Here is a 533,754-nt window from a genome sequence, read left to right as displayed (position 1 = left end):
GCAGATTATATGTGTGCACCCAATGCTAAGGGTGAAACACTGGAGAGTGTTAAAGGATGGATGAGTTTAAATAGCAGACCTCGAACTATGTCATGTAATTAAGCACCTGCAGTTTGCTACCTCCCGAGATCTATTTTAACAGGCAATTTTTATTTTTTTTTTAAGCGGTTGGCATCTCTAGAGGGCCTCCTGGTTTTGCTTCCTCTACCTCAATAGTTGTTCTTGCTGTTTCCTTCCTCTCCAGATCTCTCACTCAGGAGCTCCGTAAATGCTGCTCTGCCCAGGCTGCTTTTGCTGGGCTGAGTAAAAGCTCTTTGGTTTTACTTGCTTTTCGGCTGTGCTTGGGCTCTTGAGAATGTGGGGGGAAGTTTCTGCACTTGGGAGAAAAAAAGCTTTTGTGCATGTCACATGATGCCTCCCAGAGCCTGTTTTTTATGCATTTAGTTATAGCACTTGAAAAAGTAGGTTTGAAAAGTTACCCATGTAACTGGTTTCTTAACTCTGTTGGCCTCAAGTGGTGCTTTCACGCATACTGTTCCCCACAGTCAATGAGAATAAAGCATTGCCTGCCAGTACCTATTTTCTGTCTAGGTGTTTTATTTTTCTAACTCTCCAGCGGAGACAGTTTCCCCATGAGAGGGGCACTCCTACCACAGCGAGATCAAATTTAGCTGCGAGTGTGACTCTCTGCAGTGACAAGCAGAGGGGTTAATGGGCAGGGGTTGATTCAGCTCAGGTGAGCTCTCCTGCCACATGTTTGCACAGGTGCACATCTCAGAAGTTATTAAGGAGCTACTAAGGTTTGTGGATGATACAAACAGAAGGCAGAGCAGTGTTGGATCTTCTTCTGGCACTGGTAAGAATTTAAATACTTAATTTTTCTAACTTATTTTTATTATAACTTGATTACAGAAGTCTCACCAGAGAGGGGACTGCAAACTGCACTTGCAGGGCCAGCTTAATTAATTTAATTATTGCATTTAATGTGGAGTGCAGCTGCTAACCCGCAGAAGTTAGTATAGCAAAAGAAATTTATGGCAATCTTGAACGTTGGCTTACTCTTACCCTACATCCTGCCAGAGCCCCAAGACAGACCCTGGCTGTCACAGATGGTTCCTCCTGCTTGCTGAAGGTAAGAGTTGTTGTCATCAAGCAAAGGTGGAGGGTAAAAGGTGAGATGGCTTCTACCATAAAGGAGCGAATAAAGCTTACCTTCCCCTACAGAGTAGGAAGGTAGCGAGTTTGTGCCGTCTCCCTGTGCAAGGGGGCATTAGACCTCTGAAGTTGTGTGAATAGAGAGACTGGTGCTACGCACTCTGAATGCAGTCTGCAAAATTCATCATTTCCTCAAATGGGCACTTTCTTCTCAGCAAGAGTCAAAGCAAGTACCTGGTGGCATGGCTCGCCTGCTCTTCTGAGTGCTTGTGCCATGCAAATGTGTTAGCTGGACCCTAATCTCCCTGTGGAAATACAACCACAAAGCCCTGCAGCAATGTGAACGTATGAACTTGGCAGTGCCAAGAAGACTTTGGGGATGGTATGGAAAAAGGAATGGCAAATAGGGAGGGTGGCCGGGGAGGGAGAACAAGGAAGGAAGGAAGGATGGCCCCAAAGTGTGGCGTGGAGGCTGAAGGCTGCTGTTGTAAGTAATGTTGGTGCTGTCTCATGGTGCTGCTGTGAGAGGTGGAGGAGAGAATTGAAGAATGCACCTGAAGGGAGCTGCTTTTGCAGAGGTGCAGCTGGGTCATGGAGTGTAATAAGGTGATTCTGGTAGAATTTGCTTTTGCAGAGGTGCAGCTGGGTCATGGAGTGTAATAAGGTGATTCTGGTAGAATTTGCTTTTGCCAAGGTTAAAGGTGGGATTGGGAACCAGCTGCTGAAGTCTCTCTCTCAAGCAGAGGGAGGGGGGCTGCACTGAGGTGGCTATTTTCATCCTTATTAAATAGTGACGATGGGAATAAAAGTGGTTGCATTGCTACCGAATCTCTGACAGCTGACACTGAATCCTGATGCTGTGATACTGCCTTTGATACAGGCAGAGGTGAGAAAACCACTCTAGTTAAAATTAGAGTTGACCTGAACCTTTAAGCCTCTACTGTGCCTTGGTATCTTGAGCTGAAAAAACCAGTAACTTTGTTTGGCCAACAAACTGCCCTGTGTATCCTTAAAAGCCCCCCAGTACTTTCTTAATGCAGCTGGCAATGGTAAAGGAGCTTGTAAAGCCTCTCTCTATGTTAAAAGCTGTGCCCCAAATAAATGAAGGCTGTGCTACTTTCACAGCCGTTTAGCATGTTCTGCCGCATTTGAGAGCGGAAAGGAAAAACTGTCCCCTTTGGAGACCGCAGTGAAGGCTGCAGGATGCGCAGGTCTGTCACTACCCGCTGCTGGGTCCTGCAAAGGACGTACGTGCCCAGCGGCCAGCACTGCAGTTAAGCCCAGGCTCTCAGGCAGAGCCTGAAATTTCATGTCCCTTGTGATTCGACTGCTGCTGCTCCAGCTTTCTCTACGGACACATGCACATCTATACGCACTCGTCTATGCATGGAGACACTTCCTCTGCACAATAGTCCTCCTCTGTGTATACTGCCAGTGTATGTAATGTATTAGGCTGTAAAACTCCTCAGCGTTGACACATTTCTGTCACTGCAAATATTCGAATAGTAGTACGTGTTATTTCAAGAAGGGAAATTGGCTATACTAATAAAACGACTTTCATATGGATATAATTGTGCCAGTACTAGGATCCCTATTGCTTTGACTGCTGTATTATTCTGGCAGGTTTTTATTTTCAGTATCACCCAGTGCGAACAAAACATGCTCCTGTTTCCCCAGGGAACAGCTGCCCTCCAGCTAAATCAGCCCGCTGGCTCTGGGAGGTGCCCTTGCAGGCTGGACCTCTGCAGCTGTGGGACGTCACTGCGCCGTCTGGCAGCTGCTGGCAGGTACTGCTCATTCATTCCCCAGGGATTCTGCAATTAATACTCCATTTGAAGGTAATGGTAACACCATACCTCTCTTCTGGGCCTGCCCAGGGCTGATAGTAGTTCACATTTCACACCTGTAGAAAGCTATTATTTTTTTTTTTTTTCAAACTTACAGACTGCTCTTGTCCCAGTAAGTGATGGCCTAAAATCTTCCTCTGTGCAATTGCAATAAGGAATAAATCTGTCCCACCATATCCTTTCCTCACTGGGCCTCTCCTCTTCCTCTTTTGCCATGGCCTCTTTGTGTCATCTCCCGCTGCTGTTGATCATTTGGCATTGCAATGGTGCCATTTATTTACATGTTTGGGGGACAACGTACCCAAAAGGTCCTGTATAGAATGAAGTTTTCTAACTAAATGTATTCTGTGCTCACAATAGACCTGAACAAAGAAAACTTGGTCCAAATCTCGAAGCTTTGCACATTTGCAATCTGAGTCATTTCTGGCTCGTAGCTATCTTCAATCACAATTGTCTATGTAAGAGGAGGAACCATATTTCATTGGGAAAACATGCACTGCTTTTGAAAAAGCATATACATGTGTATTTACCCAGGACAGCACACAAGTGGTGTTGTTTGTAACTTGTTTGCAGTAGGACGAGTTGACCGTGAAGCCAATAACAGGCGAGAAGGGTTTCTCAAATCTATTTCTACTCCAGCCGGCGTGCCATTCAGCCCAGAGGCTGATTAGGGGACAGTGTCTAATGAATAAGGAACAGCCAGAGAGGTCTTGATGCTCCCCAGGGCTGGGCAAAACAGAGGCAGATGGAGAGAGGCAGATACAGCAGTATCTGTGTTTTTCCTGTTGTCTGTCCATCTTTCTTCTCTCTTTTCCTATCACTGTGAATTCAGGATTGATAAAAATGAACATTTTAAAAAGGTCTGTATAAGCTCACCAGCTCCAGACCTGTCTGCTGGGCTCTAATTAACATTTGCTTTGTGCACTTGGGCCGTTTCCCTCACAGGCTCGAATGCCACGCAATATTGATCGCCCTTGCCCAATGCACAAATGAGGTTGCCATGGGGAAAGCCCAAGGGCTCCCAATGCTGCGAACAAAAAAGAAACTGCCTGCGTGCCAGGAGGCTGCTGCGAAGGGCTGTGCTGCTCAGCAAGTGTACTATGTGAAAGAAAATGTGCTGAGAGGAATAGCTGAGCAGGTTTCTGGGTACAGGCACGTAAGGTGGCATGATTTCCGTCCCTGCTGCAGATGGCGGGGGGAAGCCCTGCTCAGCCCTGTGCTCCTGCCTACGGTGCCCCAAGGCTTCAAAGCAGAGTGTGGAGGTTTAGCCAAATAAGTCCAAGATGTGCTTATTGAAATAGAGAGGCCATGCTTCATGTCTAGAGAAAGGGGATTTCAAGGGAATTTTTGTTAACTTGTGAGGAATGATTGGACTGCTCTGTCAGGGAGGACTGGCGGAGGTGCTTGGGGTGCTATGGATGGATGCGAGAGAGGGTTTGATCTCGTAGCAAGGTTTATCCCATGGCTGTCTCAAGGAATGATGTGATAGCCATCACCAGGTTCGTTTCCAGGATGCACGTGAACACACGGACACTGCCCCTTCCTTGTGTAACGTAATGCATCATTACAGGGTGTGCAGGTGACATAAGAGCATGGCCACGTGGATGATGCTGCTGGAGGTGAAGTGGGTCTGACACAAGTTAGGTTCAGGAGGGAAGGTACTCTGTTCCCTGATTATGGCTGCAATTTTTTTCTTCCTTTTAGAAAGGATGAAATAAAACTTTGGCTTGCTGTTTTTAAGGCTAAGCATGTAGGCTTTCAAGTTTCTCTTTGGTTGCATCTGTCCCATCAGCTTCAGTATTACTGAGCCAAAAGAAAAGAGAGTGTAAGCAGGTGTTTGGGGAGAGAGACTGGACATTAGATGCTCCTGGGTGGTCCTTAGTCTGACCAGCTGACTACCTTTGCTCTACTTTTGTCACTTTTGCGTGATTTAACAGTGGTCACGCTTTTCAGTGCTGCTAATGCTGTTTCCCTGTAGAAGTGCTCATTTTGAGACACCCAGGAGCTTAACTTTTTCACTAGAGCTGAGCTTGTAGCTCATTGCTGGCCCCTTCAATTAAAGGGAACAACCAAACACTGTTTTGGGGAAAGTCCTTTGAAGAGCTACTGCCACCAATATTTTATGGTAACATCCCTAGCTGATGGCTGTGCCAGTTCTGTTAGATGATGCACACACATGTAGGAAGAGACAATTCCCTACCTTAAAGGGTTTGCCTTAAAAGAAAATACGGGGAAAGGTGAGCAAGCAGCATTTCTGCTATGCTTGCTTTGCAGGCAGGAGCTGGAGTAGATTAAGTCTTGCCTGAAGCCTCCAACACAGCTGAGACAGAATTTTCCTTGTGTCTCTTAAGGTCTAAAGCAGCGCTGGAGTCTGAGGGTAGTCCTCTGCCTCTTGTTTGTAGCAAAAGGGAGAAGCCTTTTGGGAGAATACTCCTGTTTCATGCAGGAGATGTCACATTTGGGGACCCATTTGCTGCAGTCAGCTCGTTTTCTGCCGTTCTGTGATATATAGAGTTGTCATTTTCTCACATGTCTGATTACTCAGCCTTGAAGAAGCTGAGAGAGTTGTGTGGTTTAAGATGACTCATTGTAAGGCTGAATCCTTTACTCCTACAGCACCAGTACCAACGAGGTGGCTCAGCAGTAACAGGAAGATGCTTCCCTTTGGCTTTGCTGCTGCCTTTACCAAGTGAGGTGACAGTCATCTCCCCAAATCGCAACAGGGTGCGTGTGCTGCCTTTGCTTGTTGGAGAAGGATTGCTAACTCCTGCAGATGGTTTTCTGTGGGTTTTTTTTTTTCCCCCTGTAGGAGCTGAATTATTGTACATTTTTACAGCTAAAAAACCCTTCCCACTTATCTGTTGGCTTGCAGGTTGGATACAGTGGCTCGGGACTTGCTGCTTGGTGTCTGAATTCCTTTTCTCATAATACTTGTGTGGACACTCTCCATCCAAATAATTGTAAAGACAGGTTGAGCTGCCATTCCCCATGGTTAACAGAGAACCTCATGCGAACCCTTGCACCTCTGCACAAAATTTCTCTCTCTTTTTGTGTGCTGGGTGTTTATAAAACCAGCCAGCAGTGACCTTGTTATGGAAAATTTCCAAACAAAGTATTATTTTCACATTTGGAAGTAGCTTTTGAGTGAGCATAACAACAACAAAACACACACAGTAGCAAAACTAAATTTCTGCTCTGTGTTGCGTATTGCATAATTAGCAGCAGCACAGGGGAGAGGTATAAAAAATTTGTAATGGGGCTGGTGGAGAATTCCAGTTTGGCAGCATTTAGTGGAGAGTGCAGCGACTGTGGACATGCCACATTGGAGAGGGCCAGGCTGAAGCAATTAGCTCTTCTCTTTTCCTAACCTTGCCTGAATGTGGTGCTTTCTGTAGGGCTGATACGGATTTACAGCAATCTAACTGAGAGGGGCTCCAGGCTCACGCTGCCTAGCTAAGCAATTTACCATGCAGAGATGTCATCAAATCCTGCAGTGAAGGGGGTGGAAACTTTCCCCTCCCTTTTACCAGTTTCCAGCAGATGCATACTTTGCTGTTTGCTTGGGCGTTGCGCACAGCTTTAGGCATGATTCTCACGCAGTGGTGGCAAGCAGGCAGGGAGGGACCGGGAACATGTTGCAGGTCAGAGTGTGTCCCTGCCTGAAGGTCTGGGTGCTGCGGAGGTCCCTCAGGTGTTTGCAGCTGCGGCACCCAGGGATCTGCCTGCCAGGCCTGCAGGCAAAAGATATTCCTTGCATCTCATGCCTCAAGATTTCTTCAGAGAAGTGGTTGCTATGCAGCCTTGTTTTTTCCTCGTGTCTGGCACTGTTTGCCTGCTGAGCTCGTGCACCTGGAAAGGGGAGCCTGCTGTACTCCTGGAGAAGGGGTCCAGCTTCACAAATGGCTGTCCCTGCTTCCAGTCGTGGAAACACAGGGTCTGGAACAGAAGAAATCCTTGTTTCCTTGTGGGAGGCAACCCACAGCAGGGTTTTACAGCTCCCGGGGGGAATACAAGCTTAACAACGTGGAGCTAGATTTCCGCAGTGAAGGACACGCATGTTTGTGAAGGAGGTTGGTGGACAGCCCTGTCTCATGCGCTGTTGCTTTCTCAGCAAGGTGGTGCTCCGGCGGGGGCTGGCAGGAGCCAGGCAGAGGGGTTGCTTTTACTATGCTCTGGTGGAGGTTGCTGGGTGCAAGCGTCTCTCCCAGAAGGCAATAAAATCTGGGAGAAAGATTTGATGATTTTTCCTTTTCTTTTTCTCTTTTCAAAAGTTGTTTTGAAGTCTTAAAGCCACATGAGGGAAGCTTCTGCTGGGTGACTCCAGCCGTGTGCTGGAGAGTTTGGGTGTCATTTAAAAAAGACACAGTCCTGGGACGTGTGGAAGAGCAGCAGCGCTTCGGTGGCGGATGGAAGGAGGGGAGAGGAGGACAGGTGGGAGCTGCAGAGCAGATGGAGTGGTTTGTTGACAGGGAAATGGGAAGCTCCTCTTCATAAGAAGAGCAACAGCCTGGTCTCTGCCTCACCACAGGAGGCAGAGTGAGAGCTCCCACCTTGGCTCAGGTGCTGCCCTCAGGCTCCCAGGGCTTGTTTTGCTGCTGTGTGTGGGCAAATGGGCAAGTGCCCCACTCAGCTCCTGCTCAAACTCCCCTTGCTCTGACTGAGGCCAAAAAGCAAACACTGCACCTTTGGTCCTTCCTGGGCTCACACTGTTATTTTCCAGGTAGAATCAAGGAAGGTCGAACTCAAATCAACTTTCTGAAGCGGGCCCTGCTGAGGTTTAGGTCAGTGTTATATGGCTCCCGGGGGTGAGGGTTCACCCCTGCAGGATGGTAATCAAGTCTGCTCTTGCCAATGGTTTAAATTGCTGCGTTTCACTGAGTTTAAGCATGGCACCTCACTCCAAAGGATGTGGGGGAAAAGTGCATTTTCCTGCAAGCAAAGAGAGTAGAAGCAAACTTTAGTGAGCTCACAGTCTCTCTGATACGTAAATGCCCAGTCCCAAAGCGATATCACGCTGACGAACAAACTTGCCTCCAGGTTAGCCTCTTTTCAAAGGCGTTTTTTACTAAAAGCATGAAGCTCTGAAAATTGAATCTGGGAAAGGTGTAGGAGGAAGAGGAGGAAAGAGCCATGGTCTAACACATCTTGAATTTCTTTTAGGGTGCAGAGATGCTGGCCTGCCACAGCAGTAGGGGGAGGACAAACCAAACTCTCTGAAGGATTGAGATACAGGGACTCTGCACATTATCAGAGGTGTTTGCTGGTTACTTTCTCCCTCCGTTTCTCTCCTTCTCTCTCCGGAGATAATGCCTTTGCTTCACTTGTTTTTTCATTCCCTTTCTTCCTGGTAATATCTGTGCTCCCTCACCCCTAACAATTTAGCAAGCTGGGGCTTTGCTGCAGAGACTGCTGCTGTAATGACAGTGGTAACTGCTCCTATTTGCATAATATCCATCACCCCAGGGCATTTGAGAGCTTTGCAAAGCTTCCAAGCATCATTTGCATTTTTCCGTTGGAGATACTGACCTGTAAGAAGCAAAAGTTGACTTGTTAAAAAATCTGCGGCCTGCAGAGGTCACGCTTATACGCTCCTAACTTTTTTCTGGCCTTAAGATTTGTATTTCTGGCCTTGAGATTTATATTTCTATTTCTTTGCAGGCCAGGCAATGAATCAGCAGTAGAGCTAGCCTGCTTCTGCAGTCTTCCACTTTCCATGCTCTTCTTCGGCTGTGTTCACTTTTGGATGTTGGAAGTGATGGCAGTTTGGAAACGTGGTATTTTCTGTCAGGTCAGTGAGCCAAACCATTGCAAGGTTTCATCAGGCAGCAGTACTGTGTTGCGTGTTCATATCTGGCAGCTCTTGTTTGTCCCCTTGCCTGTAAAGCATTGCTGTTTGCTGCAGAGACAGCCTATTACTCCTTTACCTCTCCAGCTCACCCAATGCTGCCAGCTGGTAGATGTTGAAAAATAGTAATTTGTCCACCTTGACTGAAGATCCTGCATTGGGGCCTCTGGGCACCATGGTGTGGGGCTCTAAGCAGCAGGTCAGATGCAAGACACCTCCTGTGTTTAGCAGGCGTGAGCCCATGGACACTTGGGCGCTCTAGGGATTTAAATCCCTTGGAGTTAGGTGATACCTTGTAGGTTAGGTGAATGGAGGTGGTGTGCTTTAACCCCAGCTGGCAACTAAGCACCACACAGCCGCTCACTCACCTCCCTCACAGTGGGATGGGGGAGAGAATCAGAAGGGTTAAAGTGAGAAAAACTTGTGAGCTGAGATAAAGACATTTTAATAGGTAAAGCAAAAGCTATGCACACAAGCAAAGCAAAACAAGGAATCCATACAACACTTCCCATCAGCAGGCAGGTATTCAGCCATCTCTAGGAAAGCAGGGCTCCATCACGTGTAACGGTTACTTGAGAAGACAAATGCCAGTACTCCAAACACCACCCCCCCCCTTCCTTCTTTATCCCCCAGCTTTATAGGGTGAGCACGACGTCATATGGTCTGGGATATCCCTCGGGTCAGCTGGGGTCAGCTGTCCCGGCTGTGTCCTCTCCCAACTCCTTGTGCCCCCCCAGCTCCTCGCTGGTGGGGTGGGCTGAGAAGCAGAAAAGGCCTTGGCTCTGGGTAAGCACTGCTCAGTGATAATGAAAACATCCCTGTGTTATCAACACCGTTTTCAGCACAAATCCAAAACATAGCCCCATACTAGCTACTGTGAAGAAAATTGACTCTATCCCAGCCAAAACCAGCACAGGAGGCTTTAAATATTTCAGTGATGCTTGAAGAGCAGACTTAGGCCCTGAACAAAACAGAGGTGCTTAGATACTGTAAAGACCAGGGAATAAATTCTAAGCGGTGCGAACTGTTGTATTTCAAGGTTCATACAGCACTAACAACAGTACTGGGACTTCAGTGGAATAGACATAAGAGTAGTAAAATGGACAATTAAGCTGGTCTCGTTAAAGGATATGCTCCTGTTTTTGCATGTCAGCCCTGCACCTCATGCTCCCAATGCTTGTTACTCATAATGAAAAATTTCAATACAGAACTCGGATCCCAGGTTGCAACTGAATGAAATTGCTTCATATCATTGAGAATTTCCCTGCCTGGTGATTACACAGGAACAGGACAGAGCCCTTAGGATGCTCACTTGGAGTTATCTTGGATTTATGCAGCTGTTTGTGGAAACCTGCTCTAGTCAGACTGCTTGGAGTTGGTTTGTGCCTTTACGAAAGATGTGTGGAACAGTATGCAGGGCCCTATCAGGAGAAAACTACTGGCCAGGGAACATATTTTAGTAGCCCTCTGGGATGGCTTCACACAGGAGTATGGGGTGGGAGACCGCTCTCCCTGAGGCAGCTGAGAGGAAGGCACTGAGGCAGACAAGCCTGGTATTTCTAAGGAAAATGCTTTTACAAGAAACCAGTGTGAACCAACAAACAGCTGGCCTAGCATTTCAAGACATGGGCCACTGGTTGGACTTAATTTGAGGATATATTAGTTCAAGGTGCTGATTGTGACTGCTTCTGTAGCCAAGCCTTGAGTGTTGGGCATTTAGAGCCTTTCCAAGAGTCCTTCATGGCAGAAATCCCACGTGCTGTGAAGACCTGCTCTCAGAAGAGATGGCAGCAGCTGATCGGTGCCTGCTTTTTCTAGCGCTAGGCCCCGCAGCTTTACTGCTGTCAGCTAATTTATGTTCATACGGCATTAGCAGCTGGAGGCCCCTCAGGGCGAGGACCTCTCTGCATGAGGTGCTCTGCAAACCCCTGCATGGCCTCAGCATCTCGCAGTTTCAGGGTCTTCTTCAAAGTGCCTCGATAAGGAGGGGAAATCTTTCAATGCTTTTGGTCCAGGCTGGGTTATGCTCAAGGCAAAGGTGTGTCAGTGTACTTGGCTTCTCCTCATCTCATTGTGTCTGGCAGTCACAGGAGCCCAGAGAGCAATCAATCACCCACCTTTGGGGAACAACCGCTCTGGGCCACAGCTCTAACAGAGACCGTCGCAGTGCTCAGTGGGAGCAAACTTGTGTACAGTACTCAAATAACCGTGGTGTCCAGCACAACACCTCATTAGAGCTGGAATGAGGGCTTGTTCAAGTGCTTTTTGAAGGAGCTAATGAGGTTTGGCATTCAGATCAGCTTATTCTCAACTCTTCATTTGCTGCCCTGCGTAAGCTGCTGCTTGTGGTAACTCTTGTTTTGATATAGAGAGCAAACTGCTAATTGCTTAATGATTGTTTCTCTCTGTAACTTTACATACCAAAGACTGGTGTTCCTCAAGGATTAAGCCTGTCAGAGACTGGTACTTGGGAGTGATGAGCAAGAAGGAACCATGAACAATCACAAAACTTAATTAAATGTTTGATGTATTTACGATCTTGTTAAGAAGGCACAAGTAGAGACCTTGCTTGAATAGATAGGGCCAGAAAAGACAAGAACTCCTGCTTTTGTTCTCATCCTTGTAGATAATTTAACTTAAACTAACCATATGATTTTACACCACTGAGAACTTAGATAATAAAAGCACTAACGAGCACTGATGTATCAAAATATGTAAAAGACCATACTGCACAGTATGGGATGATTAAAAGAATAGATACATAGCGAACGAGAGACACAATGGGGCTGTTCAATCTGAGCCAGAAGCACCCACAAGCAGCAGGCCTCAAGGACGCAGCGAAGGCTAACTGTTTCTACAAAGTTTGATGAAACAGGCACAAAAAGCCAAGCAAGATGGGCCTTCGTGACCGAAAGCAGAATCATCTGAGGAGGGTCAAATAGCGGACAAGTGAGGAAGACTATGGAAGACCACCAGAGGACTTCCGAAGACCACCAGAGACCTTCAATGCGCCTGCGTAAAAGACATTTGCATATGCTAATAGTTTCCTGGAAAACTAAGGAATATGTATAACATTTCTCGGAAATCTAATGAATATGTGTGTAGAACATGTACTTAACCTGCACAATTAGGCCCGACGGCGCGCACGACTTTGGTGGGACTACCCCCCCCTACCCCGTGCTGCCCAGCGCTGAATAAACATACCTACTTTACAATCTCACCGATTGTGGAGTCTGTTTTCCGCACGTCAGTTTCATGGTTGAGCAGCCCTGCTCTGCTGAGAAGCAGCCATTGTAGGAGCTTTTGATAGGGACATTGAACTTTTAAGATCTTCCAAATGAATGCTGAGGGCACAACTTGTAAAAAGAGCATCACGTGGGCGATGCTTTTCACGTTACATCTTTTGTCTGTGCTTCTTGCCATGCACAGTAAATATATGAGGAAGCAAGTTTGCTGGTTCAGAAATTCCTCAAAATGGTAAGAGAAAACAGATTTTGGCTGTGTTATCTTGCTTGGATCATTGTGCAGAAAGATACAGGAGCACTTCTTGTGACCTGTGTGTCTAACCTAAGTGGCTTTGACACCAAGAACTTAGAAAAGTGGGGAGAGATGCAATTAGTAGCACAGGGACCTGCCTTGTGATTCTCCTGCAGGCCTGGGGAAACTGCCCAGGTCCACTGGGCGATGGCTTTTTACTCTACATAAAAACTTCATCCTACAGACGCGTTATGGCCCTGCAAGCTGAAATCCTCTGGCCAAAAAAACCCCAAACAACTGTCATCACTCCAATTCCATTTTATCCTCACAACTAGCCTCTGGCTGGTGAGATACTGGGTTCAACCTCCACAGTGGCTCCAGTCCTGACGGGCTCTGTAGGGTTGTTGGAATCAGCATGTTTCACATAACAATACTGTATGTTTGCTGTGCTGGGAAGCCACCAGAGAAATAGCTTGTTAATTGGGAAAGAAAGTAATGATAGCATTAAATAATCTCTGTTTTCATTTACTGGGTGCTAATGATCCAAAGAAGCTGAAAATCCCAAAGGATGCGTTTCCTTTTGATTAACCCAGCAGAAGGATGACAAGGAGTACAGTTACTGTCTATTGAAACATCACCAGGGCCTGGAGCTGTTCACATGCAGCTGCGTTCCATTTTTTCTTCTTCAGAAAGCCATTTTCTAACGCTTTTTTTCACTCAGCAGTGAACCACTGCTACTGTTCTCCTCTGTACAGAGAATGGCACCAGCTTGTTTTCCATGCTCCTGTCAACAGTGGCAAAAGATGAATCCTGCACACCCAGTGCTTCCCCCAGGCTGCAGGCAAACTGCTCTGCTATTATCATTTGGGTTACAGTGGTTTCAGTGCAAGGGAGAAAGGGGTGGCCCTATATAGCTGTACATTTGGGGCTTTCCATATCATGTAGCTGGCCTGAATTAGGTACTATGCCCTGAATTTAGGCAATCAAGTCTTTGGGGGTCATGGAGGTGCCATAAGTAATGCCCTTCCTAATTATGCTTTATAGCATGCTAGCATTTAGGTAGGACAGACTGGCAGAGGAACAAAACTGAGGCATGGAGAGCCTGACTTTGTGCAACAGGGTTAAGTCAGTGGTAGAGGCAGCCTCTGTTTTAGCTACAGGATAGATTAATTTCTGGTACTTACTGCTTTCTTTTGGGCATTTTTAATACCTTAAGCAATGGGACATGCTCAGCTTCATTTAGGAGGTGATCTTAACCAGGCAAAATTGCTGCTGGCATATTTCTTAGATATTCATCCTATGCAATGAGACCAAAGAAAATATACCTTAATCCCTGCTTTATGTCCTAGTCCCACTTGCAATGATACCTCTATGCCTTGTTTTAAAGTACAGTCCAAATAGACCTATATTTGTATTTTTAAGGGTGTTTAGTGCCTGCCTTTTGTTGAAAGTAATGGGAATTAGGCTCTAAAAGCTCTCCAAGCACCTTCATTCATTGACCTTAAGCTGTCTCTGTGAATTTATCTAGACTAACAAAAAGAGTGAAAGCCAGAAGTGGGTTAACTGTCTCCGCTAACTCCAGCCTTTCTGAAATCACTTGTTTTACTCCAGATGAATGCTTTGATAGCTTTTGAGCAGAGTTAAATCTTTTGGGCAGGGGGTGGAGCAGCACAGGGCCTTGCTGCAATACGAACAATTTCTATTAAAATTTGCTTGAGGATGCCATTTTATCTGATTGTAAGTTTGATTGATGGTAGGGTACCTCAAGTCCTTGTACAGCATTCCTTGTTATTTGTTTTAAGCTTACAGAACAAATGAATAGGGACCTGCCTTTGCTTCCACCGAGTGCAGAGGCATTTTTCCTTCTGTAATACTTTAACTGAACTGTGTCTGTGATTGATCCTTCTGGCTGCACTGAGCTACCATGTGATAGTCGCTCTGTTTGCAGAGCTTTGGAGGCACCCATGAGTGGATTTTCAAAAGCGGTTCACACTGGCATCCTTCTGTACTTACTGACGTTTATAGGAATTTTACTGCTGGCTTACCATTCTGACCTCTGATCCTAAGGCACGCTCTGCAAAATCCCCTCTTACCTCTCACTTAGGCCATAAGAAATGGGCTGATATGTTTAAGGAAGCCCAAGTCCCATATAGTGACTAAAGTCTGTCAGAAGGTGAAAAGAAATCTCTATAGAGAGTTTTGAAGTGAAAGAAATCAAACTGGTAAGGAAACAGACTGCAGGGACTGAAGCTGATGAGTGTCACGTTTTGCTATAGCACTAACCTGAAGGGCTAAGCCTAAACTTCCTTTACTCTCATATACCTGTGCCCTGTAACACCGTCTACAACTCCACTGGCCCTGTGGGATGTGCATTTGTTGATGTGAGCGTGGCATATAGTTTCTGGATAGCTGGCATCCCTAAATATGCGTTATGCCATAGCCTCAGGCTTTCTGAGGTGCTGCAAGTGCTATAGGTAACTCGGCAACACTATAAATGCAGGCAATTTAGCTACAAGGGCAGTTGTTTCAACTGCTTTTCTCCTTCCTTTCCCACTTGGTGGCAGATCTGGCAGTATTTGGCTTGTGTTTTAAATTGTGGCTCAGAATTACCCATGGATGTGTGATAAAATCTTACCTATCCCTTTCTATGGAAAAAAATCTTGCAGATGGGTGGAAAATGCTAGAGAATAGGGGTTACACACCAGTCTCCAGTATTGTTAGCCCGGTGCCGCCCCCCCCCCCCCCCCCCCTTAATTCCAGGTACATTTGTATTAAAAAGGAGCAAATGATTCTAACCCCCATTTTTTTGGTTGCTCTTGGGGCAAGTCCAATGTGGCCTTCAAACTCTTTGTTATCAAATGTGTGAAATGATGCTCCTGCTGCAGCGGCAGTGCCGAGTTCAGTGGGAACAACTCCAGCATGCTGCACTGGGGCCAGCAGCAGTGGGTGCGGTGAGAGCCTTGCCTCGGCTGCCATGCTCATACAGCCATGGGGAGAACAGCTGCTGGGGCGGAGTTATGTCTCCCCCGTTATGCCGACAGCAGTCTTCCTCCAGCATTTGGAGTTTGTGGCCATGATTTTGACAGAATTTGGAAAATGCATAGCTTGAATATATTTTTATGCTGTTTTAACACCACCTGACTTGAGCAGTTTCATATGCAGGAACCCCTGTATGCGGGGCAATGCCAGGGATCGGTGGCTGTCACTTGCACTAGCAGTGTTATTTTTCCATATAGGCTCCTGATGCTGCTGGGAAACCCACCAGCAGTTGTATCAGGCCCAGCGACCAGCGGCACATCGAGTAGACTCTCATCTGCAAAGAGCCCCTTGCCTCCCCTGCCATGGAAACACAAGATGATTTCGCAGCAGGTGAAGGGCTGCAGCAGACCGGAGACTTCTTCATCCAGGGCTTGTTGCAATCCCGTTCCTGCAGCCTTTGCCTGGAAGATGTTCGCCTACAGTGGCCGTGCCACTGCCCAGGAATGCTGCTCGGCTCAGGGAGGCAGAGCGTGTACAAAACCTGCATTCAAAGCGCTGATCACGAGACCCTGGAGATGCTGGCAAGTGCAGCAGCTATTCTTCATGCTGTACAAGTGCATCTTCATGCTGAGAGCCCAGCCTCAGAGGCTGCGTAGTGGGGAGGATATTGGTCAGGACAAGGGGTAGGGAAACATGCTGTGTATAATTTTGAATTTTCAGGAACAGCCAAGATGAGAAATTCTTTTTTGAGGCAGGCCATGTTTATGTTGGTTTTGAGTGTCTCTGCAGTAAAGAAAGTAGGGAATAAACCTGTGTAATAATGAAGCAGAAAAAAGGAGTGTAGGGTTCAATTATATGGAACTTAGTTATCGGGCCTGAAGGTGGCTCATGGTCACAAGAGTGTTCCAGACGCCTTTAGAAGGCTTTGAACAGACTAAACAAGAAGATAGAAAAAGAAAGATCCCAGTTAGAAAAACACAGGTGCACATTCCACGATAAAGGGAACTTGGCACAACCAACCTCAGTTCAGGGGCTTATCTTGACCAATTGGACTAAGACAAGTCTTGCATGCTCTAATTAATACGGCCAATTATGTCCTATGTTTATGCGCGTGTACAGAGCGGGTATAACTAACTTTATCTTACGTTTGTGCGCGTGGACAGTACCGATGTAACCAATCACCGTTTATGCTTGTGCGCGTGGACACCAAATGCTTGCATGCAGCAACCAATCAGAGTTTCTAAACAACTTAGAGAAGTGTATAAGAATGATCAGCTAGGCTCAATAAAGGGGCGACTTTAATCATCATATTGGTGTTCTATCGTCCGGACCCCGCGGAAATAAACCCTAAACCCTGCATTTGGTGACCCCGACGTGATCCGAAGAGGAACAAGAGGCAATGCTACTGAAAAGGCGGGGAATTGCCGCGGACCACGGTGGCTTGAAAGACAGTGCCGGACACTGCTCGAGAGAGGCAGGACAACACTGCTCGGGAGAAGCAGGACAACACTGCTCGGGAGAAGCAGGTAAATCGTAAGCTTACGTTGGTAAAAAGGGCGGCATGGGTACCGCAGCATCTGCGAAAGAAAAGGCAGCCGGAAAGATATTTACGAGGCTGGTTGAAAAAACAGAGACAGATATTAAAAAGGACAGAAACCTTTTAATTAGTGTTGGTACGGCTTTTGAACTTAGTACCTGGAAAGCTATCGGAACCTCCCTATGGGATGAAATTAGTGACGGGTCTAAAGAAGTTAAAGGTCTTGCAACTTTATGGAAATTGATTAAGACAACTCTGCAAGAAATGAAAGCAGATCGTAAAGCATCTGCGTCTGCTTTTGCTGCTCTCTCTCTCCAACCGCAAGCGAAAGGGAAAAGCGGGGAGAAAAACATAATGCAGCGAGAGAGACTTTTTGGAGCTTGTCCGCGTGCTCCTGTGCCCTTGACTTCTGCTCCACTCCCTGGGACTGCCGATATTAATCAGCAATCTGACAGTTTCCAAGCCTCCCTAACCGTACAATTAAAGGAAACCCTACAGAATCAGGGACTGAGTAAAAATCCACCTACAAGAAAACAGCCCCCAGGTACCACCGTTCAACATGAACAAATTATACCGAGCATATACCCTGATTCAAATAATGCAAACAAGGACTTGGCTACTCTAATAATAGAGCAAAAAGAGAAAATGTTAGAATTGCTGGAGGAAATGCGGAAAAGAGACGGGGGTAAAGGTGGGCAGCCGTTGACGTGAAAGAAATATGAGAAAGCAGTAACTGCGATCGTGGAAAGTATGGATTCTTTTGCTAAAATGGTGGGCAATGGGGAAGAAAAATCCCTCAAGGATAAAACGCAAGAACTGATTAACCTGTGTGTACAAAAAGGGGAATTAATGCCTGATGAGGGAAAAGGGTCTGAAGAGAGATACGAGGATAGATACAAAGGAATGTGACGGCTAACAGACCCGCCCTTACAAAACACGGAAGCAGCCTGGGCAGGACCCCCACCACCACCACCCAGCGATCCGTCTTTTTCGCCGGGACAACGTTGGCGCGGAATTATTGAACAAGCCACTATAGAAGGAATAACACTGCCACCTACTATCGGATCATTTCCCGTGTTCACTGAACCAGGAGGAAAGCAACAATGAGCGCCTCTGGACTGGAAAACAGTTCGAGAACTGCAAAAAGCCATCATGCAATATGGAATAGACAATAAGTATGTACAACAAATGATACAACAATTTTTTAAGGCACAAACCTTAGTGCCAGCGGATATAAAGATTTTGGTGGAAATGTTCTTTGAACCAACTCAGAGGTTGCTGTTTCATGATCGGTGGAGACAGAAAGCAGAAGAAGCCCAGGTGAGAAATTTAGATGCTGGGGCACAAAATCCACTTGCATTTGTCAGTGTTGATATGTTACTTGGCATGGGACAGTTTGCTACTGGTCCCGTTCAGGCTGCATTAAGACCAGAGATTTTACAATTGGCACAACAACTAGCTCTGGAAGCTATTTCAGAGGTGCCCCAAGTGGGTAAACCAGTCCCACCATATTCTCAAATCATACAAGGGGAAGAGGAGCCGTACATGAAATTCCTTGACCGTTTAAAAACTGCTGTCGATGCGTCGCCCACCTTAACCCCCAAAGCGAAAGCTGCGGTCGGAAAGGACTTAGCTATTCAAAACGCGAATGCAAAATGCAGACAAATCATTGCGTCGCTTCCATGTACAGCTACATTAGTGGATATCATAGAGGCTTGTAATCGCTTACCTCTGATACAGGAACAAGAGAAAGCTAAAATACATGCTGAAGCTCACGCTGCAGCGCTTGCGGTAGCATTACGACCGATAGTGCAACAGGGAAAAGGAGACCGCGGCCCACACAAAGACCCCTTAGCGTGTTATCGGTGTGGTCAACCGGGGCATTTGAGACGTGCGTGCCCCCAACGCATAGCAACGCAGCCTCGATCTATGCCAGCACTAACTAACAGCAGTCAGTCAAACTCTCCTGGGGTCTGTAACAAGTGCGACAAGTTCGGACACAAAGCCAGTGACTGTCGATCAAGGTTTAAAAAAGATGGAACACCGTTAACACTATATTAGGGTTTGCAAGTTGCGGAAGCCTCTGTTTGTCCACAAAAGCTGTCGCTACACAAAGACATATGAAATATACATGATGTACAAAAACTTGTCGGAGACCTACAGTGGATTTGGCCTTATTGTGGTATCACAAATACAGACTTACAACCACTGCTGGACTTATTGCGGGGCAGCAATAGCTTAACTTCTGTACTACAACTAAATGCATCGGGACAGCAAGCCTTGACAGCAATTGAGCAAAAAATTACATCATCTATGTCTGGCAGATATATCCCTGATTTACCCATGAATTTATATGTATATAACTCAGATAAGGAAGTTGTGGGAATTTTGGGTCAGTGGGATGAGCGACAGAAACAAAACCCATTGGTAATACTAGAATGGATATTCTTGCCTGCTAGCATGTCAAAAACGGTAGTCACTAGAATTGAAGCTCTGGGAATGTGCATTCAAAAAGCAGGGGTGAGGGCAATACAAATTTCAGGGAGGCAAATGGACAAAATTATTTTACCTATGTCACTTGATATTGTGAATAATGCCATGATGAAAAATGACTGTCTTGCAGTAGCTCTGCTGGACTTCAAGGGGGAAGTGGATAATCACTACCCCCCTCACCCATTCTTTAAAACAATGTTAACAATGGAACCACGCTCTATTTGCAGCGAAAAGCCGCTGGAGGCCATTACCGTTTTTTACTGATGCTAGCAGCAGAACGGGTAAAGCGGGATTTGTGTATCTTCAGGACGGATCCTGGAAGTCCGAAGTCATTTTGCCAGAGGGGTCAGTACAGGTGCTTGAGCTATTAGCTGTATGCGCTGTTTTCAAAAGGTGGGATAAAACACCTGTCAACATTATTTCGGATTCTCAGTATGTCGTTGGGGTAGTCAAACGTATGCATAGGTCCTTGCTAAAAACTGTAAATAATAAGCAGCTGTTTATGACATTTTTTGAAATTATGGATGCTATTAGAAAAACGGACAGACTTATTTTTTATCGATCATATTCGTAGTCATACAACGTTGCCAGGATTCATTGTGGAAGGTAATGCGTGCGCAGATCGACTGGTAGTAGCCAATGCAAACGTTCGTTCTAATACACCCAAGCCTGATTTGTTTGGGCAAGCGCTGCTATCCCATAAATTTTACCATCAGTTGGCAAAAGCGCTGAGTAGACAATTTAATCTTCCCTTACAACAAACCAGAGCTATTCTTGCTGCCTGCCCAAACTGTGCGAATATTCCAAGCTTACAACCACAAGGGGTGAACCCCCGGGGATTATCACCATTGCAAATTTGGCAAACAGATGTTACGGAGTATCCCAGTTTTGGGAGATAAAATTTCATTCATGTATCTATTGACACATATTCGAACCTTATGTGGGCTACTGTTCATGTATCAACCAATGCCAAGGCCGTAATTAAGCACCTATTGGCAGCATTTGCGGCCATGGGAGTACCAACAGAAATTAAAACAGACAATGGCCCGGGATATCGCGCACAGTCATTAGAAACATTTTTACAGCTGTGGGGGGTAGCTCATAATTTTGGCATACCCCATAATTCTACTGGCCAAGCTATCGTTGAACGAGCACATCGGACATTAAAGACTCGTTTAAACATTTTAAAAACAGGGGAAGACATGCGGCATTGTACCCCTCAAGAATTAATAAGTAAAGCACTGTATGTTTTGAATTGGCTACAGCCACGTGGCACTGAGGATCAGATCCCAATTAATAGGCATATGTGTGAGAACAACAATGTTGATAAATATCAGCCGCAGGTTTCAGTATTTGATCCAGTTTTAAAGCAATGGCAGGGACCTTGCAAATTATTTACTTGGGGAAGAGGGTATGCTTGTGTTTCCACAGGTAACGAACAGCCCCATTGGGTACCGGCAAAATGGGTCAAGCCGTGGATTGAGTGACCAGATGACACAAACAACTCAGAAGATCGAGAGCAAGAGGCAGCGGAGACATCAGCAGGTCCCGAAGCCCTAGACAGACCGACTAGACAAATCACGACGGAGACCGGCAGTCAATGTGGAAATTAAGAATGCGTGTGAAAAACGCGGAGTATGATACCGGCTTTAGATATGTATCTTAGTGCGAGTGGGTAGAAAGGATAGTCAAAAAAAAAAAAAAAAAAAAAAAATTTTTTTTTTGTGTGTGTAACCATTATAATAGACATTTAACTAACCAACTAACCTACTAACCTATACCTAATCGTATAGAGAATAAGCAGTTTAGAGTTCTTATAGCAGATATATATATATATGATTTAATATTGGCCAGCACTCGGTGAAACATTACTCTTAAGAACCGAGTGTGGAACTAGTTTTAAGATACCCTGATATGTAGTCATTTTAAAAAAAAAAAAAAAAAAAGTGAGTTAGTTAAAACTAAAATTAGAGGTAAGGTCATTGACTTAGTTAAGAATCTAGAAACAGAGCAATGGGGAAGTCCACTTTTTCATTAATAACCTGGGGCGAGATTATGCTTGTGTTTTCACAGGTGCAAGCCCACAATGGACTTCTGTTCAATTTACATGATCATCATCATCCGGAGCATCATAGATGGTGTGGCAATACGAATACCACCTCAGCCAAAAACTAATGCGTAGGTCATCTTGGCTAACATAACAGATCAAAATTCTCAGTGCATTGCAACCGCATCACAAAGCCCATGAACAAATAGACAAGATGGCTATGACTCGTGCAGCGCGCCTGGCCAGCGAGCGCATGCGTCATAGGTTTCCAGATGAGGCGGATTTTGGCACCCGCTGGCCACGTGTGCTAAAATCCGTTCCTCTACAAATATATAAATACCGGGATTTTCCAAAGCGCATCAGGCTGGTGTACAGCAAGACCATAGCTGCCTCCGTGGGGACGCCCACATAAAGCTGACACCTACTGATTGCTGGGCTGAGTTTGCGGAGCAAGACGGCACAAGAATGTACAAGATGGTCCATCCTTGTATGTTGCAACGTGTTTAAAAATTAATTGATAGATCAAGTAAGGCTGTGTTAATTGAAACAAAAAAAAAAAAACAAAAAAAAAAAAGGGGGGGGAGATGTAGGGTTCAATTATATGGAACTTAGTTATCGGGCCTGAAGGTGGCTCATGGTCACAAGAGTGTTCCAGACGCCTTTAGAAGGCTTTGAACAGACTAAACAAGAAGATAGAAAAAGAAAGATCCCAGTTAGAAAAACACAGGTGCACATTCCACGATAAAGGGAACTTGGCACAGCCAACCTCAGTTCAGGGGCTTATCTTGACCAATTGGACTAAGACAAGTCTTGCATGCTCTAATTAATACGGCCAATTATGTCCTATGTTTATGCGCGTGTACAGAGCGTGTATAACTAACTTTATCTTACGTTTGTGCGCGTGGACAGTACCGATGTAACCAATCACCGTTTATGCTTGTGCGCGTGGACACCAAATGCTTGCATGCAGCAACCAATCAGAGTTTCTAAACAACTTAGAGAAGTGTATAAGAATGATCAGCTAGGCTCAATAAAGGGGCGACTTTAATCATCATATTGGTGTTCTATCGTCCGGACCCCGCGGAAATAAACCCTAAACCCTACAAGGAGACTGTTTGGATGGACAATTTGCATCATACAAATACAGTAATCAAATAAGCCCACTGAATATTGGGGACATCTAATGCAGAGTGCAAACCTTCTTTTAGTGTAACACCTGGTGAGTCATTGTTTGTGTCTTCATACTTTCTTTATTGTGATGAGAAATAAACAAACCAAGAAACCCCAACCCCAAATTGACTGGGAATTACAGAAACAAAGGACTTTCAAACTAGTTTTGGAAAGCTTCTACTTCCTAGACATTGCCAAATCCTAACGACTGTTGTGGGTTGCCTGCCCTTTGAAAGGAAAGGAAAGAGCTCTGTAAGTCCTGGCTGGGCCACCAACAGAAACGTATGCAAATTAGTAGAACGTTCCGTTGCCGTAGCGCTGGAATGGCCGTTCCACCCCAGGCAGACTAGGCTGCAGTCAAACAGACAGTTGTAGCGGTCAGGAGTGCGGGTCAGTGCTGGTATGTATCCTGGTTTGACTCCAGCTGGCAAATAAGAACCACACAGCCGCTTGCTTCCTCGCCCCTGGTGAGATGGGGGAGGGAATTGGAAGGGTAAAAGTGAGAGAATTCATGGGTTGAGCTATAGTTCAATAGGTAAAGCAAAAGCTGCATGTGCAAGCAAAGCAAAATAAGGAATTAATTCACCACTTCCCATCAGCAGGCAGGTGTTCAGCCATCTCCAGGAAAGCAGGGCTCTATCATACCTAGTGGTTACTTGGGAAGACAAAATACTATCACTCCAAACACCACTCCCCCCCCTGCCCCCCGCCCCCTTTCCTTCTTTATCGCCCAGCTTTATAGGGTGAGCATGACTTCATATGGTCTGGGATATCCCTCGGGTCAGTTGGGGTCAGCTGTCCCAGCTGTGTCCCCTCCCAACTCCTTGTGCCCCCCCAGCTCCTCGCTGGTGGGGTGGGCTGAGAAGCAGAAAAGGCCTTGGCCCTGGGTAAGCACTGCTCAGCAGTAACTAAAACATCCCTGTATTACTGAGGCTGTTTTCAGCACAAATCCAAAACATAGCCCCATACTAGCTACTATGAAGAAAATTAACTCTATCCCAGCCAAAACCAGCACAGTGTGTTAGTCTTCTATGGAGAAAGGGTGTCTGTTTTTACCTCTCTATATCAAATGCTGCAAATTTGAGTATTTGTACTGTCCTTATTTTAAGGCTAAGTACCACGCCTCTGTTGCTCTGTACTACGGGACCTTTCCCAGATTCAAACCCAGATACACAGCTCTGCGAGGTGGAAGCATTGATTCGAACTTGCAGTTTTGTGGCAGTACTTGGATCACTGAAGAAGGTGAGAATGGAAAGGGGTTGAATATGCAATGGTGGCCTCAGCCAAATGGAATCCCCCCCCCCGATTTCAGGGAGAAATGGTCCTTGGAGGTCAGTCCTCATGTGCTGGCTCCGTGTCAGAATAGGTGGCTGGCAGAGCTCTGCAGATGATCCTGCCCTCCTCCAGTGGTATGCATGGCATCACATCTCTCTGTCACTAGTTCATTGTGCTTTCTCCTTTATCAACAGTAGCCAAATCACTACTACTGCCAGCCAGGACAGGGCCTGTGGCCCAACTGGCTATAAATTTGGCATGGGAATGAGATGTGAGTTCTGTTCCTAGCGTTGCTATCAATATGTGGTCTTGCAATAGGTAAATTCCCAGTTCTTCCTCTGCTTGCCCATCAGATCAGACCTTGGGGATGGGATGGTGCTGTAGAAACACTGGCAAGGTCTGCCTACTTGCTGACATGTCTTTATGCTTTCCAGAAATAACCAGTAGCACCGTGTGGGTCTATTGGTAGCTTTCACAGAAGCCAAGTCCTGAAATGGGAATCTTTTTTTCCCTCTTACCAGTGGGGCCTTCAACCTCTCTCTTCTGGCTTGCTAGCTCAATGCTGTTCAGAAGAATTAAACTGATGCTAGTTTATGAAAATTAAAACCAAACTGATCTTCTGAATGATTAAAAAAAAGTTGAATGCCTCACTCATTAGATGGGCTGATTGTAAATATGCGAGGTCAGCTAGCTCACTTGTTGCCTTTTACCTGATCTACAGCTTCTTTTCAGTCCATATTAACAACGCAGATGAAGAAGCAGCCCAGTTCACGGTATGGGGATGGAGTTAGGAAATTTGTGCACCCGAGGGCGATCTCTCCTGTGCCTGGCTGGTTCAGCAAGGCTAGCATGCTTGACCTCAGCACTGGGGCTGGAGGATGTCTCCCCCGCCTTTCTCACGAAGCCTTGACCCAGGACCCCCGAGAGAGGGATGTGAGCAGTGCTGCCCTGGAAAGCATTCAGATCAAGGACAAGCTGAAGACAAGGATGATGTCTGAGGACCTGTTAGCCTCACAGAGAGGTAAGGTGGGAGCCTGCATGCTCTCTTGTGGAAAGAAGGGTCTTTCCCCAGCCTACAGAGGTAGCGCACATTCCCAGTGAACATTTCTCCCCTGCACGTGCCCCCCTGCGATAACCTGCCCAGCTCTCGGTCCCCTGTGTAGCCCTCCTGTTGCTGTAAGGGTGTACAACTGTGGGGCAGGGAGAGGAGCAGAAGGGTGTACGTGCAGGAGAGGTATTCTGTGTAAGTACAGGTCCGTGGGCTCCCTGTTGCCTGACAAGAGCCTGGAGGACCAGGGTGTTCCTCTGGTGGCTCTGTGGAAGTGGGAAAGTATTGTCCACTGGCCTGCTTCAAGTGGCTGCCAGCATGAGCATGTTTCCCTGTGCAGTTATTTAGAAGTTTCCAAGAAAGCTGTCCGATGAAATATCTAGCTTCAGGTGCTTTAAGTTTGTATTGCTGCTTCTATTACGCTTTGTGTCTCCACTTTGCAGGCCTGACTGACTGCAGTGACTGTGAGGGGGTTACCCTGAAGGCAGTAGTTTCTAGGTCACCTTCCCAGAGGCTCCTGGTAACCTCCAAGTCCACGTCTCCCATCCCAAACAGCCTTCCTTTCTCAGAGCCCAGCAGGATGAGCAACGGAGAGCAGGAGCATGGGGAAAACGACACAGGCTGTGATGACAGTGATGGGAATAACAAGGAGTTGGTTTTATGTGGCAAGGTTTTGGTAGCGGGGGGGGTTACAGGGGTGGCTTCTGTAAGAAGCTGCTGGAAGCTTCCCCTGTGTTCGAGAGAGAGCGAGCCCATACCAGTCGGCTCTGAGACGGACCCGCCGCCGGCCAAGGCCGAGCCAATCAGTGATAGTGGTAACGCCTCTGTGATAACATTTTTAAGAAGGAAAAAAAGTTGGGAGAGTGTGAAACAGCCGCGGGAGAGAGGAGTGAGAACATGTAAGAGAAACAAGCCTGCGGACACCCAGGTCAGTGAAGAAGGAGGGGGAGGAGATGCTCCAGGCGCCGGAGCGGAGATTCCCCTGCAGCCCGTGGTGAAGACCCTGGTGAGGCAGGCTGTCCCCCTGCAGTCCAGGGAGGTCCACGGTGGAGCAGATCTCCACCTGCAGCCCGTGGAGGACCCCACGCCGGAGCAGGTGGGTTCCCGAAGGAGGCTGTGACCCCGTGGGAACCCCGCGCTGGAGCAGGTTCCTGGCAGGACCTGCGGATCTGCGGAGAGAGGAGCCCGTGGAGCAGGTTTTCTGGCAGGACTTGTGACCCCGTGGGGAACCCGCGCTGGAGCAGTCTGCTCCTGAAGGACTGCACACCGTGGAAAGGACCCATGCTGGAGCAGTTCGTGAAGAACTGCAGCCCGTGGGAATGGCCCACGTTGGAGAAGTTCGTGGAGGACTGACCCCGTGGGTGGGACCCCACGCTGGAGCGGGGGAAGAGTGTGATCAGCCCTCACCCTGAGGAGGTGAAGCGGCAGAAAATAACGTGTGATGACCGTAAACCCCATCCCTGTCCCCCTTGTGCCGCTGGGGGGGCTTGGTGGAGAAATCCGGGAGTGAAGTTGTGCCCGGGAAGAAGGGAGGGGTGGTGGGAAGGTGTTCTGAGATTTCGTTTTATTCTCTCATTACCTTACTCTGGCTGATCTGTAATAAATTGAGCTAATTTTCCCTAAGCTGAGTCTGTTTTGCCCGTGACGGTAATTAGTGAATGATCTCTCCTGTCTTTATCTCGATCCGCAAGTTTTTGTTATATTTTTCTCTCCCCTGTCCAGCTGAGGATGGGGGAGTGATAGAATGGCTCTGGTGGGCACCTGGCGTTTAGCCAGGGTCAACCCATCACAATGTCAGAGGGAAAAGGACATAAAGTAAGGAAACCAAGCCATATCACATGTGATGGATCTTCAGTTTATTTCCTGTAGGCAGAGCTCTGAGATCTTCTTCCCCTGTGGTGTGAGCCCAGGGAAGCAGCTGAGCCAAGGAAGAGCTCAGCTGGACATCACGCTTCAGGCTGTCTTTGCAACACGTGTACTGCAGACTTCATGTCCTCAACATCTATCAGTGGGAGAAGAGGGCTTTAAATAGTTTCTATGCTCTTTAATGGCTCCCGCTGTGTTTTATGATTGAAAAAACACCAGCAACCAGTCGGAGCAGCTAAATGTGTCTAATCTGGTCAAGCATATCCTTCTACAGTTAGTGAAATACATGTACCTGTGAACCATCTGTACATTGCAGTTACTGTTGCAGACCCACCAGTGTCTTGGTGGCTTTTCATATCAGCTCTGTCTGCTTTAGATGGAAAAAGATGTTTGCTGGAGCAGGCAGTCCTCCAAACTAAAGTTTAGGTTGCCTCAGCTTTTGAGTTGTACAGCTATGTCCTTCTGCACAGTTATCTTGAATAATATTTCTGGAGTTCAGCAGCTTCTGTGCAGCTTCATCCTCTCCCATGGGTCTGCCCAGGGGTAAGTTATGGGAACTGGCAATTCTGGCCATGGGGAATGGAGTCCAGACCCCATCTACTCAATTGCCTTTGCAGGAGGGGCAGAAGCTGCAGTTGTTTTTGTTTTGCCATGGTGGGGAGGAGAAGGCAGATGAATAACGGCTTTTGTAAACAGGATACCTAATATAAGGCTAGCGCACTTTATTTCAGCCCTGCAGATAGAGGGCCAAATGTATCCCTCACGTTAACTCTGTTGGTTTCACTGGAGTTTGAACAGGTCCTGATTTGGCTCTTTAGCTGTAACAAGAATGATGGGATACTAAGGAAGGGTATGCGTTTGCCCCTGCTCCCTCCACCCCCCTTCCTAGCCATGGCATGGGGAGCCTGAAGTAATTTCAGCAGGCAGGGAGACCCTACACAGAGCAGCAGGGTAGGGAGCTCTGCTGAACTTCATAAATGACAGTGAGCTTGAGATGATGGATTGCGTGGAAGCTGGAGAGAACCAAGCAACCTGAGAGCACATTAGCATCTGGGCCGAAAGGCTGGTTGGGGACTGTAGGAAGGGCAGGAGCGGAAAAAATTACGGGCTTGAAAAAAGCAAGTTTTGACAGCGTGCAAAATGACTTTGTGGGGACTTGGCTGGAGTTCAGCAATGGCTGGTAGGCGCTTTAGGGACAGCGAGAGGATAGTGATCTAAACCCATTCCCATACCATCAGAAAGGCTAATAGAGGCAATGGCACCCCAGAACATCCTTATGCCAAGCAGACGGATGTCAGGTGGGAATGCAGCCACTGCCAGAGAGGTGAGCGAAGGGAGAGACCTGGCAACAGTGTGGGACATGGTCTCTCCCTCACCACTTTTCTTCCCATTGCCCATCCTAGGCCAAGCTGCTCCACCAGCTTTACTTTTCTTCTCCTGCCAAGTCCTAGCTAAAAGCATGGCTAAACTTTTTGAGACATCAAAGGGGGAAGGTTGGATGCTCAAGCTGAGTGCTGTGTTCTACTATTTCCAGGCTTCCCCGCTGCCCTTCCCTTGCAGTGGTGGAGATGGGAAGAAGTCAATGAGAGTGGCTTTGATTCCCCCTGTCTCCAAGCCAGCAAGACCATCTGATGGGGCTCCTGGCAGTGCTGCAGTGCCTCTTCCAAGCTCTCAGCACCTGGTTTTCCAAGAGGGTCTGGAGATGAGGTAAGCCAAGGTGACCGCCTCTCTAATATGCCATTCACCTCACACTTCTTGTCTCTTGAGGTTGTTTTTCACAGTCAGCTTTCCAATATGTTTACGCAAACTTCTGTGCATTCACAATTTTTTCTTATATATGATGATCCAGCACAATGTCAAAACCAACATCATACACTCTAAGGGCAGGGGTGGGGGGGGTGTGGAGGAAGCAGGACTTAAGAGGACCTTAAAAGCAGGTCCTCTGCTGGACTCTGATACTGATTCATTCTGTAATCTTTGTGGTGCCATTTGGGAACTGTATTCCATGGATCTGAATACAGCATCTGGTTTTGTGTGTGATCTTTGACTGCCAATTTCTGTACCTGCAAGAATATGTTAAGGCAAATATTGGCTATTGTATAGCTGCCTGCAAATTCAGATGCTGCTTCTGTAAATGTCAGTCGTAACTTCTCTGTGTCGTGTCTGGGCCTTCACTGTGAAATGAGAGCCCAGGTAAATCTCAGTTTATAGATGTATAATCCTATAGACGTTTAATATTTACATATGGTTTTAAGATCAAAGGGGGCAAGGTGCTAGAGAACAGTTACAGGGCTGTAACTGATGGAAAGATATTTGCTTGGATATGCACGGGGAAATCTAGCTGTCAACCTTATCCTAGTTATAACAATAAATAAGGAGTCATAGAAATATAGTTCCAATTTAAAAGCTTCAGCATGGCTTTTAAAGCGCAATCTGAATATCCTTACCTACCAGTTGAGTTGGAAAAACCCCTTTTTCTTCTTGAAAGAGCAGGGAGGTGTAATATTCTTCTCAGGAGACAGCAGTGGTATTACCATGTGTAACCAAGATACTCTCATCAGTTGAAGTCATGACCAGGCAAAGTTAGGCTTCTGCAGCAGTATAAAGGTAGCTGCCCACAATACAGACTTATGACTGGCTTAACATCTCTTGCTGATTCAGGAAGGATGTATGTAACAGTGAGCCACTTATCTCCAAAAGGAGAGACAGCAAAATTGGATATTTAAGGCCCAAATTGAAGAATGACTCCTGTGTTTCAGCTGGAGCTTGATGAGCTCTGTGTGACTCCAGCAACTGAAAGTTTAATGGCAATTAATCAACTTTGCATATTGTTGGTTTTATGGGTTGCATTTGCTCCTTCATTGGAACGACCATGCTAAGAAAGTTTGCCTCCTTTAATGCTATCCCCCCTTTCTTTTTCTATCTCTTCATATATTCTTTTATCCTCAATTCTCTTAAGGCCAAGATCAGGCAGAAGCAATGAAGAGAAGACCCTTGAATCTCTAGGTAGGTACAAGGCATGGCTGTCCTAAAATGACAATAGGAATCCTGACCCATGGGTGGCATTGTGAAAGTTTGGTTGAAAACCATCCTGTAACTTTTTTTAATTCCTTGGTGTGCTCAGACGGCTCCCCCAGAACCCAGTCACTGGGAAATGTGCTCTGGTGATCCAGTGAAAATGACTCCAGCATGGAGTTATGAATGACAGGAGCTGGAGGGGTACCTTGGGGCCCTGGAAATGCACAGTAGGAAAAGAAAACATTCCTCTACCTCATGCTCATACCTTTTGTCCCCCTGCACACTCTCTAATGTCATGAAGATTAGAGAAAGATGAGGCATTTCACATGAAATGAGAAATGTTCCCACTCCTTCCTCCTACACTTGAAGGAGAAAACCTTCCATTGGTGCAGTTTCTGAACCAAACCCTTTGAGATCTGAAGTAGATTCATCAATATTGCTTATTTTTTGCACTGGGAGAAATAGTGAAACCTTGTGTGATAGGAAGTCCTTGTGAATTTTCCATTTCCAGAGAAAGAGACTCAAAAAAGGATCCAGCCTATGCAGGATCTGAGCTTTCCATCCTCTTAAAGCACAAGCCTAAACTCAATCCTGAGTAATGAACTGAAGTTTCCTCTGTGCAACTCATTTACTTCAAACCACATATGCTAGCTTTATGATTACAAATCTTTTCCCCTACTCTATCTGCATATGTCAGTATTGCAAACGGAGGCTGGGGTAGGAGATGCCTACTGGCTTCTCCCCCTCCCCACCTTGCATTATTACTAGTAATAAGACTTCTGCGAGACAAAATGTGGTGTCTGGTGCATCTGTGTTAGCCAATACTTTTAAGTTGAAAACCTCACTGACACCATTGCTGTCCCTTTGCCATCTGTGGGTTTGTAGTGATAGGAGAGATGAGAATTTAACAAATAATTTTGCTGGTGCAGAAGAAGGCAGAAGATCCACTGGTCCCTTAGCTCAGTGTTAGTTCCGCCAAATAATCATTCCCAACGGGCTTATGGGAACGATTCCTTTATTACTGGTATGCAGCTAGTATGCTGAATGCAACTAGGGAGAAGTACTGCTGAGTTAAGTAAGGTGACAGTTTTGCTGGATACATTCTGGACTAGAAATGAGCTATATTGTTAAACCATCTCTCTCTTTTATTATTGATCTGACCATTCTGCAGGGAAAAAAATCCTGATGTAAGAAAGTTATTCCTTTTTTCCTGCTTGGCTATCACATGATTTTATCATCTGCAAAGCCATGTTAGGAATGATTAGTTCTCTGAGTTTTAACAGCTCTGTTTGGAGAGTATTTCAGAAGGAGCTGCACTGTGCTGTTCCCATTAAGAAAATCAGCCTTTAGTCAGGCTGCCCAGAAAGTGGGCTGATCTGCTGCAATTTGGAATGAAACTCCTTGGGGAGAATGAATTCTCTAACCTCAAGAACACAGTTCTGGTTTTGGTAACACTCTAGCAATCCTAAGCTTTTCTCTAAATGCCCTCTAAAATATTCCAGCGAAGAGGAGGAAATGTTGATTCTTACCTCTACAAAGGCATATAGCCATTAAAAAGCAGGAGTTCTTTTAGTAACTAGGAAGAAGAGGATGTTTACTAAAATCAGAATGGATAGGAACAGATAAGAACCTTTTTGGCAAGAGCAATCTCCATCTCTCTGCTCTTCTCTATCAAACACAGCTAGCTGTTCACCAGAAGCCAAGGGCTGAGGCCTTTATCATGCGGTAGGTTTGAGTCTGATGGCCAACAGAGTAATGTCATTTCTGCTGCCAGTGCAGTATGGTAGTACTCCATCTGTTTGGAGAGGTCATATGTACCTCGCTTTTCTCATACACAAGCTATATCCATGTCTTATTAGAGCTCCAGACTCTGGCACCCGTCTTGCCTGTTCTCAAGCATCAACCTGTTGGTGGCATGAAGTCTCCCAGACGTTTATGTGAACCCGTGCCCCAGTTAACTGGCCTCCCACCCAGCCAGGCCGAGAAGATGGATCATCTCATGAGCGCTCCCCTTCTGAGTGACGACGACTTGAAGGACAGCAATGGAAGGGTAAGGGCTAAGGACAGGGGTGAGCAGGCTTCCTTTTCAGTGAGTGTTCAGTGCTTAGCACAAAATGTCACTGAAAATCATAGTCTTCCTCTCTTGGGGAGTGGATTCTCTTGGGAATACATTTGAAAGCTGCAGAGCAACTGCTTGAGCATTTTCACTGGTACAGAAGTCACTGGTTGGGAGATGGCGCTAAGGTTATGCCAGAAGCATTCTTTATGTACGAAGGCCAATTTAGAGCACATCTGAATGGCAGAGCAAGTTACACATCAGCGAACATGTGCAAAGTGCATGCTTGGAAGCACAGAAGCAAAGATTATAATATTGAGTGTAAGCAAGGCTGCAAAATAAAATGGGAGAGCTTAATTTTCCTTGGTTACCTTTCTTGCTGTATCTCCCAGCCCTCTCATTCTCAATTTTTCTATTCATTAAGACCAATGTTTCTCCAACTTGTTTTCACATGACTCCTTTTTTGGACTCATGTGTTTTCAGAGAGCAGCTGAATCCTTCAGAAGCAAGGAAGTGAGAAGCAGCTGCAATTACTGGCCGTGAGTGTTAGGAAGCAGCAAATTACCTCTCATTGCTGGTTATTGCAGATAGTTTTTGTTCCCCCACCCTGGCCTGAGGGAACTGAACTGCCTGTTCGCTGGTCATGTGAGCTCTTCTTACATCTCGGAGCACTCCTGACTCTCTTAGATCGAGCAGGGCTTCCTGACATAGATTGAGAAACAGTGTCTTGGACCAGTGGAAAGTTACAGTAGTAAAGTGTTATACATAACTTGGTGTAATTGTATGCCACAGTGAGGAAAGGAGGAGTTCTTCTGAAACTATTGGGATGTATATGGAGCTGCATTAAAGACTATGACGCTATACCACTGTGTTCCTGAAGAGGTGTTGTGTATGCTTTGTGTATCTCTCTTTATGCCCCATGATGTATTTCCTTTGCGGCTAGATCCGTGTTACCTTGTCTAAGTCAGCTCAGAAGAAAATAGACCAGAAGCGAATGAAACAGCTGGAGCTATTGCGTAGAGAAAAGGAGAAAGAGAGAGAGAAGGAGAAAGAGAGAGAGAAGGAGAAAGAGAGAGAAAAGGAAAAGTCCCTGCAACTCCCTACACAGAGCGTTGACCCTGGGGATGCAGCTGAAGAAAGTAAGTGGTTGCTATAGTTGTAGGCCTTTTTGTTCACTTGCTTGCTATTTGCATAGTGGTGCAAGTGTCTATGAAATCAGACTGGAAGGCTGTTACACTTGCATCTAAGTGGAAATTAGAAGAGAATTTATTTCCATTTTCCGAAGGAAAATACAGAGGTATGAAGTGTCTTGCCTGTGGCCCACCCTGAGTCAGTCACGGATTATCACCTTCCCCCCTTCTACAAAGTCTTTCAGGCTAGATAATTCTGTCTTGCAAACTACATTGGGGCTGCCGACTCTCTAACTGAGAGTAGCCTCCAGGAAAAGGGAATGGATGAGTCCAAAAGAATGCTTTTCAACCAAGGTGCAACTTGGAAGAAACAAAATGAAACCATTTCTAATTAAAACACAAAAGATCCTGCTCACGTGATAGGACAGATTATCCTGGTCACAGCACTCCTTGCTGAGGAGCTTGCATTGCAGAGCCATGCTGGCGCCCTTAGCCAGTGCTTATGTTTTACCCACATGAGCAAGCAGTGTTACTGACTTAATTGCAGCTGACGGGCTCTGATTGTACTGCTGCATGCGCTACCACGAGTGCAGTGGCAGGGAACTTAAAAGTCAGCACTCAGCCCAAGGGCAATGACAAGGTTATCTGCTCTTTTTCTTGCTATTATTTTGTGAAGTGCTGATGAGGAGTGCTGAGGTGGGAGCCCCAGAAATGTAACTTCTCTATCCAGCCTCTGAAACAGGAAAGCGAAAGAAAAGCAGTACTGAGTTTTCCTCATTCTTAGGGAAAGCATCACTGCATTCAGTTTTAAACTAAAAGAGGGTAGATTTAGGTCAGATATAAGGAAGATGTTTTTTACAATCAGGATGGTGAAACACCGCAACAGGTTGCCCAGAGAAGTTGTCGATGCCCCATCATTGGAGGTGTTCAAGGTCAGGCTGGACGGGGCTCTGAGCAACCTGCTCTAGTTGAAGATGTCCCTGCTCATTGCAGGGGGGTTGGACTAGATGACCTTTAAGGGTCCCTTCCAACCCAAACTGTTTTATGATTCTGTGATCACTGTCCCACATTAGAAGGCAACTGTTATTTATGCTTGGAGTTGTCTGGGACAACAAAGGGATGTTACCCAGCTCCAGCAAGTTTTCTAGCCCTTTCCAAGCCTGTAGCCACCCTGTCCAGCACTCTTCACTTACAAGGTCCTTTTCAGCCTCTGCAGGTTTTGGGCCACCGCCTGTCAATGGGACAGATTTCATTTCCCCCAGCACGAGCAATGCACGTAGAGAGCGCGTTGGTAGTGCCTTGAGGAAGCGGGTCAACAGGCCCTCACTGCCCAGCGTGCCTGTCATCAGAGAGCGTGGCAGCTTCCCACGCAAGTCCTCAGGTGAGCCCCCTCTGCTGAAGCCCCCACATCAGCTCTTTCCTTGCACAATGAGCACAAACTGCCTCATTCCTCAACCACAGGTAGGATCTTGGGTCCAAAGCCTGTCCTGAGGACTGAAAGCAGACTTGCTTTGGTTCCACTCCAGCTTGGCGATACTGGAACAATTAGTGCTGACAGATCCATTGGAAAGCTTAGCTGAATAAAGTAGTGGTAAAGCCTTAAGCTCTAGCTTTTGCCCATACCCATAGTCCAAAATATAACACTGGTGCTGGGAGGCAGCTGTAAGTGCAGGGCTGAGCGCCGGTGAATTCTGGCAGGGTGTGCTAACTGTACGCATATGCGTACCACCATCATCAATTAGCCACTCACCATCTTGGCCCTCTGCCTGTGCTGCTGCCTGGCTCTCCAGCCAGCTTTTCTGCTATCACAGCAAGGGTTGTCTCTGCATGCAAATTAGTGACTTGGTACAATCACGCTATTGCACCTAAAAGTGCTTAATGGTTTCTAGCCTCTCTCATTCCACCGCCTGCAATGCAAGCTGGGAACAAGCAGTGCCTCTTCTGTCACCCCACCCAAACACAGTGGCTGTGTGTAGCAGATGACATACAGGAGAGGCTGCCTGGTGCTCCCAGGCTGCTTGCTACCTGCAATAAATCTACAGCAGATAGCAAGTCCATAGTGATTCTCATCTCTCCTTTGTGGGTAGCCTACCTCGTGTTATGATCCTGAGTAGTGTGAGTTAAGAAAAAGGGAGCTAGGAATGATACTTTGAATGCTCTTTTCTAGTGATGCTACTCTGATTTTCAAAATTGACCAGAACTAGCCTGACATGGCTCTCCATTCATATTGAATGTAGATGTGTATATCTACATACTCATGCAGTGACATCACTGATGTCAGTGACAGTGATATTGGTGACATCCAAATTAGTCCCCATCTGAATAGTTTTTGATTTTACAGTTCCTCCATCCTCCATACTTTGTAGAACATGTGAGGTAGCATAAAACCCCTACAGAGTCCATAGCAGTTCATCTAGTTTCTGTGCAATATTCATACTCAGTACTTTTAGACAGCTCAGATGTTTTCATCTACACTTTAGAAAATGAGCTTTTGAGTGCAAGACATGAAATTTTTGACCTACAGTGCTTTTGATGACAAATAGGTTTCATAACAAATGCATTTGTCATCTGATTTTTTTTATACCTTGTATATTTACCATCAAGAGAGTGCGTTTGCCAACAATTTGCATCTATATTTACATATTTTTATTCTCGGTTCACATTTGGAAGGCTTTTTTGTCACAACTATCTGCACTAGAAATTGCTTTTTTCCACAAGAGAAAGCTTAGGCTTTGCACAGTTTGCAAACAAGTACATTTGATGACAAATAAATCTCACCTCAGCATCTTCAAAATACAGCCAGTGAGTACCTCTGAAATAGTAAATATTCATAACGCTTGGAAAATAGCAAAATCCATAAACTACTACTTTCCCAATAGTATGCTAAAATGTGTGTGCACTCAGCTGCCTGCTGTCTAGAATACTTGAAGTAAATGGAAACAGAGGCACTGTCAGATTTAGAGGGTCAGGTATCACTGTTCCCTGGTGGTTGCTCCTTGGGGATTCACCCGAGCCCAGCGGGACTCAGTTGTTCAGGCTTGGTGCTCACTGGGGGCAGCTGGAGGTGTTTCCTCAAAGTTACAGGGTGCCTCTGTCCCCAGTGCTCCAGGTAACAGGGAGGTGATACAGGGAGTTATGTGCATATTTCAGGAGCTCATTCCTGGGGTAGCAAGTCTCGCTGGGTGGCACTGGCTCCCAGTGTGTGAGCTCGGTGGCACTAGGAAACTGCAAGCTGGCTGTGGTACCTATAGGGACTCGGGAGCTGGCTCTGTGTGGGCAATTTTCAGGTTTACACAAGAAGCTGGTGCCCAGCTGGGGGTGACTCGGAGGTGTCTGGGTGCTGGGGAAAGCAATGAGCCAGATAGCAGGGAAGTCTGAACCAATGCCGGTTTGCACCCGTATGTAACCTTGGCTGGGAGATTAAGTTGCAATCTGCTTGGTGGCCGGGTGCCTTGCCCGGGGATATGCGAAGCTGGTGCCTGACCCTCTCCTTACAGCGATCTCGCTGCCAGCCATTGCTCTGGACGTCCTGGAGGAGGAAGATGAGCCAGAGGGTGGGATCGCGGAGGAAGCCAGACCCTTCCCTCACCCACAGCAGGGGCTGCTTGATGCGCTCACGTGGCTCAGCAGTGATGACTGGTAAGAAAGCCCCCTGTTCGGTCTTTCTCCCTCTAAATGTCAAGCTCAGTTAGAAGCAATTACTTCCAGTGCCTCTGGGCCCAGACAGCCCAGATGTCCAAAGGGAACTAGTGAAACCACTCCAAAGCAGTCACAATATAAAGATGTGAGAGCAGCCTTTTATTTGCCTTGGTCTGTAGCAGTGCTACAGCCGCAGCAGGTCCATGCTGTTTCCTAGCTTTGTCTTCTGGTCCATGTAGCTGCAAACAAAAATCTTCAGGGAAGAGAGAAAGTTGTGGCACAAGATTTGCTGGCTGAAGCCAGAAGCATGATGGAAGCTGTCTTGAGTTTAGAGATTGGGGGCCTCAGGTCACTGGCCCAGGTGGGACTGATTAAGGATTTATCTCTGCTCCCGCTGCTGGCAGCAGGAGACAGGGCGTCCCTGTGACCTGCTGCACCTACGTCCCAGGAGTGCCTACGGGGAGTTCCTATTTCTGAGAAACAGACTGAGACATGGTGCAGAGTTCCTCGGCCTGTCATTTCTCCTGAAGGGCTCGTGGCAAAAGATAAGGAAAAAAAAAAAAAAATCCTTCAGGAATCTTGCACTTTTAGAATTAAACTTTTTCCTCCTTGCTGCTTAATATGGGCCTAAGATGTTTTGTTGATAATCACAGTGTGTCCTGAAATTAGATGCAGACAGGAGGACACTACAAATTTCAGGTGATACTGGTTGTCTTTTTGATTTCTGGGTCAGCATACGCTCACTAGGGCTCTGTTCATACTGGGATAACCATGAAAAATCTCCCATGATGCATCTCCTTGTGCGATTGCTTTGTTTTGCACCTCTCCCCTTTCTCTTCCCTGCTCCTGTCTGGTGCCCTGTGAGGTGCGGAAAGCTGCTGCAGGTGCGTGGGGTCCGGGTTACATTCAGGGACCCCAGTGGGGATGGGTCCCTAGTCATGCCCTGCAGCCCTGGTGAACCCATGATGCGTCATGTGCCTTCATGTAGCTCAGGTCCTTCACAAAGAAAGTGCTGAAAGAGACGTGGTTTTACTACTTTTAAATAACATGTTGCTGTTGTGGGTGTTATTTTAAGTAGTCTTTTTCTGGAAAATCCAGCGTTTTGGCTGTTCTTGCCCAGGTGTGGAATCTCTTAGGACATACTGCTTTTTTTGGCAGCAGGGGTGGAGTGGGGTGGTGGTGGACATGGCGACTAGACTGCAGAGTGCAAACTCAGCTATGGAGTGGCAGTGCAGACTCTCACTCCTGAACTGCCCTCTGGGGATGGCAAAGAGGGAAAATGCCCAGTAACAGCCAGGCAGGACTGTGTCTCAGAGACAGGGTACAGAGAGGGTGCAAGAAACGGAAACATGGCACAATGTCCCAGCTTCTAGGAAGCAGTGACATAGGGCCTTTGTGTGCCAGGGATTTCAGAAAGGCTGTCTTGTTGAATGGCCACAAATTAACCCATCCCCTCTGAAACCATCTATTTGCCTTTTGGATTTATGTATGCTTTTGGCTGCCACAGCATCCTGTGGCAACGAGTTCCGTGATTTAAGTAAGTCCTGTATGAGAAGCACCTGCCTTTGTTTGTTTGAGCTGACTCCCTGGTAATTTCAGAGGGTGCTGCCTAGTTCTTGGGTGGTGAGAAAAATCAATCTTTTTGGTAATTGCCTTTCAGGGAGCAGAAGATGAAGGGACTCTTCAGCGTCAGACGCCTGGCTATCTGCCACTCAGAAGTCCTTCTCTGTAGACTTCATGATGTTTCCTTGGCAGTTACCAAGGAGGTAAGAACATTATGTTTAATTGTGTCCCATGTACCTTGTACATGGGGTGTAAAGTAGATATGTGCTTATTCATTTACATGTGTGCTCAGTGTCTGCCTTCATTACTATTTTTAGACCTCATTTTTTCTAATAGCTACGTCACCTATCTATATGATCTGTCTGTACATATAGCTATATTTACTGGTATGTAGGACATCTCTTCTCTTTGAGCTAGGTGTCATTATAATGCAATATACAAATGCAGAAGCTGAGACGCTAATCAGGTGATTTGCCACAGCCCAACTCTCTGCCCAAGCTGTAATTAAACACTGCAGCTTTTGCCTCCCAGCTTCCTCCCACTTCCTCCTCCTCCCCAGCATCCTGGGGGATTGACTGCAGGTTTTTATTTTCCAGTGTTTCCTGATGATGGCTTCTCCTTCTTCCTTTCTGTGTGCATTTTGGTAATTTGCCCATTGGTCTGTTGCCTCCGTGCACCGATGGAATTTTGCACTGCAGCCACTGGGTGCTTGGAGTGGCCTGGCTGTGGGGTTTGCAGGGCAGTCGCACACAGCTTCACTATCTCATCTCTCAGTTAACAGAGAGGTCTCAACCTCAGCTCCTTAACATCTGTGGCTATATTTCTGACTTGGCACTTGTCTCTGGCCTGAACCAGCTGCCTTGTACTCTTATTACATGATTGCCAAATACATTGAATTTTCCTTTGCTGGCAGAAGACAGTAAGACTTAGTTAATTTCCATGAAAATCAGTCCCCCTATCTAATATTTAATGACGCTGGAGGCTTGAATGCCCCTTGGGTTGTTGGACTCTTCAAACCTTTCTGTTTAGATATGCAGGACTCGGATTCTCCCACTCTGATATCTGGGTTAGGAGAAGCCCTTTCAGCTTAGCTCATCTGATTCTTATATCACTTTTGTATTTCTGAGGAAATTTCCTCCTCTCTGTCATGTGCAGAGACATCTTTCAGCTTTCATTTCATTCCAGTCCCAGATTTTGCTTTCACAAGCACTTCTAGCATTTACATGGTTCGTTTTTATTAACAGGCACAACTAAGTCCAGCAGAAAGAATCACTGGTCTGTCCTTCAAAGTATCTTTCAAATGAAGCACATGACTCTGAGATGCTTCTTCCTTACCCTTGTGGGGAGAACCTTTTGGAAGCAGGGATCACTCCAGAGCAGCACTGAATGCTGTAAAACCCCACCGATTGCAGCTGTAATTACATGTGATTTCCAGGATCCTGAAGTGCCTTAAGTCCAACTGCTAGGGTTCTCCTGAGTAGATGGAGCTGCAGAAGGACTCAAGTTCCTGCTGTGAATTAGTCTGTAGACTTGAGCCCATATCTTCTGTTTCCTGGTTGAGTGCTCAAACTGCCAGTGCTGCAATTTTTGATAGGAGGAAACTACTACTTTTCCTCTATCTTGTCTTTATGAATTGCACCTTTATAGTTTAAGAACAGCCCTTGCTTTAATTTTGTTGTTTGTTTGTTTGTTTTCAGTAAAAGGGCCTAAAATCAAAGCAGTGTACGTTATGGCTGAGTAGCACAATTTGTTCTAGGTGAAACAATATTTTTAAGCCTGCAGCCTCATTAAAATTGTATTGTATAAGTGGGCCTGAGGCCAGAGAAGAAGTTGGTATCAGAGTAAGTGTGGTTTTGTTCTTGTAGTCTTCTGCTCTTACCATGTTCTTATGTTCCACCTGGACACAGCAAGAAGTCTTGTTGTTTCCTAGGACTTTTGTCTAGGGGAACTGATTTTCTTTACAAGGTGATTCTTACGTTTCCCCTCATGAATTCCCCAGGTGAACAACCTCCGCTCAAAGGTGTGTCGCTTTGCAATCAGCACTCTTGGAGAGCTCTTCAGGACCATGACGAAACACATGGACCACGAAGTGGATGAGGTTGCTCGGGTCTTGCTCCAGAGGATGGGGGATTCCAACGAGTTCATTCAGAAAGCCGCCGATCGATCCCTGGGGATCATGGTGGGGACCGTGACTCCTGCACGAGCAATGACTGCTTTCATGGCTATTGGAGTCCAGTACGTTCTTCTCTTAGTGATAGCCTTCACCTTAAATTGTGTGGTAGGGGGAAGGGATGGGAGGCAGAAGGGGAATGATGGGAGGGAAGGGTCATTTCTCCTGCATCCTCTGTGAACTCGGTGATTAGATTCTCTGATCAACCTCACTCCCTTTCTCTTGTTATCTGGTTCTGCCCTACTGCAGCCTATTTGTTCTCACAGTCTGTCAACATTGCCTAGATATGGTATGTGGATAGATAGGGCTCGGCGGTCGGAAGATGTCGCACTGTACGGAAATTTAGGGCCCCTCTCCGGATAGCCAATAGCGTTTAGTCTATGACGTAAGCAGGCGGAAGTGATGTTGTAAACTCAAGCTATATAATGCTGTGTCTATCACCAATAAAGGCCATTTTGCTGTCCACCATATTGGTGTCTGCAAGCTGATGGACGGAGCTCGCCGTTCCTGAACCAGGTCGCCACGCCTGAATTAGGCAACAAGTGGTGCCGAAACCCGGGAAATCGCCTGGACGGGTGGACGGTCGGACGGGCTGCAGGACCAGCCCGGCGGGGGAGGTCGAGGGAGGATGCTCCCGGACCAGGACCAACAAAGAGGATGGAAGCCCTTGTGAAGGTCGTGTCCCAATTACATAAGCAATGGGGGATTGATTGTAAACCCAAAGATTTTACTCTCGCAGTTGTGAGGCTTTTACGTATCGGGGTCATTGACCAGCCGGTGGATATTCTCCACCCGGAGGTGTGGGATAAACGTACTAAAGCGTTAGCCGAGGAGACGATGTCCTCAGTTTGTGGGAAAAACCTTAAGGCTTGGGGGAAAGTTGTACAGGCCCTGCAGAAGGCCATACAAGAACAGGAGACCTGGAGGGCGGCAAAGAACTGTTTGTTGGCCACCCCGAAATTGGGAATTGGGGCAGCCACACAGACTTTACACCCCCCAGGCGATGGCGATTCCACTGAGCCTAAAGATCTGCAAGAGGGCGATTCGTCCCCTCAAGTTCCGAACCCCGACCCGCTCACGGAGGGACAGAAACGAGCTAAATCCTTCGTGGGTGGGTTAGCCGAGGAGGCCAGGGGTGCCGCAGAGAAGTCAGAGTCTGGGAACGCCTGGGCTAGACCGCCGCCTTACGTGCCCCAAAATGGCGCCGAGCAGCAAGGTGGAGGGCGGGGCGAAGATGCCTTTGGCGGGAACAGGGAGGAAGCGCCGGAATTAACATGCGCGTGCAAACGGGAAGGGAAGGAGAGCGTGAGTGAGGGGCGGAGAGCCAATCAGAACGGCCATCTGAAGAAATGCCCTTATAGGGCAAACACCCCCCCCCCCCCGAGTTGAAGGTGGGTTGAGCCAAGAGGGGGGGAACGGCCCGCCCGCAAGGGAATTGGGCGGGGCCAGAGCCCAACAAAAAAGTGTTGGAGCCCGGAAGTGACCAGTCAGTCAAGCTCCGATTCCGAATCAGACACTAGCTGGGACGAGTGGCTCACAACCGATCCAAATTCAGAGGGGGAGGAAATGGGAGTAAACAGGATTAAAAACCAAAATATCCCCATTCGCTATGAAGAGAAAACGTGAAGGGAAAAATTTCCTCTTACGGATTGGAGGAAAATAAAGATTGCGTGTGCCGATTGGGCCCCATCGGCCACGCTAGCGTTCCCGGTCCGGGTGACGGACGGGGGACAAAGGGTCCATTCGCCAATAAACCCCAAGGATATACAAGCGATTGTTAAAGCAATCGCGGACAAAGGGCTTAATTCTGCCATGGTGTCCACCCTCATAGATGGGGTTTTCGGGGGAGATGACATGCTCCCATTCGATATAAAGCAAACTTGTAGATTGGTTTTTGATGGGGCGGGGATGATTGTTTTCAAACAAGAATGGGAGGACAACTGTGCGAGGCAACTAGCTCAAGTAACTGGGGCAGACCACCCGCTCCATGGCTCTAGCCTGCTGCGACTAATGGGTACAGACCCAACAATGATTACCCCCCAGGCACAAGCCCAAGGCTTGCGGGCCTACGAAGTTATGACAACTACTCGTGCAGCTAGAGAAGCTATTCGCACAGTCTCTAGAGTTATCGCCAAACCATCACCATGGTCCACAATAAAGCAAAATGAAAGTGAGAGTTTTACACAATTCGTGGATCGCCTCCAAGCAGCGGCTGACTCCTCGACCCTGCCTGCAGAGGCAAAGGGCCCAGTCGTCGCAGACTGTTTACGTCAACAATGTAATTCAAAAACCAAAGTAGTCCTGTGATCACTGCCGGTGGGGTCAAGTATCGCGGACATGATTAAGCATGTCGCGAATGAGGAACATCTAGCCCCGATTCAGGTAGCTGTTCGCACTGCAATAGCTGATGTGATGGCATGTTTTAAATGTGGCCAGGCGGGCCACGTTGTCGCAAACTGCCCTCGGTTGGGGGACCCGCCAACAGTGCTCCCTCCGTGCCAGAACCGACCTAGAGGACCGTGTTGGACCTGCGGAAAGAAAGGACATTTTGCTAAGGAATGCAGATCTAAAAATCAGGGAAACGGGAGGGGGAGAGGGCACCCGGGCCGCGCACAGCCTTCTCCCACTTGGGATGTGAGGCGGCCCAACTATGCCAACCCCAGATGGGGCGAGGCGCTCCCGAACCCGCTGCCCCCTTGAGAAGCGACCAACTTTATGGTCCAACCGACAGCCCAACCGAATCTGCCCCTATCTCAGGGACAGCAAGGACCACCCCTTGGGGGCGAGACCCCAGGGTGGCCCTGGCAGTAAAATGTGACAACCCGCCAGTGGTGTGGGGAATCTGTTCCCTCTATAATACCTCAGATGACACCACCATTAGCGTCCCCTTTTTGATCGATACCAGAGCAGATGTTAGTTATTCCTGAAACGAATTGGCCCCCACGCTGGAAATTGGAAAACGCCCCCATGGTGGGTGGAGTTGGGGGATTAACCCAAGCTCGGAGGAGTGCTCAACTGGTAGCAATCACACTTCACACTGAAGAGGGACCAGAGAAAACCATCACCCTTTTTCCATATGTCATGCCAGGAGTCCCACCCCTGCTGGGAAGGGACGCTTTAGCCCTCTTAAAAGCCAGGGTGACAAGTTTACTGTAAGGGCCGCTGCCGCACACCCACTTCCACCAATTAAATTGACGTGGAAATCGTCTGACCCAGTGTGGGTTGAGCAGTGGCCCCTGTCGAAGCCTCGAATGGATGCTCTCCTTGAGCTAGTTGACCGCGAACTACAGCGAGGTCACATAGAACCCTCCATTAGCCCGTGGAACACCCCAGTTTTTGTAATACCTAAACAAACTGGCGAAGGGTTTCGTCTCCTCCATGACCTGCGTGAAGTGAACAAGACAATCCAACCAATGGGTCCAGTCCAAACGCTGTTGCCCATGAACTCTATGATACCGGAAGGACAACCTTGTGCTGTCCTTGATATTAAGGACTGTTTCTTTTCAATACCCCTGCACGAAGAGGACAAGGAGCGGTTTGCTTTTTCTGTTGTGTTTCCAAACAGCCAACGTCCCAACCTACGCTTCCAGTGGAAAGTGCTGCCCCAAGGAATGATCAACTCACCTACTATCTGCCAGATCATGGTGGATCGAGCGTTGGCACCGGTCCGGTGTAGTGACCCGACTGTGACTATCATTCAATATATGGATGATATTTTAATCGCTGCACCGTCAGGAAGTCAAGTGGACCAGCTGGTGTCAACGGTTTCAGAAACTCTAAAAGCAAACGGGTTCGAAATTGCGAGCGCAAAAATCAAAAGAGGAACATGTGTAAGTTTTTTGGGAGTGGGGATCACAAGTCTCTACGTAACCCCCCCCCAAATAAAAATCCGCCGGAGCATTAAGACACTCCATGATATACAACAGCTAGTGGGGTCCTTGCAATGGCTCCGCAACATTGTCCTGATCCCTCCTGAAATCATGGCCCCCCTGCATGATCTTTTGAAAGGAAAATACCCATGGGAACAGAAAACTCTGACGACCGAAGCAATGAACTCTCTTGACTTTATCGAACAACAGGTGTCATCAAGCACGCTCGCCAGGTGGAACCCGAACATACCACTTGATCTGTATGTGCACTTCACTGAAAGGGGGGGAGTAGGAGCACTAGCCCAAGGCCCCCCAGAAAAAGCCCAGCCGATACAATGGATAGTCTTAGGAAAACCATCTCGTGCCTTTTCTCCGGGAGTCGAGTGCCTCGGTAACCTCATCATGAAAGGCAGAAAACTCACTCTGAGACACCTAGGCACCGAACCTACCAGAATATACTTACCCTTCCGCAAACAGCTCCCAATGCAATCAGTGGCGATGTCAGAGTATCTAGCCATGGCTCTCGTCGGATTTGGTGGAGAAGTCCGGTACGCCACGAAGCCCCCCTGGACTCAAATGCTGGCAATCGTCAACATCGATCTTCCACAGAAGATCATAGACCGGCCCCAACCGGGACCAACGGTCTTCACAGACGCATCATCAGCGACCTCAACAGCGGCAGCAGTATGGCAATTGGGAGGAGAATGGCACTGCATTAAAATGACCGATTGTGCTCTTTCAGTCCAGCAACTAGAAGCGACGGCCGTAGTACTAGCGTGCGGACTGTTCCCAACAGAACATCTCAACGTAGTAACTGATTCGATGTTTGTGGCCAAACTTTGCTTGGCCATGTCGGGGCCCAGCGTGTCAACATCCACAACAGGCCTAATGCTGGAAGAAGCACTTTTTTCGCGAAAGGGCACCATATCAGTCATCCATGTCAACAGCCACAGCCCGATTAAAGGATTCTTCCAAACCGATAACGACAAAGCAGATGCCGCTGCAAAAGGCTTGTGGACACTAAGAGACGCCCGACAGCTACACGAATCTCTCCATATCGGAGCTAAAGCGTTAGCAAAGAAATGCAAGATTTCAGTCACTGACGCAAAATACATAGTCGCTACATGTCCCCACTGTCAGAAAGCACCACTGTGGTCCAGCGGAGTAAACCCCAGAGGTCTTAAAGCCTCCGAGGTGTGGCAGACGGACTTTACACTCTGCCAATTGCTGAAACCTCAAGCATGGCTAGCGGTGATTGTAGCCACTCAACACTTTAAGACTGACTCCAAAGCAACCATCCAACATTGGCTAACAGCTATGGCGTGGCTTGGCGTCCCTAATCAGATCAAAACCGACAATGGTCCAAATTTTGTCTCTAAATCAGTCCAAGCATTTGCTCTGAAATGGGATATTACCCTAACGCACGGCATCCCGTATAATAGCACAGGACAAGCCATAGTAGAACGCGCAAATCAAACTCTGAAATCTAAATTGGAGGTATTAGCAAAAACAGAAGGTTTTGCCAACGTCATTCCCCCAGGGGACCAAGCACGCCTACTAGCAACTGCTCTGCTAGCACTGAATCAGTTCCCCAGGGGGGAGGAGGTAAATAGCCCCACCCAGAAACATTGGGCCACTCGAGCACTAGAACAAGGCCCGTTGGTTATAATTAAAAACAAGCTGGGAGAATGGGAACAAGGGTGGAGGCTAGTACTTACAGGGTGAGGGTATGGTGCTGTCAAAAAAGATGGAAAAGTTAGGTGGTGTCCGCTTAAGTCATTAAACCGGACCTCCAGAATAAAACTAATGAAAACTGTTGAGTTTTTGTTCACAGGACCGGATCATCGGACACCCCCGTAACCCGTACACCCCGGTGACAAGAGAAGATGACAAGCTGGCAAGCGTCCTGTCCAAACCTGGGAGTTCCGCACTGGCAGAACCCAGACAATGGCAAAATAGCCTCTGCAGAAGGGGGCTGTGATGCCTTTGTGTGATCCTGATTTTAGAGCTTGTCACTATAGGACAGGCAGAATTAGATTACCATCACCATCAGCCATACAGATGGATCCTACAGGACCCTACAAGTGATCGAGTGATAAGAGAAAACGTGACAGTAGGTGCCCCAACTTTTACGATAACAAATTTCGATATATTCTCCAGAATTGGAGGATCTAAGTCATTATGGGGAACATATTGGTGTCCCAGTTCAAATCCAGGAAAGAGTTATTGTAATTATCCAGGATATGGGTTTTGTGGATATTGGGGATGCGAAACCATTGTAACAAGTGATAGATGGAAACCAGAAAGAGAGGACGAATTTTTGCAGGTAAGATGGGGACCAAAGAGATGTAAACATCCAAAATTTGCGAGGGATGGAAAGGTGTATAAAAAAGGTACCTGTACCCATTTGATTTTGGAAATCCAAAACCCGGCTAATACGGGTTGGATTGTGGGAAAAATGTGGTCAGTATTTATTCACAGCACTCTCAAAAACCCAGGAGTAGTGATACAAATTATAAAGCTCAAGCTACAAGCACCCCAAGCAATCGGGCCTAACCCGGTTTTTAACCCACCAACATCAAAACCTTTAATACATAGCACCACAGATAATACCAAAAATGCGGCTCCCAATAGCACCAAAATCCCTTATGGAAATCCTCTCTGGAAAATGATGCAAGCTAGCTACCAAGTATTGAACAAAACAAATCCGAATCTTACAGAGCATTGCTGGTTATGTTATGGAATAAGACCACCCTTTTATGAGGCCGTAGGAGTAAGTGACATACCTATACAGGTGAATGGTACAAATCCGGCCCAGTGTATATGGGACACAGAAAAACAAGGCATTACATTGTCACCGGTGGTGGGAAGGGGCATGTGTGTAGGAAAAGTCCCAAAGCACAGAGAACAACTGTGTGTTAATAAGACACAATATAAAACCCCCGCAAAGTGGTTAATACCAACCAAAAATGCCAAGTGGGTTTGTTCTACTATTGGAGTCGCACCTTGTTTGTCATTAGAAAAATTTAATGAATCCTCAGAATATTGTGTCCAAGTGTCTATAGTCCCTAAAATTTTCTATCATTCCGAAGAATCTGTCTATGACTCACAGATCACCCCAGAACATCATCTGTCAAAATGAGAACCCCTTACAGTGCTAACGGTAGCTACTCTTATGATTATAGGGGGTGCAGGATTAGGTACAGGAGTAACATCCTTGGTACAACAGAGTAAAGAATTTAGCGCCTTGAGGGTGGCAGTAGATGAGGACCTGGCTAGAATTGAACAATCAATAAGTGCGTTAGAACAATCAATTAGATCATTATCTGAAGTAGTGTTACAAAATCGAAGAGGATTAGACCTGATGTTCTTACAACAGGGGGGGGTGTGCGCTGCACTAAGAGAAGAGTGTTGTGTGTATGCGGACCACACCGGAATAGCGAGGGACACTATGGCCAAACTGCGAGAAGGATTAGAAAAACGGAAAAAGGAACGAGAGGCACAACAAAATTGGTTTGAATCATGGTTTAACCATTCACCATGGTTAACCACCCTGATATCTACCTCGATAGGGCCGATCGCAATGATCATGATGGCATTGATTTTTGGACCCTGTATACTGAACCGACTTGTGTCGTTTGTCAAGAGCCGGCTAGAAAAGGTTAACATTATGTTCATAGAACACCAGCAACTGCTGTAAGAGTGTACTCACTCAGTGTTACCCCCAGTTATCCCTAAGTTACCCCAAGTTACACCCCATTATTACCAGTTACCCCCTAACTTTCACCTGTTCACTGTGCCTTATGTTTTTTGTTCAGGTTTAAGACACATACTTTTAAAATTGTTATAAAATACAAAATAAGAATAAGAATAGTATTTTTTTTGAATTGTTTGAACTGTTATATTTAAGCTAACTTAGTTATGCATAGGGAGGGGGGAAATGTGGATAGATAGGTCTCAGCGGTCGGAAGATGTCGCGCTGTATGGAAATTTAGGGCCCCTCTCCGGATAGCCAATAGCGTTTAGTCTATGACATAAGCAGGCGGAAGTGATGCTGTAAACCCAAGCTATATAATGCTGTGTCAATCACCAATAAAGGCCATTTTGCTGTCCACCATATTGGTGTCTGCAAGCTGATGGACGGAGCTCGCCGTTCCTGAACCAGGTCGCTGCGCCAGTGTTAGGCGACAATGGTAAATGATGGGGAAGTGAAAGTCCCTGTAAAGGGTGGTGATACAGCCTTCTGGCTTTGTGGGAAGAGGGACAATGGCAATTCCAGCAGTGAGTGCCCTTTGATATTTCATGCTAACCACAGAGGCCCTGGGAAAAAACATGCATCATCATTATGCCATTAACTTGAGAAATAAAGACGCTAATTGCTGGGACATGGAGCACGTGGGGGAGAACCCGCTGCGTGTGGCACAGCCTGCTCAGCAGGTACAGCTCCTGCTGAGAGGAGTCTGTCTGACTCTCATGTCCTTAGAGTTCCACTTTCTATTCACATTGAAGCTGCATGTTAGCATTGAGATGGTGAGTCACTTTACAGGCGCCTTCACAGGCTGGCTCCCATGGGATAGCTGAAGCAAATGCTGCCTTAAAATAGCAGTGCTGTGCCTGATAGTTTCAAACAGGCACCTTCTAGAAAGGACAACCTGGCTAAAATGACTGCTACCTTTTCCTCAGCTTTTGAAAAGGGTAAAACATTCAAATGCACCTCTTGCCCCAAAGAACAAACTGGCTGCATTGCTGGATATTCTGCGGCTTCGTGCCCCACAGGGCTTTTCCCCCCATTTGTTTTTTTTTCAAGGGTCTGCTGATTTGGAGATAAACGGGTGAAATAAGCCCAAATCCTGCTGCAGCTCTGCCTGTGTAGGGGAAGCCCTCTGCCAAGTCAGCATGAATTGTCTTTCATTTCGCTCTTTCTCAGAGTTAATTTCGGGAAAGAAATGGAGTATCAGATAGTCCAGGGAGATTAAATTCCTCCCTCTTCCTTGCGGGTAGTCTCTTTGTACAATGCCAACTTTGTGTTTATCTGAGGACAGAATCTTCTACAGGTGGCTACAATTGCAGCAAGAACACATGCCTCCTTCCCCCAGCCATTATGGGGAGCATGCTGTGACCAAGGACTGTGCTTCTGGCCCTCCTTTTCCCTCTGCCCCAGTGTTTGTTCTCTTGTTTCAGGCACCGCAACGTCCTGGTGCGGAGGTGTGCGGCCAAACACCTAGTGACTGTGATGGAGCGAATCGGAGCTGAGAAGCTCCTGTCGGGCGCGCGTGCCAGTACTGAGGTACTGGTGAGCACGCTGGTGAAGCTTGCTCAGGACTGTCATCCGGACACAAGGTGATGATCTTCATTTCACCTCCTAAAATATGAAAACTGTTTGATGTCTGGCTATTAATGATAAAACCACAAAAGAATGGAAGGTGAAGTAAATATTAAGAAAGTTACTTCGTAGCTGCTCTTCTCATCTTCTTCCCACGTTCCATTAACCTCTCCACCTGTGCGTAAATACCACAGGGCACCAGCTTCAAACCGTCCACTTAAAAACCTTGCTGCTGCTCTTCTCTAATCTTGAGCCCACCAGGCTTCCTGGTTTTGGAGAGCCAAAATGTGTTACCAGCACCAGAAAAAAAATTGTTACGCTTAGTAAGGATGGAACAAAAATTAAGATCGACTATGGCGGAGCACGGGGTAGTTGTTCGCGAAATTCATTCCCGGAGAGTTCCACTTGCCCGGTAAGTTTAATCTACACCGAGAGCTCACATCTGTAGACTTAAGACGTTTGCAACATTCAGGACAAAGGCATCATTTGCCTCTGCCTCTGTCATCGCCATTAGATAAGGGGTTTCAACAAGCTTATTCCATGCGCCGCTAAAATGAATGAGGTCTGTCTTCCCCTGTGCTCATTTTTTTCCTATTTTTTTCCTGCCCACTGCATCAAACCTGTCTGAAATTGGCCACGTGGCTCCAGACCAATGAGGAGGGAGGTACAGGGGAAAGTAGTTCACAGGCAAGTGGCAAACTGCATAAACCTTAGAAGGACAGCTAAAAATTCAGTGCTCTGACACATACACCATCTTCAAAATCCCCTCCCAGCTCAGGAGAAACAGATTACCCATTTCCAGTTAGCAACGAGTCCCGTGTCTGCCAACGTCAGAGACTAACAAGATGAGGAGCATCGGGGAAAGAGAGCAGATAAAAATGCTAACTTTCTTCTTAACCCCCTTCTTCTTCACCAAGGAGCAAAATACAGAAAGGAGAAAGAAGAAAAGTACTACAAGGGATGAAACAGCTTGGCCAGCTTGGTTGTACTAAACAGACAGATTGTCCCTTGTGGGCTCTGAAGAGCAGCAAATTATAAAGGTATCTTTGAGCTGGGGTTAAGCACAAACAGGGTTTAAGAGTTGGCTATCCCCTATCTATGTGAGAAGCATTGTCTTTTTAAAGTTCTGATTGAGATAGTATTTTCATAGGATATGTTGGGTGGGTGTATGTCTGTAAATAACACAAACAGTGACACTTCTCAGACATCAGGAACAACCTTCCATGCACTTCCTGCAGATCGTAAGTTGATCTTCTCATTGTTTAAGAGAATGTCAGCTTTGCGGTGTTCTTGCAGACAGAATATATGCAAGTATTTACTCGGTCACTTCCTACTCTGCTATCAAGAACTAGGTTGTATTGGGATAGTGCTATCTGTGGGGTGCATAGTAGCCTGGGTGTCTCCTCATTGTTTGATTTACAATGTATGTTGTGTGGGTTGGTGTTAATAGGAGAGTATCTATCCCTGATTATCCAATGGAATTTCAAGTAAGGCAGATGTTATTTAATAGTTTTGAATCTGCTTAAGTAAATTTGTTCAACACCAATAGTGAATAACTTGGAAATCATGCAACCAACTCAGGTCTAAGTTAACATGCTATTCTTTCCAGACTGCCATGCAGATTAGAAATGATAACATAATGGGCTTTCAGCCATTGAAAATGTAACTCAAAACTCAACATACCTCTAGTACTATTGTAATCTAAATTAGCAGGGCTCATTCATGATCTATTTCAGGGATTATTTGTTTTGCTACTCTGCAGTGCTAGTATAGTATTAATTTTGGCTAGAGTCCTGAAATGTATGATGCCTTTCTGTACAGCTCAATGTAAGTGCAAATATCACATGCTTAAATCACAAGATGCTTCAGCTTATATACTTAGGTAGTTAACAAAACACCATCTTTCTATTAACGCTAAGCAACGAGTCTCCTGGAGAATTCAGGAACTGTCAAATAATCTGATAAAGCTGATTGAGTTAAATACATTTAGTCACCTAATTCTTACTTCTTTTTTCATTCTGCTTTCATCCAAGCTACTTTACAGTAATTTCTGAATGCTTCTAGGGGAACCATTTGAGGTCTTCTGGGCACTGTTTGGCTAGTATGGTAAATTGGAACTATTCAGATCTTTATGTGAAACCCATGAAGTGGGAAGGGTGCATGCCATAGGGAATTTGTTCATTTGGTTCCTTGATTACCTACAACCATCCAGCCACTACATCCGGGAACCTTATTGGAAGCTCTTCACTGCGGCCATGCAGCATCTTAGTCGGCAATACCAGCTCTCTGAAACAGTGGAATTAGCCTGGGCGCTGAAAAGCAGGTGATAAATTTTGGGGTTTTTTTGGTGTGTGTGGCTTCTGCTGGAGGCAGGTTCTGAGCTCTAGAGCATTATGTCTGTCCTGCCTTGTCTTAGAGAAGTGTTTCCTTTTGTTCAATTTAGGAATCAAAAACTACTAATGAAAAATCCAGAGGTAGAAGCCCGAAGCCAGCAGAATCCTCTTCACAGTCCTCCAAACATCCTTTCCAGTTGGCCAATATTTATGAGTATTACGATGCAGGGAACCACTGGTGCAAAGACTGCAAGACCATCTGCGGGACCACGTTTGACTTTTTCACACACATGCATAATAAGAAACACAGACAGGTATGTTGCAGGCTTCCTTCACTAAGTGCATTTCATATTGCTATAAATGTTAACACTAAAACATACATCACAGAACTACATTTTACAAGAGAGCCTGAAGTAATAATGAACCCAAGAAGTTGCTTATCAAATTCTTTTTCCCTAACGTTGGACTTGAGCAGTTTGTACAGGTACCGGTATGTTCTGACTAGTGTAAATGGGGCCTGTGTCCAGTTCACTCGGAAACTAGCATTTGATATTTGTGTTTCTTATGTTTACCTGTTCTTTGCTATCATTCACATTTTACCCTTTTCACAGGTTATTTTCTCATTATAAATTGCAAAATGGGAGGGGAAGGAGAGGAAAACATAGTTCCTGTAAATATTTGCAAGTTGATTTTAATGTTCAGTGTTCTGAAAGGATGTTAAAAAGGAAAAAGACAAGTGTACTTGCCTTGCTAGTGTAATATATGAGCCTGTATACCTCTGTCACTGTGCAAATAGACCCTGGATCCTTACAACAGACCTTGGGCTTCGAAGACCCAGAGTGAGACCAAACAAGACTCCATAAAACGCATCGGTAAGATAACTGTTCCTGCCAAAGGTACGTTGATTTTTTTTAGCTTGGGTTTCATCTCCCTTTGCCCTCCAGCAGGTTCCAGTTGCTCAGAGAAAGGAATTTCAAAACTTTACCTTGTTAGAGGAACACATATAGATACTGTATTATTAGGTAAAAGACAAATAATTTAATTTCCTGGTTGTTCTTGTGGAAAAAGGTCATGAAGCAAGAATGCAGGAAAACATAGTGTGGTTCCTTCTCTTCTTTTTAGAGTTTAGTTTTCTCTTTTGAATACCAGGTGACTTTTTCTTTCTCCAGTATAGTTCTAAAGTGATTTTTGCTAACATATTAGAATTCAGAACATGACCACAAGAGCTTGCTGTGTTTGGGCAGATCTTGTGCAATACTCCACGCAGTCTTGCAACAGACCCTTCCATTCAATACATTTTTAGTAGACGTGTCCTTGAAAAGTCACTGATAAGTACTTGGTAGAGCGTGGATACAGAGAATCTGAGGAAGCTGTGTGGAAGGGGCTGTAAGTGATTAGAAAATTAATACAAGCTTTAAAACCTGAACGTCTAAATAGGCCTGCCAGTGATCAGTCTCAGTTTATTAATCTGTTACGTACTTCGAGTAGTGCCCACTAAAGGAAAATCTGCAGTGTGTTAGATAACTGCAGCTGGTTCTGTAGGCACAAGGATGTAGTCTTGCTGAACTTCAATGAAAATACTTGTGTTCTTTTTATAAACCAGGTGTTTAGTATTTGAGCAGACTATACCACAAAGATGGAAAATAGATTAAGACTGTAGGAAATGTTAACCTACTTGAATAGGGGATAGCCTTAATACAATGGAGAGCACTAAAATAATTTTTTAAATCATAGTAATCAAGCTTCTTCAGTTTACATGTTTGCTCCTGGTAGTGGTGTTTCCCGTACTGTAAGCCTAAGGAGACCAGCATTAACTGTTCCAAAAGCAACATGGCTGGAAGTTTTGCTGTTGTTCTTTGATATGTTTATCTGGCTTTGTTAAGAGCTTGGCATTTATTAAGTTTTGTTTCTCTGATCATTTTCTTCGGCCTTTTCAGGCTCTGAGTTTCTGATTCCCATTACTGGATATTATTGCCAGCTCTGTCATGAATTTTTTGGAGATCAAATCTCAGCAGAGCAGCATGTGAAAAGTCATCCCCACAATGAGAAATACAAGGTTGGTAACTGTTGTACCAGGAGTGAGTCATTCCTTGTGTTAGATTCTACTTGTTCTGTCTTCCTTTCCTGAAGAATGACATTTGACTCCTCAGAGTATATGTATTTGGTTATCTTCACTACATTCTACTGAACTAAATAAGCAGAACTTCCCACTACACAGAGACTAATCTTTCACGTGCATGAGGTTGAAATGGTGTTTAAGTCCCAGCGTTGATTTTCAAACTCTTCTGTAAAGTGACAGCACTGCTGCAAGCCACCACTCAATTCACATTAAATTACAGAATGTGGTCTTTGTAGCATCGCGGTTTCTTGGTAGGAAGAAGTTTTCTGCTCTCTTAGTGTTGAGATGGCACTTCCTGAACAAGTCAAAACTGTTACAGAGCTGATTTATTTATTTCTTTTTCATGGAAACAGTGGCTAAAATTGTGCCATTTATTTCCACAGAAATACATAGATGAAAACCCACTCTATGAAGAGAGGAGAAATCTAGACCGTCAAGCTGGGTTGGCTGTAGTTCTGGAAACAGAGCGCAGGTGGCAGAGTGAGCTGAAACGGAAACTAGTTGAGAAACAGAAAGAAGAGAAGGATGAGAAGAAACCAAAAATAATAAAGAAAGAGGAAGCAAAGAGCATCCCAGAGCTTGGAGAAGGGACTAGTGAAAGTCAAGGCAAAATAGATTCTTCTGGGCGAAAAATGGGTATCAAGCTTAAACTGAAGAAGGAAGATAAGAAGGAGGAGAAAAAAAGAAGAAAAGAAAGAGGAATCTAAAAAGGAATCACCAAGTCAGACTTCCTTTGGGAAATTCAGCTGGAAAAAGACTGAGAGAGAGGATAAAACCCTGGGAGGAGCTATTCCAAAGGAGGAGAGTACAGAAGGAAACAAAGAGGAGAGCAAGTGTCAGTCTGGGAAACTCCATGTCAAGCCCATTGAAATCAAGCTGTCTGGAAAGACTGTTATTCCACACACTAGCCCATGGACACCAGTTGTTTTCACATCAACACCAGCAAAAATTCTACCTAATCTACCAGTCCCCACCATGATTTTCAGGAAGTCTACTGCTGCAACAGTTAGCAAACCAGCACCTTTGAACACCTTTTTATCTAGAAAATCCTCTGGAGCTGCCACCAAACCACTGCCTGTAGTAAAAGGAACCAATGCAGATCTTCTACTGCCTCCGGATATCATCTCAAAAGCTTTTGGAGGAGAAGAAGTAATTTTAAAAGGGGCAGAGGAGGATCTGAAAGCAGCAGAGAAAAGTGAGTCTTCTCAAACTTCTGATATACCACCTTCACGCCCTCCTCCACCAGCAGTCCAGCAGGCAGCTGTCATCCCTGCAGATGAAGTAGCTCCAGGTGTGTCTGAAAGTGAACAGACAATGCTGGCAATGCCTGTGAGACCCCCTCCACCACCACCACCTTCAACTGCTTTCAGTGATGAGGCAAAAAAGGTAGAGAAACGAAACTCTTGCTTGGCCACAGCCAATGCTAAAGATCTCTATGATATTTTCTACAGTAGTGGTGGAAAGGGTTCGGCTGACAGCACGCTTGCAAGTTCTGCACTTCCAAATGGAGAAAGCTCTAACCTTACAAAACCTGCAGACTTATCTGCAAACCCTAGAACAAATAATAGCTCATCTTCCGTGAAGGAGGATTCTCAGCACATGGCTACTGAAGTTAGCCAAGTCCACTCAGCTGAGCAAAGCTCAGAGCTGGAGAAAACTGATACTCAGGAGACTTCAATACTTCATATTGAGATGAGCTCTGATGTTGAAAATGGTATTCAGAAAGACGTAGGTCAAAAATTTCAGCTTCCTCTTTCAACAGATGTTCGGACTAAATTGAAAGAAGATTCCTCACAGTGTAATAATCAAGTAACAGGGAACTGGGTTCTTAGTGAGAATCAGGCTGAAATGAACAAGAAACCAGTTCAGTCTCAGCTATCGGAAATGTTGGTCACAGAACTGCCAGAAACAAAAACTGCTTCTGGTATCCAGATGCCTGCAGAAATTGGACTTGTGGATACAGGAGGCAAAGAGCAGGTAGGCAGTCAGGAATTCTGTGTTCTACAGACAACAGAGGTCCAAGAGAAACTTGGACAGGAAGATGCAAGTAAAACTTCCATTACTAACACAAATGTTCCTGGTACCCTGGAGAAAGGTGCAGAGATGAAAGTCCGGGAAGCAAAAGCGGTAAAGACTGAGCTTAGCTTACACCCAAAGACGTTGTTACCTGAAACACAGAATGAAATTAAAAATTTGGAAAATTCCCATTTGGTAGAGGAAAAGTTAAGTGATAACTGTAGAACTCACTCAGAAACTGATAGTCCAGACTTGCTCTGTGATTCTCAAAACACCTCAAAAGAAAAACCTTCAGTAGCAGTAATGACAGAACAGAATTCTATTGATGCCTCCTTAAAAGATGTAAAACTGAAAAGTGTAGCTTTGGAAGTATCTCAGCCAGGAGTCCTTGGCGAAGCTCCCCGAATTTCAGAAACCCAAAATAAGATTTCAGAATTGACAAGAAGTCCTGGTGAATGGGACACTTCCAGAAGTAGTAATGGAGAACAGGTCATCACAACCCATTCTTGTTCTGAAAGTGGTTGGGATCTACCAAATACTCCAAATGTAGAAATAAAAAGTGGTTCTAATGAAGTTAGTGCTTCAGAATTGACAGAGGTACAGCCAGACACATGTCTTGCCAACACAGGAACTAGAATTAGTGTATTAAAAGGTCAAGAAAAAGTTCGATCTGAACCTTCAGGCCATGCAGTATTAGATAACCAAACCCAAAGGCAAGAAGTTGCATGGTTAGTCAACGCCTGCTCTGCGAACATTGTTGAACTCAGATCCAGTGTAGAATTAGTAGTTGAAGTTGAAAAAAAATCATTAGGACACACCGGATCTGATGCAACATTAGATAATGTTTTTACCAAGAGAGATGCAAAACAAGTAGGGACTGGAGGCTTTTCTAGGGCTCACTCTGATCTTGTCCGAGAGTCAGTAGTTGGTTTATCAGCAGATTTCCATAGGGACCATCTTTCAGAAGAAACTGTCCACTTCCGAGAAACAAAGCATGAGGTTTTAAGAACCTCAGCAGCCAATGACTTTCATGTGAATAGCACTCACTCAGGATTGAACACTGAGCGATCTGAAAGTCTCTCTGCAGATGTTTGTGTGGATAACGATAAAGTTTCTTTGACGTCAGAAGATGTGAAACATAATGATACTCCCTTCCAGAAAGCAGAGCTCGAGTTTAAAAGCATTGATTTCAGTTTGGGAGATACTAAGGTAAAACGTGAATGCTTCAGCATCCGTACAGCGGGACATTTAAATAAGAATACGGAAGAAGTCTCAAAACTAGAAACTATTGCATCCATTAGGTTGGAGTCCAATAAACTTAAGAAGCTGGGCATTGAAAAAACAGTGGATAAAACAGAGATTACTGATTTTGCTACATTGACGTCTGGTAGTCAGGAAGATAAATTTTGCACACGGATTTCTCAAAAAGATATGCCACAGCTTGGATTGCAGTCCTCAAATAGTGACACTACAGGAGTGGTCATGCCAGTTCTAGAAATGCTGGGCATTTCTCCCATGTCTGAGATCCTTCTGCAAGTGAGGGAGAGCAGAGGTGGAGCTGCTGAAATGCTGTCGCTGAGTTGTGACGGAGGCAATGCAGAAAGTCAGGCTTCTGGGTGCATGGAAACTTTCCTTCCTGAACTCAGAGAAACACATGGAAATGAAAGTGGCTCAGGAAGCAAGGAAGCATGCACCATCCAGAGCAAGAAGACTGAGCAAATGTCGGGGGATGCAACGAGCCTACGGAATTCCTGACAGTTCGAGAACAGTGCGACCTTGAGCAGCTTGTAGTGTATCCTTGAGAGTCTGGAAAGATCCGAGAAGACCAGTACAAAAACAAGATAGTGATAAGAAGAACCGTCCTAACGAACTCACCAATCATGAGTTGTTAGTTACTAACCAAACCAATCATATACTAACACATACTCAAAAGAAGGGTATAAAAAGGTGTGTTAGAACAATAAAGTAGCCATTTTGCATGATCTATTACTTGTCGTGTCCGTCTCTACTGCGACAAATGGTGACCCCGATGCGTCTGAGCGAACAGATCATTTAAAGGCAATAAATCCAGCACTAGCAAGAAGTATACCGGCGGCGACGAGCGCTGCGAAAGAGTATACGGGCAGCGAGACAAGCTGCGGAGACGGAGCCCGGTGAAGCTGAGAGCAGTGGAATCTGCCTGGTCCGGACCTGAGCCTAGACACCTAATAAGGTGAGCCACCGGGGACAAAACTGTTAGAATGGGGCAGCAATTAACACAAGAAAAGGAGACGATTTTGTCTACCTGGAGAGCCCTATTAAAAAGAAAAGGGGTTAAGACCCCAGAACAAAGCTTGAAAAGGATTTTAATATGGTGTAAGATGCAAGGCTTTCAAGCCACAACAGTTACTGCATTCAGTGTGGGTGTGTGGCAAGCAGTGGGATGGAAAATGTTTGGTGAAATCTCTAAAGGACAGAAAGAGCTGTGTATGTTGGCGATCGTATGGCATCTATTACGCGAGACCCTGAAGGAATGGACAGCAGAATGTGATGCGAAAGATCAGCAAAAGAAAGCTGAGGACTCTGACAATGTTAGCAATGAAAAAGTTTCTGCTCAAGTAACAGCTGCAGCCAATGCTGCAATCTCAGCAGTTGCGGGCAGAAAACCCCTCACGGGCAAAATCAGATCATACCCTTATTCACCTCCTCCTCCTCCTACGCCATTAATTACTTTACCGGGCGATGAGGGGCCCTCCTCACCTACTGGTGCGGCAGCAGAAGGGGTGACTCCATCAGCCCCCGCCGAGGAGAATGATGTGGCAATTAACACCGAGCCGGACAGTGTGGGCCGTACTGAAATTGAGGGCCGAAAGGACGGTGAGAGTCAAACTGAATGTGAGGGCCGAACGGAAAGTGAGAGCCGAAATGAAACTGAGGCAGAAAAATCTCTAACTGACACTATGCGATCTCTGCAGCTCACAGATAAAACCATACCGAAGGAACCCCTGCTGGGGGCTCTCCCTCCATCCACAATAACTGTGGTCCTGAGATCCCCTGATCAGTTCTGGGAGGGAGTTAGAAAATATGCTGCCGACTCTGGCAACTGGGATCTAGTAGAACGCCTCAGCCCGTGCTCTCTAACACCGGCGTTTCTAAAGCCTCTAGATAAAGCAGCAGAGGCTCCTGTTACATTTCCTGTTTTCAGAGCTGCTCCAGGCACAAACCGGCACGATGAGCACAATCCAATCGGCTGGAGAGTAGTGCAGGATTTGCAGAATAGAGTACAAAAATACGGAATCAATTCTCCTGAGGTGATGCAACTTATTCGTGTAATCAGCACAGATCTGCTGTGTCCATATGACATTATGCATCTAGCACTCGTGCTGTTTCAGCCCGTACAATTGCACGTATTTCAATCTACTTGGAGGCAGATGGCACGCACAGCAGCACAGCAAAATTTACGACTGCTACAGGGTGACGTGAGATTAGGCCTTGGAGAGGATGCTTTGCTTGGTGCAGGGCAGTATAGTAGCCCTCAGCTGCAGGCTACATGGCCTCCGATGGCTCTCGAACAAGCACAAAATATAGGCCTTATGGCAATGAAGCGAACCATGGACATGGCAGCTTCGAAGCAAAAATATGCCACTATCTGCCAAGGCCCCACAGAACCCATTTTACAATTTGTAGAAAAAATATCTGCCGCCCTGGAAAAACAGGTAGAAGATGAGGTCTTAAGGCAAATTCTATGCAAACAGTTGGCAAGAGATAATGCTGATGAGGACTGTCAAAAGATCATACAGGCTTTACCAGGAGACCCTTCTGTCCCTGACATGGTCGCTGCATGTTCTAAAGCTGGGACACTGGAACACACGGTGACCACCATAGCCAATGCTATGAGAAATTCTGGACAGTGCTGTGGGTGTGGCAGTGAAGGGCATATCAATGTAACTTCTCCACACAAAACATCACCAGGTCACATTTGTGCGATGGTTTCGACCCCCTACCCACCAGTGACAATCCCTAAAGGTACTCGTATTGCTCAACTTGTCCCTTTTTCGAGTTCTATTTCAAGAGCAGGACAGCACCTGCGATGCGATGGAGGCTTCGGCTCTACGGGACCCCCTCAGTTCTGCTGGTCTCAGACTGTCTCGTCATCCCGACCATGTATGACGTGCACGCTGTCGAATCACGGAAGATCGCCGACTACAGTAAGGCTTGCAGGGCTCCTGGACACCGGAGCCAATGTGACTATTACTGCCGATTGTCTGTGGCTGTCCACCTGGCCCACAGAGGAGGCTGGTATGGGAGTAGTGGGGCTGGGAGGCTCTGCGTGAGCAAAGACGGCAGACACACCAGTTCTGATTACCAATCCTGAGGGCCAACAAGCAGTTATTAAACCATATGTGACGGCAGCTCCCCGCAATTTATGGGGGAGGGATTGCTTGTCGCAGTGGGGGGTGAGAATTACCACGGATTTTTAACGGGGGCCACTGTGCTGCAGGGTGTTAGACAACCCATGCTTGTTTTAACCTGGTTAACAAATAACCCTGTGTGGGTGGATCAGTGGCCCCTACCAATTGAAAAATTAAAGGCCCTGCAAGAATTGGTAGCAGAACAACTAGCTGCCAGACACATTGAACCATCTCACAGCCCATGGAATACTCCAGTGTTTGTGATAAAACAGAAATCAGGTAAATGGTGATTTTTGCATGACCTGCGGTAAGTCAATGCTGTCATGGCCATGATGGGGGCTCTGCAACCAGGCATGCCTTCACCTGCCATGATCCCTCAAGATTGGGAAATCATTGTCATGAACCTTAAGGATTGTTTTTTTACAATTCCATTAGCTTCTCAAGATGAAGAAAAATTTGCATTTTCTGTGCCTTCTATCAATCATGCGGAACAAGCAAAAAGATATCAATGGAGAGTTCTGCCGCAGGGCATGAAAAATTCACCGACCATTTGTCAATGGTTTGTTGCACAAGCTCTGTCACCTGTAAGGGAAAAATTCCCCACTAGTTATTGTTATCACTATATGGATGACATTCTGTTAGCATCAGACAACAAGGAGCAGTTGAATGACATGAAAAATTTGGCCACAAATTCGCTACGACAATATGGGTTGGTTATTGCCCCTGGAAAAGTGCAAGAAATAGCACCCTGGAAATATTTGGGAATGGCAATTACAAACATGCAGGTTGTGCCCCAACCTGTGAAACTTAATCTTGCGGTTAAGACACTCAATGATGTACAGAAATTAATGGGATCCTTGAACTGGATCAGGCCCTATCTTGGACTGACCAGTTCGCAGTTACAACCTCTCTTGGACTTATTAAAACATTCCAATGATCCAACAGAACCCAGAATATTGAATACGGAAACGTTAAATGTAATTCACATGGTGGAACAATGTATATACTACAAATTTGTTTCTCGAATTGATCTGTCTCGATTGGTACAATTCTTTGTGCTAATTGCCAAAACTGTGCCATTTGGTGCTTTGGTGCAGTGGAATTCTGAGTGGGATGACCCATTACGTAATTTAGAATGGATGTTTTTGTCATTCCAGCCATGAAATACTGCTCCTGGCTTGTTTGAACTTATTGCTGATGTAATCATAAAAGCCAGAAAACGCTGTGTAGAACTAATAGGACGTGATCCAGCTACGATTGTTTTACCTGTTCAAAATTGGTACTTTGAATGGTGTCTGGCAAACAATTATGAGCTGCAAGCAGCTATGGCGGGTTTTCAAGGACAGATTTCGTATCATCTACCGTCGCGCCCGCTCCTGAAATTTGCTCGAGAAATACCATTTGGTCAGAAAAACTTAAGCCAGCCGGAACCTGTGAAAGGCCCTACTGTCTTCACAGATGGTTCTGGAATACCGGGTAAAGCAGCAGTAGTATGGTATGAAAACAACAACTGGAACGGCAAAGTAGTACATCAAAATGGTTCTCCACAAGTGGTAGAGCTGCGTGCAATGGCTGTTGCTTTTTCTATTTTTTCTACTCCTGTAAATATTGTAACTGACTCAGCATATGTAGCTAATTTAGTTTCTCGACTAGACAAAGTGGCTTTGACCATGTCAGACAATCAATTATTATTTGATGTGCTTTTAGAACTCTGGAAAAGTATTCAACTACGAACAGAACCTTATTTTATCGTGCATATCTGGAGTCATACCACTTCACCAGGTTTTTATACGGAAGGTAATGCCAGAATAAAAAAAAAAACAAAAAAACAAAAAGGGGGAATGGTTGGGGAACTACCATAGGCATGCTTAGATAAAGCAGTTTATGTTCTTAACTTTCTCCGTTATGGGGACAATTCTTCCCTACCTCCTCTTTCTCAACACTTCTCTCTTTTCAACACAGAATTTACAAAAGGGTATCAAAGTACATGTTAAAGATTTAGTTACTGGTCAGTGGAATTGACCATGTGAGCTATTAACCTGGGGGCGAGGTTATGCTTGTGTTTCCACAGATACAGGCCCACAATGGACTCCCGCTCAATTTGTGCGACCGTCATCATCTGGAACATCCCAGAGGGTGCGGCAATATAAATACCACCTCAACCAAAAAACTAAGTGTAGGTCACCTTGGCCAATATAACAGGTCAAGATTCTCTGTGTATTGCAACCGCACCACAAAGCCCATGAACCAATAGACAGGGTGGCTATGACTCGTGCAGCGCGCCTGGCCAGCGAGCGCATGCGTCATATGTTGCAACTGAGGCGGATTTTGGCACCCGCTGGCCACGTGTGTTGAAATCCGTTCCTCTGCAAATGTATAAATACCGGGATTTTCCGAAGAGCATCGGGCTGGTGTACAGCAAGGCCATCGTTGCCTCCGTGGGGACGCCCACGCAAAGCTGGCACCTACCGATTGCTGGGCTGAGTTCGCAGAGCAAGACAGCACAAGAATGTACAGATGGTTCATCTACCTCACAGTCCTCAGATGGACGTAGTCATGGATACTGCCGCAAACCAAAGAAAACATCTGGATGACCCTGGCTGATGTGACCAGACAAGATTGCTTATACCTTAGTACAGTAACACCAAGCAATCCTTTTTTTGCAGGTTTAATAAGGGGTTACACTGAAATCAACAGAGTTTAAGAACTTATTGATGGAGACCCCTGTGCAGCAGGTCATGGACTCAATGGATGGGAATGCCTGGTTTCCACGAATCGGGCATTCACCCTCATTGCCACCCCAGGAATCACAAATTCTGGGGTCCCTGAATACAGACTGGTGTAGTATTATCTGATTTACTGCTAGCCTTTGATAGTGTCAGACATGCTACGCTACAAAATAGAGCTGCAATTGATTTCTTGCTTTTAGCACAAGGACATGGTTGTGATGAGTTTGAAGGGATGTGTTGTATGAATTTACCCGATCACTCAGAATCCATTTTCAGTAGTATTCAACAATTAAAGAAGGGAGTCAGGAAGCTGACAGAAAGCGATGAATTAGATTGGCTGACGAAGATGTTCGAGGGTTGGGGATTGTCTGGATGGTTGATATCTCTGCTCAAGACTGTGGGGGTAGTGATCTTGGTTGTGATAACTATGCTCCTGATGTTACCCTGTCTTTTCAGCCTTCTGCAAAGGGCCCTGCAGAGGGCAGCCGGGACAATATCTTTAGCACAAATACAAAAAGGGGGAATTGTCGGGGGATGCAACGAGCCTACGGAATTCCTGACAGTTCGAGAACAGTGCGACCTTGAGCAGCTTGTAGTGTATCCTTGAGAGTCTGGAAAGATCCGAGAAGACCAGTACAAAAACAAGATAGTGATAAGAAGAACCGTCCTAACGAACTCACCAATCATGAGTTGTTAGTTACTAACCAAACCAATCATATACTAACACATACTCAAAAGAAGGGTATAAAAAGGTGTGTTAGAACAATAAAGTAGCCATTTTGCATGATCTATTACTTGTCGTGTCCGTCTCTACTGCGACAAGCAAACAGAAACTGCTGACAGTTTGGAAGCTACAACAAATTCAGGAATTGCTGAAAGCTTAGCAGAAAGCCCAGTGGGTTGAAGTGAACCCAGCCAGTCCCAATATTTGAGGAGCCAGAGTTGGGATTATGTATATGGTTTTTGTTTGGGTTTTTGTTCCAGTTGAGGGGTTTGGGTGTATTTTGCATCCTGTGGTAGGACTTGACTAAAGTGAAACTTACATCATCGGAAACCAGACACATACTTTATTCTGTTCATAATTAATTGTGTAAAATGTTTTTTCATGTGAATTTTTTTGCCAATTTCTTTTCTACACTCTGCTATTAAAATGGAATCTCTCATTTATAATGCGTGCGTCTTTGTTGTTTATTTTGGGGGCTTTTATTCTTTGACCATTCTTGGATGATTTCCAGCTCACCCTGTTTGTGTCAGTAGCACCATGAGTAGCCCAGCCACTGGGACAAGCTCAAGAACAGCAATTTAGAATTTGAGGAAATGGAGACTTGCAGAAGAGCTAAAACTGAAAATTTCTTTAAACTGTAATGCATTGTTTTGTTTACTTTCATTGTTTGAAATGCAAGAATGTGATTAGAGTTGATTTTGTTTGTTTATCTGTCTCTGTGATTTGCAATTATTGCTGCATTACATCTGTACTTAAGCTGTTTCATTGTATTGTATAAGCACATGTATGGATGCCACATCAATAAGCAAGGGGAGAAAATCTGCCCGACTGGCTTTTGGAGAAGAAGACTAATCGGTAAGGCTCTGTGGCCTGACACCTGGACCAGACATATTGAGGTCACTTACATGATTTGAAATGGGCTTTCCTTCATTGTATTGTGATCCAGTAACTATTTGTGTTAAATCACTTAGCAGCTGACCAGCTCTGAAGAAGCAGAAGATTAGAACCCTGGTGTCAGGAATTGGACTCGCTTCATGTGATACAGACACATGCATGCCTACCCTGAATGGTCCTTGAGCTATCAAAAGCTCTAGTGTGATGGTTCTCATTTGTATAGCTTGTTAAAGACTAAAGTATTAAATGTGTTTGCTTGGATAAATATAACATTTTTATTTGTAAATTGTTTAAAAAATAAACATATGGTGGTCAACAAGACTTTCTTCTCGATTTTCTTTTTTTTCTTAACTCAAGGAAACTGTTTTATTTAAATTAGTTTCTAACTCCTGTAGTAGCTGGTAAAATTGAGAAACTGTAGATGATGAAGATGTTCAACAGTTAGCCTGCTCAGTAAAAAAATGATTTATTCCCAGCTGAAGTCAATGGAAGAACTATCGTCAACATCATCAGTGGAAGTTTGTTTGAAGTCCTGAGCCCTATGTAAATCTTGAGGTGGGGCATCGGGGTGGGGGAACCCAGGGAAAGTTCATATTTCTGTAATCGCTACCAGCATGTGGACCTCCGGGGCGGGGGGGGGGGGGGGAAATCACCATTTTTCTTCTGTTTCCATGACTGTGTGTGAAGAAGGTATGAAATATTTTTCAGAGTCATTATGGTGGTTTTCATATTAGAAATGTGAGAACTATTTAAGCTGAATTTGGAAATCTAGTATAAATGGTCGTCACCAAAAAAAAGGTAATTAAGAAGGGAAGAGGGGTTTGAGAAAGGCTCTTTAAGCTTCTTTTATGATGTTAAGCAGTTACTGCATTGAATATAAGAAGTCTTTGTTAGTATCATTGCCCTACTTTCTTCAAATAACCATTTGCTGTCAAAACCAAAGAGCAAGGTTTGACATGCTTTGATACTTTTAAAATGGAGTTGGGTAATGAGTAGAGATTGCTTAAATCCTGGTTTATAAAAAAGTCCTTTGTAGTTGTTTCTTGGGTTTCTTCTGTATTTTTTTTATTATATATCTGAGTTTATTTGTTTACAGTTGACAGCTAAATCCCCCCCCCCCATTTCCTCTCCAATTTCTTCAGTGAAGTGCTTGGGCCCTTGTAAATCCACAGAGGAAGAGGGGAACTGGTTTTCCTGCCTCCTTGTATTGAGGGATATCAGTGCAGGGAAGGGAGATATTAAAGGGAAGGATGAATTTTTCCATAGTTCTGCATTTTAGATGGTGCTGTTTTGGGATACAGACATGCTTTTTGGTTAGTTTGCTTTTCCAGATTGATTTTCATGAAGGTCTCGATGCATGCAACGGCAAACAGAATAATTTGGACAATAGTCTTCTTCAGACAACCTTATTCAATGCTGTGTTACCTGTGCGGGACATACTGTTGATTAACTTTGGTTTGGGGGAAAGGACATAAATATAAATCCAATACCCCTGTTTTCTGCTTTCCTACAGTTGCTTCTACAAGTAGTGGTGGTGTTCAGTGCTGAACCTGGCTGGCCATGAACGGAGAGCAGCTAGCACCAAGGGAAAGCAAGAGCCTTGCAAATGAGCCTTATCCCATATTTGTCTTCAGCTTTCCAGAAGCTGAACCTTCCTATGGTACAAATTAAATAATACTTCTCTTCATGCCCTTTATTCACACTGGAAGAAAGATTAATTTGGTCTTTTTTGAGGTAGGGCTAAATGTACTCCTCGGACTGCTGGAATGGACAAGAACAAAAGAGATGATGTAGGTGATGACATCTAGGCAGACTGGCAGACAGAGGCTTTAACACTGTCTTGCAATTTCATGAAATGGCATATATTTTTATTTATGTATTCTTTTTTTTCTTTGTTCTTTTTTTTTTTTTTTTTGCTGTGGTTTCCAGAGGCATGCAGTAAATGATTTATCCACTGTACTGGTCCCCTGTGCTGGCAGAGCTGTAGCGTAGTGCACTGACTGGGAAGCCTTAAGTTCTAGGCTGGCCTTGGACTCTTGACTCCAGATCCTCAGGAGGAGGGGTGAGTTAATGGAGGGGATTTACTTGTGTGTTTGAATGGTGCAATAGCATTAACTCTCCTTCCCGACCTAGTTCCCTAAAAGCTGCATAAGGTATAAGAAGTTACCTTTCTCCTGGTTTTTAGAAAGGGGCAGATAGGGAGGAAATAAGCCTAGTTTGAATGTTGCTTTCTTTACACTACTTCAAACCAGGCACAAATACCTAGTCAATTCAAAGGACAATGGATTAACTCTAAGCCTTCATTTGATTCTGCAACCTTTAGTTTGCCATGATGGAGGCTGGTAGAAAGGCCTTTCTCCTGGATGAAGTTTGTTGCAAAACCAAGCTTTTTTAAGAGGCAGTGGAAGAAGAGCCGGCGAAAAGCTACTGGTGTTCTGTCAGTCTATTGTACATCCAGGTGATTTTTTAATACTTCTTCCAGTTTCTTTTAACATCTGTGGCTGCATTTGGAAAGGAGAAGCAGCCTTGGAATGTTTACAATTTGCAGAAAACTTTAAAAGCAAAAGTAATGTTTTAGACAAAATACAGTAATTTTTTTTTCCTGAGGTATCTCTTGGGCAGGTAAATCTTGCTTCTAGTTTGCTGGAATCTTGTCTTTGACTAAGTTTTAACTAAGCAGCAGATAGGCTTTTGAGGGGATTGTTTCTTTGTTTTAGACTTTTAAATGGCACGTGAGCAGGGAAGAAATGTATCAACCAGCATTCTGTTATTAATTTTTTCCAAATGTTTGTGTCTTAGTGGTAAAACGTACAAGTAGTAGATTAAGATGTAAGGTCTCTGCTGTTTATTAATTCTTGCCAAGGGTGAAAATAAATGACTAATTCTTATGTAAGGGAAGCTGCATAAAGCTTAAATTTTGCCCATGGAAACAGATAGCAGGAAAAGTGGGCAAAGACAGATTATTTTTTTAGCCTAGTAAACCCCAAACAGTTGTCAGAAATAGCAAGTGAAAGTAAGTGATGATGGCAGAAGTCTCTTTAAAAAAACAAACCCGCAACCATCCACCAAACTACTGCATCCCAAAGCATGATAAAACTGTATTTCTTTAGTGCAAAGGGCAAGAAAAGTTGCAAGAGATAGGTTTTTATGTGGCGCTTCATGAAATACGGCGTTGGTTTATTACTCTCCTAGAACATTACAGAAAGGTAAAGGGAGCAAAATAATTCTCTAAGACAGAATTCAGTCCTGTTCTGCCTGCTGCACAGACTAAGTGCAAACAGCCTACATGCCACTACTGTAGGAGTATAAAGCAGCCTTAACATTGATTTTACTTGACTCCTCTGCATCTGTCTAGCATGAAGAAGGAGAGAGAGGTGTGGGTTATGGTTGCTAGACCATCCTTTCTGTCAGCTATTTTCAGCCAATATGAATGCGTTTCTGGTTGTAACCAGCTTGAGCAAAATCATGCAGCTGCAGAGTGTTACATTCTGCCTTAGAGCAGAAATCCGAGGCTCCATATTCAGTATTAGTTGCTGGGTTTTGTTTTGCAGTCCCACCTCCACCTCTTCTTGGGCTGTCTTTTTGCTTGCAATTAGAAGGCTGATTACCATATGTTAGCAGTTCTAGGCTCTAGTGAAATGAGTCAAGCTGCTGTAATAATTCCCATGAAGCTGTACAGCAACCGAGGGTGCAGGGAGCAGAGCCATCAGAATTGCTCAGGCAGGTGGTAGAGAACAGTTGAGTAGCTGCAGAAGATAAAACCTGTATCAGAGCTGCTTCAAGGAAAGCGATGTTCCCTTTTACCAGTCGGCTGACTGAAGAATCTTCAGTTTACAGACAGGAAAGCACACACGCAAGGTAACGTTTTCAATTCTTAATTAATATAATTTTTTCTTCAAGAAACTGCTTTTGTGGGGGAGCTTTAGGCGGAGCCTAAGCAACACTAACTGAAACAGTAGGGATCCCTTGGGGATACCACCCTGTTTAATTTGCTTGCAAACTTTAGATGAATGTAGAAACAACGTAACCCTTTTGAGCAATGGTAGCTGTGAGAAATAGGAAAAGCCCTGTAACAGCTATCTGGTAAATGGTAGGGATAATAGTCACATCAGTACTCACATTAGGCTGTGTTCATCTCCTGTCAGGTATGAAAAAAACAGAAATTAAAGGTAAATGCCAGATAATTAGATGAGAGAAGGACTCATGTAGCTATGCATCTGAAAGATGGGTATTTAGAAATGCTTGATTAGCGGGGAAAAAACCAACAATGTCTATTAGCAAGGGAGTATCAGTCACTGCTTTTTCTCCTAAGAACTGAAGGTTTAATGCAACTAAACCCATTTAAATATGGTGCTTTCCAGGTACTGTTTAAACTTCATGTCCTCTGCCAGTGAGGTTCAAACCCAGTATACCTTGATTGCGTCTCTAGCCATATCGTCCAAGGTAGGATTACAAAAGTAATTCACACTTGTATTTTATGTATTCAGTGCAATGAATTCATGCAATGGATTCAGTATGGCTGGGAGGGGTGGGGGGATGAATGCCATATCTGCATTTGCTACAGTACTTTATAATTCACATTTGATCTATCTGGCATTTGATATAAGATACAGGTGTGGGCAGCCTGCTTCAACCTGGTTACAATGTCTACAGAAGAGAGATCATCCAAGATATTAACTTACTAATGTAATTCTTCCTCTGAGAGTTGCATTTGTGTTTCAGAATGCAAGAAAGGCTTACAAGTTGAATGTTTATTTCAGGTTTGTACCATGAACCCTCTACTTCATAAGCTTAGCATCCTAGACAAAAGCATCAAATACATAGCTTTTAGATACCCTAGTTCTTACAAATCTCTTCTAGTGTTCTACCTACATTCACAGTATGTTCAGCTACAGCTGTTTTCATTCCGTATTAAGCTTGCCAGATTTCTTCCAGACTACATCAAAAGCTTTTGGTTATTGAAAGCTTTTGATGCAGAGGGGAAAACAATTAAAAGGCCCTCAGGTTTGGGAATGTGACAGTCAAACCCAGCAGATGCTCAGCAAGCAGGATTTTAGGATGAGCATTGAGTTTGCTGTAACAAGCCCATTCTCTTTGCTGGCTTTTGGTTAATTTCCACAGGAGCTAAGAAAATGTTATCTGGAACTGCTGGACTTCTGGAATCCTGTTCTGAGAAGGTGGGTGCAGATTTGCATGACTGGAATGGTATCTCTTTCTCTTCTCTTTGGTACGAGGGCACATTCTTTTCTTTATTATTAATGTGATTAATCAGTGAGGCTTCTTCTATATTCTTAATGGTTAAACATGCCGTTCATGGGTATGTCTGTAATTTAAGTTCCTTTGCCAGCATCCAAGAAGACTGTATATGTGTGGGTGCTTCCTTTCTCTTGATTAAACAGTATTATTTTAAAAACAAACATTAAACTTTTATGAAAAAACACTGGATCCTGAGTGCTGTTTGTTTAAAAATTATTCTCTAAAGAGGATTAAAAAAGTGCACTTCAGGGTATTAATAGTGGTATGAGAGGGTGCTAGATCCTGAAGCTTGTTGATTCATAGGGCCTTTACGGCCCTACAGTAACGTAGTTTCTACATCTGTTGGAAGAGCTGCTTAAAGCAGGGAAAAAGGCTTTTTAAAACTCCTACCTCTATACCTAATCTGGAAACATCTGGCTATTTTTAAACTCTGCTACCATGTTAAATTATTCATGCAAAATTTTTGTCATACGTTCACAGAAGTCCCTTGTTAACTCTTTTTGCAATTATTTCACCTGAGGGAGATGGTGCTATGTTTCATCAACAAACATGTCCTGACAGTAGCTACCAAGCATGTAAAATAATAAAGACAAACAACAGACAGCCTGCTTTTTTGCATAGATTTATCATAGCCATTGATTATTCTAGAAAATAATGTGTAAGAGTTTGCTTTACAGTAGGTTGATAGGCTCATCCTGATTTATATGTGATGAGAAAACACAAACTAGTTTGTTGCTGCTGCTCAGGGAAGGAGAGCGTTTTAGAAATATTTATTTTCCCCACACAAGCTCCACACAATGCTAACGTGTTTCCTAGCAGTAGCGCTTGATAAGTCTTACCCAGCTGTATACTCTTAAGTATTGAATTGTCAGCTCTCAGCTTGCTGTTGTTATACATCAACTTTCCCTTTCTCCTTCCTTAATTTGCTACTGCAGAGGCTGACCGGTAAACTAATTACCATAGCACTGACATCCTTTGGCTAACAGAGGTGTAATCCAGGGATGGATTCGAACACCTTGTCAAGAAGAGACTGCCTGTACTTTCATCCCTTTCTTCAGTAATCAAAGCAGCAGAGTAGCAAAGATCCAGCTACTCTAGAAAATAAAATAAGCATGTATTTCTGCTGATAAAGTATTCAGGAACAGGGTACAGTGTAGCTAGCGTAAAACTTAGCTGCCACACAAAGGCTGCGTTTTAACCTTGTTCTTTAGCAAAAATTAGCTCCTGCCTGCAGTAGGAGAGAGGTGTTGGTTGGAGTTGCTAAACCTGGTAGCCTGACAGAGGTGAAGCTGCCTGCAGCTCCATCTCCCCAGGTCCAGCCAGTAGCAGGGCTGAGTGTGTACTCCCAGTATGCACACACAAGCACGTGTATGTGTATACATGTGGCCAGCCATGTAGATAAACACATATACAACCAGAAAACGGCACTTCTGCAAGTGGAAACAGGACCAACAGCATCATCCTGTTCCCCTCTCTGGAGTGAAGGTCCCTGGTGGAACATACAGACATACATACATACAACATCGGTCTCTCCAGTAACAGGCCTTAGATGCTCATTTATCTAGTAGCTGGCCCTGGATTCTTGTTCTCTCCAGCTGCAGACACCTCCAAGGCCCACTGCCCCGCTCAGGTTGCTGGTACTCAGACCGCCTTGCATCCACAAACACGGGCACACACAGACTATGGATCCCTTCAATAACTGGCCTTAGGCAGTCCACCCTGTAGCTGACCCTGGTGCCCTCTCATCTCTAATCCTCTCAGGCAGAACCTGACAGCACAGCAGTAAGGACTGAAGAAAGTCTGGAGAGCTGAAAGCAGTCAGAAGCTGGAAGAGTATTAGGGGAAGTGTCATATGTGCTTGTCCTGCTTTTGATCTTCCAATGGTATCCGGTTTTATTCAATACTACCAACAGGCTATTTGGCTAACCAGAGCATGGTCTGAGCCAGAACTGATGTTCCTAGATACCTGGTAAATACAGATATATGTCTGGCAGCCAGTGGGCTCTTATCTGCAACACAGTGGCTGGATTCTGCTGCATCCAGGCACTCTGGAAAAGCTGCAGCATCCTCAGAGAAATTAGTAAAAAAATTGATTTTGATATAAAAGTCATTAGCAGCACTTTAACATGCACACTGCACCTTGTAATGCTCAAATGTATTTCATACTGTTGCACAAGTGCAGATTTCAGGATGCCTCTGTCATGGGGATTTTTGACAACCACAGAGCAAACAGGCAAGACCTGAGCTGGGGTGGTGTAAATGCTGTGAAAATAATTTGGCTGTAATTAAATAATGCCTGCCTTAAGGTTGTCGTCTTTGGCCAGGTTTACTATGGAAGCGCGGTTTAAACCATCAGGGTGTATATCTTCAAACTCAGTGGCCCATTCCAGGCAAGTTCAACAAGCCTCCTCCACTCTGGTGGCAGGTCCTTCTGGTGCAATGCTGAAGGAGGGGCTGCAACAGCAGCTCACACTTTATTAGATGTGAGAGAATCTGCTCAGGAGGAAGTCCTTTATCTTCAGTCAGAGCTCACATCATCCTGGACACGAAACCCAATCAATCACAAAAGGCAAATACACAGGAAACCAATTGTCTTTGTTAAATGACAACTGGCATCAGAGCAGCGGAGCACCTCACACCTCTCAGAATAAATATTTCTGGCCGCCGTGCAGCCCCAGGCCATGCAAAGGCTGCCAACTTTCTTAACCTGTATCTCGCAGCCTGAGAGCACCTGATCAAGATCCACCATACACATCCACGTCTCTCCAGCACTAAGGGGGCCAGAAGGGGTTTACAGGGGTCCAACAGACAGGACAGCAGCAATCTGGGCTGGTTTGGTTCTTCCCATAGGGGAAATTGGTATTACACAGCTTTTCCAGTGCTGACACAGCATAGGGAGTCACGTACAGCTGAAGCCAGGATGCTGGAGCGAAGCTGCCTGAGGACCGTGTGGATTCCCAGAGCTACAGCTCCCTGCAAGTGAGGGTGGGGAGGGAAGGAGCCGTAACAAACCCACCAGGGAGAGAACAAACATAAGGAGAGCTGAGCTCAGTTCTGCAGCTTGACAAGCCTTCTGCAGAGCCTTGGAAATCAGCTCCCCCAGTTACAGCCCTGGTGTGAGCCGACAGCCCAAGTGGCTGCTACTCCCAGAAGTAACTGGTCTGCAAAGCCATGGATCTCATTGCGCAACAGCAAACTGCTTGGGACAAGATTAGTTTGTTCGAGAAGCACTTGCATGCAAAACAAAAACTAACTGTACAGCGTCCAAGTGAATTTCTTCTAGAGGGGCCAGGATGCTGCACAGTTGCCATTCACACCTCCCATGCCTCTAAAATTAGGGTGGTGAAAAACCCTACACAGCTAGGAAAAAAATAATCACAACTGACAAGACACAGAATGACAAAGCAAACCTCTTTTCCCTGTCCTTGGGGGAAATTGTAACTGCCTGTTCCAGGTTAGCATCACATCTCCAACCGTTCTTCTCCCCAGCCACAAGATCCATATGGTTTTCAAGAAACTGCTGGTTCCCACAGCACAGAGAGGAAAATAAGGCAGCTGTGGAACTGAGCGGTAGAGACTGGAGGGGATGCCTTCCACCTTGTCCCTTCCCTGCCATATTGCCACGACTAAATCAGAGAAAAATAAACAAAAGGCAGATGTTAGCTGAGCACCAAGATGAATACATCCCATCTCCTGGGCCTATGCTTATCTAAGTCATCTCAGTAGTGTCAATATAGAGTTTACCTGCAGTAAATGTAGGAGATGACAGCATTTCCATGAAATTATTAGCACAAAATCCTTGCTTCTCAACATGTGTGGATTCACGAGTGAACACAGAAACAGTCTCCGCATAAGAAAATGATTGTTTCATGTACTGCTTGCTACTATGAATGCTTTTAAACCCTATGTTTAGTCCTTGTCTGTGGGCAAGAAAAAATGCAGGTTCAGAAATAAGGGCTAAACCTTATCACGACCAGGAGCAGCAACAACTGAGGAGCAGGGGCAGACTGTGGACATACTGCCCTGCTTTGTATACTTCCAGCTGTGCAAGCAAGCTGAACCCAACCATTACATCAAACAAGTGTCACAAGCTTTCAGCTGCAGTGTTGAATTTAGGAGGAAAAAACCCAATGCCCCAAACCCCGACTTGGACTACCCACCCAGGCAAGGCTCCCAGGCAGAACACCTGAGATGCTTTGAATAAACCCAGAATGAATGGACTAAAGGAAAAGCAGGGAATTCTTACAGCCAAGTTTAGCCCAGCAGTGATAAGGCAGCTTGCCAGGAGCCTTGATCTGGTTTTGTTTTTTAAAAAATGTAAATAGCCCACAGTTACCTTTTACCAACCACTATACAACTAGAAGCAAAGACACAAAGAAACAGGAATGCCCGTACTATTCCTTCCACGTTAAGTTTTTAGTCTTTAGGAGGCAATTTTCCCCTCAATGTGTAGATTGACCTCTTTCTAATAGCAGAATCGGTGACTGAGCTGCCTGTTAGTGAAGAATTTCTTCTTTCTAGCTCCTGGAGGTACTGTTTCTTTGTCCTCCTACCCATCTTGAGGCTGTAAGATCCCTCCTTATTTGACCGCTGCTTTTCCTCATTATGCCTGCCAAGGGCAATTTCATGAAGTACAGGCAGCCAGGACTCCTCTGCCGGAGCATCAGCTTGCTGCTGGTGACGGACCAGGATTATTTTTGGCACGAGCGCTCTTGGCTTTCCCTGGCATAGCCTAGCCATTACAACACACTCTGCTCTCTTACGCATGCTTCCTTTTTAGTACGGACGTGCTTTCTGCAGGACTGCTTCTACGGTCCTGTTAATTGAGTTTTCCATTATTAACAATGCATCTTTACCCACACGCATGGCATTCCTTCTGAAGATGCCGGCAACTGAAAGAAGTGAACGGTGTTACACCCCTCCCCTGTCCCCAAAGTTCACAATAATTTTAAAAAGGTGCCAGAGCATCGCCTGAAGGAGTTTCACCGTCAGCACAAAGTCGGGCAGGCTCTGGTATGGCCAGCACTGCTCCAGCGCCCTCAAAAGCCACATCACCAGTGGGACACCGAGGCACCGCCGCAACCGTTGCCGCTGGGGCACAGGCCCCCGCCGCCTCGACAGGGACAGGCCGTCACCCACCGGTTCGCGCAAGCCCGCCGAGGGAGAAACGAGACCCGCGGCAGCGGCGAATTCAATTTATTGATTTTAGCCGCCGCCGGGCCTCACCCAGCAGCGGCGGGAGGCGGCCCTACGGCGGCCGCGAGGGCCCCGCCGGGCACGTGGCCATGCTGGGATTTGTGGTCCCGGCAGCACCGCTGGGTCCTCCTGGGCGGGGAAGCGCGCGCTCACTGACGCAGCTTGACCCTTCTGCCGCTCCGTCCCCCTCCGCCCGTTGCTCGCCACGGCACATTCCAGCGCGGGTTCCGCGGCGGGGAGGGGGTGGGGTCCTTCCTGCGGAGCTGCCCGAGGATCGCCTGAACAGAAACGCGGGATGCTGCCCTCGTCCCGGGCTCCCTCCGCGCCCGAACACCCGGCGTCCGTCCTCGCACCCGCGTCTCCGTTTAGCAACTCTGCCTTGGCGCCACGGGTAGGCGGAGACCGCCGCGGAAGGAGGCCGCACCGATCAGGCGTGGCGGCGGGGCGGCCCGAGAGAAGCGGGGTGAGGGGTCAGGCCGGGGACCTGCTCCTCCCTCCCTCCCCGCCCTGACATGCCAAGCCGGCAGTCGGCGGCGCAGCAGCGTGCGAGCGGCGTACGTGGGGCCGCGGGTACCGGGGGCGCTGCGGGTGCCGGGGGCGCTGCGGGTGCCGGGGGCGCTGCGGGTACCGGGGGCGCTGCGTCCCGCTGTCGCGCAGGTTCGTCCCCCGTGCCCCGCCTCAGGATGGAGTTCGAGCTCCTGGAGAGCGACGTGCTGGAGTCGCTGGAGGACCTGGGGTAGGTGCCCCGGGGCCGGCGCTGGCGGGGTGGGGAGAGGTTCTCGGCGGCCGTTGGCGGGGCCGTGGCGTCGTCGGGCGGCCGGTGCGGGCCGGGAGCAGGAGGGAGGCCCCGGTGTGTGTGTGGGGGGGGGGGGGGGGGGGGGGGGGGGTCTGCGGCCCAGGGCAGAGCTGCGCCAGGGTCAGCCCCTGGAAGGGTCCCTTTTCATCAGAGCCGAGGTGCCGCCCGCCCCGTAGCGGGGCTGGCGGCGGTGTCGGTTGGGCTTGAGAAAAGCACCACGGCAGTTTTTTAGCTGTACGGCCTTGGCAAACATTTTCTCTCTTCCTGCGTGCCGATCTCCTTGATTCTTGTGATGCTATCTCATCGGTAACCCCTCTGTTCAACAGGGTGGTCCCAGCTGAGGGTGGGGAAGGGGAAAAGGAAACCTTTTAAGAAGAGAAGTCAGAGAAAAAAACTTTCAGGCTTCGTACTTGGTGAAAAATAATAGACAGCAAAAAAATTGTAAATGACAGAGTATTTTTCCCTTTTTTTTTTTTTTTTAACATAGTATAGCACAGGAAGCTTTTGTTGTTTAAACCTGTTACTCTGCCAGAGTCAGTAAGGTTATATAAACATGAAAGGGAGAGCAAGGAGAATGTGCTCTACTGTAAGCTTGCCTGTCTGTAAACTGTTGAGAGCTCAGACAATAGGCAGTTACAATTTTACTGCTGCTGGTTCTATGCAGACAGCTGTATTTATTCACATTGGCCACATTCCCATAAATCACTTTGTGGCTAGAGTCCTTATGCTCCAATAAAGATTATATTTCAAGGCTAAGATGGTTCCAAAGCTTGAAAAATAGGTTTCTGTTTTGGCAGGTATTTCTCCAACTGAAATGCGAAAAGGTGTCTGCCATGATGCACATAGCATGATCGGCTTCTTTTTTCTGCCATATGTTTAAAAGGGTATTAGTGGCTTGAAGGGATTGTGATTTGTGCTCCTGATCTGTGTAATTATAGACAGAAAGTGTTGCTGTCGATTGTTGACATAAATAAAGTGAACAATGAAAGCAGATTAAAAAATAAGTCATATCAGCCAAGACTGGCAAGAGTGATTGAAAAGCAAATGTGGAGGGAGAAAGACACGGGGCTTCAACAGTATTGGCAACAACTGGGAAAACTACTGCATGAGACTAAATGACTTCTGTTTCCTTGTGTCTGGAAAGACTGGGGTGTTTGAGGTTTTAATCTTTGGCAGTAGCTCGATGGTCCTTCACAGTTCAACTTATTTTTTCTAACCAGATACTGAAGGCATTTCTAATATATTACTTGATTATTTTTTTTTTAATAGCATTGCACATCAAAGGGTTGTTTCTTTTGCGATTTGTGCTCGAGGTGCTCAAATAGTGGCCTCTTGCCTTGCAAGTCAGTCTGTTGAACTATGGAAAAAGTAAACAAACTGGAGATCATAATGTTACCAAAAGAGGAGTGTAGCTCTAGAACATGTGCCATTGGCAGGAATGGAAGGAAAAAGCTGCTTGCAGTCAGGAATCTGCAAGTTGGATTACGGGCCAGGTAGATGTGTAGCTGAAGTCATAATTATCAGAGATAACACAGTAAAGATGTCATATCTGTCAAAGAAAAATTCTAGAAAAGGGGCCTCTGATGTGACCAGTGACTTAAATCCAGATCCTGCCAAAGCAAAAGGCTTGTCATCGCTTCCTTTCTACTTTGATCTATAACTGGATGTTTCTATTCCGAGTCCCAGATGTTCCTATACATGTGTAGGTCTGAAACGTCTGTGGGGTAGGACTTAGGCTTGCTCTAATTAGCCTGTTGGACTTGTCTAACCTACTGTGGTAATATAGTAGGGTTGTAATACATCAGATTACAGTTTCCCACCAGCTGCTAGTAGATTAACTCTGTGTGGCTAATTGAGCTGCTCTGTGAGGTAAAAGTTATTTTTGAGTGTGGCTTCTTCATTTTGCTTGGATGGAGTAACAGGCTGTTACAGTAAAGACCAAATCCTTTATACGTGATGTTGAGCACAAGAACAAAGTGTGGAGATTAACATATTAATTTGCTCTTTGAGAGATTTTTTTTTATTTTTTATTTTACTTCTGAGGTTTGCCAAGAGTTGACTGGACTGACTGGGTTGCTGTGACATAGCGGGTGACTATACCTGGAAGTTCAAAAGAGGGAGTTCAGTTGATTATGCTCACTCTTGGATGTCTTCCTGTTTGGGTGCAGTGTATCAAAATAATACTGTGCCTTTTTTCTTAAATACTCTGGCAAGCTCTGACTTTGTGCTTCTACCTGGTTAATAAGGCAGCCTTCTCCCTACTATTCCTCCTCCCCCTGACAGAGTATCAGTACACAGATGTCCTGAAAACTATGTCTTCTAAGACCTGATCTGTAGGCTCATGCTTTCTTACACTAGGCCTGATCTTGGCTTGTTTACACAAAGAGCTAATTCTATTTATTTTTCTTGTGCCCACTTAAGAAGGTAATTTTTCAAGAGAGGATATTGTTTTGCAGATCACTTCTGTAACGTTTGTATCGAAGGCTTTGTTTTGTGTGGCACCCTTTTGATACATGATAAGAAAAGACAGAAAAGATGCACTAGTTCAGCAGTAATTATTCAACGTACTGTAAAGCAGTGCTCAAGAATGATACTTTGAAACTGCAGTTGCCCTAGATAGCTATATTGTAAGTAACATATTAAGGAGATAGACGCAGAGAATTTGCCACTGCATGTGATAACGTTCTCCAGGATGAAACCTTTGATGGTGATATTTTGTGACGCAGTCTCTTTGTCAGTAAGCTAATGTGCATGGAAATGCTGAGTTTGCTCAGATGTTTTCAGTGTGCTTTTTCTTACAGTTCAGTGCGGGAATCTTACCAGTTTAGATGTTCAGCATTGCAGATGTGATGAGGGTGTGTTTCTCAATATGCACACAGCATAAAGTAAATCTATCACAGGGCATCAGTCATAGCAAATGTTAATAAACTGTGCTTTTGTTTTACTTGTCAGTTACAAAGGTCCATTGTTAGATGACGGAGCGCTGGCTCAGGCAGTCTCTCGTGGAGCCAGTTCCCCTGAATTCACCAAACTCTGTGCTTGGTTGGTATCTGAGTTACGGCTATTCTGTAAACTAGAGGAAAATGTGCAGGCAACTAACAGTAAGTAGCCATAACTCTAGCACAAACGTGCACTTAATGTATGTTCTTGCATGCCATAAAGATTTGGGCTGACAATTGCCAAATTTGTTGTACCGGGGAGCATTGTCTGTGTGCTGTCAGATTTTGGTTATTTTCCACCTGAAACTTCCCTAATGAACAGCCAGTAGAGACTGAAATAATAGTGAGGCTCAAACAGTCTTTGTTCTGAAATTAGCTTTTTCTTTTAATTGTTCAAGCATAGAACTTTTTTTAAAGTTCTTGGATGGATTTAACGAAACATTAGTGGGGTTTTTTTTCAATTAGATCATGAGAATACTTTTATTTCAATGCTTCTGTTTGTAATTTTGATGTAAGAAATACCTACTGTTCAAGGAAATGTTCTCATGACTACAGTAACGATATTTTCTTTTTATTTTTGGTTACCTTAACTCTGCGATTACTGTGTATTTTTTCCCCCTTTATGAAACACTCTGGGAGAAGGAGCCTGAAAATGTTTGTTTGTTTATTATTTTGGTGGAGGAAGCAAACCTTAGTTTTCAAAAAATGTTATTTTTGGTCAACTGGTCATGACATTCTACAGATTAAATTGGTATGATAACCTGTACTTCTGAATATCTAATGTATTAACTCATAATGCCTTTATGAACTTAACTTTCATTCTACTCAATGGCCAAAGATTGCTGCATTTCACCTCAATATCTGTTCTTTTCCTCTTTCTCTCTGTTTTTGACATGTCCATCCTTTCTTATTTGAGTGTATTTGACTCCCTAGCTCTGTAACAATACAGCATTTCACCTCTTCTAGCAGTATAAGGTTCCTACTATGTTTTGTGTAAAAATACAATCCAGAAGTACTCTAGCACCTATTTCAAATTCTTTAAACACAGTGATAGAAACATTTTATCTGTAGTACCATCAAGCCCTACCTTCATTTTGTGGGACTTGAGTTTATAAATAGCAGACGTTTTGGGTTGAAGTCCCTTTTAAAATGAAGAAAAACTGTTACCTCTCATTAATCGCTATTTTTTGCATAACTTGGCTTAACAAATTCAGATTAGTTTCACTAATTTCTGACACAAATATCAGTCTAAGCTTTGATTTACATGACCTGGTTATTTTTAAAGAATATTGGTATGAAATAAGATCATTTGACAAATCTGAGCTTACAGGGAGAAGTGGTAAAAGCGTGAGAGCTCATAAACCATATTATTCATGACTTTGTCAGAACTGTCTAATACATTTGTAGTGGGAAAAGTTAGTTGATACTTAAAATACCCCTGTAAAATTTGCGATGTTTTTAATGTCACTTCGTTGTAGAAGTTGCCAGTGGCTCTCTATTGTAGCTGGGGAAAGCTGTCAGTGAAGCATAATTTTACAATAATGAGGAATATCATGGCTCCAAGTAGGTTGTGCTGTGCTTTGAGTTTCAAAGAACACGTTTGGCTTCCATTAAAAGCAGGGTTTTAATGTTAAATAGCAACTGGAGCAAAGCATAATTATTTTTTTTTTTAAATATCTAACTCATTCTACTCACAGCCAGAGATATATGTATTAGGTGTAAAGAAATTACTATCCTTTTCCTTCTAAGGTCCAAATGAAGCAGAAGAATTTCAACTGGAAATGAGTGGGTTGCTGGCTGAAATGAACTGTCCATATGCATCATTAACATCAGGAGATGTGACAAAACGCCTTCATAATCAAAAGAACTGTCTCTTGCTGCTTAGTAAGTTAAAGGGGTGCTTGCAAGCAAATCTGTTTTTGTGCAAGAATCATAGTATTGTTTCTTACACTTAGTGATATACTGTTTTGTTTACCACAATGTATAAACAGTTACCTAAAATGATGAATTATTTTCCCCTGTAATTTATAGTGTCAGAATGTTATACTTTTGGGTCTAATAAACTTACCAGTCATTCTGTAGGCAGTGTATGATGGAAGATACTCTGAATATTAACATTTTTCACATTCACTAGCAACAGGCCTGTCCTATTACTTCTCAGGAGGTACTCTGAAGAGGGAATAATTTGAAGACTTCTGCCACGATTTAGCCACTGTACTTTGTTTAGAAGGGTTGTAAAAATGACAACTAACACCAGATGCATCATCATTTTGGAGCCCCCACCATGATGACTTGCAAGGTGCAATAAGACTTGCATTTTCCTACACTCTGACAACAATTGGGATTGTTGTGAAGAAGAGAAAATGTTTTATCCCAACTCCTAGTTCTTTTGGTCATCTCCCTGAGTAAATAGCTTCAATGGTGCTTTCTGCTGATTGAAAATAAATTAGCAGTAGCAATGGTGATGTCTTCCCTTTACTTTTCCACCCAGCAGATCTCAATACCTAAATTGGTTTTATTCCTGCTTAGGAAATGTTAGAGGAGAAGAAATAGTACTTCAGTTTGGAAAAAGTGTGTGATGTTGATTCACATTTAAAAAAAAATAATTTTACAAGTGTTGGAGTTAGAAATTGTAATACTAATTTTAATCTGATCTTAAATTCAACATAATGTTTTATTTGCTTCCTCAGTTGCTGCCAGTTCTTTAACTTTTCAAAACAGAAATTTAGTTCTGCCCTCAGCTGCAATGTAAGAAATTAATTACAGAGTAGGTTCTAGTATTTCAACAGTAGGAGAAAGAGGAGTAGTAAGACTTAATCTGAATTTGTTTTGATAGCATGTTCAAAAATGTCAGGTGAAGTGAGGTAATAATTGCGTTTAAAATATTTTGTAGCTCAAACAGTCTGCCCTTCTGTAGGGTTTAGGGTTATTCCATGCGGGGCCTGGACGATAGAACACCAATATGATGATTAAAGTCGCCACTTTATTGAGCCTAGCTGATCATTCTTATACAATTCTCTAAGTTGTTTAGAAGCTTTGATTGGCTGCTGCATGCAAGCATTTGGTGTCCACGCGCACAAGCATAAACGGTGATTGGTTACATCGGTCCTGTCCACGCGTATAAACATAAGATACAGTTAGTTATACTCACTCTGTACACGCGCATACACACAGGATATAATTGGCTGTGTTAGCTAGAGCATGCAAAACTTGTCTCAGTCCAATTGGTTGAGATAAGCCCCTGAATTGAGGTTGTTTGTGCCAAGTTCCCTTTATTGTGGAATGTGCACCTGTGTTTTTCTAACTGGGCTCTTTCTTTTTCTATCTTCTTGCTTATTCTGCCCAAGGCCGCCTAAAGGCGTCTGGAACGCTCTTGTGACCATGAGCTACTTTCAGGCCCAGTAACTAAGTTCCCTATAATTGAACCCTACACCCTTCAGCTTATTCTCTGTAAGCCAAGCCATTTAGTAAATGTGGCTTGTCTGTGACACACAGTTTATTCCAGAGGTCCTCTGTGATGTACATTTTGGTAATAAAAGGCCTTGTTCAGAAGCTGGCAGGAATACTGTGTTTACTGTCAAATATGGAATTGAAATAGATGCCAAACTCCTTTTTTGTGTACTGTGATAGTTGCATAGCTTGCTTTACCTACATTAAGCTAACTTATTAGGTATCCTGTTGTATGGGAACCATAAAACCAGATTTTTTTCAGAAGAAACAGAATAACCCTCTTTAATTGAATGCCAGGTTATTTTATATATTAACGAAATGCAGCACAGTTTGTGTCAATTGGAAGATGTAACAGTATTGCTGCGAGAGGAAAGCACCAAATAAACATCAATAGTTAGATTGCCTTGGTGTCCAGCATCACTAGAATACAATATTAAGTACTGGCATCTGCAAAAATAAGAATTACAAGAGTTTCAGGTTGGTTCAGAAAAGGTCTGCAAAAAAGAATCGCTATCTGGAGAACATCTATGTCTTGCAGTGATTCACTTAAAAATTTCAGTCTTTGTCAGAGGAGGTTGAAGGTAGCTTGAGTATAATCCCTGAATTCTTGAAACAAAATTCTGCTGCTAGTTTCTTTTTCAGGAGGTCCTAATGGGGTGTAAATAATTGAAAGTTGACTATAAGAAAAATCTATATAAAGTACCATTGAAAGAACTTACAAAGGATTCTTCACTGCTTTGCATATTAAGAATGTTATAATTCATAAGGTGTTCTGTGTCTTTAGCAGAAGACATTCTAGAGATCCAGAAGAAATTCTAGAGATCATTAAAATGCTTTGTTCTTTTCTTAATCTTTTGATCTGTCCCAATTTCATAGGTGTTAAGCTGCTTTTGTATAGCCGTGGGTTTATAGCCCTGCTCACAAGTCTGTCTTTATCAGTGCAGTATCTATTTTTCAATCCTTATTTTTAGAAATAATTATTTACGTTACTGTTATGGTCACACAGTATGATTCATGATAAGAGTATTGTTAAACCGGTGCATTTCTTTCAGTTCAAACCTTGAAGTCGTGACAATCACAAGCAAAGGCTGTGTGCTAAATTTATATATCACTGTAGCCAACACCTAATGCTGAAATTTTGGGTGTATACCATGTTCAGAAATTGTCATTTTAATGTCTTTTGTTTGTTTGATAAAGGAGTTCTAATGTGGTGGTAGGCTCTTGCAGTTCTGATATTGAAGAGCACTGCAGGCATTCTAGCTTTTATTTCATCAGTTACTGCCTTCCTTTCTGGAATTATTATAAACCTGAATTCTCAATAGTACTTTTAAAAGTGGGGGGTTTTTTTCCACTCTGCATCTTGCCTGGGGAAGTAGAGGAGATTCATCCAACATTTCACTTCTCTCTACTCATTTCCTTGCTTTGTTTCCTAGAGCCTCAAGGAGTGCTTGCTTGTCTAGCTTAAAGTGCATATCCAAGTCTCTCATCCTGCTTATTTCCATGTTCCTAGTCTCCTGTCTTTGCTGGGCGAAGCCTGAAGGAAAAGAGCTGTGCTCTGTTGAACTTTGTGATTAATACCGGTCGGAATCATAGGGATTTTTTCCAGGCTTTAATTGGTTGTATTAAACCTTTCCCCTGTTTGTTGTGTTTCTAGCATTGAGCTCGGTGCTTGTTGGAAATATGAGCGTTCTGTGGATACCAAAATTATAGCCCTAACTCTTTCTAAAACAGTCCATTTGCACATTCGTTGGTTGTAAGTGCTTGAGTTCTCACTGGTTCTAAAATAATTTTAACTCGGCTATATCTGATGCTGAAATCTAATTTTTCTTACCCAGCATACCTCATCTCAGAACTGGAAGCTGCCAGAATGCTGTGTGTGAATGCCCCTCCTAAAAAAGCACAGGAAGGAGGTGGCAGTGAAGTCTTTCAGGAGCTAAAAGGCATATGTATTGCTTTAGGCATGTCCAAGCCGCCAGCCAACATAACGATGTTCCAGTTCTTCAGTGGAATTGAAAAAAAAGTAAGATCCAAAGGAACAAAACTACAATATTTATGATGTTACTGTTTTGATGGAAAATAGTTCTGCTACCAGGGAGATATTTACCTCTTGTGAAACTCCAGTGTTTGAATTGTGAAGGAGAGTTAACGTGCTTTACTGAGTATGCCAAGAGTCAGGATTCTGAGAATGAATTTAAAGGCTTTTTCCATGCCAAGGCACGAGGTCAGGGACTACTGCTATCGTTGCCTTATGGGGTGAGGTATTTCTTACTCTGCTGTAGGTTTTAATGTCATCACCTGTTGCAGGAGACATGGAAACTGCTGAGCTTAAGCCTCAGGAAGAACATTAAGGAGAAACATATTGCAAGAAATACACCTAAACAAATTTTTACAGGAACCTACTGTTTTAAAAATGTTTAGGTTAAAAGCTGTTGTAACTGAGGTCAAGTTTAGACCTTTTCCCTAAGGCTTCATTGGTTCTGTTTATTTTTGTTCCTTTACATGTATGTGTTCTCCAGGTTGTTGTGGGGGTTTTTAAAAGAAATTTACTTCTGTTTGAGTAATTTTTATAAAACAGAAAATTGAAGTGTAATGGACTGTCCAGTGCACGGACCAAAGGTGGAGGACAGAAAGTTTTTAAGTTAAGTAACTTAACTTGCAGAATAGGGGAGAGAGAAGAGAACCTTTGTGGACTTTAAAGAACAGATATGATTACAAAGCTCCCCAAAATATTTCAGAGAGGTTTTTTGACTAACCTTTTAGTTGCATTGTACTTAAATAAATCCAAGCAACTGAAAATAGTGCTTCATTTCTTTGCAAGAAATCAGTTTGGATTGACTTGTTTAAGAAGAGGAGGATGGTTTTCCAGCAGAAGCCCAACGTGTAGAATGGAAGCAGTTTGTTTTCTGATTTTGGCATTGTCATGGGCGTTAAATAGTTAGATAAGAAAACTGTGCTTCCATTTTCTAGAAAAGGTAGAAAATATTCATAACAATGAACAATGCTAGCAAGGTTTGCTGGTGAAGGAGACTCTATAAAAATACAGACTACAAAGTAGATCAAAATCTTTTTAATCTGGGAATTCTGTTATGCTTTACTAATTGACTTTTCTTTTACACTGTCTTGCTTTAAAGTCAAATTTGCGTACACCTTGCAAAATCGTTAAGGTTAAATTACCGTTACCTCATTGATTTATATCCATAGGTGGTTATACTAAAAAAAAAAAAACCCGAACAGTCCTTATAGCTTAATAAAATACATCAGGAATTTCTAACCTACAGGTTTTTTTAGAAATCATATATAGCTGTGGTGCTTACAGTCGGAACACTTCAGATGTTGGTAGTATTTGAGAAGGAAAAAGTAAATCTGACCAATAACTGAAAAACTTACTTTACTTTGCAAATGAAAATACATCACAAAGTTGAGCAAAATGTGAAAAGTTAAATAACATAGAGTGAAAATTTTACTTGACTGTAAGATGATAGTTATAACAAGAGATCACCCTGAAGTTTCCTTGTTTTTAAAAAGTGAGGCTTAGAATGGCGATATTCTCATCTAGCATGTGAAAATCAAGTTACCTTTTTTCTTCACATATACATAGTACAGTTTGGAGTAGGATCTTTGTGTAATTGACTCTCTGTTAATGATCCACCACATTAAGAAAAGAAACTGCTGATACTTGAATGAACTGCTACCTCTGCTACTCTGAAAGCACTTGTTTTTAAAATCTTCAAGTTAAACAAATTGGGCTCAGCACCTTTGGAAAACCAAGTCGCTGAATGTGTTAAATCAATTGCTGGAATGAACAGCCAAGGAAGCTGAAAAATGTGGTTTGCAGCAGTGGAAAAGTGAAGTTTCATAACTCCAGCCTGCTTTGATCCAAGTTTTTGTCACTGCTACTCCATTTCTTCCCCCTGAAGTCCTCAGAAATTTTGCGATGGGAAAGATAACCTAAGTTGTGCCCAAACTTTTAAAATGCAAGTTAAATTTAAATTTTCATATTGAAGATTTTCTCCTTTTGATTGTAAAGAGGGGTCCTTCTTTAGATTGTGTTAATTTCACATAGTCTTAATACCTTTTTGATACAAGTGTGGGGTGTTTTTCTGAACTAGAGAGATGATGTGTAGAATAATAGTGCTGTCTTCAAGGGGAGCTGTACCTCATGGAATCTGTCTATTTTAACTGTAGATCTACTCTATAGTCCCTTCTATTAAATAATTATAGCTGAGACTACCAGAAATATAAAAATACTTGCCTTCCAAAAGAAGTGTGCTTGGTTCTCTGTCCCAGAGAAAACAACTTGATATTGGAGGTTGCTCTGTCAAGCCTATGACCGTCCAAGAGTCCTCTTCTGTAACTTGAATCTTGAAAAGCTTATTTTTCTTAGCCAATGCTTATATTTTTATATGTCTCCTAACAGCTGAAGGAAACCCTAGCAAAGGTTCCACCTAATCATGTTGGAAAACCTTTATTGAAGAAACAACTGGGACCAGCTCACTGGGTAAGTAGTTGCAGGTGTTAGAGCCCGTTTCCCTTTTTCAGGTATATAAAGTATTGATCTTGATTCTGTGTGTAATGTTGCAAAATGATTTTTCTCATCTCTTTCTGAAGATAAGACAATTTCTTGCAGTATTTTACGTATATGTTGGTACAGTAAGTGTTCAGCAACTGATAAGATCTTAGGTTCGTTGATCTATATGTCCAGATAGATGCAGGCAAAAGTTTTCCAAAATAAAGGAGATTTATGGTGGTGGTGCTGACCTGCATGCTTGTGCAGTAGCTTAAGCCTTCCTCTCCTGCTCCTTGCCATCACTGTCTGTGTGACCTAGCCTTGCTGAGATGGTGTCACATCCCCTCCTGTGGCTTCTTTCCAGCTAACCTATGGGTCTCCCCATCATTTCCTCCTCTCTTTCTGTCCTGCTGGAGTAGCCTGCTTCCTTCATAGCCTCTTCTCCAAGAAGCAGTGAGTGTGCCAGATGGAAGGGGGAGAGGCTGTACACCCAGGTGGCAGAGGCACAATCATCTCCAGCTGGGTTTTGTCACCTGCTGCTCTAGAATGATGGTGCCTGGGTTAGATACTGCTGCTGCACCAGCACAAAGCTATGGCTACTGCTGTGAGACTGCGAGTCTCTCTTGTGTCTCTTGCTTAAGGTTGAAGCTCTTCTGCTCCCACCAGTCTGCTTCCAACACTCTGCTTCCTTCAGTGCTTGTATTGTTGAGGCTGAAAGTGGGCCCTGTTCTAAGTTCTTGGCCCCTTTAAAACTTTCAGTGGCGATATTTCCAGCGCATTTGGAGGGGATCAAAGTACCAGAGCTGGAAGTTGGGTCATGATGACGTCTTTGAAATTGGGGGCACTTAAGTAGAGAATATGCTGATAACAGGAGCGCAAAAAGCATACCTTGAGATTAGACACATTGAATTGGCCTTGGTGGTCTTACCTGTGGAGAGAGAGAAACAGGGTGCAGCAGTCCGTGCAGCAAACTGCATCATCAGTGATGAAGTTTGTTGTGCTGTTCCTTCTCCCGAGCCCCCCAAAACCCACAAGTGCTATTGCATTTTGGCCCCATGTAGCAAAACCAATACCCACCAAGGGCTTACTTCTCTTGTAGGTGGCTCTGTTAGATGAAGCACGCTGGGTGAGTTGTGGTGTGGGGGTTTTATTTTTTGTTACGTGTGGTGGTCTTTCCTTCTATAGTATAGATTCTTTGGAGAGCCTGTGGTAGAAGCTTGTGTTGAAAATGGTGCGAGCTGCATTGACATCTGTGGAGAACCCCAGGTACGTGACCGTAGAAAAATGCTACCTTCTATCAAAGAGCTGTTAAAGGGGTATTTGTGTAGTATTTTTCCGCGAACGTTGCTGAACGTGAAGACAACTTTTGCCTCCTGATCTGCTGGTTTAAGATGCATTAATTGTTTTAAAGTACATTAATGTGTATTAGTTGGATAGTTTTCTTACTTAGAGACAAGAGCCTCTCGGGTTCTCTCTGGAAATCCAAAACGTTTGAGTTCTGCTTTGAGTCTGGGTTGCGATTCTACATAGGAATTTTGTGCAGGCCACCTTTCTCTGCACTGCTGTGATACTTTCATACCGTAAGACAGGAGTAGCATGTATCTGTCTTAAAGATGCTTGTAAGTGTTTTGAAGTATGTGGGGTGCTGTGATAAGACAGTAAAGCGCTGATGGCTAATATTGGGTGTGGCCGAGTACAGAGTTCTGCTTACAATACTTGTTCTGACTGTGTTTTAGTTTCTGGAAGGAATGTACCTGAAATACAACGAAAAAGCTGCGGAAAAGGGAGTGTATGTCATTGGAAGCTGTGGCTTTGACTCTATACCAGCTGATATGGGAGTACTGTACACCAGAGACAAGTTGAAAGGTGACTTATTTAAGTGTGACCTTATGCGGAAAAAGAAATGCAGATCATGCTTTCATCTGGCTTCCCAAAGCAGCGATGTTTATGCGGAGACTCCTTCAGTCTCTCTTTTTGCCTGCCTTTACCAGCTGATCAGTTTCAACCAAACCTGGTAAATAAAAATTGAAAAGTAAATCATATTCCCATTAGCTTGGAGAAGATCGGTCATTAGGTGAAGGAGGGATTCAAGGTAATGTTGTTCACTGAGAGAACAGAACCTGCAGCTGTCAGCAGCAGGCTGTTGAGCCAGGATGTGGACATCCCTAGGCAAGGCTCAGCGCACTGCCCCTTGTGCAGTGCGGATCTTGTAGGGAAAAGACAGTGGGGACAGGAAGGCTGTGGGAGAGGGATTGGAAATTAGTGGGTAATCCGGTTTCCTGGGTTTTCTTTCTCTACTGGAAGCCCTGAGAAGCCATTGTCTGCGTGTAAGTAGACAGCCAGTGCTGTGCAATGCCTTTTTCTTTAAGAGCGGCTTGACAGTAACTGAAAGAGGATAAATATATTTGAGAAAAGATGCAAGATGATTCCATTCTGTGCAAATAGGACTTGCTCCTAATCTCAAATGAGGGTACTTCGTTCATCAGGTCTGACTTGCAATTGGAAGGGCTGATAAAAGTATCTGAATGTTTTGCTTTTATGTACCGTTAAAAGTGCTATAAAGTGGGATTGCTTTACGTTGGAGTGTGTCATCAGCTTTCAGTTTAATAAAACTCAATCTGGATCTGATTGAAGGGAGAGGAGAGGCATGGAAATGAGTATCTGGTTGTTCGTGGGGTTATAATTTGATGTCTGATAATTGATTTGAATAAAGATGTCTTTTATATCTTCCTGTTTGGCCTTTAGGGTATTACCAGCTGTCTGTCCAGTTGCTTGCTATATTGAAATTTGCCCCCACGAGTACAGTCTTAATGCTCTCAGAAGGAACTGAGCAAAGCAAAACAAAGCAGAATTTGGAGTTGTTGTTTTGTTTTGCTGTTCGTCACAACTAAGCATGCTTTGCAAAACACAAGCTATGCTAAAATTAAAGGTTTTAGGATATCTTGTTTCGAGGTTTGGGGGAGGCGGTTGGTGGGGTTTTTTTGTTTGGTTTGGTTTTTTTGTAGTTAAGGTCTACCAAAACCTGTAAGTCCATCTCAGTTTTCACAGCCTACATCATCCTTAATTTTGAAACTTGGAGGAAAACTGAATATGGCTCTTAATATTCCTTTCCTTTTTTTTTTTGTGGATTATTTTTATTATGTCATTAACTAGATAAGACAAATGAAAAATGTAGTGAGTAAAGCCAATATTGGTGACCCTTCTTGAAGTACTTTACGCAAGAAGTTTGACACTTGCTAACTAAAACAGCTGTGGAACTTAACCGTAGTTTATTTTACTTTGAGGTAAAGATGTGACTCTGCCTTTTCAACTAACAGTGTCAGTGGCCTGCTGTTTGGGTCTACCAGAGTGTACTCTGGCTTTGTGAACTAACGACTGTATATGCCAAGTAATGTTTTCTCCTCCCTTAAAGGTACCTTAACTGCTGTTGAAAGTTTCCTGAAGGTGAAATCTGGGCCTGAGGTTAGTTGGTTTACACCTTCTTGGAAACTGAGAGGTATTTGTGGTGACATCACCGTAGCCCATTAGAATAACTGTTGTTACATTAATTCAGACCAAGGAACAAGCTGGCAGTTCTTTGGTGATGGCTCTAAGAGCTTTAGGAGCTAACAGAAGTATGCCGAGCAAACGCGCTTTTGTAAGGTTCATTTGCATAGGCTGTCTACCGAAAGTTTGTTGTGTTAAGCCATTTCAGGAAATAACTTAGTTTTGCAGAGAAGTCGGAAGGATTCATACATAAGTAAACTGTAACAGATACATAGTGTGTTGCCAGTAATCCTAGTGTTTGGCTGTTTGGTGGGTTGGTTTGTTTGTTTGTTTTGTTTGGGGGGTACGTTTCAAGGTACATGTATTAGCATTACATGCATTAAAGTATGTAATAATTGTAATAGGGTGTAATATATGTACTAACTGTAGGGTCATTGTTTAAAGAATGCAACGATGACCCAAACCAAGATAGTGTTGGTGCCCAGCAATTGAACATACTGCTTCTCCTGTCCTGTCCTGAGCACCCTTATTGACAGATGGGGCCCACGTCATAGCCTGTTCTTATGAGCATTGGGAGGAGTGGAGGAAGTGCATGGATTGGGAGAGTAATACCTGTCTGTTAAAGGACAGGGAATAGTAGTTAATGAGAGTGTATAAACCTGTATGTTGGGTATAAAGGTGGTTTAAGTATGTAGGATAGGTTGTAAGTGTTGGTAAGAAGGGATTTAGTAATGAGAATTAAATACAATGGGGCAGTTATATATAAAAATATAAAATCTTCTCTGTCTTAACTTAGGTGGGACCTGAGCATGACACAAATGGTATGGCGTAAGGGGTGGAGATTGCATTGGGTCTGGCTGAGATGGAGTTAATTTTCCCCATAGCAGCCCTCATAGTGCTGTGCTCTGTATTGGTGCTAGAAAGGTGCTGATAACACACCAGTGTTCTGGCTGCTGCTAAGCAGTGCTCGCACAGCATCAAGGCTGTCTCTCCAATATTTCCCCCCGCCCTCACCCAGCAGTCTGGGGGTGGGCAAGATTCTGGGAGGGGACACAGCCAGGATAGCTGACCCAAACTGACAAAAGGCATATTCCATACCATATGATGTCTGCTCAGTGATAAAAGCTAAGAGAAAGGAGGAGGGGTGGGGGGCACGTGTTAGTACAATGTTTGCCTTCTGGAGCAACTGCTCTGTGTCCTGAAGCCCTGCTTCCCGGGAAGTGGCTGGACATCGCCTGCTGATGGGAAGTAGAGAATAAAGCTTTTGTTTTCCTTTGCTTCTGCATGCGGCCTTTGCTTTTGCTTTATTAAAGCGCCTTGATCTTGACCTATGAGGGGTTTTTTTTCCATATTATTTTCTCGTCTCCCTGTCCTACTGAGGAGGGAAGTGATAGAGCAGCTTGGTGGGCACCTGGCATTCAGCCAAGGCCAATCCACCGCATTTCAATGTACTTTTATGCGTGTAATCGTAATACACCGATGTAATAATGTGTAATATATGTAATAATTCTAAGGTCATTATTAAAATAATACATGAAACCTTCAGATAGTGAATTAACTACGGTTTCATGGTATGTTGCCAGGGCTCTTGTGCACATGATGGGACCTGGAAGTCAGCTGTTTATGGCCTTGCGGATCAAGACAACCTGAGGAAGCTTCGAAAAAAGATAGGATATGCCCCTGTTCCAGTAGTTGGTGCAAAACTTAAAAGCAGGTATAAGAAGCGTAAGATGTGAAACACGCTGTCTTCTAACAGCTCCAGTATTTACTATATAGGTTGGTAACGTATTGCTAAATACTAAAAGGATGCATTTAGGACTCCAGTGTAATATGAACGGATGGATACTCATCTAGTAGAATTGAAGATAAGTTCAGTTTTACTGATTTGTTCCTATTTTACTGAAAATAAAGAACATGTCCCAGCATTTAGTGGGTCTCAAAGTTAACTTGTTCTAAGAGACTTTTGTTGACATGGCAAACTTTTGTGTTTGATTTCAGAAGCGATTGGTAGAAGGAAAAAAGAAATGTGAGGAGAGTATTATTTTGATTATCAAATTCATCCTCGCTGTAGCGCGTGGAATTTTGAGTTGAGCCAGGGATAAATTTGGAATGGTTTGCTTTCAGTGGAAAGAGGTGACGTCATAAAAATGCTTGAGGAAAAAGCCAGTACTGGTAGGGCTGTTATGATCTGTTTCTTTCAGTATGCGTGAACATTTGAACATTTTTTCTGGCTTTCTTTTTTCCATTGGCAGAGGACTTGTGTTTTACAATCAGGAATTCAGAGTACTCCATTCAATTCATGGGATCTGATGGTTCCGTTGTGAAACGGTCTCAGTGTTACTTGCACACAGAGTTGCAGGAAACACCTGTAAGTTACTGGTTTTGGTATACTATGTCTTTATTAGCATTTTCAGCGCATCTTTCCTTTATGTGATAACTGTTCTTAGTGCAGATCTGCATAGTAGGGCTTCTGTAGTTAGGTAAATAGTAATGAACTGCAATGTGCTTTTGCTTCTGTAGAGAAGGAGGCTTGTGCTGTTGATCTCCTTTGCAAGCTGTTTGACCTGATGTGGTCCAGGTTCTTCTGGGTGCACGGGCCTGTTTCATACTACTCGATACTCTGCCTGATGAGCTTGCTTATTGCTGCTAGCATAATAGATACGAGAGTCTCTTGTAGGGTTCTTATGCTATCTGATTTCTGGGCCTGTATTTGTAGGGCATGGAAGCCTTGAGTCACAGAAATATTTGAAAGGTAGGCTTCCTTATTTTTGGGAATGACGAATATGTTAAATTCTGTTCCTGTGCAGAGGCTTTTCTCGTCTTAATCAGTGGAGCTTCTAAAAGCATTGTAATTGTAGTCTGTGCAACTATAGTCAGGTCAGTATAGTGTAGTAAACATTCTGATAAAGAATTCGTATGCTGCTCGTTTGTATCTGGAGACTTCTTGGATGCTTGGGTCTCTGGTGTGCAGAGTAAAGGCAAGGTGAAGTGGTGGTCGTGTTTAGTTTTTGTTTTCCATGGTTTCCTGAGAGGAGACCAGCACCAACAATGTATAGAAGAGCTGTGCAGAATCACAGGCATCAGTTAAGAGATGAAGGTGAGGCAGTGCTCTGAAAATATGCTTGGAAACTACTCATGAGAAAGGCTTCCCATTGCTATTCCGAAATTCTAAAGGAAGGCGTCAGTTTGTCTTAAACTAAAGCAGTAAGAGGAGGAAAGGAAGATCTTGGGAAAGAAGCCTGGAATTGGATACCAAAATGCATCTTTCTTTAAAGTTTTCCACTCTTGTTTACCATGCTCGCTCCCTCACCGTTCTGTAGTTACACTGTCTTCTCATAATGAATTATAAAGTGAAGCATTATTCAAAGAGTTGTTTAGAACTAAGACAATTGTCTAAGGCCCTATTTAAACAGCTATCTATTGTATCAAAGAATTGCATCCTAATTTGGGGGTAGATTCATTTTGACAAATGCACTGATGCAAAAATTTTAATGTAAATTCTACCACTGGAAATATGTTTTTGCCTCAGGTGCAGTATGGCGCTTATGTGAACATAGGTGGCCTTGGCTCTGTTATCAAGCTGATGTTTGCCGGCATTTTATTTCTTCTTCTTGTGAAGTTTAGCTTTGGAAGAAAACTTCTGACAAAAGTAAGTGTTCAGAACACAAAAGAATTAAGTGTTCGGATATTTTTTTTCCCTCTAGTTTACTGTTGTTTGTTTGTTTTTTCCCCTGTTCTTACATAGTACCCGGAATTTTTCTCTGCTGGATTCTTCACAAAGAAAGGACCAACCCAGAAACAGGTAGCTGACTGTTTTCCATCACAATTACTGAATAGATTTGTGATGATAATGGTGGAATAGTAATCTAGAGTCAGCTGCTTAGTCCCAGAGAAATAATTTCTAAATGCACATTGTGTGTGCCTGTTCAGTTAGCTTTGAATATTTAAATCATCATGCCTTCTGCTATTAGACATCAAAGTATGTGCAACTCATACCAGGAGAAAATGGGTCATGTTGCTGGGTCTGATGTATTTACATGGATGGCTCGCAGCACTCAAATCTGTCAACGGTGATGACAGGGGGACACTGAGTAGTACAAACCCAGGACTGAAAGCCCTGAGAGAATAAACGGGCTTCAGGACAATAACAGTTCCAACAAAGGGGAAGTGATTACAAATTTAGATGAGATTGTACCTTTTAAGCAATAACTCCTCTCATATTTAGATAGATCATAGTATTTGGCATAATTTGGCATAATAGATACCTGTATTTACTACTTGTGCTTGCCTGATAATAAGTGAGTTACTGTTTTGGCGGCCACATTTGTCTTGTCCACTACAGATGGATGGAACCTCTTTTACAATGACTTTTTTTGGCGAGGGTTACAGTGAGAGGCAAGACCCCCAGTATGGCAAACCGAATGTAAAGATCTGCGCTGAAGTGAAAGGACCAGCTATGTATGTCAGTAGCAGCTTACTGCTTTTGCCTTACATTCCCTACTCGAAAAGAAGTTTATGGTTCCACTGCTACTCACCCTTGAGGAGCACTTGCAGCATGGACAAAGTCAACAGCCTTTACAGAGAGTAGCGTTCACTGTGACCTGTTTTTTGAAATAGCCCCTTCATTTGCTGCCTTGTCACTCGCTTTCCTTCTGACTTTCCCCATTCCAATTTTCATTTTTGCAGAGTAGAGCAGTTAAAGGGAGAGTGTTTTAACGTTAGTTTTCAGTTGTTGCAGCCTGGACTTACTACGTGTTTATTTCCAGTCCCCTGGGAGTGAACTTAAGCAGATCTGGCATAGTATCATTTCTAGCTATAACATACCTGTGTTCAGGTCATTCCTTTGAGGGGAGGTGACACCTGAAGTCAAGTTTGGAGACAGCAAGAATGTGTATTCAGAAAGGAGTTAATGAAGCATAGCTTCTTTAAATAACTGCTGAATGCAGCAGTCTCACAGCAAAAGTCTGAATTTAAGCACAGAATGGGGAAAGCTCTTGCTGTAATGGAGAGCCCTCTCTCACCTGTGAGGTGATCGCTCATGGTTGTTGTGTGGTTATAGGCCTGTAGTTGAAGCAGTATTTGTCCAGATTAGATCTTAGGGACTTCACCAGCTACTTGGGATGATTACAAGGTAAAAAAGCTGTTCTTAAATGGGGAAGGCTGTTTCGTTGCCAAAGAGATTATTCTTCAGCACGCTGTGGGTAAGAGCGAGATTACATTCTACATTTCAACACGCTGTACATCGTTTGTTTGGGGTTTTTTGTGTTTGGTTTTTGTTTTTTTTTTTGTCAGAGCCTGGCTATGTTGCTACACCAATTGCAATGGTTCAAGCAGCTGTATCTCTTCTGGAGGATGCAGCTTGTCTGCCTAAACAGTAAGTACTTTCCCATGCAGAACAGCTTGATCTCCCCTAAAGCTACTATATGTGTATGTTTCTCTTGGAAACTGCAGATCTCATAACCCTGTGGATTTTTGTCTTGCCTCACCCAAATGGCTGTGCAAGGGAGATAACTTCACACACTTTGCTTTTGCTTTATTAAACCACCTTGATCTTGACCTGTGAGGGGTTTTTTTCATTATTATTTTCTCCTCTCCCTGTCCTACTGAGGAGGGAAGTGATAGAGCGGCTTGGTGGGCACCTGGCATTCAGCCAAGGTCAATCCACTGCATTTCAATGTACTTTTATGCGTGTCATCGTAATACACCTATGTAGTAATGTGTAATATATGTAATAATTCTAAGGTCATTATTAAAATAATACATGAAACCTTCAGATACTGATTCACAGCCATTTACTCTTCATCTGCCTTTCAATTTGAAAGGATGTAGTCATACGTCTTTAGAAATGCTTTTGCTGTATCTGTTGCATCAATGTCTGGATTTTCAGTTAATGGGATGGTTTCTATTGAGTTTGCTGGCTTGGTACATTCTGCACACGCTCTCCTGTGGGAGAGAGTGGCTTTTTCTTTCTCAGGCAGTGAAATATATCCTTGACTTAAAAAAAGAAAAATAAAAAAAATAAAAAAAAGGTCTCACTCACTCACTGTACCACTAATGTTTTTCTCTTTTGATTTTCATTAACAGGGGTGGTGTATATTCTCCAGGAGCTGCTTTCTCCAAAACAAAACCGATCGATCGCCTCAACAAACGTGGTGTTGAGTTCTCTGTTATTAGCAAGCCTGAACTCTGAAGTCAAGACAGAACTGTATGAACTAACCCCTTTCCTGGGTCTAACTCCAATAAAACTCATTTGGCCGCAAAAGCCTAATCATAAAATAGTTTCACTGTGCTATTGTTTACAGCAGAAACAGAAGAAAAACAGAGTTAAAAGTTACAATACTATTTGCTATAGCGAGCAAGCCCATAAAGGGTATTGAGTTTTAATTCCCAAGCATATTAAATCAGTGACTTGTTGGGTACTAGTTCTAGAATTTTCTTTGATCTCTTCTAAGTTTTAAGTTACTACTTAACGGAACCACTACAGCATCTGCTTCACAATCAGCCACAGCCTTCTTGCTTGGCCCCAGTCTGCAACTATTAAAAGCAGGCAGGCCCTGGATAACAAGTGCCTTAGCAGATGAAACAACTAGTTACTCCTCATGCCTGTTTGGGAGGGGTGCTATTGCTTTGTGGTGTTCTTGCTTTCAAAGCCTGAGTGCCCACAGTGAAATAAAAGAGTAGTTGTTGTTTCTCAGAGCTTAAGGAACAGTTTTGTCTCTTTTTTTCCCCTGGGTTATTATAGAGACCAGGTGACTCTGTACTGTTGTCATAAGGTATGTTGACTTTCATTCTTACTAGCTTGCCTGTAGTGAGTTGCGCTAAAATGGAAGAGAAAGCACAAAGAGTAGGGTTTGTCAATGAGACGGTGATCAGCAGCACGGCAGTTCTTCTCCCCAAGGTGGCCAGCGGTGCCAGGGCTGGGAGGCCTGAGTGGCCCCACAAGCTGGTGGTGGTTCAGGGTTTTTCTGGGTGGGCTGTTTGGTGGTGGTGGTGGTTGTTGGGGGTTTTTTTGTTGTTGTAGCTAAGGTCTACCAAAACCTGTTAAGTCCATCTCGGTTTTCACAGTCTACATCCTCCTTTATTTTGAACCTTGGAGGAAAACTGAATATGGCTCTTAACGTTATTTTCCTTTTGGTTGATTATTTACGTTATGTCATTAACTAGATAAGACAAATGAAAAGTGTAATGAGTAAAGCTAATATTGGTGACCCTTACTGAAGTACTTTACATAAGAAATTTTCCTCCTAAAGTTCTGAAAGTTACTCTTTTGAGGTAGAAAAATCTCTTCATCTCCCACAGCTGTATCACATTCACCATCTCTATTAGCAGGCAAATTCCATGCAACTGTTGCTCTGTAGTATCACAGCTGTATTGAAGATTGAGATCACAACTATTCTGTTCAGGTGGGCAAAGCCAAAAAGATCAGCACCAAGAAGATTGGTCAGTTATGTCCTTACATGAGAAGAGTTTGATGGCAGTGAATGGAAAGACAGTTTAAGACAAGTAAAATTCCTACAAAAAGCCATCACTGAATTTGACAGAGACTGAGATTGCTTAACTGGCATCACTTACGTTGTCAGTCCCTTAAATGGATTAAGAAGCATATACATTCTTGCTTGTGGGCATGCAAGTCAAACTTCACAGAGCCATTGAGCACTTAAATAATGAGATGGTTAAGCTACAACTTGCATCTCTAAGGGCTTAAGTATATTGAGAAGTCCAATTTTAACTTCCTTTGTTCCCTGCAATAAACATGAGTGTATTTCAGAAAGCTATGGGACAATGTGCGTACTGCAGCTAACTTGGAACTAAACTTCCCCTCTGCAAGACTGTTCCCAACGTCCTGCTTCCAGAAGGATTCTACATATGCTTGTGCTGTTGGTGCTCATAGAAATCGCACACCTACCTCCTCACCTTTCTCTCTCTGTGTATTGAAGTTGCAGTCGTAGTATCAAAATACAAGCAATCAGTCATTCACTAAGAATTCACGGTTTAGTGAACAACAGCAATGCACACCACACCAATGACTGCTGTGGGATAAGCCTGCTCTTGGACCTTGCCAGGTCAGAGTCACAGCCAAGGAGTGAGTGACCTGAACAAACAGCCACATCAGTGACCGTAACTTGCATTTTTCCCTCTACCTCACAGATGGGTCATCCACACAGCACAGTGCATTGGAAAATGCATTTTATTTTAGGAACAGCTTTAATTCAAAAGGAACCGCGGTACATTTATCTCCAGGCATATCAAAGACACTCATGATCTTGACTGCTTTGGTGAAAAAAGCATTCCTGGAATGGAAACCTGGAAGTTTTGCATAGAAGACAAAAGTGCAAACAGAATAGGAAACAAATGCTGTCTTACTACTTGAAATCCCATTCTCTCTTCGTATTTTCAGATTGGCCTAGACTAATAGGTTATAAGCATTGCCTAACAACTCACAAGAAACTATGGACTGGTTTCTGCCTGTAGCTTGTTTTTTTCCCCACCAGAAATCAACACCTAGGCTATATCTGATTAGTTACATGGGAACTGATGAAGTTCCAGCAAATAAATGTATTGCACTGACAACCCTGAGAGTTATCTGTGGCTTTACTTACACACTAGGCATGTTCTTGTAATACGGTCCATTACAGATCTTAATATTGCAGCACATTTTGATGGGTTTCTCTCTTTAAGCATCATAGGAGTGCCACCAGGTCCTTGGGGGAAGGCCTCCTCCTCTGTGCTCTCCTCCAATGCTAATCGTCTCTTTCTGCCCCGACGCCCGGTTCCTGCTGCAGTCCTGGGTGTGCTTGATTCCTCGTTTGGCTGGGCAGCTCTTTGCTCAGGAGCATGTGTTTTTTCTAGTTTAGCATGTGGGACTCCTCTTATTCTTCTCTTAGGAGTATCGAGGATTCCCACTTTCCCACCTGCACACATGTCTTCCTGAGCAGAGAGAGATTCTGTGTCTGCCAGGAGATTTTGTGCCTGCTTCCTAGCACTTCTCCTCGGAGTGACGGGAAGTTTGAATTCTGTTTGAGGAAGCGATGATTTAGACAGATCAAGGTCAGAATTTTCTGAAACTTCTGATGAACTCGTCTTTCTTCTTCTGCCTCTTTGAGTTGCCACCGGTAAAAGGAGTTGGGCACTAGGCTGCACCTCTTGATCCTTGACAATATTTTCCATAAATTGTAAATTAATGCTTTTCAGTTTTCTTGCACTTCTGCTGGGACTGACTGACGTTTTTATCTTATGACCCGTGTCAGTCTGGCCAGTTTCTTGACCTCCTGATGAACTTTTCCCTCCTCTAGTCCTTTGGGAAGTAGCAGAAGCGATAATGCTACCTTCAGCAAGAGAAGTTTCCTCATTAGCCTCTCCCAAGAGTTCAGCTGCAGCTTCCTTCGCTCTCCTTAATCTTCTTCTTGGAGTAGCGGCTATGGACTGTGTAGGGAGGGACAATGTTTGTCCATCAGAAAGACTGCTTTCTACTTTTCCGGCAGTACTTGGTTTAGGCTTCCTGCCTCTCCTAGGAGTAACAGGCATCACAAGCGTTTGCTCCTCTTGAGCATTTTCTTCCGTTTGAAGACTAGAAGTCTCAGGTGCTTCTTTTGTTCGCCTGCTACTTCTCCTAGGAGACAGTGCAAACAGACCTGGTTTGCCTGTCTTCAGTAGCTGCTGAGTGCCTGCCGATGGAGTACTTAGCCTTCTACTCAGCTGTCCCCTTGCACGTGTTCTAGGAGCGATGCCGTACTCTACTTGACGTACGCTGGTTTCGTCTTCCACTCCTTCCGGCACAGTTCTTAAGGGAGCTTTTGCCTTCTGGAATCCAGTTACCTTTTTACCTATGGTTTCATGAATAGATTGTTCTGCAACTTCAGATGTAAATTCTTTACTTCTTGTGTCTTTGATTGCATCCGGTAAGTTCTCAGCAGTAGCTGCCTTAATGGGTTCGGGCACATACGGGAGCGACTCTGCAATATTTTGAGATGCCTGATCACTAGTTACAGTGGACACCGAGTTGGTAACATGTTCTTGGTTTTCAGTATTGCCTAAACTGTTGACAGGTTTTTCCTCTGTTGTTGTGCCAGCTGCTTTAGAAGCATCTACTAATGTAGGGTCTCCCATCTCTGCTTCACCTTCTTCTCCTTCCAAGACTAAAGTAAAATTATTCTGAGATAGAAAAAGCTCTCCATCTCCCTCAGCTGCATCACATTCACCATCTCTGTTATCAGGCAAATGACATGCAAACTGTTGCTCTGTACTATCATAGCTGTACTGAAGATTGCCTGAGGGATGTAGTTCACTACATGGTGATGTTTCAGGTGCTTCTTCTGAGGTTTGTGCCTTAACCGCACCATCTTCAAGAACCTAAAGTTAAAAAAGGTCTCTTAATGCAGTATCAGTTACCAAACAGACTAACTTCAGGCTGAGCTAGATGAAGCTGAGGACACTGAAATGCTGCTTTTCCTTTCCGATCACCACCAAATGTAAAGTTAGAAACATACCATGTACTCTCTACTACAGGTAAAAGTTTATGCGTTTAAGGGACAGAGAACAGAGTATCCCGTGTATGCAATCACATGCTCCATTTCTGATACTTCTGTTCATGACTAACGATTTGCCACCACCCGTGAACAAAGTGAGCAGTTTTACAATACAAGCTGTACACCCAGCTGGCAGTAATCATCACATTGCAGTACTTTCCGCACTGACTACAAATCCACACAGAGTGACCGACTCTGCATCTAACGGGGCAAAGTACAACGATGTCCCCCAAGCTTAAAGTTTCGCTCATCATAGGTGTCACCGCAACACTTAGTCAAACTGGCCAGGTATCACATCGCACAACTCAACACCGCACTTTAAGGAATCACTTGGATTGCAGGAGACAACACATAGATTCTAAATACCTCCATCGCAGCCTTTGTAGCTCCCCGTACTGAGCAATTATTCTCTCCTGCTAGAGCCACATGAGACACTCAAGCTTTTATGCTGAGAGCAAAAGTAGTCTCTGTTATGTATTTCAAGTGACTCAGGTGGCCAAGGTAATTTAATCAACGCGTGAAGACCTTTGCCCAACCCTCTAAGTTATAGGGCTAGCCAAAGAGGGCAGAAGGAGGAAGCCACTCAGCGGGAGTCTCCATAGAATCTGCTTATTTTCTTGCCTCCTGCCTTGCCAAAAGTTGCTAAAGCATCATCTTTGATCGTATTCTTAAACAGTTGTTCAACCCTAAACAAGACCTGAACGACATGCAGGAGACCTCGCGTAGGACCATGCTGGTTTCAGCAGCCCAAGGATATGCAAATTTTCAAAGTCCTCAAACACTATTGGAATTAGCCTGGCAGAGAAGGGGAAGATGCGGGAAGATTTCTCCTCCCTAGGCTGGCTCCCCAAGGAGAAAAGGTAAAAAGTGGAATCATTAACAGTCTCCAGGCGATGGCACCCGAAGGACGGAGATGCCCCCCATAGGCGGGCTCGCCGAGGAAAAAAGCTAAAAGCTGTAATTACTGATAGTTTCCGATGGATGGCTCCCGAAGTACGAAGGTGACGGCAATACCGAGTACAAATACCAGACTAGTTTCACGACCACCAGCAATTCTACCCTGTCGTAAGCCGGCGTTACAAAGTGCAACGACAGGGTAACTCCAGCCCGGTTCCCACCGGCCATTAACAGCACGGCAGGGAGCACAGACTGCAAGCGAGGTATTAGCGCAAATTTGAGAACAAGTGCATGGAGTTGCGCAACACGCATCTAGCAACATGCCACGCTTCAAAGCTAAATTCGAGAAATACTAGTCATAGAATCATAGAATCGTAGAATCATTTAGGTTGGAAAAGACCTTCAAGATCATCGAGTCCAACCATTAACCATGCCCACTAAACCATGTCCTGAAGTACCCTGTCCACTCACTTTTTGAATATCTCCAGGGATGGTGACTCAACCACTTCCCTGGGCAGCACATTCCAATGTTTGACAACCCTCTCAGTCTGCATAAACTTTCCTTTTATGCTTACAAATCTACGACCAAGAAAGTAGTAAGTAGTTTGTCCTAAATTCAGTGAAGGTAGACAAGCCAAAAAGACATGTTTACGTATAACTCAGTAAGAACCACTCATAACGAAAGCAGGAAAACCTTCACTCTACTGCTACAGGAATGACTGCAGCAGCTTTGTGACCGTCTCACGTACCGGCTCCCTTCTTCCCATCACAAATTCTCCATTTACTCCCATAAGTGAGTGATTTATGTATTCCCAAGTCTATAATCATCTTCTCTAGAGCATTGTCCTAAACCCCAAAGCCGAGACGAGTGACGTAAGCGACTGCCTATTCAACTTCATCTGAAATCTGCGACACCAAAAAGCATCTTCTGTTGCTTGAGACCAATCTATTTGTGCTACGCCTACCTTTCAGTTTGTATTTCACTCTAACTATTACTAATTCCCGTGAGTACAACCCTACAGGAAATCGACAGCATACTCTATATGGTACTTAGAGGACATCCACAATGAATCCAAATCACTCATCGGCCCCAGCAGAAGTGAGAACAATGGGGAAAACCTGCCACAACTGAGGAATCTCTGGCTCTGATTTTCAGCCCTTGTGAACAACCTTTTAAAATTCATACTTTACAAAGTTGAGATGTTAAAACCCCCGCATTTTCACACGCACACAAAAAGAGTTTTAGGCAGCTGGAAATATCTTGACACTGAAATTAACTCATTACTGGGAATTCTCTTTATGTTAATAAGGAACAAATAGCAAAGGATCTAAGCACCCAAATCATTCTGAAAATGAGTTTGGTTCCCACGTCATTTTGTCATTTGGTAAACGGCCTCCGGTATTGAAAAGCTGCACTCCCCAGCTTTTCTTATTGTCTTTAACATTAAAACTATTTCTTTTTTTAAGTCAAATAAGAAACATTTACAGTCTAGCAAACCAAATGAAGGCATGGTGATTTTAAAAAATATTTAGGCGGGTTTTGGCACTCCTACAGCTCTCAAAGGCCCAAGTCTTGACAGGTTCTATTCTGTGTTATCGGTACAGCAAATGCGTAGGAGAAAAACCTATCTGCCCTTACCCAACGAGGTTTGGACTTGTGTTACCCAGCTAAAGAAACTGAGACGGGTTTGCGTGCCTTCTAATCCTCAGTTAGACAGGACTGTCCTCAATTTGCAAGGTGTTTTCTCTTTAGTAGAAAATGGGAAAATAGTTTACTTACATTGATTTCCTCAGTTTTAGGAAGATTGTTAGAAACAGTTACTTCTTCCTGTGGAAAAGGAACGTTTCCTTCATCTCCAGCTGCTTCTGGGTTACGTTCTTCAGGTAAATCCACACACTTCCCCTCAAGGCAATTTTCTGAATGAGTACTGACCACTTCCTCGCTGTCAAGGATACGTATCACAGCTGGAAGAGATTTATATCATTTTAACTTAACTGCTCTATAAATGAGATGCGTTTAAGCAACAGGAAGTAACAGAGGGAGCAGGAGCCAAGAATACAGTTCTCCATCCTGCCACATACATCGGGCTTTCCCCAAACGCTAGAAACCAGAACCATCTACCCGGCAGCTAGTTATTCTTCACAGCCTGAGTACTGAGGGATGCATCATCTTTCAAAATAGTAACTCAAGCAGCAGATCCCATAGCACACAAATTAGTAGTGGTGTACAACACCGAAATACATAATGATCTCTCCTTCTAATATTTGACATTCTACCCGTTTTCTCAGTACCTTTATCCAGAACAGGAACATTGGCTATGCATTTTCTACAAGGACTTTCTCTGAGGAGGGTATTCTTCTCTCTACAGTTTAATGAAAGGTAGCAGTAACATGCTAGTACTACTTCAGTCTGAGACACCTGTAGCGCTATGGCAAACTGCATGTTTTACTTGAGGCCTTCAGCTACCTTAACTCACATAACATCTCCCACATACTGTACGTACATTCACCCTCTGCCTGCAGGGATTCAGAAAGCTGTGGGTTTGTTGCAACTGGTATGGCTTTTTCTTCTGATGAAGAGGACATTTTGGACTCCTGCTGGTTTGCTTCACTGCATGAGCAGAAAGAGAGAAATCCATCACAAAGCTTCAAAACAAACCTTGAAGAGCTTTACAAATTACTTTCTCACTGTAAAGTCTTCCAGTTTCCAAACAGAAAAAAACTAAGGAAAATGAGAAATTCCTTTACCAACACATCGACATTCAATTCCCGACTCATCTTGCGCAACGAATCAAGTACTTAACATTCTTCCCAGCTATCTCACACTGGATAATAACATAACAACAGAGTTGTATTAAAGAATAATATATTCTTTGTCTTCTGTAGAAAGAGTGCAACTGCCATACTCGAGGTCTAGAACCAACTGAACAGAAGTTTGTGCCACTGTAAGTTACCACTTGAAATTAAGGGTTATTTCATCGCTAACGTCTCTCACTAAGCAGTTGCAGCTTTTAAAGTACCTGGTGAGAAAACTGCTTCCCTTTCCAGAAACAAACAGGTGCTAATTGACCACACACAGAAAATAGAAATTAAGTGTATAAAATACTGCCAGAAAGTAGTCAAGCCCCACAATAAACCCACTAAAGTTACAGGAATCTCAGGTGTAATTTGCACCGACATAACATTCAGACAAAAGCAGGGCTTCTCTTCACAGTATCTGCTTAGTAACCCCCTCAAACTGTAAAAAGGTGCATATAGCCTGCTGAACAAAATCCTTATCCCGCTACTTTGGGGTCTGCAATGATTTGAGAAAAAAAGGCTCAAACTGACAGCTCGTCAATTTGACTTCTATTCATGCCACATTAGTTCTGTCCACAGACAGAAAGGAACAGGAAACCTGTTGTATTTAAGAACACAGGAGAGAACCAATACCAGCTCAAAAATCATAGTTTTCAAACACAGGAAAGCCAGCAGTCACATGTTGTGTGAACCTAAAGGTGTATCTATATTTCATAAACTTACCCTTCACTTGCAATCCCAGAAGTAGCAGCCTCAGCAGCTTTAAACAACCATTTACCATCCTCAGGAAGGGTAAGACGGTCAGCATTTGATTCTTCCACAAATCCTACAAAAACAGACAGATGGGTGACTTCCCTGTTGCACTTAACATCATTTCTTTCAAAATGCTCATATGATTTTCAAGAGAGCCGTAACGCATTTCACCTAGGATGGTGATCTAACAAAATAACGCTACCAAGACTTCAACTGCACAGAAGGTCTGAGTTCTTCTGTCCAGTAAAACCAAAAGTCTGATGCATAGTTTCCGTCAAGAAAACAACATGGCCATTGACATTCTGTTTACAAACTCAACTTGATATGTTACTGACCTAGTACATAAAAACCTCAGGAAACATCCCTCCTTCTTAAAATTGGGTCAGAAGTTTTTCTTATTTCTCTTTGGATATTTAACTCATCCCAGCAATGCTTCTTTCCTTTCCTGATTTCGTTTCCCCTCTTCTACAAGAATGCATCTAAGGTCGTCTCCTGTTCTTTTCTCTAGCGATTGACTGGTGGTGTTGAAACCCAACTGCTTGCTAGCCTGTTTTTCTCTCAACAGGCCAAATTCTAGAAACACCCCCCTCCTTTTCTTCTTTGTTTCTGCCATCTGCTTCCTCCAGATCCAACAATTACCTTTGCAGACAGTACGCAGGACTGGGATAATTTTGCTAGCTCAGGCCAAACAAGAGCTATACTGACTGCCCCCTAACGCTTCCAGAGTACTGAAATTGTACAGAACTGTTTGTACCATAGTCTGGCAATGACAAACTTTCTTCATAAGGTTATTCTTTAATGATTAGGACCTTATCATTGTTTTTAAGGAAAAGCACCCTTGATTTCTTGTCCAAACACAGGGCAGCTAAAATCAGACAGGCAAATGTTTTGACCTATCTTACTAGAAACACTCAGACCTGGAGAACCCCTTTTACCCATGTACACGGAGTCCCTGTCTGGGCACTGCTCTTATTGAAAAAGAAAAGGAGCTGAGGAGCTTCAGGAGCAGCAGTGACTCTCCAGGATCCTCCGGAATCATCTCAGGCTTAGGACTGAATCAGGCTGCATATGATGCACTGATACCGGAGTACACGCTCCCCGCTACAAACTGTTTCGAGACCTCGGACGCAGAACTCCGACACTTGCATACCTCTCCCAGGAATAGCAAACTTTTGTTCTAAGGAGCTGAGCGGACTGAGCTCTGTTTGTCCAATCCTGACTGTAGCTGTGTTTACACATCTTCTCCCTGTTCCTGCACCACTGTCATTCCCAGCTCTTCATCACTGCTCACCACCTAGTGAGCTACATCTCTTCTAATCTGCCAGCAGACCTGCTCATATGAACACATCCTCAGCAGCTGCACTGGCTTGAATGAGTTGAATTGAGCTGAATTACCAAAGACCAGCTGAAATAGGTTTGGAAAAGGCTGCAGAAGCTGTTGAGCCAGCAAAAGGAGCAAGTATGGCTGTAATGAGAAGCAGATACACAAGCAGATTCACTTCCCAAAGAAAACTACTTAACTGAGCACTAACGAGGGGGGTAAAAAAACAAAACAACAAAAAATTACCTATCTAGTCAAAGCACGCCATAGGCTAAACGTGCTGTAAAAAAACCTGCAGCCTACAGAAGTCCCCCTAAAACAGAACCAGAAGCCTAAGTTTTCAGCTTGTACCCCTCTCAAAACTCCCACAAGTCGCTGCTGCCTCTCCGCTGCAATTACACACAAGAAATGCCAGCCAAAAGCAGTATACATGCAGAATGTCCACGAGACCTAAAAAAGGGCTCAAAACACAGTGGCAATTTTAAAAGCCTAGGACAAGGAAGTGCCTCGGACATTTGTGAATGCTCATCATGGACTGTTGCACCCGTCAGTAATTTAGCCTTTTGAAGACATTTGAAAAATGCAGAAGCTTAGGTTATCATAGCAGGAAACACACCAGCTGCTTTTCTCAGTTCTGATGAATCTGGTTGTCCCATCGGGAAGGGTTTCTCTTCAACTATTTCACTGTCTTCCTCCTTCTCCAGTTCTTCAAAATCGGCAGTTTCTTCAGTGGAAGAATTAGCTGGATTAGCAGCTATAAAGATGACTTCATCTTCAAAATCGCCAGGTGATTTTGCATCATGATACTCCAAAGCAGCTTGGTCTGACCTGGCAGAGAAGTTACTGTTTTCTTTGCTGACATCCGTTTTCTCCAAACCGTCTCCAGACTCTTCCACTTCAGCACCACCTTCCTCGGGATTGCTCAGAGGAAACAGAGTTGGTTTATCTCTACTTTCCGACCAAGCATCCTCCACCACTCCGTGATGATGCTCAGATGAAACTCCAGATGGTGCTTTATTATCTTCCGTTACCTTTATTTTTTAAAAAGAAAGTTCACAATCAAGATCACACATATGCTTTTTGCCAAAGCAAGACAAAAAAAAAGAACAAATATATACCGATATTTGTCAGTTTTGCAAGTGTCGCCTTAAGCAAGGCGCTACAAAATTAGTTCTCATGCTAGCACTATCTTAGCTTTTAAAGCGGAGTGTAAAAACCAATCCCACTGTTGACTGCTTATTGAGTTTCCACAACCTTGGAGAATTAAGATGAAGTGGGCCTTGTAAGTGCTTGCTTACCCTGTCATCTCAAGGCTGTTCATTGGGTTCACTACTGTGTTTTTTCAAGAAGAGGGAGCTTTGCATACCTAAAATCATAACTCCAAGATTTCTCTTTTTTTATGCTTGCCTTTTCAGCTTGTATGCACTACTAACATATTTTAGCGTTCACTATGCCTGTGGCGTGGAACAAGTAAATTAATCCGGCCACACTGCACTATTACTAAGAACTTCCTACAGGAGAGAGAGCCTCTTCTTACAGTTGAGTAGCTCTTTATAACAGGCAATAACAGGTACGATAAAAACAGGTTAAGACAATTTGTTAGTACAGGTACGGAAAGCTCCTCCAGGTAGATACTAGCTTTGGAACATTACTTTGGCAACTGCATGACGAGCTGAATCAGGGAAGCCACCTGACAGAACAAAAGGAGGAGCAGAAGGGGGCAACTTCCAGGTGGACAGACTTCATTTGACAACTACACGAATGCTATCGCTGGTGCAAGGCAAGAAGCAAAACCAAGAACTTTAGGGCTAGAGAAGAGACAGCCATACAGCTCTCTTCATCGGCAGTCTATTTTTACCATAACTTAAGGAAACCCAGGCCTTGCAAAAAGAGAGACTGAGAGTAAATGCAGCTCATGACTTTTGTTGCTTTCAGAGGTGTTTCATTCACAAAGCTTAACGAACCCAAACAACTGACTCAATCTGTATTCCTTACCCTCCTGCCATACCACCATTTCAAAAGGCATAGCGGGAAGCTGCACACATGCAATTTGGAACAATCACAGCGCCTAGTGATGCTGGAGTAAAAACCACCAAGGTGGCTGGTATTTGTTAAGAATATGTTCCTGCAGGCAGGTGATGTTACAGAAGGTCTAACATAACCTTTTTGGACCAAATTCAAGTCTGCCGTTCTGATTTGCTATTCCAGTTCTCAATATAAGGAGTATTGGAAAACTTGAAAAAAACTAAATCAAATCACAGTCTGTAAAGCCTTTAGCTATAAAGATCACTAACTACAGGCCAGCTTACCCCAACAGTCCATTTTGCATTCAAGTTCTCTTCCCTGAAAGATACTCTACGCTCCTTTGCTCGTAGAGGAGGAGGTAGAGATCGTCCTGGAGATGCAGAAGGAGTTGCTAGGGGTGTAGTGAGAAGGCTGGATCTGAGAATAGACCAAGGAGTAAACGCAGGAAAAACAGAAGCAGCTGTGGCCAAAGCTTTTGTTACTGTTGATAACGGCTTTGGTCTTGCGCCTGTAAAGCAAGAGGGGAAAAAATATCAGCCTTGTGTGATCAAAGTCGTGGTCAGTTGTCCATTGTATTTCCCTCCTCTAAAGAATTACCTTCTCTTGAGACCGATGAAGGCAAGTGGTAAGGCTTGGCTCTCTCTCTGGCCAGCTTCCTTTGAACTCTAGGAAGGATCTTGCCACATTGGTGCAATGTAGAATTCCTGGCAACTGCTCTCTCTCTCAAGCCAGGCTCACGATCATTCTGATGAACAAAAAGCATAAAGCAAGAAGGTAACTGATTACAAGAAGTTCACTGCACACAACTAAAGTATTAGTTCAAATTAAACCGAGTTTGTACCAGCAGAGAGGACAAAGTTTAGCCTCTGCACTGCTGTTTTTTCCAAAGGGACAAAAAACTTAATGGTATAAAAACCATGCATTTTATGTTTCTTATGAATCTATTGGCTTCTTTCTTCTTTTTTTTTTTTTTATTAATGCAACATAAAATGTTAGCGTTCAAATTAACTTCCTGAAGAAACAAGGATATGGCATCTTCTTGTCACAAGCATCAATACGTAGAATCCCTGCAAAAAGCCATCACTGAATTTGACAGAGACTGACATCGCTTAACTGGCATCACTTACGTTGTCATTCCCTTAAGTGGATTAAGAAACTGAAGCATATACATTCTTGCTTGTCGGCATGCAAGTCAAACTCCACAGAGCTATCGAGCACTTAAACAATGAGATGGTTCAGCTACAAATTGCATCTCTAAGGATCTATGTGTACTCAGAAGTCCAATTTTTAACTTACACTCGTTTTTATTGCATGGAACAAAGTATTTCACAAAGCTATGGGACAATGTGCGTACGGCACTTAACTTAGAACTAAACTTTCCCTCTTCAAGACTGTTCCCAACGTCCTGCTTCCAAAAGGATTCTACGTCCAATAACCACACGCAAGCGGGAAATATTCCACAGTCTGAATCCAACAGGGTTTGTGTTAAATACTTTGGTGGTTTCATGTTAAACAAAGTTTACAGGCTTTTGCTTTGGTTGGTCGATCCTGTTTTTTAAAACACAAACCTTAACCACAAGAGGTGTCTCCAGTAAATTCAGCTCCGATGCTCTTGAAAAATTCTTTTGTGAGATGGAACCAAGCATATTTGATTTCAATGGGCTGGATGCCATGAATGAAGTAGAAGCGCTGCATGGTGACTGCCAGCTACCACCCTGTGCTGCAGAACCTGAAGGAACAGGACGAACCACCAAATCCGGCAATCTGTGAAGATACACAATTGAAAATATGAACATAAATAAATACATGAAATAAAATCTTGAGCTGCGCTCAAGACATCTGACATGATACATAACAAAAACATTCAATGAACAAGAAATACAGGTGAACCCGCACTGCTGGGCTGATAGATCAGGCCCATGAACAAGTTACAGGCCTTCTCTTGTTTTTTCATGATTTCGTGACATGTCACACTTAATTTCCTAAATCCCTGCCATCTGAGGCAAGAGTAATGCAATTTTACGTTGCACCAGTGATGTAATTCTCATGTCAGAAGAAAATTCCTCTGCATTTCAATGCTGGGGCCACTTCAAATTCTCCACTTAGTTGTGTCCCCAAGCCGACCTTTTCTTTAACAGGTACAAAGCTAAATTTTGTTAACGGGTGTCCCAACAAATGCATCGGGCAACTCTGCATCAGGGAGAGGACGTGTTATGACTGGTGGTTCTGTAGCTCTAGGCCTAGAATTAAAAGGAAAATGTAACTGACTTGCACTCCCCTCAAGTCCAAACGTACCAGAATTCAAGTTTCACCTTGAATATACTACCTCTAGGAAAATCATCTGACAACTGCTAGCTTCTTTTTTGCTCTTTATAATTCTGCCTGGTTTTGAGTAAAAAAAAAAAGACAAAGGCAGAAACGAAGCAGAAGCTGGGCACAAAGTGGTAAAAGATTGCTATTTGATCACACAATCAAGTCTACCAAAACCTGTGCACCAATAGCTTGTTGGCAATCATGGGTTTCGTTTCAGCTACCTTAAATTCTGTAAACACTTTTACTGTAATGTAAATAGATGTATTTGCATAAATGAGACTATCATAGCAGAAGAACTCTCGCTCCAAGTATTACTTAAGATGAATTGATTCTTAAATGTTATATCTTGTAGGTGCAAAAAAAGCCAAAGAAAGCTTTATTCAGGTGTCCCTTCCCTCCAAAACACTAACATAATTCAAGTGGATTTCTCTCTCTCTCCCTCTCTCCAAACACACAGCTCAAGACTAAACTTTCTTAAAAGGCTGCTTACCTATCACAGTGTGAGCAACTGGTTTTCTGCTCATTTCCTACCCCTACTTCTCCAACTTTGGACGATACATTACTGATGAACGTTGCTCTTGTACGCACATTTCCTGCATTTGCTTGTTTTGTTACTGTTGATAACGGCTTTGGTCTTGCGACTGTAAAGCAAGAGGGGAAAAAATATCAGCCTTGTGTGATCAAAGTCGTGGTCAGTTGTCCATTGTATTTCCCTTCCTCTAAAGAATTACCTCCTCTTGAGACCGATGAAGGCAAGTGGTAAGGCTTGGCTCTCTCTCTGGCCAGCTTCCTTTGAACTCTAGGAAGGATCTTGCCACATTGGTGCAATGTAGAATTCCTGGCAACTGCTCTCTCTCTCAAGCCAGGCTCACGATCATTCTGATGAACAAAAAGCATAAAGCAAGAAGGTAACTGATTACAAGAAGTTCATTGCACACAACTATCTCTGCTATTTCTAATTAGTGAATACATTTCCTCCACAGATACTGTATAATACCGCCACTGCACAGAGGAGCAGCAAGTTCTACTCCTCGGCACACACCAATTTCACCTCGTAATTTCAGCAAAGGGCAAGGCAGACTAGGATAAGAACAGAACCTACAACTTCAAGTTGAAACAATTCTGGCACTCGGCAGAACCTCACTCCGATACGCTTGTTCTCACCTGCAATTTTCAAATGGCTTACGAAATAGCAGGCTTTCCCTTGTTTTTCCTGAAACACCAATGTCTGAGATGACTGAATATTCAGGGCAACTGCAAATTACAGTGGACGCAATGATGTGAATATTAAAACAAGTAAGAAAAGGCTACCTACACACACCTTCTGGCCAAATGAAAGTTTTCAAATGCAGGACCTAAACCTTCCAAGACCACCTTATAAGTGCGATCCACTGGAAAACTATGGTTCCGGAAAACAGAAAATGTATCACAGATTCATAACAGAAGTTCGCAAAATGCAAAATTTAATCTGGCTGTTTAGAGAAATACAAGTTAGATAAGAATTTCTGTCATCAAAGGGGTAAAACAGAAGTTGTGGAATCGCAGAGCTCATGCTGTTACTGGAGGAAATAAAAAGAAAACCAAACCAGCACACAGATTTTACCTGTGCATTGGCATCCAGACTGCTCTCAGCTAGAAAAATAAAATTGTGTGCAAGATTCAAGAGGTGACATACAACATACACTTCATGCCTCAGAAAGGAGTGACACAAACAGCGTTCAGCAATCTAAACCATTATTCCTTAGATGCAAACAAACTATTTTAAGTGGAGTCAACAATGGTCTGCAACACTTAGTTTATAACTTCACACAGTAGCTTTGGAGTAGTGAAATATTTTGTTCAACTTTTAGGTTCAGCTGGAACAGAAAGTGTAGGAACTTATTCCTAGTATTTCAAAGAATGGTATAAAAACCAAAGCGTTGATTTTTATTTTATTTACTACCAAAAATGGTTAGTAACACCTAACAGAAACCTGCACACTTGACAGAACTTTCATGCTTACCGTAAGATTAACATTCATTGAATGATTCGACTGCAGCGCTGGGATATAGTTGGCACGCTGCACATGGTGGTCTAAAGGAAATCTAAGATTCCGGACAGCAGCATCGCTCTGTAAAATCTTCTCCAAACACTCCTATGAGAAATAACACATTTCAAAAATCTGTTATGATTCTGCCTCTTCTCTTTTCAAAGAGACCATTAAGATTTTTTTCGTGTCCACACTTACTTGTTCAGTGCCTGTGAAAGGTAGCTTCAGTAAGTCTTCCATTAGTCCCATCTCCTGACAGATTTCATACACGTGTTTTAACAGCTCTTTGATGTTTAACCTGGTGGCATGTTGCTGCAACAGACCCCAAGCCTCCACCACGCACCTGTAATTCAATTTTTTGAGACGTAAAGGAATATTAATAGTTTCACCAAAAAGATGCCCCCAAACGACTGTATTCAGAGTTTAAAGGGAATTTAGGGCATGGTGATTCGCATTAGTTGTTCTCCACCTTGCACAATATTGGAATGCCAAAACGGTGGGATAGGCTTCTTTACCTATTGGACAACAACACCGTGAGGAAAAGCCGCACTTCACTGCTGCTTGACATTGCTGGCTTCATCATCTGTATGTATCTGAGGGCTCGCCTACGCTCTCCTTGGCACATCAGGGATTGAATAATTCTCCTGTGCTGCCATGACACAGTTTTGATTGTGGCTGGATGAAAGAGCAGGGCCAGTGAATTCTGTAGAGGTTAGAGATCAGGTGTATTATCATATGCACATGCACGCACGCCACAAGAACATTCAAAAGTATCTTAAGTAAGGGTGGACGTGTGTCAAATAAACTTAGATGACTAACTACTGTAGATAAAAATTCTCAAGTATTTGCAAAAAAAATAATCCAGTTAGCCATACAGAACAAAGCGAGTGTTTTAAAAGGAGTAATTCACACTTTTCCAGAGTAACCAAATCTCTGTGTACAAACACCACTTTCTATAAATACATTACTAAATAATTAGCTATTCTCCCAGACAAACAGATATATTAACTTTGTGACAGGCAAAGAACAACCTTCAGCATCAGAAAGAACATGAATTAGGTTGAACAGTCACTTCTGCAGTCTTCTGCCTCAAACCTTGCTGCTATGATCATAGTTTTAATATTTAAAGTACCTAAAACACTGTCTTTGAGAAAGCGCTCCATCGGTCTGCTGAAAACAACCTAAATGGATGGCTTTGAAAACTCAAGTATCAAGCATGATTAAAGTTGATTTCTTCTTTGTTTTAATCCATTTCCTGTCAAAGTGGCTAAAAGAGAATTTCAGATTATAACTTATTGCTAAAGATGTCGTAGCAGTATGACAAAAGGGCTTCTAATGTTGTAGCACCTGTCATTAGCTAAGCACCGATTTTTTAAAATCATTTGACAGATTACAGCTTTGGACTGTAAGGGATGTCTAACTGAATTGTAACGTACTTACTTCGTAATCATTGTGATCTAGAAGCCAAAAACCTTCAACAAGCTTAACAAGTCCCCAAGGGATAGCAAAGGCAGTTGGGAAGGAGTCGATTGAAGCCTCTGTTTTATTCGGAAAGGAACGCATGATATCTAGCAGCAAGTAAATTGTCTGACATCAAGTATCTAGTCAAGGCTAATCAATTTGGAAGACCAAACATTTATCACATCACGTTTCGAAAAACACAGTGAAGTCAGGACATACAAGTGGTAGGAAGCAGAAAATACTGCTGTATTAGTCTTGCCATTTTGAGCTATTCTAACTTGAGGACGGTCAGGTCCTAACCACAAAACTGCATTCTGAATAAATAGCCACAAAGAAATACTCTTTGATTTCTGTAAGGCATTCAGAAAGGTTAACTTTAGATACTTAAATACTTCCATTGTTGCAAACTCAGGCTCCCTCTTTAGTCACTGGAGCTACCAGTTGGACATTCAAAACACCTGAACATCCAATGCTTAATTATTAAAGCAAACAAATTCTACCGTTGTTTTTTTCCTCATTTCCAGAGTATATAGAACAATGTAAATTAAGGTGTCCTTACAAGACAACGTAGCACTGAATGATTGACACTGGATTTAAAACAGCATGCGGATCACTCATCGGTAGTGTCATTTTCTCTTTCTGACATCCGTTTTTAGGGACATATTCTAATAAGACAGCTCTGGGGTACAACTGTTTTTAAACCCCTTGCTCTCTAGGCTCCCCTCTCGGGTTAGGCAGCAAACAACAAAAAGTAATTCTGTATATTTCAGCAGCTTAAAAATTAAGTTTCTGCCCGATGACTTTTCTCTTCTCTCCCTTTCTTATTCGGTGTGCCTGCACTTCTAACAGAACAAAAGCAAGCACTGCTATCTGGGCTGGAAGACGGATGAATTGGGCAAAAATCAGGTACCGGTTAGAAATCCTTCTGCTCTCAAGCAGCACGTATTACTGCATCATCCTAGTAAGCAGCCATTTGCTACAGGTACGGGTGCTTTAAAAAATTAAACACTGTGCTAAGTTTTGAGAAAAACCAAGGGAGATTTTTATCTTTAACATTTCTCAGTAAACCTGTTTTCGCATGTCAGAAAAGACTTTGCAACAAAACATTAAAAAAAAAATCATAAAGAATCCACGGTACAAAGAAATAAAACAATGCTCCTGTCCACGCCTTCATTCTAAACTAAATGTTTTCACTTGCACTGTGTTGGAAGCATAAACTCAAAAACGTTATTAAAGGCGCAGGTGACAAACATTTAAGAACATTTATGTGCGTATGCTGAAGGTGTAGTAAAAATAACAAGAAAGGATACAATTGCATGTTTGTAGCTTTCTTCAATGCCTTCTAGCAAATAGAGATCCAGCAGTGCCTGAAAATGAAAAATCAAAAGTTTTTTAAAAACTCCTGTCTTTCATGAATCATGGGCTTTTGGGTGGGGCTTTGGGGGGTTCGTTGCTGTTTTCAGGGAACGTAACACTCACGTGTAAACTAGCAGGTGGGTATTTCCCAGTTCCTCCTTCATCTCTCCGCCACAACTTCTCAACTTGGTCTCCTAACTGGGAAACCATTCCATCAATCATCAAGCAGTCAGAATCCCATTTTCCTCTGGAACAAAAGGTAGCAAGGATTTGGAGAGTCAAACACTAATTCCAGCCTCTCAGTGTAACAGATCTCCTCCAGTCAAACCAAACAGAAAAAAGCTCCCATGAGGCAAAGAAAGTGACAAACACACAAAGGCATGATTATGACTTGAAACGCACATGAAAGAAACGTCCGAGTCAGGTGAAAGATGTTTGTTAGATCATAGTGAATGATTAGAGGAGTTCCAAACAGACATCCTGGAAAGCTCCCCTACTAAGGGACCTTTTCGTTTTCAGGTTCTCTCTTTTGCTGTCTTACTTGTAGTACAAAGGAAGTGTGAACAAAGTTTTTTATGTGCCAGAAATAACCACTCTCCTACTGTCTAACAGAGGAAACGGAACAGTATCAAAAGACCAGGACTATTCTTTAGCGCAAGTCTAATGCCTCCTGTTGGAGTGTCCCAATACACAGCTGTGAGAAGACAACACCACGGAAAGTTCAGATTTTGTTCTCAGCAGCTCACTTTTGTTACTGAAAAAAAGTTGTTTTCAGAAAGCTGAGCATACAGGTGAAGCTTAGTGTCATCTTAAGCAGCATTTATGTTTCTGTGCACAGACCATTACAACCATGGATGGGTGAAGCTTTAAAAATTGCTTTCTTCACAAGTCCATCGCAATCTTTGGCTGACTGTGACACTACCCTTTAATTTCCCCATAATAAGAAGCAGAAAGAGCACACTGGAGGTTGTATGCTTCTAAGGAACACCTGAGCCGGTATGGAAGTTACTTGAGAAGTAAGCTAAGTAAGATGAACTTTAAAGTCAATAGCTACTACACCGCAGCTTGCACCTTAACTCACCTTGCAGCATCCTGTTCTTGTTTGCGGTGCCACAGCCTAAGCTTCTTTAGCTCTTTATTTAGTTTTCAGCACAATTTCCAAAGAAAAATCTATTATCGTCTAATCCAAGGCATATCACCTATATGCTAGTGAGCTACTGCAGCAAAGAGAGTTCACGTTCAGCAAGTGACTTTTATCCAACAGCCAGTAGAGTGCTAGGTGTGCCAACTACATCGAACTCTGACTATCTCATTAAATCACACAAATGTACTTGTGATTTAGGCCAATACAGTTATTACCCTTGCTCGCTAGTCAATAAACGAGATGAGGTTTGGTTTGGGTTTAAAACTGGCTTTCTTCTCTGTCCAAAACACCTGTTCTGTGAACACCGTGCTTTGCTGAACGGGAGATCGCTGACCCTCTCCTGAACACATGACCTTTTTCAGTAGTACCAAATGATACAGATTGGCCGCTGGATTAAGTACGCTACCAAGAAACGATGATGCCAACAAATGGTACTAAGCAGAGGTATACGCAAATATTGTAACACAGGAAAGTAACCTCCGTGTTCAAGAGAACGCATGCATCACTGAAGCGAAGAGGATTGCCGGCAACTGCATTAAGCAGAGCAAATACCAACTGTTGATAGCAAAGCCACTCACTGCCACTTCTGATTTCGCAGTGGAAGTGTTCTCGAGTTCTCCTGTAAGGCTCACCTTGATAAACGCTCAAGTTTCTGTCGATGACCAGTGTAGTAGCTCTGAATCAGAGGGTAATTGTAGAAAGGTCTACCCAAACGCGCATCATCATCTACAGGCAATAAAGTAAAAGCAAGTTAAAGAAGCAATATCACAGGTTGAAACTAAAACGTTTGACTAAAAAGACAGAAGATCATACGAGCTAAGCATCAAGAAGCACAGGCAAGCCTCCCACTTTGAAAGAAGCCAATCCTCTTTCTGCCTTTGCTAATGGAGCGGTGAGACACAAGACTCAACTCCTTCTTCTCTCAAGTGCCATTTCAAGTTTACAATTGAGGTAGCATTCAGAACACGTACTGTAAGCAGAAGCTCACTACAGAAAGGACAATTCTCAAAGGGAATGGTTTCTTAAACATGTCATGTGAGCATTTGTGAGACAATGAAGGCTGACAATAGACTTTATAATCCACCCAAATAAAGAAGTATTGCCGAGGTGTATTTTTTCCTCAGGCAATGAATAAAAAGTTCCAAACATGCAGGTAATGCCTTTGCTGTAAAAACAAGCATTCCAGGATTTGTTGTGTAATAGTAATTTGTTTCAAATCCCAGGTCTTGCAAGCTGTGGACACAAGCAACTCCTTCAAGTCAGAGGCTTATTGCTCTTTCTAAGGAACATCCAGGAAAGAAACTGCTTGCATTATTCTACACTAGGTATTTGAAAAAAACAGTAAAATCTCCATTTCACCAACACAACTTCAGTACTGACAAAACATTTACAAAAACATGGCTAAGCATGTGTTCATCAGAATCACTTACTGGATAGTCTCCCTGTTACAAATGTATTACAGTTCATGCTTACCTAAACCCTCTGGAAGGAGACTGGATCGACAGAACCAGATGACCACTCGTGCATACAAAGAAAGGAGGCCAGTTACCACCTGCTTGTTTGTCAAGTCTGTAAAACCTGAAAAAAAGGCATGAGATGATTCTTGTTATCCAATTCCTTTCATTTTTACAAAACCCCCTTCATCGTCCCAAATAGAAAGTATAAAAGTAAGGCGGTAGACATCGCGGTCTTTGCATTTCTCACTCTGTGGCACCTTCTTATTTGAAGAAAAAGAACACATTCACCACCAAACCAAAAAAGCAACCCCTACAAAGAACCAGATTCACTAAAGGTTCAAAGAAAAAAAACCTAAAGCCGGAACTATTACATACACTCACGAATAAGACATTTGTTTTTCACGTAGCGGGGGATTTTTACCGTAGCAAAGGGATAGTCTTCTTTTCCCCTCAATATGCCAAGGACAAGTGATAACATAAAAAGCTACAGAAACTCAAGTAACTTACTTCACAAGTTACTCATTTGTGCTTCCTTTGTATTTTCTAGCAATTTGCAATACAATATTCGCATGCAATTATAAATTGCTAGCTAAGAATTAAAAGGAATCATGGAATCATTTGCAGCGCTACCACATCCGGTTGCTGGAATCTCCACCCAGCTGCTTACACAGCTTCTCACTGAATGTAGCCTCCCCTACCCACTTGCATGAACTCCACAACCAACTATTTCCCTGAAATCAACGCGTATTAAGTGGTAGTCCCAACTTCTCAGATTTCAGCCCCTTCTCCCAGCTAAATTTGGCTGTCTTCCAATCATCAAAACCAACAGAAGCTCATCTTTCCACACTTACAACTCAAGCATAATTCCCAATCTTAGTAAAACATACCAAAGATTTCATATATACGATTACAAACCTTTTTCAGTAAGCTCTTGTGCTTCTGTTAGAAAACAGGTTAAGACCGTGCTCAGGTTGCTCCAAAGCAACTGGCAGTGCTGAAGAGACTGTAACGTCTGCAGGTCAACAAAGTTGCGAGAGCCATCAAACAGCGGAACACCTTTTCAAGAATAAATATTACATCATTAGCCTTCAGAGCAATTTCAGAGTTTCAAAGTACGCTTAAAGAACCCCGTGCAGTACCATATACCGCCACGTTCCTGAATAAGCTCAATTAGAAAGAACCATTTTGTGTTGGCAGAATGACTACACTAGTACTCACATATTTGGTCAAACTCATCTTTTGCATAGATCACTTTCTTCCATGTCCACTCAAGAACAAACTGTAAATTAGCAGCAGAACTTGGCTGCGCTTTAAAAAAAGAAAACAAAAAAGAAATGAATCGACAATTGCAAACTAGAAAAATATATAACGTAAGAACAACGTAAGAAGTATTACCTTCAGATGCCCAATGTTTAATGCATCCAGTCAGAAGTTCTAAAGAACCTGTCTGGACGGCAGCTGACAATACCGCTTCTAACTGCTCCTCCTAAACGTAACCGACAAAATAAACTGAGAATCTTACATGCTTTCAATATCTGAACCAGCAACAGCAAGCGTTTGTTTCTAACTGTACACTCATTCAAACATCACACAGTCCACTAGTACACACGCAGCTAATTCCACATTCCTTTTCTTAACTCTAGCCACAGGCTGCACTGCTTGTTGGTCTGAGAAACACGTTAAACTTTCCCTCTAACATTTCAACTTACTGAAGGCTGATTCTAACCTTTATTTGCATGCCTCTGCGGTATAGTCTCAGTTTACCGAGTTCCAACTAACTATTTCCGGTAACATCCTCTGCTAATACCCGTCACGCATTTTGCACGTAGAAGTTTGCCATCAGGAATGCGTGAAGGGGACAGAGCAAAGACAACGGTGCAACGCTTGCACGGAAACAGGGAAGCTAAGGGCAAGCAGCTTCCTAGACTCTGAAGACATGAAGCAGTTCAGACACCCAAAACTTTACCATTTTCTAAAATGACAGAAAAAGACGTGACACATTTAAATTCTAATAGGTTTAAATTGTAGGCTGCTCAAATACTGTATTATAATGCAGTGGTAATCCTTGAGAAGGATAATGCACAGCTATGCACAGACGTGCGATTATTAAGTAGCAGCTTATTTCAGCTGGTGGTGTGATTACTTCTTTCAGGTGAAATGACCCTTCACAAAATTTTACTTCTTTCTTTTTGTTTTTTTCTTTGTTTGTTTTTTTTAAACACATTCAAAAGTAGCTTTCCCTTCTAGGCAAAATCATCACATTCAAAGCAATTTCTACACATTAGAATACACATATGATATGTCCATCTTTTTCTGAAAACGGGTTTCAGACAAGGAAACACACCAGATACTACTTACGGTGGCAAACAAAACTCCAAACCCAGCTTCTTGACCCTAATTCTGAAATTTGTCTCACTAACTTTCAAAAGAAATCCCTGCTCAAATGCATAACAAGTCTCTGAATGATATGGCCACAATTCAGCAAAGGTTATTAAAACATGTCTTGGTTGCCCAAGCTATTTCCAAACCGGAGCTGACATCAGAACATCCCATTTGAATGCAAGAGTCTACGCCAGGCTTGCAAAATAAGCAGTCTATGGGCTAGGGCAGCTTGCCAAGAAACTTCTTTTAGCTACCACACTGTGCAGAAGTGTTATTTGCCTTAACGCATTTCCACAAATCTGGTGAACAGTCCAGTAGACAGGACGATGAGGGCAGCGAGAAGACCGCTCTCCCCTTCCTACTAATGGCTCCACTGTGTGACGACTAGCTAGCTAATCGTTTAGCTTAGATCCTGCCTGCGTGAAGAGGGGCTGTTCATCACAAAGGCTCCGTCTCTCATGAAACTCTTCAGATGAGAGAGAAAGGTTGGTGCACTGCAAGTGGAAAACCTGTGACGAGGCGGGGGGAGTCACTATGGTGGGACAAAGCAGAGAGAAGATAGTGGGTGTCAGGAGATAAAGGCGATTCAGGTGTTGCAGCAACAAGGGGGCAGGCTAAGCAGAGTAAATTGGGCTACGAGGCTACAGAGGTGAAGATCTGCTTTGAGAGGCTGCAGGAAAGCCTACTGATGAAGGGAAGATGAGGGGGAGCGGTGATGAAGTTGTCGGGCAGAGCTGACAAGAGTAATTGTTTACCACAGCCCAATTCCTTGGAAGCAAGCGATCACGTCTAGTGCAGCAAGCTGATGTTTGCAACAGCTCGCATCCGAGTGAGGCACCCCCATAGTCAGCTACTGCACTGAACATAATGCTTTGAGAAACCGGTGGGGTGAAGGTTGTTGTGAGGGAAAGATGCTTTATGTTGCGCATGACCAGCACTGCCTGCACGCTTCCTTGTGCGTATCTGTGGCACGGAATTAAGAGATGGGTCTCTCAACGCAGATCTCTTAGTGCTGCCCCCACTCAAACTCGGTAGTTTGGATTGAAGAATACTATAACTTCTGCTAACTCAAGTCAACACCTGCATTTCAGTGCAACTTGCGAATAATAGGAAAATCAGATTATCATGTCTTGTAGCCTCTACAGCCCTCTCAGACGAGATGGATGTATTTCCCCCTTGATTCCCTGATACGCACTCACCTGACTCAAACTGGATGGCTGGACATCAACGCGTCTTGGAGACAGCAAGCCAGCTACAAGACACCTGTTGTAGCTATCGTGAATGGCTTCACTTATAGAAGGACCACATTTCTTTAAAAATTTCAAGGCCTGAAACATTAATCAAAAACTACGGATTAAGACAGCAGTATTATTCAGTCACTAAGGTTCTGAATAATCGCTAAGAGAAATAAAAAAAAATGTTCACTTAAACTGTTAGAAAGCTTGCATCAGTAAGCACTACTATGTAGAGTCTTAAAGACGGCAGCCAAACTAACCGCTACGGTTTATAAAAAATATCCTGTAAAACAAAAGGTCAGCCCTTGCAATGCTTAATTAAGTATTCTCTAGCTTCTCTGTCAATACACAGACCTTTTTTTACCCTGAACACTGACACAAAATATATTCTATATAAGCTAAAGCTAGCACACAACTTTAAATCACGTTTTGGAAGACCCTTTCTGTGCTTGTTTGTGCAGAAGTTGATTTATGTTGGAAACACTTAGTGAACTGAAATTTAATTCAAAATTATTTGTCACAAGCTGTGCAGTGGCTTGGAAGTTTTAATTCGGCCAAGTGCGGGAGAAAAAAAAAATAATCGTTTCTTCTCAAACAGTTAAGTAATATTTCATTTTCTCCATTCTGCCCTCCTTTTTCAAGTTAATCAGGCATCAAAACCCTAACTCAAGACTATGGAGGCAGTTCCACTGATGGGTAATGCAGAAGTAACAGCTTTCCCCAACTTCCACAACAGTTTTGTTCCTGCTCCTACAGCAACGTTGTATTCCGCTCTAGACATTCAATCCCTCAGCGTGCTTCAACAGGAGACAGTGGTAGTTCTACAGTCCCAAGAGTGGACCTAAAATGTTACCATTTGCATAAAACTGGCAGGACACCATTGCAATCATGCGTGTGGATGGGCAGGATGGGCATAAAATGGTCTCCGACCCTGAAAGCAGTGCAATAGAAAACATAGGAAAGGTTCATCTCTTGCCATTCTCAATAAAGATACAGTAAAAGATCACCTCCTTCTGGAAGCCGGTGCAAGTCATACGAACAACTCCGGAGCTCAGCAAGCACGTACCATCTGCAGAGACAATGAACGTTTGACAGCCTTCCATACTCTCGCACTTAGCTTATGACCACTTTACGTTTTGTAAATAGCAGTATCTGGAAAGCTGTAACTGAGTACCCATTTTCTTCATCAGATCACTTCCAAACTTATTTTTTTGAAAAGAATTACTGCGTGTAGCAATTTTATCTCTAGTGCTATCGAGGTGCTCTGCTCTGAGCTTCAGTTCAACGTCATTTCATTTGATGACCATCACCCCTTCACAGGCTACATTACAAAAGCACCACAACCCAAAACTCAGCAGACTGTCAGATATGTGTCACAGTATTAAACACCTTGTTAGTACAACGTAATCAAGGGTTGGGCTTGTGGGCGTTTGGGGCTTTTTGGTTTCGGATGGGGTTTGAGTGACAAACAATGAACAGGAGAACCAATAAACGGCATTTGACCTCACTTTAAGCTTATCACTATCAAAAGCAGTGAAATACCTACCAAAATTGTAGGAGCTTGGATGAAAAAACTGCTCAGGTGGTGGACAAGAAAGAGGAACTCCCTGACTTAGACTCCGCTCGTGTACCAGAATATCCAAAATGGGGTTTGGAGAAGTCATGCTTATTACAGTATCCAGTGACCACAACGCAAAATAGGGGCAATCATGAAGGAGTTCTTCTGGCCTGAAAGCAAGCAAGTGCATAAGCTAAACACCGACTTCCAAATGATTGATTTGTAGGGATATTGAAAACAACTTAATAAAAATATACCTTAGTGAATCTGGCATTTGAGCACTATACCAGCGATTAATGTCAAATACACCCAAGTAAGCAGATGGTTTTCCCTGACCACATGTATTCACTTGCCAGCTGAAGATTGATACACTGGTGTCAGGCGATATTACTGTAAAAGACAAGACATTGTTTCTTGTTTGTAGAAAATAACGCTATAGCTGATATGTTTAAAACACCACTTCCTATTTTGGCTTAATTCTGTTATATCACTCACAAAGCACAACACTCACTGAGAACAACAACAAAAAATTTATGGAATAGCAAACATCTCTGTGACAGGTTTCAGTCATACTGCCCCTTCTTCTGGTATCACTCAGCAGGCACTACTAATTTCCAGATCGGACTCAATTACAGGTTTTAAGAATAGCTCCTTTCCAGCACATTCAGAATGAACGAACACAATTATCACACAAAATAAATACAAAAAACCCAAACCCAACAAACGGGAAATTGGAACAAAGATTTTAACATAAAACATTCACAATGTTATACTCCAGTTCTCTCAATAAGTGGAATGGTTTGTCTTCTCTGGGGAGAACGCATTCTCCAGATGTAAGCAAAGGATGTGGTATATCATTTACCCTAGTAGAGTAAGGAAGAAGGCGACAGTTTGTTTGGCAAAAGGTTTCTCTGTTCTCTGCTGAATTCATCATTACGTTTAGGGATCCTCACACACTTTACTATGTTTCATTGTGAACATCTGTGCCGCTTCCGTTTTGTAGCTGCTGCAAGTGCCTTTGAAGATACCAATTATTTTCATAATTCAGAAGACAGCTTCTTTGCTAGCCTCAACCCACATCCAACAGCAGCTCATGTGTGCCTAGAACTTAACTCGAACAGATTCTGAATGAAAGCTAATTAGAAACCATCAGAGAAATTACAGGTATTTCTCCATGCCTCATGCTTCATAAAAAGGAGACAGAAAGGGGGTTTGTTGTTCTTATTTTGGTTTGGGTTTTTTTTTTTGGGTGTGGTGGAGTGGTGGTGTGTGTTTGTTTTTAACAAGCTTTTAGGAGGCACTCTCCTCAGAAACGTGACACAAGTGGAGAAAATCCAAAGGTGTTTTTGTTCGATTTTGACACACTGTTGATAGAGGATGGCATCACAAAAGAGATGCAAGTTGCCGCTTCAGGACTAAGTCAAAGATGATAAACAGAAGTAGCCTAGAAAGATCATGCAAGTGTCTTCTTTGTAAACATCATACATCAGTAAAGGCCAGTCAGAAGAGAGGGAAGGTGAATAATGCAGTCAAAACAAAGGGCCATGGAAGTTATCACTGCAGCAGGCTCAAAAATAGGGTCAGAACATAAGTGAATTTGTAAACCCAGAGAGGGACATTTAATTACTGCAAGATAATGAAAGACATCGTAAGAGTTTTAACTGTGTGTATGGACAAGGAAAGCTATTGCTTTAAGAACTTGCAGGTGTAGGAACCTATTAGATTTAGAGAGGAAGAAATGGACAGGCAGATCATAGAATCGTAGAGTTGCTTAGGTTGGAAAAGACCTTTATGTTCATTGAGCCCAACCCTAAAGCCAACTGCCAAGTCCACCACCAAACCACGTCCCTAAGCGCCACATCTCCCTGTCTTTTAAATACCTCCAGGGATGGCGACTCAACCCCGGGCAGCCTGTTCCAATGCTTTGTAACACAGTCAGTGAAGAAATTTTTCCTAATATCCAACCTGAACCTCCCCAGGCGCAACTTGAGGCCATTTCCTCTCGTCCTATCACTTGCTACCTGGGAGAAGAGACCAACACTACACCTCGCTACAGCCTCCTTTCAGGTACTTGGGGGGAGTGGTAAGGTCTCCCCTCAGCCTCCTTTTCTCCAGGCTAAACAATCCCAGTTCCCTCAGCCACCCCCGTAAGACTTGTTCTCCAGACCCTTCCCCAGCTCTGTTGCCCTTCTTTGGATGCGCTCCAGCACCTCAATGTCTTTCTTGTAGCGAGGGGCCCAAAGCCAGGCAGCTTTCCAGCCACTCTTTCCCAAGCCTGTAGTGTTGCATGGGGTTCTTGTGACCCAAGAGCAGGACCTGGCATTTAGCCTTGATGAACTTCATACAGTTGGCCTTGGCCCATTGAGCCAGCCTGTCCAGATCCCTCCACAGAGCCTCTGTAGACCCTCAAGCAGATCAACACTCCCACCCAACTTGGTGTCATCTGCAAACTTACTGAGGGTGCACTCAATCCCCTCGTCCAGATCATTGACAGAGATATTAAACAGAACTGGCCCCAATACCGAGCCCTGGGGAACACCACTTGTGACCGGCCACCAGCTGGATGCAGATGCAGACATAGGTTGGAACAGGGAAAGAAAAATTCAGGTAACACTCCTAAGCAATGGGGAGCATCATCTTACTGTTCAAAGACGACAGCTGGAGGAATAGAACGACTGTCAAGCTTCATGCAGGTGACCCCACCATACATCGCTATAGCATGTCAGCAAGCATAAAATACAACTTATTTTTTCCTTTAAAGAAGTCCCATATAACTTAAGCACCCATTTTTTCTTTTTAAATAAGCCCAACAAGCTAGTCTGTAAAGGTATTCAAGACTCACAGACTGGGGTACAGAACAGCATTCATTGCTTAGATTCCAAAACTACTTATTTTAGAATAACCAAACAGGGACATTAGAACAAACCTGCATTAACGCTATCCTCTCCGTCGACACGTTTGGGAAGTTTTTCTACAGTCTGACAGCTAAGTAATTTAATATCGCTGGCCTGCCCGCTCAAGGGAAAGACTCCACCTGTGAGACCTAAGCTGTATCTTTCGACACAGTATTCCAGACCCTGGGGAAAAAATAAAAGGAGAGAGAAAAGGTCATTTTGAGATAAAAACATACATTATAGCTAAATGTGAAAGAATGTATATATGTATAATATAATATGCATATTGTACCGTATATTTCCCCTGAGCTTATTTCTGATGGCAAATAGAAACTACATCTGACATGCAAGAGAATGAAGTGTCAAATAGTAACGGGCTTTGCACATTTTCAGAATTTAGCATTTCCCTCGCTAAAATTTGCTCTGCAGTATGCACAGTTCATTCTACTTTATCAAGTAACTTTGGAAATAACAGACATGTGCAGAGTAGATAGGAAAATCTAAACCATCTCTTTGAAAAACTAGCACGAAGCCTAAGCAAAGAATCCCATTTTTATTACAGAAGGAATAATCACCAAACACAGTTTATAATAAAAGATGTCCTGAACAGGTCCACCATGCCAAAAGACCCTTTCGTCAGATAAAGTACTACAACTCCATCAACCTCTTAGAGACGAACTTTAACCGCTAGAAATTTCAACTTTTATTCATCTGTGAAGAGCCAGTCCCCCCCAAAGTTAGGGCTGAGGGGAAGGGAAAAAAGATATCAAACAATTCCTGCCGAAGACAACTTCTGAAGCAAAACAGCGTATTTTAAATTCTCCACTGGGGCAAGCAAATCTAAGTTAAGGAACTCCACTGCGTGGAAGATGTTAAATAATGACTTTATTGACCCGTAAAATCTGAAGACAGTTTTCAAATGAGATGCACTCGTCAGACTCTGATGTGGACGTGGGGGCTGCATACTCTATCCACCTGCAAGCATCATGTAGGACAAATGTCAAGGTGCGCTCCATGACCATGGCCGGATGCACTAGATTTCAAGCTTTCTTTCAAGCTTCTGTGAACTCTCTTCAACGAAGAATGGTCAACAGTAGATTCCTCCTCCTTTCCTCCAATTTGGCCTGGCAATTGGGAACAACTCTTAAATTTTCTGCCACGGAAGACGGACAAGAAACTTGACTCAGCCAGTCACGCAGGCAGACAGTCATGTAGTACTGACCAATCTGTGGCTACAGGGAAGTATTCCGACACTCCAAGTGTCCTCTGTAGAACACAGATCCTGTACTAATGCTTCTTCTGGGTTTGTTTCCAGGGGGTGGGAGTTGTTGGGGGGTTTTTTTGGCAGTAGGTGTTAGCAAGTCTTGGTATGAAGCTACATGTGTAAGTGGCTCATCTGGAAGCTAGCTGAAGAACCTGACTTTTCCCCCCAGAGGTCCAGCTGTTTTGTTCTCTCTTCAACTACCTTGTGAGACCTGTGAATGTATTACTGGTTGCACTGTCTGTAGAGGGTTAAAAGTCTTACACTTTCGACACCACAGCTTTCTCAGGTCACAAACGCAAACCACATTATTTAATCACTTTGTGTGCTTTTTTTTAAAACCGGAAATTTTAGCAGACCCATTTTTCAAAGCTGCTGAAACATTTCAACCCTCTGAGGTGAAATCTGACACTCGTCACACCTTTTTCAGGAAAAGAAGATGACCAAGGCAAAGCATTGCCAAATAGTAAAAGGTCCCCCATTTTAACATTAAAGCGTTGAGACAGAACAAAGTAGCCACGCGAGGAATGGATATCGACGACTGGGTTTTCTTCCAAAGCAGCACACAGTACAAGGTCTTTGCCACTGCTAAGACTGTAGCTACAAATAACTTTTAAAAGAGGATAAAGCAAAGCAGAAGTTCAAAAGTGAAACTGGAGAACGATTAAAGCATCTTTCTCCTGTCGACCTGCCAAAGTGCTTAGAGCACTACAAGAGATGCAGCAGCATAAAACATGCCCAAGAAGACTCAGCAAAAGATTGGGGTTTCAGTCACCTCTGAATTTTGATGGTAAAAATCACCCCTGACAACTTCACTGATACTCACATAGACAAAATCACTATTTTCATCTTTTCACATACGTGCACGCCTTACCTCATACATGACTTGTCCTGGGGCCAAGCGTTTTCTGTCACCAAATGCTAACTGCAACAGATGTAAACTCACGACGTCACCTTCACTGAAAAAGGTAGAAATTAGGACATTTGATTACAAAGCTGCTTTAGAGGCCTTGTTATCATTTTATTAGATCTAGACTGATGTTTTCTTGCTGAAAAGAAAAACACCACTTCCCAAACCATCAGATAACTGGTCACGTGCAGCCGCTACAACACAAAGGAGGACATTTGGACACTAACAGCTTCAGGGGCAAATGCTAACCATGCAATTTGAAAGCTTTAATATGTTGTACGGACTACAAATTGTTGCTTTAAAGTCAAACTTAAAAAGACTGCCACTCTGTGAACGGCTGAGCTGATTAAATAGCTTGCTGATGCTGAAAGAGAGAGATCTTTCTCCCCTTCCCTTCCCTTCCCTTCCCACCAAAGTTCCAGCCCCTCTCTTGCATACACACGCTGCACCCTTCCACATACTGATTCGGGTCATTAGCCCAGCAGGAAACCATTGACTTTGCTGCTCAACAGTGATCGGTCTCTGCCAGGTGAGCTGGCCTGGCTCACAAAGGCTCCAAAGACCGTGCAAGTTGGCACAAGGTAATCCGCAATACTGTCACCTCCCTCCTTTAGGGGCAGCTGGCTGTCATATTGGCATGTTTAGCGCTCCAGGTCTGCAGCCCCAACTACTTTGAATGGTATTTTCATACCATGGTGCGAGTACCAAACAAATCGTGAAGCAGTCCTCAAGAAACAAAGGAAATCATTTAAGAATGCAAGCACAAAGATACAGCCACTGTTGCTTTGCCTTCTTTCAGAAGGTAGGCACTAGTAGGTCCCTCTTCACATCTGTTAAATCCTGTAAAAATTGCAGTATAAGCTTAACACCTTCCACACCTGAGAGAATCTCCTGCACGGCTACATAAACAAAACAAATATACATGTATCAACGGTATGTGAACAAAGATACAAAAAAATTTAAATGCATTCAGTGGCTTATAGTAACTTTTTATTCACCTTTCTTGTGTAGACTGAACAGCCCACAAGTAGCAACAATTGCGAGGATCATTCTCAGGCTCCTGAAAAGTAACAGCATAGACAGGAATCCTTCCTCCTTCAAGCTGAGAGTGGTGCCTACGTGGTTGGGGGAAAAAAAAAAAAAAAAAAAAAAAGTGAAAAAAAAAAAGGAAAAGGGGGAAAGAGAGAAGAATAAAAACCTGTGAGCCTACGATGAGCCCTAACTGTTTGTAGAAGGGTAGAAGCATCTTCTGAGAAAAAAGCTTATCCTTCCATGCTTATCCCCAAAGTACAGAAGGTCACACTTCCATCTCAGACAAGTGAGTCAGGGAAGCGACTACTTTTTATGCAGCAGTCAAGAGCTGAGGAAATTACTGTCCATCAAATGCAATAACCTGGGTTTATATCCTCCTCTGCCTAGGGAGGAAGAACATAAACGATTACTTCAGCTGCCAGGCAAAAGATTGTTCCTCCTGTTCCAGCCGACTTCAATATTGAACTTAAAATGCAGCCTATCTTCTGAACAAATTTAAGACAGGGCCAAACACAAGTACTTTCTCATTTCTTTACTCGGATGCTATGTAAAGCATTTTTCCTCCAGACTTCTGAACCTTACGTGTACCTTCACAATCTATTCTTGCCACCCAGTTAGTCCTCCACTGTCTATTTATGCATCCAACAGTTTCTGGTGAGTCACTGCAGGTTTGCTTAAGCCAATCCCTATCTGAATTTGGTCACATATTTCACGTGTGATTGCCCTTTGGCAGATATAAAATCGTCTCTTAATTTTTCTATTGCTTATAGATTTACATGCCCCTTATCCTCATCTCCAAGTGTTCCAAGCAAATTTTCATTCACACGCAACGTTGCCTCGGAATGGGTCAGTCCCCTATTTTGGACAAGGCTGACATGTAGGAAAGAATATCTTTTCAGGCACGGATCAGCTATTGATTTTTCGTGTCTCACTAGTTTCATCCTGGACGCTTTAAAGAATATTATCCCCAAACCCACATTATTAACATACGTAAGCTTCTCAATGTATGCCCTAATTGCAGTAGCTGGTTCTGAAAAATCATTCCTAAAATCTGGTTCATCAAAACACACACGTTTCCTGGCTTCACTGAACACTACTGATCGGACAAAGCGTCTTAGAAAAATGAGCTCCATCGCATCCTAAACTGCTTGACGTAACCCCAAGAAGCATGCTTTCCACAATCCCTCGAGCCACAGGCACAAGAAGGAAAACAATCCTAGTCCACTGGGGAGAAGGCGGTCCACTTAATCCATGTATGACTTTTAATAGTTATTTCAGAAGAGGATTTCTAAACATTCCAAGATTATACCCAAAATTTCACTCCCTAAAATGTTCTCTTTCATGAACATGCTTCCGTAAGCAAACAATTGAGACCCCTGCACCTCCGGGCATGGCCAGGTGTAAAGGCCTACTTACTCCCTCTTCAAAGTTTTCATATTCCACAGTGACAGGCAGCCATCTGAAAAACCCACAACAAGCTGATTGCTTCTGCTTATGTAGTACAGGGTTGATATTGCTGTTCCTGAAGGATTTTGTAGTTGAAAGCAGAGATGTCTCCCTTCTCTGGTCACAGCTTCTCTTCTTTGTGGAACTTCAGCAGGAATTCTAGTGACAACTTCTAGACCTACACACACAAAACCACGCCATGAGTTAATGTGTCAGGCCATTTAGGCTGCATTTTGAACACTGACGTGACAACACGTCTCATCCAATTCTACCGTCCCGGGCAAAATACCCATTTATGCAACGCTTTCTTTTGTATGTTTCCAAAGAACAGAAGAACTCTCTGATCAGACAGGTATTCTCACTCGTATTTTAAAACCAAGTAAGAGCGTAACCTTCGTAGACAAATTCTTCCTGGGCTCTATAAATCACACGTTTGGGCCTCACGATGAAGCTGTCTGAAGCGACACCAACTCCTGAAGCCACTCTTGTAATAGCCAAAACAGCGTATGCAATCCGAATATGCAAATTAGAGATTTCAGTCATCCAAATGCACGATTTTTGACAAGTCGGATTCATTTTAACAAGCAAGCCTAAAATTTGCCCCAAGTCAACCCACAGAAGCAGAAGAACATTCCCAAGAAATAGGGCGCCTCTGACACAACTTCCTCTCAGGCAGCTGCACTGACTCACGTGGTAAAATTCCTACACCTCACTGGCAAGCATCATAGTGACGTACGGATCTTGGTGGCAGGGGGGCATTTATAACATTAGAAGGAGTATTAAGCCACTCCCATTTTTAATCAGGTCGGGACTATACCAAGGCAAACTGCCATCTGTAACCAGCAGTCAGAAATGCCTGCACACTAGTGTCTTCCAAGTGGGATGCATATTGTTTATACACAAGTTTTCCTACTCTCAAATTCAAGTTTAAAAACTGCAGGCTTACCCGATGCTTGTATTTCATTCTGACTGCAAGAGAAATCATCCAAACAAAGGTCCACCAGAAGTAGATGACCAACATCTGTAGCCACTGCTGCCACTCCAAAGAGCCATCGCAGACTCTGATGTAGGTGCTGAGTGCTCACGCTGGCTCCTCCGTGATTAGTTATGGGTTCTATAGCAGTTACCTACAGGAAAACTGCAAGTTAGCATTTAAGCTGTTTGACAAGCTGAACAGAAATCATTCAAAAGTGAAGCCAGAATTAGCACGTCAGAAACAAGAAAGTAAATGCAGAGGACCATAAGACTTAAAAGCAAAGCATTGTTTCCAGTTGTTTCCAAGAAAAAAACAATATAGTCAATCTTGATGTTCTATTAACTTGCACTGATTCTTGTTTACATTAAGATAATGAGACTAGGGGACATTACATCATTGGACTTCCTGGGTTACAGAAGACAGAAAAAAATGAGTAACATTCCACCAGCCTCTCCCATCTACACAAACACAATATTCAATAAGCAGCGATTCAAGGACTGCAGGTTGAAAGTCAATCTTTCAACAGTCCGTCAGGTAACTCCCTATCGGCTCTTCTTTCCTATCCTAAGTCAACATAAAAATCTGTTCTGCTCTAAAGCCACCCGCTTGCTAGTCTGAGATTCAGGGGAATGTGTCTAAGTCATTTACAGCACAACTATGGAAGTTTCAGATATTTTAAAGACAGTATTTCTAACATATATAGAAATCAAGCATTTCGGAAATGTATGTTACAGACACTGGGAACAGCGGCGGTTTTTTTCCTTTTTCACTCTGGCCAATAAAAGATAGTTCTCAATGTCTTTTTGTGGCAGTGGAGAATTAGGTAACTATGTGCTCTACCATAAACCCAGAAAACTTGTTTTACAATCAGTAAGCTCAAAAGATAACGGTACCGTTAAGCCCAAGAGTTTGCACCAAGGCTCTCTTGACTGGATACTCTGAAGTGACAGTCTGCACTAATGCAAGATAGAAAAAATACCGCCTACAAAGAGACGCTCCAAAGCTTCTCCTGAAACAGGATTACGCAGCACCTGACAACGCAAAAGCTTCGTTCCTCCAATTAAAGTGTACGTACCCTTCCTGGGAGAACAACTGCTTTAACCACTCTCGATATTCCAAGGTCGTACAGACAGAGAACACTTCCCTCTGCTTCTTCCAACCCAACCAGCAGTCCCGTTCTCTTCTGCCAGGAAAAATCCTTTACCACACGAATGGTGGGAGGCTGTTTCTTTACTCCACGGAAACGGTAAGCAGAGTGCCGCTCTCCCGTCACAGAGCTCACTACCTCCAGTTGAGGACCACATGCCAACCATGCCAAGCCATTTCTCCCTGTAAGAGAAAAGAAAGCTGACTAAAGCAAATTTCCAATACAAGACTGAAAACAACTGAAAAATCACAGCCACTGCCCCTTTCCTTCACTAAAAGTACCCAAAAGGGAAGACCGACTTCCCTAGTTGTGGTCAATTATTCAAAATCACCCATGGAGATCCTCCAGCACTACCTCTTAATATTAACAACCTTATTATTTTGCATTTCTACTTGTCATTCCTGCACTGAAGGATTTGGACTGCTTGGGATGAAGATGACAACATATTGATCTAGAGACTTCATCCCATATTCAGCTTGTTTTGGCTAGAAATCGTCTAAATACATACGGGAATACGAGTCTTAAAGCACACTTCAAAGATAACAAATCTAAACCAATTCATTTCTAGTTTATTAATTTTACTTGACACACGCCTACTTGGGGCAGGGATTTGGACGGCAGTAAGAACTTATCGTCAAATGGGCACTGCATGAGTACATCTGATCTTTTACACGGGCTGACGACAGAAAGAATTTAACACATTTTGTTTCACTGAACAAACTCGGAGGAAGTATTAACTCAATTACTGCACTTTCAGTCAGGTAGATGGATTCCACCTGGTCTAACAGAGCCTAGACAACCAGGTAGGCACCCAGCTAGCTCTACTTGGGGATCACCTAGAAAGTCAACTACCTAATCTGCTTAGCCACTTTCAGCAACTCTCCCTGGGTACTCATCTGCACCCTGTTAAATACGTTGGAAATATGGCTGCAGCGCTTAACAGTGTTATCCTCTTCCTTTGCTGTTTGTATTCAGACTAGGAAAAGAAAAAGCGGGGGGGGGGGGGGGGGGGGCGGGGCGGGAGGGGGGTGTCTCTGTAACGTTGTAGAAGAACTAGTTCCGCATGTGGTGTTATGATGGTCATAGAGTTTGAGCTGGTACAAATAAATAGGGCCCAAAACAACACTATCACTTTTTTGAAAACTGCCTTTTATTTAATTAAAAGTTGAGTGACCACAACATTGAGGAAGGCCCGCTGACTCAGCATGCTTAACTAAATTATTTTAATAGCACAAGACTGGTGAAGGTTGCTGTAATTTCAAAGTTTAACTATACCAGTTTTAAGGTTTTAATATTAGCATTTTTAATAGTTAAAACTTCCTTCCTGTTCTCTCGAAACCTGATGCATCTTAACAACAGCACCAGCCTGACACAGTCGATACTGTGACCCTGTGCTTCAGGTAACCTCCAGGCAATAAGAACTTCAGACCGAGACCAAATTTAAAGGAGAACGCTCACCTCCAGAAAACTTCCCGCTCAGCACAGAACCTAGGGGTTTCTCATCTTCCCCAAGTGCCTCAGTAGTCACCTCTGGAAACTGCAGCAGACTGCTCGTTACCTGAGCTGATAGGTCTCGCATTCTTCACTGTAAATAAAGAAAAAAATGCAAAAACAGACTCATGTCAGCCATAACTGAGATTTGCTTTTTGAGATTGACAGAAGTTTCATCAGTATGCCGCAAGTAATCTCCTAGACAGCTCCTGTAGCTCTTTTCCTTCAAAAAATGGCACTCGGGACAGTTTTTGATCTCACAGCAGAGCAAAAGGAGAATCCTTTTACTTTTCTAATGCCTATGAGATCACCAACAAAAAGCGACACAGGGGTATTGGTAAGGTCAATAACAGGAAAAAAACCAATACACTGAGTTCAAGCCTACTCAGATATGTGAGTCTGTAGTAAGATGCAATCCGAGAAAAAGCATATTTCAATTAGCACTGCAGTAAGAGGTATGAGTTTCCATTAGTCCTTGCTCTTGATTTTGTACCTCATTATTTATTGCCAATTGTCTTCTAGTAGATTTCAGGCATCGTTTGTGTCTTGTTCACTTCTTGTGTGTTTATTTTGAACTTTAAGGAATACTAAGTTCTTAACTACCTTCACTCTCAAACTCTTCCAGAAAATGTACCGTTGATGTTTCCGCATGACAAGCGATACAGACTTTCATAGCTCATCAGTTGGAAAGTAGTTTTCCATACACTTGTCACCTGAACATAACACAGCACCTTAAAACACGGATTCTTTTCTACACTTAAATCCCCATATTCCTTATTCCAGTCCTTTCTTTCCTATTGCCAGTCCTTATCACATCTCTGCACTATTGTACAAAAACTTTGAGGCCTTTCAGTTTCCACACCTCTGTTGGTGCTCCACAGACAGTTCACGTTTCACTATGTCAAGATAGATTTTTTTTGGGGGGGGGGGGGGGCAGGAACTTAAAAGCTCAGGTGACTTACAAGATTGAATAGGAGGCTAAATAAGAGATATTCCACACACGTGGAAATACAAACTACTTTAGCTCACTACGTTTTACAAGTTCTATGGGTTATTGAAAAAGCCTCCGGAAGACAAGACAGGTTCAAGCATCTCTTCAAATAGCACTGCTTTCTCCATGGAGTCTCAGAAGGAAGATGTTCTACGTAGCTCGCTATTCCTGGGCGTTACACATGCTGACCAACTCGGGCATCAAACAGAACCCTTACCCTATGCCACAAACCAGTACAGCCAGTCACTTCAATGGGCACACAAAGCCCATTGCATTAACTGTAGCACACATGTTCTCCCGCAAGCAAAGTTTTATGGTTGCTTCTTCCAGCGTGCACTAATAACCTATTTTCCTTACGGCATAGGAGGTTACAGCTAGTTCTGAAGACCAGACTCTGGGAGCAACACAAAGTTATTAAAGGGAAACGCTTATAAATAATACCATTTACACAGATTGTACTTCTGTGGAGAAAGGTTATGCTCTAAAGCCTGGGCATTGGAATCTACTATATTTCAGGTCACAAGCACTCTACCTGAGAACATGTTCCAGTATCTTCTGCCAGCATGAAAACAACGAGCGCGTGAAACACAGGCAGTGTAAGCCAGGGTCCCGCACTAAGCGCAAGTCAACCTTCGGAAAAAAAGGCTGCCGATGGCAAAGCCAGTATTGCAGGACGCTGCTGCAGCCGGCCAGCCTGACCGCCCTGCCAGCATTCACAACTAGCACAGGTCAAGTTCCAAGTGGGACAACTCATTTGCAGTAGTTTTCTCGCGTTTGCTTTTTGGTACTTGTCATCCTTTCACAGGGACAGCGGGATGAACTTTTGCACTGCATCCAGGGGCTCCAGAGAGTAAAAAGCCCCACAGTTTGACCAGCCTTCCGGCTCAGTTTAATTGTCATGATTTAATCCATATGTTTTATGAGTAACCCATAATACCAAATACAAATACAGATCTATTGGGTTGGTGAATAGCATCTCTCAAAGGCCTTCAACATCCAGCTGTTTTGACAGGTGCCTTCAGCAATACCGTGATGCTGAATAAGAAAGGAGGAATGACCAGAGAAGATTATCACGGGAAGAAATTTCAGAAGAGGAAGAACAAGAGTCACCCTGCGTCACCCTGCCTTTGCCACTGCCTACCTGGACAGGCCAAGAGCACAGAACTTGGCGTGGCCAAATTGCACATCAAATTTTAAGATACTCTACTGGGGAGAGTTGAGCGTAAAAACAAACCACTCGCCACCCCAAACTCCCCACCAAATCAGAAAGAATTCTTCTCTGGTGGAAAGCTCACACCTTGACACAGTGTACTCCTGCCTACAGTACACAACAAATGTGCTTATCAGGCCCATACCACCGCTAAGAACCATCAAGTACGTAACACTCCCACGCCCGGACCATTCATGGAACTTTAAATTTAATTCCGCTGCAGTTATTAACTGCATAGAAAAGCACGTGAAAACGCTAGACCATCAGGCATGCCCAGGTTTCTGCCAGTACGCCAATGGCCGTTTGAAACATTTTGTTCCTAGACATCTGGCTTGGTAATATGGAACTAGGAAAATAAACTCCACAATAAAGCCTGAACTGTATATACAGTGACCTGGCTATCAGGACGTTTTACTTGCATCATTCTGCTAAGTTGAACCAAGGATTACTGGCAAATCCACACAGTGGGAAAATAGTTAGATAGAACTAGGTTAAAGGCGTGAAGCCTCTCCTTTAAGAGAGATATCCAACACTAACTGCATTTCTGCTCTCTTTGAAAACAACAACTACAGTCACGTTCCTCCTTCTGTCTGGTAGAAAACAGATCAGTGTAAAACGCCACAGGCCTACTCCATGTTCAGGAGGAAGCCAGAATCCAACCTCCCCGCTGTATGCTACACCAAAGTGGTCTGTGCACAAGTTGCCAAAATTACCGTTCTTCTTCACCCTTGCTACTTATGACCTCTAAACACCATGAACTGTTTCCAAAGAAAGGAACATGCCACAAGTCATAGACTGATGACAGATTTCTGGATTAAAAATCCCCAGGGGGAAAAAAAAAAAAAAAAAAGAGAAATTACATGTTCAAGTGGAATCACATACAGCCAAGTCAGAGTTCTGCGATGTCAGTTCTGACTGACGGTAGTCCAGGAAAATCAAAGGCCAACAATGTTACAGGCTTACTGAAGAAAAAGCTAAAAATACGCTCAGTCGCAGCTGAAGATACGGTTTCACAAAACACGTTGCCTTCACTGCCGCCGGAAGAGAGGCCTTGCTGCCGCCTCCCATCTCTCCATCTGCTCCTTTGTTCTACTGCTGTATTCCTGCGGCTTACCTTGCACTGACTTGAGCACTTTTTAGAGCACTTTACGAGCCAGGTTAACTGCCTAAGAAGATGGGAAACGAACCCAGAAAAGTAGATAGTTTTCCACCAGCTTAGAGAGTTAAACTGGCTGGCAGAGAGAACTAGCAAGCATGAAAGTTGGCACAAGGAAGGAGGCAGGACAGTGCGTTGGGAAGAAGGAGAGGGAATTCGTCCGTCTCCATTTTGTGGCAGTAAGCCGTTACGCTAGCTCATACACGTGTGAAACTACACACACAATTTGCAAGGAGAGCTGCAGAACCCTTTCCTTTTAGAAAGGACACCACCCGAGACACAGTCAGTCAACTTTTAACTCCCTCGTGCGCGTAGAGACTCACTGTCTCACTGAGAAAGGCTGCAGCTGACAGGCATCATTCTTTCATTCAGCCAGATGTGGAAGCTAAAGCGATTTCAGGGAAGTGCTACCTGGTGATCAGAGAACGGACAACAGCGTGCGACACGATTCAGGTCACATTTTCCAAGGAAACAGGACACAGAGTGGGAAGAAGCCAAAGAAGAAGAAATGGAAGAAAAACTAAGTCCTTTTGAGAAACCAGCATCCACTTTGTTGAATAACAGCTAAAGATGACAATGACAGAATTTTTTGAATTATTATTAACGACTGGTTCAATGACATTTTCCCCAGAAAAGCAGGAGGCAGCTCACAAGCGCTGGAGGAGCAGTGGATGGAAAAGACACTTTCTGCACCTTAGTAGTCGGGTTCAGTGAATTTGCGCTTTGCCATATTTTACTCCAGCCGAAAGAGGATTTAGTGAGTGAGTTAGCAGGTGACTTTGTGAGTACCACCGGGTCATTTCTTTCCCACTTAGGCAGAAACACCCCCCCACCCCGATGCTTTAGGCAACCACCCTACATTTCATCCAAAGCCTAAGTTCTAGTCTAAAAAGCCACTAGCATAACAGAGACGGTCTGTATCGGAACTCCACAGCCAGGCTTATTTCACTCAAGCGCAGCCTACAGATTCTCTTGCAGAGTTTGTGCGGATGCTCCACAAGCCCAAACCTACAGCAGAAGGCAAGGAGAAGGAAGAATTTCAGCTCTCTAGCCCAACAACCCCCAACAGCTAAGACCATAGATTTGACTTCCCTTCAAAGGAAAACACAAACAAAACCAACACAGCTCAGAATTTGACACTGGAGCCAGTTTACCCAGCCACCTCCTATGGTTATTCTCTAACACGACCATACTTTCATTCAAGAGTCGCAGCCCCTGTCTAACGTGGCTAAGCGAGCAAAAGTTCCTAAAGTCCCTTCTGAACTTACGCTCTTTTTACATTGCTTGGCGTACCTGGACAGACAGACATAGGTGCTAAGTGTCTCAGTACAGAACACACGCGCAGCCTTCCTAAGAGAGGGAGACAGCAGCTGACATTTCCAGCATACCACACCGGTGTGCCATCGCCCCGGTGCCTGCCCCTCCCAGCACAAATTCTAGAATCACAGAATCACAAGGAAGAGAACTTCCAGAAGTTCTCTTCTGGAAGCAGGCGGCCTTCCAGAATCACTGGAGGTCATCTGGTCCAAGCCCCTGCTCAAGCAGGCTCACCTAGAGCAGCCTGCCCAGCACCACGTCCAGACGGCTTCTGAGTATCCAGCTCTGAAACGTACTTGGACAAACAGCAACCTGACAAGCTGAACCGCAAAAACATTGGCAACACGTGCAACAGGCCCAGGCTTTTGGTGACTCTCTCCTACCAATTTAAGTATTCTCTCCACCACACAGGTGAAAAAATACCACACCAGCAAAGGCTTGTCACCATTACTTCTCTAAAACTGTATCCAACAGCTTGCTGGGGAGAAGACTCAAAACTAATAGAAGCCCGATTAAGTTCATTTCACCGTCTTAAAAAAGCACACCCCGGGCAAATCAATGCAGGAAAACGAGCCGATGCAGTAAGTGGATGAGGAGCTGTCCTCAGCAGAACAGGGTCCTGTCCTGTGTGCCCAAACACCTGTGACAGCTGCCAGCCAAGACTGATGCCATCATCCAGACCGATGGGCCTAAGGCGGCACTTGAACTACCACGTTTAGCCGTACACCCTACACGGGGTTCAGCATTCCCGACAGAATTCAGCCCCTGAATGTCCCCTAGTTTTACCAAACACCATCAGCAAGCAATTACTAGAGCTGAAAGACTGACTCCACGCTTCCTTCTATTGGCAGAAGCTCCAGACCTCGAGTCAGGAAGAAATCAAGCACTTTTGTTTAAGTCAGCAACTTTGCTGCGTGATGCAGGCTTCATGCAAAAATCAAGAGACCCCCACAAAACGCGCGGGATTCCTGTAAAGCTCTGCTCTCCCCATTAAACCCAGCCCTCTTCCCGCAATCGATCGCCGCTCTATGCAGAGAGCCGATTTCCCAGCTCCTCTGTTTGGCAGTTACCCATGTTGAAGCAATAAAATGGTTCGTGAGAAGCAGCTGGGAGGGGAGCAGCGTATGGCCTTTCAGTGAAGGTGTGCCTTGAACGACTTATTCATCAAGTCACCATCAGGCCCCTTCTTTCCCAGAGCAGCCCGTCATGCACTCCTTGGCTCTCACGCACCGCCACAGCCTCCTACTGAAATGCTTCTGGCTGGCTAAATAAGTCATGTGAACATTGGTTGCTTTCAGAAACATGCCCAAAACTAAAAGGGGGGGGGGGGGTGTTGGGTTTTGGGGGTTTGTTTGGGGGGGGTTTGGTTTGTTTTTTGGGTTTTTTTCAGAAAGTGCAAAGAACACATCTGCCCCAAGTTCTAGGGTGTTCATCTCATGACTGGTTTTAAAGGGAAAACCTCTGGTTCTCCCTGTCAAGGACTTTGAAGTGACCCAAGCCTGAGCTGCTTTGACACGGCTCGGTACATTCACTGGCACCTTTTATTTCAGTCATGATTTCTCACAACTACAAAATGAAACCAAGAAACCGTAAGGTACTTAGAAGTAGACAGAATATGCTGTTATCTGAGCTCATGAGAGATTTGCTATTATGTTGTGGACCCGTAACCCAGGGCTACGTTATTGCCAGTTTACCCAGGCTGAAAAGCCCCTGGAGGGTCTCATCGGGGCACTGTTGGCACAGAAGTGTGTGAGCAACGAGTCTTAAAGATGACAAGAAGGGGAAAACATCAGAAGCAGAAGAGCAGAGGTTAAGGTATCTGCCCGCGATGCCCATTACTGGGAAACTCGCCTGAGCCACTGCAGTGTGCTGGTGCTCCCACTCCTTCTGGGCTTCCTCCAGCCAGGACTCCCACGTCGCCTGCGTGCTCCAGATCTGCCACTTGTTCTCAGCCAGCAAAAACCACACCTCTTGTGAACAGCAAGACAGCTTTAACCAGGGTACCTACGTGTAAAATATCAAGCCCCGTGAGAGACGAGGACCAGCAGCGAGGAAGCCATGCAGTGGGAGGCGGTCTGGCCTCTTGCAGAGCAAGCCCTTCCAACCCAAACCTCCTGGGGACCGTACGGCACGTGGGGACACAAACCCACCTCGCTGCGGAACAGCCGAGACGTTTGTTGCTGCTGTCAGCATCCTGAACTGGAAATGAAAGCTGCCATCTTCCTTGTCCTCGTCTAACCAGAAGGTGATCAACAAAACACGGTGCCCAGAGCGTGCACAGGAGCCAACCCCCGCGAATCCTCCTCAGCTCCATTCCCACCGTACTTCTTCGGTGTTACAGATTACCAAAAATGCCTCCTGAGAATGTTCTGGGAAGTCAAAATCTGCTTGCTATTCATAGCTGTATTTATGCTGAAATACGTACGTGTTCCATCGGCTATTGGTCGCCCTGTGCTCCCGAGCCCAGCCAGTCTGCACAACAGTTTGTTATTTGCAGCCTGCGGTTGGTTCTCTTAGAAGCTTCCCACTGGGACTGGCATTTACCACTGCTTTGTTCCTGACCCGTTTTGTCCTTTTAAATATGAAAATACATAAAAGACAAAAAAGAAGCTGTTACCCAGACAATCCCAGCAAACGACAACGTTTCCAATCAAACGTGACTTTTGGTTTGGTTTTGTTTTGTTCTTTTCCCTGTTCGGAAATATCCCATGTAGCTCTGGAACTTCACAAGCGAAAAAGTCTCACAGCCACTTTGCTCCTTGGGTGGAAACATCTGATGCCCTCTCCTGTACCGCTACCAGCAATCACAGCCCGGTTTGGTTTTGCCCCTGCCAGCCCACGAAAACCCTTCTCTTCTCCAGCTAACCCTAACTTGCAGCAATGGAGCCATAGCCGCTCTGCCTCTAGTATGCAGGGCAATATGGGATGGGGTACTTCAAAACCACACCTCACCCACTGTAAGTGTGGGTACGGCAGGTAGGCAGGCAAAGGACAACTCCAGCTGCCCCTGCACGGAGCTGGCTCAGGCGTGGGGAGTTTGTTGGTCTGCGTTCATATCGGCACATGAAAGCAGTTCAGCTCTCTGCAGGACTCAACTGCTGCTGGAGACATTAAATCTTCTGCTCCTGACACCTGCGAACAGCCAGGCTGCTGCGGCTACAAGGTCACCGAGCCATCACCCGCTTTGGGATAACGGACTGGGGTGTAAGTGCCTGACCTCTTTTTATGGGAGAGGGAATAAGAAGGCATTAGTGCTGGAGTCCAGCAAAAGCCTGCCTGAAAGGACTGCAAAGAGAGCGGTTTTCAGTCCTGAGGCCCAGGAAGCGCAGGAGGAGAGCAAAGGGGAGCAGAGAGGGAACCTTCTCCTCCAGAAGGAGCTGACGGACTGGGAAAGTGGCCGGGAAAGCAAGCTGCTCCTGGGCAGGAAGGAATAGAATAGCTCTGTGTGGCACTATCGCTGGGATCTGGGATTGGGAAGCAGAGACGACAAATGCCTGGCAGCAGGCATCACTTCTATGTTCTACGTTTCAACCACGGTTGGGCTGTGGGACCCCAAACTACAGCTTAGTTTTAGAGGTGCTGTGTTACTGGGAGAGAAAGGGCAGGAAAGAAGCTCAATTAAGTCACACATATGAGGGAGACCTGGAATCCTCAGGAAATACAGTTACCTCTGTCGTACAACTTACCTGTAAAAACACATGCCGTTCGTTAATAAGGGTAAAGAATAAGCTCTTCATGTGCCGCCCCTGCCTATGGACAGATTCACCCTTTCTTCCTTCTGAGCTGTCAGTCCCGTTGAACTGGTATCTTCTGTCATTTTGCCCAGCACCTGACCGCAATGTGCACCAAGACCAGAAAGGGAAAACTTATGAAAGCGTACCTTTCAGCATATCGTAAGGTTGACAAAGTTTCTTCGTAACAGATGTCTGCTGGACTCAACGGCCGCAATCTCTAAGCATATGAAAAGTATTAACTGACATTAGATTTTGAAGGAGGGTTTTTAAAATAGTTTTAAACGCTACCAAAAACCAGACAGGGATTAACGTGGAAAGATAGACCATTAAGTCCCCAAATATAAAAGGAGAACCCAGGTGTCTTAGCAATCTGGCCATAAATTAACTCTTTCTAACACTTGTGCCAGAAGAGAAATGAGACAGAAAGAAAGATGAGAAGATAGAGGTGGGTTTTGCAAAAATTAATACTGAAGGCGCTCGAATCCTGCTAACTCTGCCTTAATGCTAGCACCAACGCAAAAAAAAAGGGCGCAAAACCACTTTGATGGTCTTTGTTCAAGTAGCAATTGAAGAATCTGTCCTTCAGTTTGTTCAAAACATCTCCGATGAATTACGCAAGCTAGCATTTGAAGAAACCCAGGTAAGCTGTTTTGAGAGTATCAGCATTTACAGTCAACCTTTTCACATGTGCACATTTTCTGTTCGTATTCTTCCACCTTTCATTTAATTGCACTTCCTTTAAAAAAAATACCTCTTCCAAGATGCTGGAGCATACAGTTAATTCACCTGAGACAAGGAAGAACCTAGGGGAGTTTCATCTCATTTAGGAATGCAACCTCTGGTGCACGGCACAAACGATAGTCTCAGAAGTCAGGGCAAAAAGGACTTGTTTCATAATGCAGCCTAGTTTTAGGTAGGTAAAGAACACGGGGTTTATATAAAACAGGTGCCTCTGAGTTTTATAGCTACATTTACCTATATGTCAATAAATTTTTACAGATATGCAGAAAACTCTTTCAGAAGAAACGGAGGTTGTATCTCTAACGTAGACAGAGATATCTATTTTGCGCCAGCCACATTTCTGTTCCGAAAACAGAAGTGCTCTCCATTTGAGTAACACGTTTAGTAGTGGCTAGAAGCTTTTGACCAGCAGAAGGGTTCTCCCCTTTGTGTTGCACAGGAAGCAAGCTTAACTTTTAAATTACACTCACTTTCACCAATGTCAGAGCCGCACAATTCTATTTCAATGGGCAAAGCGGGTTATAAATTCAAGAATCAACTTACCATGATGGTCCTGCTTCTTCCCCCCTGAGCAGACTGCAGGAGTCTCGTCAGGACCAAGTCCCTGTATGGGATGTGCACCACTCTCTTTCCTGTAGCAACCTCAGCCAGAGCACTAAGGGAAAATAAAGTGAAAAGTAGAAGCATGACTATGAAAAGCAAATCTGGGGGGCCGGCGGCAGGGAAGAGGCTACCAGATTAGAACCTTCCGTATATTCATGCTTAGGCACAGGCTTCAGTATGTTTGTGCTTGTGGACATCTCAGGCTTTATTCATTTAAGTAACTTCTTTAGCCAGACGGCAAGGAATCCTGAATGGAGGGAAAACTATTTTTCACCTGCAGAAATTTAATTTTTACTTCACAGGGAAGGATTTTTTTAAAAAAAAAGAAAAAGAAAACCAGCTGGTGACATTTCCTAATGTGGTTAGACTTAGATTTACCCACCTGCCTTCCTTCAACCTGTCTCCTTCAGATCCTTCAGAGGAGGATTTTTGCCTTTCGCTTCCTGCCAAGTCCGCCAGATTTATAACTGGCTGTTTGGCGATGGCTTCGTCGAGAAAAATCTGTTAAAATACGGTATCAACAGCAGGAAAAATTACCAGATCCGTCCCTCAGACATTATGAAGTAAGATACAGAAAACGATACTCTGCAGAAACGCAGAGGAAATAAATAGGTTGCGACAGTTACCGCTCTTGGAACATCTGACCTAGGAAGAATTGCTGTAAAGACGAGAACCACAAAGGTGTGCCTCAAAGCAAACGACCTACCGCCTCTCAGGATGAAGCAGCAGACAAAGCCGCTCATCCCCTGCACCCGCAGAAAGGGGGTACGGAAGCACCGCTGGCTCCCAACCTCCCCCGGCTGCAAAGGCGACGTCTCCCTCCCATCCCCGTCCCAGATGAGCCCGGGACTGGCCCTGCCTGCCAGGGCTGAGCAGCTTTCGGAGCTGCCTGCGCGAGCAGCCGTGGGGAGCTGAGCTCGCTTGTGCTCCAGAGACGGGTCACGCACGTCCGGGCCAGCCGGAGCCCCCTCCTCCTCAACCAGCCCCAGCCCGGGCTCGTCCTGCGTAAGCGGCTCTGCAGACCCCTCTCCAGCTCTGTCGACAGGGGACTTCAGCAAAAACGGTAGTTCTGGTGTCTGTCTCCCGAGGGGAAACGTTGGGGGAGCGAGCGATGATAGGAGCAAGGCCCGTTGTCCGGAGCAGAGCCGCGAGCAGTCGCCTCCCCCGGCCCGGCTGCTCTGAGGTGGTTCAGCCGCCCGTCAGCAGCAGCACCACGGTCACCCAGCACCCCTCCGCCTGGCCGGGGGCACACACAGCGAGGACAGCAGGATTCGGGCCACGGTGACCCTCTGGGGTCACGTCTCTGCCACCGCCGCGCTGCGGCCTTCCCTCACGCGGGGTCGGGGAGGTGCCGCAGACTGCCCCGCGCTTGTGCCGCGCCCTGTGAGCTTGCTCGCTGCAGGGCTGCTTGTTAGCGCGAGCCCAGGAGTTCTGCAGAGCGCTGACGGGCAAGCAGCAGCTGCCAGAGAGAAACAGTGGCCGTAGGTTATTTCTGGACACCAGCGAGAGATTTTCAAAGACCGCCTGTAATATTTGGCACGCAGAGGATCTTAAATACGGAGCCAACCTGCAAGCAGGCAGTGGTTTCGGACACCTCTGCCTTCGGCGATCCCCGCTCCGAGAGCAGCGGCGGCGGACAGCGTGCAAGCGCCAAAAAGGTGGGCTGGCAAGGCTGGCCCTGCAGCCCGGGGTGAGGCAACCCAACAGGCTCTCATCTGCTCGCTGTCGTGGAGGTGCCAATAAACGAGGGTGGGTCTAGGTAAAACAGAGCCACCCTGGGTTTCGCGTCTGCATGAACTTCCACGAGTTCGTCTGACGGTGCATCTAAGAGGACTGAGTTCATGCAGAGTGCTAAACAGCTATACTGAACGGCGGAAACAGTGCCTGCACACTACACCTGTTCGAGCTGGATGGTGACGACCCCCTGAGACCCACGGCTGGTGGCATTCATGGTAGTCGTAGCTGCTCTTCTCATCTTCTTCCCGCATTCCATTAACCTCTCCACCTCCACAGGGCACCAGCTTCAAACCGTCCACTTAAAAACCTTGCTGCTGCTCTTCTCTAATCTTGAGCCCACCAGGCTTCCTGGTTTTGGAGAGCCAAAATGTGTTACCAGCACCAGAAAAAAAATTGTTACGCTTAGTAAGGATGGAACAAAAATTAAGATCGACTACGGCGGAGCACGGGGTAGTTGTTCGCGAAATTCATTCCCGGAGAGTTCCACTTGCCCGGTAAGTTTAATCTACACTGAGAGCTCACATCTGTAGACTTAAGACGTTTGCAACATTCAGGACAAAGGCATCATTTGCCTCTGCCTCTGTCATCGCCATTAGATAAGGGGTTTCAACAAGCTTATTCCATGCGCCGCTAAAATGAATGAGGTCTGTCTTCCCCTGTGCTCATTTTTTTCCTATTTTTTTCCTGCCCACTGCATCAAACCTGTCTGAAATTGGCCACGTGGCTCCAGACCAATGAGGAGGGAGGTACAGGGGAAAGTAGTTCACAGGCAAGTGGCAAACTGCATAAACCTTAGAAGGACAGCTAAAAATTCAGTGCTCTGACACATACACCATCTTCAAAATCCCCTCCCAGCTCAGGAGAAACAGATTACCCATTTCCAGTTAGCAACGAGTCCCGTGTCTGCCAACGTCAGAGACTAACAAGATGAGGAGCATCGGGGAAAGAGAGCAGATAAAAATGCTAACTTTCTTCTTAACCCCCTTCTTCTTCACCAAGGAGCAAAATACAGAAAGGAGAAAGAAGAAAAGTACTACAAGGGATGAAACAGCTTGGCCAGCTTGGTTGTACTAAACAGACAGATTGTCCCTTGTGGGCTCTGAAGAGCAGCAAATTATAAAGGTATCTTTGAGCTGGGGTTAAGCACAAACAGGGTTTAAGAGTTGGCTATCCCCTATCTATGTGAGAAGCATTGTCTTTTTAAAGTTCTGATTGAGATAGTATTTTCATAGGATATGTTGGGTGGGTGTATGTCTGTAAATAACACAAACAGTGACACTTCTCAGACATCAGGAACAACCTTCCATGCACTTCCTGCAGATCGTAAGTTGATCTTCTCATTGTTTAAGAGAATGTCAGCTTTGCGGTGTTCTTGCAGACAGAATATATGCAAGTATTTACTCGGTCACTTCCTACTCTGCTATCAAGAACTAGGTTGTATTGGGATAGTGCTATCTGTGGGGTGCATAGTAGCCTGGGTGTCTCCTCATTGTTTTATTTACAATGTATGTTGTGTGGGTTGGTGTTAATAGGAGAGTATCTATCCCTGATTATCCAATGGAATTTCAAGTAAGGCAGATGTTATTTAATAGTTTTGAATCTGCTTAAGTAAATTTGTTCAACACCAATAGTGAATAACTTGGAAATCATGCAACCAACTCGGGTCTAAGTTAACATGCTATTCTTTCCAGACTGCCATGCAGATTAGAAATGATAACATAATGGGCTTTCAGCCATTGAAAATGTAACTCAAAACTCAACATACCTCTAGTACTATTGTAATCTAAATTAGCAGGGCTCATTCATGATCTATTTCAGGGATTATTTGTTTTGCTACTCTGCAGTGCTAGTATAGTATTAATTTTGGCTAGAGTCCTGAAATGTATGATGCCTTTCTGTACAGCTCAATGTAAGTGCAAATATCACATGCTTAAATCACAAGATGCTTCAGCTTATATACTTAGGTAGTTAACAAAACACCATCTTTCTATTAACGCTAAGCAACGAGTCTCCTGGAGAATTCAGGAACTGTCAAATAATCTGATAAAGCTGATTGAGTTAAATACATTTAGTCACCTAATTCTTACTTCTTTTTTCATTCTGCTTTCATCCAAGCTACTTTACAGTAATTTCTGAATGCTTCTAGGGGAACCATTTGAGGTCTTCTGGGCACTGTTTGGCTAGTATGGTAAATTGGAACTATTCAGATCTTTATGTGAAACCCATGAAGTGGGAAGGGTGCATGCCATAGGGAATTTGTTCATTTGGTTCCTTGATTACCTACAACCATCCAGCCACTACATCCGGGAACCTTATTGGAAGCTCTTCACTGCGGCCATGCAGCATCTTAGTCGGCAATACCAGCTCTCTGAAACAGTGGAATTAGCCTGGGCGCTGAAAAGCAGGTGATAAATTTTGGGGTTTTTTTGGTGTGTGTGGCTTCTGCTGGAGGCAGGTTCTGAGCTCTAGAGCATTATGTCTGTCCTGCCTTGTCTTAGAGAAGTGTTTCCTTTTGTTCAATTTAGGAATCAAAAACTACTAATGAAAAATCCAGAGGTAGAAGCCCGAAGCCAGCAGAATACTCTTCACAGTCCTCCAAACATCCTTTCCAGTTGGCCAATATTTATGAGTATTACGATGCAGGGAACCACTGGTGCAAAGACTGCAAGACCATCTGCGGGACCACGTTTGACTTTTTCACACACATGCATAATAAGAAACACAGACAGGTATGTTGCAGGCTTCCTTCACTAAGTGCATTTCATATTGCTATAAATGTTAACACTAAAACATACATCACAGAACTACATTTTACAAGAGAGCCTGAAGTAATAATGAACCCAAGAAGTTGCTTATCAAATTCTTTTTCCCTAACGTTGGACTTGAGCAGTTTGTACAGGTACCGGTATGTTCTGACTAGTGTAAATGGGGCCTGTGTCCAGTTCACTCGGAAACTAGCATTTGATATTTGTGTTTCTTATGTTTACCTGTTCTTTGCTATCATTCACATTTTACCCTTTTCACAGGTTATTTTCTCATTATAAATTGCAAAATGGGAGGGGAAGGAGAGGAAAACATAGTTCCTGTAAATATTTGCAAGTTGATTTTAATGTTCAGTGTTCTGAAAGGATGTTAAAAAGGAAAAAGACAAGTGTACTTGCCTTGCTAGTGTAATATATGAGCCTGTATACCTCTGTCACTGTGCAAATAGACCCTGGATCCTTACAACAGACCTTGGGCTTCGAAGACCCAGAGTGAGACCAAACAAGACTCCATAAAACGCATCGGTAAGATAACTGTTCCTGCCAAAGGTACGTTGATTTTTTTTAGCTTGGGTTTCATCTCCCTTTGCCCTCCAGCAGGTTCCAGTTGCTCAGAGAAAGGAATTTCAAAACTTTACCTTGTTAGAGGAACACATATAGATACTGTATTATTAGGTAAAAGACAAATAATTTAATTTCCTGGTTGTTCTTGTGGAAAAAGGTCATGAAGCAAGAATGCAGGAAAACATAGTGTGGTTCCTTCTCTTCTTTTTAGAGTTTAGTTTTCTCTTTTGAATACCAGGTGACTTTTTCTTTCTCCAGTATAGTTCTAAAGTGATTTTTGCTAACATATTAGAATTCAGAACATGACCACAAGAGCTTGCTGTGTTTGGGCAGATCTTGTGCAATACTCCACGCAGTCTTGCAACAGACCCTTCCATTCAATACATTTTTAGTAGACGTGTCCTTGAAAAGTCACTGATAAGTACTTGGTAGAGCGTGGATACAGAGAATCTGAGGAAGCTGTGTGGAAGGGGCTGTAAGTGATTAGAAAATTAATACAAGCTTTAAAACCTGAACGTCTAAATAGGCCTGCCAGTGATCAGTCTCAGTTTATTAATCTGTTACGTACTTCGAGTAGTGCCCACTAAAGGAAAATCTGCAGTGTGTTAGATAACTGCAGCTGGTTCTGTAGGCACAAGGATGTAGTCTTGCTGAACTTCAATGAAAATACTTGTGTTCTTTTTATAAACCAGGTGTTTAGTATTTGAGCAGACTATACCACAAAGATGGAAAATAGATTAAGACTGTAGGAAATGTTAACCTACTTGAATAGGGGATAGCCTTAATACAATGGAGAGCACTAAAATAATTTTTTAAATCATAGTAATCAAGCTTCTTCAGTTTACATGTTTGCTCCTGGTAGTGGTGTTTCCCGTACTGTAAGCCTAAGGAGACCAGCATTAACTGTTCCAAAAGCAACATGGCTGGAAGTTTTGCTGTTGTTCTTTGATATGTTTATCTGGCTTTGTTAAGAGCTTGGCATTTATTAAGTTTTGTTTCTCTGATCATTTTCTTCGGCCTTTTCAGGCTCTGAGTTTCTGATTCCCATTACTGGATATTATTGCCAGCTCTGTCATGAATTTTTTGGAGATCAAATCTCAGCAGAGCAGCATGTGAAAAGTCATCCCCACAATGAGAAATACAAGGTTGGTAACTGTTGTACCAGGAGTGAGTCATTCCTTGTGTTAGATTCTACTTGTTCTGTCTTCCTTTCCTGAAGAATGACATTTGACTCCTCAGAGTATATGTATTTGGTTATCTTCACTACATTCTACTGAACTAAATAAGCAGAACTTCCCACTACACAGAGACTAATCTTTCACGTGCATGAGGTTGAAATGGTGTTTAAGTCCCAGCGTTGATTTTCAAACTCTTCTGTAAAGTGACAGCACTGCTGCAAGCCACCACTCAATTCACATTAAATTACAGAATGTGGTCTTTGTAGCATCGCGGTTTCTTGGTAGGAAGAAGTTTTCTGCTCTCTTAGTGTTGAGATGGCACTTCCTGAACAAGTCAAAACTGTTACAGAGCTGATTTATTTATTTCTTTTTCATGGAAACAGTGGCTAAAATTGTGCCATTTATTTCCACAGAAATACATAGATGAAAACCCACTCTATGAAGAGAGGAGAAATCTAGACCGTCAAGCTGGGTTGGCTGTAGTTCTGGAAACAGAGCGCAGGCGGCAGAGTGAGCTGAAAAGGAAACTAGTTGAGAAACAGAAAGAAGAGAAGGATGAGAAGAAACCAAAAATAATAAAGAAAGAGGAAGCAAAGAGCATCCCAGAGCTTGGAGAAGGGACTAGTGAAAGTCAAGGCAAAATAGATTCTTCTGGGCGAAAAATGGGTATCAAGCTTAAACTGAAGAAGGAAGATAAGAAGGAGGAGAAAAAAAGAAGAAAAGAAAGAGGAATCTAAAAAGGAATCACCAAGTCAGACTTCCTTTGGGAAATTCAGCTGGAAAAAGACTGAGAGAGAGGATAAAACCCTGGGAGGAGCTATTCCAAAGGAGGAGAGTACAGAAGGAAACAAAGAGGAGAGCAAGTGTCAGTCTGGGAAACTCCATGTCAAGCCCATTGAAATCAAGCTGTCTGGAAAGACTGTTATTCCACACACTAGCCCATGGACACCAGTTGTTTTCACATCAACACCAGCAAAAATTCTACCTAATCTACCAGTCCCCACCATGATTTTCAGGAAGTCTACTGCTGCAACAGTTAGCAAACCAGCACCTTTGAACACCTTTTTATCTAGAAAATCCTCTGGAGCTGCCACCAAACCACTGCCTGTAGTAAAAGGAACCAATGCAGATCTTCTACTGCCTCCGGATATCATCTCAAAAGCTTTTGGAGGAGAAGAAGTAATTTTAAAAGGGGCAGAGGAGGATCTGAAAGCAGCAGAGAAAAGTGAGTCTTCTCAAACTTCTGATATACCACCTTCACGCCCTCCTCCACCAGCAGTCCAGCAGGCAGCTGTCATCCCTGCAGATGAAGTAGCTCCAGGTGTGTCTGAAAGTGAACAGACAATGCTGGCAATGCCTGTGAGACCCCCTCCACCACCACCACCTTCAACTGCTTTCAGTGATGAGGCAAAAAAGGTAGAGAAACGAAACTCTTGCTTGGCCACAGCCAATGCTAAAGATCTCTATGATATTTTCTACAGTAGTGGTGGAAAGGGTTCGGCTGACAGCACGCTTGCAAGTTCTGCACTTCCAAATGGAGAAAGCTCTAACCTTACAAAACCTGCAGACTTATCTGCAAACCCTAGAACAAATAATAGCTCATCTTCCGTGAAGGAGGATTCTCAGCACATGGCTACTGAAGTTAGCCAAGTCCACTCAGCTGAGCAAAGCTCAGAGCTGGAGAAAACTGATACTCAGGAGACTTCAATACTTCATATTGAGATGAGCTCTGATGTTGAAAATGGTATTCAGAAAGACGTAGGTCAAAAATTTCAGCTTCCTCTTTCAACAGATGTTCGGACTAAATTGAAAGAAGATTCCTCACAGTGTAATAATCAAGTAACAGGGAACTGGGTTCTTAGTGAGAATCAGGCTGAAATGAACAAGAAACCAGTTCAGTCTCAGCTATCGGAAATGTTGGTCACAGAACTGCCAGAAACAAAAACTGCTTCTGGTATCCAGATGCCTGCAGAAATTGGACTTGTGGATACAGGAGGCAAAGAGCAGGTAGGCAGTCAGGAATTCTGTGTTCTACAGACAACAGAGGTCCAAGAGAAACTTGGACAGGAAGATGCAAGTAAAACTTCCATTACTAACACAAATGTTCCTGGTACCCTGGAGAAAGGTGCAGAGATGAAAGTCCGGGAAGCAAAAGCGGTAAAGACTGAGCTTAGCTTACACCCAAAGACGTTGTTACCTGAAACACAGAATGAAATTAAAAATTTGGAAAATTCCCATTTGGTAGAGGAAAAGTTAAGTGATAACTGTAGAACTCACTCAGAAATTGATAGTCCAGACTTGCTCTGTGATTCTCAAAACACCTCAAAAGAAAAACCTTCAGTAGCAGTAATGACAGAACAGAATTCTATTGATGCCTCCTTAAAAGATGTAAAACTGAAAAGTGTAGCTTTGGAAGTATCTCAGCCAGGAGTCCTTGGCGAAGCTCCCCGAATTTCAGAAACCCAAAATAAGATTTCAGAATTGACAAGAAGTCCTGGTGAATGGGACACTTCCAGAAGTAGTAATGGAGAACAGGTCATCACAACCCATTCTTGTTCTGAAAGTGGTTGGGATCTACCAAATACTCCAAATGTAGAAATAAAAAGTGGTTCTAATGAAGTTAGTGCTTCAGAATTGACAGAGGTACGGCCAGACACATGTCTTGCCAACACAGGAACTAGAATTAGTGTATTAAAAGGTCAAGAAAAAGTTCGATCTGAACCTTCAGGCCATGCAGTATTAGATAACCAAACCCAAAGGCAAGAAGTTGCATGGTTAGTCAACGCCTGCTCTGCGAACATTGTTGAACTCAGATCCAGTGTAGAATTAGTAGTTGAAGTTGAAAAAAAATCATTAGGACACACCGGATCTGATGCAACATTAGATAATGTTTTTACCAAGAGAGATGCAAAACAAGTAGGGACTGGAGGCTTTTCTAGGGCTCACTCTGATCTTGTCCGAGAGTCAGTAGTTGGTTTATCAGCAGATTTCCATAGGGACCATCTTTCAGAAGAAACTGTCCACTTCCGAGAAACAAAGCATGAGGTTTTAAGAACCTCAGCAGCCAATGACTTTCATGTGAATAGCACTCACTCAGGATTGAACACTGAGCGATCTGAAAGTCTCTCTGCAGATGTTTGTGTGGATAACGATAAAGTTTCTTTGACGTCAGAAGATGTGAAACATAATGATACTCCCTTCCAGAAAGCAGAGCTCGAGTTTAAAAGCATTGATTTCAGTTTGGGAGATACTAAGGTAAAACGTGAATGCTTCAGCATCCGTACAGTGGGACATTTAAATAAGAATACGGAAGAAGTCTCAAAACTAGAAACTATTGCATCCATTAGGTTGGAGTCCAATAAACTTAAGAAGCTGGGCATTGAAAAAACAGTGGATAAAACAGAGATTACTGATTTTGCTACATTGACGTCTGGTAGTCAGGAAGATAAATTTTGCACACGGATTTCTCAAAAAGATATGCCACAGCTTGGATTGCAGTCCTCAAATAGTGACACTACAGGAGTGGTCATGCCAGTTCTAGAAATGCTGGGCATTTCTCCCATGTCTGAGATCCTTCTGCAAGTGAGGGAGAGCAGAGGTGGAGCTGCTGAAATGCTGTCGCTGAGTTGTGACGGAGGCAATGCAGAAAGTCAGGCTTCTGGGTGCATGGAAACTTTCCTTCCTGAACTCAGAGAAACACATGGAAATGAAAGTGGCTCAGGAAGCAAGGAAGCATGCACCATCCAGAGCAAGAAGACTGAGCAAACAGAAACTGCTGACAGTTTGGAAGCTACAACAAATTCAGGAATTGCTGAAAGCTTAGCAGAAAGCCCAGTGGGTTGAAGTGAACCCAGCCAGTCCCAATATTTGAGGAGCCAGAGTTGGGATTATGTATATGGTTTTTGTTTGGGTTTTTGTTCCAGTTGAGGGGTTTGGGTGTATTTTGCATCCTGTGGTAGGACTTGACTAAAGTGAAACTTACATCATCGGAAACCAGACACATACTTTATTCTGTTCATAATTAATTGTGTAAAATGTTTTTTCATGTGAATTTTTTTGCCAATTTCTTTTCTACACTCTGCTATTAAAATGGAATCTCTCATTTATAATGCGTGCGTCTTTGTTGTTTATTTTGGGGGCTTTTATTCTTTGACCATTCTTGGATGATTTCCAGCTCACCCTGTTTGTGTCAGTAGCACCATGAGTAGCCCAGCCACTGGGACAAGCTCAAGAACAGCAATTTAGAATTTGAGGAAATGGAGACTTGCAGAAGAGCTAAAACTGAAAATTTCTTTAAACTGTAATGCATGGTTTTGTTTACTTTCATTGTTTGAAATGCAAGAATGTGATTAGAGTTGATTTTGTTTGTTTATCTGTCTCTGTGATTTGCAATTATTGCTGCATTACATCTGTACTTAAGCTGTTTCATTGTATTGTATAAGCACATGTATGGATGCCACATCAATAAGCAAGGGGAGAAAATCTGCCCGACTGGCTTTTGGAGAAGAAGACTAATCGGTAAGGCTCTGTGGCCTGACACCTGGACCAGACATATTGAGGTCACTTACATGATTTGAAATGGGCTTTCCTTCATTGTATTGTGATCCAGTAACTATTTGTGTTAAATCACTTAGCAGCTGACCAGCTCTGAAGAAGCAGAAGATTAGAACCCTGGTGTCAGGAATTGGACTCGCTTCATGTGATACAGACACATGCATGCCTACCCTGAATGGTCCTTGAGCTATCAAAAGCTCTAGTGTGATGGTTCTCATTTGTATAGCTTGTTAAAGACTAAAGTATTAAATGTGTTTGCTTGGATAAATATAACATTTTTATTTGTAAATTGTTTAAAAAATAAACATATGGTGGTCAACAAGACTTTCTTCTCGATTTTCTTTTTTTTCTTAACTCAAGGAAACTGTTTTATTTAAATTAGTTTCTAACTCCTGTAGTAGCTGGTAAAATTGAGAAACTGTAGATGATGAAGATGTTCAACAGTTAGCCTGCTCAGTAAAAAAATGATTTATTCCCAGCTGAAGTCAATGGAAGAACTATCGTCAACATCATCAGTGGAAGTTTGTTTGAAGTCCTGAGCCCTATGTAAATCTTGAGGTGGGGCATCGGGGTGGGGGAACCCAGGGAGAGTTCATATTTCTGTAATCGCTACCAGCATGTGGACCTCCGGGGCGGGGGGGGGGGGGGGGAAATCACCATTTTTCTTCTGTTTCCATGACTGTGTGTGAAGAAGGTATGAAATATTTTTCAGAGTCATTATGGTGGTTTTCATATTAGAAATGTGAGAACTATTTAAGCTGAATTTGGAAATCTAGTATAAATGGTCGTCACCAAAAAAAAGGTAATTAAGAAGGGAAGAGGGGTTTGAGAAAGGCTCTTTAAGCTTCTTTTATGATGTTAAGCAGTTACTGCATTGAATATAAGAAGTCTTTGTTAGTATCATTGCCCTACTTTCTTCAAATAACCATTTGCTGTCAAAACCAAAGAGCAAGGTTTGACATGCTTTGATACTTTTAAAATGGAGTTGGGTAATGAGTAGAGATTGCTTAAATCCTGGTTTATAAAAAAGTCCTTTGTAGTTGTTTCTTGGGTTTCTTCTGTATTTTTTTTATTATATATCTGAGTTTATTTGTTTACAGTTGACAGCTAAATCCCCCCCCCCCATTTCCTCTCCAATTTCTTCAGTGAAGTGCTTGGGCCCTTGTAAATCCACAGAGGAAGAGGGGAACTGGTTTTCCTGCCTCCTTGTATTGAGGGATATCAGTGCAGGGAAGGGAGATATTAAAGGGAAGGATGAATTTTTCCATAGTTCTGCATTTTAGATGGTGCTGTTTTGGGATACAGACATGCTTTTTGGTTAGTTTGCTTTTCCAGATTGATTTTCATGAAGGTCTCGATGCATGCAACGGCAAACAGAATAATTTGGACAATAGTCTTCTTCAGACAACCTTATTCAATGCTGTGTTACCTGTGCGGGACATACTGTTGATTAACTTTGGTTTGGGGGAAAGGACATAAATATAAATCCAATACCCCTGTTTTCTGCTTTCCTACAGTTGCTTCTACAAGTAGTGGTGGTGTTCAGTGCTGAACCTGGCTGGCCATGAACGGAGAGCAGCTAGCACCAAGGGAAAGCAAGAGCCTTGCAAATGAGCCTTATCCCATATTTGTCTTCAGCTTTCCAGAAGCTGAACCTTCCTATGGTACAAATTAAATAATACTTCTCTTCATGCCCTTTATTCACACTGGAAGAAAGATTAATTTGGTCTTTTTTGAGGTAGGGCTAAATGTAATCCTCGGACTGCTGGAATGGACAAGAACAAAAGAGATGATGTAGGTGATGACATCTAGGCAGACTGGCAGACAGAGGCTTTAACACTGTCTTGCAATTTCATGAAATGGCATATATTTTTATTTATGTATTCTTTTTTTTCTTTGTTCTTTTTTTTTTTTTTTTTGCTGTGGTTTCCAGAGGCATGCAGTAAATGATTTATCCACTGTACTGGTCCCCTGTGCTGGCAGAGCTGTAGCGTAGTGCACTGACTGGGAAGCCTTAAGTTCTAGGCTGGCCTTGGACTCTTGACTCCAGATCCTCAGGAGGAGGGGTGAGTTAATGGAGGGGATTTACTTGTGTGTTTGAATGGTGCAATAGCATTAACTCTCCTTCCCGACCTAGTTCCCTAAAAGCTGCATAAGGTATAAGAAGTTACCTTTCTCCTGGTTTTTAGAAAGGGGCAGATAGGGAGGAAATAAGCCTAGTTTGAATGTTGCTTTCTTTACACTACTTCAAACCAGGCACAAATACCTAGTCAATTCAAAGGACAATGGATTAACTCTAAGCCTTCATTTGATTCTGCAACCTTTAGTTTGCCATGATGGAGGCTGGTAGAAAGGCCTTTCTCCTGGATGAAGTTTGTTGCAAAACCAAGCTTTTTTAAGAGGCAGTGGAAGAAGAGCCGGCGAAAAGCTACTGGTGTTCTGTCAGTCTATTGTACATCCAGGTGATTTTTTAATACTTCTTCCAGTTTCTTTTAACATCTGTGGCTGCATTTGGAAAGGAGAAGCAGCCTTGGAATGTTTACAATTTGCAGAAAACTTTAAAAGCAAAAGTAATGTTTTAGACAAAATACAGTAATTTTTTTTCCTGAGGTATCTCTTGGGCAGGTAAATCTTGCTTCTAGTTTGCTGGAATCTTGTCTTTGACTAAGTTTTAACTAAGCAGCAGATAGGCTTTTGAGGGGATTGTTTCTTTGTTTTAGACTTTTAAATGGCACGTGAGCAGGGAAGAAATGTATCAACCAGCATTCTGTTATTAATTTTTTCCAAATGTTTGTGTCTTAGTGGTAAAACGTACAAGTAGTAGATTAAGATGTAAGGTCTCTGCTGTTTATTAATTCTTGCCAAGGGTGAAAATAAATGACTAATTCTTATGTAAGGGAAGCTGCATAAAGCTTAAATTTTGCCCATGGAAACAGATAGCAGGAAAAGTGGGCAAAGACAGATTATTTTTTTAGCCTAGTAAACCCCAAACAGTTGTCAGAAATAGCAAGTGAAAGTAAGTGATGATGGCAGAAGTCTCTTTAAAAAAACAAACCCGCAACCATCCACCAAACTACTGCATCCCAAAGCATGATAAAACTGTATTTCTTTAGTGCAAAGGGCAAGAAAAGTTGCAAGAGATAGGTTTTTATGTGGCGCTTCATGAAATACGGCGTTGGTTTATTACTCTCCTAGAACATTACAGAAAGGTAAAGGGAGCAAAATAATTCTCTAAGACAGAATTCAGTCCTGTTCTGCCTGCTGCACAGACTAAGTGCAAACAGCCTACATGCCACTACTGTAGGAGTATAAAGCAGCCTTAACATTGATTTTACTTGACTCCTCTGCATCTGTCTAGCATGAAGAAGGAGAGAGAGGTGTGGGTTATGGTTGCTAGACCATCCTTTCTGTCAGCTATTTTCAGCCAATATGAATGCGTTTCTGGTTGTAACCAGCTTGAGCAAAATCATGCAGCTGCAGAGTGTTACATTCTGCCTTAGAGCAGAAATCCGAGGCTCCATATTCAGTATTAGTTGCTGGGTTTTGTTTTGCAGTCCCACCTCCACCTCTTCTTGGGCTGTCTTTTTGCTTGCAATGAGAAGGCTGATTACCATATGTTAGCAGTTCTAGGCTCTAGTGAAATGAGTCAAGCTGCTGTAATAATTCCCATGAAGCTGTACAGCAACCGAGGGTGCAGGGAGCAGAGCCATCAGAATTGCTCAGGCAGGTGGTAGAGAACAGTTGAGTAGCTGCAGAAGATAAAACCTGTATCAGAGCTGCTTCAAGGAAAGCGATGTTCCCTTTTACCAGTCGGCTGACTGAAGAATCTTCAGTTTACAGACAGGAAAGCACACACGCAAGGTAACGTTTTCAATTCTTAATTAATATAATTTTTTCTTCAAGAAACTGCTTTTGTGGGGGAGCTTTAGGCGGAGCCTAAGCAACACTAACTGAAACAGTAGGGATCCCTTGGGGATACCACCCTGTTTAATTTGCTTGCAAACTTTAGATGAATGTAGAAACAACGTAACCCTTTTGAGCAATGGTAGCTGTGAGAAATAGGAAAAGCCCTGTAACAGCTATCTGGTAAATGGTAGGGATAATAGTCACATCAGTACTCACATTAGGCTGTGTTCATCTCCTGTCAGGTATGAAAAAAACAGAAATTAAAGGTAAATGCCAGATAATTAGATGAGAGAAGGACTCATGTAGCTATGCATCTGAAAGATGGGTATTTAGAAATGCTTGATTAGCGGGGAAAAAACCAACAATGTCTATTAGCAAGGGAGTATCAGTCACTGCTTTTTCTCCTAAGAACTGAAGGTTTAATGCAACTAAACCCATTTAAATATGGTGCTTTCCAGGTACTGTTTAAACTTCATGTCCTCTGCCAGTGAGGTTCAAACCCAGTATACCTTGATTGCGTCTCTAGCCATATCGTCCAAGGTAGGATTACAAAAGTAATTCACACTTGTATTTTATGTATTCAGTGCAATGAATTCATGCAATGGATTCAGTATGGCTGGGAGGGGTGGGGGGATGAATGCCATATCTGCATTTGCTACAGTACTTTATAATTCACATTTGATCTATCTGGCATTTGATATAAGATACAGGTGTGGGCAGCCTGCTTCAACCTGGTTACAATGTCTACAGAAGAGAGATCATCCAAGATATTAACTTACTAATGTAATTCTTCCTCTGAGAGTTGCATTTGTGTTTCAGAATGCAAGAAAGGCTTACAAGTTGAATGTTTATTTCAGGTTTGTACCATGAACCCTCTACTTCATAAGCTTAGCATCCTAGACAAAAGCATCAAATACATAGCTTTTAGATACCCTAGTTCTTACAAATCTCTTCTAGTGTTCTACCTACATTCACAGTATGTTCAGCTACAGCTGTTTTCATTCCGTATTAAGCTTGCCAGATTTCTTCCAGACTACATCAAAAGCTTTTGGTTATTGAAAGCTTTTGATGCAGAGGGGAAAACAATTAAAAGGCCCTCAGGTTTGGGAATGTGACAGTCAAACCCAGCAGATGCTCAGCAAGCAGGATTTTAGGATGAGCATTGAGTTTGCTGTAACAAGCCCATTCTCTTTGCTGGCTTTTGGTTAATTTCCACAGGAGCTAAGAAAATGTTATCTGGAACTGCTGGACTTCTGGAATCCTGTTCTGAGAAGGTGGGTGCAGATTTGCATGACTGGAATGGTATCTCTTTCTCTTCTCTTTGGTACGAGGGCACATTCTTTTCTTTATTATTAATGTGATTAATCAGTGAGGCTTCTTCTATATTCTTAATGGTTAAACATGCCGTTCATGGGTATGTCTGTAATTTAAGTTCCTTTGCCAGCATCCAAGAAGACTGTATATGTGTGGGTGCTTCCTTTCTCTTGATTAAACAGTATTATTTTAAAAACAAACATTAAACTTTTATGAAAAAACACTGGATCCTGAGTGCTGTTTGTTTAAAAATTATTCTCTAAAGAGGATTAAAAAAGTGCACTTCAGGGTATTAATAGTGGTATGAGAGGGTGCTAGATCCTGAAGCTTGTTGATTCATAGGGCCTTTACGGCCCTACAGTAACGTAGTTTCTACATCTGTTGGAAGAGCTGCTTAAAGCAGGGAAAAAGGCTTTTTAAAACTCCTACCTCTATACCTAATCTGGAAACATCTGGCTATTTTTAAACTCTGCTACCATGTTAAATTATTCATGCAAAATTTTTGTCATACGTTCACAGAAGTCCCTTGTTAACTCTTTTTGCAATTATTTCACCTGAGGGAGATGGTGCTATGTTTCATCAACAAACATGTCCTGACAGTAGCTACCAAGCATGTAAAATAATAAAGACAAACAACAGACAGCCTGCTTTTTTGCATAGATTTATCATAGCCATTGATTATTCTAGAAAATAATGTGTAAGAGTTTGCTTTACAGTAGGTTGATAGGCTCATCCTGATTTATATGTGATGAGAAAACACAAACTAGTTTGTTGCTGCTGCTCAGGGAAGGAGAGCGTTTTAGAAATATTTATTTTCCCCACACAAGCTCCACACAATGCTAACGTGTTTCCTAGCAGTAGCGCTTGATAAGTCTTACCCAGCTGTATACTCTTAAGTATTGAATTGTCAGCTCTCAGCTTGCTGTTGTTATACATCAACTTTCCCTTTCTCCTTCCTTAATTTGCTACTGCAGAGGCTGACCGGTAAACTAATTACCATAGCACTGACATCCTTTGGCTAACAGAGGTGTAATCCAGGGATGGATTCGAACACCTTGTCAAGAAGAGACTGCCTGTACTTTCATCCCTTTCTTCAGTAATCAAAGCAGCAGAGTAGCAAAGATCCAGCTACTCTAGAAAATAAAATAAGCATGTATTTCTGCTGATAAAGTATTCAGGAACAGGGTACAGTGTAGCTAGCGTAAAACTTAGCTGCCACACAAAGGCTGCGTTTTAACCTTGTTCTTTAGCAAAAATTAGCTCCTGCCTGCAGTAGGAGAGAGGTGTTGGTTGGAGTTGCTAAACCTGGTAGCCTGACAGAGGTGAAGCTGCCTGCAGCTCCATCTCCCCAGGTCCAGCCAGTAGCAGGGCTGAGTGTGTACTCCCAGTATGCACACACAAGCACGTGTATGTGTATACATGTGGCCAGCCATGTAGATAAACACATATACAACCAGAAAACGGCACTTCTGCAAGTGGAAACAGGACCAACAGCATCATCCTGTTCCCCTCTCTGGAGTGAAGGTCCCTGGTGGAACATACAGACATACATACATACAACATCGGTCTCTCCAGTAACAGGCCTTAGATGCTCATTTATCTAGTAGCTGGCCCTGGATTCTTGTTCTCTCCAGCTGCAGACACCTCCAAGGCCCACTGCCCCGCTCAGGTTGCTGGTACTCAGACCGCCTTGCATCCACAAACACGGGCACACACAGACTATGGATCCCTTCAATAACTGGCCTTAGGCAGTCCACCCTGTAGCTGACCCTGGTGCCCTCTCATCTCTAATCCTCTCAGGCAGAACCTGACAGCACAGCAGTAAGGACTGAAGAAAGTCTGGAGAGCTGAAAGCAGTCAGAAGCTGGAAGAGTATTAGGGGAAGTGTCATATGTGCTTGTCCTGCTTTTGATCTTCCAATGGTATCCGGTTTTATTCAATACTACCAACAGGCTATTTGGCTAACCAGAGCATGGTCTGAGCCAGAACTGATGTTCCTAGATACCTGGTAAATACAGATATATGTCTGGCAGCCAGTGGGCTCTTATCTGCAACACAGTGGCTGGATTCTGCTGCATCCAGGCACTCTGGAAAAGCTGCAGCATCCTCAGAGAAATTAGTAAAAAAATTGATTTTGATATAAAAGTCATTAGCAGCACTTTAACATGCACACTGCACCTTGTAATGCTCAAATGTATTTCATACTGTTGCACAAGTGCAGATTTCAGGATGCCTCTGTCATGGGGATTTTTGACAACCACAGAGCAAACAGGCAAGACCTGAGCTGGGGTGGTGTAAATGCTGTGAAAATAATTTGGCTGTAATTAAATAATGCCTGCCTTAAGGTTGTCGTCTTTGGCCAGGTTTACTATGGAAGCGCGGTTTAAACCATCAGGGTGTATATCTTCAAACTCAGTGGCCCATTCCAGGCAAGTTCAACAAGCCTCCTCCACTCTGGTGGCAGGTCCTTCTGGTGCAATGCTGAAGGAGGGGCTGCAACAGCAGCTCACACTTTATTAGATGTGAGAGAATCTGCTCAGGAGGAAGTCCTTTATCTTCAGTCAGAGCTCACATCATCCTGGACACGAAACCCAATCAATCACAAAAGGCAAATACACAGGAAACCAATTGTCTTTGTTAAATGACAACTGGCATCAGAGCAGCGGAGCACCTCACACCTCTCAGAATAAATATTTCTGGCCGCCGTGCGGCCCCAGGCCATGCAAAGGCTGCCAACTTTCTTAACCTGTATCTCGCAGCCTGAGAGCACCTGATCAAGATCCACCATACACATCCACGTCTCTCCAGCACTAAGGGGGCCAGAAGGGGTTTACAGGGGTCCAACAGACAGGACAGCAGCAATCTGGGCTGGTTTGGTTCTTCCCATAGGGGAAATTGGTATTACACAGCTTTTCCAGTGCTGACACAGCATAGGGAGTCACGTACAGCTGAAGCCAGGATGCTGGAGCGAAGCTGCCTGAGGACCGTGTGGATTCCCAGAGCTACAGCTCCCTGCAAGTGAGGGTGGGGAGGGAAGGAGCCGTAACAAACCCACCAGGGAGAGAACAAACATAAGGAGAGCTGAGCTCAGTTCTGCAGCTTGACAAGCCTTCTGCAGAGCCTTGGAAATCAGCTCCCCCAGTTACAGCCCTGGTGTGAGCCGACAGCCCAAGTGGCTGCTACTCCCAGAAGTAACTGGTCTGCAAAGCCATGGATCTCATTGCGCAACAGCAAACTGCTTGGGACAAGATTAGTTTGTTCGAGAAGCACTTGCATGCAAAACAAAAACTAACTGTACAGCGTCCAAGTGAATTTCTTCTAGAGGGGCCAGGATGCTGCACAGTTGCCATTCACACCTCCCATGCCTCTAAAATTAGGGTGGTGAAAAACCCTACACAGCTAGGAAAAAAATAATCACAACTGACAAGACACAGAATGACAAAGCAAACCTCTTTTCCCTGTCCTTGGGGGAAATTGTAACTGCCTGTTCCAGGTTAGCATCACATCTCCAACCGTTCTTCTCCCCAGCCACAAGATCCATATGGTTTTCAAGAAACTGCTGGTTCCCACAGCACAGAGAGGAAAATAAGGCAGCTGTGGAACTGAGCGGTAGAGACTGGAGGGGATGCCTTCCACCTTGTCCCTTCCCTGCCATATTGCCACGACTAAATCAGAGAAAAATAAACAAAAGGCAGATGTTAGCTGAGCACCAAGATGAATACATCCCATCTCCTGGGCCTATGCTTATCTAAGTCATCTCAGTAGTGTCAATATAGAGTTTACCTGCAGTAAATGTAGGAGATGACAGCATTTCCATGAAATTATTAGCACAAAATCCTTGCTTCTCAACATGTGTGGATTCACGAGTGAACACAGAAACAGTCTCCGCATAAGAAAATGATTGTTTCATGTACTGCTTGCTACTATGAATGCTTTTAAACCCTATGTTTAGTCCTTGTCTGTGGGCAAGAAAAAATGCAGGTTCAGAAATAAGGGCTAAACCTTATCACGACCAGGAGCAGCAACAACTGAGGAGCAGGGGCAGACTGTGGACATACTGCCCTGCTTTGTATACTTCCAGCTGTGCAAGCAAGCTGAACCCAACCATTACATCAAACAAGTGTCACAAGCTTTCAGCTGCAGTGTTGAATTTAGGAGGAAAAAACCCAATGCCCCAAACCCCGACTTGGACTACCCACCCAGGCAAGGCTCCCAGGCAGAACACCTGAGATGCTTTGAATAAACCCAGAATGAATGGACTAAAGGAAAAGCAGGGAATTCTTACAGCCAAGTTTAGCCCAGCAGTGATAAGGCAGCTTGCCAGGAGCCTTGATCTGGTTTTGTTTTTTAAAAAATGTAAATAGCCCACAGTTACCTTTTACCAACCACTATACAACTAGAAGCAAAGACACAAAGAAACAGGAATGCCCGTACTATTCCTTCCACGTTAAGTTTTTAGTCTTTAGGAGGCAATTTTCCCCTCAATGTGTAGATTGACCTCTTTCTAATAGCAGAATCGGTGACTGAGCTGCCTGTTAGTGAAGAATTTCTTCTTTCTAGCTCCTGGAGGTACTGTTTCTTTGTCCTCCTACCCATCTTGAGGCTGTAAGATCCCTCCTTATTTGACCGCTGCTTTTCCTCATTATGCCTGCCAAGGGCAATTTCATGAAGTACAGGCAGCCAGGACTCCTCTGCCGGAGCATCAGCTTGCTGCTGGTGACGGACCAGGATTATTTTTGGCACGAGCGCTCTTGGCTTTCCCTGGCATAGCCTAGCCATTACAACACACTCTGCTCTCTTACGCATGCTTCCTTTTTAGTACGGACGTGCTTTCTGCAGGACTGCTTCTACGGTCCTGTTAATTGAGTTTTCCATTATTAACAATGCATCTTTACCCACACGCATGGCATTCCTTCTGAAGATGCCGGCAACTGAAAGAAGTGAACGGTGTTACACCCCTCCCCTGTCCCCAAAGTTCACAATAATTTTAAAAAGGTGCCAGAGCATCGCCTGAAGGAGTTTCACCGTCAGCACAAAGTCGGGCAGGCTCTGGTATGGCCAGCACTGCTCCAGCGCCCTCAAAAGCCACATCACCAGTGGGACACCGAGGCACCGCCGCAACCGTTGCCGCTGGGGCACAGGCCCCCGCCGCCTCGACAGGGACAGGCCGTCACCCACCGGTTCGCGCAAGCCCGCCGAGGGAGAAACGAGACCCGCGGCAGCGGCGAATTCAATTTATTGATTTTAGCCGCCGCCGGGCCTCACCCAGCAGCGGCGGGAGGCGGCCCTACGGCGGCCGCGAGGGCCCCGCCGGGCACGTGGCCATGCTGGGATTTGTGGTCCCGGCAGCACCGCTGGGTCCTCCTGGGCGGGGAAGCGCGCGCTCACTGACGCAGCTTGACCCTTCTGCCGCTCCGTCCCCCTCCGCCCGTTGCTCGCCACGGCACATTCCAGCGCGGGTTCCGCGGCGGGGAGGGGGTGGGGTCCTTCCTGCGGAGCTGCCCGAGGATCGCCTGAACAGAAACGCGGGATGCTGCCCTCGTCCCGGGCTCCCTCCGCGCCCGAACACCCGGCGTCCGTCCTCGCACCCGCGTCTCCGTTTAGCAACTCTGCCTTGGCGCCACGGGTAGGCGGAGACCGCCGCGGAAGGAGGCCGCACCGATCAGGCGTGGCGGCGGGGCGGCCCGAGAGAAGCGGGGTGAGGGGTCAGGCCGGGGACCTGCTCCTCCCTCCCTCCCCGCCCTGACATGCCAAGCCGGCAGTCGGCGGCGCAGCAGCGTGCGAGCGGCGTACGTGGGGCCGCGGGTACCGGGGGCGCTGCGGGTGCCGGGGGCGCTGCGGGTGCCGGGGGCGCTGCGGGTACCGGGGGCGCTGCGTCCCGCTGTCGCGCAGGTTCGTCCCCCGTGCCCCGCCTCAGGATGGAGTTCGAGCTCCTGGAGAGCGACGTGCTGGAGTCGCTGGAGGACCTGGGGTAGGTGCCCCGGGGCCGGCGCTGGCGGGGTGGGGAGAGGTTCTCGGCGGCCGTTGGCGGGGCCGTGGCGTCGTCGGGCGGCCGGTGCGGGCCGGGAGCAGGAGGGAGGCCCCGGTGTGTGTGTGTGGGGGGGGGGGGGGGGGGGGGGGGGGGTCTGCGGCCCAGGGCAGAGCTGCGCCAGGGTCAGCCCCTGGAAGGGTCCCTTTTCATCAGAGCCGAGGTGCCGCCCGCCCCGTAGCGGGGCTGGCGGCGGTGTCGGTTGGGCTTGAGAAAAGCACCACGGCAGTTTTTTAGCTGTACGGCCTTGGCAAACATTTTCTCTCTTCCTGCGTGCCGATCTCCTTGATTCTTGTGATGCTATCTCATCGGTAACCCCTCTGTTCAACAGGGTGGTCCCAGCTGAGGGTGGGGAAGGGGAAAAGGAAACCTTTTAAGAAGAGAAGTCAGAGAAAAAAACTTTCAGGCTTCGTACTTGGTGAAAAATAATAGACAGCAAAAAAATTGTAAATGACAGAGTATTTTTCCCTTTTTTTTTTTTTTTTAACATAGTATAGCACAGGAAGCTTTTGTTGTTTAAACCTGTTACTCTGCCAGAGTCAGTAAGGTTATATAAACATGAAAGGGAGAGCAAGGAGAATGTGCTCTACTGTAAGCTTGCCTGTCTGTAAACTGTTGAGAGCTCAGACAATAGGCAGTTACAATTTTACTGCTGCTGGTTCTATGCAGACAGCTGTATTTATTCACATTGGCCACATTCCCATAAATCACTTTGTGGCTAGAGTCCTTATGCTCCAATAAAGATTATATTTCAAGGCTAAGATGGTTCCAAAGCTTGAAAAATAGGTTTCTGTTTTGGCAGGTATTTCTCCAACTGAAATGCGAAAAGGTGTCTGCCATGATGCACATAGCATGATCGGCTTCTTTTTTCTGCCATATGTTTAAAAGGGTATTAGTGGCTTGAAGGGATTGTGATTTGTGCTCCTGATCTGTGTAATTATAGACAGAAAGTGTTGCTGTCGATTGTTGACATAAATAAAGTGAACAATGAAAGCAGATTAAAAAATAAGTCATATCAGCCAAGACTGGCAAGAGTGATTGAAAAGCAAATGTGGAGGGAGAAAGACACGGGGCTTCAACAGTATTGGCAACAACTGGGAAAACTACTGCATGAGACTAAATGACTTCTGTTTCCTTGTGTCTGGAAAGACTGGGGTGTTTGAGGTTTTAATCTTTGGCAGTAGCTCGATGGTCCTTCACAGTTCAACTTATTTTTTCTAACCAGATACTGAAGGCATTTCTAATATATTACTTGATTATTTTTTTTTTAATAGCATTGCACATCAAAGGGTTGTTTCTTTTGCGATTTGTGCTCGAGGTGCTCAAATAGTGGCCTCTTGCCTTGCAAGTCAGTCTGTTGAACTATGGAAAAAGTAAACAAACTGGAGATCATAATGTTACCAAAAGAGGAGTGTAGCTCTAGAACATGTGCCATTGGCAGGAATGGAAGGAAAAAGCTGCTTGCAGTCAGGAATCTGCAAGTTGGATTACGGGCCAGGTAGATGTGTAGCTGAAGTCATAATTATCAGAGATAACACAGTAAAGATGTCATATCTGTCAAAGAAAAATTCTAGAAAAGGGGCCTCTGATGTGACCAGTGACTTAAATCCAGATCCTGCCAAAGCAAAAGGCTTGTCATCGCTTCCTTTCTACTTTGATCTATAACTGGATGTTTCTATTCCGAGTCCCAGATGTTCCTATACATGTGTAGGTCTGAAACGTCTGTGGGGTAGGACTTAGGCTTGCTCTAATTAGCCTGTTGGACTTGTCTAACCTACTGTGGTAATATAGTAGGGTTGTAATACATCAGATTACAGTTTCCCACCAGCTGCTAGTAGATTAACTCTGTGTGGCTAATTGAGCTGCTCTGTGAGGTAAAAGTTATTTTTGAGTGTGGCTTCTTCATTTTGCTTGGATGGAGTAACAGGCTGTTACAGTAAAGACCAAATCCTTTATACGTGATGTTGAGCACAAGAACAAAGTGTGGAGATTAACATATTAATTTGCTCTTTGAGAGATTTTTTTTTATTTTTTATTTTACTTCTGAGGTTTGCCAAGAGTTGACTGGACTGACTGGGTTGCTGTGACATAGCGGGTGACTATACCTGGAAGTTCAAAAGAGGGAGTTCAGTTGATTATGCTCACTCTTGGATGTCTTCCTGTTTGGGTGCAGTGTATCAAAATAATACTGTGCCTTTTTTCTTAAATACTCTGGCAAGCTCTGACTTTGTGCTTCTACCTGGTTAATAAGGCAGCCTTCTCCCTACTATTCCTCCTCCCCCTGACAGAGTATCAGTACACAGATGTCCTGAAAACTATGTCTTCTAAGACCTGATCTGTAGGCTCATGCTTTCTTACACTAGGCCTGATCTTGGCTTGTTTACACAAAGAGCTAATTCTATTTATTTTTCTTGTGCCCACTTAAGAAGGTAATTTTTCAAGAGAGGATATTGTTTTGCAGATCACTTCTGTAACGTTTGTATCGAAGGCTTTGTTTTGTGTGGCACCCTTTTGATACATGATAAGAAAAGACAGAAAAGATGCACTAGTTCAGCAGTAATTATTCAACGTACTGTAAAGCAGTGCTCAAGAATGATACTTTGAAACTGCAGTTGCCCTAGATAGCTATATTGTAAGTAACATATTAAGGAGATAGACGCAGAGAATTTGCCACTGCATGTGATAACGTTCTCCAGGATGAAACCTTTGATGGTGATATTTTGTGACGCAGTCTCTTTGTCAGTAAGCTAATGTGCATGGAAATGCTGAGTTTGCTCAGATGTTTTCAGTGTGCTTTTTCTTACAGTTCAGTGCGGGAATCTTACCAGTTTAGATGTTCAGCATTGCAGATGTGATGAGGGTGTGTTTCTCAATATGCACACAGCATAAAGTAAATCTATCACAGGGCATCAGTCATAGCAAATGTTAATAAACTGTGCTTTTGTTTTACTTGTCAGTTACAAAGGTCCATTGTTAGATGACGGAGCGCTGGCTCAGGCAGTCTCTCGTGGAGCCAGTTCCCCTGAATTCACCAAACTCTGTGCTTGGTTGGTATCTGAGTTACGGCTATTCTGTAAACTAGAGGAAAATGTGCAGGCAACTAACAGTAAGTAGCCATAACTCTAGCACAAACGTGCACTTAATGTATGTTCTTGCATGCCATAAAGATTTGGGCTGACAATTGCCAAATTTGTTGTACCGGGGAGCATTGTCTGTGTGCTGTCAGATTTTGGTTATTTTCCACCTGAAACTTCCCTAATGAACAGCCAGTAGAGACTGAAATAATAGTGAGGCTCAAACAGTCTTTGTTCTGAAATTAGCTTTTTCTTTTAATTGTTCAAGCATAGAACTTTTTTTAAAGTTCTTGGATGGATTTAACGAAACATTAGTGGGTTTTTTTTTCAATTAGATCATGAGAATACTTTTATTTCAATGCTTCTGTTTGTAATTTTGATGTAAGAAATACCTACTGTTCAAGGAAATGTTCTCATGACTACAGTAACGATATTTTCTTTTTATTTTTGGTTACCTTAACTCTGCGATTACTGTGTATTTTTTCCCCCTTTATGAAACACTCTGGGAGAAGGAGCCTGAAAATGTTTGTTTGTTTATTATTTTGGTGGAGGAAGCAAACCTTAGTTTTCAAAAAATGTTATTTTTGGTCAACTGGTCATGACATTCTACAGATTAAATTGGTATGATAACCTGTACTTCTGAATATCTAATGTATTAACTCATAATGCCTTTATGAACTTAACTTTCATTCTACTCAATGGCCAAAGATTGCTGCATTTCACCTCAATATCTGTTCTTTTCCTCTTTCTCTCTGTTTTTGACATGTCCATCCTTTCTTATTTGAGTGTATTTGACTCCCTAGCTCTGTAACAATACAGCATTTCACCTCTTCTAGCAGTATAAGGTTCCTACTATGTTTTGTGTAAAAATACAATCCAGAAGTACTCTAGCACCTATTTCAAATTCTTTAAACACAGTGATAGAAACATTTTATCTGTAGTACCATCAAGCCCTACCTTCATTTTGTGGGACTTGAGTTTATAAATAGCAGACGTTTTGGGTTGAAGTCCCTTTTAAAATGAAGAAAAACTGTTACCTCTCATTAATCGCTATTTTTTGCATAACTTGGCTTAACAAATTCAGATTAGTTTCACTAATTTCTGACACAAATATCAGTCTAAGCTTTGATTTACATGACCTGGTTATTTTTAAAGAATATTGGTATGAAATAAGATCATTTGACAAATCTGAGCTTACAGGGAGAAGTGGTAAAAGCGTGAGAGCTCATAAACCATATTATTCATGACTTTGTCAGAACTGTCTAATACATTTGTAGTGGGAAAAGTTAGTTGATACTTAAAATACCCCTGTAAAATTTGCGATGTTTTTAATGTCACTTCGTTGTAGAAGTTGCCAGTGGCTCTCTATTGTAGCTGGGGAAAGCTGTCAGTGAAGCATAATTTTACAATAATGAGGAATATCATGGCTCCAAGTAGGTTGTGCTGTGCTTTGAGTTTCAAAGAACACGTTTGGCTTCCATTAAAAGCAGGGTTTTAATGTTAAATAGCAACTGGAGCAAAGCATAATTATTTTTTTTTTTAAATATCTAACTCATTCTACTCACAGCCAGAGATATATGTATTAGGTGTAAAGAAATTACTATCCTTTTCCTTCTAAGGTCCAAATGAAGCAGAAGAATTTCAACTGGAAATGAGTGGGTTGCTGGCTGAAATGAACTGTCCATATGCATCATTAACATCAGGAGATGTGACAAAACGCCTTCATAATCAAAAGAACTGTCTCTTGCTGCTTAGTAAGTTAAAGGGGTGCTTGCAAGCAAATCTGTTTTTGTGCAAGAATCATAGTATTGTTTCTTACACTTAGTGATATACTGTTTTGTTTACCACAATGTATAAACAGTTACCTAAAATGATGAATTATTTTCCCCTGTAATTTATAGTGTCAGAATGTTATACTTTTGGGTCTAATAAACTTACCAGTCATTCTGTAGGCAGTGTATGATGGAAGATACTCTGAATATTAACATTTTTCACATTCACTAGCAACAGGCCTGTCCTATTACTTCTCAGGAGGTACTCTGAAGAGGGAATAATTTGAAGACTTCTGCCACGATTTAGCCACTGTACTTTGTTTAGAAGGGTTGTAAAAATGACAACTAACACCAGATGCATCATCATTTTGGAGCCCCCACCATGATGACTTGCAAGGTGCAATAAGACTTGCATTTTCCTACACTCTGACAACAATTGGGATTGTTGTGAAGAAGAGAAAATGTTTTATCCCAACTCCTAGTTCTTTTGGTCATCTCCCTGAGTAAATAGCTTCAATGGTGCTTTCTGCTGATTGAAAATAAATTAGCAGTAGCAATGGTGATGTCTTCCCTTTACTTTTCCACCCAGCAGATCTCAATACCTAAATTGGTTTTATTCCTGCTTAGGAAATGTTAGAGGAGAAGAAATAGTACTTCAGTTTGGAAAAAGTGTGTGATGTTGATTCACATTTAAAAAAAAATAATTTTACAAGTGTTGGAGTTAGAAATTGTAATACTAATTTTAATCTGATCTTAAATTCAACATAATGTTTTATTTGCTTCCTCAGTTGCTGCCAGTTCTTTAACTTTTCAAAACAGAAATTTAGTTCTGCCCTCAGCTGCAATGTAAGAAATTAATTACAGAGTAGGTTCTAGTATTTCAACAGTAGGAGAAAGAGGAGTAGTAAGACTTAATCTGAATTTGTTTTGATAGCATGTTCAAAAATGTCAGGTGAAGTGAGGTAATAATTGCGTTTAAAATATTTTGTAGCTCAAACAGTCTGCCCTTCAGCTTATTGTCTGTAAGCCAAGCCATTTAGTAAATTTGGTTTGTCTGTGAGAAACAGTTTATTCCAGAGGTCCTCTGTGATATACATTTTGGTAATAAAAGGCCTTGTTCAGAAGCTGGCAGGAATACTGTGTTTACTGTCAAATACGGAATTGAAATAGATGCCAAACTCCTTTTTTGTGTACTGTGATAGTTGCATAGCTTGCTTTACCTACATTAAGCTAACTTATTAGGTATCCTGTTGTATGGGAACCATAAAACCAGATTTTTTTCAGAAGAAACAGAATAACCCTCTTTAATTGAATGCCAGGTTATTTTATATTTTAATGAAATGCAGCACAGTTTATGTCGATTGGAAGATGTAACAATATTGCTGCGAGAGGAAAGCACCAAATAAACATAAATAGTTAGATTGCCTTGGTGTCCAGCATCACTAGAATACAATATTAAGTACTGGCATCTGCAAAAATAAGAATTACAAGAGTTTCGGGTTGGTTCAGAAAAGGTTTGCAAAAAAGAATCACTATCTGGAGAACATATATGTCTTGCAGTGATACACTTAAAAATTTCAGTCTTTGTCAGAGGATGTTGAAGGTAGCTTGAATATAATCTCTGAATTCTTGAAACAAAATTCTGCTGCTAGTTTCTTTTTCAGGAGGTCCTAATGGGGTGTAAATAATTGAAAGTTGACTATAAGAAAAATCTATATAAAGTACCATTGAAAGAACTTACAAAGGATTCTTCACTGCTTTGCATATTAAGAATGTTATAATTCATAAGGTGTTCTGTGTCTTTAGCAGAAGACATTCTAGAGATCCAGAAGAAATTCTAGAGATCATTAAAATGCTTTGTTCTTTTCTTAATCTTTTGATCTGTCCCAATTTCATAGGTGTTAAGCTGCTTTTGTATAGCCGTGGGTTTATAGCCCTGCTCACAAGTCTGTCTTTATCAGTGCAGTATCTATTTTTCAATCCTTATTTTTAGAAATAATTATTTACGTTACTGTTATGGTCACACAGTATGATTCATGATAAGAGTATTGTTAAACCTGTGCATTTCTTTCAGTTCAAACCTTGAAGTCGTGACAATCACAAGCAAAGGCTGTGTGCTAAATTTATATATCACTGTAGCCAACACCTAATGCTGAAATTTTGGGTGTATACCATGTTCAGAAATTGTCATTTTAATGTCTTTTGTTTGTTTGATAAAGGAGTTCTAATGTGGTGGTAGGCTCTTGCAGTTCTGATATTGAAGAGCACTGCAGGCATTCTAGCTTTTATTTCATCAGTTACTGCCTTCCTTTCTGGAATTATTATAAACCTGAATTCTCAATAGTACTTTTAAAAGTGGGGGGTTTTTTTCCACTCTGCATCTTGCCTGGGGAAGTAGAGGAGATTCATCCAACATTTCACTTCTCTCTACTCATTTCCTTGCTTTGTTTCCTAGAGCCTCAAGGAGTGCTTGCTTGTCTAGCTTAAAGTGCATATCCAAGTCTCTCATCCTGCTTATTTCCATGTTCCTAGTCTCCTGTCTTTGCTGGGCGAAGCCTGAAGGAAAAGAGCTGTGCTCTGTTGAACTTTGTGATTAATACCGGTCGGAATCATAGGGATTTTTTCCAGGCTTTAATTGGTTGTATTAAACCTTTCCCCTGTTTGTTGTGTTTCTAGCATTGAGCTCGGTGCTTGTTGGAAATATGAGCGTTCTGTGGATACCAAAATTATAGCCCTAACTCTTTCTAAAACAGTCCATTTGCACATTCGTTGGTTGTAAGTGCTTGAGTTCTCACTGGTTCTAAAATAATTTTAACTCGGCTATATCTGATGCTGAAATCTAATTTTTCTTACCCAGCATACCTCATCTCAGAACTGGAAGCTGCCAGAATGCTGTGTGTGAATGCCCCTCCTAAAAAAGCACAGGAAGGAGGTGGCAGTGAAGTCTTTCAGGAGCTAAAAGGCATATGTATTGCTTTAGGCATGTCCAAGCCGCCAGCCAACATAACGATGTTCCAGTTCTTCAGTGGAATTGAAAAAAAAGTAAGATCCAAAGGAACAAAACTACAATATTTATGATGTTACTGTTTTGATGGAAAATAGTTCTGCTACCAGGGAGATATTTACCTCTTGTGAAACTCCAGTGTTTGAATTGTGAAGGAGAGTTAACGTGCTTTACTGAGTATGCCAAGAGTCAGGATTCTGAAAATGAATTTAAAGGCTTTTTCCATGCCAAGGCACGAGGTCAGGGACTACTGCTATCGTTGCCTTATGGGGTGAGGTATTTCTTACTCTGCTGTAGGTTTTAATGTCATCACCTGTTGCAGGAGACATGGAAACTGCTGAGCTTAAGCCTCAGGAAGAACATTAAGGAGAAACATATTGCAAGAAATACACCTAAACAAATTTTTACAGGAACCTACTGTTTTAAAAATGTTTAGGTTAAAAGCTGTTGTAACTGAGGTCAAGTTTAGACCTTTTCCCTAAGGCTTCATTGGTTCTGTTTATTTTTGTTCCTTTACATGTATGTGTTCTCCAGGTTGTTGTGGGGGTTTTTAAAAGAAATTTACTTCTGTTTGAGTAATTTTTATAAAACAGAAAATTGAAGTGTAATGGACTGTCCAGTGCACGGACCAAAGGTGGAGGACAGAAAGTTTTTAAGTTAAGTAACTTAACTTGCAGAATAGGGGAGAGAGAAGAGAACCTTTGTGGACTTTAAAGAACAGATATGATTACAAAGCTCCCCAAAATATTTCAGAGAGGTTTTTTGACTAACCTTTTAGTTGCATTGTACTTAAATAAATCCAAGCAACTGAAAATAGTGCTTCATTTCTTTGCAAGAAATCAGTTTGGATTGACTTGTTTAAGAAGAGGAGGATGGTTTTCCAGCAGAAGCCCAACGTGTAGAATGGAAGCAGTTTGTTTTCTGATTTTGGCATTGTCATGGGCATTAAATAGTTAGATAAGAAAACTGTGCTTCCATTTTCTAGAAAAGGTAGAAAATATTCATAACAATGAACAATGCTAGCAAGGTTTGCTGGCGAAGGAGACTCTATAAAAATACAGACTACAAAGTAGATCAAAATCTTTTTAATCTGGGAATTCTGTTATGCTTTACTAATTGACTTTTCTTTTACACTGTCTTGCTTTAAAGTCAAATTTGCGTACACCTTGCAAAATCGTTAAGGTTAAATTACCGTTACCTCATTGATTTATATCCATAGGTGGTTATACTAAAAAAAAAAAAACCCGAACAGTCCTTATAGCTTAGTAAAATACATCAGGAATTTCTAACCTACAGGTTTTTTTAGAAATCATATATAGCTGTGGTGCTTACAGTCGGAACACTTCAGATGTTGGTAGTATTTGAGAAGGAAAAAGTAAATCTGACCAATAACTGAAAAACTTACTTTACTTTGCAAATGAAAATACATCACAAAGTTGAGCAAAATGTGAAAAGTTAAATAACATAGAGTGAAAATTTTACTTGACTGTAAGATGATAGTTATAACAAGAGATCACCCTGAAGTTTCCTTGTTTTTAAAAAGTGAGGCTTAGAATGGCGATATTCTCATCTAGCATGTGAAAATCAAGTTACCTTTTTTCTTCACATATACATAGTACAGTTTGGAGTAGGATCTTTGTGTAATTGACTCTCTCTGTTAATGATCCACCACATTAAAAAAAGAAACTGCTGATACTTGAATGAACTGCTACCTCTGCTACTCTGAAAGCACTTGTTTTTAAAATCTTCAAGTTAAACAAATTGGGCTCAGCACCTTTGGAAAACCAAGTCGCTGAATGTGTTAAATCAATTGCTGGAATGAACAGCCAAGGAAGCTGAAAAATGTGGTTTGCAGCAGTGGAAAAGTGAAGTTTCATAACTCCAACCTGCTTTGATCCAAGTTTTTGTCACTGCTACTCCATTTCTTCCCCCTGAAGTCCTCAGAAATTTTGCGATGGGAAAGATAACCTAAGTTGTGCCCAAACTTTTAAAATGCAAGTTAAATTTAAATTTTCATATTGAAGATTTTCTCCTTTTGATTGTAAAGAGGGGTCCTTCTTTAGATTGTGTTACATTTCACATAGTCTTAATACCTTTTTGATACAAGTGTGGGGTGTTTTTCTGAACTAGAGAGATGATGTGTAGAATAATAGTGCTGTCTTCAAGGGGAGCTGTACCTCATGGAATCTGTCTATTTTAACTGTAGATCTACTCTATAGTCCCTTCTATTAAATAATTATAGCTGAGACTACCAGAAATATAAAAATACTTGCCTTCCAAAAGAAGTGTGCTTGGTTCTCTGTCCCAGAGAAAACAACTTGATATTGGAGGTTGCTCTGTCAAGCCTATGACCGTCCAAGAGTCCTCTTCTGTAATTTGAATCTTGAAAAGCTTATTTTTCTTAGCCAATGCTTATATTTTTATATGTCTCCTAACAGCTGAAGGAAACCCTAGCAAAGGTTCCACCTAATCATGTTGGAAAACCTTTATTGAAGAAACAACTGGGACCAGCTCACTGGGTAAGTAGTTACAGGTGTTAGAGCCCGTTTCCCTTTTTCAGGTATATAAAGTATTGATCTTGATTCTGTGTGTAATGTTGCAAAATGATTTTTCTCATCTCTTTCTGAAGATAAGACAATTTCTTGCAGTATTTTACATATATGTTGGTACAGTAAGTGTTCAGCAACTGATAAGATCTTAGGTTCGTTGATCTATATGTCCAGATGCAGGCAAAAGTTTTCCAAAATAAAGGAGATTTATGGTGGTGGTGCTGACCTGCATGCTTGTGCAGTAGCTTAAGCCTTCCTCTCCTGCTCCTTGCCATCACTGTCTGTGTGACCTAGCCTTGCTGAGATGGTGTCACATCCCCTCCTGTGGCTTCTTTCCAGCTAACCTGTGGGTCTCCCCATCGTTTCCTCCTCTCTTTCTGTCCTGCTGGAGTAGCCTGCTTCCTTCATAGCCTCTTCTCCAAGAAGCAGTGAGTGTGCCAGGTGGAAGGGGGAGAGGCTGTACACCCAGGTGGCAGAGGCACAATCATCTCCAGCTGGGTTTTGTCACCTACTGCTCTAGAATGAAGGTGCCTGGGTTAGATACTGCTGCTGCACCAGCACAAAGCTATGGCTACTGCTGTGAGACTGCGAGTCTCTCTTGTGTCTCTTGCTTAAGGTTGAAGCTCTTCTGCTCCCAACAGTCTGCTTCCTTCAGTGCTTGTATTGTTGAGGCTGAAAGTGGGCCCCACAGCCCCCCTCCAGCCAGGCTTCAATCAATGCATAAATAATTTCCTTAATGGTGCATATCTCAACTGTTGCTCTGACTAGACCACTGTCTGCTACCAGGTGCATTTCTAGTGATGGCTTTTTCCAGTAGGGCACTGTGTTGTCTTGTCTGTATGCAGATTGTGCTTTAATCAAGATCCTCTTACAGTACTTTACTTACTTTTAGTCCTTTGTCTTTTCTCTATCTTTGTCCTTAAGCTTACTGCTTTTAAAGAAAGCAAGGACACCCTGGTCCCTAGGACTTACATATGTTCTTGCATCTCCTTCAGCTTGTTGCATGTAGTATTTTCTCACTTTTGCTTCTTTGTCCTGGTGAGTGTTGAGAAATGTCTCAGCAGTGCGTGCAGTTTTTATGTCCCTTCTGAAGAACAGGCAGCTGTGCTGTTAGAAATAGTAGAAGGCTGAACATGAGGATAACAGAGCCTTTGAAGCCTTCAGGAAAATAGTGTCAGCAAGCATTACTTGCTGTGAGCCCATTTGACAAGGTAGATAATTGCAGGCTTAAGCCCTGCTTGATATCTCTGTGTCTTATTCTCTTCCATCCACATAGTTTTTATCTTAAGTAGAAACATTTTATCTATAATCTATAGGTTATGTTTGCAAATTTTTGTTTCAGGAAAAAATTGAAGCAATTAATCAAGCCATAGTCAACGAATACGAAGTCCGAAGAAAACTGTTAGTCAAACGTTTGGATGTAACTGTGCAGTCCTTTGGCTGGTCAGATAGAGCTAAGGTACAACCAACTTGCTGTGAAGTTCTAGTAGATGGTAATGCTTTATAATAAGTATCTCTGGAAAACTGCTTCATTACTTCATCCTTCATGAGTAAGAAATAACCACAGAAGTTGTCTGGTTCTGGTTTGAATTTCTGAAGAAGTTTATGGCAATGTAAGATGACTAAAAAAATTTTACTGAAAACTGATTTGTTGGATTTTAAAACAGTCTGTAAAATGAGAAGATAGACTGTGTGTAACTATACACCAAAGCCAAAACATACAGTTAAATAGGCCACTGCATTCAGAGTACCATAATGTGAATCATTAAATGCTGTGTCTGTGTGATGGTAGAAACGCATCTTCCTGTTGACCATCCCTTAACTTACTTTGTGCTGTCCACAGTGATCAGATTTCCTTAATTCAAAGTGTGTCTGCAAGCACAACTCCACAGATGCACATGAGAAAAGCTGCTAAGGCACTACTTGTTCTTACCTCATAGACAGGGTAATATTTTATGTGCTTCTTTTGTCTTTGAACCGTGCAAATGGCTGTGACATGACATCTGTTCTCTCTGAGTATATGATACATATTCTACTTTTAAAAATAATTACATGGTTTCTCTATTTCCGATATTTCATAGTGAAAAAGGAATGACAAGATTTAAAAAATAGTACATATAATTTATTTTCTAGGACTAAACCAGATCTGTTAACATGCTGTTAATTATGCTGCTGGTAGTGTTTGAGACTCAGTTATTAGTGATAAACTGTGACACATCATCAAGTGTTTTTTTCTTGATAAATGATTTATTAAAACAGCAACTGTATTTTAATAATAAACTGTGACCTCTCCCATTTTCTCTTTCATCACCTGAGCAGGACTTCTACTGGTGTACTATCTCTTCAACCTTGTATTCTTCAGGTTTTTTAGTGGATGGTTGAAGAACTATCTGATTGATTGAATATTTTAATAGTGAATTAAAACAGGCAAAAGTATGGATTAGGTTATAAATCACGGACTTCTAATTGTGTAATAGCTTTGGCATCCAAATCCATGTTTGTTTGGGTTTTTTCCTAGGAGAATTCTCAGGTGTTTTTGAACTTGACTAGCTACATGAAATCCTTTCACAAAACCCACACATTGTATATATTTTTTGTATCTATTGAAATGCAAATTAATTTTTTTAGGACCATAACAACACAAAATTGGAGAATGTGGCTATAGTATTCCATACATGCAATACAGTTTGTTTTAACAGTAACTTTTAGCAGTGCTTTAATACATGATGCTAATTTTTTTTTTTTTTTAATTTGAAAAGTAACAGAATACAGTAGTATAACTAAATAGTTACTTCTCCAGATAGTAGTAACACCAGTAAAAACTTTATAGTCTGTTATTAGGGGTTTTTTAAGTTCAAAAATGTCGAGTTTCACCTAAAAGAATAATATCATAGCACGAAAATACTGTGCTCAGAGCTCAGTCAAACTTGCCAGGGAAAAACATACTACTGCTCTGGTGAATACTGTTCCTTCTCTTGTCTTTAGCCAGCATCAGGTTAATGATGTGCATGTTTTCCTTAATTTTGAATAAACTCTGTTCAACTTGTAATATAAAAGCAGAAGCTTTTGGTTCTAGAAATTAATCACTGAGTCATTTTGAAATACATACTCTCAATTTTTCCCAGTTTCAGTTTTCTGCCTTTAGATGGAAAATAGGATTTTAAAATTTGCTCCTAAGTTCTTGCCCATTTAAGAGATTTGTTGGAAAACCTGGTTTGCCTGTCACCACTGCTGTCATCTGGGGTCCAGACAAAAAGCAGCCCTTTTGTCTATGTGCAGATTGCAATCTGGTTTATCCCAACTGCATGACACATTATACTCTGCTGATAACTGAAGATAGGTGTAACTCATGTATTACTCATGGCTGGTAGCACAGATTTCTGTTGTGTCTGTCAGTTGGAAAGCTGCTGTCATACTTTTGAGGTGTTCAAAGAAACTGGTATGGTTAATGCTAAAAGGCAGTAGAGGAAGAAAGAGTGCCTAAAAGGCAAAGTTGTCTTGTAGGATCTCATTTCTAGCTTGGGCACTACATATGTGAGACAAAGGACTGAATTAGAACAAGCACTTGAGAGCTTTAGTTCTTCCAGTACCTCTTGATGGTTTGCCTTTGTGAAGAAGTTGACTGGAACGAAGAATGTGAAAGAGTTAACACAACCTTTTTCTGCTGATACAGTGCTGGAGATGGGGTGATGCTAGTCTAACTGGAATGGGTGTGGGTTGGGGTGCAGGCACAGGAGGAGGTCTGGAGGCTGGACACAGACATGTTTCACTTTCAGTATCTTTTAGACATTAGCAGTAATTCATATAACTACGACACAATTCTGTTCTGTGTTTGGCTGCCTGAAAGTAATATGGTCTGCATGTATATATTGTTAATCTTAAAATTGTCAGATCAGTGTCTTGACAGTTCAGTCAGAATAGTGTTTCCTATATTACTTCAGAAATATAATTTGACAAATGCTAGCTTCGTTGCAGTGATTCTTAGTTACAAAGTGGTTCTCACTGTTTTTTATATTAATTTTTGTTCTATTTGCAGTAGTGTCTTGTTTTTCAATGTTGATTTGATTCTTTTGGTGAGGTGTCCCATTGCTTTCCTATTACTTTAGCTGATGGAGTTTTGTTTTTCTCCTCTCCAACAGAGTCAAACAGAAAAACTGGCTAAAGTCTACCAGCCAAAACGTGCCCTCTTATCTACTAAGTGCACTATTTCCATTGCAAATCTCTTGGCAGCTCGACAGGATCTGTCAAAGATTATGAGAACAAGCAGTGGGTCCATCCGAGAGAAGACTGCATGTGCCATTAATAAGGTACCTTTGGTGACAAATGGCTTGTTCTGTTATGAATATTTAAGTAATTTGAATGTAATAATAAATCCTACTTTTTTAGCATTGTAAGTGGAATTTGGAAATAAAGGTTAAAAAATTTGGTGTTTACAGATTATGCATTGGTGCATTATGGTAACTGCAATTTCACCTGTTTAAGTTCAGCGTACCCTTTCTTAGGGACAGTAAAAAAATGCTGAAATATCTTTGATTACTTTCAGTGGGAGTAAGCCTGCTCTGTCTTATCAGAATTACTGATGTCATTACACTGCTGCTACCAAATTCTGTCACTGTGTCTAAAGTAACACCTACGTTGTAACTGTGTTTCTGATCTATGTAAATAGAATGTACTAAGATCACAAAGCAAGGCTCTTGCAGGTTAGATTCCCCTGTGTACACAAATAAGAGATTATAGTCAAGTGTGTAGTTTTAGTAATGACATAGTAGGAGTATGATTTAGACTAAGCTATTTACCTGGTTTCAGAAATTACGATTTTACTGGAGTAATAGGCTTACAAAGGTACATGTGCTGAACTTGAAGCTCGGTAGCTATGTACAGCAGTGTACTTGGTACTTTAAAACTTGTGGGTGTACATGCATGCCTTTCTGCCTTCTGGGTACCAACTGTATTTCAGGTAAAGTTCTAAGTAATTTAGGATAGAATGGTGGTGTGCTGATTTGACCACACCCTCTCCACCCCAAATAATTTTTGCACCTTTTTAGTGTAGTTGGAGTGTGGAATGTAAGAAATGAAGTGGAAGACAGGTGTGACTGTACCATCAGACTGTATGTATGTTTTACTAGGAATGCAATACTGCCCTGCTGATGATCCATATTCTGTTAACTTAATCTCCCATCAATATTAAATGTTTTCCAAAACAGTAACATAAAGTAACAAAGTAACCTGCTTGCATTGAAGTTTTTCTGTTATATCATTTTAAAACTTGAAGCAATGCAAATGTCCTGTCACATTTTTAAGTCTTGCTAAATTCTTAAAGTCACAGCATCCTTAGACAGCTAGACCTCTACAGTCTTGCTCAACTCTGATCAGCACCATCTGACACCTACCTGTTTGTTGGTGTGTAAGTTTTTGTGTGTCCCTACTGAAAAATAAAAATCTTTGCACTTTGTTTACCAAGCCAATGGCTTCTACAGCAATTCAGAGCGCTAGTTAGGAGAGAGACTGTGTTGCACTGTACTTGTGGTTGTTTGAGATTAGCAGTCTGCACTAGTAAACAGTTTAGTGAAAGACTGTATTGATGCTGCCTCTACTGGTGTGCCTGCTGTTTGAACAGAAAACCCAGGTCTCCTGACTTGTTTTGTTAGGAGTGCTTGGAGTACTAGAAAATCCCTGTTTAATTTTTATTAATTGGAGACAAAGGTCTGTCACATTCAAACAGACAAAAGTTTGCCTTGATGAAATCCTCTGGATGTAAGAACCGTTGAGCAGCTGTTGTTTGTGGTGTGTATCAGTAAATGTGACTCTTCTGTGAGGTGTTACAACTCCTATGGCAGTTCTCCCTTTCCCTTTGCAGGTGCTAATGGGCAGAGTGCCTGACAGAGGAGGAAGGCCCAATGAAATTGAACCGCCACCTCCTGAGATGCCACCGTGGCAGAAAAGACCAGAGGCTGGTCCGCAACAAGGTGGTGGCAGAGGAGGAAGAGGTGGCTACGAATCCTCATATGGAGGGCGGGGAGGTTATGACCATGGGGGTCATGACCGAGGAGGAAGAGGAGGCTATGACTCATCATATGGAGGGCGAGGAGGTCATGAACAAGGAAGCCATGATCGGGGGGGACGAGGAGGACGTGGTGGTTATGATCATGGTGGTAGAGGAGGCGGAAGAGGAAACAAGCTTCAAGGAGGTTGGACAGATGGTGGAGGTGGTGGCTACCAGGATGGCAGCTACAGGGAGAGCAACTACAGAGATGCAGGTTTTCAAACGGGTGGCTACCACAGTGGTGGTGGTGGTGGTGGTGGCTACCAAGGAGGAGGCGGCTATGGTGGCTACCAGTCATCTTCATATTCAGGAGGTGGCTACCAAGGGGGTGGTGGCGGCAGCTACCAGCAAGACAACAGATATCAAGATGGTGGGTCCCACAGTGACCGAGGGGGTGGGCGTGGAGGAGGGAGGGGTGGCCGTGGTGGGAGGGGTAGCCGTGGAGGTCAAGGAGGAGGCTGGGGGGGCAGAGGTGGACAGAATTTTAATCAAGGGGGGCAGTTTGAGCAGCACTTCCAGCATGGAGGTTATCAGTATAATCAATCTGGCTTTGGACAAGGAAGACACTTCACGAGCTGAGGTTGCTAAAAGCTTTTGCTTTGTCAGAGCTCATGTAATAGAAACCTGGTTTCAGAGGCCTGGCTTAATTGCTGCTTGAATTAGTACAGGTTTGTATGTGGCAGGTGGAATCTCTTTGGGTTGGATGTTTGTGTTGAGCAAAGTACAACTTTCTGTACACTTTTCCTCCACACCCCACCCCCAACCTGTCTGAATTAAATATATCATCACTGCACCCCAAAAATCAACTGATAGCCATGCTTTTTAGATGTTGGACCGGTTCCCTCTGCTCAAAACACTTTTATTCTGAAACTACCTGCTGTCTTTGCCTTCCACTTTGATTTAGAGAAATATCAAGACCTGTCTGTCAAATTTGGCTATTATAATACACAATAGAACTTCTGCATTTTCCCCCCAATCATTGTTCAATTACATGTTCTAAAATGACTTCTGAGTATCGCTTTTTGGCTTGCTGGCCTCTCATTTTAGTCATGAAGATGTACACACGTGTGTGCATGCACAGTGCACTCCCTCTGACAAACAGGTTTTTTGTCTATTATATGAGCTCTACTGTGGATGCCATGTTCAGTAGCCTTATCTCCCGCTAAACAAAGTTTTTGCACCTGCTCAACTCTGAAGACTGACCGCTGCCAAAATCTGCAAAGATCATTTAAAACTAAGCTAAATTGTGAACCGATAGTGTGTGTAGGCCTGTAGTTAGGTGTAGCAATTCAAACCGACCTGCCTCCATCCAAAACAAGTTGCTCCTCCTCCAGACCTAATTTTTACTTGAAATCAGCTAGAAGAAATGACAAACTGAAATTTATTTTATTTGCAAGTTAATACCACTGGCTCAGCAAATCTAGGGCAATTTGTTTTGGGGGTTGTCTTTTTAAAGAAATGCACTACGGCCTGGGAAGGTTAGTTCCTGCCTGGAGGAAGCCCTTTTATTATTGCTGCAGAAAACAAAGCCTGGCTGAGTTTGATGTTCTAATGTTTTTGTTTTTTTCTTTACTGAAAGCCACATAATGCTTCTTGCTGGGTTTTTTGTGTACATAAACATTGTCAAGCTGTGAAAGAAAATGGCTGAAGGTGTGCTGTTGTATAAAAGGTGAGCAATAAAAGTATCTGTATGTTCCCTTTGCTTTAGTTTCTTTTCCTTCTTGGTAGTAAAAAGCAGTTGCTATTGTGGCTGCGGATTCATGGGGATTTCTGTCTGCTTCATTTATTTTACATTTTAATCTCTTTTAGATGTAGTTGCCCCAGCTGTACTGTGCATTCTGCCCCCTGACAAGGTGTCAGAAGAGAAGTGGATGGGAGGAATTGATCTTCAATTGCTCTGAGTTTTGTTCTATTCCTCCCTTGGAACTGGTGTAGCAGCATGTAGTACTCTGGGGGGGGGTTGCTGTGTGGAGTTACTCTTAGACTGTGTGAGCGCCCATCTCCCAGGTTATGCTCCTGCATGCCATGTGAATGTGGTGTGATGCTTCTGGGAACTCTTCTGATGCTCTCCAGCCTTGTGGAAAACGTAGGTTCCTGCTACTGTGCTCGGATCGCTGTAGCAGAGGCTATGCTGATGGCAGTGTCTCTGGCTACCTGAAATGCCATTGGGGCTGAATCCAGGTTGATGCAAGCAGGAGGAGTTCCTTGGATTACAGAAATAACGTGAGCATTTAAGAGAATCTGTGTAACGCTGGTGTTGCTGTAATTCAAGCTAATCATGTCAAGAAGCTGATAAACATTGTTTAGAATTGATTTCCCTATATTTCATTCCGTGATCAACCTGAAAATCTCCTGTTTAATTTATTGCGGCCACTAGGTGCTGCTAGTGATTCATAGGTTGGAAGTGAAGGTCTCTGTGAAAGGCACTTGGGAATCTGACTTAATGTCTCTTTTTTAATGTTTCAAACAAATTTAACAAGGCTGACGAGGGAAAAGTTTCCTATATTGAATCTAGGTCTTTGAGGATCACCGATATAGATCTATCTCAGCATAATACAGTTCAAATTACGTGTAAAAATGAATGTTGCTGTTTCACAAAGGTGTTGATGGTTTCTTGCAGTGGGATGCTCCAGAGAAGGTGTCTCCCTTGTGAGAGAGTAATACGTTGTGAGCATTAGCTGTTGACTAGCTGCATTCACAGAAAAATAATTGGTGGGTTTTTTAATAATTAAGATTCCTACAACCGGGTCAGTCCTGTACTGGTAAAGGTAGAGAGATTGACAGAGTTAAAGAGCCTTTTTGCTGGGAATGTAATGTCTTCAAGTTGACAGACACCTTCTGCTTTTCTTCACGCTGCTCCTCACTGTAGAGGCATGTGTTTTCTGTCAGTGCATTAGAGTGCTGCAAACTTGTTCCTAGCAAGAGGGAACCCGGGCGGCTCTTCAGATAGCCTCTGGTTGAGTTGCATCAGCACCTTCAGAGACTTCTTTCTGTGCTAGAGCTGCCAGTTTCTCTGCAAGGCTATGACTGTTGCTGCAGTGGATAGTCTCATTTTTGCATACTGTGACATGGTGAAATGATGCTGTGGTGGGATAGGAGCACAGAGCTTCCCCTTCCCCCTTATTCCAGATAGCTTTTTCTCCTCAAAATATGTTCCTTCTCCTCCTCCTTCTTCCAGGACTTGGGGTAAGCTAAGTCCCACTTCACTGCTGTTCGAGGGGGAAAGTTAAAAAAAAAAAAAAAAAAAAAAAAAAAAAAATTAAAAATAATTCAGAAGGTGGCAAAACAAGAGGCTTTACTCTTCCAACAGGAAAGAAAACACTTTGCTTCTGCCAGCTGTTGTTGTTTTTCCTTACTCTATTGTTTCCTCCTAGTGTGCTATGACTTCTTTGTTCTCCAGAGAAAACAAGCTTTGTATATGTGGAGAGAGCAGCTTTGATTAATGAAAGCAAACAGCCACTGCTTTGTTATTGTCTGTATGATGCTCTGGTATTTACTGTTTTCCAAACATGATTCCTGCTGCACTGGAATTACTAGGCTTGTGGTGGATTGGATATATGTACTCGATTTCATTGCGCATCATGATTGAAAGCAGAATGCTAGCAGATCAATTAAGGAGGCAACCATTTTTATGGGGGAACAGTGTTCTTCCTTTTTAACCATGGTTGCTCTTGCCACTCTTCTTCCACAAGCTTTAGGCATCTTGTTCTGTTTTTCCATCTGCCTTTCTTTCTCTAGCAACTTTTGTTTCCTAAAGGCTTCGCTTGCATTGCCTTTCCATCTATTAGGATCACGCTCTCTCAAATGTTGTCATTGTGCTGTAAAATAACTATGGGGAGCAGGGGACATGCTTGCTTCCCACATCAGGTACACTAGTACTGAGTTAGAATACCATGATCTATATGCACTGTGGTCATGGTTGGGTTTTCCTTGCAGGTCTAAGGAATGGATAAAAATTTATTCCTTACTGTATGCAAAACCCAACAAGGGAGAGGGCATCAAGCTGAGCTTTCACCATGCATCATTCACCCCAGCAAGCCTTTTTGCTTGTAGCTGTTCCCTGAGTAGTTTATCATCTTTAGGATTGGAGTTGGCTGGTAATCCCTAGCTTGCTTGCTGAGATTCCTCTACTTCTCTAGTCAAACCCCTGAAGTGTGCAGCTTCATGGTGATATGCCATTACTGCTGGTGGCCTCCAGAGGGGCTCCTCTAGCTATGGGTTAGACTTCTCAACCAGAGCATGTGGGTAACCTGCTTTAACATGGTGGGGCCTTTGACTACCTGTCTCCATTAAACTGCTGTTTGCATCTGAGTTAATGAAAGTGGCAGGTGCCTCAACCAACCTCTGGCCTAATTAGAAACTAGACACTTACCAGTCAAGTACCTAAGATAGAACTGGGAAGAAGGGAAGCAAGATTCATGTCAGCAGATAGTTATGAAAAGTGGCTGGAGCTTGAAAAGTCCTGTGGCGTGGGTATTCCCCGTAACAGGTTACCTTGGAAATGAAAATTAAATTGTGCTGAAGTGGGAAGAGTTCAGCTGGGAGTTCCTCACTAAGCTCCAATGACTCTTTTGGGCATCCAAAAGGCTTCTGTGGGTTCTTGGAGTACTAGAAGTTAATTTGACTCCCTGTTAGGTTAATGAAGGCCAGCACACAAAAGCCCTCAACTGTCTGCTCATCACGCATGATTTATTCTTAGTTCTGCCATATTTAGGACTGCAGTAGAGAGTCTCAGTGTTGTTGCTGCTAAAGACTGTCAGACTTGTGATCCTGCTTCTTCTCTGAACTTCCAATTTTCCTTGGACAACAGGGATGCTACAGAACTATGTATGCATTTTTAAGGTGTTAAGTGTGATTTAGCAGTCCCAAACAAGCTGGCTCGTGCTAAACTGCAAGCTTGCTTTATCAGCCTCCTAGCATACCCTTAGGTTAGAGTCATACCAGTGTTGTGATCAGAGAGCAGTCCACTGAAGTGGATATGAACTTGTTTCCCCCTGTGTAGGCTCTCAAAATACTCATGTGCTGTTTGTTTCAGGTTATGCCTTTCCAAAGGGACACAAACTGAAAAAGCAAGTGCTATTACCAGCTGTAAACATTGCCTTCTCCGCAGTTTGGCTGAAAATAAGTCATACCTCTAATGGCTTAACAAACAACGGTAGAAGGGAAAAATATTTTTCCTTTGTGTTTACTTTGTGCTTTTTACAGCTCTGAGTGCTGTCAGTGTTATTGTTTCCCCTTTATTGTCCAGTAATTTCCCTTCTTGTCCACGTGGATCTTTCCCACAACAGAGGAGAGAAAAACAAGTACAAAAAGTAGGAAAACGCTATTGTAAAACCAAAGAAAGACAGAGTCTGCCTGTGCTGTGCACAGGTGGAAGGTCATAACTCGTTTTCACACATGAAGCAGAGATGAAGGTGATAAGGACTCTTTAAACTTTCCGGCATTAGCTTAACTCATGGAAAAAGCAGACTTTTTGGCTAAATTTCATACGGCCCCAGCAGCAGCCTTTTGTTGATGGCTTTTCTGTCTCCTAGGACCAGATTGTCAGCAGTTGTAAACAGCACTTTAGAGTTTAACACACAGATTTTCCAATGAGTTTAGCCTGTTGGCTGCAATGCTTATTTTGAAAATGCAGTTCAGATCAGTGCTGATAACTCAGAAACAGGTTCCAAAGTTACATCTATTTCTCCAGTGTCCCTGGGTGGGCCAACCTGGTTGTCAAGACTCTCTTGAGAAGTACTTGGAGCTATTTTTTGTGCTGTATAGAGGCCCATCAGTTAGCAGGCTGATGCTGAATGAAGCAAACCTTGGTTAGATTTTTTTGGCTATGACAATCATGAAACAACAAGCTCTTGTGTCTCCATGAAATCTGTATTCAAATCTCCTTCCTCTCTTCCTTCCCCCTCTGCTTGGTCTCCATTGGGATCCCCTTCAATTCTTGGTGTCACGTAGAGACAGAGAGCTCTCCTAGTATGCTTCTTTCCACGCTTACTCCCCATCTGTCTTTGTTCTCTGTTTTTTTTCTGCTTGTGTCCAGGATCCTTCACATGCAGCTATTTTCCATACAGATGCCTAAAGCTTCTGGAACTAGTGTCCCAGGCTGCGAGGACTCTCCTGTGACTGCTCAGGCTGTCTTGGCCAAAGGCTTCTGTGCTCCCCATGAGGAAGACCTTGAGGGCTGCATTGGGGCATGCTTTCACTTTGGCTTCCACAGAGGAGTCCCTGAGCAACAGTGCATAGCACTCAGGGCAACTCCACAAAGTTGACAGCAAGGCTGAAGCTCCCTTATTTGCTGCATGAGGCTTTGCAGAGGTTTTACACAAGCACAGAAAGTCCTAGTGGGTTTGGCTCAAACAGCCAAATCTTCTCTTACAGGGTCTATCCAAGCACTTGCATTTTTCACCTACTCTTGTTGCTTGTATTCTTTGGCATTTGCAGATCAGGCTGTAAATAAGGTTTGACAGAATCTTAGTTTTTTCCACTGTGCGGTGTTTTTTTGTTTGTTCAGATTTTTATTTTTTTTTTAAACAACGCCTCCTTCTCCCCCCAGTTTCTTAAAAGATCCTGAGACAGGGAAGAATGGATGTGGTGGAAGTATCCAGCATCATTTGGGATTGTATCTCGCTTTAGCTACTTCATTAATCCAATACTTTTGTCATGATGACACTTTTTCTCCTGGATACTCTCCTGGAATTGCTCTACTTAGAGCAGGCAGCATTCCATCAAGACCAGCAGAAGCACATAGCTCAGTCAGGAACTGCAATGGCTGATACGTTTTGCCTTTTGTTAACTCAGTGGAGGTGAACAAGAAATTCTTTGTTGCTTTGCCTAGATTGGGGAACTAAAATTGTTTTTGTGAGGTGAGGAAAAGTCTTGCCCCTGTTCAGAAAAAGATGTCAACTTGAAGGAAGGAGAGAAAAAGATTTTTATAATTTCATGTATTCAGGCCTCCTCCAAGATAAAGATCTCATCTTATACCAGCTTCTTAAAATGGTTGTTCATGCCCTGTTAGCTCTCCCCATTCAGGTGCTTGCTGTAGAACTGGAAGATCAGTGTTCTGCTGCAAAGCCCTTGTTAATGCGCCTTTTTTTTTTTAACTATTATGTTACCTTTGATGAGTCTGTTCCTTTTTGGGGATGGGGGGAGTAAAAACAGGCTGTATTTCTACCCAGTGTCTTTTTTTCAAGTTTTCCAATGGCCATGAACACTTACTGCCAGCAACACACTCTCAATGTTCCCCTTCTTGAAATGCCTAAAGCAAAGGGTTTAGAGCAGAAGCAAGTGCTTGAATTTTTCACCTAGCATGAGTCCTCCTGCTAGGATGCTGCAATATTTTGCTTAGAAGGATCAGCTGTGTAAGCTTGCAGTCTATGCTTGATCTGCAACTGCTGCTGAGGTAAGCACCTAACTGACCAAAGGCATGAGGCTTGCAAGCAATGTATTGATGAAATCTCTACAGTGCGTTGAAAATTAAGCAGTCTAATTGCTAGCAGAACAGTCCCCCACAAAGTGGGAACTGTTTCTGTAGAAGGCATCACTTTTTTTACTTAAATGTTAGTCTATGCCTTGATAACAGTATACATGGGAAAAAAATGTGTCCTTGAAATGGCCTTCCTGTGAAGAACATGGAGCAACTACCCTTTTAAACAGTTTAGGAAAGAAGCTTATTAAGTATCTTGGGGCGTAGGTAAGTGAGAAGAGAAGACTATGTATGAGAAACATTCTTGTCCAATAACAAAATGAAGACAGGCCTGGTTTCTGGGCCTGATAGAAATAGGAAAGCAGGTACCTTTCAGAGCAAGAGCTACAACTAACTTCTAAAGGCCTGCAAGAAATGGGCTAAGGTCTACAGACTCTTACGTGATATTAAGAATGAAGTTGCACATGAACATTTCATTTATAAAGTATTAAAAAGCTTATCTCAACACATCCAACAACAGCCTGGATCATAACCAAATTTCTCAATTGAAATTCTGTACCACATCATTTTCATTGTGTGCAAGCCGTATGCTGTAACGGTAGCTGTGCGGTCAGCCTGCTGTGACCTGTCACCTGACCCACCACAGGAAGTAAAGACCATATTTTTGCTAATGCTTGTCCTTTGCCCACAGCAGTAACAGTAAAGGATGTTTCTGGCCCTCATCCTAGCTTGAAAATCGGTGCTCTCTGCAGTGCTTATTTCTCTTGAGTTTAAAACAGTAAGAGCATGTTCTTGGTTTTTTTTCCCCCCTCTCCCTAGATTTACCATCATTACTAGTTGTGTTGGAAAACAAAGGAAACTTGTAGGATTCAAGATGCAAACCTGAGGAGGTGTTATGTAGTCACAGCGCAGATTACAGTCAAATTACCACAGAGGAGTGCAGCTGTCAGTTTTGGTTAGGGAAGTCTATGAAATTACTCTCTGGTCTTGAGGGCTTATAACTTGATGAAAGGTGTAATAACTTGAATTTTGTAGGAAATCTTATAATTGGGTTGCTTTAATTCAGAGTGGGTGCTCCACAAACACACCCATTTTTGTGGGGACATGGGGTAAAAAGACTAATACATGTATGCCAATTTGGAATGCACCTTTCAGGTTTGAGCATTGTGCTGTTTTGTTTTCTTTTTCTCTCTTTTTTCCAGATGAGGGCTGTGCTTCTTAAGTAACTTAATGCTTCTGAGAAATGCCACTTCAAACCTGCTTCTCAGGTGGTAGATCCTACATTAGCAAACTGCTAATTGGGATGTTGCTCTTCAGTACATTTAGTCTTAGCATGTACAGGTTGCTTACCAGAGAAAAACATATCATGTACACATATACACACACACACACTTAAAACTAAGGTGTTTATTACATGCTAATTTTACCATAATCAGTGCTGGCAGAGATGACACCTCTCCATTGTGGTGTAACCAGACAAACGCATAGTGTCTTGGAATTCCTTCAGTCTCAGCTATGTGCTGCCTATTTGAAGGATCCCCAGTCTGGGAACTGCTTTCATTGTACTGAACACCCATATGCTCACTGCAGCAATGTAAACATGGCCAAAATTCAAAACCCCAGGTGTGCAAAGAATTTCAGCACAGAGGACTTTGTGAAAGGTTTTCGTTTGAGATTTAATCAACATACACACCTACTTCTTCCTTAAAAGATCATTACAAGCCTCTGGAAAAGGAGTGTTATTGAACAAACTTAGATGCTTGGCTTCTGTCCTCACCATTGTTGTTGCTGGCAGACATACCAAAATGATGCAGTATATCTAAAGGAGGCCAAATATATCCTCACTGGCATGTAGAGGAAGTTTCCACAAAAGTCATACAAAAGAAAACACTGAGTGCAGAGATCCATTCTGCTGTGTCTGTGCAATGTTCATCCAAATGGCTTACTCGTGAGAAAATAAATAGTGCTTTATAACACCTTTCAGCTAAGAAAACAGGGCAATGGTTGAATTTAAAAGTACGAGGTACAGGAAAACTTCTCATTGCCATTGTGACAGTCCATCCGCACTTGCTGTATTACAGTTTTCATCTTCATTTTTCTGTGCTTCAAGGTCAGCAATCAGCTATCCTGTAACCAAAAGAAAATAAGCACTTACATGCTAGCAAAGATGGTCAATAAAAGCATGAGGCTTTAGAAGTATAAACTTTATGGGTGACAGCAACAGAAATCTGACCAATATCCTGCCCTAGCCTAGACTTGTATATTTATCAGAATGCTAGTTCTTGTGAATCTAACATGGAGCCCTGAACTGCGCATTGCAAGGGTAAGCAGCACAGAATTTGGTAAGATATCCACCAGGCTATTTTAATATTTTCAAAAAAGAGAAGTGCCCAACTCCTAAAAGCACATACTGACACCAAGAGCCAAACCCCCAGTTACAGTGTTACAGTAAATGCACACTACAGTGTGGAAAATAGGTACCTATGGATGATTTGGCATTCTTCTGAAAGTAATTCTTGTGCAAGAAGCAATGGCAAATTTGAATTAAAAAGCATCCTGAAATTCATAAAATAAACCTTATGAAACCTCAGACTCTAGCAGATTTTAAACTGTTTTGGCTGCTTCTGCAACTCACCTCAGATTCTTGTCTTTCTGGTAGGGTTTCTATTCCATTGTGATCCTGTATATGTTGTGGGGCCTCGGCTTCTAGGTCTACATCAGCCTGCATGTTGGGCTTTTCATTCTCCCATTTTGCAAAGCCTTTGCTCTTCCCAGCTTTGCCATGGAATTTGGACTTCATTTTGGGGAAAGTATGGGAACCTGAATCATTCCAGCCTGGCTCATGCCAGAGTGGTTCTGTCTGTGTTGCTTGGCTTGTGGTTGCCCTCTGCAGCCGCACCGAAATTTTCCGCGAAGAGCCAGTGACAAGGGTGATAGCTCTGCCATCAAGGTCCTGGTGTTCTGCAGCAACACTGGGAAATTCAAATACTTCATCTTGGACTGAAAGAGAGGTTGGAATCGTTTCAAATATTCTACTTCAAGATCTTTACAAAAAGAAAACTTACGCCCGAGGAGCGTAACCCCCTATATGAAGCAGTGATATAATTAGCAATATCCATATGCAGCTTGGAAACTGATTCTGTCCTTGTGTGTGCACATTTCCCTCTCCCTCCATCTGCATGCTCAGGGCATAAGGCAGAACTAAAATTGTGCCCTGTGTCTCCCCGCCCTTGCCCCTAAGCGGCTTATAATGAAAAGTACAATTTCCCTAATTATAATTTTATTTCTTTTCAGCTGAGATAGAGGTGCCAGTATAGAGGATAGGGAGCCTCAGGCAGAGACGAAGGCCATCACTGCAGAAAGGCATGTTGTAATCTGAGCACTGAACACAAACCACAGTGCAGTGGAAAGTACATGTGCTGCTCTGTGCATTGATAAAAAGGAAAAATTAAAAATGGCAGTAAGGACATTGGCCATTAGAGAGGATTCCAGAAATGGTTTAAAATAGGAACAAAAGTGCTCTCACCTGGGGGCAGAGAGGGACTGCTAGGCAGAGAACCATGGTTGCTGCCTACTGAGGTCCCTCTGGAAAATTTCCTGCATGCCAGCACAAGCAGGTCTCTGCATTGCTTGTGACAGTTGGCACCACAATCTGTAAAGAAAGAAATTGTTAAGTCACCAAATGGAAAGCCACAGCTATCTGGTAATCCCTCAGGGTTATTAGCAGACAGATACCAAGAGGGACTTTGAAGGAACAAGTACTTTGACAGAAGGTGTGAAGGGAGTTACAGAAATGGATCATTTGGTGTGAAGGGCATTACAAAAAATGGATCATTTCCATGGCAGCCATTAATAGAAATCTGGCAGCAGAAGGGAAGAGGGGGAATGATAGTTTCATCAGAAATTAGTCTCAAGGAAGAGACCTGGAATTAGTGGTATGATCCTGTGTGCATAAAGCTTCTGCTCCACTGCCTGAGTCTCCAAAAAAAGTTTGGGTTGTGTGGGGTTTTTTTTTTATTTGACCCAGCTGAGCCCATTGTAGTAAACACACTGGAGCATCCATACTCTGAGCCTCTGGAAGGACAGCTGGAGGTCAGTGTAGACCACTGTGGATTAAAACTAGTCTAAGTAGCTCAGCAAGCAACATCAGCACAGAGTAAGCTCTGTAGACATGTATCATCCACCTGGATGAAACTGGCTGAGAGCCTGCACACCTAGCCTCTGCTGGGCTTTGCATCACTAGATACATTTATCTGAAGTGTGACTGCAGTACAGATCTTATCTGCCAGAAAGGGCGGGCCAAAGGGTGGAGGGTGTGTGCCTCAAACTCAGCTCTCTCTCCTCTGTGTCCCTTGCCCTTGTTTGAAAATTTCCATCTCCCTTGTTTCTCTGTTGCTGCTCCATTACCTATCATTTTGTTCTAGGTGAGCCATTGTCAAACATTGTGTTTATAACTCTCTGCTAAAAGAATTATTCTGCTCAGGGCAGCAGCTCTAGCATGATGGGTGAGAGTTCTGGTCTCTCCCATCACCTTGTTCATACAACTAACACAGAAGTACCTGCCCAGCTGTGGTTTTGTCTGCCCTAAAGGTAATTTCTGCCCCCTCCGCCCCCCCCAATACAATAAAGATTCCTCTTGGCAGTGGAGAACCTCTTTCATCACTTGTAGACCACACAGTCTAGCTTTACCTCATTATACACAGTGCTGGGTTAAGCAGCAGACCTGAACAGATTAACTCCCTCCCTCCCTCCCTCTGCTAGCAGTGTCAGAGATTCAAAACAGAACATGACAACTCTGTGCTCAAAGGCAGAAATCATCCATAACAGGTGCAGCACTCTAGTGATGCTGGCATATGGAGCAGCTGGTAGCTGCTGCAACAAAGGGCAGGCACTAATTACACTCGTTGACCACTTTAAGATCTGAGTGAGCAGCTCTGCTCTCTTACTGTCATGCTCCATTGCCTGTGATTTTGACTCTACAGAACCACTTTTGCACTTTCTCCACTGGGTCACTGTTACAAGCAATGATGTAGGAGAGAGCTCAGCTTTCAGATCTTAAATTGAGTTTACAGGGCTGCTGTGACAAAACCCTGTCTTCCTTCCCTCATCCTACCAGAAAAAGTATAGACCACAACTAGCCCTTCTGTAGCTGCTCAAATGACAGTAATCAGGAATAGCTGAATTACATACTATGGTTTAGTCATGGACATTTTCCCCACCCGTCTCTAAGGAAGAGATGTTCATGGGTGCAGAGGGAGGCAGGAATAAGGTGTATCCTAAAAAACAATACTGCCAATTCTTCACCCTTCTCCTGGAAGCCAGTATAAGACTAAGGGAGAAGAGTGCATATAAATAGAACTATGAAGCCCCAGCATGAATGTTCCCCTGTGAATAACTGGGATGTAACTACAACTGTGCAAATCAACAGTCCCCTTCAGCCAGAGCTGAGCTGCTGAAGAAATAAATAGGTCCAGGACTTTAAAGCCAATGAGGACCACTACAATGTCATTCTTGGTCTGACCTGCTCAATATGGTATAAGTACTGCATAAGAAATTAAACATTTTATGAAAGCAACAGAGGGGGCTGTAAGAGGTCTAGTATTTTTTTAAGTTGAATGTCTGGAGAAGATCTTGAAATGAGATCTGCTGGGCAGTCTAGGAATTAAGTATTTCTCTATTTCTAGCTCAGCCACTATTGCATTGCAAGGCCAGTTAGGCTTCACTACAGGCATGCAGACAGCATTGCCAGCAGACCTTTTCCTGACCCCAAGTTTCAGAAGATATATTTCAGGACATCTTGGTGTTAGGATGAGGACACTTAGTTTTCCAAGATGCAAGGTCTTTGCTAGTAGAAAGTGACACCTCACAGAGTCAGTGGCTGCTTTGGACCTTTAGCTCACAGAACCTGTGTGTTCCTACTGAGTGCTATATCCCCTAATGCAGTGAGACTTCATAGCATACCAGCACTTGCTGTTCATGGACAGTACCAAGTATAGAAGCAAAATTTACATGAACAGATGCCATTTTAGTAAAAAATACAGTTGACCTACTTGTGCTAAACCCCACCACCTATAGCTTGAAAAATCCATGCAATGTTTATTTACCTTTGCATTTGTAGCCTTGTTTGATTATACCCCAGAGCTGCAAAGAAAGACAAAAGAACGTCAAGGAATCAGAAAAGAAAGCCGGAAGGAAAACAAGGTCACAATGAGGAAGTACCAATGGCTACAAAAGCACAAACAGGATACAACTGCTCTTAACACCCTTCCTGTTAGGCAGACTTCCCCCTCTAATTGTGATAAGACTTGTGTGGCTTCCCCCTTTTTTCTACTACTTACAGTGGGATGACCAGAGAAGAGGAGACACAGATGACATTTGCTTCCAGGAACGGGTGAAGAATTGGCATCATATCAAGCTTACTGAAACCAGCAGAGCACATTCTGCTTCTAGGCTCACTTAATGTTATCTGCAGGGGAATTTCCAGTGTACATCCATTCTCCAGATACTTGAATGACCCATGCCATTCAAACACAGCAGTAGAAAACACCACTGGGGATAAAAATTAGGTTCTTGCTTCCCATACTGGTCCCTAGCACACTTAGCCACAGCTATCTGTTTTGTCCACTTCTTTCCATTAAAAAAAAGGTTGAAGACTGGAAGGGGGAGAAAAGCCACTAAATTCCATCTTTGCCTCCTCCCAGAAGCTGTTCTTGGTGATGCACATGACAACCAAATCTTAAACTTCCAGAAGGCAGTGTGTGTGGTCCCACTTTTGGGAAGCTTTCACTGCAACATGAGCAGGATTGCTTGGAAGTAGGAAAATTCCCTAGCAAATTGTTATCTATACACTCAGAAGCACTGTATCTACAGCCATGGCATTATAAAAACAACCATTTTCACTCTGAGAGGCAGAGAGAGGAAGGGAAAGTTTTTCTAGCTCCAGCATTAAAGTAAAAAAATCTGGGACTCCGTTGTTTATTTATCCTGAACTCAGTCAAAACATGACCAGGGAGGGTGAGCGTGGTTCCTCACCATATTTATAAGAATCCATGCACAGTGTGCAAGGGGTGAATATGGTCATTAAAGAAATGTTCAAAAGGAAGAGCTGGACAACATTCAGCATGCAAAAGAAAGACTAAAATAAACAGAATAAGAAGATTCTGGGGGAAAAATCCTATACACTGCACAAAAGACTTTGCAAGGAAAAATGAGGGCTTGGAGAAAGCAAAATAGATTAGACAAGGTGGAAGAACAGTGAATAAAAAAACAGAAGGGACAACAGTGGAAGAAGGGTCCACAAAAAGCCTGCTGCTTGCTCTTTTCCTGCTAATGCTGTGTACATATATGCACAGCAAATGCAGTTGCTGTGGTCAAGCAGTGACAGTGGAGCCCTCCAGCCCCTCCTTGAAAGAGCAGCAATGACTTTTTTTCTAAGGTCTCTTTGACAGGATCACTGTAAGAGACATAGATTGTTATATCTTTCATTTAAGCTCTAATCTGTTCCCACTGCAGAGCTTTTGCCTCACCTTCTTAGCTCTGTACCTTCTTCCTACTCAAATTTGGCATCACTGTTGTGGTTACACACAGCCATGAAAGCTTAGCTGAAGTGCCATGTCATGAATTCTCACCTAAAGCTTTGAATGTGTCTAACACAGCTTTGCTGCAAAGCTGGCTTGAGCCAGCTCCAAGGTAAGAGAATCTATGCAAATTCAGATTATAAAGCTCGGCAGGATGGCTGGTCACCTACCCTCCTACACAGTGCAACTCAAGCTATGGGATGGAAATGTAACTGGCCATGGGTGTATAAATTTCATGCTGCTTAATGGCATTAGGTTTTAGCTTGACCTTCAAAGTTCGTATTGTTTTAATAATGGATATTTTATTGAATACTGCGTGCATTGCACTGTCATGTCAATTCATCCTGCTGCACTGTTGATGCACATTATTTTGACTGTGAAGCAGTGCATCAGTTTGAAATTAGGTTTCCACCCGTGGATGAGCAGCACTGAAATGCAGAACAAATACACAGCAGATTTTGTAATTGGTTCCTGTCCTATCAGCCCAACTCATCCACAGGACAATGCCAATGACTTCAGTGAGTTGACAGGAAAAATGACCTTATTTCCATTTCCTGTACAACCCCTTACTCGTTTGAATTTCTGCACTGGATGTAATCAGGGAGACGTGAAAAATCCAACAATGGCCAAGTAGCAAATTGATGCAGGAGAAAAATATCTGGCAGAGAGGACATTGTAGGACAGTCCTTGGGCTCTGCTTTGCTATGGAAGCCTTCCAAACATGAACTGAGTGTCACGAACGCAATGACGTCTTCCTGAGGCTGCAGGCAGCCTGAAACAATAGGCTCAGGCCAGTGACTGCCCCTGCCCCATCACTCTGCTGGAGCTGTCAGCTCAAGAGCCCACCAGCACGGTCCTGAATCACCATTGACCATGTCGCCTCCAAGGTTTTTGCAGTTCTAGCGGAAATAGGTGGAATTCCTTCTTCCCCATGGCCTTGATCAGTAGTTATGATAGGGACCATGAGCATCTGAACAAGACTGACGTGTCGCAACAGAAGCGAGCTGAAGATGGGAGCATGGACAAGAGCAGGAACACCAGAGCTGGACTGAAAGGAGGCACGTTTTTCAACTTAGCAGTGCTGTTATTGTTACTTTCAACCACGAAGAAACATTACTTAGTGGAAAAGTTCACGTAGTAGAAGCTGGAGATCTTGCTGCTGATAGCAGAGGCAGATCTGCACTGGAGAGCAGGGATGATGGTCTGAGTTTACACCCTGTATGTGGGCCACACGTAAGCAGAGGACATGGCCTTCTGCCCTTATTGCTTTAGCTGTCTAAATGTGGACATTTGATTTCAGCAGAGTGTGTGCATTAAAGTAACTTTTAAATCAGAGTAATTCCATTTTCTTTACTATACTTGGTCTGAAGTGGAAAAGTTGGAGGAGGTTTACAAGCACCGTAAGTATTCACAAAACCAATCATTTCCTAGCTATGTACAGAGCACTCTAATAAGTGGCATCTGGTGAGTTATGGCTGAGAGAAAAAGCAAATTAAAAAAAAAACCCAACAAATAAATTTTAAAAATTCTTATTGCACAGAACTGCTGGAAGCACTTTTGATTTCTTGATCAAATTAGAAGATCTGTTAATTCAATAGAGAAAGGATTAAGGCTGTTATGGCCATTCAGAGAATTATGAACATAGCTATGTTGCCATGTGCAATTTCCTGAGAAAGAACAGCTTTTGCTTCATCTACATCCTCTGTTCCAGACACCCATTTTCCCTTGAGCTTGTTTACATGGGAAATCAAGCCAAATTAAAGAACTTAAGATAAACCAACTAAAGCCATTCATATAGACTCTAATATCCTTTAGCTAACATAATTTTATTCCCCCCCCGCAACAGTAATTCTTACAAATGCCAGTATTCAGGAACCACTAAAACAAAACTGGATAGCAGAGCTACAACATGAGTAAATGTTTTGTGCTGCTGAATGCAATGAGATATTTGGCCAAGACTTTAGCAATGCATGGAGCCAGTTTCATCCTGTCTATGTTAAAGGGTAAAAAATTGTGTTTGAGATATACTATTATTAAAAACATACTTACAAATCCTGCACAGTGCTCGCAGAAAGTTGGTTTAAGATATGTCATCTCCTGAAAGTTATGAATAAACCCTGGTCCCATTTTACACTGGAACTGTGATTTAGCTCTCAGAAAGTAAGCCATCATTTCTTCTTTGCTTATAAGACCATCTCTGTTCAGGAAAAAAAAGTAGAGTAGATCTGTCACCGCGCACAGCACTGAACAATGCAGGATTTTCTCACTGCAAAAAGCATGTAGCACACAAAATGCATTCTTTGAAAGGGCTGCAACATATCTGGCAGAAAAAAAATTAGAGTCCTTGTGGTTCTTATCCTTCATTAAACAGCAAACACTGGACTCACAGCACGGACCTTGGTTTCTCACCTGTTAATGGTAACAGAGCACAGACCAGGCCATTAAGTGAAGGTTCTGGACCTACTGCTCACACAGACCAAGCAGTTATGCCCCCGGCTGACCACCAGCCTTGACAGCCAAAGAGATTCTGAACAACAAGAATTATCAAGCCCAACTGGCTAGGAAATACATATTATATATACTTCCTAGAATATCTGTTACCCTCTCTCTGCTATATACACTAATTTCCCCTGTCCCGCACACAACTTACTTGTTTCATCAGGCTGATGCCTGGTCTGGATACAGCATCTCCACTGTAATTTGATGGGACTGTAGGGGTTTTGACTCAGTCCCAGCAGGGATTCCTCATTAAGCTTTTACATAAATGATTTTTAAAGTACCAGGTAACACAGGACTCCAACCTGGGTGGACTTATAGAACCAACTACAGCATAAAAAGTTAAATGAGAACAGAACTCAGCCTTCAGTGATCTTCAGTTCCTTAAGCAAGATGTCAGACACAAGAAGCTTGGGAGACACTGTTTCTTCAATACTTGGTTTTCATGAGTTTTTAAATTGAGGAAAAGAAAAAAAATACACAAAGAAATCTCCAAACTTACTGGTCTTTGTCCAGCACACAGAAAGAGTCCAAAAAGGGGAAGTTGGCAGCTATACTTTCAAAGTCTTCCTGAGAAATATAGCCATCATGGTCATGATCATAATTCCTAAAGACAGACTGGGAAAAAGAAAGAAATTATTGTCCTAATATCAGCCTATCCTGAATCTATACCAGCTTTTCAACTTTATAATTACATGTAACTTAATGTTCAACATTACTAATCAGATGCTTTGCTGCCTTGTTTTATTCCCTTTATTCCTACTTGGTACTTCAATATGCATATTTATTGGACTGTTGGGGAAAAAATGGCTAATTTTTGAAGAAAACTTGACCTCAGTAATTATCTAGTGATGGTCCTCCACACCTCTTCAGACATAATTAGTCTTGCTTTATTTTTCTTCTTTATTGGAAGTGTCACTAAAATTCTGCCCCGTGACATATTCCCTTTGCTTCATTAAGTATTCTTTTTAATCACAAAAAAAGAAATAAAACACAAACAACCCAACAGCAGCTTTCCCATGAGTATTTCAGATGTTTTTGGCTTCACTTCTCTTTTAGTTGGTCACCTGTGTTCTGCCACAGTACTGTTTCTATTTGATTCATTTATTAATACTTTGACATCCACGTCACACACGAGCACTTTGTATCTAACAACCATTCCCTCCCAACAACTCACTCCAGCTCACCATTAAGTAAAAACAGACATGGGATCAAATTTAAAAGGTTGCATAAAGTGATGGAAGCCCTCCTTAGCTGCTAAGGAATTACTATATTCTGCCTTACTGATTGCAGAGATGTGCAAGGGGCATTAAAGCTATGTGTGATGCTGATGGGAAAAACATGAGTGTCAGAGTCCACATGGCTATCTGAAAGACACATATTGAAGTACAAACTCTCTCATTAGATTAACATTTGGTTGACAAAGACAAGAATTTAATATACTGAGACCTCTGAAAGGTGTTTGCAGTGTCCTTATTTTAACGAGAACATGATGAAGCCAATTTCTAAGCACCTGTCAAATGACCTATAACTGATGACTGGCAGATCTCAAAAATACATCATCAAGGAGGAACCAATACGCAAACCCAAGTAGTATTCAACACTTAGTAATATAAACAATGCCTTAAAGCACAACTCAAAGCAGCTAGTAAATGACAAAGATTGGCAAAACAAAGACAGTTGTAGAGAGTGGTGTGGGCCTCTTGGTAAGCTGTATCCATTATAGCTCCGAGCCATGTTTTAATCCTGTCAAACTCAAGATCATATATCCTGAACCAGGCCAAAATTATGGAATGAGAGACTGCATCTCTCCCACCCACAGGAACACGAACAACCCCCCCCCCCAGCACATTCTGGAAAGATTAAGGAGTTGCGACAGACTTCCTATTTAAACAAGCTATCAAAGAGAGGTTTGGATGGGGAGCGATTTTTATCAACACATATGGCACTGAGAAAAGCAATAGAGGAACAGCATGTGCAGTTCTGGCATCCCACATTAAGAGCAAAATTTTATTTTTTTTTTTAAAAAGAGCATGTACAAAAAATAAACCAGAAGATATATTTGAAGGCTGAGGGAGAGAACTGAAGACTTTGCGTAAGTTATCTTAACAACATAACCCCAATTAATGACCTGTAACACAGGCAAGGTCAGAGTTTAATAGTTCCTCCCAGACTTAGTTATTAATTTGTAAAAAGCAGAAGGAAATCTTGCTTCATTATCTACAACACGTTCCTGGTTCCTCTGCATGCTGCCCACATCACTAAAACTCCCTTACACACCAACACAACAGGGCTCAGTCTCTCTAAAGGAACCTGGCAGTGTTTAGTTTTGCCTGCGTTACCTAACACATCACCTTCCAAACTGAAGCTGGAAGATCCCAGCTATAACTCCCCATGACCTCATGCCCACATTTTTAAAGTGTTATGAAGACAGTGCTATCTTTACCATACATAATATACTCTGGACAGTCAAATGACAGCAAGCTGAAAACCAGAAGTAGGGTTTCCGGAAAACTCCTCTGGACCTAGTAATGTGTGAGTCCTTGATTCTGAGTATTTTTGTTTCCAGCTGTCTGTTACCGGACATGAACTGGGTGGCTAGAGCTGCAAAAACTCGACTTTGCCCTCTGATTTTATATTTGTTAATAAAATCTATTGAACAGCAGCTAGGCTTTGGATGCTCCTGAAAGTTTGCTCCTTTGCATCCAGAAACCTGCTTACTAATCCCATCGCTGATTGCAGGAATAAAATAAATATTTCTGGACATATCAATAAAGGCTCAAATTTGTTATTGGGTGTCTGAAATTCATCCCAATCATAACAATATCTTGAAAAGCTTGAAATTAATTATAATGATGACAATATCAAAGCTATTATTCTCTTTGACCAGTATATTCTTCCAAATACTTACATCCACCAGCTTTCGTATATGCTTGTTAATGACTGTAGGGTCAGGTTTTGGTACCACTCCAGATGCCCACTCCAGTGGCACTACTGGCTTGTTAGGGGTTGTTGGGGAGGTAGGCTGCTGAGAGATGGATCAGAACACAAAGATTTTCAAATCTGAATTAGGATGTTGAATTTCCTGTTAAAAGCAGCTCTATATGTCGGAGCTACAACCACAAACTCCTGGAGTCGCCATGCTGTTAAAACGTGCTTAGCAAAACATCAGACAAGGTTTTAAAGGATTGCTAGCCTCCACTAACAGCTTCATTTGGGCTCTCTGTGGCACCTTGCAGCTACACTGGCAGCAGGAGTGCCCAGCGAGCTCAGAAGCAAACCAAGGCAGACTTTCCTCACTGCCATCTTTAGAGGGTTCAACGGCAATGAGACTTGGAGGAAGAGGGAAGGAAGGAGGGTCTCGGGACACAGCCGGCATCAGAAATAGGTAACTCCAGAAACCTGCTTTTCTTCTTCCCAGTAAAGCCCCTGAGGAACTCTCCACCACAGTGCACCCTTGCCCCAACTCCCTGATGGAGGGACCGTGCCCAGGAGCCACAAGAGGGACTGCAGCAGCCTGAATAAGTTAACACTCCTGCTCTGTGCAGCACCAAGCATAGAGTAGGATGCAGAAGTGGGGGCAGAAATGTGCTCAGCAATCCCACCAGTTTCCAACTGAGATGGGCCAGGATGCACAGCTTAATACATTTAGGCAGCCTGAGCAGAAAGGGCTTAAGCTTTGACTTGCTCTGCAGACAACACCAGCCAGACTATTTTATTTTGAAAACAGCTTGGTCTTGATGAAATGGTAGCTGACAGCTCACTTGATGCACAGAGCATGCAGCCCGACTCCTTCCACACCACTACAGTGCTTTGGGAGAAGCTCTGGCAAGCAGCTCAGCTTGTTCAAGTAGAAAATACAGAACAAACCTGAACACAGTTTCAGGTAAGGCTTCAAAAATCAGCAGTTAGCATGAAAAAAGCTACAAGACATACCGGCCTTCTCCTGTATCTGCCACTGGACATCTAGCAGGTGAAGCAGTGTCAGGCAGAAAAAAATTCAGCATTGTTTTGATCAGAAAGGAGATGGCCCACAACCTCGGAAGGCCCCTGTATTAGCTGATGAGCAAGAAACCTGGGTCTCATCCGTCTCCCTTTAAATTGGTGTGAGTTGAGAGGGACATAATTAAGCCATGGAAAGATGTTATAGTTATTATTGTGTATAACAAAGGTGTTGTAGACTTTGCCATTGAGATGAAAAATGGTAACAAGATCACACTCTACTGTGTTTGGTACGAAAAAAAAAAAGGCTATGTCAGTGGGTTGCTTTATTAATTTGGCTTTTTCTTATTCAATTGTCAGAACAGCTTTTGTCAGTTCCTCAACGGCTCTTGACTCATCATACACATCTGCACAAGTAAGTTTGGGAAGAAAAAAATCCCTATATCCACAGAATTCAATTTCAACAAGAAATACAGTGAACCTGGACATCCAGCTCTATATGCCAAAAGCACTTACAGAGTGTTTTAATCCTAAAATTAATGTCACCACACAGTGATAGATCAACATGCTGGCAAGTGGTTGTGCTCTAAAAATATGTAGAAATGTAGCAACCTTTTAAAGATGACATATTGTGATAACGTGTAACATGCCAGTATTGTGATATTCTTACAGCTATGGTCAGAGAAGAAATTTGAAATATGCCTCTCTTAAAAAAATCTTAGACTGAAGGGACTCAAAGCATCAGTATCAAAGTGTCAGAGTGGTGCTAGACTACCAAGACCTCACAGAGGGCTTTTGACTCCTGCTGGTCTGAGTGCAAAATGGCAGAAAGAGACAGGATCCACTGAAGCCTTCCTCTTTCTTCTGGGCTATTTCATTTGAAGCCTTATTCAATTTTTATGGTTTTTTTGACAAGTTGCAATGAAAACTTCATGTTAGTTCCCACTAGCCAAAGGGAAATGTTGGTTCCTTCTATTTCACTCATAGACTTGTATGAACAATCATAATTTTATTTATGTATTTGAAATGCTTGCTATGAGGAAAGGTACTAACCAGTGTCCAGAGACTACCTAGCTGAATTTACTGAACATTCAGAAACACTGTATCTCGTCACACTATTTGTGATTCAGCTTGTATCTCCTGACTGTTTCACTAGCACAGGGGTAATGGTATTGTAGACTGAAAAAGCATTCTCAGATGGATGCAAACATCTGCATATTTCGGTGTTGAAATAAAATCTACTCAAAAGCAAAAAAAATATATGTGTGTCTTCAGTGGCATCACTGCACCAGGCAAACTTGTCATCTAGCCAATAGCTGTACTTGCAAAAACTCCCAATGCTCAGGGAAAACCCAGTGTGACAGGGAGATGCTCTACTACAACTGGTGGTCAGTCTTCAGTATTTTTTAGGCTACTACATTGATTGAAGAGTCTCCTCCCAGTTTTAGCAGAATGAAAGTCTTGCTCAAGTCCCTGTTGACAGCAGGCTCGTATGCTAGCATATCAGCTCCACTTTTGCCTCGAAAACGACTGCAGCAGCCTGAGGCACTTCCTCCACAGTACACCTGCATGGGAGTTGTACCCATACAACAATAAATCAGGGAGCAGTTGGAATGATATAACTACGCTATCATGTTGCCTTTGACAAATTTTTCCATATACAAAAGCTCTACCTCTAAAAATTTTCCCCTCTAAAATATCTTGTGTACTTTGGCACTCCATCAATGAGAAGTATGGCTCAAATGGTCTGGCTTCTGTCGATTCAGCTGTAGCTTTCTACCCATCAGGGTGCTGCAACAGCTCAATGTCACTGGTTATTCATTGATCGTTATGCAGAAGTCTCTCACAATTGCTGGGTAGTGTTAAAGTTCACAGCACTGTTTATATCACTTTTTGTCCTTCTTAAAGCTCAGGCTGGAGATCAAAGCAACAATGTGGTAATTTTCTTCACTTAGAACAGTGAGCCATTAGTCCTTCCACAACACAAAGCTGTAACAAATCAGCTTTGCTGGCAGTAATGGGAGCAAGAGGGAGCCAGAATGACTGCGATAAATGGGACCTGTTGTTGTCAAGTCATATCTGACAAAGACGGGAGACTCTAATGAAATTACAGGTGTTCAAACTGAATTAGTGTTGACTATTCAATAGCTTCCTTACCACTGTTCATCATCCACCACTGAAAGCACACACACATAGTCCTCAAACTGGTGTCCAAGGGTGATGAACTATCTTGAAACCCAGAGAAGCCCTATACTTGGAAATTAAGGGGTTCTGCTTCCTTGCTTGCTTTTAAGAATACTTCAGAAACATAAAAAGCACTGCAATAAATCACCTCAGACTACTGGACTCTGCTCTCACACTGCTAAGCATTTCCAGCCACCCTTAGTTTCTGCTCGTGTCAGACTTGAGAGGCCTCAGCCTGAGAGAATCACGTGCTGGATAGGACAGGTAGTAAGGATGTTACTACACTGATGAAATGCTCATAGGGAAGAAGACTCCCCAAACTTTGGCAACAGAAGAGAGAGTAATGCTTTAAATGAAGTTCAAATATTAATTAGGAGATTCATCTGTATCCTCAGACTTGCAAAGCATAATGAAAAATGTATCAATGCAGCATTTTTTCAGTTGCACATACTAAATAAAAAGTAATATCTATTCTGAAGTGTTTAAACATTGGTTGAGAGGCCAAGATATAGCCAATTCTACATAAGCAAACAGTATTTAAAATACTACAGCTAATGCTGTAGCTTACCAAAAACAAATCTTTGGACTCAGTGTTGTGTTATACAACTGCACCAACATCCAGAAAATGAAGTAATGGTCACATAATAGTAATTGATGTAAACTTACAAAGGATATCTTCACATAAAGCAAACTATGTTTTTCATGACTTGGAAAGGTTTTGTAGAAAAATAATTAATAATGAAGCCTGGCATGTTTCACCGTTTACTTCTCCCAATATGCACTAAAACCTATAAATAGTGACTGTGTTTACTGTACAAGCATACACACTAAAAGGCTTTAAGTGAATAAGAATAATGAAACTTATTAACTGCCATTTAAAAATTTAATTAATTGCATGCAGACAAAAAAAGCAATATGTGAAAATGCAGTAAAAGATGACCTACAGATCTGGAGTTCCTTGGTTCCAGCACCAGCGAGAGCTTGTAGATATCATCCTCAGTGTGATAGAGGTCCAGGGACAGCTATGTGTAAGAAAGAGAGAAAACCAGTAATATTTATTAGACTGGGTTGGTTATGACAGTCTTGTAAGCACAGATATATCTCTCACTATAGCTAAACAAAGTTTTGCTACTTGAAGTACAGCATATACACCAAAGCTGCTTGCAGCTACTGGGAAAGCAGCTTTTCCCAGAGCTACCATAACCCATGCTGGTGAGCACATGCTGCTGTTCACGCCTGTACTGAGCCGAGCAGGTGCTGTACTCGAGGGCTGTCACAACCTGCATCCCAGCATCGTGAGTGAAAGGGGCTGTGTGTTGACCTTCTCCGAAGAGAAACATTGGTACCAAAGACCACCCTTAGGCAAAACACTTTCTTTCAGCAGCTCAATGGTCATGAGAGATCTCAGAGAAATAACCTGGTGAATACAAAAACTGCAGGAAAGAAGTTGAAAAGGGACTAGAGGACTTCAGATTGCATGCTGGTGAAATTTTGTTCCTTAAGAAGGGTCAGGGCACTGTAGCTCTTCTACAGAGATCAGCCCATGCAGCAAAAGCCTCTCTGGGAAGCCCCGGTCACTGACATAGGCCTGGGGAGAGGCAAGCCAGGTTTGGCACCACTGTTGGTGCAGCAAATTGCTCCATGGAGAGCAATCCCAGTCACTTTAGCCCAGCTTGGCCTGTTCCCGATACCCTCTCACCAAGTAAGGTAAATTCCTTTTCAGCTTCTGTTTTTAGAGAAATGAAAGTTTTTTTCTTCCATGTACTCATTCTTTTCTGTATAGGATTTATTGAGGAAAAGAAGGGCCATAAATACACTTAAAGTAAAAAGAAATTGTTTGGTTTTACTTTGGCAGCTGTGGTCTTGTGCTGATGCAGGTCTGTAGTAAATTCCTCCTTGCTTGGAGTGATGAAGGAGAAAAGTAATCAACACTGTGGCTAATGTTTTGCAATGAGAGGAAATGAACATTCCATGTTTCCTGTGATCATGTCCCTACCTTAATTAGCTTTGGAGTAATTGACATGATTTGAAGTTATCATTTACCTTGCAAATCCCCAGATTCAGTTAAAAAGGTGTTTCCCAGCAGGCAGATAGAATTGCTACTGACTAAATGACTGTGACAGAAGGTTATTTTTAGACAACCTGAAGTGCTGAATTAGTAACAAGCAGGACCAGTGACACTGTAGTGCAGAAGCACCTCTAGGAACCACCTTCTTGTAGGCATAATTTTGTACAATGAGTAAGACATGAGTCGTGCCCTTTCTCAAGACAGGTACACATCCCAGAGCGAACACATAACTTTGGAGGTGTCTGGATTTTGCATTTTTCATTTTGTCTAGCTGTAACACTATGCTGATTTTTGTACTTCGTGATTTGGTTATGGGCACCAGTGAAAGCCTGAGCATCCTGCAGGTTCCTTCACCCAGCTGACATGCTGCTGTCACAGAGGAATGTAAGGACCCGTCCTAAAGATAATGTAGATCCAGTAACTGCTGTAACCAATATCATTCATGTGCTTAGTTATTCAGTGACTGTATTCTTTGGTTCCGTGGTGGTATAAAATAAGCAGAACTCAGCTGGAGCAAATGATATTATCAGGTCAGGCTGGGACTGACAGCAGAATTGCTAGTTCAGAAGGCCTTGCCCTGTTCCCACTAAAGAGCACAGTTTTCTCAGCAAGCCAGATGAGCAGGGTATGGATTTGGGCATGAAAATGCATTAGTATGTATTTAGCAAGTTTGTATCTCCCCTCCCTGAATTATCTGACCTTATCATCATAAGCAGCAGTTATAATTTCATGAGGCACAATATGTAAGCACAGAGTGGATAAGGTATTATCTAGTACAGAAGTTTCAAATACTAGCAAAAAAATTACAAGCATGGTGACTGTGCAGTTACATAAGCTTTCATTTTATGTTTTATTTACAGTTTTGCTCTGACAGATAAAGTGTAATCAGAGTTTTCCTAGGACAACCTTTACAGCGGGTGGCAGTTTCCATTCTAATTTGACTTTCATTTCTGTCCTGTTTTTCCAAGCAATTTTGCAGGGGATTGAGGAGGGTGGAGGAAGGATCAGAAAGGCAGGGCTTTTTTTTTTTTTGTAAGTGGAACTTACTGAACCGAAGTTAGGGAGGGTGACTTTCAATTTAGTTGTTTAGATATTTCTCATTCTCTTCACTAGACTGTACAAATGACTGGGACTTTCCAGTCATTTGCATACAGTCTCAGAACAGGTTAGATAAATAGCTGTCAAGACCTAAAAATAGTGGGGGAAAAAATGGTGACACCAAATAAGTTCTAATGCAGTTGGTATAAATACACTGTAGACTAGATGAGAGACTGAGATCCTCTTCCAATCCACAAAAAGTGATGAAACATTGACCCACAGGCTTTTATTCATGTTGTGAAATAAAAACAATGTGGAAATACTGCACAACAGGCAAGGAAATCCCTTAAGCATCCTTACCAAATGTTAAGTTTTCTAATGATGAGTATGTCATCACAGCTATTATTCCTCTCTGGTGCACTGCCAAGCTCATGCTAGCTCCTCTTTTACCACTTCTACTTCTTAGCTCCAGGTTTCAGATGCCAGGGACTGGTACAGAACCAGGTACAGGGTCAGTGGATATGGACTGAGTGTGGCCAATAAGGCAGAAAAGGAGGAAGAACCACACAGACTAAAAGTAAGCATGCACTAAGGTGCGAGTCCATCTTCATGTAACAAGCTCTGCCTCACCAGCTGGTGAGTCATGGTACATTTACTTCTCTTGCCCATATAACCCAGACTCATTTACACATGACCAGGTGAGGACTCGCATCACTAAAGCTCCCCCTCAGCTTTTGCAGTCTCCTATGCCAACAGGCCTGGCATTTGTCTCACTGCCTTCCATAAAACAAACTTTTGCCTTATTTGTGGCATTTTAACTTCCATGCAAAACATTGGCTTCTTTCAGCTACTTGTTCAAAGCTAAAATTCTGTGAGCTGGAAGCTGATTTTTTATGCTGACAAAAAGACGGGGGGTGGCAGAAAGCAGACTTCCACGTTTGTGTGCAGACATCTGAACCAAAAGAGAGCCCCAGCTTTCCAAAATGCTGATCATTCAGCAACTAACACTGAAAACACAGAGATTTAAGTTCTCTTGTTCATTCATCCTTTAGGTCTATACACACAAGAGCATCTGAAAAATGCCCGTAAAGTCCCTTGAGCAGGTTGGCTGAAGTTTACTACCAAGCTCTTGCCCCAACTTTTAAGCCAAGCTCTCACTTCATAGCTCTTAACAGTCTCCCCAAACGTCATCATTTCCAAACCACTTGAAAGGTATTAGCTGCCCCAGAGCAGATAGGACTCCACCATGGAGGAAAAGAAAGACCAGGGCAAATTCCCAGGTGCCCACTTAGTCCATGAAATACCCATTTTATCTTTTTGTGCAAGTTGTTGGACTAGCAAACCAGCACCCAGTGATTTACTTGTCAAGCAAGCACAGGCCAGGCTGTCAGCATTTGCTAAGTGTGGTGTAAAAGACAATACGGCAAGGGATGGAGGCCAGGCGAGAGATTTACACATTGCTTATCAGGACAAAACACCCACTAAAAGCCTGCCTGGATTCAAGCGGCTTAACGGGAAAACAGCAGAAGTGAACAAATAGTTGGGTCAGCTGATTCACACGCAGATGAAAAGCACTCTACAGGTTTATATACATTTACTAGTTTTGAAAGGGAGTTTATCTAAGTAAGTTAAAGATAACAAAAATTTTTACCATTTACATTAGAGGGAAGACCTAGCAATAAATAGAATAGTTATTTCTTTAGGTTCTGAAAACTGAGGATGACTTTGGCAGCAAGGGAGGCTAAACCTGCTAAAAGACCATTTGCACGTAGCAAGGTCAACTATTTTTAGTCAGCTCCTGTCAGCTTTGGGCTGCAATCCTAGCTTTCTTCTCCTCTTTCTCTGACCCCAGCCTATAATTTAAAGCTTTCTTATTAAAAAAAAGATTGACAAAAACATTTCACCTACTATATAAGCTCATTATTACTGTTTAAGAGAACACTGTAAAAAAAAGTACTGTAATGTATTCATATGTACAAATGAGGACAAAACCTACATACTGGAAGAAAAGTGAGAATACTCATAATATTATGAGATGTACCAAAATTCAGGTCCAGGAACCTCTTGTAGAAATTTGGTTGTACCCTTTCCCAAACCTTTTTCAAAACTCCCACACTATCAAACCTACTTGAGTCACAACTATACTTCCAGTGACCACTATGAAGATAGAATTACCTTCAAAAGGTTTTGGGACACCTACAGCTGTCTACCTAGGATGCCTATGGCTGTCTCCATCATTACTGAAAGGTACCACCATGGAATCATTCTAACAGGTAAAAAGCAGCACAAGTCAATTTTAACCCATGATCAGGTCTGGAATCAACACTGTAGCATGCAGCTTCATTTATTTACAATCAAATTGGCTCAGCTGTAACCAAAATCAACACAGTTATATTAGGAGTTAATACAACAGAACATAGTAAACAAAAAAGTACTTGTCATGTACTCAATTGCTTTTCCTGGTAAATGAAATATACTGAATGAAATACTATGTAGATATAAATAAAATCCGTATCATTTTGCTAAAAACAAACAAAACAAGGAAAATATTAAAAAAATTGAAAAACAGGTAAAATACATAAACTCAGGTTGATACAATGATGGGAATGAACCTGCTAGGTCTTAGAAAAATTTGAAGCTTTCTGCCTCTTTTGGAAAGCAGGCTGTCACCCAAAAGAGAGAAGAACAGCTAATGAAAATGTCAGCAGTGGTTCAGCTTCCATCTCTCACTTCACGTTGTCTAATTTCTGCCCTTTTGGGCTCAGTTTCTTATTACTCAGTTCTCTAAAACCTGAGGTTCCACTTCCCCCTACTCACAGCCAAGCTTGTAAGAAACTATGAACTTTCAGAAATGAGCAGGGAGGGAAAGAGTGGCGCAAGATAAGAAAGCAACTCTCAATCCCTACTAAAACAAAACAAGGTAATAAATATCTGCCTTTATAGTCTAATTTTTTAATTAGGTGGGTGTTGCAGTGGGCTATACACAGTCCCTTCTCCTCCTTGTCCCACTAAACGTGATTAGGACTTGTTCCTGGATTGCTCCACACAAAGTGCAATAGGAGAAGGTTCTCCAATTCCCCAAACTTTCCCATTCCTCATTACAATGAAGCCACAGGTATATCCACACTGTCTTGGTTGCTTCAAACTTAGCCTCATATTTGTCATCCTCCATAGTGTAAACACCTGCACCCGATCAGTCCCAGCGTAAATCCAACACAAAATACCACCTCTGCTTAATTTCTAGATATGCACATTTTTGAGCATTTCAAAGTAAAGCATGAAAGGAAAAAAATCCAAAGTTCTTGCCCAATAGCCCTCCAGTTAAGGCATTTACCTAGAACGAGCTAGGTAATGAGAGTCATCTCAAGTCTGTGACCTGACTGAGGAAAATCTGGAATTTGGTCCCCACCTCCTCAGGGAGTAAATTCTGAGAAGTTCATGCTATCCAACAAAATAAACACTGGAAAAATTCTGAAATCTGCCCTAGTTACACACAGATTTTGCTTACTTCTAAGTTTATTTTTGAAAGAATTTTATTGATTTAAGGAGAGCAAAGAGATTCTCTTTCAGTCTGGATTAGAGATCTGAAAGACAAAGTTAAATAACAAGAACAGGAAGAGCATAAAACGATTACATATTAAGAGAGTCCTTTACCTAACGTGACATATTTCAGACTACTCTCAGATGAGTAGGTGGTTTTTACTTGCTTGCAACATCAACGGTTTATAACAAACAACATTCCTTTTTTCCAAGTTTCACAGGTTCAATCTTTAATTCTAAGACATTGTTTTTGCCTGTGACCTGATCAAACTGTGGTGTTGGGCCAAACACTACTGCAGTTAAGATCAGTGCTGAAATGACTAAATTTCAGTAGGGACAGGATTTGGCCTGATGGTTCAGGCTCCACGCTTCAGTATGTTTTGAAATAAGTGTAGTGTTTATTAAAATTACAGTCATTGTCTACACATCAAAAAGGGGACTGAAAATTAATTCCTTTTAGCATTGTCAGTTGCAACTTTTTTAAAAAAATGTTTTATTCAGTTTTTCTGAAATCTCACTTTCCTTTGGTTTGAAGTGGGACATTCAGATCCTTATCTGTAATTTGTGTGTGCAAGTTTCAAACCTCCCCAAATGTAGCCACTGCCAAGGAGTAAGGGGAGGGAAAGGAGTAGGGGTTGCAGAGCCTCTTTAAAACTATTCAAGAGCATTTTTATTTACTGGATAGGAAGAGTGCTGTGTTGCACACAAAGCACAGGGGAGCAAGAACAGAGTGACAGCCAAGTTGGAATTTCACTTGTGTGTCCATGTCAACACATCACCCGATCTTTGCACAGGAGATGTAAGCCTCAATTCTAAGCAGTCAGAACTTAGTTTTCACTTCTCCTAATACAAATACAGCCCTCTTTCTGTTTTCCTTAAAATAATTAATTGAAAACAATCCTGTTGCTGCTTCCAGCCATCACACACTACAGTAATGAAATTCTCTTTGACTTTATTCATGCTTCATGTGAACTTGTTTCCGTTTTGTATTCTCTCCCTTTTCTATTACAAAACTGGGATAAAAATGTGCACTTATCTCTATAGATATAAATATTCTTACTGACATTCAACATCTGAATAATTGAAGTGAATTGAAACATGGTCAATACTTACAGTTAGAAGGTTAATTAAATCCATATTAGGCTCTAAATGATGAGAGGCAGTTTGCAGGGAAACCAATTCACTCAAGGTGATGGAAAGCTGCTGCATTTTCACTATGTTAACTTTGTTCTCATCTACCCAGTCAGGAAAAATGACATGGACAGCAATCAAGTCTTTCAAATGAACTCCTAAAATAGGAATTTTGAAGCCAACACAGTCAGCAAAAGCCTTGCGGTAGTTGCAGTAGTTTCCATTGGAAGAGACCAGCTCTGTCATTTCATTCCAGTCCTACAAATAGCCAGAGAAGCAGGCCTCTGTGAAAGCATTCATAGCATTTCCTTAATCTGTTTTAAATGAGCACAACTCATATCAGGGTGTTGACAGTGTTAATTTCCTCTCTGGCACAGGCAATCAAGCAGAGGATCTCCATGAGCTGATCCTTCTCCATCAAAAGGAATGCAACCAAAGTGCCTTTTAGGATGCCCTGCCATGATCCAAGTAGTGTGCTGGTGAGACACCTGCACTGCAGAACCCATCAGACCTCATAAGAGATGATTAGATCTTCATAAGAGGTGATGTTCTGCTCAATACGTCTATATTGTGGAGCCCACCATACCTTTGTGACTTCTGAAGACAGATGAGAATGAGTTTCTTTCAGGCGAGAAATAGAGCTGTGGCTCAGGCCTCCCACAACTGCCATCAGTGTGTTGAAGTTCTGAAGGTGAAGGAGCTTCTGCAGGAGAGATTGATCATGCATAATTAAAAATCAAGGAAATACATGTGGCAGCTATCCAGTGTCACACATGACAAGTGAAAGGAGACAACCTATCACTGCTAAAGCAGAAATCACTGAAACAGGGGACATAACAGAATGGTTCAGCATTTCTTTTTTTAATTAGCTTAGCTCCACAAGAAACACACAATAGTGACAGTTGTCAGCCAGAATACAACAAAGAAAAATTATTTTATAGTTATGTCTGCTAGTTAAAAAATGCAGACATACTACACCTGAACAAATAACCTGCAGTGGTGTTGAACAGGCTGTTCACTGAGGAAACAGCACAAAGAGCATCCAGTTCATTTGTTTACTGCAATCTCTATTTGTATTATTGCTTTACACTGAAGGAAAAAGACTCATATGCAAGACTTACCTGTGCAACATTGATAAACTTTGTGATTACTTCTGCCCTTTGCTGAGGTGTTGGTTTGCTGAGAACCATGAGCTGGACCCATTTGGAGATACCATTAAATAAAGCAATAGATCTCTCCAAAGTAGGATTGTTCTCCAAGCACCCATGGATCACATAGCTTTGGTAGTCTGTGAACTAACAGAGGAAAGGCATTTTCAGTAAAATGGTGGACAACTTAAGAATCAAATTGAAGCTTTGATAATTTTTTTCCTTTTAAAGGTCCTCTTGTTTAGAAAGTGACCAAGTCTCAGGGTCAGCAGACCCTGCTGCACATCAGTTCTTTCTTAAATTTTTGTTGTTGTTGGGGGTTTTTATTACTTAAATGTCAACATAAAACTTCAGTGTTTGTGTGTTAGATAATACAGCAGCATGCATGATGAGCATGGTTACTACTTCCAGGGAGTTATCTTTCCCATAATTTACTCAACACTTACAACATTTAATTCTGTGTAGTTTTACTTGACATCCTTGTGGCTTGATAGTTTATAGGAATTATCTAGTGCTACAAGCAAGAAGCATGTAAATAAGAGCTTTCATCCCACTCCAATATCCTGACCAACTGCATTGTTGATGTAAAGAGGGAAATCTTGGCCCCACTGAAATCAATAGGAGCTCTGCCACTCTTTACAGGAGCTTAAACTGCATCCCAAAAAGCTAACTATGAACCCATTTTCTTCCTCCTATGTCAAAAAAATTCTGTAGCACAAGGATCTACTTCTGCTAAATCTTGCTTCTTTTGATGTTATTGTTCAGTCCTTGTATGTTCATGGACATTGTTCTACATGGGAGAGCTACTGCCCCCAAGAATTAGATTTTCCTAAATGTTTGGAGAACATTTTTGAGCTGTCCCTTTAGGATGGATTTTCAGAAGCTTATGACATAAATTTAGCTTGTGCAGCGAGTTGATAGCAACGTCAGACAACATGGGTTTCTTGGTCTTAGCTAATCAAAAATTGCCTGCTAGAAGGCCATATGATGGCATATGCTCTTACACAGCAGATGCTCATTTCAGAGATGCAGATAAATAGTATCTCAGTGTTCAGACACTTTTAAATATTTTCTGTTGTGATTAACGCTGACTTTCCTTCTCCCCCGCTTTTTCTTTAAATAGGTAAAACCAAAGACAGGATTCAAACTAATCATCTTTTACAATTACATAGCTTTGAGATAACACTTTTGTCTACCTTGCAAAAATAAGTGGGACTCTTACATTTCTGAACAGTTTATAGCAAATCACCTGGTCTCACTGACATCTCCAAATAAATGCTACTTGTTTCTCTGTAGCACTTCTCAATTGTTCTTTAAATTAGATTAGTGATCCTGGGTTCTTTTCTCAATCTCTATGTTTTGAGGTGTGCCCTTCACTTTATTTCATGGAAATGTACCATTCTTAGAACTTTTTGGTTACCATTCTAAATATAAACAAACAACACAACTTTCAAACCTCTTCATTGCATTACAGGATACTATAAGATTAATTAAGTCTAACTGGCTGCAGAGAAACATCTGAGATATAGCAAAATTCAAGCCAACAAATTAACAGACAAATTAGAAACAGCAAGGACAAAAATAAAATTAATTGCAGGTCTGAGGTTTTTTTTCTGGAATTTGCAAAGGCATTAAAATATATCTTAAGTCTACTTACAAATACATCCCTTTTTTCTTGTCCCTCCCTCCCTCTTTGAGGTTAGCATTGCACAGATCACGGTAGGGTGTTTTCCCATGATTTGAAGTCTAGAGTAATAAACCTTTGAACGTTATTAAATGACGTCAAAAGTGATTCTATTTAGACTGGTCTCAGCTCCTCATTGATCTCTTTTTCCTTCCCCTCTTGAAACAAACAAAAAACTTCATATATTTTTCTTAGTTTTGGAGTTTGATTTCTTTCATGCTCCTAAACACTTTTAAAAAAGTCTCATTTTTTTGCTTCAGAGAACTTGTCATCTTGAGAACTTACTGCTTCCATTTGCCACCAGATACAGTGGCATCATGTGACCTTTTCATATGGATATTTGCCAGCGAAATCAGCTCTTTTTTTTTGGCATTTGGGTTACTCATTTGTTTTGCTTTAGCTTCTACTTTCATTTTCATCCATTTTTGCCTCTTGTTCATGTACAATCCTGTGTGAAAAGAAGCAATTGTATCTAAATTTTCCTCAGTGCTAATATGCGAGAAGGAGGAAGGAGAAGTTGTGCCGTCTCTGCTCTTGGAGGTTTTCAAGACCCAGCTGGCTAAGTCCCTGTGGAACATGATCTATCTTGGAGCTGAACCTGCTTTGGGCAGGGGGTTGGCCTAGAGGCCTCCTGAGATCCCTTCCAACCTGAATTATCTTCTGATCCTGAGTTGGCAAATGAAAGGACAGTTTCTGAAGAGGTGGTTGGGAGTGAACAGAGACTACAGAAGGACTATATCTTTTTCAGTTTCTTCAAAAATTGTTCATTGCAAAGACTCTGATGTTTTCTGAAAAGTAATTAACTATTTTCCTCAGAGGAAAAAAAAAAAACAACTGGCGATTTTGAACAATAATATTAGTTTAATCAATTGCTGCAACACATGGCTGCAGTAGCTTTTAGCAGTAATTTTTGCCCAGAATTTCTCCACAGAATTAACTTCTGTGACTAAAAGCATCAATCATGAAAAAGATCAAGGAAGTGCTGGTGCAGCCATGGCTATGTACATCATATGAAGGATTATAAAGATTTACTACACTGAAATGTGGAGGGAAAAAAGTCATAAATGTTAAACCACATGAATGCTCTTTAAGAACAGGCTCCTAATTGCAAGTGACAAAGTTGTAGACTTCTTACAGAAATTCTCCTAAAAGATTTATGCTCCAGAAAAGTGAGATGTTCAGCTAGCTCAATGGGCTCCAGATGGTCAAACAGCAGGCAGGCTTTTCCCTTCTTGGAAATCCTCTTCCTCTGTGTAACTCTTCTCATCCAGTCATAGGAAGGACTGCAACAGAAAAAGGTACAATACTCATTTCTGTTTGGGTACTTGCGAGTGTAGCCCAAGGTTTGCACACAGTTTTGTACCAAGAGACAGATTATGAGTTTTCTGATCTGTGACATCCAGCACATAAACACTCAGACTAAGACCCACTCAGGTGCATAACAGAAGAGTTTTGGAGGTGCTACTGCAAATGATAAATAATAGCAGGTTTCTATCCAAACAAAAGGACAACATACTCTTCTCTGTGATAGAAGAAGCCATACTTAAAAAATGCCTTGAGAATACAAGAAGAACAGGTCACACCAAATTCTGATACAGAATTAAAAAATATTTTAATAACATCAAGGGTTAATTTTTACTCTGTAAGACCACATTTCCATGAAATAATGGGACAGCAGAAACAGTTAAACAGCTAACAAAACAGTAAGACAAGGGTGGACAAAAAGACAAATCATCTGCTTGCAAGCAATGGAATAATTCCTACCCACATACTGTAAAAGCACTTCAGAGAGCAGAAAGAGTTGCTAACAATATTTTAAAATGAAGATTTAAGAGTCAATATTCATATGATTTCACTGGTACTGTTCTTGCAGGAAGTCTTGCAACCTTCACTGAGATTAGTAGTGCTGTCCTTCCAGGTTACTATGACATTTTTAAATAAGGAAAAGTCACTATGCATGTGCCATATTTTAGAAGAAAATCTACAATATCAGGTGAGATACAAGAGCCTCTCTGGTGATGCTTAAAAGGTAACTTTCATTTCAGCATGTCAAGGAAATAGTATCATTTTGATGGAATAAAACTACAAACATGAATGCTAAAGATTACCCAGTTAAATCATAGAAAAGAAGTACACAGAAAGCCAGTAGATAAAATTAACAGGTTACTGATGAAAGAACAAAAAATCTTCCATGAGGAAATGCAAAATTTACACAACATACCAGTTACTGCATTGCTTGTCATGCTGTATGAAAAATCATAGGAAAAAAAAGTAATATTAATCACTTAATTGGCACTAGCTTTGTCAGGAAAATTATTTCTTTTCTGTTTATATTAAAAACTTACATACAGCTAAGAATCTTCTCTTCACTGTGACGCTACAACTAGAATTTCAAATTTTTAGTAACTTCAAATTTAGAAGACAATATAATCTTTTTGTAACTGCTTTTTTGCTCTCTGAAGATCAAGATGGCCCTTAATATTTTGATATTTTGCACAGAACTAGAATTCTGCTGTTACAAAGACAAAGAGAAAGATGTTGAAGCTCGTAACATCCTTACATGCTGGAGATATCGATGAGATGCATGTGATCCTCATATCCAAGCTGCATGGCTACTTCTCGAAACTCTTCAGTCAAACGAATCAGCCCAAGATCCAAGTTAAACTCTGCAGGAAATTCCAAAATCCAGTATCTGAAATCCACAGACAGTGGTTCAGAGATGATCAGGGATTCATGTGTAACATTCAGTGGCTGCATATATATACTCACATTTTATTCAATAGGACTTATAAATATTTCAGACCCAATGGCTTTTGGGCAGAGATGGTGGACTAACCCAACTTGTTGCTGCTGTGATTATCTGCGACACTGAAGTGGCAAAAATCACTTTATCATGTAATTTCCTTTGGTTAACTCACCATAGCACAACACAGCAGCATTCTATTGAAATGTGAAATTAAAGTGATGCCTCAGGTGACATACACATATAGCACACACATGTGTCCTGACTCATGCTGCCAGGACACCCAAAAGACACTTGCACTTATCCCTTTCCTAAGTGAGACACTTTATCTGCTCAGAAAAGACTTTTCAGTGAAAATGAAAATCTTAATTTGAATGGCAGTTCTACCACGATAACCATGTAAATGAGATGTCTCCTCTGTTATTCAAAGGGGTACGGAAAAGGCTTTATAAGTCCTGCTTTCAATACCTCCCTCCCTTTCTTCACAGTGATACAACTTAGACCAGAGGAAGAAAGATAAAGTGTTTGTCTGAGGGAAGTGGGTTATATCATGTTAGCTTAAAAATTGATGCTTTCTCTTTTACAGAGAGATGTTCCTACACAAGCACAGCCCAATACATGAAAGCTTTCCCAAGAAACAAGGTAAGAGACAGTTGTTGCAAGGATCAGACATACTCGACCTGTAATAGCTTTGGCATCACTATCACATTGCTGTCATCATAAACTATGTAGGGATTGTATGAACTGAAGCTGACAGCCCAGAGACAATCTTCCTCTACTGCACTAGATTACATCTTGAAGCAAAATGTGTGTCTCCTCTGTGTGGCACCGAATTAGTCTCCCTCTAAGAGATGTCACACTCAAATACCAGGTAAATCATAGCACAAGTTTTCAATCAGCATTTTAGCTCAATGCATTTAAATGTCTTAAATGCTGGATGGCTCAACTTAAACAATTCTTTTCAAAGCACAGAAATTCCACTATGGACTGGAGATCAAGTGAAAACAACAAAAAACAAACCCCCAAACTTTATACTTCCATGGTTTAGTTTTAATCTTTACAAAAAGAAGTCACATTGATAGTATTCCCAGAAGCATAAAACCAAAACTCTAGAGGACCAGAAGCATGCTTACCTCATGAAATAGCAGATTTTTAATCTGAATTCATTGCAGTTCTCCCCATTGGCATCTCTATACGTATGCTAGTTAAAGAAAGCTTTGTGTGCCTGGATTCAGTAATATTGTTTTTATCTACAGAAGACTCTGACACTGCACCAGCTGAATAAAAACCAGTATCAAACTTTTCTTCTAGAGGTAACCACAGTATGCTCTGATACTTCATTGACTTTCACGGCATCTTAGGGGACAAAGACCAATTCCTGGCTGCCAATTTGTTTTTTGCACTAGCAAAAATGCCTCTATTACACCATTCTGAATATTTTGCTGAACAGTTTCTTACCAGCTTTGGCTAACCAAATATGATAATACTTATGATTACTGAATTCTTTAAGAGGTATAAATGACATGTAGGTGCTTAGCTACCACTGAAAGTTCGTAGTAGTCAAAGGCCAGCCTGCCATGATACATTTGAAAAGTTACCTTGGCCACATACTTCCACTTATTCAAAGTTAATGCAAAGTATGCCCCAGTATGCTTGTACATATGGAAAAAAATCCACAAGCAGTAGCATAAAGAAGCTCACAGAATTCCATCTTTTAGGTAGAAAAAAAATTCACCTCTAAACCTTGATTGTCACTAATTAATTGACACATTTTTACATGCAGTTACAGAAACAATCTGCTTTTGATATTGTAATGTCAATTTGCAAGACATTGTGAAAGGATATGTGGACAGAAGCTTGCCAGCCAGCTCTGTGGAAGGCAGATACCACTGGTGCATTAAAAGAAAGGTTCTTGGCAAATGGCTGGAGCACCGATTTCCTTTGTTATCTGCAAAAGAGAAACAATGAGTTAACCACACTATTAATGAACAGAGAGGAGCTTTTATTCTTCAAGCTGAGTCACATAGAAAGGATCAAACGTGGAAATATTGGCTCATTATCTACCAAATAGGTAGGAAACAAAACCAAAGCACAAAACCCGCTTCTTTAACGACAATATTGCTAGATTGCAGTGCTAGGTATTTAAAGGCAAAAAACCCCAAACCAGTGTAGATAACAGGCCATAGCTAAAAAAATGGGGCATGGACAGCACTATGCTAAACATTATACAAAAGGACTGCCTGTAATCCAAAGAACAAATCCAAAATTAGTCCACCAAAAGATTGGGAGATGATTTATGTACAACCATTGCCAATATTTGTGTTATTGCAGCTTTATTGCTTTATGTTAACAATTAGATTGTTAAAAAAGGGATCTGCCTCAAGGAATTAAATGTCAAAGCAACACCTCACATCTGTGCCCAGGGTTCCATCTCCAGCTGTCTTACAGACCCGTTTGCAATGTAGCTGCTGAGACTGCAGAAAGAGTTATTCCATGGCAGGCTGGCTACCCATCAGTCTTCCTCAACATCTGCAATCTTAGATTATTCTCTGTCTGTCACTCTTTTAAAAGACAGTAGACAATATGCATGTATGAAACAGGAATGACACATGGACTACACTTGTCAAGAGAGTGTGTATAGAAGGAAGAGAGGCATGATATCCAACAGACAACAAGTATATGAGCTCTGCTAATACTTTCATTAGGTCTTAGAACAACAGGTTTGATGGTGGTCTACAGAAATGGATATATGTAGCAAGATCCGTCTGTCCCTCAATTATTTAATACTCTCTCACCTTTAGATACCTTTTTCTCTCCACAAGGGAAAAAAAATTAATACCTTATTCCAATCAAAAGCTGTCCTGCATTTCAAGAGAATTGAAATGTAGCTTTGTGAATTAAGGCCCCATTTCAAAGCATTTAAGCCTACCCATGAACTCATCTGACTGCAATGTGACACGTCATGATTAATGGTGTTATGGATCAAAGTCTATTTCATCACTTCTTTCCCTCAGACCTGATACATCACATTTTAATAAAAGTAAAAAGATTACATGAGCCTTAAGTCATATTCTTGCCAATTATTGCATGCTGATTTGGAAAACCTTTCCAAAAAATGACTGGTCAGAAATGCAGCTGTGTAACCACTCAAGACAAAGATCAATGCCAGAAATAACTCCTTGAGTAATTCAACTAAACACTTCTCTTGGTGAAGGCCAGCATTTTAAAAACCGCTATACCCACCATTTTGCATTATCTATATTAATAAAATTTAATACAGTATGCATGTGATTAAAATTCTGGCCTGTGTGATTCTGAGCCAAAATGAAACATGGAAAATTTTACAGAGCAGAAATGTTGTTTGCCAAGGGAAAATACTGGCTAAATCAGAGAACAGCAGGGGTTATATTATAAGATGAATTTCAAGAACAGTAAAGTAAAATATTGAAAAAGCATACCAAACATTTCAATACAAGTGTTCAAAAGCTCATCTAATGTTGCAGCCTTCCCAAGTGTGTTTGACCCCATTGTCCTTTAAGTGTTGTCAAAAAATAAGAGACATTTCCACCATGTAGAAGGATGTTTCTTCAGTTGCTCAGTTTTTCACTTTATTGTTGGTTGCACTCTTAGCTGGACTTCAAGGAAAAATCTGAAGAAAGTAAAAGAAATCATAATCATATGACTATTTGGAAGACTTACCAGGATGCAATGTTTACAGTTCAACTCATCTTTTCTATAAACTGTTTTTTCACCACACAATAAAGAGAATGTGAAAGACTGCTGTAAGCTTTCCCTACATTCCAGCTTGTGTCTTTAAGTGTTGTCTAATTGTTTGTCCACCAGCACAAAATAAATCCACAGCTAGGGTCATAAAACAGAAACCAGATGGTAAATAAGCATATGCATGTACAATGACGCACATTTTGTTCAGGTCATTTTATTTACACTTGATAAGTCACTTTTTGTTAATAACCCTGCTTTTATGTTTTTAAGCATAACCATTCTTTTTCCCTAAGCTTACCAGTTCATAGTAATGCTAATGGTCTTAATTGGCACAGACCACATAAAATGTTTAATTAAGTTCATAGCAAACATTAAACTAGGAGGCAGTTTTTCAGAGAACCTTAAGATCAGTCCCTACAGCTTTGTTAAATAAATCTTCTCACAGTAGCTGAACACTGACAGAAAGCTGAACACATACAGAAACTTCTAAATTGTACCATACATCTACTATGCATTCAATTATCAAACATCCATTTACCTGAAGATGCACAAAATACCCTGTTACAAGCTTTCAGAAATAATTTTACAGGTTATATTTAAAGAACAGAAGAAATCAGTATTTTATTGTCTATCTATGACTAAGCCCTACTACTGCCTGACCGTAACAAGTGTTTGAAATGTGACAAACAATAACAAAGTACATCCAGCAACTTTTCTAGAAAAAAAGCCAAGAGTAGAGCTACAACAATCCTTGAAGCAAAACAACGTAGGAATTTGGGAAATTTCTTTTCAGAAGTTGTTGCATGTAACATAAACTTTTAATGTTGGTCATGCAAAGCGCTGATGAACTATATGCCTGCTTTAATTCACCCACAAATACCGTGTTTTTCAAACCTACCACATCACAGACCTTGTACTGCACACTCAGTCCTGGTGGGACTGGCATCCTTCACCCTTTTTAGTAACCCACCCTGCCCCGCTCCCAAATGCCACTGTTACAATGAGCACAAGAGTGCTCTGAGCCAGGTCCCTGTGAGCTTGCAGCCCTTCAGACATCACCGTGGGCCAGCCACCCAAGGGACACCAAGCAGTGGCAGCTTTGCTGGCCCTGCTGGTGCTACCTCAGCCAGCCAGCTCACATGCATGGCGCAGGCAGGTATGCTCCTTTCTCAGCAAAATGCAAGGCCAATGTAACCTGACGCAACTCCCACTTCCTAGAAAGAGAAGAAAATGCTGTTCGTGCAGGCTAGGTCTGCACTACTGAACTGACCATGCCCAGACCAGCTCCCAGGTGCAAAGGCCAGCTAGCAGAGGTTGGCCTGTTATCTACATCAGTGAAGTCTCTCAACCTCCCAAACAGAGTTGGCATGTGGAAGCTGCTCATTGCTGGCCTATGCTAACTCCCACCTGCACCTCAGATCCACTTAGGAGACCACTGATTGGTTAGGGACCTTCTAGCAGCAAGGCGCATTGCATCCCAGCACCTGGAAAAGTGTCCCGCACTGGATAATTCTCTATAGACCTGGCTTCAGAGTCCTGTGGTTCCCAGGCTGCTTTAAGCATACAGCAGTGTTTTGCTTGGAAGTCCTTCAAAATGTACCGTTCAGCCAGAGATACTATTACTTTTAGATGGGTGCCTACAGCCAGGTTCTTTCCAGTCCCAGTCAACAAAGGATTTAGACATGACACACTTTTCCCTGAAGCTGATAGAAGAAGCCTGCAGGAAATAAGCACAGCTCACTGAGTTTCTATATGTAAGTGCAGACACAATGCTGCAGCAGCCCAGGTCAGCCAACAGGAAACATGAGCAGAGAGATACAAGTGTGAGTCCTGCTCTGCCAGTGCCTTCCTCCTAGCTGGAAGAAAGCACTTTCCTCCAAGTTTGGTAGTGTAGAACCCCCTCTTGAAGGCACACACATCTGTTTTTCCAGGAGTCGAGCAGAGTTCCTATTTGCAATGAACTGGGGGAAAACTAGTCCTTTCACACAACAGTAAGCAGTCAGAGCACTCACCTAAGAAAAAGGGGAAGGTGGGTACATAGTGGTCCTTGGCTTTGAACCCACGCTTGGCATTGTAGCAGAAGGCGTCCTAACAGTTAGGTCTGGGTCTAGGCTGGGTAGCCTCAACCCTTCCTGCTATAGCTGTGTCATCGCACAAAACCCGAAGCTGTCTGAAGTGGACCAGAGAGAGAACACAGGGAGGTAACATGGCTCTCTGACCTGCTGGTCAGGCCACACATGAGCCAGGGTCACCTCAGGTTCAGTCTTTCTTCCCAAGACTGTTTATGTATTTAAAGGAAAAAAACCCAAAAGTAGAGCATTTGCTTGATTTACTTGCTTTGAGAATTAGCCAGCAGCTGAGCAGTGTTTTTCAAGATCATGACTTTGTACCTTGGCACCTAACTTTTGCTAGAATCCCACTTTGGGCATGTTTGTCCTTTTTGACTACCCCAAAGTCCTTCCCTAAGTGCTTAAATTACTGGCTTGTTTTTTTACAGAGCCAGCTATCTAGTTCTTCCAACTTCATCTGACTTAGTATTTTTTTTCAAGAGGAGAAAAATAAAATTAATTTTACACTGGCTATTTCAAAATATTTTTTAGTCAGCTCTCTAAAATATAGAATTGAGAAAAGCTATTGCATTTTCTGCCTATCCATTGAAAACTGCTAAGCATGAAATGTAGGAGAGGAAAAGATTTGATCCACCTTTTCAGTTTTGTTAGTGTTGCCATCCTCTATAATATATAGCATAGGAGAGTATCATTCCTATCTTCTGTTGGCAACAATTAAGGCAGCCATATAGTAATCAATAAATAATTCTCCATGTAAAATTGCACGATTTTTTTTGATTACATGACACTACTTAACCTGTAGATACCTAGATCCTGATGTTAGAGTACCATCCCCTCAAACAGCCTATCTGACCACTAAATGGCTTTATTCTCATAATGCTTCTAAAAGAAGAATAAAACATTTCCACCGGAGGAAGGAGTGGCTGACTGGGGCTAAGCCACATATCCACAGCTGACCCAAAACCTGATATCACATCTCTTGACTGCAGACTCCAACAACCACAACCATTACATCATTAAGCACTGCTGTTCTACTAGAACAATAAATGTCTTGTCTATATCATGCCACAATGGTATCCAACCACACCAACACCTCTAGAGATGGATGAGTAAAATACAACTATGAATTTTGCCTACATAAATTCAATAAATTATATTTTGATAGTCAATGGCTCAACACATGAGAAGCACAAAAAATGATACATGTAATAATACATTTATATATATACGTGTATAATAATGTGTATATAAAAATGTATCATATGTATATAATACACATATATAATACATGTAAAGAGTTAAAAACTTTGAAGGAAGTGGTTACAAAAAATTGATTGCCAAAGGTGCAGTTGGACTTCCAAATAAAGATAACCTAGGGAATCTCTGCCCCCAGGTGCTTCCTAATGTAACTCTGAGACATCTCATTGCCATCCAGCTGTTTCAGGATTCAGGAAAGCTGGATAAGAAAAACAGAGCTCACCCAATGAGATGACACAGCTAGTGAATGACTGCCTACTACACTGAAAGAAAAAAATATATCTTTGCCTTATAATGAAATTATAAATCCTATTGGGTTTACTGTGGTTAACAGAGGTCATTAAGGACACAGGAGGCACACAATTCTCCACAGCTATCATTTCTCATTTCTTAATCAGGTCGCTTGAAATGACAGACTCCACTACGAGTGTTGCTGGGAACCTGCCACATGCTGGGAAGGGTCTTCAGGGCAATAGTCAGGAATGGGTGCAGGATGGTAAGAAAATGATCAATATAGGCCTTAGTGTTCCCTCAAAGCTTACAGCTTTGTCTAAAGCCCTTCATTTAGGTAATAGATACAACCATAATATTCCTATGAACCAAGTCATGGTATCAGGCATGTCATGCTTTATTTCATGACATTTTACCATTATGGGATGCACACTTCCTACTTAGGGGAAAAGCAGAAACATCTGCAGTGATGTGCCCAGAGGTAAGAAGTCCCTGATGGACTGAACTACAGGACACAGAGTCCCTTCCAAGTCTTGCTTTCACTCTGACAGCCACATGCACACAGTTACTTTAAGCAGATGGCTTTCCTTAGCACTCTCGTGCAGTGTAATTGCATTTTGTGTTGAACATTTTGGGAGTCTTGAGATGGCACTGTTGTGGACTGTCTTGATAGATGTATTTAAAACCAGTGTGTAAGCTGTGAGCTCCTGAGATAGATGTGGTCAGGTGTAATACATTAGATTTTAAAAGAAACTGGATACCCTCCCTGTAAACTTGTGGTCTTATGCAAAAGAATAAAATGGTGAGAACAGAGTGAGGCAGCATGCAGTCAAGTTTTCAGTGTTGGCTACCGTCATTAGTAAAACCAAGAGACATCATTTTTACTGCTGGAGGCTACTAAGGGGAGGTCCACACCTACAAGTTACAGCAGTTTAACTAATATTAAAACGTCAAGGCAGCACAAATCCCTGTGTGTGCACTTTCACATAGATTTCAAGCAAGTTATATTGGTTACAGGTGCAAGCTAAACCAATAAGTTGGGTTTAAATAGGATTAAATTTGACATACAGAGTAATATTTATTTAGCTAAATGAAATTTAAACAGCTTTTTAGTTAAGCCAAAGTAAATGTACATGTAGCATTTTACCCATTAATTAAAAGTGGGTTATTTTCCTTCTACTTAGGGACAATAAATAGAGTCACATGCAAACAGCTCAACTTTGACACACATGCACCTCTATGGGTCTCAGTTTATCCATAAACTTTCCAGAGGTCTGCACACAGGAGACTCATATTCTTTACAAGATTAGGACATTCTTGGCAGTTTAAGTAAGCCAGACCTCCCCTTGTCTCCCCCTCTTCCAAGCCTCCACAACACAACACTTAATGCTTGCATTAAACAGCTTCCACCTGGCTGCTGGAGAAAGAGTGCTAAATGCAAGCAGCGGAACAGGGAAATAGAATCAGTAGCAGTATGCAGAAAAAGAAGCCAAGAAGAAATCGAGAGCCTCATGAGAAGGTTTAAGGGCAACTTCCCTTGCTACACCTTTATCCTGTCTTGCTTGTGTCTAGGACAAGCTCTCCAGGACAGAGTTCATCTGCTGCCCTGTAGATGTAGTGGAGGCTTTCACAATGAGGCCTTTTCTTGTGATTAGTCTCCACACATATAAGTGTAATTACCATAATAAGAATCCCAGCTGGGACACATAATGGCTGCACCTTTGCCTACACAGGTGCATTCAAGATATCTGTTTGGGCTCAAGTCAACACAGGTCTTGGGTTGCCTAATGAATGGTTCCTGAAGTTTTTCCTCTCCAAGCTGTTAAATATTTCTTTTAGGTGGTCAGTACTAGTTTATTGATTACAATACTCACAACTCCATTTCTAGAAAACTCTGAACAAGTGACATACGTGGCCAGGTTTCTCCAGCATCCGACACATGCCAAAGCGGTGCTAGGCAGGAAAGGGCAGTAATGCTGGGCTGCCAGGCAGCCTAACGCCACCGCTTCTGTCCCAGTCCATGACCTCAACCATCACAAGCAGCTGGCTGCGGGGTGGCACATCTGGCTTACCAATGACGTTTGTCATGTGGAGCGAGGACACAGAACAAGGGAGACACTGTGGCACTGCTCCATGAATGCAAGATACAAGCCTTGCTGGGGGCAGGAGAGGAATGAAAATGAAATATGAGAGCCTTGGGGTCATCTGATGTGACTGTACTCCTTCAGCTTTGCTACACACCTTCAGAGAGCAGTTACACAACAAGTCACAGTAACTGTCTGCACCCTGTTACTTTGATTCACTCTTTTTCTGGATCAAGGCGGAACTTGAAAAGACACTAAACAGAGTGAACATCTGTGTCTGAAAAGAGGAGAGGACAGGGGGATGGTTAAGTGTACACTGCTGGTGGATGGCTAAAGCCAAACATTATATTAACAACAAACACTGCACAGGGAATGTTAGTGGCTCCACAGCTCTACGGACTCCACAGAATAAAGTTGCACCTACTCCATTTCATTCACCTACCCCAAAGCAGTGTAATCTCTGTAAAACTTAATTCATTGTCAATTAACATAAATATTTAATTACTGATTTGGGTATTGGGAAACAAAGAATACAAACATTAGAACACCTTTCCTCCCACTTTTTCAGGCTCAGCTGCACTCCAGACACCTCTCCTCCCCCCTTGTTATTGCTGCAGGTTGCACCCAGTCCCTTTGGTGAAGCAACGAGCAGTGCAGGAGGTCAGGGTCAGTACACAGCAGTTTCTCTCTGCTGCTCCTTCCTTCTCACTCTTGTTCAATGCTCTAGCATGGGTCTTCTATGGGCCACAGTTCCTTCAGAGGTGTACTTCCTCTGGCATGGGCTTATCCACAGGCCACAGTCCCTTCAGGGAAGTACCTGCTCTGCCACAGAGCACCTCCTTGTTCTCTGACCTTGTTATTCCCTCTGTTGTTCCCTCTTCCTCTCCATTCTCTTGTTCTCTCCATGTTCCTCACCCCCGTCCCCCACCCTTGGCATTTTCTGCCTTTTCTGAAATGTTTTCACAGAGGTGCCACCAACCCCGCTGATGGGCTCAGCTGTGGCCTGCAATGGGTCCCTTGCAAAGACAGGTGGAAGCAGCTGGGTCTTACACAGGGCAGCCCCTGGCCTCGTCCCACAGAGGCTGTGCCTGCAGTCCCCCTGCTGCCAAAACCTTACCATTTACATCCAATATAGCTTCTAAGGGGCGAGCATTTTTCACCTTAGCACAGAAACATGCAAGTTACAAATTGTCAAAATTTATTTCATTATGCTTAATTCTGAGAGAAGAGTCCACTGAGCTAAATATTTACTTTCAGGTCACCACAGGTCACCCAATTAACATTGTCGTGGTTTTGGCTGCGATAGTTAATTTTCTTTCTAGTAGCTGGTACACTGTTACGTTTTGGATTTAGTATGAGAAGAATGTTGATAACACACTGATGTTTTCAGTTGTTGCTAAGTAATGTTTATACTAAATCAAGGATTTTTCAGCTTCTCATGCCCAGCCAGCAAGAAGGCTGGAGGGGCACAAGAAGCTGGGAGGGGACACAGCCAGGGCAGCTGACCTAAACTGGCCAAAGGGATAGTCCATGCCATGTGACATCATGCCCAGTTTATAAACTGGAGGGAGTTGGCCTGGGGGGCAGATTGCTGTTTGGGAACTAACTGGGCACTGGTTGGCAAGTGGTGAGCAACCGCATTGTGTATCACTTCTTTTGCATATTCCAATTATTTATTATTATTATTACTATTATTGTTATTAGTTTATTATGTTATTATCATCATCATCATGATTCTTCTCTTCCTTTCTGTCCTGTTAAAATGTTCTTATCTCAACCCACGAGTTTTACTTTTTTTTCCCCCAATTCTCTCCCTCATCCCACTGGGTGGGGGGGAAGTGAGCGAGTGGCTGCGTGGTGCTTAGTTGCTGGCTGTGGGGTTAAACCACAACAAACATAGGAGGGTATTACAAATGATTTCAGGGCCTAGACATCTACTCTTCTATAGGAACAGAGGTTAAATGAATAGGGACTATAGATAAGAAACCAGGTGGTTATATGGAACCACTCGTATGTACTACCAAACTATTAGCTCAGAGCCACGTAATGCCTTGTAGAAGTTCATAAATTAGCACATGGGGTACAATACATGCTGACCTAAAATAAAAGAGAAGCTTACAGAAATCATGAGGAATGCTAATGGACAGTCACACGACCAAATACTTTCAGTAATCAGAAAGTCACTTGATAAAGGCTTGAGCTGCTTAGACAGCATTTTGTTTAACATTCATATCTCTGTGAAATATAACCAAGATGATTTCTGAGACAACAGAAAAAAAAACAGGTTTCCTCACTTATAAGCCCCCTAAAACAATGGATAACTTGATAACTGGATTTGTAAAAACAACAAAGGTTTCATTCTCAGTTGCAATTCTAGCATTTTATGGAACTGGTTATCTACCATACTTCAGCTTTGTCCCATCCACTTCTATATTTGTTTCCTCAATTTACCGTGTTGGCATTTGCCTCTGTAACTGTAACTCCAGCTAATAATGGCAGTAAAATCTGAACATACATGCTTGAGTTATTTCATGTACTATGATGATGACATCTTACTTCCACTTTCCATGGGTCAAGGTAGAACAATTGCCCAGAATGCATCAGGTCAAAAGGAAGAGCTAAAGGAAGATTGTAGTTTGTCTTCAAAAAGAGTAAAACTTTTCAGCCACACTTCTCAGGAGATTTGTCACAAAAATTGTTTTGCTATTCCCAATAAAGCAAAAATAAAATTACAAATATCAGACATTTGATTAAAGTGTATGATGTCAGGGGATGCAGCACTTCTGTGAATCTTTGCCCTTCAGACACATTAGAGATGTCCAACGCCAAAATACAACCTGTTGGGAGAGGACACCTAACAGCAATAAGAGTTCATGTACTCTAACTCAATCTTTTTTCAGAAACCAAATCAATACATTGTCAATATCTCTTACAAGTCATACTACTGCCTGTAAGCCTTCAGAGAAACTCTTAGCAATTACCTCTGCTGTTCACAGACTTGCATACAGCTCTTTACAGTCTTTCATGAATAAGTCTGCTTTGTTAACCTAGTCACATAGGTCGTCAGGGGAAAAAACACCTTATCAGCATATATTCTTGGCTGGTTACACTGTTACAGGCCTTTAATGAGACTGGATCAGCCCAAGAAAAAACATTTTTTTTGCTACTTTAAAAAACGTATGGGGAAATAATCAACCCTTCAGTTTTGAAAGACAAAGACTTAGTATATTGATTATCATATATCTGTTACAAAATATTTTAATATTTTATTATTATTTACCTTTCTGAGCTATATTCTCTTAAAGCCAAGCTTGAAAAATCACACTTATTTATCAATTAGATTACTAAGAAATTCTAGGCCCTATTTACCTAGACCTTCTGATATGTTCAGCTTGGAGATCTACATTTTCCCTCACAAACCTTATTTTGTCTTATTTTTAACTAAGCCAAAATTCTTCGATAGTAGCATAGTCCCTGGGTAGTGTCTTTTTTGAAGCTGTTAAATATTCCAAGAGTTATGGCAGTTTTAAGAGTCAGCGCAGCTTTCAGTTTCACACCACTTCTTTTCAATCAATTTTAAGGCAAAGAGGAAACATAAGAGCCTCTAACTTGCATTAAAATTCAGTAAGTTTGTTATCAAAGTTCTTGCCTGATAAACCTGTGGCTTCCAAATCAATTTTCACTTGGAAGAAGCTTTTTCACTCCATATAATTCTGTAATTTCCAGTTATTTCCCACTGCAGACTAACTGCTCATGGCACAATACTTTGTAGGCCCATGCTGGCAGACAGCCACATTGCAAATATCTCTGCCACACATTATAATGATGCCACAGGAATTACAAACCTGTATGGAGCTTCTCAAGCACGTCAAGCTCTACAGGCTTGTGCTGGTCACCCAAACAGTAGAGATGATAGCTAAGTGTCCCAAAAAAGCAAGATGTTAAAACACATCCCCTCTTCCCTTTTCCATCTATGCAGCTACTTTGTATCAAGAGAAGAGAAAATTATTATCTGCTGTCACAGATACCAGTGAAGGGAGACTTCAACATCTCCTCCTTACCTGCTATCATTTCTAGCATCGATGACCATATCTGATTTCTCACTCTTTCTGGTTTCCAGCATTCCCCAAGCTGAAGAACAGCTGCAGTTCCTTTACATCTAATAAAAGTAAGGGTAGGTATCACCTTTTGAAGAAGGGACGTTAAGCGCATGTTTATTTTTTCTTCTTCGGCCCTGTTATCCCACACATTACCTCATATCTCTCCCCATGAATTCACAACCTATACCTATTCTGGTGTGAGGAGTGGCCTCCCCATGTAGTGAGAGCAGTTTTGCTGCTGACCTTTCCTCCTGTGACTACAATCAAAACATGGGTCAGCTTCAGAAATATCTTGACCGCACATTTACAGCCCGGGAAGTACACTTATCAGTGCAGTAAATTGAAGGCAGCAACTGGCAAAAGAACAAAGGCAGGAAGAGGCTTTCAGAGACTTAAGTAATGGGAAGCTGGATGTCTGAGATGGAGCAAGACAGAGTTAAAAGGACAGAGGGGCAGGACAGGACTTTGGCTCCTTTTGCTCATTTGGCTCTTATGGTGCATTTCTAATGGAATCTTCCTTCATTTTCCCTTTGATGAATATAGAAAATGGTTCACATGTAACTGCTATTTCCCCACAGATGTGCTAATAGGTCCCAGACAAGGAGAGAGAATGGACTGGTTGCTAAAGGCCAGTAACCCTTCTCACTCCCCAGTGGCAGCTTCCCATTCATTTGAGAGCAGTCGCTCTATAAAGAGAATGTAAATTAAAATGGTACGTTAGAAAACACTGACAGACACACATGACAGTAGACAGACCTGCTGCGTGATCCTAGGAACTCATGCAAATTGCTTTCTACCACACACTCACATGAATCAGGGACGCCTGCCTTGTGCGGTGCTATCGTTTTGCATCTGTAGAAATCACCGATGACTCACAACTCACAGGCAAGCAGGCGTGCAAAAAAGCTGATAGAGTAAAAACACAGCCTGGAGGTTAGGAGAGATCCAGCATCTTTCTTTGTGAAATTCTGTCAGTGGATGCTGGACATCAAAATACATGAGCAGTTCCTTACATCTAGTTATTTTCTATGAGTTTCCCTTGGGAAGATGGGTGAAACAATGGCAGTTTCAAATTTCTTAATGATGCAAAGAGCGAATTTTAAACACAGGCATACAGTGTTTCTTAAGCCAGTTCAGAGGTTTTTAAACCAGTAGCCCTCCAACAGAGAAGAGCAGGGAAGAGAGTATTTGCTCCTTCTAGCACATCTGACTACATTTTGTACTTTTTTCCAGAGGTAACAAAGCAACTGTCAGTCAGCTGACTAAACTTTGTTTCCTTACTAAGCAGTCTACTAAGAAACACACACTGGTTAGTATGACCGTATGAAGACACACAGCAAACCTCTAAAACTGTTCATGATACAAGAAGTCTACAGAGTACAGGATACGAGAACAGCGTCACCACAGTTGATTTCTATATCCAAGCTTTTGGAACAGAGTGAGTTTTATTAATAACCATGTACCTTCCTAACAATTAGACAGTTTGCAGCCAACAAGTTAAATGCCTTCTTTAAAAAGAGAATAATGGCAACAGAGAAATTTCTCATCAAAAGACTTGAAACACAAACACAATCTCATCTGAAGAAGGGGCTATATATAAAAATATACGGAACAGCAAGACAATTAGAAAAAGAGGAGGGAGCAGTGTGAAAAAAAAATCTCCTTCAAAGAAAAAAAGAGGAAAAGCCTCTTACAGTTTCTGCCTTAATAAGTAATACATTAAACAAGTAACTTTGATCTTTAGTTTCCTAATATTAATTTTGGTAGTTAAATATTTTTGTATGAAAGAATATTTAATGCAGGATTGCAGCTACACAAATATCCCACTTCCACAACCGCAGAACACATTGCTACAACAGGACTTCAGAGAAACAAACCTCACCAAAACTCATTGGTTAAGTTTGCAATGCTCATGTCTTAAGATACAACACTGTAATTCTCTAAAGCTCATGTATTTGTAGTGCAACCTGTATTTTCTGCCTAAAAGAGTAAGATCTGTAGAAAATCCTAAAATGCATCCTTTGCAGAGATGCTATGCCAAAGAAAAGCAACAAGAGCAGCTGCTGTAGCTGTAGCAGCTGAGAATCACATACTCCATCCACCAAGTATCTTTTTGGCTGTGTGGATAAAACCAATTAATTGGTAGTATAATGCCTTTGCAGTGGCTGGTTCAGGCCACCCCAAATACTTGTCGCTGTCATGAGTAACTTGGAAGACACTTATTAAATTCATCCAAGCCTGCTTGCTTTGTATTTATAGAGGAAACTCATAGCTATTTACTCCTTAGCATGTATTTATCAAATTTAAGGAGCTTATCAGAATTTCTTGAAGGGTCTGCTTAACTCCAATAATGATTAAAAAAAAAAAAAATCCTGTGGCTACATGGTAAAGCTAATATGAAGTGAAAAAAGTGGTCAACTAAGGGGAGGAAATTAAAGGGTGGAAGATGTTAGGAAGATCTTGATTTAGAAGCTGAGATAGAGGCTTAGGGACTTCTTTCTCCCCCAGTATTCAGCATTGAAAGACTGACTGCTATTGCAGTCAGGTTTTCCAAATAGCTCACTCCTTTTCAGGTTTATTTACAGGAATAATTATATTTCTATAAGCACTAGTATACCAGATAACCATGCCTGAATCAGAGTTTACACCAATTTCTGAATCAATATAGTTAAATCAGTGCAAGAATTCCAAAAGGAGCAGATTTTGAAACACAGACATGAAGCAAATTGCAAAAGAGCCTTTACTTGAGATATATTAATCTAAACCCCACCTCTTTTATTTTGGTTCCACAATGTTAGCTGAGAACTAGATCCAAAAGAAGGATTAAGTGCCCGAATCCTGGCTCCCTTTCACTTCCAGGGCCTGACTCCAGGGGTGTGATTCTCAGCCTGGTCTCTCACTTCTCACTTCCTCACCCCCAGAAGGTGACTGCCTAGAGCTTTTAACCTCTTTCTGCATTTTCAGTATTAAAGTCCCCAAATGCCCAACAGTGGGCTTCGAGAAGCCTATCAGAGTCAGCAACACCAAGAAGCTCCCTGCTTAGGTCAGTCCTATTGGTGGGATCTGTACACCAGGAACTCCTCTGCCTTGTCTGTGTTAAGCATCCTCTGGTCACACCTAGCACGTCACTCCCATACTGAATAGGTGCAGCTGTGGTGCCCAAGCTTTTTAACCCAGACCTCTGAACATTCCTTAAAGCTGAGAGAGACACAGGATCAATTCCTTCTATTAGTGGAAGGATTGTAACTCTCCCACTGTCTTGGCTGAGACAACAGAGTAGATTTACCTGTCCCAGAACATTAGTGAAATTCCATATTAAATGAAATAATGAAGTTTCTTTGGGCCACAGGGAGAAAGCAAGCAAGAACATGACTGTATAATTTAAGGGGAAGAGCATTCACTCAAGAAGAGGGAAGAAAAAGTGTATTCTAGTTCCTGCCCCAATGCCTACTTAAGATAAAAATATACAGACAGTCATTAGGGCAGGGCCTGGAAACCAAAAGTTTTAGGAAGGGTGGCAGCTGTTCCAGGAAGTATGTGTTCATGAATTTGGTAAAGCAGAGCGTGAGTAAGCAAGCTGAAGTAGGCAAGACATCTTTAGCAGAGAAGATTATTATTAGTCTTTTAAGGAAGCTATTTCATGAACAGTGTAATAAGGCTGGAATGTCATGGCTATTCTGATTCGGATGACAAAAATTACTATATATCTAGACAGTAAGTTGACTCAAGCCCTAGTTCAGCAAAGGTTTTCTGATGTAATTTGCCCCACTGGTAATCAATTACATATTTGCATAAACTGTTTTTTTACTTCCCATTAGCAACACCAGAAATTTCCAAACAAGCTCTGAGTTCAAACACTGGGTCACTGTAAAACAAACAGAACTTATCAATGCATGCCATATGAACCAGCACTAAGATTATGGATTGAGTGGACCTAAGTAAATTATGGGTTATGAATGGAATCTTATCAGTAATAATGCTAATTCACATTAAGGAAATCCAATTTGGTGAAACCAGAGTTTAAGCTGGAGAAATGTTATGTCTTTTTAAAGAACGTGAAAAAGAATATAGCATCATGACAAAGAATATATGCAACCTTGGGTCATGTGTCAAAGGCAGCCTCATCAATATGTTTAGCAAGCATGCAAATATACCCAATATAAGTCACGTTCAATCTATTTGACCATATCATGTATGACTTACTTAAATACTAGCCTCTAAGACTGATTTCTACATTGAAAATTATCAACCTGTTTCAGGCATAGGGAGCAAAATATACTTCAAAAGGAATGGAAAATCCTTATTCATCTTGGAGATCCTGTTCCTGCACAAACTTCCCACACTCCAGACTCTCGTGCACAAGCCCACCACTACTCTGACTGGAACATCTGTTTCCATAGTAGGGGTTGAAAATAGAGGTAGTTTTAACAGTAGCAGGAGGAGTTGTATATGGAAATGTATTGTTATGCATAACATGTAATATCAATATATATTAGCTACTGGTATATTAAGCTTGGTATGACTTTTGTGGTAGTCCAAAGCAGACATTATGCTGAATCACTAATATTAAATTTGTGTTAATTTGATACGGTTATTTTCTGTTTGCAGGAACTAAATATATAAAGTATCTGAACAAGAATAGCTCAGGTTTCACTAATTTTGCACAATTATGTGTGGCAGGTTCTTGAGATGTTGAAGCCTTCTCCCCTTGCCTGAGAAACTCCAGGTCATTAGTAAAGAGAATATGCATAAATCATAGGTGGGAGAGTACCGTGTAGAGGGAGTCAAACCAGTTCACCTATTTGAATGAGGTCAGAGGATACTGCAGCAAGGGGAGCAGTTATTCAGAGAAGTGAGACAGCAGATGGCCACCAAAACAACCAGAGTAAATCTCAGGGGTAATTGTATTTTCTGCTGAGCTGTAAACATCAGTCGTGTGGGTATTTCCACACGCCCACACTTTGACCCCAACCCTACACACACTTAGAGGTAATATGAACTTTCTGATGGGACCACTCATGAGTTCAGCTCAGCAAATACCTATGCATTTGCAGGATTAGTCTTTGTATCTGAACTGGACTCACCAAGTCTGTTTTGTTGATATTGCCAGTGCTTGCAGCTGATGTTCTTTTACCTTCATAGCAAAAGAAAAGTTCTCCCCTGTCTCAACACCTCTAATCTGGTAGTCATGTGGTTTTTAGATATGTTATGCCAATAAGCAAATCTATTAATGAAAAGTACTCCTGCACTGGCTACTCACATTGAATAGAAAAAAACGCAGAGAAAAGCAATGAACAGAAAAAATCAGAAGACCTGAGAATTTGTTTCAGCTTTTTTATTCAAACACTCGGGTATAAGACATTGCCATTCCTGACTCAAAAGAAAGGGCCAACATGACAACATGTCTATCAAATTTAGCAGTGAAAAGTGATTATGCCACAAACACGTTAATGGAAAACATTCTGTGCAAGATGTTTAGAGTACCTGTACCAATGTTCTGTAGCCAGCCCCAGCAGCTTAGGAAAAAAAGAAAAGCACGCAAGTACCCCTTCAGTATTTTTAAAAGTAGTTTCCTCTATTCAGGAACATCCTGGGAGTGGCTTCTCTGTATAATGGCATTTTCGACTAGAGAGGTGCTGGCAAAACTGTGGTTACTATTCAGTGAGATGTTTTGCTACAGAGCAGAAATAGGTCCATTCAGAGAGCTGTAAGGCTGCCCTGATCATTTCCTCAGAGTAAAGGAGAAGGATTTAACAGGAACCTTACAAGGCTCTCAGTGATATGAATGTGCACTGAGCTTCTGCAGAGGCACAGCAATGCTCACACTGTTACTGAATCTCCTCTACTATGCAATAAAAAAAAATCCAGGATGAACAACTTCTGGTACGTATTGGACTTTCTGGAGATGCATCAATGGGAAATGCAAGGGCCGAGCACTTCCCCAAACAAAGCATGCTGAAATTTAATTCATGTAATTCATGCCTATGCAGACCTGCCTTGACCTACATGAAAGTAATGGGGGGGTATATTCAAAAAACTGAGCACGTGGTTTTGTGAGATCTGGATATTATAAAATAATATAAAAGAGTGGTGGTACAGATGTTGTGTCATCTGGTCAAGCGCAAAATAACTGTGTGCCCCAGTGGTGTTCCATGACTGGTCCTGCACTAACAGATGTTGCAGTTGGAATTCATCAGAAAAGCCATATAGTGAGGAGAGCCTGAAGACTGCAATACTCTAGTTTCTTGAAGTACACTGTCTGTATTTAACAGCAAGTATCCATCCCTCCAAAATGGGTTGGTGATAAGGACTGAAACAACTCTACCCTTGAGAATCTTGTAATGTTGATCACATTTTCTTTATTTTGTGGACAGAGGATTTAAAAGTCTAGTCATGAGTCTCAAATTTCATTCAAAATAAGATACAGCAATGACAGCTGGCAGCTGTAAATAAAGCTGTGTTGTTTACCTTAAATTTTGCAGATCCAAGTGATGAGTTATTCTCCCTTATTGTGAATGACCTTAATAGCATGGAGGCACAAAACTGACCTCTCCCACCACATTTCTTTGAGACAATTCAGTGACCGCTGTGACAACGTGTTTTCAGACATTATTACTTGAAGGCAAGCTCAGCAGTGCAGTTATCTAATGTTTACTATGCAATCATCATGAGTTCCCTTTTACACTACACTTAATTCCCAGGGATGCCTGAGAATAAAATCAGTTGCACAAGAGGCACATATAGCTGGCTTGTAATGCAGCTGATGCAGAACCATATGGCTTTACATCAGCCTTCTGCACCAACCCTGGCACAGTGGTTGTGCCAGAGGTAGGGGAGAAGAGGATACAGCAGGAATGGTCTGAGCTTCTATCTCTTTTCTGGTGGATTTGGGGTTTAACTTGGGTTCAAAGCATGGCCCTTCAACAGTCCTTTTCATCTGACTGGGCAGTTTGCTTAACAGAGAATATTGATCACAAACGTAAAATACAATGTGTGGAAACAAGCACACCGTGGCATAGTCTTACCCAAAATGAAGAATTCCTACAGCTCTGAAGAAAAAGGAAGTTATTCTGGGATCAGAATAAAAAAGCGAGAGCAGACCAGTTATTCTCCCTGCACCACATGGGGTGGAGACCCAGACAGGCCTGAAGGGCCCCAGTCCAGCCAAGGTTCCTGGGGGACTGGGGGCTCCTGAGCTCAAAGCCAGGCACCTCAGGGGCCCGAAGGCCTGCTGCATTTATAGTGTCGCGTGCCATCTGCATGGGAGGGCTGCAATGTAACTGCAACCTGATAGTACTTGAGCTCTTGGTTCAAAGGCAGTCTACCCCCGGAGACGTGAACAGGCAGGAAGCCAGGCAGACTTCTGGTCTTGTGAACAATTGAAACTGATTGACACTTTCCTATAAAATTTCCAGTTAGCCAGAAAAGCCATAAACTATGGTTTAAAAGAAAAATAAAAGTCTTCAGGGAGAAATAAATAAAGTTTCTCTTTCTTATGTGAGAAGTCTTTGAATAAGGATTATTCTCCCCATCTTTAAAGGAGGGACCACATGATTCACTAAACCTGCCAGGGTTTACCCTTGGTCCTGTTCTGAAATTCAGGCTTTTTGACTTGATATACACCTTCCTCAACAGGACCCCACTGCTTTCCCCAAAGCACTTGGCATCCCTCAGTCTCATCACATATCAAGGTCCATCACCCATTCATTTGTTCCCACTCCTCCAAAGTCTTCCTCAAAAAACCCTAATTCATCTCTATGTGAATAATTGATCAAAAGCTCCTTTATATATATCCAATACTCCAATTCTTGTGTTTTAAAGCAAAACTGCAGACTCTAACACTCAAAAATTACCAGATGGGGAAATCAATCATTTGTGAAGCAAAAACATAAAAAATGAAAGTATCCCAAAATAAATTGAATTAAAAACTTGGTGATATTTAGGAGACTCGCTCCCTGGTTTTAGGGTGGATTTTTTCAATCTTCACAATCTAATTATGCATTATTATCCAGAATGACTCAATTATATCTTAATCAGTGCATCTTCACTGTCTTCCTGTATTTCTCTGCTTCTACCTTTTTCTTCCCCTAAAATCTCTGCATTCACCCCCAAAAAGTAACCAGTTACAAGCAACTATCTTCAGATCAATCACACTATTTTGAGAGGGTACTTCTGCCAATTCCTAACATGAGTACTTTTAAGCCAAATACTGAAATTGCTCTATACTCAAGTTGCATCATTACCTATTGACTAGCTTTACAGAGAAAGGAAAATATGTTCATCATAAACAACCTCTTCACTCCATCATCTGAGTAAATAAACACCATTTTCCCTCCCCGGCTAGCATGAGGACAAAACAGCCTACCTACCTTGTTCCTGCAAAAGCAAAAACAATGCTATTGTTAATCACAGGTCAGAAAAATATAGGCATTCTGAGCATGAATGACTGCTTATCAATGAAGTGACACCTTCACCCTTAAGTGTTTTTACAAAAGGTCTAGGATGAAAATAGGAAAGCAGTGGCAGTTTAGGGAAAAAAAAAAAAACAAACAAAAAAAACAAAACCAGAGAAAATCACTTACTGTACTTGGTTCTGCAGAGGTATTCAACACAAACATCACCCTTCCTTGTCCAGCTGCCAAGTGCTAAAGCATGAAATGAGCAGCTGTTTCCTTCAAGCTGGGGCTGTGTGTCTTAACTAGTCACATGCTCCTCCTGATAAATCTCACTGCCGTGCCAGGAGGTCAGAATCTGAAGATCATTATTCGCCTTATTAGAAAATCCTTTTCATAACAGCAGCCTTCGCTAAAGCACTTGACTGGAACATGGTGCTATGTGCTCCATAACTGCTACTTTTTTTTTTTTTTTTTTTTAATGACTAACACCAAGCAGTAGATAAGCCTTAATCGACAGTAGAGGCAGTACAATGGAAAGTTAAATACATCTCTGTTGATCACTTCAGGTTTGTTTCTGACTTCACAGTTTGCTGTGTTTAAATTTAGGAATTTAAACCATCAGGAACAGAACAATTTAAAACGCTGTGGCATTCATAGCATCTTTAAGACCAGGTGACTCCATAGATGATGCAAAATATGTGAGCAAGCCCACTTATGGGGATTAGTTGTACTTAAGGGGCAACATCACTACCTTTTGTGTTTGGATAGTAGATTGATGAGTGCGTTATTAATACTGGAGATCATTTTAATTTTGGTATCTAGCATTTTTACAGCACAGATTATGGGGCTGCATTGTGCCAGACATTGTCTAGTCAGACTGTGATAGCCCTTTTGAGATGGGGCCTATCAATCTAAACAGAGAGAGCAAAATGAGAAACAAAAGCACCCTTATCCCTGTGTCCCCAGATATAGGACAAATGAAGGAGAAACACTGAAGTCAAGAAATGAATAGGTTCTGATGGAATTTTCCAGGGCAATATGTAGCCATACGCTACTGAAATTCAGCTGAGACTCTGCACCTAATTCCCTTTAGCTTGGTCACATATTTAAAGATATTTAGGTATTTGAGGACAAAGGCATACTGTCAATGGAATTTTGAGTGTGAGATGCAAAACATCATTTTCTGAAATGCTTAATTCTCATCCCACTTACAGGATATACTGTGCTGAAACTCCAGCGGTGCTTTAAATTGAAAAGACTGACAGGACACAGGCAATTGCCATACCTCAGTATAGGATGTGGTAATGGTATTTTATTGTTTGGTAAGCAAGCCAGATCTTGCAAGATTGCACAGTCTCATTGGATTATCAAGGGCATTATAGGGAATTTTTCTGAAATACAACCTGCACCAATAGTTAGGACTGCAACTGAGATTTGAACAAATTCAAGGAATTGCTCAGAGCCAGATAGGTGCCTGTTGTTAAAATTATTAAATTATAATAGTCTATCTAGCTGGCACATTTGTCAGAAACTGATGAAAGCCTGCAAATCACTGAAGGTGAGGGCTGCAGCAAAGAAGGGTAACCCGGGTTGCTTCCTTCGACCTTACCCAGCTCTTCATACTACATAAACTTGCACATGGTTACAAAACCATGCAGCCATCAGCGCTGCCAGCACAGTCTGAAGCAGGGAAGAAGCACTCGTGCTAATTACCCATGCCTTTGTGGGTCTCCCGTTTTCTCGGTCTCGGTATGGCAGGGAAACCGCTGGCTTTCCTTGACAAGTTTTCATAGAAAAAAACCTCCCGCGTTACATGGATTCTCGTAACCCAGCCCGTTAGAGGACCTCGTCGGCAGTCAGGGAGGTGAAGGTGCCCCCAGAACCGGCGGCCGGAGCCCCGGTGAGGGGCCTTCCGCCAGCACCCCGAACCCCCGACCTTTCCCTGGTGACACGGCAGCGTTTGGTGCCTTGTTTGTCCTCGTCTGCCTCTGCGTCCACACCCCGGTAACGTATGTAAACAACAAATAAGGAAGCATCGGCTGAAGGGCTCTTCAGTTTATGGTCGGGGAGCCTCGCTCCTGCTTTTCCCCGGGAGGACGAGCCTGGCCCGGCAGCCTCCCACCCCTTGCCGGCGCCGGGGAAGCCGCTGGGGCGCGCCCCGCCAGCGGCTAGGACCCTCACAGAGAGCACCGCCACGCCCGCAGCGGCGGCACTTCTGAGAGAATTCGCCCTTTCGGCCACACATTTCAAAGGGCAGAAACGCACCAGGCGCGAAGGGCGACGCACGGGAGCCCCTGGATGTCCCCCAGGGCCCGAGTTCCCTGGCGAGGACCTGGCGTGAGGGGTCACCCGGCGCCGGCTGGGCCAACGGTGCTCGCCGCCGGCGATGAGCCTGAGAGGCGCTGCGGGGAGGCCCCACAGCAGCCCCCAGCGGCCCGAGGTCCTCGGTGCAGCCGCCTCAGACCCCTCACCTCGAAGGCCTGAGATGTGGGTTCGTGCTTGAAACGCTTGGAGGTAGCATGATGCCAGGCCTCTCTGTTCTGCATTGGTAAATCGGTAAGTGCAGCACAAGGAGAAACGCTTCTGGAATAGTAGGTTAGTGGCTAGGCAAGCTGTAAATGATTGCTGCAGATGTGCAGCACCATTTTGTCCCAGTGCGCAGTCAGGCTTGGCAACGTGTCCACAAGTTGCTCCTCTTGGCTGTCCTGGGAGGCTGCATGGAGGAGGCCTCCCCAAGCTTCCTTGGGAACTTTCATCTGGCCTCTAAAGAGAGTGTCCTGGTGCGTGGGGCTCTGTGACCCTGGGGCCTTCCGAAGTGCTGAGGAGGCTTTGAAAGAGGGGTAGAGGAGATTGTAAAAACTATGAATTTAAGAATGAGAAATCAGCCCATGAGGAATGAGTTCATTTAAGTTTAGGACACTGGCGGGATGGTGATTTCAAAGGGGGACTGAGAGCTGCCCCTGAAGAACTGAGTTGGAAGCTCCTGCAGACCCTGGCCATGGCTGGCTGGCCACAGAGCTGGGCGTAAAATACCAGGTGTCACTCAGAGAAAGGAGAAAGCATTCACTGTGCTTTAGGGCATGGCCCATTGACCAAATGAGTTATCTTTGATAAATGCCATTTCATTTCCCCTAAAATGCATTTTCATTTGATATCAAGGGTAACAGAACTTTATATGCAGCTTTAAAATGAATCGTAAATTTTTTTACAAAATTTGTTACAAAATTACTCCCAGCTGATACTGAAGAAAACATGATTGAAATGTGTTCCACAATGGTCTACTAGTCCACAAATGACATTAATACTACTTTGTCCGTTCCTCTGGTTACACAGTATCAATTGCACTCTTTTACATTTATCAAGACCCTTTGATATCATTGATTAAATACTAGTAGTACCTGGGCTATTTGAAGTAGCACACAGAACAGAGTCATCACAGTGCACTGAATAGCTGCCTATTTTTATTTGGTAGTCATGCTCCACATAGGAACATAACTTGACGATAATGACTAAATGGCAATATTCCACAAACAGCTTGGGTTACACTCCCTAAAAAGAAAAGAAGCCTTTGTACTTTCTGAAATGAGTACACAAATGATTATTTTATGGTTCAGTAAAAAAATGCCATAAACTCTGATTGCGGTTTATGTGAGAAAAAGTTTATCAGTTCCTCATGCTAGATGGACAGATTTAAGTCACCATGAAACAGAACAGAGACATAATTTGTGTATAATTCCTGAAAATAAGTCTCAAAAAGTTTTGTGGGCACTTTCTTTTTTTCCTGTTCTTACCTTTTTTTAAGAAATACTAAGTAGCTAATGCAGACACAGTGAATGTAATATTGTATTCTTATATCTATCACATGGCATCTTCTGTATGACAAAACTTTGCTGTTTGTTACACAATGGTATATTAGCTTCTCTTTCTGTTGAGAAAACAACTCAAGACTGGATTGAAAAGGGTACACTTTTCTCTGTGGACATTAATGCCTCAAATAAAAACTAAGAAATGAACATAGATTTCTCAGACATGCTATGAGAAATACTGAACAGGAACAATAAAAATGAGTACAGTTAGCACTGAATTGTGATAGGGATGGGTGCATGTAAAAATTTTAATGTCAAATAGTATGGATAGCTTTTAGAAAAGTCGCAAGGAAGTAAAGAATGGAAGAGTTGCCCATTTTGGTTCAGCTTGAGATCAGGAAGTTGTTTGCTTTCATTGATGCTGCATAAATGGATCCAAAGCCTCTCCTTACTGTAGGAGAGGCTTTATTTCATGGCTTGTTTTTAATTATTGTTTCTCTTATCTTTTTAGACATACTTGGCTGTCTTGCTTATGTGTCATTTAATTAACTGTAGGTACATTCATTTATAAACTGATCATTGATAAAGAGCTTATCTCAGCATCAGTGCTTTGATACTGTGCAAAATTTTGGAATATACAGTTATTTTCTGAATATGGCAATTATGGACAGCTGTTTTGTAGGTTGCCTGAAAATGTCTTTTTCTGTTACCCTGTTCTTCTGGAGTTTATGTAACAGGAGGTAAGACTCTCAGTGGACAAAAATGTCAGGTTATACTACCTGCAAGTCTGTGTTACTACATTTGTTTCCTAAATGGTTGCACTATGATTTGACTGCAGCCTTTTAGAATATGTGGAATCCATAACTAATGAACAATGCCTGGTCTACCTCGCTGCCTCAGATACTATATAGCCTTCACTATCAGCAGAAGTGAAGGAAAGCAGACCATGGAAGCCTTCACTAGACAGGATGTTTTATAAATACCTAAGTGTGATTCAAAAGTCTGCTATAAATAGTCCAACAGCTCTTATACTAAGCTGTCAGCTAAAGGGCATCTGAAGGACATAATGGAAAGGAAATTTTGCTGAAAATACTGTATATAAGCCTCTCAACCTTACATTATATTAAATCAGCTTTAAACATCTATAGACTATGTTATATCCCCAGCAATCTAAGACAATTCCAGGTTCTTCAATACAATGCTCTAGGGGGCACAGGAGTACTGCAAATACAGTGTACCTCCCCTTTCATACCCAAGGGTATATATCCAATAGTCATGTTATGGCTAAGAAAGTAAGAGCTGAGAAGATAGGGTATCATTAAATTAGGTCATCCTTAGGTATGACCCTTGAAATCAGTCCTTTCTTTATATCAGCGATTATATGTCATAGGTGGAGCCTATGGCAATGCCTAGAGTTAAGGTTGCTAGTTGCTTTTCATTGGAAAAAAATGCTTTTGAGTGATTTTAAGTATGTGAGAAAATAGTAATTTAAACTGAGATTTGATATTCTGTGTACCTGCCTGAAATTTGGAGTTTGTGAATTAAGCTAAAATATCTGATAATTCCATTCTCAGAAATAATGGAGGGAAAAAATTGTTGTGCTTTGTTAAACATTTCTTCCAAGTGTGGCATTGAAAAACAGTAACACTTCTAGGCTCTGAAGTACAGACCTGCCTTTTGACAGATCGGTTGCATCATGGCAGGCAGTGGGGGATTTTTTTGTTGACCTATTAAACATTCAGCCCGGTTGTAAGCTTCTGAATAATGTTTTCACTTGCTCAGTAGAGATTTGGGTGTTTGTTACTGTGGCTGTTGAATTCTCTGGGGATTAAGCCACTCTGCCAGTGGTCCATGCCCTCAGTGCTTCTCATTCCATGCTCCAGAGGGGCTCCTACCTGTCATCCCAGCCACCTTCCCACCACTTTTGGATGGCTCTTAGTTTTGTCTTAAGCACTTTGTCTGCATAGTGAAAAACTCATGCCTGGAATGGAGGTGAATATGAAGAAGGGGTTAGTGGAGTTAGGAGGGAATGCAGTGAAGGTGCTAAGGTGCAGAAGAGGTGGATAGGAGAGAAATAAAATTAGAATAGAATAGAATAGAATACAATATTATTTCAGTTGGAAGGGACCTACAACAATCATCCAGTCTAACTGTGAAGCGCAAATATATAAGAGTAAAGGAGAGAGGATCCAGGAGGTAGAGATGGGAGGTAGAAGGATGAAGTTTGATGATAAGGGTGGATTGTATAAGACTGGTGGGAATATCATGACCAAATCACTCAAGGCACCCTTTTCACTCATGTACATTACTAGTGGCTCCCCTCTCCTTTCCTTCTTTCCTCTTGATGTCCAGCTTAGAATCTATGCTCTATGTTGTGGAAATGCTGTGCACTCACAGCTCTAAGTTAATGGTAATTGTGCCTCAACTCACGTAATATTTTCTCTGAAGAAGCATAGAGAGATACTAGATTTTAGGGATAACATCTGGCATGAAAAATAGGGGATAGTCTTAATTTTTCTGTACCTTTGGTCCTCAGATTTAGAAAGGGGATCACAATGACTAATGGGGTGAATGAAAACCTCAAACCTACTCAAACAGAAAACAAATCCACAAAACCAACTCTCCTCCTCCCTTCCAAAGCCCACAGTATTCACAGAGAAGTGGGCAATTTAAAGTTCCTTCCTTATATCAACATATGTAAGAAATTTTAATTATTAAAATCATTACTATTATTGTAAAACCACAATGTTTTTTACTTCCAGTTCATTTTACTTCATTCTATTTCACAGAGAGAGGTCATAATTCTTGTTTTTGTATTTGCTTTGTTTCAGGACATGTTTGTAAGTGGAAACACCTTGTCGAAAGCCTGCAGCATAAATTGAGGACTAACTGGATGTTACTGTGAAGAGGCTGTGGTGGAAAGGGAGTTTTTTTAAAAGTAATATTAAGACCCTCATCATATTAAGATCCTTAGTATTATTTAATTATTATAGGTGATGTGTGGGTGAGCCAATAAATTTGTCTTTTATCCACTGTATTGTCTTCAAACATGGAATTGCATCAAAAACATCTCTTGATGTTCAGTCAAGGTGCTTGGGGAGACCAGGATGAGGAATTTCTTATGTCTTCAAAGGCATCAAATATGCAGCACGAGGCATTTCAGTTTTAAGTTTCTCAGTGCTTTCAGCAACTTTTTCTTGTTTAATAGATTCTCAGTTGTTTGATGACAAGATTGCATGCTGCTTGTGAGCTTATCCATGATGCTTCTCATTCAGTACTGTGACTTCCATTTTTACAAAAGCAGCAGGTGTTCATGAAATAGCTAATCCAAAGCAACTGATAGATGAATGTGTATGTATTTCTCACATTGTCAGTTATTGAAATGGAATTTGTTTCTTTTAGAAAGAATTTTTAGAAAGAATTTGTTTCTTCTAGAAACAAATGAAAAATTTTCTATTGTAATCCTTGAAGTACAGAGGTGGACTGACAAATGTAAGTTGGTCTACACTGTGAATGCTAAATGGTAGTGGCATTGCCTTTGCTAAGGGATAGGGTGAAATTGCACCATGCAATCAAAGCAGGTGATAAGGACCTCTTCTGTAGCAATAACAATATATTCATGATTGTTTAAAAAAAACCAACAAAACAAAGCAACAAAAGCTCTTCACTGTCTATTACCAACTAATTTGAATAGTTATATTCCACAGGGTGGATATGCTTATTTCAGAAACAGAGCTTGGAGAGTGTGTTCCTCTAATTCTAGACCTAGATGTAGTAGCACCACTAAGCACAAAACCAAATCTGTCATAAAGAGTGTTTTTTCCAATACTAGCTTGATAGTTCTGAAGTTGAAGATTTCTAAACAGACCTGAGCATTTAGAAGAGATTTGTTTTCTTGGTTTGTCCAGCCATCTTCATTGAGAATGACATGCTGAACAAGGACGGGGCATTGCTGCAATGTTGAATGTACAGAGGCTCTCAGTTTTTATTGTGTTTTCTGCATCTGGTAAGTTTGAGCTAATCATCAGTTCCTTTACCATTTAAAGATCTTCAACAAGTATGGTTTTTTCCACAATTGAGGCAAATGAGTACAAGTGAACAAGAGTATGACATCAGCACTTTTTTCAGAGCTCTTCATCATCTCTCAGACATGAAGTGGAGTGATAGTTGCACAAAAAGTTTTCAAGTCAGTGAATGTATGTTTTATGATGCATCAATTTCTCTTTTACAGAAAGTACCTAGCTTCCTGGGACTTCTGTATTTTACTTGTCTCTCCTATTGTAAGTTCAACTACTTTCAGCTTTGTCTTGTATAAATCACCTCTGAGTATGCTTTTCACTCAAAATGTACATCACAAAGAATGTTATTCTGCCAATTTTGCATTATACAAAAGTAATGAAAAATGTTTTTTCTGTTTCGTTAATTTTGGTATACATGTTGCCACCACTGATGTCACAGTGGTTCTTGGTTTGGTAAGTCAACCTCTTAGTGAGGCAGCACGTGTTGGCACTGAGTATCTGACCTTGCAGCTTGATGTAGTCCATTTGCATTGACTTTACAAGAGTGGAAACAATGGAGTCTAGTTACAGACCCAGAAAAGACCAAAACAGAAGCCTGTTTCCTTCCTCTCCCTGGAAAAAAATGAACAATTTTTTTTTAACTGTTTCTGTAAAAATATTAAAAAGTAATGCACCACTCCCTTGTAAACAATAGCACTTTAAGCTTGTGCTTGCACTGTAAAATGAGGCATGGATCACAAATGCCTAACCTGGTAGAACTGGCAGGCAGGGTCTGCACTGAGTCCAAAAAACAGCATGTTTGTAAGTCAGACTATGTTATCCAGCAACCTATCTGAGGTCTGCTGCATTGCATGCAAAGATTTCAGGATTCATGCTTCCAAACTTACTGTGAGATGAGTGAATTTGGATCCATGTGTGCCTTCTATGTATCTATGAAAGCACCCAGTGCAAAGATGAGAGAGATGCTATCGCTTCCATGCTCATTAGTTGTGAGGACATTTACTTATTATAGTCACAACACTTAATATTTTTGTATGCCAGAGCTCCTTGGGGCCAAGGTCTCTGCATATGTAACTACTGAATTTTTTAAACTTGTCTGAATCCGGGCCTTTCTCTGTTGCTAGTGTTCCAGTTTCATGTCTCAATGGTATGAGGACAATATCCTGCTTTTTTATCTTATTTCTGCTTTAAATTATTGCTTAAGACAGTTACTCACCCTCCTACTCTAATAGAATAGATGTGAATTAATAGAATAGAACTATAATACAATGATGGGCTGTTCCAGAATTCCATATAGGCTGTGTTGCAGTATAAAACCACGGCATTATATAAAGGCAGTATGGCGGTTCCTTGCTTTAAGAGAGAAAGAAGAGACTAGCCATAACTGGGAGGAAGGTCAAGCAGCTTGGAAGAATTCAGCATTAGTCCACTCCCCTCCCTTGCCTCTTCCCATTTCTGAAATTATAAAGGATACTTTGTAGTTCAGCTGAGATTGAATGCTATTTCAGTTTTCCTTTTCCCTTTAGTAATGAGCCAGCTGATCTTTGAAGATTTATCTTTGTCTCCAGCCTCCCAAGATAACTGTGGTACGGTAATAATCCAAAATAACAATGAAACACTACATTGGAAAAATAAAGTATGTTAGGACATCAAGGATTCTAAGAAAGCTGAGCTATCTAAACAGAGATGTTGGTACACATTAATTTTTGTTCTCTGTAACTAAAATGACCTACAGCTTTATAACGTAAACTATCATGAATTAATTAGTGGTACAATGCCAGACCTGTTAGGTTGACAAAACATTAAAATCCGTCCCTGAAAATTGAGTTATTGTTCATATGGTTGAATCATGTTGGTAGAGCAGACTACCCGCAATGCTTTGTATCACACCATAACTGCTCTGGCTGTTTACTATATTTGTGCTATCTTGACCAAGTGGCATCACTTCTTTGCAATACTGACAACAGACTGGCCAATTTGCATTTTCATATTCCTGCATTACAGAACTGTTACAGCAGGGCGGTATCTTATATTGTGCAGTTGCTTGAGTCCACACAGTCTGTTTGGGGACCACTGTGATAAATTGGTCTGCAACCATTACTAAAGAGATGGCTGAGAAGGGTCATTTCAGAGATGGTATCCACTGCAGAAATAAGAGCAAATTGCTGAAATGAGTTTACAGAAGAGCTGAGGACAGAAACTTGGTAGTGTGCTTACCATTTTCCCCTGCTGTCAGGAGTTGCTACAGGTTTCTCCTTCGCCTAGGGTACCTCTCAGCTTTCCAGGAAGTACTGTGCTAAGTAACAAGGAGATTGCCAACCCTGAAACTCAGTGGAAATAGGAAGAAGATAAAGGCAAGTATACTTCTCAAAGCCAATGTATCTTTTTTGTGCTAACCCCAGACACGAAGATGCCTGCATGGTTACTGAACTTGCAGGCTTCTTGGAGGAGACTTTAGCCAGTGTGTCCTATTATACTTTTGATTAAATTTTGCTACAAACAAGCATTGCTAATACTATGTCATATAGTGGAGTTTTACTTTGTTCTAGGTGTTCTGTGAATATAGTCACTTGGGATGTATATCAACTTCAGTGTTCTTAGGCTCTTAGTTGCCTAAAGCACAGGCCATCCCATTTCCCCTAGATGTGTTTTCAAAGAAACCCGGGAGGCTTTACATTCTAACTCCTCTGTTCTGCTGCAATGTGGGACATCCTTTGTAATCAAAGGATCTTTGAGTCCTGGGAACAGAATATGAATTGTGGGCAAGGTGGACTTGTACTCCAAGCAAGTCTTTCTTGTTACCCCTCCCTTTGTTCTTTGTAATGACTGTGTGTTGTATCCTTCCACAGCACTATTCTGCTGTTGTATGTTCATGTAATATAAACCCACTGTTACTGATCCTTGTAAAGGAGGCCCCAGGTCAAGTCTCCAACTTTTTTCTCTTTTGTTCAAATAAGTCTTTTTAAACTGCCTATGTGTGTTCAAGTGATGATAAGAGATTTGACAATTTCATTTTTGCTGTGTGTCTCCATTTGGTTAACACTTGTATGTCTCATCTGCTTCTGAACAGTGGCTCCTTGTTTTGTACCACAATTTGCACATCGTCTGTGGGAAATGAGAGTATTGAAGGCAAAAAATATAGCTGCACTTTGGCCTGAAGATTGACTTGGCAGCTTTTTCATTCATCCTTGCTTATGCAACAGTACTTCCCATGTCCATTAGAAGAGTAGAAAAGCAACTAAAGTACAGTTAATGGCTTTTTCTAATAGCACATAGACTTTTTGGGGAAACAGTCCATCTTCCATACACACATTGACCTTCGTGCTTGTGCAGTAAGCTGGTACAAAGCCTGTGCAACATTTAATTCCTGTTTGAGCTAAGGGATTTGTGTCAATTTGAACGATTCTCACTGTAGTGAGTCGCTACTAATGCGTGTAGAACATCATGATCTTCCCCTTAAACTTACCTTGAACATACTATATCCATATGTTCTGTTGTAAGTAGGCAAGCTTTTGGGTTTCAGACAAGAGGAATGGTAAAATTAGCATGCTGTGTTTGAAGTCAGACTAGATGATCTAATGACTCTGCCTGGCTTTAAATTTTATCAGCCTCTTGAAATAATTTTTATTGAAGTCAATGGGACTACTCATATGCTTAAATTTAAGCACCTGTATAAACATTTGCATGAGTCAGGATGTTATTGAGCACATACTTATAAACTGGGTTTTTTAGACATTATCAAAGAAATTATTTTTTAGCACTGACATTTCTGTTGTAAGTGTTGAGCAGCTGCTTCTCTTTGTAGAACTATTTTGATGCTGTCCAATATTGAACTTTGATTTCTTAATGTCTTAGAGCTGGGTTTCTTTTTATGTTCCCTTTTCCCTAGTTCTGCTTTTTGAGTGAGACTACTGTAGACTGTACATATGTTCACAAAAAATCTTGCTTTGACTGCCCCAAACAGACACACTGGTACTTCTAAGTCTCTGCTCTTTTTTTTTCTGGTAATGTTAGTGGGTTTCACTGTTAACTTGGAGCACAAAGCTCCTTTGTAAGAGCATCTGGTATAGTGGAATAGGGGCTTAGGGAGAAATTAAGATACTTACACTGGAGCAACTGCATGAGGAATAATAAATCCTACTAAACCTGAGCTAGCTTTTCATGAAAACATGGCACGGTTTGTCTGCCACCTAAAGTGCATTATTTTTTAAGTCATGTGATTTTTCTTTAAGTCAGTCAACTTTCCTGGAACCAGAAACCCACGTTGCCCACACAGTACTAACAGTTGACTGAAGTATTTATTTGACAACCCCAGACTTCTTTATATCTCCTGGCAAAATAATGGTAGGGTAGAAGGCATGTGAACCTCCACTTCCTTCTGGTATATCAAATTCTCCTCTTTAATTTTTAGATTGGAGTCTTAATAATTGCAATACTGTTAGTACTTGTGCACACTCAAAAGTGTTTATATACAAAGAACCTCCTGCAGAGCAGTTAGACCCTAGCAGGTAGTAAGATTTTATAAGGTGCAGGGGTGTAAATTTCATTCTAAGGCCTTCTGGAACAATTATATCTTCAGGACAAAACTCTCAGTTTGCAAACTTTGAACTCATGAACTTGTGAACTCTTGCAGTTTTGAAACAAATCTTTTTATGTGTGTGGCTTTCCCCCCCCTAAACTGCTACTTCTGCGATTATGTGACTATGTAAGGCAGTTTCTGTTTTTTAAACTAGGGTTACTAAGTCTCGCAGTTACAGAGACAAACTTGAAAACACTGGCCTTAAGTTCTCAAAGGTAGAAAACCTAACAGTAATTTCGAAGCTGGATTTTTTCTAATACAAGCTGTCTTATCTGGAAGCAGCGTAGTATGTTTTGAGCAGCACTAGCCATGCTGCTGACACATTGTCCCCAATTCTGAGTTGCTTTGAGCCTGTCCTAGATGCTAAAATGGGAGAAAAGATTGAAGAAAGAGTAGGGTAGCTTTAAGCTACTGCCATGTAGCATGCTGTACATACATACAGCATACTATAAGAAAGAGAAACTGGTTGAATAGCCAGTGGAGTAGGTTTTCCTTATCTTCAGAACAAAAAACTCTGTTCTCAGTGGCGTGAGCAACTCTCTTGGCTTCAGTGGATTTGCATGTGTGTCTCTCATCAGAATTTGTTCTGTTAATTCTTCATTAAGGATATGAATTTATTAAGAGTATTAATTAGGCAATTTCTAAGTGCCATCTATAATATCTTTTCCACAGATAAATGCAAAAGTGCATCAGTACATTATTTTATTACGTCTTCCTGTATAATTACATTGTAACTGGCTGATTTGCAAATGAACTTTTCCTTATAGCTAAGCAATGGTCTGTTTTGCTACATTCATGCAGTGATGATACTTTAAAACAATGTTGCGGTGAGTGTTGCAGACCTAAATAAATCTGAATGATCCAGTGTTTGCTGTTCAGTTCTATTGCAATAGGTGTGCAGCTGACATCTCATGGAAATGATTGCATTTGTTTAACAGCAGAAATTGCAATGCTTCTTTGCTTGGGTGAGTACTTATGTGCAGATTTGCCTTCCCTCTATCCTCTGAGTTTTACAAAAGCATACCTAGTATAATGGTGGTTACACAGTTTAATCCTATATTTTTAAATTAAAACCCTCTTTTTTTTGTTTCTGCTCAGTCTTTGTGCAGGGGAATCAGTTACTGAAATTAAAAACAAGAAATGTTACCTAAATGAGAACATGCTATGCTAGTTACTCAAACTGCAGTCTAAAGAGCTTTCTCTTGCAAACATGTGTACAGGCTTCTGTTTTTACTTCTATTATGGATGTTTTGTTCTTCACAAGACGAGGCTTATAACCTCTTGGAAATGAGAACTGCTGTAAATAATTGAGTACTTTGAAATCAGACAAAGAAAAGCCTGATCCTTTATATGAGCACTGACTAACATCTGCTTCATTGGAATTGCTGCTTGTCACCTCCCTGAATCACATTTTCAGCTGACTGCTGCTGTTTACAATTGTCCTATCGCAGCTTTTCACCTACGTGGATGACATCCTGCCTTGCTATCTTCACAATAACAGACTCTAAACATAATAGCATCCTACGGGGATACAGTAGAATAACAACACATCACACTTCCTTTTTACTCACCAGCAATTTTTTACAATAAACCACTAATCCTAAGCAACATCTGAATAACAAATGAATAATCTGAATGGCATATGCATAGAGGTAATGTGTTAACACAAGTGAGACTAATGCAAAGGTTATTCTCATAGATTGTTCAAAGAAGATGAGAATCACATGATTAAATCCTGAATCTAGTGTTCCACACTAGCTTCTATCCTCCTGCCTTCAAATCACAACAGCATTTCCTTTGTTAGAAGAGCAAAGGGCATGTTGGAAATCAATCAAACACAATCTTAAAATAACTTTTCATTTTTCCCTCTTAAAAGTCTGTCTTGTTGATGCTAATTCAATGAATTAATGTGGTCTGTACACTGCTGTCTTAAAATGGAGCTTTTTACACATGCAGTCATGATGGTATAACTCTGTGTATAGTATCTGAAAAGAAGCAGATAAAAAATTTCTACTCACATTCTACCGTCAGTTTAAATTAGACTTCAGAGTGGCAACCACATGGTATTGCAATGCAAAACCACAATGAATAACATATATCAATATCTACATATAGTATATTTTTATGTACCTACACGCACACACAAACAAATTACCTGCTATAATAAATTCTAAAACTATAGAAACTTTCAGGTGCTTTAATTTTGGCAAAGTTCCTACCTTCAAATGTACCTCATGACTATAAGACTAAATTCTCACAAAGCTTTATTTATAAATTATATACATTTTGATATGTTTATGTATTCTAAATTAAAACATCTTGTATAAATATATATTTCATATACTTCTCCCTCCTTCTCTCTGTAAATCTATATATTTAACCTAATGCGGAGTTGACTTCATTAATTTTATTATGGACATATAGTCACCATCAACATTTCTCTAGTACTTAATCGCAGATTATAAAATGAACATGACACAGGTGAGGAAAACAGCAAAGTTATCTTATGGACATATGGCAAAGGCTTCCTTCGCTTAAGGAAAGTTCTGAAGAATCTGTAACTGAATTCAGATTTCTTTATCTAAAAATCAGACATCCTGCCAAACCTTTATCTAAAAAATCCAATACAGTTCCTTCTCCAAAGCTCATTCTGTTTTCATTTACCAGTCTGGCCACATCTGAAAAGACGTGGAGAATGCAGCAAGCAGAAATGCCAGAAAGAGACACTTACCTTAATTTGGTAGGTATCTAACTTTCAGCACTCTCCTTTTTTTAAGACTTCTTCTCATGGTGTTGAGATGCTGACATTATTTGCTGCCCAGCAGCGTCCTGTACATGACTCTCACCCTCAGCAGCCCTGGCAGGGCCCTGGAGAGAGCAGCAGGATTGTGCTCTGTTCACTCACAGCAGCTTCACTGAGGCTCGAGCTCTTTTGAGCTCAATTAGTTCTAGATTGTTTGGCTAAATGGCAGCCACACTTCCTTCTATTCTTTCCCAACTTAGTTTTCCTGCATCCAGTGGTGCTTTTTCCTTTCTTTGGACTATAAATAGGCCTGCCACAACACGGTCTATAGCAGTAAGGAAGGCAGGAAATGCATTTAAACAAAGGAAAGATCTTAGGGTTTTTTGCCCTCCCCCACCATTATAAGTAAAAGAATTTGGTAAAGACTGCTCTGCAGACCCAGTTCTCTTTCATGAGGAAAATAGTTCTTCAAAAACATGCTAGGATGTCATCTTTTGTACTCTACAAAAAAATGAGGAGACACAGTAGCACTAGGCCTTTCGACCTTAGTCTCTTGAGTAATTACCACTTCCCTTAAGTATTTAATTTTGATTAAATCTTTGATATTGTTTGAGACTGGAGAGTTGGAACAAAAGTTTTCTTTGGCTTAGAAAAGAGGACAAAGATGACTAACATATTTTAGGATGGCAAAATATATGTTATAGGAAGCAGATCTTGTCTGCTCAAGAATGACGTTTAAAGTCTGTGAATCATCATTTCATCTGAGTACTTTCTTCCTCAGTGAAACTTACCTTGCAGCCTCAAGCCAGAGCTGCGATGGAAGCATTTAAGCAAACTGAGTGCACTTACATGCAGGGAAACAGTATTGTCATGCATGCATTCAGTGAGGGTGGCTGTGCAGCTATAGCTCTTGAATAGCAACTATGTTAAAATCCTCAAATATGCTTTATGAATTAATTTGAGATAAAGAATTATTTTGATAGGCTTTGGGTCAGTTTTTTTGATCAAAAGCTTTCCAATTTTAATTATTTTCAGCTTAGTAGTTTTAAAGATACATACCAAACTTTCAAGGTCCTGTCAAGCTTAAAAAAAATAAAAATATTAACCATTTTCACATTATACTCAATTAAGATGATAACATAGTACTGTACTTACCTGGCTCTTTATGTCTTCTCCCTAGTCCCACTTTTTCTGCTGTTTGAGGTACATGCCTTTCCTTCAGTTTATACAAATTAGGTAAATTGCTGTAAAAAAGCTTTCTGCTGGTCTTTAAATTGGTAGTTTCATGTTAGAATAGCTGTGTTCTTATTGAAGATAGTTAAGACTGTAATGCATGGTTTGGGATTGGTGATTATTTTAGTGGGAAGGCAGAGACTTAGAAGATAGATGTTGCTATATGGACAAGTAATTTTTCTTGTGTTTAAGATTTGTATGTGAAATACACTCATACAAGTCCTGCTGAAAGTGGTGAGAGTTAAGGACCTGTGGCATCTGAGGAATTTGGAAAACGTTAAAACTTTTGTTTCAGTCATATTATGTAGGCAATTATCATGACTGTTAGCTAGTATGGTGTTTTATGTATGAATTTGCAAATCTGTATTACCTTTAAGTAGATTAGATGATGACAGAGCAGTTTATATAAAAATCAAGAGCATCTTCAGGAAAGTGCCTGCTTTGTTGAGAACTTTGCAAAGATCCTGTTTCTCATGACAAGAATGTGATTGTTTATGAAAAAAGAAGAGACATACAAATGGTGGGTGAATAAGCATTTTTGTTGATTTCTTGAAAACTAACAATAACTCAAGCCCAAGATTTTCCTTGAAGTACTTTTTTATAAAACTAAACCAAAAAGTGGAATACTCCAAGGAAATTTCCTCTCAAAATCAGTAATTTAACTTATAGAAGGACCTAAAAGTTACAATGTTTATGATATTTTTTCTTGTGCTAATATTGGTAATTAGCAGACAGGTTTAAAGTCTTAGGAAGATGTTGATCTTTGCAGATAACGTACTACAAATCTGACAAAGAGGAATATAATTTTTTGTAGTGAACAGTGGATCAAATACTGACTTCAGCTGAAGTACAGAACCAGTTTTAGCTGAGAAGATTCTGTCGTGGAGATGGCTGAAGGGATGCTGTGGTCTTTCTGGCTCTTTCAGACCTTAGACCAAGGCTGAAGGACTGGTAATGTGTGAAAGTTGATTGAATTCATTATTATGGAACAGCTGTGGAATAGGCCTAACTAACCCTATTTCTGCAAAGTCGATCTCCACAATATAACAGCACTGAAGTGCAAAGCTGCTTAGCAGTATTTCACTTGTGCATACCTTTATTCAAATGTGGTTTGGTTTAAACCTTAAATCTGTTCATTGAGTTGCTAGTGGTTACAGGCTTGAATTTGCATCACACAATCTTTGTGCACTGTGGTGCAGTTAGCACCAAGCACCGCCAGAGCTCTGGAGAGGCTTAGTCTTGAATAGCTGCTTGCCTTGTGTCAGCACGGTGCCAGTAGAGCTCAACTGCAGAAGCCTGCTTGCACTGATTTTGCTGGTAGCCTTTCTTTCAAACACATGCATCTTTTCTCAGTGTCATTCAAAACACCCTCAAACATTAAAAATAGAATGCAAGGTTAAAGCAGGATTTCTCTCTTCTTTCATTCCGACTTTGCACACTGGAAGAAATTCTCACCAAGTGTGCAAGCTTTTTCACTCCCACTTTAGTCTTGCAATCTTGAGGAGACTCTGTCTTGAGAGGGGTCTTCAGAGTTTCCACTTCAGACCTTCCTTTGGTGATCAATCAGGTAGCTGGTGGAGCCACAAAAGAGCTAGGAGCACGGTGAGAAAGAGTTGCTGAGGGCCAATGCTTGTAAGGCGCAATTAAATTTTTCTGTGTCAAAGTCCCATTTTTACTCTTCCTTATGCATTAGCCTCTGGGACAAACAATGGCTGCATGAGCAGATGCAGGGTAACACTGTGGTGCCAAGAACTCGTGGGGATGTTTTTGGTCCCCTGGAGTTCAAAACATCTTGTCTTCACAGTTCATTTACACTCTGTGCCCTGAAAGTACATGGATGTGTGCATGTGTTAAGGATGTAAGCAAACTCTTTCTTTTCAGTGAGTTCCTGTGTGCAGTCAGTTTGTTCATGTAAAGAGAATTGTGAGTTCTTTACCAGAGAAGACTTAGACTGAGCTATCCCATGGCAGCATGACAAAAATGCTGCTTTTTGCTGGATGCCTCAAAGGGTCTTTGCACAAATAATTTTGATTTCTGCCAATGAGCCACAAAACATGAATCTAGATGCTTTGATATGGTCCCCCCCTAGTGCTGATTACTGAATTAGTTCTAGCTCTCCATCTGGCTTTTCACAATTAGAATGATAAAAATGCCATTCAAATTCCCATGAAATCTGAATATGGAAGCTTTTCAGAACAGCTTCCAAAATAAAAAGTTGAACTACCTGAGCCGCCTTCTCTGCTTTTATGCTGCCCCTCCCTTGTGCTGCTGAGCAGCATTGTGTTACACCACTCTTTCCACTGACATCAGTGGGGATGGGTTTGACATAAAGTCAGCATGAGCAGGACAGCACACTCCCGTTTGTCCTGCCTGTAGTTCATTAAATAGCTTGAATTCTTTGTAGTGTCATTCCTGCCCCTCTTCTTTCCAGAGTAGTCTCCTTCTTGCCTTCACATTTCATTGCCTCATGGAATATGTTGCAAGAAATTACATAACTTTCCCTGGTAAAGATATACTGAGGAAGAAACAATAAACCAGTTTTTATCTGGTATAGCTCTTGTTTAGTCTACCTGACTTAACACCATGGAAATCACTTGTCTCAGTAGTATTGAGTAAATTATAAGGACACAGACTTTCCTTTTGATTTCCGATCCTGTTAAACACAAATGGTCTTTCTGGACTGCAGTGCAGGCTGTGGGCCAGATCCCTAGCTTCTACAAATTGGTATTGCTTCATCAGCTTCAGTGGAGCGACACTGATTTGAGCTGTCTGGGGAATCTGGCCAATTGGTTTTAAAGGATCTGTGCCAGTTTATCACAGCTGAGGAGCTGTGAGTTTAAGGGCCTTTCTAATTGTAGCTTATGTTCGCTGCACAGATAATGTATTGTTTTCCCCCCCCGCCACTCAAGCAAATCATCAAAACGTAGAAATATCCCAACAGATCTGCTGCTTACAGCTATGGGGCAAGCTGAAGAACGGTTCATTGTGATCTTAAAAAAAAGTCAGGGAAAACCGCAGGTCAGACTCAGGCTGTGAGTCAACATACACGTAGAAGATAATATGCTGGTTGTCTGCCCTGTGTGTTTGTGGCCTCATGAGGTTAGCACAGTTGTGGTCTGTAATCCCTCATGCCATATACTATCTGTGTGTGTTTTAGGTTGGTTGTGTGGTAGTGAAGGGAGAACATTAACAGAAGTCTAACTTGTTTTTCACCGTCTTGCTTACCAAAACACAGTGTATATTTTTTTCTCTGTACCTTAAACAAAGAACATGCATTAACCGTGATGGCAGCATAATTGTGAAGATTAAAGTTAAAGCTTCATTTACAAAATGTTAAAGTTCTTAAAGTCCAAACCTTCTCGTACATCCCCATCTCTTCCCTGTGACTGATTTCTGTACAACGAACTAGGAGTGTGAAGCTTTTAGGAAGGTGGTGACAGCAGGAAGCATTATATCCATGGTATTGATGAGGAAATAGAGTAACTTGCGAAAGGTCTCACAGGAAGTAATACTTTTATCTGGGAAGTTTATTCTGTTGGTTGTTTCAGCTTTTCATCTCCCCCCTCCCCCCCTTGTATTTTAGTTGTCTCCTATTTCCTTTTCAGGCACATCTTTGTATTCTACAAAGGTTGCAAAGGTTCTTTGCATTCTACTTCTGTCCTGCTTAGGGTGTGTGTAATTTAGTCTAGCAGAGTTGATCTTTGCTTCCAGCCAGCTCACAACTTGATCTTATGTTCCCACTTGTAAAATTTTCATGCAAGCACCCTTGTGTTTTCTCCCCGACTTGTGAGAAGCTGCTATAAACAACTGCAACATTACCTCACTGTTCTGCAAAACTCTCCTTTGTCCCACAGTCCTCCAAAAATGTCAACACTGTTGCTGCTGGGTGGCAGGTGGTGTTTTGTTCCAGGAAGGTAAAAGGGGCTACTTAAAATTTCAACAGGTTCTTGAACTGTCAGAAATTATCTCTAGCAAGTTCTTCTGGTGCTGCCCATCTTTGTGGGTGGCTTCTCTGCTCTCCTGGCTGCTCAGAATGCTATGTCAGAAGTCCCCATTCCTGACTGCATCCCATGTTCATTCATACAAGGTGGGCAGCTGGTCTCACTATTACTAGCATTATCTCATTATTTCCTTGTATACTTTTCCCACCTGTATCCATCTTATTTTCTCATTTTCTACCTCTGTTGAGAGAAAGCCTTTTTTACAGCAGTTGGTACAACAAGGTGCCCATTTTTGACTCCCATGCACTATGACTCAAAGGTATTAGTAATGGATAGAAGACCTCAGGCATTATAGTCCTGCACTTCAGCTTTTAGATGTTTGATCTCAAAAGCCCACTTTTCTACTCTTGTATTTATTTTAATGTGTGTCTTTTAGAATTGAAGTTTCCAAGAAAAAAAGTGAGAAAACATATAGCAGTGACAAATTGTTTCCTCCTTTGTGTATAAATGTGCTAACAAAAGAGCAATAATTTGTCTTACAGATAATGCATCTCTAGCAAAAAGATTTCCCTACAGGAACTTGTTAACTTTTTTGTGGTTGCTAGAAGCTGGGTGCACACCATTTTACTTATCCTTCATAGCCACGTGTAGATTAGCAAAGAAAATATTTAAAAATGGCTAAAATCCATCTGCTTTTTGTTAGTTCTCATTTACACTGGTTTCCCCTTGCTTTAATTCATTCACCAAGATGAGTTGCTTTGTCCATATGTGAGTGTGAGTATATTCTCCTGTAGTTTCCTTTGCCACTATTCCAAGGGGCTTCCATTTGCTGACCAAACATTTCTGGATTTCAAGATGTTGCTTTCCTGTATCTGCCAGAACAGAGGAGGCAGGTGAAGTTGTACTAAATGCTGTTGTGTCAGCTTAGGGAAGACGCTGTAGTCCAAGCCCCTTTGCTGCAACTTTAGGTAGGGCAGTCTGTACTAAACATTTTTTTGGGGTATAGATACACAGTTCTCTGTTGGAGTCTGGGTCATACTGACAAACATGTGCTCCTCTGCTGGAGATGTGAATTGAATACCATAAATCATACCGGAATACAGACCTCTTTTCTGGCACATGCGCTGGGAGGGGAGGTGACTGATTTGCCCTGTCGCAAGGTGGCATCTCTTCAGTGCCAAATCTCTGTTGCCTGCACCTGTCTTGAGAACAGCTGACTGCTGCAATCTCCTCTTCTAAAAGGAAAAGGAAGAGTTGCTCCTTCACAGTTCCTGTCAGGTGCTGTGATAGCACGTCACCACCTGGCTGACAGTAATCGGGCCTTTGAGAGGCCGCAGGGGACAGGAATAGCAACATGCACAGTGAGACCCCCTAACCATGAGGTTTCTCCAGTGACTACAAAGGGACAAGGATCACACAGTGGATATCTGTTTTGTTGTGTTGGGAAGATGAGTGTCTGGTTTTGGTGGTTTTGGTTTTTTGGGTTTTTTTTTTCCCCTGCATTCCTAGGAATTGTTCCAGTGCAGTTAATGCTTTCCCTATCTCCTTGACCTGCATGTATGAGCTAGCTCTACATAAGCTAGACCAGCTGCTCACAGCCTGGGGTAGGAATTTTGTTGTGCCGGGAGATTAAATAGTTTATTTCTCATGCATCAGGAAGAGTGCTCAGAGTGTTAGTCAGCTGGGTTTTTTAGGTGACAGCTTTTACCTTATGCTAATGGATGTTTTAAAAATAGCTGTTGTTAGACTCTGATTGCTCTGTGGGAACCTTTAAACTTCTAGCATTCTTTTACTCTAATTTTGGATTCAGGCTTTTCAGTTGCTGCTGTGTTCTCCTTTTTCGGAGGCTTCACATTTCACGTTTCTCCCATTGCAGAAACACAGATTCTGTCTTCCTGGAGCTGTTTAATACCACTATTTCCCTCTAAGAGTTGTGGATTTTTCTTATCATTCCTTAAACGAGAACAATGTGGCACTTCAGATGCTGTGCTGACCTCTAGTGACAAAGGCAGGAGGAAAAGTATCTTTGCTGTTAAAACCTGTGAACGGCAGGCTTCCCCGGAGCTCCCCTCTTTTCTGCAGTTTTCAGACCAAAGAAATCATAAGGGCTTAATCTCTCCTACTGTATCTCCAGGTCTTTATGATATTTGCTTATATTTCTGTCCAGTTGTTGAACAGCTGGAGCTGGATTCAGATCTTCTGCTGGTTGTGCAGTGGGAGAACTCTATTAACTTTTATTAATATTTATTAATTACAAAATTAAAAAAATTTGCAAGCTCCTGATACTTCATCCCATTTATGATCCTACAATAAAATGCTTTATATAAAGATAACTTAAACCCCCAAACGCAGAGTTTAAAAAGTTTGGCTTGACTCTTATTATTTGGGCTTTAATTGCAATTACATTTTAGTTTATGTTTCATGTTGCCAACAGGAGAGTTGGAGGGGTTCAGTGAGATACTACGTGTTTTAAAACATAGAAAAAATTTATTATTAGCAAATTTCTCCAGTGGTGCTAGTTCTCTTTCAAAAGGTTTTAAACACTTTATTCCTCACAGTTTTGAATTGTTTTATTTTTTGAAACTTTGAAGTGTTAGAAAATTGCTGTAGTTATATATTGGGAGCACAGTTACTACCAATGTAAGTCAGTGGAGTTACGCCAAAATTAGGTGGGAAAATGTTAATATAGTGATAGATATTATCAGTTGCACTTGTATAGAAGAATGAAGAGATGAGAGTGGAAATTGCAGAGAACTAGAACAGACATTAGAAGTATAAGGGAATCATAGTGAGAGTGAGCTTCTGCAGGGATCTTTTGTTTGGTCTGCCCCAGAGGCTGGTAGACCATGTGCAAGGAGCTCTTGCTCAAGGTCCTTGCCCTTGAGCCCTGTATGCTACTGAGTCTCTTGAAGCTGTTTTGAATTAGGTGTTTAGACAGGGAAAATACCTTTAGTGATGGATTTTCCTAGACTATCTTCCTTGTGGTACACATTTGCAAATATTTTGTTAGGTCTAGTATGTGGTACATGTAATGTTTTTAGCAAACACTCAAATATAAACCAAGTTTTACTGGATGAAGTAAGGGTCAGCTTGGCTAAAAATAGTTATTGCTGCCTTCTGGTGGAATAACCCAATACCAGAACTAGTACCAGATGTGAAATTAATATGTATGTCTGGATGCACTATGTATGTTTCATTCAATAGTGAAACCCTTAAAGGCTCCCTATTAATCTGCTTTGGTTTATATTCAATATACTGAAGTGAACTAACATTGCAATATAGTTGATGTAGTTCCTTTTTTTTTCCTCTTCAGCTTAAAGGAAATTTAAAATAGTAATTTTCTATTTTTCTTTAGTCTTTGGAAAAAATTACATCTAAGCATGAGCAAATGTGAATGAAAAATCCATGTCCATTCAGCTCACTGTTGTGCAAATCAAAGGATTTCCCTTTCCTGTTTTATTTTTGAAACATCCTTATTCCATATTTGCTACTTAGCTCAGTTTGGTGATGCTGCAGGCCAAAGAAGAATACATTCATTGCTAAAAGCATACTTGAAATTTCTTGCTTATGGTAAAAGAAGGAAAATGAACATGTCACATCTCAGTAGGTAGTTTTGGGAAGAATACAAAGTTGACTTGGTGGTGGTGCCTTCTGTTTCTGAGGAGAGAGATCGCTGTGACAGATGTGATCAATTTACCTTGGTGGAAGATTTTTCTAAGTACCGGATAGTAGCTATCAGTTTCACCATATGCCAAAATTGTATTTAGAGACTGAAAACTACTTTGTGCAGTCCAATGCCAATGAATAGGAAGGAATGGGTGTACAGGATGCTGAGGCTTTGGGTCATGAGCAAATGACAGGTTGTGCTGGAGGCAAAAAGCAGAAGCAGGACTGCAGCGAGGACTGGCCCTGGAAAGGGTTATTGAATGGGACAGAAAGTGGGGAGTGCCCTTGTGGCCAGAGCTGAGCTGGATGGCTGCCTGAAGCCCGAAGGGGAGGTGTGGATCCTGAGAATGGTGCCCACTCATAAAGTGACAGGGACCATTTAGATGACAGGAAAGTTTAATTCAGTTTTAGGTGGAAACAGACTATGTCCTGCTGGGGATTTTGGAACAGATCCTACCCACCTTTCTGGGCAGTTACCTCCTGGATGAGAAGTGGCAGAAATTAAACTTTTAATGTGAAAGAAATAAAAAAAATCTGCTTAGCTGTACTAAAAACTTTTCTGCCAGAGACATTCCTCATTAAACACACGTGGTAGGATTTTTCATAAGAGCTTGGCACAGCCTTTGCTCTGCTCCCACTGGAATCCATGGAGGTGCCACAGGTTTTGGTGAGAGGAGAGCTAAATCAATATGGAGTGCTTTGGAAAAATCCAGCCCAGAATGGATCCTGGCAGTGTGAGTAGATGGGGATTGGAGGTGATGCTGAAGTTGTCACGTAGAAATTTTCCATGCTGGCTAGCAATATCCTCTCCATTCACTTTGGTTCAGAGCTAATGGAAAGCAGTGTGGGCAAAGCATGACTTGCGGGGAAGGGAAAGTCAGTGTAGAAAGAAATAAGAATATCCTAATTTCCTTCCTCCTCTGTGTCTTTTGTCAGGACAAAAACTTTACTGCAGAACTTCCCTTCTACCTGAGGTTGCCACTTAACTCTTCCAGAACATATTCGTCTGCTTGATAACAAGCAACAGTGCATGTTGTGCATACTACTTCTTCTGGATGGGATTCTCCTGAGATGGACTGAGCAGACTGGTGTTCTCTTTTCTCCGGAGTGAAAGGCACGCTTCTGGCAAATGCTCAGGTGTGGGGAGAAGAAGGGGAAGGTGCCATGTCCCCCTGTCAGGTTCCCTGTCTCACGTAAAGATAGGGAGGAGAGGCTGCTGTGTCAGGTCACAGCCTCCTCTGATGGAAAAATGTAGCTTGGAAGGGACCTCTGGAGGCCCCTAGTGCGATCTCCTGAGGTTGCTCAGCTACTGAGACACAGAGGTATCTTCCCAGCCCTACAGCTTGAGAGGGAGAAGAACTGAGCAATCACAGGCTCCAGACACAGCTGGGACAGAACATGTAGCTTCAAGACTTCCATTAGGAGTCTCTGAGTCAAAATACATATCTGGTGATTCAGTGGTCTTGGAGGAAATCTGACATAGCTAACATCCTGCATTTCTTTGGTTTACGTCATTCTTTCCCCACCGGATAATAAAATCAATTAATGCAGGTTGTCATAGGATAATCCTGTTTCAACACATGTTCTCTTTTTGGTACGTGGGCACTCACATGGTTAAGGTTGGTGGGAGTGGGGTGGTGTTGGGGTTCAAGATCTTTCACAGCTTGGTGTGCAAACACAGCCTATGCCAGCTGTGGAGGTGGTGCCCCAGGAGGGTCCAAATTTTCTAGTTCTGCTGTGTGAGGTTACTCCTGCAGGTGAATGTGGTGACTGTAGCCCAGTCCTTGGCATTCTCCCCAAAAATGCTGTTAACTCTCTCACAAGCTGACATTGTCACTCATTGGGAAGCCTTCAGCGAATGGCTGATTTTCCTCATTTGCTCACTCTTGGTGAGTCTGCTTCTCTTTTGGACATATCACTTAGCTTCCCTTGGTAAATTTCAGATCTTCTGATAGAAGAAGCTATATAAATACCAAGTAATGATCTCAAAAGCAGGCAGTAGCCTCTGTGACACACAGCAATTCACCTTTTCTTTGCTTGAATGGCTCCTCAATACCTCCCTTGGCCTGCTTGGTGTTAGCAGAGGCCCCAGCAAGTACAAACTACTCTTCAAAGTGGGTGGCATTATTAAAAGAACAATACAGCAGTCTGTTCGAGAGGCAGCAGTGGAGTTTTTAAGTTTGCTGTGCACTTTGAAGGAATGCACTGTGGTTTAATTGCTGGCCAGATCAGGCCTGTGACATGCTCTAATGGGGCCTGTCACCTTTCCTTTTGAGAAGTTAGGAAAGAGTGCCAAAGCCAGGAGCCCCTCTGCAGCCAAACTCAGATTGAAACCCCCAGGAGTATAAGGACCACTGTGAGCTAATACATCACGACAACCACTTTGGTGCCTTTAGCATTTTAGCACTTCTCTTAGTCAGGAATTTATCTGAGTGTCAGTTGCCACTGACTAGCTGAATATTTGTCATGACTGCCAGTTTTGTCTCGGGTTGAAATGATCTATCCATCTGTGACTGTTTTTTTTCCCAAGGAATGTTAGTGCTCACTTTGAAGAGTTTTAACATTGGCTGAATAGCATCCCAACATGAAAGTATCTATTCATATCAAATGTGTCTCTAGCTGAAATGTGTGTAACTCTAGTTCTGTAGTAACTTCATTCTCATTAACACAGCAGCATTATAAGGAAACTAGCAGACTTCAGTTCTAACATGTCAGCAATTTTATTTTTTGTAGCAAGGAAATGGCTGGCTGAAAAAGGACTAATTTTTTTTTTTTTAGGGGTCCATATGGATGTAGAAAATATTGGTGTCATTTGGTATAAACTGTAATCAGTTCCAGACTCCGCTGCACTCAGAAACTTGAATCATGGAATTGTACGTGATGATTTCTGTATTTTGAGGGCTCTCACCTAAACCGCAGCTCTTGTAACAAGTAAATGGCTACATCCATCGTGTCCAATCCCTCATCGTAATGATGTTAAGAAAATGTTTGTTTAACTATGAATCAAAATTGTATTCCTAAGCCCTGCAGTTTTCAGGTGAAATGATAGAACCAGCCTTGCTACACTGGGGCAAAGTAGGTGGGCTCCAGAGGCTGAGGTCAGATGGGCTGAATTTCACTTAATTCCTTCAATTGTGGTTCCTTTGTTAAAGAATTTCTGAAGGCCTGGAGCCAGGCAACGTGGAATACTAAGCACTGGGATGTAAGTGGAGTTTAGGCTGTTTGGTCTGCTTTTGGTTCCCTGTGTGTTTTAAGGCATATTAGATGTAAGAAGAGGCAAAAGGGAAAGGCAGAAGCATGCACAAAGTATGTTGTTTGCTTATATAGTGTCTGTAATAGAAGAGTGCGGCTGGGATGAGGACACGGCTATTGAGCCAGAAGAATGCTTTCAAGCTTCTTTCAGGGCTTGGGCCAACTGCTGCCCTCTTGAATCAGGCAGGGGACATGGAAGGTGGCTGGACACACCAAAACCTCTTTTGTGAATTCCTGGCAACAGAAATTGATAGGCCAAGAGGCCACTTAGGCTTAGGTTTGCTGATTGGTTTGTTTTCTGTGGAACCAGAGCCAGTGTATGCCATCTCTCTGAACGTACTGGTAACTTTTAAACACATGATCAATTTCAACCATGTGTGTAAGGCAAATGAGACAAAAAGACCAGTACAATCTGGGGTCGGTGAAGTTTGATGAACAGCTAGAGACAAGTGACCCAACTAACCCTCCCTGCTGAGAGCATGGACAACATCTGGTTTGGCAGCAGTTGTGTCAATGCACCTGCATCCATCACTCTGTCCTGGCACCCATAGCTGCAGATGGGTGCTGCCTGCGCTTGTTGAGAGTGGTGGAGATGCAAGGAGCTGGAGTTAGTCTGCTGAGGAGAGTTATGAGGAAGTGTTATAGGAATTCAGGCTTCATTTTAGTTTTGTTGCTTATGGAACAGCTTGGGTTTGGGTTGGGTTTTTTTGTCTGAAATAACACAAAGTAAGGGGGTTGGAGTGTATATTGTCTGAGAATGGCAAAGTCCCAGGCTATTCTAAACTTGTTGTTTTAAAAAGATGTAATAAATCAGCAAGGAGCCAATCTTGCGGCTCAGACTTACATGTTCAGTACAGTGTTTGCCCCCAGGCGAAGACTTCTAAGGGTACTGAAGTTTGAGTGTTATTTCCTCAGCTGTCATACTGGTGTACTCCCAGGAAAAGCAGAGACTTGTACTGCCATTTTACCTCCCTAGCTAGGGAAGGATTGAAGGAGTACTGGCATGTTGAAAATATGAGGCTGTGATGCTGATTGCAATAGCAGCTTCGGGGCATAGACTGTCTTTCAGAGGTGAACACAGTTTCTGAAGCAGGAGGAGGCCGTCTGGAGGTGGGAGTGGGGGGAACACCGTCTTGTCTATGAATTTTCATGATAGCTGAAAGCATACCAGAGCTCATCTTGAATCCAGTGAAAGGTTGTAACTGTGACTTTGGTTTTTATTAAGATTGTAGGATTAACCTTAAGCAGGACAACTAAGAGCTATTTAGTTACAGAATTCCCTAGTAAGACCAGACCTTCCTTCCTTCTTCCTTAACCACAGCAGGTAAGCAAGAATTAATTATTTTTTTTTTTTAATTATAGATGAGCTCTACTGTTTGTGGTCTACCTCTTTTGACTGAAGAAGAGTGACTGGCCCTCCAGTGCTCTCCTTAATTCTAGAAAAGTCAAGGGAGTTGGGCATTTTACAAAGTCTCTTCCTTAAAGATCCCTCCCTCCAGAGTTTTATTCAGAAATTTTTCTTGCATTTTAACATATATTCAGATCTTAAAAGTACAATATCTTCCCTAGTGCTAGTGTCAAATTCCAGCATATAGAGGAACAGCCCTGGGAAGGACAGATGCTTCTGCACGTTAATAGCCACATGGGCTTTAATGAGATCTACTGAGTGCACATACTGAAAGGAATACAACTTACAATATTTTTGGTTCAGTGGCTGACCTAAATATTGGAAAAGAAATTTGATTCAGAACCAAAACAAGTTTTTTTTTTTTTGGTGAAATGAGAAATAAAAATCTAATTTTTGGACAATTGGACCCTATTTGGCTCACTTTTTGAAGTCTTATGTTAACCTTTTCCTTTTAATGTAGGGCTAGTCTAAAAGACACAGCAAAAATCTTTCATTTGGAAAATATCAAAAGGACCTGTTCTGGGATTTCCAAAGCAACCTTTTCACTCTGGAGAAGGTCAAAGTGAAACATCTGTCATTCTCCTAATCTCTTTCTCTCCTTCCACTGAAAAATAGAGCTGATGGGAAGGTACAGTTCATCAAGAAAAGGAAATTCTCCCCCTTCTCTTCAGTATTTTCTGAAAACCAGGCCATCATACTGAAGAGCCTTATTTGCAGATTTAGTGGGAAACATGCCTAAACCAGGAAAGAAGAAAAATTCCATGGGAATCACCTTCCAAGTCAAACAGTCTCATAGGTCTGTGTTTGAAATCTTCCCTCTGGAAGCCTAACTTCAGGCATTAACTAATTCAGATTCTGGTCCTATTAAAACAGCATGGGAAGGGAAAACCAGCTAGACAGCTCCCTGTAATTATTGTAATGTAAATTAATTCTAGTACTGTAAACACCCAAGGCATTGATTCTTGTAACAGAAACACCAAAAAAAGAACAAAAATGCCTACAATTAGTAAATAGTTTTTTTCTAAAAAAAAAGGTGATTTTATTGAGTTTTAATATACAGCTTTAATATGTTAGGGTAATCATACAAGATCTCTCTTGTCTTCAATTTATACATTACAATACAGACATGAGCTAAAAATCTTTTGTTTTAATGTACAAAAGGAATCCAATGTTGTCCACTAGCAGCTTTGAACTTGGCAAGAAAGGTTCTAAAGACTTTAAGTGCCGTAACAACCATACAGAATACAAAATTAATATAAGGACTTTTCGCCAAGGTATATAAACATTTGAAAACAAATGGTGCCTGCTCCACAGGGCAGACAACTAGCAAATTAAAAAAAAGTCACTGACCAATGTTCCAGAGAAGGAGGAGCATTACCCTGTGTAACAGTTCTTATAAAATGGCCTAAGAATATCTGTATCATAGAATTTGTACTGATCAGAAAAAAGGTCTGAAAAGAAACAGTAGGCAAGGAACTGAACAATCAAAAAATGACATAGTAATATAAAATATTTCCATCACTATTTAAATGCCAAATTAATCAAGCAATAGTAAAAAAAAAACCAAAAAACCCAAAAAAGACTCAAACCAAAAAACCAAAGCTCTTCTGTTTAAAATAACAGCACTGTTTTTTATTATTTTCAAAGATATTTTTTTCTTATGAACTCACTATATACTTGATTGTTTCTTTCATACAGAGTAATGTGTCCATTTGGTCTGTCACTTCAGTGAAGCTGATATACAATCAGCCCATCATGTCTCACCTTTGACACATTTTAATGCTTTTCTCCCCTTACGTTTGCTACTCTGGTACCTTCTCTTCTCAAGTTAAATACTTTTCTTCTTTTTCTTTATACAGTGCAGAGTATATGGGCTTAGGGTATGGAGATTTTCCTCTACTCCAGTTCACTGTCTAGTTCTGAGTTCAGTGGTGTGCAGTAGTTTGGCTTGTCTGAAGGTACGTACCCTGGGAGACACAAGCACTTGTACGAACCTTCTGTGTTAATGCATTTGGCATTCTTGCAGAGAGACATCCTGTTGTTCAGCTCATTGCACTCATTCACATCTGCAAAAAGCGGACATCAAAAGACATGTACTTAAGTCTGGTGTGTAGGTAAAACTAATTTATTTTGAGCATTGTCAGGAGTAGAACATGCTGTATGAATACACTGAGAACTTTATTTTCAGTTCAAATCAGGTGGAATCAGGCTGGGTCAAAAGCTGTAAGAGATGAGTTCTGAAATGGCTGAAATTATCACAGGAAATCAATAGTCTATTAAACGGCCTTAAACTGTTAGATTACCAAGTCCAAGTTCAGCCTAAGCTGCAAAACAAAAATATAATAACGACTTACAGGTTTTTATCTGATGACTGAAAAGTGGCTTGTAAGAAAGAAGCTCCAAGTTCTCACTATAATACCTGTATTGTAAAAACCCAAATACTTTAGGAGCTGTTGGTGTTGTCAACTAAATAGTTGCGAACAGCAAACTGTCCTCAATATTGTGCAGCATTGGCCTGAAATACACAGGAGCTCTATCTTTTCTTGCTAAGGAGGCCAGCTTGTCATGAAGTCCTAAAGATTACAAGGCACACTACAGCTGGGAGACCTCAGCTGCAGGTTACAAAGTGTAATGCTAAGCAAGGTTAGTACAGACCTTAAATTGAAATACACATGCACAGTCTCTACTAGGCTTCTACACTGAGGGGTGTTGTTTTGCTTCATCTTCTCACTGACACTTGCCATTCCCATGTTTTGTTGTTTTAACTGAAGACATAGTCATTATATGTCCTGGTTAGTAGTTGTGCAGATTTACTTGTTTGAGTGAGAGGAATAGTTGAGTTTGTTGACTGTTCAAATCAGTGAAAATCAGGGGCAAAACCCCACCAAGTGGTTATCTGCATATTTAGGTGATTCAACTGCTCTAAAAATCTGATCCTAAAATTACTCTTCTACTCTGGATCCAGTTCCATCCTCTTAGCTCACTAAAGCCTTTGAAAAACATTTGTTCTGCATATTAGTGTTAAAATTACTGATAGAAGTTTAAACTTCATTACACAAATGTGTGTCTGCTCATTTCTAGGCTCTTAACTGAACACAGCTGTAATGACCAAGATGAACTGAGGAACACTGACATAGTTATTTCTGTAACAATATTTACTGGCCTTTACAGTAAAATAAAACGAAGCTGGCATCTGTAATACAATTCAGGTGATCATCTCTAACCCCTTCGTTCCAGCCCCTCCTTAGGTTGAGTAACTGAGTAAACTGACAGACTAACAGAAGAAGATGAAGTAATATGCTATCCTCACCAACACAAGTCATTTTGGCCATGTCCAGGTGATAACCGTCAAAGCAGTCACAGGTGTAGCCTTCCTGGACTCTTACACATCGGCCATTTTCACATCCATTCAGAATACCACATTCCTCTGCTTGTAACTCCTCAAAGCTGTTCAGAAAACCTGGGTGGAGAAAGAATTGCAAACAAGTAAGTTACAGAGCTGTTGAATCAGTATACCCAAATGTATAGTGAGAGTCTGAAATTCTCTCAGAAACGTACTGGAATGTGACTTGACTTTGCAGAAAATAGTTCAGCTTTAGCAGATCTGCACCATCTGGAGTTTTAAATGCACTAGAAAAGTGCTGTGATATGGTTCAAGATGAAAACTGAATAACTTTGTGAACTCTTAAGTTTTTAATTTGTGTTAAAAATCTGTGATTTTTTTTTAAAGAAAACTGCATAATTTGACAGTATATTTTTTAAAGGATAAATCAGTGTTTTCCAAATAGCACCTTTTATTTGAATTGCATGTACCAGCCTTTATGGAAACAAAGGTAAGAAATGGTAGTGCAGTTTGGGGTAAAAGTTTCTTAAAACAGTATTCTAGAAAAATAAGGTGTGTGTAGGGAGGAAGAGATGCATTCTAATTTATCTAGAAGAAAACATATTAAAAAAAAAAATCAATTTCAACTGCCTTAAGGAAAGTAAGAAGAAATCAGAGACTGCTTTCCTGTTGTGGTTTGGGTTAACAACCCTTTGGCTGGTACTTCAGCGACTGGTGCCAGTAAAAATACCTATAATCTACCAGTTGCTCCATGTCATAATTCTAGATGGTGAGTAGTCAAAGCTAAAGAGTTGTCTTTGTATTCAGTGGTTTGTACAGTGCCTTTTGTGCTCCCTGACTTAGGACCTTTTTGACAGTTATGCTTTTATGTATAAGGAAGGATTTATACTTAAAAAAATTATTTGACCTTTTTACATGTTCAGAGATTCTCTCCAGGACTGAATTGCTCCTGTTAGTCCTGCACAAGTTTTTTCACTAGCTTTCTATTCATGCAGCAGTGATGTAACAGGACTGCAGATGGCAGCCCATCACATCAAAAGCACTTCTGAGGAAAAAGTTGAGAATATTTGAGAGTTGTAGTTTTACCAGGATAATGAATATATAGCATAGAAATGGAGGGGAAATTGGAGCTGGAGTGGAATAGAATAGGATACGTCTCCCCATCTGCCCCATAACATATAATTAATATAGCAACTCCACAAACAAACCGTTGGTTTATCTAACACCTGTTTACTGATTTATATTGTTGCAACAGTTGTGATATGTAGATTTGCAAAGCTACCTAGGAATGTGAATTTTTCCCTTTCCTTGTGCTTATTCTCATGTCTTTTTATATTTACTCCATCCTGTCTTGGTTCTTGAGGCCCTCTTTCCTCTTAACCTGCTTTGCCTTTCCTACTCTGTCCTTTCTGTATCATCCTCCATTTAACTTCTGTACTGTCATTTCCACTGCCCCTCTTTTTGACTATATATATTGTTTCTCTCCTGGATTTCCTCTAGCATGGTGGGATTCTTAGTAAGGATCATGCTGGTCAGTCATACACTGAATAAATTCTGGAGACACTGAACACATAATGTGACATAAGTACTTGCTGACATATGCCACATCTCAAGAAGATATATAATACACAGGATGTATACAAGTGTACATTAACTGGGAAACATTATAGTCTTTTCCACAAACCTAGTAAATCATATCTCAGTGCAGTTGTACTGAGGATATTGAGCAAACTGTCATGATATATGGTAACAATGTAGTAAGAAACTTAACCAAGTTTCCTTATGTTCTCAAGTCCTCTAATAAAGCTTGCAGAGGGCTCATGAGGGTCCTTTAAAATGAAGATCTTTTCTAATTTAGAAAACAAACAGTGCCGGAAAGGGGAGAGGTGCCCCCCCAAACACATAGATATTTTTTAAATAAAGGCATCATTTATTTCATATACAGTGTATATGTACATATATATGCATGTACATAGACATATGTACACGCATATATACGTATTTTTTCTCCCCCTCTCTCTGATAAATACAGTATGTTGTAATTTTAACTAGCTGAAGCCAAAATATTTATCACTCACAGCAAGTTCTACTTCACAAAATATTCTTCAAAACAGCTGGATGAGACCTGGGTTGTAATTCTAATAGGCATATTTAGTTCTGTAGAAGTTGATTGCACACAGGTGACAAATACTACATTGAAGTACATGGCTCTGCTATGGGATGGGAGGTATTGTTGTATTCCTCATACAGACTGCAGCAGGATTATGACCTTGAAGTCTTTGATGCGCTAAACATGTGGCAACTGTATCTGTTAGGGAATATGCCTCTCATCAGGCCAGTCATACAGCTATGTGCTTTGGGTTTCTTATGCATTTGCTTGCCATTGTATTTGATCCAGTGATAGGATGGCAGCAAGAGACATGAGCTCTTAAGCCTCTGTCCCTAAGACTGGACTCAGCTGTAGATTCAAAACTGTCCACTATTTTATCGTATTTATTCACCACTGCTTATAACTTGTGAATTGCTTCTTTCCCACTCTGTACTTTATCAATCACATTGGTTACACAGTCATTTTTCTGGGCTTTTCATTGTGTTTGGTAGTTAGCATCTGTGTGACATTTCAATTAGACATCAAGTACTGTTTAATTAAAATCACCTGGATATAAGGAAATAAGACATTTCACAATTCTGTGTAGAGCTAGAAAGTCATTTAAAAGCTAAATAGTAATGAACTCATTAATCTGATTTATGTAGTTCTGTATAAATGCATAAAGTGCAATATGCGCAAGAAATACATACCACCCTTCTAATAGTGTGCTGTAATCCTCCTACCCTGTTTTGACCTATTACTGTTACTTTAAAGATAACTCCTCGTACAGAAGAAGCACTTTGGGAAGGAAGGTAGTGGCAACTCGTAGGCCATGTGTAAAAAGCACAGGAAGTTACCAGTTCCTTCTGATACATCCCCTTTTGTTCTCTAAAACTGATGAAATATGCTAGACCTGTACAGGGTGGCTGATTTTGAGGAAGATACTGAGATCTGTAAGCATTTGTCTCCCACAAGTCTTAACAGTGAGCTGGGCCAGACCCATAAAGAACCCTGATAGTTCTGAAGTAAAACTGAGATGCTATATGCAATCCCTTGCACCCTGCTTGGCAGGCCGTTCCACCTAGCCCGAAGGGTATATGCACGCATACTCTGATCATACTGTGCTGTACATTTTCTCTGTTGAGCGAGAACGACTTGCATGCTCTCCATTTCCCCCATAAAAATTCTGCTGGAAAATCATGGAAAGCTGGTGTGCAGGGATTTTTTTTTTTTCTTTTAAACTAAATGTACTCTGAGGAAATCTGTCCCATGCTCCAAAGGAAAATTAACTTGTGAGAAGGAAAACTGGTAATCCTTTTGACCTTTAGCTGTAAATCTGTTGGTAAATACAAATTTAGTACACTTGACACAAACTATTTCACTATATTAAAAATTAATATTGTACTCTGAGCCCAACTGGACTCTTATACAACACTGGCTCTTGAACCAGAACACCTGACTGAAAGCTAGTGTCATAGGAATAACTAAAACACAAATAGGCCACATTGCTCAGAAGCAAACAGAAGAATGAAGCCAACTACAGGGAAATAATCCCAGTTACAACCCTCATTTCAAGTATTTTACATAACAGAGAAACTTGCTTACGGTCTTCAACAAAATATGGATTAGTTTCTGGAGTGTAGTGCTCATCAAAGTCAACCAAAGCATCTTGTCCATATGGCCGTCGAGATCCTGGAACAGGAATGTTGCACAGCTGGGCATAATCCTCTGAGGAGGGGAAAGAAAATAGGATATAAACCTAATCACACTTTAACACAGGCCACAGTACGTTAGTCCAGTGAGCTGTGGTTCATATTAGCTGGAAATAAACATCTTCCTAGAAACACCATAAATCTGCAATTTCCACAAAGCATTCTCCTTCAAGAAGAATGTCATTAAACTGTTAATGAGCCAAATACAGACTATTAAGTCATAACAGGGATAACACCAGGGATAGATTTGAGTCAATAACTGTACAAAAAGTTATGGGTCAGGTTCTTCTGGCCTGCATGGGAAGCAAGAGCAGAGGGATGCTGTGTAACCCACTGCCAATGCACCCCTCTCCAGGGCTATCTATGGTTACACCCCTCATTCTGGTGGAACAAAGGCTATCCCAGACCATCACGGCTGGTAGCAGAAGCCACCCCAAAGGAAGCAAACTGGAACAAGTGGGGCCATGTTTCTGGCACTGTCAGCCAACCTGCAGAAATCACGGAATGAAAAATCCTTCTAAAATAGCCCAGACTCATCTGCAAACTGCATCTTCAAACCACAGGCTTAAGTGTGAGTGCTGTTCAAAGCCTCTTTGGCTGTGAACCTCAAAGGGCAAGGGGAAATGCACAGGAGAAAAAGTTATACTCTGATTGTCGGCCTCTCTTCAACAGGCTCCAACTACACAAGTTGAAGCAGTCCAAAGCAACTCTTCATTTTGGGTGTCAGAGTCCATGTCTAAAATGCTGATGCAGAGTTTGATTTTTTTATTTGATTTATTATGTCACCTCTGTTTCCATTACCATTTGCTAAAATATATACAAGACAATTTATTTGAAAATATAAATGTTGTTAAAATACAGCAATCCAGGTGCTCCTTTACTGTTGCTACAGACTATTTAGCATCTGTTTCTGTGAAGATTGCCTGGTGTTCTGAGAATCAGGCACAGTAAGGACAGGAAAGAAAACCACCAAAAGAGAGAGAGGAAAAAAAGCCTTAAGAAAATACAAAATCCAAGAATTGCAGATGGTTACAGAGCCAGAAACCTCATGCTGTGTAGAACTGTCCCAGACAGCAAATAGTTGGATAAATCCAGACTGCCTCTAGACAGTGCAGAGCACAGCCCCACTTGCTGCCCAGCATTGTATTTTTATTTTCACAGGTAGTGTCTCCTCCACCTGGAATGGCTTTATTTTGTACTGAAAACAAAAAAGTGTTCAAAAGTCTGTTTGAATTCTGTGGTCAGCAACTTGGCTCTTTGAGAGCTAAGACTGTACAGTACAGGCAAAGCTCTTCTGTGCACATCCAGAACTGTCATGGGTGCCAGTTCGAGTCTGCAGAATGAAGTCCCCAGAGAACTTACAAGTCATTGTAAATCTCACCACCTTCTGCTTCAAGTGCAAGGTGATTTCCTCTGATGTGCATCCTCCAGAATATATTTATATACAGTAATTATATTCAAACAACCCTCTCCTCTCCCAGATTAAAAGTACACTGCCCAAGAGAGACATCCCATGGCACATGAAACCAAGCCAGCATGAGAAAATAAAGAGCATATAGCAAATGTTACGTACATCCCTTAATGCACAGCTTCCCAGTGAGATAACTATGATAATGAGCATAGTTTTAAGAGCTATCACAGGACCAGAAACACCCTATTCTTCCTTCCACCCATCTAACCCCAGATGACATCCACATATGGGGACAGCCAGGTTATCATCTCAGACTGACTCCTTCATTGTTTTGTGTTGAGCTACTCATTATGCCCAAGGGCTTTGATACATACACAGAGAAAAGCTGTGCAGCAGTGTAAAAGCACTTTCTCACAGATGCACGCAAATTTCTTGGCAAAGGAAATCTATGCTCTACTGCAAAATACTAATTCATCTGGCCTGTGTGGAAGAAACCACCACGCAAAAACAGTCAGTGAACAGCAACAGGACAAGGCAAGCATGTCTGAGGGATCACTACTCCTTCCACATGAATGTGATCTGATGGAAAGGATTGTACAGAACCTGGACATTGGCTTCTCAGATTACTCAGTGCCAATTTTGCACTTAGTGATACTGATAGTAGAAACAATGTTTTTCTTCTGAAGGAAGCAGTTGGAACATGTGAAAATCCATAGGGCTGAAGCTCTCATGTACATGAAAGTTGGGTAGTTTGAATATTGTGCAAGACTATTTGACATTGCACATTTGCCAACACAAAGTTGTTTATTATCTAAAGAAGAATAAAGAAATGTTGACAATAGAAACTTGTTTCCTGCCACACTTGTCCTTTGCCAGTCAAGTTCTGATGTCTGCATTTTTAGGTCTCATTATAAGTAAATTAGTGGCTACAAAATGATGAAGAGCTGGTTTAGGGCATACTGTAAACTTGGTATTTACAAGGAGTTGTAACTACATCAAGGTCTTCTAGAAGACTATACATACAATGGTAATAATCTCTTAACCTCTTGAAGTCTGTTATGCTTAGCCATTTGTTAATACACTCTAATATTTTAATAATTTATACATTATTTGTATATAGCGCTTCAATACAAAAGCTGACAGAGCATTTGAATAGTCCTAAGTCACTTTAGAATGTATACACCTATCCTCCTTATATATATATAATTGTTTTGATACTGTGACAATTTGGAATTACCTATAATACTCTCTTAATACTGTATGTTCTATTTTGTTGTACGAGTAGTGTAGACTTTATCTCTTGTCTTTTGTAATGTGTTGATTCAGTTGCTAGGTGCTCAGGAGATAAACCCAAGGAGAGCAACAGCAACCCACCTAAGAAACCAACAGTAGAAATTGAGGACCAATAACAATGGCAAGTTTTCTATGCTACCTTGCTGAGCTTGTCTTTTTTTTTCCAGGGAAGAAAAGGGTGGGCAGAGAGGAGACTACAAAGACTGAAAGGTATTTGGGGGGCCACATTCTGGAAAGATCATGAGAACCGGCGTTTTGAAATAAGGTAAACTAAAGACCTGGATGCCTGAGAAAAATGAACCCATTGGAGTCCCACTCTGGAGGATAGAACAAGTTACAGCAGGACAGATGTGTATGTGCAATTTGTGTTTTTTTAAACTTTTCCCCTTGCTATGCTATGTTCCTACAGTTCAAATTAAAACCAGTATATTTTGGGTCACTGTGCTGTATGCTGGTCACAGTTTTCCAGGGAAGGGAACTGAATGAACAAAGTGCTGTAAGATTTGTGGGTAAAAGCATGACTGGCGCAATGAAGGTTGCAGCAAGCATACAAATGAGAGAACAGCATGATATTGCCCTAGGGAGATGGCAGTAGGAGACTTAGATTGAGAAGGTGGTAAGGGGGCAGAGAGCAAGGGAAAATGTGTAACTACCCCTGAATGACAAAACATTTTAGTTGTCACAGAAATTAAAGCTCACTTTCAAAATAACCTTTCATGTAAAGTAAAAAATAAAGAGAATAATCATTTTATGTAATTCACCATCAACGATAAAACCTTTTTCTATATGGATCTATTTTCTCTGCTTGCTTACTTCCTGGCTGTGATCAGTGACAATACAACTGCAGTTCAAGAGGAAAAAAGATTTGTGTTTTTAATATAGTCTACATTGCTCCATGTGTTTCTAAGTTTTTCTCATAACTTGCAAATGAAGCATTGAGACAGCTTGTTGTATAATTTAGGGTAGGTATTGTAAAAGGAAGCTGATGTATGCTTCCAAAAATGTAAAGGACATTTTTTAAGTCAGATGTGTGCATATAAAACAAGTGTGTTAGGGGATTACAGCTAGATGCACATGCATACTGGCACAGACGTTAGCTGTAATTGGTGATGAAAGCTAGGCTGACAGAGACAACGCAACATAAATTGGATGGACTGACTGGCTTTTAGATGCTTGTTAGCACAAGTGCAGCCGTGCAAATGTGCATCTAATTTGCATGCACAGTTGCTGTACCTGCGCAAGCCTGTGTGGACCTTATTTGTATCTAGAGGCCTAAAAATCCCAAATTTTCTAGTCAGAAAAATTATTCCATATTTCATGTATTTAAAGCAAAACATTATATTAAAGCGCTTTTCCTGACATAACCATGAAACAACTGCACCACAGCCAATCCTAGCTCCTGCCCATAAAACAAGCTTTATTTTTGTTCCAGCTCCTCAGAATTGTCACCATCTCACACACAAAAAAGGAGCCAAAGCTATCAACACCAAGGCAGTTCCTTCAAATTATTTAAGAATGCAACAGTTTCACCATGGAAGAAATCACTTGAGAGAAGGACAAAGCCAAGAAAGCATTTATTACATGTAATATATGTCCCTTCCCAACCAGAGGTTCTAGACATCAGTCTGAGTTGGTTAAGTTTATGCACTCTCAGGAGATGGCATCATCTGTGAACCAAAGCTGAAGATATTTCTGCTCTACATTTAGATTGTGCTATTTGACAGTTTAGATAATTTCATTGACATCTTCCATGAACGAATACTGAGGTTTGTGGTGGACAGCATTCATGTATATTCTACAACTCTTGGTGCTAAAGAAAAAGGGTACCAGTCTTAAAGGATTTTTTTCAGGAGTTAAGAAGGATATTCATATCCTCACATGGGGATACTCTAAATTAAGTCGCTGAGGAGAAGCTCAGTTGTAGTAAGAGTTGTTTCTGCCACAACTTCACAAATGGCTTTCTGACTCCTTGCTGACCTCCATGTACACTTTGAATGTGAGGTTCCATGAGGAAAACCCTTCCAAGACTGTTCTGCATGTCTCTTCTAAACTTCAGAAAAAGCACTGAAAATCTTCATCAACAGAAATGAAAGCAGCCAAAAATCTGCACAACTGAGCGTAAGACTTTGAATATTCAAGGCCCATCACTCTAATATTTTCAGCCCAAAAGATAATCCATTTGTCCAGAGTCCTTACCAGAAAGGAAGGAGGCACAATGCCATCCTAAATGGAAAGATGAACAATGGTCTTCATAAATTAATCCAGTGCCTCCCTACTGATCTTCACCATCTCAAAAGAGGACAGATGGAAACTCATCCTTTTCACACATAGGTTTTCCCTGTACTTCCAGATCTTCATGAGTGACATTAGCCAGAACTTGAAGGGAACACCATGTTCTCATAATATGGAAGCTTAGCCCAGAACTAACTCATAATGTTTACAAAGGATACACAGAGTTCCTTACAACAAAAATGCAATCCAAACGATCTGTTTTGCCAGAAGGGGTAGAATTCAACAACCACATGTAGGCATCTCCAAGGGGCTGCCCCTGAATTAATCATCCAGTGTGCCTTTTTAGTCCATGGAAAGACATAATCACTTCTAGGACACCATCTCATCCTAAAGTACATGTCTAGAACAGGGCAGAGGAATCTAATGCTCAGGGTGCCTATTTCTCTTTCCTCACGGAACAGGAAACTGGTAGGACCAGCACAGATGTGGGTTTCTGTATAAAAAAAACCATGTGAAATTGGCCAAGAAAAATCCCACATTATACAAGACCACAGATGATTCACGTTACCCACTACCCTCAGTGTTGTCCTAGTCTGGGCTTTGCAAATGCTGAGGTGGAGATAAAGAGAAACTTCAAGTACAACATAAGTCTTCAGCAGTTCTTTATGTGACTCGTAGTCCCACAGAGCATCTGTAACATCTACTGACTGGAGTTCTACCATTGTCCTTTCTGCAGATCTTCTAACTATAGAGTGGTTCCATAAAAACCCACAAACTACTAGAACTTAAAACTTACAGTAAAAGAGGAAAAGTTATGTATAAGGTTACACACATAAGCAGGCCAATAAACTGAGTGTTGGTGTCCTTTACAGTTGCCTAAGAATGTGTTCATGGCATTATCTTAGTAGTCAGACCACCAACAAGTTCTTAGTTATAGATGTAGTGATATACCCCCCCTCAATAAATAGTTATTAGGATATCTGTTAAAACTGCAGAGTCCTAGTCCTACCTTATGCCTTTTTCTATATTAAAACTTCTCCAGGCAGCCAGCTACAGGAGGAGAAAGCACCGGCCTTAACAGACCAGCATATCTTTAGTTCAGGGGCACATACTTCCACCCTCCTAGCATCCTAAGGTGTTACTGAAACAAAGGTGGTACTGCACTGCAGTAACAGACTCCAAGAAGATCATGTTACAAATACAAAAATAGGCAGTCTCCCTAAATTAAACAGGTAACCCCTGCAAACCACCTTACTCAACATTTTCTAGCTGTTACTTCTATCTCCTCCCTTCAAATTTCCTGTACCCTGTAACAAGACACCTTGTCTAAAATGCACTGCAGTCCCATAAGATTCTCACAGGAGCTTCTGGAGGCACAGCAGATTTGTAATTCAGATGCTACATGTTCAGGTTAACATGAGGTGTATATGGCCTTATTTTAGATTTCAGGTTTTTTCAGTCTTGGCCAGTTGCTCCATTTTCTGGCATGGATGCTTTGACCCATCTGCTAAACCCATTGGTGCCTGTCCTGCTGACAGTTACTGGAGCATGGACTCTGGATGGAGACAGTTGAGTCTTAGGGCAGTAACAGTAAATTGACCAAGGAAGCAGAACTTCTGAAGGCAGGGCATCCAACAGAGTTTTTTGGGGGTGGGTGCAATGAAGAAAGGATGTTTTGCTTTTGTTATCTAAAACAGAAGTATCAAATTTTCTAATTTTCCTCAATTGGTCAATTATTACAGATTGCAAATGACAAACCTCAAATAACACAAAGGTTTCTTAAAGATATTTACTAAAAGTTCTTTGGGCAAGTACAGCCTAACCCCACAATGAGCCCAGACAGAATACATTTAAGTATGTAGTTAACATTTTGGTATTGGGTGCAATCTGTGAAAGCCTTTATCTGTAACATGATGATATCCTAAGATCGTAATGTTAGAACCAACGTAATTGAAAACAATGTCTTTGCTTCCTTTGTTTAATGACAAGAAGGCCTACCCCACAAAATTGTTTGTACAAGTAGGATGTACTCAATCACATCACTACAGTTCAGGTTTGCACTATTTTGATGAGGACTTTGAACTAGTATTTTGAGTTTGTTCCTTGATGTCATCAAAATACTTATCAGTCTTACTGTTGTTAAGATGTTGCTGTTCAGTTGCAATACTTCAGCAGGTGTTACTTATTTTTGTCTCAGGCTCTGAATGTTTAGTGTCATTTTCAATGGGGCTTGTTTGATCAAGCACCCATTAGTTTTTAGAAATCTTAGCAACTATGTCAATTCTGTTTTCATGCTGATGAAAGGCTGGATTTCTTTTTAATTTCTATGGATCAATTCTTATAGAAGTTTTCTATCTTTCTGCTGGTTTTATGCTGGATGCTACTTAAACAGGACATTTAAATCTTGTTATGAAAAATGGAAGTGCTTTCGAGACAGGCTGGGACACAAAAGTTAGAGGTTATTTTTATTAAAGCATGAATTTGTTTCAGAAGGGACTTGCAAATGTATCACTTACAGTGGTAGGCCTGTATTTCCTTCTTCCTAAGTGCAGCATCTAGATCCTCAAATACAAGGGGAGTATAAACAAGGTAAAAGGAAACCACAGATCAGTGAATGATTCATTCTATGATCCAACCCATTTCATGGTGAAAGTCTTCCAGTGATAACGCTTTTCACATCCCCAGGTCTTCTTTAACATGTGTTACAAATCTTCAGAATGCCCCTAACTTGGGAAATAAGCAAACACCTTCAGGAGTAAAACTGGCCAACACAATACACAAGTATTTAAAAATGGAGAAATTCCAGGTTCCCCAGCCAGGACTTGAACCTGTGACCTCCTGGCCCAGAAGTGTGAAAGCACTCTCTTGAGCCAATGATATCACTTTAAGTGCTACAGACTGAAGACTTGTCAAATGAATCATTTATTCAGTTCAGTCAGCTTAAATTTTTCTTGGTAAATGTTCCTGAAAACAGAGAAAGGCTTCCAGGTTTCTGTGTGGGTGTGTGCATGTGTGCGAGGACACATGAGCATATACCACCTTCACTAAGAACTGTAAGCTTGCATGCTTCTCTGACATAATAAAGATTCAATATGCTTTTATTTTTTTTAACTATCTATGTTCCAATCTATAAGGATGATCTGGAGTATTTGGGATCAAAGTATGCCTCATAGTTTCAGTTAAAGTAGATACTTTCCAATGCATATTAAACTTCACAGAAAAATTATCTCATGTCTGGAGGGAGAAATGCTCTCAGCATAATGCTCTTCAGCTTTGACTGAGGGTCATCCAAGTGACGTTTAGCATGTTATCCATCAGGAACCTTCATGTCATTTTTTAAAATGAATTTCTCAAGTTTATTCATAGAGCTGGTTGGGATCTGCACCCCACTGTTGTCACAGGATTGCTGCTCCATAATTCTGTGGTCTTAATGATCAAAATCCATCTAATTTCAAGCCTAAATATGTTCAGACTGAACTTGTTCCAATTTTTTCTTCACAGCAGTACTGTTGTCTAAAAGCTTGTGGGAATCCTCCATGATTGTGCTGTAGCAAAGAGTCTTACCATTTGCAGCCATTGTTCTGCATCTAGGTTTGGCTTTTTTCATCTTCCCTTGTAAGACAGGTTCTCATTGCCTGACTGTCTTGGTAGTCCTCTGTTCCTTTTCAGATTTATCCTGCTTTAAACATAACTAGCTAGAAATCTCCAGAAGCAAGTCTCATACCTACCTGAACTCTCTCTACCAGCAACAGCTTTCCTTCCTTCTCTCAGGATTGCATGCTTGCATGACACAGATGGGTCACTGTCACCATGTGATGAACTTTGTACAAAGAAAAACTCCTTTATTCTGCTCTATCTTTCCACCTGAGGAGCTCCAGGTCATAGCAACAACTCTTGCTATCAGCTATTGCCCTGTATTTTTTTTACTACTACATTTCATTCCATTGCAATTGTTATTCTAGCAGGTGTGGTAATTCAATACCTGGGAATGTCCTCCTCTAAGATTTTTTCTGACAAAGACATTTCAGGCATTTCCATATCTTATAAATCAAGCTGCTGTCATGCCCTGTTTTTCTTCTTCAGTCTCCCTCTGGGGTAAGCATCAGCCAGCTGTTACTCCAGCCAACATCATCAAAATCAAGCACTTTTTTCAGTTGCTGCACTTCCAAAGCAAACTCAAACAAGTAAAGATATATAAGAACAGGTTCAGGGACCTTGCAAGTAAATTACACAAACATAAAACCCAAGCAGACACAAACAACCACATTAATGCTTCACTGAGCTTCTCTATGTAGTTTTAACTCCAGGGTTCTTGCTACAAGTAAAACATGCACTGCTTTAGCTACAACTTTATGGTTAGGGTAACACAGGCCTGAGTCAAAATCCAGGTATGATCAGAATAAAATGCTTTACTAATGTAGCATGGTATTCCTACGGGGAAAACCATATTACTGAAAGACACATTTGTAGTAAGAAAGCTACATCCAAAATAGGCCTTGGAATAGTTTATATGGGGGAAGAAGTTAGTATGGTACCAGACTGTGTATACCAGGGCTGACATATCTCAGGCACAGCATAACATATACCTATGCTGCTTCCACTGGTCTCTTCTCTAGTCCCCAGTCCCCAGAAATAAGTCTGTGTGTCAATGACAAGATTTCTCTCTATATCCATTTAGCTTTTGTAGTCACCACAAGAAGAAGCTTCTACCTGAAATATTTTGGAACAAGATTTTAAAAATACTACTGTCAGTCAGCTTTCTTTAACATTGTTATATTCCCTGGAAATTCTTCAGTCCTTATTGGTACTCCAATTCCCTTATTTATCTTAAATTGCTCATCTGTACATTTCATAATATCTGAGCATATAGCCATATAATAACAACTCATTCTTTGGTAGGTTTAGTTATTCTAAACCACAACTTACCAAACACTTATCAAGCAAACGCATCTAATTGCACCCAGCCTGGCAGAATATCACACTGAAAAATGCATCTGAATGTATAATACCAGCAACAAAGATCCAAAACAATTATGTAATCTGTTGAGTATCATGTATGTGTGCACATGAACTGCATCTCTATTTTCAGAGATTATTTTTAATTTCTCAGTCATGTTAAGGAATTCTACTACCCTTAAAATGCCCTCCTGTTTCCACCAAGGTACTAAATTGCTAATCACTGATAATTCCACCTGAAGGAAATGGATCTTGTAAGTGCCAAAAGCAGCTATATTTTCAAAATCTAGACTGTAATGATTTCCCCTTAATTAATGAGAAAAACTTCCATTAATTCTGGAAGGGTTATGTTTTTTTGTTCTTTCTTATGTTATTAGCCCAAATATAAATGCAAGGGATTAAACTGATTAAGTATTTCAGATTTCATTCCAAGAATCGACAGGTACATTTCCTTACCTGACTCTTTCATAGGACACAGTGCGCACTGCATGCCCCAGGCTTCACCGTATAGGCAACAGCACTCAGTATATGTAGTCTGTTTTCCAACCAGAGGTCGACTACAAACAAAATCATCACTTAGATGCTGCCAGCAAAGATCCTGGTAGACCTCAGTTTCTTCAGTTTGTTCTGATGGAGAAGACAGTATTAGGTCATCACAGCACTGTTACTTAAAAAAAGATACTAGCATAATGCAGAATATTCTAAACTTAGATTAGAAAAATAACCTAGCTTTACAGACTTTGCTGAATACAAATTTAAGCTTAGAAGTCATGACCATTTTAAAGTGCCTGAGGTGGCTCATCTCTTGAGTGTTCAGCTTTGCAAAAATCTTAAGAGGTTCTGATTTGACACTATTAGGCCAATTTAAAAGCACATTGGGTTGGGCACCCAAGAAATAAAACTTCCTGGATCAGTAGTCATTTCTGAACACTTAACACTGACTCAGCTCTGCTCTCATGGAAGTTAACAGAGCTTGACAAAAAACAGTGTTAGGACAGAGGTGAATATTTGGGGAACTCCATCCACAGAAAGAATCTTTAAAAGTTGTTATTTTGTTTTTCTTATATTGCCGTCAATGGCATCTGAAAGAACTTTTACAGCTAGGGCAGAGCTGAACAAAAATTTTACATGGGCTCAACAGGAGACTAGACAAATACTTGGAAGAGAGTCCTATTAACTGAACAGCCAAACTACATCAGGCTCAGGAAATCCCCTGAGCTGAAAATAGCTGGAGGCTGGGAGAGTGCTGGGGAGTGTAAGGAGAACTATTGTTTATCTGCTCTTCTGGTCCCTAATCATCCACTTACAGCTATTGTTAGAGACAGAATACTGCTGTGAACTACTGTCACATTCTTAAGAACATTGACAAAACATGCAGTTTTGTCAAAGCTGGAATATTTCAGTTCTGACAAAGATCTCAGTAGGAACAGTTCCTAGTCCTAGCAATCTCTGATCACTGCTGATCGGAGGGAGAGGAACTGTAAACTTAATCTTCCACTTGGAATGTAAAAACCTCAGCACAATTGTTTTGTAAAGACATCTGCAAGGTTTTGATTTTGTTCCAACATAGAGTGAAAAATAAGTGTTGTCACAAACCAAGGTCCTGTTTTGTCTGTGCATATCTATTTACTGCATTTCTACATGAGGCACTGGTGCATGGGTGAGTATAGAATTGAAACCTAGCTCAAGAGTAAAATAATGAGTTCTGAAAGTGCAAAGGTGATCGGCATTTAGATACCTATACTACTAAGAACTTGCCAGAACACACAATGAAGAGCAGCAGTGGGTCTCAGCAACCAACTCCAAATTCTACTGGCAGCAAAGGAACCAGCCTGCCCCCTCCTCCTCTGTGTTAGGGAGGACACTGCTAGTAATGATACAATGCTTGAGCGCTTTGTGCTGGGTGAGAAGGTCATTGCTGTGTCAGCCTCAATGTCGCATGATGGAAGACCCTTTGGGCCCTTGCATTCTCTTCACATCCTAGATGAAACCAAAGGACAATTCTGCTCTTGGTTTGTTTAACTGAAGATTGAACAATAGAAATGCTGTGGTCCTTTCACAGTTTCATGCAAGAGGATGACCACATTACTCCTCAAAAGTATCAGTCTTATGATTTGGACTGACCACAGCAGGCGTTCAGTCTGTATTCCCATTTGCTTTCACAGAAGCATCTTAGGAAAATGCATTACAAGTTGCAGGGACTAGAGGTCTGAATTTATGGCTATACAGTGCCAATATTAATCAATCCCATTGTAACATTTCTTCCAAAGATATGTGTGGCATAGACAAAGCTGTGCAGACTGCATAATGCTCTCGATTTCTGAGACATTTCTAAGAATCTCATAATATCTAACACTTTTTCTGAAATCAGTCTACTGAAGTTAAAAGAACATACAAAACCCTTAAACAGTGACGCTGCATCCCACAGCTTGAAAATGTGAGATTGATGTACCCTCAATATTAATCAATTGAAAGCACAGATACAATTTCAGCTATTTCCTCCTATATCCTGTTATTCCTGTTTTCATTCCTTGCTTTGTTAGAAGCAGTCACTCACTCCAAACTGAATCTCCAGCGTTAGCCCACAGCCAAATCCCAGCCTTAGTGAGACAGCAAGCAGGCTGTGCCTCATTACCTACAAGTCTGGACAAGGCAGATGCAGAGCTGGTGAACTGGGGGGATGAAGACTCCACAGCCCAAGCCTAATCTCATTAATACTTCCAGCAATCTCCTGTCTGCATTGGCAAAGTGGAACCCTACATCACGATGCCTTCTGGATCAACAGATGATGGTCCAAGCACTGCCTTCCCAAATCCTCCAAAAGAGCAGGGTCATCCAACCATGACCCAGTCTAAGTTTACTGGGGTCTGTAGCCATGTCAGCACCACCTCATAGAGGTGTACTCACTTCAGTAATATGTATAATGGATCATACCACTTGAATCTGCTGGTCTGATGCATCGCTTTTCTGTTGCGTCCAGAACCATTGGGTGTGTACAGAAACAGTTGTACGATCCTTCTGTGTTAATGCACTGGCCATCAATACAGCTGTTTGGGTCCTGACATTCATCCGTGTCTTTAAAATGGAAGGAAATTTATCAGGAAGAGCCAGCACAAAGCAGTTGAATTGTGTTAATCCATGTTTATATTTTCCTATATTAGGAGCAGATTTCCCTGCACGCCTTCTGTTAATTACCACAAATACCAACTGCTGGCAGCAAAATCCTGCCTGTGCCCATGCAGAAGGACAGACAGATCAGCAGGATGCTGACTGCTAATCCTCAAGTACTAGGGAGCATCTGGATGAGGAGGCTTGCTGGGGGCGGGTTGGAGTGCCAGGCATACCCTGCACCCAGCACAGCTGCAGGTGCTTCCCATATTCCTATCTCTTTAGGACAGTACCAGCAGGCATTAGAGGTGGGCATACTCTGAGATTTTTCATGAGCTAGACAGGAGAAGGGATCGCTTTATCTAGCCACTGTAGTTCTATTCCTTACTTTGTCTTGGAGAGGAAAAGCAGAAATTTAGCTCAAAGGAAGAGCAGGACATTTTACTTCAAATAAATCACATTAAATCAGCAAATCCCCTACCCTTTGTAAAGAACAATCATAGAATGCCAAGGTGAAAGGCTCTCTTATTGTGGCTGCAGAAATTACTTCCTTTCATTATGCTATTCTGCACATTATACATGGTTTTCTGCTTACAAAGCAAAAGCCAGGGTCATGGTTATGAGTAATTTTCAGCTGAATACCAGAACCAAAGGAGTACAAGGTTGTGCAGACTAACATGGGCTTATCAATGACCTGAACTGTAATTTCACATTGCATATTAACTCCTTGTGGAAAATATCTGTCCTTGAAAAAAAATAAATCTGCGTTAACTTGATTTATTATAGTAAAACCAGCACACTTACCAAATGAAAGGTGAGCTTCAACATACAGGCTTTCACTGCTTACCCCATGTACAAAGAACAGAAGGCTAAATTGTACCTTGGCAGAATGAAGCAGCAGTGTGCATCTAGGGAGGGAGCCACCTCCAATCACTTTGTGCTGCCTGCATAAAGACTGGTACCAGCTCTAAACTATGCACTCAAAGGAGCACAAGGGGCTGTTTTGGAGATGCAAACTCCTGGGAGCAATTTGCTGAAAAAGGAAGCAAATAAAGCAAACCCTGCTCTACATGCCATCGCCATGTCAGCCAGAATTGCTGCCCAGCCAAGCAGAAGGGAAGGGAACTGACCCAATGCCTCTTAAAAAGCTGCTACAGGAGTTCAGAGGCCCAGTGTTCCTCCCTTTGCTGGGAATACTGCAGTTCTGATGGGAATCCTGCCATATAAGTCTGCTTGTTTTGCCCATCTGCATACCATTATAATGACAAGACCACTTTAAATAAACTTACCAAAGCACTGGAGCTTAACAGGGTCATAGTATGTGCCTTGTTTGCAGTAGCACTCGTAACCTGGCTGTGTATTCAAACAGAAGCCATTTTTACAGATTTCTTGTCCAAAGAGTTGGCATTCATCAGCGTCTGGGAAGAGAACATTAAAGGTTGTGTTACCATAATTATTATGAGGCCACGCAGGGGAGGAAGACGGAATAAAGCTTATACACTTCTCTGTTCAGGCAAACTTCACTTTAAACAGAGGGCCCCAGGAGCACAGATATCCACAGGAAAAAAAAAACTGGTGTGGAAGAGGCTACAGTGTGCTCGTAGCCAGAATGGGAAGGGGAATACTGGTGGACCATGACTTTCCCTTTCCTTTGTCAGAATAAGTCCTGTGGCACACAGAGACTGGAAGAATCTGCAGCTCCCCTTTCTTTCCTTTGGTATCACATTGCTCTCAGCTCCAAGCAAAACAGATGAAGAACATGGCCTGTATTTTCCAGTATAATTTACTTTATCCAAGGGATTCCCACCATGGATCTAATTTAATCACACCATCTAATTACAAAACTAACTAAGCAGTTATGCTTATGGGTGGACTTTGTGATTGCTTTGCTGTCTCCATACAGTTTGGTGACTCTGCTGTGCATGGTAGGGAATCTTCATATCCGCACCGCTTGTGACTTTTTTTCAAAGCTATATACACAGTTTCTGTGGAGACTTCCTACTACGCAGGAACAATTGTGTCTGTTGCTAAATATAAGGCTGCAACTACTATAGACCTAGTGACAGCTGACAAAGAGAATCTACCACACTTTCAAATGAGGCTAAATGTTTTCAGGGAGGTTTCATGGAAAGTATATGCTAGCTCATATATAGCTTTTCACAGTTGTACATATTTTTTCCTAGTCTTGTATTTATGTATTTGTTACTGTTGGAATTCCCTTCACTTCTTTTTTCCAACCTACTTTTCATTTGCTAGACCTACCTAGAATAGTCTGTTAAAGCTAGGCTGGTATTAAAAATGACAATAAAAAGCACAATGTAAAGTAGGTGATTCTCTCAATACCAATTGTCTTAATCCATTGTCTTCTACAGATTTACTCCCCATTTACTCTGGGGCAACACAGATTTTAGCCAAAAGCTGTCATTTCCAGCTGTACAGCACTTTTAAAGGTGAATTATTCAAAAGCTTACTTTATCCAGAAGAACTGAAAGTGCTATAAAGCTATTTTTACAGCCACTCTTCCAGCCACTAAGTGGCTTCAAACATTAAATATTTTAAGTTTGACTGTTTAGCAGCAAGAACAATGCAAAGATTAGTAAGAAATGTCATGTACACCTCTGTCTTTTTCCTATGGAATGTGGATTTGCGTCTGGGGAAAAATGGGAAAGCCTGCGAGGAGAGTCAAAGAAGGCTAGCTGAGTATATTCACTTCTGACAGGTAATTCCAATTGAGAAAATAGGAGTTGCTCCTACAAGCAGAAGGTTGTGGACAAAAGCAACAGGAACATATGAGTTAGTGTAACAATTACTAAAAGTACTTATTTATTGTTTGTCCTGTGTGCCATTCCTACGGTTATTACAAAATACACTTACTGAAAACAGAAAAAGTCCTATTATGGCAAAGATTTGTGGAAGATATTTCCAGATTAACTATTTCCACACTTCAATACTTATGGCAGCTAGAGATATTATCAACCCTGAGGTAGCACAACAGAAACAATGCAGATTTTCTCTGAGACACGTTTGGACATACTGTACACACTGCATATCCCAAATCAACATTGCAAAGATAAACAACACATTTAAACAATCCCTGAACAAAAATACTCTCAGGACATATTAGGTCCTTTAAGATGAGCTCTGTGACAGTACTGACTTGTCTTGATGTAAACTGTCAGTCTGTCCAACACTGGTCCCCGCTACCATCGGTCTGAGATCTGGATTCATCCCATGGCACTTTGTTCTTTACTCCAAGTTGGTGGACAAAGCAACACCTCCAGAGAGTGGAGGTCTTTCACCCACATTAGTTTGAACAAATCTGGGTATTAGTGCCTTATAACCTTTAGTATCTTTTCCATGTCCCATGCACTTTACATATGCAAAGAAACACCTGCTGAGGGTAACACAAAAAAATATTAGTAGAACAGAGAACTGAACTCAACCATGGTCTACTCACTAACTCGACAGGAAAACTGACCTAGTAGTATCCTACTCAGTGAGGAAGGATAGTTCAAGAAAGGTACACGTAACAATCGTTGGGAAAAAAACCCAAAATCTTTCAAGTCCCACCAATTTTTGTTGTCTGTCAGAATCAGGTCTGACAGATTAGTGATTTAGCTAGAAGCAACTCTGACAAATGCTTATCTATCAACCATGTGATACTATGCCTCTATTAAGGTCTTTAAAAAAAAGTAAATTTTACTGCATTTCTATATGATACAAACACACAGTACTTTCTACCTTTAGTTCTTGATTTATAAAATGGCAATTCCAATAGGAACAAATATATAAAATGCGTGCTTTTCTAAAGATCCTGTAGCTGCTATGTAACCCAAAGATAATATGTTGATTTCATTTTAGTTAACACAAATACAGTCTGTTTATGCCAAGGAAAATGAATCTCACAAATTATTAATATTGATGGCTACTTCTTAAACTTGAAAAGGAATTTTGCTGATGTCACTCTTCCTTTAGTGATGCCAACTCCCTCCTGCCCACACCCACCAACTCCTTCTATCACTCATAGTTCTGTACAGTCTTTTGTTCAATAATTATTCCGTGAAGTTCTGTAATGAAAATATCATTGCTGAATTCTCTTCAGTTTTTATATTCATTCTCACTTGTAGGGTCTAATGTTTAACAGAACTTTTCTTCTCTCTCCCAACACCCCATACATTTATTTACAAATCTAAAGTGGCTTTGTATTTCATATGTAAATGAGTATTTGAGGTTTGTGGTCTCAGCACCTACTGTCATAGTATATAGCACTTAGTATAAATTAAAACAGAATATTACAGAGACTGTATAATTGACATTCTTAACAATCTGTCAAATGATGATTTTCAGTAATGTTTCATATCACAAGCTGGTTTTGTCACCTAATAAAATTTGAATTAGTATGTTTACATTGCTGGCTCACATTTCTAGTCAATCAACTACCACAGCTTCTGAAATAATTAAACTTAATACAAGTCAGTACTGACCTTTGTAATTCTGAGCAAGAAGCCCATAAGATGATTCTCCAGAGGGAATGAAACCTTTTCCTTCAGGACACAAATCAGTAAATTCAGCTAGGAGAGAGAGAAAACAAAAAATTTTGCCATTAAGAAAAAGTTACTCACATACATATGTTACATATTTGTTTCAGGGTATTTTGAGAAATCTGAGGTGATGTTTTGTCTTATTCACATCTATCAGGTAATCATGCACACCTTTAGCTGAATGGGGGATGCTAACACTACAGCCTGACTTCCCCCTGCTCTCAGTTTGCAGACCTAGCTTTGCAAAACCTAGCTAGGGTACCCACAGCATCACAGGGCTCCATGCAAACTAATTTCTCTTGCTCCTTGGCAGGAGAACGTACTCCTTACTGGGTTTCATGGTGCAGTGCAGTTATAACAATACCAGTAGCCAAATTATCTTAATTAAAGCTAGCATGGGCCTCTCTGAGCTATACTGCAAGCTGCAATCTAGTCATACCCCAACTGCGATACAAGCCCCTGTCCACATTCTTCAGACCTTATACAGGAAAAACACTAATTGACTGCAACAGGAGAACATGGTGTGGATTACAGAGGGAAATTATTTGAAGTGTCTTGGAGACTATACAGAATCAAATAAACCCATCGAAGCAGAGATGCTCTTTTTGTAGCACATTTCATTTCAGTTTCACTGATTCTAAAGTATAGTTAACACAGGAATTAAAGATGATGATACATTTGTGTGAAAAATAATCTTTAGTATTTAATCTTGAAAAGTTTACACATGTTCTCTTACGTGATTTTTTCCAGCTGGATTCTGAATTTCAGCCATCATTGTTTATGTTTCAAGTACTGTTTTCAATATTTGTGACAAATATCATATGGCTATTTTTTTCTAATTTGATATTTAGAGGTTAAACAATGGTCTGCAGACAACATGATTAACTGAATTGTTCAGTAAGTAGGAAAATGTAATACTAATGTCATGATATACATCAGTAACTCGTAGTGCTGTAGAAATATTACAAAGAATAGCTGCAGACACAAAAACGCTGTAATGCTTATCTTTGTTTTCCAGCTTGTGGGAAAACTCTAATGTGTTACCATAGCATCTGGAAAAAGCTTCTGTGAGAATCCATCTTTGTTTAAAATCAGTTGGAGATAATACTGTTCAGTAACAGGCTGTTTTTATCCTTAGGGTAACTGCAGTGAAGCCAGTGGATTTACACCAGGTATGAATTATTCCTATTAATTTTTCCTCCATGGAAGTCTCCCATGATTAAGTCATGACTAAATACTACAGAATATGGGATTTAATGGGCAAGCCTTCTCTGAAGGCAAAGCATGCTACTGTTAACATAAACACAATGCTTGCAAAGGGACAGAAGGCCTCCTCTTACCAGTTCCAAAGACAGGGCATGGGAAGATTTCACAGTTATCACCCCAGCCAGCACCCAAGGTACAGCAGCATTCTTGTTTGGTTACATTGGATGTAAGCACATTGTCACAGAAATTAGCATCATTCAGATTGTAGTAGCACTCCTTCTTTCCATCTTCATATTGATCAGCCTCTATTGGTAATTCTAAAGGTGAAAAGAAAACAAACCACATAAGATGACATGTGAAATGAATCAGTTTTACAGGAGAATCAGAAGTGCCACAGTACCTCAGTTTCACCACAGTGAAGAGCAGCATTGTCAAGCAGGGAAGAAAATGGTTACATACAAATCTTGGTTTAACTTTTTTGTTCTTAGGAAGAATGATGGAAGTTGATAACCTTCCTTTGACTTTTTCAGATCTGTTCTACAGCTTGGCCACAAAGGGATTCTTCACATTTGCACTTCTTTCATTTTTAAGCAATGCATGAACTACCTGCTTTCATGCTCTGCTATCTAACTACCATGCCCAAATACTGACATAGTGCTTTTCATGTATGAATCGGGAAGCTCTTCACAGAGGTGAGTGAACATTACAACCTCATTTTACAGATAAAGGAGCTAAGGCACAAACTGAAAAGGCCTGATTTTCAAAAGAATGAACATTTCCAGCCCCTTTTAATTTCACTGGAAAAGAAGCATCTTCCACACTTGAATACAAGGCCCTTTATGATTTTTGCAAAAGCAACTGACTGACTCCACATTAAGCAGAGGAATACAGTGCAGATGTCAAGTTAACTGACTCTGTGCTTTACTTAAAAACAGGCTTTACTTTAAAATAGGCATCCAACCAAGAAGTCAGATTTTCTGCCTTTAGCAGTTGAGTGGGTCCTCTCACAATATTTGTAAGGACTGGAGGCAAAATAGTCTCTCCCATAGAACCAATAAAACCCCCTATTAATAGTCAAAGACCTTTCTAAAGCAAGGCACTCCTAAACTACACCAAGAAGCAAATTTGAAAAGAAATATCTAGTTAAAGCTTCTATGTTTGCAGAACTCTGTCTATCTAACCTTGCACTTCCACAACAATTCTCATCAGAGGCTCAGAAGTGGGAACTATCACATAAAATTTTATTCACACAATCAATATGAAAAGCTTTTCATAGGCCATCCATAAAGTAACCAAATTCTAAAATTACAATGCTAACATTATTAATCAAACCCAAAACTTTGTTCAGGAACTTAAGATAGATAAATCTCAAGGTGACTAGTTAATTTCCTTTTTATCTTGGGAAATTCTTTATGCTTAGCACTTAACAAATGTTTAATTCACAAAAACCTACTAAAAATTATTGCATGTTGGCTGATTTTCCATTGTTTGAGTTTTCATTCATTTCTGCTCAGGCTCTCATACAATGTGCCAAGCATGAAACATTTCTCAAGTAATGTATGTATGCGGGCAGGAATCAAAACCTCATTTTACACCTGAGTGACAGTGCATTTCAAAATGCTAGAAGATTAGTGAGATCCAAAGAGTTGTGGTGTATAAACTACCTTTGTTTGCCTTGCAGTGCTTTTTAAAAAGAGCTTAAGGCTGGCCCACTTACAAGTATTGGTATACCTGGGAGAGCCAAGTTCACTTGACCACCTCATCTGTCCACCTCTGTTTGTCTCTTGGAGGTCAAGCTCAGCCTCTTTATGCCAGTTATAGGATGGATTTTCTTCTAATCCCATCCACTTAAAAAATAATGGCTGTGAGGTGGGAGCTTGAAGATAGTGATTGTCCAACAGATACTGAAGGAATGAAATGAACTCCAGCTCTTGTTACCTCAAGCCTGTTATCCCAGCCCACTCACATTCCCCCAAGCAGGTGGGGCAAGGCAACTTTACTGGGCATGCAAATACTAGATCTGTTTTGAGAAAAGCGGGTTTAAAAATGCCAGTATAGATTGCCTATTATTGCACTTCAATAGTACAAACGTGTGTAATAGTTCTTTTGGCTTCTAATTCAAAACAGACAATTGGATTTATTTCTATTTTCCTCAGAAAAGTGACTGTTTCTGTTTTGGTAGGTTGAGGGGCTGGCAGACACCTCTATTCAAATTCTGTACAATGTTGCCACCTACAAGGCAAACTTTCCTTTGCTGTTTTGCCGATATAACTAAGTTGTACATTAAAGGAAACACCCAGCTGAGTGCTTATTTCATCTTTGTTAGGTTAGCCTGTGGTCTCCCCTCATCAGATAATTACAATTTTCCATAATGTGCTGAATTTCATAAAGTGCGGTGGTTTTTTGGTATCAGCTGCTATCCAATAGGAACGGCGTTAAGACTATCATGTGTCATAGAAACGCAACTGAACTAAATCTGTTGTTCCAAGGTGAGAGAGCAGTACTTTACCCACCAAATTATACATTTTCCTTTGGCCATTTGCCATCTAACTGAATCAAAGCCAAATCTTCAACAGGAGAAAAAGCATAGCAGTTTTCATGCTGTTTACCAGAGAAAGAACGCCAGAAGCTGCCCCACGAAGAAGGGGAGACAGTCTCATCATGTCATTGTTTATTCCCATTTTACATATGATGGATGTGTTGGTTTCTCTTCCCATTATCTGTTCAGCAGCTTAAAAGTCTGTTGTTTACACAGCTGTGACTGAGGGTTAGTCAAGCCGGCGTCATGAATGTTTGGGGAGCAAATGAGACACAAATCTTTCATTATTTTTTTTTTTAACCAAGACCAGTCTGAGTCTACAAGCTTATAATTTCTCTCTCATACATTATTAACCATTTAGTAAACAGGTTGTTTTTGAAAGTGGTTTCATTAGGTATGTTGACAAAATATGATAGGGAATGGATACTTATTTTTTCATATCATTGTTGTTTCAGGTTTTTTGTTATTAGAAAATGTAAAATATCTCTCTACTAAGGCACGCTGGTAAAGGAACATAATTTTATCAGGTTGTTGATGACTTTTCTATTAACAGCCTGTAACAGAGATTCTGTATAGTTGCTGCTAGATTGAACTGAAGTATTTATTAGAAATAGAATTATATACCTTAGGATAACCTTGATCCAACCATATGCTTCAGAATGTGTTTGATGCAAAAATGTGCATTAGTAATATAGGATTCAGTGGATAATCAGGATATTAGTGTATGCTTAGACTTCAGCATACAGTTAAATAATTGCCTAAATAGCAGCCTGTTAACAACTGTGATCCGAAAAAACCAAAACATATAGAACTGATGGGATCTTAAATATTGCAACTGTGTACCAACACCTCTTATTCACAGGTAGAATCAGTAAGGTGGTTGCTAAAGTGAAAAATCATCATTATAAGTTCATGACTTCTAAAACCTCAGCAAAACTCTGATGACTGAGCAAACAGCTTAAGTAACACACACTTTCAGAACCTGATTTTCCAAAAGACAGTAAAAATAGACTGGTGTGTGCCTGTCGTCAGGGTGTACTTGTTTAGATTTCTCAGTTGGCTCCACATGTGGCAAGCTACAACACCTAACGTGTGTGCAGTGTATACACATATACGTGCATATGTATAATTCAGGAATTAGTGCAAGTGATGCACATTTAAAAATGATATCTAAGACTATGTTCATAGGTGACTGAAATTCAGATCATTATTTACCTTAGAAAAAGGTAAATGCACATAGTGCCATAAAAAAACCCAGCCCACAAATATGAAGAGTTTCCTTTAAAGTCTTAACATTTAGAAAGCCCTTAAGGTTTAGGAAATTTAGAATTTGTACTCGGGCACCAAATTTCTAGCCTTGAGGAAGCTTTTGGATCAGATTTATAAACTGTTACTTGACAGCCTCAAATTTTTTGTGCTGGTGGTTGGTTAGATGCAGGGGGGATTGATTTTGTTTTAATACAAATCAGTCTAGGAGGGACTTATGTTTGAACACCAAAATTGTGATTTCTACTTATAAATCCTAGTAAATACTGTTAAATATCTTGCCATAAATAACTGGTCACGTTTCATGTAACCAGAAGAAAGCAACATCTAAATTAGCTGTAGGTAGCTACATGGGCCCTGGTACCTTAGTGGAGTTCTCTCACTGGAATTCTTTTCCTTGGCTGAGCTGTAACCCAAACTAGTGATCTTACTGACCTTTGTATATGTAAGCCAGATTCCTGCTGATATGCTTATGTTTACACACACACTTTTGTTTGCAATTCTCATTTTAAATCATACATATTATAGTCCTCAAATATATACTACCCTTTATAGCTTCTGGATTCAATGCAATGAGATATATTAATATTGTGTTAGTATATATTAGTAATTTAGATACATATTAAACATGCATTTTTTCTTATGTAGAAACAATTAAAACCATGCTAATATGGATTATTACGCAAACCATATTCAGCTTGGTACTTGCTAGAAATTAATCATAAATGGCTTTATATATCTTGTTAAAAGAATAAATGAGAAGACTTGAACCAAAACCAGGCATTTTTTATCTCTTAGGCGCAAAGATGTGTAACAGCAATGTTTCATCTAATACAAAAGAGAGTTCTTTACTCCTTTATCTTTTCTTCCTTCTGAAACATTTGCTACATTTTGTGAACGGCAGGGGAGAGAGGAGGCAAATAAGACAAATCAAACCTTGCACAATTAATTTTTTGGGGTTTGTTACTGGAACGTGACAATATGGGCTAGAATTTCTGATACATAAACTGAGAGGATTGTTTCAGGACACAGCCAACAATAGATGAATTTCCACCAAGTGAAATCTAAATAGAAGGAAGCCTCGAGAGCCCTAATTTCAAGTAAAGAAAAGTGTGAACACATAGCATTCCACGAAGCTAACAGCCTTTAACCACATGCAAAAAAGTTCCTAAATTAAAGTAACATTTGAACAATCTTCACCTATTTGCACTTGATATGAGGTGGAAGAACATTTCTTTATGCACAAAAATACAAAATGAGAAATAAGAAAAAGCTGAGTATACCACATTGAACGATAGAGATCTGCAACAGAATAATGCAGATTAAATTCTTCCTTTCTGAACACAGGCATGATGCAAGCTAATGCTGACAGATGATGTCCACATGTACTGTAGGAGCTCTCAAAGCAGTGTGCCTGACTTGAGTATGTGGCTTATCAAAGCCAGAGGGTGTGTGGCTATTCCATTGCTCTTTGCAGGCAGATAGCATGCTATTCCTATATGATCATACCGCAGCTGGTCTCGGGGGATGCTGAAGTACTCATCGTTGGGCAAACCAGCATAGCTGTTATTTGCTCATCCTACAGTGAGCACATGGGGCTTATGCCACTTACAAATGGGGAGGAAAAGACTGGTTCTGTTCCCTCTTCAGTTCAGTTGACAGCTACACAAGAGCCACCCATTGGTTCCCAGAAGAAAATCGGAACAAGCAAAGTAAGCAGATGTAGAAGAATGAAGTGTGTATTGTCAGCTCCTGAAATGTCAAATCCAGAGGTACGTGGGGCAGTGTCACCACTTGACTGGTCAGCCTTTGAGGTCTTGAGAAACAGAAGCCAACTAATAAGAGGAAAAAAAAACCAGCAAGACTGCAGGATGTACAGGAAAGCAAGATTCCTTTTTAAGAAGAACTAACAACAGTACTTTCCTCCTTTTACTTTGGAAGAAAAGTAAGAGAATAAATAGTAAGATCTCTGTTCCTAGTACTGCCACTTTTCCTTATTCTAGTTCAAGAGCATATGATGTAAAGTACATCTCACTGGGTCCTAATTTGCATGTCTTCTGGTCTCCTATGTGAGATCTTCCTTCTTGATGACCTTTTCAGAGAAGAGACAAAGGTGAAGCACGCATGTTTTGTTAGGGCCTGATGAAGGCTGGAGGGGAAGGAAGAATGGCTTCTTTCCAAACTGATCACAGTAAAGCTATGTTCACCAGTGACAACAAAATGGAGTTAGTACTGACAGTAGAGTACTCATCTGTTGACAGTACAATCAGTCACACTGGGTTTTTCACCTCCTCCCTCCCCACAGTAACGCTTGGGTATGTCCTTGAATGCTCCCTGGACTTCTTTTTACATGGGCTCAGGTCCTCTGCTAATTTCTTTAGCTTTGGTTTTGTTTGACAAGTAGCTGAATTACCCCAAGTACTACATCCTTACAGTACCAAAACGAAGATGGCATTTGCATCTCCTGCAAATCTTGGTAATATAATTTAAACACTCTTCTTCCATAAACTCATGGAAGAATTTTAAATGCTGCTACTTCAGTTATCATCAGCGGGTATTTAAGCTAATCTGCTTTATGGTGGAAAGGCACTGCAGTATTTTTCCTTGCAAACAGGAATGGAGGCAGTACCACTGGGCATTGCTCTGCTGCCTCAGCCATCTTACTTTTTTTCATTCCTCTGTCAGAAAACAAGCTCCCATAAGCCTGAATCTTTCTCACAAGATTTTGCGAAGGTTTCAGTTTGTCAATCAGCTGTTAATGATACTTCACAGGCAACTTCTTGAGTGCTGCTGAGTGCTACATTCAGTGATCTAAAAAGTTGTTGCAATTAGATCACAGATATTTCAACCTTGTTTACAAGTCTGAAAGACCATCAGTGATAGGAGAAAATAGCCACAGCCTTGTAAGCTGTAGACTCTGCATCCTGGCACTAGAGCCAGTTATTCTAAAGCTTTCTGGAAGCTAGATCAGCCTGCAGTGGAAGAACAAAATAAGAAAAATACCAAGATTTGCATTCTGGAGGGGGAAAAAAGCTGTGCAACTAAATCCCTTCATTTCTTGTACTCTGTTGTTCCTTATTGTGGGCTTGTTCCTTTCTCCAAACTGGATCAGTGTAGAAATGTGGAGACAACTTTAAGAGTTGTAAACTCATTTTGAATGAGCATATTTCCAGTAGTATTTGCAACACCCAAAAAAACCTGATAACAAAAGCTCACAAATCTAGTACAGTAGACTACTAGGAAAAACAGGACAAAAGATGGAGTAAAACAGGCAAGGGCACTCAAAAAGGCACTCAAAGAGACTTGACAACAATTCAGTGTTTTGTTTTTTTGCTTTCCCAACTACCTTTTCTAGGACTTATGTTAGTACTAGGTTTGTTTTTAATCATATGCTCCCTTAAACATAGTCCAAGTGTACTAGTGGATGTTTGTAAAAATTTGAACAAAAAATAAAATCACTCAGGCCATAGACTTGATTCCATATCACATTTCATTGTTACAGTACAGTAAAGAAGAGATTGTTTACTCTTAACTGCTGTAACTGTTCATTATTACTGCCAAGTCTGATGATGTATAAAATTTAGGTATTTCTGCTAATGATTCACTGATAACATATTACATCCTAGAAATGCCTCTTTTCATGCACACGCTTTCAAGAAGACAAAGTTTTAAATTTTTCTGCTGTAGTTAAAGCAACACCAGCATTTAAACCAACTTTACTTTTCCATTGGTTACATATGCAGTGGAAATCATGCCAAGCATGCACAAATCAGCTAGCATTTTACCTGGTGAGGTACGGAAGCGACACTGTCCGGTCATTGGATCATACTCCTGGTTCTCATCAGAGCAGAGGCACAGGAAAGTACCATCGACATTCTCACAGAGGGCTTCGCCACATACTCCACTCAGCATTTCACATTCATTCACATCTGGGGAAAAAAATCCAAAACATAATTCAGACCCATTACTGACAGTTTGTTCTTTTATCTGCTGTATCTGTGCCAATATTGTCTGCCAGATTACAGATGCCATCTCTGGGGAAGGATTAAAAACTCACTAATACCTAAGTAGATTCATAAACAAGTAGTCAGTCCTTTGAAATAAAGGCCCCTGAAAGCCACAGTACAGTTTATAGACTATTGGTGCTGATTAGGTGCTGCTTGTAGTGTACCCTTTTCTTGGGATTTAGGATTCAGACTCATTTTAGTTGTTTTCTTAACTTTCTTCATTATCAAACTTCCACTGAACTCAAGGAGCAAAATGAGTAGATTTCCATGTGATTCAGACTGCACTATGAAAAGAGAATTCCCTTTTCTCCTGAAAGTCCCATTTTCCTCATGAACATCTACTGAACAGTGAATTCCCCAGCCACACTGCCAACATGCACCTCTTGTGTGCATGGCCTCACAGGCTGCTCTGGAACCCACAAGGGTTACACCCAGGTCACCCAGGGAGCCCCTGCCGAACACTGCAAAAGAAAAAACCCCACGTATTTTTAACTTGGATTCCATAAACCTGCTAACTAGTCTACCCTGAAATGCTTTTTTGATTGATGGGAGAGTTGTCTGCTGTTTAAACAAGGGTTACCAAATACTGTCAGGGTCACTTAACTTTACTCTCTTTTCAGTTGCTAAAGTTTACGTTTGAAAATCTACTTTGTCTACTAATGACAGAATTTGAAAATTGTAATTTGTGTATCACAATTCAGAAATTTCTGTAATTAAGCATGGTCTAAAGTGTAACTTGTGAGGCAAGGTTTCAGCCTTTTTACCTCTTACCCAGCAAGAATGAAAATCTAGTCATATGACCAAATGTTGATTTTTCTGTATTTTTATATAAATATGCATTTTAACTTATGGTTTGCTCAGCAATTTTAAAATGTACTTAGATTTTTCTTTATCTTTTTGCTGGATTCCTGTCATGAGGAATAAGTCATCTTTGTGGAACATTGCCTGGCCAGGAACTAAAGAGACTTACTTTATCCTAAAATTGTTTTGGTAGATAACTGGCATCAAAATTTCTAAGAGTATTTTATATTACATAGTGTATACAAGAAAAAAACCTAAGACATTATTTTCTGGTGCAGAATCACTTCACTGGCAACTCAAAATTAAATTTAGTTTCACACCAGTTTTTGCTTTCCTTTTTTTTTTGTTCTTTCTTTGCTTCATTTGTTTTAATCCATGAAAAGTCACTGTATGCAAAAATATACACTGGTATGTTGCAACATAAGTGCCAAATGGCATAAAGAATTTTGTAATAAAACTGTTTAATATATTAGAAAACACATACAAACACTTCTGTAAAGCTTCTAACCCCTCCTCTGTGCTTGGTATTCCATTTAGGTCTCTGTTCCTAGTAAATGTGTTTCATCCTGAGTCTGGTTTGAAGACATTGCTTAATGAATACCTTTCCTTGATCTGGTATTAATTTTATATTAGAAACTTGTGCTGCCTCAGATGGTTCTCAGGTCCAACCATCACTATTAACAACAGATCTGGAAAGCTATTACTCACAACAGAAGTGTGCAGTATTTACACATCTACAAAATCTCACATCTTTTCATGGTGATAGGTGTCTTTCCTGGAGCTCAAAGCCAATGTTAAAATCTGTTCAAATACGATGTGCCTAGGGAGGTATGCCATCTAATTCAGACTGGCTGTACCACATGCCAGATGTTATTTCCTGTAGGGGGTAGTACACAGTTCTGGTTATTCAGCTAAGAGACTAAACAGATGTTGCATTTAAATAGGCTAAAGTATGAAATTCAATCTATATTTGTGAATGGTCCTGATGTGCAGAAATAGTGGGTTTTCTTGGTTTTTCTTAAAGAGATAAAATGAGTGGCTTAGCTTATTTGCTGTTGGTTTCCATTCAATCCTAATAACAGGTTCTCATTAAACGGATACACAGTTAAGCTCCCATCTGGCACAAAGTTCAGTGAGTAAAGCACAGCTCAACCTTATTTTACTAGTAAGTGGTCCAACTTTAACAAAAAATGACAGAAAACAAAAATGTTGTTGTGAAAACGTGTTTTGCTTATATGCTGGTTTTTGCTCACTAGAACCTTGCAGGAATGACTACTTGCACCTAAGAACTCACCCGTACACCCTTGCCCATCCTGCGCGTCCTGATACCCTTGGTAACAAAGGCATCGGTAGGAGCCATCCATATTTTCACAGAATCCATGACTGCCACATATTGTGCCATTCGCACATTCATCAACATCTGCAAGGAAGAATTTTAACATCAGACAGGCCTTGCGACAGTCAAAGGCAGACATTCACAAAGAGTGCAGAAAAACAACAGATGGGCCATTTTTGCAAACGGATGCAGTGATGTCCCTCTGTACATTGGGAAGGAAAATACAAAGGACAAGACACAAACATCTCATGTAACCACATGTACGATTTGAAGAAATTGTTTCAGTGTTAACTTTGCAGGAAATACCTTATGTCAGACAATGGTTTTGGTCAACTGTTTCCTATCTGTTTCACCAAACCTGCCAATCATGGCATGATGCTACGTACCACAGAGTAAGACATAGTTTAAATATGACTATCTCTCGGACTGACTTAGAGATTCTGCCAGTTTAGCGCTATACAGTCAACAACATGTGTGAAACTGAACCCACTGTGCCTACAAGAAGAGTTCAACGGTATGGTTGCATCCATTGTGCAGAAGTGCTGCAAAGATCTCATTCTGGCTCTCAGCACAGAAGATAATTTCATGGTGCATGTCTAAGTGGTAAATATCTGTGAAGTGAGCCTTCTGGCTTTAATCCTGTAAGTTTACACGTACGAATAATCTTACTCAAGTAGGCAAAGTAATTACAATGCCTGCATGCTTTCTGTACTGGTCCTGTCATTTGTAGTTCCCGTTTGTGGTTTACTGGCCTTACAGGTAAGAGTCACTTGCATGACCAAGTCTGTTCTTTGACTAAGCTGCCCATCAAACTATAATGAAGCAGAGCTGCTTGTGGCAGAACATAGTTTATTTTTGTAAGTGTATTACAAGGGCTAGGAATGTTTTATTTTTATCTTCACTCAAAGAAAGACCTAAACCCAAGGCCCTGACCACCTGTGGTCGTTAAAGATGTCATGGTATGTTTTTCAGGAGGAAGAATGTTAACTGAAACTGAGAACTTGCTAGGATACTAGGATTAGTACCTTCTGCCTTCTAAATTCCTCTGCAGTTTGAAGCAGAGAAATTATTGCTATATTTCTTTCCTAGAAACCATTATGACTGTTAAGTAAGGTTGCTGTCTGCTTGGAATTACCTTCTGCACTGTGCCTCAGGGGTAATTAAATTTTAAATGGTGAATAAAGTGATTCACTTTTGATTTATCTGGGTACTAGCTACTATCATTAATTCTGCGCATTAGAGTAGACCTTCATGTGATGGAGCCTACCATCATTCTACCTCCAGTGAAGGCCTTAGGCACTCACTGAACTAAAGAGCTGGTGGGACTGAATCCTATGTTGCCACAGAGGGCTTCTTTGAACAGGTAAGCAGCACTGCTGCTTGGTGTTTTTCTGAAAGGAGAGAGTAGGACTCAAACGTAGTCCTGTCTACTCCTACAGCTCTTCACAGCTGTGTCAAACAAAGGCCTAGAAAAGTCAGCAAAGATGCACTTAATTCTTCTCCTGACAGTGCTCACCAAGCAAGGACATTATTACTTTTAGATTTTCTTACACTCAGCTGAAAAGGAATTTTTGGTCTTTGAACCTCATGGTCACAGCTCCCCAGGCTATCCAAATTTGAGCAGCATGTCATTACCACCCACACAGGTTACCTGTTGTGCTGCCCTCTTGCTCCCCTAAGTGCTCAAATTCATCCACACATACTTCCGTCTGCCTCAGGGAGAGGCTTTTTGGGGGTCCTGAAAAACACCTTTTCGTATGTGCTGTGGTTGGGGTTTGAACAAGTTTAGAATCACATATAGGTTTTTAAGGCTAAAAGAGACTATCTAAAACCTCTTAAATAGGTTAAAAAACTGTCTCTGGCAATTTCTGTACCAATGGAGTAAATTGTGGTCCCAATGACCACAATTGTAACCCCCCTGCTCCAAAAAAAAAAAAAAGAGGGGGGTCTGGTCCCTGCCTCTTGCTGCTGTGCACTATACCTGGATAACATACCTTATTTTAACATTTAGTCTCATGTGATCATCAGAGTTTCACATATCTGGACAAAAAAATCTGAATACTCCATCTCTGATTCAGAAAACCACATTAAGAAAAGTTAAGAAAAGGAATTCAAAATGAGTGAACAATGGTGGATTGACACCCAGGAATTTAAGACAACAGACAATAATGCAGTGTTCGTATTTTCAGTGGCCAACTATAGTTTAATAAAAAAGTTCCTGAGCCACAGGACAGTTACTCTGTTAAAAGCCTAGACAGAAGAAACTACAACTGGGGATTTTAAAATTACCTAAATTACAGTATTTCTCTTACTTAATAGCTAAACGTTAAAGGAAACAGATAGGGGAATGGATCATGCAGCTGGTTCTCCAAAGGTAAACTAAGGTCATTGACTAAAAAGCTGCAGAAACAAAACTTGTGATTGTAGCAAGTGTCCTGATTTAGTATATAATATAGCCATGGAAGACGGTTTTGTTTTTAAAAAGTATGCAGTCTGAACATGACTGGATCTTTCAGTGTATGGGAAATTGCAGAGAAGGTCCAAGCACTAAATATTTTTCCTTGTCTAGACAGCTCACTCAAAGGACTCCTGTTTTACAGCCGGAAAGGGCATTTGTTTCTTTAATCACCCTGTAAAGCTTGAGGCTTGTAATCAGCAATTCTCTTGCTATATGGAGACAAAGCAAGGGGAAAAACTAAAAATATGAAACTAATAGGTCCTATGCCTATGCAATGACTAAAGCAGTTCTCTGTAATTACAACCTGTTTTAGAATCCATGACTCAGTGCTGCCTGCTTTAATCAAAACTCTTTTGATGTAGCATCACCACGATCTAAAGAAAGGCAAAACGTGGGCACTCAAGCGCATTCCCATCCCGCTCAACAGTGTATTCCTGTTTTCTGCCAACCTGAACAAGATGAAGGCATACTTAACCTCAGGCATGATATTTAAATCTCACTGAAATCTACTTACATGGCAAAGTCTCTGGAAGAGGAACTGTTTCCTAGGACAGTTTTGTACAGTGCTTAGGGGAACAGAGCTCTGATTCTGAGACTTCCAGGGCTGCCCATAACACCCATACATAAAAATCACTGTCATGAGAAAATTAGAAAAATGAATTTTTGAATAAAGACTTTGGCCATTTAGAGGCAATAACGCTTGATGGTCATTCCACCATTGCGATAATGTGGGTAAGAAAGAGATTCTTGTTTCTCCCTTTTAGTTCTTACTTCTCTAGCCAGCCTCCAGATAAGAAGTAGTTGATGCCCTAAAACATCTCTATCAGCAAATTTGAGAAGGCTGGTGAAGTCTGTGATTACTCATTGTGAAACAAGAAGGTAGCTCACAGAGGCACACTCTGGAGATGCATACTTGAATCTGTTTGGCAGAAGCCTGAGCTATCTTCAGTATTTAACCAGAGATTTGGTGAAGCTAACAAGTTGTCTACTGCATAAAATTCACTCCATGTAACAGATAATACTCTGCCCCAAAAGGAGTCCTAGATTTGCCATACCCTTTTCCTAAAGCTGCCTTGTCTTCCCTGTAGATGGCTGGAATTATGGTTGTGATGTGCAGTTACAGCAAACATCTACTCTCTTAAAATGTCTTTGGTGGCAGAGGTAACAGTTATGCACTGTTCACAGCTCTGCTCTTTGTCTCCCTGATCTTCAGACTTCTTAGGTATGCAGTCATCTTAAACAATGGACAATGTAGCATCTTTGTGTACAGATTTGTAAGTTATTCTTTGATCGCAGAATGATCTGTGGATGCTCCGTGCAAGGCTCAGATGGGTGACCTATTCAGTGGACAAGGAAAGGAGAACAGGATACAAGATAGTAAGTGAAGGGAAAGGAAGAAGCAGAGCTCTGGTTGGTGGGATGTGTAAGTTTTTTTGGAGTGCCTATTGAGGCAAGCAGTGAAGGTCAGGGCTTGGAGCAGAGAGAGAAAAGTGAGGGAGCCACTGAGAGACATTCAGGATTGGACATGGAGACAGAAGAGGCGCTTGGGGCAGGGTATTGACTTAAGCATCAGAAAACCTCTAACTTGGGTTTTTGCCAACACAGTTGACTAGCAGCCAACTGGGTAGAACGCTGCCTTTACAGGAACCCCAGATTGCTCAACAGGGAGCTAGGGAGCACTCCAAGAGCCTCCTGTTCAGCGAGTGTGGTGCAGCCAAATTGCTGAGTCTGGGGCCAGGTGGCAGTGGAATGTCACCGCTACAACAAAAGTTTGTCTACACCTTGGAAGAAGACACAGTCTCCACAGCTGTTCAGTTTACTTTGGCCAATGGCCATAAAAACTCCATACCAGGACTGAACCATGTGGGGTTCTTAAATGTTTTATGTTGTTGTTTCTGACTTTTCAAAAAAACGAGTCAAACTCATACAAAACCAGTCTGGAGATATGGAAAATATACTCCAGGTACAGAGAGGCGTCTGAGCCCAGCAAAATTTCCTTAGGTTCTTTCTCTGATGGTATAAACAGTTACTCTCACTCACTTAACTAGAAGTAAATTCACAGAGGCACATAGTGTAAAGAACAGTAGCTGCTGCGGCTGGAAGCCACATCCTTTTGCAGTACCTGGAATTTCAGACATTCCGTTTGTTTCTGATCCTTTTGGTTTGTCTTGCCTTTTCACATGAAGCTGACACCACTACAAATATTTAAAACCGATGCCATCAGTGCTCCCTTCAAATGAGTTTTTTCAACTCTAGAATTGTTTTTATTAAAATGACAGAATGGAGAAACTAATAGGGGCAGAAGAGGAGTGCTGTGGCTTCAGAAGACTAGAAGTACCCTTGCTTTGCCAAGTTATTAAAATACTTTTCCAAGTGCTGAATATAAAGTCTGATCTGTATTCCATACACACCACCAATTACTTGTGAAGCACATTCAACTGTTTTTGTACTTGTTGTTTTATTCTTCATTAAAAAGTTCCAAAACTACTCACAATCCTTGAAATAAGATCTTGTGATTTCATCTTTTTCTATTTAGTAGAAGTTTGGCTTTTTTGTTCTAATGGAGATTAACTTTGTAGTACTTCATCATATGCGATGGTAACCCTTCCCTGGGAACTGTATTACTTTATTAACTGTCAGAGATCCAGACAGAGGGGCTCATTGTTTCTGGTACATCCCCTAAAATTAGATTCCACAGACTTTTTTTTTTTTAAGTTGTGTTTCTATTCAGTTCCGCCTTTTTTAATTTCAGAGAGTTTGATTTCACAAGGTTAATAACTGTTCTTCTAACTTTGGTTTGGAATAAAGTGTTTGGTTTCTACTAAGAGCAGGCTGGATTCTTCCCTGACCACTTTTTTTTTTTTTTTTTCAGCTACGCTCAACAGTGAGGCAAAACACCTGCTACTACTTTTCTTTTAGAGAAACTGAAGATATTTACCTATACCCTTCCTAAATACTGGGTGAAATGTATACATGCTGCCAAAAGAGTCCATGAACATGCTTTAGAATTATCCCCATTCCTTGAAATCACAAAATACTGCCTTGCCCATCAATCACTGGAGTTACTCAGATTCTCTCTCCCTAGCCTACTTGACCAGGCCTTTGACTTGGCAGTAAGAGAATGTTTCTTTCAACTTATGCCATGATTACAAAATAAAGTAAATGTTTAGAGAGGAAAAGCACCAAAAATACTGCAGGATGTTTTTTAGTTATCAATAACAATTAAAACACCAATAGGGTGTTTGATGTCATGCTATATCTAAATACATAGCACGTATTCCCTTACATCAACATAACAGTATTCTTGCCAGCAGTGTATTTCATTTCATTAGATATTATATTACTAACTATACGGCAGGTTATATGCCAGCTCATATAATAATGCTATAGTGCTGTTTTTCCTCCGGTAAAAGTAGGGGGAGTAAATGCAACAGTTAGACAGAAGTTTCAATACACATCCTCCACCGAAGGAAGAAACTTTTCACTATCCCTAAGTGAACTATGAGAAGAGCTGGCCCATGAAAACCAATCACATGTGGATTTACTGGGCTATAATTTGGGATAGGGAACAGCTTGCTTACTTCTTGGATGCTTGAGATCCACTACCCATAGGTTTTAATACCAAGCTATCACCTGCTCAGTGCTTTCCTCTGTATGCATCCTGCCAAACTACTACCATATAATTTTTTCCCCTTCTGAACTTTTCCCACAAGGCTTCTTGTCTTGAACAGTCTCTCATCCACAAGAACAGCTGTTCTTCACCCAGTTAGGGAAATTTTTGTTTTATGTCGGCATCACTGACTGACTACACAAAGCCACGTATCTTTTTGGTATCATTGAGCACAAGTCTCCTATTTTAAATTCAGTGCAGGAGAGCAGCATCATTAGCAAGTGTGTGCATTCCATTAGCAACAGGTTATATTCTCATGCTATAACCAAATAAAAATCCTAGTTACACCTAAATTCTAGGCTCCTGGTTGATGTTTCTCACCAGGGTTATTACTGGAGCAGCTTTTACAACCTTGTATGAAAAATACCTGTATAAGCATACCTGCATACATTTACAAAGAATAAGCTGGCTTTAGCACTGTAAAGATCTAATTACTGCCATTTACTCTGTTTCTACGATTTCAAAATGCCTGAGGTTCTATCATAGATAGCATTCTACTACAATTTCTCACTAGAGTTACTTCTGTTGTATGGATGCTTCATCTGCATCTTTTGAAAAAAAAAGTCTTGACAAACAAGGTTCTGTTGTCTCACACACAGCAATGAGAACATTCAGGCAGCTCAGGCTTGCTGCTAATGCACCTAAGAAGCTTTAAATTAAATAACCCTAAATATTTATGGCAGGAAGGTCTTACCCACTGAAGCTTATCAGAAGCCTGAGTTCCAAACTCACTTTACATGCATTTTATATGTATTTATTCCTTCCATCCTTGCTATAAGATAGAAATAATTTCCCATCTGTGAATAGGTTTTCGTATTATTATAGTTGTCCACTGGTTTCATGTATCTTAACATAAGAATATCATTCCCTCCTTTGCCATCATTTGCCATAGTTAGGTTAATATTCCTTCTTTTTAACTAATTTCTTTTACTCAAAAAAATATAATCCAATGTTAAGATAGCAAAATTATTAAATATCAAGAAAAGTAAAACACAGGTTGTAAAAAAAACCCCAATAACTTCATTATGTTGCCTATTTTTTACATTTCCTGTTGTACTACTTATGATTCAAACAGCAACATAGCACTCCATGCATTTACGACAAAAAGAATGAAGGGCCCTTAGGTGGCAGATTGCAGAGTTAATAGTGGTTTTGGGGGTATTAGACCCAAACTGACTACTTTTCTCACCCAACTAATAACAGCAAATCAATGGGAATGCATTATTGTAACTTGTCTCACCTTCACATGTTCGGCCATCTGCAGACACAGAAAAGCCCCGCTCACATATGCACTGGTAAGAACCATCCGTGTTGAGACACTCCCCATGAGGTGAACAGAGGTCAGATCTCTCACATTCATTGATATCTGAAAACACAGAGACAAAAATAGCTTTGCAAATCATCATACCCTTAGTGTTAAAAAGGTCTTAAAAGCAGCTTTTATTTCCACCAGCTATGTAAATAGCTACGTAAACGGGGCTTATTTTCCAGAGTAACCAAATCTTCTGGGATCATTCTTAAACTATGCAAAGGCATCAGTATGTTCTGCTGCATCATACTCTCACTATATCACTCTCTGAGATGAGGATGACCAGATGAGAGTGATTGGTGAGATATCAGTATAAGCTCCATACTAGCCAAAATTTCTTCTGTGTTAGGGGAATTCTCAGATGGCTCCATCTCACTGCTTTTTGATTGCTGCATGCTGGTCAACTTGTGCATCTGGCTCCATGTGTCACCAGCAGGTCTGGAGCTGCATCTTTCCCAGTAGGCTGATTTTATATAATTTAAAGCCAAATGCTCTTTTTTGCTGATGGGGAATGGGAATGGTCCCAAAAGGTTGCTATATAAAAGTCTGTCATCATTGCTTTTTTTTTAAAAAAAGCTTAGAAAGCATTTTTCAAACACTGCCTTTCAGACTTGTGAATCTGAAAAACAAACATTTCTTTCTGACCGATGTCTCATCTTAACAACAAAACCTGTCATCAGAACTTAAGGACTGCATTCGTTCATTAAGGAGGTACCACTTCCACAGGAATTACCATTCACATTGTAATTGCACTTTTGTATTTTGCTTTACAAAAACCTATTAAGAAGTTTTCAGTACCGTCCTGAGATGAAACACAAATTTACAAACAAAACTTACATATGCCTTATTCATCCATCATCACAGATACTAGAATTTCTTATTCTTAACTGTGTCTTTTGTTGCTTAGTTTCTGGCCATTGTTACAGCCATACAAAATGCATGAAAGTAGACAGTAATTTTGATAGACTAGAAAATGATGATTTCAACACCATCATTTCAAGATCCATGACATCCATTATAGAATTTTCTTTAGGTACAGACTGATTCTGTCCTGTGTGTAAACCTTCCAGGCCAGTACCCTGAAGTCATGGCACATATGTGGAAAGAACAGAGGCAGCTCAGGGAAGGGTAGTATCTGTATGAGGTGCACAGGGAAAAGTCAGTGCACTGCGCTTCATGCAACACCTACATGTATAAAGTTTTCTCTGAATTCATAGTCAATGCAGACCAATGACATACTTCCTGAAGCTCTCTGAAAGGCGGGTAAGGTGGGAGATCAGCAATGACAAGGACAATATGGTACCTTCTCAGGACTCACACTATTCTCAAGACTAAGCTGTCAGTTTCTTAAAACTGCCAAAAAAATACTGGAAACCAAACCAGCTGATTACGCAAGGTAGAATGATGTATTAAAAGATAGGAAAACAAAATTAACAATGTTAGGGAAATAGAGTATAATTCATCTGAAAAAGCAAACTGCATACTTTCCAATGTTTTGGACTCTTTTTCAACTTTGCTCCTTACCAAAACGAATGTTCCTAATTTCTAGTCTAGTCCAGATTCAACTTGCAAACACTGCATTCTGTGATAAATTTGCCAGTTTAATTCAACAGCTCTCTACTTTCTATTATGGTTTCCTTTGAACATAATAAGCCTATGATCAAGTCACCTCTCATTTTTTTCTTCAACAAAATAAACAGTTTAAAAACATTCAATCCTTACTCCCCCAGCCCATCAGCATTTTTGGGTTCATCTCTGACTCTCCTCAGCTGATAAGCATCCATTTTGCATTGTGGGCACCAGAATGTCAGTGTACAACAATGTGCCAAGAGCAGCTGTATCAGTGCAAAATAGAGATAAACAAACTTTGCTTACTCCTGCTGGATATTCTGATTTTTCAATCTTCTGGGGAGTGCATTAGTCCTACTGGCCACAGGTTTGCACTGGAAGCTCATATTCAGCTGACTGTCTCTGACCCCTACATCCTTCTCAGTGACTGTGTCCCAGAAGGAAGTCCACTGTCCTACAAGCATGACTAAGATTCCTTCTTCAATATAGAACTGGATATATTGAAACACATATTGTTTGCTCATACCCAGTATACCATATGATCAAGATCACTCTGCACTAGTGGCCTATTATCCGGATCTTTTACCATGCCCCTAATCACTCCAGGTAAATTCTCTCAAAAATTTTATGTTTTTTCTTGCTATTACAGAACTCTGACAAAACTAACTTTCAGTCATTTAAAAATGTCTCAGTTTAGCTGCTGCTTAAAATATTTTTAAGGTACTGTTGAAATTTAAAGAAGTCATCATTTACGATACAAGTATGACTGGTTTTGTCCAGTACCAAATACAGGGCAAGAAAATATACTGACAATTTCCATCTTTGACAAATAAAGATTCTACTATTGCATCCTGTAACAGCTTAACAACAAGTAGTCAACACAGTAAAAAAAGTGTAACCATACTTAATTCTGCTAGCCAAAGATCTCTTTTTATGTTCTTTCGCTGTGTCTAGTTCTTTGCTATTCTAACTTGTCAGTATTCATTGTTATCAACTCCTACTTTCTTCCACTTGTTTTGATATTGATCTGGCTATTTCTCAAGCAGTTTCACTCCCCTCAGAGCAAGTTGTTATTTTTCAGTGTTGCTGGTCTTCTTTCTCAAGTGTGGCTCTCTTACCTGAAATGATTTCCAATTTTCATTCACATTTTTCTGTTAAAAATACTGTCTGTCCCTTAGTTGGCTCCTAACTGCTTTCAGATTTGTTATATTTATCCATTTAAAACATGAAGCCTATACACTACTACTTTACATAGTGGAGTGAAGAGAATAGAGTGGTATCAAAACTGGCATTGATTTATAGCTTGTGATGAATTCTCTTTTATCTGCTAAAGCAAGGTCTAATACAGCACTTCCGTACATTGAATGCAACATTTTCTGAATTAGAAAGCAGTCACATAGAATACTCAGAACTTTTACAGGGCATTTACTGTTGGTTGCACAAGATCTTCAACATAGATCAGCTGGAATACAGTCTCTCAGCTCAAGTCTAAAACGTGCATAAGAGAGCAGCCAAAGCAAAGTCCAGTCTCCTGGTCTTCCAGTCATTTAGAGCACAAACACATGATCGCTTCCCAGCTCTGATACCATGGTTCTTGTCTCAAAAAAACAGATGGCAAATGGGATTCATGAGGCATGCCTGGCTGTTGTGCCAGCATGGAGTTGGGATCGTTCAGAACTAAAACCTGGGAAGTATTTTTCTGGGTTTGGCAATGCTGACTCAGCCTCAGATAACACATTCTCTTCCTCCCCACCCATTCTCCACAAAGCACTGCAAGTATTTTAGAGGTGAGAGAGGTTTATCTAATGTGACTTGACGCTAACTAAACTGCTCTTCCTGTTACATCACTGATTCACAAACATAGAAAGTTCTGTCAAAATAAGCGTTTCCAGGATCTGCAAAAATGCAGCACTGTATCTCTGTTAGTTCTAATACAGATTCTCTTTCAAGTTATGAAGGCTGAGATTTCAGCCTCGTGAAATAATTTCTCAGCATATATTTACATAGAGAAATATAAAGGAGAAGAGTAAAAAAGTACTACAAATGATAAATTAGTTTCTCTTCCTTAGCAAGATCTGTGACTATCACGAGTTATGCTTACAAACTTGCACATTTATAATAATGATACAGGTATTTTTTATAGCTATATCATACCTTGACATCCCCTATTTGCTATCTGCTGGAAACCATCTGGACAGGTGCATTTATAAGACCCATTAGTATTCATGCAGTTTCCTCCAAGGCAAATATCACTGTCTTGAAGGCATTCATCAACATCTGAAATAAAAATGTAACTGAATTATTAGATGATGTAAAAACTGATGAAACTTTTAATAGTGATACTTTTATACTGATGTAGCAACTTGAAGCTACAATGCCCTTTAACAACTGCGTGCGTGTGTGGAAATCAAGTTTACTACACTTTAAGATGTCCTTTTAATTTCCCTTTCATGATATCATCAAATTTCTTGTATTTCTAGAGAGCTTTAAAATTTGAGTTTGTATGTCATTTATTCCTAGCAAATACATCTAACATGTGCCATCTGCATCTCTCATGAAAGCTATCATAACAGATCTTTATACCACCTTCTACCCTACTATAATGGTGACTGTGGTGTTACAGTAATGCAGTGTTGTGGTTAACCCTGAGTCAGCAACTAAGCACCACGCAGCCACTCGCTCACTTTTCCCTTACCCAGTGGGATGAGGGAGAGAATCGGGAAAAAAAGTAAAACTCATGGGCTGAGATAAAGACAGTTTAATACGACAGAAAGAAAGATGATAATAATATTAGTAATAATAATAGTAAAAGAATTGGAATATACACAAGTGATGCACAATGCAGTTGCTCACCACTCGCCAACTGATGCCCAGTTAGTTCCCGAGCAGTGATCCTCCCCCCGCGAACTCCTCCCAGTTTATATACTGCGCATGATGTCCCATGGTATGGAATACCCCTTTGGCCAGTTTAGGTCAGCTGCCCTGGCTGTGTCCCCTCCCAGCTTCTTGTGCCCCTCCAGCCTTCTTGCTGGCTGGGCATGAGAAGCTGAAAAATCCTTGATTTAGTATAAACCTTACTTAGCAACAACTGAAAACATCAGTGTGTTATCAACATTCTTCTCATACTAAATCCAAAACACAGCACTATACCAGCTACTAGAAAGAAAATTAACTCTATCCCAGCCAAAATCAGGACAAGTAGCTAAAAAGAAATCCAAGCAGCTGTACCTTTAGAAGACAGACACAAACATTGCCTACTAATACAAAGTTGTAGTTTGCAATATGCATTTTTGGACATGTTTAGACCACTACACAGAGATCCCTGAGTCGGAAGTGACCTGGCTCAGTTGTCCCCCAGGGTACAGGCAAGCCCAAGCATAGCTGCTGTGTCACACCAGACAAGACGTGCCTGTGGAGACTACTCACAAAACAACCATGTGGACAGGAGGCTTGTAGGACAGGGACTACACTGTGCATCCTGCTGTGCTAACGGTTACTTTTTCATGCAGTTCATGCAATGCAATACAGCCATTTTGCAGGCTTAGCAGCTTGGCATGAAGCTGCTTTTGCACAGTGCTGCACCCAAGCCATAGATCCAGCAGCAGAGTCAGGGCATGCAGGGTCTAGCTCACAGCTGCTCGTATACCACATTCCCAGCCTCAAGCCTCAGGCCTGCAGAATCTGCCCTAGTGTCTTAACGTCTATAGGATAAACATGCTGACTCACATGTAGGAGGGCAAGTTTCAGGATACAAACTATATACAGAGTAATCCCATTTTTCAAGAATAGGACACTGGCATTGTCTCCAACTACAGTATTTTCTTCCATTGTCTTTCAAAGGGCTTAAAGGCAGCCAAATGGAGGAAACAGAGCACAGCTACTGTGGGTGCAGGATTAACTCAGCAAGTGCCTACATTCCAGTGATATTCTACAGTTTTGTTTCACTACAGCTAAAGATCACAAGGTGTTTGATAACTGTGCCTCTAAGTTTTAAAAGCAAACAGAAAATGAGAGTCAAATAAAAGAAGCATCTCATAATCAACTTTCCCCTGCCTCCACAGTGCTCTACCTCATAATTCACTGAGTCTATTGATCTGATAATGCAGATAGTTTCCTTTGAAAAACAGTTATCAAAAACTTTTTCCGCTGCCTTTGATTATTCTGATTTCTTAAGCATGGATTTTAGCTGATTAGAATTGTGACTTTTTCCTGCTTGCAGGAAGGAATAACAATTGTAATTAAAAAAGAGGACATGACGTCATTTTCTACACTTACCTCTGGAAAGCCCACACTATATCAGAGTTCAACTATCCTTGGGATTTAATCTATTTGATAAAAATAAGAAATAGGGATAGCTTTCTTACATAAATGAATGTTATTGCAGATAAAGCTGCACTTAATGCTGACAAAGTTCTGACCTTTTGATAACCACGTGTTTTATAATAATTTTCGACTGAGAAATAAATTGTGGTTTATTTAAAACAGCAATTAATTTTGACTAGGAGCATGAGAAAAAATTAATGACTCCCTTGCGCTGAGTTAATGCCAAGTCTCACAACAAGAAGGCATCTTCTGCCAAATTCAGTCAAAATGCATTATTTTCCATATAGGAGGCAAACCTCCCTTTCTCTGATGCAACTCTTCACAGGTCCTATGGTGGTTGCACAAGAATCTCCAGAAAAATCAGAGACAGTAACTCATGCTTGAGATGTTCAGTGCTTTTACCATCCTTTACACGTGCATGTCTTGAGCATTTTGGCTAGCAAAATCTCTGAAGGCTCCTGGGAGAACACTGGAGCCTCCTATGCTTCAGACAGACTCATTTCCAGTAACTCGAGTTCTTTGAGATGTATAGTCTATATGTAAGTCCAGCTGGTGCATATTAATACTTCCTGTCAGTTGAGACAAGGCCACAGGTGTGCTCACACTTTGTGTTCCCTCATATTCAGAGCAACACAGAGCAAAAGTCTCAATGTCACTTCACCTGAAGAACAAGATGCTGAATGAGAGAGTTAGGCAGAAAGAAAATAAATGTGCATGAGGTCATGCATCTTGAAGACCTCTGACTGCTAGGAAGTAACCTCTTTTTCTATCTTCAGGTGGAAGGTTGTGTGCATGGCCCACCTGTGGATGGTCATGTACTTCCAGGCTTCTAATTTCCAAGCAGATAATAGCAAGTGTCTACAGGTACTGCAGAAGCAAAAAGTTCTTCGGCCTTGGATAACAGAGTATACAGGCATTTACAATAGGAATTATGGATTATTGCTCTCAGAACTGAAGGTATGAAGGCCTCAGTCCAGCTTTCTCATTTTCTGAAGAGTTCAGTGCAAGGATGCATACAGATCATGTATACACCAACGTATAGAACAATCATTTGCAAATTACCTTTATTCTTAAACAAGTGAAATACTGTGCAAAGACTTCCAGAGAAAAACTTCAGCCAGAGAGTTGCAAAAAGCACAGCTGAAAATGAGCACAGCATAATTCTGCCAAATTCTGCAATCTCCCTAGAAGTTTGCACAAGTGTATAATGATCAAACCAGCAGACTGCTTCTTGAGCTGCTACTTTTTTTAAAAAACTTACAAAGTAGAAGAAATCCTTATTAAATAAACAAGCACATTTCTTGCAAGTGATTTGCCAAACACATTGGCTTTACAGCCTGATACATTTTTGGGTATCCTCTGACATGACAAATGTCCATCCCTGAGTTGGAGAAACTGAACAGAATTTGAACCACTGCTCTTTTCACACAACTGTGCTGGGCTATACCCACAGTTTTTGTTGTGTCTTTTCTGCTTTCTCTGTGAAGTGTTAGAAAACATTCAGGTAAATAGGCTAATGTGAAAATCAGAGGCAATCATATGGAGAAATGTTGGCTGTCTTCTCAAGGTGATTTTCTCTTTATGGAAGCTCTGCCTTGTAGTCCATGCACACATCTAGCTGAACTAACAGTCAGGAGGAAAGCCATTTTCATGAAGATGGGCTGGAAAGTCTAACACAAGGAGGGCAAAGCACTGGCACAGGCTGCTTGAAGACATGTTTGGAAATCTCATCTGCTGAAGCCTACTCAGAGCAGGTTAGATGAGTACCTGTCAGGAATGACACCATGTGGTCTATTCTGCCTTTGGGAGGCAGGATGGACCAGTGATTCCTTCCACCACATTTTTCTTTGATTCTTGACACAGTATCTCTGCATCTGTTGCAACTCATGAAGATCTGGAAGCCAGGTGAGAGCAAAATACTTTGACACAAGTTTCTAGTGCCTTGCATCATCAGCCCATGTTTCTTGAAGCTGATGCAAGTGATGCTGGTATTCACCAGGAACTCTGAGAAGATTGTGTTAAGTTCTTCTATGACCAGATTCTCCAAACAGGTCAGTACCAAAGTGTATCAGTGTGCTGAGGAGATTTTATAAGATATCCTTATTCCTTGTTGGTGAGAACTTCAAGAGATGCTGTCACTCATTAAATGTGGACAATGCAGTATCATCATTGGTGAATAAAGTCTGGTCTGATATTACAGGTTTGTCTTGAGAAGACAGCATTTGGTTGCCTCGGGGAGAATTGCTCTTCTGCCTGGATCACTTGAAGGAGATGACTCCTGACCTATTGCTGTGGGGGAGAAGGTGAGAACTGCCTCCTAGGGTGCTGTGTGGAGGATTACCTAGCAGCAGGACACTATTAGGTAGAACAGCAGCAAGAAGCTCTGTCTTCCATGGTATGAGTGCTACAGAAAGCACACCAGAGACTGGAAACCTTTTATGTGCTAATACTACATGTACGGTGAGACCTTAACTGAGAGTATTTTCCCCCTAGGGTGAGATAACGAAGCAACTGAGATACAACCTTTTCTGGAGCTCGCTAGTAAGTAATCTTACATGCTTAAGGTGACCATGAGTAGTGCAGCAGGCATACCATATCAGGTGGTATAGCCAACAATGGAGAAGAAGGAGTAGCTTTGAAATAATTCATTAGAAAAAAATCTGTTTGCCAATTACTAGACAATTAAATTGTTCTGCTTGAGAGATAATAGAATGTTTCTGTTTTCTATAACACAGCATTTCTCCCTACATTTACTGTACATCTTTCACCTCTCATTTTTATTTTTACAAGCTCAGTATGTAGACTGACTTCTGAGACAGCGAAAGCTGTGAGCTCCAGCAGATCCCCCTGGAGCTCATCTTATACTACATATTTTCCCCTGCCAGTGCACATGTGGGACTGTGGTGGCTGGCTAGAGGTTCCCAAAACCAGCTGGAGAAGAAGTTTTAACTTAAACTTAGAGAGCCCCCATGTGAATAGCGTATGCTGGCAGAAGCTTTTGTCATACAGAATATCTGTGTCAGAATTTGAGCAACAAGGTTTGGAAAGGCTTAATTGTTTTTGGTAATAATGTTAACTGCCCTTCCAATCTTACTGTTGGAAACACATGTGCTGATTTCTTGTATGTGGAAAGATGACAGGAACTATTTCTAAGAATCCATTAAATATGTGGCTGTGTAGGTAGGGACTGTTGAATGACTGACAGTAAAGTATAGAGAAAGAAAGAGAAGCAACATATCTTTCTGCCCCATTCTCAAAAGAGTTCATGCCTATAGCTGAAATACTCAAGATCTTATTGAAAAAAATGAATCAGTAGCCTAAGTCCACAAGCTTACCTTCACACTGATCTCCGGTAGATGATAACGTGTAGCCTTGGCTACAAATACATCTGAAAGATCCTTCTGTGTTCCTGCAGCGTCCATTCATACAGATTGATAGGTGCTGGCATTCATCTATATCTGTAGCAGAAGAGACAGTGCAAACCTAACACATCTGAAATTACCAATTATTAATCAAATGGTGCAATAACCAATTCTGAACAAAACAGCAAAGTAGAATGTGAATATATAGTACTGCTTCTCTTGGTCTTATTTATTAACAAATGCAGACAGTAAATATAATGCATAAAAATACATGAAATTCCAGATTGGATGTTTCCCTTGAGATGACTGCATTCAGCATTCTCTCCTGTAGTGTCAATATATCCCTCAATGCACAAACGGGTACACACAGACACACAAATACACACGCATGCTGCTTGAGAGCTGCTTTTATTGCTTTTATATCTGGCAAAGGTAACAAGCCAGCTGCTCCAGTGAGTCAGCAAAACCCACAAAATACTTTCCAGCAGGATCACCACCTTTTAACAGGGTGTGGTTTTCAGATGCACACCGACAGGCTGTTCCTCTATTAAGTTGTAACTTAAGGCTCCTTTAAATACTTGCCTTGTAATAGTATTAATCCTCTAAGTATGGGGAAATGTCTCTGCTTCCACAACCACTGCTAATCCCTCAGCATTTCAGTTCTTATGAACTGGGGTCAGCCTGGGTTAACAGATGGACTTCAACATCAAACTTAAATTTTCCTACGAAAAACTCAAAACATTGGGGGGGAGTGGCACTTTGAATTCAGAACACAGCACATGTCTTGTTTGAGCTAGGAAGCCTGTTTTGCCTCCTTTATTTATAAAATACTTGTTAAGGAACAGTAATTAAATTGATATGGTAGGTTCTTAGTCACTTCTAGGATTTAGGCACAGCTAAATGTCTTTCTGAAAATACACTCCAATTCAAACAGGAGAAAATTACTCAATGAGGTTTTTCAGGTCTGTGTTATGGCTACATAGTCTGACCTCTTGACTAATGGTCCCTTGCAACCACAGAAGTTTTGAATTTAAGGATCACCAAAATCTGTGGGGCTGCATGAAGCATCTGGGCATGTGTACGGGCCCTTACTTTAGAAAGGCGCACTTTAAGAAGAACAGTCTGCACATGCCAGCTCAGCTTGGCAAGGGCTCTTTTCCATGAAAGGCTTAGAGGAAGCAGTCAAACTTTGTCTACATACTTTCCCCAAGACCAGTCTGCTATGTGTCCTGGACAGCACATTTAACTCACTCAAGACACTTAACTTACACTGATGTTTTGTTTCAAACTTCCTGACAAATTTACATGAATGATCATTTAGTTTTATTGTATTATTTTTAGCACTCAGAAGTCTGGAAGTGTTTGGTGCTATACACAGACACTTAGGGGAGGGTGGGGAGAAGGGAAAAGAAGAAAAAACAACATATGACAAGAAATGTTCAGGTTTTTGTGTGCTTCCACAGCTTGGAGACATTCTCCCAGATTTTCACCTCTGGGGAGAGATTTCAAGAAGTCCGCTCTCTCTAAGGAGAGGCATATTCATACTTCCTGTACACACTCTAGGTCCTCTCTCAGACTACTCCACTCTGACTTCAGACCTAATTTTGTTCCACTAGAGCAGTCCTGATGGGAGTTTTAAATGTGGAAGAAATGTAGAACTTGACACTTTGAAGGTACAGGTACTGTTCTTAGAAGTACAACACCAAACTCTCTTTCTACTAAATGTACTACTTGAAATGCAGTGACACCAATGCAGGCATCAGCTCAGTGTTAACTGACACTCCTGGGTTCCAAGAGAGTCCAGCCTGAGTTTTTTGATTCCACTTACCCACATGAAAAAAAAGAAAGATAGAAAGAAAAGCAATTAAGGCAGTGAAAGCCACTGTCCCCAAACCTCCAAAATGACAGAAATGCCAAGGATTTTGTGGAAATTCCAATTTAGCAATATAAACATTACTACACATTCTTGATTTGCTTTGTAACAAATGTCAAACTTTACAGTGTGACCATGGAAGCCATAAAATGGAAATACATGTTCTTACATTTTTGGTCATCTAGCTTCAGTGTTGTACATTTGTTGTTTCTCCATTAAAAGGAATACTATTAGATGAAAAATATTATCTAAAAGGTAAATACAACCTTATGAATTTTAATCATATTCTTTCCTACCTTCACAGTGATCCTCTGTTGCAGAAAGTTTGAAACCTTGGCCACAAATACATCTGAAAGACCCCTCCATATTTTCACAGCGTCCATTTGTACAGAGATTGCCATACTGACACTCATCTATATCTGTGAAAACAAAGTGTACATAAGTGTACAATTAACTTGGATACAACCGTCTTTCAGCTGAGCTTGGGAATTTATTCAAGTTCTGCCATAAGCATGGTTATAATCAGTTTTCCTGTATATGTTTACCTTGACAATTCTGCAGCAATTCTAACTTAAAAAGAAGATTTGGACTTGAGCTGCCTTGTGGTCAAACACTCAAATATACTCAGAGCCCAAATGACTAAACCAATGCTTTTATCTCAGTACTGCAAGGACTCTAGGCTAACAAACCTTTTTCTTCCTTTTCTTTTCTTTTTTTAAATAGGGGTTCCACTATGAACTAACTGTGTCCACATTATCCTTACCTGAATAAGATTATTTTGCTCATGATTATCCCATAGTAACTTAAACCAGTGCAGCTTTAGTATAGAGAAGAGGTCAGCAAGTGATGGCACGTTCATTCTTGCATTACACAGATTTACTCTTAAGATATGTACCTGTGATAAAAGCACTAGCACCTGCCAATACCTTGTAACCATTATCACTAACCTTCCTGCTATTGCAATGAACAGTCTACAAAAGCAGACACAGCTCATGCTGGCAAGGCTGTGTTAGAAGCTGTTCTCTCTGAAACCATTTTTAAAACATGTGCTCTGGTCAGAATCCCCCAACTGGCTGCCTCTGCTTGTTTACCTGGAGCTTACCTACAAGTACAAAGGAACAGGCAGGTCCTCTTGGAAGCTAGAACAGACCTCAACCACATTTTCTGCTATTGAGCTTTTCCTGTTTTTTAAAGCTAGGTCGATTAATGCACAGGATTTAGAGTTCTCCAGTGCATAATTAAAGACTTTACAAAACACATGTACATGTAAGACCCTGTTAGATGACATTTTTCAAGTTGACTTAAAGGAGGCAGGTTCAAAAGGACTTAGCTGACACCTGAGGAATTTCAAGGGGATTTCTGCACTTCACGCAGGTCCCTTTGTAAAGACTACTCTATATAGGCAACAAGGAACTCCACTTGGATTATGCCTTTATAACAAAAGTTTTAGAAGCAAAATCTCTCTTCCTGGTCACAAACCATCCTTTATTTACAGGAGGACTTGAAAGAAACTTTTTTTCTATAAGCTATCCCACAGACACCTACTTTCATCATTCTCTGAAAGAAGGGTATTAACTAGATGGGCCACTCTCTTTAGCCAACATGAAAACTGCTCCGTTACTATTTAAGAATAATTTTCAATAATTCCTTCTGAATGCAATTTGTATAAATCAACAAAGAAAAAAGCAAACATATAAATAAATAACATCTTTTGTTATAAACCCAGACAGAATTAATTCAGTATTCTAAAAGAATCAATATTGTCTTTTTCCTAGGAGTGGTTTTCACTTAAAAAAAGAAAAGGTTAATTTTCAAATTTTATTTATTTATTTTGGGGATGTAGTTAACAGCAAGCAGGTGTCCCTGTTTGTATGGAAAAAGCTGCATTTTTTAGCTTCACTGATGCAGAAAAAGAATTACATCTTATTTGCTTTTATGTGCCAGAAATCATGTTATTTCCAATTATCCTGTCTTTTGCCACCACAAAGCAGATGAAATCCATCAAGATAAAAGAGTAAAACTACTGATTATTTGAGGCACTTGAGCTATTCAGGCAGCTGTAGCATAAGGAGAGCTGGAAAAAGATTAGAGGTCCTTAAATCATCATCATATCTCTTATTAGCTATTCTGAATATCTGCAGTAACTATTTTCCTCATATATTTATCATTCATGGCTCTTTACAAGCTCCCGTACAATCTGACTCTGACAAAGCCCATCTATCCCCAGACACAAACAAAATCACCACTATTGTCCATGTTTCAGATGACCTACAATGCTTGTTTCCTCACTTGAGCCTCTAACTCTGTAAATAAGATGCCATGTTGCAGCCTGGCCAAGAACACGAAGTGGCATCCTCCCAAGAGATGACAGCACAGACCCACAGGTGCTCTGCTACGGCAGTTCAGCAGGCGATACTATTTACACCCTTCTGCCAGACTAATTTGTCAGATCCCTACTGTTGCAAAATGTGCTCGCTCAACAAAACACAACCTTTGCTCTCAATGTATATGATAAATGCTCTAATTCAAGATTTTGTTAAAACACAGAGAACCTAATTCAGCAGCCAGGCATACAAATTTCCAACTGAGTAACAAACCTGCTTCTTACAGATTCATTTTCTGTAATGAAGCTACTTGAAAATGAAGCCTGCAATATTATTTCTGATTTTTGGATGGGACTCAATGATCAACAGACTTTCCCATAAAGCCAGCAGAAAAGACAGGAACAGAACCTAAATCTGAAATGATGTCCAGAGCTGTAACTGATTCTATTGAAGCTCCCTACAGTAGTGCTAGAGACATATGGATCAGCTCTGCTGACCTCTGTATTAGTTCTGAAATCTTCTGATGGGGTTCCTAATGTGGTACAAGCTGAATATTGTTAATTAACCACAGAGCTGCAAAATCCACCACAGAGACAACCATGAGGATGAAGCGGTCTAGAAAGTTTTGTCAACTTAATTTTTTTCATTTATTCATCAACACACAGAAGTGTGCTTTAGATTTATATACTACTTTATTGTCATTCTACATCATGATATATCACTTTATTTGAATGGGCAAGTGTGGAGAGAGAAAGATGAAAAATAAATAAACCAGAGGTCGTGAGTAAACTTAAAAAAAAATTGTTTCAAATAGTCCCTGTACAGGACAAACGCATTGAGGGACCTGGGACAGTAGCAATTTCATGACAATGAGGGGGCAGGGTGTGCAGATGCCAATTTTAATTTCTTCCAATATGCATCTCATGTGGATATTCCCACCTAAACTGCAATTAAAGGTATTCTACATTAAGTTTGAAGTAAGCTGATTGACTTGCCTTTATTAAACAGAAGTGACCACGTTCCTGGCTTTAAATCCTGGAAGACTACAATATCAATAACATCAAAGAACTGTAGAATTGTTACAGTAGACTTTCTAGGGCATAAAGTGCAGGCAGAGGAATGAGGTGAGGTAAAAAAAAAAAATAAAAATACTGACAACAGCATTGGGAAAAACCAGCAGAGCTGCAACTAACCTAAACTAACAGCAGAAACAAATTTATGGAACAGTGGACTTAAATACCCTTCATAGATAACTTGGGAAATATTTTCCTTTCCAGTGTATTTAAACTGTAACATATTGCAAAGCTACAGATTTGAGACAAATTGTCTGCATTACATTTTCTAAAATGTGTATGGCTCATTTCCAACATGATGTAAGTCTAAGATAAACAGAAAATGAAGACTGATCACATCACTAATGATGTGAGATGTCTAGGCTTAGAACATTTCATTAAACAAAGAAAAAAGGGAAACTACATGCAGTAATACAAGGAAAAAAAGTATCAGCAACTTGGAACCAAGACTTATCCTTTACACGACTTAGTTCTGTTTGTAAATCTGAGCAGAGCAGTGACTGCTTTTCTCTCATTCTGCTCCTAGTAACCTGGTTAGCAAGAATTAAACAAGGGAAAGTTATGCCATGGCATTTTCAACCAGGCTATTTTCATAAACAGGTATAGAAATCAAGCTTGGTATTGGGAAAGAATGCAAAATTAAGTTAACCTTACATTTTCCAAAAAAAGAATTAAGTAAGAGGAAACCTTTCTAACAGAGTGCATGTACCACATTCTTTGCAAGGGCAGCAGGAATCCAGGCAGGTGGGAAGGAGCAAACCAAAGATGAACGTGGAGTGAAGTGTGCTAAGTGAACCACATCAGTTTGTTGTAAACATTTCATAGCTGGCTGTAACTCCATTAAAATCCATGAAATTACCAGAGAAATATATTCTTCCACAATAAGTCAAATGACAAGACCAAATAATGCAGCTATAACATGCTGATAAATTTTAACAGGCAGATATGTTCAGGCAGAAAAAATTTGCTACAGTATGCCTTCTTTAGAAAACAGAGTGGTTGAAAAAGGTGTAATCTGTACAGCAAAACTGGTGGTGAGGCTCTGACAGCCACACATTTTTCAGGTGCTTCACTGCAACCTCACTCCACTCTTGCTCTACAGATCAAAAGCCCATTTGCAGCTGGAGGACAGTAGATGCCCATCTTCCAGAGCTATTTCAACCAAAACAATGCTCCTAGACTGCTTCATATGAACTGAACCAAATCACAGCAATTGGGAGCGATTAGGAATTACGGAAGTAATCTGACTGACAACAATAATGCACGCACCCCCTATGTAGGTTATTATACACCCATTTAGGTAACATGGTTACTCTAACCATCACAAATTATAGGGCATGTGTTACACACAGAATGGACAGGAGGATTCACAACAGACAGCAGATCCTTCACAACTGAGGTAAAATTTAAGTTTCTGGTAGTGTCCAGGAAGTGGCACTCAAAACCGCAAAAGATTATTTCTTTTTTGCACAATGGATTAATTTGTTCTTTCTTATCTGTATCTCAAATAACCAAAACTGATTTGGAAAAAACACAATAAATCTAACATTTAAAAACAAATCAACAAAACTATAAGGTGAAAAATCTGTCCTAAAAACCTAGCCTAAAGTGTGACAAGCTGCTTTAAGATGTGCTAATGTTTGCTGGAAGTACAGATAATTAAGAAGTTTTATTAATATGCTTTGTGAGCAAACTCCCATATCCTATTGAAAAGCCTGGCAGTCACACTGATGTGTTAGCACTCTCACGTTTTTTCCACTTGTTAATACCTCCAAACGATGGTCTACTAGCATTTCATTGATAATACATCCCTTTCAGTTCCATATTTTCTATTTCAAGAATTTTGTTTTGTAATTATAATTGTATTGTTTGCAGTCTAGAGTCAATGTTCATTTATCTACAGTAAAACACAATTTCCTCACATATACTGTGTCCAAGAACATAAAGTCATTTCAAAAATCTTGTATTTTCAATTGTTATTGAATGAAACAGGGACCCGGGGAGCAGTGCTGTCATCAGGTTGGTGGAACAGGAAATACAGCATCTCGGAACGAGAACTATAACCGGAGATACAGAGTACTGAACATACCATGGCACTGTCCATTCCAGCCTCTGAATCCCGCTCTGCAAGGAATGCACTGGTAAGAGCCAGGAGCATTAATGCACTGTGCATCTGGACAAGTAGTTGGAGTCAGGCATTCATCAATGTCTTCAAAATAGAAGATAAAAGGAAATAGTGGTCAAAGCCATACCAGAACACTGAACAATAAACTAATCTGGTTATTCTGACTGTGCTTGAGTTATACTGATACATTTAAAGAGTTGCATACTTTATCTGTTAAGAGACCCAGGAAGGTGCAAGTTCTCACAGATTCGTACCAGTGAAGGCACATCTCCGACAAATAAATTAGACCAGAGTAGATGCAACTGAATCTGAATTTTCTGTTATACTGAGAATCTTTGGTAGGCCTTCCATAACATACTGCAGATCAGATTTCTGGCTTAGATAGGTAAGAATAACTTTGCTTACGTCACCCCTTTACCATATTGAAGTGTCAAGAGGCTCTTTCCATAGTAAGACAATAATAAAACTGTAACTTTGGCCTGTCAAAGCAAAGAGGAATTTGATATTCTCCAGCGTCCTAGAGTTATGCAGCATGGAAGTATTAAGTGGACTATAAATTTAATTGTGTGAATGATAATCAAAGATGTTTACAGGGAGTAGGGAGTTAATCATATCTGAAAGAATGCACAAGCAACACACACATCACTGAGGCTGGCAATGTTTAGGGTGATAGAGGGACTTGTTGCATCAGGAGAAGTCCCAGTTTACCCATGACAAAACATGAGATAGTTTCTGAAAAACTCATGGATCTCATGTCCAGATTCTGAGTGTCTACCAAGAACTTCTTATCCTGCGCCAAAGAAACTCACAATACACACAACACATGCAATCTGAAAGAGATTGCATACAAAAATAACATTCAAAGACAAGTTGCTGTCAAGTGACCAATGATCAGAAGATGCTGGAATTAAAACTCTGTGGGCAGCCTCATTCCAGTCTGCTCCCATACTTGAGTATCATTTTATAATATGGTCTTTAATTACACAATAATTATAATCTTTCCTACCAAATACTTGCTTCATGCAGTGCACAGAACTAATGAAATCATCAAAGTCACCTCTAAATCCAGCTGCTTAAGCTCCTGTCCCTTCCCTGCCCCAAGCCTAGCGGTTGTATCTTCTGCAATTAAGGACTGCTACTCCAGCACAGAGAGTAGGGAGGCAATTTACTCCTAGTTTTTGCAACAAGATCACAGAAGGAAAGCAGCCTTCAACACTTGTAATTTAACTGGACAATGCTCCAACCTTCAGAGAACTGAACATCCCAGCTCCAAACAACTCACTGGATGTGGACAAATCACAATTTTTCATAGAATTGTGGTTGTCCAGCTCAGAATACTTTCTCATAAAACCAGCAACAGGCCTCTTCAGCTGCTACAATGTAGACCTGCAAATGTTCCTCAGTGAAACTGCTGTGAGACTTTTTTTTATTTATTTAAACAAAAAAATCCACTTCTGCTGAAACCTGTTCTCAGAACTGCCTGGACTGTATCTGTCCTCAAAACACACAACATCAATGATGTATTTGGTACAGAAATTTTCAGTCAAAATAAAGTCTAAATGCTGCAAAGCTTAAAGAAATCCCAATAAGATTTTATAGGAATACTTAATCATATGCAGCTATGCCTGTAACACTGTTCTACATAAACAATAGACTCTACAACAACAACATATATGCACTCTATGTTTCCCAGGCTAGGCCCATGACAGAGCTTGCATAAGTATAGCTTGAAGGCAGAATGAAGATGGGGTGAGGAACTGTAAGCAAACTGTGTGTATTGTATGCAGCTTGGAGGTTTCTTGCCTTTGTTTTTGAAATGTGGAGGAGGTGGAAAGGAGTTATTTGTGGAATCTGCAATCTGTCAGTAGGGTGACTATAATGTGTAGGTGTAATGACATGGTGAAATGATTCCCCAAATATGCCATTTCCTTGGTTTGATGGATTTAGTGTAGGAGGGTTTTTCCCTTAAGCAACCTTAAATAACTTTCAACTGAGAATTTGGTTTCAGAAATTACATATTGTTGAGTTAAATGATAGAGGACTACCACCACACTACTTAAAATGCAAGCTAATAAGAAATTTGACACACTGTGATATTCTGATTTCTAGCTCATTTTAATCACAGATTCCCTACTGACAGATAAGATTTGAAAAAAGTAGTTGTAAGAGTGGAGTGTGTGAAACATTTATTTAAATAATAAAAAAAATTGTCTAAATAGAAAGAGGAACCTTTTAGCAATGCTCAGAGCAGCAAATATATCCACAGCAGCTTTAAGTTGTTTATTTGCTAGGCAATGTAACATGTTAGCAATTTTATTCTGTCCTAAGTAACTCAGACTAAATCATGAACAAAACTATATTTAAAATTAAATGGCTGCCTGTGGTTTTTAGTTCACAATTCAAGTTGAAAATCAAAAAAGAACAGCAAAAAGGCAAAAATATCACAGTGAAAAATAATGTGAAGTTTTGAAGGTCAGATGTCCTAGGATCTCCTGCAACATGAAGCACCCGCTAGAAATATATTTCCAAATTAAAAAAAGTCACTGTAAAAAAATTTACCATTTGCTATCTGTTATAGTACAGGAAAAATTATAGGTGGTTTGTTGGGGCTTTTGGGTTTTTTTTTGAAACAGAAACTTGGTAAAGTATGCAGGCAAGGACTAACAATGACGTTAAGAGATTCCATGGCAAGAGCTGTTAAAATAGCTGTCCCAAGATGGCTCCGTCCATAGTGGAGGAACTCCTTTGCAGTGTCTGAAATCTAAATAACAGGAATTGAATTGCGGTTCCAGACATCAAATAACTGACAAGATTGGAGAGTACTCAAAAAGGTTTCTTGTTTAAGATTGCACCCTCTGAGAATTCTCCCTTTGCAGCTCAAGCCATAGTGCTAAGCCTCCCTTGAACAGCAGGCAACGTTAATCATGCCAAATAGCAGTAACATTTGGCATTGTTTTTGTGATATGAATAAATGGTAACTTCACTTCATCATCCAGGACATACTGTGGATAAAACAAGCAATGTCCTTTTGAACATTCTGCCATTTTCAGCTGGTGTACAGGAGGAAGTTAAATGATCTGAAGGCAAATTAAATGAAAAAAGTAGCTGTGAGAGAAATCCAGCAGTAAGATTAAGCTAGAGAAATTACCCATGGAAATAAGCACAGAGTGGGATGGGGAAAGGGAACTCTGAACACACATAGATATAAAACCACTGTGCCGAGACAGTCCATCTGAAATCAAATAGCAAATGAGGATTGAAAGGAATTAAAAGAGATATACCAGGTAGAAAAATATTAAGTTAAACATGAAAAAACCTGTGGTTTTTTTAATATTTCCATCTAATGGCCAGATTTCTTCAAAAATAAAGAAACAGATGTAAAGTTTTCTGTTGAGATCAGAAACAGCAGTCAATGCAAACAAATGGCTCATCCTATTGCAGTTGTTTGGCTTGGCAACTGTTACTGTATTACTACTGGTGAAGAGTCCAAACCTACCTTCACATTCACCTCTCCTGTTCATTTGGTATCCACTATCACAATATTCACATCTATATGAGCCAACAGTATTTATGCAAAAGCCTTCCCCGCAAGTATGAGGTCTTGAACATTCATCAAAATCTGCAGATGAAAAAGAGAAGTTAAGAGAAACTTTGCTTACCATGTAATTACTGAATGCTTGCATCTTCTCTGAACTCTAGTTTAATTAAACATAAGTAAGTTTGGATTTTTGAAGCTGTTTGCAAGCCACAGCCCTACAGCTGTTCTTACTGAATAGTTCCATCTTTACCTCGCTGCTTGTAATTGCAGAGAATGAGATCTAGAAACAACCAGGCTGTAGGAAGAAGGCCAGTGAGCAGCCCTGTGGTTGCAAACACAATGCATGTCCCTGCATGCATATTGTGCCCAAGGGAGTGCTAACCTGAGGAAGATCACAGCCAATTCAGGCTGTTTGTATTGCTCTGCAAAGTCCATGGCTGTTTGCAGCTATATTTAAAAACATGGTTCGTTACAGCTGCGAGTGATTGAAAGAGTTCTGAATATTTGTATTTTCTACCACAGAAGGTGTTTTTACTAAATGGTAATTTTCCTAAACAAGCATGATGCTGGATAAATTATTGTTTTTCAACAAATAACCATTTTGAAAAGTAGTAGGAGTTGCTCAAATGTTTTCCTCACAATACGTGGTGAGAGACAGTTAAAAACCCTTCCAGACATCAGTCTAATAATAATGACATTGAGGAAAAAAACTCAAAAGGGGACTTTAGGGTGTTTTAGATAAGCTTCTTGATTCATTGATTCATTGATTCTTGATTTATATTTTTATTTTCTATAAAGGAGACCAGTAATTACCAACGCAGTCAGTTCCATCTTCACTGGCCATGAATCCAGCTTGGCAAATACATAGGAAACTTCCTTCTGTATTTTCACAGCGTCCAAGGGAACAGAGATGGGGTGCCTGATTACACTCATTAATATCTATAAAAGAAATAAAAACATAAGACTATAGAATAACATATTTAGTTGTGATTCTTTTTGTGCATTCTATGCCATGCTTTTGAAAAGACTGATCTTATAATTATTTTAACTATTTGAAAAGTATATGTTTTCCTCTCCCTCAGAGCTGCAAAAAAGATGCATTAAATAGTTTTGGTTGGAAAAAAATTATCTTATTGGCTTAGACCATAAGAATATTGCATTGGCCTGAAGAATGTGACATGATTACTATTCAAATCACTACACTGAGCACAAGCTGCAAGCATGGAACATTAACACAATTTGGATGAAATAGAAGGATTTTAAGTTGCCATTTGGTTGTGTATGTGTGTAAATTATTTTCTAATACTATAGTTGCACCTGACAGTATACGTATCAGTGTGAAGTTACTGAACATTTGGTAGCATGAGAAGTTGATAGTGTACAATCTGGCAACATGATACAGTAAACTCTTTCTGATCCAAGTTACAGAGGAACCAGCATACTCTGAATGAAGGAAAGATACCAATCTAGCTGCTTCCAAATCTGAAATGGCTCACATAGAGCCAGTCTGGGCTCTGCCTCATGTTCATCAGAGCCCTCTGTTCCAGAACTTACTAGCTTAGAAGGGAATGAAGACCTCAGTTTGTGGATCTCCTAATGTGCCTCTGGGATGTTTATGATATACTTTCTCTTTTCAGCAGAAGGTTGAAAGGAAAGACCTAACAAAATGACTGGATTTAGTCTAGCTGCAGAGCTAGTAGCTGGGTAAATCATTCTGAGAAACAGGCACTAATTCTGCCACTCTTTCTCCAAACAGAAGTGTATCTCCTCCTAGCAGTCTGATGATTTTAGATACCCGATATGAAGCTGAGAAGAGATGGTCTGTCTAATCACTTTTTGCTCTCATCTCACAATGGGAAAGGCTTTCATCCAATTTAATTAAATTCACATTCAGTTCTGAGTGGCTGAAAAGCTGTATCAGAGACTACCTGGCAAATTTTGACACACAAAAACTAGTTTCTGTGTAGTTTGGAAGCATTCAGTAGAGGAAGTAACTCCTGACTGCTCTGTAGCATATTTCCCCTGACCAGACTCTACATTTCAAGCATTTCATAGCATGGTTATATCAGATTTTTGAAAGTGTCCATTCATACCAGAGCACTTTGTCTGCTGATCATTAAGTTTGTACCCCTCGTAGCAGATGCAAGTGTATCCCACAGGCAAATTAACACAGTGTCCTGCTCCACAGATATCAGGATTAACTGTACATTCGTTGATTTCTAAGCAAACAAAAAAAAGTTTAGTGTTAAACTCTCCCACATAGTTCAGTAAGTGCACAGAATTCGGTAATCCAAGTAGAAAGATTAGGCCTGAAAACAACTGTAAATCAAGTTTGTAAGTCCTGAGTTTCTGTAATGGATACCTTAACTGGAATAATCTAGAAACCATCTAGGCTTTTCCTAGTGACATATTCTTATGTCCTATCCAAGATCTATAAATGGGTACATAAAAAATAAAGTAAAATGAAGATAATATAAAGGAAAAATTTATACAATTTAATCTTTGCATCAAAGGCTAAGAAAAAAAACTGTAATGGGTTTCTGATTGTTTTTACAGAATATTCATCTGTTAATGGCTTGGATGGATTTTGTAGGATAAGGAGATTCAGATATGAGCAGCATTGGATGCTAAACCCTTACAGTAGTTTTAGAAATTCTCAAAGTATATGTGTTACTGCAAAAAATACTAATGACTGTGTTTAGTTGCAATTTAAACTAAGGTTATACAGCAGCATGAAATCATAATTCCTGAAAAAGAAGTTATCTGTAAAGAAGAATCATTTATCCTAACTATTTAGAAATAGGTTACATTTAAATTTAACTAAATCTTAAAGTACAGAATTAAGGCACTCAGAAACTTCTCATCTCTAACTACATTCAGTTTTTTAAATCCAGTTTAGGATTTTGTCCTACAAATCTTACTTCACGTAGACTTTACTACCTCTTAAATATCTGAACAACACTTGGAACTCTATCTGAACAACAGATTCATGTATTTGTTTATAGCACACAGCAATTTTTAGTTCTACTCCTTTTCCTGAGGAAAGAAAAAACAGCAGAACATGGAAAACTACCATGTTTTTTCTAACTGATGTGAGTTCCCAGTAGGGTAACTTCCTCTCTTTGTAAGGAAGCAGGGAGCTGGCTGGCAGAAAGGGCACAGTCACAGCAGAGCTGACTTCCAAATTCTGGTTTGACAATCACCATTAGTAGACCTTTCATATGGGTTAGAAAACTGTAATTATAGGTAATTGAAGGAAGCAGCTGAATGCTTACAGGACACAGTACTTTCTCTAGTCTTACAGTAGATTCGGAAGAATTTAACTGCAGACAGAATCGTACTTCAAACAACTGGGTGATTTAGACCCTGTGCATATTGCATGCAACTCAAAAATCCATTCCCGCATGAAGGAAAGCCATCTTCAAAGAGTTAAACTTTTATTAAAGCAAGTGCAATTTCTCTCTGTGAATGCAAATTACAAAACCTCTTGGTAGGCCTAGATATCTCTACCATATATAATACTGCATCTTAAAGTATTTACCTGGATATTGCAATTGCTTCAAAGCCTGTGTTAATTCCGAGAGACTAGCCAATGTGACATTGTAATGCTCTCATGTATACACACATAGTAGATTCACCTTTTTGTTTTCAAATTTACAGCAAGTGAAATTTTCATGCCTTTTGGACACAGCCATCACTTAGACAAGTTTCAGCTATGACAGCAGCATTACTTGCATTTCTGTTATTTTCACTTCTTGACACATGGATGTAGAAAAGGCTATTTTAATACATCAAAAAAGGAAGAAGCACAAACATCAAAAAGAATATTTTAAAACATATCTTACAGTAAATCCTCATCTGCTTTTTGTAGAACATGCTGATCTACATCCCACTAAGTCTACATTCCTCAAAGAACATGATCACGTATACTTCACGAACACATGTGGAGACTGTCTAAAGACCTAACTTGGATCCAAGAAGTCTTCAGTTCTGGACTTCAGTTGCAGATCGTGTAATCTGAGGTGGAATTATTAATTTTTCCTTCTATCATTTATTTGTGAGCACAAAAATGGCAGGGACATTCTGGGAGGGCCCAGTTCTGGCTCTGTTGACAGTACCCTCATTGCTGTGCTGTTCTGTACTTGCTATCTCTCCCCCAGCTACATTCTCTTCACTATTATAATTCAGAAGTAGGATGGAACAAGTTATAGTGTCAGGAACTCACAGTCATTTCTGAATTTATTTTTAGTTCTAAAAAGGAAGTACAATACCTGTCACTTGAGTAGGTGCAATTACTTGACTTGCACTCGAAGTAGAGACTTCAGGAGCAACTTCAACGGGCAGAGGAGGAGATGTTTTCTCAATCACTACTGTGTGACATGGAATGGAAATCAGTCACATCCAAAAAAAAAACCAACCCCAAACACCTAAAGAATTCACACATGATACTGAATGAGCCAGACACTATGGAGCTTTTCATTAGTTTATTCTGCTTGCTTAGTTCTGGAGTAGAAAAAATAATATAACTGGGTTTTCCATCATTCTACGTCTTGTGAAAAAAACTGAGGTGCTAAAGACAGCAAGCACAATAGTAAAACTTTTGCAGTGAAAGTAATACATAAATCTACAAGGAGGCACCAAAGTAAAGCCTCCTCTTGAAAGGGGTACAAGGCCTCAACTCTGCCAACATTAAAATTCTCATGTATGTAATCCAGGATATCACTTTTTCCTAAAGTTTATCTTTGCCTCCTAACAAGTCCCTGATCCAATGCCAACCTCTCAATTCCTCCCACTTCAGCTTCCATGATTTTTTTTTTTTTCCCATATTCTGCTCATGGCAAAATTGCTTGTGAAGCTGCAATCAATTTTTCATTAACCTCTGTTACAACTGCTAGCCTCCCATTCTTCGAAGAACTGTAAGCACTCTCATACTAAAAGACAAGTCAAAACAAGTTACCTGGAAACTGTGGATGCAGGTTAATTGTTGAAATTCCAGGAGAAAGCTGAGGCTGCCCAGGCTCTAGATAAGGCTGCTTTTCTTGATCAAGGGATGCTAATTCCTAAAAGAATGACTGAAAATTTACATTCTGAAAACATTCTCTTAATTCAGCTATCATAACAACCCATAAGCTCCTGTCTTGAGAAACTGCTAACATTCTCACAAGTGCCTTTTGATAGCAGATCATTAATTACCACCAATTTAAGCCTGAAAGAATATGGAATACTATGTTTACACAATGGCATACAATTTAACATTGATTTTATTTGAAGCAGCCATTTCATGGAGCTTCTCACTGTATCTTTGGCTTTGTCCCTCCATAGTTCTCCCAGCCTCTGGTCTTTAATCTCTTATGAATAGTATTTAATTGCAGTTCAGCATCACATGAAAGTATATAATCACATGTATCTCAAGTCTTTGACCACTGTGAAAGTTTCTCTCTTAGCTATTGCACTGATCATCTTATTTTCATTAAAGTGTTAGACGTTTGTAAGTCTTTAGGAAAATGAAATGAAGTACAGCTGCAGTTATTCCTAACGAATCCCATTATCTTCAGCATAGAGAACCTGGAACCTCCAGAACGGGGGACTTAACATAAATATGTACCTGCTCTTCTCCACTGAATGCACAGCAACTCTAAAAAAAACTAGGAAACTAACTTAGGCATTAATACCAGTCTCTTAAGCAGGTGTCACAACTGCTTCTCAAAGCTTCATAGCGTTTGTCTCCAATTCATTTTCTCTAGCTGATAGTATATGTTGCTCTCCTTCATGCTGTCTGCATTTTTCAGTATCCTCTTTAAAATACAGGCTCCAGAATGGGAAGGAACGCTATAGTACTAGACCCTCCACCAATGCTCTATAAAGAAGTTACAGTAATCTCTTTCCTGTACCTCACTACCTGCCTGTTGTTATATATAATAATAACATGAGCTCTTTTTGCCTCAGGGTTTGCAGTGAAAGTCCACGGTGAGTTGTTTGATCCTCATAAATCCTAAATCTTTTTCAGAGTTACTGTATCACCTCTCATATACATGGTCTGCATTCTAATTCTAGATAGATCACATCATGTTTTACCTGATCAGGGGCTGCAGTTGCCACTAAAACCAGAAAGAAAAAAGAAAATTAATCAGTCTTCACATAACATTTTCTTACACATTCTATTTAAAACTACTACCACATTTGAAAGTGGTTGCTGCCATCGCAGAAAAATTTAAGTCTCTAACCTCATTCCAAAATGGTGCAAACTTGAAGTAATGTTCCTGAAGCAAGCGTAAAAACTAACCTGAAACCAGAATAAGATTCTACACACTGACCAATGCTTAGAACTATTTACTCAGTATTCAGCAGCCTTATAGGTTTCTCAATTATTTGTTTCCTTAGAAACAATCCGAGAAACACAGGTCATTAACTCACTGATTAAACGTTTTTAAGTCCTTATAAGGAATATCAATGTCTGTAATTATTTTAAAGGTAAATTAATATCATAATGATATATAACTAACCATTAACAAATTTGCAAGAATTTATTGTAAAAAAAAAAAAAAAATCAAGTTCTGAAATATGCCTTTTCTTTAAGCAAGTAAAAGTGCTTTGGGTTTTTTTTTTCCCCTCCACAAAAGTGACTTTTTTCTGGGAAGGAGAGGTAGAAATTTCATATAAGTTTTTATTTGCCATTGCAGTTTGCCTTTTTTGAATTTGTCTTTCACTGATGAAAATCTATATGCTACTGTAAAAAACTGTAAGAATTTTTTTTTTTTCACAACTAACATTTTCCACGGGATAGATTAAAAAAAAAAAACAACCAAAAAACCAAACCCCCCAAACTCTTATTGCTCTAGTTTCTTCAGTATTAGCATGGAGGTTGATTATCCAAACTGTGAGAACTTCTAATAAAATCTCAAAAATTCAAAATGCAAACATATAAAAAAGGGGAATATAAAATTCAAACATGCATATGTGTCATTACTGACTTAGAGTAAGCATTTTTCAAATTCTTTTTTTAATTAAAAAATATAAAATTCCTCTTTTCTCCAGATTTTCTCTGTTTTAAGATTTACTAGAATGTGGCAATCTTTCTAATTACTGAAGTAATATTTTAGCAAATGATACACTACTTTTTTCCACTTTGTAACACAGAAAAGCCCAGAGGTTTATGTGAAATTGTATAATCCAGCACAGTCTGTAAGTATATTTGAATGGCTTATTTTTCTCCCCAGATTCAGTTTAGCTCCATTTTCTTTTTGAAAGCAAAACTAGAACAGTGATTTTAACTGGAAAGTAACCCACGTCGCACAGAATTTTGCAAAGTCAGCTGACTGAAACTCTTTCTAACAATAGCCTGACACACAGATACATAACTGCTACTTGGAAATAACCTATTAAGCATTCAGTATCATGAGAGGGTTCTTCAGCAATGTATCTCTTCTTGTCTACAGTTAGTTCATGCCAAGTTTGCTGGCAATGTATTTATAATAGTGCTGCTTTCTGCATTTCTTTGCTTCTGCATTTGTTTTATACTCAGGACAATTTTGGCTGCTACAAGTTCTTAGAGGAGCTTGCAGAAAACAAAGCCTGAGAAAAATATCTTAGAGGAGTCAACTAATCATTAAACAGCCCAGCAGACAGAGGCTGATCCAACATGGTCACACCAAGGGAGTGTACAGCCGCAGGGGTGAGAGCAGACCACATGAAGGGTGCGCCACATGGTGCTAATCTACAGGAGTGTATAGAAGAAAGATGATGAAAACCCCTTAGCTTCTGCGACCCCAAATACTAGTAAATCAAAGCCTGAGTTGAGTCCTTTGTTGTAAGTTAGAGATTATAAATATCTTTATAAAAGTCTTACAACAAATATTTACTATTTCTTATCATAAAAATTAATGAGATTGAAGCAGTCTCTCTCTCTTTGGTGTTCTCAGCATCTGGTAGGAGGTTTACATAGAATTTCAGAAGTAAATCATGTAACATAATACACTCCACAACATGGAATGCTCTGCTGTGGGAAGTGACGCCTCTTTGTCCTGCACTGCATGCGTCTACTCTGCAAAGAAACATACCATGGAAGACACATGCACAGAAATACAGAAAGACTGAATTTTCCCACTCACCTTCTTGCACAGCCATCTCAGTCTCACTTTTCTGTGAGAAGGTCAGTGCCTCCACTGGCTCTTCCTTTGCTGGGAGAGGTGGAGGAGAAGTACCTTTAGCAACAGGTTGAGTAATCGGGGTCTTGCCAATGACAGGTGGCTGTACTCTAACTGCAGGGTGATGATATAGCTTGTTTCTGTGAGGGCCAGAAACCGTATAACCCATTCCACCAGGGCAGATTTCCTTAAAAGCAGCTAGATTTGGGATGGGAAAATATTCCTTTTAGGCATCTAAAAGTGCAATATGTTGACATAGTGGAAAATATAATGACTACCACTAATAAATTTAACCTCATACTGTATATACATTTTTACAAAAAACTACTTAAAGACAAGTTATGCATTGCATGCTAGTATGACTGAGCATTCTCCCAAAAGCATGTTCTGGCTGTTATTCCCAGGAGGTTTCAACTCCAGTTTACCATCTTTCTTCAGTTAATTTTAATCTATCATTATATCAAGATAATTTTTTTAATTAATCCTCTTCAAGCAGTATATACTTTCTGAGTATGAATTTAAGTATGCAAATTGTCATTATTATTTACATTGCATAAGGAATGAAGATCACTATTTCTATCATTCTCTTTTTGCAGAAACCAAAGGAAAAAAGCTCACCACCCCTGTACTAGAGGACCAGAAGAATATCAATCAGTAACAACATTCATTCACAGGATCCCATTTGAATACATCAGAGGTCTCATACCAGCCCTGATCCAAATTTCACTGAATTGAATAAGTCTTTCCACTGACCTCAGTGGTCTGGATAAAAACAAGATCGGGGTCATAAAAAGCCAAATCACCACTGGAAGAGAGGGGAAATAATCTCATTTATAAAGCTGCTACAGAAAAAGGTAATGAAAGTCACGTAGCAGCACCTGCTCTGGTCTCTGCAGCTGCTCTACATGAGCATCAGGTTTTGCAGTCCTAGTGGAAGACTAGAATGAAAAAGAAATACGGGTCAGCCTTCCTCCCATCAAAGATAATAGCTATACTCCTGTCAGGGACAGGGAGAGCTTGTCTTGAGGGGCAGTGCTTCACTGTCCTCATTGCTCTAGGTAAAGCTATGTTGGCATGAAACATCAAAGATTTAGTCTCCCATGTGCCCAATGTGATTTCTTACAGCTTCTTAAGAGATGTGCGGAGTGGGTCATTGCTAAGTTCACAAATTCTGCTTTGAACACATCAAGGTTTCAAAATGAATTAGCATCTAAAATAAAACCACAAAATACTAGCTATAGGTAATCCACAGATGAATTCATTAAATTGTACATTAAATTGCAGTATGCATTAATTACATACTGTGTTCTGATGGTGTCTTAGTAATAGAAAAGATGAAGGGTCAAACCAATTGAGTGGATTCAGAATCATGAAATACTTTTTGTTGGGAAATGCTAATATCAAAACTTGCCACAAAAACATCCAACTGAGGGTGGGAATTCTGGTCAAAGGAGGAAGTCGGAGAAAATTTGACATGTGTCCCTTCAGATGCATACTTAGGATGCATCTTGTTTCAGGCCATATTCTCTCAAATGCAGAATAGAAATGTGAGCCTTATTCTACCACAGCTCTGATAAGTGCTCTCAACACTTGGGTATAGAAAGCTGGCCTCTCTCAGTCTCTCTTTTGGAGCTGGCCTACTTTGTACAAATATTTTAAAAGCTGTAAGAAAGTGAGATCATGACTTTTTAATTCAATGACTTTTAAATTAACATGGGATGCTGCAGTAAATACATTACCCCATTCTGGAGTATCCCACTTTCACACATTTTTCATAGAAAACTCTGAAAGATTATGAATTTAACCTGTTATAGAAAGGAACATGTTTTTAAATCATGAAAATTGTCATGAAATGGGAAAAGTGTTTTCCACACAGTTCATCAGAATTTTCTACTCACAGATTTTCTCTCTGAAGTCTTTTCATTAAGAAAAATCACTAAATAACCAATTTCACACAATATTCAACTATGTCTTTTTTACGACTAGACAGCAGTCAACAAAAAGATATATTCTCTGCTCCAGAATACACACAATTTGGTATAAAGCCTCATGCAATATTCTCATAGATGTAAAGCATCTGCATTTAAATTGCAAGTCATCTGATGAGAATATATTTTCTTATCCATTAAAAAGCCATAGAAATATTATTTATCTCAAAGTGAACTGGACTTTTAAAAACCTAATCAGTGATGTAGCGACCCAGTGGTCATACAGGAAGCAGTGGATTTAAAAATCAATTGAAATGCTCAGAAATGTTAATCACTTCCATTTCTGTAAGCCCAACTTAAAAAAGTAAGGAATCTGCTGCTTTCATCACGTCTCTGATGCTAGCTGTGGATTTCCCAAAGCAGCTAGCTAGTTTTGAAAATCTGAATCTTTATAAAATACTCCAAAGAAATACATGACCTGTATCATAATAGTGATATCTGCAGCAGCAACTTCAGTAAGAACAGTAGATTACCATTACAAATACCTGTGCTAAATTACTGACCAGGCTGGACATCAAAAAATAATATTCAGTTGATTTTGACTGAAGACTCCAACTTTGGTCATTCAAGTTTTAAGCAAAATTGGGGAATAAAAGGAACTTGAAAGCAGCGATCAGTATCTATAATATGTGGTCTCTTAATCTATGAGCAGCCTAAATGAGGGTAATGACCAACCAAGTCCTTATATATTTAAAAACCAGCAGGACTCCAGGTGAACACTGATAATACAAGTGAGCTTTATGTATCAAGTAAGGAATTAAGTGAAAGGTGGCATGAAATGTTTATCTACCAGTCTATTGTTAAGAAGGCAACACCATATTTAGCACATTCCTCAAAATGGATGGTAAAGGAAGGTTAAAAAGCACAGATACTCCCATACATATCCCACTAACTGTAATGTAAACTACAACACATATTGTTCTGTAACCTGATTCTCAAAACCTGCCATCCTTTCACTGGTGCCTTTAACAACTGAAGAGTATTAATTAGATTTTGGCTTAATTTGCCTGTATCTATCGTCAGAATATAACGTACAATAAATTTATCTTCATGTGATGGAGAATCAAAGTTCAAGGAAGTATTCCGAGATGCAAATATCGTTAATCTGGAATTCTCTCACAACATAATTCCTTTGTTTTAATCACAAATCCCTATGGAAAAAACTACTATATATGTGATTATTTTACTATCATGTAGAGAACTATCATAATTTACTGATGGACACTTCTTGTTTAAAATAAATTCTTGGATTTTCTTTTTTTAAAGCATGCATAACAAACATAGGGTGGGGGCAAGAGCTTGTATTTTTAATGGGCAGTTCTTACCTGTTCCTGGAAGCGGACACTTCTCACAGTGTGGGCCCCACGCTTTGCCAACACTGCAACAGCAAAGCTGCTTGCTGAGTTGAACAGAAAGAGGATGCATGCATTGCTTTCCTGCACTAACAAACCGGTAGCAGGGTCCTTTCTCTTCAGCAACTATAGGATTATCAGCTGCAAGGAAAGTGGAGGAGAGAATGGTACTGTTCACATGAAAAGCAAAACAGAGAACCACCAATACATTTCTGACACCAATTAAATCGATTAGCATTACTATCTGCAGAAATTTTATTTCAAACACCTATCTCAAGCCATAATCACAACATAAAAGAAAATTCTTATTTCACATCAAACACTCCTGAATTCCAACTCAACCTAGACCAAGGATAAAAACTATTTTAGAGGAAAAAAAAAAATCATTTCCAAACCAGTAGTTGCCATGCTTCCACGATAAAGAGTCAGAATCACCTCTCTCACTTGTACACAAGTCCAACTGCTGAAGACTAAGGTCAATCACTGGCAATATATAATTACATAGCCACTGGAACATTCAGCTGAAAGTAGGCTATATAAACAAGACTGCAAAAGGATTAAGTATCATACATGAAACTTTTTTTATAAAAGAGACAATTATGTATTTACATTTTGTTACACTTAGTTTTAATGTGGAAGAGCCAAAGGCCATAAGCTATGAGTATTGTGAGGTAACAGGAAGCTAAAATCTGTCCACCTTTCTAATTTATGCATCCACATTAACATACAGTTAACAGTTCTGGGTAGTATGTTCAATTAACTCAAAAAATACAAAGACTACCTGATTTTCAACATGACATGTAAAAGCAAAAATGAAAACCAACTCCTTTTTTCTGGTGTTAAGCTGAAAAGTGGTAAGAAATTCTTCAAAATGCTGAAAAACTTCCTCAGTAATTGAGTGTCATTACCTAGTAGCACAAGATACTTATGCTGAAAAAAATGAAAGAATTCACCCATGACTCTAGACTATACTTTATTTTGTAACTCTAAAGATAGCTCAGATAAGGAGCTTAGGAAATGGGGTATTTTTCACTTGTAAATATTCTTCCCAAAAAACTTAAAGTGAGAAATTTAGTTGCTCTCTATGCCTTCTTTTCTTCTTGCAGAGGCAGTTGATCTCAAATCAAGTAAAAGCTGATTAACAGAGAAAAATATTTGCATTCATGCTGTTCACAACTTTTTCTTCCACCTAATTACTTCTTAATTTTTAATCCTTTTTAATCAGAAGGAAAATGTGCCAAACATCATCCTGGGCTGAACATTTAGTAATGTAAATTACCCAGGTCAAAGCTGCAGAGGTAGAAGAGGGGAAGGCAGGACACAAAGATGATTTAGGCTGGGGGTCTAGCAGAGAGGGGAAAAAAAAATAGTGGGAAGAACTCAAGGCTGGCAAGAAAGACTGAGTGTATGAGAAGGCTGGATGTGGCCTTGAAGGTTTTGTGACAAAAAAAAACAGGAAAAGATGGCAAGGATCCCAGACAGCCACTGGTAGAGACTAAGGCTCCCAGGACAGAGACAAAAAAGAGGCATGAGCACTGAGAATGACTAAATAAAGTGAATAAGCTGAGGAAAGGAGGCAGGGACAGCAAAAAAGATGGGGACAGCTTAGACGAGTTGGGGCCAGTCAAATAAATCCTCATCTGAAGTACACCTAAGTATCTGTTTTGGTACTCTGATTGGCACTATTACTTACGTATGCATCTTGAGAGGGTAGGATCTGGCACAAATCCCATTTTGCAGGTACATCTGTAGCTGCCCATGGTATTCAAGCACTCACCATTAGGGCATACCCCCTGTAACTGACACTCATTGATATCTGTGAGAAAATTGAAAATAATCAGATTCTTCTTCAGAAGTTATCTTTTTTTAAAGATGTGCAGAAGAACCGTTATGAGTTAACACTCCAATCAACACTTTTCCCCATACTGAAAACATTTGACTTGTAAGCCTTTAAAACACTGCTGAGAACATAACAGGAAAAAAAATTACATTTATACATCATTCTTGAGTACTCTGAATTAAAAAACAAATACACTTTGACTGGCTTATCAACCTCTCTTTTCCTGCGTAGATGCTTGCTTGCACGGTCAAACACGACTCACAAGAATATTCACGGAGACAAGTTTTAAGTGACGTAGTATATTTTATACAGGATGGAACACTGTTTGACACATTTAATACAGTTTTTATTAGTATTTGTATTCAGTAGTGGCTGAAGCTTCATTGCGCTGGAAGAAGCACAATGCAAAAATACCATCTCTAGCCTAAAGACCTTACCCCATCTTAATAACAAGAATATGCTTCAGGAAGCACAGAACACGTGATGTGGGGCGAAATGGATTATATCCATGAGAATACAACTTTGTAATAATTAACAACTGCTTTGATAGAGGTTGCTGTCACTAGGCTACTTGCATCAGTGTCCCTTTCAGGGTGTCACTGAATTATTCTCCTATGCCCCAAGCATTGGACCTCAGACCTTTATCACACTTGGGGTTGTATTTATAATTCACTTACTCTTAGAATAGGACCTGTCCAACAATCTGGATACCATCTGTAACTAAGTCAGCCAAAGTAGGATTTTATTTCAGGAGGGAGTAACAATGTAGCTTGCACTGATAATCAAAACCTTAAAATAATAAAAATAATTAAATACCCCACCCTAACCTATAATTGTCTCCATCATAAATTGTCATGTCTCCTCTTTCAGAAAAATAGAGACAGCACGTTGATATAGACCTACTTTAAAGTGTTCATGCACATTATTCCTACATAAGATTCTCCCTCCCTTTCCCTAAGCTAGGGAAAAATGCCTACCTTGCTGGGTAAACAAGCTTCAAGTGGAAGTCAGATATTCCAGCTAGCTCCTTGAAAATCAGGTATTAGTGATAATTTTATCTAAAATATATAATATTTATTACCTTTCCTCTTAGTTTTTATAAAACTTTCATCATTTTATTTAATCTCATTGTATATTGCTCCTGATTCAACACAACCAATGAGGGTAAGAAGTTGAATATGTGAAATATAACAGATGTGCTGGAGTTTGCTTTTGGAAACCTACAGAAAGAACATTTTATTTTCCTACCTTCATCTTAATTTTTCTCCACAAGTTTGGCTACCTGTCCCAGTACACAGGAGCACACGACTTAAGCTCACAGTACAGCAGGCTCTAGCAGTTGCCATATCAGCTGTGATTTTTTCCAAATATTCAGTGTTGAGCTTATCCCTCAGCTCTTCCAATGCCATACCTAACCTAGTACCTTGACACCACCTGGATCAACTTCACCTCTACAGACTTAGCCACATGTGACAAAGGGTGATAATTTCTATCCTAGAACTTTGAATAAAATGTGATGGAAACCACATGAATTACAAAGGATCAGCTCTGCCTCAAAGGAATTTTCAAGTGAAATTCTCAGACTACATGACTTTCTGACCTCAGAGGGAGTGGACTATTTAAAAAGGAGAATGGTATAAGAAAAAAGCACAAAAACCTGCTGAAATGTTCTCCTGCAGCAGTCTACCTTTTGACCCATCCAATCTTTGAGCAGGAAGATGTCCCATATAAGTGCAGGAATATCTTATTTAAAGATTGCACTAACACAGAATAATTAGTAAGCTAGACCTGTTCTGACGCACTTGGTGACATTTTTTTAGACAGTTTCTTCAGTTGCTTAGTCTGACTATGTTCTTTCTTTTGCCCTGAAATCTCAAAATACAATTGAAGGCATCTACAGAGTGCCAACTGATCCCAAAAGGAAGATCATCGTTGTTTTAATACCGTTACCTTCTGTGACTATTATGAAGAATGAAATTGAATCTTAACAGCTAGCAAACTAAAGACATTACTGAAACATCCCTAAATAGAAACATATTGACGCTGCTACAAAGTTGTCGGTAGGAAAGGACATACTGCTAACCCTTCACTTTCAAACATCAGGCACGACAAGGAACATAACGGAAGAGAAGACTATGAAATACCTAGAAGCTAATAGAAGGCAAATACGGAAACACTCAAGAACCCACTATTGAATTTTCTACCTGCTGGCAATTTGGGTTGTCAGATTAGTCCTCAAATACTAAACCATGGAACAATTCTACTTGCTTTGATGAAGCACTAACTCTATCATTGGAAACAAGTTAGAGGAAGAGACAGTATGCTTTACTCCGGATACAGGAAAAATCTCAATATCCAGATTCATTTCAAAACAAAAATCCTCAACGCAATTACACAAATACACAAATTAGACACACGTGCAGAAAGTACATATAGATTCTGGAGGAAGAGGAAAAGCAAAGGAGAAATTAAGAGATGGAAGAAAGAGAATATAAAAAAATTACAAATTAAGATACATATTTTTAACAAAGACTGTGCTCTTTTATTCTTTTGTTTTTTTATCGTTTAATATTAGTTACTCATTGGTGTTGACATTGGCACATTCAGTGAAAATAATTGCTCACTGTCTACATTGTAATAGCTGGACATCTTTAAACAACTTTCTTCCTTTACAAGTTTGAAGTATACATTTTTATTTATAGGAAAATTAACCTATATTACTGGGAAAAAAAATGGAAAATATCTCCCAGAGGACGTACATAACATACCACTTTCTCTTGTCGCTTTTTCTGGAATATATCCAGAATATATCCATGTAGAATTAGCAGAAATGCTTTGTCTAATGAAGACAGCATTTAAATTTTAAATCAGTGAAAAAGACAACTTATTTTAAATATTAATTTGACTGATTTTATAGTTCTTATTTTCAAGGAAAGACCAAGTGTTGTTTGTTAACCATTAAAATACATTGCTATTTGCTTATATGTCACCTTTATGAAAAATTTGGCACTTTTCCTTCCTATCTAGGAGAATAACTCTACCATTCTACATGTATTTAAGCAAGGTAAGTAATTATATAGCTTAACATAAGAGCATTCATACTTTCAATGTTTAAAATAATTAATGATGCATTTTTCATCTAGTAGATGATGATTTTACTCATTGTTTGCATCAAGCTTCATTTTAAGGAAGGTTAAAAATCTATATATGGATAAATTTTAGTATGTGAATACTGAAAGTATATAGGCATGTAAAAAACAAAAAGTAAAACCCTGCAGAGTTAGATCAGAAGAGAAAAAAAATTTATGAAACCTGCTTTCTAACTTGAATTTAATGATTTTATTCACAACACTAGTATTATCTGTACTACTCAATTGAACCATATCTTTTAAGTTTGTAGAACTCTGTATGTTGTAGAAGATACAAATGGTGTCTATTGTTATAATTCTCAAGCAGTTTTTTAACTTTGAATAACTTAGCTACTGAACTGAAATGCATATATATATACACATTGACAGTGAAATGAAAAAAAAAAATTCTGTTCTGCAGAAGGGGGTACAAAAATCTGGCTTTGCACTTAAATTCTAGTCACAGGTTACAGACTTCAACTAGCTGAGTGACCTTGAACACTTAGTAGCAAAACTGCTAGTTGGATTTTATAAGGAAAAATTTTTTAACAGCTTATATTTAAGTCTTTATACAGATAAACTGTAATTGTGAAATTTAAAGTTAATTGAATTTGTCATGTCACTGCTAAGAAAAACTAGCATAGGAATGTATTGGATATCGGCGATACTGGGAAAGTCCTGTTTTAGACTTTTGCCTACTAATAGTGAAGGTTCATGGCATTATTTACTGAAGTAGCTAATTTGCAGGTAGATGGGATCTTCCTATAATTTATCAATACCCAGTCATCTATCTTTCCAAATGATTCAACTGTTCTGCAGGAAACATTCACAGATGCTGTCGTTACTACCCCTGTATGAAATCTCTTTCCAGATGAACTGTTCTTGTACGTCTTGTATTTAAAAATACAACACCCCATTCACCTGTACTTTGTTATTGCTATGTAATGTGGTCACTGCTACATTTAAGTACTGGCTTATATGTGTGTAAATACCAATGAATGGTCCTTCTAGAGTTTCTGATACAGATTGCATTGGGTCTGCATGGAAAGGTTTTGGTAGCAGGGGCAACAGGGGTGGCTTCTGTGTGAAGCTGCTGGAAGCTTCCCCCATGTCTGACAGAGCCAATGCCAGCCGGCTCCAAGAGGGACCCGCCACTGGCCAAGGCCGAGCCAATAAGTGACAGTGGTAGCGCCTCTGGGATAACAGATTTAAGAAGGGAAAAAAGCTGTTGCGCAACTGCAATTGCAGCCAGAGAGAGGAGGGAGGAGGGAGGAGGGAGAACATGTGAGAGAAACAACCCTGCAGACCTCCAGGTCAGTGCAGAAGGAGGGGAGGAGGTGCTCCAGGCACCGGAGCAGAGATTCCCCTGCAGCCCGTGGGGAAGACCACGGTGAGGCAGGCTGTCCCCCGGCAGCCCATGGAGGTCCACGGTGGAGCAGATATCCACCTGCAGCCCACGGAAGTTCCCACGCTGGAACAGGTGGATGCCTGAAGGAGGCTGTGACCCTGTGGGAAGCCTGCACTGGAGCAGGCTCCTGGCAGGACCTGCAGACCCGTGGAGAGAGAAGCCCATGCTGGAGCAGGTTTTCTGGCAGGACTTGTGACCCTGCAGGGGACTCACGCTGGAGCAGCCTGTGCCTGAAGGACTGCACCCTGTGGAAGGGACCCATGTTGGAGCAGTCTGTGAAGAACTGTAGCCCGTCGGAAGGACTGACGTTGGAGAAGTTCATGGAGGACTGTCTCCCATGGGAAGTACCCCACGCTGGAGTTAGGAGAAGAGTGAGGAGTCCTTCCCAAGGAGGAAGGAGCAGCAGAGACAACATGTGGCGAACTGACCCCAACCCCCATTCCCCGTGCCCCTGTGCTACCAGGGGGAGGAGGTTGAGAAAATCAGGAGTGAAGTTGAGCCTGAGATGAAAGGTAGGGGGGAGTGTTACGATTTGGTTTTATTTCTTATTATTTTACTTGATTGAACTGGTAATAAATTAAATTAATTTTCCCCAAGTTGAGTCTGTTTTGCCCGTGACGGTAATTGGTGGGTGATCTCTCCCCTGTCCTTATCTCGGCCCACAAGCTTTTCATTATATTTTCTCTCCCCTGTCCAGCTGAGGAAGGGAGTGATAAAGCAGCTTTGGTAGGCACCTGGCATCCAGCCAGGGTCAACCCACCACACGTATATTCCTCTTGCTGAATTTGTCAGTTTTTAAAGTTAACTTTACTGTGCATGTTCCGATGCTTCAGCATAACTTAATTATAGTGTATTTTTAATGCCTCTTTTCCAAGTCATGTCTTCTCAGTAAGCTCATAGAATTACTGAGCTGATGCTCTATGCTGAATTACACAAGCCTAACTAGGGATTCAACAGAAACAAGCCAAAAGTTGATTAAAAAAAAACCACCTTCAAATTTTCAAAAGAAATATACATACATACATGTAAGAACAGTGTTTATTTAACAACTTTGGGTAAAAAAACCCCAACAACCAACCCTTCCAGATTTACTACCTACTTCACTTTATTTCAGACTGTGGTAAAAGGCCACCTACTCAAAATGTTTCCTACCACCTGCTAGCCTGCCCAGCTGTGCAAATTGCACTGGAATCAACTTGTTCGGGCACTTGGAAAAGAAATCTGATTCAAGATTTACAGACTCTCTTTTTCTTTTTAGCCCTCTATTTCTTGTATATGAACACAAAAAATATTTCAGTTTTAAATTACTATAGCAATAATAATTAATTTGCTCCATTGTAAAAACTAGAGAAAAAGCTGCTTTGAAGTAATCTGAATAATCTTTTGTTGTGCAGAAGTATGAACTGATGATATGCTTGTAGAGTGATTTGATTAAACCTCTTCATCTACACAGAGAAAATATTTTAAGGGACTATGTAGCAGTCCTATAAAACCATAAATATGTAAATAAAGCTTTCTAAAGACCAACTAAATATTAAATTCAATTTTCAAGGAAAACAGAGTAATGAAGTTCCACTGGTAAAAAGCCCCTGTGTTAGCAATACAGAAAAAAAAGGTTAAGCAAGGAGCTTTTCCACACAGCACCTTGCATGGCTCCACAGCAAACTCTCATAGTAGGTGCTGTTATTTATGATTTATAAAGAACTGGTAAATAAAGCCTTGATTTTGTAATAGATGGTGCTTGATAAATGTGAACGACTTGACCCTTCTCAATGGTAATAAACTGGTGTAACCCCACTGGTATGAAAGAAGCATCATCATTCTGCACTGGCTCACAGCCTGACTCTTTGCTGTTATCCTTTGGTATTATACTTGCCAAATATATGCAACTGGTCCTTGACAGACTGTGCTCCTAGATTTGGTATTCTGTCTCCATGAAAGTTTGACAAGAAATGAAAGCTTTACTCTTACTTTGGATTTGTTGAGATGGCAATGGAAATCACATGCCATCCCAGAGGCCCTGTTGGTGACTCGGCTCTCACAAGTTCATCCAATGCACAGAAGCTTTGCCGTAACCAGGGTCTTGACAGTGGTGCTTCAGTACTATACAGATGAGACTGCTGTGTCTCAGCTCCTCCTATACCCTCTTCTAAGCACACAGCTTGATATATGGTGAGGTCAGCTACCACACTCTCCTCCAGAGCCACCACAGCGCTCCCAGCTTCGAACAACTCAAGACACTGTAACCAAATCGCTGCTAATCTATCCCACAATCTTTCCCACTAAGAAGGACTTAAAACAGGCTCTCTTAAAACAACAACAGTTAGTGTGTGATACCTTCCCACAGATTTTTATAGGTCTACTGGGTGTCAGGTCAACCTGCTCTCAGAAAATGCAATGTGTTTATGACTCACTGTCACTGAATTTCCTGGGGAAAAAACAAGCTAAAACAACCATTTCCTAGCTGAATGCTTGTCTGCTCATGTGAAGAGTGTGACTACGAACAAAGTAATCTTCATGACAAAAAAAAAAAAAAATCCCAACCCTCCAAAACCAAACAGAAGTGAAGGAGGAAGATGGGAACAACATTAAGATAGTATTCATTTAAACAAGAAAACACATGCTAACATTAAACTTGTTATAAACCATGATAATTATAATATAGTTTCACTAAGTCCAAAACCAACTTCATCTTCAAAGAACTTTACATACATTAATTAGTAGATAGAAGATGGAAATGAATGGATAGCTCAGATATCAAAATAAAAACTTACTTTACTCATGGCTTTTTCTCCTTGTTTTCTGAGAACGTTCATGAAGAAATTTTACTTGGATTTTTGTCCAGGGCAAGGCAGTCTTCAAGGTTTTACATTAGAAATACCCCAAAACACAACCGTGTTTTGAAAGCACTATACCAGAATCTTGTTTCACAAATAGTTAAAAGAATCAGATGAAGAACTGACCTCAGTTTTGACTCATGACCACACACACACACCTGCAGTTGTATGGGCTGAATGTCACAATACTAAATTAAATTTCATTAAGTCTAAGTGCAGTCAACAGTTAACATAACAACGTATTTTCTTCTAATAACTGTGATTTAGGGAAGGACTGAATAGTCCAGAAGAAATAAAAAAACAGAAAACTTCTGAAAAACAACTTAATCCTTATTTGTTACTTTTCTCTAAACAGTTCTCCTTGCTTAAAGATCCAAAACCCCAGTGGCTTTTCAATATCTCAATCTATATTATGATTTTTTACTTAAGTATTGATTTACTTGTTCAGCTCTCTTACATGCATTGCACACTGGGGAATTGTGATGACTTAAAAAGAAATACATGAATCAAAACTTTAAAAGGTGAAAAGTTAGATATGGGATCAAATTCTGTTCTAAGGTACTTAATTTAAGTGACAAAGCATTTATATACCTAATGAAAGGCTTCCCTCTGGATAATGTAGAGGTATTTGTGTACAGAAGGGTACAATGTAGTAGAATCTTTTTCTCTCTCCACTGTATGACGATGCATGGAAGAACTCTGTGCTGGAGGGGAGGACATGCTGCAGAAGGTATTACCTTCCAATGTTCTGCTTTCATTCTCCAATTCTACTATAGCTTTAAAAAATAGATTAAAACAGTCTTTGGGGCTGCATTAGCTGCTGTTCAACACTACTTTGATTTTCTGCTGGAAACGTACATGCAATATTCTCCTACCTTTCCTTGAGCAATGTCATGCCTAATTCAATCACATTCAGGAAGTGAATCATTTCAGCTTTATTTCAGGATTAATAATGCCATAATGTAGCCTGAGTATCCTTTCTCCAAGGATAATAAACCATGCCAAGTGTAAACATCCAATCCTAGGAAAATTTCTGTGCCTACTTATAACAAGAACTGTACCTGTCACTTACTGATGAAAGAATATGCTTTGCTTGGTTACTGTGAAACATGCCGAGTGATTTACTGCATCATAAAGCTACTGTAACCTCCTTTAATTTGCCCATTTACTGAAATACTTTACTAGATTCCTCAGCAAGCAAATATGAAAATGCTTCACAGCCTACTGGTCTTCTACTCATTCACAGGTCAACACAACCTGAAGAGCTTTGATACCCACTATAGCCAAGCAAAGTGTTGCAGAAAGACTAGCTGATCAGCAGAGAGCTGTTTTGCTATAGACCAGCCTACAAAAACCGATGGTTGGAATATCAGCTCTGTAGTGTTTCCCTTTGGCAGCCTCCAGCTGAAAGAGTATTTGGGAAGAGAAGTTCACTGTGTTTTGGCTGTGTTAACCATTATAACAGCTCTTCAGACCACCCAGGGCCAGCTGGCCTAATGCAGAATTGCAGGAAACACTAAGGTGGTGTAAAGCTGTCTTCTCTGCCTTCAGCCTTGTAGCTCATTTGGACAAATGCAGCAAGTCCACTCTCTACCCTTTTCAGATAGCGAGTGAGGCCCATATTTGGTCACCAAATTCCAGTATGTTTGAAACATTCCTATAAAATGAAATTCATTCTTTCATCTCCATGCTTAATGCACTGAATTTATGCTCATCAGAATCATCACAGCTTGGAGTATCTAACCACATTTAAACATTTAACTTAAAAACAAAATTCTAGAACTGAACATACATGTTTATTAATGTGTTCTGGTCAAAGCTGCAATCTGCTGACAGTATGTTATTTAAATCTATCTATTCATTTTAAAAGAAAATATTTTTGCTCAAGAAAAACAGTCTGTGAGTTCAAAAAAGTCAGGGGTCACTACAAGAATTTTGAGCAATGCAAGTGTAAACAAAAATAGTCTTTAATTTGTTTTCTGAAAGAAATCATTGCTACCATTCATGGAAAGAATGCAGTTAAATTTCTCTTCAGGAGCACTGATAACTTTGAAATGATAGTGTCAACTGTCAAAATTGGATCAGGGCTTGGTTTTTTTTTTTTACTATATTATGTTGAAGTAACTAAAAGACAATTAAAATATTCATAAACAAGACTGAAGAACACTAAGAAGTGATTTAGTATTAATTAAAATAATAATCCTGTTTTTGAAACAATGGATCTCATTTCTATACAATGCATTTTCTATTTTACATTTGGTAGGTGATTTTTGATTACATGAATAAATCTGTCTCAAAAGACAATAAATTCAGATTTCCAAAGTCATATTACATGCATAAACAGAAGAAACAACTTATAATTTCACAATTTTTAGACAACACATGACACAGATGATAAGGCATAAAAACAAAATATGCAACAGCTTCCAGCTAGGACAGTCATGATATCCAGAAGGTTCTTACGAAAATTGGACCAAGAAAGGCAACTTGTAGGAGCAGAAAGCCTAGTCAGACCACCACAGCCCTAGTAGCTGCACTGAAAGATTCAGAATAAACTTGTGGCTAGAAAGTACTGCAGCCCTTCTCATGTCCTCTGTCCCAAATGCCTGTTGCTGGAGGACACAAGCAATCTCAACATCAGCAGCCCACAGCTGGTTCCAGGCCTAAGCACCATGGAAGTGTAAATTTCTGAAGGAGGACTTCCGCACTTAACTCTGAAATCAGATTTCTATGCTTTTCAAAAACTGACTAACTTTGTGTAAATGACTAAGTAATAAAACTGAATGGAAAATATTTATCTCCTTTTGATGCAAAGAGAGCAACTTGCATTTCAATAAGACCTACACACACTTAAGACACTTTGCTGCATTTAAGCAAAGCAAGCCTTCTAGATGAATTATATTCTAATTAGAATTTCTCAAAGTACTGGGCAACTTCTTAATTAGAAATGACCTAGTGGTCAGTCATTAAATGTTATTTAGTAATATCTGCCTTGACAGATGTTTTCATGCAGAAAGTGCTTTAATATGCACAATTTCTCATGTTTCAAATTAAGACTGGAGTATATAATTTACCTCATTTGTGAAAATTTGACTCATTCTGGTAGGTATACACTAGGCTTCACTAGGAGTGCCATCTGACTGAATGATCTCCAAACTGGCTCAATATGCAGGTATCATTTTTTTATTTTCTTTATGAAAATCAATTACAACTGTACCTACTAAATCACTGAAAATACTGTTCCAACTGTTTCTGCTATAGCTGTATTGTTAAACCCTATCAATATCCTCAGTTCTAAGAAAAATATAATATCCAGATTTTACTGCCCCCATCAGAGTTGACTGTTTCAATAATAACCTGATTAGTGAGAACAACAAGGTTTGGTTGCTAATGAAACTATTGCAATATATATTTTTTTAAAAATTATAGAAAAAAACAGTTGCTTATTCTAAGAAATGACCCACTGATTTCTGTGAGCTAACAGAGTAGCAGCAGGATAAATCAATCCAACTCATTTTGTGCTTCTGCATGGAATTTACTGGAACACAAGTTTGCAGAGCCACACTTTTCAAACACATAATCAATGTCCAAACAGCAACCCAGCCCAGTTTCTGGAGATATATTTATTTCTCAGTACAATCATCATAAAAGAACTTCTTTGAAAGAAGGTTGTTAACTTAGTAGCTAAGTAACATTAAATAACATTTCTTATGAAGCGAAGCTCTCTTATTACATAAAAATAATTACATATACAACATGCAGAGAAAACAAATTTATTACTGTATTTTAGGGACAAATATGGGAGGGCAGAATATACCTTCAAAATTTATTTTAAAACATGATGAAGCCAAGGGAAAAAGGCTTGAAGTCCCCAGAGCACATGATTACAGAATCTAATCCATCAACATACAAGTACTAGTTTCTGCAAACTCATATACATTTGATTTTAAGCATATGGGGACTTTTCAAGAACTTCCATGCACAAGTTTTTACTTCATTGAAAAACAACAAGTGTTGAGGTATTTTTCCAGTTCTTCAAGATAAGATTTTTGAAGTGTTTTATTGACAATATGTTAGTTTCCTGAAAAATTAATCCAACCTTTTCACCAGCTGTTTTTTTCATTCCACTTCAGTTTTCCAAGAAAACCATTAGCAGAAGGAGGAAACAGTAAGTATAATTCTAAACAGGGAACCAGAAATTAGCATTGCATGTGGATTCTGACAAAGAAGTTGCAACCCTGATAAGCTGTATTTTGGCTTTAATGACAGCCTTAGGGCATCCATGTGTGTACATGTAATAAATCACCCCATTGAAAAGATAATTACTGAGGGGGGAAAAAAGCTTTCTTGATAACAATTACACTAAACTGTTCGAATTAGCATACCCACAGATGGTTCTTTGTTGTCCCACATACACATTAGAGAGAAGAATGTTTCATTACATTAGTTCACTCACTTGAAAAAAGAATCAGGATCTGGTTATTAATCACACTAATACTACAAAGGCTTTGTAAACTAAAGAGGTTTTTGACTGAAAAAACAATGTAAAACAAAAAAGTTAATTAGGCTTTTAGGCCTGAGTTTTCAAAGGCAGTGAAAGTTGGATGATATCTAGGTGAAAACAGCAATCTGTTTTAGCAGCAGGCAGGGATTCAGAAATATATCCCCATTACTATTTGGTCTGACAACGCTGGCCCTTTCTGAGCATGGACACAGCATGCACACCCTTTCAGCAAAGAATAATCTAATTAAAATGTATACTTGCATACGGACGTGCTATGCCACTCCTTTCCAATTTAATTGTAAGCATTGTTATATGAATGTGAATACTCCTCTGCCAGCAGCTTAAACAGTTTTCACAGATATTGCTGTGGCTTTGCTCTGTGTATGTGATGTGGCCAGCTGTTTCTTCATTAGCCTTCTCCTCTTCTCTTCTAGAAAAGCACATCTGCTTCAGATAAACACAAAACAGGACACTTTTGCCTGACCCATTGAGAAGCACATGCTAATGACCATTTCAGGACTGAAATGCACTCTGCCAGCAGCTTTCACATATGAAGCTAGCTTTCCTGATGACTGTTCAAACAGAGGTCAAAATCCTGACCCTCTGAAGGAAAATGGTAATCTTGTTACTTACTGCAATAGGACTAAATTTCATCCTGGCTTTGTTTTATGGGTATCCTTCTCCCAGTTCCTTCCTTATTTGTACCTCCTTTTTGGAGTGTGTTGGTAAGCAAATTACAGAGAGGCCACCCAAGCCTCGATAAGACAGTAAGGGGAACCTGCAGGAGTTGCCACCTCTGTCCTCTCCAGAAAGTTAAGAGTTGTCCCCATCCTCAATGCATCAACAGCCTACTTCCTGGTGGGATAATCCGACTCCCATTGTCTGATTAAACTCTAGGCTGTAAGTTTCCACGCACCAACTCCAAGTTATATTTAGAGTCTACAGCTTGCTCTCTTCTGTGATAATGATAGCAGTAATAAACCAAACTATTTAAAGGCTCATATTTCTTGCAGTATTAGTTATGTAGTACAAAAATTTGTCAGAGGAAAAACTATCAAAACCCAGTACAACAAACAATGACTAGCCTACCAGGTATGGATCTATTTCTGCACACTACCATGGCAGGGCTTAACTCCCTCTTATGCTCCTACCCAGAGTCATATGTTCTCCCTCTCTATCAACCTGTCACTGTTCAGCAAAACAATTTCCTGGCCTACTTCTGGCAACCTTTACAAGCACCAGACCAATTTTTAACTGTCTGTAGCCCCTGATTAAGGACCTTAGTTTCCATGAAATAAGGTTTGCCAACACCTAGGTACAACCCCTTGAAACAAAGTGAATGCCCTAATCACCTTTAAATGACTGCTGGGTTGCTGCTGTCTAGGAAACCATTGTGTATACACCAGGGTTTGCGCACAACTACTGGAGATATCAAAAGCTCCTGTCTCTCCTGGACCACATTCAGAGGGATGCACGATGGTACTAATGCATCATGGCATCTTCCAGACACTTTCTGCGCTCTAAGTCAGAAATCCTCTCTTTTGCAGACTCTGAAAAACCTCATAACTAATATGCAGAATGAGACAATCTCTTTCAAAATGACTGGAAACATCTTGCTGAAATACACACACCACCTGCATGTTTAATTTGAAATGTGAAAAGGAGGCCCATCTACGCCTTACACTCACCTCCTTCACCTTTTCACTTTGCAGTCCTCATCAGTAAGTTGCCATCAACATCTCCCCATCCCTTTTATTTATTAAGAAGACTCTACAGTCTTTCACTTCAGATCAGGGAACAAGCTTTTGAGATGCAATTTGCAGCTCTCCTTCATTTAGTTTTTTACTATTTTGACCCAAGCCAATTTTCTCTCACAATCCTCCAAATGCTGCTGCCCTGCAAACTGGTAAACCACTAGGTAGAGAATTGAGCAGCAGACAGGCTAAAGTGGCTGTACTTTCCGATAGCAGCTCACACCTCCCTCAGCAGTGGAAGCAGCAGGTGTTTGTCTTTAGTGCTCTACAAACTGTATTTTTTTGAGCTGTGCCAAGCAAGTCAGACAAGCAATTAAGCTCTTTCCTACATCCTCATCTGGCACCTCTGTTCAATACTCCAAGATGCACAGAAAGAACGAGCATATGTCTATGTTCATCTGTTCAGCTTTGTCAGATAAAGACACCATAGGACAGCAGAATCTAAAAGCCCCAAGCCTTTCTGTGCAGCTGCATGATCATGCAGATCCCACAGCCCTGTAGGTTTTGATAATTTCTATGCTTACAGCGATGAGATAGAGGGCATAATCTTGGAGTAACACAACTTATGCAGTGTCTAACTCCATACATCCTCACCTGCACTATGCACATTCTTGAAGTATGTGGGTCACCGCTTTACATGGCAGCCAGGTATGCATCATTTTTCATTTCCACTTGCCAGTGACATTATCTGGCCATTCTCAGTAGTGTTGCATCTAACCTCTTAAGTCCAGAAGAATTGTTCTCTGATTACTCTATACTTTCATGATTATAGAAATTATTCACTATTGCTAGTTTAATTTGACTTAACCAAGTAAGTCTGCAGGTTCACTGTTTAGCAAAAGAACAGACAGAACAATGTATTTCTGCTGAAAAACAAAGTAAATGAATCCTTACAAAGTCATTTTTATACATCATCAAAGAAAACGAGAGTATACATAAATGTTTTAAAAGGTTTTTTGCCCCAGAGCAAAATAGCATTCTAAGGAGTTGCCAATATTTCGAAAGAGTTCAAAGTAGCCTCAACATTTTTTCCCAAATACAATACAGTGGACTGGATTCATTCATCAAAGTCCTAAATATCAAAGAATCTGTCACAGAAAACTGGTACTCAAAATAAATATCATCAATTGTGGGCACTACCATACCTTGACAAAAGGTAGCATTGATCCTCTTGTAGCCTTGTGGGCATTCCATCATAGGACTGTATCCATGGTAAGCTGAAGAAAAAAATGATGTCAGTTAAATACTGCTGATTTATACCCTTATTTAGAGAGCCTGACAGCCAAATTATTATGTAACCATTAAAAAAAAAATCATTGTAAGTTTTTATGAGGTATGGTTAAGCATAAAAGGTCAGGAAATTAAAATTAAAGGTTGTACACGTAACCTTAATTCCATCTCTTTCCACAGGTATACCACTCAAGTCTTCAGCTATCCAGTCAAATTTGTATGTTTTCCAAAAAAGAAGTCTTTGAAATCAGGACATTATCTTTCATCCTAGTTGTTCTCAAATATTCAAATAATTACTTTCCCAAACCAGCTACAAATATCATGTTGGGAAAAGATAAAGTTGAAGATTCATGGTGGAAACTCAGTGGTTTTAAAACTGAAAGCAGCTTTAGAAAGCAGAAGTATCTTCAATGTTAAGCAAAATTCTTGGGTACCATTTCTCCTGCCATACTGAATTAAAAAAAAAAAATTTGAAATACAGAAGAAATGGATGCAAATAAACTTTTAAAACAAGGCAGAAACAAGAAAAAGGCACATTTGTGATTTACCTAACAAAGTTGCTGAATTTTGAAAGACTGTGTCGCTTATTGGCTGATCAGTTTAAACTGTCAAGGATATAACACCACTGCAAAATACAGACTGAATTCAATTTTGCCAAAACAGGAAGTGTTCAGTTAACTAGCTTTTATTTCTATTTATTGTTTCTTTCCTCCACTTAAGGTTGCCTTTGAGACTACAGCAAACTGTTTATTGATTCTTAAACTGTTATAACATAAATGAGAGCAGTAACTTCTTTGTATGGTTATGCAATAAGAGCTAACCTCTTGGCAAAGCCCAGTAATTTATTAAACATATAGGACTAAACTTTTGGCACTATGATCAAACAAGTGCCTTTAATAAGAGTCAGGAGAGTTTTTCATAATTTGAATGCTACAACAGAGATACCTTACATTTGGTCAGATCTTTTGTTTTCCTTTAAAAGTGTTCTAAATGTTCAGCAGGTCAAAAAAAAATAATTATCAAGCACATTACTTTCTATCTTTACTGTATATAAACTGTCAAGTAAGACAGAACAACTGAGTGAGATAATATTTTCAACTGGCTTCACTTCACATATAATGCCTGAACTGCACACCTATCCCTGCAGCTTATTTTAAAACTGGTAACTGGTTGACTATGGGGGGGGGGGGGGGGGGGGAATTATTTTCATTAGTTCTAAAGCTTTTCCTATCTTTGGAAAAATTTAAGTGATGATCTCAAGTAGCAGGTTTTGGAGTGAGATAATTTTATTTCAAATTTCTGTGAACTATTTAAAATAATTGCTTAATTAGAACACTAAGATTCTCCTTAGAGATTGCTTAAAGTGATAAAATGGTTAAACACAAAAATAGTATGGGTCAAGATACAACAACAATGTTCTTACAGTTTTGAATACATACTTTTCCATCTTTGCATTAACTACAACCATTTTAACACAAACTAAAATTTGAAAATTTTGTCTCTCAGCATGAAGTGGCAGCTACACATTTATTTTCAAGGCAGCTCCAATCTTTTTACAATGTTAGTATTAAAAGCAGTTGAAATTTAAGGTGAGATTTTCAAAAGCACAATGTATTAGCCTATTGCTGTTCCCCAAAAATGTCAGTGAAACTCCTAACATTCATGTTGGCACAGTCAGATTCATAATTGCACTGATTATGTCCTAACTTGTCTGTTTGCCATTACAGACCTGATTCAATTCACACTAAAACCAAGAGAATCTCTCTTTTTGTGGGCAGGAATGGTACCCTGCAGTACAACCTGGTGCAGGAAAACAGAGAAAGAGCAGAGCTCTTCCAGTTGTAGATGGAGACCAGCCCATAAGCTATGCCAGGCCTTTTCCAGTGCTGCAACGCATTTTCCCTTCCAGAGTGACTCAGCTGCTCTAGAACGTGCAGTGGTGGAATGAGGTCAGGGATTTTAACCTCTCCCTCCCTCCTCATCCTCCTACTCCCATATTGAACAGGAAACAGTGGCTTACTAGCAGCTGTTTTCTTCCTTCTACAAAGAGCAGCAACGTAAGCAGGTCTCAGTAAAGAGCTTGTTCAGTGATGGCTAGTGATCCATGTGGGAGCTGGATGGAGTCCTACATTACTTACCCTTTACTCACTTAGACAACCTGTTTGTAATTATTAACTGTTAGCAAGAAGCCTGAACAATCATAACATTCCCCACATAACACAGAAATGCACTTTGTCTTAAAAGTCGTCTTCTGTAGAAGCCCTCAAAAATGGAGATCTGCTCCAAAAGTTCTTTTCATTTTCAGTAATACTGAATAACCTGTAAACTTACATGGGACATGGGAGCTGTCTCAGGCCAAAGCACTTGACTTGCAACCAGACAGAAGCCCTGAACTGAGCACTGGCTATTACCCAAAATACATAAGTACATCTTTATGAAGTGACAAAGCCCTATTTAAGTCCCTGGGAACAAGACACACACAAACTTATGTACATCCTTAAGTGGTTGGCTGAAGAGAGAAGAAAAGTGCTTGCTAATGAGACTGAAGTATATGCTTAAATATTTTGCTGAAGTGGGTTTTGCAGAAGATCACGTTAAGTGTGACCTGATTACATATTTTTACATAACCAGGTCAATCTTAAACAAAGTTTATGAAGCATAAAACCATAAAAGCAAAAGGAAGTCTGGTTGCTTCCAAGAAGTCTACAATAAAAATGGTAATACCAATTTAGTGAAGTATCAGAACAGGTCAAAATTACATGGGACTAATGTGGGACTAGCTTTGACTGCTGAGACGCTAACATGGACACCACTGAACTGATAACTTACTAATAATTTGACTCAAGTTTTTCCATCCAATATCGTATATATAAATATATATATATAAAAACATATACATGCATACTCTGTTTATCAATGAAATATTCTCGTTATGGTAAAAAAAAACCAACAAAACAAAAACCTGATGAAATATAAATCCTTAAGCAGCCACTCCACACTTTCCTTAAATCTTATCATAAATTTACATTTATCTTTGGAAATTGTTTGCTCTACAAAAGCATGACACTTTGATACTGACATGAGGCTTATTTTGACACCTATGCTGTAAGGACACTTAGGCCCAGATCCAAAACAGATTTGAAAGTTCAAGTTGTGTGCCTAAGTTCAAACCAAACATCTATAAAACTCTAAGATGCTGTAAGATCACAAATTCCTGCAACACTCTAAATTTATCACCTTAAGTTCTTAGAAATCTGAAAATTCACTATTTGTACCCATGCAGAATTGCCATAAGTCATGGCATGATTGAACAGCATCATGCTTAACTCATTCCTAAATCAAATCTAGACTAAGAAAATACATATACCTCTACCAAAGCTTCCTGACAGATTCAGTGAATGTTCTTGAAGCATACACCTACCAAATCATACTCTTGATATAATGTAGTGGTAGATGACACTGTATTTTAACCTGGAGAAAACGGACAGTGCCCTCATATCCTCCTCCCTTCTTAAAACACTAATGTACAGTGAGAGCTCCCGAGAAAGATGAGAAATGTATCCCATTATGTCTAGGAGACACAAACCCTTACTTTCCAGGAATGCTTTAATCGCAAGGACAGGATTATTCCAAGTGGCAACATTCTCTGTCTCCTCTTGAAATCATACAGTTACATTCAAAAACACAATTCCAGATTGAGCCAGAAAGCAGGAGTGAGCATGACTCACACCATAAGTAATTAAGGACACTGGGAAAGAGACCGGGCTCCCAGGACTGTTCCAAGAATTGTTTCTACATTTTATGGGTTACGGTATCTCCTCATAGGTATAAAATGTAGATTAGAAATTCTTCTGGCAGATAAAGGAACTGTGAATTGTCCCATCTCGAGCAAGTGTGCTAGCCATTAAGCTTTATTATAAAAGGACAGTGCTCATCTCATTAGCATTTAAAAGAAATTATTCTTACTCAGTGCTTTGAAAAAAGGGTGGTGGACTTCCCTTCAGGAGAGGTTTTAGGGTGAGTTCAGGCACTTCTCTGTACCCAGCTAGGAAACATCTGGGGACCAGGATTTTTGACATGGTTTGTCCCAGTGTCCCAATGTTGTCCTTTGTGGATTCCAGGCTGAGATGACCAGTGTTTTACCTGAGCTATGAAGAACTAGCAAACGGGCTTCCCTTCGAACCAGGCACCAAAAATTTGTATTAGTAGTTCCAACCAGGTTTTGTTTGAAGCACGTTTCAGCCTATTGTGATTTTTCTCATGTCACACCTACATCCACTAAGCAACATTCCAGATGCCCACATGCTTCTGATGAACAAGACTTTCAGTTGTAGTTAAGTTGTTACTTCTTTGGAGAAAGTTATAAAATCAGGCCACATTTCATAATTCATACACCAATACAGAATGCACATCTCTGTTAGAAACTGTATTTATGTGCTAAAGGATACCAAAGTCTTTTATTAACTATCGCCCTCAAAGACTCCAAGGAGGTTCTCTTTCGAAAGCACATCAGAAGATAAACATACTCCAAAACACAAAATTTAAATGCTTCATAAACTAACAGATCAGACTGAGTCAGCATAAATTTATATCAGACTCTCCTGTGGAAGGAGGAGTCAGAGAAGTAGGAGTAACAGCAGGTTTTTTGCTGGAATTGTATTTACATCCACATTAAGACTTGTGGACATAAATATGCTTCCAAAAATATCAAATACTGAACACATTTCCAGTGTTGCTATTGGTACAAGTAACAGAGGCCTAGAAGACCTAGATAAGAATGACTGCAACTCTCTGCACTGTTTTTAGCCCACTAAATGCAGATCCATTCCATCTACAAAACAGAGATCACATGATCTTTTCTCATCTTTCATTTAGTGATGAAAATATGACATGACAGAGAAATATTACTATTCCTGTGCAACAAGAATGTAATTCACAAAAAGTTTAAAAGACTAGCTTCACCTATCATGCGAATAATTTGAAATTTCTTTCCATTATAATATAATGTCAAATCATAACAAAATGGTGAAGAAAGTCTTTGTCATTGCCTAATTGTGGAGGAAGATATTTCAAAAACAGAACAAAAAAATGTAACTGACAATTTAGAGCCTAGAAAACTTTGGCTCCGAATTTGAAAGTTCATCTGCAGTCCCAAGAGGTCACTGCATTCTCTCCAAGCAGTAACTGGCGCCTCTATAATTTAACATTTCATTTTAAAAAAACAAATCCAGCTGGAAGAGGCAAGATGATTCAATGTCATTATCCTTCCTGCATTGAGAAAACACAACAATGCATCACTGACTTAAAGGAGGAGAAAGGGGAAAAAACCCAACAACATTAACTTTGCTGGCTGCACTGAGTGCCTGCATACTGTAACTCTGCTGGCATGCAGAATTCCAGTTTCTGCAACCTGTCCCTAATCAAACCATAATATATTCTTTCTATTGTGTTCCCTTTTTTCTTTTTTTTTTTTAATTTTTTTTCTTCAAAAAAGGAAAAATATTACTTGACAGAAAAAAAAGCCATAAAGTGATCCAGAGAATAACAACAAAATAGCACTTACACGGCTTCTTGGGACATTTCTGGCATTTGTTAAAACCCCAGGAAGTACCCACGGTTCCACAGCAGTCTTCTTGCTTGGAAAGGCCAGGAAGTGCTTTGCCACACTGGAATAGTCAGGTAAAGAATACTCTAGTTAGTGATACTATATGATGCTCACTTCTAGTACAATGTTCTTTTTCAGTCATCTTGGGTCAACTTCTTGCTGAGACACTGAACATTCACTGGAGCTCTTAGCTGAACTTAAATAGTGTCTATGCATTGCAATGGCATGAGTAAATTAGGTGACATTATTACCTTTCCCTGTGTCAACCTGAAAAGTAGGAGAAAGAAACAGAAGAGAACAGTATGTCATAGGAATGAGTGAGTATATTTCCAAGGTAGTAACTGGCCATCAGCACCTATTCCCTATATACTTCGTCATAAAAACATGCTCGTCCACTTTTTCAAAAGCTGTAAAAAATATCTCAAATACCTAATTACTCCGTTAAAGAAAGACAAAAAGTATGACTGTGATTTCTATAGTTATTTCCTATTAAAAAGCCTCAATTTCCTGCCAACTTATGTTTAATGTTTATGACCACTTACTGAAAATTGCCAAGTTATGACAGATTCTGCTGCCCAGATACTGAAGATGGTAACACAGATAAGATGAATGAGGCCAAAGTTAGTGATGTCTGTGTTATTCCAAACAAGTGCCTCTTTCCCCATTGAAATATTTAAATTAATCTTGCAATAATTTCTGAGGTCAATATCCCCCCCATCAAGAATATACTTACCATGCTTTTTATTAATAAGAATACTAATTTTCAGAAGCTTACAAGGTACTAGTTATATTCTTGACTTTTGCAATTTTCTTCCATTTTGCATGGTAAAGAAAGCTTAAATGTATTTCTGAGATGCAGACATTAAAAACATGCATCTAAACCTGTCAATTAGGTATAAAATGGAAGTGCATAAAGCACAAGAGAAGTGCACAACAGCTGCAATTAGTAACACTTTCAAAGCAAATACTGATATAAATAGGCACTGCAGCAACCAACCCAAATGTGCCGAAGTGTGAAACCTCAATATGGAGTGAATAGACCTTCCCTAATCTAACTTTCCCTCCTGACAGCATATAAACCTCTGACCCAAACGCTCACTGCCGCTTAGCTTTCAGCTCAAGATAGTTGGCTAATCCTGTGGCCCAGGCTGCGGCCTTGTGGTTGCTGTCACTTTGGCTGGTAACCCAGTCACTCTGCAGTGGGGATGCATGCTGAATGCACAGGCACTGATGGCTTCCTCCAATCTTTCCAAAGTTTTTCCAGCATGCTCTTAATCATACTGACACACATGAGTCAATGATGTTTCTGAAGTACAGAGTTACTCTGTATAGCTTCATAGTGTGACTACTAACAGGTTAGCAGGCTACCCCACAATGTCAGGGCTCTGAGTCATCAGAGGGTCACCTCTTTGCACAGGGAGGGCTGGCAAGGCATCATCCCAGCCATCTTCTCTGCCCCTTTTTCACAGATACTCCCCAGGTGCCTCCTGAAATATCTCAGCAACAAATTAAAAGCAGCACCAGTTCACTGTTTAAACATCAAACTGTAATGTGCAACCTGCGGCAGCTCAGCACTTGCTGCATGTGAAGCTTAGACGTCTGTCAAGGGATGTGTGAGCAGCCGGGAACATCCTCTGCCCCAACGAAAGCCAGCCTCCCTTGTGAAATGGAGCTTTTAGCACCAGGGCAACTTAGCAAAGTTACAGTGCGCCTCTGCACATCACCCCTATATGGGGTAGCACCACTTGGGCTTTGAGCCTCATTTTAGGGTGACACATGAACAGCATAAAGAAGAGTGGCCAAACAGTTTAAAAGAGACTGCTCAGTTATTGTGCAGCTTTAGGAGTCTATTTTCACACTACTGTCTGCAGAGGGTCTTGTGACAAATTTTCCCACGTTTCAAGGGGAGAGAAACAGACCTTGCCTGTATGGTATTTGGCTGTGTTAAAACAGTAAATTATCTAAGCAAGTCCCTCCCACCTTTCAGATGCAGGCCCAGGCTTACACTGTGTGAACATGTGTCTTTCAGTCTGTCTTGCACTCCCCTGGCTGGGGCACTGGGCAGGATTAGTAGGAGATTGACCATTCCTGATTGGTCAGTCAGAGTCCACTGAGTTCTGTTTCCAGAAGCAACTCTTGGCCTCGCACTTCACAAAGGCCATCAAGATGCACAAACAGGGAATTCTGCACAACTCCCTCTGCTGCAGCAGCTCAGCTGTTTTCAAAACTGTAATTAGCTCTTTCAACTGCCTCTAGCTAGATGATATACAGATCTTGCTGCAGTTCCCAGAAGCTCAAAAATCTTTCAACTAGAGAGTACATATGTCTCCTCCAAGTGGTTGCCCTAAAACCTTAGAGAATTCATGTTAAGTCTTCACACAATGCTAGTTTCTCAACCCACATCCCAGGTGAACATGCTCTGGGAAGGACCATTTTACTTTATAATCACAGCTATTCAGTTTTACTTTATAATTACAGCTGTTCAATTCCTTTCCTAGAGCTGGGACTGCTTCTTCAAAGACAGAGAAGCCACTTACTAAAGTTGCCTAGTGTGGCTGTTGTGGAGAGTCAGTTAAACCAATTTGCACTCAACTCTTCTCCCTGCCTTGTGCCTCAGTTTTACTACTCTCCTCTCTCCAAAAAGAATTGAGAGGAATCAAGGCTGGTGCTGAACCTCCCCTTATGATCTCAGAAATGGAGCATTTGGGCAGCGAGGCCACATTACCTAACACCCAGTGTTCCTCCGCAAGGTCACAAGCCTCAAGGACACATCCCAGCAGCTCGTGTGTGTCAAGGCAAGACTCCACTAATGTGAGAGCCAACATGCCATCATGAACTGGCCCTTTCTCTCCTCCCCTGCCCCCCGAATAGGTGTCATTTAACAGTAGTAAATTAAAAGCATATAAAACGAAGAAGAAGAAAAAAAAAAAGGAGGGGGAAGATGGACTAAAGCCCACTTTTAGTTTAGGTGTGGTGCTACAGCATTTGCACTCTACTGAAAATCATGATCTCTGTGGTCATAACTTTTTCAAATTTCCATATAAAAACCATGAGCAAAAATAAGGATGCCAAAGTCTGAGTCATCTGGCAACTGTGGTTTGTAGTCCTGTCAGTAAAAACTGGCAACGATTAAAGCTGCTGCTCCCACTGCCTCTATGGTGAATTAAAGCTTGAAGAATCAATGATAATTTGGTTAATGTCCAGATCATTGTAGAAACTGGCCAGTGAGGAAAAGCAACTGCCACATGGGGCTCCTAGTGGTGTAAAAACTGTGTAATTTTGGAGCTATGTACCAGAAAATATGACTGCTCTGCAAAGTCCTAAGCCAAGCAGAAACAGAGTTCTTCTATGGCTAATAAACCTTGATTTCTCTGATCATCTAATAGTGCTTCAGATAGTTTCAACACTCATGGCACTGCACAAACTGTTTCCTAGCCAGCTACAGTTTCTTAAGATGCTCCTCCCTTTCACAAACCCTAAGCATCAATGAACCAAAGCTGCTCTGTTTCTACAGGTCTCAAAAACTTTTAGGTAATTTCTATACACTTCAAAAGTCTTACCCACTTCCTACTACTGAGAAGAACTCATTAGTTCTTCAGACAGTCTGTTCCAGTCTCTGAGTCACAAGTGACTGGAAAAGTCACTTGGGGGAATCCATAACTATTTTTAGTTTGTCTCACCATTCAATGCAATTCCAACACATAACTATGAGCCTAAAATAAGCAGGGAAGTTAAACACAAGCATACAGCTTGCACTGTGCATGAAGATGATGCCATTCCCTAAGCTTAGGTTTACACTTTTCTATCCATCATCCACACACATTTTAAACTAATCTAGCCTGTATTCCTGAGGGCTTCTGGAAAAGAGAACAGATTTTCATGAATGATACCTCTGTCACAAGCTTACGATTTGAAGATAATTCTTACTGGTTCAGAAGGCAAAGAAGTCATGAAGGATTAGTATAAAGAGCTCAACTGTGCTGAAAGAGGCTCAGCAGTAGCAGCAGTATGAGGCACACATGGTACTGCTATAAAACAAAGTTCTTCCTGGGTAAAGCACTCACAGACACTGAAAGTATTGTTTCGAATCCACATATTTTTCCCCATGCGTGCCTGGGCTTCTATGCCAATATTTTATATAACTGAAGGAAGTACTGAATATTCCCACTGGTAGACTGAAATTCTGGCTGACCCTGTGCTGGTGCACAAAGGCTACCCCAAACCACATCACATCTTTGTTCCTCTGTCCAGACTCCAGCCTCTGCCCCATCTTCCACAGCCTTGGAGCGCTAAGAGTACTTGAGTTGTGCACTGCCACCAGGATTTCATGTGTTTTCCAATGGAGGGAAAAGGAAGGAATCCTTGAAATCTCTCTGCTAGGGCAGTAGATAGAATTTATTCAGCTCCCTGTGAAGTGCAGTAGAGAGCCCAGTCTGGCAATTAGTCTCAGGGCAACTGCAGAGGATTCCAGCCCAGAGACCACATTTCCTGGGACTCCCACTCCTGCGTGACCCATCTACTAATCCCTGTCCCGAGCTGTTAGTTAAAACCACAATACAGGCATAAATAAAGGAGTGTCACATGATTAAATATGTTTGAAATTGATAGGTGTTTTGCCTGAGTTAATAGCTAATGACTCTGGGATTCAGCTCAAAAGACTGCATTTCACATACCACAATAGCAGAAGTGAATGGATACACTGTTTAACTTTCTGTAAACTATTCAACAGGCACAGATCTTGGATTGTTGCTTCTTTTTTTTCTATAGGCACAACAAACAGAGTAAGAAACCTCAAACTTAATAAACCATATTACTGAAACAATTAACAAACACACTTAATTAGCTTACTGACCAGTTGAATGACAGGTTGCTACAAATGAAGAGTATTATCCCATGTAGCACTGGCTCACTAACAGACATTGTCTCATAAGCAGGGGAGAGAAACTTAAATACTTCCAGACTTTCTAAAAGAACTGGTAAAGAATTTGTTTTGGCTTAAGCAGAACATTCTTCATAGGCAAGAAAAATTACCCAGCTTTTGTCTATTTGAGTAATTAAAACAATGTTTGGTGTTTCTGGTATCCGATACATGTTTAATCTTCTGATATTTCAGGGTATTGATCTTGCAAAGAATCTATTGCGAATGAAGCATTAATCCTGGAAATGAATCCACACTGATTTCTGACAGTCTGTTTGCTTAAAAACTTCAGAAGCCAAACCATGAGCTTCAAGGAATTCCAGACAGTTATTTTATTTTATGAGATGGTATTTTTAAGACTATTCTAAAGAAAAAAAGGTTTTTAAAGTGCTCTAAGAAAAAAAGTACCAGTATGAAGCACAGAATTTTACTTGTATCATTTTTCCTGCCTAAAGAATATAAAATAGGGAAGTACATTTCATATAGCTGTCAAAAATTGAAAATACCCCAAATTTACCTCCATAGGAAATGTTTCGTTAAATCTGAAGTTCAACAGGGATATTTATACAGTTCAATGAATAACTTCAACTGGCATATTGCTACCGTCATTGCCTCTAGACTACATGCACTACAATCATATTCCATACACTAGTATCAATACATTAGGTTATGCATTAAGAGCTATCAACACATTTTGCTGCTCTGATTTCTTACTCAAAAACTTTGATGCCTTTGCTTACTATTTCCCATCATGAAAAACTCATCAGTGATCTAAGCCTAGTTCCTAAAAACTTTATGTATATTCTCAACATTAAGTACCTGATCAGTGTATGCCCTTGTCTGAATCAAGTTAAGTAAATGCTTAATGAGTTGCAGTCAGAATCTTTATCATGATACAATGTTGACAACTTCTGACCTTTTCCAGCTGCCACCTATCACTTGGCTTATTTTGTATTCTACCAAGTCTGACAGCAGAGAGAAGGGTGTTGCTCAAACCAAAACATTTCCTGTAAAAGACATTACTGAAACACAGTATTAAATAAACTATTTCCATAGAAATTTATCCCACTAAAGATGCTGATAACCTAACATCTGTTTATCATACTTGTTATTTATCAGAACTAAGCAGCATTTGAAACACATTTGAATGCATATGTGTTTTGATCACACTGAAAAATGGACAGCCCTTAAAATTTTCAATAAAGTCTTTACTAGTATTCACCAAAGTATTATTATAATACACCAAATTTCACTTCACAGTACCAGAACAACTCTAGTTCAGGCATTCTTCTCAACAGAGCTGTAACAAGTACAGACCTTTTCTGCAACACCTTTCAAAGTACTTTGCAAGGGAAGCACAAAGCATCATTCGGCAAACAACTGACAAATGAGGAGTGGAACATATCCCCTGAACACCGCAACCTGGAAATGACCCTAATTGAAAACACCCCAGCAAAAAGGGGGGATCAGAAGACAGCATTTTTGAAATTCTTTCAGTGATCATTTTAGAGAGCAGTCCAGCTCCTCTCAGCAATTACACCAGCACAACTGTGGGACAGTAAGGAGGAATGAACAAGCATGGGCAGACATGAATTCTTAGCCAGCTTCTCTTCTGGACTTTTTGGCATGTGTTGCCTTCAGCCAGGTAAGCAACTTCAATATCTGTCTCTCTTTAGACTAACAACTCTTTTTTATTCTGTTTTTAGATTATAGATGCTGAGATCACCAGAAGTCTCCTTCAGTAAAACTGATACTCAAAAATATCTGCTGAAGAGAAGAGCATTACTCGTGAATCTATTCAGAAAGAGCCTGCTTTAGAGAAATTTGGAAATACCAGCTTCTCCAATTTCTTGCTGCTTTGCAAAAAATGCCTCCTCCTTTACAGTTAAGCAAAAAAGAGACCAATCAATTCTGAGAAGACTTTTTTAGCCAAAATACTGAAATGCAGTAACCATAGGAAAACACATGAATATACTCAGTAGACACTTCAAAGTGATCTTAAGGGAGGGAAGAAAAAGCGGTGCTTAATTATCTTTATATGAATTTGACAGATAGTAGACATCTGCATTCTTTTCTCTATTTAAATGCAAAGTAATCATACACAAAATTAACAGGACTTGAGATTACCAACATAATCTTTACTAGGTGCACCACTGACACTGTAGAAGTATTTGGGGAAATAACAAGATATTCTGTGTCATAATAAAGGCATTTTTATTAGAATTAAAATGAAAAGCAGCTGAAGAGGAGGAATTAAAGGAGAGAAACATAATCTTCCTTATTTGTTTAATTTTTAAGTAGAACTTGGAGAATCAGTGGTCTGAGATGGCTGACTCCTTGGATTTCAGAAACACAGGACTACATGGCTATAAAGAACCGTGCAGGACACCCTGTCCAGTCTCCAGCTTTTGAAAGCACTGTAACATACACTGCTCTCCAGAAATTTACTGTTTTCCATCTTAAGTGGGATTTTTGTCCTACTGCTTCCATTGTATCTGTTTCCCAACTTCAAGTCTCTGTTTTCTCAACATTATTTTCTACAAAATAAGGTGCAGGTTTAGGTAAAGGTTTGTTTCCTATATTTTTATCACAGCAATAAGTTTCTGGCCTGCATCTTAATTGTTAGTTTATGATATACCCTGCAAAATTTTTTTTTATACTAGGAGACCATTTGACAAACCACAACTTTTGTATGCAACATATCATAGTAAGCTATCAAGTAACATTGTAAGCTATCCTGGAGCAATCATTGTTAACATCTCCCTGAGGAGAAATAATTGCTAAGTGTTCCACTTAGAGAAGAGAGGCAGCCAGGAAAAGTGAATTGACAAGTAGAAGAGAGAACCATCCATAACACTATTTGCTTCCTATATTACTTTTTAAAAATTGAAATATCAGTATTACTTTTATAGTTGTTCTTTCTACTTTATTTCCGAATGCTGAGGGCACTTCAGGAAATAGTCACAATTAAGCAAAGTATACATACATGTGTACATGTATTTATGAAAACATACATCTATCTTTATCTACCTTAATTAAACTAGGAAATGTCATTCCTCTAGCCCTTCTCTCTCTCCTCCTGTCCTTCTAAGCCTGTAGACTGACATCTTTTCACACATCTTTTACTACCCTTTTCTCATGGTTGCTGCCTTTGTTTATAGTCACAATACTACAGACAACTAAGTAGATAGGAAGTCTAGAAGAATTTCTATGTTGTTAATTAGGAGTGATAGGAGGCCTGAGAATATGACCAGATTCTTCAGCTCTCTGTACCATAATGTCCTCCAAGCTGGAGTTCAGGGTGGCTCCAGCTGGTAACTTTAACAGTATGTGCTCTCTTGGAAATACACTGCAGAATATAGGCCCTGGATGTCTAGGGATTTGAATATAGCAACTATCCTACTGTTTTTGCAGGACTACTGTTTTTGAATGAGATACATCAAAGGAATTTAACTAAGGTGGGGAAGCATGTGGTGGGAGATGAAAAATATTCCACAGAAGGCTCTAACAAAAACAAAGCATTAAAATCAGAGGACCTGTAATTGAAGACCAGCTGAAATTCAAGGAAGAAGGAGACAACAAGAGATGGAGAGAAACACAGAATGGTAGAGGTTACATGCACAAAAAAACACAGTAGAGATTCTGATTGTTTTTATCCTGTGCTTTTAGCCTGGACCAAAAGTAAGTTCAGCAAAGGCTTTATTAACTTGGTTGATTTGCCTAGAAGAGGCCACACACATATCATTCCATCAATCTGCTCTATAGACAGTAAAGTCACCTCTGACCCTAGGATATTTAATAAAACATTTCTGAAGCCAAATATACAACCCACCCTGCAAAAAAAATGTACAAATACTGATGATTGTTGAAGAAAGTATGGATATCAAAATTATCCAGCATCAACTCCAGAAAGGACTTGTAACACATTGCTACTAATAGGGAAAGCTCAGTTTAGGATCTCGTCTGAACAAATAGAGAACCCTCGTATTTAGCAAAGCAAATATCAAAGAAACAGAAAACCAAATTCTTTCAGAATAGATCTATTCAGGAGTTTAAAAAAAAAAGTGTCTTTCCCAGTTCAAGGTCTATTTAACATACAAATAAATAATATGCATTGCCTGACTGCAGAAAAAATATTAACATTTCAGGTTCAAATTTGAAAGGGGAATGAGTCATTTAAATCTATATTTATGGCAAGGTCTTAAATGAATGCTCTACAAAATGCTACGCTACAACTCCAATTTTTAACTGAACCATTATACTAAATAACAAAAGGCCTCTGAAATCCTTACTATGCTCTTCTCCAAGACTGACACTGAAAGGATCAATGGAATTTGTAAAAAATGAGAACATGCATTATTCTAAACTAGGAGGGACTACCCTTTCTTGAGAGCACTGCAAAGACCATTTTTCCAGGGAAATACTGAAAAAAAACCATTAAAAATTGGAGACTAAGCATTTAGTAGGATTCCAAGTCAGGCATGAGGGCAATGCAAGCATATTTTCCCTTTTCTCCCCCTTTAAAACAAGCACATTACTGTCTTCCAGTGAGTGATGAGTAAGCTTTAGTTTTAAAACCATTGTAATGTGAGGGGCATGCACAGGACACTGAAAGTTTTGGCTATGTCATTCAAAATACCTCACTCATGCATGTGGCAGAAAGAACAGACAGTAAATTGATCAAGCATAAGAGATAAGAGATAGAAGATACAGCACCCAGTGCCAAGCCTAAGACTGAGGAGGGAATTTTGTCTTCCCCTATAAGTGCAAATAGAAATACAAATAAATAATAAGAAACCATTAATTATCATAATTATTTCCAGAATTTTATGATTGCATATTATAACACCATGTTTGTTAGATCTCTCATTCTTAGGAAATACAGAAAAATGGCTGTTTGACACAGGTCCTGCTTCATTTTGTCATGTAAAATCCATGAACTTTCATTTGAACATGTCCTTCAACACTTCTGAAAGAACAAACTCAAGGTTTTACTATTCCTGAAACAGACAAGCATGAAGAGCTCATCAGTATAAATTAACTCTGTGGATCCCAAATCAAGCATTCAACAGTTAGTGGGTAACAGCCTTTAATGTTTCATATGCAAACTTAACTCTGGTCTTCTAGAAACGTTTTTGGGGCATGATGACATTTAAATTTACTTCTTCCATTGCATTTCCAGAATGAATTATTTTTAATAATAATAATGGCCTAGCATGAGGAGGTTTTGGGATCTCTACTTCCACAGCAACTTCTGAAACTAGAGTTAATTAGGCCACCACTAGAAATGCTACAATACTCCGCAGAAGCCAGTCACTGAAAGGAAGAGAGAAAAATATTTTGCAGGAAAAAAGTCAGTTCTTTTTTGCTGGCAGAGGCTGATTGAGACTAAGGAACTGTGATTTCAGTTTGAGGTTCCAGAAGGTAACTACTATCACTACCTTGGGATCTGTCACTGACACTACCCTCATCCTGCCTCTGCTCCTGTCTGTTCCCCATCACCAATCCTCTCCAAAGCTCCTTGCCCCTCTGTGAGTGAGGTCTTTTCCTTTTTTTTTTTTTGGGGGGGGGCGGGGGGCGGGTGGTGGTGGTGTGAGGTGCTGCCTGGGAGCTCTGAGAAAATTTCCTTGCTCTCAGTTCTAATGCTTGGCATCACAGCATTCACTGACAGCTAAACACTTGTAAAGGACATTTTGCTCCAGTCCCGCATTTCAGGGATGATGGGTGCTGTCCCTTTGAGAGGAAGGCAGACCATGCTCTGTGCAGGTGAACTCTTTGGAAAATTTTGCTGCCAACATCTAACAAATGTTTGTGGAATATATGGAAATAGATATATTTTTAGATGTTTGAAAATTGGCTAACTTTCAGTGCATGTTACTGGAAGGACCAAAACCAGTGAACTTTCATTCTCTAACATCAGCCCTCAAAATAAGTGAGTGATTTTTCTGAAACCTCCCACAAAATTTCAGCCTGAGGCATGCCTTCAGCTTAAAAAAAATTGATCTGAAAAGTTAAATTTTGGCAAGGTGATAAGCAATAAATAACAGGGTCTTACTAATGTTTTTACAATCTCTTCACACATGCTTTTTTTAGTCTCTCTATATATTTACACATATATACAAATATGCAAAAATGTTAACACTGCGTTGCTTATTAAAGTGCTGTCAAGAGGTGAAAGAAGATATGCAGTTTTGAATACTCATATGTAAAACTGTTGTGAACATATCATTTTAAACTGATCTAAGGTTTTAATGCTCTAGCAAACACTCAGTTGGCTTTCATGATTTTTCTACCCTATTCAATGGTCACATTTCAACAAATTCAAAACATTAGCCTACAATACTGTAAAACATGAAGTTGTTGAATAGGAATTTCAGCAAAAACTGCAACTCCTTGAAAAACACTGGCTGTTGAGATATACATGCAAAAAGACTCACTAAACTCAAAGACAGTACAAGCTGTGGAAGATGGTGTAACCTTAGCTGTTCAATCAGGAGAGAGAGAACTAGGATTTAAGTCATGGTTTTTTATTTGGAGAAAGAGCTTATAAATGGAGAAGTTATGGCTGGAACAACTGAGATCAGAATGTCAGGGATCCAAGTCCACAGGAAATGAAGACATTAGCTTGAAGGAGAAGGAGGTTCAGAAAAATGTTATTTTGTAAAAATTTTACATTCTTAAAGTAATTTTCTTTCAGAAAAGAATGTCAAATGTGTCCTTTCCAGGCGACTGGTGAAAATTTTTTTCATTTTTTTATAATATTGTTTTAAAGCTACCTGTCTCAAAAGCCTTAGGAAACATTTCTTACCTGTGTCCCAATAGTCTCCTGGAAGCAGCGCCCAAGCTGAGTTTTAACTGAAACAGGAAACATATGAGGAATGGGTTGTTGATTTGTGTAAGTAGTATGTCCTTTCTGGGTCTTCTGATACGGAAGACCTTGGTAAGAGACCTGTGGATGTACTGGCTGAGGTACTTTCGCTTTTTGTCCTGTTGATGAGCTGTCAATTCTTGAAACTTGATGGATCTGAACTGAGGCTTCAGGGGGATGTTTCACATGGATATTCACTATGTTAGGAGGGAACTTCACTAAAATAATTGAAGGAAAAACACATAAGAAAAATTGGTAATAAAATATGTCCAAAAAGGCACCTCTAAGATTTCTTTTTTGTACATTAGAATTTTTACAGAGTGCCTTAAAGTGACTGAAACAAAAATGAAACCCAGATTTGGGGGTTAGAGGGAAGGCTGAAAGAACGCATAGAGTCTCATTAACAAAGCAAGAAAATGAAAACTCTTCATACTGGAAGGAATGACATTATAGGATTGTAAAGACTGCTACGTAAACATGGATGTCCAAATTGGCTGGTATGACATTAATATTTGTGGTCATACTGTGTAATAAGAATCCCAAAGTTCCAGAATTCAAACTCTAATGGGTTATATTTGGATATATAGTAAGCTTTATTTTCTTTTTCAGATAGATCATCTTTCTCTGGAACACAGAAAAAGCTTCAGATTTCATCCCTTCACCTTTATATACCTGCCAAGTCCCAAGTTTGCCCCTGCAAGAGTTGCCAGCATCTCAACCATCTAAAATCACTACTCCCTTCACTGAACTTTGGATTCAGGATTTGGCAGATAAAGAAAGAGGAAATGTTTTTCAGATACTTCCATTTTTAAATACAGTTGTAGTTTTAAGTCTGGGTATATAGACTGAGACCCTCCAGTCAACGTAATGTGCACAGAAACACAAAATGCCCTTTAAACATGTAACTCAAATTACTGGGGGTAGGGGGTACAGGTGGGCAGGGAGGAGAGCTGTGTAAAAAGTTTTATAGTTTGTAAGCTGCATAGCAAAGTTATTTACTGTGTCTGACTGGGTCTCTTTTGTCAGCAAGTACCGCACAGACTACTCGAGGCCAACCAATCCATTAGATGCAATACCCCTTCCAAACACCAAGAACCAACAAATACCATTTGACATACTTTCTCTATAACACATACTGGATTGTTGAGTCTTCTCAATTGTCTCCTTGCCTCCAGGAGACCAGACTGTTCTTTGGAACTTGATTAGGCATTTTCAGTTCTTATTTACAAATTTCAACCTCACAGATCTACTTCCCAGGAAGCATATTGCATTTATTTTAGCTGCTCTAAAATTATATTATTTTGTAGAAATTGCCTTTGGTTTTTCACATTAATTTCATTTCTCTAGGCACATTTGCAGTATTAATTGGTCTCATATATGAATTCCTTAAAAGAAACAAATTTATTTTTACTCTGCCTTGCATTGTTTCATTTATGAAAATCTTCAACATATTGTAGACAGAAACATCAGAAATAAGGTAGTAGAAAGCCAGCAAAATACAGCTACAGGGCCTTAAAGGCTCTTTAGATCTTGCCTGTAGCAGAAAACAACCTTCAAGCAAAATTTATACTACATGAGTTCTGTTATAGGTAAACCCACAAGGAAAAGATTCAGTGTTAAATGGAGAAGCAGCAAGGCCCTTCTTAGGCTCTTAAGACTGGTTTTGCAGGGCAAGACAAGACAGCATAGTCTGGCTGTGAAAAGCACAAAACTCACTCCGGACTTACTATCATGCATTTTTGTGTATGAAGAGGGATCCCTTCAACTAGCTTCTCCAGCTGATAAATCTAAAAAATATATTAGCCCTCAAAAGAAATCACTGAATAATGTTCTGCTTTAATCTAGCAATCCACCTAGAGATGTTCAGATGCTGAAAACATCAAATTTAGGCTGGTTCCTCCCATGTACTATTATTACCACAATCCTCTCCAGATCTTGGATCATTGCCTAGATGTGCTGATTAATTTTTATTCTGTCAGCCATTTTAGGATGAATTGTTTTATTCTTTCCTTGAAAGAAATGAAACATTCCTCTCTCCACAATCCAACACCCGCATTTCGGCATGGAAAGAGAAGAAAAGGCATTATGACTGCTGATGGTTCTGATGATGACTCAAGGGTCAGGAAAAAAAATTTCAAGAGGTCAGACTCTTTAGCAATGAGAAACCTATTGTGTGTTTTAAGACACCAACTCTAAATCTGAAAAACAACTGTCTTACATAAAATTTTTTTTATGGTCCACCATGTTGTCTAAAATAATTTGATCTAGAATTAAATAGTGTCAGAAATAAATTGCTGCTCTGCTAAATGTTTAGGTAATTATATTCTCTCACTCCTCCCCCCTACTTCTCCCCCCCCCTTTGTTTTTGGTTTTTTTTTGGTTTTTTTAGAGTCAGAAAAGCTCTGGCGAGCTTTAAGGACTAATACTCCAACATGTCAGTGGAAACAGTTTCCCAGTGGACTGCATAGTAGTCCCCAGAGAAGAAATCCATTGAAAAGATAGAACAGATACTTAAAAGAATTTATAAAAAATTGTGTTTCCAGAAAGATACTGTCAACACTTCCTTCACAGCTATGTCCCTTTCTGAAGACAGAATTACTACTTTAGATTATATTTATCCAAACACATAAATAGTTAGGCCTCTTTTAGCAAAATTATTCAGGAACTAGTTGCCAACAACTGAGCCTCCTCACATCTTTCCCCCATATATTTTGTTTTTATTCAGAAGGAGCAGTCTTGGAGAGGTAATTGTAAAATTACCCTCGAGAAGAAAAATCAATCTGGCAATTCAAACAAACAAAATTCACATGTTATGAAACTGAATTGCAGGGGTCTCTCCACCTGGACAGGATCTCACCAAGATAAAATGTCATAGGGCACACAGGAATCATTCAACACTTCTCTTCAAGGTCATCAGAACTTGCCACCTCACAAAAAAGCATTAAGGGAAACAGAAACCTGAAGCTGACTGAACCTTCTTTGACTGGGCAAAATTTGATTAACATCACAGTTTTTCTTGTTTCTGATCCTCAGCCTTCACAGCATTGGCAGTAGGAAATCCTTACCATTTTTTTCTATGATATTGTTATATGACCTGGAAAGAATATTCTATTGAACTGAATCGTATCATGGCCTATCTACATTAAAAAGTTCACCACAAAATTAACTTATAGGACTTTACCAAATGACATAACAAAGATAAACATGGATTGTACTTATAGTTTTACATTAGATTTAAGTTTTGTTATGTTGAAAAGCATTGTCTCTTCCCTCCACTAGTAACCATGGAATCACCTGCAACTTTCTATCTAGGTATACTGCAATTTATGGACTCTGTTCAGCCCCAATCATTCTCTTTTCAAACAGGTTTACACTCCTGGAAGAAGCCCCCTGCATTATCATTGGACTGTACAATCTGCATTAAATTCCACCATAAAGCAAAGTAAATTTACTTACAAACTTTTGAATAGCACTATTATTTCTTATTATTTCAGTCACTGAGCAAAATACTTTCCAGTCACTCTGGTGAGGTCACGATTTAAGTTGTGGTGTCAAGATTAAAACTATGTAGACATCACTATCATTACTGGTTGGATACCCAGAATTAGTTAATAAAATCAACTCCAGAGGAAAAAATATCTGTCAAGAAAAAAAGTTACCTTTTACACCTTGCTGTCCAGACATCGTCAGTGGTAAAGTATGAGTAGAGTGGATTATTTGTGATCCTACAGCCTTGTTCACCTGTTGTGGGTGATGGTATAGTTTTGGAGTATTGGCAGTCTGCACAGGGATCTGACAAAGTTTACCAGTGTAATTAGGAGGGCACTGGCATTTATCTCTAGAACTACACTGGCCTCCATTCATGCATGGAAGGTGGCAAATAACTGAAACGAAAACAGAAAGAAAAATTTTGTTAATGACTTTAGCTTTCATATTATCTGACCATGTATCACAGAAGTTGAGGAGGAAAGGCATAGAGCTGGGGCCCTTCAATCTTCTGGTATCCGATGAATGACTATCTATCTGATATGCACTTTTAATTGCCTTGTGGTAGAACCACTTCCTTTCCCCTCCTTGTGACCTCTGCCTGGTTCGCACCTTCTTTCCATGACAAACCCTCCTTTTGACCTCTGCCTGGTTTGCATCTTCTTTCCATGACAAACACGGCAAGCACATGCCTCCCTTAAAAATCCCAGCTATTTTATTTCATTATACTATTAAGCAAGACACTAAATTAATATGGTGCCTGGCTGCACCTCTTATTCATACCTCAACACATGTATCCTTATTTAGTCAGCCTCCCATTTCTGAAAATCCTGGACCACCTACACTTCCCTGGAAGACTGGGGAAAAACTCACCAGAGACTAGACAGTACTGGGGATAAATTTTCCCTTTTCACTGTGAGCCTTGGTTGTTCTCCAGAAAACCATGTCTTACTGAGTATCTGTATTTTGCTTAACATTTATCTCTCATATAAAAGAAGCTAATTTGTATACCCACCCATGAAGATCATAAAAATATCAAAAGACTTTACTCAAATGATTTCAGAGACAAATTCTGAAGTATTACAATATTTAAACTCCACTATAAAGACAAGGGTAGTTACTTCTGAGCCAGCTAGTACTTGCACATTTACAGCAATATAAATTATCAGATGAAACATGAAAAACATCAACATTGAATGAAAACTATTTCTTAACTCAGAAATACAAACAGTAATAGGTATGGTTCAGCACTTTCTAAAAATATGATGTGAGACCTTATAATCAACCATAATCTAGCTGAGCTGTCAACATTTTCAAGAACTAAATGATGCAAAAACAACAGGAGGAATCCTGTAAGCTTTTGTTCAACACAAACAAAAGGTCATTTTTTCAGAAATCAAAGATTCTTGGAGGAACAGCGTACAGTATCCATTTGTCAGCTTTAAGATAGGATTCTGACTGTAAAAATAAATAAATAAAAATCTAGACTTTACAGTAATTATGGTATTTTGCTGGATTGGTATTGCTTGGTCTGTATTGAATTACAATGAAAATGAGAAACTGTAGATAATGCAAGGTAATTAGGAACCTAGTGCTTATTATTCCAAGTGATGTAATCTCTGGATGACTGCAGCCTATTACTATTATTAATACTGTAAATAGTCAGTATTGGAAAAGGAACCTGTGTGTTGTAAGAAGACAAAGCAGGACATTCAGCAGCCCAAGGAGTTCCAACCCAACTGTGTAATTCACTTGGCCCAGGAAAAGTGCTCAAGAAACAGCACAATCAGCCCAGCTTGCTGCAGAGCGCCCCCGTAGCGTATTGACGGGGTCTGGAACACCAATGCCTGATGGCCAGATAGGTCCACACATAAATGTAAACACCCAGAATTGTTTTTCCACTCTGTTCTGCAAATGTATATTCAATATTTTTCTCATCTTATCTCATATTTTAATTTCATATAAACTGACAGAAAGTACTTCAAGCTGTAGCACTGTACTAAAAGGCCTAGTTGACTTCAGAAGGCTATCCATGCCAGCGCAGGCCTCACTTTTTTGGGTCCTAGTGCTGTTGGGACTTTATCTAAGCGTATAAAAGATGCCCTTACAGAACGGCTATTACTTCAGGGTAAAATGAAGGATTTTTGAGCCCAGAGTAATTAAAGCATGACAGCTATCTCTCTCACTCTGGTACAATTTCTCCCTGAGCTACCACAAACAAGCAGGTTTACTTTAATGGTGACAACATACAAAGCATTTTATGTACTTATAAAGATCTGCCTGAGCAGGGTTGAAAGCTAAGGTGGTTTTCCCACAAAAGTAACATTGCACAATGAAATAGTGTAAAGTAGCATTAGGACAACAGCAATTTGGTGTTTGAAAGAAGTACAGTGGAACAAAGGCAAACAGAAATCATCTCACTAATTCCTCGAGTGCAAGAAGCCTATCCCATAGATTTTCTTCCTGCCCAAAGCAACAAGGTAATGTGCAAAAACCAGCTTTTAGACAATATAAATATACCCAGTATTTCCACCAAAAAATTTTAATTTCTTCTGAGCTTCTATTCCTATAAAGCAGCCAGTGTCTGGAAGGCCATATTGCACAGGTATCTCTGCATTAGAGGGTGCTCTTCAGGCTTTCCTCTCCTGCAGGAGCCCACTGGGTAGTGAATGGGCATGTGAAAAGCTCTGCTTGCAAGCAAACAAAGTTTGTACTAAAAATACTGGAAAGGAAGATACCAATAAAAAAAGACTTCATTCATGTCCCTTTTCATAACTGCTGTGGATATTCACACAAATAATTAGTGCAAATAAGTGCAAACAAATGCCACTGAAAGGTCCAGTAGGAGGTAAATAATGAAGAATGTTTAATGTCTCAGTATTTACATATAACAAAATAAAAATTCCAAGCTGCTTACATTATCATGTGGTGCAAATCACTCGGTCAGCAGATTTATGTACAGATGTACTGATTTGTATGTCTTGAAGGTCTGGCCTAATGTATGAGGAATGAGCTTTCAATTAGAATACATTAAATCTATTTTGAGAATATAAAATTCTGTAATAAAAAAAATTAAAAATTCTGAAATATACAATTGTAAGTTTTACTCAGGCATGTAAAACAAATAGGATGTGATTGCCAGGCTAAACTGAAAACTTGATAATCTCAAATGGCAAATAAATGGTTGAAATAAAATATCTTAACATTTTAAATAAGTATAATAAGCACACACACAGACTAATTGCAATGTTTCCTCAGGTAATTTATAGCCAGGAGAAATGGCTACATTTGATTATGAAACTGGTGCTAGAAATCACAGACACACAAGTTCACCAGAACTGGAATTACACACATTTGAGAAAAGTGAGCTGAAGTGGGGTAAGCCTCCAAAAAGGCAGAGGAAGGAAACACTACTTTTCCTTGACAAGGCTCTGGGAATCTCAGGTTAACAAAGACCAAAAAGCCCTGAGGAAAGGACCACTTAAGATAGGAACAGGATATAAAGCCAGGGTGTTTGAACAGCTCAACTTCTGATGAAAGTTTTTTTCTTTGTTTTGTTTTGTCATTGAGGTTAAAGAATTTAAACAGAATGGCTCAACACTGCCAGAGGCATAGGGGACATTCCTGACAAAAAACAGACCCATGTGCTGGGAGAGACCATTAGAAGATGCTGGGTTTGCACGTATGTTCACAACTGGCATTCAGACAAAGGGCGCACTGGAGCCTGATTCTCACTGCGCTGTTGCCATTTCCTCTGAAAAGGGGGGAAAAAAAAAAAGAAAGAAACAAAAATATCCATTATGGTGTGAAACCCTCTGGCTGCTAGGAGCCTGATAAAAATGTGGAGATAAGTCTGCATAAGATGACAAGAAATTTCAGTTCACATGTGGATATCTTACAAACAAATTAAAGGAAGTATCAATGGACCTAAGAAAGGCAACAAATTCTTCACTCAGATCTGCTGTAAACCAAGAGTCTCAAGTGTCTTAAGGATCAGCCAACGTATGATTGAATAAATTTAACAATTTCTTAATATATCTATATATGAACATCTATCCTTTTGAAATGTAAAGACAGGTTTAAGGAATTACAAACATTTTAAGTATTCTTCTCATCCTCAGGCAATTAATTGGTAATAACAAGATTTCTCTGGCATACAAAGGCCTTAATTCCCCCCAGCCTAGCACAGCTTGGGGGGTATCACTGTTCAAAATAAGCCAAGTAAAGAAGATGTATCAAGGTGCCCCCACAGGGAGTCTCTGAAAGACTGAATGCATAGAAAAAGGAGAACATTTGCAACATGAATCCAAATAAAGCTGCCACAGCTGTGGGTTGGAAACACAAGAATAGGGCATGAAATCATCAACAAAGAAGCTAGGAAACCACTATTATACAGTTTGTCCGTGCAATTACATCATGCAATTTGTTTTCAAGATACTAAAACAACCTTGAACAGCTCCAGATAAACTAATTTAATCAAGTCCAAATGTTTTCATTTAATCAAAATAATGTGTAACAAAACAAATTCCAAGCACCTAAATCCTAATCCTCAAAAAATAGCCCACGCTTACCCAAACAAGCCCTTAGGATGTATGGAAATTGCCTTCCTGTAACGTGTGTTGAAGAAAGTGAAGATGGGTTTTGAAATTTTCGTCATCTGACTCTCCAAATTCCTTTTCTTTTACACCTCAGGGATCATGCTAGTTTATGTCTCACTTCCCCTCACCACTCTTTGCCTTTTCTACTTACATGCTATCAACTATTCAAGTGTAAGCACTATTGCAATTACATCAACAGGCTCTCCAAGGAAAATGTTAAACTGTTCATTAGATTACAGTATTTTCACTGGATGCATCACAAACCAGCAGATTAATGCTTGTCTCTGAGTACTACACAGTTATCCGGCATTACTACATGCCCCGCAGCTGTTTGGGCATCTTTCACCCATGCTGTTACTAAGCACACAGAAAGCACAGGGACTAGCAAGCAGTTCTACCAAACACAATTTTTAACAGGAAAGAAAACATGGCATTCACTGAGGGGAAGCACTGCCATATGCAACATTCTCGTGATGTAGTGCCTCTAAACACCGTATGTTTTAGGTAAAAGCTGAAACACAGAGGTGCTATATATAGATTTGCACAATTGCTCCAAACTTATTTCCACTTTCTAATTGCTGAAACTCTAACAGTAACTCAAAAGGCACAGAGGCATAAGCTACAGTAAGGATGCTATCCTCCAGTTTAGACTCTTCCCTATTCCCCTACCTTTTTTTTTTTTGGCCACATGCCTCTTCTTGTTATCCCTCAATTTTCTAACTACTTCATCCGAAACAGTTTTCTCTTCAGATTTTTGGTTGTAATTCAGAGGTGTTATGTAAAGAAGTAGCAAGTTAAGTAAACAATTTTTTTTATTTTTTTTTAAGATTATCTTACTCTTGATATTACAAAGTTGTGCTTTGGGAAGCAGAGGGAGAAAAGGAAAGAAGCTTTAAGAGGACTTGACTTAATAGTATAACACCTCTACATTCACCTCTGAATTTACCCTAATGTTTGTATTTTGACAACTTTTAAGAGAAACATTCTATCGCAACAACCAAAAACAATTTTTGAAAGTAAATCTGATGCCAAGAGCTCCAGCAGCAGATGAAGAATGCTCTTTTCTGCTCACCACTGAAAACAGGGAAGTGATGCCCTGCTCATGTGAATAGCCTAGTTACCAACCACAAATTCCTTGTTACATACCACTGCTATTCACTGATCCAAACAGTGAGGACACCACCAGATCTGGTTCCAGACATAAGCAATCCTGTAGAAATGGCTACTCTCTGCTGCTGCTGAGAGCACTCAGGGTATGTGACAAATAGCAGTACTGCATGGGGGATGAGTGTCCCCATCACAGCACTTTTTAATGAAATCTCTAGTATTCAGCAAGAAGGCAAAAACATTCTGAGGCTCTCCTTTGGTTTCCTTTGCTAAATGCAATCTTGTGCACAAACAATGGCTTAAGTATAAGGCAAGAACTCAGGTAGATTAATACCATGTAATACATGTAATTAACATGCAATTCTATTTTGAAAGATGTTTGTAAAAGTAAGAGTGTTGCTGGAAAATCAGTACAGCAAAGGTGGGAAGAACAAGACTGCAGGCTTTCTCAGTTGGGTACATCAAAAAGATACAAAGTAAAAAATACAATGAAAGAGCTGTCATACAGAAATCTCTCTAGTAAATAGTTTCATTTGGTTTATTACTAGTTTAAGTAGTTTTAAATTAGCTTACACAAATATAGATTCCACCAAAATGGCATGAATTTACAATTATTGTAAATTAGTAGGAATGACAGACAATAGAGCAGTACAGGTAAGGGGCATACTTCAAAGAACATCTTTACTTCAAAGTATATTTCTTTATTATTACAGGCTGTTTTTATCAGACTTGTTGAATACCATTTGTGAATAAGAACACCAAAATCTAGTTTGTTTATATACTCCCAGGGTTTTGTTTCTCCTCATTCTGTGCTTCTGTAGTTATAGCAATCATCAACATAATATATACAAAGCTGTTATGCACGTTCCTTTGCATATGAACTCCCAAGTGTCAATCTTGTAAAAAAAACGCAGTAGTCACTTCAGTGGGTACATTAACATTCACATTTGTTCAGTGAGAAAGAAATAAAACAGCTAAAAATGTTCAGAAGTGGAAAAAACCTACTTTATGCCATTCAAGGTGGCATGTTCTATTATGCCAGACTTCTGATGAGGAAGTGATACGGAGGAACTATATCGAATGTGGTCCCTTACACTGTCACCTTTGCGCTGCTTATCAGTAGATGTGTAAATATTGTAACAAGGATCTTATCAAACACATTTTTGCTCTGAATGCTGAAATACATTAATAGAAATCATCCTAAAAGGCTGAACATGATACTGAAGGCACTTCAGATGTTTCCTCTGGAAAGAAATAAGATCTGCAACACTGCAGGGAAAAATTTCAAACAGGAACCTACCTCAAACCTAACGGTATGATAAGAAAAAATATGCAACTACTGAACTGGGTTCTCAGCTATTGTGAATTAACATGCTTACTGACTTCATTAGAATTTGTCTTATAATTTTAAACTTATTACCAAGGGATCTTTAACAAAGTAATGCACCCCACTTGGGAATGGGATCCTAAGTACTGCTGTTTATCTAGACAAGGAAACCAAATTATTGCCAAAATAAACAAACTTTGTGGTATTATTCCTGTCTGGATCTTGCACATTTGCGGGGGGGTGGAGGGGGGAGTTGTCATGTCTCAAAGAAAATCAAGAGTTAGCCACAAAGACACAAAGACCAGTCCTGAAACAAGTTTAACACTTCCAAAATACAAATGATCTTTTCTGCATATAAATGTTATTTTCTGTAGGTAAAATTATTTTCTTACATTTGTACTGTTAAAATTATTTAAAAGAAACCCCCACAACACTAGGGATAAATTCAGAATGATGACGCCTCTCAGGAGTTAAATATAATCACTTATTAACATGTCCCCCTTACACAAAACAATATTAATGCTAAGCTGCACTGCGGGGGTAATTTTGTTGGTTTGCAGTTGAGTGCACACGACATTTCAAGACTGTTAGCATTAAAGATCTAAGCAAACATCAGAGTCCGAGGATGAACTCAACTAATAAGGAATTCTTGAGCAAGAGAATGAATCACATTCACATAATGACAACAGTCTTTACTCCGCTCTAACCCAGACGCAACCACATTCAACTCTGTCAAGACAACTAAAGCAGCAGCTTACCTCTAAAAATCCCAGAGTAAGGAGATCTGTGTACATGCCACATACAGATGTAAGTGCCTTCCTTTTATATAAAACTTTTTTATCCAGAAACCACTAACAAGGTTACATGTGTCTTTGAATGATTTTTTTTCTGCAAAAAGTATCCTAAACTTCTAAACGTTATAAGAACACGCAGCTTTTAAAAAATGGATTGCTTTAGGGAGAAGATCCTGTCCTACAAATGCATCCCGCATTGTATAATATTATGACAGAACAGATGAAATACCCCTATTTCACTGTGTTCCAGGCAGAACAATTAAGGGGAAAAGAGTTTTAGCCTCCATCTCCTGCCGATGGTGTAACACAGCATTTGTTTGTCAATTTCCAAGGACATGCTGTAAAAGTGGTATGCCTGGGCCCTTTCTGAGATAGACTAAATGTTGCTGAGGATGAGATTCTCATTCCCTCTACTTAAAAGGCTCGTTAATGTAACCAGAAGGCTACTTAGAGGTATCTCTTAGACTGTGAAATTGATAAATATTTTTGAAATCTAGTTTTTGTTGATCCAACATGGACCTACATTTTTCAAGAATAGGAAAAAACATTGTAGCCTTCTTACAAAGCGTGAAGTTTCATCCTTTTGGGCCCTTCATTAAGATCACTATCTTGAATTTAACAGCTCTTGTGTACTAGATAGTACCTACATCTACTCTGAAACCATGTCTAACAAGTATTTCTAGTTACTAGCATTCCAGAAGGTAATCAGGCATTTCTGTATAATGCATGTATGTTGGACAAATTGTTTCCACACACAAAGCAAATAGTTATTGAATTGTTCTGCTTTTATTCTATCAGCAGTAATAATTTTATAAATGTGTCTGTCATATGTTATCTCCTATATCACTATTGGGCTTCTTCTCATGTAATATTTAATGTCTACCCTGGAATATTTTTCTGTGAATTATTTAGCTATCCTTACCAACTTTCTATATTTAATAACTTTTAATTTATACTTGGCACTATTTCCCCCCCTTCCACTTGTCATCAGTGAACCCCCATGCCCCACTCATAATTACAAAAACAAATTGCTGTCTTCCTTCTTCTTTGCTGAATCATGACTGAACACTTCCAAAAGTAATTCTAATTTTCTCACACTTTTCAATATTTTTTTCTCCTAATCAATTCTACTTTCAATTTTCACTTGTCAAAGAATCTGTACTGAAGAAAAATCATATATGAAGATTTAGGGAAAAATGTAGGTAGCTTTGAGGATTGGATTCAAAGCACTGTTCTTTACTTGAATCTAGTCTCATGACTGAACTCAGTAGAGTTGAGAATCACTGAATAGAAGAGCAAGTAGTAGTCACTAAAGCATCTGGACAGGCATGATTTTACGCTTTAAAATATGCTGCCAAGAATCCTGGGGAACTGCTCTTGCTCTAGAAGGATTCTTCCTCTCAACAGAAAAAAATAAACAAATTTCCAAACAGCCTTCTCTTTCTGTCACTCTCCCTACTCCATGAAATGCCATACTGCACATATTAAAACAAACAAACAAAAAAACCCACCAAACAAAAAAAACAGACATTGCACTAAGGAAGTTCAATAGCTATCATCATGCCTATGGCTATTTGACAAATTATCAGTTCAGTGATTTTGAAGTTGCTGCATGTTTACATTTGTGAAGAAAAGCCTTACAGATATACTTGTAGCCGTGACCATTTTCAGGTTGCGGTGATATCATTTTACAAAATAAACTTTCTACACCTTTTCATAGACAAACACACATTTTCTTTGCACCATACACGTTGACAGTGTAGTTCCAAATCCAGGAACTACAGCAGTTGGGTTTTTTAAATTCTATTATAGATCTACAATAATACATTCAAAATAAACAGAAAGGAAAGACTAAAAAAAAGAAGCCCACTGCTACAATGCAGTCTAGCTATTCTCTTAATGTTTTCCATTGTTGTTCTCACAATTTTGGAAGATGTAACTCTTTAAACAAAACTGTACTTCACTAGTTCTTCTCAAACTCCTTCATCTACCACTATCAGCACCAAGATTTAACAAATCACATAGTCCCTTAAAGCCTAACTGGAGGAATGTCTGTGATGCTACTTAAAGCAGCTACATGGCAATTACCAAGGAAGGCAAGTAGAAGAAAGCATCACAAAATCAGATTACCTACATCTTCACGTATTATACAATTTCAGATCTCCCAACAGCAAACTTTCCATTTAAAATTAATTCTCTAACTCAGCCGCTACGTACAGGCTCAGTTTCTGGGATGATTGTTATCTCCATGAGTAATTGAGCTTTACGTGAGCTCTTGAAAGGCTCTCCAGTGATTACCATCACTTAATGGTAGTGTCAACTCACTGTAAATAAGATGCAACAAGTGTAACAAATTAGGTATACACTAGAAAAGAAGAACTGTCTACTTATGAAAAAGGGGGAGGGATGCTGTCTTTACTGGGGATGGAAAGCTGTGAGATCCCATACAAGGAAAAACAGAGTCAAGTAGGTATTGCCTTAGTTCTTTGTATCTGTATTAGAGTTGAACAAATTTCTAAATCTCCACTGCCTGTAACATAAGTTTCAACACGCACCTCATATATGTAGATACTGACATTTAAGCTGTCTCAGTGTACATGCTTGTCCCACTGTGTCTCAGTTTTTCATTATAAAAGCATATCAATAGTAGGTATCAGCCATTCCTTAACGGCGGCTGCGTTGTCAACTATGGGAGATCCTGATATTGAAAACTGGTGAGCAGGTTCAGATCATAAAGGACAAGGCTGCAATATATTTTAGAGAAATATCCATTTGTTGAGTAAATATCATGATCAGCAAGAAATCCAGAAAGAACATGCACAAGATAATTTCACTGTACAACTCATATGTTTTCCTCAGTTTAAACTCTGTACTTTAAAATACCTCAGAAAGAAAAGTTGGATGTTGGTGACTTGCAGATGCATACAGCAAATCAATCAAGAGACAGCTGATATGCTCCCAGATGTTTCATGCATCCCTGAATGTGGGTCCAAAGGGCATGGGAGTCTCATAGGACATCCTTCCAAGCTCATGTGATAAGTCAGATATCCTCAGACATGTCAAATGCAACTGTAGGCCTGTGTGTAAGTGACTGAAATGAGCACCATCTGACCAACAGCTGCCAAAAAAACTATTACAGTGTTAGTGTGGAAAGAATGGGATGGCTGAAAAACAATATTAGAATATCCAAATGCTATCAGAAAAATAAAAGGCATGCTCAGTCACAGAAAAGGCCTAAAGCCGTGGTTACTCAACATAAAAAGGGTATAGCAAAAATTATGGTAGTTAAGAAATGATTGACAGGAGGATTCTGGCTCACTAACAGGCATGATGCTCACCATCACTCTTTGCTAAATCTGCTTCTAATATTCTCAATATCTGAGATGATTCAGACACTATTTTTAGAGGCAAGGGGATAGACAGAGTGTTAAGGGATGACTCACTCCCACCCTGATCATATTTGGTGAATCTATTGATTTTATTACCAGCTGATCCTGTTATATTGACTATATCACAACAGTTAGGCCTGGAATCAGTATACTATGGAAAAAAACCCACTAGTTGCTGTTTATCAGGAGTGAATGCATTACAAATGGCCAGTGTCAGACCTTTGATAATGACGCTAACTCATACAGAAAAGCTACTCCAGGCATTTCTTCAGATTTCTGCAGTGTGTTGATAATCAATTTTATTCTTCATGCAAAACATATGCAACTGAAATAAAATCTCTAGGGAAGGCCGGGTTTGAAAGTGTAGCAAGTTAGCAACACTTCTTTAGAACCATCATTCTTAAAACAACTTCCAGCAGACTAAAAAATGTAAACATTGCAAAAGACTATGCTGCAGTATAAAGACTTTACAGGTATCATTTTAAGCAGTCCTGAATAGCTTATTAACTGCCATTGTCAAAGTGGGTACACTGAAATCAAGGTGTCCAGTGTCTGATGAAAACTCACCCTTCATATGTTCCCAGTGCTTTCAAGACTCTTAGTCCTCTACGTAGCATAGGTGTGCCTGAGCATGTGTAATACTAACATGTATTAGTTAATGTTGTATTGTATCTGTTTTCAACAGACAGAACAAGAATTCCACACAAGGACAGATAAAAACAAACAACAAGCATTTTATTGCTACAGGATCCTTCCAGGCTATACTCTTCCCTTCCGGTGTCAGCTGAGCAGCATTACCCATCTTTAAGGACTACAGGACTAATGAGTAACTTGACTATAATGACACTAAGCTGTTACACTGAACTGATCCTCTGCTCTGACACCATTCTCCTGTATGGCTGTTCCAAAAAAACATGCTGGACTCTTGCATGGAGTAAAAAAGTAATAACACCCAGTAGCGTAAGGCAGAGAAAAGAGCTGCTCTTAGACATCATACTACTTGGTTACCATCAGACAAAATGGCAAAATGTCCTGAGAAACATTTAAGCGGTTGGTCACGCCTCTGTTACACAAAGGCTCCGAAAACCACAGAAGTAGCAAAACTGACACTGCCCAGGGACATCAGCATCCTTATCATTTCTGGCAGCTGAGTAATAGATAGTTAGGCTGAGATTCATCCCATTTAACCTTTTATGCCTTCTTAAGCCATCTAAGTTAGGACTGTTGCTACCTGAGGTTTCCCACCCAGTCAGTGAAGAGAGGCTCACCCCAGCAGGCCATTCAGGCCATCCATAGGCCAACCTGCCATAAAGGTGTCTCTCATCGCTGACTACTAGGCTCCCAACTCAGGCACCTCAGTAAGATTTGGTAAGTGGGATGAACCCCCAGCTGTAGATCCAAAGGATCTGTGAACACTGATCCACTGCATCCCATACCACAAGATATCCTCCAATAACAAAATTGTTTAGAATAGAAAAAGCCACAAAAACTGTAGTCATCACAAAAAATTTCAACTGTTTCCAAACATCAGGAGACCACTCTCTGATTACTGTAACATTACCACAGTGCTTATTTTGTGTAAAAAGTTTACAATGAGAATAAAGTAGGAATAGATTCTTTCAAGTGGATACCCATTAACATACAAATAATAGTTCGTAATCCAGACCTTCCTGGACTAGTTAAAAAGCATGAAAAACATAAGCTATCTAAGATTTTTCTGGCACTGTCTACATCACAAGAAATTGGAACATTTTGCAGGAGTTGACCTTGAGGAGGTGACACAATACGAGAATATTGGGAAGGTTATTATTCAGAGTTTGAGTAATAAATTAGGTCATAGGAGAACAGTGAAAAGTAAGAGACTCAAATCCTGGAGTTCTAAGGAAAAAAGGAGCAGAGTCAGTGCTAATGAGTAGGGAGGATAAAGGTTACTCCGCAGAGAAAGTACAGTTGGAAATCCATTAAAAAATACACAACTTCAACACTTCCCATTGTGGTTCTTTTAACAACACATAATAGTTGTATAAATTGTTGCACAAGCTGCATAAACCTAAAGTACAGTCAGAGCTTTGACTGATCACGTCCAGTTCCAAGCAATTAAATCATGCACCCAACTCCCCTGAGCTGTATACAACCACGTTGACAAGCTTCACACTGCAGTGTTGTACCTGACCCCGTGCACTGAAATGTGTGCAAGTAAAAAAAAAAAAAATCCCTTTGCCCTCGCTGTCACAATAGGCATTCTTCAACCTATGAACTTCTGATTAGATTGAAAAAAGGTGTTCTAACACCTACATATATAGCATCTAATATAACAGGCTGAATTTAATATAATGAAACAATAAGTAAGGTAGACACAATAGACCCATACTAACTGCAGAAAGATAGTATTACAGCTTATGTTATGAAGCTCGTCTCCTTTGGTTCCCTATACCAGCGGTCTGCAAAGCAGGGTGTGCTCACCCCAGGCAGTGTGCAAGACAATCTACTGGGATGCTGGAAAGAAATATGTTTTCTACCATTAATAAATTAAAAAAAAATTCAATATAGAGTTTAATTCATCTTTATCTAATCCATTTTTAATTTCTATTTTGTATATACTTTATAATATACATATATAAGACATATACAGTAGTACATGTATATAATTTTAAATAAATAAACAAATATTGAGGAAAGTTCACAGTTCCCTTTTAACAGTTCAGATTTTTTATGGATAGATAGAAAACTCAAAGAACTTAAATGTGTGCGTAATGAATATATAGTTCATGTTCCAAATGAAAGATCCAGAAGTCTCTGTGCCTCTACACTACAAAACAGGCCTCTCACTTACAGTGATACTCAAATCTAAGAACTAATTATAGGTGGAATGGATAGGTGAAAGTTATACAGGCTACACTGTACAGAGACAGGGGAATTATCTGGACCAGAATAAACAAAACCAGAATAGACAGTAAGGAGGCTGCATGGGGAAAGACTGCAATCAGTAGAGCAATGATAGCTGCTTGCTTCTGATTATGTTATGTTCAAAAGGACACATTAAATACAAACCCGTCTGCTAAAAAATCTATGATAAATGCCATATTTTAACCAGTAAAGAAATTTGTCAGACTCTTCTGTGCTTGCATAATTCAAAGGCGATTTACTTCTTTTTTAAGCCAAAGTTGGCATATACTTGATCTTCAGTGAGGTATGTGCAAAGAGATTTGGTTTAGCAATAACAAAATTATAGCCGTACAAGGTAGTGTGTTTATTTGAATATGCAACAATGTAATCATTCAAATAAATGCACTCTTCATTCTCTTTTCACAGTACTTCAAGTCAGATGTACATAAACTAATCCCTGTAAATTAAAACCATATACAGTAAAACAAAGCATTATGCATTTTAACTTTGTGTTCTGTTTTGCTTTAACTTTGAGGGAAACATACTCCATGTGTTTTTGAATGGCTGCAGGTGTGGATTTTGTACCATTTCCATTTGTGGTTTTTCCTATGACTGCACATCCAAAAACTGTGTTCTCTATAATATACAATTTGGTGAGTGCTTTGAGAGCAGATGGACTTTAGCTTCGCAGCCATGGTCTGAAGTCCTTAAGGTGAGCAAGGGAGTGGAAATGAGTTGCTAACAGGCTTGTCTAAGTTCAACCTCATTAAAATCATCTGGTGAAGAATGTATTTTCTTTAAATTAGCATCTGGCCTCCATTAGAATCAGAGGGAAAGATGTCAAATTTGAGTAATTATTTTAAGATTATGAAGAAAGAGCTCAGAGATGCTATAAGTTGTATGGTAGAAACCAGAACTATTTGTTGATGACAAGTACTGATAAATACATGGGGAAAAGAAAGCATTCCTTCTGAACAGATGTGGATATCAACAACAACAAAATCCTTAAGATATAATTTTTCTTTGTAATTCGAGTATAGGTGGCCAATAATTGAAAATGCATTAAAAGCCTGACCACTGCTCAGACTACAGAGTAGTACATTTACATTACAGGGTAGAATTTTAGTTCACTAGTGGTTCAGATTAGGAAAGCCTACACTACACTACCTGTATTGTAAGTAAATTAATTCATTCTCCTGTCTGCTCAAATTTACTTTATAGAACAAAGGGAGACTGGAAAAAAGGAATATGTGTTAAATTGATGCTCATAAGTGGTTCCTCCCAAACTGATTTGCATTGGCTCTTCAGGCAGGGAAATACCTTTTCCCTATTATCTTCTATAAGGCAGAGGATGTCAACAATTCATAAAATAGTTCCACTGCTATTTGTCCTTTTTTCTATTTTAGCCACTCAGTCCAATGTCTGAGGAAAAATACTTGGCCTTCATTTTTCTACAGCTGTTACAATGCTGCCGCATGAATAAATCCTTCAAGTATGGTCATCATTTATACAGATTATATTTCAAATTACCAGCTAAAGCAGTGAATAAACTATAATGTCCTGATCCTTTTCTTCCCCCTCCCCACCCAGAGGGACACACACTCTGATAGACTGACCAACTTCCTTGACTACTGTTGCAGAAAATTTAAAAAGTTAATCTTTTAACCAAGTTGTCCAAGAATTCTGAAATTTTCAAGTGTCTGTCAGTGTCTGTAAAAAGAAAAAATATTTCATCTGGCAGCAAAAAGAGCATAAAACAATAAAGCCTGACAAGGCAGAAATTATAATTACTGCAGGAACAGTAGAAACAAAACTTTTACCAAATAAGGCTATAAGGTAGCCACCACAGAGACAGTAAAAGGACTAAACTGATAATACTGGGGGAATAGCAAGGCTCTTACATCACAGCTACTTCAGAAAAGGATGATACTATGGCAAGTTCAAGTGCAAAACCCAGGGATATTTCAAAGTAACACTTCACTCTTACCCACACAGAATACACTACTATGAATTATCATATGTTGTTCTTGAGCTAAGCAGTTATTCCAGAAACAATCTCCTCATCAGTTAGGATGTTTGATGGCACATAATCAAGTTGAAAACCAAAGTATCTAAAAAATAAAAAATAAAAATTCTCAGTTATGTTACCAAAAGGAATTTTAAAATCTCTGCATGACATTTGTTATCAATTATTTTAAATCCTCCATTTGAGAAGCTACATGTACATCTGCTATTGAGTGCACCCTCAGCAAGTTAGCAGATGACACCAAGTTGGGAGGCAGGGTTGATCTCCTTGAGGGTAGGAAGGCTCTACAGAGAGATCTGGACAGGCTGGATCAATGGGCCAAGGCCAGTTGTATGAAGTTCAACAAGGCCAAGTGCCAGATCCTGCGCTTCAGTCACAACAATCCCATGCAGCGCTACAGGCTTGGGGAAGAGTGGCTGGAAAGCTGCCCAGCAGAGAAAGACCTGGGGGTGCTGGTTGGCAGCCAGCTGAATATGAGCCAGCAGTGTGCCCAGGTGGCCAAGAAGGCCAAGGGCATCCTGGCCTGCATCAGAAATAGTGTGGCCAGCAGGAGCAGGGAAGTGATTGTTCACCTGTACTTGGCACTGGCGAGGCCGCACCTCAAATACTGTGTTCAGTTTGGGCCCCTCACTACAGGAAAGACATTGAGGTGCTGGAGCGTGTCCAGAGAAGGGCAACCAAGTTGGTGAGGGGGCTGGAGCACAAGTCTTATGAGGAGCGGCTGAGGGAGCTGGGGCTGTTTAGTCTGGAGAAAAGGAGGCTGAGGGGAGACCTTATTGCTCTCTACAACTACCTGAAAGGGGGTTGTAGTGAGGTGGGTGCTGGTCTCTTCTGTCAAGTAGCTGGAGATAGGATGGGAGGAAATGGCCTCAAGTTGTGGCAAGAGAGGTTTAGGTTGGATATTAGGAAAAAATTCTTTACTGAGAGGGTTGTCAGACATTGGAACAGGCTGCCCAGGGAAGTGGTTGAATCACCATCCCTGGAGGTATTCAAAAAGCACGTAGTCAAGGCACTCCAGAACATGGTTTAGTGGGCATGGATGATGGTTGGATTTGATGGTCTTGAAGGTCTTTTTCAACCTAAATGATTCTGTGATTCTATGCTAAGTCTCAGCTGAAGCCATAGGAACAGTGTTTTGCTGGGGCACCAGTTACATAGATCAGACATGATGGGTCACCTACCAAGGCTGACACCGTTCACCAAGTAGTAACCACCACTTCATAATAGAGAAGAAAGCATCTCTTCTAACATGTTGCCATTCTAGCAACACTTACTAAATCCAGTACAACAAAACAAAGAATAAAATATAATGGTAGAAAACTGAACAGTGTATACCTCAAGCTGCCAAAAGAGTCTGCAAATTCTCACAAATCTACACAAATACTTCTACAAGCTGTTGGTCTTTTATATGCCTTTATATGCCATCAAATTTACCCTCCAATATTATTTACAATAAATGCCTTTTCATACCAAACAATATTGAAAAATCTTCCTCAAATATCATAGTCTTGCAGTAACTCTTAAATAGAGTAGGATATGTGCAGTATGTATCACATAGAGCAAAGAAACAACGACTTTATTACATAGCAAATGGCAGCAAGAAAATGCCATTCATTGCTCTTGGATTTCCTGTCATACACAAACTACAGATAAAAATGTGCTGGCTTGCTTACAGTTCATTGCCATTTTTAACCAACACAATTCTTTGATAAGAGCAGAAGTGCTTGAATAAAAAGAAATGTTAACTTCTACGGCATCGATAGAAACTCATGATCATATGTCTGAATAAAATTCAGAAATTCTATCAACTTTTTGTAAAATAACTGCTTTACATTTTCACGCTTCTAAATAATTATGCTCTCTAGATTCTTTCCTAGATAGGAAATTCTCTTAGAATAATTATTACATAGTGAGTCTTCTGACTACATTATCTTTGAATAACCTATTGTTTTAAAATATATTGGTAAAATTTTCTTTCATTACTTTCAACAGAAGACCAAATAAAATTTGAGCAAAATGTTTATATGCTTCTTGGAAGTTTCTGTCTATACATAATTGGAAACTTCTGGAAAACCTCAATTATCCAAAAACATTTGTACAGAGTCAACACATTAAAACAGGAAAAATTTTTGATACAAAATTCCAATAAGGAAAGTGCCAAAATTCAATAGACAATATAAATCTGAGTGTTATTGCAACAGGCTACAAGATATGCAGATCACTGTGATCCATGCTGAAAGTTTTAAAATTTATGATTAAATAAAGATATCTGGTCCTTCAAAATACAACAGACCAGATACATTTTCACTTCGGACACCATGACACCCTGTCACCAAATGATGTCTGGCAGATCCTTATTAACATGTTGATATAGGACCAGGGACAAATGTACCTTTTATAGATGAGAAGAGAAGAGAAGAAAGGAGGATGGATAAATATCTTATTCTTTTCTAGTCTTACAGGGAAGATTGGCTCACACAGACTGCAGGCCACAACACACACATCTGACATCATTCTCAACCTCACAAGTATTCCCTAGAAAAACTAGCGAAGCTGTAGGAGAAACTTTAACTTTCACTCAAATTCAATGAAACAAGAAATAAAGGGTTCCTAAAAATCTCCCCTTCTTCCAAGGGAAAGCATACAACAAAACATTCCCTCATCCACAGTAACAACCTAAGTAAACTATGGTTGTACACAGCAAAGCCAGGAGGAAGGGCAACTGTGCAGACTGTATGAAAAGGGATCAGAAGAAAAGGGCAAGGGAATGTTAAATGAAGAGATACTGATGAGCTTTAAAGAGTGACATAAAGGGGAGTAGCAGAGCAACAATTCTATCACCCCCTCTGCTACAATCATCTCCCATTGGCTTGGGAAAAAATTCTTAAACTCTCCTTGGTCTCCATCCCCAGAATGGGGTATTGGTATTGGGACTGGCGCTGTTTTAACATCTTTGTCAGCAACATGGACAGTGGGATTGAGTGCACCCTCAGCAAGTTTGCCGATGACACCGAGCTGTGTGGTGTGATTGACATACTGGAGGGAAGGGATGCCATGCAGAGGGACCTTGACAGGCTTGAGACGTGGGCCCGTGCAAACCTCATGAAGTTCAACAAGGCCAAGTGCAAGGTGCTGCACGTGGGTCACAAATACAGGCTGGGCAGAGAATGGATTGAGAGCAGCCTTGAGGAGAAGGACTTGGGGGTATTAGTGGATGAAAAACTGAATACAAGCCAGCAATGTGCACTCATGGCCCAGAAAGCCAACCGTATCCTGGGCTGCATCAAAAGAAGTGTGTGTGGCCTGCAGGTCAACGGAGGTGTTTCTCCCCCTCTACACCACACCTATGAAGCCCCACCTGCAGTGCTGCATTCAGCTCTGGGGCCCCCAACATGAGGAGGACATGGACCTGTTGGAGCGAGTCCAGAGGAGGGCCATGAAGATGATCAGGGGGCTGGAGCACCTCTCCTATGAGAGAGAGCTGAGGTTGTTCAGCCTGGAGAAGAGAAGGCTCTGGGGAGACCTTACAACAGCCTTCCAAGTACCTAAAGGGGGCCTACAAGAAAGCCAGAGAGGGACTTTTTACAAGGGTGTGTAGTGATAGGACAAGGGGTAATGGTTTTACACTGAAGGGGGGTAGATTTAGATTAGATGTAAGGAAGAAGTTCTTCACTGTGAGGGTGGTGAAACACTGGAACAGGTTGCCCAGAGAGGTTGTGGATGCCCCATACCTGGAAGGCCAGGTTAGACAGGGCTTTGAGCAACCTGGTCTAGTGGAAGGTGTCCCTGCCCATGGCAGGGGGGTTGGAACTAGATGATCTTTAAGGTCCCTTCCAACCCAAACCATTCTGTGATTCTATTTCCCTGTTTGACACAGATACTGCCAAGTGCTCAGACACAAAATTCCTACAGAAAGATGTGCACTTCTACTGAATAGTATGCAACTCTAACTTCTCATTAATAACAGTTTGAAAGAACTGCTTTAAATGAGACACAGAGCTGCAAGTGACTGTCGGGGAATGCAGCGGGTCTGCAGAATGCCTGACGATGCATGAGCAGCGTAACCTTGAACAGTTTGTAGTGTATCCTTGAGAGTCTGGAAAATCCCAAGAAGAGCTGTGCAAACAAGACAATGATAAGAGGAACCGTCCTGACGACTCACCAGTCATGAACTGTTAGTTATTAACTAAACCAATCATATATGAACACATACTTTGAAGAAGGTAATAAAAACATTTGCTAGAACAATAAAGTAGCCATTTTACACAATCTGATGTTTGTCGTGTCCGTCTCTACCGCGACAAGTGAACAGTGAATATAAACCTAAGTATTAAATGACTGCTTCCTTTACTAAGTTGTGCAATTCCTGTGCAATGAATGAGGTGGGGATCCTGTGCAAAAAAATAGAACATAAATCTATAATTAAATACATATGCACAATAGGGAAAAAAATTAAAGAGCATGAAGAACATTAATTTGGGCATTTCCTAATTCCTTACTGCTTCATTTTACAGTTACAAATTAGTCGCTGTCCTCCCATTCTTACAGAGAGAAAATTAATTTCAAAAATAGGTATTTTGGAATGTGGAATAATTTTGAGGAGAAACAGGACACATCACTGAGTAACTTCAACAGTGAATGAGAGAGAAACCTTATATGTTATTCTATACACATCCTTTCCTATGCACATGTATCGACCCTGTTTTACAAGCCTCTGCAGATATATCAGGACTGAAATACCATACAAACTGCACATGCATCAATCCAATAGAATAATGAGAATCATCTATTCAGCAGAAGTTTCCACTCAGATTAAATGCTTTCATTCTCCAAGCCAATGAAATATTGGAGGTTGGTTAGTTTAAGTGTACAACATATCCCATTCACAAAATGAAACTGAAAAAAACCCCCAAGTTTCACTGAAGCAGACTGGCAATCAAGGAGATCCTTCCTTTCAAATACCAAGCTTTCATCACCTTCAACTGAAATACTAGAGCTATTCCTGAGAGCAGCCAAAATCTCAGCTACCTGAAAAGCAATCTGTTTCTTGTTGTGGGTTTTTGTTTTTAATGGCTTATCCATATCTTATAAAATTTTCAGGAAACAGGATTTGTTCCTTGCCTGGACTCACTGGTACCAAGTTTCAGCTGAAATGACAAACAGCAAAATTTAAGAATCTGAAATAACCCACGGAAAAACTTGAGTAGCTTTAGTACAGGCACTGCAACTTACTCTCTGAAAATAAAAAATGTTTATAGAGTTCAGCACAAAGTTTAAAACAAACACAAAATTGTACTCTGGTTCATTATTAGAAATAATGGATTATTAAGAACAAAGCAATGAGATGGCTAACTGCAATCTGTCATCAGAGAATCTAAATTCAATCTCGTGTACTAGAATGCTGCTCCTGCTACAGAAAGGCATTTAGATCTAACAAGCTAAAGCAGTTTCTTAAATTCCCCACTCATAGTAGGTATCTATTATTATTAATAAGAGTTAGTTTTCAAATTAGGACATATGAATTTATGTTTCCTGGGTTTAGGAAGAAAAAATACTTAAAAAAAACATACTGAAAAAGTGCTGTTTATTGCTTTAAGTACGTATTTTCTGACACAACATTCTGTTTCATGGTTGCACTTCTAAAATGTCAAATGATCAGAATAAGAATTTCTATGCATTTTGGATAAACAGTAAATCAATAAGTTTAGAACAGAGATTTAAAAGCAAGAAGCACAAGTAAAACATAATACAGATGTTAAAAATATAACAAAAATAAATTATCTCAGAAGACCCAAATTACTTCTGCTTTATGTATCAGGAGACATCTCTATTAGGACAAGCCTAAGCTAATGAGAGGCACTAGTTAAAGAACAGATATAAAAATTATTTCAGCAGTATATATTTTAAACCCTGATTCAAAAGCTCCCAAAAAAACTGCAATCAGTGAAAGAACTCAATCTACAGGTGTAGGATCTCTCATCTCTGGTTATTAAGAAGTTAACTTCACTCAGCAATTTTATTTTTAACTGGAGAGCCTTGAAGTCACAGTTTAGACCTCTTTCTTATTCCTCTTCTGTAAAAATGATATGCTGTTGGTCTTTTAAAGGTAATAGGGAAGACAGAAAGCTACAGGCAGATTAAAAATCCCTATACGTGTGTAGCAATGTGGTTTTATACATTTTTAAACACAACACTCCCTTATCTTTCCATCAAATACTATTATAGGCTGCTTTTGTTGAATATTTCTAGCAGCCTATTGTATACACAGTGCATCACAAGCTGCATGGCCTGAGGCCAGGAAGGAAGGTGTGGAACACGTCTTCACAGGTCAATTTCCACTCTCCAAGTTTTCAAGTATTTGAGAGAAGGTCATGTTACAGCACAGATTTACATTGCAGACAAATTACATGACTGCCTGTTTGCAGCATTTCATAATTTCAATTAAAAAAATGAGGTGAAATGAAAAGAGGGGAGAATAACCTTATCCTTTCACAGTAGTCAGAAAATTAAACAAAATCTTACTTAACTGTGGTTCTTGCCAAAACATTGGTAAGAATCTGTATTGACAGTAAACACAAGTTTAAAGTATTTGATTTACCAATCCTTTAAAAAAGCCTTTTCTTTTTTAATGCCTCAGAACAACCATAAATAAACCCAAAATGTGCTGTATTGATCTTTTAAAACACTGTTTTTATTATCAATAGTTCAAAACATATATATTTTTACAATCATGCATATTATCAAGGAATGTGTTATTAATTTCAAGAGCTTTCACCCACAGTCTGATAGCCTAGTAGGAGGGAAATGCTCTTTGTATCGTCTGTCCAGATGAAAAGAAGAATAACTTGAAATAGCTTTCTCCTCCCTCAGAGCCTGAAAAATAGTGCACTTTAAAAAGGGCAGTATTGGCCAGCATCAGCACTGCCTGACATTATGTTTATACTAGACAGAGACTAAAATTACAATGTTCATATCTAGCATTCTTTGAGTACAATTTGGCAAAATAATTAATTTTAAAAGTTTTTTCAAAAAACAATACTACGATATTTTCAAGATAACAACAAAGTACTTTCCAAGAGCAGTTAAGGATATGATAATGTGAAACCACAAATTTAAAAGATTTTGGGTATGTATCCTTATATCTGTGTTTCTCTTAGCTTACAAGACTAATACTTGAACACAAATTCCTACCATGATATATACTGTACAGTTAAAATATGCTAATCATTATCCTAGATAGCTTTCAGGATTTGTTTCAATGCAGTCAAGCAGTTGTAGGGTTTAGACTGGCATACTGCTGATACTCTTACTGAGCAAGCAGAAAGAATAAACATTAACAGAGAAGTGACTGCCTTCAATAACTTCAATTGGACTTAACATTATTTCAGTTTCTAAAAATGACAAATAGGAAATCTGATTTACTTTTAGAAGTAAGAAAAAGTTTTAAGCTGATGTATTTTTAGAAAGGATTGTAGTTTTAAGGAACTCCTGAAAAACTTTTTGTAGACAGATTCACTGTGTTAGCTAGATTTTATGAGCATTTGATACCTATTCAACAAGCAAAGAGAGGAAATGGAACTTTTTGTGGAATTTGACATTTTCTCTATTTACGAACACAAACTCTGAGGGAAGAGTTTTACTAAAAGCTTCAGCTTAGCATGTTGTAGCCCTGCAGCTGAAATTCAGATGAAAAATATGGGAGTTTTTTTCTATGACACAAAAGGAACTTTTGGGAACATTTCCGAAGGACAGCAGAAAGCTTGTCTAACAATGGTTCCTAGTCAGTACAGTCCTCCAAACAAAGAGTAACAGATGCACAACTGGTATTAATAACAAAACATCTCCTCCCTCTGTTAGTCAAGAGAGGACAGCTAAGGACAAATACAGTTTCAGAGTACTTACCTACTCGGAAGTTAGTGGCTGTCAGAGTGTCAGCAGCATGGCCGTTTTCACTAATAAGGGTGGTGGTATTTCCCTTCTCACAGTTGTTCTGACAGTTGCCTTTGGTACAAGTCACTTTGCAGATGCTGGGTGTAAAGACCACCTTGATGCGACCAGTGTGATTTCCCACTGTTAGCGGAGGCAAAGAAAAAAAGAAAAATAAACAGATCACTTTGGTATCCATTGATTTCCTTCAAAAAGTTTTTGGAAAAAAAAAAAGGCGGAGGGGGAGAAAAAGGCGACAGGTCTACAGGAGGAGGGCAGTCTGCAGTGCTCTCTCTCATAGATCTCCAGTGGTGTCTCTGAAACAGGAGTAGGAAGCTTAGCAAACAGAACTCCGGGATCCGCTCCAAAACCACATTTAAAGTCAAGTCACTGGAGTGGGATTAGTAATCACAATGCTGCACTTTATTCACAGGCAGACAAAGAGCAATACCAAGGGCATGACAGCTTAAATAGCCAACCCTGACAGGCAGATGTAATGTAAAGAGGCTGGCTGTGCACCTAGGGGTGAATAAACTCTTGTGTCCTCCTGCATACTTTTCCTGTTTCTGCACTTATTAAGTCACTATTTGTAGCTCGACCCTTGGAAATGTTTTAGGCATGCGGCATGTCTGAAAACATCTGTCTCAAATCTCCTGGCACCCCAGCCCAGAGTGGTCAAACCTTGTGACGCAGCTGCCTGGACCCATTTTTTCACAGTTTTTTGGCACTATTTTTCCACAAGGATTTACATATTATAGACTGAGCTTTGCTGTCAGCCTTTGTTTAAATAATAAATAGCTCAGGGAAAAGGGTAAGTATCAATGCTTGAAAATACTGGTTCTAAGCTCAAAGATTTAAAAATGGCTAGATTCTCTTTTTTTTATGTACTTCCTTACAGTCATTTTAAAAACTAATGTAACAAAGACTAAGCAAACACTATGTTTATATTAAGCTAATTTAAAGAACTTTTTATTACAGAATTTGATTTAAAAACAGATGTATTTGATCCCACATCTAACAGCTGAAGACAAAAAAGAGATTAAAACTACTCATTAGGAAAATTAGGGAAAAAGAACAAAATCCATTTGCAATTATCTAAAGAGAAAACAGGTTGTCCTCTGCACACTTACTAATAAATTCAGCAAGTTCTTGTAAATGTATCACAGCATCTTTGTGGAAACTATTAATAAATGCTTTCATATCAAACCTAACAATCCCAAGAAACAACACACAGAAAGAGGAAAAAAAACCCCTCATGTCATAGAAATAAAAATGTTGCTGGATAGTTGTCTAACCTAGTTTATGAAATACCCTCTGGACAAACATTTTTTTTAAAATCTCAAGAAAATGAAGAAAATCTTCCCACTTCAAAAGAATATAAAGCCTTCTTATTTCTGGCTCTTCATAAACAAATAATTTAAAACAATTGTGCCAACTGTTTTGTCTACAGTAAAGGCATTGCTCTATTTGAACAGCAGCTGTAGTACAGATGCTCCCACCTTATTCTCCCTAAACAATAGTTAGAAAAAGCACAGTCCAGACAGACACAGGAATAAAATATTTCAATTAAAGGCTAGTATTGTGATTTTAGTCAATTTAGAAGACAGCCTGGATTCTTGGATGCCAAGCATTTCTGACAAAAATTATTAATACGCCTTTCCCAATGAACAAACTTAAGTGGCTTTTGAACTGCTGAGCTAGAACTTCTAAGCTTTCCCTTTGTTAAGCACAGCTTCACAAGCAATACTGCCATCCTTGTATTTTATTTGCATAGTTTTATATATATCTTTTCCTAGAAAAGGCCAATCCATTTTATATTTTCAGATGTTTTAGTAACATTTTTCCTTTAGGATGTGATCTAATTAAAAAAACATAGTTAGTTGAGTCACAAAAGCCAGCCCTGTATTGGGGGACCCACACAAGTTTTCCAACTTAGGTAAAAAAAAAATAAAATAAAATAAAAAAAAATTTGGCTTTGCCAGTATAGATGGAACTAAACCATGATTTAAATCTCCATTATATAGTATTCTGTATTATGTTGTTGAGTGCTGAACTGTAGCACAATTTGGGCACAATGTTTATAACAAAAAAATCATATTTTTTAAATAATCCTTATTACATAGTTCAGATTTTACCTGAAAAATTCTGTAGCATAATTTTTCTGGTAGAAGAGACACCTTAGTATGAGACTGAATGGAAACTGTGAATTTGCCTCTCACCCCTTTTGGGTGAGAAAATGTTAGCATGTAAGTTTGGGAGTAAGAACATACAAACAGCAGTTGAATAGTACCTTCAAAAACACGGGCTAGTATCTACAGAGGTAACGACTATCTATGAAAGAATATTTAATGCAGCTTTTTAGGAAAGTAAGAAGTCTGAAAAACAACATTATGTAAGCCCTAGCCCAGACAAATATTCAAATACTTATTCAGCAATGCTTTTGCTATCAAACAAAATCAATTCTCACATATTCCTGTTTTACTAGTTGCAAAGAGCCAGAAATAAGACAGCTTCATATTCTTTTGACATCTTTCTCAGATTTATGAAAACTATAATGAAACCATTATTTTCTTCTCCTTCCCTAGCAGGCCACAGCTTTTAAATTCCTCAATTCTTCTGAAGACATTTAGAAAGGATACAAAGCTAGTGATGCCCTCTGAGCTGAAAATTGACAAGTGTATTAGAAGGTGATTCAAGGCAGAGACATTATCTTCATCCTCTGTAGTTGTACCTAAGTAGACAGTACTATCCTCACACATCCTAAAGTTTAGGGACCTTTACAGTTAGCATAATACATGCAGATTTAAATTGAAAACAGACCATAAACCCTTCTCCTGAAAGGAAGCTTTTGGAAGAAACTCTGCAAGGTTGAACTCCTGGACATCCTCGAACCCTCTCCCTTTCTTCTCTTCTCTAGTTTTTTTTTCTTCCTCTTCTCCAAAGAGGGAGTGATTTAATTCTAAATGAGAAACTATACCCTTCAATATCTCTTACCTGGTTTGCCAGTATTAATGTTAATAGCCACAATTTCAAGCTAGAAAAAGCCCATTACTGCTATAGTCTTGACCACTCTTGGGTTTGGGCTAGTTCATGTTAAAGAAGCACAGTGCATTTTTAAGGTAGCATACAGATTATTTTCCTTTTTAAACTCCAGAAGCTTTACTGATGATGCCACTGTGACACAGACATGACAAGATCTGCAACTTAGATTATCTAAAATTCATTTCTGGAAAACAATGGTGGTGCTACAGCACTGCAACATAACCGGAATCATTTTTATACACACAGAGAGAGAGAGATGTATCAAAAACTCTTCAAAACTTATTTTAAATATGTGGAAATGAAACACCTCACTCTGCTCTTAAGTATAACACCAGACTGAAGAAATACAAATGTGAGACCAGATAAATAAATGATCTTAATGAAAGGCAACAAAAAAGCAGAAGACACAAACACCGAACAAATAGCAAAGCTACTGAAAAAATGGCAGAATAGAGGTAAACTCAGATTGTTGTTTTAATAAGGAAAGGACAATCAGGATTACTAATACTGACTAAAGTTTCACCCCTGAGCTAGGCAGCAAATTCACAACGACAAGGCTCAGCCAACTGTGCCATCATCCTGCCTCATAGTCCAGGCTCACGTACACCTAAGAACTATTAGATACATTTGTCAAAGGAGATCAGTGGAAGAATGTACCCATAATTTCCAAAATCTGTGAAACCCTCTTGAGCCAGATTCAAAAAAGAAAAATGCCTGGGTAAAGTGATGGGATTTGAGTTGAAAATTGGCACTGCATGCATATGATTTTCTTTCCATTTCTGTAAGTCACTATGATATAATATTATGAACACAGCAAGCTCCTGCTGTGATAAATTTATGATTTAGCAACAACTGCAGGAGAAATGGAAAATATAAGCAAAAGGATTTCTTCATAGAATCCCTTCTGCCCCCACTGTCCATCATGATAAACTGATTATTTTTTTTTTTCTGCATTAGCAGAAAAGGTGAATGAGTCAAGACAAGGCAGGTGGCAGGTTTTAGGTCCAGGTGGTCACAACAACTCACAGAGCCATGCCTGGGCAGAGTTGTATAAAGGCAAAGATTCCTCTGCAACCTCCTGGGTCTCTTTGTAATGCTACTCAGCCTTCATTTCTTTCTAGAAGAATTTCTATGAACACATTTTTTTTCTTGGTTTTATGGCTGCCCTCACAGCTCCAGTATTCTGCAAAGTTTTAACTAGACAGTATTCAATAGCTGTAGAGGATCTTGGAAGATTTGTGGCATGTCCCTGTTTTGCAGGAAGACAATGGGCTAGCAACACTAGCAAAAGCAGAACTGGTATTCAGTTAAAAAGATGACTACACTGTACTGTTTCATAGGTCAAGTGGGCCGAAGAGAAGAAAATATCTTAATGTGTTGAAAAAATTATTATGTTATTGTGTGTGTATGATGTTTTTGTGCTTCACAGTGATCTAATCAATAGGATTCACAATAAAAATCACAAGCAGTGGCTTATGCTGTGGACTCGGCTGGTAGAGCTTACACATACCTCTCCCATAATCCTTGCACAAAACTTCTGACTTTACTTTTAGAGGGGTTTGTGGGTTTCTTTGTTTCTTTGTTTGTTTTTAAATACCTTCACTTATGACAAATATCCTGAGGCAAATCTTCTCAGGAAAAAGAACTAGGCAAACTGTAGGCTTTCCATTAGTACCTCCAAGAATGATATACACTACTCTGTTTTCATGACAACCTACTTCTGCACTGAACCCAGTATGCTTTCATACGTGGATCTACACAGAATCTCATCAAACCTGACTATTCTATCCTAAAATTACATTTTCTTCCCAAAGACAATAGATTATCTCAGGCATTTCATGTTTTCAAATGATAACCACAATGCATGAGGAGAATTTTGGAATGAAAATCTATCTTCTCAAACCAAAGCTGATAAGCTTTTAAACAGCAAGTAGATTCAACATTCTAAATTCTCAGATGACCAACTCTCTCTCTTTTTTCTTAATTAAATGCTGACAGAAAAAAAGGAAAGAAGCAGAAGGAAATTACTTATTTCCTAACACAGGTGTCTCCCAGTTATTTCACCAGTCCACCTGCTTTAGTCCTTACTACTAGATATGCCTGTTTAGCCAAAAGGAAAGCTGACATTGTACAAAAATCAACCACATAAGTAAAATAGTTAAGCTTTTAGAACTACTGTCAAATGACCTTTTTACACTTTTGACAATACATGAGGAAATTCTGTCTTATCACCACTTAGTCATCAATTCAAAACAAACAAAAACCCCCACAAAACCTAGTTCCCAAAGATCAGAACAAGTTGAAACTTGGCTGTCATACATCTTAGGTATATCAGCATCTGGAAGATTTACTAATGCTAAGAGATAAGAAAAAAAAAAGGAAAAATAAAAATAAAAATAAAAAATAAGAAAGAGAGATTAAAGACACACTAGATTCACATACAGACCAGAGACAGATGTTCCCTAAATTTCAGATTACACGTTGAGAGGAATACAGCTCTTGCTAGGCATAGAAAGGGCTGAAAGAGATTCTGAGAAATCACCTGATCTCCTCTCTCTTCTTTTTCCCCAACACAGGATGAAACAGCAGGATTACACAAAATGTTTGTCCAGCCTATTCTCAAAACCCTTCTATTATATGCAGATTCCACAGCCTCCCTAAGGAGGGTATTACAGTGCTTCAGCCTTTCTTACTATAAAGGTATTCCTAATACCTAACCCACATTTCCCCTGTTGCAATTCAAGTGTATTATTGCCCTGCTTTATCTACAGCAAACTCTGACAAAACCTTATTCCTCTGTAGATCAATTTCTAACGTACTTGAAGACTGCTACCATGAATGTCCCTCAGTCTCATTTTCTCCAGACCAAAACCATCTAAACTTTTTCAGTCTAACAGGCCACACGTTGCAGACCTCCATTCGTTCTTGTTTTGCTTTTGATACGACTCACTTGGTGCTCATCTTTCTTCAAATATGCTGTCCAAAACTAGACAATACTGCAGCTGAGGCCTGATCAGTGTTGGGGAGAGCAGCAGAATTACTTAATACAGCTTACATTAAATGCCTCTGTTGGTATAACTTATTTTTCTCCCCCAAGAGTGCACTACTGATACTTCATACTCAGAACCAGCTTGCAGGCTAGGCCAAAGGGGCACAGTTCTCCCAAATCCCTTTCTGTTGATATGGATGTCATCCCAGTGAAGTGAATGTGGAACATTCCTTACACAACCTTAGCAGGACTGAGCTCAGACCTTACTCTGCTCTAAGCATGGGAGTAAAACCTTCTGCATTCAAACCTTGCCCATCTGAAAACCAGACAGAATATGAACCTCATTCTTTCTGTAACAGTCACAAGCACAAACAAGTCTGAAAACTACATGGATTCAAAAAGGCAAGGCACAGCTGCTGGGTAATTTCATTTTTGGCTTCAATATACAATGCCTATCTTCAGGTAGGGCAGTGCATCTTTGCGCTTTCCAAAAACTTTGTTACAGTACACTTGCACACCTCACACCCAGTTGTCTTTTCACAAGCACTGGGAGAAATTAGACATGGCAATGAAATTAAAAATAAGATGACCCAGCTTTATTTCATTCAAGATTCAATGCCTTCTCTGATGCTTAAAAGTACTCCCCACAGCTCTGCATGAGGTGAGGTGTATGTGTACATACCCACCCAGTCAAACATTTTGAACAAGAAGGCAGTATGTCAAGCTGTACTTTATTTACCATGTCTAGACAACTACAGCTACACAGTATTGACATGTAATTAATTCCAGCATTCCTTCTACTTTTTGGGTTTTTTTTCTGTAACTCCTTATTTTTGTTGCTTTTGTATGATCTTACAGGTATTTCATTAGTTAATACAGCTTAACCTTGATATTTTGTCACTTTTCAAGTACTCAGTTCTATTGCCTTTATGCAAACCAATGAGGCTTCAAAGAACAAAGTATGATCCAGCTACCTATTATGACAGTACCCGAACAGCAATCTCCACAGCTTCTTTTTGTTGCCATTCTTATTGCCACCATTACTACTCTACACACTTCTCTATATACCTATTTCTGATTAGCCATGTCACTACATCTTCACATCATTCCCTCCTTCTGTCGCGTTTAGATGCCCCTACCACAGTCTTCTCCCTCCAATCAGAAATGAGCTCTCAGACTTCTTGCTTCTATCACACTCTTATTTCTTTACCCTCTTTTTAAGCCCTGCTTGCTTCTTCAGCATCCTTGAAAGACAGGCAAAGAAATAATTCAAAAGACTTGATGCTTCCAAGGTAAGGAAGAAGATACCTTCTTTTCAGTTATCTGGAAAAGCCTTTTTCCTTCCTGATTATCACATGGATACAATCTCTTCCTTGTTCACTGTCACAGAAGAGAAAAGAGGGACTTCTGCTGTTTTGCTCATCACCAACCCCACCACGCCCCAAAAAAACCATAAAATACAGCAAAATTTTTGGTCTATTCTAGAAGAGGCAAGTAACCCACTTTCCAGTTCTCTTTATCTCAGTTTAAGATAGAGATGAAGGTAAACAGCATATTATTTGAGTAATGTACTACAGCAAATCTTGCTCCGTTCAAGTAGGTTTTCTTCATTAATTTTGGTAGATTCTGATAAACTCTCTGCTGTCTACAACAGAGGCTTGTTATGTTTTCTTTTATGTGGATGGCTGTCGCTTAAATTATCAAAGGAGCACACGCAGGCACAAGTGCTGAGGTCGTTTTGAAAGACATTCATAATTGCATTTACATGCCGCCCAGGAGCCCTTTGCTGATAAATTCTCTGACACAGCCTTTTTAGAGCAAGTCAGAGGAATTCACAGTAATTTCAATCATTTTTGTCCTGTGCAAGTGCATAACATACAAATCACACATAGATTTGAAGCTGGGATCTGTCAGTAGGTTTTATGAATCGCCTTTTGTCTTCCTTGTTTTTACCAGCCCAAAGGTTCTCTACATGCAATCCTCAGACAACAAACATCCTATCTTGAACTACAGCCATTTTCCATGTTTAAAGCAATTTAAAAAACCCTCTAATCAATAGTTGGTAATGAGAAATAGAACTATCACTTTCCTTTACATAGTTTCAGATGTTCCAGAAAAAGGTACCAACCCAAATAAATTAACAGAGACTGCAATGTGGTTTGAGATGTCCGATGGAATAGCCTCAATTCTATTCAATTAAATTTATTGGGGGATAATTCTTTTAATCTGGTTTTTGTTTATTTGTTTTAAAGGTATTACATGTATACTAGATCCACAAAAGGATACAATGCTAAAAAGCTTAAATTTTAGCCTTGAGTTATGCCACTAATCAGTCCTAGGTCTCTTGTACAAGGGATGAGAGAAGACAATTGCATGGAGGAAGATGCCTAACCAACACACTGAACAAGAATGTGCCCAACCCATTAAACAGGAAATGCTGAGGACATAAGACTGCTTAGTTCAAATCCTTTTAGGGTTCAGACACATTTCTTTGAGGAACCGGGTGATGCTTCACTACAGCTATGTTCCAAACCCCACCATGACTATAGTGTAGCACTCCTTAGGGAGCTTAATCCTGCAGGAGAGTTTAACAAGGCTTAGCTGACAGCACTTCTAAGGAAAGGCAGGCAGACAAGTGCTTCAGCTGCAGGTCCAGGTGGGAATTGAGCAAAATATTAGCACCCAGACAGCTTGTCTTCTTCAGAGTGAAGCAATTCTCCTGAAACAGAACTTCAAGCTCAAGAGTCTCATGCTTGAAATTTCACATCTGTGCTTCAGGTTTGGGGCTGGAGACAGCTCCAGCTGTAAGCAACCCAGAACAGGATTCAGGTCCACAAGCCTTTTTTAACTCCCATTCAAGTTATCCAGATTCTTAGGTACCTAAAGTGTATCTGGACCCAAAAGGCTTTCACTTGAGGGATACAGGAACAAAAGCCAAAAAGCCACATTTAGACATGAACATACATCTAGGACAGAAAGCCATTCTACACAAATCTCATCTCATCTCACAATGCTTACAAAGCAGCAACAACTTCACAACCCACCACAAACAATTTTCCGCTGATGGAAGCTACTGCAGGTACAACTGCAGGAATTCCATGTTCTGATAGTGAAGTCAGCATCTTTACACACAAACTTACAGCCATACAGAAGCTCAGGTGGGCACAGATGAACACACATTACTAGCATCATTGACATTTTACTATTACCAGCTAAATACAACCACTACTGTCCACTTTATCAACAGGACTCTTTCAAGAAGGTCTGAATTAGACCTTTATACACTGGGAATGAGACTCATTCCCTCCTGATCTCGCTCATCTGAAATTATGCATTTCGCCCAAGATAATTATCTAGGCTCCTTTCAAAAATCAAGACAACAGACTTTACCGTGCCCTATGATAGTATTACAAGACTTAAGTTGGAAGACTGTTACTTCTTAGAAAATAAATTCTTGAGATAGACACAGTTTCGCCCTCTCAGCATACGTGACTCCCTTAAATGAGAAACCAAGTCTAAGGTGCAACACTCTAAAAGTGTTTACCATTTCCAGGAAGAATAGGGAATAAAGATTAAATTGATATTGCCTTATTAAGTATATCCACTCAATATTCCATTTCCTCAAAGGAAGCAACTGAAAAGCACTAAGGAAGTCAACACACTGTAAACAGTGACAAAGGACAGAACATCATGGAATTAAGTTATAAATTAACATAGCCTTCTCCTCATGCTGAGTCACCATTAAAAATCTTCTCTTTCAGCACTGCATGAAGCCAAGATTTTTTTTCCTCTTAATTTTCTGAAGGGGGGAAAAATGATGACAGAAACAAGGATGTCACTGATTCTGAAATCTCAGTTTCACTGGGAATGAAAGGACCTTCTTCTTGCAGTACTTTTTTCATCAACACTTGTTCATTCCTTCTGGCATGTGTGACAGCACTGACAGAGAAGAGCACTTTCACATCTCTGTGAGTAAAACCAGACTTAGCTACTTGCAACAATCCCAACCAATTCTTGGTATCCAAGACTTGTATCACAGCAACTCTGGAGTTAGCCTGGCTAAGGGACTTTTAATGTTTAATTGCGTGGGTTCAATTGGTCTCTATATCCAGCTAAATTACTATTTTTCAAACACGTCATAGAGGTTTTCCCCTACAGAATTTTCTGGAAAGCCTCTTCTCTTTTTCTTCTTGAGAAATCTTTGGGTTTGGAGCCAATTCTCTTTCATCACAGCAGTTGAGATGCATTTGTCCCAGTCTGTGTTTTCCCCTGGCTATAACACGTTTTGAACTGATTTTAATTCCATTTGCCAGATCACCAATCTGTTTTTCCAACATTCTTCCCCACACTGCTGTTTGTCAGTCTTGGCCTCCATATTTTAAAGTGTAGAGAGATGATCATTCATTTTTGGGTGAACGTAACATTTAAATTAGTTCCTATAAAAGCACCAGCAGCCTCTGCCTGTCACGCAGACATTCAATTATTGGTGAGCTCAGGGCCATAAAATCTTTTTGGAGTCCAAAGAGAAAAATACAGTACTTTTTTGGGGGTGCTGATTTACTGGCTTCCTCCATTGTGAGCCCTTTATGGATACACAAACAATCACGAAGACAGCTTAGAAAGGCTATTGCTAAAATGCCTGCAGCTATAGTATATTGAGAAGAGCAGTTTGTATTTATAGAGTTCTTCTGTCTCTGAGGATTTCAAAGAACTCCATAGTCTTTTATAATTGCTAAATAAACTATGTTCATTTGTTAAAGTTACTTTTTCTCAGAATTTGTCACTCTACTTTTTAAAGCAAAGTACATGTGCTGCTTGATTTGATAGAATTAACTGCATTAGCATGAATCTAGTTAAACCACTTATTTTATATTTTGAGTTTAGCTTCTTGTTTCCAAGTCCCACTGGAATTCAACGCAAACTTTAAATGGCTGTTATGAATTGTCATGCCTTTCAATAGCAGTATGGGTAATGCTCTTAAATGGGAGAGAGGAAAAGGATGCTTTACTAAAATTGTTCGGGTTTTGTTGTCAAAAAAGCCACAGTGTTGTTTGACCCTGATGCTGACAGCAGTGAAATTTTTTCTTAAATGTTTTAGAATGTCCCTGAAACACCCTCCCTGCCTTTTGCAGGGGAGCAAAGGCTTTGAACACACATGCAAACGTTCTGCATTTGAGAAAAAACAAAAAAAGTCCCTGACATTTATACACTTACCACATTCCCTTATTTGCATTTGATTATGTACAACCTCAGGAGCAAGACATGAATGTCAGTTCCCATGAGTGACCGCAGTGAATTTGACTCTACATTCCCTCCAAAAAGACTGTGTTGTGATTTTTCAGTTATTTCTGCTTGTTAGTCTTCTGTTCATTCTCTTTTCACTGACCTCACTCTGCTGACTATACCATGTTTAATTAGAGTATAGCCTTAACATCCCTCCCTTACCTCCAAATTTCCCAAAACTTGTGTTTAGAAAAGTTGCCACTGTTCAACTCTAATATCCATCCATACATACACAGGCAGAAGTTATAAGGAACACAGTGCAATGCTCTAGGTAAGGCAAGCCAGCGAGCGAATTATTTTGCTGTTTATGCAGAGCAATTCCACAAACAAATACCAAGAAGGGTGGAAAGGATATCTGACCCACTAAAGACCTGAGGAAGCTTTTCTCCTAAGGTCAACAGATACTGAATTGTAGTAGAATGTCAAATCATACAGATGCATTTACATGGAACACATGTCATATCTCTGTATGCATTTTTTTAAACTAAAACATTTATATATTTTACAGCTGTTTACCCATACTTACTGACGGGGAAATACTATTATTATGATGTAAGTGTCACATAGTGAAGTCAGAATGGTGCAATTTCACAAAAATAGTTTAAATTGGAATTTCAAAGCAACACCTGTTTTTGCTTAAATCAACCTATGAAGTCATCAGTGAAACCAGCATGTGTAAATTATGTATGAGCTTAAAAAAAGAGCTTCTCGAAGTTATCAGTGTATTATGCTTCCAATTACAGGAAAGCTATTGTTATGCCAAAATTGTAATAGTATTCTGCACATCACAATTCTAAGTGGTGGGACATTTTCTCCCACATGAATCTTATTTCATGTATATAAATGCATGTAAAATTATGTTGTAAAATATGAGGCAATATATTGTATCAACAGTTAGAACAGTTACATAACTTTCATATGATTGTTTCAGCTTCATCTTTACACAAGGATTTAACTGCTGCCCACAGAACCATGTGCAGATTCTAAAAGTCTAATACCCGTACATGCATACTTGTCCAACTTCAAGCAACAACACAACTAAGCCATAGTAGGGTGTTGCAAGCCTGTATTCACTAACCATTATGTAACCTGTACTCCCTAAATTCTAGACATGTTTTCATATTCTACCTAAAACAGAGACAAGCCTCCTTAATGCATTTTAGAAAGAATTTTGGTGAAGACCAAAAAGACCCTATCTACCTGAAAGAAAGGAAGAAAGCCTTCTATATGATTTAATTGTATAAACTTAACACGCAACTTCAATTCCAAAATTCACATACATGTCGTATTGTCTTCCTGAATAAAGAGATTAGGCTCATTTTCCTTCTTAAAATTATACTTAACTTTGGGATAACTTGTTATATAACCACATGCTTTATTTAGTGTACACAATGCCATTCCAGCCATGGGTAAGGTACTCTATACCTACTCTTAAGTTTTCGTTTTGCTTTTAGTGCAATTTCTGGTTGTCTCAGGGGCTACTTAATATATTTTCACAACATGCCTCTAAGACAGGGAAGTGGTGGCATCATCACTGTACACATGGGGAATTGTAGCCCGTTGAAGGGTGTGCAAAAGTGTCCTACACATGCAGGCAACACCAGACAACTGATTTCAGAAGCAGAAAATTTCACTTTTTTCAGCTTGATGGGCAAAATGCACAAATGCCATTAAAAAATAGCCCTCAACAGTCTCAGGCTGGAAAATGAGGCATATATTTAAACGCTTTTTCTGAAGAAAAAGCCAGGGAGCTCGGCGCTGATGTTTAGAGGATCCATGCACAGCTCACACTGACTAGTGGTTACTATTTAACAGTGCCATTAAAAGAGTAGTGGAAAATGTCTGAGGTAGACATACCTGAATTACTGAAAGTATCATCTTCCTTACTGTTTTATAGACTACTAGGTTGCAAATAGAATTTTACAGTTGAAATTTCTGTGCTGATGCCATTACTACTGTTAGAGTCTTAGAGGATTTTTAACCCTGAGGTTTCAAATATTCAGGCAGATTATAGGTCAAGTGTGCCAGTATGTACTTTGAAGAAAACAATGCACCCCTTCAGAATTACTCAGGAGTTCATGGTGAGCTTATATAAGATAGGCTATTTGGCTGGCCTCGCCTACGTATTGAAGTATTTTTGATGTTTACATTACAAATGTTGAGATCCACATGATCTCATCCTTTTCAGTTTTTCTTTGCTGATCATATCAATTCCACTGAAAGCTTATTTTCATTACTATATATTCAGTTTTCCTACTGGTGCTAAACCATATTTATACTTTCTCTGAAGCTGTCAGCCTATCTAATATGAGCTATTTTCCTTTGCTTGAGAAGGCTCTGAATTTCCAAAGCCTTATCCTTAAGTTTTGGCTAATTCTGCACAAAGACATCTGAAGATTAATTTGCAGTAGCTTAAATATACCAGCGTACTGATTAAATAGAATCACATAGATAGATGCTTTATAGAGTAATAACTTCAACAACAGACTGTTTAGACGCATGAGAACAGAATAGCATTTCAGCTCTGAAGCACTTTAAAATTATACAATGCCATATTTATGGGTCCTGATTTTTCTCTCTTTCTGTATTAAATGTCGTATAAGCCCTTTGAAAAAAGCAATATATGGCCATATAAATAAAACTGTATTACAATACTAGGCATAAGGAGACAAAATTAATTACAAAAGAAACTGTGACCATTCTGAAAATTTGAATGAGTCAGTGAACTCAGAAAATGTTTAAATTAAGTTCTTTAACATTATTTCCAGGCTGAGTTTTTGGTTTGTTTTGTTTTTAAAAAACAAGACTTTTTAAAAATCATTATGAACAATTGTAACAGCCTCCCCCCATTAGGCACAATGAATGAGAATTATAAATTTAGCACTAAAGAACTTAATAATTTTATGCCAGTTTTATAATTAAGTACACTAGCTAGTCTTAGGAGAAGGCTTATATTCCACAGCACAAAAGATCAAAATGCTTGATAGTAGAAATGGCTAATGGCAGGTAGCTGCATTTCACGTCCCAGGGTGACTTTACATGCTATTACTGTAACCCCAATGGCTTACTGAATTTTCATGTGATATATAATTTCACAGTAATATTCAGTTTAAGAGGCAAAAAAGAATAGACTATTTTGCTGTCTTTAATAAGACTACTATACTGCATGTTCTGAAAGCTATCAGAGAAGTGATGCTGCTCATAAATACACCAGAGTAAACGTTCCAGGAGGAACTTTAAATGAATTTTAATTGAAAAATGTTTAATGTGACTAATCTTAAACATTTTTTCCCTAGTATCTCCAAAATCTGATCTGGCAACACTATAATGGGACATTCAAACATGACTAACTGTCTGTGAATCAGAAGATGCCCAGAAGCACCTGCTCAGGGTTGACAGTTTTCTTCCCAAAGCACCATTAGCCCACATGTCATTTGCCTCTGCCAGGACAGACCTGCCTCTAAAGGTATCTCTGAACTGACAATTGTTCCAGTTTCAAGTTTATCCATTTCATGTCACAGGATTGAAATAATTTGTAGAAGTCCAGAAAAATCAACACCAACTGCAGCTACAGCTGGAAAAGTAAATTTATTCTACAGAGTACATCTTTCACAGATGCAAATCTCTGTCACAGTATTAATACTTTAAAATAAAATGCATAGAAATGCTCAGAAAAAAATAACAGTTACTTGCTTTGCACCCCATATTAATTGATAACTATGAACTCTTGGGCAATGCCACCAACTATTATCTGGCTACCATTTCTTCTCTTGTCTGAAAAAAATTATTTAATGATAAGGAAAAAAAGTCTTGAAGTTTTCATTACTAACTTTCTGGCTTTTGCTTTTTAATAAAATTATTACATTTTTCCCCTCTTCCTTTTCAAATATGTCCACATTGGCATCACTGATTCCTCTTATTTGAAATAAGAGGCTCTGCCATGAAACAAGATTATACATTTAACATCAGTGACAAAATACCATGAGATCATCAGCCACTCTCATAAATTTCCTCATATTAAGTAGACAACGAATGGAAACTCTGCCATGAGTGTGATGTAATTCACAGCAGCTCATCCCTCAGTTCAAGACAGGGCTAGGAAGTGCATATTGATGGTTATCACAGAACACCTGACATGAAACTTCACATCCTAATCTTACCTCACTGTAATTAATTCAAACATCCCTAACATTAAAATAGTAACAGTTGAAGTTTAACATTCAATTTTATGGAAAAAAGTAGCCTCTATCTTTGGAGTCCATTCCAGCACCTCTAGAAACCAGAAGCCACCCTAAAATAGATATGGCTGGCCGTGTTCTAGGTTTCCTGTTCAGGCTAGGGATACACAATCTTAAATTCTAATAACACACAGCTTAAACTGCACTCTGTACTAGCAGATACCTAAACTGCTTCATCAGAAGTTAAAATCACTGACTCCCACCTCACAAATGTGGAAGTGGAGGTAAAATAGGTAAAGTGACCTTTTTCAGGCTGCTCAAAAGCCCAGTACCAGAAATTTCCACAACATACAAATAACCGCAGAGTTAATCCTGCATTTTACCTCTAAGGCAACACTTAAGTCACAGCTCACCTTATCAGGCCACGAGAACTGTTCTAACTATCTGTCCTTTGGGTCTTTTAGGAATCATAAGCTTTCTGATAGAGGTAGAATGTTTTACTGAAGCACTGCTCACTGAGGGGCTTCTTCAGATTTGATAACAGATACTCTACATCTTCAGCTCCTGGCTTTCCTTCTCCAAGTCATGTCCCTCAGAGTACTGTAATTAACAGAGGAGCTCCAATAAGCTAGAAAGAGCTAGAAGCACTGGCTCCTTTGTCTTCAAGCTGCATGGAGTTACCTCCTTATGCTACGATAGAAGAAAAGAAAAAGAAAAAAATCTCACACAACCCATTCGTTTGGTGGCAGCTTGGTACCTGCAAGCAACACTGCGTGTATCTATGGTAGACTGATGCAAACAGCCTGAAAGAAGGGTGCAAAAAGTGAAGATATTTTGGCCAGAATTCAACCAGCAACAGTTACTCCAAGTACTGGGAGAACTATACAACCTGGGATTTGTATACTCTTTGGCTAGCAAGAGTCAGAAGAGAGGGATACAATCCAATCCTAGTGGCCACTAATATCTTGTTTGGAAGAAAATTACAGATGACTAGAAGAAAAGCAATGGTATCTTATTTGCAAAAGGGACTCCTGGTTGATGTTGACAATGTGATTAAATATCTTCTTGAAGTTTCTAAGAAAAGGATGTAGTGCTTTGCAAGCAGCATACTTCACCACTCTGAAAATGTTAATCGAAAGACCTCCAGCTGCCCACTGTTCCTCCCATTAGGGCCAAGATTCTATTTAACCATCGATGAACTTGCACTTGAGGAAAAGGAAGCAAGAGGTTGCATTTAAGTATAAATGGACAGACCATAAAGATGTGCAGTGCAGAAACACAGATACTCACACAAAGAAACCATATTTACAGATTCAGAAGGAAAGCCTCTTCCCTAAATCCTCAGCAGAACATACTTCTCTGTGCTACAGCAGAGGAAGTCTGTCAGGAGAGTGCAAGTACCTTAGTTCTCCATGTTAATCAGTCCATTCTTTAACTGCAAGAACTCTTCTCCAAATCAAGCCAGCAGACGCTCTGTAATACCTAACCCATAATTCATCAAGCTCTTCATCTTTTAAGCCAAAACTTGTTCTCAGGCTCCCCACACAATGGGGCATGAGCCAAGGCCACAAGCTGGGCACCTACACAATCCTTTTTTTATAAATATGAAGCAGAAACTCTCATGCAGCCTCCATACTGTGCAGAAGTTCATAAACACGTAATAAATTAAATATAGAGCAAAATCGTCACCAGTGAGACCACAATCCTGGACTGTAGCTTTCTAAGAAGAATATCCATCATACTGAAGTAAAGGGAACGGTCATCTTTTGCTGACTACACTCATGGTTATGCCTACTCCAGCAAGTATTCACAAAGCACCTTTTATCTGAAGGGAAAAACTATCATCTAGAAAGAGCATTATTAGATTCCAGCAGTGAATCAGGTTCAATTTTCTCTTCATCCAGGAAATCTCTTTTGCCTCTCAACAGGATGCAGAATGCTGGAGCATTTGCTAATCTAAGAATTATCTCATGTTTAAATACTTTAACCTTATTCTGTCTTGAAGTGTTACTGCAATTCAGATGAACAAAAGAAATTTTCAAGATCTTAAAAAAAAAGAAAAGAAAGGGGGGGGGGGGGCGGCAGGAGAAGAGAATACACTTTTTGAAGTGGTACTTACATTGAAAAGGTGATGCAAGTTGATCCTGGCCCAGTCTCAGTGGTAATGAGCCCTCAGTGGACTGTTCTCCTGAAATCACTTTTTTTACTGGATAATATTTGGGTTTGATCACATATTCCTGTGTTTGGCCATGATGAAGATTCATCATCAGTGTCTGAGATGAAAGGGGTATCATCCTGTTTAAGGGGGAAAAAAAACAGAAGAGACAGAATGATATAAGAATTAATAAATTAGACTTAGAAACTACTGGTAAAAAATTAAAGACAAATTCATCTGTACTCCAAGTTCTCAAAATACAATCTGGGAAACTTACTAGCTTCCAGTTAAACACATGATTTTCCATGCATTTAGCATTCTCATTGTCTTGTCAGCTCAACAAACACATAACAAATAAAGACTAGAGGGATTATATCACTTCCTTTTCGACATAGCAAGAGAAGTATCATGGACAGCTTAGAAAACAGGGAGGAATGGGAAAAAGCCCTCCTCAAAGTCATGAGTTGGAGCTCAACTTTGTTAGCACACAGAGCTTTCCAGGTTGGTCAGAGAAACAATGGTGCATTCAAACCTCTCTGCATTTCTTACAACTGTCTTTTCACACCAGGTATGTTAAGTAGAACCTAAGCCCAGCTGACTTTCCCCCTCTGTTCCCAGAAACTCTGTTCCCTTCGCCACCATACCCCTCTAGCCATAGAGCAGAACACTGCTCCTCTTCCCCTTTTTCAGCCTGTCTCCCATCTCAACAGAAGATCTGTCTCTGTTTCCCAGCTCCACATTACTTTCCCCACCAACTTTCTCTTTACCTGCATTATTGAACATCTCTGACAAATGTCCCATAACTACATGGCTTCCTTTAACAGCAAAACTATTTCCCCTTCCTGTTTAACAGGATGATTCCTTCAAGCTCACTGATTATCTCACTGCTAATCCCAGTTCCTTACTTGTATTGTTATATTCCTCCCCAAGACCTCAGCTTCTCACTGCACAAAACCTTGCCAACTTTAAACAAATTCTCTTCTTCCCCTCTCAAACATGGTTATTTAGTCACCATCAGCAGTAGGAACCATTTCTTTACTAACAAACTGGCCTTCACTCTTTCACAGTGCTACTCAGCAATAAACAAGCAAGGGAGTAAATCGCACAGCTCTTAGCCACATGCAGCAAATGAAACTGCGAGCCACTCTGGGGCCCTGGGCTGCACTGGGCAGAGTTTCACTGCCTAGCAAGTAATAGCACACCAGGTAACAAACCTACTAATAGCAAGTCTTCAAGAAGTTGTACCTAGTGTAGATCACACTGTAGAGATACACATTCCTCACAGAGTACTATCTATTACTAACCTAATAACAGTGGCTAATAGGACTACATTGTCCATTGCTCAAATGAAGGCAAAAAGAGTGGGATGCTGTAAGCCTCCATCACTTCCTTCTCAACTAAAGTTCTGTAATAAGTTTGGTCTGCAAAAGTGGAAAAATGGGAAAGTGAGGGATGGTTGTTACAAATCCCATAAAAGAGCCACATTTCTGCAGGGTAAATAACTGTCCTCTGAGCATAAGGCCTGGGCCCTGTATCACCAGAGGACAGCTGAGCAGCACTTCCCCACAGTGGTGAGACTGAAGAGTTTCAGCTGAGCGAGAAGTCAGATTATTATTGTATTGTTTTCCAACATGTGGAGCCTCAGCCAGCCCCTATCTCCAAAGCAATGCCTGATTCCTTAGTCATGTTATTTGAGGATGCTTAGTAACTGCTGTAGCCAATGGATTTGTGGTTAGAACAGACAATGGGGTTTTGTCCTACACAGATGCTCTTGTTAACTTGGATCAGTTTGAGAAAAAGTGCATTCATTAACAGAGACATTCTATGACTCTTGCATACAACGGAAATATAACTCCTCAGACTATCTCCAAGTCAAATTTTTCTAATACAGTGCTTACACAGTCTCATTATATTCAGTACAAGTCCTTTGCCCAGATTAAGAGAGAATTCTGTACTTTGTGTTGTGTTTAGGTTTCCTACCAGCAGGTCAAAGAGAGGCTTCAGTGATGTTGGAGGTCAGGCTCAGAATTCAACACAGTCTGGTAAGAAGTATCACCAGGAAGACCTCAGCCTGTGATAAAGTTGAAGTCACTGCCTTCAGTACTGCTTACACATGAATTTCATTTCTTTGAAGAGTCACTGCAATCCTTCCTGCACAACCTATTCTTTCTGCAAATCTTGTTTGATGCCTATGTTTAAGGACATCCATTTCTGTACCTGGACATAAGAGGGTCTATACTGCATTCTTCCCATGTAATGCATAATTGGGCCACAACAACAGAGGTCAAAATACTACAGAAGTTGATACTTTAGCAACCTATTAGAAGTTACATATATTTAAGTTTAATGGTGTTCTTTGACTGGACACAGATGCTGCCATTTAGTGCCTGTTTTCTGTTAAGGCTACAATATGTTGTAAAGCATTACCTTTTACATTGTCACATATGCAGCCACACTGTAGCCCAATGCTGTCAGTCTACAATACAGTCCATCATAACACTTGAAATTAAAATAGAATTTAAAAAAAAAATCATAAAAAAACCCAACAACACAACACAGAGACAGGAACGCCATATGTTGGAGGCTGAAAGTTTTACCAGCAGGATTTATAAAAGTTGCCTCTTCCTTCCTTCTCAAGTATTGTAATTTTCTTCCTTAATTTAGCTTGCATTAAGTATTAATGTTAATTAATTATTGTTAAGGCAGTATAAGAGTAAGCTTTGTTTTGCAGGGGAGTGGTTTACTCAGCAGTACACAGGAAAGCTGTAATCTTTACTCTAGAAACTCCAGTTCTTTAGAAGGAAACACGTACACCTGATGTGTGAGTTGTTAATCTTGGTTTCAGTACAGAGTAAATCACCTAGTCTTGTATCAAGGTGTATGCTTACAATAGTTGCATGAAACCAAAGTTAAGAGTTGTCTAGACACTTTTTCTTGCACATTTACCCTCAGTTTTTATGATCTTGGTTTGTAACTACCAAAGATCTTGAGTATAGGTATGCACAAAAGTACTCCAAATGTTTAAAAGTTGCCAGTATTGGACATCCACTACTAGCGTGGATGTGAGCTAACTGGCAGCATGTTTTTGCCAGCCATTCAACCAGCTCGACTGGTCTTGCTCACAAGAAGTGCAGTTCCAGTAGAGGCTGATACAGTAAAACATCAAAGCATTTACGACGTCCTTCTGTTCTGACTATTCTTTTGTTATTCAAATTCTTCTCAACATGACCTAGTTCCTGAAGATGTTAGTTCATAATCAAAAGGATATTGTATAGCTAACTGAGATGCTTCATCTTCCACTGGAATCAGGGATACTGCTCTAACCACACCATGGGAGCTGTGTGAGATCAATCACGTAGCTTTATCAACAGCTTAGGTATAGATGTTAGTGAAGGACCCATTTTTTCTTTCTAGACCAGGAGATAGGGGGTCCTTCAGTGCTGCAGGACTTCTAAGTAAGAAGATATGATTTCCAGTGGACTCAGCAACACAGGAGGGGTATTTTTTTTTCCTTATATTGATCCCTGTGAAAGAAATCTTCAGAACTATCCTTTTGTTACAAATATTCTCATAAGTTAAAATTTTATATATAAGCTGGGTTTGATCAAAAGGTAAAGACTGTAGAATATAGGGGTTTGAAGCTCGCAATGTAGTCATCGAAACTTAGGAACATACAAAATGTGCTGTATACAGTCATAAGAAAATAAGTATTGTCTAAAATTAGTTAACCATAGAAACTTCGACCGATTTGTTAGTTTGTAGTGTTTTGTCCTAAGAAACTAAGAGAGATCGTTATGGACCTTAGTTCTGTTGCTTAGAAACCCCACTTTGATCAAGATTCCAGTTAGTGGAATTAAGTAAGATTAACCAATGAATGTTATAAGATACGAATATTGATGAGGTGATGTGATTGAGGGCCAATCACTAGAAACATTAAGTGTAAGAATTAACATTGAATGTACTTTATGTAAATCTAATGCATGATGGCAAGATCGTACTGCGCAGAATCACATAAGAGAGGTCAACTATCGGACAAGGTGAAGAAGACTATGGAAGACCACCAGAGGGCTTCTGAAGACCACCAGAGACTTCACCACGCCTGCGTAAAAGGACATTTACATATGCTAATGATTTATCGGACAATTCATGATTATGTATGGCATTTCCCAGAAATCTAGTGAATATGTATAACAGGTGTGTATTTAACCTGCATGATTGAATCAGACAGGTGCACACACTAGGTGGAGTGATCCCCTGTGTGCCCAGCGCTGCAATAAAGAAGTGCCTGCTTCTTAACTTCTCATTGCTGTTAAGGAGTTTTATTCCGGTTTTCGGCAACAGTTTTGGCGACCCAGATGGGACCTTGCGAGTGAGACTGGACGAGATCGAGTGTTGATCGAGCTCCGGCCGGCACCGAGGGATTCTCGGGGAGAACCATCGCTCTCGACTCATAAAGCTCCTCGCAACGTTCCCTGGAAAAAGGGTAAGGCACTTCTTCTTTGAAACTTGTTTGGATAGCCTGCCCGTAAGGCGCGGCGAAAGCTTCGCAGGGTTGGGGCTGAGAGGGTACCCGTTTGTGTAGTAGCCTAGGCGTCTGCCCGTAAGTCATAAGCGAAAGCTATTGCAGGGTTGGACAATTTTGGGGAACAAGGGAACCTATATGCTATAGAGTTCTCAAAGGTAGTACCTCCGACTGCGGTTGGAAGTTTTAAGTCTGAGTATATTTTGCTGATTAATAATCTTGCCAGGGGATATTGGTTATGACTCTTGCCTAGGGAATTCGGTTCTGTCCGTGCCCTAGACAAGCAGGTGGACTCCATTACCTGGCAACAATTTTAGTACCTCCAACTGAGGTTGGAAGTTTTAAGTGTGAGTATATTTTGCTGATTAGTAATTTTGCCAGGGGATATTGGTTATGGCTCTTGCCTAGGGAAGTCGGCTTTATCCGTGCCCTGGACAAGTAGGTGGACTCCATTACCTGGCAACAATTGTTATTTACATTTGTTTGATATCTGGTATTTGATACATGCATTTGGTATTTGAAACTTTGTACTTGATACTTGGTTTGGTATTTGACATTTGATATTTAATTATTGACATTTGATACTTGATATTTGATATGTATATTTAATAGATATTTGGTATCTGATATATAAACATAATGACATTAGCCAAATTATTTAAGAGTAAGAGTATGGGAAATTTATCCACTGATGGAAAGATACCAAAAACATCTCTGTTGGGATGTTTGTTGGCACATTGGAGTGAATTACATAATGACTTATATAAAAATCAAATGATTGAATATTATAATCATTGGTGGCCCTTGTATGTTTTGGAAGATCAGGAAAAGTGACCAACAAATGGAACTTTAAGCTATAATACTATATTACAGTTAATGTTATTTTGTAGAAAAGAGTAAATGAAATAAAGTGCCATATGTAGATTTTTTTTTCAAGTGAAAGTATCTGAAGAGGACCAGAGGGGAGTCTCCCAGTAAAACCTCTGGTTACAACTAAACTGATAGAACAGAAAATTGAATTTGAATTGACACTAGAGTCACCTTTTCAGCTTTAAATACCTTAGAGGGAGAATTAAGTTCTGAAGAAATTGGTGGTGTTGGTGCAACAAGTGAATGAGAAACTAGACCCTTTTTAAATCTTTAACAATGAAATTAAAAAAAGCAATGGGTCACTCAACAGTTTTTGTATGTGACAATTTCTCTTAAACTCCTGCTAAGGAGAGATTTATTTGAGAATTTAGAGGCAGAAATTAAATGTTAAAATGGAGAGATTAAAATTTTAATTCCAGAAACTAAACATATCGAAGCAGTGGCTTTGTTGTTGCAGGACGGTCACCGAAAGCAGAGGATCATACCAGTCACAGTAAATAATGCTGTAATTCTAGTCGTCTGGGCTGAGGAAGTTCCTGGTAAATCCAAAAGAACAGAGCCTGTGAGAATTGATTTAAAGCCAGGATCGAGTCCGGTAAGAATTAAACAATACTCCCTAAAACTGGAAAGTCGGAAAGAGTTAGTACCAATAATACAAAAATTTCTAAAGTACAAATTGTTAATAGAATGTGAATCCAAATATAATACCCCAATTTTGCCTGTTAAAAAGGCTAATGGAAAAGATTACAGGCTGGTTCAAGACCTTAGAACAATAAATCAAATAGTACAAGATATGCATCCGGTAGTAGCAAATCCTAATACTTTGTTAACAACCCTAACAGAGAAACAAGAATGGTTCACAGTGTTAAACTTAAAAGATGTCTTTTTCTGTATTCCCTTGGATTCCAATAGTCAAGAGCTTTTGCTTTGGAATGAAAAAAATCCTGAGACTGGGAAAAATGCAATATACATGGACAGTCTTGCCTCAAGACTTTAAGAACAGCCCTATCATTTTTGGAAATGAATTGGCACAAGAATTAGAAATTTAGAAGAAAGAAAATAATCAAGGAATCTTGTTGCAATATGTAGATGATTTATTAATTACAGCTGAGACAGAAAAACAATGCACAAAGTTAACTATTAACTTTTTGAACTTTTTGAATATCAGTGGATATCGAGTGTCAAAAGAAAACGCCCAAATAACCCAGAGAAAAGTAACTTATTTGAGTTTTTAAATCCTGAAAAAACAGAGACAATTAGAAACTGAGAGAAAAGAGACAATTTGTCATCTCCCTGAACCTAAGACTCTAAAAGAATTGTGAACATTTCTGGGAATGGTTGGGTGGTGTCACCTGTGAATTGCAAATTATGGCTTGCTGGTCCGACCTTTATACGAGCAGCTCAAAACCTCAAACAATGGATTTATAGATTGGACTGATGCCGGGAAAGTTGCTTTTAAACAACTAAAACAGGCTTTAATAGAGGCGCCAACCCTAGGCCTGCCAGATCTCACAAAGACATTTGAACTCTTTACTCATGAAAGAAGAAGTATAACTCTGAGTGTCCTGGTCCAATATCTAGGACCAAGTCGGCGAGCTGTAACCTACTTCTTGAAACAATTAGACAGTGTGAGTCTGGAATAGCCTGGTTGTCTGAGAGCCGTTGCTGCAACTGTGCTACTGATCCAGAAAGCTTATAAGTTCACCTGAAAACAAAGGATTACTGCGTATGTTCCCCATATGATAACTATTGTGTTAAAACAGAAAGGGGGCATTAGTTATCCCCAATAGAATGCTGAAATACCAACGTGATGTTTACTTAAAACTACTACCATCGTTAACCCTGCTGTGTTTTCAACAACTAATCAAGTTAAAGGAGAACTAGAACATGACTGCTTGCAGACAATCGAAGGAGTTTACTCCAGCCGACCAGATCTCTGAGATGCACCACTGGAAGAAACAGATTGGGAACTGTATACTGATGGAAACAGTTTCATCCATAAAAGAAAGCGTTTATCAAGATATGCAATAACTACTACTGAGGAGGTAATTGAATCATAAGCTTTGCCTTCAAATATCTGCCCAAAAGACTGAATTGATGGCTCTTACTTAAACACTGGAACTAAGTCAAGAAAAACGAGTCAACATTTGAACAAATGCAAAGTGCTTTTGGAATAATACATACACATGAAACAATATGGAGAGGAAGAGGACTGTTATCTACACAAGGAGCCACCATTCAACATGCAGAACAAATACTGAAATTGTTAAAAGCCATCCGAAAACCAATAACAGTCACTATAATATACTGTAAAACACATCAGTTAAGTAAGACTGTTCCTGAAAGAAGTAACCGATTGGCTAATAAAGCTGCTAAAGAGGCTACAGAAAAAGACATCCTAGCACTAGTTTCAGAGAAAAGTGTAAAATTGTCTAAAGAAGTTCCAAATAATAATGAAAAAAGATAAAGAATTAATTATTAAATTACAGACTAACAAAATAAAATAGGATAGGCTATAACACTGATAAGTCAAATAATAGTCCCACCCACGATAATAAGAAAAATTGCCCTAGCTGAACATAACAAAGTATATTAATGAACAGAAAGTGAAATATGACAAAGATTGTTTAAACAATTATAAGCGGATATAAAATTTATATATAAAATTATCCCCAAATGAGTAATAAGATTATCTTTGGAATTATTAAATAAGGAATTATTTTTAAGAGAATATTAGCAAATTGATTTTATAAAATTGTCTTAAAAAGAAAGATATATCCTAGTTTTAGTTGATATTTTATTAAGTGGCCTGAGGCTTTCCCTTGTTGCACCAACAAAACGAGAAAAATAGTTAAAGTCTTACTCAAAGAGACGATACCAAAATTTAGAGTGCCTGTAAGAATGTCATCCGACAATGGCCCTCATTTTATAACAAAGATTATGAAACAAGTTGAGCAAAATATTACCTATAGATTGAGACTATCACACCCCATATAGACCACAAGCAAAGAAAAAAAAAAAAAAAAAAAAAAAAAAAGAGAAAAAATATACCCTTAAACAACAGTTGAGCAAAATTTGTTAAGAAACCTCACTCACATTACCCATAAGAGTCTTATGTTTTAAGTATTTTGAGTACCTTTGGAAATATGTTTTTTTAAAAAGAGTGTTAGGATTTCTTTAAGAAATTCTTTTTAAGAACTGTGTCAGTATGTCTCCACAGCTGGATCCTTAGAATTAGATAAAACAGCCCATCCCTTCTGACCAGGAGATTAATTTAAACAAACAAAAGAAAAGGTACAATTTGTGTGATTTGTCTAATTTTTTTTAAGAAGAAAATCAATCATAAAACTATAATCATCCAAGCTGTTACAAGACAGTAAGATAGACAAACAATCCCAGAATTTATAATTAATAAAAATTATAGTGAAAGTATTGAAATAATTTTCAAAACTTTCAAAGGGGGGAAATGTTACAAATATTCTCATAAGTTAAAATTTTATATATAAGCTGGGTTTGATCAAAAGGTAAAGACTGTAGAATATAGGGGTTTGAAGCTCGCAATGTAGTCATCGAAACTTAGGAACATACAAAATGTGCTGTATACAGTCATAAGAAAATAAGTATTGTCTAAAATTAGTTAACCATAGAAACTTCGACCGATTTGTTAGTTTGTAGTGTTTTGTCCTAAGAAACTAAGAGAGATCGTTATGGACCTTAGTTCTGTTGCTTAGAAACCCCACTTTGATCAAGATTCCAGTTAGTGGAATTAAGTAAGATTAACCAATGAATGTTATAAGATACGAATATTGATGAGGTGATGTGATTGAGGGCCAATCACTAGAAACATTAAGTGTAAGAATTAACATTGAATGTACTTTATGTAAATCTAATGCATGATGGCAAGATCGTACTGCGCAGAATCACATAAGAGAGGTCAACTATCGGACAAGGTGAAGAAGACTATGGAAGACCACCAGAGGGCTTCTGAAGACCACCAGAGACTTCACCACGCCTGCGTAAAAGGACATTTACATATGCTAATGATTTATCGGACAATTCATGATTATGTATGGCATTTCCCAGAAATCTAGTGAATATGTATAACAGGTGTGTATTTAACCTGCATGATTGAATCAGACAGGTGCACACACTAGGTGGAGTGATCCCCTGTGTGCCCAGCGCTGCAATAAAGAAGTGCCTGCTTCTTAACTTCTCATTGCTGTTAAGGAGTTTTATTCCGGTTTTCGGCAACACTTTCTAATTGACCTCAGGAGACAGAGGACAGCCTGAGCCTCAGAGAGAAGGCAAGTAATATGTCAGCACTGAAAACAATTAATACAAATGTAAGATGTCACAAGGAAACGTTTCAGGCCTAGTTTGGTAAAAAAGCATCACCCCAGTCCCTACTGAGCCTTTAGAAATTATCTTAACAGCTCTACTACAACGTATTCCCAATCCTTTAAAAAGCAGTGGTTGTTGCTATGACTGTTGGTGCCAACTTGCCAAACAACCCTCTTACCAGCCCAGGAGTATTACTGCTTCTTCCCTTTCCTGTAGGGTGGCCTCTGCCAACTTCTGGAGCTCTGCCTGAGCCCCTTCATGCTAGTCCTGTCTTTGCATGGGGGCCCAGCTGCTGTATCCACAGTCACATCAGATTCGTTTAGCTGTCCCAAGGCAAATGGCTCAGGCTGTGTGAGAGACTCAAAGAATTAATGTCTCAAACATTGTGGCGGGGCAAGTTCTGCTTAAAGACAAACCCTGCACAGCAAGGAACCAAAGTGAAAAGCCCATCAGCTCAGACATCAGCAACAGGAAGGGGGAGGGCGTGCTGGAGGGGGCACAGCTCCAGGTTCTGATAAGCTGTTCTGATACAAAGATCAAACAATGGCCAGATCTGCAGGGAAGAAGTTACTCCACAAACCACCCCCAAGCCCCAAAGGCTCACAAACTGCTCATTCACCTGACGAGTTTGGGTGCCCACCTGAAGGAGGAGCAAGGATGATTAAAGGACACAAACTGAAGCCCCAGGTGCGCAAGCCCACCGGAACTGGACCCCTTGGCTGATTGAACCAATGCTGGACCCAGGACTGGTGAAATCTTTCTCTCTTCCTTCTTCTCTCTGCCTTCTTCTCTCATTCCTTTTCCACAATCCCTACACCTCATCCCTTTAAGACATAAAACCATTGACCAAGTCTGGGACTAAGAGTGGATCCAGCTGCCCCTGGGCCCTTCTCTGAGGAGGAGTCTAGAAAGCAAGGGGGTCTGCTCTGAACCTCATGACTTGACAGGAGGGATCTCCTTATTCCCTGAATTGATGTATATGGTTACCCTGGGTTACACGGTTTACAGAAGTAGTCTTATGCCAATTCCTGTTGTGAGAAACCCTGCCACCTACTATCATGCCTCCCCAGTTCAGTTTGCTTCTGTCATGAATAAAATCTTTAACTGATCGTTTGGTGTTGTTTCACCTTAATTTAGCCTGAGGGAATTTCGAATTAAACACGACTCCCTGGTCTGTCCAGTCTGGGTGGTGACAGGCTGTTTTATCTCTGTTCAGAGTACACTAGGGTACGCAGTGAATGGTGCGTTTTCATCTATTCCTGGTGTTGGAATATCCAAATTAATAACTAAGTAGCAGGAAAGACTGATTTTTTCACACTACCCAAGGTTCAAGACCACTAGGAATAGCTAGTGCTGTCTTGCTACCACAGCCCACAAGAGGATACTCAAAGTAGGTCACAGACACTCTAAACCAGGTTTTTATAATTTAAAACAAAGAAATGAAAGGCATATTCTTCAGCTCATGGCCACTATACTTAATATTAAGAGATAAATATTTTTTATCTATTAATAACAACCATCACCACAACTGAAAGTATTTGATTTCTTCCCAACTCTAGCATGTAGCTTACTGCACATTTGGACACCACACAACTCAGTGGAACCCCTGGGCACTGTTGCAATACAAAATATTCAGGTACTACTAAAGCTCCCTCTAACACTAGTTAAAGAGATGCAATCATTAGTTCCAATCTTTAAATTTTGCATGAAACAGCCAAGACTACACAATATTTTTGCATTACACAGGCTTATGTCACTAATTTATCTAGTGGCTTGTAATTAGATGGTCAAAACTGTCATTAACTTAATAAACTTGACAAAAACTTTCCACTGCTTAAGTGTATACTAGGCAGACAAACAAATGTCTAATTGCATTTTCAACAAACAAACAATATGATAAATACTAATAAGCTTAAAACAGCACTACAGAGGGAAAGCAAATATTTGCAGCTAACTACAATGCAAAAGAAAGCTCTCTTTCTTGATGAAAGCAAACCAGGAATGCAATGTATCAGAGTAACACTGGCAAGCAGAAATGAGACCAGCAATGTTTGGCGTGAAAAGTACTGTCTAGACTAAATAAGACAAGCCTGACTCAGGCTGCTTTCTTCATTTTATTTACTGTAAGTCTGATGCTCCCATGCTTAGTGCCTAGCTAGCAATACTTAAAATTAAAAAAATCTAAATTTCTAACACAATTGTTTTATACAAACCTACAAATGAATTCCTTCTTTGCTACCTCCTCTCAAATTGACAACAAACAGTCAAAAGTAGGAAAAACCAGCATTTTCTAAAACTATGAGATAATAAAGAAAATATGCAGGACAGTTCAAAAGCCATGAAAATAGAATAAAATCCCCCCTACCCTGTAAATTATTAAAATTCAGTTGCTAATTCAGCCTGACCTTTGCCAGCTGTTTTCTCCTTACATTGCTTTTCTGATTTATTTTTTTTTTTAAGATACATGAAAAAGTTTAACTTCCCAGCTGATGATGAACAGATGGGATTTCTTCAAAGCCCTTTACATTATCATACCCGACATTAATCAAGCATGGCCTGTTTCACAATGTCCTACCAGTCACAAGAGATGAAAGGGAAGAAGCGTTCAAGCTTTTCTTTCTTTTCACCATTGGGAAAATTGTGCACAAAATTGATTTTATGTACAAAAATGTATTTTTAATGCATAATTTAAAATTCAATCCCTGAAATATAGTGCAAACACTGCAAAACAAGCACTGAGACCTTCCTGCCCTAGAATAACTGGGGTTGCATTAGTATTTTCATTATAAACCTGCTTTGACTTTATATCTTTGTGATACATTTTTCCCCAGGGAAAAATTTGCAAAGATCATGGTTTGGATATGACTAATTTGTTTGCAAACAATACTGTCAAGTTATTAATTTTTACCTTGTTACTTACACCATAGACAAGATCTTATTTGATCATAATCAAGTTGATTTGATTTGTAAAGGAAGTAATACTACAAATCTTAATAAAGATATTTAATCTACACCAAGATAATAAAGGGTAAACAGGGAATCAAAATAATTTATAAAGTTTCCCACAGAAATGTAAATCATTAACTTTTATCCACAACTACCTGTTTTGCCTGACTTAAATATAATTTCTGTGCTAAAACCCTTGTTGAAGACACTTTCAGGGATTATCTACTCTTAAGTGTTTGCTAATAAAGCTAGTCCTTTATTTGCATACCCAACTGAATTGCTCATTGGTTAGAATCCTTTTGTCAGCATAAGCTGGTGTAATAGCTGAACTAAAGCTCTGTGAAACAACAGTGTTTTCAAACTAAGCACAACTATGACTCCATTGATTCATTTCATCTTCCATGTACAACACAATACACTGAAATGTGTAGATTATGAACATTCTTTCAGGTTTCTAAAGAGAAGAGGTACATTGACTTTTCCAGAATCACAAGCAATGATTCATTTCCTAGATGTTGAAAAGCAGAAAAAGGTCCTAAGGCAAAAGAAATGTATCTGTTGGTTAAATATTCAGATACAGAGCAAAAAATACAGATGCTTAGTCACACAATTTGATAGAAGCTACAGTTCTTGCAAGTTATGCAACAACAGACAAGCATTTCTCATATAACAGAGCATTTAAAGATTAAATTTGAAGAATAGTCCTTCTGAAAAGGAATTATTTAAATGGTAATTCTATGAGTGAGAAAAAAGAAAGCTTGCCTACTAGATCTTTTCCTTAGAATGAGCACAGAAAGTTTGTTCCATGACACTCCTAGAGTGCCAAGATACAACTGATGCAAATCTAAAAAAAAAAAAAAAAAAAAAAAAAAAAGAAAAAAACTTCTTAGAGTACTAAGTCTTAACTATCCTCAAAGTAAACCAACACTTAGGGAAACAGTACGCATGAAGGCTAGGAAAATCCATTATGAGACAAAAATGAACAAAAAACAGACATAAGGCTGTAGTCTCACAGTAAGTAACAGCAACTCACAAACTTCCCTTTTCACCATGCACCAAATTAACAACTAGAAGCTACAAATTACTCATTATCTTAGGCATACCTTCACTCACGTTTAACCAGCGAAGCTCTTCATGAATCCATGTGAATTAATTCAAGATCCAGATTATTTTATACAGGTTCTCAGCCATACATACACCTTCAACTTGTTAGGCACCACTTACCAGCAAAGTTCGAGGAGACAAAAAAAAGAAAAAAACCCAAACAAAAAACCTAGGTGTGTTGCTGACTTGTTCTTGTTGAACTGCTTTTGTTGATTTTGGTTTGGTTTTTTTTTCCAGGACACTATGTTTGATACTACATTCATGCAAGATAATTTGTCAGTGTCTTTTGGAAATCAGGGAGGGTATCAAACTCATTAATAATTCAGCTTTTGAAAGAGTAGCTGCCAACGTCACATACTTGCATTAAAGATTTGACCTTCAGGCATTCACTATGTTGCAATAGTAAGTCAAGATGAAATTCACTAGTAAATGACAAACTAACTTAACCAGAGCACTGAGCAAATCCAAAACATAATCATCAGTAAATTAACATACAATATCCTTTCCCTGTTTCACGTTACATTTTTGACAGAAAAATCACTTTTGTTTTGATAGGGCTAGTGGCATGTTACTGAATATTAAACTGACACTGTGTAATAAAAAAATTAGTCTGATAAAGACACATTAACTAGTGACAATTTCTAATCTGTCCACCCATAAGACAGACTTTGGTATTAGAAAAGTATGCTGAAATGACAACTAAAAATAGAAACAAACTCCCACGATGGATGTTATATGATAAAGGCAAATGAGCACAGCTGCTGCGAAGCAAAACCATGCATCACTAATCTACTCAAATTCTTGAGCATGTTAAACAAAACAGCAGACAAAGAGCAAAGTTGGTTGATATAATTTATTCAAAATTTGAAAAAGACTTTGAAGACTTATCTTACAAGAGGCTACTAAAACCCCCTAAATTATAAAACAGTGTTGCAAGCTTAAAATGGGCAAAGATATGGAACAGAACAGATATACCTTTTTTTTCTTGGACATATATTAATTACAGTATGTCCTTTTGAAGGCTACCAACACATTCATAGTTTGGTAATACCTCACTTCAGTTAAATAACTTAGAAGTATATGAAATTTTGTTACAGTAATTCAGAAAACCTTCAAATTTAATTTGGTCTTCCAGACTAGCAAGCACATATTTACACAAGATAAATTCATTCTGAGAATACACTTACAGCCATGTCTGAATTAAGCAGAACTCTGTCATTTAGGAATGTAGTAACTAAATGAAAGTAAATATGCCAGTAAAGAACCTAAAACCTTGGTCTACCCTTGAGAATCTGGCAGATTAAGTCATGATTATGAAAAAAATAAATGCAATGAGCAAGTAAACACACCATCAAGTTCTTGTATAGATGCAGATGGATTAGCAAAAGAGTTTTGTCACTACAGGTTGCTATGTCTAGGAAATGTTTTAAAAGTATGACCTTGCTGGTATAAGCAGAGCTTCTCAATAGGGGTGAGAAATAGGGAATACATCATAGGTTTATAATCTGTTTATAAATTAGACTTACATACAATTAGGAAAAGGCACAAAAACCCCAAGAAAATTAATAGTGGCTAATCAGGAAGAGAGAAGAACGTGGAGTACCTGGACTGTAGATGAAGTTGAGCACTGATGAACATGACAGCATGCATCAGTAGCAACCAGAACTCATCACACACATTACTGATGTCTATGCTGACTGCAGCCAACTAACCAAGACACTCTAGCATCAGCCTGGTGAAAGTTTCCAGTGTACAAAATTGGATTAAAAGATAAAACTCAAAGCATTACTGAGTATAAAAGAGCTGAGGGAAAGAAACAAGGAAGGCTTTTAAGGGCACTGATACCTACAAAGCTAGAAGAGAGTCCATGAAGTGCCCAGGCAAGGAAAATCCAGAGACTCTGTTCAGTTCCAGAGATAATTCTTTAGGGAATGTATGACAGAAAGATACAAAATAACCCTTAATTCAAAATGAAATGCAATAAATTCTAGACTAAAAAGGAAATACTTTTTCCACATACTGCATAATCAGTTTATGGAAAGAACTATCACAAGATACAATGGATCATAATTACTTCCAAGGATCCCAGTGTAAATGGATGTGATGGGTTGACCCTGGCTGGATGCCAGGTGCCCACCAAAGCCGTTCTATCACTCCCCCATCCTCAGCTGGACAGGGGAGAGAAAATATATAACATAAAGTTTGCGGGTCAAGATAAGGACAGGAGAGATCATTCACTAATTACCGTCATGGGCAAAACAGACTCAGCCTAGGGAAAATTAGCTCAATTTATTACAAATCAGCCAGAGTAAGGTAATGAGAAATGAAACGAAATCTCAGAACACCTTCCCACCACCCCTCCCTTCTTCCCGGGCACAACTTCACTCCCAGATTTCTCCACCAAGCCCCCCCAGCGGCACAAGGGGGACAGGGATGGGGTTTATGGTTATCACACGTTATTTTCTGCCGCTTCACCTCCTCAGGGTGAGGGCTTATCACACTCTTCCCCCACTTCAGCGTGGGGTCCCACCCACGGGAGACAGTCCTCCATGAACATCTCCAACGTGGGCCATTCCCATGGGCTGCAGTTCTTCATGAACTGCTCCAGCATGGGTCCCTCCCACGGTGTGCAGTCCTTCAGGAGCACACTGCTCCAGCATGGGTCCCTCACGGGGTCACAAGTCCTGCCAGAAAACCTGCTCCACAGGCTCCTCTCTCCACAGATCCGCAGGTCCTGCCAGGAACCTGCTCCAGCGCGGGGTTCCCACGGGGTCACAGCCTCCTTCGGGAACCCACCTGCTCCGGCGTGGGGTCCTCCACGGGCTGCAGGTGGATATCTGCTCCACTGTGGACCTCCCTGGACTGCAGGGGGACAGCCTGCCTCACCAGGGTCTTCACCATGGGCTGCAGGGGAATCTTCGCTCCGGCGCCTGGAGCATCTCCTCCCCCTCCTTCTTCACTGACCTTGGTGTCCGCAGGGTTGTTTCTCTTACATGTTCTCACTCCTCTCTCCGGCAACTGTTTCCCACTCTCCCAACTTTTTTTCCTTCTTAAAAATGTTATCACAGAGGCGTTACCACTATCACTGATGGGCTTGGCCTTGGCCAGCGGCGGGTCCGTCTTAGAGCTGGCTGGTATGGGCTCGCTCTCTCTCGAACACAGGGGAAGCTTCCAGCAGCTTCTTACAGAAGCCACCCCTGTAACCCCCCCCGCTACCAAAACCTTGCCACATAAAACCAATACAATGGATGATAAGCATACCTCAAATTCAATTACGAGATCATAGGAAAAAAACCCTCAGAAATTCCTGTGCTTAAGGATATCACTTCCCTACATAATAAACAATGTAAACAAACCTTAATTTTCTCCTCATAAGGAAGTGCTAACAAGTGTGCAAGTCAGAGCACTTTATCCCTCTAATACACACTGATTTCATATGTAAGCAACTACTAGCAGATGTAGTATGATACTGACTTTGCCCAAGTATTATACACAAAAAGTGCCATATGCTCATTATATAAGAATAAACTATGTCTTCATGTGTTTGAATGGGTAGATGGCTATTGCACAATAACCATCTTAACTGTATTTACTGAAGACTTTCTAAATTTACTTGACAAGAAGCATAAAATGCTAAGTGCTTTATGACAGGCAAGCCTAGAAAATTTCAAGATAAAATCCAGACTCCACCTTCAGAACATGTATTTCTCAGCAGAAGCTTCTTTTGATATACTAAATCAGCAGCAAGAAGCTCTGACATACTGTACTGGCTAGAGGATACACTCCCTGAAACACCCCTGGGACTGCTCTTACTAAATTATGCCACAGAATTTAGCAATCCTAAAGATGGAGAGTCAGGGAAAAAAGCAAAACCAAAAAGTTTATCCAAGTTCTCCTCCACAGCAGCCGCCTAAATTCAAGTGACACAACAGCAGCATGCTCCCTGCCATATCTGGGAAGTCTAGAAGTGATGCAAGGCAAAACCAGAAGCGCATGTTGTGCTGTACCCCTGATGGTGAAAAGGTAAGTGGTGAAAAGTTTTGGAGGTAGAAATAATATTTGTATTAGGCCAAGAACACTTTTAACATCTAAACTTTCAAATGTACAACTACCTTCTTAGCTGAACTAGATAAATAACTCATAAGATCTATTTTTTCATACCACAGAATTGAGTAATAAAGATTATCCTCTGTTTTAAGTCATCACAAAAATGGAATGTTTCCATTTGCAGGCAGAACCAGGGAAAGGGGGGACAACAGCGAACAGTTACACTTACAAGGAGTCTAACTTTGGGGGTCAGGAGCTTCCAACACCTCGTGACATACATCCACAAATAGTTTGAACATAACATCACACAAAACACATTTTCTAAGTAAGTAAGGTAGAAATTTCATGCAGGATCAGAGGACAGCAATTTCCAAAAGTTATTAGTGAATTTTAGTTGTTTATTTAAATACAGCCATATAACTTTTTGTTCATTAAAACTGCATACATATGATGCAGTATAACCATGTTTTCATCATAATGGATTTTCAGACAAATAACATCCAGGGAAATTGCATGTTTGTGCCTATGTGGTATAATGTCTTAAAAAGATAAATAGAAGGTAGCTCTAATTCTGTTTGTGTTGGTACAAGATCCCTAATGTAAAAAGGTCACTTCAGCAGAGCTAGGTGAACATAGATTTCAACTGAATAGTGACTCACCATTCCACTGCTAATGAGCCCAACAAATGCTGTAACTGTAATTAATATTATAACAATGCACTGCTGTTATTTCTAAAATAATTAGGTAGAAGGTAAGTTTATCTAGTGTACTGCAGTCAATGATGAAAGCTAAACTGTTCATAATCTCAATTTTACTACTATTGGTCTTGCTATGCTGAGCAATACAGTTTACTCCAGAGACAGAGAAGTTAGCATTAAAAGGTTATAACAGGCTCACATTTTTTCTCCTCTCCACTTCTGTATCTGTAAAACAATGATCTACATCACAATCTAATAAGATGCTGCAAAGTATTTAGGAGTGAAAGGTCTTAAGATTGTACAGTGCTCAATACACATTCAAAAGAATACCAAAAGAGTTAAACTGGTTTTAATGCAGTCTGTTTTCCCAGACATTAGCATAAAATCCTGATTCCACTGAAGTCAACAGCAGAACTCATTTATTTCATTGCTGGCCATGATTTCATCCCAGGACTTTGTTGCTTGTCAAACACAGCTTTGCACCTTTGGACTTAAAACCTGTAGATGCTATATTCAGCAGCCTTTACCCTGCCTTCAAATGCCAAAGAAGAGATTCCTCTTGGTTCCTAACTCTAGTTCCTGAAACCCATATTTGTCACCCTGGAAGGCAGTGAAATGCAAATAAACTTAAAGAACAATGTATCCCTGACTTCAGCCCATGATCAACACAGGCATGAAGTATGTTAAAGCTATGTAATTCCTTATTATAAAAATAAGTCCAACTCCAGTGCAATTCAGCTTGCAAGAAAGCAGCTATGAAGAATTTCTGACATACGGCTGAACCAACAATGTCTGGAAGAACTTGGATCACCTATTCCAAACCACTTTGCCTACTTCAAAAAAAAATAGAAATACTGTGACCAAAAGCCCAGACTGCATTCCAGAGGTCTAGGAATAGCTTGTTTTCCTATTTGCAGTTGGTAAATTTGAAGTCTGTGAGGCATTCCTCTGGTTTTTAAGGATGTCTCCAATTTCTTCTCAAAAATTCACTTTGCTTCTTTCACTACATGTAAAATTTTGCTTTCCTTGTAACTACAAGCTTTGTTATAAGAAATATTTTTCAGAGTGAATTTTTAGAAAATGCAGTTGCTGTACACACCTCCTTTCTGATAATGTCCTAGTCCTTGGTTTTGGTACAATGTATTAAGCATATACTCTGAGCCGCTGAAGTTTGTGTTATACACAGGCGTAACAGTAAACCACATTTCACAGTACTTAATATTTTTTCCCCTGTTGCATAAGGCATTTCTTTTAAATGTAAGCTGAATACTATCATTCCAACAAGTCTAAACTATAAAAAGGACAGGTTGTAAGGCGTTTTAAATTACATCCTTAGGGCTCAATTTAGAAGCTTCTCCTCACATTCTTTTGATTTGCGTGCTTCATTATTGAAACGTCTGCTAGAGTTCTTTTTCTTTCCTCATTAATGACTTCAAAGAAGTACATGCTTGAATTCTTAAATATATTAAACTAATTTAAATTATCTTAAAACACCCAGTGACTGCTCAGCAAACCAGAAAAAGCAGACTGTGCTTCTGGAAACTACATACCATTTAGTTAGTGAACTGCATGCACAATCAATTAAAAAATAAACATATCTAATTAAAGAATACCATCAATACATCTAATTTGAGTTTGTTAAAGTTGCTAAAGCATCACAGTAACCTAAAACCATAAATTTTAAAAACCTCCTAAAATACCTAATTTTTTGAATTATTTTTTTTTAAAAAGTTTTCATGGCATACCATTTATGCTCTTTATTTCCAGGGCGGGGTGGAAGCGAACATTTATGCACCTTCCACAATGAAACAATTCAGATGTGCAGTTCAAATCTACGAACTCATCAGTTTATGGTATCATTGTAACTAGCATCTGATATATCAAGGTTTGTTAACTTAATGAAAAACAAAAATCTAAATACAGCATTTCCCTCTACAGGGAAGAGTTCTATTACAGAATTTTTTAAAATTAAAACAATTTTTTTAAAAATTATACACAGAACTGAATAGCCATCTGTAATGTAGCTGTATTCTAGGCTGTAAAGAGAGAAAAAAAAAAGACAAAATTATTCTGTTACTGAAAAACAGGTAACTTAACTATAAACCAAATGAAAAAATTTGTATTTTCAAATCAGACTGACAGTGAAAACTTACTGCCAACACCAACACAAAACTGTTTGTTCACAATATGTGCATAGGCTAATATATCTTGAACCACAAACCAGATCAACCAACCTTATGCACATACTAAAACATATACACCTTGCAAACAAAATTTACTGAGATAATTTGTCATGGTAGGGTTATAAGCAAAATAACTCAGTACCATCTCAGGACCACTGATAAAAGCCTGTATTTTGAAAACATCCTATTCTGCGATGCCAGCTGGTTTGTGAATTACACATCCTCAGCAGCCCATCAGAACTTGTTCCACTGAAGTTTTGGAAACTGGCATTCCTGCCAAACAGACCTTTTTGAGGCTTGTGTTTAGCCCCACATCCAAACAGCCTGTAGAAACTCTGCAGTCCTGGGTTCTACATGAAGCAAATCCACCTCTACCTTAGTAAAGTAACAAGGATTTCAGAAAGCTGTGCATACTACTGTGAAACTGACAACATTACACATTTCCAGGTCACTTCGCTACCTTGAATCATGATGCTGAGCATATTCTTCCTGTTTCCAGCACTTAAAACATTCCTGTAATTGCCTGGTATTACTTGACACTTTGAGTCCTTTGGCAGGACTCACAGCTCAGTGCTGTTTTTAGAAATTCCAGCAACAAATACTGTAGGTACCTACCCTTACACACCATTTAATGATGAAAAGGCATAGCTGTTCAGAACCCCTGGGCTTAGCACACTACTTTTGAACAAAGAGTGAAAGATGGAGCAGTCACTGCTCATCTCTAGTTCTTTAAATGCAACTTTGGGCTTAGCTTGTTCAAATGCCTTTGTCCTTTCTTGTCAGATCCAGGTTTATAGGTACACCTGATCACATACAACATGAGCAATGAGCAAACACTGTAAGCTCCACTGTGCACACCCACAGACAACAGGTTTGAGTGATGAAGGCCCTGATTCTGTCCTTTCAGCTGCCTAGAGGATACAGAAGTCCTGCAATCTCTCCTTGGTACTTGCTGGCCAGGCAGCCTGCCATCTTGAGATCAGTTCCTGTTCTTTTGCGGGAAATGGCTCAATCATCCATAGGTGCTTTCTAAATCTGCAGCCTGCCTTCCAGGTGAGATACATAAAGTTGGACTGGTATAACACTTCTTTTCTGTAACAATCAGCAATAAGCCTGCCCACAGAGATGGTTTGCCAAATACTCCTGCTCAGGATAATGATGGATGACTGTACTGATGCTAATAGTAGACAGATGATAAGCCTCTGTTGCCAATATTAACTTCACAACTGAACAAACCAGGGAGGGGAAGACACAAGGCTGGGAGGGGGAAAGGAAAAAAGAAAAAAAAAAAAAGAAAATAAAAAAAGCCGCCAGGAGCCACAGTATGCCTATGTTACTGGGCCTAGGATAGCCATGAGCAGAACTGACTGGCAGGCCTTTTATAATCCTTATGACCTGCTGCTTCTTAGCTTATAAGGAGCTTTTTCTCATAAACAGACTTCTACATACATGGAGATAGAAACTGCTATAGCAGAGAGGCTTGTTTTCACAGTTAAAACAATCTAGTTACACCAAAATACTATCTCCTGTGCATACTTCTTAAAGAGCAGAGTTTTTCCAGTTCAGCTTAACTCTTGATGCAGCACAAATGCACTTAGCCAAGAAATATCCCAAGTATCTTCCTTGACAGAACTAAAGACAAAAACCCACAAGCACCTGAAAAAATACCTGATTTCAGAAGTACAGAACACACAGCAATTTCCTATTAAAATTAATCAGTTGGATGTTAAGAATATTTTTGCTGTAAAAGTACATTTAAATTTTTTTGCATTCTCCGTTCTGTAGCTTACTGCATGAACTGCTGTAGTTCTTAGCACTGTTCTGTACTGTATGAGGCTCTGCAGTTTCACAGTTCCAAATAGTTTATTATTAATTGTGAAATAATGCATAATGATAAAAAAGAACAACATTTTAAAACATCATACTATAGGGTAAAATTTGGGCTGCACTTGCACTTCCAGCCATAACTATTTTTCCTGCCTATTGATCACTTGAGTTAACTATAGCTGCTATGAATGCCAAAACTTTTTGTATGAAACTGACACACAGAGAACCGCATGCAAACTGCAATCATTTCATTTTACTAAATTCTAAATCAATTTAGAAAAAATTACAATAAATATAGTGCACAACAATTACAATTGATTTAAACTATACGGGATAGGATTTTCTTGGTTTGCTTTTTCCGCCCAATAACGTAGAAGGGATGGGAGGAAGAGAAGCAGGAAAGAACAGAAAAGCCAAGAGCTGACACTTGAATTTTATAATAGAGGCACATATTACTACTTCAATTCTCTGTAACAAGTCTGACAATTAAAATTACATATTTTCAGAAGACAAAAACTGTAATTTATAGTTTAACTGAATCTAAACCTAATTATTTACCTGAGTTACATTACAACAGTCAACTCCAGCTATGGCTCCTCATAAAATACATTTAAGGGTACAGCTGAATAAGTAGTTCTGAAAGCTTGTGCCAAGCATGCTAAAAGTCCCTAAAAATAAGTCTCTTCTAGCAAGCACTATCATGTTAAGAAGCTAAAGATTTTAAAAAACACATGCATACTGTTTTCTTTACAGTTAGGAAAGTTTTCAAACTATTTTCAATTACTGTAACTGCACTTTATACACTGTACCAGGAGGATGTTGAATCAGAATAGCTACTACTTCTGATATGAGTCACAGGTATTTTAGACCATTGTGAATACTATCAAGAGACACAAACTTAGTAAAGCCACACCAAGTTCAATATGTCAAGCAACTTGACAACTATTATGCACAGAGCTTATAATAATCTACCCCTCTCAGCATCAAAAAGGAACTTTGACTTTGAACTGTGCTTGTAGGAAGAGAAACATTTAACAAGAATTTTCTACCTACAACGGTACAGTCACCACTGACTGAATAGAAAGAAATGTGTGGCAATCACCGGCTTTTATTGCCTCTCTGGTTTCATTCTTTTAGGCTGGAGGAATCTCCACCTCTCCCTTTCCCTTTAAAGAGTAAATAACAGACTATTCAAGTATTTTTTTAAATGCCATAATCTAAGTAAAATGGTAATGTGTAACCTTTCGTGTTAGAGATGCATTGTCTACAGCACAATCTAACGAACTGAAAGTTATGCCTACTAAACTCTGCACCTCCAAGCCCAGGTACACAACTCCTGTAGCATTCAGGACATGTTTTGTAACATACACTGAGAAGAATCTTTTGGCTTAAAAGACTAAAGCTGAAACTTGGCACACTTGGTCTTGTTTCAAGAAGGAAACTTTCTTTTCCCAGACTTGAAAAGGAGTGGATTTTAACATTTCCAACTTGGAAGAGAAAAAAATATTCTATTTATGATCACATAACTTAAAACAAAACAAAACAAACAAAAACAACAACAAAAAAAAACAAAAAAAACCACCACAGAAAGCCAAGCAAACAGCAGCTTTATGTTTTAAAACTCCAGCATATCTTAATGATGATGAATATTTTGCCCATTTAAAGAAAATTAAGTTACTTGAAAATGTTGTAGAGTGCCTATGAAGCCTCACATTTTCAAGAAGGGAGCAGAGCCAATGAAAGCAAAGAATGCTCATTCTAAATTGAGAATCATCTGCTAGTTTCCATAGCTACTTTTTAAACAATTGCAAGCTCTATCGTTTCTTAGAACGACCTTGTTTACTATGAATAACTTTAAAAAGGCTGTCCGCAGAAAAAGCTACTTCAAAGCATTTACAAAAAAGTACAATAATTAACAGAGGCTGCTGTTTTAAACTTTTTAATAAGACAAATAGGTAGCGTTAAAATGCAAACAAACAGCAGATAATACATTTACCTTTTTCATAATATTATTGCTAATAATACAGTGTAAGCCTTAGATACCTCAACCAAGATTCCAATCTTGCCATGTGAAACACTTCAAAAATACACAGCAAGGCAGAAATTATAGTGCAAGGATCATACAGGCCAAATACACACAGCAAGAATTAGGAATGAAAGAGGAGGAGCTCCAAGAGAGGAACAGACTTCCCAAAGTGAAAATTTGTGACCAGACCTCCCCCAGGTAATTTTTATAACTAATTTGTTTCATTTTCAACAAGGACAATGCAATACAAGTAAATATCAACTAAGCAGACAGGAGCTATAACATCTCATGCTGGTATGCATAAACTACGCATCATGTAGAAAAAGCAGTTGCAGTTCATGTTACGTGACAACACATGATAACATGACAACATCCCACTATCCTATACAGAGCAACCTAGATAGATGGTGTGTAAGTTAAAGGCACTCTAGGTCTCCGTCCGTACTTACCAGGCCTTGCTAGATCTTACCCTTGGATAAAGTTAAAGCACTTGTTACAGAAGAGTGTTTATATAGTGTTTACACAGTTATGCTCTTTCACTTCAAATTCCACCAGAGAATCCAGTAGGCTGCAGATTAACCTGTATGACCTCTCCAAAAGGAGCTTTGCCATAAAGCATGCAAACATTTCAGGAAAAACTACATTTGCAACAGTGAGCCCAGTACCTTCCATGCACGTGGTTGAAAGACTCCACATGCAGGTGGAGTTAAGAGCATTAATAGCATAGCACTCAAGAAGAAACAGCAATGTCCACACAAAACAGTTCCCCAAAGATGTGTTAAGTACTAAAGGCAAAATGGCAGGAAGACTATGAAAAAAGTGCCTGTGTCCTCTTCAAGACCTTGATCAGCCAAAGCAGCCAGAAGTAAAACCTGCTCCACCCCCAAAAATGGCATCCCAGATATAGAATTAGGAAACTACGAAGAATGTGTGTCTCCCTTCTCCAATGGGAACCTGAAAAAGGGGTGAAATGCCATCCCTCCAAACAGACTAACTATTATAGAAAGGACTGACAGACTGACTACTCTGGAATCACCCCCTGAATTACCTCCTTATCAAGAACACTGCACACAGAATTAGCAGTTCCCCTCTAGTCTTTCAATAATAGCAGAATTTGGCAATGAATGGGGGGAAAGGAGGGGAAAAATAGAAAAAAAAAAATCACTGAATTTATACACCTCTTTTTCCTTTTACAACCTCATTCTCTTCAGTCTTCATCACCTGCATTCCCACTAGAAATGTTCCGAGTGTACAGCTGTGGACGACATCTCTTTCTAATCTCACTTCCAGAAGCACATCAAAAGACAATCCATTTTAGGAATTCACTGGATTTCTAAATAGCCCATCAAAAAAAAAAAAAAAAAAATTTATAGATACAGCCCTCCAGGGTACAACAGAAGGAAAATACTTCAGGATGCAAAACATACTCTGCAGTCAAAAGCCGCTGGAATAGTGAAAGGGGGGATCAAGGGGGAGTTGGCTTCTTGTTAAGGATCTCCATGTGTGCAACAGCTGGAATTCCCAAACAGGCATTATATAACAACAACAAAAGCTGCTCAAAGCAATAGGAGGCATAGCTGGGACTGTGGCGGCCAGTGGTTGTGCTCCACTTTAGAGCTTCAAGGTTCTAGTGCAGGAAGCAAGAGAGACACTAGAGCTTTTGCTCCAGTAAATAAATACATAAATATATTTCTGCTTCACCATAATTACTAATTTGACAGCGATATCAATTCTACAACCATCTTTGTCCACCATGCAGAAACCAGAACAGAATCCATATCAAAGTAGTAATTAAGATCAAAGTATTCAGCAATTTCACAGGGTTTACATCTGATTGCTACGTTTTCCAGAAGCATATAGAGGCTATAAAATGTAATAAGGTCTAAGGAAAGAGCTCTCCCAGTGTAAAACCCATACAAAGGTAAGTAAGTCTAACTTCAAGCTTCCCTAAATAGGCACATTCTAAAAGTACTTTAAAAAGTAAAGCTAAAGGGATTCTAGAGTCAGATATGGCCATCCAGAGGTGATCACTGAAGATGATTACCAGTGTATTAACTTTGCTTGAAGGTGATGTGGGAGTGTGGTTCAGAAAGTAGCTGAGCAGCATTCCTGGGGGGATGTGGAATCACAGTGAGACCTTTTAAAAAAAATTGTAAATGTATTAAGATTGTAAATTTTCTAACTTTGAAGCTGATGTAAAGACAGGAGTACTGCCTACAGCCTGTAAGTTTAGATCTTGGTTGACTGTTTCCTGTACCACAACTTTAGACTAATTCTTAAGAACTTAAGATTCTTTGTGTTATAAAAATATTTTGGAATCATTTATATTATATAGATGCATTTACTTTTTCTGTGTTATCATGACATTAGCTATTGAAAGAACAAGAGGCAATAGTTTTAAAGTGAAAAAGGGATGTAGAAAGAAATTTTTATGAGGGTGGTGAGGCACTGGGACAGGTTGTCCAAAGAAGTTGTGGATGCCCCACCCCTGGAGGAGTTCAAAGCCAGGCTGGATGGGGCTTTGAGCAACCTGGTCTAGTGGAAGGTGTCCCTGGCCATGGCAGGGGGGTTGGACTAGATGGTCTTTTAAGGTCCCTTCCAACCCAAACCACTCTGTGATACTGTGAAAGTGCCAAATGATAGCACATTTGTCTCATGCTCTAAAACTTGACACCTTTTGCTAAGTTTGCACTAACAAGATGCCAGAGAGGTCGACAGTTTCAGTGCATAGCTCAGGAAATGGTATAAATGCAGGGGACTTCAAACTGGTCAGAAACTGGAACAGAAGCAGCTCTATGGAAGACACAACTCCATTTAAAGCTTAATGGAACTAGTTTGATGGCACTTATAAATATCATAGGAGAATTTTTAAATTGGAGACTGGGAAAGAAAGTATACAGCTCTGAATGATGCCGTAATGCTTTTAGTGAAATCAGCGCACTCAAGTCTAGAACAAAGAAAAAGGTTGGTAACGCTTGAATGGGTAACAGTGAGAAACAGAACTATGCTTTTTAAGCTGTATGCTTTTTAACAGAGGAGGCAACCAAATCATAAGTATCTGTGCTTCTACATGAAACATTACAAGTTCAAGAAATAGAATGGAGAAGAATGACCAGCTTTCTACAGATTTATTAGGAAGGAATCTTTCATACCTTGGGAAAAGGAAAACTAATGGGAGGATTGGGAAAAAGTCCATGGAATATCCTGGATATGAAACAGACCACCTGGTGGAGGAGTGATGCTACTTCTCAGAGTAGCCTCTCAAATTAGATCAGCAAATTAACCATATCAATCACTAACAGAACATCTCTGTGAACTGTAATTTAAATGCAAAGTAGAGGAAACACAGCATTAGGACTATATTACTAGCTGCCTAAGATGGTGACAGCTACCATATCACTGAAGCTACAAAGATGGGAAACAACAGTAATATGAAATTTCAATTCCCCCAAACAACAGCAAAACAAAATTTTTAGATGTGATTAACATCATATTCATGGATCAGCTCATCAGGAATGCAGAAGAAAGGAATAAAATCTTGTGTTGGCCTAACCTGTGTACAGGATCCAATTCAAATGTTACCACTGAAGAGATGCTGCAAGAGTGAGCAAAACTTGCTTAAGAGTTAACATCCTTGAAGGGGGAACGAAAGTCAAAGATCTGCTACAGCGGTTCATAGTTTCAAAACAGGAGAATGAACATAAAATGGAAGCTAACTGAAAAAAGTTAATGAACTGAAAAACTCTCCAAAAAGTCTTTAGACCCAATTAAGCAATGTATTAAAGAAACTCAAAGAGAAGAAAAGGCCAAAGAAGAAAATCTCAACTAATTCTTCCCATCTGTGTTCATCATGAAGGAGCTTAGAAAGGTTCCTATGCCTTTCTCAGTGAGGGATTCTCAGGATCTGTTTCAAGTTGAAGGACAGAGAAAGTGACAGAAGAGACAGTCAACACCAAGAGGTCATTAGACCAGATAATTCTCATCCAAAACTTCTAAAACTTAAGCAAGATTTTACCTGCCTACTATGTAGTACTCTGGGCATGACAGAACCCAATGGAGAAGAATATAGTAACTTTCGTCAATTAAAAAAAAAAACAATATTAGATGGGGTTTAACTTGCCTTACCATTGGTGTGGAACATGTTTTTGGTAAGTTTGTTACAATCCACGCACAGTGCCTAGAGAGATGAATCCAACACTGTGAGCTCTTGGAGACTGACCAGGATCTTGACCAAGCTGTTTTATCTTTCAGTGTAATGAAGGTTGTCTGTGTTGGCTTCCTAACATAGCTAAGTCATGACTGAATGACAGGGGATGGGGTGGCAGACTCTCCTACACACATTTGGTTGATCCTTCCATCACACTAAAGATACGATTAGTAGAGAAAGTTGTACAACTGTATAGCCAAGCAACAATTTCCCTGATCCTACTCCAATACTGCCCACCCTTTTCTTGCACCAAATGCTTTACTCAGGCAAGCGGTGTTACATAGCCACATAAAACCATAAGACAACTGGCTGTTGCCACCACACAGATTAGCTTCCTCCTCCTGTCTGGAATAAGCTCTGGTTGGCCTGAGATACCAGTTGGCTCCCTATAATTTTAGTCTCTGTATCAAAAAGAGATTCTATTTCTGAGAAGCCTTTTTCTGTCAAAGATACTAATGAAAACACTCAACATCCTGTGACACCTGTTTGCGAGACCTTCGCTTCACTAGATGATAGCTCAAGTGTGGATAAAATGAGCTGTTCATGCAAAGGTAGGCTGCGTCATCTCAGGAACGTCAATAATCCAAAGTGTAGGACACAGCAGCTGAATCTCATGAATGTCTTGCATGGTGGTATAATGGTGATACTTTATATTTTCAAAATTCTTTCCAAGATATCTCTGCTTTTCTGGTGGATGTAAGTCAATATACTGCTGAGAATTCACTACATATGCACAGTACTTGACATGGCCATATGCTATCTAGCTCCAGTCCATGAAAGGAGTCTCTGCTGAACTCTCAACATAAGTAAACTGGACACTTGCAGCCCCAAAGATTTCAACAAAAACAGGTGTGGTAAAAAATCACAAACGTTCACATCCAAAAGGTCTTACAAACAAGTCATAACAACAGGCTGGACTTTGTCCACCAAAACATCAAAGGCTTCCATCAAGGCAGTTTGCCATAACAATCTACCCAAGTCTCATACCACTATGAACTAAAAGGATCTATCAAATGACTAGCCTATTTTGTAATAAATTCACATTATTCTACCTTTCATGCCACACTTAAGTAAGGCCATGGTCTTTAGACCCAGGTCTGTTACAATCCAATTAACAGCAAGAACACTCAATTCAACAGAGGTAGCTACAAGTTATCTGTTAGCTTGTGGACTAGCACTGAAGCGTGCACCAGCACTATTCAAAAGGTTGCCAGGACTGAGACTGATATCATTGTCATCAAAAAATCATCTCCATGTTCTCTGCCAACACAAATGATCCCAGTCCTGAGGGAGACCAGCCATTTCAACTAAACAGTGACTTCAGCTCCTGCAGCCTGATGACTACATTCCCCTAGAATGATGAATGGAGGTGTTCTTGAGGGCTGACTCAGTGCCTGGCAGCACAAAGAGATGAGTAACTACCTTTGAACCAGTTTTTGTTCTAGCACACATACATTGATAGCACTGCCAAAGACTACAGAAGTGAGAAGAGCTGCAGTATCAGAATCTTAAAACACTGCTCTTAACAACAGTTGATGCCAAAGATTCTTTATGTATGCCTAGTGCTGCTGCAGCAATTAAGTTAACCATGCCCTCAGCTGACAGCTCAGAACCGCATCACTGGTCCCAAAAATGCTTCTGACCTTCATTAGGAATAGTGAGGACACAAAGCCTCAGCAGTAAAAATGCAAACTCCTATGCAGCCTCTATTTATACAAGGAGACCCCTGTGCAGAATGCCCTGCGATAGTGAGAAAAAAAATGTTAATTACTGTTTTAGAATTTCTAGGATGACATAATTAAATAGCTATCTATATTAATATGTTTAAGTTGGGATTAAGAAGATCCAAGACATTGATCTTCCTCAGAACAATTATTATAAAGTGTGTGCAGTACAGAGTGAGAGAGAATGAGGGGGGTGTAATTTTTTTAATCCAGAACAAATTTTTAAAAAACTTTAATAGCAAAGGAAGAACAACTCTAACTCACTCACTATGAGGAAACTCAATGAAGAATTAACTTGGTTAACAGGTAAAAATATGTTCTGGAGAACAGCTGAGGATGTCTAAGCTGGACAACAGCTGAGAGGAACTGCACAGGAGAAGAGATGCTGTGCCCCCTGTATCCTTGGTACAGATATAGAGCTGGCTGCTAATTCATTGGATGTCAGGTGATTGGGTCTAGGCAAGAAGTCTGAGCAGAGAAGGGGTATTAACAGTCACCCACAACAGAAAGTACCTAAGGACAAGCACTCAAGCATTGCTCTCTTAACATGCCCTTAGTTTTAGCAAGGCAATGTGCTGCTGCTTTACCGTCCCCATGCCTGACCCTACACATCAGCAGAGCAGGCTGGGTTTGTGAGGAGAACTATACCAAGACTAGCTATTCATGGGGGGGGATGTGGGGGCAGGGCAGGAACAGACAGACTGGGACACAGGTTGGGACACAACACATCAGGAGAAAGGCAAAATAAACATTCTGGTTTTCCTTCTCAGTTATTAGTTACAGAGCTAGACATCCAAGTCCCATTTTGGGAAAATGTTAAAAGAGGGTGTTTTGGTCCCTTGCCCCCCAGCTGTACTGTGCTCCACGATAGAAGTTGAATAGGAGGATCTCAAATAATTTGGGATTGACTGTGACTGCAACTCATATGGTTTTGTGTATTAGTAATCTGCTACTGAAGCCATCAGAGAATACAACTGAGCTCACGTGTATTGATTTGTGTCCTTCTGTCCTTTGAAGAAGAGGGGCTTCACTTCAGCATTCAATAGAAAGACAATTATACACAATGAACAAAGTAGATGGTTCAAAGAAGTGTGCTGCCAATAGATGACATATTCCAGTGAATTCAAACCACCATTTTCAAAATTCTGGCATTCTGCAATATGAAAATAAACCCTAAGTAGAAGGAAAAGCAAAGCTTGCCACCTACTGCCCAATGGCATAATAGTATGTACTACTATTGTCTATCTTCTTTTAACAGACTATCTTGCCTTTGAAATTCTGACGCAGAACATATAGAATTGCACCTTCAGTTGCCTTTTTAATAAAACAGAAAACACAAAGCCAATGCACAGAATACCCAAAAGCAGTCTTTTCATTTAAAACAATTTTAAACTGCTTATAAAATCTCTGACAAGCCTGAAACATCATTTATCAAAGCATTCAAACTGACAAAGAATTCCTTTTAATATCCTCCAGTGGTGCTGTGGGCTTTAATAAAGTCTGTCCTCAGCTGCATGATAAGTTTTCTGTATAGAGAGGACTTCAAATCAAAAAAAAATTATTATAACAGATAAAGCCTATCCGAAAAGATTTTTTTTCTTCCTGTACACATGTCTGGAGGAGATATTTTTAAAGCAATAAACTGCATTAGTAACAAGACACAGCTGTAATGAAGGCTGGTTTATTGCAAATACTTCCTTTGCTCTGGAAATTCCATGTCTCAACAGCCAAAATGATGCTTCCTTTTGTTTTCAAGCACAGAGAAATTGTCTTCAATAATTACAATGCTTCAGTGAGCTATTAGTCTGGAGGTATTTATTTTCCTAACATATCACATATAAAGAGTCCTTTCTGAATAACAGTAGGTCCTTTGCTTACTGTAGGAAATTGCTTAACTCAAAGTAGTCATGATTCAATTGCCTACATAACTTCTGACAACACTAGCAGACTTATCTTCACATACAACACAACCTATGCTAGACACTTCAAATTAGCCAACAGTCCACCTTCTGGTCCTCCAACACCTACCTCTAAGGCCCTATGAGATAATTCAGGGAAAATTTGCTATAGAGGGAAATCAACAAGGATTTACTGCAGAGTCACTCTAATAGACTACTGGCTGGTTACAAGGTCTTAATCAATATTTGAACATTAACACCAGGAGAAGATCCCACTTTCTCCAACTGCCTAGTGTTCTTCACCATTTATACTCATGTCTTAAATCCAGTCATTAAAAAAAAAAATTTTTTAAAAAAATCTCTCTCACCAGATACAGACGAACAGTAACACCCAAACTTCAATGTAAGACGACATGAGTAATAAACCTCTTCCGTTGTGGTTAGATTAGCAACTGATTACACATTGTGTAAAACAACAGTTTTGGATTCCTGGGAGGAATTTATCAAAGTACAAGGATACATGTCACATATAACCTTTATGGAGCTTAGGTAAAGTGGAAACTGTTTCTCAGTAGGAAAAAGTCTGCTTCTCAGTGAAGTATTCAGACTCTAGCACTGATGAAGGAAATAAGTTTACTAGAGAAGAAGTATGTCTCTTGGGGTTCCTAAATCATGAGCAGAACAGGCTATTCATAGATGAGAAATCAATGAGGCATTTGTAATTAACCAGACAGGCCCAATCCTGAAAATAGGTCTGCCTTTGTCTAAGACCAGTCCACATTACTCTCTGAATTAAGATTCTTGAACCATTCTAGTTATCTGCTACACTAACAAAATGCTAAGATTGAGTAAATCCCCTAAAGAAGGGTTCTTTGTGTCTTTGTTATTTATGTAATAAGGTTATTAAGAATGAATTCTCACTATAGACTGGAAGTGTTAAGACAACACCAAAAGTTATACTAATAACTAAGACATACAAATCAGCTAATAGTTGCAGCTAATTTTATTTTAAAGGGCCAAAGATCAAATATTAAGGAAGATTACTGATACAAGGACCAAAAGGCAGACACATCTGCAAATGTAGTAAGCCTTTTCTCCAAGTTCAATATACCTAAAACAGAGGAAAACATCACCGGTTCAGTGATCATTTGATCATTACAACACTAAACAAAACCACCAGATTTTTCTAAAGACAGAATATTTTTAAATCATATTTCTATACCTGAAATAAGAAATAAACGCTATTCTCACTTTGCTTTTCTTCCTTTGGAAGTTAAAAGTACAGATGTATTTTGACAATAGAAATTAGTTTTCCAAATCAACCTACTGAGGTCTATTCCCACAGCTCTAAAGAGGGGGGAGGAATGAAAATGACATGAAAATGATTCCCATTAGCTTATTGACCATACATGCTCCAAGGGAAATGGCTACTCACAATGTTGTTTTTATTTCAGCCACATCCTATAAAAACCACTGTTGCACAGGAACTAACTTTAAACTGAGTGGGTTACTTTTACCTGTTTGGGTAAAAAGTCTCAGTCAAGTATAAAATTGTTGCATAGTTGCTTTGGTATCACAAACATTTGCTAATAGAGCAACCTTTTAAAAAAGTAAACGTTCTGAATGCCTAGAAAGACCTTCTGCCACATGACAACAATGTTATGTCAAACCAAATTAGCAACACAAATGCTCCTCCCTAAAACTGAAAACACACTGTCATACTATCCATGGAAAGCTGTGCTCCTTCAGTCCCCAGCAACCCATGGCAAAGACGACAAGTTCTTCCGATTGTTTCCCAACATCTCCTGAAATAATTCCTTGATGATAAATGGTAAAAGTTTCAATAGTAGTACAATTTAAAAAAAAAAAACTGGAAAAGCCACATTGGAAGAGAACGTACCAGTTCTTAACACAGTAAGTAATAACACTGAAAACTCCTCATTAAAGGCCTCGCTACACATCCCCATGCAAACACTGAATGGCCAGGCACATGGGTTTTTTAAGCTAGAAAAAAAAATTTTACAAACACTATGGTTTGGAACAGTGGCTTACAGTCCTCTTTTGAACTAAGCTGAAGACACCATTATAGTTTTAGAAGTAATTTACTTTCCTGAAAAGCAGTGCCTCAAAAGCAAAGGCAATGATTTCTACACACATAGAGTATGCCTAAATTATTATGTCTCTATTTTGCTGTTATTAACATACATCAGCATGAATGTATTCCAGTACTACTCAAAGAAAATAATATGATGACAAGTCAATTAAAAAGACGAATTTACCTTGTGGAGTGTGTTCAACTTGCTGGGATTGCGGGAGGGGAGGCTACACTGACATTCTCAAAAGGAATGTGCCTTACAGGACAATATGGATAACTGACCCGCATAAGTGTTTTCCAAGTCAATTAAGAAGAAATCAATAACCTGAGGGATAATACGGTATGCTACAGTTCCTTACAGCAGGTCTCTTGTTAAAAGCATTGTGCAAAGGCACCTCAGAATCCACCCCAAATAGTTCACAACAGAAAATTAACTTTCTTGATTCTCCCTGGAGCCACCTTGCATTAGCAAACCTGTAAGAAGTACACCATGAGTTCATTACATGTTAGAAGCCTATACTGAAGGGATACAGTCATCAGCTTAATGCTACAGACAGGCTGCCAGTTTTCCACCTCTCTGACACAAACCAATGGGCTCAAGAAGTGCTGGAAAAACCTCACCTCTGACCACTGGAGTTAAATTTTGAAGTCTGAGAAGCAGTAACACCCTAATGTTGCAAAGCACATGGTGCTCATACAAGCTCACAGGATTTAGACATTCTTTTCTTAGAATTTATCAAACAGCCATGGCACTGGGCTCTAAGAGGGTAGAACCCAATAGTCCATGACTTAACAGGCAAAAGCTCTGAAGCCCAAGGTAATGGCCTATGGTGGTATCTTAACAACAGAGTCATGGCTCACTCAAGGATTTGTTCAGACCCCTCTATAAGCTCAATATAGTCAGGTACACACTTAGGTGTATCAGCCATGAGCACACATACACACATGTGCCTAAGAACACAGATTAAACACCAAGTTGCACCAAGAACAGGAAACATCAGATTTAAGAATATTAATACAGAATATTTTGCCTAGAATAAAAAAATATTAATTTTCCAAGATATCACAATTATTCAGTTGCTTCCAGCTCCAGCTCCCCTGTTGTAGCCCAAGAGAAGAGATGGTCTCTCCTCCTGAAGAAAGAAGGCAGTGTCTCATACAAGTTCCTGGCTTTGAAGGGAAAGAGTATCACCAAGAGAGAATGAAAACAACTGAACTACAACTTTCAGAAGTTAAGAGGTCATCATGGATTTTCTAGTTTTAACTTGGATTAAAGTTTTTTTGTTTTGTTTGCCTGGGTTTTGTTTGACTTCTGTGATGAGATGACTAGCTCAGTGCATGAAAGGAGCATGATAAATCTTTTTAACCTGGACTTCAGCAAGGTGTCTGACACAGTTGTCTCCTTATGTAAAAGTCAGTAAAATATGGATAACTGGATTATAAAGTGGGTTCAAAACCTGCCTGGCTGAATAGGTGGTATTCAGTGATACAAATCCAACTTACAGGAGGTTAAGTGGGTAACTATATGTTTTCCTCAGAGATTGATACTGGCAGCAATATTGTTCAACAATTTTATTAATGACCCAGAGAAAAGGTAAAAATGCAGTCTCAGCAATTATACAGACAATTCTGATCTGGAGGAGTGGTTGTTATACTGGAGGCCTGAGGGATTTTGACAGGCTGGATAAATGGGCTCACAATGTTAAAAGGCAAACACAAAGTCCTGTATCTGAGATACAGCAACTCTGTGCAACAATGCAGGTTTGGTGCTGAAATGGCTGGAAAGCAGCCCTGCAAGAAGTGATCTGGGGGTCCTGGCAGACAAGCTGAACATGAGTCAGCAGCGTGCTCCCACATGAAGAATGCCAATCGTATATTGGGCTGCATTAGCAACAGCATAGCCAAGCAGGTCAAGGGAATGATTATTGCCTCTACCTGGTACTTGTGAGACTGCATGCCCAGTCTCATGTCTAGTTATGAGCTCCCCAAATCAAGAAAGATACTGACACAGTGGAGTGAGTCTAGCAGAGGGCCAGCAAGACTGTCAGGGACTGGAGCATGTAGCATATGGGGAGAGATTGAGGTAGATGAGTTTGTTCAGCTCTAAGAAAAGGCAGCTCAAGAGGATGATGTTGCAATCTACAAATGCCTCTTGAGAATATATAGAGAAGACTGAGCCAGACTTCTTGGAGACATACAGCGAAAAGACAAAGGGTAACAATCAGTGTGCAACAATGGAAATTTCAACTACATAAGGAGAATTTTTTTTTTTTCCCCAAGGGTGGTCAAACACTGCAACAGGAGACCAGAGATATTGTGAAATCTCCAACCTTGCAGCCTTGAAAATGTTCAAGGCTCATCTGCACAAAACCCCGAGCAACCTCTTACAGGTGATCCCACTTTAAGCAGTGGGTTGGACCAGATTGCCTCTACTTCCAACCTAAGTTTTCCTGTGCTTCTAACACCAACATTACCCCAAAGTCCTTGCTTTGCTTCAAAGTGTTTTGGGTTTTTTGGGGTTTTGTTGGTTTTTTTGTTGGGTTTGGGTTTTTTTTTTTTCCAAAAAGGAAAGGTCTTTTTTGAACAGAAGTTCAATATTCTTCAAGAGCTTCCATAAAGTATTTTTAAACAGACCTTACAGTTAAGTTCAAGTGCAGGGCTCTTCAAACTAAAAAGTATTGAAGTTTCACTTGCTCTGTACATCTTTAGTACCAAAATCTATCATAATGGTGATGAAAATGGATGTCCTCCAGAAATACTTACTCTCACACTAGCTATTAAGCTTCGAAAAACATTTCTCTAGTCTTTTTTTAGACCATCACCTGGTCAGTCATCACATAAACCAGTCTTAGAACCACATGTTCTAAAAAATAAATTACATACAGTCAAAGATACAAAAAAGAACTAGTATGCAAGATAGGAAATAGCTAAAAGAGCAGTCTTACATTTTGCAGTAAACCTCAGCTAAGAGTTCGTACAACACAAAGTCAATAATCTCTACGGATTATTTTACATATATATGTAAATATATGACTTACAATTGTAGATTATATAAAGAATATATTCCATTTTCAGTTATGACTGTCCTACACTGCTGATTTCAGTGGGATCACAACAGCATGGCCAATTCTTCTCCAGTCATTTTTTTTTTCAATACAAATTCACACTAATCTCACATTAATTAGTAAAAAGTGGGGAAATATTGGAAAAAATACTACATCCTTGAACAGAAGGAAAAAACAGTCTTAAGACACAGGTTGATAAGTTCACTAGAATTAGCAGGTGATATGCCTGCCTGTAATAGCATGGGACTAGACCCAGTGATCCAGGAATACAGTTTTGGAGGGGATCTCTTTGGAAACATTTCTAGGTGAATCAGACACACCAGTAAGTCAAAATCTGTCACCTGAAGTCTGTGCATCCACCTCTCCTTTGATGGGCTTTGCTTTACCCAATGAAAAAGCAAATTTTCAAGCTTCATCAACAACTGCCTCCAAAAGAGGCTGAAGGAGCAATGCCGTGTCACTTCAGTGTATTATTGAGCTCCAGCTTGTTGATGCTGTACTCCTTCTGGTGACCATTTCCAAAACTGTACTAGAACGTTCCCTTTAAAAAAAAGTGTGTATTTTCTACTCCCACAGCTGGTAAATGCAGAAAATCAAGCTGTTGGAGCTATACTGTTGCCAACAAGTGAGAGAATGAGATGTGAAAGGGACACCTGGAGTTACTGGAGAGCTATCACAGGAATTCAGGACCACAAAGCATGTCTGTTATTGAGATCAGAATTCCCAATAGGTTCCAATAAGAAGCAGATTTTTGTTACTGAGACACTACTTGTTTTCATTTACAGCCATCAACATCTTCTGCTAACACTCTTCCAAGATGAGACCTTGTACCTGATGGCATCCATCTTCAGCCCAGGTCTATGACAGACTTTGCTAGTGCTAAGTGCCTGTGTTCTAAATCCAGGATATTCCAGGAAATTTATCTCTCTCCAGATTTCCTTCTGTTCAGCACCATATTCTTCAAAAAAAGGTCGCTGGGAATAAATAAATTAATTCCCTGCTTCCTTAAATATCATTGCCACCATGATCCTAAGAAAACATGCAAGAACACATCTTGATGACTGAAGTTGGAAAAGTTGCATTCATATACAAAACAGAAAAAATTGACAGAGGATGTCAAAACAGAAGCACAGCAGAGACAAGCCTCTCTAGGAGCTTATTTTGGTGTTTCAGGTTGGGTTCTGCCCTGACTCTCACCAGTCCTTGACAGCTCTGCATAGCAGCAGTAGGATCAGCATACCAACCACACTGACAATGGATGATTCCACTCCTGCCGTAGCCTTCCCTGTGTTTCTAGGAGTGGGAACAGAAAAAAGCCATGCCAAAAATATCTGGGCAGCCTCACACAACATACATCACAAGACAGTCAAAGAGGAACTGAAGCAAGAACTAGCCCATTTGCTCTTCGCCAATGGTAGAGACCTGACCTCAGAAGGATCTGTAAATTGTTCTAATAGTCTACACAAGAACTACTGCTAGGATTCATTTCAACAGTTGTATCTAAACATCCACTTTCTTCTGCTGCACTTTATACGACTGCTTTGGTTTGTAAAACAGCCCATTTCCTCTCCATCTCCCACTCCTACGTCTGGCTCCTGCCAAGGTTGTAGGCTGGCTTTCTCATGACTCCAAAGACTAAGTTTTTCCATTTTCCCACTCTATTATTAAACTGGCTGAAATAGATTTATCTTCATGTGATCTCAAAGACTAATAGTCCTATCTGCCTGAAAAGGTCCCTTTACATCTAGGAGAAAATCCTTAGGTTGAAAAGGGTGACATGAACAACAAAGCCTACCTGGATTAACACTGCTTATGGAAGTGTGCAGAGGCAATTTAGACAGCAGATAACAGGTTTTGTTAATCTGAAGTTGCTTCCTCTATGCCTGCGATGTTGTCTCATGCAAGCAGGAACAGAGATTTTAGTGAAGCATGACATGGTGTAGGTACTCTCTAGAAACACTTTGAACATCACAGCCTGGCAACTATCACAGTAGCATAGAATAATATCAGTTTATCATCTTCTCTTTTCACACAAGAGGAAGCCTTTGTCTCAGGATTCTACTTTTCCAGGAATAATGGAAAATAAGTCTTCTCTAGAGGCAGCCACAAGCCTTCTATGCACAGTTTCAGAATGCTTGGAAGATGACAGATTTTTTTTTCAGGCAAGAACAAACTGTATTCTCTTCTTTCTTTTTTTTTTCTCTTTTCTTTTTTTGAAGTATATTTTACTACCCCATTTGGACAACTGGCCTTTATCACAACAGGAAGAACAACTCCTTGAGAATGCTTGTGTGTGGAGGGAGGAAGAAAAAGACACACAGTACACTCTACAGGAATCAGTACCTATAAGCCAGGATTTGTCTGGCCTCTTTGTACCAATTTGCTGTACCACACTTTGTGGGGCTAAACAGACAAGCCAGGTGCCGAGGATTAGCAGTCCTGCTGGTCTGGATGGGAAGGAGCAGAAAAAGGCCTGATGTTTTTACTGGTAATTTCCTCTTCATATTAGTCATTTAAATAACCCTTGCTTCAGTGTTAGGAATGAAACTGGGCTCAGAATACTATAAAGTATTAAAATTGGGTAGAAATTTCTCTGTCCTTGAAGACTGTGGATGTATATGTTCCTAAAGCCCACCGTGCCCCACCTTCTACCTTTTCCAAAGAACATACAGGCTTAGGGTTTGGAACTCCAAGGGAACTCAGCTAAATTCCTCTTCCTATTACACAAGACATGTATGAACCCAGTTTTACTTGTGGCTCCACTGTTAGATGAACTAGGACAACAGTAAAACAGTAAAAGGAATTGGAATGGTTTAGGAAGAAAGAAGCTGATAAAGAGGCTACCAGACAACATCAAACATCATTGGCAGTGCCCAGTGATCTCTATTCTCAGATGCAGCTTTGGAGAGGGGTGGCAGGATGTACTTTGTTGCCAGAAGCATATAACTACTCTGGTGCAGCCTCCTATAATCACACACCACCCTTCCGGGTTTGTTTTTATAGTTTTGGGCACGGGAAAACACAGTTTATTTCCCAGTCCTGCTTATCTTGCTCTGGAGGCTAGAAGTGAGATGGGCTGCACCCTGATTACAGCTATCCAAAAGCAACACCTGTTACAGGACAGAAAGACTTTTTGTCACTGACTTCACCTGAAACCAGAAGGACAGTAGTTGCTGCAGACAGCTAAAACTGTCCACATTCAACTTGATTGCCACCCTCCTGTGCACCTCCCTTCCCCTGTATCAAATGCAGCCCTGAAACAAGTTAAGGTCAGACACATCAATAAAAACAACATTATAGTTATAGAAATTTCAGACTCACTTGAAGTATTTAAACTAATGAATGTAATATCAAAGTCTGGCTAAATCATCAGCTACTGAAGAGGCAGAGACGAAATTCTCCAAAAAGAGGGGAATTTCCTTGCTACCTATGACAGGCAGATACAATCCTGAGCCTCAAATGCAAGAAGGCAGAAGTATCACTTGTTGTGGAGCCATACACATTTATTTTAAAAAAAGAAAATATAATGCAAATGGAAGAAAGAAACCAGAACACAACACAAGCAGCAAATCTTACTCTCCTCAGTTATGTAAGGTGTTGAAATTCCATGCCAGAATCTGTTTGAGGCTAAACTCAAAAAGTGACTAGTGTAAATTAATAATAACTCCTCTGAAATCAGCACAGCACTGTCAGTCTAAGGAAAATAAAGTTGACTGATATTACGGGATATTCAGTTCAGATGAGGAGGTCTGGCTCATAAGCAATAGAAGTTTAAAAATCCACTGAAGTCTGACAGTTAAAATAAAAAGCTCTTAAAAAAAAATATCTGTGAAAGTTGCCGAGTACGATTATTTGAAGACACTTGCAAGGAACAATGTTTTATAAATCTAACATACTGGACTTCTTTGAAAGCAAAGAAAACACTTACTGTGGTTGCATTTGCTGAGGTAACCCAACAGGAGGCTTCTGCTTGATGGTGAATGCCATCTGAGTCATAGGACCAACTTTCGGTGGGACCTGCACCTTCTGAGAGAAGGTCTGCTGGGCAGCCTGCTGGGGTATGGGCCACAGGGGAACAACAGGGCTCCGGCCTCCAGTGGAAGATGCATCTTGCATGACTGTATCCTCACAGGAATTACCTTTTGTTCCTGGTTTACACACACAAAGCTGAGGTCGCAGGCACATCCCTCCATTTTGGCATGGTGGTGCACAGTTAGCTAAGAAAAGACATTTTAAAAAGTACCTGTGAAACAAAGCATGAAGGAAAATGCAAACCCTCCCCACAATAAAAAAGGTGTTAATTGCTAATGTTAATTGGAGTAGGAGAGAGCAACATTGCTAAGCTCCACAAAAGATAGTATATAAGTTGGTATAGCTTTTACTGCTTTCCTACATAACACATGCACAACATTTGAACAACTTCAAAAAGCAAAATGCTGGTGAGCTAAAAAACCAGGAAATGCACAAGTTAAATCAAGAAATACAGTGTTATTTCAAATCTTCCTGTTAGCGGCCTTTTATACTCTCCTTCCTTCCCTGCATGCTCCCTCCCCATACTTTAACAACCAAACTGCATCCAATGAAACAATATTATGCAGATTATAGAATTTTACTACTGATCCAGGCTTGGATTCATTCTATTATTATTTAGAATCACAGATCCTCCACAGGTGCCTAGAAGGAATCCTTACAGTCACGTTATAGATGCCCAAAATGATGCAAAGAAGCATTAAGTGATTCAACCCTTCCCCTTCTAAAGCCCAAATGAAATTCCCTATGAGAACACTACCATAGTAACATATCAATGAGACACATAACTGCTGCTACAAAGACACAGCTATACCTAGGGGTTGCACTCTTTGAAGAAGCAGACAGGCGCTTGTGATTATCCTAAACTAGCTTCTATACATTCTTTGTGAAAAGGGATCAGATTCTTCAAAAGACAATTCACTTTGATACCTGCCTTCAGACAGGATTAATTACATTGTTTGTGTTGCTCTATCCACTGACTATAGAAGGAGTCTGAATAATCAGCCTAGACTCAACACCCAGCTTGTAGACCTAGTTAACACAGGATCAACTCCATTCTGAAGAAGCAAGAAACTTTGAGAAGCAGCAAATCCCACCAAAAAAAACAAAAAAACAAAAAAACAAACCACAAAAAGCAAAAGCTGTTGCTGATCATATATACATAACACTGCAGAGGTATGCCTAATTTGAGGATTTATTTTGGGTGCTTAAACTTACAATGCTATTGTATTTAGAGAATGTTAAAATAACACAAAAATGGCAAAACAAATTAATTCTCTTATCCAGAGGATACAATTTAATAGTAAAATACAATTCTAATTAAAATAGCTATCAAAATAATTTCTTCATTAGTCCCATTAGAGAACGCTTACAATGAAGAATTTATAAGAAGAATCACTGCTGACCTACTTTGCTCCTTCAAACTAAGCATATTTTTACTATTGTTAAATATCTTTTAACATAGACAAAATTATATGCCAGATCATAAAGTCTACAGGTTTTACTAAAATAGGTAAGATCGTATCTTAAACCATAACGTGTGATTCCGCACCGTATTCAGGTATATCCAGTTGCACAATTACTTTGTTTTTAAAAAAAAGTCAGCCCACAGCCCTGTTCCAAATAAATTGGAGTACTTGGCACTTCAATCGAGTTTTAATACATACATTTTTATACAAAAATAAAGTAAAACCACAAGCATGCATATGAAATAACTTATTAGGATGGGACTGTCTTAATTAGGAGGACTAATCTTCAACTGATAATACCATCTGATACAGATGCATCATGTATACCACCTGTACATGACACCAGAATTGCCCTACAACTTTAACTTGATCTTTGCATGGGGTTCTTCTCACATATACTTCCCCCTTCCATATATTGTTCAGTAACATACCTCCTTTTCAATACTACTTAGCTGAGCTAGCTTAATTGCATATTATGCATCTCCCTGGCAACAAAAAAGTAATCATTTGCTTACTTATATTTCTGTTTATTTTTGAGACTATATTTTGTCTTTGCTGGAAGACTGAAGACTATTTTCACTGTAAACTTGAGAAGGGATTTACAACAAGCATATGTTGTAATATACAGGCCAACTCTTTCTTTTAAGACCTAGATATTGCTATGAACAGTAAAAATTTGCTTATATGCATATGATAAATTAATTATATCTTTGGGAAATAGATTCAGGAGCCTTAAATTCTAATTAAGTTTCATTGGCTTTGGAGATACTGAGAGACCAGAACAGTAACCCATCATCCAGGTCATCTATAGAAAATGTGCAAAGATCACAGTGAAACAGTTTGAGCACTGCTGAGAGTGCTTTAGGAAAGTACCACATAAAAATTTCGGGGGTGGTGGAGGGGGGTGGTGGGGTGGAATCAGGATTTTCAAGAGTCCCATTTTTACAACATTAAAAAACAATCATACTGAACATATATTTCTGGAGATTTATGGACATGCATCTATATTAACCTCCAGGCTTCTCAACAAGTTATTTAAAAAACACAGATCGAAGTAAGCTGACAAGACCACCCCAAGAGTCAATGTAACAAAACAGCCACTCTGCTAGGACACTGATCATTGTGTATCTCCTAACTCTCAGAAGTGAAATAACAATTTATACACACACAAAAGACAACCCTGAGAAAACCGCAACTCTTTTTTTCCTGTTGTTAAGAACCAAACCTGTGCTTCAGAAGCCTAAGAAAACTTAAGTTTCTACTTATCAAAGTGAATCTAATAAGGTTGCAATGAGTTTGGAACTATGCAGCTGAAAATAGAACCCTTTTTGAAATGACCTTTTTTACCCAGACTTGAAGATTCTTACTTCACTGACAGCAATGTAAACCCTGAAAGTTTCTCAGCTTTACATATACATAAAGCATACAAAGCTCTGCAGGACAAACTGCATTACTCTAGCTGGCCTTATAACAAAACAAGCATCGGCAGATCCAGCAACTGTGTTACAAAAGACCCAGTTTGTCTCAAAACATGTGAGCAGTGACAACAGGTTAAAAAACTGATCCATTAGATCTTCATAGCAATGCACGCTTTGATTGAAGTTCTTCATTAATGTTGTGTAATAGAAGATCACAAAATAGGATAAAAGATCACATTTTTAGGAAAGAATTAAAATGAATGTTTTAACTGACATAATACGGCAGTTTAGTTTTAAAAATATTCAAGACAGCTGCATCATGCCAAATGTATGACCTAATTATTTTGTGTGAAGACAACAATAATGGCACTTCTAACTGAAAACACCATTATTTTCCAAAAGCTAAGCTTCCAAAAACTGGATTGTGGAAGTATTAAGTTTAACGGGCCAATATACTCCCACTAAAGGCAATAAAAACCTGGTCCTATTCAATTTACAGAGGTCATAACTGCAAATTCAAAATGGAGCTTGGCAAAGACGCAAGTAACAAGACTAGGCTTAGTGGGTCAGATCAAAGATCCACTTAGTCCAGTCTCCTCTCTGCATTACTAAGGTGGATGCTTAAGGACAGGTGTAAGGACAGGGTGAGAAGACATAAAAGCTTGTACCACTACAGCCTTCAAGAATTTGAGGCTCAGCAACTTCCTGAGCAAGAGTGATGGTTTTGTGTTTAATAACCCTCAATAGATTTTTCTGTCAGGAGTTCACTGATCTGCTTTTTGAACCTGTTAGTTTCAGCATCCAAAACTTGCTGTGCCAAGGAAGTTGGCCACATTGGAAGGCCAGGCATAGACAACATAGCCAACCTCCCCCCACTTTCCAGAAGTGTGATATTAGGAACATGGGGTTCCTTTGGGTTGGTTTTTCTGTTTTAAAACCATGCAATCTGTATCTACTAAAAATAAAGCCACAGTGCCACATTTGCTTTGGAAGTCCTTAAGTTGAAAAAAGCTGAAAGCATTTTCTGTGGCTGTATCCTAACACGTTCATGCTTTTTCTGCATCTTTCCCTAATCAACTACTGCGCGCCACCATTGCAGACAGAATACTGGGTTAAAGGAATGCATATCAGGCCTGGTACTGTTATATTTACGACATTCTTTCAGAAAAGCAAGTATAAAATAACAACATTACCATTAGGCTCAAACCACCCTTCCAACACATCTGTATGTTGGTTTGCAACTGATGTATACATATGCACTTTTCAGTCCATGTGTTCATGTTATTTTGGTTAAAGAGTATATAAATATTTGCAGGAGCAAGACCTAAAATAAAAGGTTTATAACAGCTTTAAAATATGTAAATATTTTAAAACTTCTACATATACAGAATGTATTTCTGTTTTAATACATACTAAATTAAGCATAATTTATATTAAATCAGTAAGTATAAAATATTATCATACATTGAAGAAGTTTAGATAAAAACTTCTTTTTCGAAACTTTCAAAAGAATCAAAATACAGGTACAACTAACTCTACTTGTTATGAAGAAACTTATATATCAAATTCCTGATAATTCTTGAATTAAGGTGATTAAGATCTGATTCCTATGCTAATCACTTTGATTTTTACCTCAATTCACAATTACCTTCTTCAAACAGTAACATCTCATTTACAAGTTTATTTCCTTGTGTCTCCATATCATGTAGAGAACTGAAATTCACAAAAACGTACTTTTCAGTGAGAAACTCACAATAAACAAATTTAAATGTCCCCAAAGTTTCCTGCACCCAAGTTTCTAACCTTTTAGTGTCAGCTCCACCTTTAAGGATCTGCTTTATCAAGAAACTGCTGTTGGTTAGTACTTAAATATCCACAAAAATTTCTCATTGTCATTCCTGAATTTCTAATACTTTGATATGATTACACTACAACAAAGAGCGTTGCAATTTTCATGTTATTTCTAGTGAGCCCATCCACTAGATTTTTCCTTTCTGTTTCCACATAAAATTTAATGTGCCTTTTTTTTCCCCTCCTATTAACTGCACAGTCAAGCATCAGTTTAAGCAGAATGCACTGACTTTCAACATATTTCATCACTGTGCACATTGGCACAGTATATATCAACTTCTTTCATAGGAGTGCATAAATCCTGTCAGGCAAAATACATGCTAGTGGGAAAATAATAGAAAATATAGTAATTGGAAAGCAGATTATAAGTGTGGGGCTGTTTCAGATTCCAGCATAAAATGGTCGAGGAATGATGCATGCATAAAGTTTACAGACAGGGGAAAAACCAACACTATGACGTGAATATATCTGTGCTTAGAACAGAAATTTCAAGTTCCTTTACATGCAACATAGGAATACTGTTAAAGGCATAGTAAATACTGTCTTTCTTATTTCATCAAGTCAAGATTTCTATTCCTCAAGCACACAAGGAAACCAAACCAAAGTTCATCTTGGTTGAGTGTACATCCTAAACAAAAAGTTGTGATACAAAGGCACCTTTAACTCCTGCTGTGTTGAAAGATAGAGTGATGACCCCTCCCATCGATTCCAAAAGAAAAGCAGTGAAGTTCTTTCTCTGGAGAGCAACAAGCTGTGGGTTCTGAAAGGAGAGAGGCACATTCCAGTTTCCCTCAGAAAAACCTGAATATGGTGCCAACATCCTGTTTTGCTGTAAAGCAAAGTTGATAATAATCCTTTGTTGTAAAGCAATGTTTATAATAGTTTCCTGTTCTCTGAATTGCCCTACTGATCAGCTCATCACTTCTACACTTTGATTCTGGATACCATTTTAAGTCTTTCAAGTCATTGCCAGGACTGAGGATGCAACACTGGAGACTAGAAACCCAAAAGCTAACTGAAGGAACACTTGGTGCTCACCACCTAATGCTTTTCTGGGGATCTAGTTCTCCATCTGAGTATGTGTCTCCAAACAGTTTTCAAAAGTTGAATTTTGCCAGAAATATATCCAACAATTCTACACATTCACTGAGGATAGGGGACAGAGGAATTTGTGACCCAAGGTGAGGCAACCATATTGTAAGACCATTCTCAAAACAAACAAACAAACAAACAAACATAACAAACAAAAAAACCAACACCACAAACCTACCTTAAAGTTACTTAAATAATCAGAAGAAATGGCATTAACTGCAGAAAACCTGTATGACCTCTACACTATTAATGGAGGAAGTATTACAACCATCTGCATCTTCCTACACAGGAACTTTGTCTTTATCATAACTATATGGTCTTAGGGAATTCTTTCCCTAAACATACTTCAAACAAAAGCATGTGTCACTGTTGGAATTATTCACTGGTCCACTTCAAAACATGCGATGCATTCCTACACTGGCGCGGATGGCTACATAAACATTACCTCCAAGAAAGGAGGGAAACAAAAAAAAAATAGTGCTTTTGGCAGACATATTTCTTTTAAAACAAACAAAAATCAGAGTTCCTCTCCTAACCTAATCACAACATAACACACTTTAAGATTATTTTCTATGTATCTTCATAGTATTATCTCTAAATGGTAAGATTTATCAGAATTTAATAGCAGCTATACTCAAATACTTCAAAAGCCTAACTTCAGCAAAAGGATGCATTATTTAATCAGTCATAAGAATATAACATGCTGTTTGATACTTGGCATTTTCATTCATGTCATGTTTACTGGAGTTTATATAGTATAAATACTTAAGTTAGACTGTACAGTCTGGGACACATTTTGAAGCATTTTGTTATACGAGATCATAATTATACATTTTCTGACAGTACAAACTTTTCACATGCTATAGATCCTTCTATCATTTCAGAATCAAAAAAAGATCATTCACCACAGAATGGACTAAGCCAAGGAAACCAGCAGATTCACATGACACATGCTGTTCTTGCTTGCTGGAGTGGTTAACACTCCAGTCTGCAATCCTTTAAATTCCCTTAACCTTTCTCATTACAGTGCTTATTCATTTTGTTACAAAATACTTTGTAACAAATACACAGAAAACTGAAAAAACTAAGAGAAACTCAATAAAGAGACAACTGAAAATTTTTAACTGGATGTAGGATTCAGACAACTGAAGTGTTACAGAAAAGAAATACCAGAGAAAAGACTATTAATCATAATAGAGTAATTAAAATGCTAAGAACAATAAAGTTTTTCTTAAATTCAACCAACTCATATTGAGAGTTCACCATTTAGCTGAGCTTCTCTAAAAATCCAGGCCTAAACCGCCATCTAGAGATAATAAAAAAAATGAGTTGAATTATAAGAAAACAAATCTTGCCATAGGACACAAAATAATCCCCCCCTTTGTCAGGAAGCAGCTCTCCAAAACCCTAGGTTTATACAGGGATTACTATCTGCATTTCACAAAAAGAACATGGCTGAGCAGAACTATTTTTAGCTGTGTATTTAAATGAACATCTTGCCTTGCTAACATGTAAAATCCTTGTTCCCCTTTTGCGTGCAGCCAGAAATGCTGAGAGATGCTAAAGCTTTGTTCTCTTTCTGTAGTCAAAGGAGAGGATCTGTTTTCTAGGAATAAATTATGCTACGCAAGTCAAGTACTGGGGCTTTTAAAGGCAGGACAAAAAAAAACTAAAGCAAAAACCTCAAACCCAACCCACTATCAGTCCATGTTAGTTACAGAACACAGACTCTCTTGACAACCTGAACCACCCATAATCTTCTAACACTCAGTACTGCAGTATTTGAACAAGGAGCCAGTTGAGGGAAGTGCGTGCCCCTCTCCATCCACCCTCTACTAACCCTGTAGCTCCCAAGTGATCCAAGCTTGCTTTAAGGCAGAATCAGTTGGCACAAGCAGCCCTTCATGTTGGAGGCTGCAAAGAAGGGTATCATTAGAAGTGCTGCACCCACCTTGTCAAGGCCCCACAGAGTGCAGAACCCCACCCCTCACTACAGCCTTGCTTTCCCAAAGGCTGAGAGGCTCGCTGATCCCATACATGCAGCCGCTTTGCCCTGCTCTCTCGTACTTTGCTGGAGAGGAAGGAGACGGGAGCACCCCCCACTTCCATCTCTTCTCTTCTCCATCTTCAGGAAGAGCAGCCACACAGAAAAAAGGTGTAAGACTAGTATTGTTAAGCATCACTTCACTGTCAATATGTCATTTTGTTCTTGCATACATGCAGAACCAGAACACTGCACAATCGCTCAACAAAACCACAGCTCCCGCCAGCACCTACACAGCTTTCTACTTCCAAGTTACAAGTTGAAAACAGTCAACAAATCTGAAAGGGAAAATAAGAAAACCCCACAGTTTCCTGGGTTCCTTCTGATACTATATTAACAGAGGAGGTGCCCAGGACTTTTCATCCACTGTAGATTTGCCACAACTTTACTACATCCTGCTTCTTTTGTTAACACTGCTGCAATGAGCTGAGCGAGTTCACTATTGATCTGTCATCTGCTTCAGTGCAGGAGCACAACATCCTGAGAAGTTTCTTTTAAGGTTCTTTTTTGTTTTGTTTTAAATCTATACACACATAGTATTTGTATGAAATAGAGACTATGTATCATTATAACCTTACTTGTTTCCAGTAAAGTTCCAAATGGCTCACAAAGAAAAGGCTGGGTACGTTTCACCTCATACTCATTGTGGACTTATGTTTCCTCACCGAAATGTGGCAGTGGCACATGGCACGGTCATGTCCGTACAGCAGGGAGCAGGTAACAGCTCCCCGTCTTCTCACAGCTCTTACTGCCTCCTCTCGTGGGAGGGAGGCTGGCTGCCATCAACGGCCAGGAGACGGGCACCATGCTCAAAGTCTGCGTTGCTGCTTTCGCTCAGGTCAGGATTCCCTCTTGAAGTGTATCTTATCAGTTGCACTCACCAAGGTTTTGTTTGCGTTGTTAGGCCATCTTAAGGCATATGCACTGTATTTCTTTTAGATGCAGAGAAAAAAAAAAAGAAAAAAAAACGACCAACAAAAAAACCCCAAAACATGAACTCTCCAAGGATGCACCTAATGTATTTCAGCCTCATATTGATATTCATTCCATGACACCAGACTACACCTAGTCCAAAATAAAACACTAAGCCCTGAAACACGCATACCATGGGACTCGGGTCATCAAAACCAAAGGCTTTAGTCTATAGATCTGCTCCCATTAGTCCACACTGCTTGCTAATGTGGACAAAGCCAAAGATTACAGGAATCTGGATCCTCTCATTCTCCCCGCTTCCCAAGGGCAGTAAGCAAAAAATAAAGCAGAGTAGAACTACCACTGAGGACTAACAAGAGCTTCCCCACTACAAAAGCCATCCTATTCCTTGTGTATGAAATTCGTAAGCTTTACTCACATATTACAGTAGCAAGCACAGAGGCAAAACCAAGCTACTCAAGTAATGGCTTTCAGTTTTTCAATTTTGAAGTGTTTAAAAACAACATCAAAGAATAGATTAAAAAAAGACTAATGTCTAGGTCAGTTACATGAGGTCAAAGTGGTTATGTCTCTAAAATTGCAACAATTAATTTTGATTTAGACATAATTTGAAGGAGATTGATACTGCTTTTACTGAAATGATGGTCTTAGAATGAGAAGAAACAACATTTGGGGAGAATATGTTATAGTTAGGCTTTGTATACGCAATTTAAATAAACAACTTGGTAAAACTCAAAGCCATGAAACTGATTAAGCACAAGCCTCAGGAACCATTTATGATCAGAAAACCTCCAGAAGCACAGCTGCAAACATTTTTAGTACTCCATTCCAATGACAAGAAGTACAGCTCTCCTGGATACCACCATTTCTAAGAGCTGAAGACAGAAGAAGAGTAGATTCTGAACAATCAGTATTAAAATATTTAGTGGTACAGAGTTTTATATCTAAACTGGGCGATCCATGTATGCTTGCAAATTTCCAGGTCTGGATCCTAACCATGATTCAGAACAAGACCTAAGCATGCAACCTTTCCCTCACCTTCCCCATGAAAATTCAGGAGCATAAGCTAGAAGCAACCTAGGGCATGCTCCATCCAGGTCTTGGACAACTGGGGGTCTAGAACTACTGGTCACATTGTACAGTGCCCTTGTCCTGAAGGAGATGCAAAGCTGTAGCATGCTAACTCAGCAATAGCAAGAAGTATAGCTCTGGAGGTTTAGGGATCAGATGGCTCAAACTGAATAGCAGTTCACAAGCAGAGGCCATGCAGATTTGGGAACCGAACAAAGGGGACCCTTCCTCTGGGCAAGTATTAGCACAACTTTCTAGTCGTCGTCTTCTCCAGCAGGAGGAAGACTCTACTGTTGTATATCTTCTTATTCTGAAAAATAAATTAAGCCTTGTTTATCTATAGCACATTTATTTAATGATGAGTCAGGAAGTCTTTCAAAAGATAAGAGAATTAGCAAGATCATCCTTTAGTACAAAAAAAGACAACAGACTGTCTTATTTTTTTTAAGACCTTTCCAAGGTGCCTGAGCACCTGACAGACAGGAAGGAACTTCATGACAAAACTCAAAAGGATCCAGTCCAGTTCCAATGCCAAAATCCCTTCACCTTGTGCCCATATATGGAATACATACACGGAATACATACACCACCTTCAGCTAACAAAGACACAAGATCCTTTTTCTCTTAATTGACACAATAGTGTATGTGGGTTCTACGTTTACACAGAAATTCCTCTCCCTATATGAAATTTACTCTAAACATAATCCTGCAAAATCCACTTCCTCACCTGTTTGCCCTATGAGCCTTTCTTACACCTCTGTAATAAGGAGCTCATGCTTCAGTATTCCATTAACAGCCAACTCTCCCTCCCACTAGCATTAGTTAATTCTCATCATTATGTTAGTGGAAGTTCGAATTCCTCCAGACAATGCTGTTTTTTTTAAACCGTCCAGTTTACATTGAGAATACGCACAAACAACCGATATCAATACTCCAGACAAAACTTATTACTAAACATTTTAGAAGGGATCTACTATTACAATAAGGTAATTCTTTTAATTTTTTTTAAGATATCAGATCCTGCATACAATAGGCAATTTCATTCTTGACTTCCCAACATGAAAAACAGCTCCTTGTAATCATTAAGAAAAAGAAAACAAAAGCAGAACAAACAGAAGAGCATATTTTGTAGGAAGTATTATTAACTAATAGAAATTTAGTAGCAAGTGACAAAGTAGGACACAACAGGTTCCAATAGGATAAACATGTAGTTGAGAGGCAGGAACTCCTAATTTCCAGCTTAGGCCTTCCAGTCAGTTGTTACAACTTGTCCAAGGCCGCATTTAACTTATGGTTCAATTTCCATAAATAAAATAAATAACAAAAACCCCACACTCCAGGATCTACTTGCCTTACAGCCATATTATAGAGCTAATTAATGTTTGTATAATGCTCTGGTAATGTAACAAGTACTAACAAAACATGATGTCTCCAGCCTTGGTGGTATCTTATTATTGCACTTACACAGATTATAACCTATGATAATTATGACTGGAAGACAAACCTTTGTCATAAACCCTTTCACATGCTTATAACTTTCCAAGGTGTTTATTGCTGTGGTTGAATTTTTCCCACCTTTGTTTTTACCCAAAGGTGGATATTCTGAACACTTCAAAAAGGTTGGTTTTGATTGTTAGACTTCATTCTCCCAGTGTAAAGCAATTCTGAAGACTTTTAAAGCTTTATGATTTCATCTTTTTGATTAGAATGATGCAGTTCTTCGTAAGCAAAATCACACCACGTTTGAAAAATAAGTTCTTAAGACAAAACTTCACAATGTAAAAACTTAAGTATTAGGCACAGAAGGGGAAAACCTATATGCCTAAAGTCGGATACGGTAGGCATTCTCATACAGGTAATTAACAGGAAAACAGAAGCTCACTTTCTGAGGACACACAGTAAGGCTTCCAAGAGAACATGAATACTGTAAACACAACAAGCAGTTCAGCTTCAAACTAAAATTTAGAAAAAGGATGTGAAAAGTCCACTTGCCTCCTCCATACAGATGCTGCCTTCCAACTTGCACAGAAACATTTCAAACACCCCACTGTTGCTGCTACCAAGGGAAATGCGATGCAGCTGGCACTGAGCTCAGCCAAGGATAGAAGTCACCCAAGAGAACAGCAGTCTCAGCCATAGCCCCATGGAAGGGAAAGCTAGGGCTAGCAAACACCATCACGCAAAACAAAGGGAGGGGGAAGATTAACATAGCCTGGGCTGCAAGACCATACGTCTTCCCGTGGGTTACAGGCAGGCTTATTCACACAGGTGCAGCAGAGCAGAAACACATGGTGCTTATTCCAGCCTAGGATTACACCTGAGCTAATAAGCCTCCCTGATCAGAGCTGGCTCTCAGCACTCTGGTTCTGGAAGCACGATGCAGACAAATGGAAGTTGGCTCTGGAAAGAGCCAGTATGGGTCTGGGGTTTATTAGCTCAGGCTTTGCACCACACAAAAGAATATAAACTGGCCCTACAGGCCAAATAGCTTATTAAAGTGATACTGAGCCTGAGCTAATAAACCCTGACAGATCTGCATGAAGTCAGCTCAGGTGTGCCTGCATCTGTGGCACAGTTAATCCACAAGTGCAATAATCCACTCAAAAACAACTGAGAGTCTGCTATCTGAATTTAAAAATCACTTATTTTTACAGGAAACAAAGGGGTTAACTTTTGTTCAGTTAAAGGGTTTCTGTTCTTCTGAAAAGAACATTGGGAGGTTCAAGAAAAGGAGGTATCTGGCTTTTATGACTGTGAGACTAATCTTCCACAGCTAAATCAGGTCAATGCTATCTCACGGTTTGCCTAAGTTACAAAACAGACAACTTCAGTACACTTAGTGCTTCCCTTGGCTTGCCAAGAGAGGGGTAAAACTGAGAAGATCCAATCCAAATGTATTATACCACTGCTAGGAGGTATCAGAGTAGGCAGCAAAAATACTTAACACAAAGGACAGCCCCATATCAGAGACACAAAATGAGAAAGGTAAAAAAGAAAAATCCCCTTCACCTCTCTTTTAACTCTTTCTCTGCTATTCCATTCCTCCATTACTATATGAATGAATCAAGTAATTCATGGATTTAAATGAGATTCTACACAGCTATCCCATAAAAATCTAATTGCTTGACTTAGTCCTTGTTGAAGACCCTAAAAATAGAAAGGAATAAAAAAAAAAAAAAGAGAAGACAAAAAAGAAAGAACAGTTGAATGGTAATGGGAGGAGTCAAAAAGATGAAACTTGAAAGACAGAAAGCAATGAAAACTACTTAATTTACAAACAAAAGTTAAAAAGGATGGATTGAGATTATCAGGAAATAAAAGTTACTAGAAGGCAGAAAGAGCCACAAAAAGGAAATTTGTTTCGGTTTTGTTCAAAATAGTGAAAATAAAATTGGTTGACAATAGCATTGCAGTTGAAACACAGTTTTTTACTTAATCTCCTGAAATTATTAAGAGGTTTTTTCCACTTTGATTAGTCCTTCAGCTAAAGTAGGTGTTTATTAAGCTCTGCAATTAGCCTTAAAACAACATCTCAAACACTGTAAGCTGAAGGAAATCATTCTAGTACTTGTAACGTGTGTTAAGCAAAAAAGGTCACTAGCCTAACACAGCAGCATGTATTTTAAGCTGCAAATGTTTATTTAGAAGACTATCTTAAATGCACATCTAAATTGGTCAGGGAAATGGTGAAGTTTTGCGTTTAACAGCCTACTGTAATAAAGTCTTTGCTTCTTAGCAACAGCTCCATGCGGGTCAAAGGTACTTGACCCTACTGAGGATTACAAATGTGATTGCTCCCTATTGTGAAAAATCCCACACAGGGACAAAAGCCACCATAAAAAAAAAAACCAAACAGAGTTTGCATCTTGAAAGCACTGTTTACTCCAAATCTCTCAGGGGCAGAAGTCTGTCCTGCTGAACTACAGTGTTCCAAGATCTGTCCAACTTGCTGATACCTAAAGGGGTTTCCTGAAAAGGTATGTCATTCCAGCCTTCCATGACCTCATGGCAACATGACTCCAGTTTCGGCATTTGCAGACATCCTGAATCCTGCTTAAATTAGCAGAGATTCCTTCTCTTTCACATTAGAAAGGACAACCCGAGTATAATAGCATTGACTCAGTTATTTTATGCGCACGTTTTGTGTTTCTAGATATCCCAGTAAAGGTACATCCCTCTACAGGAGCTTCTCCAAACCCACTTCTTTTGCCTTGTTCAACATTTCAGAAATTCCATGCCCTAAGTATGGGATCATCACATGGGCTGCAGGTGAAGGGACAGTGAGGGTAGACAGCAATTACTTGCTCACAACCTGTGCTCCTCTGGCACGTTCTTTACCCTATTAGGCACTGCTGTTCAAAAAAACTCCCAACACCCAAGCATTAACAAGGTTTTATTCCCCACAAAAAATAACCTCTGCAAAGCTCTCTCCAAAAATGCCACTATCTGTGCCGAGAATAAACACAAGAGGCACACGCTGCCTATCCTTTAGCAAAGCTGAAGGTTAGCAAGCAGGGATTTAGGGATGAAAAGAGAAGTGTTACAACTGCCGCCCACCACAACGCTGTGGGAGAAGGGCTCAAGCAAGCGCGCTGGTTAACCACATCAGCGTGGCACAGGTGGGATCCGTAGCTCAGCCGGCGCCTCTTCGCCCACAGCCGATGTCAGCATCCACCGCCTCGCCAGGTGACAGCGCGGTCCCCACAGGTCCCCCCGGCACTGACTACAACGCCGTCCCCACAGCCCCCGACCCATACGGTTACTCACGTTTGATGCACCTCTGGGAGCCCGTGGCCTTGCTCCAGCCGCGACAGCACTGCCCCCCGCAGACATTGACCCTGCGGGAACAGCAAAGAGGGGCGAGGGTCCGGCGGGGCCCCCTCCCCCGGCGCCGCCGCGGCGGCCGGCCCCCTTCCCCAGTCCCAGCCGGGCCGCGGGGCGGGCGCTGGGCCGCGGAGAGAAAAGGCGGGAAGAATTAAACGTCCCGAAGAGCGTTTGAGGAAACTCCTCGGCCGGCGCCGGCTCTGACTGGAAAGCCGGGCTGGCGCCTCCCGGAGAGGGCCGGGGACGGACGGGCACCCCGAGCACTGCTTTTGGGGACGCAGACGACAAAGGCGCGGGCCGCGGCTCGCCCCTGGCAGGGCCGGGGCCACCCCTGCCGCCCCAGCGGGAGGGACGAGAGGGGGGCGGCTGCGGGGCTCCTCGCGCACTCGACGCCTCAGCCCGGACGCGAGGCGCGGGACCCGCCGCGGACTCCTTGGGCGGAAGGGGGGGGCTGGCCCCGCGCCCGGCCTCAGGTGCCGCGGGGAGGCGGCAAAGAAACAGGGGGGGGGGCGTAACGCGCCCACAGAGGGTTTGCAGCCAGCCGGGCACCGGCGGCGGGCAGGTAATGCCGCGGTGCCCCCCAGGAGCCCGGCGCGGGCTCCCCCGGCCCCCTGCCCCTATTCCCCACCCCCCCCCCCGAGGGGAGGCGACAACGGCCGCGACGAAGATGCTCGAGGTGGTAGGGAGGCTGCAGGCGGGGGGGCAGGCGGCGCCGCCGCCGCCGCCTCAGCCGTGCTGGGGAGCGGGGGACGTGCGGGGCACGGCGGGCGGGAGGGCGCCTTACCCCGACAGCGGCGGCAGCTGGTGCTTCTGGCGGAGGGGCAGGCTGGCGCTGCTGTTGCCGTGGGGGCCCGGCGGCGGCTTGGGTCGCGCGCCGAAGCGGGCCGGCTTGGCGAAGGAGGAGGCGTGAGCGGCGGAGTTGGGGTGGACCTGCCCGGCGGGGCCCAAGCGGAGCTGGACGCCCGCGCCGCCCGGCTTGCTCATCCGCCGGGTCCGCTCCAGGGTGCCGCTGCTGTAGCGCGTGCTAAGCTGTACGTTAAACGTGCGCTGCTGCTGCTGCTGCTGCTCCCCCCCGAGGAGGGTCGGATGCTGATGCCGGCTGCCAGAGGAGCCCCCCCGGCCGGGCTGCAAGACGTACGTGATCCTCCTCAGCCTGCCCTTTTCGGAGGCAGCGAGCGCTGGTGATAAAAGTGCAAAGGCAGCGAGGAGGAGGAAGACGACCCATCTGATCGGAGCCATTTCCACAGCGGGAGCCCCTGCAGCCGGCGAGCTTCGCGGACCCCCGGTGCAAGGGTTTCCTCTCCTCCAAAGGACGTGTGTGTGTGTGTGTGTGTGTGTGTGCGCGACCTGCGCCCGGGGTGAGGATCCTTTCTCCGCTCGCTGCCCCCCAACCTGCTCCGGGGGGGGGGAAGGGGGGAAGGGAAAAAACCTCAGGTTCCTCCCACCCGCCCCCCAAACTGTTAGAAAAGTTCAGCAAACACGTCGCCCCGTGGAGCAGGAAAACATCGTTGGAAGAAAGGAAGCGGCGGGTGCGAGCCGAGCTGCGAGCCGGAGCGGGAAGGGAGGAGGAGGAGCAGCAGTAGCGGCGGCAGGGGAAGGGTGTTTGCTGGAGGGGGGTGGTCGCAATGGAGAGCAGATGTTTCGGTTGCTGGAGCTGCCAGGGGTCTGCGTGCGTGTGCAAGAAACGGTCCTTAAGCCAGTCCGGGCTGGGGGGGCGGGGAGGAACACCACCTCTTTTTAAATTTCTCGGCGAGTGTGTGCGGGAAGGGGGGGGTGCCCCGCTGCCGGCCCCGCGCAGCCGATCTGGGGCCGCCGTGACGTCAGGCGGCGCTCCCGGGGCGTGGGGGGCCGGGGCGTAAGGCCGGGGCCGGGGCCAGGTGACCGGGATGGGGACGGGGAGCGGGAGCGGGAGCGGGGCGGCCGCGGGGTCCCGGCTGCGAGCGGGGCGATAGGAGCCTGCGGCTGACCCCGCGCTGCTCAGCGAGCCTCAGAAACACATATTTTAACTTAGGGGCTGCCTGTGGCACGGCCAGCATAGCTAGCCCGTACGGTTGGGGTAGCACACCTGTATTTTTGCAACAGCTCAGCATTTCTATTCTATTTTGACGGAGGTAAGGCTTTAAACCCCCCAAAGCTTTATATACGTGCTTCACTTTGTAGGTAGGAACTCAATGAAAGCAGTTACACACGTTAAAGGTAAGCACATTCCTCAGTCTCTGCCTGATGAGAGCCGTAGTTTTGAGATTGCTTGTAGCAGAAATCCTAGCAGGATTAGGAGGGACCATACTCTTTCTTGTTTTTCTTTATGTTTGTAACACAGTATGTATTCCTAAAGAACAAAATACAAACTGTACACTTGGAATTCATACCTAAGCAAAACTGCCTACGTTTTTCTCCAGTGTGTCTTAACCGTTGTCACCCTTTTAGCATTGTAAATAAAGAAAAAAAACAAAGTTCACAAAATAACCCAAATGTTACATCTTTTAAAATACTCAGAAGCTGATGTGTCCAAGTTCCTTCCAAGAAACTTTGCAGAGAATCAAACAGTTTGCAAATCCAATAGCTTGGAATCCAGGTCCTCCTCTCTGGGTTCTCCTCTGCTCTTTTTCAGAGCTTTAAGGACACTGACCCTGGCTCCAAACTGATGAGATTTTGTTCTTAAATGCTTTTGGCGTAGCTACGCAGCCGGCACAGGGAGCAGGAGGGTTTTACATTGACAGGATTCCAGGCAAGAGCCAGTGTTAGGAGCACAACGGTCCCTTCCTCCTTAGTTCTCATCTATATAAAACTGCTCAAAAATAAATAGATGTTTTAAATAGATGAGAGTTTAGAGCTTTCTACAGTCACAGTGTAAGGAAAGGAGCCACACTGACGTTAAAGGCTTCCGCTCCTGTGCCTTCAGCACTCTGAATTGAAACCCAGTGTTTGAAAAGAAAACGCCACAAGTGCTGGGGGCTTCTAAGTCCACAGTGGGTTAAACTAGAATGAAACTCTGCGGTGGTTCAGAAAAAAAAAAAACCTGCAATAAAGCCTGAAAGGAGCCCCAGCTTGAAGATAACTAGGAAGTTAACTGTGAGACCACTGCCTCCTCTCTTAGCAAACATATATGTCTGTTGTTCTTTTAACTTGGAAGACATTCTCAGCAACTGAACTGTTCAGCCTTCTGAAGGCTAATTATTGTCAATCCTGAGTATGTTAAATGTTTTTACAGTGTTTAGGGAACAAAAAAAACCTTGAAACCAGAGAGGTGGGGTGAGGACTGAGTAAGCAGAGAGAAACTCATGTGGTACTCGGGATTGTTGTGCTGCACAAGGCCGCTGTCCTTCAGAAGTTTTCCAGAATGAGATCACAACTACGTGTGTGGCTGGTTTGTTGAACAGAGGGCAAAAACTGCATCATTCCACAGCAGAAGCCAGTTGCTTTTAAGAAATGTGGGGTTTAAGTCATGTCAAGCAGCGGGCAAATGCAGTGTATTACTGGCTACTGTACAGCAAATGGTAAGGGACCTCAAGGGAAATATATCCACAAAGGTCAATGCCTTGCATAAAATGATCGAGGTTTAAAAACATTCTTCAAAAAATATTAAGTATTAGCTGAGATTTAATTCATTGAAGTCAAGCACTCCTCACAAATTTACATGGCAGATCTGACTTTCAGTGTTCTCTTTTTTCTTCTAACAAGGAAATCCATACTTTTCTTCTCTGTTTGTCTGGTTTTGGTTACTTTTTTTTTTTACTTCCCCACCCACTCCCCCAAGTCTGGGGGGTCTTGGGTGTTAGGGACCTGGTTTGGCTGCAGTAACACGTTGGGTTGGCCGCAGAAATTTTAACAGCTAAAAGAGAACTTCAGTGAACCGCCACTGTAGTCTAAAGCTCAGCTCAAAATTTCTTCACACGTAGAAGTCCCTGCTTCCAAAGGACAAAAAGCACGTCTGTCCAGCACCAAACAGCTAGATACTGGCCTTTCAAAAACCAGCCAGGTAGCTACTAAAGTTCCTGAGGGTCCTCTTGCAAATGGTATCTCTGCTCATGAGAAACCTGCTCTGGCTGCCTCCTCACCTCCTGTGGAAAAGGCACTGACTGAGTTTGCAGTTATAAACAGGAGTTAGTATCTCACACCACCTACCAGGCTGGGAAAGCAATTCACGCTATTTCTGTTCCTTTTGCCCGTGGTTTGTGACTAAAGGGTGAACATAGGGAAACATAAATATCCTTAGTCTGTACACCTCCTGCCAGAGGGGCAGCCCTCTGGGTGCTCTGCTGTAAGGGCGTAGCTGAGGCTGAGAAGGGCAGAACTGGCTGGAATATTTGGAGCAGGATGGATGCAGGAGGCAGAACTGCCGCCAGATGAGATGGCAGGATTGCTTCAAGGGTTAAAGGCTTAATGGACAGGGGAGAAGCCAGTTTGAGAGTGTAAGTATCTGCAACGAGACCAAAATAGCATTATTCAAACCAAGACGAAAGCAAGAACTAAACTGCTGTATATGTTTTTGTTCAAGTCTCATTACTTTGGGGCCAGTCCCATGAGTTGAGTGAGAAAGGACAATTGTTTTCAAGCTGACGAAGTTGGCAGCACTCAGACCTCCACAGTTCTTTTTCAGCAAATGAAGGAGACAGGACTGTGGCCCTGTGCCTCATGGAGGATGTGTCCGGTGCATAGGCTCACAGGACAAAGCAGTGACCTTCGCAGGATGCTTTAGGGAAGATGAACATTATGTGGAGGGTGAAGTCATCTGAGTACTGGTGATCACTCAGCCTTCCTTATGCAGCATAGTGCCACAGTATCTCCGTGACCTGATGTCCAGGTTAGCCAGGCAGTAAGTTGAATCATCGGCAATGTCCGATGTGTCAGGCTACAGGGCCAGCAAGGGGCCCTTGTTGTTGTGTAGATCCACCAGGCAGCAAGCCTTAAGCTGGGTTGGGAGCTCACAGTTAACATATTAGAGTTTGACAAGGTTGAATGCTGTGTTCAGTCCCAATTTTGGCTATAGAAGAGCACTTTTACAGTAGCGTAGCTCCATTAGCTTCAATGATGTTACTCCAAACTTCTGAGCTAAAGGAGGAAAAGCAGTCTCTATAATTTCTTGTAAGCTCAGAATCAGCTGGAGACTTGTATCTGTTGTTTTCCTTTTCCATACTACACAAGTATCTGCAAAGAACCCCTGTATTTTGTGGGCTAAATTATACCTTTAGCCACAGCTTTGTACAGGTAACATGACTCTAATTTAGAAGGTATTGCTTTTGAACAAAAGAGAACAGCTTAGTCTCATCATCATCAAAGTAGGAAAAAGAAGTAATTGACCTTTATTATGTCACTAAAGTATATAGCACATGTGACTCTGAATACATAGATGAAGTACATTTGCAGAGTAAGACCATGTCGATGTTGTTATAATTTCTACATGGTATTTTTTGAACAGAACTGTACCTTCCAACCATGACTGTTGTTTGTTCCTTCAGGCAGAAACTGTAATTACTCTACGTTTTGCAACTAATATCCCTAGGCCTTAACCATTCCTGAGTGTTACCACAGTATAAATATCATTAATAATGTTTCACAAAAAGACAAGTTCTGCTCACTCCATTCATGTAGGCACTTACATTCACTTCCAGGGAACTCAGATAGTCAGACTAGGTCTGGATGGATGTGTGAGGGTTGGAAGGAAGTAGCTTACCTTTGCTGAACCCATTCGCTACTGGTGGCCTTCCTTTGTGACTTGGAGATCTGTAATGGTCAGCATTGGCACATCTCGGTGTTTCCAGACTCACACTACATTACCTTGGGTAAAAAGCCTTCTGCCTCCCCCTCCTTGGATTTGCTACCATGAATGAATCTTTGTAGCACCTTCCCCAGTACCTCCTCTGAAAGAAGTCATCGTCTCCCAATGCATTGTTATTGCCACTCTGATCAGGGCTCTGTTGCATTAGGCACTATACACACGTGCCAGCGGATAAATCATGCTCACTTTTGTGACTGGGAGTCACATGGTCCTGAAGCAGACTAGCTTTTCAGGGACAAAGGAACTTTTATGATGAGACTTAGGGTTTGGTCTGTATATGAGTTCATATCTTGGAGCAATACGGGTCCTCTGTGGCACTCGGTGTCCAAAGCAGATTAGCATGCAGATAGTCCAGAGCTACAAGTCTGGATGGGAAAAGAAGACAGACTAATGATAGCTGGGGTAATGGTCATCATTGCCCCTTGGACTACTACCAAAAGAGATTGCCATAAGGACTTTTTTTTGTTTTGCATTGTCACACCAAAAGTTGGATCCATTTGGCAAAAGTCTAATGCCAGTCTGTCGCTACAGACCACTGCCATATCCAACAAAATACATGCTTAAGGCAAGTAGGAGTTGGCTTCTTTTCAAGTTCCTGACATAACTGTCAGAGTAAAAGAAGTTATGTGGATTTGCATAGTCTCGAATTCCATTTTCCTGAACTAGCAGAAATCTCTACTAGAATATTTGGCAGTTTCACAGTTATCCTCACGTACATAAAATAACTGACTCAGAAATACAAGATTTTTTGCAAGATATGAAAATCTCCACACTGTGCTATTGCAATTATTCTCCCCCTCAAGGAAATAAATGTATCTTGTCTACAAAACAATTAAAAGACCCATTGAACTTTTTTATTACACTATTCCTTGCAATTGCTTGTTTCTTTGTACAATCCTGTGTACACTGAAAATAAATAAACTGTAGAGGAAATTAGGTGGAAAGGACCACAAAAATGAGAAAATACATTTAATTATTTCACTTTACCCTAGGAGAAGACATGTTTAAACTAACACATTCTTCACAAAAGCAAAGTAAATATTATAACTAATATTTGAAAACTCTCACAGCATGGCTATGTCATATGCCAAGAATACTAACCTCTTCAAAAATTAACTTCAGCAGTGGATCCTGATTTCTCACTGTTGCACTGTGTGCTGCTCAGACTTACGAAAGCTGAAGGAAAAAGTGTCTGTGTAAAATAAAGCCCTTCCAGACTTGAATTAGCATTGAAGAATGTCTTAAAGATTTCATAATTATCTATAATACAGGCAGACCAGCCCATCGGCACAAGTGGAAGAGAAGCAGACAGAAGTGGTATGAGACAATGGAAAGAGGAGTGATGGCTCGTGGGAACACCAGCCATTATTACTCCTGCAGCAGCTGCTTAATAACCAAAAGGTAATGTTTTCACGCCCTCGTCTGTGCTTGGTCTCCCCCTCTGACAGCTTGGGATGATGCTGGTTGGGCAGCTTGGGTATCTACTGTCCACTTTAACCTTGCTCTCCATGTCACAAAGAGAGAAACCCAGCCCTGCTTAAACTGCTGTGCTAGAAACTAGTACCTGAGCTTGACTGTCAGGGTAAACAATTGTTTACAGACCAGCTGGGCATACAGAGCAGCGATCCTGGCTCTCTGGATTAAAAAAAGGGGCAGAATGCTGCTTCTAATCATGCATTTGGAGCAGCTCCCAGCCACACCAATGTTAGAGGTTAGGAGTATGTGTATAGGTTCTCTGTCTGCTGCTCTTTCAAGGCTTGTGGTGGAAGGTGATGAAATGAAAATTACAAGCATTTTTTTATTTTAAAGTACATATAGGCAGAAAAATGCTGGGCCTTCATTTCCATCACTTTCTCCAGTAGTAAAAGGTGTCTGCAGAGGTGTTTAATGTCAGTCTGTAGTGTGTCTGTCTGTGTTTTGCATCAGGATGCTTGAATGCTGACCCTGGTCTGAGCAGGAGGATCTCTGAGGGTCCCCTCCACTCTCAGATACTGTGTAGGTCTGTGATAAGGTGTGGCATCATGCCTAACAAGCAGCTTCAGGTGGAAATAGGCACAGCTCATGCCCATTTTGGGTGGGACAGAAACCAGTTTCAAGAAAGTAAGCCTGCAGGGTAATAATGTACAAGGCTTCCTGGTGTAGGCTGCAGGTGGGAAGGAGCTTGAGGAGTGGAAGAGTTAGGACTTGCCAGAAGGGATGAAGCAGACCCCAGAAAAAGGCTAAACACCTGGGCTCAAACATGACACCAGGCACAGCCTGAACTGATCTTGCCACCAGGCAGGTTGTAACATAAGACTACTGTAGAGAGACACACCAGCCCAGGACAGAGCCTCACCTGTATTTAGAGAACAGAAATTCAGCCTGGCCTTATAGCAGAGGGGCTTAGCCAAGAAGGGCCTGGTAGGAACTGACAACACCAGAAAATTAAAATGTGGCGTTTTAACCAGCCAAATCAAAGTGATGTGAATGACTACTTCCAAAGCAGATAAACTGTAGCTGTCCCAAACAGCCTGCGAGATCCTGAGCAAAACAGGCATGTAAAGGTCAGAGTGAGCCAGTGACTTGATCTGTCCTTATCACACCAGTCTCATGTCTGATTCCTAATTAAGGCCTTTTTTTCTGAGGCAGGCTAAGTACACACAGCAGTAGTTCACATGCTGTTGCATTCCTGTGCAAAGGGACAGCAGCAAGAAGCCCTGCTCCAGAGCGGTCTTCCTGGGACACAAGAAGGAGAATGGGGGAAGGACCTGCCTAGCAGCTTTCAGCAAGAAGGACTGTGATCCTAAATTGTGTGCAATGGACCACCACCCTCCACAAAGGGGTGGAGCAGGGGCATAAACAAGTAGATATGCTGTTTTTCTCAAAAGGTTTCAATCTCAGTGAGCTGCAATCAATGGAAAGACTTCCTACTGATTTTGCTGGTCTTTGGATTGAAGCCCATATGTGGGAGGGTAGAGTATTTTGTGCAATAGCATTAACCTGCCTCAGAGTCTGTCACATCACCAGATCCTTTTTCCATTCCTGTTGCTTAGAGTCAGTTTTACAGTGTTCATCTGTTGGGCTCGGGACACTGAGCCTAAACAAAGGATGATTATGAAAATCATAAATTTGTATCCTCCCTTAACAGCTGCATTTAAAATAAGTCTCTATAATTGTCAGATTGTTTTAAGCTTGCCATCGTAATTTACTGTGCTTCCCTAAAGCAGTAGCAGATTAATCTAAACAGCGCACAACTTGTGGTCCATCCACAGCATGCTCACAACATCGTCCAGCTCTCAGACATTCCCCGTGACAGCCAGCTGGTGAGTCACGCAACCGCAGCTCCTCATTGCCGGCAAAGGGAGCCCACCTGAGGGGCTGCCTTTCACTCCTTCCTTCGTTCAGGCACTCGCTCAGTTCTCCCAGTGGGGCTCCAGTCTCTGGCATAGGCGGTGTCTCTGCAGAGGCCTGCTGATGGTCTCTTCAGAAGCCTTTTGCGCACAAAAGTAGGCACTCTCACTATGCATCTGCAGGCTGATTTATTAGAATACACAGATTTGCAGGGCAATATCATATTGCATGCAGCACATAGGAACATCATGCACAGAATCTTTTAGCTACACACATCTGTATTCCTATCTGGAAATAACCTGAAGATGTGCCTCAGTGCTAAATAGTCTGTCTGTGAGTTAGATTCTTGTTTGAATCACATGTAGTTGGGGTGTAAAGAGTAGAGCCATTATCTGTCCAGACTAGAGTCATCCAGGAAAGCAAGCATTTGTAGCAAGAAGTTTCAGCTCATGTAGCCCTTCTTCCTTTTTCTTATTTTACTTGTGTTGACTTTTAGCCAGCAGCACACAGAAAATCCAGAAAATTCTCTAGATTCAGAATCCATGCGTAGATGAATTGATTAGCTTTGTTCATATTAAAGATTAAAATTTTCAGGAAAAAAAATGCAGATTTCTATCCTTTTCTTTCAAAACAAGCATAGCATTTTCAAGGATCACAATTTTGACCTATCAGAGTATGTACAATCTTGAAGTGAAAAGATGTAAACTGAAGACAAAAAGAATGATCTACCTCTGTACAGAAGCTTCTTGTCTATTCCTATTCAAAGCACGTTGATGGCCACCTCTGACCTAAGATAAGTAATTCCTGTACTCCTCCTAAGCTGAATTCATCTATCTTGCCCCTTGTTTTCTGTGGGGCTGTAGCCATGGCTGACAAGGATCAGGATTCTTCTCCAGGATGGTAAATTTAATGACTTCCAGCAAGGTCCCTTGCAGGAGTTTTTCAAGCAGAGTTCACTAAAAAGCAATTGCAATTAGGAAAATTAGAAATGATGACTGCCAACTATTTAAATTGAGAGAAACCCTCTCCAGTTGAGGGAACCTGAACGAAGATCATATGTAAGTTCTTAGCATTGACTGGCAAAAACACTAGTGGTTTTTTTGAGTGTTTGCCAGTTTTGCTTACAATCCACTACATAACATTCTCAGGGTCTGCAGGAATCTCTTGTGATTCTTTACAGTTCAGTTCATCAAATGCTGACATTTTCAACTTCAGTGTTTCATTATTTAAAGCAGCTTTTGCAAGCCACAATCATAGAGTTCTCCACTTTTCTTGTCATCTACATTATCATGTATCTTTTGAAGACTAGATTTCTACTAAATGATTTAGCTCTGCTCAAAGATAGGGCTGATAAATGGAATTTTCACCCCCTACTACCTGTTATTATGTTTTATTACTTTTAAAATGAGGTGGTTTTTTTCCTTCTAAAAGAACTTAAGATTTGTTTTTACTGCAGAGAGGATCTAGGTGATTTGACAACACAATTAGGCAGAACAAAGTCTTTTTACAAAATAGTAGATATTATATATCTATAGATATAATATATAGAAATAGTTGTTACTCTGAACAAAAGATTCACAACAGCAGTTTAAATATTGCCTCATAATTTGAGGTAGGATTTGCAAAAAAAAAAAGGAAAAAAAATTCCATATTCATAACTCATGTATTAGAAGTGTTTGTTTGGCATCTGCATCCAAATCTCATTTCATCTCTCTTCCTCTCTGTGATCTTCAAGTTTTCAGGCAGGTAGTGCCTGAGGATTAAGTTCTGCCCTGTTCTGGAGAAACTGGGGAGTTTTGCTTAATTTATGCATGTTTTAGACTGCTATTAAGAGCACTGATCAGCACATTGGTGAAGTGGGTTTTTTTTCCCTTTCTTTACAAAACATGTTTGTACAGATGAGCTGAGGCTGAATTTGCATTTAAACTAAACCTCTTTAGCAAGTAATTTTCCTGAATGTAACTCTTTCCAAATGTTTCCACAGCAAATTTTTTTAAGTGCCTATAATGTTGTTACCAGGCAGGTGGCTTATTATTCACATTAGGAATAAAAATCAAAAAAGAGTTTTGACTGAATTGTCTAATGGAGCTTTTTGTGAATGAGAATATGGGTATCATATTGTTGAAAGAGCTACTAGGGATTCTCAGTTCCTCAAAGCAGGGAGCATTTTTCTTTATTTTTTGGTAAGTGTGTCTGCTGTAAAGAAATGCATGATGGTTTGTCTTGTGTATTGAAAAAGAGTTAATATGACCATCTAGTTAAGTACTACATATGTGTTGAATACTCCATTAACAAGTTTTCACAGTTAAAAGAAACATGCTTTAGGCATCTTTTTCCTCTCTCGCTGTGCAATAATCTTCAGTACATGTTAGCCTTTATTCTGTATCATGAAAGCTTATCTTCTCAGCAAAGAAGGCTTCAAGTTCTCTCTCACTGGTAAAGTAGTTTAGCTCTATGCCAAACTGGAAAATTTCACCCTTCCCCAGGGGTAAATAAAATCCCTATAAGCAAGAGTTCAAGTCGAGCATGTTCTTCACTAGTTACTCTTTCCATGAGTCACACGCTTCTCTTCTGTAGAATCCGTCCAGCTCCTTGTCTCAGCAATATAAGATCAGTGTAACCAAAATTATCCTTTATAGCCAAAAAGAATACTAACCTCTAATACTAACAAGAATAAAAGGCCTCTGCAGTTACAAACTAAACTTTTCGCCTCCCTTCCTTCTGCAGTTTTCTTCACTTTCCCATTCCCTCTTGCTGTCTTCCTAGGTCTGGCTCTCTAATCAAAACAACATGCTTACCTTTTAGGTTTGTCATATTGATTATTTCTAAAGCAGTCACCAGTCTTTCTAATGTTTTTCAGCCAGGGAGATGCTCTTCTTTTCTTATACTATCTGATCACATCTGCATTAGGAAATTATGTTGTTTGCATGTGATCATTCTTCACAGCGCTCCCATGGATAAGGCTTAGTCTCAAATCAGCAGCAGTGTGGTGGCAGACACCGAGCCTGGGTTCAAAAGCTAGCACTGCCTGTTACAGCCCACTTCTAATGTGTGATAAGATTCTTATCTTGGGAAAAGCTAATGCTTTTTGAGCGTACTGGCTGATCTTGTAATCAATTAATCTTGCACAGTGTCCTAACTATTCTATACAACCATTGTTTCCACGGGGTAATTCCAGTAAGAACAATAAATAACAAAGTGTTTTTACTTTTGTGACTTAAAAAACCAGAAATAGCGTCTCAGAGGATAACCTGTTTTGTCCAAACAGGAAAATATAGCACAGTGATTAGCATCTTGCAGGGCTAGGAGCTATGTATGGTACATGGGAAACCTTTCTTCAAAAGTAAGAAAGTAACACATTCAAAAGAACAATGAATGCTTAAACTGAGAATGTGGGTGAGAAGCTGTGAGTTAGTTTTTGTCACTGATAGCGCTGATTCCACATATTACCAGCCCATCTGAAATACTGTGCGCAGCAAGCAGAGCAGTCCCGAGGGTCCAGAGCTTTGATTTTTATTGGGTATTACGGCAACACGTGCACAAAAGTCTGTGTATTGTCCAAGAGGATCTTGTCATAGACAATAATCCCACTGAAGCACTTGGAATGTTTTCACAGTTTCATTTTCCAGGATATCTCCAGAAATGTAGCTGGTGATGTCTAGGCATTGTGGAAGATGAATTATATTCTCCTGACCTTCAGCAGTAGGTTAAGCCACTAGGTAGCCTGTTGAATCCAAAAGGAGTTATACTAATATTTTGGCTGCCTAAACCTGTAATTTAAAGATGTTTAGAGTCACAAGTTTATGAGTGTACTAGAGTCACACAAGCTATAGCACAAAACACTTTCAACCGCAGGCAATGAATTATTCTTTGTTTATCTGTATTTATTTTACTCAGTCTCTTTTATCTACCTAGAGGTTTTATGGTATACAAGAATAAACATCATTAATATTTATATATAACAAGTGCCAATGTACTTAGAGGAAAAATACAAGCCCCATAATAGGTTTTGCTTTGTTTTAAAAACACAATGGTGTGAAAAATGAGCACATGTATTAGGTTCCCTTTTATCGCTTTAGAGTGTTGTCTCGCTTTTCCAAACCATATACATAAATATGACTATATAACTTGGAGATAGGAAAGCACTTGTTTAAACATGCACATGCCCACAGTACCATAATTTACAGAGACTCAGAGTTGGCACCGTGTTCTGACATAGAAATTTAGGGTTGCACCACATGTACTGAACAATTGCTCTAATGTTTGAAATACAATGGCCACACTGTTTTGTTTCCAAGTTCTTTAGGAAAAATCAGTAGAGATTTTTGGGTATAATATTACCTCTCTAGGTACTGTAGAAAAGTATTCAGTGTATTATTTCTGAATATAGCTGTTACTTACGATACTGTAAAAAAAAATAATCTTCAAATTAAAGCTTAGGAACAAATTACCGACTGGCATTGGGGGCCAAAACTCTGAAATTCAGTGGAAATGCTGTGGTAGCCTGTCGATTCGGAAGCTGCAGGTGGAACACTAACACACAAACAAACAAACAAACAGGCTTTCTAAAAAAATATCCAAGTTACACATACCAGTTTTGTTGTTATAAACCACCAGGTCAACCAAGCACTTTGTTTTTTGAGGTGTTACAGAGTCAGAGGAAAAAGGGTTGGGGGACTGTATCAAAAAGTAACAGTGCAAGGTAGGGGAGAAAAAACCCAAAACATATTTGTCCCTGTTAGAAGACAATTCCCTGTACTGGGTGCAGTTGCAATATATGCTGTATAATCACACATATCCTGAAGCTCCTTAGCCTGGAGAAGTTTACTCAGAAAACCCCAAAGGTTTTCCCAGCTTAGTCTCACAGGTTTTCCCTCTATAACACTGCAGGGATCACAGTCCACCCCCCTCTGCATACGGCGAGTCCTCATCAGTGAGAGGCTGTAAGACAGAAAGATTTTGGTGACATGGTCATTCTAAGCTTATTTCTTGAAGGGAAGTCATGCCTCTGCTTTCCTGGTGTCCAAAACGGACCTTGTCATCTCGACTCAAGAAAAGCACCTGTGTGGGGTGATTGCACTGAGCACAGAGCTGCCAGTAGTATGAAAGAACCTACTAGCCTTCAGGAAATCTCTCTGCAAGGCTCTAAGAAGAGAAGGCAGCTCAGCTGTTCAAAATGATACATTGAAAAATGTGAGCCAAGAAGTGATCTTTGTAGCTTTCCAGGACCTCCATGGTCTCTGCTGCATTTGACTTGGCTAGACAGAAGCCTTTGACAGTTACAGGAATGCTACAGCATATTTTTTTTCCTTGTACTTTAGCAGTTGTCAGCAAAAAGTTCAGCTACCTGGGTTTAAGCTGACACTGCTGTGGCTCACTGTCTGCCTAAGGTTAATTTCTAATGCTGTCTAGTTCTATCAAGCAGCTAATAATAGTCACACCTATGCAACACTTTTCCTTTATAGACTTCAGCACACTGGCACAGCTGCACCCCCGTTTTACACAGGGGAAAAGTCAAAGAAAGCGAGACCGACGCTGGACTTTCTAATGCATGCTGCAGTTTGGGTGGCAAGAGACTGACGGATATTACTTTTTTCCTCTGGTGTGCTGGAAAAGGGTTTAATTAGCCACGGCGGACTTCAAGCATGCGGCCATTTACGGGGCTGAAGGCCCCGCAGTGTTCCCACACATCCCACAGGTGCAGCTGGTTGTGCTTTGGGTGCGGGGGCTCAGCCCAAAGTGTGGCAGCACCCTGCTGCCGCAGCCCGGGGGGCACAGCACATCCCATCCGCTACACCCAACCACAGCCTGCTCCCACGTTACAATGATAAGCAGAAATAAAGAGGAGGGAAACATGCAGCCTTGGAAAGGTTGGTGCATGGGGTCAGAGGGAAGTCAAAGGGGAGAGGGAGACTGTGTAAGGAGGAGGGGACACACTGCAGAAACTTTCAGGATGGTGAGGGAAAATGCATTCAGGGAAGGAGAAAAGGGGGGACACTTTCCACCTTGTACACTCAAGTTTTGAACCAGCAAAAAACATAAGCATTGCTTAAGTGTCCTTTGAATTTGGGGAGCTGGAATACAAATGAGCATGCACCTGCACCTGGCAAGATCAGAATTAAGGGTGTGCAGGCAGATTTAAGCCTGGAGTCCCTATTTCGAGAGCCTGACTTTTGCAGTCTTAACATTTTTCCATAAAGACATCTGTCCATGTTCCTGCCCTGTACTGGAAACATTCACAGATTTATAGTCCAGTTCTCCTGATTTCCATGCCCAGGTAAATGAAAGCTTAACAGAACAGGAAGCCAAGCCCCTATCATACACAAGAACAAAATGGACCAAAAGGCAAGATCCCAGGTTTAGATGGGCCAACAGCGCAGTCCTCATTGTTAGGAACGACCCCATCATCCACGGTGCAGAGGTATATCAAGCTTCATTTTCATAGCCTGTAGAACTTTTGCCCCACCACTTCTTTGCATGGCTGACACCCTCTTTTAATTTCCAGCCTCCATTTATCCATCACCACTTTATATCGACTCCCTGCTTTTGTTGTGAGAATTTTCTTTCCAACTTAGCAAAGTTCAGGGCTTTTCCTGAGTGGATAACAGGTATGTTACAAGTCTATTGGCACATCACCTATGGATTAATAACAACTGCTATGTTAATACAGGGCTCTGTATTAGAAGATCCCAGATCTGGATGTAAGAGAAAGACTGTATATCTAAAGTACTTCCTAACAGCTTGCAATTGTTAATGTAAAACATAAATTTACAGACGTGTAGACAATGTTCTTGACTTAAACCACTAATAAACGTATGATGTTTAAGAATTATTAAGCAGACTATCAGATTTATCAGTTAAATAACTAAGCTTTAGCCTTAACAAAACATTTAAATAGCATGCAATTAAGGCTTAAATAATTAGAGACATTAGGGATAACACACTTAAATAACTTTTTAGAAAACACCAAATAATAGAGAGTTTAGTCTGGCAGTGAAGCTTATCAGCTTAAAAAAAGATTAAATATTGGGAAGCATACAGTTACTTGACAATTAATCTCATCATGGCTCATGTGTTGAACAAGAAATACACACTGAGACCCTCTGTTGCGTACAAAATATTTCTTATGTGGTTTAAGTTTTAGGGTATTCGTAAATTTACCAGTTAGATTGCTAAATCAAAAATCAACAATGAACAGAGGTATATTCTAAGAATAGTCTATAATTTTTTTATAGCATATGCATCCAAATACTTAGAAAAAACATAATCTGACTCTTTCTTAAACAGTTTAAAGGAAGTCACCAGCAGCTGCTAGATTCTGATTTCCTCTCAAAGTTAGATTATTAATTTAGGTGCAACTAGAAGGTAAATGTGGCCATCCCAGTTTAAATCTCAGTCTTCATATAATGCTATTCCCTATTTTGTAACGATTCACTATTTACAAAGAAATTCTGAGCTGCTGGAAAGCTGTGCTGTCAAACAGGTGGCACAGCCAATCAAAAATAGGATTTTCTTTTTAAAGTGAATATTGCCATTCACAGCCGTGGGTTGTGTGTTGCTCTAAGCCAGCTGTTCAGGAAAACAAGAGAGCAGACAAAGGCATGTTTTGCCCTTTCAGACCTTGCTGTGCTGCTTCTGCTTAGCTTTTGCTTTGGGAAATGAAGGGAGGGTACGGGCTGCCGGCTGCGGGATACCCCTGGGAGCTGATGGGCAGAGATACCCATTTCCTTGAAGCTCCTGCCCACTCGTCCACATGGGCACAGCCTAGGACAGAAACACGGTGTGCGATGAGAAAGCTGGGGGCTAAAGCCCAGCTTTGCTGCCCCTCCACCTGCTGCATGAGGGAACAACCCAGGCTGGAGTAGGACACTCCAAGGGCTCCCCTCCTCGCCAGGGCTGCTCCCTCCTGGAGACTGAACACTCAGCCTAACCCATTATAAGCAGAGAGCAAATTTCTGCCTAGCACTTGGGAAGGGGAGAACCAAAACCAGGCACACCCACCACTTTGAATCTTTGGTCGTGTTTGAGTGAGTGAACATGAACAAGTGTGCTGTGATACCTTTGTGTGCATGGGAAAGCAGGCAGAAGGCAGGGCTGGAACATGCACAGAGGAGGTACGCACAAACCCTTAAAAATAAGAGGTTATAAATGTACCACAGAGTCAAAAGTAAGTGAAATGTTTTCAGAAAATCCTAAAGGGAAGAGTGGAAGAAAAGCAGACCAGCCCTCTGGGAACTCTGCTTTCCTAAGTCATAAAACCCTCTGTTTTCCCTGTCTGGAAAAGTTGTCCACAATGCTCAGAACAATATGTTTTTATTTTTAGTCTTTGACACCAAATAAACATGAAAAAAAAAAATCAGTGTCAAATGCTGTGAGTGGGCAAAAGTACCATCTTGTAGTTGAGAGATATATTTTCAAAAGCTGGAGTGAAATTTCACATGGAAGTGAAATTGTTGAACAAAGTCAAACTTAGTATTTCAGAAACATGTTTGTGTCCTTAACTAAAACATGTTTTGCAAATGGTTTTAGTTTTTTATGCCATATGTAAAATATTTCATGTTCTTCACTTACGAAATTCACAGAAATTTAGAATCTCAAAAAGTTTTGAAAAGTGGGCATACCAAATTTGTTGTTAATAAACCAAAAAATATATTTTATTGAACGAAATGGCTTGAAAACAAGCCAAACTTCCAAAATGGAAAGGAAGATACATTTTTTCTTCTTTTCCTGAAGGCATCTGACTGTGCAGGAATGCTTTGTTGAATATTTAAGGATGGACAAATAATCAAAAACTTGGTGGAGCATGGAGCAGCAGACTGTATTAATTAAACCACAATTATCTTTGTGGCACTATTTGGTTTTTGTGGTCGTGCAGTATATTCATGCATATTGTATCTAACCCTGCTATCACTAGATAGACAAAACTCCAGACATCAGGAATTTGGTTTGGCTAAGTCAGGCACAGTGACTTATTTCAGATGCTGGTATCGGTTTCTTAAAAAGAAGCATTGTTACTTTTTCCTCTGTATTCCATAGCCCTACTGACTGAGGCTCCGATTGTGTGGGTGTGCTCAAAGGAAACCTTCAGACAACAACCAGATATTGCAGAAATTTATAAAGCTGTTAATGAGGCTTTGTCTGGATGTGCTGCTGTATCTGCAGCTGAACTGGATCAGAGACTGAAGCTCCTGGGCACCCTCCCTGCTGCTCACTGTTGCTTTTTCTTTTTTCCCCTGCCAGAGGTTACCCTCCTCTGAGATCTGCCTCTGTCACCACATGCTTAGGTTGACATTGTGAAATTATGTGGTTGTCATTGTCATGATTGCTTTATCATTGATACTTCTCAATAGGTACTCACTTTACAGATAAGATCCCACCTGTACCTCTCTTAGGTCAGGGATAGTAACCGGCTTTTTAGTTTTTCATGGGTGGTAACTGAAACAGAGTGAGCTTGGTCAGTAGGCTTGCTGATGCCTGCACCCACCAGTGTGGCTAAGGCTGCTGTAGGAGTTCAGAGTTTATTGCAGCAGAAAGTCATCAGAGGCACTTCTTGCCTTGAGGGGCTGGTGAGCCCCTCTGGGTACATGAACCCCTCTTGAGCAGACCTCCTGTGAAATGGAAACCTCTGCTCCAGTTTGCTGGGCTAGTTCTTATTCTCAGACTCTGCTGTGACATAAATACAGACCTCCCTCAGATGCCAATCAAAGAGAACCTTTTAGTCTCAGTTTGGCACACCAGAGGACAGGTCTTAAGGAACAGATACAGATAGGGTTTCACTGCATTAACACATGTGGCAGGGTTCCCCAGAAATCTAACAAACTGTAAGCGGGGGACGAGGTGGTAAGAGGCCAGGGAGTTTTGGCAGCCTGCCGCCACAAGCCAGTGTTTGCTGTGTGTATGTCATGGGCAGATCCTGTGCAAAGGTCACAGCAAGCTAAACATTACAAATCCTAAAAGATCCTTGCACAATTAACATTTTTAAAAATAATATGTATTATATAAACTGCTGTGTTTTAAAGAGGCCAGGAACAGTAGAAGGTAGCCTGCAGCCAGGAATGTGCTAATTAAAGTATACAATAGAAATATTAACCAAGTGACCTTAGGGGTGGGAAGGAGGCAGGAGGAAGGGGGAAGACATGACATAATCCCCTTAGTACCATGTTATATTCCAGTGCCCTGAAAAACAGGACAGACAGACAGGAAGAGAGCAGTCCTGCCATCCTGGCTGGGAAAAGCTGTCTCCACCAGGGCAGCCTGGGCCTAAAAGCCACGTACAACATCTCTGAGCACCTGCCAGTGCACACCACGGCTGGGGTACACAGTACACAGTGGCCAGCAGCTCCATGAGCCCATGGAGACCCTAAGGAGGATGCTTACCAAATGTAGTTTTAATAGTGGGGTTTGTTTTGAAGTAAGCCTCTTCTTTTAGCCTCAGTTTAAGGAAAAATCTGACTGTAAGTAACCTTACACAATAAAGCACTCTGTTCCTGTGAGCATGGCAATGTTTAAAGCTTTTTCTGTAACCATCGTCCCTATCTATATTTTTCAGGACACTGTAATGATAATATAGTCAGCCTCCTCTTAGTCACACAGGCTGTTTGGGAGATGGCATCTCTGGGTCTGAGGTGGGGGAACATCTGCCAGCAGTCTGCTTTAGCCAGGAAAATCCTCTGGCACACAGGGTGAGTCAGGAGCCTGCCAAGTACACCGCACTACGAGGGAGTTTGTAATGAAGCAATGAAGCCTGTGCATGCTTCTTTGCCTCCGTTTTATTGCTGCTATGGAGGAGCATCCTTATGTTATGGCCCAGCTGCTGACTTCTTTTGTTTAGATCTACCAGCTCATTTCCTTTTCTGTCCTCAGCTGATCTTGCAGCTCTTCAATAGGGCTCTTCCTATTGAAAAATCCTGTTTGACTCTATCCCCTCTTCCTCAGCACCACCCTTGTATGTGGCTGTGAAATTCCTCACTTAGTTCTTTCTGTCCCTTGATCATGACCTGACATCTTTATCAGCCTCTGATATTCGGGCTGCTGGTATACAGCAGACAACAGCTTGGGGTTGGATTTCCCTGTCAGGAGCCTGGGGAGCTGCCAGCAGTAGTAATGAGGAAGAAGGATAGAGAATCTTAGCCAGATTCTGTCACATGAATCTTAAGAGTAACTGGGGACCTCATGGCAGCTTGGATATACATGCCCTTTACACCTGCCCAGGACTTGCTTGCATACTGTATTTTTCTTAGCATTTTTTTCCTGATCTTTTGAATAGCATTTTGGAGCAGCTCTCAGTATCAGCAGCAGGATGAATAGGGTAGTCCCGTTCAACTTTAATTTCTAGTTTGCACCAAGGACAGTATTCAAGTATCAGCTCTTACTATTATAATTATATAAATTTCCTTGCATCAACCACCCAGTCAAAGGAGTGCATGGCCATACCAAAAGTTGTTTCAAGACCTTTGCTGGCATCTGTTGTATATTGCCTGAACTAAGAAAGAGAATGGGTCTTTTCAGCCATTTAGTAATTCATACCCAAGGTCTTTGTTTCTGCGGTACAGGAATGAAGCTGGTCCCCAGGAAAAAAAAAAAAGGTCAAAAAGACCCCAGTGTAATCTTGTTTCGCTTCATGATTAACGGCAGCTAGCAAAAAAAAGGGATCTGTTTCATGAGCTTTAGGTTGCTGGAAACATACTGGAGTCATGCTGCTTTGTCAGCTGAACAGAAGCTCCTAATGTGACACACTGCTAAAGTAGACAATGCCGCTCTTGCATACAGAAGCATATACTGAAGGGTATATCAAGTAGGATGGCTATTGTATGTCTGCATGCAGTCCTGAGCAATTACTGCTAGAATAGTCTCCAGGCTTACTGCCTGCTGTTCAAAGAGGATGCTGATAAATTATAGAAAGTTCAGAGAAAAGCCACAATAATGATTGACATGCACATGACCAATCTTCCTTGTCCAATGAGACCTGTACCAAAATCTTTGTTTGATCAAATGCCAGGAAAGGGCAAGTCCAGGCATGATCAGTAGAAGACAACATTGGTCCCCCAGGAGTCCCACTGCTCACTGCATGAAAAATGAGACAAGACCATGATAGAAGACGGGCTGGTGACTCACCTTCTTCCATAACCATGCCGTGGTCCTGGCATGAGATTGCACCTTAACTGCTTGCATTTCACGTAGCTCAAGCACTGTTGGTTAGCCACCTGGAAAATAAATGTCATATATGAGAAGGACCATGAATTCAGACTACTTAGCTCATCAAAAAGAAGGTTAAGGACTGATATGTTCAAAGACTGATACATGACTAACAAGACTCTGATAACAACTGTTCAGTTCAGCAAAGGAAGAGGACTCTGAAGGTTGCTTATGAATAGTATCCTTATATCTCAAGGTGAACAAACTCTTTTTGAATGTAATCCAGCATTTGGCATTTTGAAAAAGAAAGCTCAAGGCAGCCACAAACTCCTCTTCTTCCCTCTTAAAGCCATTCTCCTCTGCACAGCCCTGTGCACAAGTATTACTTATTTACATGGTGAATGGCTGTAGGTGTACAACTAAAAGAAATCTTGTAAAAATAAATATTTTTTTTGGCTATATTGAAAAGAACAAATAAAAATCCTCAAAACTATTTCTAACTTTCTACTTTGGAAATATCTATTTATGACATAGGAATTTGTAAACCTGAATAAAAAAAAAAAGTACCCTAAACTCTAAGCAGTCCAGCTACTCCAGCAGCTCATGTCTTTTCTGATGGTGGCATGTAGCTGCCAACAGTGTACACTTACCAGCAAATTGTGCAGGGCCTTCAGACTTACTACAGAAAAGAAACCACTCAGAAGCCCTTGGCCAGGATGACCTCTGCTAGCCGAGTTTTAAAATTTCACAGTGTATTATGGCACAGAGCCATTTTTTGCAATCTACAGGTATGCAGTGAGAGTATGCTACTAGGAGATGAAGAAAAGCAGGGGATTCTGGGAAACCAACACTCTCAATTACAAAACCTTAAATAACATTAAATGTATTTTTATGAAACATCACAATCCCTCTTTCTGGGCTTCCATAAGAATAGGCTAATAAGAACCTCATGACAACAATGAGTGCTTCAGCAGCCATTATTGTGTCTAGTCAGGTATTAAAACAACAACAGAATTATTGTATGTTACTATTAAATCCCCTTTGTTACCTGTCCTGGTTTTGGCTGCAATAGAGTTAATTTTCCTCCTAGTAGCTGGTAATGTGCTGTGTTTTCGATTTAGTGTGAGAATAATGTTGATAGCACACTGATATTTTAGTTGTTGCTAAGTAGTGCTTACCCTAAGTTAAGGATTTTCCAGTTTCCCATGCTCTGCCAGCAAGCAGGTGTACAAGAAGCTGGTAGGGAGCACAGCCAGGACACCTGACCCAAACTAGCCAAAGGAATATTCCATACCATAGAATTTCATGCTCAGTATATAAACTGGGGGCAGTTGGCCAGGAGGGGCAGATCGCTGCTTGGACATCGGTCAAAGGCTGGTGAGCAATTGTATTGTGCATCACGTGTCTTTTCTGGGGTTTTATTTCTCTCTCTTTTCATTATATTCCTTTTCATTACAATTATTACTATTTTTTTATTATTGTTATTATTATATTTTATTTTAGCTATTAAACTGTTCTTATCTCAACACACAAGTTTTACTTTTTTTTCCGATTCTCCTCCCCCTCCCACTGGGAGGGGGGAAGAGTGAGCGAGCAGCTGTGTGGTGCCTAGATGCTGGCTGGGGTTAAACCACGACATCACCATTGATAGAATTGATCGAGTGCTCTTCAGCGAATAAGCACATTGGTGAATTACTCTTCTTCTTGGTCAGCTGTTGTGTTGACAGGACTCTTATCCTTTGAATGGTGGATGGTATGTGTTGCTGCTGGGAGGCAGCAGACAGAAAGTCAAGCTGAAGGCTTAGGGGACAGGCTAAGAAATGCCAGTGGAAGCTTGTGCAATGTGTGAGAATCAGCCAGATTCAGAAGGGAAGGAGAAGCCCCAGCTAGTGACTGTAAGACTGATCTTGGACAGCCATTTGGATTTTCTTCCTGCTGACATGGCTGATAGTTGCTTTTAAAGATGCCATAGTGATTTCAAACATTGTTTGGTTTTCCTAGCAGTTTCAGAAACCATCTCAACCTCCAGGAAGACAGACATTGAAATAACTGGCCAGAGAGGACAACACCAAACATTGTCACCACAGCAAAGGGAAATGCCACTTTTTCACAGGCAAACGTATTAGAGGAAAAGGAAAAGTGATTAGGAGAGTCTTCCTCTAAATTTAACAGTTGCATATCATAATTCTCTGTGTGAGTCCAAATGTTTTTGCTATCATGAGCCCAACTCTACCAAATTAAAAGGGAGCAATAGAAAGCAGCAAATCAACCTATACTTGCTTTCTGTACCTCAATGTGCCACATCCAGTATCTCTGTGGTTTCCAGTGATCAGAGAAAGAACAGCCTGTGATATTAGGCAGGTATTTTTTCTCAGCAGTAAGAGTTTGTTTCCTATTTTTCCCTAATGCTCTGTCCTGTCTCCAGCAGTGGACCCAGTCCGGACATCCCGAGCACCATCCCTACTCCCGCACGCCAGCTGGGCAGAGAGAATTGGTGCAATGAATTTTGCAGCTACTCTCTGTGCGCACCCGTCAGTGTCACTGACCACATTCCTGGGACCTGACACACGCTGGAACACCTCTCCTACGCATTTTTCTCCTCCAGTTTTGGCTCATGCCAGTGGTTTTCTTAGAAAAATGAACTAACTATGGTCGTATGACTTTAAAACGTAAAGCAGACATTTTGGCCCCTCAGCAAAACAGTTTTAGAGCGAAATCCCATAAAAAGGTACAGATGTTGTTTTGACCACCAGAGGGGGCCTGCATTGTCTCAGATTCATAGTAAAAACAGAAAATCATGTTTTAGGAGAGGAAGAAAACGGCAAGTATGTATTTATACTAGGGTAGCACCTACAGGCACTGAGTGATGACCAGCTGATTGCAACACACGGATGATGTGAAGGGAAAACAAGTTTATGTGGGGTGAGTAGGGAGTGCTGCCTGGCACCCACCCCATCAGCTGTGCCCAGAAAGTATCCTACAGAGGAAATTCTTGAGGAATAATATGAGATTTTCTGTGAATCTGTATGTGAAATACGATGAGATTATTTTGGCGGTTGTATTGAACCACTGTCTCCCTCCAAGTTCATTTCAGGAAAAGTAATACTGTAGATGCAAGTCAAATTTTCAAAAGTGTTATCGAATGTCATCATATTAATATCTCTGTTTTAATTTCAAATGGAACATTTTCCAATCATCAATATTTTATCGACATTTTGCATAGATCTAAGACAGGGTTAGGCATCCCAGCTACTGTACAAAGAATACACTTTGGAAATACAGTTTCCAGTTAATAATTCTAATTATAGTGAGAAATCCTGGCACTAAATTTAACATGTAAGGGTAGAAAAGCTTAAAGAAAAGAAAGGGTTTTTTCCCCTAAGAAAATGAACTCATATACAACAGAAAGATACCACTTTTCATCAATCCCTACTTAGTTATCATACTGTATATCTCAAAAGCACTTGTTTTTCCTGTGCCTGCACTTTGCTTTTTTTATCTATGTAAAATGAATGCAAAGCATGTGTAATACCATACCTCATGCTTGTGCTCTAAAGCAACTTTCACCAAGCATCCATATATAATCATATACATAACAAGGCAGCAGAAATTCTAATCCTGTATTTAATGTAAAAAATCCTGTTTATGTTCTGTGACTTTTACAGTAGGCCATCTATACAAAACAGTGGTATTAACACCACCATATAGAATTTAAAAAGATAGTAAAGTTACTGCTGCTTGAATAGCAATTGACCAACTTGCATGTTCTTGCTCGGAAACATTGTACAAAGAAAACAAGTCTTCCAGTTGAAAGCCTCATTCCTACAGTCATCCAATAATACATAAATAGGACCACTTAGGCACACAGCATTTGTTCTCCACCCTGACTTATTAATCTATTTGTAGTGGATATGAGAGCTTGTGGGTGGCCTGACAAGGTCCTCATTCAATTTTATTTAATTACTCACTTGATTTCACTTGAAAGAACTATTAAAATGACATCTTAATTGCTCAGTGTTATCCAGAATCTCTTTCAAAGCCCATAAACTGTCAAGGATTAAAAATGATGTCACTTTTCTGAATTCCCTATTCGGGTGTGTGTGGGAGAATCTCCATCCAAGCCAAAATAAATCCATAAAGACATAAAAATACACAGCCCTTGAGGAGGGGGCCAACTCTTCCCCTCCCCCGATGCTGTACTTCTGCTGTGAGCAGGATTTGGGGAAAACAGATGATAGATGAAGCACTACAGCCATAAAGGTTTAGGCAGGAAGGGAAAGTCATGTTTGGGATCCTCAGATCCTGGAAGATGGAGGTTCACAGCCACACCCCACTCCACTCCCCAAACACATGGGAACTGCCATCCAGGGTCAGATGAAAGATCCATCCAGCCCAATATCCTGCCTTTGACAGCAGACAGAGGCAGATGCTTAGGAGAAGAATGTAATAACAGGGTGCATACAGAGTGATTCCCTTTCCACTTCCCCACCAATATCCTCCCTTTTTCCAACAATCAGCAGTTTCAGGATTTCCTGAGCCAGATGTTGCATTTAATAGCCAACAGCTATTAAATAATAATAAATAAATAATAGGACTACTTTTAATAGACAAAAAGAAATTGAGAGCCCTTTCCATCAAGAGAAAGATACAGGGTCTTGGCTGTAACTGCAATGTGGCTAACGCAGCAGCAGCCGCAGAGAGTGGCTTTACTGCTTCTCTGAATTCAGAGGTTTCTTCCTGTTTCTGACCTTCACATATAAAAATGTCATAAATTCAGGATTAGCCCTAAGGAGAATTACTAGCCATCAGACTTTATAAAGCTAGATTATGTCATCAGTAATATTATTAAGCTATCTATTAGTTGTGCAGAAAGCCCTGTTTTTACATGCACAAACATACAACCTATGTCTGCAAGCAGATGTTAATTGCAAGGCATAACGAATCTAACCCTTAAATATCTTACATATCAGAAAAGTTTGGTTGGACATTTGATTCAAATGCACTTCAATCTAGCTGGGAACTGGAAAAATAATAATACAAAAACAGATGAATGTTGGTGTAGAAGCATGGGGCATTGGTGCAGTTGGCCATAAATTCCCTTGAAGTGCTGCAGACTCCTTGTGCAGCAGACCTGTCATACATGGCTATAAGGATCAGCTCTCAGGGATCCAGAAATGAGATTAATTTTTACCTTTGGAGAAGGGCAGAAGTAAAGACAGAATTTCTTCAGGAAATCAGATTTTCCTGTGCTTGATCTCCATGCATAGCTTTGCCTTTTCTTTGTCTTATTAACTGATTTGAAGGAAAAATTGTCTTTTATTTCTGCCTTAAATAAAATAATCTCCCCTTCTCCTTCTGATCAAATGCCACCCACTTTCTTGGTTTTTAGCTTTTATTTTTATGGAGTTAACTCAAAAATAACCGAACTTTGAAACCTGGCACGCAAATAATTCTAATCTTAGTGTACACACATGTTCAAGCTTGAAAACAAACTGAGTAAGATAAAAATAAAGGTGTTTGCAATTCCAAATATGGCTGCTTGGCATCTGCTAAGACCTTTAGAATGTCCTGATTAAACTCCCCCATATTTTTTGACCTGACACAGATATACCTGTCTGATCTGGATGCTCAGTAGGCTCTGTAGAGGCAGCAGACAATGAAGGAGAGAGATGCCTCACAGTTATCACAGCAGAACGTTCTGGATGGTGAAAGAAAAGGAAGAAGAAATTGCCTAAACACAGACACACCGGAGAGTGTTTTCATCCAAGAACTGCAGCTCCCAAATACTTTCATTGAATTCTGCTACTTTAAGCTCCGCACTTACTAAGCACTTGACTCTTAAGCCATTCCAGTCCATCAGTTACTCAGTGTATCACAATATACATTGAACTGGTCATATCACATTCCATTCTAGTGAAACAAGAGCATCACTGACTAATATTGTTACAATTTAGCTCCTGATTAATCAGAGTATTTAGGTACATGTTCACCTTCAAGGAAGAAGGATACAACTCATGTACCGAAGTGGTTTGCTTAGTTGGAGTTTACTTAGTTTGGAGTTTACCTACTCCAAAGCCCAAAAGCCATACACCCTAATGCCTCTGCATTGGAGTTCCCAGCATCTTTAAGCTGCCCAAGGGAGACTCAAAATTGAGACATCCCCAAGATCAAGGTCAGACCTCCCATTAGGTAGGGATGTGCAGGTCTTCTCTATTTCTTCTCTTCTCTCTCAGAAGCCTTTAGAGAAGTCAAACACCTTCAAGGAGCTGGGGTCCTCTCAAAACGTTTCCTCTCTCACAGAGGGTTGCAGGCAGTGGAAATAATGCTCCCTTTCCTTCAATCCCAACCCCCCTCCCCCTGCCTTCTTTTGCCATTCTGCCCAAGCCTCTCTGCACTCCACCATGCAGTCACCAGTTCTGCCATCCCTGTGCAGCCATACAAGAGGGACAGAAGAAGAGAATCTGTCTGTAGGGCTGAAAAGGGAAGACAAGGCAGATGGAGAAACCAAAATCATCCCTTTCTGTAGGCCCCTTTCAAGGACAGATGCAAGAGAGAAACTTGCCCGTAGCTTTTGGCAATTACATTACATTTAAAATGCTATTAATTGATCTTCATGTTGTCAGTAAATTCTTTTAAAATCATGAGAAAGTATAGCTATGTAAAGAGAAACTGTCAGAGACTTTACACATTGATATGGCAAGTTAGGATTGCCACAAATATCTACCTGCATGCCATAGCCAGTGACTCCTGTTAGAAAGAGCAGCACCACTGCAGTGTATTAGTATGGGTGTGCGTGTCACTCAGAAGTGTGTCCAGCCTGAGCCCTGCCATACCCATGCTGGGCTTAAAGTTACATTGATTCACTGAAAAGAAGGGAATGTATAGTTCTGGGTACCACTGAGGCATACACACGTAAGTAAAATAGATACTGGCAATCTTCAGGGCCCCAGAGATACAACAGATCATCCATCTGAAAAGTCTTTTCTATCACGTGAGAAAGCGCACTTAAATAATCTCTGAATTTTCTGAGCATGAAGCATGGACAGCTTCTCAGAAAATGTTACAAATACTGAAATTTTTCAAAGTATGCTTGAACTCTAAGTTGGATTTCTCATGAAGAAGTGAAGTACTGAGAGCCACTGCTAGCAGACCAAACCAAAATACACATTGTTGCATTTGTGTGTCTATTTTATACATCAGAATTTGACTTTTTCTCAGGCATGACTTCAAACCAGAACAAATGGATCAGTTTCTTCTGTGCCTATGTATGCGTATACATGGGCACACCTACATACAAGAACAGCAGTCATAACACATGGTTTATCATTTAAAAAAATCCTCCTATGGGAAAATAATGCTGAAAGTGGCTTCTTCCATTTCCTTAGTTTCCAGTTATGAACATAGCTCTCAAGAAATTAGTGTTTCTGCCTGTACTTACCCAATTTACATTCCATGTTAGTTAAAATTCAAGGAATCATTTAGCTGTCTCCTACTGGCATGTTGTCCTGGTTTCAGCTGGGATAGAGTTAATTGTCTTCCTAGTAGCTGGTACAGTGCTGTGTTTTGAGTTCAGTATGCGAAGAATGTTGATGACACTGATGGTTTCAGTTGTTGCTAAGTAGTGTTTAGTCTAAAGTCAAGGATTTTTCAGCTTCTCATCCCCAGCCAGCGAGAAAGCTGGAGGGGCACAAGAAGCTGGGATGGGACACAGCCAGGGCAGCTGACCCAAACTGGCCAACAGGGTATTCCATACCATGGGACGCCACATCTAGTGTATAAACTGGGTGGGGTGAGGGTGGGGGATCGCTGCTCAGGGACTAGCTGGGTGTCAATCGGCAGGTGGTGAGCAATTGCACTGCGCATCATTTGTACATTCCAATCCTTTTATTACTACTGTTGTCATTTTATTAGTGTTATCATTATCATTATTAGTTTCTTCTTTTCTGTTCTATTAAACCGTTCTTATCTCAACCCACAAGTTTTACTTCTTTTCCCGATTTTCTCCCCCATCCCACTGGGTGGGGGGGGGAGTGAGTGAGCGGCTGCGTGGTGCTTAGTTGCTGGCTGGGGTTAAGCCACGACACATGTGCTGACTGCAGACATGTAGTCACACACAGTCCTGCAAGCACCACTCTTGTCAAGCTTAAGAACTCAGTTTTCCAAAATGCAGCAATGACAATTCACTTCAAACAAGACAGTCCAGTAGTTGTAATTACACCATAATCAGAACTGTCAGTGGAAGCAGCATATTTTCTGACTAAGAAATTGCTGGTCACTTTAGGCCTATGCAAAATATGGGGAAAAAAACCCTAATTAAACACTTGCTTTGGAATATTACACTAAAGATTTTTTTAAAACTTATTTTTTCCCCGTTTGCTGCTTGCCAGATGTTAAGAGGATTGCTGGTGCATTTGCACAGCTGATGGAGATCTTTGAGCACAAAGTTTACAAGAGACATATAAAATGCATCTCCTATTCTCAAATACAATTAATTATTTTTAACTACCCCAAGTGAAAGCAATAAAATTCCCTGCTCAGCGCTTGAGGAATGAGTATCTGACAAGGAATGCAGCAGAACTGCCCCCAAATAACTTTGCCCTGACCCACCAAACACAGGGATAAAACAAATGAGATGGTTCTTCACTCCCCTCCTCCTTTTCTGAGAAGTCAGCATTCTCCACTGAAAATAAACCAGTGTCAGTAAGTGACAATTCTGGAATTCTCCCTGGGAGTTAAATCCTAGCTGAGACACTAAATCACTTCACGAGAATGTGTACTATTGTGAAACATTTGTATCAGGGTCCCTTTGCACTGTCCTTGGGGGGTACATTCTTTTTTTAATAAAATAGACATTTTATTCCACTTGGGCACATCATAAAATTGCCACGAAATAATACTTCATGAGGCAGTTCTGTAATAATCAGAGAGACATGCTGGGTACATTATTCTAAATGTTACTCCTAATCCTCCAGGCAAATACTAATGGATAGTAGCAATTTGTGTAGTCACTGGAGCATAAAAACGAACTTTTAAAAATATCTAACACTTAAAAAGCAAACAAACACACACACACATTAGTTTGCTTGTTAGAGCACAAACAACTTCCCCACAAAACATCTGAGAAAGAATGAAATGGGAAAAGTTTGGACAAATCCAGTTTAGTCATTGGGTGTAAGTCTCTGCACTAGGAAATTCTGATGCTTTCCTATTTTATACTGGCACGAATGCTACTGCACTAAAGGAGCAACAAAGGAAGCAGTAATATGCACAAGAGGAAACAGATTTAGCAAACTGAAAAACATTACCTGTTTCCCTGCTACAGGACAGTGGATAACATAGCTATCAGTAGACATGTTAGACCAAAACTAGCAAGAAGAGATTGCAGAGACAAACACCAGATGTGTAAGTGACACTGCATATAGACACACAAAGTCAAGGTCCCCAAGTAAACAGGCCTGTTTCTACTAGAAAAATGACACTATGCTATGTCTGATAACTGACCTTGTAGGAGGCAAAATCCTCTGACTTCAATCCATATGGCTATGATTCAAACTTAACTTGTCACCTGAACTTCTCCAAACTTCCACTGAAAACAGAACACATTGTCTTGGAATCACTGAAGAATTTTAATGTGTCCTTCTCTTTTCTAATTAAGTGGTTGAAAACAAACAAGCAGATTGACCCACACATGCAGCAAGACTATAAGTTCCCCATTTTTCACTATGCTCCCCTTCTTCCCCACTTTCAAATGCTGAACCTGCACAATTTCACCTTTCCTTTTTGGAAATTAGGAGCTTTCATGCTTGAAGGCAGCAGGAAAAGCTGCTGCCAACCTCCTCGCATTCAGACCCTGGACAGCAAGATATCCCAGCTAACGTGTCCTGGAAGCCTGCTGCCGAGGTCCAGGCAGTGATTCAGAGCTGCCCCGTGGGGCCAGCATAATAGAAGAGCTATTGAGCCCAGCATGACTTGACCTGGCCTCTTCAGAGCCACGTCCCATGGCATCCTCCAGCCATCCTGGCTCCCAGAGAGGCCTTTATCCATGAACCTGGAGGAACAGGAACAGCAGGACATCAGATGTCCATGTAGTACTTGCATTGATATACGGCCCCTGTCATGCCCCTTCTGGGAGCACCTGGCCTCTTGGTCAGACACAAGCTCATTTTTTTCCTCAGGTACAGTAAGTCCAGGACAGAGCTTACCTCTATCTCAGTGGTCAGGGCATTCATTTAGGAGGAAAGAGTTCTGGCCTTGGTATCAGTGCCAGAAATTATTTGTAGCTTCTTTTTAATGAACAACAGACATATGCATATATAAATATACATATATAGGCATATATATATTTAACTAATTGCGCTTTGGTCTAGCACTTGCCAAGGGTGGGTACCCTCAGCTTATTGTGGTAAGTGATGCATGGTACTAATGAGCACTATTTAAATTCTGAGGGAGTCATATCCATGTTTGTGCAGGCCTAATCCAACTGTCTGTGCATTAAGTACATTCTCAGCTTTCTGACTCCACTGGGTCCCTTCTGAGGGCTGCAGGACCACACCCAGCATAGCCAGAAAAGTAAGCGCTCCTGAGGCTCCAACTGGAGATGCAGAATAGAAATCCAGGCACCTCAAGAAGGGAGGGACTTGATGACTGTAGGACTGGGAGGCAGCAAGGCAAGGGCTTTCTGGCTTGGTGTTTCGGTATTTCCAGCTTGAGCACCTATGCCTTTTGTGGCATTGAGCCTGAAGCTCCAAGTTCACAGTAATATTGTGCACATGTTACCAGATAGGAATGCTTCTTCTTCAAATCCTACCATCTATCTTTATTGTTACAAATAATTTTATCCAAATTATGCTGTAAACATATTTTCCCAAATTGTTTTCAAGGAGCAAATAAAATGAAATACTACATCTATGAAAAAATCCAAACAAACATAGCACTTGTTTTGTAAAGACTAACTGCTTTTCATGAGAATATTTAAGACAAAGGAAAAGGAATATGTGTACTTGGAGCTTGATAGAAGGATGAGGTGAGGGCAAAGGACGCTTATAATTTGAGTATTCTGTCTTTTGAAAACTGCCACTTCTCCTATTTATAATATGACTCAGTTCATTAAATGAACTAACCTGAACACAGAAGACATCAGTATTCAGCAAACACTGTTTATTAGTCAGCATTCATGTTCAGAGAATCTTAGCAACATCTCTGTGTTTGGTGGAAATCTGTGAAACTACACTTTTAGGGGACAGAATCTGCTTTTTGAACTGATCTGAAAAGTACCTTACATTCCTGTTTATAATTAAAACAGTACAAATTAAAATGGGAAAGTACTAGAGACCAATCAATTGCAGGCTTCACAAAGAAAAATAAATTCTGTGTGCCCAAAACCTTGAATTGCAGTATTTGAAGATCATTGACTTCCTCTGATATAGTTATCCTAAGCTTTCAAAATCAAAATGTCACTATAACAATTTCTTGAATAGTTTTCTGCCTTTTCCCTCTCTCTAGATGAAGAATTTCCATCAAAGTATGTTGCTCACTTAAGCATTCATATTTATGCTGATTCTGTATGCCAAAAATGAGACAAGAAATATCAAGCATGTTTTTCATAATGTATTGCCAGACATAGAAGAGACAGGATCAAGTTAGTTACCTTCAAGGCCTCAGCAAAAATGACAGATTGTGCTTCTGGTGATAGAAGCGACCAGACCAATATTCATTCTCTGTCAGGCAACATACTTTCAGCTCTGGAAAGACAAGAAGACAAACAGCTGAACCAGTGTTTTCTCCCTCTTAGAGGTAGCTCTGCTATCTTATGTATCAGTGGGGTGGCTATGTTACACCACAGTCTCTCATAGGATATTACAACTAAGGAGAGGCGCTTGGGAAACTAGTAATTGGTACTAAAATTGCCTGGTCTTTCACCTCTGTTGCTGGTAACTCCACAGGTTTCCCACTTCCATGCTTGATGAGATACCTTAACTTTGGGAAAAATGTTCACGCACTCAGAGCTGTGACACACATTTCAGTGTTAACCTCATTTTGCTGAGCATACATCACTGCCTCAGTGCAGGCACTGGTGTTCACATTATAAAAACAGATGCTTTAATGCTGTGCATAACGACATAACAAGATCCCATGGCTAGAAGATGAATTTAGGTAAGTTCAAATGGTAAAGCACACAAATTTCTACTGTGAGGAAATTAAGCAGTTAAACAGCTTATGAAAGGATGCAGTAAATTCTCCATGACTTCAAGTCTGTATCAATATTGAATTTTTTCACACCTGGCTCAAATGTTCTGGGCACAACAAAGAACTGCAGGGTGAAATTCTATGGTTTGTCCTATAAGGAAAGCTGAAAGAGATGAATAGTAATAAACCCTCCTGGTTTTAAAACCTACCAGTTCTTTGACCTCTGATCAGAGTGCCACCAAGAATTTGGAAGGATTCTCCAATCTATAGTTTTCAGAATTTTAAAATTTTATAATTTTGGAAACATGCTCCTAATTTTTAGTTTTTGCTCCATTTTTTATTTTCCTGACTTTTTTTTGGAAAAAAATATATCAAAAAACAAAACAAAAATTTCCTCAAAAGATCTGCTTAAGCTACTAAATATTGTTGCCTACTTCAGATATGCTCCTGGTTTTATGCATTCATTATAAGATAGTACAAAGAATTTTTTAAATTATTTCAGCAATCAACAGATACTTCAAGTGGAGCACGTGCTAAACATCTCTGCAGGCATCACTTACTGTGTTAAGGACTTACTCAATGTTTGAAGAAGCAGAATTCTAAAGTTTAACTCCAAAATCCACATTTAGTTAATTTTATGAGTAGTGAACACAAATCAGCTCCCTCTGACATGGCTGACCCACATTAGACCTATTCTGTTATATAATGTTGAAAGTAGATAAACCATCCAAACTCATTTCCCCTTTGACTTCCTACAATCTAAATAAGCTAATGCATATCTTTTTTCATCACCTGTCTTTCATATGGGGGAGAGCAGAAGATAGGGATCTGTCCTACTAAGGAATCTGCAGACAATTGACTTTCCAGAGAACCCCTACAATGTATAATTCATTTTCTAAATGAGATCCTGCCAAACCTGGAGAGTTCGTGTGCAAAAACATCCTGATGTGATTCAATATTTTATTCAACAAACTGATATCATTATTATTCTTGGCCTAGTTTCCTAAGATATTGAAAATGTGTAATCATGATATGTCTTCCCTTAATAACTTCTAAGCACATGGCCAATTTCAGTCGCATTTTGAGAGGAATAGGGTTGTGAAGTATATTCAGTTTCTACAAGGTTGTTAAACTGAACTGAGGAGAAGCGTCTATTACAGCTCTACTGAAAAATGACAACAGTATTAGACATCAGCAAATGCAACACATTGTGGGTATCTCAGCTCTGGAAACAGGTTTGGTTGGCATTTGCACTGTAGATCTATCCATAAGACAGAAAGCTATGTATTAGACCTCAGTAGCTTTGCTGCTCACAAAACTATTTTCTATACAGCAATTGACAGATTTTTAAAAATTTTTTTTAAGACAAAAGCATTTGTGTAGTCCCAACCTGCTGCGCACCAAGTGGCTGCCTGTGGGTGCCATCAAGGCTGCAGACTACTTCCACGCAAAAGATTGCCTCTACCTCCCAAGAACCACTGCTACCGTTCCTCATCCCCCACTGATGAAAAGGAAGACCTGGAGTCTTCCTACTTAGCCAGGCACTTCAACCCAGGAACTATCATCTCTATGCCACGTCCTGTGAGCAGGTCCCACAACTAGTCTCCAGCCTTTGCTCCTAAGAAGGGTTGGACAGCTAATCATGCAAGCCATAAAATCTCATGCAGTAATTTCATCACAATAATATTTGCGTTATTTCATTACATTGTTATGGCTTTGGTTTGCTGTTGAATTCTGTGTTTCTACCTTCTTTTTTGTCAGTGAAGTTCTTGTCTGCAAACTAAACAATACAGAACTATGCTGTATCTGTAAGGAGAAAAAAGCCACTAAAAAACCACTAAATTGAAAAATGACCCAGCCTCTATGTCAAGATTTTTCCTGGAACTGATAAATACTAGATAGACTGCAAGAAAAATGGAGAATAAACTTTAAAATATGTCTCTAATAGCTAACCAATTTGGACAGTCCTATGGAAACTTAGAAAATCAAGTTCAAGCCACAGAGATTTAAAATACAAAGGCAGAAGGATCAGGTTCTTAGATTCTGTTAACACATAGGACAAAATACTTGTTTTGACTGAAAGATCTCCCAATATATTTTTTTTTAAAAAGTTTACTTACATAAGACAAATTTGTATGTACAGAGAATAATGTACTCTGTATACCCTGACATCATCCATCCCATCTCTCTGATCAAAACCAATTGTACTATAAGCCTAAAATACTTTGTCACTGGAAGTTCAGCTAGAAAAACAAACGCCTAACAATTTTATTGTTCAGTTCCTGAAAGAATTCTGGTTTTCATTAAAGCAAAGACTAGTTATAAAAGCTGCTTTTCAAAAGCTGTGTATGGTACCACAGACTGACATTAGGTACCTAAATGAAGCCCACAGTGAGAGTAAATCATGGCATATTTGCATCATCAATCACTAGATTTTTTGCAACCAATTGCTATGGAATTAAAGCCTCTGATAGCATCTACAGTGTGGACAGTCAAAGCATTATAAAATCGATCATTCAGTCACTTTCCCTGTGTTTTTAATTAGTTAAGATGACATAGGAGTGGCTATCTCTGGCATTGCAAAGTACCACATATAGCCAAGCCACAGCTTTTGTGATTCTGAGCAGGACTGGGGCTTATTGCTAAGAAATTTTAAAGATAATCTATAGAAACTAAACATGCAATAGTTTGGATGTAAAGTTTGTTTTTTTTTTTTTAACATATAAAGAGCCTGGTCCTACCATAAACCAGTTTTTACTTCAGGAGTTTTGCCATTGACTTAATTGGACACAGGGTCAGGACATGACAAATTATTCAAGGTGCAATAGCTGAGCATATGCCTGTGCTGGGTAAAAGTGTGCTGCTACTGTTTCTCTAGCCTTCCCTTTCACATGCTGTCCGAAATAAACTCATTGCTCTACACAGTATACCTTTCTTTTACTCTCCCTTTGTAGGGAGACAATCCTGACGAGATAACATAGATCTCTTGCAATGCAGAGTATTAATTGTATTGAATCATCTCCTCAAGCATCCTTATCTTATTTTCGGAAAGCACGACCTATCAAGAGTAGCATTAGTCAGGGTTGGGAACCCCAACATTTCCTCTGTCTGCTGTCTGAAAATTCTCTTTAAATTTTTCATCCTTATTCTCATCTGAAAGGTAGTTTTTATTGCAAAGTTTGAAAGTAAATATATCCAGCTGTTCCTTAAGTTATGCAAGGTGGAAAAAAAAATACACTTTTCCTGCTGTATGAAGAAGAAAAAAAACACGTTGCCTTTCTCTGCACAGCTAGGAACGCCTACTCCATTAGATTTGGCATGTATGTTATTCTTATACTGCAACATATACGTGATTGTGCTCGGTGATAAAACCCCCCCACCATCAGTAACAGAAAAAAATCACTTCTGATTGTATTCACTCTCCCCCGACCCACATCCAAGTGTAATGAAACTCCCCCCTTTCAGATTAAATTCTTAGTTTTTTCTACTCTCTGAGTCAGTTTCATACAATTGGTTTTAATACAAGCAGGCAAGCAGGCCAGTCACTTACTGATTTCAGTTGGTTCTTGTCCTACTGGGTGGTAAGAGCCTCCTAGGAAATGCTTAGTGACTTTTAACTTCTGTTGACCTTCAGCTGAGCACTCTCAGCATCTCAAAAGACTGAGCCCCTGCATTCACAGCTTCAGACGTGGTCACAACATAACTATGAGGTGCTTTTAAAGTAGTTTTCAGGACTGCCTGTTCCCTTCTTCTGCCAGGGACATCAGAGAAGTAAAGCATCGACTTTCCATTAAATAAAAAAGGCAAAAAAGCAGGACTTAAGCTTTGTGTCAGAGTATGGATGTGCCACCCAGTCCTTCTGAACCTAGGGGGCACCTTTGCTATTACCTGAGAATGAAATAAAAACGGCCAACCTAGAAGCTTTTATCTAAGATACTAGAAAAAAGCCCAGCATACCAAGGGAGGTGGGCCCCAGCTATGCAGCACAAAGCATGCCATAGGTCTAACTCTGCAGAATCTGTGTCTGCCTCAAAAAAACAAAAAGGAAAGTGGGCATGAGAAGAGGCAGGGATTGTACACTGCGACCCTATGTGCCTCCCTGCACGTGCAGATGGCAGAGCAGGGTACTTCAGTTAGAAAGGGCAAAGCAGAGCCAGGGAAAGGGTGTGGTGGGGACCAGGCATGCTCAATAGTTCTTTATTTCTACAGCTGTATAGGAAATTTTAGCTGCTGGCAGTCTGCCTTGGCAAGCCACACCTTGTCACCCTTTCTGAGCAGAGAGGAAAGAAAGAAAGAAGGGGAACTAAATAAGAGCCCTCTGTGGATTCAGCCACCAGTCCACCCGGAGCCAAGGGTATACCAAAACATAGTGTTTGAGTACCTGCTTTGCTTTGGCTATAAGCTAGAGATTTCTGCTTTACTCTTAAATTGAGGAATAGTTGTTGGCCTAAGTGCTGGAATAGCAAACGCTGGTAGGACTGTGAAACATATAGAAAGGCTAGATGCTTTCCCCTTCTCAGCATGGGGAAGAGCTCAGCCAAAGTACTCTGCCCCATTTGGACTCTGCACTTCATGGATGGAGCCAAATGAAGATAGCCCTGAGGAGAGCAATGGAAACTAATGTGAGGTCCAGAAAACCTGACGTAGAAGGAAAGACTGAATAAACTGGAGTTGTTTAGAGAAAAGGATTGAGAGGAGACTTGATAACAATCTTCAGCGTGTATGGCTGCAAAAAGAAAAGGAAAGGAACAAACTCTTTTCCAGGTCCAGTGTGGACAGGATGAGAAGTAATATGCTTGATCTGCAGTTTGAGAAATTTGGGGAAAAGAGTCCTCTAACAAAGAAGAAAATAGAACACTGGCTAGTTTGTCTGGAGAGGTCATTATGGGTGGTATTTAAGAACAAATCAGACAAATCGCTATGACAAGTGATGTTGGTTTAACTGATTCTTCCTTGGGACAGGGAGTGGACTTCATAACCTTCCTGAGATCATAGATTGAGAAAACTTTAAATGAGATAAACTGCATATCATGGTTACACTACAGACCCCAAGAAATCACATGTGAATGAAGGTCAGCAAGGACTGCTCCATACTGACAAGCCAAATGGATTCCTTGACACTTCAGACAAGGATCTTGGGTACTTATTTCACGCTATATTGTCTGCGAAACATCACCTACTGATGCTCACTCCCCTTTGCCATTTCCAAGTCATTTCTGCTTATGTGGGAGCTGATTCAGAGAAGACAGTCTTCCAGTCATTGATAGCGCCTCACTTGGCCTCCTTTCACATGAGGAAGGAAGGGGTCTGGGAAAAGAAGTTGTATCCTCACACCAGTTGTTAGAAATCACAGCTTTTTTTTAGGTCAACAGAATTCTCTTATGTCTGCTTCCAATTTGGATTAACAAGGAACTGGAGCATCTCTACAGTAAGCAGAGCCCTGCGGTGGGAAAAAGCCTGCTTCTTAGATAAGTTAATAAAGAGGACTAAAGAGAGAGCCACATCCTACATACCTCCTGTATGTGCAAAGGGGCCAGGAGCCTTCTGGCCACCCCCAGCTCAGGTGAATCCTCTCCTCCGACCAGCCCAAAGACAGCAGAAATCCTTCCAGGAAGGGTCACCTTCCTTTTCTTCCTGCTGGTTAGACAATATCCTCGCCCTTACTCAGCTCCACAGGAAGCACATTCTGGTGAGTGCTGCCATTTAAGGAATGCAGGCATGTTAATTATTAGAGCTTCAAAGGATATAAGTTCCAGTGGGCTGGATTCCAGAGCTCTGAATGAAATGAAAACCTCATCTTGATCTCCCTTGGACCACAGTGCGGGTTGTTAGTGAAAAAATTAAACTAAACTAAACTAAAAAACTGAGTACACACAGAAGATGGTTTACCAGTACAAAACAACAGTACACAGCTTTAGGAATATGGGATCTTTTTAAAGCAAAAGCTGGTTTTGGGCAGCGTCCCACACAGGCGTACTCATCACTGCTGTTAAGAAAATTCAACAGGAAGATTTCAGTGTAATGTTTACACTGCTCTCCTTTAAACGGATGTAAGCACATCTCCCCCTTTTCTACTGTTTGTTTGGAGTTCACATCTCAGTTCCTGTGCTGTGACCATGCTATGTAATGGGTGCCACTAAGATTCTGAAGGCCATAAGCAAAAAACGATCATTTCAAAATATTTCAGAACTGAGTTCCTCTATCTGTAGTTCCTCATCTTTCCCCACTGTAGTTTCTTGCTGTTTCTCCCCTTTTGCAGTAGAGTATGTAAAGCTATTATTCTGCAGCTTGCCTCCCTCTCTGTCTGAGGAAGCCTGTGAGAGAAGCAAGAAAAATACCAGATGTGTTCACCCTCTGGCTGCTGAAAAGCTGTGATTCTAGGCATTGGAGGTAGGAAGAGTAGCACCAGTATTTCTCCACCTCTAGCTACTCTGGTAAGACAGCATAATACAGGACAGAAGTTCAAAATTTGGTCTGTCTTGCCCAGGTTCCTACTGTGATACACATGAACAAAATAAGTTTCTTTAGGTTATGATTAAGCATCAGATGACTTATCTAGTAAAACATTAGATCAGATGGTATCTAAAGAAATAAGAGGTATCTGCACAGAAGGAAGGGTAATTCTTTCATGAGAGCTTGAGAGCCCAGCCACCATCACAGTTGAATACTGTAGAAAATAGTAGAATCTCATTCTGTACCCAAAAAACTATTTTTCCATTGAGTGAGAGAGGAAATCATGTGAAGATTGACTCAGCCATGCAGGCATGCCTTCTCTCTAGTCCAGGCAGAGACACAAGCTTCTCCTTGCTAGCCCACTGGTGCCAAGCTGTCTGAATGTCAGAAGGTGCAAATCTCCAGCTCTTTCTACTCTTTAGACACTTAGTTTGTTTTGCGAACCACAGAGGTTAAATAATTGCTATTTCTAAAGGTTAAAATCTCTACTATTCACTGCTAGCATGTGACATGTCTCCTCCTCTCATGATAGCTGCAGCTTGTGTCTGAATGGATTTGGCACAAATTAAAAGTCAGAGCTCCTAACTCTAGTTCTGTTTCTTACTTGCTGGATGGTCTGGGGCGAGTCACTTCAATCCTCTGTGCCTCAGGTTCCCCACATGTGAAACAGAGTTCATGATACCTCTCTAAAGCCTCTGGAAATGGATGACTGAAAAGTTCTAGATACTATTATTAGCTTATTTCCCCAGCAGTTCTTAAAATTGGATGGGACCCTCTCACAAAAATACAGGAAATTTTTAAAAAGTCAGGAAATTTCCAGCAGTTCAGACTCTTAAGCAGAAGAAATAAGGTCCAAACCTAAGAATAAGTCTAGTGAGAATCCAGAGTTTCTCATTTAATTAAAATATGGACAGCTGACTCAAACTCCACTTCTTACCTCAGTGATGATGACTAATTCGCAAGAGTTCCCCAGCACCCAAACAAGGTAGGGTTTGCTGTGAGTGGGCAAAAGTTAGAGGGAGGTCTCTCTGGGATGTATGAAAAACATGGATATTATGCTCTCAACACATTCCAAAAACATCAAGGATGAAAAATTGCATTTCAATATAGCCAAGAGTTCAAGTACTATAAAAGCACCATTAAAATGTACATTTATATTGCATCAGTGAGGCAGAGCATCAAAAGATACATGTTAAGAGTTTTACTTCACTAACTTTAATATAGGCATTGCTATATCCTGGCTGCACCAGGACTATCTCTTTATGGCTTTGCCTTTACTATCCAAATATATACATGAAGTACTAGAAGTTGTTTCAGCGGACTGCACTGAAGACCAGCATTCTTATAAAAATAGTAGTGGATACTTTGTATTTGACTAGATAATTACCAACACAATTATGAATGAGTGTGCAATTGTGAAAACTAAAAAATTAGCTTTAACATTTACCAGTGCAGGCTTTTATAGTAGGGCCAAAATGGAAATCTTCCATTCCACAGTGCAAACCTATGCAGTCTGGGTTAAACAGCATAGTTAATCAACAGGTGATGGTGGTAGTTGTGTGGACTCACCAAGAGAAAAGGACAAAAGCACCATTTTGGAAACATATTACACAACTGCTGTTGTGCACAGAACATTGAAAATCAGGAAATAAACCACCAAATCTGCATTCTCTTACAGGAAAAAGTTTGAACCAGGGTTTTCAAGCACACAAAATATCTCTGATATTCAGTGCAGTACTGCATTCTGAAATGCCCAAGTTATTTTCAGTAGAATTTTCTACAAAATTGGAGCCTGTGTGATCATTCATTTTGTGTTCACCTGTGTATTCATTCCAACAATTTCTTAATGATATTTCCAATCAGCTTCTAACACTGGTAGAATTGTGAAAGATGATAGCTGAATTCCTATTCCTTTTTTTCCTGAAAATAGACAGATGGGTAGAGATGCTATCAGAGTCCTGGCTCTGAGAAAACTTGCAGTTGTGAGTTCAAGATATGAGAGAAGCCTCATGGGAGAAAGCCCTTATATAAACACGCCGATGATGGGAAAAGCTTTGCCTGGGGCTCACATCCTCTTAGATAGTGAAAGTCAATCACCCATGAGACAAAAAACCATAGGAAACCAGGCTTCATTAGTTCTGCTGCCACAAAATTACTTGTTTAACAAAATTGCTATTCCAGGATTTTTGAAGAAAAGCACTGTTCTGTAGGCATGTGGATGTCGAGATTTTTTTTTCCTTTTTCACTAAGTGCTTCTCCTTATTAAACTATAAATTGTGTACCTAACTCACCAAAAAAACACAGTCTCACATCTGTAAATAGGAAGACAAATAAAATAGCGACCCGTGAAGCACAAAACATGAAAGTTGAGCGAATGTTTGCACAACCAAACCATGACATAAGTCTACTGAGAACAACAAAGAATGAACAATTTAAACTACTTGCCTACTTTGCTAACAAGTGATGCCTGATTTTTAACAAGTAAATCTTTAGCAGAGCATGAGATTAAAAAAAAGCGCCAAAAGTCAAGCTATTCAGAATTTTCTTTTCAGCAGTATATTATGTCCTAAATTTTCAGCAGTGGTTTTGCATGCCAAAACATCTGAAACAAGATTTATTACCAGAGAGCAAATTTTGAAAATACAGCTAAAAGAACCCAATCTATTTTGATGTCTCATAGCTGGTCAACTCAGAAATGAGGCATACAAAATCTTTAGTAATTTTATTTTTATCATGGGTTGTGTGTATACTTTTTTGCTTCTTGGAGTTCTCTGTTTAGAGAAGAAGGCAATTTAGTCACAATTCTTGACGGTGGGCACTCTTCAAACACTAAAGCAAGTTATAAAACTGTAATCATCTGCCCATCAAATTCTGGATTTCACACATACACACACAAAATACCCTCAACACCCTGGAAATCTTTTGCTATTGTGATCGCACCAGCATTCACAAAAACAACCTGGAGACTTTGGCCAGGGTCAAAGAATTTAATCTTTTGGGTTCCCCAGTATCATCAGGCTGAAAATGTAAGGCCCAGCAGCTTTCTTCCCTGGTGGTCTGTTAGTGTGGATTTATATTGGTTTACATACTTCAGGTCTGCTTCAGGAAGCAGGCTACAGACTTTAAAAAAACCCCAACCACCCAAGCTCACCTCAGACCAAGTGGACAACAACCATAAGCCTCACTGGGCTCTGGCTCAAAAGCCTCAGAAAACAGGGAGGGTGAATGTGGCCACAGTCCCGTATGTGATATTTGCACATTGGTACAGACAGAGATCCATCCACTGCTCTGGAGAGCAATTGTTTGAAGGATTTATTCATTCTCTCACACCTCTCATGATTGCACTTACTCCTTTCTTACTTTTTCATCCTGTCTTTGCAAAGAAAGTATAGTTTGTAAAGGGCTGCAGTCATGCATATATGGATCAAAACAAGTTCTTTAGTTTAGTCCCTTGTCTGTATTGTTTTCAGTTAGTAGGATGACAGGAAAACACTTCTCAGCTGTAGCCAGATCAAAACTTCTGTAGAATAATATTTTCTTTACCTCTCTTAAGCCCCACTTAAATCAACTTCTTTTTGCTGTTTTAAATCCTTCTTTTTTCCCCCTGTCCTTTTCTTAAGTAAAGTCCCCATAATCTTTCTCTTTGCACCTTAAAAGTTGATTCAGTTTGCTACCCCCTTCCTTCACTTTCTGTGACATTGGAACCATTTCCAGCTTATTCCCCTACCATGGGACCTGCTTTATATGTCTTGCCATAACTTCTTTGTATCTGTTTTTCAGTTCTCTTCACTCAGATTTTATGTGACTGGAGCAACAACAGAATGCAGGAGGTAACCGAGCATCAGATGACCTGGGAGAAACACTGATGTTTGGAAGACAATGAACATCCTCTATAGAAAGAAATACGTACTTATTTTTTCTAGCTTGGCATGCCATAACTATTCTCTGCCTTACATAATGCTCTGCCCAGGGAGCAAGTTTCCATGTCCCGGCCAGAGCTGACTGTTATCACTCCAATTAAATGCAATTTTGCATTTAATGGAGAAGTATAGATAGGGGATTTTAACCTGGGTCTCTTGAATTCCAGACAATTACTGATTCTTAGATGATGTATACATACCTCTCTTCAGTGTTTACAGATCATTCATCAAGCCATTTTGTAATTATTTTACATTCTTTCTTTTCTTATTTTAGTATCTTTGGTGAATTTCACTGATATATTCCCTAATCAATCTTTGTCTGTAACTCAGTGGTTGAGTCACCATCCTTGGAGGTATTTAAAAGACATGGTGCTTAGGGACATGGTTTAGTGGTGGACTTGGTAGTGTTAGGTTAACAGTTGGACTCGATGATCTTAAGGGTCTTTTCCAACCTAAATGATTCTGTGATTCTATGATTCTAAATGGCTAATTAACACCAGAATCCTCACCAGCTAAACTCTGTGGCACCTAAGCATCATTACTCTAAGTCCCTCCACTATTTTTTAAACCATGTCGATGCCTACATTTAAGCTCATTTCAAAATTTGTATACTGCATATTCCATAGTCCTCCACTGATTTAGTCATTATGTAAAAATAATACAGTCAAATGTGATGAGGTCTGTTAGTGACATAAACAAGGGCTATTACCGGAATGGAAATAGCTATATGTAGGCATATGTTCATTGAGAAGAGAAATGATCTGTAAGAGTCAGGCATCATGGGAAACACAAATTAGGGGGGTAACTGCTCCAATGCAGATATCTGATCCTGCACATTCCAGGCTATCTGGGACTTTGATCCTCTGATTCCTGCACACACACACCCCCCCTTTGTATTTCTGTAAATAACATTTCTGAATATGAACCACCCTGCATCTGGCACAGCACTGTTTATGCCAAGCTGACTACACCCTTCCCCTGGGGCATAAGGTCATGACTCATGATAAACACAGCAGTATAGGAATTTCACACCTTATAAAATGATTGTTTACAAGTAATAGCAGTGATTACTCCAAAAACATTTCAGAAAAAAAAGGGGGGAAAAGTTAATTAGATATGCAGACACAGTAATTAGGCTGTAGCCACTACTAGTTGTCTTTTTATCCAGCAGCCAAAGTCTTCCTTTATTCTTCTGCTGCTTTTTCTCCAAGGAAGCTTAACCCTCTGCAAACCTACCGAGAGGAGAAACATCATTTAAATACCCTGTCCCTGCAGCACAAAATCCCTAATTCAGTTCTTTTCCTTGCTCCCCAGGAAGAAACAAGCCAAGAAGGTGCCTTGTGGAGTATATTCATTTTCCTTACTAGTTTGAGACTAGTCAGACTTGGATACTGTCCAAACTATTCAGTCTTGTAGCCCTCTCTTATGCAATTGCTCCAAGCATAATCCCACTGGGAGCAGGCTGTCGGAAGACATCCAGCAATTGTGAGCCTGTGTGTCCTTTTGATATGTGGCATGGATGGCCAGCCACACAGAAACACCAGAGATACCATCTGGGAAGAGGTGAACAGCAACTTCTCCAGCCTCCCTGTTCCAGCCAAACAGAGATCAAGGACAGATGATCTGTGGCACACACTGTCAGGGCAGAGAAGCAGCTGCCCAGTCACACATCCAGCCTGGAGCTGCCACTTCTCAGCTGAGATGCAGGGACACTGGTCTAACCAAGAACCTGCTGTAGCATCCCCAGGCTACAGTTTTTGTTTCCACTCCCGTTTAGCTGCAAGTACCACTACACTTAAAGTGGGAAAGCCAACTATTTTCTATCTCCCCGTACAGCTGTTTACCCCAATGTGTGGTTGCAAACAACACAAGCAAAATCCTTGTAGCCCTGCAAGTGTGTGTGCACTGAAGTTTGGCAGTTCTCACTGTTGTGCAATCAGCTGTGCGACGTTGGACAGGAGAGGTTCTCCATGCCACAAACGAATCTCTTTCCCGCACTCTTAGTCTTTTTGCAACAAAGATTACTTACAGGCTTAGGCTTTCTCCATTTAGAACATTCTCTTTAAAGCTGAAAACTCCACACTGGGACTTTCCAGACCCTTCAGAGCTATTGGAAACAGCAACAGCATGTGTCCTCCTCCACTCTCACCAGTGAGATACTTAGGATTGCCTTTGGGCTCATCTTAAAAATACCCAGAGCACAAAAATAAGTCATGCCTGAAGGTCAGTTAAAATGAAATCTTCCAAATGGTGTTGAAAGTGCCCTGCTAGATGCAGCTGAGAGTAGGGGCTGGGATTTATTTCCCAACACCTTTCATATAGCTCAGTCAGTACTTAGGCCGATGGCAAGGGGAAGCCAGGGAAAGATTCTGGAGGGTAAAATACTGCAGATCTGATCCCTTCTGTGTAGGGATGAGGACAGACTGACTGAAATGGTGGCAGCATGCCTAGCACAACAAGGTCCCACTCCATGACCAGGGATCCATAAAACAGGGTTACAGAAAACAACAGCTACACCTTCCCTTGCCATTCAGCCATAGGATGGGTCCAGCTGCTGTTGAATTTACAGGTTCTCTGCAAAAAAGACTGCTATGGCCTGGCTGCCCCACCGGTGCTGTCATCTGTAGCTGGAATATAGCACATGGGGGACTGCAGGCATGCATGAATTTCAGATTTCTATTTCTTCCTACAAATTAAACCCTTTTATGGTTATATTTCTCTAAAGATATTCTGGGCATTAATATTTGTTCTGCACAGCTGTGAGAGGCTTCTTTGACTTCATATAGAAGTTACATCTGCTATATTCACCATCTGCTATATTCACAGGAAAGCGTAATATATAAAAATAACATTAAGGTGGAGATAGGAGCTGACTATATGAAAGCAGAAGATTAAAAACCCTGTTCTGGGCCAGAAGAAAGTCATTAATTTTAGTGGTTGCTGCTCACTAGCAAGTTCGATTATTTTATGGTTCCCATCTCTTTACGCTTTCCTGTTTAATTATTCTCCCTTATCAGTCATTTAGAGACTAGGGACCGTCAAGACTGGCTTAATTCAGACTTGTGTTCCTTTATGTTTTCTTGTCAAGACTGCTGTTATCAACTACTTCTTCCATCTATGGCTTATTTGTTCTACCAAGGCAACAAGCTCCTCTTTGTCAGCTCCCCAAGGTCACCTCTGGGACATTTTCCATACATGTAACTATATCCAAAACCAATGACTCTAAGGTCGTCTGCAAAGCCCTTTGCCTTTTACAAGGCCTTACCTCACATCTCCTCTACCTGTTCACAGAAAATCACAGTAACTTGTACATAAAATGAATGTGCTAAAAACTGATGTTCTTATTCCTCTGCTTATTTGCCAATTCTTGGGCTGTGGTTTTCCTGGAGGAGGAACTGTATTTTTCAGCTATGTCTAGACTGGTCAAACTAATAGTGTTTGAGCACAGGCCCACCACAGCCACCCATCTTGCTGAATTGGTAGCATGGCCTCTGGCATGGTTTTGGCTTAGGCCAGCTAACTCTCTTCCAAGCATTATATGGGCACAGTTCAAGTTTGGACATGAGGATGGGCCAGGGACTGTTCCCAGTAGGCAGTCAACGGGTCCAGTGTTGTTTGGGAGAGAAAAGCGTTGAGCTGTATGGACATGACCTCTACTGTGTCAGCATGGAGCAGGCTGACATCCTACCAGATGTTACTGTAAATCACAGTCCTAGCAACAGGGACTGCTTGGGATGTGTGCAGTGCCCATCCCCCTGGGAATCTCAGTCATGACTGAGATCTCAGCTTGCTGCCTGAACCTCAATAACTAAACAGTGGCTGTATTTTTCCATATCTAAGATTTTATGAGTGAATAAGAAAATTTTTGCCTTTTTTTTTTTCTCACATTACTTGAGCATCCCTTTGTTAAGGCACAGGGACACCTCACTTAACACTGTAAGGAGAAGAACCAATTCCAATCTCCCTTTCATTGGAGAGAAGCCAAGAGGAAGGATCAGAAGTCTCTGTGCTCCCATTCCCCTTGGTAGCCAAGTCCACCAAGGTCTTTCTCTCCAAACCCTGCCTGTGAACCCTGTGGGTTACTCTTAAGGGACCATGCTGGAGCAGTGGGAGCTGGAGAGAGCCTGAATCCAGAAAAGCAGTACTGCAGAAGAAAGGAGAGTTCTGGGGAGATACAGAGCCTCTCAAAGAGCATCCTGAAGACAAGGCAGATGTAAATGAGTTGCAAGAGGGAAGGTTAATGTGTGAGATGGTGACTTAAGGCAAGGAAGAGGCAACAGAACTAGTGGCTGCAGAACTTACACTACTCAGAGGGCCTCCTCATGGCTCTGGAGGGAGCAGGGTGTCAAAGATCCCCTTGGTATAATTGCAGATAAAGTTGTTACTTCCTCCTAAAAGGCCCCTCTTTGAGTCCAGGGAGGAGAAGGAAAGATCAATAGGAACCTGGGAGGTCATCATCTGTCTCTTACGGGGTCTTAGAAAGGAGAATTTGGTGGCAAAATCCACAAGTAAGAAAGGAGCAAATGAAAGCAAGAATGCTTGTGCATGTTCTCTGCTGTCAACAACACACACAGCTTGATGCCATTCTCAGGCCAAGCATCAGGTGCTGGAAAGCAAAGGAGAAGAGTGATGCCTGGTAGAGTGGTCATCTTGTTCCTTGCATGACTGACAATAGCACATGGAGGTTTTGCTGCTACTTTGTTTTAGGGGCAACAAAACCAAATAGGGACAAGAAGAGTGTGTGCATATTCTTATCTAGATTTTGTTTTTAAAAGAGGAAAAATCAGAAGAGTAATTAAAATCTCTTAACTGGGACTCCTAGTCAAAGCATTGCTACATCATTCTTTCCAACCCCTGGCACAGAGCTGAGCTCTGAGATCTTCCAAACACTATTTCGTAAATCCTCCTATCCCATGGTTGAAATACAGTCAATATTTAGGAGAGAGATTTACAAAACAATTTTATTGCCATGCCCTCGTTCTGCCACAGTTAAACACCATTTCCAGAGTAGTGCTGAGATCACTGATGTATCAAGTACAAACAGGGCAGTAAATTATAAAGACGTATTAGTATCATTTGCCTTTAAAAGGCACAAAACCACACACATACATGCACTCACACATCACAATTTTGCAATTTTGCCAATCATTAACGACAAAGCTATTTTTAAACTTCTGTCAAATAGATTCATGACTGTTGTGAGGATATTTATGTTTAATATAATATAATAATATATTAATATTAAATATAATATTATTTCAGATTTTTCCTCTTAAATCTCTACTTTTTATTTTCAATTATTTTTCCAACGAAGTTTTGAAATATTCACAAAGGCTAAACACATTTAATCTTGCAGAAAGGCACATTTAAGGTCTGATTAGGCTCAGGTAAGTTTGAAGAGTCACTGCTTTTTCAGGGATGCTGCTCTTAACTACTATGCTGGGATCCACCCTGATAAATCTGCACAAACATGAGTAACTTTCCTCCACTGCATTCAACAAGAATATGCAAACAAGTCAGGCTCGCATGCAGAACAAGTTGTGAGGGCTACTGTAGGGGCCCCAGTTTAGGAAGTATTCTTTACACTACCAGTCCTGAAGTGAGTAGAAAGGCTATTTCACTGACTTTCTCAGGGGAAGTTCATGGCCTCTGGATTTGACAGATCAGAATAACACTGCTGCTCCATTCCTGAAGTGCTGATGCAGTATTTTCACTAGAAGTCTTGCAGAGAAAGTCCAAAGGGAAAAAACCCCTAGATTAAGTTTCAGTGACAATAAATCAAAGCATGAATGCTTAAAACAACTCAAATGCAATTGCTTTTCTGGATAGATATTACCTTGCCATCCCATAATACAAAGCCCATTTGTTTTCACTGATGCAGAACCTTGTTTTAGAAACGTCCTTACAGCAAGAAGCAGCATCAGGAAGGATATCAGGTTTTCCTTTGGATTTATGTCTTGGAAGGTGGACATATCCGCAGTGATCCAAAACACATGCAGGCAGTGTGTGACAACATGTCCTAGCTGCGTTCACTGTTGTCACAGCAAGCTACCTTCACTGCCTTTCCAATACTTTCACAAGGAAACAGACCCATATGAAAAAAACATTTGTAATGTGCAAAATAATTTCTAGTATGAATGTATGAGAAAATGTCCGGAAAAACCTAAACACACAAAGGAATTATATATATATATGTTTATGGTTATAAGAATCTTATTTGTCATCTCATTCCAAGGTTTCTTGGCCCAGCTCCCCAAGCCTCCACATGCAGTATCAAACTGACCACTCAGCTGAAGGCATTGCCAGCAAAACGACATAGGGTTCGACTGCTTTTAGAAAAAAAATTGCAAACCTTTCCTCTTAAAAACCAACCAACCAACCAACCCACCCACCCACCGCATCATGGTAAGAGTGACATTCAGAAAACTGACATGACTTTCACTCAGTTAAACCTCATGGAAACAATAAAACCTTAACCAGAAACTCTTGAAATTTTGCCTCAAGCTGAATGCTTGAAAGAGCAGAAATCCAAAGATCCCATGATATCTGCAAGAGACTTGATTACAGTCAGTGATGTTATGCACCGGGCACTCAAACACTGCAGTAACGGGTGGGAGCATTCACATGCAGGATGGATAAAACACTGAGAAACAGATTCCCAGACATGTCACCTTGTGCAGCAGAACATCCCAGATTGCTTTCCTTTGCCTTGAGGTACAGAGAGGGCTGTACAACCAAGAGAAGTGTGTGTGTGTATTTGTGTGTTCTTGCCCACATATTCATAAGAGTGATCTGCAACATCCATGGTAAGTTAGGTAGTTGGTGTCTCCCAATCAAAGCACAAAACTCTTGGTATTATCTAAGACAGTGAGGCACTCATAAGAGTATAATAGACACAGGATGCTAAGGGAACAGGATAAGCAAAGGCTTAACCTCAGGAGATTGAATCTTTCTCCAAGATATTCAGGAAACTTGGAAAAATCCTACTGACCTCAGTGTCAATCCTCTTGATTAATAGTTTGCCAAAAGTTTGCTATAGCTCTGATTAGGAACGTCTCAGAATCTGAATCATATTTGACAATTGTTTCTTCAGTAAAACAACATGTGCAGACAGAAGCGAGTATCTCGCTGCCTGTGCCATCTCTGAACGGTGTTACAACACTGCACATTCTCAGTACTATCACTGTTTCATTTAATTTTATGGACCTCACTTCTTAAATTGTTTCCATAGGCCATTTCCTTTTTTTCCTCCCCCCATTAATTTACACAGGAATCAATCTGAAGTTCTATTTGAAACTGCGTAAGTTATTCTATATCAATTCTTCTGAACTTGCTTTGCTCTCCTATCAGCTTTCTTCTGAACTTGCTTTGCTCTCCCATCAGCTATCTTAGAGATTACTAGAGCAGTAAAAGCCCTTGTGGAGTACCAATTAAATGCAAGACATACTTTAGCTACAAAACTCCCTCTGCTTAGCACAACAGTAAGTTAGTTTTGCAGTTACAGATTACAAAAATTATCTGGTTTCAGTAGCTTGCCAAGCTTAGGAACTACTTGCCTGTTTTTCAGTTGCAAACAGAAAATGCAGACTGGTCAAGGCTGTGTTCACTATGCCTGGTTTTAGGACTGCACAGAATTTACAGTCAAGTTACAAGCCTCTAAAAATAGGAGGTGATAGCGTTGACAATAGCAAAACCTGAGCCATGCAAGATGGACTGTTACGAATCAAACAAATCAAAAAATTATAGGTATGGCTGGAGTGTTCCCAAACAGACACAATCCCTCAGACCATATGGGCTGTTAAAAGCCCTACAGTACACTGGTGTTTGTGCCTAAAGTTTGGTTCTTTTACTTCTGGGCTACTGCCAATCTGTGACTTACCTTTGCTTTCCAGCTGCATGTGTTACTTCTGGTTGGTCTGCTGTCTCTCTCTGGCAATGTAGTAGTTTGGTCTGGTTACTTACTGCTCAATCCTCTGCTCAAGGAAAGAAAGACTTGTGCCTTCCTGCCTGATGAAAAGCGCTAATCGTTTTTTTCTTTGTTTCAGCAGTTCCACAGGGACCATCATCACCATCTGTGGGCTGCTGTTCTCCTGCCACAGTCTCAGTTTTCTGGCAAAGGCTGCCATAAGCCTTTATCCTTTATCCTGCTCTTTATCCCCCTTAAACGTAAAGGTACTTGCCCTCTGTCTCACCCCCAAGGGGCTCAGCCAAGGCAAAGGGAAAACCGCCCTTTTTCCACTCCTTCGAGTAATTCTCATCTCACTACAAATTACATTTTTCATGTTGCTGCTAGCTACCCTCTACACTAATTGCAGCCTTAAGGTCCTTCCTAGCATCCTTCCTACCAAGAAATAATAGAGAAACCTTAAAGAAGTGGGGAAGAGAAATTACAAGGAGGGGAGGAAGGGGCACTACTACTGGAAAGGGACAAAATGAAATTGCCATGGGGCAGAAGCATCCAAAGAACTATAAAAATCAGGGGTGCTTTTCCAGGGACCAAAGGTCACAAACCTGGCACAGAGCTGAGAGATCACATAAAGATGGGCAAGCCAACTCTGTGCCAGACAAGCTGGAGAGAGAAACACAAAGGTCATTTCCACAATTGTGGGAGCACTATTCCAGCAAGCAGAAACTGAAAATTAAGCAGGACAAGAGGCCTGGAGGTGGATGGAATGATGGCATTTAACATGGAAAGAATATGATGCTCATTTAGAGATGACAGTGGAAAAGAGCTGAATTTTAGGTGTTAACTTCTAAATGTGACTTGCAAAATTTAGCTGCTTCACTTCAGCAGTGATGTCATTAATAGGCTAACTTCAAAACTTGCAGTTTTGAAGATTTTCATGCTGTTAATCCCAGTTTTCCATTGCATGGCTCTTGGCTGGTATTTCTTTCCCTGGTTCATTACACTGATTTTTGGCCAAGAACTGTTGAAGTTGACTCACAGGTCATTGAGGTTTAAAATAAATA

General features: G+C 40.7%; 7 protein-coding genes, 1 long non-coding RNA gene and 1 pseudogene across 20 annotated transcripts; 5 read left to right on the top strand and 4 right to left on the bottom strand.

Annotated features, from left to right (window-relative positions):
- Window positions 1–15,243: 15,243 nt before the first annotated feature.
- Window positions 15,244–49,528, top strand: LOC142037698 (TOG array regulator of axonemal microtubules protein 2-like). The gene is made up of 16 exons (XM_075042179.1): window positions 15,244–15,275; window positions 15,561–15,890; window positions 23,707–23,792; window positions 24,547–24,846; window positions 25,317–25,528; window positions 26,650–26,688; window positions 28,274–28,446; window positions 29,699–29,745; window positions 31,617–31,807; window positions 32,757–32,829; window positions 32,866–32,952; window positions 34,151–34,324; window positions 36,441–36,582; window positions 38,243–38,348; window positions 40,145–40,380; window positions 49,366–49,528. Exons 1-16 carry the CDS (start codon window positions 15,244–15,246, stop codon window positions 49,526–49,528), a joined length of 2,391 nt encoding a protein of 796 aa, XP_074898280.1.
- A 332-nt stretch (window positions 49,529–49,860) lies between these two features.
- On the top strand, window positions 49,861–64,014 carry LOC142037697 (uncharacterized). Its single transcript, XM_075042178.1, is given in 8 exon segments — window positions 49,861–49,919; window positions 50,958–50,994; window positions 51,951–52,154; window positions 52,637–52,736; window positions 53,778–53,896; window positions 54,343–54,636; window positions 54,638–57,689; window positions 63,917–64,014. Coding segments are annotated over 8 exon segments (3,948 nt in total). The 3' UTR covers window positions 64,000–64,014.
- Window positions 64,015–75,657: 11,643 nt separating this feature from the next.
- LOC142038095 (saccharopine dehydrogenase-like oxidoreductase) lies at window positions 75,658–97,062 on the top strand (annotated as a pseudogene).
- A 1,873-nt stretch (window positions 97,063–98,935) lies between these two features.
- Window positions 98,936–142,731, bottom strand: LOC142037696 (protein ELYS-like). The gene is made up of 34 exons (XM_075042177.1): window positions 141,581–142,731; window positions 141,282–141,434; window positions 134,724–134,850; window positions 133,194–133,447; window positions 132,089–132,269; window positions 131,113–131,320; window positions 129,663–129,779; window positions 128,629–128,713; window positions 126,526–126,676; window positions 123,857–123,989; window positions 123,588–123,769; window positions 123,049–123,110; window positions 122,006–122,134; window positions 119,820–119,910; window positions 119,643–119,732; window positions 119,340–119,480; window positions 118,441–118,545; window positions 117,600–117,693; window positions 115,947–116,070; window positions 115,778–115,834; window positions 114,447–114,593; window positions 113,522–113,709; window positions 113,205–113,349; window positions 112,980–113,111; window positions 111,709–111,856; window positions 111,468–111,618; window positions 110,818–110,904; window positions 110,229–110,452; window positions 108,949–109,145; window positions 107,256–107,670; window positions 105,289–105,391; window positions 104,271–104,377; window positions 103,547–103,731; window positions 98,936–100,693 (listed from the first exon to the last, which is right to left on the bottom strand). Exons 3-34 carry the CDS (start codon window positions 134,842–134,844, stop codon window positions 98,936–98,938), a joined length of 6,312 nt encoding a protein of 2,103 aa, XP_074898278.1. The 5' UTR covers window positions 134,845–134,850; window positions 141,282–141,434; window positions 141,581–142,731.
- A 4,819-nt stretch (window positions 142,732–147,550) lies between these two features.
- On the top strand, window positions 147,551–155,327 carry LOC142037694 (uncharacterized). Its single transcript, XM_075042176.1, is given in 6 exon segments — window positions 147,551–147,568; window positions 148,771–148,974; window positions 149,457–149,556; window positions 150,598–150,716; window positions 151,163–151,456; window positions 151,458–155,327. Coding segments are annotated over 6 exon segments (3,870 nt in total). The 3' UTR covers window positions 154,593–155,327.
- A 10,923-nt stretch (window positions 155,328–166,250) lies between these two features.
- FAM98A (family with sequence similarity 98 member A) lies at window positions 166,251–184,690 on the top strand. The gene is made up of 8 exons (XM_075043141.1): window positions 166,251–166,494; window positions 169,509–169,657; window positions 171,245–171,379; window positions 174,255–174,439; window positions 176,840–176,920; window positions 178,293–178,409; window positions 181,090–181,257; window positions 182,808–184,690. Exons 1-8 carry the CDS (start codon window positions 166,271–166,273, stop codon window positions 183,570–183,572), a joined length of 1,824 nt encoding a protein of 607 aa, XP_074899242.1. The 5' UTR covers window positions 166,251–166,270; the 3' UTR covers window positions 183,573–184,690.
- A 7,131-nt stretch (window positions 184,691–191,821) lies between these two features.
- RASGRP3 (RAS guanyl releasing protein 3) lies at window positions 191,822–257,162 on the bottom strand. 7 transcript variants are annotated; one of them, XM_075043135.1, is made up of 18 exons: window positions 256,960–257,126; window positions 233,390–233,487; window positions 223,423–223,613; window positions 221,812–221,912; window positions 221,098–221,162; window positions 219,782–219,913; window positions 218,357–218,504; window positions 215,511–215,684; window positions 214,976–215,092; window positions 214,372–214,647; window positions 207,557–207,634; window positions 203,398–203,514; window positions 200,989–201,104; window positions 200,040–200,187; window positions 196,518–196,554; window positions 193,940–194,065; window positions 193,049–193,413; window positions 191,822–192,540 (listed from the first exon to the last, which is right to left on the bottom strand). In XM_075043135.1, exons 3-18 carry the CDS (start codon window positions 223,490–223,492, stop codon window positions 192,532–192,534), a joined length of 2,079 nt encoding a protein of 692 aa, XP_074899236.1. In that variant the 5' UTR covers window positions 223,493–223,613; window positions 233,390–233,487; window positions 256,960–257,126; the 3' UTR covers window positions 191,822–192,531. The 7 variants fall into 7 exon arrangements, with proteins under 7 accessions (XP_074899236.1, XP_074899235.1, XP_074899238.1 ...); XM_075043134.1 differs by lacking the exon at window positions 256,960–257,126 and adding an exon at window positions 242,011–242,290; XM_075043137.1 differs by lacking the exon at window positions 256,960–257,126 and adding an exon at window positions 234,237–234,319.
- Window positions 257,163–271,489: 14,327 nt separating this feature from the next.
- Window positions 271,490–482,663, bottom strand: LTBP1 (latent transforming growth factor beta binding protein 1). 7 transcript variants are annotated; one of them, XM_075043130.1, is made up of 33 exons: window positions 481,766–482,663; window positions 480,925–480,995; window positions 466,179–466,467; window positions 424,662–424,837; window positions 407,027–407,194; window positions 383,171–383,395; window positions 379,452–379,729; window positions 367,684–367,786; window positions 362,036–362,107; window positions 347,113–347,235; window positions 345,393–345,560; window positions 342,044–342,112; window positions 340,011–340,033; window positions 338,893–338,995; window positions 338,207–338,305; window positions 336,029–336,154; window positions 334,749–334,874; window positions 333,894–334,016; window positions 330,362–330,481; window positions 325,172–325,294; window positions 322,976–323,098; window positions 317,472–317,594; window positions 313,680–313,805; window positions 306,270–306,395; window positions 303,953–304,096; window positions 296,497–296,679; window positions 295,100–295,186; window positions 291,905–292,033; window positions 290,442–290,582; window positions 287,964–288,134; window positions 277,509–277,631; window positions 273,782–273,931; window positions 271,490–272,537 (listed from the first exon to the last, which is right to left on the bottom strand). In XM_075043130.1, exons 1-33 carry the CDS (start codon window positions 482,218–482,220, stop codon window positions 272,368–272,370), a joined length of 4,836 nt encoding a protein of 1,611 aa, XP_074899231.1. In that variant the 5' UTR covers window positions 482,221–482,663; the 3' UTR covers window positions 271,490–272,367. The 7 variants fall into 7 exon arrangements, with proteins under 7 accessions (XP_074899231.1, XP_074899227.1, XP_074899228.1 ...); XM_075043126.1 differs by having other exon boundaries at window positions 342,044–342,277; window positions 481,766–482,661; XM_075043127.1 differs by having other exon boundaries at window positions 338,207–338,302; window positions 342,044–342,277; window positions 481,766–482,661.
- An 8,986-nt stretch (window positions 482,664–491,649) lies between these two features.
- On the bottom strand, window positions 491,650–520,098 carry LOC142037595 (uncharacterized). Its single transcript, XR_012652416.1, has 4 exons — window positions 519,925–520,098; window positions 513,873–513,966; window positions 502,205–502,293; window positions 491,650–493,814 (listed from the first exon to the last, which is right to left on the bottom strand). It is a non-coding gene; the product is annotated as an uncharacterized LOC142037595 (long non-coding RNA).
- Between the last annotated feature and the right edge of the window lie 13,656 nt (window positions 520,099–533,754).

Source organism: Buteo buteo, chromosome 12 (assembly GCF_964188355.1).
Source record: "Buteo buteo chromosome 12, bButBut1.hap1.1, whole genome shotgun sequence".
NCBI lineage: Eukaryota > Metazoa > Chordata > Aves > Accipitriformes > Accipitridae > Buteo > Buteo buteo.
The sequence above is the reverse complement of the archived record's forward strand: the minus strand, read 5'-3'. Positions and strand labels throughout refer to the sequence as shown.

Bases quoted from the DNA above. Each gene is read 5' to 3' on its own strand.
- LOC142037698 (XM_075042179.1), top strand. From the start codon at position 15,244: ATGCTGCACTGGGGCCAGCAGCAGTGGGTGCG. The intron at 26,689-28,273 runs GTAAGGAAACCA...TACTATTTCCAG, and splicing joins CAGAGGGAAAAGGACATAAA to GCTTCCCCGCTGCCCTTCCC. The intron at 40,381-49,365 runs GTACGTTCTTCT...CTCTTGTTTCAG, and splicing joins TTCATGGCTATTGGAGTCCA to GCACCGCAACGTCCTGGTGC.
- FAM98A (XM_075043141.1), top strand. From the start codon at position 166,271: ATGCCAAGCCGGCAGTCGGCGGCGCAGCAGCGTGCGAGCGGCGTACGT. The intron at 171,380-174,254 runs GTAAGTTAAAGG...TTTCTTACCCAG, and splicing joins GAACTGTCTCTTGCTGCTTA to CATACCTCATCTCAGAACTG. The intron at 174,440-176,839 runs GTAAGATCCAAA...GTCTCCTAACAG, and splicing joins TCAGTGGAATTGAAAAAAAA to CTGAAGGAAACCCTAGCAAA.
- LOC142037696 (XM_075042177.1), bottom strand. From the start codon at position 134,844: ATGCGAGACCTATCAGCTCAGGTAACGAGCAGTCTGCTGCAGTTTCCA. The intron at 111,857-112,979 runs GTAAGCATGAAA...TTTGTTCATCAG, and splicing joins CAATGAATGTTAATCTTACG to AATGATCGTGAGCCTGGCTT. The intron at 109,146-110,228 runs GTGTTTTAAAAA...CGTTATCAACAG, and splicing joins ACCTCTTGTGGTTAAGGTTT to TAACAAAAGCTTTGGCCACA.
- LTBP1 (XM_075043126.1), bottom strand. From the start codon at position 482,220: ATGGCTCCGATCAGATGGGTCGTCTTCCTCCTCCTCGCTGCCTTTGCA. The intron at 334,875-336,028 runs GTATGAATGGAC...TTTCTTTTATAG, and splicing joins TCAGCAGACAAAGTGCTCTG to ATATTAATGAGTGTAATCAG. The intron at 323,099-325,171 runs GTAGGAAAGAAT...CTTCTGCTACAG, and splicing joins AACAGAGGATCACTGTGAAG to ATATAGATGAATGCCAGCAC.
- RASGRP3 (XM_075043133.1), bottom strand. From the start codon at position 223,492: ATGGGGTCAAACACACTTGGGAAGGCTGCAACATTAGATGAGCTTTTG. The intron at 214,648-214,975 runs GTATGGTGGGCT...GGCTATTTGTAG, and splicing joins TGTCTTCAGAAGTCACAAAG to GACTGGAATGAAATGACAGA. The intron at 203,515-207,556 runs GTAGGTCATCTT...TCCATCTCTCAG, and splicing joins AACCAAGGAACTCCAGATCT to CAGCCTACCTCCCCAACAAC.